Source organism: Trachinotus anak, unplaced genomic scaffold, assembly GCF_046630095.1.
Source record: "Trachinotus anak isolate AG129_WGS33_773 ecotype Australia unplaced genomic scaffold, CSIRO_AGI_Tana_v1 ptg000001l, whole genome shotgun sequence".
Taxonomy (NCBI): Eukaryota; Metazoa; Chordata; class Actinopteri; order Carangiformes; family Carangidae; genus Trachinotus; species Trachinotus anak.
The window spans coordinates 14678021-15165607 of NW_027273852.1; the positions used below are offsets into that span (position 1 = coordinate 14678021).

The 487587-nt window shown below is 40.6% G+C and overlaps 14 protein-coding genes, 2 long non-coding RNA genes, 11 other non-coding genes and 2 pseudogenes across 84 annotated transcripts in view; 21 read left to right on the top strand and 8 right to left on the bottom strand.

Annotated features, from left to right (window-relative positions):
- fgf14 (fibroblast growth factor 14) overlaps positions 1 to 81587 on the bottom strand; it is a 103180-nt gene extending 21593 nt beyond the window's left edge. The window contains exons 1-3 of one of the 4 annotated variants that reach the window (XM_071479693.1): positions 79991 to 81175; positions 9414 to 9524; positions 8250 to 8353 (exon numbers count right to left, since the gene is read on the bottom strand). In XM_071479693.1, coding sequence (XP_071335794.1) covers positions 8250 to 8353; positions 9414 to 9524; positions 79991 to 80198 — 423 coding nt within the window. In that variant the 5' untranslated portion in view covers positions 80199 to 81175. Of the gene's footprint in view, positions 1 to 8249; positions 8354 to 9413; positions 9525 to 16876; positions 18050 to 79990 lie in introns of those variants that run through there. The other 3 variants (XM_071479701.1, XM_071479721.1, XM_071479711.1) reach the window with 3 other exon arrangements.
- cfap97d2 (CFAP97 domain containing 2) lies at positions 73981 to 96213 on the top strand. Of its 2 annotated transcripts, none has more exons than XM_071479672.1 (7): positions 73981 to 74225; positions 93922 to 94061; positions 94235 to 94337; positions 94518 to 94598; positions 94926 to 95044; positions 95202 to 95388; positions 95531 to 96213. In XM_071479672.1, the coding sequence occupies exons 3-7, from the start codon at positions 94242 to 94244 to the stop codon at positions 95918 to 95920; spliced, it is 873 nt and encodes a 290-aa protein (XP_071335773.1). In that variant the 5' UTR covers positions 73981 to 74225; positions 93922 to 94061; positions 94235 to 94241; the 3' UTR covers positions 95921 to 96213. The 2 variants fall into 2 exon arrangements, with proteins under 2 accessions (XP_071335773.1, XP_071335781.1); XM_071479680.1 differs by having other exon boundaries at positions 95202 to 95337.
- Positions 96214 to 96370: 157 nt separating this feature from the next.
- On the top strand, positions 96371 to 108095 carry cdc16 (cell division cycle 16 homolog (S. cerevisiae)). Its single transcript, XM_071479596.1, has 18 exons — positions 96371 to 96557; positions 96744 to 96798; positions 97104 to 97201; positions 97401 to 97439; positions 97581 to 97721; positions 98875 to 99034; positions 99163 to 99257; positions 99880 to 100013; positions 100904 to 100983; positions 101118 to 101167; positions 101245 to 101318; positions 101421 to 101546; positions 102100 to 102252; positions 103082 to 103145; positions 103265 to 103326; positions 106070 to 106205; positions 106653 to 106743; positions 107268 to 108095. Exons 1-18 carry the CDS (start codon positions 96510 to 96512, stop codon positions 107519 to 107521), a joined length of 1860 nt encoding a protein of 619 aa, XP_071335697.1. The 5' UTR covers positions 96371 to 96509; the 3' UTR covers positions 107522 to 108095.
- Positions 108096 to 110180: 2085 nt separating this feature from the next.
- On the top strand, positions 110181 to 115764 carry upf3a (UPF3A regulator of nonsense mediated mRNA decay). 2 transcript variants are annotated; one of them, XM_071479602.1, is made up of 10 exons: positions 110181 to 110379; positions 111216 to 111322; positions 111427 to 111533; positions 111767 to 111865; positions 112035 to 112145; positions 112285 to 112340; positions 112425 to 112583; positions 112694 to 112827; positions 113794 to 114094; positions 114365 to 115764. In XM_071479602.1, the coding sequence occupies exons 1-10, from the start codon at positions 110239 to 110241 to the stop codon at positions 114551 to 114553; spliced, it is 1404 nt and encodes a 467-aa protein (XP_071335703.1). In that variant the 5' UTR covers positions 110181 to 110238; the 3' UTR covers positions 114554 to 115764. The 2 variants fall into 2 exon arrangements, with proteins under 2 accessions (XP_071335703.1, XP_071335712.1); XM_071479611.1 differs by having other exon boundaries at positions 110182 to 110379; positions 113794 to 114082.
- A 685-nt stretch (positions 115765 to 116449) lies between these two features.
- On the top strand, positions 116450 to 121542 carry p2ry8 (P2Y receptor family member 8). 2 transcript variants are annotated; one of them, XM_071479658.1, is made up of 3 exons: positions 116450 to 117376; positions 118623 to 118942; positions 119267 to 121542. In XM_071479658.1, the coding sequence occupies exons 2-3, from the start codon at positions 118650 to 118652 to the stop codon at positions 119961 to 119963; spliced, it is 990 nt and encodes a 329-aa protein (XP_071335759.1). In that variant the 5' UTR covers positions 116450 to 117376; positions 118623 to 118649; the 3' UTR covers positions 119964 to 121542. The 2 variants fall into 2 exon arrangements, with proteins under 2 accessions (XP_071335759.1, XP_071335750.1); XM_071479649.1 differs by having other exon boundaries at positions 116463 to 117380.
- A 978-nt stretch (positions 121543 to 122520) lies between these two features.
- On the top strand, positions 122521 to 130027 carry asmtl (acetylserotonin O-methyltransferase-like). Of its 8 annotated transcripts, none has more exons than XM_071479549.1 (15): positions 122521 to 122582; positions 123376 to 123504; positions 124051 to 124182; positions 124274 to 124321; positions 124404 to 124468; positions 124555 to 124619; positions 124790 to 124898; positions 125259 to 125610; positions 125685 to 125927; positions 127227 to 127389; positions 127507 to 127706; positions 127815 to 127947; positions 128036 to 128176; positions 128348 to 128470; positions 128949 to 130027. In XM_071479549.1, the coding sequence occupies exons 2-15, from the start codon at positions 123412 to 123414 to the stop codon at positions 129152 to 129154; spliced, it is 2073 nt and encodes a 690-aa protein (XP_071335650.1). In that variant the 5' UTR covers positions 122521 to 122582; positions 123376 to 123411; the 3' UTR covers positions 129155 to 130027. The 8 variants fall into 8 exon arrangements, 7 of the variants coding, with proteins under 7 accessions (XP_071335650.1, XP_071335624.1, XP_071335669.1 ...); XM_071479523.1 differs by having other exon boundaries at positions 122528 to 122582; positions 124555 to 124640; positions 129428 to 130027; XM_071479568.1 differs by having other exon boundaries at positions 122529 to 122582; positions 129428 to 130027.
- A 92092-nt stretch (positions 130028 to 222119) lies between these two features.
- Positions 222120 to 233011, bottom strand: shox (shox homeobox). 2 transcript variants are annotated; one of them, XM_071479874.1, is made up of 6 exons: positions 232531 to 233011; positions 230559 to 230767; positions 227174 to 227231; positions 226882 to 226970; positions 224576 to 224788; positions 222120 to 224224 (listed from the first exon to the last, which is right to left on the bottom strand). In XM_071479874.1, the coding sequence occupies exons 1-6, from the start codon at positions 232775 to 232777 to the stop codon at positions 224135 to 224137; spliced, it is 906 nt and encodes a 301-aa protein (XP_071335975.1). In that variant the 5' UTR covers positions 232778 to 233011; the 3' UTR covers positions 222120 to 224134. The 2 variants fall into 2 exon arrangements, with proteins under 2 accessions (XP_071335975.1, XP_071335965.1); XM_071479864.1 differs by having other exon boundaries at positions 226882 to 226991.
- Positions 233012 to 233033: 22 nt separating this feature from the next.
- Positions 233034 to 309862, bottom strand: LOC139622532 (uncharacterized). 4 transcript variants are annotated; one of them, XR_011691300.1, is made up of 4 exons: positions 309627 to 309862; positions 308229 to 308359; positions 292539 to 292684; positions 233034 to 237841 (listed from the first exon to the last, which is right to left on the bottom strand). It is a non-coding gene; the product is annotated as an uncharacterized lncRNA (long non-coding RNA). The 4 variants fall into 4 exon arrangements; XR_011691305.1 differs by lacking the exon at positions 292539 to 292684 and adding an exon at positions 299927 to 300104; XR_011691306.1 differs by lacking the exon at positions 292539 to 292684.
- Positions 309863 to 309940: 78 nt separating this feature from the next.
- ppp2r3b (protein phosphatase 2, regulatory subunit B'', beta) lies at positions 309941 to 333413 on the top strand. Of its 3 annotated transcripts, XM_071479843.1 has the most exons (15): positions 309941 to 310139; positions 310597 to 310986; positions 320625 to 320810; positions 321199 to 321302; positions 321961 to 322063; positions 323460 to 323534; positions 323675 to 323761; positions 324892 to 325048; positions 325708 to 325756; positions 325886 to 325975; positions 326651 to 326826; positions 328263 to 328381; positions 328487 to 328593; positions 330238 to 330279; positions 332039 to 332176. In XM_071479843.1, exons 2-14 carry the CDS (start codon positions 310633 to 310635, stop codon positions 330254 to 330256), a joined length of 1626 nt encoding a protein of 541 aa, XP_071335944.1. In that variant the 5' UTR covers positions 309941 to 310139; positions 310597 to 310632; the 3' UTR covers positions 330257 to 330279; positions 332039 to 332176. The 3 variants fall into 3 exon arrangements, with proteins under 3 accessions (XP_071335944.1, XP_071335933.1, XP_071335954.1); XM_071479832.1 differs by lacking the exon at positions 330238 to 330279 and having other exon boundaries at positions 332039 to 333413; XM_071479853.1 differs by lacking the exons at positions 309941 to 310139; positions 310597 to 310986; positions 330238 to 330279 and adding an exon at positions 316731 to 317370 and having other exon boundaries at positions 332039 to 333413.
- Positions 333414 to 333428: 15 nt separating this feature from the next.
- Positions 333429 to 351055, bottom strand: LOC139622489 (cohesin subunit SA-2). 3 transcript variants are annotated; one of them, XM_071479809.1, is made up of 33 exons: positions 350897 to 351055; positions 350080 to 350176; positions 349877 to 349964; positions 348899 to 349063; positions 347879 to 347975; positions 347664 to 347740; positions 347485 to 347556; positions 347157 to 347225; positions 346298 to 346502; positions 346042 to 346193; positions 345862 to 345935; positions 345642 to 345765; positions 345372 to 345470; positions 344852 to 344931; positions 344655 to 344762; positions 344444 to 344564; positions 344224 to 344341; positions 343516 to 343619; positions 343272 to 343364; positions 343087 to 343173; positions 342081 to 342281; positions 341209 to 341285; positions 341018 to 341105; positions 340792 to 340872; positions 339836 to 339928; positions 339587 to 339761; positions 336768 to 336904; positions 335590 to 335691; positions 335338 to 335489; positions 335117 to 335245; positions 334845 to 335035; positions 334688 to 334763; positions 333429 to 334578 (listed from the first exon to the last, which is right to left on the bottom strand). In XM_071479809.1, exons 2-33 carry the CDS (start codon positions 350127 to 350129, stop codon positions 334443 to 334445), a joined length of 3621 nt encoding a protein of 1206 aa, XP_071335910.1. In that variant the 5' UTR covers positions 350130 to 350176; positions 350897 to 351055; the 3' UTR covers positions 333429 to 334442. The 3 variants fall into 3 exon arrangements, with proteins under 3 accessions (XP_071335910.1, XP_071335920.1, XP_071335926.1); XM_071479819.1 differs by lacking the exon at positions 347157 to 347225; XM_071479825.1 differs by lacking the exon at positions 335590 to 335691.
- Positions 351056 to 352905: 1850 nt separating this feature from the next.
- On the bottom strand, positions 352906 to 357504 carry LOC139622524 (uncharacterized). The gene is made up of 8 exons (XM_071479885.1): positions 356466 to 357504; positions 356054 to 356172; positions 354614 to 354674; positions 354463 to 354530; positions 354182 to 354284; positions 353716 to 353834; positions 353448 to 353593; positions 352906 to 353362 (listed from the first exon to the last, which is right to left on the bottom strand). Exons 1-8 carry the CDS (start codon positions 356524 to 356526, stop codon positions 353254 to 353256), a joined length of 786 nt encoding a protein of 261 aa, XP_071335986.1. The 5' UTR covers positions 356527 to 357504; the 3' UTR covers positions 352906 to 353253.
- A 1683-nt stretch (positions 357505 to 359187) lies between these two features.
- med14 (mediator complex subunit 14) lies at positions 359188 to 374421 on the bottom strand. 4 transcript variants are annotated; one of them, XM_071479783.1, is made up of 29 exons: positions 373777 to 374421; positions 372953 to 372979; positions 372730 to 372835; positions 372284 to 372457; positions 372006 to 372135; positions 371738 to 371866; positions 371454 to 371561; positions 370481 to 370613; positions 369604 to 369754; positions 369388 to 369499; positions 368399 to 368524; positions 368068 to 368146; positions 367594 to 367753; positions 367229 to 367423; positions 366660 to 366794; positions 366440 to 366516; positions 366163 to 366323; positions 365668 to 365814; positions 365178 to 365392; positions 364676 to 364945; positions 363192 to 363438; positions 362463 to 362585; positions 362064 to 362240; positions 361688 to 361926; positions 361376 to 361555; positions 360982 to 361089; positions 360385 to 360510; positions 360083 to 360272; positions 359188 to 359972 (listed from the first exon to the last, which is right to left on the bottom strand). In XM_071479783.1, exons 1-29 carry the CDS (start codon positions 373950 to 373952, stop codon positions 359899 to 359901), a joined length of 4275 nt encoding a protein of 1424 aa, XP_071335884.1. In that variant the 5' UTR covers positions 373953 to 374421; the 3' UTR covers positions 359188 to 359898. The 4 variants fall into 4 exon arrangements, with proteins under 4 accessions (XP_071335884.1, XP_071335874.1, XP_071335899.1 ...); XM_071479773.1 differs by having other exon boundaries at positions 365178 to 365422; positions 373777 to 374348; XM_071479798.1 differs by lacking the exon at positions 362463 to 362585 and having other exon boundaries at positions 373777 to 374341.
- Positions 374422 to 377466: 3045 nt separating this feature from the next.
- On the top strand, positions 377467 to 418101 carry usp9 (ubiquitin specific peptidase 9). 9 transcript variants are annotated; one of them, XM_071479735.1, is made up of 48 exons: positions 377467 to 377982; positions 382743 to 383011; positions 386068 to 386213; positions 386566 to 386645; positions 387860 to 387972; positions 390165 to 390383; positions 391521 to 391636; positions 391756 to 392007; positions 392149 to 392284; positions 392385 to 392537; positions 394019 to 394123; positions 394278 to 394484; positions 394596 to 394732; positions 395936 to 395974; positions 397557 to 397690; positions 397815 to 397905; positions 398428 to 398541; positions 398650 to 398878; positions 399678 to 399773; positions 399940 to 400151; positions 400502 to 400742; positions 401045 to 401194; positions 401565 to 401685; positions 401803 to 401933; positions 402323 to 402601; positions 402728 to 402853; positions 403141 to 403278; positions 403513 to 403679; positions 403803 to 403911; positions 404053 to 404199; positions 404373 to 404519; positions 404621 to 404828; positions 404920 to 405140; positions 405347 to 405534; positions 405629 to 405802; positions 405918 to 406059; positions 406231 to 406987; positions 409092 to 409215; positions 409298 to 409523; positions 409720 to 409849; positions 409980 to 410165; positions 410463 to 410683; positions 410799 to 410887; positions 410983 to 411139; positions 411549 to 411761; positions 412631 to 412660; positions 414274 to 414372; positions 415970 to 418101. In XM_071479735.1, the coding sequence occupies exons 2-48, from the start codon at positions 382910 to 382912 to the stop codon at positions 416198 to 416200; spliced, it is 7833 nt and encodes a 2610-aa protein (XP_071335836.1). In that variant the 5' UTR covers positions 377467 to 377982; positions 382743 to 382909; the 3' UTR covers positions 416201 to 418101. The 9 variants fall into 9 exon arrangements, with proteins under 9 accessions (XP_071335836.1, XP_071335850.1, XP_071335842.1 ...); XM_071479749.1 differs by having other exon boundaries at positions 403153 to 403278; XM_071479741.1 differs by having other exon boundaries at positions 377467 to 377864.
- Positions 418102 to 421333: 3232 nt separating this feature from the next.
- Positions 421334 to 425761, bottom strand: rpl8 (ribosomal protein L8). Its single transcript, XM_071479913.1, has 6 exons — positions 425627 to 425761; positions 424184 to 424327; positions 423947 to 424088; positions 422913 to 423131; positions 422637 to 422752; positions 421334 to 421530 (listed from the first exon to the last, which is right to left on the bottom strand). Exons 2-6 carry the CDS (start codon positions 424319 to 424321, stop codon positions 421372 to 421374), a joined length of 774 nt encoding a protein of 257 aa, XP_071336014.1. The 5' UTR covers positions 424322 to 424327; positions 425627 to 425761; the 3' UTR covers positions 421334 to 421371.
- Positions 425762 to 434020: 8259 nt separating this feature from the next.
- On the top strand, positions 434021 to 465686 carry LOC139622598 (uncharacterized). Of its 18 annotated transcripts, none has more exons than XR_011691351.1 (9): positions 434026 to 441508; positions 441648 to 441685; positions 441868 to 441993; positions 444265 to 445910; positions 446093 to 446218; positions 450078 to 450220; positions 454545 to 454687; positions 464541 to 464683; positions 464988 to 465686. It is a non-coding gene; the product is annotated as an uncharacterized lncRNA (long non-coding RNA). The 18 variants fall into 18 exon arrangements; XR_011691352.1 differs by having other exon boundaries at positions 434030 to 437283; positions 437423 to 437460; positions 437643 to 441993; XR_011691350.1 differs by having other exon boundaries at positions 434021 to 437768; positions 440040 to 441993.
- On the top strand, positions 435080 to 435259 carry LOC139626822 (U2 spliceosomal RNA; annotated as a pseudogene).
- On the top strand, positions 439294 to 439484 carry LOC139626814 (U2 spliceosomal RNA). Its single transcript, XR_011692427.1, has one exon. It is a non-coding gene; the product is annotated as a U2 spliceosomal RNA (small nuclear RNA).
- LOC139626811 (U2 spliceosomal RNA) lies at positions 443519 to 443709 on the top strand. The gene has a single exon (XR_011692426.1). It is a non-coding gene; the product is annotated as a U2 spliceosomal RNA (small nuclear RNA).
- On the top strand, positions 447744 to 447934 carry LOC139626819 (U2 spliceosomal RNA). Its single transcript, XR_011692433.1, has one exon. It is a non-coding gene; the product is annotated as a U2 spliceosomal RNA (small nuclear RNA).
- LOC139625581 (U1 spliceosomal RNA) lies at positions 448978 to 449141 on the top strand. Its single transcript, XR_011691931.1, has one exon. It is a non-coding gene; the product is annotated as a U1 spliceosomal RNA (small nuclear RNA).
- Positions 451244 to 451407, top strand: LOC139625629 (U1 spliceosomal RNA). Its single transcript, XR_011691949.1, has one exon. It is a non-coding gene; the product is annotated as a U1 spliceosomal RNA (small nuclear RNA).
- LOC139626719 (U1 spliceosomal RNA) lies at positions 453378 to 453541 on the top strand. Its single transcript, XR_011692392.1, has one exon. It is a non-coding gene; the product is annotated as a U1 spliceosomal RNA (small nuclear RNA).
- Positions 455517 to 455680, top strand: LOC139625678 (U1 spliceosomal RNA). The gene has a single exon (XR_011691968.1). It is a non-coding gene; the product is annotated as a U1 spliceosomal RNA (small nuclear RNA).
- On the top strand, positions 456339 to 456502 carry LOC139626529 (U1 spliceosomal RNA). Its single transcript, XR_011692330.1, has one exon. It is a non-coding gene; the product is annotated as a U1 spliceosomal RNA (small nuclear RNA).
- On the top strand, positions 457161 to 457324 carry LOC139626641 (U1 spliceosomal RNA). The gene has a single exon (XR_011692367.1). It is a non-coding gene; the product is annotated as a U1 spliceosomal RNA (small nuclear RNA).
- On the top strand, positions 463373 to 463523 carry LOC139626754 (U1 spliceosomal RNA; annotated as a pseudogene).
- Positions 465519 to 465682, top strand: LOC139626878 (U1 spliceosomal RNA). Its single transcript, XR_011692448.1, has one exon. It is a non-coding gene; the product is annotated as a U1 spliceosomal RNA (small nuclear RNA).
- A 1075-nt stretch (positions 465687 to 466761) lies between the features above and the next one.
- Positions 466762 to 466925, top strand: LOC139626501 (U1 spliceosomal RNA). Its single transcript, XR_011692319.1, has one exon. It is a non-coding gene; the product is annotated as a U1 spliceosomal RNA (small nuclear RNA).
- A 141-nt stretch (positions 466926 to 467066) lies between these two features.
- On the bottom strand, positions 467067 to 481530 carry LOC139622555 (uncharacterized). Of its 9 annotated transcripts, none has more exons than XM_071479968.1 (7): positions 481346 to 481530; positions 480665 to 480773; positions 473820 to 479920; positions 473670 to 473738; positions 472887 to 473018; positions 471794 to 471922; positions 467067 to 470922 (listed from the first exon to the last, which is right to left on the bottom strand). In XM_071479968.1, the coding sequence occupies exons 3-7, from the start codon at positions 474559 to 474561 to the stop codon at positions 470843 to 470845; spliced, it is 1152 nt and encodes a 383-aa protein (XP_071336069.1). In that variant the 5' UTR covers positions 474562 to 479920; positions 480665 to 480773; positions 481346 to 481530; the 3' UTR covers positions 467067 to 470842. The 9 variants fall into 9 exon arrangements, with proteins under 9 accessions (XP_071336069.1, XP_071336084.1, XP_071336047.1 ...); XM_071479983.1 differs by having other exon boundaries at positions 473820 to 475802; positions 475946 to 476014; positions 477013 to 481530; XM_071479946.1 differs by having other exon boundaries at positions 473820 to 480773.
- Positions 481531 to 487587: the final 6057 nt, after the last annotated feature.

Sequence of the window (487587 nt, forward strand, 5' to 3'; positions counted from 1 at the left end):
ATCACAGCTTATGTATACATTAGGACCTCCCTCATGGAAATGGCCATACTGAAAGATTATCTCAGAATGGTAATCACAGAGAGGAGATAAGATCAATACCATGTCCACTGCTCTTTCGCTTGTAGCCACAGAGGTCACAAGTAATAGTACTCTGCATTTGATACAAGACTTTCCTTAAACAGCTCTGATGAAAAATCGAACATTAATATTCTGGTTTTTCTAAAAGGCTGTCGGGTTTTGTTGGATGATGCGTTTAGTGTTGCTCAAAATGCTGCATGCTTTTAGCAGAAGGAGCAACAGACAAATGGGGGCAAGCAGCGGTTGTCTGCACGCTACACTGATTATATTGACCACAGCAGGGCTTTCCCTGCCAAACACACCTCAGAGTTCCCTCTCCCCCTTTGCTCTCCAAACTCCTCTTCTGCCAACCAGACAAGCCACTATTTATTTTCTTTCCAGTCTCCTGCGTTCTCATTATCTGTCAGCAGCACATCATTTATAGCCATCTCTGCGGCATCCCTGCCATGCCGACTAACCACTGTCTGTGTGATTTTGGCCACTCCATTTTAATAGAGATGTAAGGATTATCCCAGATGGATGAGGGAGATTCAGTGCAAGCTCTAGCTGACGGATCGATAGCTGGCTGATGGCCACCGTGGTGGAAAGTCAGCCCACTCTGGGAGGAGAAATACAGCTGGAACATGCTTCTATAAAGACACAGATAAACAACTTAAGAAGATGCTGAAAATGGATTTCCGGGATACACACAGAGGCCTGTGCATCCCAGCATGTGCATTTCTATAATTGTGTAGCCATGGTCTACACAATTAGTACAACAGTGGTTGGGAGAGGAAGGGACACTGTAGCACTGGGGTGGGGCAATCAGCAAAGCGCTAAGACTAAAGCAAAGAATCTAATGGAAGAAGCTGACACTTAAAATGAAGCAGTTCAAAGAGTCATCAGTACACAGCATGTATGACAGCTCTTATATAAAAAGGCTGTCACTTCATTGAAAAATTATTTTCCCTGGTTGAAAATAAGTTTTCATTTCCAGGTTTCCTGTGCACTGTATATTTCCCGCTTATATGTAAATGCGACACCTTGCCATAGTGCACAGAGTAACGTTATGTGCAAGTATGTTAGCAGACACCAGCAGCATGTTTCAGATTTCAGGAAAACTGAAGAACTACAACATAGGAAGTGGCTGATTGGTCTGAAAGCATGGGACCAGAGGTGGGGATGAGAAAAGCTCATTTCAGTGATAGATACTTGAGTGAACTGACCCTTTATATCAAATAGTTCTGCAGTTAAATTTGAATTAGAAGGCTCTGCTCTTTGGGGGAGCTCTGAGCAGCAAGGAACAAACAAATCTTACTTATATCAACAACTGGCACATAAAGAAGATGGAAGGAAGTGCACCAGAAAATGCATTAGCATGAGAGAATCGGCAGAGTGATTGTGAAAAAACACACAGATGTTAAGTATGACTGAATGTTATTACAGTCATTTGGTAGCCAAGGAGCTAACAAATGAGCCACTGATAGTGAGGCATGAATGTAGCAGCTGAGCAGTGCTCCACCTGAAATGCTACACATAGCAGGTCTACTGAGGGGAGCTTTGCAGGACGTTAACTGAAATCAATTCACAACGTGAGCACATCATAAAAGGGTAGGATGACACCGTAACATGACTCACAGCAAAAACATCTCATTTAAATTTTAAAGCCTCCCACCTTCTGGTATGGGCACTACGCAACTTGGCAGGTTAATGGTGATTTGGTCTGAGAGAGTTAAGAGACTTTCTTGAACCCTCATATATTCCCTGATACTCCTCCCAGCACATTCAGCCACTGCTCTGCTGTATCCGCACATCATAAATCCACAGTATGTATCATGCAAACCAGTGATTCAGAAAACAGCTGCACTTGCCAGCTCTTAATTGCTTTAAATAAACAGGGGAATAAGAGAGTGATGGAGGAACATGGGGCGATGTGACATTAATAGACCTTAAGCTGTTGACACGGAAAGAAATAGAGGACAAATCAGCTGCATTGTGTATTTATGAGTTATTGTTCAGAGAGGCATCATCCCTACAGGTAAAGCCAAGCACGCAGTGGGGGGGGGGGTGATGCAAAACTAATTTCTCCACTGGCACAATCCAAACTACATCTGCAAAGATCAAACTGAGCTGACATGATTCAAAGAAGAAGCATTGATAAATAGTTATACTACCCCAATGAGTAAGTTTTCTGACCTGTAAGACTGTATAACAAGCCAAGAGTGTACATCCATTAGAAATCCATTAATAACAACAATGGTATTAAATGGCTGGAGGACTGGCTGGGCTATTCTTAGCACCTCTTGGCCTCAACCAAGAGTTCACCCATTCGGCTTTGACGCCTACCTCCGACCTTGTTGTTCATTAATGCATGAAGCAGCTCTCCCTCCAGCCCTTATGACCGCCACCCTCCCTGACACTGACACTGCATTAAAGGCAGAAGAGAGCAACACTCTGGAAATAATGAGGCTCCCTCCACCTCAGCTCTGAGCTTGACACTCCTCTGGAGGCAGAATCATCTGAGTAATTACTATAGGTACCAGAAATCAGTGCGAACGTGAAAAATATTATGGCCGGGCCCCTTCTCTGCTATTCTGCTATTCTGCTGTTAGACTACTGTGTTTTTTATGTGCCTCTGTGGATTTGTTCAAGTGGTTTAAGACATAAATGGGAACTTTTTAGAGGGTTAGTTTATGACAAATAACATTTAGGTATGTTTTAATCCTGAAGCGATGATACAAGAGATTCTGTTTTCTTTTAAATATACAGGTGCCACTTTTTTCAGAAGGATTTTAACTATTGTTAACTATTGTTATTTTCTGCAAACCTACAAACTGACAATGACTCTTCTTCATATTTGTGAGAAGTCTCCAAAATATTTTATGTTCACTGACCTCTCACTTCTGCCTGATTTCCCATCAGTCATGTTGCTATGATACATCAAGGTGTGATGAATAACGAATTTCTTTCCCTGTAACTGCATTTTTAAACATTTGATTATATATGTTTAATGTAATTTATCAAAAGTGAGAATATCAGTTTGACTATAGCCAGAGGCGCTATTACATTAAAAGAGCCTGGGAGGCCTCTGACCACACACCTCCATTGTTTATCCTTCCAGAAAACAACCATCAAAGTGTGAGAGAGATCATTTCCATTCATAGTAGGTTTGCAATCAACACCGACAAAACATGTTCACACGAAGCCATCTGTTGGGCATTGATGCTGCATGTAGCCTAAACACACACTCACATATACATGTGTGCTCGTGCACACATGGTGTGTTATAAAGAGGTGTCACAATTGTGTTGATCTTCACGTATCTCTGATTTTGCCCCTCATCTGTACATATGCATTCATGTGTATGTAGTGTAAGTACATGAGTAGCTTTTGTCATATTTGGTTATGTTCAATCTTTACACTTGAGCCCTAGTCACTATAGAATGGGAATAGCATCGTTCCTCCAAGCATCCTTGAAATAGGGTGTTAATTGGTGACAACTCACAGGGCTAGTAAACAAGGTGGCTGACAAGCTAACGTTACTATGCTATCCAGATAGAACCATGCTGGGTTAGTGAGGCACAATGGCTCTCCAAGAATAGTTTAATCAAGACATATTCCTTGTTTCCTTCAGCAGATCATGTCTCCCTCGTGGAGCAGTTTATACAACAGCAGAGCATAGTTACCGATATAAAAGTGTATGGTGTAGCACAGCTAATAAGATGAGACAGACTGTCTTATTCTCCATTCCCTCACACATGTTGCTGATTTCGAGTATTAAAGTTGAACTAAAGTAGAGGATGAAATGAAAAGACTAGTGCAGAGTCGCTTCACAATGATTCCATTGAATAAGTTTCTTCATTTATGCTGTCACAGGCCTTTCAGCAGTGATTAGTTAATTGACAGAAAATGTATCTGCAACTGTTCTGATCATGAATCATTTTTTAAGCAAATCACTGACTCATTCCCGCTTCTCACATGTTGTTATTTGATGCTTTTCTTTACTGTGCATGACACTAAACTGAATATCTTTGGACAAAACAAGACATCTGAAGATGTCACCTTGGGCCATGGGAAATTATAACAGGCATCTTTACTATTTTTTTTAATTGTATGGACAAAGTTAATAACCATTGAATTGAAAGAATAATCAGTAGATAAATCAATAATGAAAAAAATTGTTAGTTGCAGCTGCAAAAGTTAAAACAAATCTAGAAGTGCACACATCTCAAATGAATCTTTTTTTTTTTTTTTTTTTTTTTAATCCTGATCTCACACTGAAAGGTTGTTTTAATATCAGGCGGAACTGAATTCTCCACCAATAAAATCCATGCTTTTGCAATTCACATGGAGATGAAAGCAAGGGAGCAAAGTGCATCCATAGGAGGGGGTCCCCAACAGGCATCACATATAAGAGCTGCTTTAGAAAATTGGACTAAGAGGTTGGAAGATGAATAAGAATGTTGGTAGGAAAATATCAAACACCCAAACAGGAGGGAATCCTAGATTGAGCGTTCTCAAAGGACTCCCTTAGTTTCACACCACCTACTCCCGAATAAGCTGCTCTTCTCTATTCTTCCCCGCACATCGTGGTCCTGCACTTTCATTTTCATACTGAGGCAAACTGAGGGAGCCTTCACACCAAGCTCCGTGGAGCTTTTATACACTCTGAATTGAGCATAACAGGAAACAGATGCCCTCAGTCTTCTTCATACCACTGATGATATAGCCCCTAACAAGTGAAGCTAAAGCCACTGCGCTGCTCCAGATTGGCCCTCTCAAGGATTTCATTTCTAAAAAGGACCACTCAAGTGATGTGGCAAGTCAATTTGACAATCATGAAAGGTAGCACTAACAAGTGCAGGCTCCTGATAAAGAAAACCTGCAGCGAGAGACTCCAGTGAAGTGAGGGAATGGGGAACTGGCTCTAAAGAAAACCAGCCAACCATGAAATGCCCAACCTTTACACTTGAGAGGTCGTAGCAGACTGTATTAGCAGGACTGAAAAACGACAACAAGATCAGCACAAGGGAGTTGCATTCTCTGGCGCCACCATTTCATCATGTGTAACAAAACTATACAATCCAATACTTCCCTGTTTGCTTTTAGGGATTTAATATTATCTTCCCTACAGAATAATTAAGATTTTGGTGTTTTATCTCATTTGAAATAGTCTTGTCTTTGCATAAAGAGTTCTATTACAGTTATCTAGAGACTAACATAAGCAGTGTTTCTGCTACTTTCCACAACAAGCTGGGAGAATTCCTCCCCTCTTATTACATTTCAGAAGAAACGCCTGATCCAGGGACCAGCCTGGAGGAGAAATTAGCCGGGAGTTTATTGGCTGAGATACAAAAGGAGCAGATTGAAAAGGGGTGAGATGATTGAACTCTCCTTTATTCCGTGGTGTGTCCTTTGTGCCAGGCTGCACAGTCACTTTGATGCTATCTCTGTCATTTGAGCTGCACGCTGTGCCTTGGGTGCCTCACACAAAAGAATATGATGCACTACCAGAGGCCTTGAATGGGCTTTCCATCTATTTTCTGAAAGAGTGGGACTCTCCTTTTGATTCACCTCATCTGTTAAAAAATTGAGTGTCACTCATTATTAAGGTACGTCATCACAGTAAAAGCCTCTGTAATGTATTTAATATTGTGAAAGAATACAACTGACCGAGTGAATTCTGTTTAATAAAAATGATCTGGCTTCAGGGAAACAACACTACAGTATGCTGAAAAAGAATATTTCTTCCAGAAAAAACAGGTTGTTTTTTTGCAGAATTTCTCTGCATTAATTTAACCTTCAAAGAAGATTCTGAAAATGTGAGTGCACTATAATCAAATACCCCTAATGGGTAGAAAAGGTTGACTGTCAGATCCTCACTTGAGAAGGAACAGAGTGATAATGGGAGGAATGGTTGTACCTTGGTTACAGAGGAGCACAGAGGAGGCAGGAGGAAGGGGGTGGAGGAGATGGAGGAGGATGAAGAACATCTTACAAGGCTGCCATTATCGGAGTAATTCACACACTAAGGAGCAAAAAGAGACCTTTGAGTGGGTGGCTGGGTAGTTGAGGTCTGATCAGAATCTCCATTAGCACAGAAATAAGCTGCAAATGGAGCAGGGGAGCTGTGCAAAGAGAGGAGCAAGGCAAACTGCAATGAAGAAACACATACCTCCGACCGGGCTCAATGAGAGCCCACTACACAGCACTTGTGCATGGACTAAACATGACCAGAGGCCAGTGGAAGAAACAACATAAACACTTGATGATAAAAGACTGATGTAACCTAATGGCAGTTACAAACACTGCTGAGAAAGAAGAGGGGGGGGGGTTGGTTTGAATGCCAATTAGCAGCATTTATCAGCTATAAAGCAGGTCTGACAATCAACACTTCGATGTGAGTTTTCACAGCAGCGATCCTCAGAGCTTAATACAGAGACGCCAGATCACTGGTGATCAACTTGCAGGCGTCAAAAACACCACAGTCACTGAATGTGACAAGTGGAGTAGCATGGAAAATCATGAGAGCATATGCCACTGATAGATTATGTTCTGGACAACAATCATGACACAGATGTACAACTCTAAATCTATTCTGCATTCATTCTGTAAAGGAAGTACCGAAACACACAGATTATCTATGTAAATAACAGCATAAACAATATTATCCCATATCGTTCTGCTCAGATTTTTTATTTATTGCTGCTTTTATGCCCTTTTCACCCTCTCAAAATGTTATCCTTACCATTTGTTTGCAGTTTTGTAAGTTTTAATGTATAAATTTTGTATAAATGTTGAATTTTTGCTTTTGCAGGGCACCCAATGCAAAAGAGAGTTCAATGTTGTCAATGGACAACCCTGTATAAATAAAGGATGAATAACGGTGCCTATAAAAGTTGACCACTGGGTATGAAAATCAATGTTATATTTTGAAGTGCAACATTTCCACAATCAAATGTGTTGGAGTGTCTGTCTGCAATCAACAAATTGCACAATACTGTCTTCTTGTGTGTTGTGCAAAATATTGTTCCCATAGTATATATTAATTCATAATCCCCACTGTACGATTCCTTCATGCAATCCATAGGATTCTAGGTCAATCCTCCGCGGCTGAATTTAATTTCATGGCTTAAGTCGAGCAGTGATTAAGTGTGAGAGAATTCCACTGGAATACCGGTGCATTGTACAGTAAGAGAAGCAGCCCCTCTAAACCTCTGAGGTAATGAATGAAGAATAAGATGGCAATTCCTGCTCTGCACTCTGAGGATTAGGAACATGAGGACAGCAGAGGGAAGAGGACAGTGATTCTGATGGATACTTCTGTCTGGGAGAGCAGCGCTACTCCCCTGTGTTCTTCCTGCTGATTGATTTGAATGACTGGGAGAGGACAGGGAGGAGGAGTGAGACTAGAAGCACTATCTGTTCTGGGGGAGGTCTTATCACCCCCTTGGCTGTCTGGCCTGCAGAAGCCTAGTTTATTTTGAAGAGAGGGAGTCAATAACAGTGGGGAACTACATATTGTAGTGAAAACAAATGGCTGCTCCTTAGATGTCCTAAAAAACAGCTCTGGGTTTCACTTACTTTTAGCTACTCTTATGATAAACACATGTGTCACAGTATCAAACTGTTCATCTGCTAATAGCATACATCTCATTCATTATTATTGACTAACCCACTGAAAGATTGATAGTTTGTAATATCTGCACAGCAGGAGATCCCATGTGAGAGAGCAAAATGTGTGTTCTGCCTGAATTGCGTCACCTGATATATATGTTTTTGGGTTGTTTTTTTTTTCATATTAAATGAAAACTCTGGGAGCATATAACCTGATGAATAGAAATCTATATGCATGAATTTGTGCTTAATGTGTTCGGGGACCCTTATAGGAAACTGTGTGCGTATCTGTCTACACCTATATCTGAATCACTGTCTTTAAACTGGGAATTCATAGATTCCGATAGAACTGGGAATTCATAGATTCCCAGTTTCACTGTCTTTAAACTGGGAATTCATAGATTTTTGTGTGCACAGCAGAAGAAAAATATTCTCTTGTTTTAAACATAATCAAGCAAATTTCCAAGATAGACTCAGATATTTTAGAATAGAATAGAATAGAATAGAATGGAATAGAATAGAATAGAATAGAATAGAATAGAATAGAATAGAATAGAATAGAATAGACTGCTTACTGATGTGTACAGATGGCCTTCCCCGTTCATGGCGATGTATAACCCTGTCTTCACGGACTGAATGGCAACAACTCTGAGGCCCACAGGAATAAGGTTGAACAAAGCTGAAACACACACGTGAACAGGCAAGCACACACATACATAAAAACATCACCAAACATCATTACCTCAGACAGAACTAACCGAGTGAACATTAAATACACTGGAAAAAATGGTGTAATTCATCATCCAAATGCAAGTTGCCTATCATTAATGCTTCACAAAGCATAGATAATACAATTGCTGGCTGTTGCGTTTAGGTAATCTCTTAAGATGAATTGCAGCATGGCCGGTGAACGTGACTAGCCCAGCATAGCCTGGGCCAACTAGAGCTACTTGGGAAGTGGCTATAATTGGGGCCACCACTGGTGCATGGCAGATTTAATAGCCCTTTTGTTGTTGTAACAGACTCCTTAGGCCTGGTAGGTAATGGCTATTGCTTGCACTGGTGAGGAACAACAGGACTGGCCTGGCTGTAACATTCAGTGTGTGTATGAAAGGCACATAATGACCCTTTAAGTACTCTGTATTGGCAGATTTGGAGCCTCAGGGGAAGGTGAAGAGAACTACTCTCTGACCAGTGTTTTTTGTGGCTTTTGGTCAATTTCAAAAATGTAAATTTCCAAAATGGAGATGTCAGTGCCATCGCTTGATTTGACCAACTGACTTTTAATTATATGATATATCCCTTGTGCACACTATAGGTAATCCCACTATTTCAATAAGTCCCTTAAACCAGATTTGACATGTGCCACATCTCCTCTTGCTGACAGGAGTTAAGTGACACAATGTGAGTGTCAGACCGGTGTTAGCACCAAGCACAGGAATCAAATTAACCACCTAGCCTGAAGCACTGGAGGAGCAGTACCAGAGCAAGCTAATAATACCCTTTTCTCCCTGTAAGGCCTACTGTTTCCTGGTCCACTTTCCCTCTTAGAGAAGAGGACAAATCTGTGTGATCCTATAGCTGCAATACAAGACCTGCACCTGAGGAGAAATCTAGACCAGGAAGTGAGAAATGTTATAGTTTATGTGTAAAACGGAATGTAACCAAAAAAATAAAACTTTTGTGGAGCCTATAGTTTTTTTTTCTCAAAGGACAACAGACACTGTCAAGATACTCACAGGAATTACTGCTGTCATCCTTGGTCCCATCAAGAGAGCCATCGGGATTCATTTGCAAGTAGTATCCCTGCCTGCAATATAACCTGGTCACTATACCCTTGAGCTGGGGATCTGCAGGAGAGAAAGAGAGAGAGAACAGAGGGGAATATTAGACATTATCAAAATGATGAAAAGCTTGTGTCAAGGGCTGCTACAGCAAACCAAATAAGCTTCAAGAAATGAACTATATGCCTAAATACAGCAAATACAAAGTAATATATGTGTATTAACTGCATGAAACACTGCGCTGAACTATTTTACAGTACTTTCTGACTCCTGTGTATGTTAGCAGACAAATCCCACAGCCAACTTTCTGGGCACATAAGCCCTGCCATGCTCAGAGATAGGCCATCCAATTATAGGCAACAGAATTAATCTGCGGTGGCCTGACTCCCATAATGAACCCAACAGCACCCTCTCTGGGTTCCTCCTGTGTAGGATGTGAGAGTGTCTGTGCTCTGTCCCGTCTAGCTGACCCAACAGGGGAATTAGCCACATATCTACTGTAAATAAATCACCGCTGCGGTTAAATTGCCCAAGCGCCAACGACAGCTCAACCAGTCATGCTGCAGTTTAATTGGCATTTTGTGGGGTTTGTAATAACAGGAAGAAAAGTGAAAATGAAAGTGCAAATGTAAAAAGTAAAGGAGGAGGAAACTGAAAAGGATACATTTTAATAAACCTGCCTGCGATGGCACATTGGGATGTCTCTGGAAAAATATTGCTTGTGCTCAAGCCGTGCAACAATATTTCTTCATCTGGGCGTATGTATGTGTGTGCATGTGTGTGTGTGTGTGTGTGTGAGTGTGTGTGTGTCTGAGTGTGTGCATGGACAACCACTGGGGTCATATACCATCAACATAAGTCTTATCGTGGAGACAGCTATCACACCAGATTTCATTCTAAGAAAGCCCTGGGGAGGTGAACAATCAACTTCACCTGAGCCTAAACTCTGCTCCTTTTCTGGAAGTGAGAGAGAGAGAGAGAGAGAGAGAGAGAGAGAGAGAGGAGAAAAAGAGAGAGAGAGCGCAGCCACGGAGGAGAACTCAAGAGGTCTTGCTGAGGGCAGAGAGAGTTTTTTTTTTCTTTCTATCGGTGTACTGCTCAAGGCAGTCTCTTCTGAAATGGCTGTCGGGTGATGGCATTAGGTAGCTCCGAGACCTTTCCACTGCTCCCTGAAAAAGGGGAGAAAATGCCTCTAACCTTGTGTATCTGAACAATACAGCTAGAGCGTCATTCAGCAGCGCTGCTTCCATGTCCCACCAGAACAATGAAAAGGTGGCTAAAGCAGAATCGGACTGTCGGAGCGCCTCAGCTGCGCAGTGAACAGGCTGACAGGACGGTGACAGTATCTCTCTGGTTTAGAATAATACTCAGCACAGTCACAACTATTGCAGCCAGGGACAGATGTCACTGTGCAGACATCATCCTTCCTCTGTGTGCTGGGTTTAATATCTGATAAACTGATACGTAACTGAGGATGGTTTTCTATCATACAAATGGATTCTTTACATTGTAAGCAGGACTCAACAGGCATCCTGTTATTGTCCTGACTCCATTACCCATCCTTTATGTTACGGCTGCAATTCATGAAAACGACCATTACAATTGAGCTGTAAATACAGCTGTCTTTTTTTCCAATTAATTGATTATTTTACTATTGAAGCACATGTCTACCTGTATAAAAAAAAAACGCTGAAATGCATGACAAGAAGTCTCATGGAAGGTGAGAATTTTGACTTTGAGTCCCCTAATTTTGATTCACCATCTTGTATTTTAGACTCAGAATGAAGATTTTCTCTTTAAATTAAGACGATTTTCCTCTATCTATTTAACAGTGAAAGTTAGTTCCCCAGAGTTTAGTGGAGAAACTGTCTGAAAACAGTGAAAAGAGGCCATCACAAGTTTCCTTCAAACATCTTCAAATGTCTTGTTTTGTTCAAACACAAGTCCAAAACCCAAAGATGTTCAATTCAGGACATCAAAACAAAGAAAGAGCAAATTTCACACCAGAGAACCAACAAGTGTTTGGCATTTTCTGCTTCATAAATGATTGATCAGTTGACTATTAACCAGTCAGTTTGCTATTTAGTTGTGGATTCACATTAACACAAAAAGTAAAACGTAAAAGAATAGGAACATTTTAATAAACCTACAGTACGTGTGGGTGCGCAGTGACACTTACTTGGCTTAAGCTATGCAACAATTTCTTTCAGTTGACTTACTGACTGACTAACTGCTTCTGTACTCCATACATCACACACTTAATCCATGTCGCATCAAAGCCAGAGCTCTTAACTACTGATTTCATTGTATCACTCTCAACCTCCCTCTTTTCATCATTAGTCTGTCGTCCAGGCACTGCTACTGCAAACAGCAGTGGGCTATAGCAACGGACGTGGCCGAACTCAGCCATTAATTAAGCTTTCAAACACAACACATAACCATCCAGTAATAAGATACCACGGAGCATAACCTCAAGACCACACCCATACTCCCTACAGTGCAGTGACGCCGGAGATGGGTGAGTGTTCATGCAGCAGCGAGAGCAGGGGAACACACCCGTGCACACAAACACAAGGATTGCTCACAAATTTTCATATGGATTTTTAATGAGCGCACAATTCCCTTGAGCAAATACTCTTGTGCGGACACACAAAGTCGGCTAACCTGTGATCGATTAATGACTTTGATCAGCAGCATTTAAAACAATGTGGGGGAGTGAGATTGATTCTGAAGACAGATCAGTGGGAGGCAATCTGTAATAATTAAAACCGCAGAACTGGTTGCTGGCTAGTTGAATACTCCGTCTTTGTGTGTGTGTGTGTGTGTGTGTGTGTGTGTTTGTGTGTGTGTGTGTGTGTGAACTTGGCTCCTCCATCGTGCTATAAATCATGTGATGTTGGCTGTGTTCCCTGGGGCGAGCCAGCCAGTATATCTCACACACACATGGATTTCCCCTCCAGTTTGGAGCTTCAGTATTTCTGAGCTGCGGCCAGAGTGAGATGAAAATCTGTAGGATTTTAGCTCATTTATATGATATATCATCCTGTTCTGAGGGATGTCTGGATGAATATGTCTAGAATACGGTCACATCCTTTAATACCAGGAGCATTATTTATGACTGACAGTTTAACATCAGACATTCATGTATGCTAGTGCATACATTACTATGACATTACTACGACATAATGGGTTTTGTAATTCTTACAAAGCTTGCAACCCATTTGTACAACTCATGCTGAAGGTCAAACTTACTCACAGCCAACAGATAAAACGTTTCAGATTAATCTGAAATATCCCTCAATATTTACAACACACTCCTATTTTTATGCATTCTTTGTAAAATACTGAGTAAGTGAGGCAATTCACAAACTCAGAACGAGGATCAGAGAAAGACAATGTGAAAGGGAGGAGAGAAGTGTTGTATGCATAGAGGAATATAAAGGAAAGGCTCAGTGTTTTTAGAATGACACAGCGTTTTCAGGTCTGTCAGACGAGCCTGATATGGTGCGTGCGCTCTTTAAAATCCAGAACTGCTTTGAAACGGTCTCTGTGGAATCCTCTAAGTTGAGCAGGTCTTTGACTCGTCTGTCTTTTGTTTCTCTTTGTCTTTTTTGTCTCTTTGCTCTCTGCTTCTTTCTCCTCGTCTGCCTGAATAGTCTCCTCTTGCACATAGTGGAACAACAGTGCTCTTTATCACAGAGGAGCATCCAAACTCCACTGCGGTTGGACTTTCCCAGACGCACTGGTTTCAGTTTTTACAACAGATGCACTGTATGTTCCTACATGCCACTTCTTTGTTTCTAGGGAAACGGAGTGGTGGTTTGGCAGCAGCAGGGGGTTTCCTTGGAAAACAACAAGCATCAGAAGCGTAAGATCTCAAATCGTGTTGCTCTGCAGCCGAAGTCCTCTCTGCATATAAATTGAACTGTCACCAAAAGGCTGTGATTTCTTTCTTTTTTTTCCAAGGAGACCCTAAAGCTCCCTCATTCCCTCCCTGCCTTATTTTCTGTTATGCCATTCCTCTGTCTGTCTGTATGTGTGTTTGTGTGTGTGTGTGTGTGTGTCTGTGTGTGCAAAGACACATGCTCTGCTCGGTGCAAAGCAAACTGAGCACAGAGGACACACACACGGGCACAGCTGCAGCAGCAGTTGTAGACTGCTGTCAGCCCTGCCCTGCTTGACCCACTTTGGATGTTTCTGGAATAGGAGAAGGGCTTTTCCAGCCTGCAAAAGGAAAAGCCCCTCCGTGTTGCTTATGTTGTCATGGGAAAGCATCATCAAGCACAGGAAAACTACATTGCTCTCACACCCCTTTCCCATTTCTATGACATCAACAACATCTCTGACATTTCAACAATAACTCATCTGATACAGACAAACTGATGACGCTCCGCTGTGTCCTGTCAATGTGCTCTTGAATAAACAGCAGAGCATTCGTCTCAAATGGGTTTCTAGATCATGTAAGCTGATCTAATGGTCTGATCTGTGTAACATGATCTAATGATCTATGGATCTAATCTAGTGAGATAATTGGATACAGAGCAGGGAGATTATGGGCGAGCCCAAGCTGGATGTGGCCCCCAGCTCACTTACAGGGGTTGAGTGTAATAGGATTTACAACTCACATCAAATCCCTCAAATAAAATCAAACCAGTGTGACCATCATCCGCTGTCAAGATGTATGGGTGATTTCAAATTAAAGCTGATATGACAGAGAAAACACAAAGTGTTCCCAGTATATTCCCTCAAGTGTTGGAGGAGAAACCACATCTGTGCACACAGCAGACGGCAACTTTTCCATTCTGTGCTGTTTATCTACAGACACACTGTTTTTATTAATAGCCTGTCATATTAATACCACTTCAAAAATAAAATGAGATAGGACAAAGGTGGGGACTGTTAGTATTGATTGATTATAGTTATGGTAACACTTTCTTTGAATTTGACCTCAATTCTGTGGCTCCAAAACACAATTTATGTCAGTGTCAATCAATGCAGCCCATAAGAATAGCTAATCTGGAGCCTCGCTGCAGAAGATCGATGCTGAAAGCCAAAGGGAATACTGGTGTTAGAGTACATTTCAGACACCTGCACTCCCTCATCCTGACAGATCTCAGTGGGAATCCGAATGTGACTTCAATATATAATCATAGTCTGGATGGTTAGAAAGCTGCTCTGTTCTCTGCAGGCTCAGCTGTCACTGGGAAGCCCAGTGTCTTTGCCACCTGGGAAATGAAGACAACTGTGGATGTCTACCTGTGTTATCACAACACTTATGATCCGGTTGTGCATTCAGCGTTATTCACTCAAAAAAAAAAAGTCCTTCTGGGGTCCAATATTAAATTACACCAAACAAGCCATTAGTCTTCCTAAACTGTGTGCTCTTGTGATAATCCAGTGAACAGGGGGGAAGAAGAGAAGTGTTCAGGAGAAGTGTGGAGGGGTGTGGAGAGAAATAATGGTATGTGCAGTATTTCCCAAGCACCCCCCTGACAGCACAGTCTGATATCACTTGGTAAAGATTTTCCTAATTCTCATGTGAGGCTGAAATTAATGAAGTATATTCCCATTAGGCTTTCAATCACAAATAACACAAAATTAAAGCAAGAGAAAACAGAGTCTTTGCTCTGATTAGAGCTTCAAAAATGAGGACAAAATATCCTTTTAAAGGCAGCTTTCCCCTTAAATTTCAGTTTCACTTTAGTGGGAGTGTTTCTCATCCTCCAGGCACCAGGGTCAGGCTTTTTGAAGCCTCCAGACACTTTCTCTGGCACTGTTACTGTGGATTATCATTATTCAGAGGCTCAGGGAGCCCCTGAGTTTCCCTGTGAAATGGCGGTTGCAGGTGTGATGTAGTCGAGTCATTTTAAGGTTGCCAGTACAAATTGACAGCACATCCACTTGACATTGCTGACTCCCAGATTTACATCCATGACAGACTAAAACATACACACACCAGCGTCCTGTAGTTTTTCTATTGATTAATTCCCTGACCAAATAACAACATCGTCTGTCCATGTCACTGATCCGTGGGGGGGGGGGGGGGGGGGGGGGGGGCTTCTGGACACATGAAAACATGGATATATGCCAAAAGCCAATTCAGAGGTGACAGAGGAGGACAGACAATTAGACACACAAACACTGGGACAGTCACACACACATGCACAGAGTGGGCAGAAACAGAAACAGCAGCCTGGAGGACGGCTGATTTTAACCTGCCATTCTGACGCACCCTGACCCGTGTCCAGATGTGTCCTCTATGTGCTCTTCCATAGGCCCTGGTTTATCAAAGCCATTTTAATCCATGTAAGCACTGAGGGCCAGTGACGGGGACATTTCATAGTGTTGTTCAGCTCCAACATGAGCACGGACAGAGGATGAGAGAGATTCAGTTATCAAAATGGCTCTCTTTGTGAACAAGATGAAAGACTAAACACACTGCTTCTGGTTCTTTGTTAAAAACAAATGTTTGTCATCTTAATTTGCAATAAAATTATGAACGCTTAGGGGTGTTTATTCAGTTAGTTTCAGTATCCCAGCTGCAACAGGTTTGATACCTGATGATTCCAAGAGGAGCAGACAGCCACCTCCATCACTCGCTAACAAGAGGAAATGATTAGAGTCATCTCTTTCCTAAACCAATTATCCTACTTCATTTTTGTATGAAGAATTATCCCTGCAGTTTGCAGTGATTCCAGCAGAGGAATAATTGTTGACAGTGCTCTTTAACAATCCCAGGTTGATAAATTAGATCAAAAAAAAAAAAACGTTCATGACATTTCCATAAGTGAGAGGAAGGAATATCAGCTGGAGCAATAAGAGGCCATCGGCCCCACGAATTCGTAAAATTATGCGAGAAAAGATTATGTTTGAAAGGCGTAACCTCCATTCCGTGGGGGATATTGACCTTTTTGCTTGCATTTAAATGAGTTTCATTTCTGGCTCTTGTGATGTGCCTCTATAGTGAGCACTTCAGCGAATCGTGTATGTGCTTCATAACGATCAGGGGGCTCCTTTTTCAGAGTCGCCGAGGTGACAGCTCGGTAAACCTGTCTAAACCATTTGGTTCAACTCGTCAGGAGCCTGACAGGTACCTGGGATTGCATGTAAATCAAAGGCAGGTTTGTAATTTTCAACCTTCTGGCTAATAATAAAACACAGAATGCATTCTACCGTTCGATCTAACTTTTTACGCACAGAGGTGCCATTTGGCAAGTTTATGTAATCAGTAATAAAGAGAACCACTCATTTCATTATTGCCATGTGTGCTTTAACCGCATAGGTGGCAATGTAATCATGATAGTTAAAGGCCTAATTAAGCTATCAACCAGTGGTTGGATGTATGCACATGTTTACACTGAATGCGCAACGCTCTGCGCCTACAAAGAAGACAACCTTGCACACCAAAGTTCCCAGACCTTGTCTCCGTAGTCTCCGCTTCCTGAGGCCGAAGATGCGCACTTTAGAGAAGATGTCGACCAGGTTCCCATTGCAGAGCCCCTTGTTCTTGTTGGGGCTCTTTCTCCGTCGGTTGGTCGAGGGCCGGTCTAAATGCTGCTCCCTTGCCTGTCTCTTCTGTCTGATCAGCCCACTTGCGATAGCAGCAGCCATGGCTCAAAATGTCACAACTGCTCAGGTCCAGTCTGCACACGGAGCACAGACTACACAAACAGCCGCCTCTCGGAGCTCGAAGCCCGGGTCACAGTCCCATGGTGGCGGCTAAGTGATCCGTTCCGTGATGTCAAATGTCAAATGTATATGTATATATTTTTTAGGAGCTCGTTTTCTTTTCTGTCCGAACACTACATGATAATTGTGATATGAAAAGAGCTGTCACCATCACTCGAAAAATTCTTGTACATGATGGAAAAAAATGAGATCAGTTCATGCGTAATTCCACACATGCATCAATACCCATAGTCCTGACGGGAGAGCTAAGCCAAACTGGACCGAGAATTCAGAGGGTTTTTCATACCTGCAAAGTGATGTTTTTGCTCTTTGTCTGTGACATGTTCAGTAGCATCGCCTCTTTAAATGTCCAATACCGGCTGCAGCGTCCTCGCAGCACATTCACCCACTCTTTCCTCCTTTTCACCCTCCGCTTTCTCCTCCTTCTGCCAGACGAGGGGTGCTCTATCAGTAGAGTCGCTGTCGTGGGGACGCCTGTGCATGTGCGCCGCCAGCAGTCAAGCAAACACTGGGCGCCTCCTACACGAAGACCACCACCCGAGTGAAGGCAGAGCAGCCGGGGCGAAGCGAACTCCCAAGTTTGCAGGAAGCAATCCGCGACAGGGACCCCGCGATGACCGATCAGCAGCCACACATTTTTTTTTTTTTCTTTTTTTGAAAATGCAAAGAAAATACGCAACCGTGCAGTTACGAAATTGAAGCAGCTGGATAAATTAACGCAAAGTTGCACTCAAACAACCTGCCGATCTGCCGGATAATGTTCTCCAAACATATTTTCCTCTCTGTTTTCCACAATCACAACACAGGCGGGTGGGCGCGATAGGAGCCAGGGAGTGGAAAAAAAAATACACACACACACACACACACACACACACACACACACAACCAAAGCTGATCTGAGTCCTGTGGAGATGACGTCTGCATTGTGTGACAAGCTGCATACAAATATATAAACTTCAACCCCCCCGCCCCCGCCCCCCAAGCGATCAGCTCACAGTTCGACCCCAGTGGATTTTCATATCGCTGGAGTCCGTGCGAGGCGTACGGCGAGCAGCGCGTAAAGGGGAAAAGGAGAGAGAGGGTCTCCACTGGTGCACGGCACTGTTTATTTTCCCACGCTCAGAGAGGGGGAAAAAAGCCGCCAGGAAGTGGTGGTCACCGGCTTCAGTCTATACAGCTACCCCGCATCAACATATCCTTCCCATCAACAAGTAGGCCTACCTAACCACTCATTAGTACACGCCTGAGTGAGTGAGTGAGTGAGTGAGGAGGAGGAGGAGGACCCCCCCCCACCCCCCGCTTCTCGACCACCAAGCCCCTGTTTGAAGCCGGTCTGAATGCTGCCATTAGATGGTTAGATTGTCAAGGTGGAATCCACGACTGAAATTATAAATCAGAAGCTAAGATAACGGAGTGGCTTTATTTTTCTTTTCTTTTTCCTCACCATTACAGTCAAACTTAATAACCTCTAAGTATAAACAGCAGAAATCTCATGAGAGGAGAAACACACCAGTGGCTGTTCATGCTGCTGTGTGGTGAAGAAGCACCTTCATTTACTGTGGAGCCCTCCAGGCTGCATTTGCGCTGCGCGATTTCAGCACCACGGACAGCGCCGGACAATCATGATGGCGGGAAACGTTTTCCGTCAGCTGGACATCATAACCTCTACCTGAACGTCCACCACAGACTGACAACAGATGTTTTATGTGAACCTCCAACAGGCCACTTCCCCTTCGTCGGCTTATTCAGACACTGAATCTGGACGTGTCGGTTTTACGCAATAAACGCCACCCTAAGACAAAACACTTGCTCCGTTCCCTTTGCTCCAGGGTGAATATCATCTAAGTCTCAATCACAGGCAAAGAAATTAAAACTCAAGAGAGCCATCTGCTGTTTGTGGCTGTAATTAAACATTTGGGCTCATAGGGGAGTGGAGCCTTGTGTTGTGTTGGCCTCGCTGATTCTCTGCGCGCCAGACGCACCTGTTGATATCCAGCTGCACTGATGTACGAGCACAGGATGAGTCGAACAGGCGGATCAGCAGCAGTAATGATTCATCCATCTCCATTACAGCAGTGAGAGTCTGAGAGCGGATGTCAGTGAAAACCAGGAGGGCAGTGAATTAACTGCGTTCTCCCCACAGGACGGAGGACGGAGAAACAGTCTATAGAGTTGAAATGTACACAGATCATCTTAATAATGGATTTTTTTAAAAATTGTATGGAGGTTGACGATGCTCCTCATATAAAAGCGGGTATGTGCACCGGTGGTTTTCCTCTCAGCTCCCTCCACTGACTCGACTTCGAGTTGTGGATGACTGTAGAGTCTGTGTCCCAGAAGCCTCCTGCTCCGCGGTGCTGTCAGGAGGCAGTGCAGTTTACGCTGCAGCCAGCAGCGGACACTGTCAGCCCAACAATGGGTCCCTCACCCACAGCGACTTGCAGAGCAGCGCCGTCAGAGCCAACCGGGGGGGGGGGGGTATTTGGCTCGCACAAATAGTCGCTCTTCTTTAATCATGATCATGCAGGTTTGCATTGCTTGAATGTATTGCAGCTCACAGGACACTAAGGGATGATGGGATATGATCCTACAGGTTTGGCAACAGAATAGTGATGTGTTTACAGAATGTTTTTTATAAAAACACAAAATAATAGATGATGACAATATTACAGCCTCACCAGCAGCATTACTCAAGAAACTAGAAGTCAGTAAAAAAAGAAAAAAGAAAAAAAAAATCACAGTTTGGAATAAGAATTTGGCTTCAAGCTTAAAAATATGAGACAAATTGCAAAAGAGACACAATGTGAAACTGAGTCTTACAGAATTGATTTTTTTGGCTAGGATCCCTTTACAGCTGCCTGAGAGAAAAAGGTTTTGAAATTGCATGCAGTGTTATTATGTCATATTCTTTGTTTTCAGCCGTGGCATGGATTAGCACTGGTATGCTTCATTAATACAAGTCTCCCCATAAATTCTACAAATGTGGCACTACAGCAAAGAAAAAAAAAAAAACACCACTCTTGGCTTGATCCAGGGTGAGGATAATACTGGAGAGGAGAGGAGAGGAGAGGAGAGGAGAGGCTTTGCACTGTGGCTTTTACCTTTTCATTCATACAGCAGAAGCTTGAATGTATGGAGAGTCACACAAGCCTTCTACACATAACACAGACGTGCACATGCAAAATCCCATCACGGCATACATTGGTGGAGGAAAAATAATCCACCAGTCTAATCCAGGAGAATGCTTTCTAATCAAAGTATGACGCAGGGTGTCAATTCGTGAAGCATAACGAGAGGCGCACATACCTACATTTTTTTTCCTCCTGCATGTGAACGTATGCGAGTCCATGGCAGTCCCCATTCCAAAGCGCTCTAAGCCAAGACCTTTTCCTGTGACTCCTAATGCCCCAATTTATACTGCCCCTTCAAGGAGCTAACATGGTTATGGTGATCTGACAGTCTGCCCCAAGCTATTCACATTCATTTGTTCACAAAGGCTTTAAACACTTCATTCATTCTTCAAGTTTGGGTCACAGAGAAAGGCAGTTAGAGGAACCCATTTGGACATTTCATCTGAGATTGGCTGCAAATGAAACCAGACTAAACGTTTCCTGAGGACGTAATTTGCAAGAAATTAGCCAGTCGCTGGGAAGACGCATGTGAAATATTGTGCATATCAGCTCATACTCCTCTGTTATCGATACATTCTTTACAAAGGATACCACAGACTATTATGTCATGCACACCTTTCCTGTATGAAAAACCTGGCAACCAAAATGCACAACCATTTGCTGAAAGCATCTGATGCAGATCCACAGCCTCATCGGGTCAGAACATTTTAATCCAATCTCCTCTGAGGAAATTACATTATTGTTAGTTAGATGTCCCGCTGCCGAGGCACTGCAAATGTCACCCGATGGAACTGGGATAAACAACCCATTTGATTATTGCTATTACTTTGCCTCGGGGCCATGTTCTTTTATCACCCATCCTGATAGGAAAAGTAGTCAGTGGGACTCAGCACTTTTCAGGCCCTGTGAAATAAAAGAAGCTTAACTTGCTGGAATCAAATTACACTGCATTATCACAGACAGAATTAATTTAATTTCAGATGACTAATGATTTTGCCTAGCTAGGATTTATGTCATTTCTTCTTTTCTCGTGCTCCCCCCATGCTTTAGCCGTTTAATCGTTAAATATCATGAGTCCATCGACTGAAGCAATAGAAGCTTAGAGAGCCCGTTTATAGACTGGGAGTATTCGATGCATGTGTATGGGTCTCATTTGTTTTGATGAGTCTAATGGTCTGAGCTAATCAGAGAGCTAAGACAGATGAGTGCACATCAAGGGCTTGTAAGGGGGAATGAAAATGGAGAGCTTTGTTTAAGTGGTCATGAATGAGGAGTGCATGGTGAGGGCCTGGAGGCGAGTAAGAGCCAGAACAATTAGGGGCCTGTAGGATTCATGTTCTGGGAGGGGACCATAAATATCTGTGGCAAATTTAGTTGAGATATGCCCTGAAGTTGTTGAGAAGTTTTGAAGTAGCTTAAAAAAATATTTTTAAATACATTTATAAATTCGATTTAAGCAAGTGGGTAAAAAAGTAGAACAGACAAAATAAAAGAAATCTAGCATTCATTTATGACAGTGGAGACTCAAAAGCAACGAAGAAGATGGGCCTCACCAATGAGCCACTCATTACAAACTAATATTGTGTACATACTTTCTTTTAATAGTTGATGACCCAGCTAAAGATACCAGTTATTCTAAACTGGATTTTGAGGAAATGTAATTAAGACATCTAATATATTTGGTGCAGTCAGGAAACATACATTCTAAGGTTTGAATACTTCCTTCATACAGCTTCAGTGAAGAGCTGGAAAATGTATGAGACGGTGACAAGCAGGGTGAAGTAAGATGATTTTAACAACCTTAAAGATGCTTAAAGAGAAACAAAAGAGCTTAAGATGGGGTCTAAAGAGCTAGTAAACTGCATTTCTATTGTATTTAATGTATCCCACCAATCAAAATAAAAACTAGTGTACAATCAATAGCCACTAAACCCAAACCTAAACACCACCATGCACTGCACTGACTGAAAACTGACTGATGACAGACAGAGATGACAAGAATTTATTTTATTTTATTGTGATACAGCAGCTGATGGGGATCTCATAAACAAACAAAGGAATTATAGAGTTCATTGCATACAGTCAGTCACCACTTTATCCACATCTCTTCAGTACAACAGCTCTGCCTTAAATTCTACCTTTCATTTGTTTTGTTTTTTTGTCTTCCCCATTTACACACGAGGGTGGCAGAACACAAGAAAGACCTCATCACAGTTCAGTCCAGTAGAACACCACCACTAACTATTACCTCACTGCTGAAACACATAAATGAAACAACACATATATGACAGTGTCAGAACAACTATCCATTAGCATCATGAGAAGTTGCATTAGACTGTGCAGGTGTACCTAGTAAAGTGGTCACTGACTGTGGTGAGTAATGACTAACTGAATGATTGCAGATAACAGCTGATGTGACATGAAGACGTAGCATCCACTTCCTGGGCCTCTCTTGTGACTATTGCTCCTCATTTGCAAAGGTTTCCTCTGGCTATCTCCTGCAGCAGTCTGACTACATGCAAGTGAATGGATGGAAGAATGGGCTTCCTGGAGTGATCAAATGAGAGGCAATCTGTAAATGTTGCTTTATTGCCACCGGGATCACCCATGCAGCATTATCAATGAATAATACATGTTAAAGGGTTAGAAAACAACCCCCAGAGAGATTCAGTTCCAAACGAGTGGTGAGAGAGCTGATACATTAAGTCTCTGCTCACAGACCTTTAAATAGCTGGTTCATCATCTCATGCAGAGTGTCATAAAATCATTTAAATGTACATCACATAATCGCTGCTAGGTGTAGTAAATGTGCCACTGGAGAATATGTATAGCCACATTACAATATGTCTCACTGTTGCAAGTGTGATGGAGTGTTTCCCTCCCTGAGGGATTGGATTAGACTGGGCCTGAGGTGTGGGGGCCTCCAACAGAGACATTAATGAAACACAGTGGCTTCAAACTGTGAGCTCCACTCACAAATAGCTTAGTCTCATATTAAAAAAAAACAAAACAAAACAAAACAAAACGTAGTTAACAATTATGTAGCTGAACTCAACATACAGCAAAACAAAATCAACTGCCATGCCTGGCCTGTACCCGTGCAAGTGGACAAATCAGAAAAGTGGACCCATGGGGAGGACCGATTGGACATAATGCTAAAGGTCCTATATTGTATAAAGAGAGATTTCCTTGTCTTTCTTGATTATAAAGCAGATCGAGTTACTATATTAACACTGTGAAAGTATGAAAGCACTCAGTCCACAGAGAAATGCACAAATGTTCCTTAAAACAGGCCATCAGGCCTTCTGTAACTTTGTGATGTCACAACAAAGCAGTAACCACTCTCAGCCATGCCCCAAGCCCAGCCCACCTGGACCCCAGCATCCAACCTTGCAGGATTTCTCTGAAGACACAAACACCCAGGTTTGGTATTCATTGTATTTTTGGCTTTTAATTGTGTTTGCTGTTTCTGCATTTGTGTTGTGGCTTATTTTGTATTCATGCATCTTGATTAAATTATGAGTTTCTATGGTGAAGAGAGGATGGTAAAAAAGAAATACATTTGTGGCTAGGGGCTTTTTACATGGCCTCCTACTTTTGCACATTCAAACACAACCTGATTAGAGCGAGTAAAAGGAAAACAATTGGGCACAAGTGCCAGTGATTTAACACAGCCCTGTGGCTCCCCACCAGCAGTGATTGGTTAACTACCAAATAATAGCCCAGATCACAAACAACTCAGTTATAGGGTGAATTATTTTAGGATGAAACAAAATGAGGGTATCTAAGGACACTAATGTGGGCAAGGAGACAAATATGAAGAGAGAGATGCAAATAAAGATGAAAATCACAAGAAGAGAGAGCAAAAGCCAGACATTCAGAGGCAAAACACTGTCACAATCCACTGAGGAGTCAACATGCTGGTCACACACACATCCTCTCTGTTCTCCCTCTCTCTCACTTTCTATCTGTCCCCCCTCTCTCTCTCTCACTCACTCTCTCTCTCACACACACACACGCACACACAAACACACACACTGCTCTATCCTTTGATCCTATTTTAAGTCTGCAGCAGTGATGGAATGTGCCTTGTCAGCAGCACTGCAGAGTGAGGTTCCTTGGAGAAGCCCTGGGCAGTGTGGGAGAATATCAATTAGTCCAAACCCCTCTGGAAAGACCAGCTTCCGGAGCTGAAGGCTGACATCAAGAGTGTATAGGTGTGTGTGTGTGTGTGTGTGTGTGTGTGTGTGTGTGTTTGTGAGTGTGCAACCTTAATTTTTTTGCTTCTGGTTGAGAGAATGTGTTGGTGCATGGGTGTGTAGGTAAGCAAAGACAATGTGTGTGCCCTCTTGGAAATGCATAGAGTGCATAGGTGCGCACATTAATATTAATAATTTTCTGATTCAGGCGAAGGACCTGAGTGTATTGGTGCCGAAAGGCTTAATAGAATGGTAATGAGGGTGATGTCAGGTCAGGCCAAGCCCCAACTGTGAATTCAAGAATGTGATATGGAGGAAATAAGGACAGTAAATTCTTCTGTGCAAAAAGAATCTGCAACACAAGCTTGCAAACACACACCCAGTACAAGTTAAATTCAAAAGGACACACATTTGAAGACAATATGCCTGTTAAGCAAAGAGATTTTTCTCTGTTTCTTCTATCTTGAAATACATAAATCGAGCAGCCACTGACCTTCAGGTGTGGTCAGTGTCTTTTCTTTCAATCTGGCTCCCTGTCAAGCTGCAGTCCACAGATGATACCTGATGTGGATGCAGGCGTAAGAAGCCCACAGGTCCATCAGAATCCCTGCCTACCTCTGATAGCATTACCACTACTGACAGCTCCTACACACTACAGACAAATTACCCCACACTATGAAACCATATATACGCTGGCAGCTCTTCTAGACAGAACAAGCCCACATCAAACAGCATGAAAGAGGAAGAGAGCTTTGGACAGGCCACGTGAGATGGATGTTTGAGAGGAAATCCATTCTTACACTCACAAGCACAAAGCCACACACACACAACTACATTTATAGGCAGTTGGAGTTTTCTGAAGAAATAGTCCCCTACTTCTTTAACCCTAATTTATAAAATTAAACCTGCACTTTAACGCTGAGCCTAATTCTTATCCCTAAACTTAAACCCTGCTCCAGACATAATGAAGAAATAATGGTTCCATTTCAGAACTCAAATGAGTGATTTAACATTTTGGGAACTAGATTCATTCGCTTCCATGCCAATTACCTTTCAACAGAGCCAGGCTAGCTATTTCCCTCTGTTTCCAGACTTAAGGCTAAGCTAAGCCAACCGGCTGCTGGGTCCAGCTACATACTCGTCATGCAGACATCACAGAGGTGTCAGTCTTCTCACCTAATTCTTAGCCTCTGTAGCATTTAACCACATTTCCCAAAATGTGGAAGTATTCATTTAAAAGGTCTGCAACCAATTGTGTCAGATTTAACACAATCAAAATAAATTATTTTAACAAAGTCATTCTCAAGATGAAAGTTGTGCAAACATTTGATCTTTCAGGTCGTTTCTCAGCAGTGCATGAGCACAAGCAAAGAGAACATGTGTATTTGCAGTTCATAGAGTGTATAGGTGTGTACATCAATAATAATAATGGTCTGATTCAGGGAAAAGTCCTAAGCTTAGATCAGACAAAAATACAACCACACAGTTTTAGGTGTGGACAAAGACCCAAGTTTAAAGCAACTTCAACCTGTGACATTTGATGCTGCTTCTTTATTACAATTTACAACAGTTCACCTTTCAAATTTATATGAAGGGAGTGTATTTGATTCAGAAATATTGTGTTCAAAATATAATGTTCACAAATACTGGAGCTTTACAGGTTTATACCAGCCCACGGGAAACGAGTGGACTACATAAACATGCTGAATTATAAACTGTCTTTATGACAACATGACAAGGTCTTCTTGTTAATGAAGGAATCGCAGCTATAACCATAAAAAATTACACCTCCGTGAAATATTATGTCTGATTAGTGTGCTTTGTATTACTCCTGCTTTAATGTGTCCTTCCTAGAGGTCTATTAAGGTGTGTTCATATGATATGCACCATAGATCTCCAATGAGACACTGTGTGAACGGGACCTCAGCCACCTTTGACTGAGAATAGCAATAAACTTTTCCCCAAGAGACAATGAAAGACTAATGATGTCTGTAATGGCCAAAGTTATGATGCTTATCTTCATTAGCCGGGGCTGCACTTTGGCCACTATGACCCACTTGGTCCTGAGACTAAACAAAGAAAAAACAGATGATGCCCTGCCACCGCAGAAATATTGCGCATGCGTGTGTGTGTCTGACTGTGAGCTAATGGAGGCGACAGGAGGACGAGGAGTGCAGTGATTAGTCTGAAGTGACAGGGGTTAGTTACTCTAGTATGACAGCAGTTATTAACTGGCAGACATTACCACACACTCGCACACTCAGACGCCCATTAACACCGTCACAGATCAAATGTTAGCACAGCGCCAAATGCATCAAATACTTCTCGTATCCCTTGATCCACTCAAGTGATCCAGGGCGGCGTCTGTGATCCTTGATGTAAAACTAACACACACAAAAAACAAGTTCAATTCAACACAAATTACACACAGCAACATGTCACTGTTTGGTATTTTACCTTAAAAAAAAAAACACCTACACACACTCACCAACACAAGAAGTACACACACATATTTGAGTACACAGTTGAAATGTGTTCGCCGGCTGAGGAAACATCCTCGTCTTACTCATTTGCTACTTAATCACTTTGCTTGCAACATTTGGCTCTTAGCCAATGTGAACAACAACAAAAAAAATATGAAATAACAGTGTGTTTGAGGAGGCCGCTTTGTGTTGGCAGGGTGCACTATAAGATGAGACAGCTGATGGCGAGGTAATGCAGATCACTTGTACCTTGCAGAGGGATTTATGCTTAATGTCAAAAGTGCAAAGCGATGATAGGCACTTAAGGGAGAGGAGACATTTTAGTGTCTCTCAAAAGAAAAGACAAAGTTATATTTAGCCTCTCCATGTGGGTTGAAGAACAGTTCAGTGTGTAAGTTGAACCAAACCGCCCTCTGTTTTTATTGTGGGAAAGCAATGCATCATCAGTGATGAGCAGTGCGTAAGAAACATCACGGAACTACAAAAACAGCTACACTACAACAAAGCAAATACACACAGAAGATAATTAATGACTGCTAATTTCATTATGGATGAGTAAGGCGTCTTGCACTCTGGTTATTTTTATACTTTGTGGTTATGGGTGTGTCTTTCTAACAACCTGCCTCATGCTCAGTTACATTAAAACTTATTTTATTTTCAGCAAAAGTTTTTGCAGAGAGAGAAAAACATTTCTTGGAGAATAGCTGGGTTGATGGTTAACTGAACATAATGTGTATTTTTCAGTTAATTAGCACCTCCCACCCCGGCATATTAACTAATAGGAATTTACTGACACTGAGAGAGGCAACAGTAAAGCAGCTGCCACAGTTAAAATGCTTTACTGCTATTCAGCCACTAGAGAGCAGTGCAGAGCTCAGCAGGACACTGCTGCAGAATTACAGTGTTGATTAAAGACAGGCAAACTGTTCTGTACACTTCTATACTCTTATATACTCTTTGTCTGTTTTTCTTAAATTCCTCTCTCTCTCTCTCTCTCTCTCTCTCTCTCTCTCTCTCTCTTTCTCTCTCTAAAACTTTAAGTCTTGTTATGGCCTCTGCAGTGACAAAAAACAAAAGAGTTCCCACTAAATGGAGCCCCATCCACCTCAATTTGCAAAGGGGCAACACGTGGTGTGAAAAGATCCAGTGAATGTGTAAACATAGGGTCGATCTCTGGGAAAGTAACAGTCTGTCATGTTGGTACTTTGTCTTGACTGCTATATTTAGTTCAGTGTCTTCCACGGCAGCCGTCGAAGCACAAAACTACACTAAAACTGGAGCCATTTACAAGAAACACAACACTTTTTTTTTCTTTAGACAACCAAGATGCCCTCAAGTGGCCAAAACAGGCTACATCACAGTTACTGTGTGTGGACATGTGTGTCTGACAGTGACAACCTCTGTGTCAAACTCTCAATAAGTGTATCAGATTTGTCAATCAATCAATCAATTAACAAACAAAGAATATAACAGCCTGATGAAAGCAGTGGTGAACTTCATTGCGGAGTTATGACCTAACTAGAGGAAGTGAGGCTGTGTTGTGAGCAGTAACTAATATTAGAGTCTCTAGTGATAGGCCATAATCTGATTGTGTTTCTGGGTGCTGCAAAACACCCATTGATTCTTTGTTGCCAGCTGGTTTTTGCTACATATGTTTATCTTCCACATGAACTCATATGTGTGTGTGTGTGTGTGTGTGTGTGTGTGTGTGTGTGCATGTGTATGCATGTGAATGAAAGAGAGAAAAATAGGATGAAAAGAATGACAAAAAAAAAGAAAAATGGAAGAAAAAAAATAAAAGACGCATTTGTTTTTATTTCCGTGTGTTATGTAATAGAGGCACAGAGGGCTGTGTGATATATAGATCAGAGCCTTAGGACACACATTTTCCAATAGCAGTCAGTGGTGCAGTGCCGTAGGATCACACTGCACATACACACACACTCTGAGCTGATCACTGTTAATGTGAACTGTGGAGCACACAGCTGGCATTGTGTTTATGTGTTCTTGATTAAATGTAAAAAGTAGACATTAGCCTTTCCCAATCAATCACTGACTCTGCAGCTGCACTGTGGCACAACAGACCACTGATTATTAATAGCACAGACAAAATTGCATGAATGAAACTTAATTTTTTCTTTCTCTGGCTATAGGTGCCACAGGTGTGGTGCAAAGACTTAGCACACTGGGCAGAATAAAACCGAAATCAAAGCCTAACCACCATGCTTACTATTTACGCCCCAAGGGCCAAATTAACATAAATGCAAATCAGGATAATGAAATAATAATGAAAGAAACATAGGCTTTATTAAAATGGAGGGATGCATACTTTTTACTGTGTCCAACTGTGAGATATAAAAGAGTGGAGGAAAAGATAAAAAGCCCTCTGTCAAATAGAGTGTTTCATTTGCATGTCTGCTGTTAAGGGCCTAATGAGAAATGACACATTTGTAATTACAGTGGACTATAATTAGCTGGTGTGTAAGTGAGATGCCAGAACCCAGGTCTTTATGACTGGGTTACACATGGGGGAGGGAATCTCAACCCGTCTGAAATTTAAGTAGAAAATGTCTTAAAGCTAATGCAGGAAGCTTTTCGACTGTAATTTTCTTTCCACGTGCAATAGGACTGTTGGGGCAGGGCTTGATTTGAGAACTCAGAAATTGGCAGGACAAAGCCTGCAATGTGGACATGGATGTTGGCCTTCGCTGTGCTGCTGGAGCTCACTCACCTCCTCCATCACGCCTACTTGCAGAGGAGGTGGAGGAGGACGAGGAGGAGGAGACATGTTTTTATTGTAGGCCTCAGGATATATAAGACGAGGTTTTGGCAGGAGATAGAGCTGCTGGATGATTCTGGTGATAGTGTTGCAACTTGACACATCCCTGACCTCATATGATCGCTGCTGCTGCCCATTAGTGTGAAGTGATACTCCGCCCCAAATTATTTTTTCAGTATCAAACATATTATTAAAAAAAAATTAGTAGTAGAAAGTGGCTTTCTTGAATTCTTGCTTGAATTCATGTTGGGCACAGTGGATTCCAGTGGTGACACCTTTTCTCTGTGAAAAGTAAGAATAAACTCAAAGAAAAAACTGCAGCAAAAACTTGAGTCTGAGTCAGTGCTGGAAGGTAACTAAGATTTTTTGCACTTTGGTATTTTGGTACTTTGAGCTACTTGAACTTTGAGTATTTCCATTTTAAACAACTTAATCTTTCTATTCTTCTATTCCACAGGAAAATTTATTTCAATCCACAGCATTCCTCTGGCAGTTGTAGTTGTTATTTACTTAGCAGAACATAATAATTTCACTTCATAAAATATGTACTATTGCTATAAATCAACCCAGGAGTATGTAAAATAGTGGAAATCAGCTCCACCATTAAAATACTGCTTAAATGTCAGTGCATGAACACTAATAATCCAATATATCCAACAGATATTTAACAATATAACATGTTTAATATTGTAATAACACACTTAAAGAAGAGTGTAAGAAGTCTACGTTTACTTTGATGCTTTAAGTAAATGTGGCTAATTTTTTTGTACTTTGGCTCTGACTAAAATGTAAAGAAAAACTTTGATAGTATTGTATTTTTACATTGCTTCTTTTATTTCAGTTCTTCTTTTAGCACTGGTCTTATGGTCACAGTTGTTATTTTGCCTAAATAGAGCTAAGTACATATCTCATTTTTTCTTGGATCTTCTAATATTGCAACAACAAAGAAGAAGCAGGCCTCTACTCTGAACAAAGTACCAGTGGCTGGGACAAACCAGGACAGTGGAAAAGTGGGCTGATGCTTAAGCAGTGGTTTAAAAAAAGCTCCTGTGAATGTTTTGTTACTTGTTTTGACACGAAAACTTGTCACCCATGGAATTAATTGTACACAGATGAATTTGACCTCACTCCAGCTGCTCCTCTTTATGAAGAAGAAAACAACAAACCCTAGAGTATCGTGTTAAGGACAAAGGTTGATCAGCAAGTTTTACACAACGATTGTGGCCTGAAAAATCTATGATCAGATTTTGCTGAGTAAAATTTTCATTTATTCCCCACAGGGCAAATGGATCAATTTAAAGGAAGATAGATTATTGGTAGGTACACAAAAAGCATTGTTTTTGGGGATACTGTATCATGTATTGAGACATAATGATGACTCCAGACAATGAAAGCTGATCAATGTGAATTTCACAAGGCCTTAGGAGCACTGCTCTAATACAAGTCCTCACGTATAGCAGTCGATGTACTGGATAAACCATCAGTCAAAATAACATCACACAGTGTCATCGCAGCAACGCATTGTTTAGGGCGATGTGAAGCATGTAGCAGGTGACTCTGACAAAGTGGTGTCTATTTCCCAGAGGATGTGTCTGTTCTGTTGAAGCGTTGTTTCAGTGTTTTTCCAGCCGACCGAGGAGCTGACCTTTCGACATAGCTCTAAAAATAGCAACACTCAAATAAAGGGGAGCTCCTGGGATAAGTAAGATGCTTGTGAAGTACAGGTGTACACAAATGTCTGCACACACAAAAGCTTACACACACATGCAGGGACATTAGCGGGCGCACGCACACACACACACACACACACACGCACTGCCCTCTCCATCAGCCCCCCTGACATCTGGTCAATTCCCGCTCAGGGAAATGTGCTCCTTTCCTATCAATGAGCTTGATTTAGATTGGTCTTGTAAGTCTTACAGAGAGGTCAGAGTCTTATCTTTTCATGACTAACAAGCATACACACTGGTTTTTGTTGTTAGTATGTAAACATGCATTTGTTCACAGGATAAGAATGTGTTGATGCCAAAGTTCTGTCCACTTCAGCTCAGCAACACACCTAACATCAGCAAACACCTGACCACTCTGCATGGAACCCTGTGCTGGTCGTATTGGAAACTCTGTCTCTGCTATGCTACAGTCATACACTCACCCATTTTCATGGTAACCCAGATAAATCCTTAAATATTTATCTTAAACTAATATCAACATTATTATGTTAAAAATTGAAAAAAATAAATTATGTATAATATATATTGGTGACAAACCAATAAAATTATCACCTGACTCAGCACTTCCCCTCAGCTCTATGGAGCTTTTTAGCAGTTTTAGCTCATTGTTTTGGTTTAGCAGCCACAGTAAAAGCCCTGATAGAGCCAGTGGAGAAATTTGCAACTTGCTGGTGAACATAATGGAGCATCCAACAGCTAAAGTGCCAGGTATTTCCCTGAGGGGTAAGTAAAGCAAAACAGAGCAAAAAAGGACAAAATAAGAGTAGTACTGTTTTTTGTCTTTTTGGGGTTTTTTTGCTTTAGATAAACATGAGGTGTATGGATTGGCCAACTAACTGAACCACTAACAGGTTACACCATCCTAAAGTCAGGCCACCAACAGCACAAACAGGACAGAGTGTAACCACAGAAGCTACATACATATAGAAATCCAAACCAGACAAGAAGTGCTATGCTAATTTTTGCACCTAACTTTTGACTTGGCTTTGACTTTAAAGTCCGCTTGTCAATAAGGAGGTGGTGGGGACAGACCTGCATTCAGCTGCAGCGCCAGGTGCCAGGTGGACATACTCCCCTGAGCCGAGCTATTCCATCAGCTCGCCTGACACATCTGTTGATTCACCACACAGAGAAGTCAATCCTGCCACTCTCTCTGTGACTCTGTGTTTCGGCCTCTTCCTCTGTTTGTACACATGCTGAAATGCATTTACAGAGGGACATAGGGAGAGATGGTGCTCCTTGAGAAAACCCAATGCAAGCACACCGTTGCTAAGTAACACACGGGAAGCTCCCCAAAGTACACTCGGGTAAGTTCAGTGGCAAGCCTACACATGGTGCACAGGTAAACACACTGAGTCAAGTTTGCATGTCCCTCTGTCAGTGTAATTTAAACTGCAGAAGTAGGTTGAGCAGTTAACATCTTTAGGCATACTGCATCTTAAAATATACTGACAAGATAAATTTTGATGACATTAAGCAACAGAAGGAGGCAAAGGAGGAAAGATATGAAAAAGAGTATGAGTGAAAAATGATTGAGTGAAAGGAGGGAGAAGGAGGTGGGGAGAAAGAAAGCGGCGCTGTGCTGCAGAAGCAGAAAAGCCGGGCCATGTAATTTATGGGAGCCCATGCTCATAAAACATGAATCTTGTCCATGAAGTGCTGAATCATTTGGTGCGCGCACCCACTGGTCCACCTCCCGCTCCCACGTATATGCATGTGTGTATACAAGCAAATATGCACAGTAGCAGACACACACACACACACACACGCACACACACACAGTGTCCACCCACACAGAGTCCATCTCTTATTCACACACTCCAGCATGATCCCACTTTACATGAAGCGCATTCACCTTCTTCCTAAACCTGCATGACATATTTTACGATGACATTTTATGATACAAACACACAAACGTAAACACTTCCAGCTCTAAGTTCTGTCTCCCCAACTCCTTCTACTACCCCCCACCCCTGCAGCACCCAGCCCACCCACGCACTCCTTTCTCCCACTGCATTTGATGTGCTAGCTAGAGCGTTCCTAATAAAACTCTTTTATTATGAGCCCTCTCCCTTTGGGTTGAAGTGGCTGAGTTCAGTTCTTCAGCGCGGCACACACTCAATACGAGCGTTAGCGGGACATCATCAGGGTAAGTCAACCTGGTGCAGCATTAGCTGATTAAATACAATGAAATCTTCACCCATGTTAAATGAGCTGGGGAAACAACATGCATCATCTGTCACAACCACATACTCTCATGTTAGGGAGGTATTTGTGAGCAAATCTGATTTTGATCTGAAGCACAGGGCACCTTTGATAACTTCTACTGTATATCATATTCTCTAGCAATTACAACAGCCAAACAATGTATGAGGCCTATTCTATTATATCCAGGGTTGAAAGTAAATGAATGGAGGGAAACCAAATTGGAATTAAATTATTTGCTCTACAGTGTCACAGTCAAAGTCTGCTGCCAATTAGAGAATGAGTACAAACTCATAAACTCAATATTTATTTGGCATGCGGCATTGGGGGAGTTGTTTCACTCTGGAGCTGTCCAAATGTTTAATTTTCAGCTTATTCATGGTGAGCATCGTGTACAAGGGGCAGCATTTCCACTGCCAAACAGAGCCAGACAGTGAGTGCAGCAGATCCTGAGCGAGCGCAAAAAAGACTGAAACTTTTTCCCTCTGCTTCCTCAGGTTTCTCTCTCCTTACTTCACTCATTATTCCTCCAGTCCTGTCTTTTTCTCTCTCCACTCCACACAAATACTTTAAAATAAATAAAGTGTCAAAATGCAATACCTGCAATGGCTGGTACAGTAAGAGAGAGATTAAGAGTGCGTTGACATACAGAGGGCACACATTAATATCTGCTGCATAGTAATAGTGGACAATGTTGAATATTCATGACCCTCCGTGCTCCAAGGTGATGCGTCTGGAGGTGGACAAGGGGGTGGTGGGGGAGGGGTGCTGTCAGTGAGAGCAGACTAAAGCATCATGGAGGACTGTGAATGGTGTGGCTGGTCCACGCCACTCACCCACTAGCCTCCCTGTGCTGCCTCAATCTAAAAGCACTGTGAGGCAAAACGGCATCGTTCCAATATGTTGATGTAAGTGAGGTCACGGATGCACAATGCAGGAAAATACACATTTATGGGGTCAGAGTAAAGATGAGAATGTTTTATACATGAGAGACACTCATATGAAGTGGAGGGAGAAAAACAGGGCTCACATGAGGGCAAAACACTCCCATCCAATAAATAACAACATGTGGTGATAGTGTTGTTTTCTGATTTTTGATGCATCAACACTCTCAGCTCAAGTAGAGCAAAGTTATCCTGGATAATTAGCGGATCCTTCGTCTGCCTGTCACTGACACTGACGCGTATATATTATACAAACACCTCTGATCTCTTTAATTCAGCTAGGTGCTGCAATATTGCCACCTCTCCCTGTCATCACGTATTCTCTGTTTAGAGGGAGAAAAACACAGGCATTGTTTTGTGTGTGTGTGTGTGACGGCTGTGCAGACATTATGAGAGTGTGACAGCGGCACTTTGACGTGTGTTATCTCATAACCACCAGGTAATTCATCATGTATACAGCCCCAATAGAGGCCCACTCCTTTGTGTTAAAAGCCTCGAGAAGACCTACGCTACACAGCGGTGTAAATCACCAAGACAGAATCAGGGCTGTTACAGCTAGCCTTGGCTTTCAGAACGCTCCTATCTGTTTTAAAATATCCTCTGGCCTTCTATAATAAACCTCCCTCAATTACAAACAGCCTACTTTGAGAGGCACCTAGCTAAACAGTCCAGTATAGTTCATACTGAACTCCAAGCGGTGGACAGTAGAGATTGGTACCTTTAAGGGAGTGCTGACATCCTTGAGTTTACTCCAAAGTAAAAGTTTAAGAAGTAGAACATATGCAGATGCTGGAACTTTATGCCGATCTGTGTATATCTGCGGTTTTCCCAGTGTGGCACACATAAGCATGTGAATTTACACTTCTTAGTTAATCCCACTCAAGCAATAATAAAGTTCACCCTGACCCTTGGCTAAAATCAATAAATCAATTACCAATAAACAAGTTAGCTGAGATCTAAATTGAGTGCATATCCATGACTAAGTGGAGGACTGACACTCGGCCACACAAACATACATCAGGAGAACATCTGATCTACAGCAGATGATGTCAGTAACTGTTTTAACGTCAGAAAGGTGCTGCTTATGAAATCAGGCTGCACATGTATTTTGTATCTATTAGTGATTGATTCTTCAACATCCATCCAATAGTTCTTGAGTTAAAATCAATACAACCAGATAGAGGTAATGGAGCAGGTGTAGTTTTCTTGCTTTTTACTTAAAACGTTTAAATGATACTCTGGTGTAAAAGACACAATAACCTGAATATTAACAGACCATAGATCAACTAAAGTTTAAAATTTTCACTTAATCCAATCCGTAAAGCCTTAAAATGCAAAACAAAAATCATTAGAACGAGCAAATTAGTGTGCAAGTGGATGGGAAGGGTTGCTGGTGGGGGCTCTGAGCCAAGACTGCTCCTGTGATCTATGAGCATCCTATATCTAGCACTGCATGTCCTCCACATGAAACAGGTTTACTGACAAAATGCCCTATTGACACATGTGGGGCTGTTGATCAAGGAGGAGAATTTTCTAAACAGGACACTTTGCCAAACATGTATTTGTTACTGTGTCCTGTATTCTGACTAAGACTGGACTGAAATGAGCATTGAACATGAGCATAAGCAATAGAGGAATTTGTCTCCACTTGAAATTTATAAAACATTTATGAGTAATAAGTCATTGTTTTTAATCTCTGCTGTTGCATGTTTGGCGCGAGGGCTCTGTGTTCATTTAGCATGTAACGAACTGCACAGCAGCTGCAGATATGGACTCATCAAAGCCACCCTGAATTCAATAAGAAAGTCTTTAATCAAAGACTTTGTGTTAACCTGTAATTAAATGAATAAAAAGGCTCTCAAGCTTCTCCAAGAGCCTCACTTAACCTGCAGGCAAGCTCCCAAGAGGCCTGCATACCTCCTACTCATGATGTACTCTCCCAGGGTGCACTCTGTCTCTGTTCATCAGTATCTCTTTATGAGTACCTCTCTACCTGTGCACTGATAGAAATTAGCTATGATTACTTCAGACAATGTATGATCACTTTAGACAAATAGTACAAAAGTTAACGAATCCAGCTCTCCTAGTTGAAATTAGCATGCTTAAGGCTCACAATATGTGTCCTTTGCCATCAAATCATCCCTCATGGGAGCTCATCCCTTAAAGTATATGACATATACTCAGAATGCAAAGCCACCAATGTGTGCAGAAACAAATAAACACACTGCTGAAGGTCTAAAGGCTCAGTGTCATCCAGGTGTTGGGATATCTCATTGTAGTAATGATGTCTGTCTGATGAGTGGTGAGAGAAACTCAAGACTGAAGAAGCATTTAATACTTGTAGATGTAGAGAAGTCCTCATGCGCTGCAAGTCAGACTGACTTTCAGAGTCCGAGTAACTTTTTCTGAAGACCAAAGTTCTCTCTGACTATTGTGCCTCTAGAGGAAGAAAGCATAGTGTAGCATATACAGTAGAGGAAATAATTATTTGATCCCTCACTAATTTTGTAAGTTTGCCCACTGACATAGAAGTGAACAGTCTATAATTTTAAAAGTAGGTTCCTTTTTACAATGAGAGACAGAATATCAAAAAGAAAATTCAGAAAACCACATTATATAAAAGATATAAATTGATTTGCATTTCATTGAGTGAAATAAGTATTTGATCACCTGCCAACCATTAACAATTCTGGCTCCCACAAACTGGTTAAATACTCCTACTCCTTAGACACACCGAAAAAAACTTGTTACCTGCAGCAAAGACACCTGTGTCAACCAGTCACCTGTATAAAAGACACCTGTCCATGCAATCAATCAGACTCCAACCTCTCCACCATGGGCAAGACCAAAGAGCTGTCTAAGGACATCAGGGACAAGATTGTAGACCTGCACAAGGCTGGATTGGGCTACAAGACCATAGGCAAGAAGCTGGGTGAGAAAGAGACAACTGTTGGCGCAATTATTCGAAAATGGAAGAAATACAAAATGACCATCAAGCGACCTCGTGCTGGGGCTCCACGCAAGATCTCACCTCGTGGCGTATCACTGATCATGAGGAAGGTGAGAAATCAGCCAAGAACTACATGGGAGGAGCTTGCTAATGATCTCAAGGCAGCTGGGACCACAGTCACAAAGAAAACCATTGGTAACACACTACACCGCAATGGATTAAAATCCTGCAGTGCCCGCAAGGTCCCCCTGCTCAAGAAGGCACATGTATAGGCCCGTCTGAAGTTTGCCAATGATCACCTGAATGATTCAGAAAGTGCTGTGGTCAGATGAAACCAAAATCGAGCTCTTTGGCATCAACTCGACTCGCCGTGTTTGGAGGAAGAAAAATACTGACTATGACCCCAAGAACACCGTCCCTACCATCAAGCATGGAGGTGGAAACATTATGCTTTGGGGGTGTTTCTCTACTAAGGGGACAGGACGACTTCACCGCATTGATGGAAAGATGGACGGGGCCATGTACTGTAAAATCCTGAGTGACAACCTTCTTCTCTCCGCCAAGGCACTGAAAATGGGTCGTGGATGGGTCTTCCGGCACGACAATGACCCAAAACATACGGCCAAGATAACAAAGGAGTGGCTCAAAAAGAAGCATATTATGGTAATGGAGTGGCCTAGCCAGTCTCCGGACCTTAATCCCATAGAAAATCTGTGGAGGGAGCTGAAGCTTCGAGTTGCGAAGCGACAGCCTCGAAACCTTAAGGATTTGGAGATGATTTGCAAAGAGGAGTGGACCAAGATTCCTCCTGATATGTGCACAAACCTGGTAATTAACTACAAGAAACATCTGACCTCTGTGCTTGCCAACAAGGGTTTTACCACCAAGTACTAAGCCATGTTTTGCCAGGGGATCAAATACTTATTTCACTCGATAAAATGCAAGTCTGTTTATGTCTTTTATTTAAAGTGATTTCCTGGATTTTCTTTTTGATATTCTATCTCTGACTATTTGAATGAACCTACCATTAAAATTGTAGACTGTTTGTTTCTTTGTCAGTGGGCAAACTTACAAAATCAGCGAGGGATCAAATAATTATTTCCTCCACTGTATGAATGACAGCGATGATCACTGGCCATCTAACCATCTCTTCAGATGGGCTCAGAGTGGTGTAATGAAGCATGGACCTGCTAATTTCAAATGGTAATCAAGACAGGCTTGGTAAATGACAACTAGACAAACACCTCTCTCCCTCTTTCCATCTGTCTCTCTGTGTGCGTGTCTCTCTCTCTTTAAGACTGTCAGCTATTAGAATTAGGAAACAGCAAAATGTATCTGTAAAATGAATAAACTCTGAAAGGAATACCTTTGATGGAAATATAACATGACGAAGCCACAGACCCAAACTCTCAAAATCAGAAACTATAAATAATGCACTGGAAGCCATGTAAGCTGTTCTTTGACATTCTTCACGCATGGCACGAATTACAAAGCAAGTCTGCAATAGAGGCAAGTAACATATAAGACCTGAACTCAAATATCATAGTTAAATATAAATAAAACTGAAGGGTATAGATGGGACCAGACAGGATTCAGATAGTGAAGTTCAGCACCATGGACAGTGCCACAGTATACAACTCTGAGCATATTCAGAGAAGAGCTTCTTTCAGCAAATAGAAAATGGTAAAAGTGCAGCTACATAGCGATTTTCAAGCTAAGCAGCACAAAGCACTTTAAAATACCTCTCATTTATCCACACACACACACACACACACACACAGACACAAACACCAGGCAGAGATGCTATAGGAGGTGCGGCCCAGATGATATTCCTATCTACAAACTGCAAGCGCCTGAATAGGGAGTGCCACAGACAGAGGGTCTTAGGATTCACAACTCAGATCTTTTTAGTAGATAATATAGCAATAGCAAAGTGGGCGATTGCCATCTCAGCTCTGCGTGGTGCATGCAGTTTTGGACTGGTTTGTAAAAGTGCTGAATTTGCACACCATCTGGCAAATGATTCCGACAAGCTACCATTCATTACACTGAGTGTGGTTCAAATACAGGAGGCTTTGTCCTACTCAGAAGTAACAGGTCTATAAAACAATTACAAATATATACATTTATAAGGACACTATTTAAGGTGGGAAGGTATCTCTTTCCATTACAACGTTTAAAATTTACAGTTCCTTTCCAGAAGTGTTCGGAGGCTGGGGCAGGAACCACATTTATGCTTATTTCCTCACTGAGATCTCTGGAACAGGCCTTGTGCCCCGCCTACCATGGCTGCTTGCGCTAGGTTGACAGGTGAAACAACAGTGCAAATCAAGATGGTTAGAGGAGGAAACATCAGAGAGACTCAACCACACTTTTGAGCCTCAGTCAGACCCAGACTCTGGAGTTTTTGAGGAGTGTATTGTGCACCAATGATGTATCAGGACGGTAAGCATAGTTAATTGGTTATGGTGTTTGTTAGCTTGTAACTGGCAGTGGCTGACACAGTGTTAGTGACTGTGTTAATGCAAACTCTGGCTCTCTGTACTAACAAGGTTTTGGGCTTATTTTTTCCCGTCCCCCTTCCTCGCAAGTTGATGGGATTGTATCCATAGCTTATATGACATATGAATCCATGACTGTCTGAATTTTCAAACTGAATTTATGATACTGACATTGGTTTACTGCAGTTACAAGGTGGAAATACACAGTCAGGTGTTAACTTCTAATTTGGTGTATTCGGTAGGTTGCAGGGTTATTAGGTGTTGTCCTGTAGGAGTTTGTCCAAGTAATTTAACCTTATTGTATTTGACTTATCTTAGAACAAACTAACCTAAATTAAACTGATTACAGTGCAAAGTTTGTGAAGCAATGAAAGTCTGTCACAGCTTGTCAGTCACTACCATGAGTAAAAGAAGCAATTTCATGTTACAGAAAGGCCAGCAAAACTGAATGGGAGTTACAGGTGCTCTTGTTTTGGTATAATCTGTACACAGCTACCTGTGTGACTTTGGTGCCGATTTAAGGGTTCACAAGATCAGTCAGCAATGGCAGCCGTGCCCTTCATCATTCATTGGCCACGGGGACCGATTAAGCTGTGACACCCACAGGACACTCAGAACTTACCACGGCGGGGTGGGAGGGAGGGGCAGATACAGTTGTGACGTCCAATGATACAGGAGTGGAACTAATGAAATCTCTCACAACTAGAAAACTGAAAGTCAGTGACAAGTACAGCCGCGACACCCTTTTTTCAGAGCTCAAAGGAATAAAAAAAATGTGGTACAAAACAAATAGCCAATAACAGAACGGCTTTGCCTTCAACCCCGAAAGAGGACAAGTCTTTGTTGTATTTGTTAATCCAAATACAATAAGATGCATAACATACACACACTTACAGGGGACTTTAATTTACTATAACATCTGTGGAATCTGTCCTAAACTTTACACTTATAGCTTCACAAATGCATGCTAAAGCATGTACGCTACACCTGCATGGAGGCACACTCACAAACACACACACACTTGAATTACTGGCAAAGTACAATAGCCAGAAGGGTTAAAGTGAAGCAGGGAGTTGTAAAGGATCCGGTCTTGACCCATATTTTGACCACACTATCCAGGGCAGCCTGTTTAGCTTCATCCAACTGCTGTAAGTGGGTCTTGCCTTTGCACACACAAATGCTACTCAGTGCTTTTCAACATCCAACAGATACTCAACCCTAATATGCACAAACCTCATCTCTCATTCACACACTCCAAACTGACACAGCTATCATTCATACACCCTCAGCTTCACATTGTACTGAGGACAATGCATGCAAACCACAAGCAGAGCTTTCATCATTGACAATGGAGAATAATAGAAAAAATATTTGAATTTCAACCAGTGCACTGGTCATTTTGTCAGTACTGCAAAAAAGTAAACTACTGAACCTTTCATGATAATAACTAGAATGAATTTATTTAGCAGTTCTTACAAAAGCGCCAACACATGTCAGTGAAGTCCAATGTGTGTAGTACACACAGGGCTTGGCAGTGCACTTTTGGTAGTTTTGTGGTATCGGTGGGACTATATGGAAAGTTTCCATTTTGTTGCTGACGTCAACATGCTAATAAGAAATAGGATGACAAGTCCAAAACCACAATAAACAGAAATGACTTTGTCTAGACCTTAAGTGTAGTACAAACCCGATGTGGTCTGACACCTCCTCCCGTCTCTCTGGAGCACCACCTTGTGTTGACTCCAAACAACAGATGGGCATGAATATGTCAAGTGCTTCTTAAATGCTCAGCGATGTGCCACTGTAGCCCCACATGTGTATTCGTCTCTCTCTCACACACTCACACACATACTCTGACATTCCTCAGGCTAAGGGGCTGAGGTGTGTAACTGAGGTGTGTAACTGAGGTTTTTTTGTTTTTTTTTTTTAAAAGAGGGGCATTTCCCTCCTCTGCTCCCCATTGCACTCTCATGTTTCCACACAAGAGGCGCAGAGGTTTCCCATTAGCATGTACCTGTAACACAGATTTAAACATACAGCCAGGGAAAATCTAACTGGTTTATATCAACACAAATGGATGTGACTCCAATCTGATGATCAGGTCAGAGAGGATGCTCAGGTCACTAAACTTTACTACAGGTAAACTCTATACAACATGTTAAAATCAGTAATAAGGAGTGGTCACAGCAAATCACCTTTTTAGTGAGCTCTGGGCTAAAAGATAACTTTAATGGCAGGGAAAATACAACAATCACTGTGTATCTCACCTATCAACAGCAGCTATATGTTCATTCACACACAGAAAATGAAGGTGTAGGAAGTAGGTTCCCTCTCAACTCAGTCACTTAAAGAAATGAGTGTCAGCACTTAAGACAGTGACCTCACTGCCCAGTAAATGGGAGCTTTGCTTGTTAAATGGCAGGTTTCTCAACATTTTAAATATAGTAACAGCAACAGTGTCAAATACAGGAATAAAAGTAATATTTTAATCATTGTTTATATATTCCCAGGGGGAGACTGGGGACAAACTGAGAGAGGCTAGAGTCTAAAGTGGCACTTTTAGTCTATGTGTGCACATCCCTACCTAGGAGATGAGCAATGACAAGTGTAAGTATAAGCTTATAGTTCAATCCCACAGTCTCCATCTGATAAAGGAGAGGATAACCCACATAAGTAACTTATATGGGTCAAAACAAAAACAATTTTGTTTCAAGAACATAAAACTATCATGTGCAAAATGTGCAAAAAAGAGGTAGGTGGTTATTTACTCATATGAGATGCTCTGTACCTGCAGAAGAGCCAGTTTGAGCTAAAAGCTTTTCCCAGTAGAATTAAAGAACAACAAACAGAAGGAGTTTCAAAGGGAGTGTTTAACAGTGTTGTGAGTCTTTGGCAGGCAGAAATCACGGTTATAGTTTTTTGGACTGGACAACAACGTGTGAGTGTGCACGTCCATGTGTGTGTACATGTCTTTCTATGGTTGTGGAGACAAATTTTGGTTTGAAACCATCTCAGACATTTTGGTGCTGTGAGGATATTTTGGCCAGTCCTCACAACTTCAAAGATCTGTTTGGGGATTAAGACTTAGTTTTAGGGTTGGGGTAGAATTAGGTTTATCTTAAGGTTCAGGTTAGACATTTATTTGTGATGCTTAAGATTGGGCTAAGGGGCTGGGGAACATGTTATGTCAATGGATGTTCTCATAATCAATTACTCTCAGAACAATGACAGGTTGAAACTGTGGCTGAATGCTTGGTCAGTGGCCTTGAGTTAGGACTGGTCTGTGGAATTAAAATGCTTTGCTTGTTTCTTTTCATTCCCGTCTACAGTATATCTACAACGGTTTGATATCAGCTGAGGACAATGACACACCTTCAGTGAATTGTCCAGCAAACAGCTGCTGTTAATATTAGTAGTAATCAACATTGGTTGGCAGCCATTGTGTGTCTGCACCTCTGGGTATGTCAAAATGTAAGGAGGACCATGAGGACCAAAAGCGAAGCTGTCATATGCCTGGCAGCCTCAACGTTTCCTTACCTCCGCTCAGCCTCAGCACTTACAACACATTAAAAATATATCACTGCTACAAGATCTTCTGACAACACCATCTGTTCTCTGTTGGTCATGATGACGGCAAAACAGGTTAATGGTTAATTTACTGCTTCTGCTTGACAGCCAGATCCTTCCCAAACACACAGCGAATGTAGCCACTGGTAATGCACCGTCAGTGAATCATCTACCGTGGCGTCGCAGTCTGACAGAGACATCCAGGGGCGCCACTTTCTGTCAGCGGATGAGGTATTTAGGGGTGGTGATTGCAGCTGTTGTGTCTGTAACCCCGTGGAGGCTTCTCACCTCCTGGAACATGATAGCTGACTCACGGGGTGGGAAAATGGCACCTGATAGTCATCTGTGAATTTATCACTTACAGACAAGGCAAGTTGTGTATCAATGGAAAAGGTCTCACTGTTGGACAGCAGATGTATCTAGCTTCCTAAGCTACATTTCCATATTTAAAGAGCTTAGTACTATGAGGTTGCTACATAAGGAACCAATGTCACATGTATTAAACTTCAATGTCTTAGACTTGGTTGATATATCGTGGTTGATAAGGGGTTTATAAAGACGTCTAAAACTCAACACAGTCATGCACATGGAGTGTGCAGCATGTCAGTAAACAGGTGTGAGGGATTTCCAGCCATGTACACAAGAGAACCACATCCACAGCAGGAGTGAGTGAGCAGGACCAGAGGGCTAATGAGTTAACACTGCAAGGAAGGGAGAGATCTGGCATACCTCACATTTCAGATGCTTAAAAGCAAAGCTGAGGTGTGAAGGGTTAAGAGGTAGGGAGGTTTCAAAGATTAAAAGAACTGGCTGTCAAATGACAATAAGTTGGAGATGATAGATAAATAGTAAAACAAGAGATGAGTGTGTATGCAAAGTAAAAAGGGGGAGAGATGTATTGTAGTGCAGTAAGCTAATCCCAGAGTTGATCTTCCTTCATCTGACAGTAGAACCAGTATCGTTCGCTATCTGCCATGTAAAGATGGTTTACTGTTCTTCTGGGAGAGAGGAAAAAGAAAGCATAGTCAACCTGGATTAAATGTGGCTGCAGTTCGTGTGTGCTTTTGGTATGGTGCTGTTTTTTCAAGGTTTGGACTCAGCCTCTTCTTTCCAATTAAGGGTCCAACTTCCAACTTTGTGGTGTCAAATTGGGAAAGAACTTTTCTTCGAGCAGGTTCATTGAGGAAGAAGTGTTCAGCACAGAATCTCAACCCCATCAACACCTTGAATTGGAACACAAAAACACAGTGCAGTGCCCATGACTTTAAGTTCGTTTGAATGTTTTACAGTCACATAAGGTTATAATGGTTGGGGTCCATTCACTTTTAGCCATGCCATGTATGTTGACAATACAAGGCTAGACTATTCAGACTAGCATGTTGTTATCAGGCTGCAGTAATCCTGTTACTTCTCATCCAGCTAATTTGGTTCTTTGAATACAGTTTGAAGACTGATCTGTTAATCATGGATGAAACCATCTTGTAACTGTGTTTGAAATGAGGGCAAAATGTGGGCAGTTTCCACACATTGAACAATGTTAAACATATGATCAGTGAATGTGGTTATGTTGCTTAAAAGCAGTGTAGTACCAGTCCAGTTGCAGAACTATTTGTTTTGGTGTAGCCAAATAAAGGATGAAATAAACTAAGAAATATTAATCTCTTGTTAAGGCCTGCGGCCTCGTACCTACGGCGGAATCACAGCTGTGCTGATATTCAGTACATCACAACCTCTTGCTTTTATTCAACAGATCTATGGGTGACATATTAGTTAACAGTAATAAACATCAACAGATTATGATTTGTTTGTTTATTTCATCATTTATTTCGCTATGCCAACACAAGTAGTCCTACAGGTGGACTGGTACAGCACTGTTGCTAAGCAACACAAACATTTTCCTGACCTGCACACTAGCTTGCCACTTTGTTGGCTGATGTCATATGAGTGCACGTGGAGGTGTACGCTGAAGTATCCAGACTTCTTTCCTTCCCTTCTCCTCCTCTGACGACCATACATAATTTAATTCAAATGTTATTTCTGGAAATATTCTCACCTTTGTGGCGCAAAGTTTGTTACAATCTAAGAAAGATAACACTAATGAACGGTTAACAGAACACCTGTCAAGTGGAGTGATACATGTAGTTGAAAGTCCCAGTGCTGTTGCACTCTATATCAGCACAATCAAATTACTTGGTCAGAACTAACTGCTGTATAACTGTCAATAAACTGCACTTTCACAGGTTTGGGTTTAAGGACTTGTTGCTATGAAAACAGTTCCCGGATTTTAAGCCACCTTTGAAAGAACCGAAAGAAACTCGACTGTGGGAAGCTCAGTTTCCACGTATGAAAAACAAGGCCCAGTTCTGTGATTAGCAATATTGCCCACAATGGCCTAAAGCAACCGGTGACATGACCAGTGATTTACATTTACATTTACTCATTTGGCAGACGCTTTTATCCAAAGTGACTTACAAGTTAAAGTTGTGTCGAAAAGTTGAAAGAGTATACGCACACTTACACAGGAGTCTTCCATTACTCTGATACTCTGATTTCACCTCTAGTCAGACTGAAGCTGGACGTGGGGCTGTGCTGGGAATTACGTAATATCACAAAACTCTATGTACCAATAAGAATAATAAGAGTGGCAACAAAACCAGCAGGGGAGTGAGAGAGATGTCAGTCAAGTCCAGTTTGTGAAGGCCCACACAGTCCTGAGAGGATGTTTAATGAAGCAACATGCATGACAACACCTTCATACGTGGAGTATGCATGTAGGGATAGCTTCCTCAAAGTACCAACTTTGAGGAAGCTATCCCTATAGTTGGCAAAACTACATATATATACTGTATATCATAGAAGAATGCTGTGTAATGAGGAAGGCCTCTAGGATACTGGTTAAGTTTCAGTTCATAAATCATTCTTTATGTATGTTTGGTGTATGTGACAATAAACTGTATATATACATACACAGCAGGTCAAACCATTATGTCTCAGTCTGGGTATTTTCTTTCAACAAACTTGGTCATATTATGTAAGAGACACAACAAACGACTGAGGAGTATTGCCTATTTAAATGTTTTAAAAACAACAACATATGTTGCATTATTAAAGGCTGAGGAAAACTGGCTGCCTCTCTCTCTACCCTCCTCCCAGAAATGAAGCTTCTTTCCGCAGATCCAGGCAGAAACATGCTTGTTTGCCCCAATGCAGTTTCCTTGTACAGTCTACATGAATAAAGCATGTGGGCTGTACGACAAGGCCTATCCTCTGTGTCCAGTCACTTATCATTAGGGAGAGTGACACACACTAACTGCACTGTGTCATAATTAGACAATACTCACTTCACTTGGAATCTGGAGGAATAACACATATGACAAGTTTCTACCGCAGGGTAAAACACAAGCGATGGCTGCTGCACTGCTCTCTGCCGCTGCGCCGGTAAAAGGACTCTTAAATACAGTAGTGTTTTTCTAAAAACAGAAACTGTTGTTTCCTGAACTTATTTTCAGCCCTGTGTGTTTTTGGAGTGTGCAAACAAGCTTACTAACTGTTAACTAGACACTGGATGATGGGCAGGAAGGAAACATGGAGTGTCTTTGCTTTGGGATGTGATAGGGCTGCAATTATTTTCATCATCAGTTAATCTGTTGATTATTTTAATTAATCTAATTTACATGAGTACATAAAAGCCCAAGGTGACATTTTGAAATGGTTTTGTCTTACCAACAGAGAAAAGCAACAAATATTACACTTGAAAAGAAGTAAATGTTTACATTTTTCTTTGATGAATTACATTTATTTTTCATTTACTAAAGAAAGAAACTGTGCCAGTATTAGGATCAAGACATCTCTTCACATTTTCAGTGTCACATACAGACTGTCATACACAGTACAGCTGCTGTGGCCAGCACCACACAACAGCAGGCTTACTCTGGCTCAGGCTGCCAGTTTCCTCAATCCCCAGCTGTGGCAGAGCATCTTATGGAGAAGGAAAGTGGCCAGGGACCCCTGATAATAACACATCCAGATAGATTTCTGTCTCCATAACAGCAACACCTCATCTTCTGTGCAAATAGGGATACACGTATGCATGTTGTATAGGTGTAACATTTGCACATGAATGTAAAAATGCATAAAGATAGTGCATTGCAGGTACACTGAGTATACTAAAAATACATTTTGCCTCCAGAGGGGGAAAGCTTCAGTCCAACGCTTCGGGAGACAGGGGGCATTTATATCAGTGAGGCTCAGCTAAATATTAGAAACCACAAACTACAACCTCTAAAATCACCATAAAGCTGCTAAACACTTTCAACAAAAACTGAACATAATAACCTTTAAGAAGCACTTGGTGTCTGTCATAAACTGACAAATGACTGAGGCTGAACAATTAATCGGAATATTATTTGTATCGCAATATGGCCAAGTGCAATATCCAAATTGCAGGAGCTGCAATTTTTTGATAAAGGTAAAATGTGTCACAGCAAACGATTATAAATGAAGCAATGAACCAACGTGGTGCCACAGAGACATCCCGGCCTACAAATGATATTCCTCAGATGTAAGCGAACACGCTTGTTGGGCACAGACCCCAGCAAAAAATCACAACATCATCCATTTTAAAATTTTGACTCATATCACAAGCACAATATCCACCAAAATAATTTCAATTTCAATTTCTTTATTTTTTTTTTTATTTTTTATTTTTTTTGGATATTGTTCAGTTAATGAGTGTTAACTACTACATGACATTTCTATTTGGACACTGCATTTGTGCTTTTCCTTCAAAATTTGAGAGCATATAGTGAACTGAGACAAAGACTGGGAGTGAGGTAAAGGTCCCCGGCCAGATTTAAACCAGGGATGTCATGGTGGCAGGTCATGCCATTTAGACCACTGTTTGTTTTTTTTTGTTTGTTTTTTTCCTCCTTCTTCTTCTTCTTTCTTTTTTCCCCCCTCACACACCATTGTCACCATCTCATGCGTCACGACCAACTGTGGATGTCTCATTTTGGAGTAAAACTCCACCTATACTGTAAACAGTACACTAAAATGAGATCATGTTTCTTCCTGTGAGAAAAGCACAGGCAGAGGAATTATTATATTAGCCCAGGTCTGAGTCTCCTTCCTTCCAGAAAAGCTTAAGATTAACTGTGACTCAAATACCGTCTTTTGAAAATTTTGGGCTGGATTATCAGCACAATGAATGCCAACTGTCTCGTTCTCCCTCTGCTTCTCCGTCCTCCCTTTCCCTCTCTGACTGAATAGCACGCAGGCAGAGTACACAGTGTTTTCCACTGAATAAACCACATGTGTCATCACAGAAGATCCAGTGTGTGATCAGCGGAGGGAGGCGAGAGGCACAGGAAAAACGTGGAAAGGTTAAGTGTACACAAAGATATTGACGTGTGACTCAGAGAGAAGAAAGAGGACTGGAAAACTGTCGGATTGTGAAGCATGACTAAACAGAGAGAGACACAAAAGACGGGAAGGAGAAAAGAGGCAGGCAGGTAGAGAGAGCGCGGTAGAGGTTGAGACGAGAGAGGCTGAGAGGAAGCGAAAGAGAAAGGGAGAGAGGGGTACAGTGGTGTATTCCCTGTCCCCCTTGCGTCTAGCTGCACTCATCAGCAACACAGTGTCCCCCTGGGTGACTTAAGCTCCTGCAGAACAGGACTCTGGTTGTCAACAACCCACTGATCCCCTGCTTCCTGGTGGGAAACGCACGCACGCATGCACGCACACAGATGCGCAGCCACTTGAGCAGTCACTAACTCGCTCATTTTGCAGCATACACTCCCACACAGGGTAGCGCAGGGCAGTGTGGGGCTGGCATCAATATGGTATTATCAGGCCCATCAGGTGACAGGGCTATTCTTAGAGTTTCCATATGCACCAAAGAGGGGGGAGATAGAGAGGGGCTGGAGAGGGAAAAGAGAGCAGGGATGTGTGCTTTGTGTGTGTGTGTGTGTGTGTGTGTGTGTGTAAGAGTGAGAGAGGAGCTATGGGAAGGAAAGAGAGAAACGTATACAGTATAATGGATAAAGAGGATTGGAATGAACTAGATTCACCCCCGCCTTTTCTGCTAAACCGCTCAATTAAAGGGTTGGTTCTGTTTTGTTTTTTTTCCAAGTTCACCTTGTACTCCAATTCTCATATGCCATATGTTTGTTCAAAGAGATTATATTCAGTGACTGCAATCGTTCCTCTTGTTCATCCTGGCCATAAAATGTGGTCCCTTCCCACAGCAAATACACAGTAAAAAATGGGGGGAGGGGGGAGCAAAATCCACCAGTCCTTGTTCTATAGAAAAAATGCATTCAAGAGTTTAGCCAAAGCTAATGTGAGGCATCAGCACTGTGACTGTGCAATATCAAAATAAGTCACTTCATGGCCAGTATGAAAAGGAGGAATGATTACAACAACCAAGAGGTCAACAATATCTATCTACATACAGCGTGTGATTGACTACACAGAAAAGCTTTTACCAAAGTTAAGCACAAAAAAGACAAAAAATAATGATAAAACAATTGACAAGTAATTAAACATGACAATTTGTGAATGTAAAAAGTAGAACAACAGGATTGTATGTTCAGGAAGAAGAAAAAAAAATTTAATTTACATGCTAAAAGCACAGAGGGAGGAAAATGCAGATTTAAACAACAACAAAAAAAATGCTGATCGCTGTCTTTAACTGGTGAATCCATAAGCAACAAGAGTATAATGTTTATTATATCATTTAAATGTCCCGTCTGTGGTTATTTACATCAGCATAGGTCGAGACTTTACACATACTGCAAATGAGAGATGTTTCTTTGTTCAGGTTGAAATGTCCATGAAAGCACCATTTTCATCTTCACTAATAATAACAGAAAACTGTACCAAGACAACATCATTGAGTATAACTGCTCCCTGCATCATTCTTAAACATTTAAAACTGCATTAAGAAGAATTTCTATCAAACCATGATGTCATAGGATGAGATTTTCTTCATTATTTTGGTCAGCAACAAACTTGGTGATAAAAAAAGATATATACTATACATACTATGCAAACAAGTAAAAATCCTGCATATACACAGAACTATGTGCATATAGAAGACACACGCACACGCACACACACACACGGACAGAGAAAGAGAGGGGGTGATTAATGTAATATGCTTCAGTGGACAGTGGTGTAGTTGCTTTGCTGTGGGGAGAATCTGCACTGAAACAGATTCATCAGAGCTACACTGCTCTAGTCTGGATGGATGCCATTTGTATCTGAAGGCAGAACTTCCCCACCGCTATAACTCACAGAGCACGCAGCCACATAAATACTGAAACGAAACATGCTCACTCAGACAAACTGCATGGCTTCTACACTTTGATGTAGGACACAAGTGAACAAGCAGGCAGCCTCGCGCCACAATACACACAGATAATCTACATGTGTGCACACCAGCTGTCTCGCACACTAAACTAATCCCTAATGGGTGCAGTACATTTCAGTAAAGATTTTCCTTACAACCGGAAGAGCAGGTGACATGATGGCAAAAAACACTGAGCGTAGCCACACGACTCAACAACATGCACAATACATCTTTACTACTGCCTGTTTTGTAAAGCAGCAACTAAACGACAACACATACGAAACATATTCACCAATTTAATAACACATGAAAATGAGCTTCAAATACAGAAAACAGAGCCATAGCCATCCAGAACAAAACAGAACTTAGTTACAACACACAAGTAGTTTCCAGGGGACACTAAAAACTGATGAATACGTCTAGACACCGTCTGGCAATTCAGTGATGGAAAATGAGCTAATGATGCAAATCTTAGTTTTACCGTTAAGCATGGTTCTGGTATTCCTATAGATACTGCTGTACATCACTGACTGCACATGTTGCCTTTTCACTAACGTTTCTTCTTTTTTGTTAGAATTCAGTGTTGTTGTTATTTATGACTTGCAGCATGATCAAGTAAGCACCGAAAATGAAGGACACAACTGCCTCCCTCTCCTGCAGTGGTTATACAGAAAGTTTTCATGGCTGCTGAACAGTCATGGATATAAAAACCAGAAGCTGTAAAAAGATGTAGAATACATGCAAAAACTCTGTTTATTTGCACTGGCACTGTTTCTATTATTGTGTCTTCACACTGTATCTAAACATGACTTCAGCACTTTGCCGCTGTGCATTTCCATAACTGGGATTGGACGTGATTAGCTACTTTGCCCTCTGGTCCAATCAAAATTGGGATGTCCTGTTTAAACATCCACAGACAGGGCATGTGGACCAAATGAGGACACAGTCACAAAACACATTCAGTCTTTTGTACAACTTTCCCCAATTAACAAATTCATCAACACATGGCAAATGAATGAGAAGTTCAGGTTCATACTTTATTCAGCAGTTCATTTCAGTTCTTTCTGTCCGTCTTTTACCACCCAGCTCTCTCTTCCTCACACATTTCAGTCTGTGCATTCTTCAGTGCATTTAGAAAAACTCAACTACATGTTAGTAGTGGATGAGTCTTGGCCAATACCATCTACTCCGACTAATACATCTTCTAGCCGCCAACAGTGAGTGGTGATAAATCAGATGATCTGAGCCATGCACCCGCTTCTCCTGCCGTGATGGATGGCAGAGAGACCGGGTGGATTTGAGTTCAAGACAAACGGGCCATAAAAAAACAATTAGCTATAATTAATTCAGTAACTCAAATAAAAACATAAATAGGGCACAATAAAGGAGGTTGCAAATAACATGAAGGGTTAGTAGACATTTGGTGTATATATAGCAATAGTTTAGTGCTACTGTACAAGCATGCCAAAAAAAAAGATGTTTAAATGATTTCATAATAATTTCAGCATCCTCAAAAGCCAAAAATCCAAACTGGACTAGAGCCCCAACCTGCACATCCAACACTTTTACCTCTTCTCTGTCACCTTGTGATATCCTCCATCAAACCTGCTAAAGTGCTATTAATATACACATGTGCACTGTACTAGACTTGTACATATCTCAAACAGGCAAAGGTAATTCTGCTCATATGAAGCTGAAAAGGCACTGTGTTGGTTTTTAAATGCAGAGCCCATACTGAGCCTGTTTCTCCTCTGTTCATATCATATCATCTTTTACACATGCGCTGCTAACATCATGTTTTACAGCTCTACTGACGTTGAATTACTATTTTGCAAAAGCAGGAACCCGGAACTGAGTTTGTACATGTGCGTCTGTACATAAGTGTGAACGGGTGCACGTGCATTAATAAAGGCACTGTTGCTGTGTTGCAGCACTCCTGTTGTGTACATCTCATTTAATGCTGCTATAATCACAGCATCCTCTCAGTGAGCAAACATCATGAGTGTTCACTGGCTCCGTCAAGACAATAATAGGATATATTAGCAATAGTGATCATATCTATATGTGCGATGCTCAGGCTGGATGAATAAGGCATACCAACTGTTTTATTTGTCTATCGACTAAGAAACACGACACAAGACCTGCTCACAACACAAGATTCCAATGCAATGAATGTGGCTCAGACTTAAATTGAATTCTACATCATGGACAATGTAGTCTTTCCACTAAACCCTACACCAGCGGCCTAGACCGCCGGCAATAATATTTGGCCAGATTATGTTGATGATGTTTTAGAGAATCTCCCCCCACCTGAAGATGCTTATTATACTTTTATCCACATTGAGAGTGAATAACAGACACAAACAGTCACATCAGGCACCTGCGCACAGCACCTGGTTTGACGATAGATCTCCGTTATTGGCAGCAACAGTTACCCAGTGAATCACTTACTCTTTTTTGTGTTTTTATTTTGTCTATAAAATAAAAGTGCAAGAAAGTTTGTTTTTTCAGCAATACTAACCCTTTAGTTCAAACAAGCTTTTAGCTTTTATTATGAAAAGTTTTGACAGGACGTTCCAAAGGTTCTGTCGCTTACTTGACAGACCTTTGAAATAATGGACATGAGACGTGTGATAAGAAAAAATAACACCAGTTCAATAAATGAGTCAAACGTTTAATATGTGACTGTGGGCCACAGAGCCACATGTGAACAGTAATAATTTAGGTTGCTTTTTTTATCAATCAGTTTCTTAATTAGCCTTTGATTATGTTCTGGCTTGCCATGTAATGGGTTAAAAAAAACTGTCCCGAAGCCAAGCTTAATTGCTGACCCCTGATCTAGACCCTAAACTGATACATATCATACCACAGATGCCCATCTGGTGAGTTTTTTGCTTTAAGATCTTTTATTACAGAAAGTGTTTGAAGCCCATGACTAAAACAGTCACATATTCTGTCATTGTGTTTGTTATGGATGGAACTATAGTGGAAGTAAGTTGTGCTGGGGACCCACAGGAACGCCTTCAAAGATGCCTGGGGGTCCCTGGACCCCACTTTGAGAACCCCTGATCTAGCCTGATCAGATGCAGAATAATGACAGTCCCAACATGTCTTCATTGATTTGATATTGACATTACAATGTATTTGAATTTTTGAACGTTTCCTTCATTTCCATGTCTTGATCTGCAAATGAGTAACAGTACAATCAAAAATACATCAAAAATACACAAATCAGAACATGACTTTCAAACTTTTGAGCCACTTTACTCTGAGAAAAAGAAAAACAGAATGCAACCCTGCAAAGTGTTTCATTAACCCGCCTCCACATCTTTTCAGAAGAGACTGTGGCAATAAAAAGTTTCTCTCTGGCACACACACACACACACACACACACACACACACACACACACACACACACACACACACACACAAGAATGAATGAATTAATGAATTTTCTTGTTACTGTACTGTAAAGTCATCATATCTCATAATGGTTTAACTGGAACACCACAAAACACATCATGCACATGGCTTCTAGCTTAAAAGAGGCCCATCACATCCTTACTGTGACTTAAAAGCCTGCTTTATCATGCGTCCATTCCCACAACGGGCAGCAAAAGTGCCTCCTGCTCCATGCTCTAAAGAGGGAGGGGGTTAAAAGCATTATAAATTCAACAGGACAGAGTGCAAAGCAACAGCTGCTGTACTGTATTCAGCTGTACCAGGCCAGCACCACACACACATGCATGCACAAACATATATTTCTTCACTGTAACAAACTCGCCGTGAGTGTTTTATTACAAAGCTTGCTTTGTATTTGATGTGTATTTTGAAAGCAGTGAAACAGATTATTTTTAAGAGCTTGCTGTGGACAGCAGAGGTGAGAGAAACTGGCAACAACACACCGCTCCATTCAGACTTCAAAGCAGGAGATGTGGGGAGAGAGGCAAGAAGGAACGTGCAGATAAAACTATGAAAATAAATTTCATCTGTGAGTCATACCAAGACACACACACACACACACACACACACACACACACACACAGAGTACACAACCAATTACTGACCCGGAGTCAGTTACACCTTCTATTATTTCCCAAGTACAAACAAGTCTAGACCTGACTCCAGGTGGGAGGTGATGGTCCTCCAATTAGAAGTGAAAAGTAGAGCAATGGGTTTGTGTGTGTGCATGCGCAAACTTGTGCGTGTGTGAGAGTAATGTGTCATGGGAGAGGGCTTTGTTTTCCTGCATGGGTCATCCTGGTTGAGGCTCGACTCAGCAAAAGCAACAAGGTGTTTCATGAATCCCAGAGGAACGCAGGTGCCTCACAGCCCAAAATCCAAAAAAGTGGAATGAAAAACGACTCTTTGGAAACGGGACCACACACACAGACACACACACACACACACACACACAGACACGCACAGACACGCACAAACCACTGTACTATAAGCACAAAGATTTCACAGGTTTCAGTGAAACATCATTAACAGTTTGACTTCCTGCGTGTCAGCATTTTTTCTGTACTCAAGTCACATACACACACATAACACCTGCTGTACCTGTGGCAGCCTTTTGCTGTGACAGTAGTAGTGAATTTATTTATTGAGATAACCATGCAAGGGATTGACTCTGCCAGTGGGGAAACAGCAAAATGCAGGGGGAAAAAAATCAAAAAGTAGTGTTGTGAGAATAATAGAGGGAATTCTTAGAAAAAGAAAAATACAACCTCCCTGCTGGAGCCTGTGTGTGATGGCAGCTGGAACTTCCGAGTCTGGGCATGCTGTTCAGTTATCAACTACACAGGTCATGTCTCCCCAGGCTGACTACAAACAAAGAGCTTTTAGCAACTGCAACATCGCTGATAGCAACAAAAAATAAAAAAAAAATGCACTGGCTTTTAAACAGTACCTGTGTCCTGGCTACTGTAAGGAGAATGTGGGACAGGAGCGAGCGGTGAGAAACAAGGCCGGGGCCACTAAAACACTCCATAGGTTACACAGCAGCCTATTTGTCCACATAGAACCACTCCCCAATTTCCATCACATGCATTGCATCAATAAATAAGACTTTTCTGAGCTATGACAATTCCATTATGAATATTTCACTGTACTGTTTTTTTTTTAACATTACACACTGCTGAATAGTTAATGCTTTTCCAGCCCTCACCTAGGCCTCCGCACAAAAAGCCATTTAACTGCAAACAACATCTACAGCAGAGATTGAAGTGGCAAGTCATCACTTGGCCCACAGCACAAGTTCACGTGGTGTATATGGGGTTGGTTTTATAATCTTTATGCAACCACTGTGCCTCTTTTGCTCCTGGGATCCATGGCCTTGTTTTGTAAAAGGACTCACGAGAGATTCAAAAAATTACAAAACTGTAAGAAGTGAAGTTTTATGTCCCTGTCAGCCTACGTTCAGGGCAGAGATAACTAATATAAAAACTATATTAGTTATAAAAACTATAACTATGTATAATTCCCTTTCTTTCTGCTTGTACATGTGTAATAACATCAAATGTACCCTAAATAGAGCAATTAACAGTCAACAGCTAGATATTCCCACCAGCCTCAGTTGTACTTTGTGTTTAGTGTTAATGTTAACATGCAGGCTAAAATAAAATAACAAACATTATACCTGCCAAACATCACCAATGTTAGCATGTTGACGTTAGGCTTCCAGTAAACCCTCACAGAACCACGACCATGGCTGCAGACTCTTAATCTTTTGTTAAAAAATCAGCCACTGCATCCACAAACAACGCCAGTTTAATACATATAAATAATAAAGTTTGCTGTCACACTAATATTATTGCAGTTACTGGTGTTCACTTTATCAAGAATAGGGAAACTTTTAACACCAAGGTTAATTTTATTCTACAGAAGCCGAGCATGGCTACACTCGCCATTATTTTTTATCCCATTATCTCGAGATAATGAGATATTATCAGGAGAAAACTGTTGTTGTTTTCTTTAGATGAAAGGATAATTATTCCATTATCTTAACATAGCAAAACTCCATTATCTCGTGACAGTGGAATAATATCTCCTGAGAATATCTAATTATCTCAGGATAACAAACAATAGTTTTCTCCTGATAATATTGTGTTATCTCTGTATAACAAAAATTAGTTTTCTCCTGATAATATGTCGCTATCTCCCGTTATCCCGTTATCTCGAGATGACAAAGTTTGTTATCTTGAGATAACGGTGTGAAAAAATATTTGCAAATATGGCCTCTCTTGCTTCAGTATATTTCCTACAATAGTCAACTATAATAGCATTTTTTTGACAAATTTTTATAATCCAAGGGGATGAAGAACAGCGACAAGACCAGAAAACTTCCCCTGATGTTCCCCCTTCAGAAGAGCCTGTAGAAGTCTTTATGTTGTGAAGCTCAGAGCAATGGCCCTAGCGCATCATTTCTCAGGGCTTATACGCACTATAAATCATGCTGTCCCACAGGGCAATAAGGATAGGTCCGGACATATGGGGCCCCTATCTTCTGTGTGATATAATGAACCATAAAAGGGCCATGATCCTTCTCTCACAATAACATAATGTGGATACAGCGGCAAGCCCGACACCTCAGGCCATACACACAACATATACAAGCCACGTTGATATTTACTGGCTCGCAAATATCTTGTGTTGTGTTACTGTGAAACAAAAAAAATTGTCAGCTCACTTGTGAACGTGATTTGACAGCAGTTGACAAATTTACGACAGAGAGTGGTGCCATGATAGACCACTGAGATCACTGAAGAGACAAGAAAAAATTCAATAAAAATTCAGCATCCTTTTTGGATAGTTTCCATTTAGCAGCAGAAACATTTTGTCGCACATAATTAAAAACTACAGAATCTGCTTGTTAAATGTCAAGACGCATAAGTGGCGCCTCACTACACTGATGGCTTTTTTTTTCCTTTTTTTTTTTTTTTTGCTTATGTTGTAGTTTTACTACAATACCATTAACCCTCAGGTGTCCTGTCATCCCACTTTCTCCTGTATAAACACATACTGTATGTAATAGTGTTCAGTGGTTTGTTCCTCAATCTATTTTCATCCCAGCACCTCTAATATGATCAGCTCAGAACACATATTAATATAGAGAGTCTGAGGAGGCAGATTTCTGAAGAGCTCAGCAGCAAGGAGTGACATGGTGCAGGGTGTATATGACACATGGACCTTGGCGCCTCACTGAGTGTCCTTGTCAGTTGCTCTTACCTTTCCTCACCATCAACATAGCTGCCAACATCTCACATCAATGGGGTAATCAAATAAGGAGCAGTGCGAATCAGTAAATCTGACAACTGGATTTAGCCAGGACCCGTGTGCATGAGTGTACCACAAACGCAGCAACACTAGCATGTACAAACTAAGGCTGTTTGTAATGATGTTAGATGACAAGCACTCTGCCCATTATCTTTGCTGTAGGTGGCTTTCACACTGAAAAAAAATCTTACCTTTCATATCATTAGCAAGAAAATTGCAGTTGACTCCATGCTCATTTTACATCGTCACTGATGTATTTGCTACATCGACACAGGAAACAAGAATAAAGGAAAAGAAAACGTTGCTCAGGATGAATAACCCACAGTGGTAAAAAGTATTATTCCTGCAACATTAACCTGACAGAATCAGATTCAAGTGGATAAATGGCGATGGAGCAGTTCATAGTCTCAGCTGTGCAGCAGACACACAGTGTATGTGATGAACTTGATAAACCTGCATCTTCCTGTGTCACCACTCAAGGTGAAGAAAAATAAAGCACAGATTATTTGTCTCGTATGGAACTTTTCTCCTTTATCAACAGTCTGTCTGTCTGGAATGAAACGTGATGACTCTCCATTTTCTGGAAGCGGCCGGGGCTCAGCTTCCCTGTCAATGCTCATTCTATTATAAAGTCTCAGATCTGACATATTTTGCTCTTGCTCGCATTGATCCATGACTGTCGCACATCCCTATTCCAGTTCTCTTCTCACTGTTCAGAAAGACTGCTGATTTGGTTAGCGAGAAATGCATGCACACCTCTGTTGCAACCTTCTTTGTCGCCGTCAACGGAATCTAGAGTTACCGTGGAGATATTAGGAGGCCTTTTCTTGCTGCCGTGTTGAGTTGGAGGGCACCGGGAGGATATTTGGCCCCCATCACCAAGACTTTGGCATGCAAAAGACCAGTCCTGCTCAGTCTGAAAGGATCAGATTTTACTGACAGGTCATTTCGGAGCAGGTCGAGGGGAGCCAATGTTGCCCTTGCAGGGAAAAGTGATACAGCAGAGGAGGAGGAAAAGGGAATAAAGTGCATCACAAACAGATAAGAGGGAGATAAGACCCCACCGCAGAGGCTGCAGAGGATTAAACTGTTGGCTTAAAAAGGCAAGGAAACATCTCAAGGTAGCATTCAAATACCCAAGGCTACAGTCATCTGCAAACACATACCATATCACAGCTTACGCACAGGAAACCAGAGTTAGCTTGTTTAATGGTTGACTTCATCTACAGCGTGTCTGGTGACATTTGACCTGGTAAAAACATCCAATATGTAACCATTACATGGCGTAAAGCAAGCGTGTAGACAGGCCCGCTCTTTTAGGTTTAATGGCAACGGAAAGACAAGTGAACGTTGAACATGCTGAAAGCCCCAGGGAGACAGATACAGCAGGCAGATCAATCAATCACAGGAGCTGGCTAGAGAAAATAAGACGCCAATGAAATGCATCTATGCAAAAACAAGTGCAAAGCACATTAGAGCCAAAGAATATACTGAGTGGGACATAAATCTCAATAATATTCATGGCGCAAAAACCACATTATCTGGATCATGCTTCTATATAACTGCATTAATTATAGCCCTTTTATACAGAAAACCCACGCACAGCACGCTCAGCTGAGCACACATTCAACCTGGGTTTGACCCATTCATGAGACTGCCGCCACAGGTTAATCTGTCTGCATCAGCCTGTAGAGACTTGAGTGTGCAACTGCAGATCTATACATCTCACAGTTACAGAGCATTACTTTATATTTGTCCCCAATTAAGTTTAGTTTCACCACAGGGTCTTTTCACACCACCTCTTTTTAGTCTGGTTAAATGGAACCCTGGTGTGTTTTCCCCCTTGGGCAGGTGTGAAAAGAGTCTCGGTCCGGTCCCAAACGAATTCGTTTTTGGTGTGAAATAGTTCTGAATCCAATCCCAGCTGGTGAACTCACAAGCTTGAGCTGGACAGTTAGATGTGCTGGTTAGCACATGTCACTGTACAGCCTCAACATTCGCTCCATCCTTCTCAAATGTCTTACAGCATCGCGTCTTCACAGAGTCAGAATCTGCACAGCATTATGACGACATACCGAAGAAAACTGCCGTTCTGGTGTAGAGCTATGAAGAAACATAATTTCTGACGCTGATCTACAGTATGTTGCATGGGACGTCACAGTCCAGAATGCACGACCTTCTTCCTGTGTTTACTTTCCTGCTCCCATCAGACAATCTGACCAAGCAGACTGAACGTTCTTCTGGGGTTTGTAGTGATGCGTTTTGGTTCACTTTAATTTTCCTATGTGTGAGAGAAAACCGAACCAAGAGGAAAATGCTACAAGTTTACAAACTCCTCAACTGGATCAGAACAGAGCAACCAAACTCTCTGGGGTTGGAGCAGGGTAACCTGGTGCATATAAATGCGCTGTAGCAGCGTGATGAACAACAGCTGAACACAATGACTGTGTGCAGCTTCATAGAGTCCTGTCCTCACAGTGAGGTTGAGGCAGAGGCACAGAGGCCTCAGGTCAATGAACAACATGGATTTAACCCAGAGTGGTGAGTCAATATGAAAGAAGCAACATGTGGAGTATTTCTCAGTGCTGACAACTTCAAGAAATCATCCTGTGACAACTTTAATTTACCTGCAGAGCAATTCATATTCTGCAATGTTTCACGACTTCTCTCCACGGTGTATACATCACTGTTTCACACCAGTGATTCTCCACTTCATTATGAAGGGGGTTGGAACAGGTGACGGCAGCTTTTTTTCCCTCGACAGGATCAACAACATGGTATCACAGTTTTACACCACCACAAGGGCAGTGACCTCTGTCAGCTGCGAAGATAGTCCGACAAAAATGTGAATCTTTGCTTCAGTCATCGTAATCAAAGCCTCCTCTCTTTTTGTGTCAATCCGTCATGTGATTCTCAGGAGGAGCGAGAGAAAGTCACTCCTCACCTTTCCTCTCTCATTTACCTCCAAAAAAGGCTGCCTCCTCTGCCTCTACTGGGAAAATTAAAACATCTCTTTACCCTTCCATCGCCCTCTTTTCCGACATCTAACACTCTTAACATACACCGTAAGGGTAATGCAGTCACTGCTATTTTTCCTCTGAAAGCAAGAGTTAACTTACAGTACTGTGGTTATTCTTCCATCTCAATTTACTGTCAGTGGATTACACATTATTCCATGAATGAAATACTCAAAATGAGGTAACTTTATCTCACAAATCAGTACATCTAGTGTAGAATATTATAGTATTCCCTACGGTGAGGGCTTGAATGGCTGCTTCCCTATTGATCTGTTGGAAATAGTGAGGAGCTTCTATCACAGAGATGAATAGCACAGGGAGGTCAGACAATTAGGTCAGCTCTGTAATGTTATATTGTGTTTCCCTCGGTGCTGAGGCCACTCTGAAACAGGCCACAGTGAGCATAAGGAGAAATGCTAAGGGGAGTGGATGGTTTCAATGTTTTTCCTCTGTTCCTCTGCTTCACCGTCAACATTGAAACAACAGATATGCACATACTGAATGGAGTGGTAAATTGGTAAATATATTGACCAGCTCTAACAATAGTGGGGGAGTAGTGGGACTGTTGCGTTTCTTCAGGATTTCACCATGCTGACCCCAGCTGGAGTCATGACCGTGTCCTTGGTTAAATGTCTCCTGTCTACATTGTAATAACTAATAACTACATGTTATCATTGTCATGGTTGTCAGAGCGTCAGTTTAACTGACAAAGAAATGAGATTCTTTGCACGTGCAAACAGCTATGACTCACGCTGAAGCGAGTTTGCAACCCTGTGTTGTGCCTTTCAGGTCATGTTGCATCTTAAGTTGTGTACAAATTATAAAATCATGCTTCCTTCTGAACTTCAGCCATTTGTATCTCGACTGTGAACATTTGATTGGTGGAGCCGCCTGAGAGGCTCAGCTCAGGGCGGGGAAAAAAAATGATCACCTAATCAACTTTTTACTGATTGACACAACTTTATAAAGGAATTTGTGTATTAAAAAAAACATAAGCTATTTGCTTTAAACTATAGCTGTCAAATGATGATGATTTTTTTTCTTAATCGCAATTAATTGCTGAATTTCAATAGTCACATGATTAGAATTCTATTATTTTGCATTTCAAACAACAATTTTCTCTTGCTTGACAACACATAACCATCAGTCTGTCTGAACTATAAGCTAATATTAGCATGTCTGACGTGTAATTATGAAGATGTCTGATAATTTAAAGAATCTTTGGCATCACGTGATTAATACAATAAAAATAATAATAAATTGCCTTTCATGTGGAATTGTTGTCCCTGAACATGTAAATGTTATGTTGCCTGCAGCATAGAGGCACCATTTGCTGCAGCTTACACAAAATGTGATCATCTGAGGCAAACACATCTCCATCCTGTAAAATGTGAGGACAGAGACTCAAAATGAGAAAAAGGATTGTGTATTTGAAATAATATTGATTAATTCCCTTAAATAACCAGCGTTTACTCCATGTACAGTAACTGTGGGGTTTTTCAGATTTTGTATTTCTTTTTTCAAAAGATTAACATCAGACATGTAGGTGCAACTTACTGCACCCTCAAAAAAGGAGAAGGTGCAGTACAATAAAGCTTTTAGTGGGTTTGCATATTGATCCTTTGGAAATTTGAGTCACGCTAGGTTCAGAAATTTAACACTTTAAGAAAAAAAAGAAAAAACTGAAACTGCCATGTAACACAATATAACAACACTGTGATGATAAGATCTTTTGATGGAGGAGGTAAGCTAAAACCTAACAGTATAATCACTCAAAAAAGGATTTCACTTCTACTCAGCTTCCTGCCTCAGCGAGGTGCTGTGAAACACCTTGGCCAGACCCTCTCTCTCTCACTGTGCTGTACATACTGTCTTATAACACACTCCCACATTCACACTACAAAACCGTCTTCACATAGGGAGCCTGCTACAGACTCACTAATTGTCATTAAATACAGTGTAAACCCATAATGAAACAAAAAAGTGTATATTATATATATATATAAAACTATATATAAATGTTGTGTGTGTGTGTGTGTGTGTGTGTACAACATTTTGCATTTACTTGGAAAATGGTGCAGAATTCAAATTCAAATTCAAATTTATGAACACAAAATCAAAACAGTCTCCTATTTGTTTGCAATCTTTATTACTTTATCTCATATGGTAAGTTTTATTTGTTGCTTTTTTAGTAAAATGTAGAGTGCCGCTCAGATATGTTTGTAATGTGTCCTTTCGTTAAGGTTTCATTTGAATAAAGGATAGTTCACATTTAATTTCCTCACCACTATCTCCCTTATGGCTTGTGCAAATCTAGTCTGAACTATTTTTACACCTGATCTTGAGAGGTGGAGAAATTTCCATGCAAAACTGACCATCACAGATTGCATGACCTTAGTAAATCCAGGGCAATAGACAGTCAGTCTCCATTAACATTACTCCACCTCTTATTTTCACTGTCCTCTCTAAAATGCATATCCAGTAAGGAGACATATGCATCCAGCAGAAATGACACACAAACAGGGAGATAACCATTGTGTTAAAGTGATCAAACCTACAGCTACTGCACCAACTATTTGTTGGTTCCTCCTTGTTCTTCCTTAACACTTGCACGCCTGCAAGGCACAGAGCAGAGCAATGGCTTGCAGTCACAATCTTACTCTCAAGTCTCCCCTGCCTTGGGATCGTGATTGGAGGATATTGTAGCATTTGTCACATCTTCAAAGAAAAAAAAAGAGTAAACACTGTCATTTTTGAAGAAAGGAAGTGATCAGAAGAGGAGAAGCGAGGGTACTCTAAAATTCTGGGTGACAAACTTCCCATTTGTCTGTAAACAACAGAGGTAGTAATCTGTTTTTACATCTCATCTGATGACCCTCTCTCTCTCTGCATATTGTGTAATGTTAATACATTGACGTCATGTGTTTCATCACTGGTTTTAGAGCCGTTACATAACTCCTCTACCACTAACCAGGAAGATTCTGTTCTGTTGAGAACGTCACAAAAGACAGCTATGATGTTCGGCCTTGGATACAGAACAGCACTGCCAAAGTGACTGCTTTATTAGCCATTATCAAAGAGCAGCTCTAATGTCACATGTTGGGTAAGGTGTCGAGGCACAACTAACTGCAGACTAACTTGCTGTGAGCTGTGTAGGTCTGTCAGGTGTGAAGTTCTCGTGTCAATCTATGGATAAACACGTGAGGACATGGGACAAGAGAAGAGAAGAGAAGAGAAGAGAAGAGAAGAGAAGAGAAGAGAAGAGAAAAGAAGAGAAGAGTTCGGTGTCACTGTAGATCCACAGCCATTCTTCAATCTACTTGGCTTCCTATTTTGGCCTTGAAAAAGATTAATATTTTTTGCAGAACAACTGATACAAAATAAACTGCTGAAGCATTGCATATATCATAAAAAGACCTCCTCCTCTTTGGCATGCTGCTGCATAAAAAATTTTAAAAAAAACCTCACATACATCGACATGCAAACATGCTCACGCACACACGCACTACAAGGTGTGACCTTCAGGTTTGATCATCTGCAATGCAGTGATTAGTTTTATTGGTGTGGGAGCAGACTGCATTGATAAGACTTCACATCATTTCCATGTACTTCTTTTATATGTCACAGACCATTCGTGTCAATCACATTCACACTGTGCTTCAATGCCCTGTGTTTAACCTGTCTACTGTCATGACAGGTGGAACGTAATGTCATTTTTAAAAAGGACAACAGGTAGAATTATTGTGTGCTTTTGTTAGGAGTCTTATCCTAAAGCTCGCCAAGCTCTCTGCTGGGACTCACCATGCTCCCCTTCAGCCTTTAACGCCTTTCGTACACGCCGTTCCACAATCTTAGCAAAAGATGTTGCTTCCATATCTGGCTGCAAAAGTCTACACAGGATGTAGCTTTTCTTTGTCTCAGCCCTTAAACAATAGTCTTAATAGAATAAATTTAGAACAAATTTAGAATAAATACAGCCCTTCTTCCACTGCTGCTCAACTTTTCATACCCCTGACACAATGTCCCACAGAGCTTGACACAACCTTTTTAACCTGATCACACGAGCACATCCACCTTCTCACACATATACACACGCACGCATACCTTGCCTGTCACCCACTTGTGACGTCCCCCGCCACCGTCTCCCCCACCAGAACCTTCCAACATGCAGATAAGTATTATCCCACAGATACCGCTGACACTTTCTCAGCTGGCTGGAGGTAACCTACCAGAAATGTCAAGTGCTGTCATGTCATGGCTAAATGGTGTTGGTGAAATGGCAAGTTATGAGCTGCCAGTGTGGCATGTGACTGCAAAGTGAGACGCAGTGCAATGCATCGAGGTCCCCAAACGAAAGGGTCTCTAAAAAGATATTGTGCAGCTGGTGACTTTAGCAACGTGCTGCTTTGTACTGAAGAGTTTCAGCCTCGGCTCTGTCCCCTGGTGCTGTATCTGTGAGGTCTGTGACACACCGTACCTGAGTGCTTCACCGTCTCTAGCCCAGTGTGTAAAACTGGAAACAACTGGCCTTTCTGTGCAGAGAGCCGAGCACTCACCATCACAAACAGGTTACTTAGTCACTGCCCATCCCATCATGTCTCCCTCTCTCACCCTCTTTCCCTCTTTCTCTCTCTCTCTCAGTCTGAGCAAAGGACAACAGCCACAAGCAGAGCAGCCTAAAACTGTGGGAATTTAACTTCAAGTCAGGGATGTGCAAGAGAACAACAAAAATGAGAACTTCCAAAAGGTCATCACAAAAATGTTGACAAAGCTGTGTAAGTGGCCAGGAGAACCAAAAAAAAAAGGAAGGAAGGCAACAAAGTGCTGGGTTTGCCGGGTGTAATGAATGAGACGGAAGCTGTGGGGCTACTGCCATTTTTTTTTTTTTTTTTTTTACGGCAAAACTGTCTGCAAGTGTTCCACTGCTCCCAAACAATGTACACAAAAATGAATGCATACAGAGAGAGAGAGAGAGAGAGAGAGAGAGGGAGAGAGAAGGAGAGAGCAGGGGAAAGACAGAGGCAGCAGCAGCACAATACTGCCTGCTGCACTGCAGCAAAAATCTACACAGCATACCGTAGCCACCACACAACCTCCAGCACTGCACAGAACAGACCACTGTACGGAGGGAGGGGTGATGGAGACAGACGGAGGGAGACAATGTGCATGTGTGTGACACTGGAGGAGATTAAACAACAGAAGAGAAGGAAAAATGTTGTGGGTTTTTTTTTTTTAACATGTTGATATGTTAATATTCAACAAATAACTTGAATCGTTTAGAACTAAGTCATTTTCCACTTTTTTACACATCTGTATGAACACCTGTAAGCCAAAAAGCCCCAGCTCCTACTGTTGAAAAGCTGCGTTGACAGGAAGATGGAGAAAATTTCCCTCAACTATGAGGATCAGCTACTGTAAGGAGGCATTCAGAGTGAAGACAGGAGGAAGAAATGCAAAGGAGTGACATATGGGGCTGGAGGGAGGGGAATTAAATATGTTGTAATAGATCCATCAGTTTGAAGGCTTATCTGATGCCGAAACACAGAACAGTCTTTTATGATATTACAAGGAAGGATTTCACTGCCTAAGGATCTGAGAGTGATCATGAGGTAAACAGTGCAAATGAGCTGTTATAAGTTACAAATCTAACAGCAATGTGTGGTTGAATGTATTTGATCAGCCATGGCAGCACCGTGCCAGAGGACGCTGCACTGTGAACTGGCAAAAGTTGAGCCAGGTTCAACAGAAAACCCTGCACCCCTGCCGCATCAACGGCCTGGTGCCATTCAAATGAATGAGAAGGTTTCATTTTTTCACAGAAAGCTAAAACGTGATACTGCAGTACCCAGAAATACACCGAACAGCACACAGCCTCAGCAGAGGCTTCACAATATCTAAACCAAACAAATTATAAAAGAAAATATCGACTAATGAACATCTAAAACTTTTAGTGAACTTCAGAGCAACTTAGCACTGAACAGACGATCCCAAGTGGCAGATTATCTGGACACCATGAGTGGCGAGAAACGTACCACAACCTGGACAAACCTGGCAACCCAGACAAAGCAGAACCAGTTCTGCCAACAGCAAGAGATAGAGACAGAGCAACACAGCAAACCTGCAGCCTTTATAAAGTAATAAGAACCATCTTCTCTACCAAAATAAAACCTAAATACCAAGAACTCAACACACTCCCTAACCAAAACAAATTCAATATTTATTTCGGGCAAAAAGTGACATGGTCATGGAAAAAGCTAAACATAAGATGTCAGAGCAGGTCACAGCCTGAGAGAAAACCAGCAGAACACCACATTAAAGTATACTCTTTATACTCATCTATATATGTGGCTCGCAGTGTTTTAAGACCACAAACCTTTCCTTTCATTGCTGCGCAAACCATTTGTTGTCCTTTTTTTACATTCTGAATTATTACATTTATATTGTAAACCTTGAACAACATGCCTTGGCAATACCGTACCTTATTATGGTAATGCAAATAATGCAAATTTGAATATGAAACAGAGAGAAGAAGAAGAGACAGAGAGAGAGAAACAGAGAGAGAGAAATCGAGACCATCCTGCTGAGCTTATTCCATCAGCAGGGGCCACAGTCAGATGATGGACAACAGTAATAAATGAGCTACAGGCCAACAGTGAGTCATGAAATCATATCAGCAATCAATCATAATCAAGTCATTGAAATGTACTTCCAGCACAGGACAGAGGCGGACCCAGCTGACCTCACTCTGTGTTTCCCTCCAACAGTCCTTGCTGCTCTAAAACAGTAGAGCAGCAAGCCATCACTTTAACAGTGTGCCTCTGGCTGTATGATTTGTAGTAACACGGACTGTGGCTCAATAACAAACATTAACACACACACACACTCAGTCTGGTGTGTTTGATAAAGGTTGAAAACGCTACTTTCCTGTCATCAGAGCCACAGGGAACGTGGCCCAGCCTTCTCACTGTGCAGCTTCCGCAACATGCTAATGCGACTGCATCATTTCCCGCTCCTAGATGATGGTCTGCAAACAATATTAGGAATAATACATGGACGCACTCCGTGCACTGTGTCAGCCATTTAACCCTTCAGCTGCCGGGTCTCAGAAAAGGTGCAATCTTTTTGTCTCTATCAAAATTACAATATTATAATTACAATACTAATTTCAATGAATGTTGATTTCTTATTATGCCACTGCCCCCTCATTGTGTTTTTCCATTATTTGGCTCCTATAATCCACTTCAGAGGTTTGTCAGCAGCATTTTATGCAATACTTGTTTATTTTCTCTTGGATTTATTTCATCTGCATCTGTATTTTTTACCACTTTTATTTTTTGTTTCCATCAAGCCTGATTGAGCATGAGTACCTGTGCATCATGCTCTCAGAATCGGGGAGACCATTTAATACATTTTTTGTCACTTGCTTAAGTATCATCTTCAGGTTTAAGGATGTTACAACAGGATAACTAAACTCAACCGGTAACTGTGCTATAATTTCATTAGCATTAGGATTCTGATGTCCTACTGTCCTACTGTATCATTGAGGGAAATATTAAAATTCACTCTGGGATGCCTTTCTCCCGTTTCTGCAGTGTAAACACGTTTTTTTTTTTCTTTTCGCACATACAGTTTTAAACAAACATAAATAGCTTGGCTAACCAACAACACTGAAATTTACATAAACATTAAGTCACTGATTTCATAATTGCATACATATTCTGATGTATGCAGTGTTTGCATGCATTTACATCAACAGTGTACAGCCATGGAATATAAATAAGAATGTACATTAGCAAAAGTAGTTCCAGCTGTAATGCAACTGTTTATAATTTATTTTATTTATGTAACAGTATTTGTTGAGAAAACTGTATATTCAAATTATGGATGAAATGATGATGTCACTGTTTTGTTTTTGTTTTTTTCATTGAACAGAAAGAGACAAAAATACCACTTTCATATTATTAATATATCAGTGACATTTTCTACACATTTTTCTACATTTCTTGATATAGACTTATAAGCAAAGTAGTGCATGTTACATGTCACAGTACTCAAAATAAAGTAGTGAACCTGAAGGCTTCTCCATTATCTTCATCTACAATGGTGTGATCACCTTCGCAGTAGAAGCTGATCCATTAGAAGTACATCCACCACTGGAACAGGGCCAAGGTCTTTGGTGAGCTACTGGTCACAGGAAACTGAAATAGCTGTAGATACACTTGTATTATGTTAAATTGTTTGTTTTCAACACAAGCATAAATCTGTGTTACAGTAACACACATATCTCAAAGTTATAAAACCACAACATTTCTTTGGTTTGGATCCAGATCTGGAGTGGAGAGGTGGAGGAGGGAAAGAAAGGAGTGGACTATAGACTGCAGCACAAGGATTGGAATAGAAGCCAAGAACCCTAAAAACATAAATGTGCGAGACAGAATATGTCAAAAAAAAATGGAAAGGTAGAGACATGGTGGGGTGAGGGGTCAGAAATCAGAGAACTTAATAAACAGTGAGATAAAGATCAACCTGCTCTTTGTAAAAGATCTGGGTTTTTAAATCAATGAGTCTTCTCAGTAAAGCACAACTTCTTGCCTCTAGTGAGCAAACCTGGCCCCTCATATAAACAACCATACCTTACCATACTCCCTGTGAAAAAGTCTCCACTGTAATCATGTCGGCTTGCAGTCTAAAGAGGAAATGCCAGTGGGTGAGAGGATTGTTTAAGAGTTAAGTTGTTACCACAAGGTGAAAGGTGTTGTCACTGAATGGAGGGGAAGGGTTAGAGCAAGAGTACACTGTGGAGGACAACCGCACTGGTATCAATATTAATATGAATTTTTACATTTGGCAGTGTCATGCAAAAATGTTACAGTTTCAGACGAAAGAAATAAACAAGACTGGGGCGCAATGAAACATTAGTTCTACAGTAGCAACAACTGTACAGGAGTCAGGTACCAGTTTAAGACCAGGGCCTGTTTTCATCAAACTGCTACAATTAGAAGTTTGAACTACAGTGAAAGGTGAAAGTAAAGATCCATCACTTTTACTCCCACTCACAAACTTCAGAATAAAAACTACTTATCTAACTTCTTTTGGCTTTTTATGGTGAATACGTAAACTGCTACTGATAATGGGAAAAGAAAGAGCGTGATTTTAACAGTGACCAGGAAACTCTAAAGGGAGTTGAAGTAAAACTGCAAACTTCACGATTCTGTCACAGAAGTAAGAACATAAGGATGGTAGTTTTTTTTTCAATATTTAGGTTTTTAGTGGCCTTTAACAAACACCATTTCCCATAAACCCTAGGTTTTGGCAGGTGAAAGCTATATATGCTGTTTGTTAAAGGTTACAAAAAAAAGAAAAAAACAGTATTCTTTTTTTTTAAATTACCATCTTCATCCATATGTAGTGAAAACATACCCTGTGAAAAAACGAGCCCAGAGGTGATTTGTGCAGCAGGTTATTATGACCCATAATTTCATTATTTAGGGCCACAGTGATTGTGACAGGAGCAAAGGGAAAAGTCTGGTGACGTATATAGAGCAACAAAGTCCACATCAGGAGGAGGCTGTGGTGGATCGGTGGGTCAACAAAACACAGGAATATGACACAGCAGATTGGTTTTCGATTCCCATGTGAAAGTTGCACTTTATGTTGTTTCCATTATCCATGACCGTTCAACAAAGTTAACCACATTGTTGTTATTGTAACCATGACAACAAAGATCAACTAATGTTGAAGAAATACTTATTTTAATCCAAAGCATGAAACTTAACCAAGTAGTTTTTGTGCCTAAACCTAACCAAGCCATGATCGTTATTACATTTACCATGTCTACAAAGGTAGGCACACCACTCTTGGTACAGTCTGTGTGTTTATTATTGTAACCAAGACAACTAAGGCCCAGTTCGCCTGCTGCCGTAGGGGCGCTATTTCAGGAGACCCTCCTCTGGGTCGTATCACAGGATAGAAAAAAAAAAACGACCTATATGTAGTTCAGGTTGGAGGATTTCTTGGTAGTGAACCTCTCAACATACTGTTGAGTGAGGCTCTGCTCCAATTTCTACTTATTTACCATAAATGTCAATGGGATTCTCTATGGCTGTTCAGCGCTCTGATCTGTTAATGTCACAGTATCTGCCTCTGGAATAGCTTTTCTGGTTTCTATCAAATCGACAAATCATGAGAATGTGCTCATGTCAGTGCTCTCCACATTATAGCAGCCACACATGGCACATTGGTTGCAGTGACATCAAATAAGCACTGATTTTTTCAATGTTAAATATATCACCTGTAGTTGACAGTGTTGACTACATCACATTGGACTGTCACAGTAATCGTTTCATACCCTGAACTCTGAGAAAAAGCCTCTCTCTGGAGACAAAAGCCCTTCACACACCCATTAAAACTGTTCTCATCCACTTGCACGTGGTTAACATCAATTGTACACAGAGGCATTTCTGACACCTCATTGTGCATTTTTAGGCAATGATGATGAACTTCAAAAGGCACATGTATCTGTCAGCTCTGCTGTGCAACTGTTCAAACTTCTGCTACAGTAAATAAATAATCTCAGCCTAACTGCATTATTGTCGCTTGCTCCTCATCTCTCTGCTCTTTCTCATCATTTTGAATCAGAGCACAGTGCATCAGCCCTACACAGGAGCCCAGCAGCTCCACAAAAAAAAGCTGAGTAGCTTCACAGCAGCTATCTTGTGTCTAATCCTCTGGGATCCGTTAAGATATCTGTCATATGTTAGAAAGAGCCTGTTTACAGCTATGTTCTGCCCCTGCTGCTCACACAATGCTACACCTTCACTCACAGAAGTGGGTGACATGTCACACAGCTCCTACTATTAAGGGCAGAGGATGAGCCAAATTACAAGATGATTTATGGAGCCTTCATAAGACACAGGGCAGAAAACCAAGTGGGGAAAGCATGGGCTATACTATACCTGCTGTGATGACAATTTTGAGATGTACCTCAATTTCCCAGTGTTCCTTGAAAGGAATAGAGCTATCACAATTGTGCATGTGCATGTAAATCCAGTTATAAACTACTGAGGTCGGTGAAATTAGGAAGTCCTTGACATGAATCTGTTATATTAAAAAAAACAAGTTTAAACTTGCACGTATGTCTTTGATTTTAAGAAAGGATTATTGACTAAAGTACTGGATGTGCAACAGCATTACATGCAGGCAGATTCGTTTACAGTCACCATAAATGAGTCTAGTCATCAGGGCAAAAAGTAGCCAGAAGACCTGTCTGTGAGTGCAAGTATGTGTATGATACTATATTTTTTTATTTCAAATATGAAAACATTGAAGCAGCTGACCATTTGCTAAACCCCTCCCCTATGCTGTGATTTTCCAATCAGAGCTCAGCAGCACTCATTAGGCACGGCAGGCATCAGTTTGAACAATAGTGTCTTTTCAGAGTAAAAGTATAACTGGATTAAATAGAGTGTGTGTCTGTTCTAACCTTAGCTGCAATCATGACCATGTTGAGCTAACTGAGCCTGCTATCTGCAGTAGTAACCGTGAGCAACAGGCACATCAGTGACCAAACATTAGTTTGTGGGTTTAAAGGTTAAATTAAAAAAAAAATTTTTTAAAACTTCATGACTTGCGTATCCACTGAGTGACAGCCAGGTCCAGTGGACAGAGAAATACAAGGACTAACTAGCAATGTAAGACCAATGCTGTTTATGCATGTAGCCATTAAGCGCATTTTAAGATTTCATGGTTTAAAATGGAAACATGAAAAAAGTCAGCAGGGGACAGAACTTTCAACCAACACACAAAGCTATTGTTGGCTTAATGAACTTGCAAATAAAATCCGCCAGTGGCATTTGTCATTTCCAACAGCAAAATCAAGGACCGCCAGATTGGAATTCAAGCCCTGCTTTTGTGGTAAATCTGCCACCAACATGCAGGAAAGGCTTGACGATAAGTGCAGCAACAGTAAGAGTGTAGTGATAACCAGCAGTCAACTGGCCACTGACACTGCCCTTAGAGTATAGTACACTCCTAAAATTGTGTTTAAAGTTATTTTTCTGTACTTTTTTTTTTGTCCTGAAATAAGAAACTTACCTCATATTTAAGAATTATGGTGAACAGACTACTTGTGGTCTAGAACTAAAAATTTCACTGACCTTAAATGACTCAAAAAGATTTATGACAAGAAAGTTCATAAAACTGACAATTGAGAAACAATTTATGACGCTATCTGAAGTTGTTCCTTCAATTCTGACAAGATCACGTCTGTACCCATCCACAAATGGCCAATTTCTCCCCTCTGTCAAACATAACTCAAAACAGCCGCAGAAACAAAGCTCTGCCTGCCATCAGGAACTGAAAATGCATTTGTTACCAGAGGTTTCTAAAGGTGAGAGATTTGATTATACTTTTTAAATGTCATACAAGCAGCCTAATGAAGAAAAATACACATAAAACACTTCCTTCACAAAGCTGTATAATTTCGCCAAATCAGCATCATTCACAGTAATCACATTGTGATTCTCACCCAGCTACATGATGCTCTTCACAGCAGCCTTTCACACCACAGGTAGCAAACTGTATCTATGACACAAATCTCAAAGCAATCAACTAATCGTCGCTCCTCACTTACGGTCTACCTGCAGCTCATATTTGTTTAGCCTTTAACAAGGTTGCAACAAAATATATCATTGAGTGTATATCATTCAGTGTGTTTTGTAACACCTGCTTACATAACACTGATAGTGTTGTTAGACACCCTGGGCAAAAACAGAAATGTCATCTTTTTTGCTTGAGATGATTTTACACATTTTTTGGGGAAGGGAACGGAGCATTAGATGATCTACCAAAGAAAGACATAACCTTCTAAAGTGGTTACCGGGGCTACCACAGTTTATCCAAAACACTAATGTCTTCAATCTACTGAGTGCAAGTTACAGTAAAGGTAGGAACACAAATCCACCACTTGTGCTTTGCCTCCATTTGAAAAGAAAGACAATTTCACCGTTTACAGGTATTATCTAATATGCAAGCTAACACTGACTCCACCGAGCCGACAGAAAATGCACCAGATTAGTCAAGCTGGCTTTGCAGACCAGACAGACCAGGTTCAAAACAAAACAATGTTCAGTTTTCACTCTGCTAAAACTAACCAGTTCAGTTTGCGTGCAATGTTTTACGTACTGAATGTGCTCACAGATTTATATAGAGCCTAACCCTCTCTCTCCCCTTGCCCCCTTTTTCTTTCTGTCTCTATACACTGAACATATATTTGCCCTCTCATCTCAGCTGATTTGTATGTAAACTTGATTGTCTCACAGAGGGAGGTAGAATGGCAGCCAGGAACTTGAATCTCATCACCCCAGCAGGTCATATTTCTCAAGAGCAGGACAGATACAGCCCAAATTAATTCACTATGGAAGCTGATGATGCCACTGACATTATCACACCCAAAAGATGAAACCCTGTTTCTTGTTGACCTGTGACATACCCACTGCAGCGACATGCAACTTCATCGCTTTTTTCAAATGATCTCAAGAGCTCAACACGAATCACACTGTGTCTGAGTTTTTACACTGCTGTGAGTAGAAAATCAGTCCTTGATGACCTCAAAGCATAAAGTAGTTTTCGCTTCATATTGATGGCGCACTTTTACTGTCTTTCTATTAAACTGCACTGTGAGGATGTGTGCATGAAGAAGCGCTGTTTTAAAATGATCCTTGATGAACGTTTGAGCTCCTCCTGAACTTGTTAACTGTAAGGCTTGTTTTTTTTTGTTTGTTTGTTTGTTTGTTTGTCTGTTTGTTTGTTTGTTTTTTAATCTCAGCCGTGATATACCAGAGCCTGCAAAGCCCATGTGCTTTATCAGACAAGCTACTGCAGTTTGGCCATTTACAAACTTACTGCAATGTTTCTGTATGAAACCTAGCAACATGCCACTGTGGTTGGAGGAGGATATTTTTAGCCAACCCTGCTGTTATTCTAATTGTAGGAGTTCTTGTTTGAATCTTACCCATCCCCTTTAATTACACTGCTGTTTCTTTGTTACCACAAATTAAACTAGCGTGGGTATGTTGCACAAATTAATAAAGGGTGTTTTAACTGTATAGAAAATCCATTTTATAATCAAATTTTCAAACCAGCATGATTTTTGGAGAAAGTAAAATTTGACATGTATTGCTCTCTCTCTCTCTCTGAAGTAATAATTGCATGGTGAAAAGAGACCAGCAGCATGGTTATTAAAGCGCACATGTAATTTCAGATTACACCTGAAGTCGTTGCTCAGCAAAGAGCAGCAGGCAGTAAAACGACTATTTCACACTGATAGGTTCATAAACTTGATATGACAGTGAGCAGTATCGAGACATGTGAACATGCACCTTATCAAGGGGTCATTCAATATGCTGACACAAAAGCAGTCATTGTTCTTTACAAGGTATTTAACAGCCTGGTCGTGAACCTGTCAACTACAGTTTACAGCCATATACCTGTAGACTAGGTAAACACAAGTCTAAAAAAAATGTTGCATGTCCAAACAAATGCCTTTTGTTCATATCTGTTTCTGCTTGTTCACTGTTTTATAATTTTAGATAATGTGAGATACAAATTTATATCCATAGATGTATTTTTCAAAAATCAACATATTTGAATTTTTGAGTTTTCAGCATTGGTACACGTCTCAGTCTTCCAATGGTCAGTATGGTTGGCCATGCCAAAGACAACTTTAACCCTACAGCTTAAGGTTAAAGCTCCAGAGCAATAGCATCACAGTGCTGTGGTTTCAGGTGGGCCTCCTGGTTCTGTCACACACTATAGAGCTGAGTTTCATTTGATACGCTATGAACCATCGTCACGTGGAGGCCTGAGTTTTCTGTGACCTGTGCTGTCACTTTGCTGTCAATGAGCTGCTGCTGTACCACTCTGAGGAAGCCACCTACTGACTTCACGCATCCAGTGCAGCTCTGCCCTTTCAGCAACCCAGCTGTTTGCCTTCCATATTTACAGCTTTACAACACTACAAAGCCCAAGATATGTCAGTGAGCACCAATCATCAATGTCTACCTTCATTAAATATGACATTTCATGACATAATTTCTCCTCTAACGTTTACCACCAAATGCCCTCATTAAACCACTGTCGGTCATTGTAGCTGTATGTTAATTCAATGACATTCAGAACGTTTTACAGCGACAGCTACGTGGTCATTCTCACAGGCTGCAGGGTGAAACTTACTGTATCTCCATTCAATTCCACTCATCTAGTTCATTATGTAATTGACTTAATGAAATATATTCACTCAAAGACATGTACCCATGCTGGGACACGAGAGTGAACATTAAGGGTAGATCAGCAAGGCCAGTTGCACCAGACCACTAACCCTTAGGACAAGCTACCACAGATGAAGCAACTTGCGGGAAAACAGTGATGCAGCTGGGAGAATGTTAACAGGTCAATGACTCTAAAGGCTTAGTGAGACTTTATCTAAAGGCAATTTTGCAAAAGAGCTTAAAAGGGACATGTAGTCTTTACGTGGTGGCAAATCGCCTCGTATCCACCGATGATGCGAGTCATTCTGCTGTGTGCTACAACTTAGACCCTACATTTCACTTCATGCTGCATCAGAACGCAGCATCTCTCATCCACACTCTAGCGACAGCTTCTAGAGCATGGATGACTCCAAAGAGAGGAGATGCTTTAATCCATTTAATGTCAGGGCCATGCAATTCCCATTTAGCTACTAAACAATATGGCATCCATGACATATAGCTTCCACATAAAACCATCTATTTCAAGAAATACTCTATATCTACCCTAATTGGGCATCAAACCAGCAGAGACTTAATGTATTACCACTTATTTTGAAATGAAAGACTGAATATTTAATGCTACACTTGACATATCTATCATGGCGTGAGAAAGCACAAATATGTAGGTTACGCACAATCACAGCAAACTAAAGACAAACTCTCCCCCCAGATATAATCTCATGCGACAACAAAACATCTTGCCCCTAATAGACTGGACTAGACTTTTAACCTCCCCAGATGCACTGGCGATGTACAGCAAGGAAGCCTAAGCTTTTGAGTGTGAAACGAGATACAGATAATGATCACGGAATTATAAGACACATGTTTATTTGTTGACAAAGGCTGAGAGTCTTATTGATACAGCCTGGTTGGTTTAGTCTCTCTGTTGTTCTCTCAGTTATGTTGTGTTACTAAAAATACAGCCAAAGAGCTGGAGCACTATATCTAGGCCTTTGCAGCTCAAGCCTAGCGAGCACTATACTGGAAACACCTGCCTCTGCTGACAGAGGGCCACACAGAGGATTCTCCGTCCTACTACTACAAAGGTGCTAGAAAATCCTCTGAGGTTGTTTAAGGCACCTCTGTAGCTGAAACAAATCTGTTGTGTGATTTGTTTGACAGTGCAGGTTCAAAAAGTTAGCAGCTTTTAGTCATAAGAAACACTACAGCACTCCACTGACACAGTCTGCATCCTGGCCTACTTCATTTCCCAGTGAACTACTCGCTCTATCTGCTGCTTCAGCACAAACCCTGACGATTGGGCCCAAACCATCACTTTGTGATAATTCAATAATGAGCCTCCACCAGGTAAATGTGGGCTACTCTCAATTTGAAAGGCACATGGTCTCAAGTTTTAACGACTGGCTGTATGGTGTTAAGCATAAGTTAGGTGAGTTAGTGTCTCACTGCGGCTTTTCCACTGAGCAGCTATCTGTCAGTTTTCACCCCAGAGCCTTCTGTGGCTTAGCCCCAAATTGTGCCTTTGATTTAATCATCATTTTTGTATGTGAAAGCTCGGCACTGATAAGTTCACACTGTCATTCTAAAGTGTGAAGAAACTCACAGGTTGTGTGACAACACTTAGCACTTGGTTTGGGGATATTCACAGGGTCTTTAGAGCCCTTTTTAAAAATTGGAACAAAAATTTTCCCTTTGCTACATGGCGCCCTTCTCCTCCAAGCTAAATCCCTAAAAACTAATGTAGATAGCAGCCGGAAGTGACGTAGCGATAATGGAATAGAAAAAATATGTGAGATAGACAATTTATATGAAATTCTAAAATAATGTGAATTAAAATTCATACTAACTTATAAATACTTAATACATTGTTTATAAATATGGATGAACTTGATGATAAATAATTAATTTCTATAGGCTATATCACCTGCAACCTTTGGTTTGTTTGCTAACTGTTAACTAAACTGGAAACTTGGGACACCAGTTTCATGGTATTTCTTTTGTGCGGTCCTCTCGTTGGTTTTGTCCCTGATGTTTCGAAGAGTATTGAAGGAATCTGGAAATGTCTCCAATTGTGTGGTAAGTATTTTCAAACGGGTTTTTCCCTGAAGTTTAACTTGCACTTGTCTTTAAGAGATACATCCATTTAGCATTAGCACTGTGAGCACTGAGTTCGTCCATGCAAAGTCTTTAAGTGGAAAAAATGGTGGTTGCTACGTGAAGGGCACAAAGTGAGGCTAACAATGCTTTGACTGTCACCTTAAGTGTCCATCAACACCAACCCTGGTTAAACTATGCTATGATGAATCAAATAGATTGTGTTTTTTGATGATAGTAGACAATGTTTTTGTCGTTGCTCCTGCAGTATCAGCATGGCGAAGCAGTCCCGCTACAGTATGATGATGATCTACTACACTGCAGTTGCAGTATGGAGGAACTGTACTGCTGCTGAGCACATCATCCTCAAACCCACAACCTGAGGGAAAGTGGTCCGCACTACAGGCTGTTCACCTGGGGCTTGGCTTTGATACCTACAACAGCCTGTTGAAATAAACATCCCCAGCTCACTGGAGCTCTACAGTGTTACTTTCAATCAGCTACATATTTGAACTAATAACTGCTGGTGTGATAGTGAAGGCAGGGCTTGTGTGCTGCTTTTTCACACACAAGAAATGTCCAGGATCTGAATAGAAAAGGTGTCGACTGTTGAAGTGCAGGATTTGCATTAGTGCAGTGGAGCCTGGCTCCTTTCTGCATGTCCTATTCGCGCCTCGGCTGCCCTGGCTCTTCAACAAAAATCAACTTAAGTGCTCATATAAAATAATGTTCTTGCAATGCTGTACACTGGCCTGCAACAGCCGAGAGATAGACAAGAAGGAATAGTCTGTCTCCTCCGGCTGGCTTGCTGGAAACATAGCGAGTAGCCCATTTAATCGAGAAGTGGTGTTGCAGAGGGGGAATGCTGCTGCAGTAAACCCGGGGATGGAATAATCTGGTTAGGGGGAATCATATCGGATAGAATGGCTGTGTGTGGATTTGATGCACTGAAATAACATCTAGCCCCTGTGTGTGTATGTGTGGGTGTGTATGTGTGTGTGTGTGTGAGCGCTATTTAAAAAGTTAGGAGATCATGGTGCCGTGGCGATGCAGGGGGGCTTTTTTGTGTCTGTGCGCTGCGCGTCCCCAAACCTGGGCTCGCCGATAGTAGCTGCACAGAATAAGTTGTTCCCCCCTCCCAGCGCCTCTGCATGATCCACTGGCTGCATAAATATGATTGCAGATCTATCACCATTACAACAAACAAACGAATAACGCAGATCCACACACACACAATCGCGCGCACACACACACACACACACACACACACACACACTGTCTCACACACTCACGCACAACGCCGGTTCACAGCGAAACGGAGGAGTAGGCATAATGGTGATGAGCTTACCACTTGGATTCTTGTTTTTCTTAAGACTCTTGCCACAAAGACACTGCAGCATATGCGTTCCTTTGCTGAAAATGTTCCAAAGAAACCACATTGATTTGGGCGAAGAGCAATCCAGTGGCTTAAACACCCAGATATAGATGAGATCCTTGCGGTTGCATAATAACACAATTGGATCAGTTCTCCAGGACAAGGCTACCAAATGTATCATAGAAAAATAGGTATATCCAAGTCCTATGCGCTTTCATTCAGGTGGCAAAAAATATTCAGTGTCTGTCAGACTTCGTAATAATGGTGTGTTTTCTTCTTCTGGCGTATAAAGAATGCCTCCTCAACTAGTCGATAATAGAAAATATACTCTATAAATTGCATGTGTCGCACCGGGAGGAGACGGGCCGCCAGTAAACAAACACAACTAACGTGAGAACAGTAAAACACGGTGGATTTCCGAGGAGAAAATCATTGCCTATTAGTTCATCACTCTGAGGAGAGGAGGGTGGATCTGCACAGCATCAAAAGCCAAGGGAGGATGCATCCTATGCACAGACTGCTGCAATGATAGCCCCAACAAAACACCACATTGCCGGATCAGGTCCAATTCGTCTCTCCTTTAAAGCAGCTTGTTTAGCGAGGTCAGATAACACCAACCTCAGTTTTCATTTCTTGTAGTCCCACACTGCAACGCTTCTGGTAAAGCCAGGCTTGGGATCTTGGTGTGTGTGTATGTGTGTGTGTGTGTGTGTGTGTGTGTGTGTGTGTGTGTGCGTCCGTGATTCCTGGAGTGTGCGTTTCTTCCCTTTGTGGGGTATTTTCCTCAAGCCTTTTTCAGCACCACGCCACTGGCATCTCCAAAAGTACGGCGCGCCTGTGTAACAACATTTGCATGAATTTCCTCTAGCGTCGGACCTCTGTTAGAAATAGACCGGGAGGAGGGGTTAAATTGAAAGATTGGCTTTCCATTACGTAAACACGTGGTTTCTGCGCCGTCATATCAGTGATGCTCTCGGAAATTTTTCTGATCTGACTGAGACTATTGTCCCAGCCTGAATTCTTGGAAATGACAGGGACTGTGAGGTGGATGTTGTGCATGTGTGCGCCGCATATCAAAGAGACTTTCATTTACATCAGTCATCTTTGTACCGGTTATTCATGGTGTGTCGTTTCTTTGCTCTCAGTTCTCTAAGTTGTTGCAGCCCTGTGCATCCAGGAGGCTGTTCATGAGAAATCGTGCATAAAAGCTCTGAAGTCACAGGTGTTGAGACTCACCTGCAATATGCTTGAGAGTACCATGTGTCAAGTCATCTCAGTCTTGCTGAAGCAGGGCTGCAGAGCACCTAGCCTAAAGGGCACTGCAACAGATCTCTAATAATGTTCAGCAAGCTGAGTGAATTGAATTCAAGATAAGCTGCGAAAAAACAATGTATTTATAATAAAAATAAATGCAGAAGCAACATTAAAACATCACATAATCTGTTAAATATGTAATAAACATAGGGTAATATTTTCAGAGTAAAAGTACATCATTTCTTTGACAAAACATTCAGGTATTTTATGTATATGTTTCCTAGCTCTGTTTTGTTCTTTTATCCCTGAGGACAAGGGGGCAGTTAGTGTTGCTCATGACGACTGTTTCCACTGTGTGACTGCTTTTCTCCAAGGATTAAAAGATTTTCCATCACAAACTAAGGGAGAAGAAGATATTGTTTTCCCCTGATTGTGCCTGCCCTCACCAGGCACGGGCTGTGGAAAGAGAAAGTGTGTGTGTGTGTGTGTGTGTGCGTGTGTGTGTCAACAAGCAAAGTTCAGGTTTTTTTTTTTATTTTATTTGATTTGGCACCAGTGGTGTTTTTGCTGTTTGCTCTTTCTCTGTTGAGCATGTTTTCCATACTTCAGATCTGGGATTTAATCACTCTGAGATCTGTCAACACAGCTCCCTCCCAGCACAAATGGCACAAGTCAGTCTGTCTGCCAGTATTTGCACCCATTAGTTGCTCAGTATAGGGATGACCCCACTCACAGGTGGTAGATACTGTTTGCCAGTGAGCCATCTTCGTTAAACTGCAAAATGACCGACATTATTGCTCTGGTAAGAGCAAATGACCTACTTGCAAACTGAAGATTTTGCCTTCTTTCCTGTAATTTTGAATTTATTAGCGAGGGATGAGTATTGAATTCTGGCTAATATGGTGATTTGCTGTAAATATGAGCTTAAGGATAAAGGTTGATTCAAAATGATGAGGAAACAGTGTTGCACTATATCACTTCATTGATCCTTTAATTTTCCCAATTTACCTTACATGTATGGAACCTGTATCACTTTGACATGTAATACACTTAGGTTATGTATTTGTAACATATATCACCCATGATTTTAAGATCATTCTTTTTCATAATTATCTCCTTTTATGGACAATTAGTGACAGTTGAACTCTTCATGAAAGAGTCATAATCAAAAGCTTCTTTTACTGGATGTAACTTCAAGTGAGGAGAACAGAGAAAAAGCTGAGGTTTGTGTAAACAATATTAACCACAGCACAGGAAGCTTGATGAGAGACTGGAGGAGTTCATTAGTGGGGTTGTGTTGTGTGTTCATCTCTGAATTACAGCATTAATCCACTTTAATGACCTAGTTTTGTGGCGCCCAGGTCTTGTCAGTTGTCTGTGATAACTGGTTCCTCAGGGATGTGGGCCACTTTGAAACAAAATGTTTCCTGATAGACTGTCTTTACACAGCATTATAATTTTGCCGTGTCACGGTTTAAAGGCTAACTGCAAAGAATTTCTTATTGATTTTAAGGGGTGGCCATCAAATTTTCAAACATGTTGTACACCTGTGAACACATTTACCATACCGCACAAAGCCACAGGACCTCCACACACATATATCCAGTGCAGCACCTCAGACAACGGGTAAATGCAGTTATTTAAGCAATATACACGTGTGTGGTCAAATGGACTCAGCACAAGTCAGAGTGGTGCACTCCAGGCTCTCCAGTTCTCTCCCTCTGCAGAGGCCTCTCGTGTCATCCTCCCCATCGATCCGTCGACTGTAATGTAAAGTATCATCGCACCCTGGAGGATATCGTCTGACAATTTTGTCAGGGATCATTAGAATACTTCTTTCTGATTGCCCAGGCTGTAGCCGGCAAGAAGTTGCTCCCTTGTGAGTTTTTAACGGCCTGTTTTCTTCTGATGGGGAAAAATAACTTGATTTAAGATGTACAGAGATAAATGGACTGGCTCCAGTTTTGCTCCCGGTTTCTGTGGTCTTACTGTACACTGTAAAAGGCTCACACTTGGGGGAGTGTGAAGATGGCATGAATGAGTGTTATCATTTGGAGATTGGTAGGCCTATATGGAGGGATTCATATCGTATTATCTAATGTGAAAAATTTTAGATGATTTTTACAAAAGTCCTTAGTAACAATCTACACACACATTTTGCATTAGACTGAGGAAAGTAACATCAATGTAATACACTGAAAAGTGTCAGTAAGCATGATGAACTTTGCTGTGATAATTTGAGTAAATTATGTTAAATCATCAACTACATTAAGTCATTAACTGTTAAATTTGAGTGAATATCCAGCACCTTAAGATGCTCTCTTGAAGGGAGTGAATATTTAGATTTTATACACTGGGTGTAGGTTCTTGAAATAGATTACATACTGTAATATTGGACAGAGCTGAGGATTACTATGACAATGAAGAGATTTATGCTGTTGATTCGTGCCAGTAATGTTAATAAGGGAATTAATAAGTATGGCAATTTATACATGGGCACAAACGAGTGAAAGTCAAAGTGAAGTCATTCCGTCATTCATGTAAAAAGATGTTTCATAATTAGCCTGTTGAAGCTTAATTTAGAAACTTGTGCTCTTGCCCAAGGCAGGACCAGCGCTTTCAGGGAATGCTACACTAAGACCACATGTATGTCCATGTTCAGTATCAGTGTGAAAACCATCCGCTCCCCCCTCACCCAGCATGCCCACAGCCAAGATGTCAGAGAAGGAGAATGAGCTGTGTTTGGCACTGCTTAGAGCAAGTGTTCACTAGAAAATGAACAGCTGCTGTGAACCACATCATGACCAAAGACTTTCAAACACACACACACACACACACACACACACACACACACACACACACACACACAAACACACACACAGACACACACACACACACTATACACACTATCCATATACATAAACACAACTCAGTATGTAAACAAATTGCAAGTAGGTTCTGCTCAGTCCCAGTGAGAGTCGTCCCCCCCCCAGTCACTGATGTCCACAGACAAAGCTGAAGTGCCAGAACTGCTTTCTGTGCATCACTGGGTGCAAACTATTAGACCCTACTCCTAAAATCCTCACAGAAATCACTTCACTGAGTTTAGTTTAGTTTAGTTTAGTTTAGTTTAGTTTAGTTTAGTTTAGTTTAGTTTAGTTTAGTTTAGTTTAGTTTAGTTCAGTTCAGTTTAGTTTAGTTTAGTTTAGTTTAGTTTAGTTTAGTTTAGTTTAGTTTAGTTTAGTTTAGTTTAGTTTAGTTTAATAGTGACAATGCAATTTAACATAGTATCAATACTAAGGATGAAACTGATGTGTTGCACAGAGAGTTTACAGCTCTTGCTAATTAGACTAATAGAGTTGTGAGTTTCATCAGAGTGGTAAGATATACTTCATATGCACACAGCAAATGAATAATATGATAATTAAAACAAAAACTCTGGGCATGCTGGACCAGTGATATGTAAAATACATATTAGCACCCAGAATTTGATTTACTGTCAGTTCCTGCTCACTGTTAAGTGGCTATAATGCAACACTATATGTAATGTTTAGAAATCAGCTCTAAAACCTCTCCAGTGCACCCACATTGTGACTAACAGGGCAAAGACCAATGGAGCAAATTGAGGAATCCCACACACATAATAACCACCTCCTCTTTAAAATCCATTGTGACCAACAATATTCATTATTTCAGAGAGATAAGGTCAATGACACTGGCCCAGTGCAGATTTAGACACTCTGCACTGTACAAGCAAACCAGCCCACATTCAAAGAGTATAGTGTGCTAGTAATACAGTCTAATTCAGTCCACCAGGATATACAGCACAGTATCATGGTCCTATAATGATGGTCAGAGGCCCATGTCTTTATTCTATCTTTCTGTCATCCATGTTACATGATAGTGTCATGGTATACAAGTTAACAAAAAAGTATTTTAAAATATGCAGGGGAAAAAAATCACAACTACTTTCAAAGACAGGAAAAAAGGTACATGATAAATAAATCATTTTTTAAAGATCTTACTTCTTAATGATTTCTAGCATATAATGAATTACACAGAACTGAGCCTGACAAAAATGTGACTGTCTCCAGAGTAATGAATAAGTTTCAAGTTACATGGTCTTTGTTAACAGACAGATCCATCATGAGCCTTCTTTTTATTTGCTGACTGTGCCACAGCCTCTCCTCCAACCAAACTTCAGGGCCCATCTCATAGGTGTTCAACAAACCCTGTGGAGTTTCAGAAATGTAAGGAGCAGTTGGAGATGTGATCAACTTCACATTCATTTCAAGTGTTTAATGACTCTAATGGTGTTCATTTCAACATGGGGACTGGCAGTTCTCTGTTCCTCTGGCAAGTGAATTTTTTCCCCTCTAAAAAAAAGCCATAATGTCATCCATGGTTTCAATGCAGTCTGACAGTATTGACTATATTTGGATACATCTGTCACAAAGGCATGGGCTTGAAATATAGATGAAGATAGATGTTCTTAGTTTTGCTTTTGGGCGAGGCAAAAAGTGCCTTCACTGAGTAGTCACCCAAAGCATGAGGAAGAGCTTACGGTCAAACGGAGGAGTGAGATGATATTAGTAATGAATGCTACAGTGGTCACTCTCATACCAAGCATCGTGGACTGCTGGCACTGCTCTTTCTCTGGCCTTTCTCCCTATGCCCTCATCTAAACTTTACCCAGAAGCGATTCATACTCACACACACACAGACACACACACGCACACACACACTCATGTCTTAATGATGCGTAAGGCCTAAAATAAAGCCCGCTCTCAAATCATGTCCTTTTATAACCATCTCTCGTGGAGTTTCCTGTCCAGTGAGAATTGTCATAATCATCACATTTGTTCCCTTGTTATGAAAAACCTTTACATTCTGAGCCTGTCTGAGCTCTCTTCTGCTGCTTCACAGTTTAGCTTGATCCTATGGTGACTCCAGCAGCCGTATTTCTGCAGCTGTTATCCATGTTGTCTTTTTAATGTGTTTCTCTCAGTGAGATGCATTTCTCTACTCTATATGGTTGTAACAATGCCGCTACATAGTTATGCTCATGAAGCCGGCGTCTACCAGAACGTACAGCCATGTGCGGTCATGCGATTGATTGTTTCCTGCAGTGCCAACAAGATAATCAATATTTCAGCTATTTCACTCCCTCTTTAGCTACTGATCTGTCATGTAGTGAACCGGTCTGTTCTGCTCTATACACTATCTTTATCCTGCTCCTCCTGTAGAGAAGAGTACAAGTCACGGTAACAGCAAGGATAAAAGATTATCTTCTACTACCTCTACCAGAAAAGAAATGCAACAAGTAGGTGAACAATAAATGTGATAACATCAGGTTATTTTGAGTGTTGGATGTTTCTTCTTGAGCTACTTAACTCCCCACTGGAGAGTCATTGGAATATTTGACCTGCCATCAGTGACTGTGAAAGCAATCAAGCTGTTCATTTATAGTCACAGATTCTGAGTAGGTATTTTTAAAGCTTGTTATGTAAAAAAAAATAATTCATTTTGTGTAGTCATCAATATATGTAAATGAATAATGATGGTCTTTAAACCTTTTTTAAAGTTAAATCTCTTAAATACGTTTGGTTATTCATTGCCTGAAGACAGAAGCCATGCAGCCCCTTTATAACACTATAAATTAGGTATTAGAGCTTTTGTTGTTGAATAAAATCTCAGATTTCAAAACCTTCCGTGTGCACCTGAACACAACACATGTCAACAACAGACTTTTCAATTCAGTCCACATTTTCAACTGAATTAACACATAACAACAAAAGATGTGTAGCTCAAGCAAGTGTCAAGTCTCTTTGTTTTCATACTAGACTGACTTACAACAAACACCTGTTGGGGTGCATTCTCCGTTTACCTAATGAGGTAATCATAGCCTTCAGCCAGAGGTCGTCAGGTGGTACCCAACCTTCACTAAATGTTGGTAGGTGGCTGGCAGTGGTGGCTAAGTCACAACTCCAAATTCAGCAAGAGGCTCATTAAGCCTCTTCCCCCATCCTCCAAGCTGCTTGTTTCTCGCTCCTTTCGTCCAGGCCCAGAGCTGATAACAGCCACCACGTTGATCTGGCTGAGAAACCTCTGTAGCCCATCCTCACGGGAAACAACCATGCCTGCCATCCGTTTTCTTTGCTTTCCTGGACTAAGGGCTGGTACTTCAAGGCCTTTCTCTCATGGGCTTCTTCACAACTCTCCACACATGGCACTGTCAGCTCAAGCAGAATTATTTTCTGGCTTTCAGTGGACCACAGTACAATGTCTGGGCAAAGGGTCCGGAAACTGCAGCCTTCTTTCCTCATCTACCCTCATCTCCCCGGATCTGGCGGTTTGCAGCAGGTTGGGTTTCGGTCCTTTGGTTGAGAAAGGCATGGCTCTCTCCCTCATAAAGGTGATGGGTTCTCCAAGTCTGTGCCAGCTGGCCTCTTTTTGACCCTCTCCCGCTCTGTGGTGTCAGCAAGAGACAGCAGCACCTTGTCATAGCATCACCTATACTGTCCCTGAGTATTTCTTTTATTTTGTTTTATTCATTACTTTTATATTGTGTACTTGCTTTTGTCTTCCATTGTGAATGATGTCTGGTTGAAAAAGTTGCAGAATACAATACACAAGACAATACATACCTGAAGCTCTTACTGGTACCTAATATTCTTCACCTTTTAGTTGGACATGAATGTTACCTGTGTATGCGTCCATACTGTATCCATGGACAGACACTATGGGCCCATACATAGATATTGTCTATTCAACTGGGTTAAGCATATGACTTCAGGAGATTGAATGTCATACTCAGACTGAACAAAATTATTTTGTATGATATAGAAATTTTTGAGCAGGAGAAAGAGAGAGACATTGACACACAGGTTAAGTTATCCTGCCAGATACATAGTAATTGCTTTGTTTTTGCAGGTCTTAAACCAAGATTCAAGGAAAAGGGACCTTGCCAGAAACCAGGGAGCTAAGATGTTGGGAAAAGGTGAAGTTGCCAAGGGAAACAGTAGAACATTTTTAGTTGTGAACAAAATTGAGGTTACATTTAAGAGGACAAATCTGAGCATAAATCTGCGTGTGTGTTACTGCAGTCGATTAGTCCAGCGTGTAACTGTACTTGGCCTCACTATGGCTAATTTGTTATCCTCATAACTCATTCCACTGTTATGTAACAGCACTGTGGGTCTTTTTTAACTTGTAAAGACCGCATCATTCATTATTTATAACCTTTCATAGCACAGATCTATCCGGGTATATGCCTGTATGGGTTTGAGTATTAAAACTTCCTGCATTCAGGAGGAAGTGCAGCATGTATGCGCCAAACTGTCATCAACAGAGCCATTTTTAGAGGGATAAAGCCTATTTCCGAGTCAAAGCATCCATTCCCCTGTAGCTCAGCAGTATTAATGGAGCAGCAAGGTTGAGAGTATAGTGCCTTAGAGTCATTACCTATTCTACCATCCATTAGCTGAAAATTGTGTTGGCTTCAAAACTTTTGTCTATATATCAAGTGAGACAGGTTTTCAGATTTTGTTATAGTTAAGGTTAACCAGGGAAACTGTCTTAGTTCCGTTTTGGTTTTTGTGCAAAGGAAAAGTGTAGATGAAGAGGTAAATATAGCTGGGATCATAACTCTGCCACACAACATCCAAGCGAGGAATGTTGACTGTGTGTTTTCTGCATTTTCTGACATGGCCAAAGGCTATGTGCGGTCTACTCTGTCTTTCTAGATAGTGGTAGACAAGCAGAAACTTCCAGGGCTGAAAAATTAAGCCAACACCGCATTGCCAAAAAGTGCAGTTCCTCAAATGACCACAAAGCTGGCTCCAAAAGCGAGTCAATCCCCGTAGACCCCTGTGTTAAAATGTCAAACTTTACAGCAGAAATAAACATGTTTACTGCCTGGTTTTGGTCTCTATGGCTAATTCCCCTCATCATGACAACTCTACGGGGGTGAACCTTTTCATAACTAACCCATTTAATTTTTTTTAAGGCTTTAAGTTATGTATTATTGAGGGCATTTTGCTTGAAGTGACAGGTCGGTGATCCTATACTTGCCACAAACAGACATGCACTAAAGTCTCGGCTCCACGCACACCCTCCACCTTTTTGCCCATTTTTGGATTAGCTGGGAGTTAGGTGGAGTCAGGCACTGCCAAGATGGCGACAGCAGAGCAGCCCACTCTTAGCTTCAAAACCTCTCTTCAGAAACTTTCAAGGAGGCTACATCCATCTTTATTTGCAGTCTATGATGGTAGAACGGGGTCAAAAACAAAAGAAGTAGTAGTGTTGCTAAAGATGTCTCTAATGTGTGTTTCTATTTTTAAAAAGGCCAAGACAGCGTTTGTAATGCCTCATCAACACCATCAACAGTCTGAGAGATGATCACTTAGTGTGGAGAAGAAAGTTCTTGGGACACCTTCTGTTAACAAAAGCTTCCCAGTCCATTCACGATGCATGACATCTGAAGCCAACTTGTGAGCAAACTAACTGCATAAATATGCAGGGAAAATTAAGCTGTAGTTGTTCCAAAGCCAGCAAAATCTTATTCAACCTTAATGGCAGGACTCCTTGATTGTAGGTGACCTTTCAGTAATCCTAACAAGCAGATTGGGAGCCAGTGTGAGGCAGTCACCTCTAAACAGGATCTTCTCTTGGGACCTGTTACCATAGTCCCTTTCCATCACGCAGGAAAAAAAACTTCATTCTGACCTTGGGGAATTGCTCAGACTCCCCTCGCTGATCTCACTGTGGTTCTGGCCACAGGCATAGACTAGAAGATTATGAGCTCTAAGGGAACTGCTGGTATTTGTCTCTATCAGGGAAGACAGTGTTTCTGTTCAGCGGTCATAATGCGATAAACAGGGCAACAAATATTCAAGAGGTACTAGAAGTTTCCATCAATTATTGGTTTGGATTGCATATGAATATTTTCTAATTCCTGCAAACAGCTACATACCTGTACTGCCATACATAACAGATTCAATCAAGAATGGTGATGGAGTTGGGAAATCCAAGGTCTCAGAGTTGAGTATTACACTTACAAAGTAGGGATCTTATTAAGTAAATGAGGCACAAATTTGCCACTAATGTTATTATTCTCTTATTAATATGAGAAAAATAACAAAATTATCTTCAGCCAGATTTGACCACATTTAAAGTGGAATCAGTCATTTTTATCTCTCCTTCTCTATGATTGTCATACAGTATATACATTATAATAGATCATCTTCATTACATGTGCACATCTTGGCTTTAAGATTAAAACTGGCTTCATCTGAAAAACATTCTGCTCATTTGGACAGATACACACACACACACAGACACACACACAGTTTCTATTACGTTGATGTGTGTGTGAAGTTTTACTGCACTCACCCAAAGAGACTGTATTTCTTTGCACTTATTCCCACAACAGTGCAGTGAAAATCACCAGTGAGACTTCCCTGTAGCATCCCCTGCCATTCTGAACAGGACATGAAAACAAGCTTCATTATCTTAAATGCATCATTATATACCTTCTTAATTAACAGAGCCCCCAAGATTTATTTTTCCTTTTTTTACCTAAATGGATATAAACATGATTTTTGACGGTGATCAACAGAAAGAAACTCAAACTAAGTGAAAACAAATCTCTACACATCGGCCTACATTTATTAAAAATGAACGACACAAAATGATAATGCAATGATATTTTCCCTCTTTATAATGATAAAACCAGTTCCTTCTAGAGGTGGCAGAAGTTGAATGGAGATCACCTGTGAGTAATCAAAGTGCAACAAAGTGATTTTTGGTTAAATAATGAAAGGTCCAGCTACATAGGTTGTGGATTTCCAGACAAAAACTATTTTATAAATGCAAAAGAACATTCCATATAAACCCACACCAAGGTTACTGAAAAATAGCAGTCACAAGAAAGGATACAAGAGAGTTTCTGAAGCACTGAATATCCATCCCCAAGTCATGAAAGGTCAGTCAAGAAAATGAAAAGAGAGCTGAAAATGGGCCCATACCAGACTGTCCTAAACATTTGAGTTTTTGTAAAACAAAGCCACCGTGAGATCACCAAGAGAGCTGTGGGTGGCCACAAGTTTCTCTGTATACAACTAATTTCTTTGGCGTATGTGGACTTCTTTCTTCGTCTGAGTTTCCTCCAGGTGCACCAGTTTCTTGCTGCAGACCAGAGGAATGCAGGTTAGGCAAACTAAAGACTGTGTTGCTTGTGGCTGTGTGTTAATGTGAATGGTTTAACCCCACCTCTTGCCCAGTGTGTGCTGGGATAGGCTTCAGTATCCCCCACAAATGTAAACACCTACCGCTAATGAATGCACATCTGACCTAGTGTGCACTAGAATTCAAACGCAAGACTCTGAAAGGAGGTTCTATCTGATTAGACCAAAGTTGAATCAGTTTGGTGTAAGCCAAACACTGCAAATCAACAGAAAATAATAACTACCCATTCCCACCATGAAGCCTGGTGCTGGCTGCACCATGCTGTGGAGATGCTTCTCTGAGGGCTTGTGAAGGTTTATGGTCAAATGAAGCCTGTAGTCTACAAGAGAAGTAACAACAACAAGACAGCAACCTCAAACATGAAGCCAAATTAGAAAGGAACATCTTCAGAACAACCGTGTTAATGTCCTGGAGTGAACAAGTCCATGTCCAGACCTCAGTCCAGTCCAGAATTTGTGGCAGAAAATTGGTTTATTCACAATCCCCATCCCACTTCACAGAGCTTGTCTAGTTTCAAAAAGAAGAATGGGAGTAATCTACAGTGTCCATGTGGGCAAAGCTGAGGCAAACCTCTCTACACAGACTCAAGAATGTAACTGTTGCCAGATCTAACGGTACTTGTTTTTATATTTGTAATTCATTGACTTGTTTTTATCTTTGTAATTCATGCAAGAACACATTCATATTTACTTTAAAGATAAAAGATTATTTCTGTTGATCAGTGTCAAACATATGAAATATGGGATGGCAACTAAATTTAGTTTAGAGGCGCTGTGCATAGAGACAGAATTGCTTTATCATTCCATGTTATAACACATAATAGTAGCATTCAAAATCTGTGCATTAATTTTACAAGCACACCAAATATGATTTTTGTTGTATCCCCATTAAACCTTGGATTTAAAACAAGATATTTAGATTTTTGGAATGCAATAGACAAAGGAAGCACTAACACAAAAAAGGAAGAGGAAGAGCTAGAGGCACCTTTTATCATCATTGCCATCTGTCTCATCATCACGTCTCCTCTCATACAACAAAGTAACAAATTGAACTGGAAACACTTTATTGCCTATAATTAATTCATGAGGACTCTTCCTAGGCACTGAGACGTGACTGCACTGAGAGGAACAGTTAATTGGCCTGTGAGGGCATGTGTGAAGAAATGTCAGACATGAAGAATCATCCTTTGCTGTGGCACTCTTACAACAACTCCTACAATCGTACACAACTGTATTATTATGTAAAATAATCATAAAAGTTATACACATGGAATTATTTGCATATATGTTTGGGGATTAATGGTTGGGTCCACAGGTTTTGCATATGTTGGTAGTCAATGTTAATGTTGAGACTGTTTTGTTGTCTAAAATACACTAAAGTTTGTTCCACTAAAGTCGCAGTTTATCATGGTGGAGGAAAAAGAGGGTGATATAATCATCTGTTACAGTTTGATCTATTACGGTTTCATGAGTGATTTGGTTGTTCATTCTGGCGTGGGATTTGAATTATTAACAGTGATGATCTCAGTTGCACCACAAATCGTCATAGCCAGCTCCAGCCGGTAGGGGGGAGTGTTGTAATGTAGATGTTCATTCATGAAGTCACCTCAATGGGATTCATTCAACAAATCTGAGATAACACTCCTTTGTGTTTTATAATCCAGAAGATTTACAGAATACTTTGCAAACATACTATAATATAATTTAGCATGATAGCACAGATTTGTATACAATGTTATGTGTTTCGTGCATTGAATTTAAGGTGAATAAAAAGGTGTTTTTTCTTTAAATAAGCCAGATTTTCTGTTAAGTTTTTTCCCTCATGATCAGGCATCAGTTTACAGTGTGGTTTATGACAGCAGATTTTCCGTGGGTGTCTTATGTACAAACTGTGTTTGCACTAAGTGTGAAAGTTGAAGTTGCTCTGATGTAAGTTTCCAAGTAACTGTTACCAAGGCTGTAAGTGTCCGTATGCAGCAAGAAGAAAAGTATAGTAACCTACTTTCCCTTGACGTCACGGATTGATTGCTGTCAGGTTTTTCTATTAAGAATTAGACATTTGATTTATCTATTCCACAATCAGCCCATTTAGCAGATTAATTGAACTTTGACTCTGACATCAGTGTTCATAAATTAGTGTCATTTTTTAATTTTTCATCCATGCATAAATAATAGTTTAAATGGTGCACAAACACATTTTGAAAACTCAGTTTGTATTCCAGTTCATTTTCAGTTTATAAGTGTGAGTCACGGCACCTTCACAGAGCAGCTCATTTTACAGTCACTCTCTACACAGTCCCCTCTCTAATTAGCCTATCTCTATGCCTGTATGCGTTTCTCTGTGTGGAACTTGCTAAACAAGCACATCGTTTGAAACCATTCATTCATCTCTGCTCTCTCCAGCTGCTGTCATGGCAACCATGTGCAACTGGCAGAAAACAGACTGCCGTCTCTGAGCTTCAGTCAACCTGGACGGTTTAGAGCATGAACACACTCTCGGGCAGATAAGGACTTGTCATACTGAGACACCAGGACAGCTACAGGTGAGTCAGAGACGCATGAGGAACTGGTTTAGCAAACATGCTGTTTATTTGATTAATTCCGGACTACAACACTTATGCAGAATGATACAGCATTAAAATATGTTTGTTTCTCTTTCTAGTGGGGGTGGGGGGCTTGTAATATTGCACCTCTGTTTAATGTTTTTTGTTTACAGGACAACAATGCAGCATCTGGCATATCAACCTCTGCTTCCCACTGGAAGCAAATATCTCCAGCAGAAATGGGACAAAGCTTCATATGATTTACACAGGAGGAAGGTTAGGAGCAACGTGTATTTGTCCCTGTTATCCCAGATTCAAAATGTCTCGACCTCAAGCTTTTATTCTAGACACAAACTTATCATATTAACCTTTCCTCCCATCCAGTTAGTGTATGATGACATTTGTATCATCACCAAAGCTGTAATTGTTTTGTTTTGCTTTGATTTTTTTCCCAAGGTAAAGTCAGCTAAGCCAACAATAAACACGACTCCACCGAAGACCTATGGTCACCTAGCTCTGAAGCTGAAGAAACAAAAGGTTGCTCTTTATCTCTTGTTTTCAACTGAACTCACTTCATGTCCATAGGCTGGCAGCAGATGGTTTGGTACTGAAACCATCCAGTAAAGCCTCAAACTAGAAAAATGAAATGAGGAATGATGAATTTTTTAACCAATTCTAATTATAAATGAGTACAACGGGAAATATTCAATTGTGTTTACCCTCAGTTAAATATAAAGCACACCTGTAGTATTAATAGGCAATAGCTAAAATGTTTTTTTCCCAGGTGTCTTGTTAAAACTACCGGGTCTTCTCTCTAGTGTAAATACATTGTTTCTCTTTGTAATAACATTTTGTCTTGTTAAGCTTGAAGAGGAGTGGGCACTGAAGATTCAGAGGGAAAACAATATTCTTATGGAAAAAATATCACACATCATGAGAACAACTGGAGGAGTTGACAACAGGAACTACTATGACAGGAAAAGGTTTGTTAAGGTTTAAGCTTTTTATTTGCTGTGGCAGAATCATTAGTGTTGTGAAAAACATATTTAAAATTAGGCAACAAGTTGTATTGTGAAGATATTGGGTGGCCCTTGAAACTAAAAACCCAGCTGTTCAGCCTGTCTTTACTCTTCATTGTAGCCTTGGCAAGGAGAAGCGACAGCTGGAGTTCCTCCGTATTACCAAGGAGAATCAAATGATCCTGTTCCGCCTGAGCCAGTGCAGGCCTCACTATAATGTGAGCAGCTGGCATGAGGACTGGCTCAAAACTCAAAAGGTGATGGACAGCATTGCACATTACCCAAGAGGAAAAGCTAAACAGCAAAAGGTTATTTTCATTTATTGAGCACAATTCATAAATCATGCACAGTATATGTTATGAAACATTGGAGTAATAATCACCTCCTAAACTGTATCATGATCTTTGTTTTACACCATAACAAAGATTTTGTTTCATGTGTCAACACCAGGGACAAGAGAAACCCAGAAAGCAGAGCAGTGGATGTGATAAAGAACAAAAAATGAACACAGATGCAACCACACGCAGCCCTGCAAGCAACACGACAAATGGCAAAGCAGAATCTGAGGAAAATGAAAAGAAGACAGAAATCAGCAAGAAACAAGGAGTAACAGAGATACAACAGGACACAGATACACACCCTGTCACTGAACCAAATGTACCTGAGAAGTCCATCTCACCAGATACACCTGAAAATCCTGATCCCTCTGACACAATTCAAATTACACCAGATAAACACTCTGTTGAACAGTCCTTGGCTCCTGGTGGATCTGAAATGTCCAACACCCCTAATACACCTTCAACACACAGACAGGAAACCACATGCACAGAGGAAGGATAAAATACCTGGTTGTTTTTATCAAAGCTGTGTTTTTCTGTACAGTAAAGAGACTCCAGCATAAGCAGTTTGGACAAACACAGTATTGGCTCCAGAACTGTACTCAGATATTGTATGGCAGTTACATGAGCTCCAATACTGGTTTAGTCTAAATGGACCAGCAGTAGTACTTTGTATAGGCTGTGCACTGAGATAATTTTATGAAGAGAACACGACTATGGGTGACGTAATAAACACAAACAAAATGCCAAATAACCTTTTGTAATTTGTTTATTTCATAACAAAGAATAAACAAATGGAGTAATCAAAGAATGTGCGCATTTTTTATATGTATAGATTTGTTTCGTTTGCTAGACATGCAACGAAAGTGAATAAGACTATCGGCAATATGGAACTCTTCATCCGGGACGAGTTTCCGTACGGCACAATTTGGTAGAACACTCGTTGCAGAAAGAAGCCGCGGATTTGATTTTACGCAGCTAGCAAGCTAGCGCGTATTACTGTTGAGTGCACAGTTTTATACACAGTTTTTTCTCCAAGAATGACACACTTCTGATGGTCAGAGCGTCAAATTAAATTAAAAAAATCAAAAATGAATCTCGACAGACTTCGAAAGCGAGTACGGCATTACATTGACCAGGTAAAATTTATAATTTCTTTAAGAGTTTCTGTGTTGGTAGCTAATGCTAGCTTGCGAGCAAACCTAGCGTCAGTGGTTACAAACATTCACAGTTTGCCTGTCTGGCTATCTTAAAGCCACCCACAACAAAAAGTACTCCTTCGAGTGACTCCTTCGTGACTCCTTTATTTGTCTGTGTGTTTACAGCAACAGTATCAAAGTGCTCTCTTTTGGGCCGACAAGATAGCATCCCTTTCCCATGGTGAGTAACGTTAATGCTGTTCATGACTAGCTGGTATCATAGCTACTTGCCAACCTGTCACCTTCAGCTATAGAACTGATGTTTATATGACTGGTATTTTATAGGGAGAGCGTTCATGTTTTGTTCCTGTTCTACTTGTTTTCACGTACTATGACGCCATTACAGCTGGAAATAGACTTTTTTACCATTGGCGATGGCGGATAACACAGTAGCTTGCCGATAACTTCAGTGTTGTTGTGTAGCTTGTCAGTGGTGACTCTCTAAGATCAGAGACTGATGGTCTTACCTCTTTTTTTGGCATACAGAGGATCCACAGGATATCTACTGGCTAGCTCAGTGCCTTTACTTAACATCACAGTACCACAGAGCCTCCCATGCCCTCCGTTCACGAAAACTTGACAAGGTAATTATAGGTGAAGTGTGGATTATTGATATGTGCAAAGCGATGCATGTGGATTGAGCGATAGTATGATAGCTAATGTAATGTATGAAGGATTTTTTGGGTACTTTGTGTAATGATTTGTCATGTGTTAAGATCAAAATAAATAAAAGCAATCATATCAGACCCCAGTCTGAAACAACATTTGTCTTCCTTCATACAGTTGTATGGAGCTTGCCAGTACCTTGCTGCAAGGTGCCATGTGAGTAAATAAAAAATACTACTCTATCCACCCATTCAGCACAACCATGCATGTTTATAAATTGCAGGATATTGGCTACAGAACCTAGCCAGATTTTGTTAATGCTTTAGATTTAGATGTTTTTTCTTTTTTTCTTCAAAGTATGCTGCCAAAGAGTTCCAGCAGGCCTTGGATATTTTGGATGCAGAGGAGCCAGCTAGTAAGAAACTGCTGGACAGGAGTGGAAAAGAGGACAATGGGACACCAGAGTCTACTAAGGATTGGGACATGTCACCTGCCTCTGTAAGTCTGGGCTGCTACTGAAATATATTGAAAACATCAAAGATTTGGGACTGTCTTAGTTGTCAGTGTTGCTCAACATTGTTCTATAATGTTGCCTGTCAAGTATTATCGATATCACCACTCAAATGTTTTTGAGTAACTTTTTTGTTTCATGCATTTAGTACAAATACATAGCTGTACTGTGCCAATGAATTTTCCTTTAGTGTCCTGACTTTGCAGCCATGCACAGTTTCAGTTCCTACAAATTGTACCACTACCAAGTACAGTTTTGTTGCTAGAAAATTATCACTATAACTGTTTATTACCATGGTTAATTACTGAGGTTTATTTGAATCACATTAGGTTGTGCGGGGCATCAACCAGCAACAGTCTCCCAGACACATATGCAGCATGCAACATGGGTTTGTTATGTGTTATTATAACATGGCAGAAGGCAGTGACAGTGTTGCTCCAGAAATTTTTCATCCTTCTAATACCTTTTTACACCAAAATTGATGGGTTACACTTACCTTTTACACTGCCACATAAGTTTGCCTTTCTTTTCGAAGTGATGTCATCACATGAGAGAGCACACACACAGACACAGGAGAGAAAGCGTGAGCTGCTAGCTACTGAGCCTCCATGTGAGATGCTTTGATTGGTGATTGTGTGTTTTTAAAACTTATGTAAGGGCTGTAGCTCACTCTTTCATCCCTGAAGGCAGTGTAGCCTTATTTTTTCAGGATTAACAGCACCATGACAGGTGTGTCTACAGTGTCTGTGCTCTGAAAGACACTATAGTATGGAAAGCAATAATAATAAATGAGAATAATAATAATAATAATATGAATAATAGTACAGTTGCTTTTGCCTTGTTCACAGAGTGGGCATGCAGCAGACAAACCCAGTAATGCTACTGGTCCCGTGTCCTCATCTGTGACACAGATGTGTTGGACATGTAATTATTTTAATGTTTAAATGGAAACATTCACTTGATGAAATTATATCTCGTTGTGTGTTTACTTATTGAACATTTTCAACACATTTTAACAATACCATGATAATACTGATAACGGTGACAATTTTGGTCACTATAATCGTGATATTTGATTTTTATATCGTTTAATTTCTAGTCCTCCTCTTTCTGTTCTTTCCCCTCTCTGAAATATTTCAGATCAACAGCTCCATCTGCCTCCTGCGGGGTAAGATCTATGATGCCATGGACAACAGACCACTGGCCACCTCCAGCTACAAAGAGGCCTTGAAACTGGATGTGTACTGCTTTGAAGCCTTTGACCTTTTAACGTCCCACCACATGTTGACTGCGCAGGAAGGTGAGGCTGCTCTGTGGCAATGATGTGCACCGATCTTTTCATTTTCTACAGATATATTCCATGTTTTTTCATTTCAGTAACTTGTATAATGGCAGTCTGTGTGAAACCTGTTATTCATTTTTCAATAGAGAAAGACTTCCTTGACTCGCTTCCTTTGAGTCAACAATGCACCGAGGAAGAGGAGGAGCTATTACACTTCCTTTTTGAGAATAAGTTAAAGAAGGTAGGGGGAGTGCTGCATTTAAAGTTAATATATATTGCTTTTGCTTGTCAGTTAAAGCTGGTGATGTTTTACATTTTTATTTTTGTCAACAACTCTGATGAAAAGACCTAAACTAACAATGAATCACTGCCACTAACACATATTGTCTGTGCTGCCAAAGCCTGATATATCTTTTTCCTTCTGTGTCATCGACACATTATTATACAAACATTTTTAAAAACACAGGAATGAGCTATAATGTTGCACTGGATGACTTGTTCTTTCATTACAACAAACACTGGCACTGTTGTTTATTTTGGTTAGTCCCTCATATACCATCCTGCCTTATTCTTTGATTTGAGCTTATTGAGATAGCAAGAGAGAGCTAACAACTTAATGGTGCTCTCCACTGTTGCTAAGCTTCAGGGTTCATTTATATACAGTTAATATTGATTGAAATGCAAATCCTTATTAAGGATATTCTGGCGCATTTCTCTTCTACCGTCTTTTCATCCCTCACCTTTCTCTGCCTTCTTTGTGACCTTGCTTTGTCTATTTTCCACCTACTCACATTTAAACCCTGTACCCACACACACATGAATAAATACATACACATGCTCTCTCCTTCTCCTTTCTCCTGCAGTATAACAAGCCCAGTGATCTGGTGGTGCCAGAGATGGTCAATGGTCTTCAGGACAACTTGGATGTTGTGGTGTCTCTTGCTGAGAGGCATTATTATAACTGTGATTTCAAGATGTGCTACAAACTCACGTCAATGTAGGTGTCTGCAGTTTTCCTCTGTCTGTTGTTTTCTTTTTTTTGTTTATTGTACTGCACGTAATTTAGAAATTCATAAGAACCCTCTCAGGAAATGTGGGGCCTGCATGCATAATGCCAAAATCATATGCTGTAACATCACACAATGATATTAACTCTCAGCTACATACACATTGTGTAGCTTGCTTTAGTATGTACCATTGCCTACAAGTTATATCTTATTGCAACAAAAGGAAATGATTTGGAGTTATTATTGTAGTGTAATAGTAAATCTAAAACACTAATATGTAATGCACTTTGAACACAATATATTCACATTATTTACATATGTTTTTAAACAGCAGTAATTACAAAAAAAATTGGGATGTGACAGTTCACTTACACTGGATAATTTCATTGTTTATCATTCTGTTCGGGCATCTTCTTGTTTTATCTGGTAGCTGCCACTTTTGTTGCAAGTGTCCAAATCATACTGGACTTCTTTCTTTTGCAAGTACTATACTTACTGATTGTGTATGAATTTTGAGGTCATACTAATAAATGGTGAATTCAGATTTTATTACCTTTGACTATTGATGGACTTGGAGATAATGAAGCTTCAAAGATATCTCACTTCCCCCATTTGTGTTGACATAAGTTTATTTCTAAGTTGTCCTTTTCTGTTTACCCTGAACTGGATATGATTTGAAGTGAACTGGTCATACTAGGCAGCTAGCAAAATATGTATGTAGTATGTATAAATTTGAGGCTATGGATATTTATTTATTTATTTTTTTATTAATGAATTAGATTAATGATTTGGAAGACACACTGTGAAAGTTTACTGTCATAGAGGGTCACTATCCAGACAGTACAGGACCATTTAATGCAGCTGTTTGTTTGTATTTCAGGGTGATGGTTAAAGACCCCTTCCATGCCAACTGTTTACCAGTCCATATAGGCACTCTGGTGGAGCTTGGAAAAGCAAATGGTAAAAATCTAAAAATCAACCACTGATCCACATATAAAAAAGTTTAGTTTGGTTGGTACCCATCACTATAGTAGTTAAATGGTTACTTTTGCTCTGATTAAAGCGTTTGTGTTTTGTTTTTTTACCCCCTGCAGAGTTGTTTTACCTCTCACACAAACTTGTAGACTTATATCCCAACAACCCAGTAAGTGTTGTGATTTTCACTTTATCCTGATTACATAATTTCCAGGATTTGATAACCAAATAAAAACTCTTTATCAGGTATCCTGGTTTGCTGTTGGGTGCTACTATCTCATGGTTGGCCATAAAAACGAACATGCTCGGCGATACCTTAGGTATGTATAAGCACACTCAAAAGAAAGCATCTTTTTCTGGCCACATTACAGGCATGCATTTAGGTTTACTTACACATATTGGATATTATATATCTCCTATAGCAAAGCCACCACCCTGGAGAGGACCTATGGTCCTGCTTGGATTGCCTATGGTCATTCATTTGCAGTGGAGAGTGAGCACGACCAAGCCATGGCCGCTTACTTCACTGCTGCCCAGCTGATGAAAGGGTAAGTACATGACTGACATGTCCTGGAGTTCACAACTCCATGTACTTTTATAGGTATGTGTCTTTTTAGAGCTGTCATAGCAATGTTTTATGCAAAAAATATGCCCGTGTTCTCAGCCTAAATCATAGAATGGAGCTAATGTGGCCGCTGAAAGTTTACAGCGGAAACAAAATGTTGCTACTTCTGAATGTTTTTTTAGTTTGTCTTTCCAGTCACAAGACATCTGGATTGGTAACACTTTTGTTATTTTGTTCTTTACATTAGTTCAGAGAAACATTATGAGAACATGCAAACCTGCTTAAAAAAACAAAAAAAACAATAAACAGTTACGTATTGGCCTTTTCGATTTCAGGGACATTTCTGAATTTCCCCAAGGGATTAACATTAGTAAATTAAGTATTTTATCTATCTATTTTCACTTTTAAGCAATTGTTGGTTTCAGTTTTTAATGGCTGTCAAAAATAATGTAGAATTTAAACATTATTACATTAATTTCTAAAACATAGGACAACGATGGCTTGGGTCTTGATGTCTCCTGCACTTTCTCATGCAGGTGTCACTTACCCATGCTCTACATCGGCCTGGAGTACGGTCTGACCAACAACTCCAAGCTGGCAGAACGTTTCTTCAGCCAGGCTCTTAGTATCGCTCCAGAGGACCCATTCGTCATACACGAAGTGGCAGTGGTTGCATTTCAAAATGGAGAGTGAGTCATGCAGCCACAAACACAATAGCACAGACACCTCTAGTTTGGCTAAAGTTGTATAAATGTTATTAGCACCACAAACAGATTTTGGCCCACTGCAGTGGTATTTGTAAAAAGTGGTTTTAGGTTAAAAATGACCTGCATGTATTATCCATGTACCAAATGAAATCACTGATTGAACAAAAACTTGCTTGACAAAGTGAGGAGTAGCGATCTTGCTTACGTCTAAAAGCTTTATTCGATTAAATAGTTTCTGTTAGTGCAGCCCTGTCTGCTGCTCTTTAGTCTGTCTGATTCAGATTTACATGAAATGACTGCAGTTTACAGTATTTAACCCTGAGCATCAGCTAATACTCACACATTGATGTAACTACCAGTGATTAAATTGTATCATCTTAGGGGGAAGAACTGAGCTATGCCTCATAGGTTTGGTTTACTTAGTTTACAAAAAGATATATTTTCTCACATAACTGTGGATGTATCTCGTCATGCAGATCATTTTAGAATCATTTGTGTGGGTTTTGATAATAGGTGGATAGTAACAGTAGTTGTTAACTATTTTCAACTACTTTCTGCTGATTAAAGTGTTTCCATGAATACTGTTGACAGCTAGGCTTATGATAAGTGTAATTTGTCCATGCTGTGATTGCCAAAGACAAAATTACATTCACCTGTATTATATTGGAATCTCAAAGACAGATACCTGAAAATGTTGACAGATTACACACGCAGTGGAATCTTATTTATTATATAGTTTATATTTATTTAGTTTATAGTTTTTTCCGGAGTTGCTGTACGGTAAGATTGTTTTTCACATCTTCTATTTCAGCTGGAAGACTGCTGAGAAGCTGTTTCTTGATGCAATGGAGAAGATCAAAGCCATAGGGAATGAGGTAACTGCTAATTTATTCAACTGGAAAGTATCATTGTGATGCATGTTTTAAAAACATGACCATGTCTCTGTGAGAATTAGTTAAATTATGCCTTTTACTGTTTTGCTTTAATATTTAAGGTCACTGTGGACAAATGGGAGCCCTTGCTAAACAACTTAGGTCATGTATGTCGGAAACTGAAGTGAGTATGAAGCTATTTTTCTATTTGAATAAATGGTCTTGAATAGCCCCAGTAGGAGACTGGCTTGTACTTGCAACTCTGCTGTTTTTCTAATGACGTCATGGATTTTTTGGACTAGTTTGAGTTAGTACATAGTGCTAGTAAAATATGGGAGGCTAAGTTATTCCTGAGTGAATAATAAAAGAAAATTGCCTGGAGTGCACTCTTCTCCAATTTGTTCATTCCCCTACTTATCTATTTTCTACAAACTATTTTCAGAGATGTCCTCACTTGTTCTTAGCAATCATTCTGCATAGGAAGGGTCCCCATTGAGAATTCATGCAAAGACCCTTTAATGAATTATGCATAGCCACCATTCAACAGATATAAGGGGCTTGCAGAATGTGTGTCACAGAAGTGGTTGTTTTGAAAGGCATGGATAGTTTTTTATGTAGATCCTTCTACACAAAAAGAATACTTCATGAAGCTTGTTGGTGCATCGTCGATGCATTACCAAAAGAACAGATTCTTGCAATTTTTCATCTGAAAGTTTTTCAAAATGATTATAACTGAAGTATTTATATATTTTTTTTACATAATCCTCTGTTTGGAAAGTTCCTTTTGTGGTTATCTATCTTAGCAATGAAATGAATGATTTCTCCATCATGCCTTTAAATGTACACTTATATATACAGGTGCTGGTCATATAATTAGAATATCATGAAAAAGTTGATTTATTTCAGTAATTACATTCAAAAAGTGAAACTTGTATATTGTATTCATTCATTACACACAGACTGATATATTTCAAATGTTTATTTCTTTTAATTTTGATGATTATAACTGACAACTAATGAAAATCACAAATTCAGTATCTCAGAAAATTAGAATATTACTTAAGACCAGTACAAAAAAAGGATTTTTAGAAATGTTGGCCAACTGAAAAGTATGAACATGAAAAGTATGAGCATGTACAGCACTCAATACTTGGTTGGGGCTCCTTTTGCCTGAATTACTGCAGCAATGCGGCGTGGCATGGAGTCGATCAGTCTATGGCACTGCTCAGGTGTTATGAGAGCCCAGGTTGCTCTGATAGTGGCCTTCAGCTCTTCTGCGTTGTTGGGTCTGGCGTATCGCATCTTCCTCTTCACAGTACCCCATAGATTTTCTATGGGGTTAAGATCAGGCGAGTTTGCTGGCCAATTAAGAACAGGGATACCATGGTCCTTAAACCAGGTACTGGTAGCTTTGACACTGTGTGCAGGTGCCAAGTCCTGTTGGAAAATGAAATCTGCATCTCCATAAAGTTGGTCAGCAGCAGGAAGCATGAAGTGCTCTAAAACTTCTTGGTAGACGGCTACGTTGACCTTGGACCTCAGAAAACACAGTGGACCAACACCAGCAGATGACATGGCACCCCAAACGATCACTGACTGTGGAAACTTTACACTGGACGTCAAGCAACATGGATTCTGTGCCTCTCCTCTCTTCGTCCAGACTCTGGGACCTTGATTTCCAAAGGAAATGCAAAATTTACTTTCATCAGAGAACATAACTTTGGACCACTCAGCAGCAGTCCAGTCCTTTTTGTCTTTAGCCCAGGCGAGACGCTTCTGACACTGTCTCTTGTTCAAGAGTGGCTTGACACAAGCAATGCGACAGCTGAAACCCATGTCTTGCATATGTCTGTGCGTGGTGGTTCTTGAAGCGCTGACTCCAGCTGCAGTCCACTCTTTGTGAATCTCCCCCACATTTTTGAATGGGTTTTGTTTCACAATCCTCTCCAGAGTGCAGTTATCCCTATTGCTTGTACACTTTTTTCTACCACATGTTTTCCTTCCCTTCGCCTCTCTATTAATGTGCTTGGACACAGAGCCCTGTGAACAGCCAGCCTCTTTAGCAATGACCTTTTGTGTCTTGCCCTCCTTGTGCAAGGTGTCAATGGTCGTCTTTTGGACAACTGTCAAGTCAGCAGTCTTCCCCATGATTGTGTAGCCTACAGAACTAGACTGAGAGACCATTTAAAGGCCTTTGCGGGTGTTTTGAGTTAATTAGCTGATTAGAGTGTGGCACCAGGTGTCTTCAATATTGAACCTTTTCACAATATTCTAATTTTCTGAGATACTGAATTTGTGGTTTTTATTAGTTGTCAGTTATAATCGTCAAAATTAGAAGAAATAAACACTTGAAATATATCAGTCTGTGTGGAATGAATGTATTCATTATACAAGTTTCACTTTTTGAATGTAATTACTGAAATAAATCAACTTTTTCATTATATTCTAATTATATGACCAGCACCTGTGTGTGTGTATATATAGATATAGATATATATATAGATATAGATATAGATATATATACATTTAAAGGCATGATGTTGTTTGTGTTATGGAGCAGGTAAGCGCTCTTTCTAGTGTCGGTTGTCTTTTTGCAGTAATAAAAACTTAATTATAGCATTTTTTTTTTTTTTTTGTTATGACACCCTCATAAAATTGGCTTGTATTTCACTCACAAACTCACTCAGTCATTGTCAGTAGAGTAGCCCACATAGAAAACCTTTTTGGTGATTGTTAGCCTAAAGCTACACATACTTACCAATCTTAAACAAAGCAATCACAGCAGCAGTTTACAGACCTGCTTAAATCTTTTTAAGGAGACTTTATGATGAGAAGTATTGTGTCACAGGTCTGCAATCAATCTGCTTACGAAATTTTGTTGAATCCATTGATATTGACTTTGTAAATTGTGGTGTTTGTTTCTATAGAAAGTATGACCAGGCACTGGAGTATCACCGTCAAGCACTGGTCTTAATCCCTCAGCACGCCTCCACCTACGCTGCCATAGGATACGTACACAGCCTCATGGGCGACTTTGAGAGTGCTATCGACTACTTTCATACGGTAAAGTCCCTTTCACTCAAAAGAACTGGATTTGTGTCTTATTTGGTATCATTTGTTTGACAGCACTCAGAGAAAGGAGAGTTGATGGCTTCTTGTGAGAGTATAAGAATATGAGGAAATGATATAATATTGGAAATCAAAGCATTTCTGTGAGTTCAGTGTCAAGGGTAGGGACCACAAGCATTAAATCCAGTTTAATAAAAATAAGGAATGGATAGAAAACCACATTATAAAGTAAAATAGATTGGTGACATCATCCAAAACACAGTGTGATGGTTTTGATTATATGAGACTTGACAGTTTTTGTTTTATTATTATTTTTTTGTTTGTTTTGAATGCATAAAGTGTGAAAAGGGGGCTGTGATTGGTTGATTTAAAAAAAAAAAAAAAATCTATTTTTCTTTTTAGAGAGAGACTTGAAGTTGTATTTTTTTTTTTCTGTGGCAGGCACTTGGACTGAAAAGGGATGACACTTTCTCTGTGACGATGCTTGGCCACTGCATAGAGATGTACATTGGTGACACAGATGCCTATATAGGTATGATACAGCTATACTGCAATTTCAGAGAAGTTATTTTATCTTAAAAATTTGATTGTGAAAATGTTTGAATTTTTTTAGCATTTTATATTGTGGCTTTTTTATAAGGCTGACTTGAAAAATCCAATTATTTGATTGTTACCACTGTATTAGTATTTGTAATGCTTTAATAACACTTCTTGATACCATGTTACTGGGTTTATCAGGATTAACTGGGACATTTTCTTATGGAAGAGATGTTTTTTTATTACCATGGGTATCGCAAATACAATTTTGGAGCAGTAACAAAAATCTCAGTGGCAGATATTCCATAAATTCAGAAGACAAATCTGTATGTCTAGCTAACACAACAGGTAAATGAGATTTTTAGTTGGTTTTTTTTCACTTCGTTCAGCCAAAATTTTCCTTTTGTGGAAAATATTTAATCTCTGTTCTGAGTCACCAGTGAATATTTGAAGCCTATAAAATGTTCAGACCAGCACTGAGGTCTCAACAGTAATGTGTTGTCATTTGTTTCCACTAAGGCACTGACATTAATGACAAAGTGCGAGGCAGCCTGAACACTCCAGCGCTGATGAAGATGCTCAACACGTCAGAGTCTGGTGACCTTCTAGCCACGCCGAGATTGGAAGACACCAGCATTGCGTCTTTGGAGACACCACTGTCAAATCAGGACAAGATGATGCTGGAGACGCCCCTTCGGCTCTCTCTAACCCTGGAGTGTGACATGTATGAGAGTGACGTCATGTTAGACACCTTGTCAGACACCAGCACGTGATCTCATCCTGTCAGGAGGTGGAACTGTCATAGCAGCAGGTTGTCATAGGTACACATATCCAAGCCCAAGGACAACATTTAAACCAAAACTTCACCAATGGTTTCCTGTGGATTCCCCCTCTTGTGCATTAGATATGGTTGTTTCTGTAAGTGAGAAAAGAGAGAACATGCAGTTGTGAACATTTTTAACATTAGTAAAAGTGAGGGTGAATTTGTATACAGCAACTGCTGTACATCATATTCATTTAGCAAGAATGCACTTTAAAGGGGAAATAACACGTGCCTTGGTAAAGGGACTGAGTATCTGGTTTAGCATTGGACCTTGGGTTAACCCTGAAGACAATGGGAACATGTGATCCTCTGACACTTGGTTGAACATGGCAAACAGCAGCACATCTCGCATCACAACTAAAAGACTATAGTCACTTATTACTGCCTATGGCAGGACCCACCATGTTGCTTAACCTGTGGATTTTCACCTTGAATAAAGAGCCAGCTAAATACAAGCGTTTTTGGTTAAAACAGTTCTTGAAAATTGTAACAATAAACCATGCATTTATCATTATAAATTTAAACATAGCCTACCTGTTTTTTTGTGTGAATCAGAAGAAAGTGGTTGGTTTGTTAAAATAGGCAGACCAAATGCTATGGCAATAAGGCTGGTGCATTTTTTTTTTAATTATTCTTTCTTTCTACCTATTGTCATATTGACATAATCCTCATTGAGATGCTGTAGATTATATTTCTGGTGTTTACATTGTTGAGTTTTGTTTAATTTAAAACCTTTTAATGCTTGAAAATCTCGCAACTTACAAAATCTGTAATACTCAAATACTGTGTTTTGTCAGACATTCTGTTACTTATCCTGATATTTGCCCAAATAGTTAGTTATTAGTATAAACCAAATTTAACTTGCAAAATTAGCCAAATTTAAATGGGAAATATTCTATGGAAAATGTTGTTCACCAATATAAATGTAAGTGAAATGTGTTCAACACCTAACCATCCTACAGCATACGTTTATCTTTGCAGAATACAAACTCCCTAATATATGGATGGAAAGCAGTTTATCCTGTTCAAGCGAATGTTTTAAAGCAAGGAGTCCACTGCAGCTTAGAGAGAATTTACCACTTCATCCCAACCCCTCCAGAAGAAAAGTGATGAATATGTAGTGTGAGGCGGACTGGAGCTCAGACCCTTCCCTCAAATGTCATGTTCCGGTTTAGGGGAGGGGTGGATTTTCACTACCTCAAATGAAAACAACTCCTCTCCTCTCCCGTCTCTGACATACATGTCCCGGGTACAGCGTCCCGTTGTTTACCTCCCGGACCTTTGTTCAATGGATAACGGCTGTGGAGATGGGCTGTACTCCGTCTAAGTCGGCCGTTATTTACACCCAAGACAGGGTCTGTCGGGACCTGGACACATGCTCCACGTTTGTCCCCAGCCTTAAGAGCTCCGTGTCGACCCCGGAGAGACCTCGGCTGTGTGTGGAGAGCAGCAGTGGCAGGCAAACTTTCCTCAGTGGTGAGTTTGAAGAACATTCATAAAATTATCATTTTCTGCTCAATAAAAGTTAGAGTGTTTACCAGACTACCCTACACAATAGCCATGGCTGCAGATGTTTCATACATACTCGGGAAAAAAATATCTTTATTTCCTCAGTGTAAGCGTGAAGAGTAATTTGAGCCGTGCATGTCCATTTTATTGCAAGAAGCCAAAAAAAAAAAAAAAAAAGCATCAAAGTCGTCGCTCATCGTCCCATGTTTTCTTCCCCAGTTCCCGGGCGAGATGTCCACAGGCGGTCAGTGAGTCAGTGCTCCTACCCTGAGTCGTGGGGCTCTGCGGGCAGCGGCTCTCCCGGCAGCTCGTCCTGTGTGGATCAGTGAAGCGTGAAGCCCCGCAGCCCCACTCACTGCTCAACAGACTCCGATGTGCAGTTGTAGAGACACCGGGACAAACTGTGCACTCACACACACACAGCGGCTGGGAATCGGTCTCCTTCCCTCTACTTGTTTGGTGCAAACAAATAGTTTCTTAGCAGAGGTTTTGTGCACCTGTGATGCGTAATTTTCTAAGGTTATGTAGCTACTGTTCCATTAGTCAACCATAAGCGACAACATCAATAAATAAACAGACTTTATGTGTAATCCATGAGGTCATCGTGTTGCAGCTCATTTATTTGAAAAAAAGAACAGTTTATAGTAATACTGGATTATGTCCATATTGTCTCGATATCTTGATATCAATCAAATGATATGCCATATTATGTGGTAGACTGCGAGCCAATATTAAGCCATTTTTTGGAAATAAGTGAGTTGCAACTTGGCCAACACTGATTGAGTAATAGTAACCAATGAGCTATAGATAAAGGCTTTTAATAAGTTATTTTATTGGTATTATTTTGTACTTTTTTTGTAAGTATAATACTTGTATTAGTATTAATGAATGTTGATGCACTGTGATGATTTATATAAAGAATCAAGAATGAAATGCTCATAAAAGTTATTCCAAAAATAACTTCATACCAACTAGTGACCATTTTCTTTTCATTGGTTTGTTGGTTTGATAGTGACTATGGACATATCCACAGGTAAATGTCCACAGACATTTCAGAGCTGTCTGTCAAGTTTTCTCTCCGCTCGCGATATTACGGTATTCTCGCGAGCACACAGTGACTTAACACGGGCTTGGAGAGGCAGAGGGAGATGGAGAGAGATGAGGTCTGAAAAGGACCAAATGACCGTGGGCAAGGAGAAAAACGTCGTGGAGATACAGTTTAGGGACATCCCGAGAGAGCCAGAAAACGCCCCTTGTAACCCCAAGCAGAAAGAAGAGAAGAAAGAGGTTTTTACGAAGGTAGGGAGCCGAGCGTTTGCGGTGCGTCGCGTTGCTTATGTTGTGTGGAAAACAGACATGGAGGAGGCATGGAGGGAGGGGGGTGGGGGTGGGGGGGGGTCATTTCAGCACCGCGGACAGCGACAGTAAACGTTATAAACCTCGCATCGCCGTCATTTCTACATCTCTGTCTCACTTTATTTGATGTAGGGATTCATTTAGTTTGTAAATGACGCCGACATTTGCAGGTAGTGTTCAAATAGTGTCTACAGAGGATTATCACAATACTGTGTCCAATCCTGTCCATATGCTTGCGTCATCTGTGGTTTGTCAACATTTGACAAACCCCCTTTTTATAGAGCCCCCAATCCTGTTGTCAAAGTGCCATGTGATTCTGAGTAATGCTGCAACCAATAACAATTTTCAGTATTAATCAAACCATATTCTTCTTCTTCTTTCTAATTTCTTAGTGTACTCTGTATCAGCTTGTTTCAACCATTTGATGAGTCAAATGAAATATTCAAACCCACTCTTGTGATCAGTTTAGATATTTTAGATTCAGCCATATTCAGACATATTTGGTATCTTTGACCATTTGAGATCACCTCTAGTGGTCAAAATAGCACTGAGGCTGTGTATCTCAGTGGTGAATGTATAAAAGCAATGTCCCATCATCCACTTTATGCATCAAACTACCCTAGGTGGGTGCCCTAAGGCATATGTGATTCTCTATTTTGAATTTCAGTTGGATGCAGAAAGGGCAACATCCGAAAGTATGAAACCTGAACCATCCTCCTCGTATTAATATGTATGTGATTACCTGAACAGGAGAAAAATATTTAAATGACTTATTGCAGGTGGTGATTCGAAGGCTCCCACCTAACCTGTCAAAGGACCAACTAGAGGAACAGCTCAGTCCACTGCCGTCCTACGACTATTTTGAGTTTTTCCCAGCAGATCAAAGGTATGATAACATTTTCAACCTCATTATACAAAATCCTGTCGCCTTTTACTTTTTATGAAAATGTTTATGACTTCTCCTTCCTTGTCTTTCTCTCTCACACACAGCCTCTATCCTCACCTGTTCTCCAGAGCATATATCAATTTCAAAAACCCTGAAGATATCCTGCTGTTTAGAGATCGATTTGACGGCTATGTCTTCATTGACAACAAGGGTATTTCTTAGCTTTTGCTTAAATTCAATTTTACTTTGTTGGCAGTATGGTGCCGTGAAGGTGGACAAACAGTGTCCTGCCATATTAAATGCAAACAGAAACATGTTTGTTTTACAGCTAGAGGCTGGATTTTATGGACAGAGAGGTGGCTTTAGAGCTTTCGTTGCTATTGTCACTATTTGATAACTGGTGTGTGAAATGATGAGTTGCCTTTTATTCCAATATTTACCCAGGCCAGGAATATCCTGCAGTGGTGGAGTTTGCCCCCTTCCAGAAAATTTCTAAGAAGAAGCTAAAAAAGAAAGATGCCAAAGCCGGAAGTATCGAAGAAGGTATTGAAATACAGAGCTTGAGCCGTTATACGTATCTCACCTGATGCACAGTAGACATGATATTTAGCTTGTAAAAATTTGTTCCAATGTAATATTCACAGAAAATCAATATTTGGTATCACTAATGATCTGACATATTTTGCATATCTTGGCCCTGAAATCCTGTCAGATCCAGAATATAAGCGCTTCCTGGAGAATTACTCCTGTGATGAGGAGAAGTCTATGGCCAATCCTGAGACTCTGCTGGGAGAGATAGAGGCCAAGACCAGAGAGCTTATAGGTACAGTACCATATGAACAGATGATTATTTTCCTGTGAATCATTAGAACAAGTTTCAAGATCCGGTTATAAGTTATTCAACGTTTGTTTGCTTCTCTCCCTTTTTCTTTTCTTTTTCTTTTTTATTTTTGGGGTTTCAGCCAAGCGGACAACACCTCTGTTGGAGTACATCAAAAACAAGAAAATTGAGAAACAGGTAAGAAAGACAAGAAAATTACCCGCAAATTGTTTTGAAAAATGTAAAAAAAATCGTTTCTTATTGCCACATCCTTCCTTACAGAGAATAAGAGAGGAGAAGAGAGAGGAGAGGAGGAGGAGAGAGCTTGAAAAGAAACGGCAAAGGGAGGAGGAGAAGAGAAAGCGACGAGAGGAGGAGAGACGCAAACGGAAAGAGGCTGAGAAGCAGAAGAAATTGTCTGATAAAGACATCAAAATCAAGGTAACAAGTCTCTAAAAATCATTTTCATACTTGCTTGTTTATATCAGTTGTCTGGGGGGGTTGCAGGAGCGTATAGTTACAGAGCTGTCCCGTATTATCTGTATGTTCAGCTCCTGAAGAAGAGTGACAGAGACGATGATGTGGATTCAGACCGAATGAAAGACAAAAGTGACATTGGGGAGACAGACAGGGGGAAATGGGAGAAGGCTGGAGGACAAATGAAGTCAAAGGACCCCAAAGAAAAGTAAGTGAAATTCTTCACTGTAGCTGGCCAAGTTTTTACAGGGACAGTAGTTTCATTCGTACTTGTTTAAACAAGTCACTCGTAATTTTATTGGTAAATAATTGAGGGAACCTGTTGGTGAGTTTATACTCTGCCAAAGATGCTTGTGTTGTTTGAGGGGGAGAACAATGAAATTAACGAGTGGATCAATGAATCGAATGAATTGCTATAAGCTTTTTATCCTGATCTTTCATCATAAGGGGGCACCACTGCTACTGTAGCTGAGACAGGATATATAGAAAAACTGGGCCAGTTGTCAATGTACAAATTTTACTTGACTTTGTCTTTGCCAGTCTTTACTTTGTGCTCTATATTGTACTTCTCTTTATTTATTTATTTTGTCATTTTCAGCAGCCACATTAAGTGGTGGGTTGGCTATATACAGTGTACATTGCTGGTGATTGATAAATGAAGTAAATGCATATTGACTCAAAGTTAACTTGAGTGTATTTTCCTGATAATGATGGTGCATGTCACCTATGAAGAGGTGTGGCTCATTTATGTCTGTTTTACATTTAGGACAAAAATGGACATTAACCTGTATCACACAGTGACATGGTTTAAGATATCACAATAGTGAAAAGGCTTGTTAGATTATTCTGAACATTGTTTTGGTCGTGTCACTGCATTTGCTGGTCGGAGATATATCTAGATAATTGATTATATTCAACATTTGTTGGTGTTCCCAACACCACAATGGGGAAAACCAATATTTCCAGTTATAATTTTTTTGGGAATCATACATATTACTTGTCATCTACAGGTAAAATGGGTTTACATGTGAATATATGTCCATATGTTATGGTATGAATAAAACATGCACCTACACCTAACTGTTAAAAGGTATCAAGAGTTTTTATAATAACAATTATGTCTTTGTAATAATGATGTATTTGGTGTCTATGCAATCTTCACTTTGGCCGCTAGAGGTCAGCCTGAGAGCGACAAGGAGCAGAGAGAGCAGCACGGACGACGACAGAGAGATAAGGATCACCGAGGGAAAGATGAAGAGAGGAAAAGACAACGACACCACTATGAGTTTGATAAGTTTATGCGCCGCAAAGATGAGACCAAATGGGGGAAGGGCTACTGCCAAGACCGAGCCAAGAAAGAGGGGCACCATCATGGCTTTTCTTACTGTCCTGATAGCGGAGACAAACTAGGAAAGGAGGACAGGGAGGACCTGGGTAATAGGAAGGAACGCCTCCGAAACAAGGTGAGCGAGAAGGTGAGCATGAAATGAGGTGGGGTGGGGGTGGGGTGGGGTGACAACTTATTCTTTTGTCTCTAATGATGCAGACTTGTAACTTTGAGGCAGAAGTTTATTGATATGTGGCTGTGTACGGATGATAATCATCACCTGCACCACAGAAACGGGACACCCACTGCCTTGAGACAAGAATTAAGAAAATAAAATGAGTGTGCATCTATGAATATACAGATTCAAATTGTGTGCTGCTTGTCTCTCCCATGTCCCTGCTCTCTTGTCTCCCTGCAGGACCGTCCAGCCATGCAGCTCTATCAGCCAGGTGCACGCAACCGCAAGCGCATGAGCTCAGCAGGCAAAGGTTATGACTGCATGCCTGTGGGCCCTTCACCCGAACCTGGGACAGAGCATTGTTATGAGGTTGTCACTATGGCAACGGGGCTGGAAAAGGGCTTCGAGAAAAGCAAAGATGAGCAGTGAGCAGCCTGGGTGTTCAGAGGAAATGCAAATAAATTATTCAGTTTTTCAGCCTGAGTTGATGGTGACAGTCTTGAGCTTATAAAACTAATAAACCCCACTGAGGGAGAAAGCACTTCAAAAGCAAACAGTCTTTTAGTAACGTTCATCAGTGTTTAGGTGTAATATAACTCTTTGAATGTTGGTCAAGCATGAACATTTTTAGCACATGCAAATATTTGAAGTGTCCCACTGATTAATATTCAAAGAACTATCAAAGTGTACCATTAGTTTTAATCTTTGGAATAAACAGTATGAAAACACTGAGAACAGCTGCAAACAACAGTAGTTACCTTGGTGATAGCACAACAGTCAACTTGATTTCTCATACTTACTTATCTTAGTGCTGATGCACAGATTTATCTTTTTTTTTAAACTGCCTCCCACGAGCTAGTTGTCAGTTTCATCAAAGCTTTGTCTCATGAGGCAGCCAAGTGTCATTTCCTTTCGTGATCCTGTTTTTGAAATGTGTTCCTCTGTTCCTGTAAGAGGCAGCTCACATGTGGTGTCCATCAGTGGTTTGCTCGTGAAGCCGTCATCTCATCCTCTGCAACAAAACTTGTTACCAAACCTTTGTAGAGTTCACTGACACTGGATGTTTTTTAATGATCTTATAGATTTTATTAAAGTGAAATATAATGTAAGTAGAACTTACAGAGAATGGATGTAGAAAATGAAATTCTGTGTATTTTTGTGTGTGAGGGTGAGCGACTGAGAGGAAGAGTTATTATTGATTAAGAGGACAATGTCAATGTGTTTTTCCACTTTTTTCCTAATTTTTATGTGTCTTATTACATTGGATCCATCTTAGTCTTAAGGTGTCGTACAACAGAGACAAGAATTGTTTTGTGAGCAAAGCTTTGTACATGATCACCCATGAGCCAGGAAGAACACATTCTCTACATTTCTATAAAGCATTTCCTAGAAATAAAATGTAAGATGACAAGGAATGACACAGATAAGTCATAACAATGAATTTTCTATGCTGTTTGCATGGTTTTCTACTAATTATGTCAATTAAATGCAATGGAAAAGCCACAAATATTGATTAAGTAATGTAGTCTGTTTAACAAGCCTTATATTATTTCTGCATATGCCCTAACATTGGTCTATCATACCTCTTGTATCTTTTTTTTCTCCTTGAGTGGTGGGAAAATAAAGCTCTTCTACCATTATGAGAGACTAAACAGTTCAGTCATTGTAGTAGTTAACTGACAGTTTGGGTGAAGCAGCACTGCCCATAGTGCAAATTTCCAAATGGCAGATATGAGTCAGATATAGCACTGTAAGAAGACACAAGCGTTAGACGTGTCTAGCTGTTTCACTTTTCATAGTGGATTATCCAAGGCTTTAGAAAACCCTCATCCTGTTTTCTCTAATTTTGTTGAGATCACTGATACCCGACGCCAGGTGGCATGTTGGTGTTGATTTTTTTTAGTTAATGTGAAAGATAAGAGTGTTTTTTAATTTTTTTACTCTTTGTTCTCTTTTGCATTTTAATATTCGAAAAATCTCACAGACATTGTTTTTGACACTCTCACCTAGATAAAGCAGAACTGTCATATTTAACAGGAAGTCTGTTAGCACATCCTGTGAATCTTTGTGAATTTTTTTCACTTCACATAAACTCATATAGCATGTGTGTGAACTTGTATGTTTGTGTGTGTGTGTGTGTGTGTGTGTGTGTGTGTACACTTGTACTTGCTACATAGTAAGGACCAAAAAAGTATTTTACCAACAGAGTGAGGACATTTTGGGAAAGTGAGGACATTTTGGCTGGTCCTCACTTTTTGAGACACCTTCAAATCACATTTTGAGGGTTACGACTTGGTTTTAGAGTTATGCTTAAAGTTAGGTTTAGGTTAAGGTTAGGGTCAGGGTTAGGGTTAGGCACTCAGTTGTGATGATTAAGGTTAGGGTAAGGGGCTAGGGAATGCATTATGTCAATGAGTGTCCTCACAAAGATAGAAGTACAAGTAAGTGTGTGTGTGTGTGTGTGTGTGTGTGTGTGCGTGCTTTCTATGGTATTTTGTCCTCCAGAGCTGTATTATTTTTAGTCATCATGTTGTTATTATTAATCTTAAGTTTTATTATATTATTTTATTGTTCAAGGTTTCTGCCTGTTAAAAGGGAGTTTTTCCTCGCCACTGTCACCAAGTGCTTGCTCATAGGGGAATGTTTGCTCTCTGTAATAATATAGAGTACGGTCTAGATCTGCTCTATATGAAAAGTGCCATTAGATAACTTATGTTATAATTTGGCACTATATAAGTAATATTGAATTGAATATGGGCTTTTAAATTTTGCATTTGCATACTTCCCACAGGTTTTACTTTGTTACAGCTCTTTTGCGTCAGTCACCACAGTGCTGTCATAAGTGATAGTCACCTTTTGATATTTCAGCCACTTCCAAGGCAGAGGTATGTGATTTAACTGCTTTTCTTCCTACAAACTTCCTATAAGTCCTTTCTAGTGTTCATACCTCCCACATCTACAGGTATAGTTCAGCAGTGATTGTAGAGATGATTGATGAACCACATGCTGAGGAGTTAGACAACCGTGTTGGTTATCGTGGCGAGTCTTAGGCATGCACATGTCTTAAGAGTCATTCCAAGACTGAATCTACCGCGTGGCTGTTACGGCAGTTTGTAGGATAAAGACTTGTCACATGGTCCATTTCCTCTCTCTTTCTGGCACTCTGAAACCACATTTCCTCAGCAGTAACATATCTGTACCCTATCTGCAACTGGCACTCACAAGCCTACCTCCCATCTTGTTTGCCTTCGTGTAGGTGAGTTCTCAACTGACTTTTACTGAGCTTTATCTGGAGAGCTGCTAAACTTAATGTATTTCCACTGTTAGTGTTGTTTTGTATTCAGCTTAAGTCGTGCCATGTGTCACTTGCTTGATACTTTTTATCTTGTATTCGTGTGTACTTCAGTGAAAACTCTTTGGTCATTTGGATTTAATATTTTTAAATGTTCTCAGTGACTTAATGTAAGTCAAAAGAGTAAATATTCCCACATTTTTACAATATTTATATTCTTTATTAACACATAAACACAAATAACTAAATACCTTACAACCAGGATACAACATTAGCGTAGCATGTATAGCACAATACATTCCCGAAGTGGTTCTTGCAACTTGGTCTCATTACAGGTGCAACAAATAATCATTTAGAGAAATGGAGAGAAAGAAGGGAAAATAAACAGCATTTATATTTTTCAAATTACAGTTGTAATTTTTAGGTGAAACCAGTAGTATTTTTTGTGATATAGTTTGTTACCAAAATAGTGATGCAGTAAGGGTGATTACTTTCGTTATTATTGTTCTGATCATTGTTGCAGTAATGTGGTACTTTCCATTACATAACCTCCAGTGAAAATTACAATAGTTCATTGGTAAACTGGTCTGGTTTGTGGCAATCCCCCTTCCCGAGCATCACCACCACAGCACTGTGCTCTAAGTGTCAAAGAAAGTGTTTCCCTGTCTGTGTTGAAGTGTTAACCATATAACGGTGCTTGCCTCTTAGTTAAGCTGATTTAAATGTAATCATTGGAAGTTGTGAATCCTTCCCCCAACATTTGTGTGAGTCAATTGTACACAAGCTATTGAGAGAAACAGTTGGTACTCCACCGCAAATCATGCGTGTCCTTTTCCTGTGTGAAAACTCCACCCGACACATGTGCTTCTTGCACGCAAACAACAACACAGACTAATGGCATCATGAGATGAGTTTTACAGTATCTTTTTCACACCTTGACATCAATCAGTTTTGCACAGTTTTGCAAAAGTTTTCATTCAGTGGCATGCATCACTCTAGATAAGGATTGGTTTAGATAAGAGCATTTTCCTTTTGCGGTGTATAATATCTGTTGCAGGCTTTGTCATTGAAGTATTACACAACAATTACATTATGTGCAATAGATCGATTGTGCATAATGATACTGCTTTATTTCAGTATGTTGCAATGAAAAAATGAACAGTCTTCCACAAGCCTCACAAGCTTTTGTTAAACACTGGCACACAGGTAATTGGAGCCCATTCCAATCCAGTCATGACGGGAAATTTAAGCAGCACCAAGCTAGACAACGCCACCCTGTCCCTGTTTCAGGACGTGAAAACCAGCATCATCATTTCTGTCATCTACATGATCGTCACTGCCATTAACCTAGTGGGAAATGGTCTTTCTCTTTGGCTCCTCATCTTCCGTACCACGCCAAAGACTCCTTCCATCATCTTCATGATTAATCTCACTCTCACTGACTTGGCCCTCGGTGCTGCCCTGCCCTTCCAGGTTGCCTATCAGTTCCAAGGATACGACTGGAATCTGGGATCCAACATGTGCAGGTATTGTTTATGACTGCAAGTTGATGTGAGACGTCAATCCACAACGTCTCATGTTTATACTTTTTTTCCCAAAGATCAAACAAACAAGGCACAACATGTTTATTGATGAGCCATAGAGGAACTGCTATTGAATTTTGTTACCTGTGGACAGAGCCAGCCTTCATCCTAAACTGCAGTAGCTATCTGCTAGCTGTAGATTCATACTAAATGACCAGAAATTAGTGTGAGCACATTTCCCAAAATATAAAACTATTGTTGAAATCATAATTTTCTATAACCAGTGATTAAATATAACACTCTCTTCTTCTATATATCCACCTACAGTTTCCTGACCCTCATCTTCTACACCAATATGTACTGCTCCATCCTGACCATGATGGCCATCAGTATTGACCGCTACCTGGGCATCGTCAGGCCTATGCAATTCAGACAAACCAGTGGGAGGAGGTACATCGCTGTCATCAGTTGCCTTTTCATGTGGGGTTTGGTCCTGTGTGTTCTGCATCCGCTGATGACCACAGATCTGACCTTTAAGATTTCTGAGCTCGGGATTACCACCTGCTTTGATGTGCTGAAGCAAGACATGCTCCCATCATTGCAGGCCTGGGCAACCTTCCTCTTCTCCATGGTGTTCGTTCTCTTCCTCTTCCCTTTCTGTGTCACAACATTCTGCTACGTAAGTGTCATACGCAAACTGGCCAGAGATTCCAAGACATCCCAGAAAAAGAGAGCGATACGTCTGGCCATCTTTGTTCTCCTGGTCTTCACCCTTTGTTTTGCACCCAACAACATCCTCCTGTTGATTCACAGCGTGCTGAGGCTCTTTTATAAAAAGTCTCTCTACATGGCCTACAAATTGTCTCTCTGTTTCAGCTGCGTGAATAGCTGCCTCGATCCCTTCATTTACTACTTTGCTTCCAAGGAATTCAGACAAAAGCTGCGACAGATAATGAATCTGCACAGCCATAGTAGTGCCGACTCGATGAAGATGGAGCATAAAGAGACTTTGTGCACACCGTAGTGCGTTTATGAAAGTCATGAGAAAGAATATGAAGCAAAATGTCTTTGATGCCACAGCGCACCATAGCATAGACAGAGGGAATTAGAGAAAAGGTTGAGAGAGACATGAGAGAGGAAGTTAGGAAAACGAAGTGTGCCAAAGGTGTGAGTGTACATGTAACAACCTCTTGCAAAATCTTTTCTTGGGTCAAAATGTCAAAATCATTTGATTTTATTTTGCATGTGCACCACAGAACAAATCAACATGGACTGCAGCTGAGTCTCCATGCAAAAATGTTTGTCTATTTTCTGCATTACCATATGTGTTTGTTTGCAGTTGTTTTTTTTAAAGAATGAACAATCATTTATTGTCTGTTTATTTTAAAACTGCCACAAGTATCGTAAACATTGTCCTGACAAAATGTAGCATGCACACATGTAAAGAAAATGTGAATACAGTGTTTGTATTATATTAGCCTTCACTGCCGCACTTTTTAACATTTCTAATATTATCTCCATACACGTCTAAGTACAACCCTATTTCCAAAAAAGTTGGGACTCTGTGTAAAATGTAAAGAAAAACTGAATATTATGATTTGCAAATCATGCAAACCCATATTTAATTGGAAATAGAACAAAGACAACATATCAAATGTTGAAACTAAGAAATGTTATTGTTTTTTGAAAAATATATGCTCGATTTGAATTTGATGCCAGCAACACATTTCAAAAAAGGTGGGACAGGGGCAACAAGAGAGGCAGAGTCTCTGTGAAGTGAAGATGGGGGGATGTTCACCACTCTGTGAAAGACTGTGTGGGAAAATAGTGCAACAGTTTAAGAATAATGTTCCAATGTAAAATTGCAAAGAATTTGGGAATTTGGGAAATTTTATTTCCCCTAGTTGATCAAACTAATTTTAATTATATAACTTCGGCAGCCTGACTGATGGCATTTATAATCTATGACATTTACAAGCAAGTCTATACCTCCAGAGTATGTTCCTATGCTATATTAGTTCATCATTTGCACTCAATAGCTTTTAATGTGGGGAAAATGATGTTGTTCCTGCATTCCACATTTTCATTTGTCACTTATGACATTTAATGAATATTTTAATGGAATACACAACTGCTGATACTTCACAAAGTCAGTGCCCCCTTGTGTTGTCTATGAAGGAGCTTGGTTTGAGGCTTCTCTCTGATTTCTAGCTTTAGGACAGAGCGATGCAAGTCTCCAAAATAACCATCCTTGGCCACAGGAACATGTGACATTTAAGACTTTTGTTTTGTCAAAATTGCTTTAAAATGAATGAACTGTATGATCATGACTAATTTCATGAGATAATGTTGTGTGGTAATTTATTGGTATCATGAACTTCATGCACAGCTGGTGTTGGTCTTTTGCCATAACCTACTGCTGCAGTTTATGAATGTTGACCTTTCTTTGACTTGCAGCTGAGGTTTATAGATTTAGTTTCACTTGCAGTTGGTGTTTTTACTGGACTTTTGCTTCATGTTTGCTGATTTACTCTGTGTGTCCATGAGAATGTGAATATTCATGGTGTGTTAATGTGTCATTTAATAAAAGAGCAGTTATGTAATTTGATTCTATCCTGCATCTAAGGGAAGAGTCGGTATGGGGGAAATAGCAGGAAATTAACAGAGGCCATTCTGGCCCACCATCAGAACTAGTAATGGGCCAAGCCTGGCACATGTGGTGTACTTCACACTTGGTTGTGGGTTGTTGGACTTAGGCCACCAGTTGGACCACACTTTACTCGGACAAGTCTTTACTATAATAATAGGAATAACAACAGAAGTAAACTGGGGAACAAACAAATGCAGAACCGGTTTTGGAAGACAGGAAATGGGTGTGCTGTAAAGAACCAGATAAGAGCGCAGCTACCTGCATTAATGGACTGCTAACGTATGGGGAATGGACAGACAACACCTCATTATTCCTTTAAATAATATGACTTACATCTAAACTTTCTTCTCTCCTTCTTTCTCCAGCAATGTTTGCATCCTTCATCCCGTTTCCCTTTTTCTTTCTGTTAATACTACTTCAACTGCTTCCTCACACAAATTCAAGCCACAAATGCAGTTTAGCTTCATCTTATGCATAAGGCAGCAATCCCACTGCAGTTTCTTCAGAAATTGCACTTATTATTGTAGTGGCCAAGTACAGTTCAAGTTCTGTGTAGTTGAGTCAGACTATAGTCTCCCTGCTGGCTTACAATCACCAGTAGGTCATGGTAAAAGTGAAAGTGCATGGTGGTGATTGGCGGGGACTGGGATACCAAGTCTCTCCCTGCCATGAATTTGTATAACTAAAGCTGTCTGTGCTGAACCCTTTGTGTTGCTTTAACAATTTATAATAATTTTATAATTATTAGTTTCAAGAAGTAAACTTCAGTCTGTGCCTCGTCCGACATCGTTACATTATTATTATTATTATTATTATTATTATAATTGCTACTAGTAGTGATTCTAGTAGTAGTAGTTGGCACTTGCACGGTACACTTCCTCTAACAAGTGTGCGATTGGTGAATCTGCTGACGTTAAAAACGTCATCACGTAAGCACCGTCACGTTGGCTGTCGTAGCAAGTCGCTCTCACTGTCAGTTTCCTACTTGTGCGGGTAAGTGATATGCTACATTTCGGCTACAGTTTAATGTTGAGACCATAAAAACAAGGTCTTTTTTTCTAAATGTCTGTGCTTGTTCAGCCGTGTCTTTACCAGTGACGTCAACTCGCTAGCCAAACGTGAAGTAACGTTGCGTTAACTTGCACTTGTTTGTTCAAGTTACAGAGCCTAAAGCCACAAAACAACCCAAGTTAGCTGATATGAGCTGGTATAGCTAACACTCAGTTAGCATAAGTACAGCAGCAGAGTGGAGAACTTCGCATGTCGCATGCTTGGAGTGCATTATTGTATTACATGTTTGCATGAGAAATATGGGCCTAGGCCTGCAGCTTATGACTGTTTTAATTGTAGATTGATCAGTTAATCTTTCAGTCCACTCAAATGTCAGACAGTTGTTAAACACGTCCATTGTAATTTCCCATTGTCCAAACTGACTTTTTTTCAAGTGCTTACTTTGTTGGACCAACTGTCCACAACCTAAAAGTTATTGCATTAACAGTGATGTACATCATGGAAAAGCAGCAAATCCTTACATTGGTGAAGCTCTAACATGTCACTGTTTAGCAGTTTTCCTTGCATTAATGACTTAAATGATTAATCTCTTATCATATTTGTTGTTTTGATTGATTGATTGATTGATTTGAGTCACTTAATAGTATCAGTACCATATACGTCTATCTTCAGTGATAGTGCATAACTGAACAACTGGAGTCATCTGATTACTTTTTGTAGTGTCTGACTGAATCTCTAACTTAAACTAGGCCAAATCTTTAATGTTTAACTCCAGTCATCACCTAAAGGGCAGTTCAACGAGAGGGCCACCATGGTGCTGAACCCTGTCATTTCCAAGCTCTCCGGTAAACTGGTCGTGCTGGCAAGTGCCTCTCCAAGGAGACTGGAGATTCTCCGCAACGCGGTATGTTTCCCTCTGGTTAAACTTATAGCAGCTGTATGTATATCACAACTGTTGCAAACATAAAATTGTGCGTATTGAATTGAGCCAGGAAAGGTTTCTCTTTTGCGACCCATGAGTCTGATTGATTACAAGTCCCAAAAATCTTACTGATCCCTGCAAATATAGAGTTGTGAAGCTGTTTTGTGAATGAGTGTGGTATTCTTTTTTTCTCATTGAAACAAAATTAGTATGTCTGTAACGTAAAAAAAAAAAAAGTATTTCTGTACAGTACATATTTCAAATTAAAACAAGTGCAAATAAACTGTTTTGATTACACATGGTAATAAAAGAATTTAAACCTACTGCACCTGCCCAAGGGGAGTCTATATCTTCACTTTAAAGGGAGCCACTGACGCTTCTAATTAAAAGGATTATACATGTCAGTGGTAATGTATGGTGCTAGCTCTTAGGTTAAGAGACCCTGAATGAATGATTAAAGGTTTAATTTTCCTATCTAATATCAGTGATGTCAGTCTTAATGAAAATAATGATGCATTGTGCTTTCAGGGCTTACGCTTTGAGGTGGTACCATCCTGGTTTAAAGAAACTCTTGACAAGGGACTTTTCAAAGCACCTCATGAGTATGCAGTTGAGACAGCCAAACAGAAAGCCTTGGAGGTGGCCAGGAGGATGCCCTTTGTGAGTTACTCTCCTTTTTGTATGACAGTATACGATAATTTTTACTGTAGAACTACATATTCATAACACGTTTTGTCTAAATTTGCTTTAGAAACACTTGAAAACTCCAGACATAGTAATTGGAGCAGACACTATAGTGGTAAGTGTAAGAAAGTATCACAGCATTTTATCTGTTTACCATCTGTCATATTAGTTTGTGTTTTTATTTTTTATTTCCATAGACTGTGGATGGCATGATTCTGGAGAAGCCAGTGGACAAACATGATGCTTACAGGATGTTGTCAAGGTCTGTATCATTGATGTGGTTTATGTTTGAATTAACATGAGAAACTGAAAAATGTCATTTACAATTTCTCTCTTTTTTTCTTCCAGCTTGAGCGGTAAAGAGCACAGTGTCTTCACGGGTGTAGCAATTGTCCTCTGTCATGAGAAAGAAAGTGAGTCACAAGTGACCAATGGTAATACTTACAGTTCATTTTCTGTAGACATTAAACAATGGAGGATTTCATATTATTTTCCTGAATATATATGGAAAGTCTTTAATGGCCAAATGCAATGGTTCTATCAGTGGAGCAAAATTTCATTTCTGAACTTCCCTGACCTGCAGATGAAGAAGTGGACTACCAGCTGATTGACTTCTACGAAGAAACAAAGGTGAAGTTTGCTGATCTCTCAGAAGATATGCTATGGGAGTACATCAATAGTGGTGAACCCATGTGAGTATGAACATTTGAACTTTCACATATGTAATAGCTATTGATTTCACTTAGTGTGTAGTGACCTCACTACACATTCAGTCATTGAAGGCCATTTAACTGGATGTTCATGAACTCATTGCATTTTGGACTTTGATGCCTGAGTTTTGTCCCAGTTGTGTTTGCCTTGTCCTGTTTGACAGGGATTGTGTCATCAAGAAAAAAAATCATGGTCAGGACAACGAGAGTGTATTGTTTCATTTGTACATTTTATGCATCTGACGAACCGCCTTTTAGACATACAACCTCTTTGTGTATGTGTGCATGTGTTTTTGTATCATGCTGAGTGTCTATGTTGCTGTGTGTCTCTGTGTGTGTCAGGGACAAGGCTGGTGGCTATGGTATCCAGGCTCTTGGTGGCATGCTGGTGGAGTACGTCCATGGAGACTTCCTCAATGTTGTGGGTTTCCCCCTCAACCACTTCTGCAAACAGCTGGACCTTATTTACAACCATTGTGCTTCCTCCTCTGGCCAGGAAATTGCATCTGTCCATGTGAGCCACAACGGCATCTCATTACCTACTCAGCCCCCACCCCACCTGCCAGCTCAGTCCAGCCACAGTCCCAACTCTTCAGCCAAACACAACCCCTCACCTAGCCACAAACCGAACAGCCCATCTGCCAGTCAAACACACCACACCAGTGATGGCCCTTTAGTCAGTCCTCTCCATAAGGTTAGTATTTCTCACCCTATGAGCACAATCCATTACCTTTTTCTATTCTTATTAACTAGAATCTGTTCTTATAGATGAAAAGGAAAGTCAGTGAAAGTGAAGTGGGTGAGAGTTCTTGGATGCTGGTCAACAGCTTGTCTAAACATACAGACAACAGAGCAGCTGAGCCCCGAACATCTGACACTGCGTCATTATTGCTGATCCCCAGCAGAGGGCAGGCAATTGAGCTCAATGTGACAGAACATGAGGACAGTGAGCCTAAAAAAGAGGACTTGCAGCGAATCACTGAACTAATGGATGGATTCAAAGCCTCAAAGGTAATTGGTTATAAATTGTGGCTTATACTTAAGCTGTAGACGTAATGTAAAACCTCAATTAATAGCCCGGGCTTTTATTTGCTTCAGTCACTGAATTCAACCGGTTTATATTTGGGACAGGTATCTATATGGGACAGGCCTTCAATTCCTTTTGCATTAAAACTCATGCACAGCAAAGATGGGAAGTACTATCAGATTCATTATTTAAACCAGTCTAAATATTATTTATTAGTATTCGTAAATATTAGTATTAATAACATATTAGGAATTATACCTTTGATCTAGCTCTGAGAGACCGCGCATCTAGGCCAACCACATGCACAGAGAGAGAGAGAAAGACCCGTATCAAGATACCTGTAGCCTATGGGATAAAAACCGAAAGTTACCATAGTTATTTAAACCTTTATTTGCATGAGCACATTTGATAACTGACAGTTTAAATTTCCTGTCATACTTTTTTCTCTTTGCTGCCATGGTTTTTGAATGTGAGCGTCATTCAGTCTTGTGACAATACATCCAAAGAACCTGCTTCTATTTGACAAAATGTGCAGCCATACCAGGCTGGTAAAAGGAGCTCTGCATTTAATTGGGACTCCGCTTCTAACTGAAGTTTTAGAGTATTCTTTTTCTTGCTGAGGGTTAGATGAGGAGATTGATACCACTTTCATATCTGTCTATTAAATATGAAGCCAGAGCCTATCTTAGCAGAAAGACTGAAAACAAGGGGAAATGGGCTAGCCTGGCTCTATGCAAAGGAAAAACAAATCTTCTTATGAACCCTTCTAAAGCTCACTAATTAACATGTGTTATCATGTTTGTTTAATCCAAACAAAAAACATGGTGCAAAACGACAAGATGTGGTTTTACAAGTGCTGCTCTATTTCTTGTTCAGGTGCATTGACTTCCTGTAGTCTGTGAAGGTTGCCTGGAAACCCAAAGGTGACCACAAGGATACAGAGTGAACAAACAAGATATAATTTGTTAATTAGTGAGATTTAGCTATTGATCTTCTCATCTAACACTAAAAACAAAATAATGAACAAGCAATTTTTTCAAAATGTCGAACTATTCCATTAAGACATCAAAAAAGTGGCCTTTTGATAGTTCACTAGTATGGGGCTGGAGCAGAGTACAGGAAATAGCTTCTTTTTTTTTTTTTATGAGCAGAAATGAAACAAAATGTTGTTGCCATTTTCAGTCTCCTATGATCTGAAAGCACAGATTTATTTATATCACACGTCACATCCACATAAATAAAATCGAGTTTCTTCCTTCTGTATCCATTCTGCCCTGTTTCAGGCGCTGTTTATTGCATCCGAGTTGTGCGTGTTTGACCTGCTGCAGAGCAGACCAGGGCTGGATGCAGCACAGGTGGCCCAGGAGATCAAAGCCTCTGTGAAGGGGACTGAATGCCTGTTGGAGGCTTGTGTGTCTCTGGGACTGTTGAAGAGCAAGGAGAGAAGTTAGTCTGCCCTCAGTCTGTTGATAATTATATAATAATCGTTTTTTTTTTCCCTTAAAGTGACGTACTCAACGTAAAATAAACCTCTCACATGTTTTATGGTTTCTTCTCTCCCAGCGTCCCAAAAGCCTGCATACGAGAACTCAGATCTTGCGGTGCGTTATTTGCGGTCAGATGCACCTTTTCCGCTGCGAGGGTACATCCAGCACTGTAACAACACATTGTGGCCTCTTTTCTCCCACCTTGAGAGCGCTGTGCGGGAGGGTACCAACCAGCATGAGAAGGCTTTTGGCAAGAAATCTAAGGATGTGTTTCAGGTGTTTATCTTCAAGTTCAGTCTCAGATTTATATAATGCAGATGAAATCATGTTAAAGTTCACAGGTGCAGTTTTCTTTTTCTCTCTGTCATATGTCTCTGTTTAAAGGATACGTACTATAACAGTCAGGAAGTGAAACTGAGATTCATGAATGCCATGCACAGCATTGCCAAAGTTACGGGAAAAGCTGTGGCAACCGCCTTTGACCTGTCCAGTTATAAAACAGCCTGTGACCTCGGAGGTAAGGAGAAAGTGTAAAAGATTTTTAAAAAGTGTGCTTGAGTAATAAACCAGTTCTTCTCAGTTTTATAATTTTTTTCCTCCCTCAGGATGCACTGGCGCCATGGCCTATGAGTTTACTAAAGCCCATCCTGGGCTGTCTGTGATGGTGTTTGACTTACCTGCTGTTGTTGAGATGAGTGAACATTTCCATCCGCTGCATACAGACAACAGGGTATCATTTGTAGCAGGTCTGTTTGTCAATCTGCACTAAAATACTGTCTTCATCATGAATGTTAATGGTTAAACATTGATGCACTGCAAATGTTATTTGTATGTAAAAATATTTTGTTGGTCTGAGATACCAAAGTGATTCTCACTCAGTGACCAAAACTTATGATGTTGCTTCACTTTGTCAATAGGAGACTTCTTCAAAGATGAGTTGCCCAAAGCAGACTTGTACATCCTGGCGAGAATTCTTCATGACTGGCCTGATGAGAAGGTGCATACTCTGCTGAGGAAGATTGCAGATGCATGCACACCAGGTAAAATTCTTAACCCAGTCTTAACATTTTTGACTACATTTTGACTGATCAGTTCATGCTAACATAAAATGATGTTTTCAGTCATGTACCAGTGAAACTTAAGAGACTGCAGTTTTTCACAACAGCTGACTGATTGTGATTTTCTTCATTAGTTTGCACACTCTAATGAAATGACAGATAAAATCAGCTGCTGTTAATTTTGGTTTCCGTCAGGCTCTAGTGGAACTTGGGTGAGAACTGCTGCTGTGGACTGTTGTTGTTAGTGTAAAAACTGAAGATTGCACAGCACTGTTGTTTAATGTAAAACAACACTATAAAAAGCCAAGCCAAAATGCCAAAAGCCATGATGATATTTTGTTCAATCTATTCTTTGCTTAAAGAAATGAAATGCAAGGAATAAGGGGATGAAAAACCACCACTATTGTTCTGTAAAGTTGTACATCTGCATACATATCATGCACTTGCACCATGCTGGCAGGCTGTGGACTCCTGCTAAGTGAGATCTTCCTGGATGAAGACAGAAGGGGTCCGAGTCGTGGGCTTCTGCAGGCCCTCAGCATGAGCAAGGGGAAACAGAGGAGCGTGACAGAATACACTCTGCTTTTGAAGAGCCACGGTTTCATCGCAGCACATGTCAGACACACAGACAACTTCCTGGATGCTATGCTCTGCATCAAAGTGTGACTGAAATTATTCTGAGAAACACTATGCAAAAGGTCTTGTATTATACTGTAGTAGGTAACCATCACCACAATCAAAGGGTGAGTCTGTAAAGCAGCCTCTGTGAGATGTCTTTGTTTTTACCTTTACTTTCTGTCTTTGGTAAAGGTGTGTTAAATGAAAAAACCTCTTTATGTTTGAGGTTTTGGACAAAAAACAAAGTATGTTATTGTGTATGTCTTACAAGCCATTTTATAATTGTCAAGGTCTTCAACAATCTCTTATGTTGGGCCTTAGGGTGTGCAGTGCTCATAGCTGAGACCATGTTGGATGGACAGACGCCCTACTCTGCTCTGCAGTCTCTGAACATGCTTGCCCAGACTGAGGGAATGGAGAGAACAGAGAGCAAGTACACAGACATGCTGAGCAAACATGGATTCGGGAACACGCGTGTGGTTCACACTAAGAACTTTTTAGATGCGTTTATTGCCATTAAAATGTAGCAAGAGAATCATGCACACAAATCCTCGTGTTTTTCATTCAGTTTGTTACACTACAGGGTTTTCATTCAGTTTCAGTAGTTTGATCAGTAGTGGAGAAAATACTAAGAACTTCCAATAAAGTAATTTTATGATTAAAAAAAAATCAATTATAAGTTAAAATCCTGCCTTCAAAATATAACTTAAAAGCACATAAGTATTAACAATGTGTCTTTTAGTACATTTTGAAGTACTCCTACAGAATAGCCGCTTTCATAGTGTTTTTAAGTTATACATGTATTAATGGGACAGTGTGTCCAAACTTTTGACTCATCTTGTATTTGTATCCAATTTCAGCTATTTTATGTAATGGGAAGTTTTAATATATTATAATCATATTAAATAAGTTTTTAAGCAACTTTTTGTTCATGTCATTCTTTAACAGAAGGAAAAATGTGAACTGAATTGATAAGTCACCCATGGGAGCTACTGTGTATCCACCTGCTGCAGTTATTTTGTATGTACCTAATGTATTATGTCATTGCGCACAGTAGATCTACAGTGTAACAGTCACAAATCTATGACACCTACTTCATATTAACTATTTGAGCCTGCTGATGATGTGATTCGATGCGATGAGGAAAGTCTACTAATTTGTGAACAACCCTAACCTTATCAATATCCTGCTTGTGGTAAACTGCCGACTGTACACTGATGTAAGTATAACTTTGGGAAACTATGCATTTGAAATACTAATTTGTTTATCAGTACAATGATAACAGACACACTATGATACTTGGTATAATGAGATGGGACTTTAGCCTATTATCTAATGCACCTCTCCCCTTACCCTGGTCACCATTAGGTCCAGCAAGCCAGCTAACAGAGCTCATGAGCAGCACAAGGGCATCCTAAAAGAACAAACAGATGCTTTTGGCGTGGGAGCACTGCCAATTATTCACATGCTTTCCCACCAAGTACTCAGCTCTGCTTTTTGGGAAGTACCCTCATAGAGGGAGTGGAAAAGTACAATATTGAGTCACTGCTTTTCTTGTAACTTTACCTCTGGTGGTGCTGCAGGAGTCACATTGCTGGATTTTAATGTTGGCAGAGCAGCAGTTGTTCAAGTCAGATGTGATAAGAAGCCCTGTATAGGTCCATGGCTTCTTAGTTTTCTGTATAGGGAGTCATCATTTAAGCAAAGGCCTACTTTGGCACCAATGATACATTTAAATGTAGAAAAGCATTTAGACCTTTGTGTCAGTCCTTCAATATCAGTATTAAATTAATGATAAACCTGTCACCAGATGGGGGATTTGTTATGTAAATGGAATGCCTAACTCACAGCCTGATGATGCATTAGAAACCAAGCTGTCTGGCACTGTTTGGTGAGTAGATTGCTCATTCTAAAAAAAACCCACTCTGTGGACAGCAGGATGATGGCTGTGGTTTGAGTGTGCGCATCCTGCCTCTTGAACACGCTGAACTGTCATATTAGGATGATGCAATCTGGACGCAATGGGGCTAAGATGATTAAAGAAGAAATAACAACATCGAAGAAGTGTTATCATCTAAATAGGATGTCATTTTGCCCCCGGTGGACATGACTTCATCTCTACTGCAGCTTTATAGACAGCTGGAGGAAGATTGCCAGTGATGAGGCCTTTTTTCATGGGGGCCGTGTCAAACAAACTGAGGCATGGGTGGAGCCTTCTCCTTGATCTTGTATTATGGGCTTTTTTCAGTGTTGACCCTCATTCTCCCACTACTACAAACTGAAACAACACCCATTACCGCAAAAGTAGAATGAAAGTAATATTAAAGCTTTGCTCCATTTCATGAGTCCCCCTTTTTTCCAAAGCTGCAAAGAAAATACTTTGCTCATATCCTGTGTGGTATTTGATATTCTGGAAATGAAACCCAAACATTTCTTTTGCAGTTGAAAGCCTCGCAAAGTGCTTCACTTTCTTGCTATGTCAGTAAATCTCCTCAAGATGGCACCACAAACCTGCAGATCTCTGCAGAAAATTTAGAGAGACAGATTTCCTGTTTTGTTAAACTAATTCTTTCCAGTGGCAGCGGCTTGTGTGCTATAGAGATTAGAACATTTAAACACAGAGTGACAGAGAGCTTTCAGATTTAAGGTTTATGTCGCCAGGGTCGTTAATTCAGTTGTGCTTCATGTGTATGGTCGGGTGATTTAGTCTCTTAATTCAGAGGAGCATATGACACCACCCTTTAATTCCTTACAGATATACCTCTTTGATTTCGGTTTTGAAGCAGCAGGTAAAGCAGCCAAGCATCTGATGGGAACATGGGAATATCTCTGGCCAGGATAAATAGTTCTTATTCTTTGTGACACTGAAAGTGTATCTGGATTACTCCTCATTTTGGATCCCTCCCTAAGTATTTTCCTAGTAGGGTAATAAGGGTGGTCATGTTATTCATGGCTATTTTCTTGTCAGTCTGGGCTCAGGCTCTGTGTGACATCTAACTGATTTCCATTACTCACATTTTATTCTTTCAATGGGGAGAGACAGAGGAGGGTTATTCTGAAGTTCAAATATGACAGTGTGTGTAAATCACATAAGGTTTGTGTTTTTGTGGACACACTGAATGCATCAAAACACCATACATTGCAGTACATTCCCGCCACACACTGATGGTGAAAGCCTGTATGTGGGTCTTTTTCAAGACAGTTAAGTGACGCCAAATGGTTCTGTCAGGCTTGGAAATACAGATGAGCGTCACAAATCAAATAGCAGAACGTATGTTCCCCTAAAACATGATGAAGCATTTCCATGAAAGGATTTGCATATCCTTTCACTTCCAGTGTCCCAGCTGCACCCGCTCACCCTCCAAATGCCTCAAACTCTTGTGTACGAACATCAACAGCAAAGACTCTGCGAGGCTTTCTAATGAAAACCATTCAAGTCAATCAAGTTTACCAGAGACCAAAGGCCAGTGTAATTTGGGAAAATTGCTGAAACTCCAAAGTAATCTTCTGTAATGTGATCTTGCCTATTGAACACTGGCTGTACTGTACGTGTCGGATAAGAGCTCAGTCATTTTCTTCAAATGCAGTCTTGACAAGCAGCATGGATAGCCACCTGCAAGTAATCATCATTCTAGTGTTAAGTGCTTTGATATTAAAATGACTGATTTAAGACCATTTGCTGCTAGTAGATAGCGATTTGAAAACACTTCCACATGTTGATAGGGAGGATAAGCTGAGTTTGTGAACTGGGGGAAGTGCGTGTTGTGTTTACAGTTGTAGAAAGTACACCATGGTTTAGTTATGACTTCAGTTTTTTGGTTTTCAGATGAGAAAGTAGCCTGGACTTTTAACAAGAATGATGCAATCAAAATCCATTAAATAATAATAAGTACAAAGTTTCATAAGATTAGTATGTTAATTGCTGTGTCGTTAACTTGTACTTTGGTGAAATCTCATGCAACCTCCGGGATGACCACTTGGGGGCAACGTTGACTAAAGAAATCACCAGTGCAGGGACTGATTTAATCAAGTTTTATTGTTTGTTGACACTTTTATCAAAGTGACAGGAGAGGACAGACAATTTCACTGCTGAGTTATTTGAAATTTTGCAAATATCCATGTCAAACTTTAGTGTTATCTTAGTTGAAAAATAAACAGTATCGCTGTTTATACCAAAAGCCTCTTTGTGACTTTGGGAAGGATACACAGAATCCAAATGGTTGCATGCAGAATAACAAACACTCTCTAATCAGTCAGTTTTCTGAATTGCCTCTCAAAACTGAACTCATGCTTGGGCACCTGTTTCAAAGAGCAGGCTTGTTTATCAAAGTCCTCCTCTGTCAACAAACAGAATAAGCGCGATGATGGCTGGCTCCTCAACCCACATCTGATTTCAGCAAATGTGCAATTGTTCAAAGTGAGTTGTGCTTCATTGATTTGTTTCAAGGCAGAGGAAAAATAACCTCGGGGCTTCTACCAGTTAGAAATAACAATGGAGTCCTTCTCTGCTGTTTGTAGTTTTTTCTTTTCTTTTTTTTTTTTTTTTTTTTTTTTTTTTGGCCTGACATCAGTAGTTGAACATGGAGGGATTTTCACTGCAGATTTAACTGCTGGTTGGGACTGTGTAAGAAAGTACTTTTCATGGGAGACTCAGGCTTTATTTTTTGTGAAACACATCAGTAGATTATAGCCATTATACTTTAAAGTTATAGTCATTCTACAGAGATTTTTAATTGATTTCAAGTTTTCAAGATTGAAGTTTTTCTATTTGTCACAGCCTATAATTTTCTCCCACTGCACCCCCCCTCCACTCTTTATATCTATTTTTCTCTTCAGTGCCTCATATGATTTAGACCTTTTGTGGACTTAAGATGATTTCACATAGTTGTTTAACACTTAAGGAACTTAAGGTTAGTGTCATTTTGAATTTACACTAATAGCCTGGCCTAGAAAGAGCCAGGCTGTTTCCCCTTGTTTATGCTAAGCTAAGCTAATAACCTCCTGACTACCTGCCTGCATACTTACAGACTTACAGACTTATAAATTAGTGCTTTAAAAATTGGTAAAGGAATACGTGGTTTGGTTATTTATCTGAATACTCATAAGTCTCAACCTTTATTCCTACTAGACCATGGAAAACATGAGCATCAGCGGTGGGATGGTGAACCCACCACCTTTGAGCTCAGAATCAGAGCTCATTTGGCACCTGCTAAAAGCCAACACGAGTCTCATTAACATATGGAAATATTTGTTGCGGTCAAATACGAGAGTCTGTTTCCCCTTCCTGTCTCCATGTGATGTGTGAGGTGTCACTCAGAGATACAGTAGGGGAGGAGACTCTATGTGCTGAAATGGTTGGTGACAGGGCTTTCATCCGACCCACTGAGGGCTCTTTGTTGTTATTTTGGGATCTCTCATGGGTGCAGTCTGAGAGAGCAGCAGACAGACTGGGTCTTATCACTGCGCGCGCACACACACACACACACACACACACACACACATACATACCTACAGATACGCTCATGCACACACTAACAGACACCTGCATATACAAAGAAAAAGGTAATGACATGCTTACTGCCGTGTCAGTCAAATTAGCTGATTTTCTGGAGGTAAAAAAAAACGGCATTAATTTTCACCAATTAAAAAATAAGTAGAATATTTCAAAATGGTTTGCTCCACTTGGTCTAACATGATTTGTATGGAGATTCCACCAGAGAAAGAAAAATAATCTGAAAAATTAGACATGATACAAAATATATTCAGGTCAGAATTGTGAGATAAGTCAACACTTTGAACTAATATCACATCATTTTGACTTAGTAAGTGAAACTTATCATGAGCATTTTTATTTTCACCATGTGTAACTTTTAATCTTTTTTTCCTGGAGTTTGGCTCCCATACATCTGAGCTTCATTTTTTATCCTTTGCAGAAAGTCTTTGATTTAGAGACTTAAGTGAACACTGAAACATGTTCTAATGTTGCTTAGATGTGAGTTATTTTATTGTGTGCAAGTTAAATTCTTCTTCTGTAGCACCTGTCCAGCCACTTTTGATTTTTTTTTTTTTTATTAATTGATTTTTTTCTTAATCTGCCAGAGTTTTGAGATATCTTGACGATCGACAGGCCCAATTGTGAACAGCGTTCATTGTAAGTATTTTAAGTAATTCCAATGAATTGGACAGTAGCCAGAGTAACAAGCATGTCAGGATGATTTTTTTTATACTTAGAGGACCTTCACCTCCATTTTATTGGGGTACTGGCAGAAGATTCATGGGGGGATTTTTTTTTTAACGTGGTGCATAAAAACAAAATTATCTACATGGCGAGACACCACTAGGATAAGTGATCAATTATGCATTTTGTTATTTAGGTGAACCGACCCTTTAAAAAACATTCTACTTCTTGCCAGCATTGCTTCAGTGTTCCTCATTTGAAAATTACACCACATGAATGAAAATGAAAGTCTCCAGTTAACAGCGTAAGTCTATTTGATTTCACATTCAAACAGTAACAATGATCATAACCTCTGACAGTGTAAGATGCAAAACAAATGTTTAGCCTATCAATGGTGTGTGCTGATAAGATATTTATGGGGTTGACAAAGTTGTCTTTGTGTCTGTCTTGTTGTCTGTTATCACGAGTTGAAGGTGCTTCTGCAGTGGCCTCTGACACAGATCACAGGAGGCTGCTGTTTAAAACAAGTGAGAAGATATATTCCTCTCACTGTGCGATGTTGACCCTTGCTCTTAACCCCCTCCAGCAGCAGTTCATCCTCCAAACAATAACAATCAATTCCCTCCACATCTGACAGAGCCGAAGAACAACTTATAAATGATATGCATCTCCTGCTGGTCCCATGGCAACCGGCTTGACTTTATTGTTGCGTTTCTTTGATCCCGCCAAGCTTTGATTCATTTCTCTTTCACCCTTTTAGCTAAACATATCATGTGAATTTGGAGCTTTGTTCCTGACAGGCCCCGTCTTACCTCGCTCTCTCCACAGGCTCCTGACGCCTCCCAGAGGAGCCGCGGAGGAGGAGAGGAATTCCACTGGATTCAAAGACTTCTCTGGGTTTCTTTTTGACTCTTCCGTCTGCCTTGCCTTCCCCTGCTCTTCATGTTGACCTGTTCCTCGTGATCCCCTGCCAAACCATCTTCCTGGCCCTCGAGGACTGTGCCTGTATGTGTACAGGCATACACATTACATGGGTGCATGGAGGTGTTATGAGCTTCTATCCAAGACAAGCCCCAGTAGTAGGTTCCTCTGCACGTCCGGGCCTTTGAGTCGGTGAATGAGGAGAATGAACTTGCCCTGATTCATGGGGCGTTTTTCATCAGGCTTTATGGGTTTGTTGACAAAGCTGTAGATAAGTTGCCAGGTTCCTCATAAACTGCAGCCTTGTGTGTATTCCTACAGATTCCACTGAGAGATTCATTGCAGGCAGTTTGACAAGATTTTAAGACTCGTCTTCAAAAGAGCGGGACATTATATCCAAAGGACTTTCACCAAATGAGAGCGTAATGAAAAATGAAAAGTGTATGTTTTCTCAGTACCATCTGGTTTCAATCATGGCAATATCCTAAACATGACCAGTTTCTTGAATCAGCTACCCTCCGCTTGCCTCCCAGACGAAAGGCACTCATTATTCTAGTCAGGCCTCTCCGACAGCTACACAAAGTCTAACATTTTCACCAGAAAAGCCCAAGTAGAAGTCAGCTTTTCTCTCTTTCACTTCATAACCACTTTACAATAGCTGTTTTAACTGTTATAATGTAGTTCATAAGGGCCCAACTTTTTATGATAGCTCATGATTTATTACTAAAGAAAGTCTTTCTTCAAGTGTTGATCAACACTGTCAGAAAAAGATTGAAGTTTTACAGTTTTTGCTGCTCACCTCGATCCATGCATTTTACTGTTACTGTTATAATTCAGCTGTTAAGCTCATTACTCACACAGTATGACACAGAGCGAGAATACTGAGCATCTACCTGAAGGTTGGACAGTCATAATGTATGTCTCTGCTGTATTTTTTAATGTTATGCTTTTGTTTTGTTACGGCAACGTTTGCATGTGAGTGCATATCTTTGTATTGACAAGGACTGGACGGAGGGGAGGAGACGTGTCAGTTAAAGGCATTAAACACATGTTACGCGACCTCCAGGCTCCATCCCATTTAAAGACATTTAAAACGTCAATATATCAGTTTATTAAATTAATTGTGTGGCATAATAACCATGAACAAATGACACTACTGTATGGTCTATATGACAGCCTTTCTTTGTCTCATGCCAGATGTACTATTAAATCAGCACCACATTTCCTATAAACTTCCCCGCTAACTACTGCAAAGAGGGTGTTGTCACTAGTTAGAAGCCTTAAGGAACAATAATGGCTATTTATGCGAGGCCTTATTTTGTTGCAGCTACCGTCACGACAGCTTGTTGTGTTTAATATTTTGTCACTTATTTTACTGTGGAGATTTACTGTAGCTCCATTCAAAAGCTATTAGAACACATCTCTACATAAAGCCATTCTCCTGTGACCAAGAGTAAAAAGTCTCATTCTCTGATTCAGCAGGTAGAGATGAGATGACAGGCTTTCTAAGTCAGAGTAGGTGTTTGAGTAGGTAACAGCCCTGAATAACTTGCCCAAGAGTTTTCATTAATCAAATAATTAATCATCAACTCTGGATGGAGGTGATAAGAGCGATAAAGGTGTGAATTGTCCCACCCAGACAGGTGCGACGAGCTAACAGGAGAGCGAGGGAGATTTCAGTCGAGCAATCGAGCGAAACAGATCTGTCGTGTCTTTAAATCATTTAACTGAAAGGATAGATGTGCCCTTAAAAGCAAACACGAACCATCCATTTAACAGACTCACTGAGTCTCTTTGTGAATGCACTGTTGCATGATGCAGTGCAGTTGCTCTTATGGCACAAGTGCCACATAAATCTAAGGAGCATTTGTGACACTGATGGGGAGTTATTGGGAAAATACTGCTATCCCAAATACTCTATGGACCATGCAGCATATAAATATATTTTAGTATTTTCTTTAGTAAGTGCCTTTACTGCAGCTTTTTAAAAGAGACATAGTTGAGATAAATAAGTGACCACTTTTCCTCTGTTCTCCTCTTCTCTTCCTCAGTAAATTGATGAATATGATCATAATGATGTCAGCGAATAGAAATATTTTTGACATGTTCAAAATTTTATATGAAAAAAATCCATACACTTTCATAAAGACACCTTTATGTTTCCTGTTTGTGTAATATGTATACAAATACACGTTTGTGTGTATTTGTATACACCCTTTCTATTATCACCTTCCTTACTTGCAGATAGTTAGAAGAGTATGACCGGGAATATATTGCTCATTACAACTCCCTCTCCTCAGTGACAACTGTATTTTTAATGCAACAAGTTCCAGACTAATGCGCTGACTGTTTTTCCGCGTCTTGTAACATAGAAGAGCAAACTGTTTTTGAATTAACTGATTAACTGTTGTTTCAATGACCACAATCAGCTGTGTGTAGTGTTACACTCTTTTCCCTACTGGGTTGCACAAAACCACAGACATGCTGCTTTATAATTTGAAATTCATACATGTCAAATAGTATAATAATAATTTTGACATGATGTCCACCTCTCATGCTGACTTATACACAGTTGAGCTGTCACTACTTAAGAGTAGGAGATTGAAAGGAGAAGCAGGGAAAGAAAAGGTGCAAACCTTGGTTAGATTCACAGCAGAATAACAGCTGCATCAAAACACAATGACAGCAGATATTTTAAACCTGTTATGTTACTGTAGTCTGATAAATGACTGGGTGGAAGTCGGGCTTTGTAATGATTTACAGCTCTTCAGACAGGCAGGCAACATCAAAATGAAGTCTTTCACCATCGTCAATAATTTCATCACACCTGATTCTAATAACCCTGAACGCTATTAGTCAAATTGGAATGTCAATACTAACTTCACCCTCGGCACTGTTGTTGTAATATGTGTTTTAACCAATGGAGGGCAGTATGACTATGATGACAAGCATCATCACAAAGGCTAGAGCCCAAACAAGCTCTGTTCAGCATCCTCAGATGCGGGTGTTTGGGGGATGTGGTGCTTCATATGTACACAACATGGTGAATTTTGTAGCTTCTGTCATTTAGATGTGACTCTTTAACAAGTTCAGATCCTTGTGATTAAAACTGATGAATGAAGATGGAGGGGAGATGTTGGATTGTTAAGTCAAAAAAGGAGGAAAACGTTTTGTGATTTTTGCCACAGCATGTTTTGTAATGAGCATGCCTTTTTCTACGTATTTAACCCCTCCACTGGACCAAAGGCTGTTAGCTCAAAAGTTGTCTCCTTTTTACTTTACACAGCACCATTCTCTGGGATGATCAATCCAGAGTAACAGATTGATCACTGATTGCGGATAATTATCTATTAATGTTGATGGATCAATAATGTTCAAGAAAATAATTAAAGAGATTAAAACATGGCCATTTGTCCACTAAAATGCTGTATGTTTTAAAATCAGAACATTTTTTGAGCAGCTCATTTAGATATTTTTTTTGTTTTCTTTTTTTTCTTCTTCTTCTTTTTTTTCTTCCTTCCTTGTACAACAACTCTGCCTCTGGAAATAAACATCACCAATGTTTTCCTGGTAATCAATGTTTAATCTTTTTTTTTTTTTCATTCAACCACATTTTGTTTCAAGCAGTCTTTGAAGAGCAGCGATGGAGCCTGGGGAGGGTTTGGGGTGAGCTGGGCTTGGACGGCAGACTGCACCTGAGAGCGAACCTCAAACCCGGGGGTAAGACCCTCAACATGACCTCTGCAGTCAGAGCAAAGACACAAAGAAACAGAGACTTTTGCAGACATTACTAAGACACAAAGAGGAACTTGTCTGGTCCTCTGTGCGCACCATTGTGGTGGAGTAATTTTCTTAACTGTGTTTCCTGTAGTCAGTGATTTAAAAATGGGTTTTGACTGTGTTAATTCTTGTTGTCAGCTCCATTCCTCTGTGTCCAGTGATTTTTATATCCCCATAAAGGTTTTGTTAAATCTTCACTTTTTCTTGTCCAACAAAGTTCTCAATTTAGTTTTCTTCCTCCATCATTAATTTAACCTTTAATAGTAATATAAAGCTTCCCTCTTTATGCACTCTCATACTGTTATTACTGTACCTCTTCTTCTGCATTTCTCTGAAGAGCTACTGCAAACAGCTGCCTGATTAATAAGTTAAGTCCTCTAAATATGGCTCAGAGTCATGTATCTTTAAAAACTACTTAATAATGGTAATCAAGATTATCAACAACATACCAATTACATCTTTACACTTTCCTCTCTTAATTATGTATAGTTCTCCTTCACCGTGGATAAAAGGGCTGCTTTCTTGGTCTCAGGTGGATTGTTCATCTTAAGTGTTTATGATGGTGTATTTGTATCACAGCTAAGCTACACTCCCTTAAAGTGGCAGTGAGCTAAAAGAGGCCTGCGCCTCTTCCGTGTGTGAATCAACCACAATGGAGAGGTTCCTATGTTTTATTTATTGATATGTTTTAGTGGGGGAAGACCTAGCATTCATTATCATAAAGGCCTCTAGACATCAAGTCGCACACAAAAGACCCAGCCATTTCACAGTCTCACACGCACACAGATCAACACGAGTGGAGCAGGCCGCTTTGCTGGAGCGACTCCTCGCCAGCAACCATTGGTAGCTTCAGTGACAGAAGCTGACAATGTCAAAGCATCTTTGTCTCTCGTACATAAACTGTCCCTGAAGCTGTCGCTGTGAGAAAGATGTAAAACACAGGCTTTTTTTTTCCTTCATGGGGGGAAGTTGTTTTCATTCCCCCCTTCTAGTTTTTTTAAAAAATATGTCATATCTTTTCTGTCAGGGCCCTGGGGCGCCTGGTAGTGCTCGTGCTAGAGGAGGAGTGTAAGCATCTGCAAACCCAGTGGAGTCTGACCATATTGTACCTGCGCTCGTCTTCATCTCACTTATTTTGTCAAAAGCTGAAAGCCGTGAATTTCAGACAGCTGTGTTGTCATCGGATCTGTGTGAGCGTGACTCTCTATACGTTTGTGTGTGTGTGTGTGTGTGTGTGTGTGTGTAAAGGAAGACAGCCAGTAGGAGCAGACATGGGGAAAAGTCAGTAAAACTCAATATGAACCCTGCAGAGGCCTTTCTCTCTCTGTTCAATTATTTAGAGTCAAAGAAAAGAGGTAAGAGTAACATATTTCCTCAGAAGCCACTGTGTTCAGCAGGAATGAATAACATATTTATCTAGTCTTATCTTTGCCAAATAGCCGGAAATGGAAACAAATACCTTCAATTGGATTCTTGGCTCTGGTGTTTTCCTTGAGCTGCTGCTATGTGTACTCACGCAGTCATATTGAAAAATTCCTCAGGACCAAAAATTATGGAGGTGCTGACAAGCAGAATTTTTCATGGTATCTAGATGTATATTTGGCAGTTTCAGGCAAAGCTTATCTGCTTCTGTCTCACATGATAGGAGAGAGAGAGAAAGAGAGAGATAGAGAGAGTGAGAGAGCAAAAGTAGGAAGAAGTGCCCACCTTTTTCAATTTGATTAGAGATTAGAAGAGGAAAAGAGTTACATTTCCTCCCTGGCACGTCTACCTGGCGCACTCTGACACCTGATTTCATAAAGAGATGTCACAGCCAGGCACCATGGTAATGCCTGTAATTACTCTGAACTCAAATAAATAAATAAATTTGCTTTTCTTTGTGAGAGTCTGACAGGTTTTCCAACATCCTTGACTGGAAAATTTGCAGTGTGTGAGCATGTAGGCGTGTACTTTTTTGTGGCTGTGTATTTGGAAGTGTGTCTTTGTGTGGGTGTGTGCTTGTGTTTACATATAGTGAGGCACTTGTAAAGGAGAAATTCAGACAGGATGAAATTTTGACAGCTACAGTATAGCTTGTTTTCCCCGCTCTTCTTTTTATGACTGTGATAATCTCTGCTCAGCCATGCGCGCTGAAGGCAAACCTTCGTTTGAGACTGATAAGGTTCGAGGTGCAGCTTTGTAAATAATAAGGTTAGAGTTTCTACACAGTTGCTAGTGCCGCAGCTGATCTCGCTCCTATTAGTGACAATTGGCTGTGACCTCACCTGCTCACCCATGCTGTCATCACTGAGGGTGTATCTACAGCAGCAGCAGCAGGCGATTAGATCATCCACTCTGGTCATAGAAGGAGACATCCAGACAAACGCTGCTCTGCTGAACTAAAGGAGGTCTGATGCATGTTGTCATGAAGGCTGGCTCCTTGACTTTTGATATTGTTCAACTACAGAAACAGTTTCATTTTATCTTTTATGGAAAATAAAATCCAGACTCTCAAAAGCTCCCAGTGCATCCATCCTGCTAACACATACAGTACGGGTGTGTACTTCCTTTGTGATGCCTACCGTCATAGCTGTATGGCCCTTCACTGGTTAGCAATCACAAGCAATTTTTTCAAAACGCTCTTTATTGAAAGTTGTTTCAATATAGCTCCATTTAAACGTATGATATATATATATATATATATATATATATATATATATATATATATATATATATATATATTATAATTTATTACAATTTTCAATTTAATATTACTCAACACTCCAGCACTCCCTATGACCATAAGCAGTATAGCTAACGGATGGATGGAATTTAATGTGATTCCATACAACACTATCATGGGCTTCAAAATGACCACAGTTTGTTCAACACAAAGGGAAGATTTATTGTAAGTCTATTGTATCTGATTGTATTTTACTGTCTGACACACCACAGCCCTCCCAGATAATCAGCTCTTTATCAACACCACCTGTCACGCCATTTGAATTGATCTCACGCTGAATGTTATGTAACACTATTATTTCCATAAAAGTGTTTATCTTTACAATTATTTTCTCATACAACTGAACTGTCAATATTTATGTTAGTTTGGTCAAGTTGCATACCACTTTCAAGGATTAAAAAATATGTTTCAACCATCAATTATGTTTAACTTTCAGTTTCAGTTGTCTGTCCATTACTATTATGTTAGCTGTTTTAAACATGTCAGTTTCAACAGTTTTAGCTGTTTCCATTATTTTTAGCTTAGTATTTCAACCATTCATATATTACTTTTATGTTTGCTTCCACTTGGAGTGACAGATGTTTCAACCACTTGGCCATTATTTTTAACTTTAAATACTTGTCTGTTTATCTATTACTTTTATGTTAGCCGACTCTCAGCTGTAGGCTAATTACATTACTTTTAGCTAACTATTCAAGTCATTTATCCATCACTTTTAGCTGACTCTTTGAACTGTATGTTCATTATACTTCATTCAGTTTCAATTTTGCTGCTGGCTTGCTAACTAACACTAGTTTTCACTTGCAAAGGTGTTATTGTAATTTTGGAATCAAAAATTACATTAGAAAAAATAATAATAAACTTTTTTTTTTAACTAATTTACATGTATCCCTTAACAGCAGAAGTGCCCATGGGACACCAGGAGCCCTGGCTAAGAATCACCACATTATAACTGTTTTGTGTACCTAATAAACTGGTCACCCAGTGTCTGTATCCATATATCCATTGTAAGATGCAGCGTGTTCATGCTTTAATATGACTTTAAGCTGCAGAGAGTTATTGTGGTGTGACTTCTTAAAAAGCTTCTTTCAAATATTATAAGTTACTATTATAACACTGTTCATGTCATGCAAAAGACTATTGTGAATGTTTGCTTAGACAGAGAAAGAAAACTTAGCTTCCCTGTGGTGCCTGTTGTTAGGGCTACTGTTTTATTGATGGGATAACTCACCAGGAAGGAAGCTGAATTTTGAAAGGATCAGTTCTGTAAACAGGACATAGTCAGAATGGAGAGCAGATTATTAAATAAATACTTGAATCGTAATCCTTCCTTCTCCCTCACCTTCTATCACACCATCTCCTCCCCTTTTCTCTTACTGAGAGTCCTGCTGATATTCAAGGCCTTGTCGAACCTCGATCCGCCTGTTTCTCTGGTCAATGAGTGTTAATCAGCAGTTCCTCGTACAGCTTGGCAACAAATATCCTCATGCTCACAACACCTCTATATCCCATGAGTCCCTCTGTACGGCACAGCAGTGCCAAGCAGTCACACCTCTCTGGCAAAGCAGATGTTCAGGATGCTCTTTACTGCCATGATCAGGGACTCACATGTACAAACTGAAACTAGCCCTTTTTCCCTGACAAAGCCGTACCATATAAATTATAGATGGTGAAACAATCTTTAAACATGTTCATTAAAGACAACGCTTTCTTTAAAAAAAATCAGCTCATAAATATTTCTTTCAAGCAAATCTCAATACAACTCCCCCCACCCCTCCCATTGCTGTATTCTCTTTTCCCAGTCAACTGGTACGTGTGAGGGGAAAGACAGAGACAGTGCCTCAGCAACCTTGACTGGAGAGAAGCAGGAGTCACATGCGTGACTGGATCGACTTCGTCTGTGATGGCTGTTAGCTAGCTTTCCTCCAGAAGCCAGGCTGCCTGCCTGCTGATGTGCTATTACTCGCTCTGGAAGAGATGCTTGTGTGGAGGATGACACATTATTATCCTTTAATCTCGGTCTCAGCTTGTTGAGCATCAAATTGAAATATCCTGAACAGATGTAAAAACACATGTGAGCCTGGGCGCACAAGCTGTGCTGCGCTTTGTTTCATCTATCCGTGATGTGAGCCTTAAGGAGAAGCTTTTTAAAATTTCATCACTATTCAAAAGGATAATTAATACGTACCCCCAGGCTTTGATTATGCGATACCCAGTGTGTAGTGCTGGTGTTGCCATAATGAGCCACTCATCAGTGCTCTGCCTGTACCTCCCCAACAAACATACAGTTTGCATAAGGTACTTAAGATTCTGCTAAGGTACCACCGTGCCCGTGTGTGTGCTTACATGTGTATGCACCTGTGTATATTTCTATGTAGGTGCTTGTATGTGTGGATGCATGGGAGGTGTGAATACCCATCTAATTTGCAGTACAATGCTATAGGTTAGATCATACCGGTTGTTGCAGTTTGTTTACAAGTGGACCCTTGTCAGATTGTCAGCAGAGAGCTGGGCTCTTTCTATAAAGCCTGCCAGTGCATACACCTACACACCCCTCCCTCTCTCTCTCTCTCACTCACACACACACACACACACTCACACACACACACACACACACATGCATTCGCGCTACCTCTCTCCGCCTCATTCCAAGCCTAAAGGCTGGCAAGGAGATGGTGGTTGTCAGTGAGTGGGTGCTGAGGTGTTGCAGCAGCAAGATGGACAGGCAGGTGAGGACTGACAGGCCATGGAATACGAAGGGGAATATCGGGAGTTCACACATAATGAGACCTGTCAATTTGAATGCCTCAAGGCTAAACAGTGAGTAGGCCGTGGCTGACGACTGAGGCAGCCATTTCTCCTCAGGAAAAATATTTCAGGGTAATCTCTCACCCTTGACCCTGACCAGTCTCTAAACAACACTGTTACCGCAGCAATTACTCTGTCATTGTATGGATGTAACCACCACTTTCTGAATGGTAAAACACACCACACTGACGCCACTGAGAATACAGAGCTGTCTTTTTACGTATGACTTGCTTGTTTTAAGGGTTCGTATCAAAAATCAGTTAATGTCAGCTTTAAAAAAAAAAATTTCCGATGTATCAAACCCTACCCAGAGTGCACTTGTGTCGAGTATCTGCTTGACAGGTAACAGGACATCACTGTCACAGGGTCAGGGTCTCCACTGAATTCCTATTCCCTATACAATGTGCTGCTTCTGCTTAGAGATATTTGGGGATCCTGGTCCAAAGTGGTGAGGTATATGGGGAATTGTGAGTGTCATCAGAGATTTGCCCAGGGCCTCAGATAGCCTCTGATGGTGCTTTACCCTGTTAGGAATTTAGCATGTTCACCCAGCGCTGAAGTGACACAGGAGAGGGGTACTGGGACCTGCTGACAGCAGACGGACCTGCGCAACTTCTCTATCCTTAAATCCAATTCCATGCTTGACACCAAGCGGAATTAGCTTTGGACAGGTGAGTGATAAGTTCCCTGGGTGCTTTCGCCAAATAGATCCAAGCCATCTTACAGAGCGGTGGTGCCACAGGTTTCAGATATTAAGTTGTTCCCGCTGAAGAAAATTGAGCTATAGGCCATATGGTAATTACTATCAGTGTTAAGGATCTCTCAGATAAAGCAGACAGGCATCTGTGTCTATTAAAAGAGATGATCTTATCAATTACTAATCAATAGTTTTCCTGCAGCTTAAAGCGGATAAAATATACATTTGCCCCTGTAGAGTATAGTGCTGAGAAAATCATTACATTTGGCCGTGCTGCTTGTTTTCAGGCTTACTGCCTTATTGACTTGTGTAAATGATCATTCACCAGGGAGATGGTTGGATTTTAAAGGATGAATAATGAAAGAGGAAACAGGATAATTGAACTAACATATAATCATGCTCATCACAATTCTTTTTGCCTCTTCCTCCTCCCTCCTCTACATTTTCTCTCACCTTCCCATTACCACCTCTCTCTCTTTCACTTCATAACTTTGAGTGACAATCATGGTGATACTCAAGGCCTTCCAAGCCCCTCTCCCTCTCTCCCTTCATCCCCAGGTCTCTCTGGTCAATGGGTGTCAATCAGAGCTTGGCCCTCACGCAGATTGGCAACAAGTATCCTCGTGCTCACGAAACAATTATGACTGGGCTGCAGTGAAAATGGATTCCCGCGTTGACTCTCCACACAGTGCTCCTCTTCTCCCGGCCGACGGGGTCCTGCCATGGGAAGCAATTATCGCTAGATGCCAGCTGACAGCCCGATTCCATTGCCAGTGCGATCAGCCCTCATCCTCAGGCTTTCTCTAGGCAAATAGCATCCTCAACACTCAAATCAAACCTCTTTCCAACCATTGGTTTCTATCAGAGAAATAGACGGCTCCCTTTGTTCCCCTGGACAGTGCAGTGGGAATAAGGAGGATACAGAGGCGGACAATAAAGAGGTGTTTTGATTTCGCAAGCACTCAACTCAAACTGCTCCATCTCCCCAGTGTCCAGCCCTGAGAGAAGCCTTTGCAAGTGTGGTGAAGAAGAGGTCTAGGGTGGTGGATACTGACCAAGGAAGCAAGAAGAGTTTAATGAGTGCACATTAAACTCTTCTCTTGGCACATGATAGGATGACTTACAAGGCCTCCCTCTGCCCTCTGGATGCACCGTTGCATTAATTTTTATTGGTGTCATCCTACTTGTTCAATGTTTTCCAAATATGAACAAAAAAAGATACATAATTTTAAAACATCCTGGTGAATAAAATCATAAATAAAAAAAATAAAACATGTATTTTTTTAGATGATAATTTGGCACCATTGTCAATTCCAGTCAAGTAACATTATCATGCAATTAAAAAAGGCAAATACTGTATTTTAAAGATCTTTAAAATAAGACAAATTCAGTGTCAAGACTCATGATAACTCAAAACAAACCTAACTGCTATAGGTGAATTTTGAAGGTTCACTCTGATCCCAAACACTTGTTAATTGCCAATTAATTTCTAATTGGTGTAAAAAACCTCTAGAAGAACAATAAGTGAGTTCGTTTTGAAACTGAAGACTGAAGATTCTCAGGGAAAATGGGTTAGGATTGATGTGATGGCTTAAGAGGATGTGTGTAAGATGAATGAGCCTAAATTAACGAAAACGGTACAATTAATCGCTATAAAAGTCAAACAGTCATCTGCCACTTTGCTTATTAATTGAATAAACACATCAAGGCAAAGTTCAGTCAATCCTTTAATCACTTTAATTAATGCACATTGTTCTATTTTCCTCTCCCTCTCTTTCTCTAGCTCACTCTTTCCCTCTCCCCGTGTACCTATATTTGTGAAATAATAAATAAATTAGAATACACACTGCCACCAACTAATTATCATGCAAATAAAGCAGCAACAAAGCATAGTGGGACTGTTAATCTGTGCCAGATCACGGGTGAAATTCCCCAACGTGCTCAGAGATGTCCACCGCGCAATTAGAGAGAGGAGCGACTTGGGATGGGGTATGAGAGGAGAAGAAAGAGCAGCACTAAAGAACGGGAATGGCTGTCACTTATTCACTGTCAAATTAATTCTGTCCTCTCTCCGTTTTGCTTTTGTCTGTGGGAAAAGTGGCTGCAGTGTCTCCTTGTTATTTTGTCCTCTGTCGCTCTTCTTGTCTGTGGAAATGCTTTGCAAATACTAAAAGTCTAAGGCCTTGCTAGTGCCCTATAAAGGTCGCCATGTTCAGTGTGCTTCTCGATACTTAAAACAAACATTTTGGTATTCTAGAGTGCTAAATCAAAGTAGTGCATGAAAAATATAAATGTTGTCCTGAGATGTGCACTAGAGGAAAAGATACAGGGTCATTACAGTGGAATGAGTTGATCCTGTGGGAACATTAAGGAGTTCAGCGGATTTCATGATCAGCCTGATTCTGTAGATTACGGGACATCACCTGGGAAATTATTTGTTTGGTGAGTATGAAAAATATTGTATTTATTCCTGTTTAATGGCAGTTTGTTAAAGACATTGGGCAAAATATTTATTTTAATAAAGAAAATATTTGAGTGAAAAATATGTATGGATGGGATTCAACCTAAAAAAAATGAACCTCTACTATATATGAATGACCCTTTTTTTAAGATTGACATCAAAACAAATCTTAAAACAATTTGGCCACAGAGTGCCACAGGTTGAGGAAATCAGAAAGCACTGAGTCAATCTAACCCATTGTTTGCTTTGCTTTATATCCGTGTTCTTATCATTGTCTGATGTGTATCACTCTAGATAACATTTCCTGAACAGTGATTACTTGCTCCAAGCAACATACATCTGTTTTGGATGCAGTGCACCATTGTCAGTCCAGTAGTATCCAAGAAATTACACTAAATATTTCTAATTTAACCTCTAAATGCATCATTTGCAGCTGCCCTTCACAAGGACAATGCTGACATCCGTGTCACCAGGACAGCGTCATTTGTCAGTGCATTGCAAAATCATTACAACTGACCTCTGCAAAAATAAAAGTATTGTCTGATTTTACAAAGCTACGGCTAATGGCTATGGTTAAGTTTAAGGAAAGATCACAAGGTGGCTTTAAATAACTACTTGTTTAATGTTAAGGAAACATCATGGTTTTGGTTAAAGTTACAGCTTTGTTGTTGTAGTTACAATAACAACAATTTGGTTAAACACAAAATATGCAATTTTCTCAGCTCAGGACACAGAGGTGTCCTCCTCTCCAAAACAAAAGGACCCGGTGATTAAATCCAGTAAAAACACAGAATAAAGCAGTTTCACAAATCAGTGTTTCTCCAACACTGTTTGGCAGACATAGGACGTCTTGGAGTTTGGTCAGTTTGTTTCTCTGATAGGATCTAAATGTTTGATGACTAAAATCCTTCATCCAGTAAAAATATAAAGTTGAAAACGTTCAAGATATAAAATGTGTATCGTAAAAATGTAACTTAAAACTTTTTTGACTTCCCCCGGAAGACAACCACAATGCTGACGCATGCACAAAGGGGATATGATACCACTGACATACGTCAAAATGAGAAGTGTTAAGCAATAATATAGCAGCAAACTACTATTTTCTATGCAAATATACAGTATAATGGAGTAATGATGTCTTGAGCAGATAATGATGTCGCACCACCTCTGTGCATTGTAATCTCAGTTTCTCTGCACTTTGTTTTGGTAGCCGTTTTCAGGTATTCTGCACCTCACAATGTAGTGTTCCCTTCATCTATATGGGGAACAGATATGGAGGTCAGGGGGGTGAATGGGCATCCAGCAAGTCTCACTTTATATTGGAGACTGCAGTTCGTGAGCTTAACCATGACTTTTAGTTGCCCAACCTTGACCATACCTTAACCATGCTGTAGTTCCTATGCACAGTGAGAAAAGAAACACTATTACTAGATGAAAAAAAATGTTGTCGTTGGATGTAGTCATGTGTTTTCCAGAATCATTCAAGTTTCCAACATTCATGGCTGCAAAATATATCCAATACACCCAATGCAATATCCATGTAGGGACTGACAAGGTGCAGAGCCTAGACGCCAAATATCAGCTCTGCATACTTTTGACTTGCATAATAAATCTGTTCCACATGAGTCGGCTGACTGAACTAAATGCATCCTCTATAATCCCCTTACCAAACATTTGAAATTGGACAAAGCGATCCAAAGGGTAATTTGTAGCTGACAGTTTGTGCAGTACAAAAACGGCAGCACAGTATTCTTTGTTCTTTGGTTATGAGGCCCCTCACGGATTGAACACAGTCAAACAAATACAACAAATGCATCACCTGCTGTGTCAAACCAATTGCACTTTCTGAGTGTGTCTTCAACTTTCAGACATTAACCTACTTTAGAAAACTTAAATTCCCACAGGTAATTACTTCCATGGACTACCCTCACACAAAGGCAGTGATAATCCTATAAAATGAGCCGCAAAGAGGACCTTGTTTAAAAATTCAGACCCCATCTTGATTCATCCCTGGTGAATTGAAAGCACACATCAAGGGTGCTCTGCTCAGAGAATTAAAATCAAAGAAATGAACCAATCAGATGCTCCTCTTTTTTCTTAGTGGCAATGTAGGGTAAATACGCCACAAAATAAGAAAACAAACAAGAGCAAAAGTGCCTTATTATCAGCAGCCACATTATCATAACGACCTGATTTGCCTAAATCGTGTCCTTATTAGGCCCAAAAGTCTCTCTGTCCCTTGTGGGTAATGAGAAACCAGGCTGGGATTCTTCTCCCAGCTCTGACATGTCTTTTATTACTCTTACACTAAATGGAGGCAATGATGAACATTTCAGTCGTGTGATTACTCGCTGTGTACCCTTGATGTCAGAGGGGAAAGTGGTGTGCCCTCTTTTAATATTTGATTGTTTTTTCCATGTAATTTGGTCCAATTCATCATTTGAGCCTTTCATTTACTTGCTCTGTGACACTTGTCTAATGTGGATGTCCTGATTACTGGACTCTGATATTGTGTTAGCCTTTGATGTCCAATTTCTTCTTCTTCGAGTCCCAATTCTGGCCACAGCGAGCGCAGAAAACTTTCCCCTCACTCCATCCCAACTTTTGCCAATTTCGCAGAGAGCATATTTGCTGTGCCCTGCAAACGACACAGCTAAATTATTCACAGATTATTCACAAAATTATGATAAGGGCAAAGCTTAATAATCAAAATATTTGTTTTTAGCATGTACAGATGTTTTAGAAATAGCTTGAATACTTGGGAATGTATGCTTGAAAAACACATGAGCTATTCAAGCTTGCTGCGTAGGAGAAGCTTTACGTGGGCCATGCTCTCAGAGGAATCCGAAGGGACAGTATTGCCCAAAAACACATATCAATTATTATCATCCAGGACTGAGCCTAGGATGTGAACTGTCCATGAAATAATAAGCTGCTTGTCAAGCAGCCCATGTTTGACATATCAGTGGAAGAGCAAAACAGAACAAATTGGTATGTAAACAGCTATAAAATGCCAAGAAAATAATTTCTCCACATCGAAAGGGAAGAGGGATCAAAATCTTCAAATTATTCACTCCCTGTGTCTGTCTCCATCTGTTTTATTATTCCCCCTCTAAAAAAGATCAATTATAAGTTAGAAATTTGAGGGAATCACATTCATTATTTTCATTACACGCACCCACCAAATTGCATCAAGCTTATGAAATATTTCTTCCTCCTGTTCAAAGGCTTGTTAGAGCTTGTATTCAATTACAGCTGTGGCTGTAACATGCTGTCAGGTCTCTTTAGCCAATCATTAGTCAGGGACTATTCCTCGCTGCACAGTCGGCTTGGCAGAGTAAAGCCAGCAAGCGAACGACAGGCCTAATTGTTCTTCGGTGGCTAAAGGTCGACTAATGAACCAGGGGGCTGACGGAGGCTGTTGGTACGAGGGTGGCGAGGTGGTGGGGGTGTGGGTTGAAGCGGGCTGAGGGCTGCTCTCAACACACAAATTTTGTAAAACTTTCCTCAGATCAAAGTGGGTAAGAAGCAGGGCATTTTAGGGATGCCAAAAAAAACGTGTGTGAGGAAGTCGCTTCCCTGTAAATTGCAGTCAAAAAACAGACTATTATATATATGACTGTATATTCTGTTACAGCAAACAAAAACAATTTTGTCCAATTAACACTGATAGATTTCACTTTACAGAGGAACAGCCACTGATGATATCCAACCTCTAGCTATGACTGGTGCTGGGAGGGTAACAGCAACTTCTATTAAATACCAAAGCCTTTTTCTCTTCCTGGGCAAAGTACTGTATGACTTTAAGTATTCAATACAGGTGAGCTCTCTCTGTCGCTCTCTCTCTCTTTTTCATACCTTTCTACAACACTGCAGCTCTGACCGAAGCACTTTATTCTGTATGACAGGGCACTGACGTGAGAATGGGCCGGAGTAACATGCGACTAGCCTATGAGCCCTATTCTGGCAAAGAAACAAAGGGAAGCTTAAGTTAGCCGAGACAGTCACAATGCTGTTGATTCCCTTTAGGCTTTAGAGGACGGGTAGCATGTTGTGAGAACCTGACATAGTTATTTAAAACTGATGAGGCAGAACTACTGTACAGTACCTACAGCATCAACTGACTATCCGGCGAAGTCAAAAGACTGTAGAGGTTTTAATTTAAACTAATGACTGTGATTTGATTTGGGGAACAGCCACCCTATTGCCGATTCTTCTGGATCAGTTGTTTTTTAAAAATCCCACAGGGTGATGTAATTACTTGTGTGATCAGTGATGTGTGCATGATCAGGGGTGCAACCCAAAAATGTTGGCCTCTATGCAAGTGGCCCCCACTTTCCTTTTAATAATACGTCCATTCTCTCGTGTTTGAAAATAACTGAATCAAATTTTAAAATTGCTGATAAAAACAACCTTTTAATTTCATGCTTCTCAATGGCTGTTCCCATGCTGTATGCACCAGCTGTTTGTAAGTTTTAAAAGGGCATCTGTAAGTTTTCTCTGCCGCTGAACGTGCTTTATTGCTGGGAGCGGGTGGCGGTGATTGTTGCTTGACAAGAGCTTCAGCCATTATTGCGCCCTTACTTCTTCTGGGCAGATTGGAGGCTACAGTGAGTTGCTATCGGTTGTTACTATAGATTTATATAGTATTAGTAACTATAGATATATATAGTATTAGTAATTGCCAGGTTTAACTGTTGCACAGCTAATTGAACTGACTAAGGAAACCACTGTTAGATTATGTGTCAACTGAAAATGCAAAACAGATACGTCACTTGACCTCAGGGAGGGCTAACACAATACACTGTCAATAAAAGACTGTAGCCAACATGAACATGTTGCCAAGCTGAATAAAGTGAAAAAAAGGGCAATTTCAGTCTGATTTCTAGAATAAGTGCAGTTATATCATGCTTTTCTAATGTGTTTCCTGGGTTACCACTGAGCAGAACATGGGTGTTTTCTTTTAAAGATGGTTACTAAGGGTTACAAAGGGCCACAACCACAAAAATGTTCTTTGCAAGTCATTCATGGCAAAACTGATATAAAAGTTGTCAGTATTAATCCAGTCTGCTAACAGCTCATTTAAACTTGTAGGAAAATTCTCACTGTGCTACACAACTATGCATCAAAGCGTGCATCTTTGTTAGGTGTATATTTTTCCCCATTTACCCAGAGAGTAGCCCACAAAGCAGGCCTCCTTGTGAGTTTGACTATGTCACTGCATTTCATCAGAATACCCCAGACTCACCATCAGTCTGAACCAGTTCAAATAGCTCAACTCAATCTCTCAGCAGCCAATGCAGAGGCATGAGGCCTAATAAGCACATGCTAAATGTGATAAGCTGCTTTGTAGCTGCGTTTTGCCAGTGTTTTTTTTTTTTCACCATTCTTTTCTTCCACCCTGGTGATTTATTCACTCCAGGCGATGTGCGCTTTGTGTTCAGCAAAGACTTATACACACCACAGAACAGTGCAAATAGATTTCTGTCTCAATTGGTCCCTCGGTGTCACAGTGGAAAGATACTTGGACAGAATACAGGGTGAAAAGGGATTTTTATGTTAGAAATATTCAAGTGCTAATTCACAGTGTGCACTCTAAGGAGGTTAAGTTTAGTATTTTTAAGAGGCCCCTGTTGGAAACTGTGACTGGAGGCTGAATCCAAAGCACAGCGCAGCTCAGCACCACTCATGAAAATTCATTCACAAGTACCTGTGCAGAGGTCAAACCATAGTTTGGGAAATGTTGCCAAAACATCTCCCACACGAAAGCCATTCTAGTCATAGGCAGAAGAGATAGGTGCCATTTGGTTTCAGTTACAGTCTTAAGAGCAGACGTAAATGGAAACATTTATCTCTTTATGGTTAAAAATATTGTATATTCGTGTGTGTGTGTGTGTGTGTGTGTGTGTGTGTGTGTGTGTGGTTTTTTTTTTATGTATGCAAGTGCTCACATCTCATTTGTGCACTTCTGAGCACATGAAGACAATGAGCCACTTATGAGTACAGCACTCTGGCGTCTCTGTCCTTCTTACCAAGGGGCACTTTGACCAGCTGGTGGATCGCACAGCCAAAGAGATGAAAAGCAACTCTCTGCAACTCGCCGGAGTGGTACTGATGGAACCTTTTAAGAGCAGAATTGCTCCAGTGAGTGAAAACATGGCCAACACTCTGATGGCTGATGTCATATCCCAGCTGTTACCTCAATCAGAACAGGTCCCACCACGACTAAGTGAGTCTCAGTGCGACGCATTCCGCGCAGCACGCAGTTGCTCAATAAAGCACGGAGAGCTTTTTGAAGCACTATGTCTCCGCTGGTGCTCCTGTGACCCCGCTGCCAGCTACCAGGTCTCCAAAGGCCTGCTGGTTAAAAAGAGCCAGGCTCAATCAGCACATGCTTAGACTGGTGATGACTCCCCTCCCCTTGTTGCTGTTAGTCTATCAGTGTTTCCTTGTATTGCCCTCCATTTTCCATCCTCCATAACAGACGGCACTCCCATGCAGCTGTTGAGAGGTTGTCCCTGATGTCATCTTAATAGTGCCATGCCCCCTCTGTTTAGCAACCATCTTTCAGCATGTGTACCTAAGCATTTTTGTTTGATGACATCTTCTTTGTGGTTTTCACAGTTCAGGCCGCTGATTGACCCCCGTCCTCTCTGCTGGCGCTACTATGCGGAATGTTGATTGTGCAGTGTGTTGTGTTATAATGGCGTGAGGGGCTGAGAGTCCACATCGGGCCAGTGAGTTTGCTGTTTTCTTATGTCAACAGCCATTTTAGCCTTCTTCTCACTGAGAAGGGCACCACATGGCCGGCGCACACATGGAAAGCACAAGCAGTTATTCAGTTTTGACAACCGGTGCCAGCCGAGACCTCAGCCTGACTGTCAGTGTGTGTGTTAGCAAGTGTGTGTGCGTGAAAGTCTATGAATGTTTTTGTCTGAGGTTTCCAGAGAGACTGCCGGAGCAGAATGGCCAAACACCAGGTATACTCTCCTTCTTTCTCGCCCAGGGCAAGGTAAGACATGTTAGCATTCATAGACACAAAACACTGGAGGCCAACTAGCTGAAAACACGAAGGCGAAGTGGACAAATGACATGCACAGCACAGTGAACCTCATTCAGGGTCAGGGCAGAGGGACAAGGAGGTGGAAGACTGGGGAATATGGATGAGTAAAGCAGAGTAACATTTGTTTGTGAATATGTCTCAGAGTGCATCGCGGGGCTCGGAGCTTGTTGTTTCACTGTTAAATGAGTGGCATTGTTGTTTTTCAGTGTCATCAAGTATTCAGCACCAACACTCGATGGAGTGTCACGTCAGAGATAGAGGTAAGAGAGAAAAAAAAAAAGAAAAGAAGAAAACTGAGAGCAAGACAGAACGAGAGAACTCCTGTCAGTGCTGACTTGATTAGGTATCACAATCTAACAAAGCAGAGTTTACTTATTTACACTAACACTCCTCGACACTTCCAGCAGATTCCTCCAACGTTGACTAATGCAACTGTGAAAAAAAATATCAGAACCCCAAAAACAAGAGGAGACTCTATTATTATTTTAATTATGCTCTTTTTGTTTCATTTTCCCCAGCTGAAAGTCGGTGGAGGAGTGTGCGAGTGAGAGAACAAACGTGTGCCTAGCGTTAGGAAGCACCCCAGTGATTCTTCAGCAGGTACAAAAGCTGGCGTGTAGGAAATAGCTCTTATTAAAGTCAATACATATACATATTCCTGATGCATAATTTATGGCCACTTCTGTAGCATTAGAGCAAGCACTGGAGAATTATTTCACACACTAGTACAGTTTGGGATTTTTCAAAGTGTTTTGAAAGGGTGCACAAAATATGCCAAATTCAGGGTGAGGATAAAAATGTTGTGTGTTTAAGAAAAGTATTAATACTGTTCAGGTCACTGCAACACTATTTAAGTTACGAGATAGTGTATTTACGCCACATGGAAAATGTTATATGATAAACCACAAAGTTTTCTTTAGGTAAGGCATTTCTTAATGCGACATAACTAACTCAATTTTTGACTGCGAGTACAGAATAACAGTCAAAAACCTGCACAGAAGAGAACAAATGTGAGACTGTTTCCACTATAGTGTAAAGCAAAAACATCTCGTTCCCAACTCTCGTGTCCGCTGTGTCAGACAACAGGTTAATGGGGCAAAACAACTCAATTAAATAAGTCAACAGTTTGTGGTTCCCATCATTAGTGGTGTGGCCAAGCAGGCCCGAATATTGCACATTCCAGACTAAAGCGGGCCATCTGGTCCCCGAGTGCACAAAACATCTCTTTCATATTAAGTGTTTATTGTTTTGTTAGATTGATGCCGTTAATATCAGCCTTTCAGAATGACAGATTAGCATCACCTCCTAATCAGCGCTTTTAGTAGATAAATATCAGTAATTTAATCACTACAGCAATTTCTTTTACAATAATAAGATTTACGAATGTAAGTGATTAAGTAATTAGCTTACATCTCTGAAGATTACAATCCACTGGACTTTGGTGCATCTGGTTTTCTGGAGATTACACAATTTCACTTCAGTCGGCTGCCTTCATTTTTTTGTGAATGAGATTTGTGCTTGACCAAAGCGTAAAGTAGTTTGCAAATGACCCCCAAAATCCCTTCAAGTGATTTTTTTTTCCTTAAGTGCACCATTTTTTTTTTAGTGCTGCACACAAGGATGCAATGAATGCTTTACATTAACTGCGACTGAAAAATTCTACACACTTGATAAAATAAAGCCAGGCTGTGGGATGACAGAGCTGAACAGTTATCAAGGATTTCTTTGTTGCAGGGAGAACACTGGCCCTTGGGCTACTCCTGGTTTCGACATTCTAAAGCTCTACCTTTTTTATTTACAAAGTAATTTGTCGGTTAGTGTTAATTTCCTAAATGCAACATAAAAGGAGCGCAGTGTGGTGAGAAAAAAATTAAAGGGGAAAATCATAAAAACAGCAAAGAATCAGGCAAATTGCTTCCATGTGTCTGTGGCTGCCAGAACTAAAGGAAGCAGAGCGCTGCCTAAATGCCCCTGACCCGCCGAGACTGGGCCAATTCAGTTTGAAAGGCCCAGCTCTCTAATGAAGGCCTAATTTTTATTGCCACTCCATTGACTTCAAAGAAGTTCAGGTTGCCAAACATAATTTCACTGGAGGTATTTTCAGGTGCACTGCAAATAGTTCATAAATAATTTCCCCATTAGTCCAGGCGATGCACTTTTTGGGTGAATGTTTCGTCTGTTAGGTCCCTACTACACCACTCCTCCCTCCTCCTGGCCTCAACACCACCACAACCAACAGCACACCAAGCAACAGTCCTGCATCCTTCCTCTATCCCTGCACCCCCGTCGGCCCCTAACCTTAGTCCTCCAGGAGCTTAAGGAGTCAAATACCGCTTAGTGGCTCTGTGAGTTTTCTGTTGAAGCAATGAGACAGGCTGCATGGCTCTGTGCTGTCAATCCCCAAATAAGGAGCCCCACAACCAAGGAGACATTGGCCACCATTACAGGATTAGTGAATTAAAATAAATCCAACCCGAAGAGGCCCAATCACCATTGGCTTATTGGTTGTGACCATGCTGCCACTTTGAATGGCTACCTGCTTCTGTGCAGGAGACACAACATTGAACAGGGACTGTCCAACAATGGAGGTTTAATTTTCACAAAATCCAACTGAATGAGCGCTAACCGTCAGACAAAATGATTTGTGCCAATTGTAATGAATTACACAGTTTAATGGAATATGAATGGACAAAACAGATGGATGAAGCCAAGCTCAAATCTGTGTATCCACACCAGAAGTGGATATTTACACTAAAATTGTACAATATAGAGTACAAAGTTCCTCTTATAAAGGATATTGTGTGTGATTAATTAATGCTTTGTTGGTCAGACCATGACTTGTACATCGCTGCACTCTCGAATCCAACATGTAGACAAAATTAAAGACAGTTACAAGGGAGGATATTGAAATTACATTTTAAATAGTGATTCAGCTTGTGTTTAATTTTACCATTTGGTAAACACCGTCAAGGCAAACTCTTTCCATTTTGTGAGGCTATAAAAATCTTTATGAGCCAGATGAGCTACAGTTGCTCCTGTCCATCTTATTTCAGTTGAGACTGATCACACTGCCCTCACCTACCTCTAAAACACAGGGAACAGGAGACTTCCCCCACAAAGAGCAATATAGTATCACTTTACTTCAGTATGAACATTATTAACAATAGCTAGCCTTTAAAGGTGTGCAAAGGCAACTACCCAAAATGCAGTGTATTACGTCAAATCAGCATTTTAATGGATAGTGAAAGCCTCCCAGGATCCTGCAATCACAAGCCTAATTCAAAACAAACTAATAATAAAAAGAATCTACCCCATCAAAGCACATGTGTTTCCCATTTCCAGACATTCTCAGAGAAGTAGTGGAATCTCGTGGGGCTGTGCCTTGACTTAGCAAGCCGTTAAACTAGTTTTTCCCTTTGTCCAATGCTCGGTAAAGAACTTCATAAAAAACTATGAACCTTTTTGATAGGTAATAACACACAGGGAGCTGCATGGGCCGAGATGAGTTGCGGAGAGCTCTGGAATCAACCAGGAACCAAATTTGAATCTCACAGACAGGAATACCGAGCTGAGTGCCCATTAACCACCAGCCCCCCCTCCCCCGACAACAACCCACATTTCTCCTCGTTTTTTACATTTAGATGTTATTATTGTTCTATAATTACGTTTCCTTCCCTGCAGCAGACCAGATTCTTTGAAGAGGGAAAAATGGAACACTTCTTTATTGTAAGCAGGCAGGTATTTTGCAATAAACTGGGGTGTTGTCATTGTGCACATAACATGTTTAACGTGAAAACAGGCCATAAATCACAGCAGTGATAACTGATTACTCTCAACTCCCTCTCTCTCTCCCTCTCAGCTGTTTTCTCTACCTGAATCAGTATACAGTATTTTGTCCTGTCTGAAATGTGACAATGCAGGCATCGGTTTGTGCCCACTGACACTATGACACAAGATGGGGCAATTAGATGATTTTGAAGGATTTTAGGTCAATGTTAACACCAGGGGCAGAGGTCAGGACAACCAGTGCAGTATGAGGATGGGTTTTGCCTCTAGGATCATACCAGTGTTTATGCATATTTTAGCTCAATAGTACAGTAACAAATCTGTTATTCTTACTGCTATCATTTCAGTTATGTTACAAAAATCAACCTTTTTGTCTGGCAGCTCACATTAGACTGCTCAGGTTTCAATATATAGGCTACATAGTATTAACAAGTACATTTTTCAGAAAAATCTATTTAATTTAGTATATTATTACACCTCAAAACACAAACAAAATAGATAAACAATAAAAAATAATGTAGAGGATAATGTGAATCTGTCTGTGAATGTTGCTGTTTGGCAAGCTCAAGTCTTTAATGTCAAAGTATCAACGAGAGCTTTTAAAACACCCCCTGCTTACTACTGCATTACCTTAATATTAATATTAATATATGCTGGTTTTTAACTCTGTAGTGAAATTATTTTTCATTTTGAATGATTTTGAAATTGAAATAAGTTGCTCCATGGAAGGCAGAAAATTTAAAGGATATGTCTAAATCTAATATTCTATATTTTGTTTATATTATAGACAAATCCTCTAAAAAGACCAAAATCAACAATGCTTCCAGCGAGTGCAGGCATTGCCTATATAGCCCAACTCTGATATAGTTTTTTCCTGAAGTGCTACACTGGGTGACATGTTCCTTCTTTAAAATCAACATAGGCACTGTGTTTGGGTGAATCCCATATGCACTGCTGTGGTGCTGTAAATACTCTATTTGGAACCTGTTTTTAAAGACTTACATTGGTTTGCAATGAAATTTATTGACAATGAAAATATATAAGATACTGGGAGAATAATTGGGATAATGGTATTTTTTGAAAAATGGTTTCCTTAGCTGTATGCTAAGTCTGCTTTTTGAGGTAAATGAGTTGAAACCTAGAATTAAAAGTTTATTTAAACAGGTATTACTAAATGCACTATGTAGCTGTTCAGGATAATCGAGTAATCTGGTCAGCAGTCCAGCAGAATAGCCATTCAGTGGTCATTCATGAAAGCATCTGGATAAATGGACAGACGTATATAAACAGCTGTTGTTCTTCCTGCCTCTCACATTACTGCTGTGTTTATCTCTGTCAGTCTGCTGTTTGGGATCTGATCAATAACACAAGACTGATGTGTCTCATGATTCATGACTACAGCCACTCTAATTCCTTTACACACACAAACCTTCATTAATGAGTTGTTATTGGAAGAAAGAGAGCCCTTGGTATCTGTTAAACACACACGAGTCCTCTTAATGAGCTCTCTCTCAACACACACAGTCGTCTCTCTGTCAGCTCTTGGGCACAGTCCTAGCCCGAGGTTCAAGCTAACCCACGCTCCTGAAACATGGTGGACGGGTGCCATTGTTCCACTGTTTGTGCTGAAAATGTTCTTACAGCTGAAGCCATTACCTTAACCATAGCCTTTTCTCAACTGCGGCGCTTGTGTTTCTTTAGGAAAAATAAAAAGCACCTGCTTTGGCTGCAGGGACATTATTCCTCTCCGCTGTTGGGATTGAATGGGTCCTTGAGTCAGTTAGATTTTTGATGGATGGAGATGTGTCCAGACTGGCTCTCTGTGCTCTAGCAGGCCCTAATCTGGGCCCCAAGAGGCCCGGAGCCGTGTCCTTCATCCAATTCCACTGACTCCCAACAGGAAATGAGGGCTTCAGGGGGCACTGGTAAAGAGACGGGAGGCTGTGTCACATGTAGGGTACAGACACTCTGCACACCCAGAGCAGATGTGAAAAGAAAGAATCCAATGATAATATCCAACGGATCACTGATAGAAAACAGGGCAGTTGCCAAGAAATGCATTTTCTTGTGTTTCTTGCAATTTTCTTTCATTTTTTTGACATAAATAGGTTTGTCTGAACACAACACGCAGCCCAGAATTTACACCCAGGAATTATTCAGTTCTCTAAAAACCATTTCAGTTCAAAGAAAGCTTAAAAAGTTTGAGGGGCTTTTGTCTTTGTGAGAGGCAACCCCTCCCGAGCAGAGGCAGCCATTAGACGTTCCGGACATAATTAATCAGGGAGAGCGACACGACACTGATCCGCATCAAACAGATATCTCCTCCAGATTTTCCACTAACACTTTCTAATCATAAATAATCACACACAAAAAAGACACTCAATTAGATTAGTCTCCGAAGTCCTGGCATTATGGGGGAAAAAAGACATTCCTCTGGTCCTTTGCTAACTATCAAGCTAAAGCGTAATTGCTCTCTGGTGACTTCATACCAGTTGCAAGCTTGGGGTTTAACTTGCCTTATTAGGGGATTTTCAGAGCAGCATGGATTGAGTGTATTGAGTTTAAACTGACTAGTATGAAAGAAAAGATTGAAATCATCCATAGACAGTATGTGGAGATTAGATGGCCCTTGTTTTGATTATTGTGCGACATGTTGTGAAGTTATCGTCTGCAACATAATGATGTCTGGAGTTTGTGCCCGGAGTTTTCCATTAGTTAGTCAGGTTTTCAGGGGGGGAAAAGGCTCCAGTGAACAACAGCAAGTCTTCAGATGCCTGACTGAGAGATCGTGTGATGTTGTAGCTGCATTTGATGTGTTATTCGACTTGCATGTTTTAATATGACTGGCCAACACAGTGGCTGCCTTTTGCGTCTCCTCAATCCATAACAATTCCTCAGTTACCACTGCATGCCATCTGACTCCAGACCACACTGCATCAACGCCTTAAAAAGAAAAGAAAACTCAAAACATTTAGGAAAAATGAGGAATTTGTTGCTAGAAATTAGATTTCTTTTTACCATATTTATTACATTATGAGTGGCATATCCTCAAGTCAGTGATAGGGGCTTCAGATCAGAAAACGTTTCCAGAGAACATGGACTAACAGCATATTTTGTTGTTTAATTTAGAGGGCTGAAAAGAGAGAGGAATTTTAACTCAGTTTGTATTGTTAAAATATCTAAATTATACATTTTTTTAAATGTATACCAACACATTTTAATAATACAGTGCATTACAATAAATCTGATGTCTGCAGTGTTCTGGACCCTCCTATGCCCACAAAGTAGTATCTACAAACAATGAACCACACTGTAATTTTATATCTTCTAAATCTTGCTACATTAAAGTCTGATTTTCCATTGTTTTCTGCATTACATGATGAGTGGTATGTTTTATTTTTTTCTAATGTAAGATCAGTATGCCATTTGAGATCCTGTTCCCAGGGACAGCATGAACACAACATGGATGGGCTGTACAACATCATGTCACCAGATCCAATCAGTGATAATAAGAGTGATTTGAGTGGGTTTGGAAAGAGTGTGGGATTGTTATTGACTGGTAAAGGAATCAAGGAATCACTGCACTGAAAGGAATTCCTTTCCCCAAACCCCCGATTTTTGTTTTTTCCTGTGCCAAGTGAGATTACTGCATAAGGGTTTGTCTCCCTGCCTTGTCCCCCCGATGAAAGAAATTGCATTGACCTCTTCTATCTATTGCTTCCATATGTGAGCAGTTATCTCTCTTGCAAATGGAAATGAGACCCAAAATTGCAACAAATGGGGCCATGCCACTGAATGCAGATGTTCTCTGCTCCTTGCCCAGAGTACACATGCCCGATCAAATTAACTTTAACCCCTCTGCCGACAGAATAGACATCTCTTTTACAAACCCCCCACTCCAGCAATTTGTTTCGAGTCGAGGCCCGAGGAACAACTGTATGTCCACACGTGGTAAATAAGAAGTGATAGTATCAAACACCTGGATCAGGCAGGGTTCAGTGTTACCCAGCTGGAGGGCCCCCCCAGCAATCGTCTTTCCTTTCCCATGCATGGGCCCAGTTTGGCCTCCTGGTCCGTTCCCTCTCTCTGGGTTTCTCCCTCTCCACTGTGCTGTGAGGGGAATGGGCTGTTTGACAGAGAACACCTGCTTGTGGGGTGATTTCTGTGGGGTCGAGGCTAAGAAGCTACAGTGACGGAGGAAGGAAAGAGCAGCGAGAGAGAGGTAGAGGGGGAAGACTGTGAGAGGCTAACAGGTGTTTCCTCTGCGGGACTCTGTCAGAGGCAAAGCACTGGTAATGTATGTAAATGGGAACAGGGTCTTCATGCCCACATCCCTTCATCAAGCCTCTCTCTCTCTCTCTCTGTCTCTCTCTCTCTCTTTCCACTCCCCCTCCTTCTGAATAATAAGAAAGCCCTATAAAAGTGGCCTCACAGATAATTTACCAAATTGGTTAAATGTTGCTGAGAGCCTGGAGTGTTAATATGCTTCCATTCAGAGCAGGCAGAGGTCAGAGGAGTCACTGGTTAGCAGGAACCAGACAGAAACAACAGCGCTCTGATGATCCCATCCCACACAATGCCCTTTAGGGTTGTTCTGTAATGACCAGCATGTCTGAGCACATTTAACACCACATACATCCACACTGGATATAAACAATGTCTTGTTTACCAACACATGCCCTCACCTGAGTGACTGTTGTGCTAACTATATTCTTTATCTTTACGTCATTTCGTGTGTGTTGTTTTGCATTCATGTCTCTACATTTAAATGTACATTGAACAAATTCTTATTTTCTTTCCTCGCTGCCACCATCTGCTCTCCTTTAGGAACCCTGATTATGGCTAATGAGTGTTTCCAAGCGCAGTCCCTCATCTATCTCCACGGACCCAAAACATTGAACATGTCCCTGCTATTTCTCCACCCGTGGCCCTTTCGCTTCCACACATCCATCTCTCTTCATCTCACTCACAACGCACAGCAGCGGCATCACCATGGCTAAATCCACCCCATCATTTATACGGCCGTCAGCTTAATACACACAAATATTACATACATGTAGAAGGCATGCAGAATTGGAACATACAGGTGCTAACTTATTTGGCCGGGTCTGTTCCTGGTCCAGGCTAATGAGGAGCAGGTGAGTGGCTGTTGCTTTAATCAAGTGGAGAGTGGGCCACGCACAGATTTGCAGCTTGTTGAAAGGCCAGTCGTACACATGGGCTTCATTATGGGGTTAGGGGAAAATCAGTCAGGAACAATTGTTTTCCCACTCCTGCCGCTAAACTGGAATAGTTTTCTCTCTTTATGTCTCACACACACATATAGACACACACAATTGCATGTGCACACACGGGCTCAGAAAGATCATAGATTTCAACTTGTCTGCTTTGGAGAAGAAAAAAAAAATCCTGAAGCTCTCTGTGTCTTCTCTAAAACAGGTATGAGTCAGTGTGACATTAGTGAGGACAGAATATTTTTAACTTTCCCAGATCATAACGTTGCTTTTGAAGTTAAGCAGAATCTGTTGCCAGATAATTATTCTATAATTTTAGATTTTATGCTTCATCTGAAAATTTTACACTCTTACATTTTAGCCATACTATACAGCTGTGGTCATTTTAGCAGGCCAATTATTTCACATAGTTATATAATACATTGCAATTTTATTTAATGAATGCAGCTAATTTAACACCCACAAGAGCTAAAAGTAAGTGAGCACATTTTCCGTTCATTCTTACTACCAGATGCACAATTAATACACCTCAGCCTATAATTCTTCAGTTAATATTGACAGGAAGGTAAAGTAAAACAGCTGGACATGTAGCTCCATTTCCTTGCTTTCTGCATTTCCTCTTTAATCCTCAGCAAACTGTGAAGGGCTGCCTTAAAGCACAAAGTAGAAGCTTTAACCAAAGGAGACAGCCTTACTACTGTGCAGATGGGAAATCATTCACACACACGTGTACTGCACAGTTCTAATGTGCCTATACGTAATCACACCGTAGTTGGAGCTACTCGAACTTTAGAATAATAAAAATACACATTTTGTCGAATATGTTTTTCAGAAGCAGAGATTCATACTTTTGCAGCAGGTCAGCTGTCTTTCAGTGTAAGCCTGTTCGCTAAAAATGAGCCAGAATTAATCCAACTGGTTTAAAACTGACAAGACCCACAGATTATCCACCACAGTTACAATAACATGAATAACTGTAATTATTTAATTACCTTTAAACTGCTGGATTTGGCTTCAAGTCACTTCTTCTCTACTCAAGTTGTGTGTGTTTTGTCTGTGTCTCAGCAAAATGCTAGAAGAACCTGCACCACATTTAGCATCACAGACAATGGGATAATCTTAGCTTTTTTGCCATGGTTGTGACATGTCTGTGTCAACACTCTATGAATGGCAGAGGTTATATAATATACATTTTATGGTAAATTATCATTTCTTGGAAAAACAATTACAAATGCAATTATTTTGGCAATTTTTTAGGTTTGATTTGGAAAGAAATGTAGCAGACCACCATCCCGTTGCTCTTTGCTGGGTTAGCTAGCATGTAGCTAACATGGTCACACTGTAAATTATTTCTTGCTCACCCAACAGCTGCCATGCACACAAATTAGGTGATTTTTAAATACTGCTGGGCAGCACATTTTTTCTATCAGAACAACAATGGTATATAAAGTGGAACTGGGTAGTTTTTTATATAGTCTGCACGGGTGGATGAAGGATAGACCTGTCTGTGGGACAGCTGGAATGAAATACCCTCATTGGACCAAAGTCTTCAAATTTCAAATCTGACTGGTGGTAACTTTGAGCAATGAGTTTAACAGGAAATTTACTGCACAAAATATATTCAAACTGATTACATGACAAATTCTGCAAGCAAGATTTGTCTCACTATGAATCAAGCTTTGAGTGACTTAAGTGGGATAAACAAAAGGAAACAAATTATATTGGTGGGCCACAAAGAGCTGTTTGTGATTTATGGACCACTGGGGAGGTATAAAAGCACATTCACACAAATTATTCTAACAATTCAGACAAATGAGCAAATAACTTCATGTTAGTCTTGACGGGAATATATGACTATCTTGGAGAGTTACAGCATACAGCCCCCTCATTTCCAGTTTAAATGGAGTGATTCTTAAGAATTATGACGTTAGGGGACTACCAGGAAACTGAGGAGGCCTGAGTTTAAAAAGTTAACATCTGCATCTGATGAATAGGTACAAATACACTATAAATATGTCATAGCTGGGAGAAAATAGTTACTTTAGTTTTACTAATCAACATTTGGTTCTCAAATTTTTTTGCAACTTTATTAGATGTGGCCCCATTTACATTGCCACTAGAAATACATACATAAAGACAGTAATTGATCTTAATTTAAGATTTAATAAAACATTGCTGTGTCAAATCATTATAAGTCTGAGAGACACATGTTTTGTTATGTCCCCTTGAGAGAGACAGTAGCTGAATATTTAATACTTTAGTTGTGTTTATTTTTTCAAAGTAAATACGCAAAATATATACGAAATCCACAGTGGCAAAATCCATCCTGCTTCCTCCTTGTGTTGGCTCCTCGAAGATTTTTTTATCATCCCAACTCCCACAGCCTCAGCAAGGCCACAGAGCCTTTACCCGAAGCTTTTACTCATACAAACCAAATCGCTTTTCTGTTTACCTTAACAAACTCACTTTGCATTCAGTGTTTTTTTTGAGTATTTGTATTCACAAGAGGGATGTGTAAAGCAGTGTTCGCTCTCTGAGTCCAAACTTTAATGACTACTCAGTGCTTAAAAATCATATGCCTTATCCTGTAGTTGAACTTTCTGGGGTGAAATTTAGAGGAAGTGAGTGTGTGTGTAGGAGAAAGTGTGTGTGTGTTTGTAACTCTGCATGCATACATGCATGACAGTGTGTATTAAACTCTACAATCTCTGCATCCCAAAGTCGAAAAATTAAACTTAACCCAGCTCTGCATCCGCAAGACTTGTAGTGAACTTCGGAAGGTCATCTCCAAGTAAACGCCAGGCCTGGTTTTGCATAAAACTCGACAGCTGATCTATGACAAAGCTGCTTAATGTGTCGCTCCACTGACAGGCTCCCATCAGTCCTCATTAAGTCCAACCATGTCAGGGGTGTCAGCTGGAGTCTCTCACCATACACCAACACCCCTGCCATATGAAAGCAGGTGACAGGAGGAGTTACTGTCATAAAGGAGGGACTGTGAACTCAAGTCAACCCCTTCTTCAGCCATTATGACTGGAAAAATACTGTGCAAAGATGCAATAACAAAGAATGTATTGGCCAATGATTGGCACAGAGCAGGGAACAATTAGGAGCATGTTTTTTTTTTCCTCACAGAGGTCTCTCCTTGGAGGCAGGAGGCCGTTAAGTTGTTTCAAAGACACCCTGCACCTGTAGTGCTGCTCTGTGAAGCAGGGGCAGGCGTGGGAGTGTGAAAAGAACTTCTCTTTAACCTTTAACCCCTGACCTTCACAGACTGTTTCAAAGTGTAAAATGGGTGGCAGAGGAAGACATGGCTTTGTGTTTGATAAAGAAAGTGCAGGGGGAGTGTGAAAATGAAGCAAAAGTAGCAGTTAAGTTGATGCTTGTTAGTTGCACTTGAGGAAATATGATAGCTGTGTGATACCTCGAGTTTTCCATGTCAGAAAAGTGCCATTTTGTCAGGATTTTTATGGTTGTTTTGATATGCACAAGGGAGAATTACTTGAAAATGAAACAGCAGACTTTAACACTTATGGCTTTGCTACGAAGTCACCCTGGGTCGAATATCCTTCAGTATGTGTATGGCAGAGAGATTCTGCTGCACTCAGAATGTGCCTCTCGGTTGCCAGTAGGTGCAGCTGTAGTTCAAGCCAGCAAAAGAGTGAATGAGATGGGGAAGTGGGTGGGGTGGGGGGTGATGTATGGTCTGAGTTAAGTTGGAGTTAATTGAGGGATGATATTAACAGACCATGAAAATTTTTGGAGAGCTGTTTTGGAGCTAAACCTTCTGCACCATAAGGAACTGGACCATTTGGCAACAGACACGGTAAGGGGGACACTGGGAAACATTTTCCCTGTTCTCCCATAGAGCCCGATCAGCTTTCCAAGTACTAAGACAGAAAGCAGACCCTGTTTGATTAGTCAAAGTGTGCATCTGACAGAGGTTTCTTACTTGAGGAGGAGAGCGGATGAATCATGATTCAGGGAAAATGAAACAGTTCTTATCCCATGTTGTTGTTTTCACAGCATGATTATTTAACTTCATGTCATAGACACATAGATAGAAAATATTCATATAGCATGCATGTGTGTCAGGTGGATTTCTTTGAGACCTTTGACCTCCCCAGAGTAGGAAGTTCCACCAGCAAGGTCTGCTAGTCGTCTGAGCTGCTTCACTTCCTGTGGGCACAACCACATTTCCTGTTCAGCTGGTGGCCCTCTCGGTGCAGTCCTATATGATGTATAACGGACTGAGCAGCAGAGTGTCTGTATATGCTCCTACATTTGAGTATGCCTGCCCTGCAGACCATAAAGCTGTCTCAACTTAAGCTGTGATTAATACACCCATCACTTTCTAAACGCTGCCTGCCTGTTCTCCAGCCTCGACCTCCACAGAGTAGACCAATGTTTGCCTTTCCCAAAGAGCCTTCCCTTTACGACATTGCGAGGTCAGAGGGAGAAAAGAAGCATTCTTTAATTTGATAATTAGTCTGCGGACTCTTTGGGGTGAAAGAAAAGGATTGGCCTCATTAGCTGTAATTGTCTAATTGCCTTTCATCTAAATAGTGCGCAATTTTCACTTCATGGATTATACAAATACCATAAATGCACCTCTGTGTTATTTGTGTATCTTGCAACTCACCTCTGAGGAAAAAAGCGAATTCTGCTGTCAGGGCCTGCTGGCGTGAGAGATGAGTGTGTTTAAATAGTGAGACGTATGGAGGGATTGGAAAATAGACTGAAGGAGGTACAGTGACAAGTAAGGCTGAATCAAAGAGTTGATCTGCCAATAGAGTTGTGAAGTGTGAGGAGATGCTTTTTCCATGTTGCTTAGAAGAACTCTCCCAGATAATATGTAGGTTTTTGTTATTATTTCAACTTAGTTTTTGAGAAGTTATACTTTTTGCCATTGCGCATGGGTGTAAATACTACATTACCCATGAGTCTCGGCCACATTCTCAAAGTCCTCTCTCATGTAAAAGTGAAACACATCATATGAAAATACTAGGATAGGGCTAACTAGCACTATCCTGCAAAACAAGAACAATGCTACTTATTTGTTTACATGTCTTCTAAATGGATCATCAACTGGTGAGGTTGCTAGCTTTTTACATTCACTGTTGACTTTACAAACTGCATATAGTGCAACGTTTGATTGGAAAGTTTGACAGGCATAACAGCAGTAACTAAGAAGGACGGGGCTTAACAAAGGTCAGTCAGTTTTTCAGGATTTATTTGGAACTTGGACCTCCTCAAAAAGGAAAGAGAGCTGATAGTTTGTAGCCCCTGACTGTGTTAGTGTTTGTGTGTGCGAGCAAAAGGCTGGGGTTTGGAGGGGCGTTACTAATGCATTAACACAGACATAAACAGATCACCACGTCTACAGTATACTGCTTCACTTGTGTGTTACGCCCACAAGAGGCATCATCCCTCAGAAGTGAAACAGGCGCTGTAAGTGAGCAGTCTTTCCTTCATTCACACCCCCGCCTCTTCCCACCCAAAACAGAAAACACACTTATCTATGCTGGGGCCACCTGCCAACGCAGGCCTCTCCTTTGTGTGGATGTCTGTATAAGCCTTGGATTCTGTTACCCTGCTCCCCAGGGAGGGCAGATGCTTCTGTACAAGCTACTAGTAGACTGGATGCTAGAACAGGATAACATACAGGCGAGTCAGCTACAAGAGGAGGTACATCACTTGTTATCTGTGCAGATAAAGGCAGGCGAAGTCCTTCAACAGTTCCGGGTTAGCTTTTGTTCCACAAGCTGACTGGAGTTTCCTGACTGAATCATAAGCTAAACGTTATTACTGCTTTACTGGCTGCAATATTTGAAGTTCTTGTCAAATTACAAATAAGACTAAATTCAAAGACTATAAAACAGCTACTACATTTACATGATTCATCAGATAAGCTTGCTTGTCAAGGAAGCATTATTTTATATATTTCGGCAGCATGTAGGCTATGTGTCAGCACATTTGTTACCATGGTTATGAAGTGAAAAAAAGGTTAAAACAGAGGTGTTGTGGTTGTGCTAAAAAAATAAATAAATAAAATAAAAAACAGTAAAATATAGAGAAAGTACACCCTCTGGAAAACGGAAGATTATATGTTTTGGGAATATTCCAGTTTGAAAGTAGCAGTGATGTAGCAGTAGCCACAATGCTAACTGCTGCACCACGCTAACTTAAAAGAGCTAAACTAGCATACTGTATATAGCCCTGCTTAGCTAGCACAAAAGTATTTGTCAAACTGAGAGCTGCCAGTATCTGCTAGTTGCCGGCTGACAAAAAGCAGCCCATCACTGGAACACAATGTTTGAAACTGACAAACATTATAGCTAGCAGCATAGCAGCAGATCAATTTTGAAATCGATTCTGAAAATAGGTTAATCTCTCTCTGAAACATGGCTGAATAGTTACTGAAAAGAATATAAAACCTGCCGGGGCCAGCGGTGTCACTGGTGTGCAGTCAGTGTCAGTGAAAGCGGAGGAGAACCGCCCTGGTTTGAGCTGATATACCCTCAGCGGAAATGACTGTTCATTGCGGTAACAAATACCTACATTTGAGGAGACACTTGAGAATAGTTGCTGGCTGAATGGATAAAGCAACTTGACAGAAAACAGAAAAATAGCATTTTCTCTGCCAAAATTGTGAAAGATTAAAAAAAACAATAATAATCAACTTTTCTCAAAGGATGGACGTATTTCTCCATCTCAGAGACATCTTGGGACAGCTGGCCGAAAATTACAACAAATCACCAAGGGTGTTTTTGAAATGTCATGTAGAACATGCTTTGAGGATCTTAGTTATAAACAATAATGAATTATATTGCGCATGTCAGGGCCTCATTAGTGGTTTGTGATGCTGGGTTGTTCCGTGATGTTGTGGTTAATTCTGTTTACACAGTTGTTAGAGTGCAGATTGATAAAGAACATCGATGTAACTTAGTCCCCTTTCAAAAGGCTGTAAGTCAGTGTGCACATACTTTAGCCCCAAAGATGGAGACAAACATAATCTGAGGCTTCACCTTCAAGACCAACTGTCAAATGTGATTGTAGGAAAGTATTTGGGGGCTATTTTCCCTAAATTAAATGGAATTATGTAATCACTGTGGCCGTCCAGCAGGAGCATATACACAAGAAGTATAATGACTTTTGCATGTCTGTGTTAAGGAGCTCTCAATCTCAGAGGTCTGAATGGGAAATACAGTCCATCTGCTGAACAAGGCAGCAGGGATAGAGATGATTGCATCACAGGATCATCCATTAGTGCTGTCATCTGGAAGTCACCGAGGGACCACAGTGCAGTGAGCCGCTTGGCTCGGACCAGATCATTTAGCAGCACACAGCGTCTGCAGCAGCAACAGTCTATCAGCAGGTCAGATGTGTGGGAGGTTGACAGTTCTCTCTGAGCTGCACGGCCCTTATTTTCTACATGAAGCATCTGTCACATTATGATCAGAGATGCACCATTCCTCTTTTTTTACACCATTACTGATTCTCTTAACTAAACCAATGTAGAGTACCAATCTCACTTTTTAAAAGTTTTATGTAAATTTGTGAATTGGGGTCATATTAAAAGTGTATTTTTCTAACATTTTTATTCTAACAATAGCAGAAAAGCGGTTGCTCGAAGTAATGATCCCAAAGACAATTATCACCTGCAGCTCTATGGAGCTTTATTGTTTCTTTCAGCTCATTGTTCTGGTTTTCTGGCCCTAACTGCACATCATTTATCTTAAATACAAGTGAAGACATTCAGACCATTATTCTTGGTTTTAGGTCAAGATTTTAACAATATTTTTAAAAACAGATTTGTAAAATTGCACAGATATTGTAGCGGTATATAATGTGGAGCGGTCAGGTCTGGCTGATACTTAATTAATCAAATAGAATCAGAATCAAATCAGAATCATCACAGCTATGGCTCCTGTTTATCAGTCTAGTGTCTTATTGATTACAATGAGAGCAACACATCTCAACAGAAGGGGAAAATAATAGTGTTAAAAACATTTTACACTGCATCCAACTCTTTCCACAATATTTCTCCTGTTGAAACAGACACTGGAGAAAATTGACTCAAGTGGCCACAACATAAGAGTCTAACCTAAAGAACGTGAGCTTTGCTGTGCTGTAGGAATTATTATAATATTTTTTCTGCACTTTTATATATTCAATTATTTATGGGTAGAAGGCCAATGCCAAATTTTAACTATGGAACATTAAAATCATTATCTTGAATAGAAAATCTTGCTCTTAGCACAAAACATACTTAGTCCAAGTTATATGTTATGTGTCACTTTATGTGTCGTTTTGGAATTCCAACATTTTATGTATTCTGCATGCTGGCAAAAAGCTCCACATTTACTGCATTTCTTGTCAATGAATCTCAGCCTTTTGTCAGCTAATGAGCAGTAAGCTGCTTGGCCTACTAACGAGGTTCTAGTGGCTGTTGACTTGAATAACAACATGTTAGTTACTGAGTGGAGAGAAGAACAAAGACCTTCTTCTTGTTACTGCTGGTGCCTGATTGTTCTCAGCCTTCCTCTGAAGACAGCTCCTAATATCATCTCGTAATCTGCCATCCTCTCCTCCAGATGCCCCCGCCACCACTCTCTTTCATGTCTGACTGTCGTTCAAAGCCTAATCATTAATATGATTTATTTCTCGCTGTGTATTATTTTGTTCCTCTAATTTGTTTGGGTTTTTCAGCATGGGTGTAAATCAGAATCAAAGCGATTGCCACTGCTTTTCCCTGCCACCTCTGTTAATGGCCTGTCTAGAGGAGGTTTGCATTGAAAAGAAGCAGACCTGCTGTCTCCCTAAATCACCTTTCCATCCTCTCCCCTCGTCATAAACACAAAGAGCCCATTGGCTACCAGCACAAACACCTTCTCTGACTGACCCCTAGCTATAAATCAGCAGCTCTGGGCAACTGCAGGGCCAAAAAGTGAAAATTGGCAATGGTGGAAAATAAAATACCATCATTAATCATCATTAAGTTAGTGAAAGTTTTGGTCCTGAAGATATTATAGCTTGACACTTTTGCCAACAATACGGTTTGACACTTTTTTTAAGATATAAATGGGAACAAAATCTCAGAAACACATGTATCCCAGAGATGAGGAAACTGAGTGAAACAATAGAGCGGGGATGATTGTCATCTGTCCATCATGTGAGGAAGGCGAGCAGCCTCTCAGGCGGTATGATGCGTAATGTGATTGGACAGTGCTGTGACAGCAAGCTGTGACCTTCAGCTGCCTGCCTAGCTAGCCCCACCTTGCAGGGTTCTGGGAGGGATGTCAATGCTTCTGATCAATGGGGGCATTGGCACTCATCATGTCAAATCCGCTCCGTGTCCATTTCCCGTCTCTTTTGTCATCAGGCCCGCGCTTTTCCTTCCGCTAGTCAATCACTCAGAAATGTGAACCGAGCTGCTCACGCGTCAGAGACAGAAGTGGTGATGTTGCATAAATTCATCCTCATATTTTTTTTCTTTAGTTCACATGTAGTTTTTTTTGTTTAGTTTTTTTAAGGCTGCTGTTTTTCATCATCTCAAAGCACTCCGCAAACTATACACACACCGGCATGCATGTAGTACACACACAAAAACAGAATTATTCGTGAAGGCACACAGCCACAGCAGCCCTAAATGAGAATTTCACCAAACAAACACAATCAGGTCCCTATTACATTTCTCTTTCATGATGCTGAAAGGAAATGCAAACGAGATTAGATAACACAAAGGCCACAAGGCTCATTTCTCTCCTGCATCTGGAGATGGCTAAATGCTCTAATTCCCCTCTCTACTCAGCTCCTCAGGCCAAGTCCCCCTTTTCTTGAACCCAAACCAACTACATTAATGTAATGTAAAATTGCCTCTTGCAGGAAAGTTTTTTTCTCACAGTTTTTTTCCCCCATCCTCAACCCTCTTGTTTCTCTTAGACTGTAAATTAACTGAGCACACACCACTCTAGCTTTAAGTGGGCATAGCATTGTTTTGAACCATCCAGTTATGGAGAGATCTGTCTGTCGGAGGTTTTTCATTCATGGTGCAGCCTTGACAGTTAGAACAATCGGAGGAGTCTGAATAGGATCTAATGGAGAAGTTTGGACTGAGAACAGGCAGGAAGAGAAAAAGGGTGCTCAAGTGAGGGCCTTAACGTCACAGCTGCTTGGCAGTTCACAACAGCAAGCGATAAATGGCTGCTGCATAACTTCCCTTAATCAGATTGGAGCAATCAGCCTGAAAAAGTTTCCCATATGTCGTTGTAGCTGAGCTGAGATGGTTCGGTGCGGAGGGGGGAGCAAAAGAAAGAGAGGGAAAGAACGGGATTGGGCTAATTTAGAAAAGGCTGATAAAACAGCAAGAGAAAAGAAGAGTGAGCAGCAGAATTTGAAAAAGAGAAGTGCCAGGGTTACAGCCAGGACACAGGCCATAGAGAGGTTAGTGTGTCTGGCTACAATTAGCCAGTCGGAGGAGAGATTGAGATGATGCTTCAGGGAGCTATTGGTCCTCAGTCATTAGTGATTATTCAGTGAGAAATTACTGACTCTGAAGGCAACGTGTGGCTGCGTCTGCTAGTTTACTAACACATGTTTCCTTCCTATACCAGAAGCCATTCAGCATGATCAAAATCAGAGAATACTTCATGCAGGAAGTGTTTTGATAGACATGTTTATGCAGTTTTGTTTTCCACCCTGTTCAGATTCTAATATCAACAGCCATAAATGAAGTCTGACATCAGTGACACTTTTTAAATTACACATATAAACTAAACTTTGGAGCAATAATTTTAGTTCTATCTCAGTTTGCCAAATACCATTTTTGAGAACGCTGATTTTCTAAAGCGTGGCAGCAGTCTGCGTTAATGTGGGTTTGCTTAGGAAATCTTATTAACTCAGAGCACTTTATGGGATGTGGTTACAATTGTTTAATTAAATAAGCATTAGGGGGTGTTTTCAAACTCATAAAGAAGTTATTCCATTTCCTCGGCTTTCAACAATCCCTGAAAATTGTGTGATAATTAAAACCCTGTAAGTGTTTCATAACAGAGAGCACATTTAACGCACGACACTTGCTCTCTGTCTGCACAAACGCACACAGTTTATGGCGCATAGACCATGGCCAAAATAATATCTGTAAAGGTCTGCAGTGATTTTATTCAAGTGACCAAAGACCAACTTTTTTAACTGCAAGTAAACACAGGAGGGAAGGCACATACACACTACCATAGGAAACAAATACACTTACCTCATGTGACTTTTATTACCCGCTATGTACATTATGACACAGACGACAAACACAAAACACTGTGTAGAACTTCTGCGTCTTTTCTGTGCTGGATTTTATCAGCCCCTCAGTGAGCCACTGCATATTTGTTTGTTATTGCTGCTGATGTGTAATGTGGTGAACAAACACATCTGCAACTTGGCGCAACATGCAACACTTTCAAAGCCTCAATCATGCTGTATCCAGGGATTAGGCACAAACACTCATAAGTCAGGCACACAGATGCAAAAACCAATGGGTCCACAAGCAAATGTTTTGTAAGCTGCTGCAGATACCTGGCAGAGTTGAATGGGAGTGCTAGTACTGATGATCGTACTGTAACCATAACAGTTACAATCGAGAGGGATCATGTGGTTTGTTAGACTTGTGCGTTGCCCACAGCTCGCCTCAGCTCCACTCAACATCCGAAAGACCCGAAGTGCAAACTTGGAGCTCCAGATCTGGCTGCATTACTCACTCCTGCAGCCCCCCACCACACACACACACACACACACACACACACACACACACACAAACCTGATTTATATCCTGCTCTTACAGCACTGCAAATGTGAGCACACCCACATACGGTACATACACAACACACATATATGCACATACACTATATGAGTGTATGCATGTATGCAGAGAATCCGCTAACACACACTCCTGCACCCCGACGTTAGCACATGCATACACACTCACAAGCACTCACAAATAAAAACAAGAAATCAATGTAACCTGTAATTTTTACAGGGCTGATTTGAGTGTGTGTGACAGGCCAAATCCAATAGCTGCAGCAGGGCTGACAGGCCTGACATGAGCCTTGCCTTGCTGGCCCCTCAATTATGCATGGCCCAATGTTTCCCTGGATCTTAATTGAATCACACTGTCTCAAACTTGTTATTTCTAATTTGTTGCATTTGATTTCTGACATCAGCGCTGCTGTGTCATGAATTATGCAAACAGGAGGACCTTTAATTGTGAGAGTTATTAAAACAAAACTAATCGCGGATGATTAAAATGTGACTAGGAAGCAGGATGTTGGGGGCTTCACCCTGACATGGTTTTGCTACTACTGCCAAATGATGATTAGGTCTCACGCCTGTCTGGGCTGTTGGTGTTTTGTGGTTGCGGCTGTAACCGTCGGTGGAACATGTCGCATAAGCAACATGGTATAGTCTGGTGGTGGACTGGGAGCTGTGCAGAAGGCTCTGGTGATATAATGCATGATGATGACACACTGCATAAGCTCATTTAACAGCACATATGTACATGCTGGAATGTAGAAACACATCACAGTGCCCACACAATGGGAGAAAGTAGAGTTGGTGCAATTTATCATTCTAGTCACATCATATAATGTCTCTCACTTTTATTGATTATACCTCATGCATTTTGATTAGTTCTTCTTCCAGAAACGGTTTGACCATCCGCTAAATACATAGAAAATTGCTTTCAATATTGCCATTTTTGAGGCTGACAATATACAGACATTGACATAAAATGAGAAACCCTTGGAATTCATTCTGTTTAAGTGTATTGTAAGGCAAAAGTAATAAGGCATTTTGATTAGATACATGAACGTGCAATAGAGAAAGCCACATAAAAGTCCAATAAGTCAATATAGCGTATGCCTGAAACATTCCTAAAGGATTGCCAAATAATGAGGGCTTGATGTAGAGAAACAAAGAATTCAAAATTGTGTGTTGCTTTCTCTTGGTTGAGTAAGAACCTTTTTGTTCCTCACTATAAAACAATCTTTCTCTTTTAGCCCCTATTTATACAACTATGAGCAGTAAAGCAGAACATGATTACAAAATAAGATGCCATGTAAAATAATTGTGCAATTATTCCAATGAAGTCAAAAACATGCATGTGTAAGGTTGTAAGTGGTAAGATGAACCCTCCTGCTCTACTCATAAGAGATTTAGCAGTTGAATTGTGCCTGCAGGGCAACAGCTCAGCACCTGACTGTAAGGTAGGGATCCTCACGACTGTGTTCCATACGGGACGCTGGAGATGTCTGGAAGTCATTTCCACATGTGAGGAGGCGGGAGGGAGGGCACACTTTAGTTTCATGAATGTTCAATCAATTCAATAGGACAGCTTAACTTTCTTTCCCTCTCAGAGAACATTTATAGGCCCACAGGCATTCGCAGGCTGCATTCAAAGGCTGACTGTGCCTTGTACAAAAGCAGGGTAATTTCACCTTTTCTTTTTTTTTTTTTTGAGGTGGGGGGCAACAGCTGAAATCTGTAGTGAAGGGGAAAAAACAAAGGAAACAAAGCTGGTTGAAACGAGCTGCAGCAAAGGTGATCATACTTCATTTTGATAGGTGGGCTGCATGATAAAAAGATTTTTTCTGAGGCTGTGGTAGGGTTATCATTGTTGGTCTGTCCGAAAATGAAATGAAATGTTTTACACAGAATCATGTTCCCCAGAGGATGAAGCCTTCTGACTTTGTTGATCCTCTGGCCTTTCCTCTAGCGCCACCGTGAGGTTGACATTTTTGAGTTTTGATGTAATGTCTTGTTGACTATATAGATTAATTGGCATGAAATTTGGTACAGATATTTATGTTCCCCATGGGATGAATTGGCTTCACTTTAGTGATTCCCTGTGTTTTCCTCTTGTGCCATTATCATGTAAAAATTTGTCCAATAGGCTACAGAAAAACTGATGACATTCCCATCAGCCTCAGTTTAAATTCCTCTTTTCTACCAATTACCAAGCATTAGCATGCTAACTTACTATGCTAGGATGGTGACCATTGCAAACACTACCTGCTCTACATGAGGATATCAAGATTATGTTGTCTGGGTATATTCTCATGCCTTATTGCGACATTCCGTCTCATGGTTTTCCTCAAAATGTCTTTCTTTTCCACGACAAACATTCAGCTCTGATAGCTTCCATTAGGTGAGTACTGTGTACACTACACCAAAGATGACACAGCCTCAGCCTCAAGCTAATGCTGTCGAGCACTGAACATTTGGTAAAATGCTCTACTCCTAGCTAATACAATCATCTATAACCAGCCAAGGTCCAGAAGATGAGGCAGGGAATATATACATTTCCTTGAACTCCCAAACCCTACCTGTCAGATGCTTGTGTCTCAGCCAGGGCCTAAAAAGCTTCATTCTGATTATGTATGCATGCTAAGCAGAGGGTGACGTGACCTGCCAATTCAAAAAGTCTATCTTTGCATAAAAGTCTATGTCAATAAGCCGCCTTGGTGGTTGGGTTCTGTCTATATGATAAAGTAGCTAAGCATATTTTGCCCGTGCCTCCTGGATGGCTGCAGAACCTTGTCTGTGGAGATGACAATTAGAGTCACTTTCCACCCAGGTTAGGCCAGACAGGCCCTGTCAACCACCAGGAGAAGAGAATGGAGGGAGACAGAGAGTAATATGTGTACCACTCTGATTCTGCTTCACCTCCTGATCCTTGCACTGACCACCAAGGGGAGAGGAGGAGGTTGAGGCTGAGAGGAGGGAGGAAAGTAGAGGAAAATAGAAGCAAATACACCTCAGCAGTTAGTGTGGATCTATTTCGAGTTTTAAAATGGTTATGAGCTGTCACTGAAGTGTCCCTATATTTTTCAGTTACCGTGTTTCTCTCATATCAGCTTTCATGGACTCTCAATGTTCTCTGACCAATAAAAGTCGCGCAGGACTCATCTCAGGGATTTTATAGACCCCATAATGTATGACACAATAGGAAATGATGTGGCGCAGTGTGTGTGAGACACACCAAGCACACTGCGTTGCATACTGCGTAAATTAAATATCCAATGGGTAACAGAGCTGCTTTTATTGCAGTGCAGTCCAGCCAAGCAGCCATTACACTTGATGTGCAAGAGACACGGCAATGATCTCAGATCAGCTTTTGAATCTGGCTCACGCTCAGCCCCAATGTCTTCTTAACAAATCTAAAGTAGAGCAGGCTGTCAAACGTTTTGGCACAGCAGTACAACTGTCAGGTTGGAGTGTGTAAGAGATGTGCTGCATGCCTCTGTGTTGCAACTTCCCCCTGAAAGGATTAATAATTTACATGGGATTACTCTAAAATTCCACCATTTGCCACAAACCTGTGTAACATTGATTTGTTGAACTGTCATAATAGCACATCACTCAAAGTAAACAATCATCTCCTCACCAAGAGCTGGAAGTAAATGTCTCTTTCTCAGAAAGTAAGACGGCGGAGGAGGGGAGGTTTTCGCTTCTTTCTCGTGGTTTCCCATCGAGTGGCTCTGTCCTAGCTGAGAGAGAGGGGGAAAGAGAGAGAAAGAGAAAGCTGTAATTGCTGTCAGTCTCTCCTGAGCGCAGCCTTAAAGGCAGCTGCTGTTTCACAGCTGAGGAGTGAAAGGAGTTGGGGCTGTGTGGCTTCCCCTCCAGGCCTCTGGGGAATTTGGTGAGTTCTCTCCCCCTTCTTGTTTACCTCTCATTGTCAACAGCAGCACACAGTTTTTGGGTGCTGCGGAATCAGAAGGCTAAGAGCCTATCACACTCAGAAACAGAGAGACAGGTAATTGAAAAGATTATCCTCAACACGCCAGCTATGATTTGGAAGGTTTTCAAGTGGTGAAAGTTTCCCTCCAAAATATTGCACACAAATATCAAAACACAAAAGGCTTTCCCAAAAACATCAGTGCACAGATTTTGACATGTCTGTGTTTACTCCAGATGCCTTGTCAACAACTTTGGCAGATATATATTCATCCAAGCTCCTCTACTTTTCCATGAAGCAGCTTCTAACCTGACAGATTGTGTCATCACTTAATGTGCATTTAGGACATGCCCCATATACAAGGACATACCTGTCCCAGTCCCCCAGCTGCACCCTGCTAAGAACAGTGATGTCAATACTGAAGACTTAACATTAATGCACGCTTTTATATGTATGTTGTTTTTTTTTATCTGAAAATGCAATTTTATATAAACAATGTACTTCTACACAACACACATTCATTCATACATTCTCATATGCAGATGTTTGCAGGTTGTTAATTGCAAAAGAACACATTCACATTCTCTCCTGCAGTTTCTGGCCGACTTAATCCCTCCTTATTGGCAAACATTAGAATTCACTTTAAGTGTTGCCCACAGAGGTCAAATCCCCTCTTAGGGTGAAAAGCTGCAGGAAATTGCCTGCATTAGGGAGATGTATTGGTGTGAAAAGATCCCATGACATGCTGCTGAACAGGTCAGCCCTCTGCTATTTGTTCCTCCTGCATTCCCTCTCTTTCTCTTTCAGTAGAGTAGTTATAAGAATGTCTAATTAGTCTTGTTCATATGAATCAAGTTTTTATTGATTACAGCCACTTGCCAAGTTCCTGCAGGACTCTTTCTCAGATTAGTAATTGAGTGGTCAGCACTGTCATCTTCTCAGGTCTATCTGAAAGTGGATGACTCTATGCATTTATGTGGATCATACAAACACCCTGTCATCAATATGTTACAGCAGATTAAAGTTTGTTGTTGTCCAGCACTGGTCATAATTTAGTTCTTCTCTGTAGCTGACATAAGTAAAGTTTAACATGATGCTGTGAGGTTGTAGCTTAGTGCTTCTCAGGTTTGACAAGTTAAGCCCTTGAAGACACCCTTCTGCACACCTCTGTTCTCCTCTGACTGCTCTCGTCCACTGGGCCTTTTCACCAGTAGCTCTGCTGTTGACTGTTTTCTTTGTTGGTTCGTTTTTCTTCTTCTCTTTTTGGTAAACCATTTATGATACTGAATATTACACATTACATGTAACATTGTATCTGGACGTTGCTCACTTACTAAAATACTGCTGTAAAGCAATTTACATGATCCAAACAAGTAAAATGCAGTGGAACACACTGTTGCTACACAGTGATTTTAGTATTCTTGGTGACATGATTTTTTTAATAATCAATAACTAAATATCTCTGTGCTAAAGATTCTTCTTCTTTTTGTATTTTTCTGTATTAGGACTATCAGTACCAGTATACAGATGACACATGTTTTACACATATACAATAAATATGTTGTCAGTACTGTCATTTTGCATTTGACATTCATTGATGCAAAGCACAAAGCCTGATCCACATACCACTGCCTCATACACTATGTCTGTATGTCTTATAGGAAAACAGGAAAACGACAAGAGAGTTGGTAAAAATCCCCTTTAACGTGATAAATTTGATAATGTTGATGATTTGGCAGGACTGCGTAACCAAGACGCCGGGCTCTAGTCCACCTGCTGTTTTCGTTTAGTTTTCAATGTTACTGAACCATGCATCATTCTGCTCAGCCCAAAGTTCATTCAGCACCTCAGTGTTTAGAGAAACTCTGCAGCAGAGTGCAAAGAGACATTTGTCTGACCATTTAAAATCGAAGAAATTGTATTTTTAAAATTTGAAAAAAGCAGTGTATACCCTGTGAGAGAGTTGGGAGGGTCCACTAATGAGACACAGCAAGACATTGTTGAATATCAGTGGCTTTGGAGAATATTGTGCCTGGCTTCTCCTTAATTTGACATCACATAGATTCAGTCTGTTTGCAAAACAACCCACCAGAGGTTGGAGATGTGGTTAATCAAAATCATATTTAAATCAACTTTTCTAAACACGTCAAAATGAAGACTTCAACGACAGTGTGTCTGCAAATCCAAAAACAAACGCAAAAAAAATCCATCCATCAACATAAAAAACCCAAACCCTCAGATGTTAATCAACATGTTTGAATTACTTTTGAAAGTAAATGAGTTTTTAAGCAGCCTCTGGGACTTCCCGTCAATAAACTACAAACTCATTTTATTTTCTCTTTCAAATTCCCATAAAGAGTACTTCCCCTCCAATGCTGCAACGCTTTACTTTGAAATGCCTTCACTTTTACTTTTCATAAGAAATGAATTAACGCTTTAGAGAAAGGCACAGTGGAAGCAGGATGTGATGGGCTCTTCTGCTTCTATCTGATACATATTCTAATTGCTGAGTGCTGACCCTTACTCCCACTGATGAGCAGCCAGACAGTTTTTGACCTTGTGGTGTGTGTGAATCGATGGGAAGTTGATAAAGCCAAGTTCATTGCTGCCTAACATAAAACAAAGCTGATTTGTTTACCTAGCTAAGCCTGCGCGTGTCAATCCCATTACGGAATGATTTATAGACCAGCACCCAATGAAATTGTTTAAAGCAGATTAGGTAGAGCCAACGATCACCACTAATATGACAAGCTGATATGCTGTGACAGGTAACCAAGCAAACAAGTTCCTGAAATTCAGATTGAATTAGAAATCTAATAATCCTACAGGGAGCACCAGATTTAATCAGGAGAGGAGGAGGAGGAGGAGGAGGAGGAAGAGGGAAGAAGAAAAGGGAAGGAGGAAAGAGAAAAGGGGATGTATGAAGGATGCTGGGTCTTCAGCCACATGGGGGAACACCACCTCTTTTGTGATTTACTTGTCAGGAAGCATCATTCAGAGAGTGTGAAAGGGAGAGAGTGAGAAGAGTGCATGAGCTATTAAGAGAGGGAGAGCTCTCTCCATACTAATATATGGCCAGTAATTCTAAGGCTGCATTGATAAAGGAGATTATTTTCCGATAAGTACCCCAAAACTTCCATTCTCTGTCTCTCTATTCCCTCCTTTATATATCTGCGTGTCTGAGACTGTGTTTCAGAAATTAATTCAGTTAAAAATTTTATTATAATATCAAATATCTCAAGAGAAAACATTTGTTTTTAGCATTATACAATATGCATGTGGTGTATTGTGTTACATATGAATGTGGTGCCATAAATAGAAATATTAATGTAATTTAATGTACAAAGACTCCACTAAAGGATACAAGGAGCCAGTGTCCCTCTCAGAATGATAAAAGACTCCCTTAATGTTATGGATATTGCGTTCCAATAAAATCTTGTTTAAGGTCATAGTACAACTGGAACATCAAGTATTTAAAACTAGAAAAGTAATCAGAGGATGTAGTTTAAACCCCACTAATATCTCTGAGAGTTTCTACATATTCATCATTTGTCTGCTCAGCCCCTTTTCTCCACACGCACCGTGTCCTGTTTATTTGAAAATAATGAGAACAAAATGAGGAATAATACTTCTTTTCCTGGACACATTAAACTGATTGTATCTAAATTATGGTATTAATGTTTAACTAAGGTGTATTGTTTGGACATTTGAATATGCATGATGATCATTACATTTCGAGGACACAGATTTTTCCCAGATCTTGCCACGCTTATATTATGCATGTTTAATATATCTGGTTCTCACAGAACACAATTAAAAAGTTTTGATAGATATTATTCTCTCAGCTGAATATTGGTTACCACAATGTAACCAAATGAATCTGCCACATTTCTGTTTTTTAATGCATGGATATACATAATGACTGCAAAGTAAGAAGAAGGAAGACTCAAATGAATGATATTCTGTAGCTGAGTGGTGGATAAACCCGTAAAAGATACACTAGACGTTTTCATAGGTAAGAAAAAACTTTTTGACAAGACAAAAGCAGCATTGCTTAACCTCTTTAAAAATACTAAAGGCGCACGTTTTCTTTGCATATACATATCACAGTCACAAAATGTTATCAAAACTTTCCCTTATATCCCCTCCACATACAGCTGATTAAACTTCCTTCCATAAATGTCAGCATTCTCTTTTTTCCTGTGATGAAGGGACATGGAGCAGAGGGGGGGGGAGTCGAAGGAAAGACAGAAAGTTTCAGATCGGGACCTAATTAGGGAGCATGCAGCCCAGTTCTCTCCCCACTCCTAATGAGGGGTTTGTTATGGCGCGGGTGAGCGCTGTGTGTCACGGAGAGGCCGAAGAAGAAGAGCATGGAGCGTCGTGCAGCCGACAAGTAGATCCCCTGCGCAGTGTGATTCTACACCTGCAAATCCCCAACACATTGAAACCAGGCCTCGTTTGATGTGCTATTCTTTTCATGTTGAGAAACAGGAGGGACCGAGAAGCAGGGACCTAGTTGAAAAGAGGCAGGGGGCTAGGGAGGAGTGCCGGGGTCTATTAGACGTTTTAATAATGTTAATTAATGAATAATAGGGTTTGTAATGAGCTACCGGCTGCATTTTATTCATGTGATTATCTCACCCGCTCTCTAATTCTCTCTATGAGCACTGTCAAGGGAGGGCAGCGATCAAGTGAAACACAAACAGACACACATACTTCACTTTCACACACACACACACACACACACACAGAGTTACACACGGCACACCAAAGTGTTGTACCACAACAAAAGCTCCTCCACAGAGGGATTTAGAGGTTTGGTACAGATTAGGACGCAGTCAAACAGGCAGTGGTTTGGTCAGAGGGTCCCAGCAGGCCCCCAATGACTTATAGACCTCCTCCACAGGAAATGAGAGCATTATCAGCCACCAATTAAGCCAAAGGGGTGGCACACACACACACAGCAGCACACACATGCACGCAGAGATACACACAAATACATGCAGATGCTCACAACACCCACAGACGTACACACATGATTTATAGGAGTTAAACAGGTGGGTCCGTCTTTTTCACCATTTACCTCTCCTGCCTGAGGTGTGAGGAGTTGTCCCCGTCCTGACTGAGGGAGGGATCTGTCTCACGGTTTATTATCTGCTAGTCAGAGCGGCTGAAGAGGCAAGGAGCAGCCACTAGTGGGCCCCAGGAAGACATCCTCACTCCTCCCACTATCTCACCAGCACATCCGACACCAATCCACCTCTCTCCCTCTGTCTCTCTCCCACTGTCTCAACTACACACTCTCTTGGTGTTGGAAAGTGCAGAAGGGCCTGTTGCCAGAGACAGCTCAATAAAATAAATAAAAAAAACACAGAGGATGATGGCCAGTGCTTAGAAAGATTGTGAAAACATAACAATGGGTTTGGACTGAGTCGGTGTTCATTGATCTCAAAGTCTGGATGAATGAGTCTGAGAAAATAGAAAGAGAATATGTTGAGTCCTCTGAAGCCAGTAAAAAATTTCATTCATGAAAAAGTAAAAATGCTTATGATCATAAAACTTTGACATCTGACACACATTTGACACGAGACATATGATACACACACACACACACACACACACACCTGCAGCACCTGACACTTCCCTGGCCGGCACAATTCCAAGCCATTTCCACCCCATCTCCCTTCACTTTCTATTGATTTTAAAATCAATAGCTGCTCCACCAGAGCTGTCTTTATGAAAGAGTGTTACACAGAAGCTGCTTTTTGGAGGAAAGGAATCTCAAACTACAACTGGGGGCTGAATCTTCACACTTCAAGCCATATAATGATGGAAATAAATTAATGAGGTCAGTCTGGCAACATTATCTGCAGTGACGGAGAAAAGAAATCGAGTGTGAACTGAAAGCAATCACGGAGCTCTTCCTTCAGAGGGACACCTGAAAGATTCCCAAAGCTGGCTCCATCTGTTTGCTCATGGTTGTAATGAACTTATCAGTGGGCGTTGGACTTCTATAAACCCCCATCCAGGTCTGTAAAGATTCTCATTAAGCCTACCCTCATTGTCAGCTGGAGCACAAAGTCGGCCAACATTGTTCCAGTCCTTTCTTCCTCTGCTACTCTTTCCCTCTCTCCTCTTTCTGGGAGCAGAAGAACAAAAGGCAGCCCGGGTCCCAATCAGTGCCTCATGAAGGGGGGATCCCACTCAGGTCTTAATCAGTGCTCTGCTTAATAGAGCAACACTTCCCAAATATTATTAACCTCATCTGTCTGCATTAGGCCCTAATGGCCTCCCTCTCTGTGTATTGTCTTTGCAGCAGCTGGTAATGTACATATATATTAATCCACTCTCTCTTCTCCTCCGCCGAGAGATTGCGCAGCGCTCTCAGAACAAACGGTGCCCTTCAGAGAGCGAGGCAGACACAGGTTAGGAAGCCACTAATTAAATGTCAGACTTGACAGATTAAAATTATGAAATTTAAAATCTGCAAGTGGCTCTTTGTCATTGTCAAATTAAGGGGTGCACTGTGTGATGAAGGGGAAGGGGACGGTGAGCTCTAATGGATTGAAAGGGAATGTGCTTTAGCAGCAAGCAGCTCTCAGTGAATAAAGATTTGCCGCTTCCGCCTTCGGTAGCATGGCTGCATGTTCAATTCCTCCATATTCTCCAAAGTCTAGAGGTTGAGAGGTCACCCCAATGCTGCCGAGCCCATCCTGACCACTCCATTTAGATTTTTCATTCCTCTAGCAATACAAATAACTGGCCATGAAGCCAACGCTCTGGAAAAGCCATTCCACCTTTGGCTTCCCGTATCACTGCGTTAAGCGCAATGTATGGAGACGTCAGCAGTCATTGTTATCCCCTTCATGAGCCATCAAATCATTGAGTTCTGTGAAAAAATAGCCAAGAGGAACTGCATTTCTGAGAATGTGTTTTAAAAGCAAAAAGTAATGTGATTTCAAGCCAGGCTTCAGTGGGTCTTTTATGCAGCAATTTATCTTCCAACCTTCCAGCAACAGCATGAAAAAACCTTAACAAATATTCAGAGAAAATCATCTTTGAAATGCACCAGATTTGTTGAAAGCAATAATATTGTAGATCTTTACTGTAAGTGTGTTTTAACCACCTACACACAGACAAAGTGCATCATGGATGTGATTATGGCTTTATTCTAACCTGCTTTCAACTCCTCCACAGTGAAGCGTGCAGGTTCAGGCAGCAGTATTTACTAGGTATTAAGCAGAAATACTGATGAAATAGAAATAATGATCTAATGCCATATTAGGGCTGTTTCTTTACACTCAACTGATGATCAGGGCTCAAAGCGTTTTCAGCTTTGACCAGGTCTAAATGTATTTGGCCCCAGCGAGGTTGAGGCCATGGACTGTATTAAAGCTCGGTACGAAGCGAAGGCAGCAAACACTCAACGCTCAAAACACCGCCAGCATAAGATGTGACAAGATCCAATTAACTTTAATTACTCGAGCTGTAGTTTCATTTTAAGTGACAATTTTGATTAAGGTACATGCACACACTTAAAGCTAAAAGCAGAGGCCAAATTGTATCAGAGTAACAGTATTAGTGCGCGTGCAACCTTGTCTAGCTAATTGGGTTTAATTAAAACAGGGCCAAGAGGACTAGAGGAACAAGTTCAATAAGACAGAAGAGCAGGTCAGAGTCATGGCTCGGTTCTGGTTGGTGTTGCTGTGTGTGTCCTTGTTGTATGTCTTCATCAATAAACCATGAGTGAGTAGGTCAAAACCCTGGTCATAACACAGTATATCAAGTTAATAACTTGATATTTGACTTGATACTTGAGTTCAAGTTATTAACTTGAGCTTAAATTCTCTCCTCTCTCTAAATTTCTTTTTTTCCTTCACTACAAAAATAGAAGATTGTTAACATTTAATCATGATTCATTTCTTAGATTTCAATGCACTGTCTTTGTCTCTGGGAATCACTTGCAAACATCAGTGTAGATAAAATACATATTTATTATGATTACAATAAATTAGTCTGTGTCTTTCATATATATTCACCCTTTTAACATCAATGAATGTCTGCTAATCTAAAGAATCATTAAGGTATTATTCCTGCTCCCCTGCTCAGACCTTAAATTGAGATCTTTCCAGATTGTGTGCACATCCAATAAAGACAGAGCTCTGTTCAACAACTCTGAATGCACCTCGAGTGCGTCTCGAGTGAGCATTTGTGATCAGATTTCCCTTCCCGCTAATTAGATTTATTCTGTAGGGAAACTGCGACCACTGCTAAACAGGAAAAATACACATTAGTGTTCAACCACAGGCCAGAGAACAGGATAGTGGTGGCTGTTTAGCATAGGCAGCTCAGTATAACCCTACAAGCATTATGACAGTGTTTGAATACGTGGTCACAAGACCTCATGCACTGTATCATGAGCGACTGGATCCCAGTGTGTCCTGTCTTGGTTACAGTTGTCCAACACAAAGGAAGGAAGGGATACAACTTGTCGTCCAGGTTTTGTATTACAACATGGTGAGGAGGGGCGAGCAGAGACAACTTTGTGTTGTCAGAGAGGGGTTGTGTTGCAGTTGACCCTGTGTGTTTGTTTTGGGGTTACAGAATATTAAATGGAGATGGAGGGTATATTATTTATCAGTTACAATCTTGGCTCTTCAACTCTGTCCCAACCATTAATAAAAGACAATAGGAGGAAAACATCAGCAAAGGTTGGTCAAAACTTCCATAACATAAATATGAACACGGTGGTGGAGTTTTACTTTTGTATGTTTCTGTGCTGCGCAGCACTTCAGATGAACTGTGTTGTGTGTAGAGTGTTGTATAATCATACATTTATCAGTGATGTTGGTTATATTTCATTGCTTTTCTTATTATAGGGAGCACTGGAGATCTCACCAAGAGACTGTTGCATGAAAAAATCAGAACACAAGATAAGGCAAGACATGGTTAGATGTGAACTGCTCTCAAGTAAAATCCTGCAAGGAAAAAGGGAACTCAAATGCAAAAATGTTCTTTTCTTATATCTCATATCAAAGACACTGCAAAGGATATTAACTTACTCAGTATTAGTTTTCATTACCATGTCCTATTGACATTGGTGATGAAAACTCATAACTTTTTTTTTTCATGAAACTTTGATTATTTGTGATAAAAAAAAGTTTTCCACCTCCAAAACTACGCCCTGAAAACAAAAAAAACTCACACATAATCTACTTGCACTGACATACAGTAGGATATTGATATGAGCCTTTCTGACAACAAATCATCAAAATAAAACACTATGTTAAGTAGTGTAATATAGTGTTCTGGAGATTTTGGCCCATTTGGTCCGGCCCACTGCAGACTCAGAGTTACAGATCTACAGGTAAATTGTTGATACATTTTTGCTCAAACTTCACAAAGCAAAACAAAGGAGGATAAGGCTCAGCAGTTTGAGTTTAATCACAATTATACTCAGTGTTAAACATGACAATAAAAGTGACCATAAATCCCCATCAATATTAGAAATCAGTATTATGATGTGCAGCTTCACTGTGTTATCCCACTGAATTACTCCCAAATGTGAGATGACACCTTTAAGACTGGATGGTGTGTGTTCGAAAGGTTAGTGGGGAGTGTGAGTGGCAGGAACAGCAGTTAGCCTAAGGTGCTTCACTTTTATAGTCACATGCCCTGCTGTAAGCACAGACACACACTCTCACCTTTACACAAAAGACAGACACATCCTCCACAGGGATGAGGCTCATCTGCCTGCCCTCTGGTGCTATACACAGTTTTCAAAGCACCTGCAGCATTTGTTTTCTCAGAGAGTGTCTGTCAATGAAAGATGCTCCAGCCTATTTGTCAACTTACTTGTGAGCAGGTTTGTTCTTGTATTTACAAGTTTTCCTGTCATATAGCTCCTGAAAATGAAAATGATTGACTCCATTCAGGCAGTGTTTCCCATGCAAGACTCTTACTTAAGGAAATAATGGTGGTTGCTACTATTTATTCTATTATAAAGTCTGTAAATCAAATCTTCTCAAACTGTAGCTAGAAAATCTACCAACAAGACAATAAAATACGAATAAAATGTGTTAGTAGTGTGTGTATATGGTGTGGTCATGAACTAAAATAGTTTATTTTAGTGCAGGCAGCTGGAAAATTTTTAAACAAAAGAAATGATTTCCTCTTTCATGAAAATCAAGTGTTGAAAGTTGAAAAAAGGCTTAAAGATATGCTACGACTGATGTTTTTACAATAGGTACCAGTCTGAATGTGTCTATCTGTGAATGCATGCTCACATGTGTGAATGTAAATGTTGTTAATCTATGTGTTAATCCTTTCCCATCTGTGCTGGCTCCACTGCTGCTCTGTTGCAGAAGTGTGGGTGGTGTGTGTGTGTGTGTGTGTGTGTGTTTGTTCATGTGCTCTAGTGTGCGGGGGGGTCAGCCAGGTCAGGCCTGACACCATCTTTAACTGTTATTTACTGTGATTCCACGACAAGACAGATACCAGCTCCTACGACTCCACTGATGTATGTTAAGCGCGCTCCAAATTACCCGCCTGATGGATCTATTGATGGCCCATTCCAACCTGTCACCTAGTCTCCATCAGCCTCTCAGTTATCCCCCTGTTCCTCCCCCTCTCCACCCCTCTCCCCCTTCCTCCTCGCCCTCCGTCCCTGTGGGTCTGAATAAGAAATGAGGAAGCAGGCAGATAGAGACCTTTGTAACCCAGTGTGTGCTGCCTGCTACAAGACAATGGCCACCACTGATGCTGTTGCAAAAGTTACGCAGATCTGTGTAGGAGCACACACACGCACACATGCACACACACACACACACACACACACATTCATACATGCACAAAGACACGCACGCATGCTCTTGTCCCTGGAGAGACAAGAAGGGCAATGTAGACCATGACCGTGCCTGCTAACAGCCTAGTCTTATCACACCCTGTCATTTATTATTCTCTGTACAGGCTCCAGCTCCAGATAGTAGACCCTGTCATAGGGGAGATGAAGATCCCAGAGGTATCTGTTACAGGTCTTGTAATATGCTGTCACCTGTGTGCTACACTGATAATATCCTGCGAGCATTGATTGAGGGGAATCCAGGTTAACACGCTCATAAGATCACAAACTGAAATGATCAGGGGAGGAAAAATCAACTCTTAACAGACTTGTTAGTGCTGCAAATCAACAGCTACTCAATTTCAAAACTCCCCACAGGCTTTTCAAAAAAAAAAAAAACCTAACGCTGTATTTTAGAGCAGAGTTGATGATGGGCCCTGTGGTCCCATTAAGCCCAAAGATAAGATGAAGATGGTCAATATGGTGCGTGTGTTCTGGTGTGTGTAGTTGTCTGCTCTATCGGATAAATACCACACTGAATCTAGTTGCGCTAATTGACTCTCGCAGGCATTACTGGGATTAAGTTAGCTAGCGTCCAAAGTTCATTACGCAGATAAATGCATCTCTTAGTCTGCTAAAGAGCCCTCATGCAAACTTAACTCCCACACAGTACAGGCTACAACAAAAAGGTTTCTGATGCACAGTGTTTTAGCACATCTGTGAACCCCCAAAACACCTACTGGGGAAAGTAATTAACTACTTAAACTACTTGAATATTGTCTGAGTATATCCCACTACATTTCATTTACTCCACTACATTTATTTGACAGTAATAGCCACAAGTGATTTTGCAGGTTAAGGTTTTCTATTTAAAATCAATGCTTCAATGGATGGACTGCAATGGATTTGACCACCCAACAGCATAAAGTAGTTAAGATTAGTTCTTCCTGAACAGTTGCAAATTTAAAATCATGTTTATAGGTAAATTAATCTAATAAATGAACCCATAGACATCAAATGACACTCTTTAGGTGGCCAACTAGTATATGTACTTATGATGCTTAAGTATTTTGCTGATAATATTGTAGTTCAACCACTAAAGGTTTAAAGAAAGAGACTTTTTGAGGGCACAATATGTGAGAAAAGCAATAATTTGCATTTCACACATGAGTTATAACAGATCTTTCAAGCTGAAATAGCTGAAGCAAACAGCTGTTGATTATTATGACGTCCTTCTAGGTCCATGACAAAAAGCACTGCGATGACATCTGAGTTGATTGTGGCAAAGCAAGTTAACATGTGATCTTTGATGGTATTTGAAACACTTGCTCTCTCTCCCTCTTTTCTCGCTCTCCAGTGATGAGTGACACAACAGCAGGTGCTCAGAGAACCGTGGAGAGTGCTTTCATTTTGCCACTTATACAACAAATTACCCAGACAATGGACCTGGTGAGCCGGGACCCTAATTCAATTCCAACTGTTGACTCTGGGCATTCGCCTGCATGCATTCGCCAGCCTTGGGTAAGGAGATTCCCCCTCCACAAAAAGACAGAAAGAAAGAAAAAAAAGATGATGCGAACACAGTCAAACAAAATGAAAGGTAATATTCTTTATCTGGCCAAAGATAGCAGCAGATGAACTGCCCTAATATGAGCACAAATATGATTTAGGGATTCCATGCTTCAGACGGCCTTCAACTCAAAGTGATTTGGATCAATAGTGTTTGCAAGGCACAGCAGAAACAGGGAGAGAAAGTGTGAAGGGGAGAAAAAAGGAGAGAATGAAAGAAGGGTAGAAAGAGAAGAAACATATACATTTCACAATGGAGGAGCAAGAGAGCACAGCACCAGAGCTGTAGTCAAATTTCGCTGGTGTCAAATTAATTTCCGTGTTATCTGGAAATTCAATTAGAAAGGGCCCCCCCTCGCTCTCCTCCCTCCTCTCCTCCTTTGTGAGTAAGAGAGTGTCGGACATCCCGGCGTGACAGATTACACTGCTCAGAGTGCATATCAGGCCGAAGTGTTGAGGCCCACTAATCCGCCCTCTAATTCTCAATTAGTGTAAAATGAGGCCATAAATCACGCAGACAGGCCGATCGATGGAAACGTTGTTTTAGGAGTGATTGGCAGCCTCCCCAAAGGTTACTGTTTAAGTTGGTTTAAGGTTACAGCTCTCTCTAGGCTGGAGGCAGGCTATGTGTGTGTGTGTGTGTGTGTGCACATGTTGGCTTGGCTTGTGGTTTGGGAGGGCTCGGGGGGGGTCGAACTCAATCTATATGATGCAGGGCCTTGGTCCTTTGGGGATACAGCAGAGGGACAGCACCAATTTTTAGCCCATCAGCCGTCCAATTTTTCTCCTTTTCATACCTGCTGTAGTAAATGAGAAACAAATTAAATTTCACCCCACTATCTCCACAGAAACCATTTAAATCCTTTATGGAAACCAAATTGTCCCCAGACAAATCGCCCCTGGTTCTGTGGAAATACACTATGGCGCTCCAACCGAAATAAATTTGTGTCACTCTGGATATGGCATTGTCTGTAATGCCATTCATTGGAAGATCCTGTTGAAAGAGAGAGGGGAATAAAATAAGGGGCACTTTTGGAGGAACAAAAAGGGTGAAAAAGACCCCAGCTCTGTATTCTCTTTCTTACTCTCCTCTCCGTCTCTCCCTGTCTTTCCATCCCTCTCCCTCGCGCCCACTTTTCCCTTGCGTAGTGTTATTAATTTTCGGCCAGAGTTTTTGCATTCATGAGGTTGAGATTGAAATGGAAATGAGGGCTGGCTGAGTGAGCAAAGTGAGCAGCCTCAGCAGTGGCTGCGGCCAAACGAGGCCCCCAGCGTGCCACGGCGCTCCACCGCTCAGCCGACACGTGTCAGAGACAGAGGGGACTCAGCGGCCACCATCCAGCCTCTCATTCCCCCAGATTACCAGCCCCTGACATCAATCACTGCATCAGGGAAACAATGCATAAAACGGCCCCAACAAGGGCGATGAAAAATCACTGACAGTGCAGGAGTGGAGCGCGTGGAGGGTTGGAGGGAGGGGGGGAGGGAAGGAAGGAGGGAAGGAAGGAGTGCCATTTTACCTTCAGCAAGCTCAACGATTAGTCACATTCACAAGGAAGAAAGGAAAGAAAGAGGAGAATGTGACAGGAAAAAGGACAGAAGGAAGGTTGAAAATTAGGGCTCATATCAACAAGCTAACAGTAGAAATTGCTCTAATGAGGTGACAAGAATTTGTTCTTTTTGAGTGTAACTGTTGATCTGAATTTATGTAACAGATGGAACCAAAAGTTAGGAACAAGTAGTTATCAAGGATGAATGTTTTTTTTTTAACATTCACCAAATATGCATTATTGATGAAAACTGATTATTTTGTGTGTTAAATCTGAATCAAGTGATTTATTTTTATTTTTTTTGGCCACTTGAGGGCACAACAATTGCCTATTTACACATCGCACATATGGACCATTTTCTGGTCACTCAACATTCATCTCATTTTACCTCTGTTTTGTTCTCCACCTGCTCCTGATCTGGTATTTTAGGGGCTGCATGCTCCACTGTGTTCACCACGCAGTTGCTAACTTTGTGCAGTGGGTTTATCTGATCCTGCTTTGGCTGAAAATGGCATTAATAAGACTGAACCAAAAAAGTGAAGCTGTTGGCTGCAAAACCAAAACAATGATCTGAAAGAGTCTAACATGCTTCATATAGCTATACTGTTATTAATATAAAAATAATTGATTTCAGCAGCTTTGCAATTTAATTCTGAGCCAGTTTTAACGTTGTTTTACAATATCAGAAAACACTGGCAACTTAATTGAAAACTGTAATTCAGTTGGGGGTGAGGGCAGGGTGCAGTCATGTGTTTGAATATTGGTAATGAGAGATGACCCGTTTGATTACGGTTCGTCCACGGATTGTGCCTTTCAACAAATGTTTAAGAGTGACCTGTCACTTGCATTGACTTTATCCAGAGAACTCTTTTCATTGCTTTTCTGAAAGGCCGAGACTCTGGCTTTGCCATGGGGGGGTCACCTTTTATGACAGTGTCACCTCAGGTTCATGTCCAATCCAATCTGGGCCATTATTGATGACATCACCACCTAGGGGGGGTATTTGGGGGCCAGTCGAATTCCATTTCAGCAGTGCCAGACTGGTCTATTATTATGATCATTATTAACGGTGTGTTATGTTTTTTTTCTTTCTTCCCCCCCACAGTTGCTCGGTGTCTGCTTTGTGTCCTCTGCAGCAAAAAGCTAATGTGCTGAAAGGCTGGTTCTTGTCTCCCTGAGCTTATTGAAATCATGTGAATGCCATTTGTGCTTAATCCTTCTGGGTGTGCCATAAAGAGAAGAGAGTCGGCAGCTCCTGAAGAGAGATGAGAGGACCTCAGGGGATTCACTTTGCTTCGCCTCGTCTGCAGAGAAAGAGAGGGAGAGAGGGAGACAGGGCCTTAGACGACTGACAGCCTAACCAAAATACGTCTCATAATTTGATTAGGTTACAATGACAATCTTTATTTATAGTCAGTCTCAGATGCAGGGAGGGGGGTGGGTTTTTTTGTAGCGTCAGATTTATATTAACTGGTGCTGGTTCCATGGGTGGAATCTAAATAAAAACAAGCAATGCTCATGTAGCTAGAGGCTAATTACAGACAACAGCGTGTCCATCTGATGCCTGGCCCTAACTGCTCCAAACACTGGTTTGCCTCATTAGGTTTGTGATCATTCATTTTATTTAGAGAGGGGTCGCCTTCTCCTCAAAACCAGGATATCAAGTCACTGGAACACCTTCCATATGCATGAGAATTACATCAGAGACAGAGCTGTTGTCGAAGCTTTTGAAATAATAATGCGGCAAATGATAACGCCTCGGGACGCTACAACACCTCATTACAGCTCAGAGTACTTCTTGTAAAGGAGAAAACAGGCTGGAATGAATAGGAAACATGGCGGCGCTTGAACAACAGTGGTATTTATATTCATCCGTTTACATCAAATTGTTGCTTCCCCACAAAAGCCTGAAACAGCAGCAGGGTTTGAACTCAGGGTTAATGAAAAAGTCCCTGGCGTCAAGTTACCTGCTCGTCTGCAGGCGAACCCGTCTGTCGAAACAAACATTTCATTTGTGCGCCACATGTTTCTCAGACAAGACCCTAGTAAAAGTTGTTCAATAAATTTTACCGTCTGTTTTACAGACCTCCCCTTTCCCCCTGTGTCATTTTTTTAATTGAAAGTAGATTCTAACTTGGCTATAAACATCATTCCACCCAATCAGAGCTGGTTTAGATCAAATGGTTGTTTCAATGGGCCGCGTGCTTACACATGCCTTCAACCTCGCCTTGTCTCCCAGGCTCTCGTACTGTTAAACACTCTGGCACTCTTTTAAGGCTGGGAGATGGCTGTCACTGTATTTTGTCAGCAAAGCATAATATTTCTTCAGGAGTTCTGAACCTGGCACTCAGCGGGGTAGAAATGAAAATAAGGCAGTACATAAACGGAGGGAGTCAGCCGTAAATCACCTAACACGCGGAGGAGGCAGCAGGTAGACGCGCTGCTGGCTGTCACAGCACTCCCCTGGAAAGCAGATTGGACACCAGCCATCATGCTTTAATCAAACTGCACATAATAGACATGTCCCTGCTCTTTATGACACACACATACAGTACAGCACACACACACAGACGCGCAAACACACATACACACGCAGGCTCTCAGATTTTTCCAACTTGTGCTATTTAAATGTGGCTTATGTTTATTTGTTTGGGTGTCAGAGGTTATTCTTTTGTGGTATCCTAAAAGCGATCTTTGAAGGTTTAAAATCAGCAGTTCACACACACACACACACACACACACAAAGACGCACATTCTTCAAAGGTCGGTTCTCTTTACTGTGATATGAAGCTGGCTTTTTTTGACATGCTGCGTGTCAAACGATAATGTTATTGTTGGCAAGACTCTTTTATAGCGGCATAATTTTATTCTGACTTTTTCTTTTCTTTTTTTTTTTTTAATTAAACAGTAGATGTCTCGCATGGCTGTGGGTTTGCAGCTAAGTGTGGTTTGAAAGCTAACACCAAACAGATGGGGAAGTATTCATATTCTTATGAGAGCAGAATTATGCAGACCACTGAAACAACAGAGAACCTTATCATACCCCGAATGATAAATTGTCCCATTGAGCAGAGACACTAGGGTTGTGTGGACTAAGAAAGATGAAAGTCCACTGGACTCCACTCAGGTCATAATGTTGCTGTAAATTCTTTTGTAGTTACATGTTTCATAACAGATTGGGTTTCAAAAACATCCCTCATGTGCAGTATTATTATAGTATCTGCTGTTCAGCTTATAAACCAGGGCTCATATTCCTCATTTTCAGCATTTTCTACTGAATGTCACAACTTGAACAATGTCAAAAAAAACTACTCACAGCCAGTAGAAAAAGGTATGACATTCCCCTTGTAAACTCAAACTAGGTAATATCATTTTAGTCAAAAATAGGATTTAAAAAAAATAACAAGATCTGCAACACCTCCTGACTTGTGAGACTTCAACAAATCATGGAGGGATGTGACTAATGATGCTCTCATTATGTGGGTGGTTCATTCTGAGGCACTGGAAGGTTGTCTAGCAAATCATTACTGTATTCACTTCAAAAGCAGCATTGATTGTGTAGAGGCAATTCAAGAACAAGTGTCCTCAGAGGCCCTACAGGTCGAATCACCAAATTTGTCTTTGAATTGTCTTTTCTTTTTTTTTTCTTTTTTCTTTTTTTTTTTTTAATCCTCCACCTGCCACCAATTTGCTCCTTCATCTACTTGACTTGTAAGAACTTAAACCCAGATTGAGAGGACATCACAATTAAAAGGGACATGAAACAACAAAATCAAATCAAATAAACTAATCCGCCATTTGCTTTTCTGATGATCCATGCGTGCAGCTTGTTAATGAAGTGCTATTGTGATGTCGTATCACCTGAAAAGTGACAATGGCTCCACGGTGATACAGTGCTCCCTGAGGGGAGGGAGACAGATGCAAGCCGATTTGAGAGCAGGCACCAGGGACGGTAAACCAAAGCCAATTGAGTTACAGCTTCATTGCATAAAGCCAGCGAAGGTGGTTTAAACTATATGAATGATAACCCAATATATTGGACATTAGCAGCACAGATTGACATGTGACAGAGGGAGCATGGTAAAGAAAGGAACAGATGGTTGGCCCTCTCTCTCTGTGTGTCTCTGCTGTAACATGGTATGTCTTGTCAAGGGGTGAGCTTTATTGATTGAATTCCTGCCCTCAGACATGGGTCCTATAGCTACATGCGTCAGTGCTGCTACTGGCTGTCGGAAACCCAACACCGGAGCACAGGTTGTGCAGCAGGGTGGGGAGTGGCCTATTACGACAGTCACACAGTCGCTCCCATCTGTCATCTGAAATAGTGCTTTCCTGTCGTCAGGGTCTTGCAGAATAGAGCCTCATTATCACTTACAAATAAGAGTGGGGACATCTGCCTAAATTAACTTTCAATTTTATTTTGTACCTTTCATCAAATTACAAGTGAGATTTTATTCAGCATCTTAAAAAGAAAACAAGACTCAAAGCCTCATCCTGCAGAAGATGAAGAGGTTATTATTAAAAAAAAAAAAAAAAAAGCCTTGGATGTGATCATGTTGTTTGTGTTTGTGTTTTGTTATCCTGTCAGAAGGGTAATTGCTGAGGTTCTAATAGATTAAGGTCTTGTGAGAAAACAGAAGTATTGAGTGGACGCAGTCATGCCACTAACCACAGTTTAATCACGGACTGACCCCACTCCCGCGAACAGACCACTTAATTGCTTACAGAAGGCAGCAAAAATGTTTCCCTTCAACAAACTGTTCATCATTTGGTGTAAACTATGAAATGATGTTATATAATGATAACCATCAACAGTGATCCAGTGCACCCAAAGTCCTTTCTCATCAATTATCTGTTATTGGAGCCTCTGTATCCTGTGTATTGTGATATTCGTTTACGTTTGATGAATGTTGCGCTCTGTGGGTGTTTTGGTCCCCAGGATATCTTTCTCCCACTGATGTACTTATTAATAATAAATTGAGCGAGGAATGTGTGAGTTCTGCCTCCCTCCTCTGTGATTATAGAGACAAAAGAGCGTTTGAAGTATCCATCTTAATACAAAGACACTTTATTAGATAAAGCTAACTTGCCCAAGACAAATAGTGACGGCAAGGCACTGGAGTAACAGCAGTGCTCTCATTCTTTCTTTGCCTTTTCTCTTCTCACCATTTTTCCACAAATGCTTAATATTTTACCCATAATTTCATCATACGATGATCATTGTCAGAAGGACAACAGCTCTGCAGTGTCAGGTGAGGAGAGACCAGAAGGTAGGATGTGGTCTGAGGTGGGCTAAACAAGTTCCTGGCTGTGTAAACCACCAGAGGTTGTCTGCAGAGTCATATGTCATTCATTCATATTACCACATTTGCTACCACCCGCCCCCATTTCCCCCCACCTCCCCTGCCGTTCTAACACTAACAATACATAATCTTCATGTGTCAGACATTCAAATGAAAATACAGAGAGTGTTATTTATGCCTTCATCGCACCTCTCGGATATGTGTTTTTTCCCCCGCTCTATCAAAGAGCAGTCAGTCACCTCAGCCTTATAAATCACCCTCAAGTTGCACTTTGTGAAAACATGCCGATTAAGTTTGTGCACCGTGGTCGCCCGGGAAGGCAGTAAATTTCCCTAGTAACAAAGTTAACATTGATTCAGATATGAGCACTTGTCCGTGTGTAACAACGATAACCTTTTAGTAGATTTGGAAAACATATTTGACACCCATTAAAATAACGAATGATTTTTCTCCTCCCCAGAGCAAGGCAGAGTAGGTGTGTTTGGACAGGAAGGGGGGGGTTAACACACTGTGACTTCACGGCAGTCCTGCATCCTGAGTCCTACAGCTCTCCAGCAGCCTGGAATACAAAGCACAGAGCAAACTACCCATTAAATCACAAATTTGAAAAATTGTGTTGGTGTTTGACGACACTGAGAAGCAATAAACTGGACAACAAGTAATTCCCCTCATTTCATAAACATCTGCTTCTCTATTCCTAATCGATATAACACAATAAGGAAGCAAGGGATGGTACACACATACATGCACTCAAAAATGAACAGACATGCAAAAGATTAATATAAAAACCATGTTGGGCAAGTAACTTGAAGAATGTAATGAATTACTCATTTCATACTGAAAATGTAATTACAAACCTTTACAAATCACTCATGAGCCAAAATAATTACATTACTCATATTTCATTAGTCAGTCAAGTGTCTTCAAAGGTGCCTTTTAAACAACTCCAAAGCTTCCACAACCACACGTCACATCTTCTGGATTTAAACACAGAAATAGAAAGTGATGGCAACAGTCTAAAGATATTTACTGACCAAAGCTACAACCAGTTTAAAATTAGCCTTAGTGACAAATTATAATGACTAATAGCTACAACACAAAACTAATCACAAACTGTAACACAGTAAACACAGTAATCAGTACTGCATTACAGTATTACTGTACCACTTGCACAATTTGAATGAGAACTGCAATCCACATTCATGAGCGCTTAGCTTCACTAGCATCAAATTAGCCATTTTTGAATTTTGTGCATTTTTATTTCCCTGAAAGTCCTGAGTGGATACTTGTAATGACATTTTCAAGTATTCTGCTAAGGCCGAACAGTCATCGACTATTGGGCTGACTGACAAAACCACTGCATAGGACCACAGTAACATTAAGAATATACAAAATCTTCCATGTTCATCTAAAATACAGAGAGAAACAGTGTTGCTGCATCTCTAATGTGGTGCAAAGGATTGTAAAAGTGTTGACAAACCTGCAGCAAAATTATTGCAGCACCACAATCCCGAGTTTAGTGTAAATATTAGCACAGATATCATTCAGCTTAATAAAACACAGCTACACACAGTCTGATAGCTAGAAAGCAAGAAATGTGTTACATGATAAAAATACTCCTCTAACGCAGGCTACTTTTTTTATACATTGCTTCCAGGTTGCAACAACATACAACAAAATCTTCTGCAATCACATTAAAAAAAAAATTAGGAGCTGCAGTGTGCACAACCTTACCAGCATGTTCCATAACAGCTTTAAAATAAACTTAGTCGTCTCCCTAAATAAACCCCTGATTAACAGGAATCTTAATAACTGCAGCAATTTACACTTCATGGACTTAATCAGATACACCCGAGGTCTGTGTTTTCACACTGCAGTGCTGTTGTGTATATGTGTGTGGTAGCTGGTGATTTGTTTAAATATTTTTTGAATTATTTCCCAAGGAAACCAAACTCTATGAAACTTCTTTTCATGATGCTGTACTGTTCAGGTATTCAGTCAATAGTTTCCATTTTAAGTGTATACATAAGAGAGTATGTACGCGTGTCCATTCTTTTAGAGTTGATTTAGTCAGGAATGTATTTTCATAATGTCACATTCAGGTTAGCTTCGACTTCAATGAGTTATGACAAGAAAAGCTCATAGTCTTGAATTTGTAAAAGTATCAAAGAACAAAAGAAAGAACAAGTATGCCTCTCTCATTTTTTCTCTGCCAAAAAGCAGGAACACATGTCAGCTGGTTGTGTGTTCTTCCCAAGGTAAAATATTTTTCCTAGCAAAAGCACCAAAGTGACAACTCCATCACTGAAAGTAGTTTGTCCTCTGCAGTTCAGTGAAAATATTATGAGAAGCTGAAGAAGCAGAACTAAGGAGGAGGGGGCTGGGATGAGTGACGGACAGCTTTGACACACCGGAGCACTTAGACAATTACTAACAGTTTCTGCCAGTCACCACATCTGACACAACACAAACACAGCGAGGATAATTTTACATTACACTGCCGGGCATGGGTCACTTTAAAGGAACACAAGGAAGCCCATTTCAGCTTGCATTTCAAGGCCAATCATCCAAATTGGCCCCACAACAGAACCGGCTGCCTGAGACTTTCTCTCTCTCTCTGTCTCTCTCTTTACCACACAACTCCCATAACAGATGATAACCATGAAAGCGGGAGAAGGAGCAGATCTTTGAAGTGCAGCTGTCAGTCAACATGTTTCCAGAGTGGGAACTCTGAGGGTGAAATGGTGTACAGGTGTGGGGGCAGACACACTGGGACCCCACCAGGTCAAACTGATACAGACGAGGGGAGGGATGAGGGTGCTGGCAGTTATGATGAAAACAAGAATTTAAACCCAGAAAATAAAAAATACAACATGAGACAAAGGGGGATTACAAATTCAAATATTCCACTAAAGTTTGACATTTTGGGAAATGCACTTATTTGCTTTCTAGCCGAGCGTTAGATCAGAGGTTTGACATCAACCTCACATCTGTATGGTAAACATACTACAGCTAACAACTAGTTAGTTTGGCGGAAAGGGCTCATCTGGATCTGTAATCTAAAATAACAAAAAGCCAATTTTAATCAGTTTTTGTACAAAAAAAACTAAACAGACTATAATGTGTTAATGAGTCAGCTTTAGGGGTGTTGGTAGGTGGACTTGACTACTTCTGAACAAAGCAAAGCTAGCTGCCCCCTCCCCCATGCAGCTGAGCTGTTGCTGGGTGTACTCTTACTGGACAGACTAACTCTTAACAACAAAGCAAATAAGCAAACTATTGTTTTAAATTCTGGTCACTATGGACAATTTTAACAAACTAACACATTTCTTCTCCTTAACTGAATGGTGAATGGTAACAGTCTGTGGATTTGTTGCTCCAAGCAGCTCGCACTTTCACTTTATTATGACATGTAGTCATTTCCTCCACTGTTAATAGATCATCTCAAGCAACAGCCTTAATTTTACTTTTCCCTCTTAGAACAAGTTCTGATGGCAAAGAATGAGTGGATAGAAATAGGGTTTAGGAGTCACATATGTTAATTCTTACTGTTAAAATTTTTGGATGTGCTTGAAGGAAAATACTGACATTTTTTCGTCTTTCATTAATTCACTACCTCACATCCAACGATGAATACAACATGTCATGAAATAATGCACTTCAAAGAGTGTTTGCTTTCCACTGCTCCCGGCCTCTCATTCAGTTTGAGCCTGCATCAAACATCCAATTGACAGACATCCTTGTCATTTCATCATTGGCAATTCACCAGTGTCCACTTTCTGCAGGGAAATTATTTCCTTTTATTTTCAGACAATGGCTTTGATAACAAGCAGTCAGTCTTCAAAAGAGTATCCGTCATATCAATGTATACAACAGAAACAATATAATTTCTGTTGGACACTTTACATGGTAGGTACCAGTGCATATGGTGCCAGACTAACAGTCACATAATGAAACTGTAGTTCTGTGATCACCTTTGAAAACCTCAAAGCAAATTTAAGGTGCGGTGCAACTGTACATGAAGTCAATGCAAAGACAGAAGTTGACACAAACACGCTTGAATTTGTTAATAATGATCCACTGATATGTGTGTTCTTGCAAACTGAAAATGTTTCAACTTTAGCAAAATATATGCTCCGTGGCAGACAGCCCGCCGGGAGCAACGGGACATGTCCTGGTGGCCTGAGGGTGGTTTTGGCCCGTGCCATGCACAGTCAGCTTGACCAGTGATTATATAACAAGCAGGAATGAGTTGACAGACCTCTTGCATCACCTCTCTTCCATATGGCGGCGACCTCCCTGAACTGCTGTGGCTGGCAGTGTGTGTCCACACCATTGTAGCTGCCATGCTGCTACTGCCAGAGTTCTTTTTCTGCATCAGGTTTGCCTTTGATAATGGCCATCAATAATAATAATTATCAGTTTAATAATTAACAGTTATTGATGAGCAGTCAGAAAAGTGAGGACATGTAAGCAGAGAGCAGAAGAACAGAGAGAGAGAGAGAGAGAGAGAGAGAGAGAGAGAGAGCACGGGTTAATTAGTGCCCTTAACCTAATGTTTTATAAACTTATTGACATAATATAATTATAGCCTACATGCGGTTTCTCCTATGACTATACAGTACGCATGTTGCCTCCTCTTTCTTCTGCGATAACATGCAATTGCTAAAGTGGTTTAAAACTATATGCAGTATATTTTTATAAATGAATATGATTTTAACAGCATGGTTATAACAATCAATTTTTGCATAGAAAAACTGACTGCCCACAAAACTAGGGTGAGACATTTCATGATATTGACCATCAATTTGTATGTGGAGGAGATATAGTTCTCTGTCCTTATCGATCATTCATAGGTACACTGAAGGACTGTGAGAATATCTTCCCCCAGGGTCTGGGATTGCTTGCTCATGTACTGTACAGCACTCTATATAAAACCAACAAGTGAGCTACTGACATGAAGCCCAGACTGAATCCAGTTCCATCCAGAAACAAGCAAATGTTGTCTTGAATGGGGGACACTTCCCCTCTAGTTGATCAAAAACATGTACTGGGGTCACACCACCTGGACACTGTGTAGTAAGCATCATGAACAAAAATGATTTTCTGAATCATGCATTGGCAAAACTCTGATCCAGCCCAGCCATCAGCAGTTTTCTTTAATGTCTAGACTGTCCAAATGAGAGCAAATTTCACATTTATATTTATTACAGTTCCTTAACACATTCTTGTGAGGTGACAGTGGTTCCCAAGACAAAGTGACCCCTTTTCACCATGCATGTCTTTGACCCGATTTCACCCTCATGTAACTTCAATGGCTCTAAATTTGGAACAACTCAAGTCACTTGTCAAATCTGACAACACTGTCACTTTTGTTCACTCCAGCATGGCCGTGCATCCGGGCTAATTGTTCCCCAGATGTGAACATCCACAGCCATCTAATCACACTCCATTCTGATGCCTGTGTCGGAGTCCAGGTTAATCTGAACTGAGCGTGAATTTCATAAAAAATCAAAAACATCCTGATTGGCTGACAGTCCTGGTTAGCTGTGTGATTTCAGAGTGACTATGCCATCTCCAATGGACCTGGACCTCCTACTGATGAGTGCTCAATGGAAATTTGTTTGAAAGACACTCCTTAGAGATCTTAGGCACACACACACACACACACACACACACACACACACACAAACACACACACACATACACACACACCCACACACACATACACACACATACGTGCATACACAGACTATCAGAGAGAGAGAGTCTAAACTCATAACTGTCAGTGATGGACAGGTTGATGCTGAGACTTTTTGAAGTGACAGAATGGGCCAGGTTTCCACTGCAGACCCCTTCAGATTGTTTTGCATTTTCTTCTGTTATTGCTAAGCTTAGATGTTCACTGGGAAATCACAATATTTCTGTTGTTGGTATTTTTATACAATGTCTGTCTGGCTTGTTTGACTGGGCAAATTAATAGGTCTAATGGTTGGAATAATTAGGAGGGCAATGTTTTGTTGCAACAAGCACTCTGCCAAACAGCTGAAAGCAAAGGTAAGAAGCAATTCCCTCCCCGTGTATACATGCCAACACATGAAAGTCATTTAGCTGCACTTAACTGTCGAAAAACAATTAGGGCAAAGCATAACAACATCTGCATGCACGACTTCTGTAACATGTTTTCTGTATCCTCCCTCTTGCCGACAGAACAAGTATTGGCAATCCTCAAATGCTAGGTACACTTCATGAATTTTACATTATGTATGATCATTACCATAACGATGCTATCAAAGATATTAGGAGCCTTCAACGCTGTTTTCTCTTACACAGGGATCTCTCTTAGATCTCTTGTCAAGGAGGTGGGTATCATCTACCATCATCTAGCATATACCATGCACAAGCCCCCGCTCCTAATGAGTGTGTGTGCATGTCTGAGTGTACAGTATGTAAATTCTTGTGTTGAGTGATCGAGAGGGGGATCGACACTGTCTGTGGGTGTGGGTATGTGAGCATGTGTGTCATAAATCTTTATAAAAGAGGCAGCATTGTCTCCACTACTGTGTTGTCTGATTTATCTTGAAATCAGCGAGTGCTTTGCTTGCTATTACCACTTTTCTTTTTCTGCTGTTTTGTCTACCAAAAAATGAACCCCTCATTTCTTGTTTTTTCATTAGTTTGGACAAATCGTATTATTCCAGCTGCATGGAACAAGAAACTATGAGATATAACGCACCTGTGCCCACATGTGAAGTGCAGAACATATGAGAAGCGGGGGGTTTGACAGATGTGCAATATGAGGTGGAGTAATTAGCATTCTCATCTAATGGTCTCATCCCTCTCCTGCTATTGTCTCCCCCTCTCCTCCTCTCTTCCTGGGCGATGTGACGTCCTCTGAAGCAGTAAAATGAGGCCGGTTTCTGTGTTGTCCTTCCACCGTCGCAGCGGCTCACAAACAGACTGTAATTATTTTCTGCCAGGGACAGGATCAGTGTGGAGAACAAAGTGCACACAAAACACCCTTGTGACAATTGGACTCGTTTGTACAAAATATGAGCTGCACACACACACACGATCACAAGCGGACAGGCATGTTTCCAAAGACACATAAACACACACAAAAACAAACCGTAGATGAGCACAGACACTGAACAAGCCCGACGTCTTCCCCTGGTTGTCTTGTTATACTGTGATTTCTCCCAGAGAGAAACTGATTTGCTTATTAATGCAACAAATGCTGTTTTCGGTTTCCTGGCAATTTTAAAAATGTTGTTTACATAGAATACATGCAATCACATGTTCCTCTGCTGTTATTAACAACTGCAGAACAAGACACGCACGTACAGAGTCATACATACACATACTGCGTGCATGCACAGAAAGAATCTATCTAACAATCACTCAGCACGCTGCGGGTTTCCTTCCTCTGTCTGCTGGCAGTAAATTGGATGGTCTCCTATACATATTTTCATATGCTGATGGCCACACTAGTGGTGCAGGCATCCCGCTGAAGTGATTTGTGGTGCTCATTTGAAAGTGATAGGACGCAGGCAGCCACTGAACTCCTACTCAGCGGTGGCTGGAATCAGGCTGCCTTTATTGCTTTACAGCTAGCGCAGTAACCTGGGCACATTGATAATGGGCTGTTGTGCTAATAGGCAGATAACACATCCAATCCATCACCAACTTCCCAGAATGCATGTGTTGTTAGCTTTCAAGTAACAAATGCAGGCCCATAGCCACTGAAATATACCCGGCTATTTGTAAAGAGCCGTCCATAAACGAACAATGAATCCATTAGATTGTGCCAAGTTCGTTTCAACTATGGGTAACAGCCGTTTTAAAGCAAGAACACACAGTTGTTACTGACAAATGATGTAGCACATAAAGTCATAAGTACTATGTACAAAGTTTCTCATTATTCACTCTGAACTCTTTTTCTTATCAAACTGTCAGACTCTGTGGTTGTTATACAATGTGATTACCTTCCTCTCTCTCCTTACCCCCCATATCCCCTATTCTCTCTGTCTCCTTCTCCACCATGATTACCACACTGCCTCGAGCTAGTGAATTTGAATTGGGGCCACCTATTATTTTCCCCCCATGTGATAGTAATTATTTACAAATTTGTGAGTGTTCATGTGAAATACAGGATGTTCTATTAGAAGCTATGTGTAACAGTGGGGGAAGGTGGCGAGATCTTGATTCTGAATATCCTATTAGTGCAATCAGATTAAAACACAGCCACAGGTAGTTGAGAAGTCAGGCTGGAAGAGCCCTGAGACACTGTTAACCCAATCAGATTAATATTACAGATTGTCATGACCGCCTTTGTTTTCCATTTGGGAGAAGCTTGGGCTCACCGGGTTGGGGACTCGGTGAATGTGATTACCCACAAGATACAATAGGGTACAAAGAGAGCATCGCTTTTGGCGCTGCTGTATTCAATAACTAGGAGAACCAGGCCAGATTCTCGCCCATTATATTTCTTAATTTGGCGAATCTTCACGCAAATTACTCAGGCTGGTCTCATTTGGGTGGAAGTACAGATTACAGAGGGAGGATGTAATTGCAGGAGACGTGGGGCCGCTCTCTGGGAAAGTAGTGAGGCTGATTGCACAGGAAGTAGTATTACTGGCCATGCATAAGGAGCAGCTCTAATGTGGCACCAGTGAAGGTTCTGTAGAAATCAGCCAATTAAATAATGTTAATTCTCTTATCTTTACATATTTAGGCCCATCAGTAAATACTGTTGAGCACGTACAATTATGAGAGATACACCACTGTGATTAGTGTAGTGGAACCAGCCAATGCAGCTTGTGCTGCTCTGTGGCACCCAGCAGTTTAGCTCATGGCCTGAAGCATGCCACAAGGCGTGTACAAACACACGCTCAAAGCCTACTCATTTTCTCTGTAAGAAAAACACACAAGGCACAGATATCCCTGCAGAGACGACACTTTGTTACAAAAGATTTTGTTTGCTATCTCATTCTACAGGATAGGACACAAAAATGTCAATGGTATCCTTAGATAGTCCCACATTCAACATTTTATTTATATCACAGCTGTTTGTCTCACATGAACGGAGGTATTCCACGTTGGTAGTTATCAATCAGTTCTGATCAATCAGCCAACAATCATCACCGGTGCTTAGGAACAAAATTTTCAACTGTGAATTAACCAAAAGTCAGAAATAAAAAATGAAAAGAAAAAAAAACATTTTCAATCACTTGCACTGGCACCAAATAGTTTGATAGTGTCCACGATTCTTTGGTTTCTTGGTCAGCCTGGAGGTCGACTGATTTGTAGCATCTTCCCCATAAGGAACATGACTGGAAAAGATTTGTACACTGTCCCAAAGCCGAACCGTAACTAAACCAACCGTCAAGAGCCCACAAGAGCAACCTGATCCCAGACACAGTCACATATTATGGTTCCTTTAATCATACTGTTTGTGGCCCAAACAAAGCAAAGAAAAAGCCTCTACTCAAAGCAGCCTCTTCCTTTACCTTCTAATGACCTGCAACATCTATCTGCTCTTCCTCTCTATTCAATCTCTCTGTCTCTTAAATACACTATAAATGCATATTTACACACATCTGGACCATTGTTTTTGTCATTTGGACATTTAGCAGTGGAGGGAATTGCACAGAGTGCACAATTAAGAAGAAATACTACTTTCTCGTGAACGAAAGTTGTAATTCTTGGCAGCAAATCCTCCTCTTTCTAACTCTATCTATCCATCTGTATTTCTCTAGTGTATGCAGCAGCTGCTGTGGCCAACATGCTGAAGGGTGTAGAAAGGGCTTACGTGAAGTCGATTCAATATCACACATACCACACCTTAAAACAAAATGGAAAAAAAACAATGTTATTGCCTGAAAACATCCAATAATAGCCAATTAGATCATCAAAAACCTTATTCCCAGCAATACAACCTCACACAAAGACACACAGCCAGGGATAAAAAAAAATAAATGCAAAGGAACCCTACGGCTGTTAAACTTTAAAGCTCCTGCTTCAAAAACTACATAAAATAAATAATCTGACTAAAACCATAACCCTAAGAGACCTCGCTCACTGCCTGATAATTGTCTTCTTTCATGACACCATCCATCCAGAACATTAGGCCTGTGTTCTCAGGCCTGCTGGGTGCTATCACATGGAGCAATCGCAAATGATGGAGGGGGGGGCTTCAGCGAGGCTGACCTCCGCAGGGAACTCTACAGCCCCGTGCTTATCCGACCGTAGGGATCTGGGCCCACATAAACAATTTTAAAGACGAGGCAAGATTGTTGCAAACAGCCAAGTTACACTGCCGGGGCAGAGTGCACACACAAAATGTGCACATACATGATTTACACATAAACACACGAATGAACGCACACACACTGTGACTTTGATTCTTCACTCAATCTTTCTTTGAGGCAATTGCTGGTTTCAAACAGGATCTATAAAAGATGAAACAACCTTTGCACTCATCTCCCTCTGATGTTGGGAGACATACCTGCAGCCAGTGTTATTAGTTACTGCTTATATTGATATGCACCATGCCCAGTTCAGCGTGTTGGCGGGTAAAACCACTGTGTGTTTCTCCCACGCCTCTTCCCTTTGGACAAACAGACGCACTCTGGCCTCCAACCGCAGCATTGTGTGGGATATGTATGTCTAATTGGGTCTCAGAATAACAGCAGAGAGGAGGAAGAGGCTATCAAGTTTAGTATCCAAACTACACAGGTTCAGTCAAAGAATTCAAAGCAGGATTACGGACAAACACGCATTTGATTGAAAGTGTTTGTTTCTACAGAGGGTTTATATATATACATTTCCTCTGAGTTTCTGTAGAAGTGCGGGGTGTGATGATGAAGTCAATCCAAACTGATACGCTGCTGAGCATTCATCATAACAAGCGCAACTCAATTTAGCACAAGCCAATTTCCTTCCTCCCATTGAAAGTCATCTTGTGTGGGTTGTGCTATTCAAATCACAATTGAATTCATCTTTCATGGCTTCATCTAATAGAAGCCACTCTAGTCCAATCCAGCCCTGTTAATTTGCTCATCAATATAGCATAAGCATGCCTGTAGGGACAGACAGTACAGTAACTTAACAGGGCCAATTCTTTTTCATCAGCGTGCCCTACATAATGTACCTGCGACGTTTATTTGCTGCGCGGGTAGAAACAGTTATCAAGCTCAGCCAGGCAAAAATAAAACACTCTTACTTCTTTCTAAAGATTACTATAACAGTACATTCATTTTTGTTAGTGTGTTGATGTCTGTGTGTGTGTGTGTGTGTGTGTGTGTGTGTGTGTCATCCCTGCGGGATTGCAGGCGTCAATAACACTCTATAAATTCCTCCAACACATCCATAATAACTCTCGATAGGGTTCTCTGCCCTTTACTTCAAAGATGTATTTTTGTGCATATCTGATTGAAAGCACAAATCAGTAATATCCATGAGGCGTAGCTGGAGAAGTGAAAGTCCTAATGATCATATTTATTAGGCAAGTGAATCTGTCACAGCATGATAATATGATGTTTTACTCAGAAGCGTCCTGTAAATAAGGGTAATTAGGTACTCTGTTCTCTTCAAAGCAAACAGCAGCCTTGCTGGATTTACTGATGTACATTTCACTGGTAGATAATCATCACTGCAGTGTCTGAAATTGAGGGTGTCCATATAAATGCCTGTAAACATCTAGACAGTATCATTTTTCAAAGCTGACAAATATGGTTTTATGTTTTCCACTACAGTGGTAACATGCCTCTGGAATAAGTGATTTACAGCTTCGAATAAGGAGTAACTTAGAAAGGGTTTAAAATTTGTATTAATGGTTTTATTCATGTTTAATGAGACATTTACTAATTCTCTATAGATCAGTTGTGAACACAAATTATGAAATCTTTTAAGTATGTAGTTAAAGGACAATGTAACAGTTTGCCTTAACAAGAGTCTGGTGCCCATATGAGCAGTGAGGTTATTTTTGCTTGCTACAACCCTTCCTGCCTACAAATTACAGTCTTTCTACCACAAAATTTCTTCTTTTTCCATATGGGCATCTGTCTATTGTGTTTAGACAGACCTGAAAAAAATCGTACCGCAAACCTATCCTTTAAGCTTATTTAAGCTTTTGTGTCTCAATATACTTCACAAAAAAAGAAAGAAGATACTTACAGAATGAGAAGATGAGATTAATACAAAACACAGTGTAAAAAGTATACAATCAAATAACAGTTTTATTGCTTAGTTCCAGAAAGCTGCATAAGGAACAAAAATCTGAACAGGGGAGCAATTATATTATTTAGTATGGGTTTTGGGGTTTCTAGTCTGTAAAGCATCCTAAGAATAACTCCTCCTGTGAGTAACTAGCTCTTGTGCATCAGGAAGACCCTGTCCAATAGATCATTTCACCATACGCCTAGTAGAAAAAGGCTGCAAGAATCCAAACCTAAATCTTTCAATTATCAACTTATTAACATTTAAAACTGCAGACTTGAAGGGATTGTTGTAAAAATCCTTAATTAACAGCTTAAAAAGTGATGACCAGCCAAAGGGATTTTTTACAGTCTTACAAAAAAATGTTCTGATCTGATAACTGATCTGTGATGCTTTTGTAACTGACTTTTCAACCAACAATAAAACCATGAGTCACAACTTATAAACCTTTATAACAACTTAATAGAAAAAAGGTTTAATTCAGGCAACATTTCATATATCACAATTCTACAATATCCACATTACAATAGGCCCTTGTGAAGAAAAAAGCTGACTATTTGGACTGTGGCATTTTACAATTGACATGGAAAGTATCCATCTGTCCACATGCAGCCAGCCTCAGTCTATTTATAAGGCTGCCATTGACTGACAACTACTCCTTGGGCGTACTATAAAAGACCAGTGCTGGCTGAGAGGCTGCATGTGTAGCTATTGATTACCAGTCAGAAGAGCATAAAACATTTGGGAAACAGTGAGATGAGTAGCAATCAGGAAAGCTAGCTTTCCCTCAGGCAATTTATAGACCCATTTGCCTTTAACGTATGAAATATTCTCCTATTCTTCACCTTAAGGGAGAACCCTAAGTAACCCATTGTGCAGAGAGTATGTGCTGCAAGTCTGGGTGCCCCCCTGAAGGCATTGCTCTTCGCCAGTAAAAATCCTTACAGGTTGAGAGGTCAGATGTGTGTATATGACATATTGTTGTTTTACATGGCTGGTGATGACCCTGGTGGATTGTCAATGGGATTGCTAAGTTATTTTGGATGCATTTTGTGCCATTTATATTCATATTTATCTCATAATGCAACAGTAGCAGACTGAAGATAAGAATACAGCACTGAGTTAAAGGCTCTGATTCATCCCCGAGGTCACAAAGTCACATAGAAGTGTGTGATACACATGTGGTGTGGTGTACACGCATAGCACTGTTGAACTCAAATGTATCTTTATTGATTTCTCATTTCAAAACTGTGCATTAGTATTTAACTTTTAAATATGCAAGATCATTCCAACATGCATATGAAACCAAAGATCATCTCATAGATCAACTATTTTGTTATTAGCGTTTCAATCATTATAATCTCAGTGTTGTATTGTCAGTTTTGTAAATATACATTTCAATGTATCACGATTTGCATAAAATCATTATCTGAGCACAAACTGTCCAAGTTAATTCCACTATCCATCTGTTTCCTGTTACAAAGCAACATTTGCATAATTCATAATCACTAAAAAATATGAATTGGTTGTTAAACAAACACTGAGGCAGCAGTTCCATTTATGAAGCAGTGTTTGTACTTGTTCAGAATTTGACAGTGAAGTTGCTGTTTTTATTTTCTTAATGACCACAACAAAGATGAGGAGTCATTGTGTTGTACTATGATATGATTAGAGAGGAGCGCCGACCCGTCTGGTCAAATGAGATCATTTTTCCAGACCGTGCCCTGGGCCAAGCCTGATTAATTTGCTACACGTTGTGTTGGCTTATTGTACCAGTTGCATTACTTGCCCTCATTTTGTTGTTGATCATGATGAATTGCTACTGAAGTGACAAAAGAAGGGAGATTTTTCAACCAATATTTATAAAATAGCACTGGCTATTTTTTCATTAAATAAAATGTTTAATTTTTCCACATTAATTTAGGGACTGTATGAAAATTGTAAGGGTGTGAGGGGCCAGGAAGGGATTTTGGTGTTTTTGTTTGTTTGTTTTGTTTCGTTTTTTGTTTTTTGTTTTTTGTTTTTTGATGAAGGGAGGATATAAACTTTGGGGATATAAAATTTTGCAAAACAACTAATTTTAACTAATTTTCCCATATGAACTCTGTTGTAAACAGTAAAATAAAAAACATTTACATCCCATAAGATTTATGTGTGCCACTTGTCATAAACGTTCATTTTGCCATATAACAATTGCAGTCATATTGCATTAGGGTGTTATTTTCCCCATCAAACTCAACCACCAGCTGATATGTATCAGTTTTGAGAAACCAAATAAATGTGGATCTTTGTGGTTAGCTCGTGACGAAGCATTATAACTCCAGCTCTTAGCTTCATTTTATTCTACATCTTAATAGAAAGCAGGACTGTAAAGTTAAACTAAAAAACTGTTAAATGTTTTGTTTGACTTTTCATTGTCTTGTTACACAGTATTTCTTCCATAACTTTGGTGGTTGCTAATTCCACCTGTGATTTGGTGGCTGTATGAAAATTATTACTCCATACATCCCAGCATGTTTAAACTGGAGCACATCATCTTAAACTCTTTTAGTTATCATTGGCCAAGTACTTTTCACCAATTCACCAAAAAGTGAACCAAAAGGCTCATCCCCTCTCTCTACCCCAATAATTTTGTGCAGTCCCTTGATAAAAATGCTTGCTCATCAACTTGGTGTATTTTGAGTTACACTGGAGCTGAACATTAGGAGAGATGGTTCACTCACAAGGTCACACTCTGTAAGCTGATATAGTTGATTCTGTCAGTGAGGCCCTCTTAACAGCAATATTTGTCTAGCTTTGAGTGTTTAAAGTAAAACTGAAAATTATTGACATTGTGTTCTCAGATTTCAGCAATTTCTGTTAATTGCTGGAAAGACAATTAGTTTAGTATTAAAAACAATATCTTCGAAGTTTTAGAAATATTAAAACCAATCCAAATCAGGCTGATGTGAACTCCTGGAAGCTTCAGTGATTTTTCATCACTGCACCCAGAGAGTTGCTGACCATATTTTATGTAAATCATGTTCTCAACAACCAAAGTGTTCCCTGAGTACAAAAATCTGATTTCATTCAGTCAGGTCTGACATTTTGGCCTTAGAAAGTATGGGTTTAGAGTGGAGACTCAAAAGCTTTATCTGTTCACTCACACTGAAATCTCTTTGTGGATTTGCACCAGAGGTCCCATTAGTCTATTAAATACTTTCACATATCCCTACCTAGTAGCCGGTTAAATTTAGTCTCAGTGGGGTCCCACCCCTTTCCCATTGCTTTTGTCAATCAAACAGACACTCCACACCAGAACGTGATGAAACAGATGAAATGTGGACCTAACCCCTAGTTGCATAAAAAACAGGCTACGAACAAAGGTGGTGCTGAAAAGTTAAGAGAGAAGAGAAACCAGACAGGTGCAGAGAGGTGCCTCAAAATAACTGACTTTTCATTTGGTGCTGCTGCTAGTTCTACCACCACCAGCGGAGATGGCAGTGAGGATGCTGACGAGGCCGGGCCCCTGTACTGGCAGTGACATGGGTGAACATGAGCCCAAGGACACGGATAGCAGAGATGAGGGTATTAGCGAAATAGCAGAGTCAGATCCAGCAAAGCCCTCAGAGCCCAGGCAAAGCACCAGTGACATGGTAGAGTTTATGATGAGGCTTATTTGGCTAGCTTGTTTTTTAGCCATATCAGTTACAAATGAGGTAGCTAATACTTACACAAGTATCATTTAGACATTAATATGATGGCTTGCTGTTTTTTTGTCTGATTAGCTTTGAGACTAGCCACAAATCAGATCTGTTACTATAACAGCTGTTGTTACCACTAGTATCAGGGGTGGATTTAGTGATTTGGGGGCTCATGCAAACCCTGTCTTGCTTTATTTATGTGCTTTCTCTAACTGGTAATGTCTCAGGTTCAGGTGAGGTGATTACTTGAGCTCAAGTAAGGAAAAATTTCCAGGCCACTTTTTTGCCCCCCCCCGGTCTCAGGTCACCTGTACCCATGGTTTAGGTAATTTCATTTGCAAAGCACAAAATTAGCATCAAACCTCTTTTTTTATTTTTTCATATGATCACTTTTTAGTTTGAGAAGCCAAGACTTGGCACAAAGTTGCCCATTAGTTTCCCAAACAGGTTCCTGGTGATCAGATAGTGTTGATCACAGTAAAAATGTTTCTGCACTATATTTGCAATTTTCCATTTTATTAGCAAGACCCCCAAAACCAAGTTGTTTTCATTTGCATCTAAATGCGTTTGACCCCTAGACTGAAAATGACAGATAATTATTTTCCTTAAGTGTTCCTTGTTTGCAGGTTGAACGGAGCAGACTACAGAGACACACCAATTGCTCAAACATGGTTTCCAGCACAAATTGCAGCGGTGGGTTGTTTGCGTTTTCATTAAGGTTCACCTTCTGTCTGACTGCCCAGAATCTGTAAGGCTCCCTGCAGAGATGAGATGAGATGAGATGAGATGAGATGAGATGAGATGAGATGAGATGAGATGAGATGAGATGACTATTATATAGTACTAATTTATTTTCCCAATGAAGCTGTGCTGACATATGCATTTGCCTCCTGGATCATGTTAATGTTTTCTCAAGTGAATGAAACACTACAACCGACAGATGCCAGGGCCCAGGGACCAGCCTTCACATCCTAAGTCTTACATGTGGTGAAGTTTAGGCAATAAAAACACTAAACCAGTTCTGTTATATGCCTCAAGTCACTGCAGATTTTTTTTAAATTAAATCATGATCTGTCCCTAATTTTAACTGTAACTTAATTAACAACATTTCCTCTTTATGTTGATAAAAGTCTAATCTGGACGGCATTAAGTTTCCCCCAAAACATATTTACTGTTGTAAATTACTAGTATGTAAACATAATTACTAGGAGAGAGGGTTAGATGATATGAAATTAGATGATTGCTGTGTATATCAAGGTTTAAATTATGCAAAGAGAATTACATAACAATGACAGTACTACAATCTTTCAAATAATCAGACAAGGCTGAAAGAATGTTAGTGGCAGGAATAATCCCAAAAACAGTTTTTGATAGTTAATTAAACAGGCCACTCAAATAATGGTGCTTACAGCATGGGCAGATGTGGCCAAAATGGTTCAGAAAAACAGATCTGAAACAAAGTATGAGTGGTGCTATTTGTTAACTCTGCCACATCATGCAAAATATCCTCACACTTGAAGCCAAAGATGGTCTCCCTGTCAGTAGAGCAATCTTTTAACAAGGTGCAAAGACTCTTTCCCTGGCCTTGGAAACGTATCAGAGCTAGCTCTCTGTCAAACAGATGTTCTGCTGCGCCACATCAAAACAAAAAGCTTCTGAGAGATCTCCAAGCAGAGCGTTGAAAAGACGGAATCATTTCAGTGACCTTTGCTCCACCTTAGTCCGGATTAGCATAAACCTCTCTGGCTGACTGATTGTGATAGTAAGCTGCAAAATAAAGGTGTGGAAAGTTATTCTCCACAGTTACTCGAAAGTCTGGAACGACATCAGTGAAATATTTCCAGTTTTTTTTTTTTTTTTTTACGAGAAAGCCAGCATGATATGTTTACTTAAGAGATCAGGTTTTCTCCTCTTTTGATTTTCACTCACTAACAGTATTTAATGGCGAACTTCACCACTCCTCTCGGTTCACTCACTGTGACAAATGCCATTAAAACATCACTGTGCACCACCTGCTTCTCAACTGTACAACTGGACGAACATGCACTAAGATGAGGAATGTGAATTTGAGACCTCCTGGCAATCCGAGCTAACTAAAGCTAATAGTCTTGGAATTTGCTCTGATGGTCTGTTGGGATGGTTCGCAAACATTTACTGTTGACATCTGTTTCAATTTTATCAACTTAATCATATTTGCTTCCCCACTCAGATTAATTTTTTGTAAATAAGAACATAACCTAAAATGTTTGCACTCACCAGGCAAACGGTATCGACTACACCCCCTGTATGGCAGCGTGGCGTGTGTTGTCTGCATTGAAGTGCAGCTCAGATAAACAGGCAGCCCGGCTGGATATAAAACTGCTGTTTTGTTGGGATTATTGATCACATTAATATGCAATGATTATTTTCTCAGGGTGAATTTGTTGTCTAAATAGCGGTTTGAAGTTGTGTAATTAGAAAAAGCTTTGAAGAAGACTCCAGTAAAGAGATTTGACATTTTAAGAAACATATTTTTGAAAACAGCTCTAAGTGAAGTGTTTGTTACTCAGCACTTCAATGGAGGACATTTCAGGATGAATTATGGTTTTAAACCACTGCTGAATGTTTATTTTCACAAACCCACTATGCTGCATAGAAAAAGAGAAAGAAATGATGCATCATTTATCAAGGATGGATGTGGGGGTTCTTCAAAATAAAACAATTTTATTTTGAAAGAAAAGTACTTGACAATAGAGTTCATATGTTCTCAGTGACTGTGGGCAGTTCAAAGAGAGTTTATGAACAGGAAAAACTGTCAGTGACAAAACCAAGACTGATGTTTAATGTCGTCACACTTTCTGTAGCTGGTCCAACACAATAAAGTTGCTTTCATTTGAATGGCGTGCATCAAAATTAGCATTAACTTAATTTAATATTCTTCACAAAAAATTTAATCATTCATCAGCCAGAAAATTTGTTCTCGTTTGAAAGTTGACAAGTTTGGAAGTTTGGAGTTTGGAAGAAACTTGTTCATGTGAATACCTCTTCACAAGGATCTGATTCCATTTTGAAATAAATATTGGCTTTTTATTTTTTCAGTTAAATATAGAAACTAAGCAAATTCATATTCGCTATGTAATAATAACTTCAACAGAGAAAAATCACTACAGGAAGAAGATATGAGTCACATAATTATTACCTAACACTAGTTGTGTAGAGCAATGTGCTGCTCCTGATGTTTTTTTTTAATTTGTTTGTGCTTTTTGAGGGGGTGGGAATGTTATATTTTTCAGTTAATGCAAAAAATGTCCTTAAATGTGGATAATAATACAAGTCGGAAATCAGATTTTAAATAATTTCGATACTCCTTTAACAGCAGACAACTTGTCACTGAGGAAAAGCACAGATATTACCAAGTGTCCCAGTAAGTCATGATAGTGTGACAGGGATACAGCATGAACGACACCAGGACCCTCAAACTGAAGCAGCTAAATGGAATTCAGCCATGATTAACTTTATGGTTTACACCTGTGCTTTTCCTGCTGTAAACAGCTGAAATCTCTTCCATGTAAATGGCCTATTCATGTCTGAAATCTTAAATAAATCCATTAATGACACTGATAGATTCCATGAGTCTGTCTGATTATTTTCACAGTGGTTAAACTGGGAATAAACTTTGACTTGGCTGCCATGTGACACTGCCTTTAATCCTGTGAATGGATCCTTCCAGCTGAGAGAGAAAAGAAGAAGGGAACAAGAAAAATGCTCCAGTCAGAAATTCTTTGAGCCCACTGGATGGAGCTGCAACGACACTGCGCAGCAGAGGAACCCACTCTAAACCAGAGATTAACCAGAAGCTTGAAGGACAAACCAAAGCAGGTTAAACACAGCCACTGTACACATATTTCATATCTCCTACTACATCTGTCTTTTAAGTTACTACAGTTAGTGTAAAAGTAAAATAAATCATAGTGTGTGTGTGTGTGTGTGTGTGTGTGTGTGTGTGTGTGTGTGTGTGTGTGTGTGTGTGTGTGTGTGAAACAAATGACTGTGATGGTGGTTGATAAAAGGCAGCAACTGAACATGACCTGAGCAAGTTCAAGCTATAACTTAAATAATTCTTAAAATCACATTTTATTACTTATTTTGAGGCAAACTTTTTGGGCTCAGTATTTACAGATGGAGCTGATACTTCCAGTAATGACTCCAAATTGATGGGACATTACACTGCAATAGGACAGAAAATATTGTGTTTTTATTAGATAACTTACTTGGATTACAACAACATGAGCTGAAAGCTTGAACTGAAAATAAACTGCTAATGAGTGTAACATAAACGGCTGAACGGAATGTGAACTTAATGCTCCGCTTTTTTTTTTGTTTTGTTTTGTTCTCTTTCCTCAATTTTCTAAGTTTAAATTCCTGACACTTTTCCACCTTCACTACAAAAAAAAAAAAAAAGCCAAAGTGTTGACCCAGACTTAAATTGTTAGTTTTAATATAGTTTTGCACTGGTGATGACTCCAGATACATTTATGAGCATTAGCCAACAAAGCAAACCCAAGTCTAGCCCAAACAAACTGGGATGAAAGGCAGCCTTTGATCCACTGCCGACCGTAGTGACTTCAGCACTTCAGCTCGATTGTTTTCAGCTGAGGTTTCTCTGGGTGGCTTCACTTCAAGCTACAACTGAAAATGCCGGAACAGGATTTACTTGGGATTTAAGGACCACAAAGTTGGTTCGCAAAAAAACTCCCAGCTAAACCAAACAGACGGTTATTTTCAGAGTTGTTGCAAGTAGCTCCTGGAGTTATTGTGATATAGCATGACAAAAGCTCCGACTTCATGTCTTCTCAGGCCTATAAGCTCTGTCATTTCACACCACGACCGGCTTTATGTTAAGGCCGCGACAGCTCACATTCCGTCTGATCATAGTTGTGTGTGACATTTCAAAGAGGATTATGAGAATGAAATGTGATAAAAACTATTTTCACGTGACCCCTGAGCACTTGACCTCTGATAAGCTAGTGCAGTGTAGCACCAAGGCTCAGACTTCTGGGACTCGCATGTTTTGCAGCCGGTGCTTGTACAAACCAGACAGACTTGAGAACTGGACAACAAAAGCTCATCAACAATAAACCCAGATGTAAATTTAATAGCAACCACAGCCATGCACTAAATTTCACACACACACACACACACACACACACGTCTCCTTCTCTATTAATATATTATTGTGTGTTTGTTACTCGCCGCCAACATAAATAGCTTTATGTGCTTGAACATGTTGACAAAGCAGCCATGCCTCATTGGTGGTTGATGGATGGCTGTGTGTGCCTTGCTAATTATTAGTACACATAAAAGGATGCTGTTATTTCCAGACCTGGCCCAGCAGGCCCCAGCCGGAGGGGTCACTGGGTAAATACGGAGCCATCAGTCTGCGACTATATCACTCAATCTTGATGTATGAGCAAAGAGGTACAAATTAAACGCGCAGCGACCTTCTAGGGGGTACTGCACTCAACAGGACGCCATTTGGGCTAATTCCTGTATGGGGTTCAGACAATAGGCCACTATACCACATGGTGTAATTACTTTGTGTACACACATCTGGAATTAAGCTCCCAGAGGAAGCTAATACACTAAAAAAAAAAAGAGGCCAACCATTTTAGATGTGCAAAATTTAGTATGTGTGGGTAGAACAAGTGGAGGGAGCATGCAACGGGTGCTTGTATGTGTGTGTGTATGTGTGTGTGTGTGGGGAGGTTGAATTCAAATGTAGATGCTGATGAACATACGCCAACTCTTGACCTTCCCATGTCATCTGTTTAAAGTTAATCAATGTTGTTGGAACGAGGAGGAAAAATAAAAGATTCTCTGTGAGCAGTGAGCTCAAAGCAGGTTACATGTCATATATCCAGAATCCCACAAATCTCTTGTTTTGCCTTGCATTTTCCCTCCACACTTCTCGGCTTCCCACTCGGGTTACAGCCATCTTGCTTCTATTTGACGGCGTTGCAGCCCCACTTTCCATACAAATGCTATCTGTGTCATTTTGACGAACACAGGCAGAGAGCTGCACCCTGCAGGAGGCTCCAGATTCGGGTTGCATCTGGATTTTATAGCAGCTCAATTTTCTCTGCTGGTGTGCGGCTCATATTGGATGTGATGAGCTGGGCTGGCTAACATGGAGTCTGTGTGAATGTCAACTCTAGACAGATATTGATATTGATCCACAGGTTGAGACAGTTGCTGAGCATCAGCCACAACACGATGTGAGGCACAGAGAGAGCATGAGTCTGCATCAGGACAGAAACACTGAAGACATTAAGGACGGGGATCAGCTCTGGACTGCTGCGATACTCAAACTGTGGTTACTTCTCTCTGTCCAAGTCATTTACCAGGATTTTCATCTTGTTTGTGTATACAGCTTTCATTACTCCGTGTGTGAAACTCATGCAGCTTAACAAGCAAAAGTATTTTAAAACTTGAGTACAAATATTTATAACTTTATTGATAGTTTACTTGTACAAGATGTACATTCATATTTTGTGAATCAAAAGGGGAAAAACAAACGGTACGATGGTTCATGTTCAGGCATGCTTGCATATGAAATGATAATCATTTTAATGGGTACAACAAATTCCATGGAGTATTATTCAATTCAACCATCCCTGAAATGTTTGTAAACTCGGACACGCTACATTTTTTTTTGTTTTTTTTTAGGCAAACAATGCACTACAGCCACACCTCCTAATTCAAATTCAACACTTAAAAAAAACATACAAAAATAAATGCAAAGCCATGTAAAAATGTACACTTGTAGTTCAACTATTTCATCTTTCATAAACCTTTAGACAAAATAATAAATAAAACACCCATATGTTTAATTTAAAATGGAGACATAGATAAACAATTATAAATGGAGGTCTGTTGACAGAGAAAATGTTGTTTGGAGACTGTTAGAGGTACGTAGATCTTAAACACATCTACATGTATATCGCAGCTCTGACAGCAGTGTTGAAAAGGTTGTCGAAATAATCTCTGAATTCCAAAACAATCCAAATGTTGTGTTTGGCCTAGAGGGAGTTTATAAAATACAGTATGAATTATTTGGAAATTAATGATGAAATGTCACATATAACATGCAGAATTAAGCTAATCACATTGTAAACAACTGCTTGGTTCAGATTACAATGTTCATTTGGAGATTTTATTCTGAACATTTCCCAAAATCCAAGAGTACCGGTAAATGGATTTTAGTGTTAGTAGAGTAGCGAGGAGACATTTTTAAAATTATTATTATTATCATTTCCCTAATTTCTGCAGCTTCCAAAAATGTGCTCATGTCTTTCTCAACAAGTGACAACTGTACCTGATGTATACAAAACTGCTCGGATACATAGGAGGCGAGGTGGGATATGGCACCTGGTTTTGAGTGACTTTTCTTGAACTCAACAAAATATACACTGCTGTAGAAAAACTGGTGTGTTTGGCAAAGAAATTCAACACTCCAACAGTGCATGGAAAACAACAGAAAATCATTGGGTCTCTTTATGGTTGAGGATTAACTGCTAGCTGATTTAACTTTTTTGCTATTTACAGTATTGCACTTAAACTGCACACCATTGCATTTCAGTTTGACTGATGCTTTCTTCATATTTTCATAATTCCCCCCAAAAAAAGAGAAAAGAAAAAAAAAAATCGCTTTTATACCCTTAATCCAAGATAATGTCCTTTTTGCTGATCACATAACAATATCAAATCCCCCTCCCCCTTTAATTAGTAAAGTAGTATCTGCTTGTAGTGCCATTTGTAAACACCCACTTACAAGACCTGAAGTGCAAAGGCTATCTTCACTTCTTAACCCAGGATACAACACAACAAACAAAGAAATAAAGACAGAGGGAGCACGCCATGGGGAGAAATGCAAACCAAATCTCGCCGACACATGCCCAGCAACACAGAGTCACGTCTCTCCCCTCTGCAGCAAAGAAAACAGGAGTTGTCGCTTTTGTTATAGCACATGTCCATAAGAAGAAGGATATCAAACCGCAATGGAGACCCTTTCACTTTGTATGTGTAGGGGGGTATGTGGGGGGTGTGGGCATGTTGAATGGCAGTGTTAAAAACAGTTGTTGAGCGTTTGTGTCAGGTGTGGATGGAGGCCAGTCCCAGAACGGTCCTCCATTAGAGCTCATGCACTCGGCAGCAGCAGGGAACACAGTGGTTGGAGACAAATATGGCCTTTTTTTTTTTTTTCAATGCTTTTCTTTTTTTCTTCGTTTTTCTAGTGAGGGGTGGGAGTGGGAGTGGGGGCTGAAAAGGTGAGAGCCGTTCCAATGCTTCGGTGAGGTGTTGTGTGAGTCTGTTCCCCCCATGCTCAACCCTCTGCATTGTCAACATGGCGGCAGCCAGCGTCAGCGAGGCTCTGCTTTAGGCCCTGCTGCTGCCTGCCAGTTTGCTTTGTTCTAACGTCTTCTGGTCTGACGGGCCCCGGCCTGGCCCTCAGACAGACATCCACATGTGTTTGTACGGTCCTTGGGATGTGATCTGTGCCTGGAGTGGACTGAGCCACTGGCCCCGCAGAAGTCCTGCCTGTTGGGCGAAAAGTAAAAGGTGATTTCATTGGTATTTAATTACCGTTCTCTACAAGTGGTTTGTTTTGGCAGCTGGTTTTGTGACAATTTTCTCGCTCCCTCCTTCTTTTTATTTTCTTCCTCCACTGTTCTCCCCCTTTCTCTCTCACACACACTCTCTCTCCCCCCTCTCTGTATGTGTTCCTCTCTTTCATTCTCACTCAGTGTTTTTGTTTAGTTTAGTTTTAGCTGTGAGTGTCACGGCCCTTTCACAGGCTCAGTCTTGTGTGAGAGGCGATTATGGGCATCAGGCGAGCGGAGGGGCAGCCCGGTGGGGTCAGAGTCCCAGAGCTTCGGTGTGTTTTCTTGCCTTGAGTCGCAGGTCAGCGATGCTCGAGTTCTTGCTGTTGCTTTTGGCAGCTGCCGCCACTGCCGCTGCCGCAGAGGCCGAGTCGGCGAGCGATGCGATTGGTAGTCCGAAAGGAGGGGGCGGGAACATCAGGTAGGGAGCGTGAGCAGCCAGGTGAGGGTGCAGGTGGGGGTGGGAGTGGGTGACCCCGTCCAACTGGAGCTGAGCTTGGACCTGCAGAAGAGCAAAATATAAAGTTAGTCAGTGTCGGCACCTCAGGCCAAGCATGTGTGTGTGTGTGTGTATATGTGTGTATGTGTGTGTGTGTGTGTGTGTGTGTGTGTGTGTGGGGGGGGGGGGGGGGGGGGGGGGGGGGGGGTGAAGAGGGTTGAGGATTCAGGTTTCACAGTCTGACACTATTAAATTCCCCCTCAAATTTTACCCCCTCAAAGCTGTTGCTTACAGTGTGTTTTCTAAGAAAATAGTTAAGGGCTGCACTCTCCGCTTTAGCCCTTTTTCATGTCAGCTATTCTAAAAGTTAATGAATCATACATTGCTCTCAGACACCACATCCAATTTAATCGTCTAGAATCAAAGTCTTTCCAGGACCCAGAACAGATTTGTTTAATTCAGACTGAGGACTCCGTTATACCCTTGGAAATATGCAGTCTTGTTATCCTGATTATGTATTCAATTGCATAAATAAACAATTTTGCACTAAAAAGATATTCACATATTTGGAGTTATAAATATTTATCCAGACATATTCCTGAGTCAAGGGGAAAAAAGAAACCATAAGGAGCATAGAATATCAGTTTTCACATTCCTGGCAATTATTTTATAAGAAGTAGGTGAAAATTAAGCATCCGCTTACTTCAGAAGGAGCGAGCTGAGCCTGTTGCCATTTCTCATGTGTTTCAAACACCAGAGGAAGAAGTGGGGAAAACTCAAGTATTTCATGCTTTCTTCTCCAACCAAAATAGAATGATATAAAGTCAAAGTTTTAACTTGACTAAATATTATTTTTTCACTTTACTCTCTTTCATTTTGGCCTAAAAATACTGAAAATGACTTAAGTTGAAGTTGTTAAATGAAAGAGAAAATTAAATCGAAGCATAAATTTATAGTTGCTCTGCAGAGCTGCAATGGCATCCAAACAGAACCTCCTGCAACCAGCGTCTCCATGTATCTCATTCACCAACAATCAGGTAACAAACTGCAGCTGCGGCCGATGATTTCCAGACTCATGTTGAGTGCCATCTGATCAAAATGCAGAGGCACCAACGGAAAACCAAAGTCAACTTGTTGAAACTCGATTTTTTTGCGGAGCAATCTTCTTTGGAGGACAAGACAGAAACGAATCCCACCCCGACAAAAGCAGGTGGTGAAGGTTTGACGTGTGTGTTAAATGTTATATCTTCATACTCATATGTATGCAAGTTGGTCACACTCACAGCTTGCACAGTCTTTTGTCTCTTCTTAGAAGATTATTTGGTCAGTTTTTCTTTACTTTCTAGTGGGTATTGAAGAAAGATGAGGAGTCACAGGAAATTAAGGTGTCAAGCCAGATTCAACCCTCCTACTTTGCAATTTCAACTCATGACCTTACCCAACCCACCGACAAGCCATTGGCTTGTTTTATATGCATATGCGGCATTGTAAAAGTCAGTGCAGCCTGCGCGTGCCTGTTTCAACCTTATACAGTGAGCCTCTCTCAGTATGCAGGCCTCAAGCCCCCATCCCTGCCAGTGCAGCTCAACGCCAATATCCATCAGAGCCCACTCCATTCCCCGCTTTCATCATCTCTTTTATGTGCCGCACTGTTGGCTTAATTAGGCCGCTGCTTTTCACGAGGGTCAAGCAGACAACACAGCAGCTAGGACACAAAAGCAGATAGCAGCAGATCAAATGTCTGTCCACCTCTCCTCTCCATGTGCAGCCCGACCCTCTCTACACAGCCAGGAGGTGAAAGGTGCACCGAGGTCTGAGCTGCTCCCTCCCCCTCCAACACACACACACACACACAGTCTCTCATCACTTGCATCTAATAGCTGCACATGGCCTATAGATTAATGTGGGTGTATAAATATAGAAGGTGTAGTTTGACTCTGAGAAACACACACATTCACATATAGCTCCATTACAGATTCCTCAGTCCTCACCCCTGCATCACAAGAAGCTGAGTAATCATCTTTTATGTTTTACTGCAACTACGTCTGCATTTTTAACTTTTCTACATTTAATTCAGTCCGAGTTTCATCCCTGATTGAATGTTTCCAAATTTTTCAAGCTTTGTCAGCTCCTGCTAATAGAAGAACATGGCCTACCTGTTGGAAGGGCATCCGGAGGGCACCCATATTGACATAGGGTGCTACTCTGCATGCATCGAGGTGACTGCCACTGCCCAGAATAACACCTGGAGAGAAGGGAAAGATGTCTGTCAGACAGCCAGACAGTTGTTGTTATGTGAGATGAGGAGGTCACAGTTTTTGTTTTGTTTTTTTCCACATGCAGTTAAAAATGGTTGAACAGTGTCAAATTGTACAATGAAAATAACACTGAAGAAAAGGGAAAATATAAATAAGATCATTCAAAGAGGTTAGAAGAAATGACATTTACCTTTGTGCATCTGGTTTTCTTGTTTTCGACATTTTGCTCTTCTGTTCTGAAACCAAACCTATAATTGAAAAGAGTAAATTATCTATTAGACAAATACTTACAAACTATAGTGCTGATTCCAGTTTTTACCAAAATGTGATTGGTATCTTTTTTATTTCATACCAGTTGTTATTTTAGTAATATTATAATCTGTGGACAGGCCACTTATTTGTAACAAATGAAGGAAAAATTACAGAGAGCTTACATTTGAGTAAATTAAATCTTAAATCTAACCATAAATTATTATAATATTATAATAAAAAACAAGAAACATGTATGGGATATAAATAAGATTCATGCAGGTTAGAAAAATAAACCACAGGAAATTGGACAGGTGATGAAACAAAACCACAAGCTTGGTATAAATTATTGAGCTTCAGAGTAAATTCTTACAGGAACACAAGAAAATGACAGTAAACTCAGCACTGAGTGAGACACCACACTCTCACAGATGGTGTGGGAACATTATAGGAACAATATGATGATTATTTTTAAAATGAAAATTATGCCTCCTGAACCACCTTCCAGTTTGCTGAGTGTCTTTTGAAGCTGCGGGCTGCAGGCTACGGCCTATTGTTAATCATCATCAACCTAATTTGCCTCGGTGAATAACATTATCTCCCCTCCCCTTCGACCCCGCAGTGATTATCATTTACAGACGCGGGAATTAGCGACCGGTCGCGGACCACAAAGGGCGCAGACTGATGATGATGATGATGATGGTGGTGGTGGTGATGGTGACTCGAGGTGCAGCGGGGACATTTGAAGTTGCGTGGAGCGACGGTGAACATTGAGTCGATGAGACTACAACAACAGCACGGCCAATAAAGTGCCAATTATTGACAAAGACAACTGAGGTGGAAATAAAAATCCATTCTTCTGTCTTTGATCTTACAAATATAATTTCATACAAATAAAGCTAATAGTAATAAAATGCAGGATTTAAGCGCCATAAAATGTAGAATACATTTTACCAATGAAATTATTATTATTATTATTATTATTGTTGTTGTTGCTATTATTATTATTGTTATTATTATTATCATTATTATTATTATTATTATTATTATTATTAATAATAATAATAATAATAATAATAATAATAATAATAAGGGTACACACAGTAAATTAACATGGATGTTTAGGCGGTGAGTTATGAGCTGCACAGCGGTACATGGTGGTAGTAAAGGTGTTTATGAAAATCCCAGGTGATTTTGCATAGACGCACAGTTATCCCTCAGATAAATCAAGGCTAATATTAGACGGGCCCGAGATCAATTCCAATTACGTGCCAGTATGTTAAGCAAAGTGAACTACACTGGTTCAGACAGTTATTTCTTCATTAAGGGCCACTCAATGATGCGCTTCACAAATACCCTAATCTCATTTCCTTTTTGATTTTTTATTAGAGACAGTGAATAATGACATTTAATTTAGCAGCGCGCCAGAAACCCAAAGATATTAGTCCTAACTGAATTACTGCCTGCTCCTCACCAAGCTCTCATAACTTTCAATTAGATTCATTGACAGCTGCTCGGAGCGCAGGTTCACAGCCTGCAACAGCAACTGCTGCAATTCACTCTCACTAAATCTGGAGAAAACGCGTCCCACCGCCCTGAAAGAGCCTTAAAAAAAAAAAAAAAAGGAGGAATTTTCAAAAGCTTTATTTTGAAAGAAGAGACAACCAACGACTTCTGTGCGCTCACACTCATCCTGATCACAGAAAACACACAGTCAGGCTTCTAGCCTTGAAGTCTTTATCAACCACATTTACACCATAAATTATTTTAATTCACACGCCATACACTTTATTAGTGAGAACTGCAGAGTTACCCTGAATTATACTGTCAACCGAGTCCGACCATGTTTAGCTCAGAATGGTGGTCGATGGGCTTCTAAAGCTCTATGATGGGTTTTATTCATCCGATTAGAAAGCTGAACAGCGGCAGAGTTGGGCCAGAATTGAGTTATTTCTAATCTGTTTTTATGGGGACACTACATCAAGCCTATGGCAGATATTACAAAGAAAATGAGGAGGGATACGAGTTGACATAAGAGCGCGTCCCCTGAAGCAGCCATTCAGGCTCTTCATTCATTTTAATCATTGCTTGAGATTTTTTTCTTCGCCCCCCACCCCCTCCAAAAGGCTGCCCGGATCGTAGGAGCAGACTGAAAGCTGAAGGCCTACTGATGGAGGTTCAGTAGGTTGTTACATCCCGGCTGGTTTACAGCAGTTTACCCTTGTTTGATATCACTGAGTGACACCAAGCCACTGGCTATAGAAACAGACTCTTTTATACGTTTAGTTATTTTAACTAGGCCTACTTGTTCATCACGCCACAGAAGACACATTGCTGGACAACTATGGTCAAATATTCAGTCTAAATGTGAATTAATTTTCATCCCGTGCGCCAACAAATCCCAAAAACGTCCACTGCAATCGTTCAGTCATTGTCTCTGCAGAATTTTACACAAATGTCATTTGCACGTCCCTAAAGAAATAATACGACAACACAAGCAGTAAAAAAAAAAATCATAAACTGCGATAAACTCACTTTGAAGAAGGAGAAACACCCTCTAAATAACCCCCACAGGAATGTTAAAGAAATATTTCAGGCTTGGGGCTTTGTCACGACAGAGGATGCATCATTTGTCTCTGAGGTTTGTAAGGTCAACCTGCCTGTGGACTAATGAGCTCTGAACATTTTGTTTATAATTTATAATTTTTTTCTTGGATGTTGCAGGACACACGCAACACGCTTCGTACACATTCTGGCCTGGTTTAAACGTGACATGTGGCTCCCGTAGTAATTCGTTTGTAGCATTTTTCTTACAAGCTGGAAAACATGAGCCACATGAGGTCAAACTGTAAACTGCATCATTAAAAAAAAATAAATAAAAAAAAGAATAAGGAGGGGGGAATAACTGCATCAGTGTATAAACATTCTGTGGTTTCTTACAGTTTCCTTGGGTGTTAATTGCTTTATAAGCAAATTAATTTGGAGATGACAGTACAGGATCTTTTTCGTTCATTATGTCTTCTTTTAATTATTTTTTGAATTATGTTTGCTTGTAGCACTAGGTCATTAACACAACTCCCACGAAGCGCTCTGATGCCACAGAAACATTTCACTCAAATCCCACAAGATCTATATTAGTACGTTATCTTACAAAGGTCCCAAATCCTTCAAAACAAGCTCTCACTACCGGAGGACAGTGCAAACACCGCAGACACACTGCCAGTCCCTGCAGAAACAATGCGCTTCTGCAGAAACGTCGTTTCCTCAAGCCGCCTGGTCGTGAGACGGATGAGCACTTAGAAAAGCAGCAGAGCGCAGATCCTCACCTGCACCCTGGCCTCGGACAGTCCCAGCCGCTGACTCAGCTCCTCTCTCATGAAGGCGTCCGGGTAGTGCGTCTCGTCGAAGAGCCGCTCCAGCTCGTTCAGCTGCTCCAAGGTGAAGTTAGTGCGACTCCTCCGCTGCTTCAGTTTGCCCTGTGCGTCCTCGTCCTCCGACTTCACGTCCTCCTTTTTCTCCTTGCACTCGTATATCCCTGTTAAACGGCGCCCGGTTGAGGGAAAAAAAAAGAGAGAAGATGTGTTTCAATCCTGGACGTTTCCGCCTCCTGAAGGAGACACATTATCGGCCTCGCTATGACTCGGTATCTCCACACAAACACACACACTCACTGTCCCCCCCATAGTATACACTGGGCCCTGACAGGGCCCTTAGGCCCGGCAATTTGGCAGCAACACACGCACACACACACACACACACACACACACACACACACACACCGTATTTCTTCAAGAGAGAGGCCAGCCTCCATAAGTCAGTGTGCAATGTCAGTGCCGTTATAAAAGTAAATCAGTCAATACATGCCATGGAAGCCTAATAAGGCTCTAAGCGATTTAAAGAGCAGAGAATTAAGCCCCGTCTGAACCTAGAAGGTTTGGGCCTAATTACTCACCCCGGTAAAACAGACTGGAGGTTATTTCAGGCTATAAATAAAAATTTTAACCTTAAGATTTCTTTTTTTATTAAAACCATATTGTCTGTATTTCACACAGTGCAATACACTGCAAGGCTGTCAGCATATAGGCTATCCTATTTTTACTAGGCAATACAGCATTATTAGTGGCTGTTATCTGCTGTTATTATTAGTAACAGACTTGACAACTGCTGCAATTACTGGGCCTGGTCACTCGCAATTTATTGTTTGTAGTTTGCTGACGTGAAAATATGTCCCCCCCCCCACACAACTGAAAAGTATTTGATTTTATATGAAAACCATATCATATCAGCACACACACACAACCAGCCTTACCGTCTATCAGCTGGATTCAATGAGAAGTAGGCTATAAGGCAGAATAACACAAAATAGTGCAGACCCTTTTGTGCTGCTGCTGCTGCTACAGGATAAATATAGAAACAAATTACTCACTAAATGTCTAAAAATCTTCCCACTGCACTATCTGACTGAGAGGAGGCCTGTGCTGCTGTTTCACTGCACTTCATACCACGCAACTCTTTTTTTAAAGGAAGAGCCATTTGGTGAGCGAGTTAAGCAGCAGATTTTTCAATTTACAAGAATTTAACATCTGAATTTAGATTTGTTTTGTGACTTCCGGGTGCATAATCTAGGAGAAAATAACAACCCTACATGCTATAGATTTTAAAGGGGCACCACATCAGAATAGTATTGCAGTTCTACTTTTTAATAATGGCAAATATAATATAACATGTCCCCCAGAATTCATATAATGCTGTAACGGAAACAATAATAAAATAAATTCCAGTGGTAAATGTTGCCATTCACTTAATAATGGATCCTCCAGGATTATTGTAATTGCCAAATATTTCTGTGTTGGCACAAAATGTTAAAGTGTCATTAAAATAAGGTTAAACCTTGTATTAAACACCACCTATATAATGTAATTCTACTGTGGAAAAAAAAAGAAAAAAGAAAAAGACAGAAGAAGTCAGACTGGTTTTTCGTTTGACCAAAGGCTGAATGTCTGACAACAATCATCAAATAGTTAAAACAACGGCCAGACTGTGGGCCCGCCTCCTGCTCTGTAAAATACCCATTATATGAACAGAATAATGTGCTAACTTTGTTAAACTGCGTGAAATGCAGGGGCAGCGCTAAGTAAATCAAACTCTATCTACGCGTCTGTTTGTAAGAATAAAAAATAAAAAATAAGTAGAAAAAAAAATCGCTGCCGATACAGGACCGCTGAACTTGAGACATTCTCCTGACACAATACGCATTTCTGAAAAATAAAAAATAAAATAAAAAACTAAAAACCTTACCCTCTGTCGCCCTCGAAACATTAAAGTCCTTCAGTTTCTCCTTTTCCAGCTCGACATGGTCCTTGAACAGATGCACCGGGCAGTGGTTGCTCTCCGTTATGTCCTGCAGGTTTGTCTCCGGGCTGCCCAGCTCCCTCGCCCTTGTCAAGCCGCTCTCCAAAACTTCCCGGTACGTGATACTCTCTTTGCTGCTCTCCTTGGTTTTCTGATCGAAAGATTTCGACACGAATGCCGTAAGTTCTTCCATGGTCGGCTCTGTCGCTCAGTAGTGGTCCTGGTCAGGGAAATCCACCGTGAATTGTCAGTAATGTACCTTACCGTCTCTATTATACCAGCACTGCTCACGGATACGCTCTTTCTTTTTTTTTTTGGAGGCTGGCAGCAGCGATAGATAGAAGGGGTGGAGAGGAGGTGAGATCACTCCTGCTGTTGTGACTGTGTATTTGAGAGCACAGTATTTATACACGGCCACCTCGGCCCAGCCCCCCCCCCCCCCCCCCCCCCCCCCCCCAGCCCCCCCTTCTCTCCGATCTCTGTGTCTTGAGCAATTACAGGCCGGCTCGACTTTGCAGAATTCAACTTTCAGCAGCTTTTTTTTTTTTTTTCTTCCCCTTCTTCCACAAATCAATGATGGAGCTGATGGAGGCGGTTAATTGAATTACGGGGTCATTAAAATGCCTACGGTGGCTCAGCTCTGCCAGAAGGCTGTATATGGCTGTTATGTCTAATTAATTCGGCGAAAATTTAATTAACGCGATTAGGAGATACAAATGCTGCGTTTATGGGATTGTACCTTGATTTTTTTTTTTTTTTTTTTTTTTTTTGTGTTTTCGTTGTGTGTGTGTGTTGACTTAATAAATATTTTTGAAAGCTGAACTGTGCAGAGCTCGGTCCATAAGCCACCTATAGCCTCTGGTGTATCAGCTGATTGGACTTATAGCCTACTTGTCCAATGTGGGGTTAGCTCACAGCTAGAAGGGCAAGCATGGGAAGAGTCAACCACATCAAGTCAGTTGAGAAGTGGTTAATTATTTAAAAATATATATATGTGGAGCTGCTCAGCCCTGTATATTTTTTAACATCACAACAGATTTCAGTTACGCTTTGATAATATCAGGAATTTGGCAATATATGAGGCCACAACTTTTATTTTACACTAATTTTACTGCAGGGAAATTGTAATTTTCCCCACCATCTGCAAACACGTATATTCACGTATCTCTCTACAAACTGGAAATCAACACTCAACAGCAAAAAAAAAGTATAATCATGGGATGATGTTGTAATTAATATCTGGCTGTTATAAACTCGGGTCCCTTTTGAGTATTCACTTGTAATCCTTTGTGGTTTATGGTTACTAATATGGCCTAGAAATCAATAGATATCAGCAGTGAAAAAATGTTCCCTCTATTTACAGGGTTTTCATGGGAATAAGTGAGCCCATAATGGCTTAACGTTATCTAAGTCGTTCATCAGTCCAGCACACAAACACAAAAGGCCGGGAGAGGAGTGTGATCCCCTGGGTCTGCCGCCCTGAGCGGCCCGCCGCTGTGAAAGTCTCATATCTCAGCTCTCTAATGACTCGGTTTGATGTCTCTCCATTTATCAGTGAGCCCGCTTCACATCACTGCGGCTGACGCACACGTCGAGGTCTCTCCCTTGTGCCATGAACTGCGCCTTTTGTTGTTAATAGACCTAAATCCTCCTTAAGACGCAGATCTGCGCTCCCAGTCGTGTGCCTCGATATCATCCCACAGTAAAGTGGCGTTTACAAAAGGCACTCGTGTGTGTAACAAAATAATCCACCAACAGGGCCTTTTTATAAATAAAATTAGAGACAAAAAGTCACTTCTATGCACCGCTTCTGCATGTGCCATCAAACTTTGAGATCTAAGAGACAGATTATTTATCTGTATTTGTTCTGAGGTCATTTTGACGCGTAATTTGAAATGCTACACAAGAGCACATATACATACAGAGAAAAACATGATCTGACGTTTTCGACTAATTGTTTTTATTGTTAAGATTATTTTTTAAAGCCCTGCTTTGCATTTTGAACGGTAACCTCATTTATTATTCCTCAAAAAAATATTCGCCCAGAATGATATAGGAAAACATATGGCCAGAAGGACCAGCCTATAGGCAGTGCATGTTTAATATGAATGACGAACAGTGCTAAGTTAAAATATGAAATGTAGCCTATAGCACTGTGTATCTTTTTTTTTTTTTTTTAATCTTTGTTTTACCACATTTTATTTCATATAACCTAAAGATTTTCAGCACATTGTGCACAGCTGCAACAGCGGCAGATCTTCCAGCTCCATGTTTTATACAGATTTTTTCTTTTAAATTATCGCATGTAATCTAATTGACTTGAGGCGTGTGGTGTCCAATCAGCGGCAGCCTGGAGGAATATCAGAAGAAATCCAGGAGGGATGCTCCTTACGCACCGACGCTTGTGTCGCTACAGTTTAGTGGCCAAAAACTCTTAAAGGGGCCTCAATCATATTTTCACTTTCCCTTCACTCCTCACGAACCCAGCACCCCGCCTCTTCTGCTGTACGTGCGCTCCCAAAAAAAAAAAAAAGCATGGCAAGTTATTTTCTAAATTATTCACTAACTTATTTTTTTTTTACCAGTATTATTGCTGTTATTCTATCCAGTGTGGCCGACCACAGGACGGACAGGGGGCAAAGTGTGCGGCAGCAACACCACAGATCTGGTTTAAGGTTAAAGTACAAAAAAAAAAATAAAATAAAATAAGTATTTCAGCTAAATTATTATTATTATCATTATTATTATTATTCAGAATAACAATTAATTTGATGTAATTCAGGATTTATTTTGTATAGTTTATTTCATGTTGTCATTAAATTGTAAATTAAACTGTGAAACAGCAGCTTATGTATTTCCTACACATTTTTTTTCTAATTAAAATGTCTATCTTTATCATCACTGCTGATTGTCAGCTTTAATCATTATGGTGCCAGTCTACATTTTCACTTTATAATATTAATATCACTATATGTTTATATTTAGGTCTATTGTACAGTGGTTTTATCACTTTTTCGAAGTGATACATTTAATGAATGCAACAGTTAAGCTGCATAATCAAAAACTTGAAAGATAAAATATTGTAGTTTATTGTTTTCACTTTATTTTATGTGTTAAAAAAATAAAGAGTGATAAAAATACCACTAGGCTGAAGGTGTTTTTTTTTTTTCCATGTTCCTTTGTAGCTACAAGTAAAATATGGTCTTTAGTGAGTTGCAGGAGGTGACAGGCACTGCCTTTTACTGTCCACAAACCTACTCATGTCCTGATCGTCCATTTACTGCTAATTAGGGAGCTGAGGAATTCCTTCTCTACCTGCTTGTGATGGCTCTGGAACATTATCAAGACATCAGCAGACTTAAATGAGTCTGTGCTGGCTGGATGAGAGCAGAGAAGGAGAGAGAGAGAGAGAGAGAGAGAGAGAGAGAGGGAGGGAGGGAGAACGAAGGGGAGGGAGGAAGAGACAGTGTGGTAGAGAGGGAGAGAAAGTGGGGGATACTGTAGCAAAGCAATGAGCAAATTACAGTTGTGTTGCCCTTCCTGATTATAAATCACAATTTACACTTTTGGCTAGAATGTTAAATATTAGAATTGAATTGTGTTAGCGTCGTGTTGCCCATGTGGAGGTCTGAACCCCTCTGTTGCTGCTAGACGGGTCCTGCATGCAGGTCTCAACTTCTGGAAGGTTGCCAAGATTTTTTTTCCCACTTATGAGGAAAATCATTAACTAAATCATTTACTTACTCAAAATTTGGTAATTAAAAAAACATGCTGTATAACAAATTATGTTTGTGTGTAAAAGAGAGACAGAAGGATAATAAAATATGTTTCCACATGCACCAGTCCTCATCTCTCTGCACCATACTTCAGTGACATCATAATATACGACAGATGTGATTGTCTAAATGTTATACCTGCCCTCAAGAGAGCAGAGTGAGTTTTGAAAATTTAACTTAAAAAGCAACTACTGCACCTCTCGCTTCTTATCTAATTTCCATGACCATAACGCTTCTTTTAGAGCAGCGCTTATCTCCAAATATCATCATCTCATTCTGTAGGGACAGGGGAGCAAGAAAAAAAATGCAATAAAGTGGTACACTTGAATCTGATTGAGCATTGCAGAGATGCTGTACAGATGTGGTACTGTGCAGAAACACAAAATTGGATTCTTCCCCTGGTGCAAAAAAAATTTAAAGCTTTTCTTTGTGAGGATGAGGAGGATTTTTAACTTGCAGTCACGCTAATGACAGCAATTGTGTGTTTGTTTGTTAGAGTCCTCTGGCCCGTCTGCAGGGTGCAGGGACCTCTTGGTTCACTACATTGTCTGGTGCCTTCATTTAGGTCCTTTTCCAGAGCTGCAGCGGTCCACGGAGACTACAGGCTGCTCTGTGTTCAAAAGCCTTGTCTGCCATCTAAATGAGGCTTTCAGGGCAAAAAAATAAGGAACAGGGAGAAAAAAATCAACATGAAAATACCACAATGTGCTGAACATTAGCTCGCACTCGACTGGGATGTTTTGGGAATATGTTGGTTCTCCTTTTTGGATTGTTATTTTTCCCTGTGTATTCTCTAACTGCTATCTACCCACAGGGCACCGGGGCCTCTTGTTGGGGAAAAAAAGGCATGAAATTGACATTATACCCTTAAATGCAGTGCAGATTTGAAGGGAAAACAGTAATCCACTGACAATGCTGGAAAATCAAACACATTCTCCTTCTTTCTCTCTCTCCCTCTTTCTCTCACTCTCTCTCACTAACAAGCTACAGTTTGCTCTTCAGGTTAAATCTACTCATTAATTACTAGCATCTCCTTAAAATCGTTTTCCCTTTCATTTATGCCAACAAAATGAGAGTATTTTCCTCAGGTCCCTGTAAAGATACTGTTGTTTCTTATGGTCAAATACTCTGGGGAAACGCAACAATTTATACAAATCAATAGCATTCAAATAATTCATGACTGATCACATGGTGTTTTAGCTCCTTATTTGCAGTAGAAAACCATGTTTTGTTTGGCTCCCAGAGGGCAACATGAAAGACCCAGGGAGAGGCGGGGAGAATTGGGAATGGAACAGGAGAGAGTGCATGACGATAATAGGAGGACATTGATCATTTGGTGCACAAGAAGACAACTGAACCTGCGAGTCAAGGCTAACAAGACGTATCACTTATACATTATTTAGATGTGTCTGGGCTTCTCGTGTACATTTTGTTACATCAGGTTTGCATCATCGTCTTCATAGGGGACACAGCGCGGGGACCTGAAATGATAAGAAAAAAACGCTACTTATATAATTGTCTAATTTCTACTGCTCAACCAGCAGCAGAGGAGGAGATGAAGAAGAAAAAGAAGGTTACACAAAACAAAAACCAGCAGTCGGTTGGATCCTTCATTTGAAATCACTATTGCGAGAGCAAATAAATCCCAATTTGGGCAGTGTTAGTCAGTCACAGCTTGTAATAGAAATTAATTTTGTAAATGTGGAGATGGATCAAGTTCCCTCTTGGCAGGGGAACCGTCTCACAGACATGTTAACAATGTCTTCAGAGACCAATGAGGCCCATTTACAATAAGTGTCTGTTTTATGTCGTTTGCTCCGAGTGTGTATGTGTATGTGCGTGTCCCGCCACAGCAGGCTATAAGGGGTCCCTCTGGTGTCAGCCGGAGAGCGGCCATTTGAGGCAGACCAGCTTTTATGGAGTGATGCTACACTTTCTCAATCACACAATTAAAGGCTGGTCCGGAGAGAGAGAGAGAGAGAGAGAGAGAGAGAGAGAGAGAGAGAGACTGTCCTCTTCTGTTCATAGTGCAGATAGCAAGAGAGAGGAAGAAAGAGGGATAGCATCTTTTACACAGAGTGATTTATGTTGTGGTGTTGAGAAAAGAGGAGCCCTTGATAGATGACTTCATTAGAATTAATTAACAGAACCAAAGGCCCCACGCACACAGAGGAGATGGAGGAGAGACAGAAGTGGAGAGACTGGATTTGAGAGAAGACTGAGGGCTACAAAACACAGAGAAGAGGTCCACCCAGGAAAACAGAGAGGTAGAGCAGAGGGAGAAAGGGCAAGTGGGCGAATGGAGGACAGATGCCAAAGATTAGGACGAGAATGGTGATGCATGTAGAGGAGGCTCGTTTTTATGCATGGAGGACCGGCCAGAGCTCTGTGGCCTGTTTAGGAGAGGATCACACAGTATCTACACATTTCCGCATTACGCTGAACACACTTGTGACTCAACCACACACCCACATGCATGTCTATGTGGGTGTGTTGGTGTGTCACAAGTAGGTTCAGTGCAAGACGGATCCAGCATGTGCCGCAGGCTGTGTCTGTTGGCTAAAGGCAGGCTTTGATGGGTCAAATCACTGCCTCTCTCCCATCAGACATGTCTATCATCTCATCCCTTTGAATTTCTCATCTCTCCTCCAAAGAGACAGAGGCCAGGACTCCAGTGACTGCAGTCCACTTTTTGTAGACCTCAAACCCAGTTTGAGGTCTTCAGATGAGGCGTTTAGACACAGAGGAGAGGTAAGAGTGGCATGCAATATTTTTGACTTGTCACGGTGTCCTGCAGATTTGACATTTGAGACATTTGTTGGACACACAGACAAGAACTGCCATTATTGCATGGTTAAGAAATAGGAACTTTTAGCACTGGAATAAGGTGAACGGTTTAGGAAAGTCCAATGCAGGTGGACAACGAACGCTGAGAGGGACAGGAATAGAAGTGGAAATTCTTTTAGCGGAGGCCATGAAAATGTCACGTGTCCATGAGGCATCAGTTAAAAGAATGCAATGAAGACTTTGTAAATATGTGATAAGATCATAATTAAGTCCTCTGACTTATCAGCAATGTGAAAACCTCTGACAGGGCATCATTAGTACTGCACTAAAGTACTGAATTACTATTATTCAGCTACATTTCAGACTATATGTTGTTCCATTTGTTAGTAAAGTGGGCAGTGGTATGTACCCTCTCTAGACAGTCATTATAAGTTGCTCAGTGAGCTGCTGTAGGCAGGGAGCACCTGTCACTATACTCATCCATCTGTCCTCGTCTGCTTGAACTGATGGAAGGAAGAAGACCCTCAGAGGACCACAGAGGTCTCACCAGCTGAGAGCAGCAACTAATCTAATGCCCCCTCAATTCACTGGACACACCTAATCTGTAGGTGCACGCAACACAGATGTGATGCTGAAAAAGTGCTGTATTAAATATAAAACATAACAAATTTGCACATCATTTTTTTTCTTTTAATTACATTACATCTCTCATCTCTTCCTCCTATCCTCTCATCCATCCATCCATCCGTCTCAGCTTAGATGAATTCAGGCACGAAACACGTGGTCACATTACAAGAATCTGTAATCAGTAGGTATTAGTACGTGTTAACAACCCCTAAGCTGAAAGACGATTCCCTTCTCAATATTAAAAAGATAACACAGCAGAGGAGCAAAAAGCGAATGGCCCTAAGCCTCCAGCTATGCTCCCCTCCAAAGTTGTTTTCCTGGAAAATTAGGCGATTGACTAATGGCGTAAATGCTGTTAATTACCAGCACCAGTACCCCAAACAGTCATCTCTGCCTGTAACTAATAAGAAATCAATTAGCTAATGAATTGGTCATTAAGTGAAAAGCTAATCTTGGCCGAGGTATTTTTTAATGATTATTTTTTGCCTATGATCCTGGCTAATTGCCGTTGTCATACGGTGCTCTCAGCTTTCAGCATGCCTAATGAAGCTTCATTAGATCATAACTGGCACTCTTGGAAAATTCACAGGCAAACCTGCTTCCCAATTATTTTTAATTGCCAGACATTCTGCACAAACAAGTGCTGCTGCACCTTGCGGAACAGGAGAGCTCAGGCTGGCTGTGCTACGCTTCCTTCATGACTTCATTTGAAGCGATTAGAGCATGGAGCAGGGTCGTCGCCGAGCTGCTGTTGTCTGTGGTGCATTTAAAGAGCCCATCAGCTCAAACTGCTGGGCTCATTGTTCCGCTTCCTGCCTCTCTTTGATTTGGACTGTGGAGAAAAGCTCCGGCTTCCAACGTGGCTGAATGGCTCTGTGTCGCCCATGTGCACAGACATTGACGGACACGTTCTGCTCGCAGCCCACACAGATATACACTCACAGACAAAGAGAGATTTGTGCATTTAACTGGCATTTCTGTGCAATTACAAAAAAAAAAAAAAAAAAAAACACAGACAGAGACAAACACAAATATATAAACACACACACACACACACACTCAGACTGCCTGCACCATCATACCTGTACATGTGTCAGCTGACAAAAACAAAGGAGAGAGAGCATCCCTCCCGGGCATGAATAATTACAAAAAGACAAAAGCCTTGTTTTTTTTTCCTCCTGTATCTCCCTCTTTTGTGTGTCTAGTAAACCCCAGTGTAGTGTACTCTGAGTTCTCCACTAATAAGATGGAGGATCATTCTCTCCATGGTGCTCACACAACATGTTTCCAATCTGACCCTGTACAAGTATCTCTCTCTAACGTGAAGAGGCTTGTGGTGAAAGAAGAACTGCTCAAACCCTGTCAATCCCACTGATGCATTTCGACAGTTTATCTTGAATTTGCCTTTCCCTCAAACATCAGGTCTTTTCCTCTACCATTGCAACTGGATGACAAACACAAACAATACAGCTTCAATAGCGCAGGACTGAAACACTGTTTTGCTTGGCTAGTAGGAGAAAGAGGACAAAGGAAATGTATCCAAAATCAATTAATTGTTCTAAAACAATATTTGTGAAGCTTAGAGTCACTTTAGTAAAGTAGGGAGTAATATAATGTTATTATCACCTGGGTATGTCGAGATTCTGTGATATAGACCCTGAATTAATACAGTTGTCCAATCACAACATAGTTTTCTGCCATAACATTGTTCCTTTGAGAAAGCAGCCAATCTTTCTAAATTCCATGGACTTGATTTTGTGGCCAAGGCCTTTGACTGGCAACGATGCCAAACACCTCACCCCAGGTGCCTTTGTGCACATGTGTGTTTTATGTCTGCACATGTGCATGTGACACACTGAGAAGAGGGCTGGGCCTACTTCACTGGCACGCTGAAGTTTGATGGTGGATGAATGGCACTCCAGATGTCTATCAATATTTAGCAGTAAACATCCCAGGCAGGCGGGGAGACGTGGCAGCTGAGAACATGAGGTGGTGCAGCTATGAACTGTTGACTTTCAGTTTAACTGGCTATGGTACTGGCTGATCAGCTCTTGACAACAGAAAGTGCTTCTGGTAATAAAAAGCAAAGAGAATTGGGAGAGAAAATTGAAACAACGTGCTGATTATGATTGTTGCAGTTTGGATTTTTCCTAAAATTTTCATTTGTTTTGTAATAATCAAAATGAACACAGATCAATTTCTACTTTTTCTGAATTAAACACAAAAGAACCCTACAAACGCATTAACATCCAATATGAAACTAAGTGAATGCACGTGGTCCCAAAATTATAATCTGCATTTAAGTCAATAATTTCCCTAAAGCCCTAAAGCTAACTTAATTAGAGCTTTCATCATGTTTCAGAGATGACGCAGGACCTGGTCCAACATTGTCAAGTTGTTTAACTTTGTTGTTGTTGGTATGAAGTGAAAACATCATCAGCTGAGCAGGTAACATTAATGTAAATAATTTAATAAAGTAATGCAATAAGATTGCACTGGCATTGCAGACCAAACAGGTGCAACCTGACAAACCCAATCAGCATTTCTCAATAGCAGAGCAGCCATTTTTAGTATTTCACCACACAGAGATGAAGATATTAACTACACACTGACTGTAACCTTAAGGTCTCTATCAGAGAACATTTCTTGTCTTGAAATTTCCAGAAAAATATAAATCAAATGACTAAACACTGTCTCTTTCTGTCTCTCTCTCTCCCTTACCTACCTACACACTGAGAGTCTCACACACACTCACACACACACACACACACACACACACTAGCAGATCAGCAATAGAAACCTCATTTTCCACTGAGATATACACACACACACTCAAATCACATTACAACACATCTAATTGAACTTTATGATGCAGTGGAGAGCATATGCTCATTCAGCCAATTGAATCATTAGAAAAGCCCACAGTAGGCCGAGGACCTGCCAGAACTGCAGCTGAGGAAAATGTGTGGGGGCCTGGATTCCTTGTCTAAGACTGTTACTGAGATGAAACATGTAAACACGTCGAAAAAGACCCACACCTAAACACACATTTCACATGCAGTATGACATTCTTCCGTAATGCAAATATAACATTGGCTTGTGCTTTTAGCAGCCAGGTCTGTGCCTTGACATCTCCTCATCCCCACCCCCTCACACCCCCCCACCCCACCCCACCCCACACCTTCCTGGGCTCTGACATCCACATAGTCCACACATTCTGTCTGACATCAGGCCCTGTGGTGAGATGCTCCTTGACCGGCCTTGATCCACAGAGGAGAGAGTAAGTGGAGGGGAAGTAAGATAGACAGGAGCAAAGACAACCCGTCAGAGTTAAAGGCAAACAGACATTAGGCTTTCCAGAGCTGCAGTTGCTCTCTGTGACTCTCCTCCACTCCACACTTTATAAAATTTACATGACGCATCAGAAAGGCCACAAGAGCCTCTTTGATTGTGGAACTATGCCTGAAAAATACATCAGTCGCCATCTTTTCTGGCGGGAAGGCTGAAAGACAGAATGAAAATACACTTGGCGCATTCGCACACTCTCTCACACTCACAATTTGCAAACAACATGCTACACACGAAGGCGAAAGCCAGAGAAATAGTCATAGGCACGGCACACAGAGACACATTTACTTGCATGCAGGCTTCAGCCTGTGCGTCTGTGAAACAGTGGGATGTAGCTCCTCAGTGTCATCTCTAATCGCTGTGATCTAAATGTATAAGAATTGATGGTGCCTTCCACCAAATGCTGTTATGGGGGACCTGGTTTGTTTATTTAATGAAGCCAGTGTCACAGTGGATCTGCGTCCTTGCCTTTGGAAACGGTGGCAGGTGTTGGTGGCAGATTTCCCTCAAACAGGGCCACTGAATTAACAAATCAAATTAACATAACACTGGCTTCAAATCTGGGGGCCTGTTTCTCTGGCACGGCTGTCCCTGTAGTTTGCCTGTACGGACGCTCCCCTCTTGTGTCCAGATGTCCCCGCTGTGCCAGCTTCCTCTGCCCAGAAACCACTGAACTGGGCCCAGGCTGGAACTCAAACAAATCATGGGCAAGGACAGAGGATTTTACCCGCTATGTGAACAAAAGTTTCCCGTGTAACAGCATAACGGCAATGCATCCCATCACCAAATCCTTTACTTGTTGAGGTTTACCATATGTTTTCTATGTGTGTGTGTGTGTGTTTATGGCATAGAGATTATCTGTGTTAGTCTTTATGGTGATAATGTTCTCATTATAGGAAGTGAGATGGTTGGGTGACCTGCGACAGAAACAGGGACATGAAATTATCACTCAGTTTGATAGGTTTCATTGACGAGCCTCCCAGTAGGTAGACTTAACTCTGCTGATGTTAGACTCTGTGTGCTCTGCTCTACAAGACACCGGGGCTGCTGGTGATAGGAGCTGGACTAGACTGAGGTGTATTTCATTTACTAAAAGTGGATTTGAATGCAATAGAGTGGATGAGACAAGACTGTGATGGAATGGAGAGCAGTGGAGTTAAAGCGAATGGTCAAAATTACGTTGGGATAAAATAGGTTAGAATGGAACAAAGCAGAGGACAGACTGTGACTATGGCTCAGATCTTCAGATAGATATGTAAATTCATCTGTTGCACACAGCTGTCTACTTCTTGATGATCTTATTCTCTTTTTTGTCATTTCGTTTCACTGGCCAGCAGGTGTCACTGATCATTACCACGGAAACATGGCTCTTAGTTCAGAGTTAGCCTCGGGGCAAAAAAAATAAGTCAGTCTTTATTTTTGTGAAACTGTCTGACTTGCATTAAACTAATCTAAGAGCAAAATGAAGACTAGTGAAGTGAAGACACTACAGACCAGTATAAAGATGTGAAACTCACATCTCTCACAAAGAGCAGATTGGATTGTATGAAATGCACCCTCACGACTTATATCCAATGCAAACTTTCAGTGCCAACACGGAAAGCAGGGCGTCCTATGAGCACCAAGGTGGAAGGTCAGTGTAAAGTCAGGATGAGTTATGGAGGGTATAATCTGTCAACTTTTATGATGGAGACCAGAGTTACGGTCCAACCTGCAGACTTGCAATTTATGTTTTTAGCAACCACGACTACAGTCCTGTAGTTGCCATGTGCAGCTCCTGTAGACAGCAAGAATATTAAAAACATTAGCATAGGATGTAAAAAATGTTGGCATTAAACAATCTAAGGTTCTGCAGAGTCATCCAGTACTGACAGTGTTGTCTGTTGACAGAGATGATAGAACAAAGTAGAAAAGAAAGAACAGGCCGGAATAAACTGGAATTAATCTGATGATCAGACTGAATTGCCAATTTGTTTTTACTTTATTATTCAGGCTGACATCATGTGCATGTTGGCTATTTTCTGTTTTGCCCTTATCAATCAGTATTTTCAGACTTTCAGTCAAGACTGACTCAACAGTAGCGATTGCTAGGAGCAGTTAAGTTCATGTTTGTCATGTTGGTCAAAGGAATAAATAAATAAATATCCTGCTTCTAGCTGCTAAATGCTTCCCTATGTTCACCAGCTATAGTCACTAAGTTTGTCTGTTTGCCATCAGGTGTTGGGCAGGAAGTATAACATGGGTTTATTAGAGCTTTTAATTTTATTGAAAACGGGGTTTGTGAGAGCAGTGAGAGTGAACTGAATAGGCTAGAAAATAAAAACAATGAGCTGAAAGACACTAAAACCTGTTCTCTAAAAATGGTAATTTGATCCATTGACAATATCTAAAAAACTGATTAGTGCAGCTTTAAATACATACACTTGAGTAATAGCAGTAAAATACACATGTTCATCAAGTAAAGATGGCTTCTGTCAGATTGTTCAATTATTGATGCTTTGGAACATAAACAGCATTTAAATGTTGCAGTTGGTCAAGGTAGTGTTAAATCTCTTTTATTAACTGATAGGCAGTTTAATCTAGAGTAATGCATCATATTTTATGAGTCAATCCTTTTTGAATGTAAAATCTTACTCTGCAAAGTAACAACCCAGGTGAATGTAGTGTGAAGCGAAACACACAATATTTCCCTGGGCTAGACTGAACCAGGTCTGAAACAGGACTCTTCAGCTGAGTGAATCTGAATCCTGCTGCTTGCAGATGTAATGGAGCTTTATGGAAAAGTAGAAGCTCTCTAAACTGACTGTAAACTGGCTGTCACAGTCATTTATGGCCTCCCTATCCATCGACCTGATGTTGTGGATGTGCTGGCAGCACAAACACAGACAGCCCAGAGACTGTCTCCTAGTGTTAAAAACAGTTAACAGCATTTAGCCATATTAAACAGAATATTAATGGATTTGGAATGAGACTACCAAGCACCATTAAAACCTCAAAGTGAGTTGATATGCAGATATAGCTTCCATTACCTCCATTTACCTTGCCTTTTATTCACTCGCTGACAGTGGTAAACAAAAAGCAAAGGGCTCAAAATGAGCTGATTCTTTCCGCATGCAAGCTTTACAAAACGTCGACTATTACAGGTAAAACTGATTGTGACGTTACATTTTCTAATCACCTAATCTCACAGCAGACTGCCTCTGCCAGAAACACTTCAATGACATTACCTGTCCTGAGGAAAACATTTAGAGTGAAGGCGCACGTCCAACTGACTCAGTGTTACGCACGCCATCACAAAATGAGGCTGGACACTGGAGCGCAAGTTAGCTGTGGTATAAATGACATGAGTTCTGATAGAATGCAAGAGCAGGAGTTTTTTTTTTTAACTCATAATTATTGGTTTCAATCTTCCACATAACGTGCCTCTACAGTACATGGATAAACAGTGACAGCTCGGAGAGTTATGCTAATGGATGTGTACAGTGACAGTGGATGGCTCAGTCAATCATAAACACCTCTCATCTCATAATCACAAGCCAGAAGCAGGCCAGGGATGCCTGCTAGATACACTACGGCACAACACTGACAAATATAATGATCAACAACCACTGACAATCTGCAGCGAACACAAGCGCACACGCGAGCACACACTGTAAGATGCACAAATGTGACAGAAGACTCAAACTCTCCAACGTGTCGTCACCACAGCTTTGCCCGCGTCTTATTTTAGAAGTAAGCAAATAGAGGAGATTGGCTTCATTTAATGACAAAAGAAATCCCAAATCAGGTGCAGAATGAAAGTTTGCTGAGCCATTTAACAAAGGAATACCCAATCTGTCAGAGTACTCTCCCAATTCCTCGCTGTTGGGAATATTTGGGGGGAAAACACAGCAGCGGCCACAGTGCCTCCCTCAGCTCTGTCCATTTCCATAAATGCTGCTGGCTGTCTCACCTACACCAGAAACTCTGCTAGGCTAAATACCCTGGCATATAATTTCCCTCCTTCTCTCTCTCACCTATTCTGAACCAAATGTTCATTACCATGCAGCTTGCCTCGGAGGAAGAGAAGGAGAAAACGACGAAGAGTACAGAGCCGAGATCATTGACAGCTTGATGTGGCGAAGGTCAATTGAAATAACAGGTTTTTGTGTGTTTATATTCTAAATGGGCCGCTTGTGTCGGCTGTTCTTGGCTCTCTGCAGAAGGGGAAGCTGGGGAGCACTGTGGCTATAGGGCTATGTTAAAAGTGTAAGGCCAACACACACATATACACACTCTTTCACTCACTCACTGTAATGAGCAGGTTATGCTAAGGCACAGGCTGCTAAAATCTGTAATTATAATCAACCTCTCTCTCCACCTCTCCCCCTCATCTCCATCTCCCTTCCCTCTCTCTTTCTTTTTTTCTGTCTACATCAGTGAGCAGGCATCAGGGAATCCTTCACTAAGCACCGCAGGTAATGAGTTTATTGATTAACATGCAGAGATGAAGCAGCTCTCTCAGATTAGTGTTGTTTTACATTATTAGATGGACTCGGGGCACTTCAGAGCGCTACAAGACCATTACCTCATTCCAGTCCCAGAACTCTCATGCATCAACTCTATTACTTAACATGGAGCAGAAACCCTTTGCCAAACTGTGTGCAAGGTGTTTGGACTTTTGAACATCCCAAGCTGGGCTGTTCACACCCAACTAGTTTCTACTAAAAGGTAGTTCAGCGGTAGTTTTTTGATGAATGCCGTTCTCTGTTGTTAATGCGTTTGTTTTTGTATGCAGGTAGGGTGTGTGGCCTGTCAGACGACTGCCAGCTCTGCATCTGGCAAACCATCTGGGTGAGGAAGATCACATGTGACCCACATACCTGGTGTGTGACCCCACTCCCTGAGTCCTACAGTAAATGCACCTGAAGTTGCAAGAAGCAGCACATGATTACTGGGACTTGTGATGATAGAGAGGATGTATTAATCAATTTATACACTACTTTAGAAGTGTTTAAACAGTCTGATTAATTCAAAACGAACAGCTTGAATGCAAAAGAATGAAGAAAAAAATTCCGTGACGATGTCAGGGATGACAGCCAAAACTGACTCAACTGTCAGTAATGCAGTAAATGCATCCGTAAAAAATAGTATATTGAATATATAGAAGATAAAATGAACAATGAATAAGGAAAAGGCAGCTTCAATATATAAAGGTTAGTTTATAACTTTCATGTGTTCTGAGTATGAAAAAGTACAGCACAGTACCGGTGAACAGGCAGTTGAGTTGAGTGATGAGTCAAAACAGTGAGTACAGAGAATATGTTCTGTCAGAATCAACAACAGATTTTAAATATAAGAAATCCAGTTTGAACACAAAAAGATCTAAAGAAAATTTTCAGCTTTTCCACCTGGGTCAAAGTATCTTGGCAAGATCTTATGGAAATTTATAATGGACAGCTACTTTAATAGCTTTGTTTTTACTTTAAAGTACTGCACATGTTTTAGATAATGTAGAAAAAATAACAATTTTCCTATAAATCATTCAAAAAAAAAAAAAATCCAGATAAAAATCGGAGGGGAAAATGAAAAAAAAAACTGCCCTCGAGCGAGGTTCTTAACCCCCAGCTGCTCCAGTGAAGCTGCCAGTGGGCCTTCCTGAGAAACAGAGCGCTGCTCTCAGAGATGTCTCCATGGACAAATAAAGGTATTGAGAATGATGATGAGAATTGTTCAACCTGTAATTAAAAAAAAAAAGTCTCTTTCCCTTCATAATGGAAGCCATACACAGAGAAAAGTCAGCTGCCACCTGACCCCCCACCCCTCCACCCTTCCTCAAAACAGCCCCCCCCCGTCAACGACACAAACACGTAAACACAAATCCATTTAAACAGCCTGTCATGTACTCTCTGTTTATCACACACTCATCCTCCAGGAAGGTTACCCACACTCACCACTCAGCCAGAGGGGAGTCCCTCAACTCAGGCCTCCCCCTTTACCACCTGGATACTCCCTCTGAAGGTTCCTGGTGCGCAGCATGTCAGAGGCTCTATGAAGATACCAGTGGAAATGGCAGAGCAAAGAAGTGGCGTCAATCTCTCACTGCCGGTGCCTCTCTCGCGCCACTTTGATGTGATGGCTGCTCTTTGCTTTGTGATGTTGAGGAGCTGTCAGATTAGTGGGCCTGTCACGGCCCTGTCTGCTTGTCTGTTGGGCTTGACAGAGCCTGTGATGGTGCTCAGGCTAAACAAAAGGGTTATCACCTTCCCTGTGCTCGACCGCTCTACTCTTTCATATACGGGGAAAAGGGAGGAGAAGGCTTCTATCCTCCATGCAGAGAAGAGAGGAGGAGGAGAGCATGCCACCGTTCAGTCACCATCAAAAAAAGATGTGAGCAGGAAGAAAAAACAAGCGATTACTAAACTAATCAGCATCTGTCTGCCTCTGCATATCTCCTGTATCCTCTTCTATCGGAATACAATACAATACATAGGGTGAGCATATTTATACAACTACCAAAGTAGTAAGACAGATTATTTGTAACGTAACCCCCATGCATCCTTCTACAGGAAGTCCCTGCTGTATGCACTTCCTCTAGAACACAGCTGTTACTTGAAATGAGGCATAAAGAAAGTGATCCATTCCCCGGACACCTGGCGCCTACAGTCTACAGGTGCCGTGTGTGTGTGTGTGTGTGTGTGTGTGTGTGTGTGTGTGTGAATGTGTAAGTGCGTTTCAATGAGGTGTAATAACACACTAATGAGGAGAGAGTGATCACTGCTGACACAGCCAGGCCCACACGGTAATATGAACTTCCTGTTTCAAGTAATTCTTATTTCCTGTTCGACTTGTACTGCAATTAAGAGGCCGGGGCCTTGACTACAGTTACTGCAGCCTACATTACTGTGTGCCACTGTGGACAAGTTCAGTACAGAAATGCACTGTCCAGACTTCTCATATCACCATCTGTAAATCAGAACAAATGATTAGAGAGATTGCCTCCAGCAACAGATAAATACAGGCCATCCGGGTACTTGTGAAGCACAGCTGACGCCTTAGAAAGACTTCTATTTCCTATTAATAAATGTTGACACTGCAAAGTTATTAATTCTTACCCTTCAAGTATGTTGACATGGATACAGATGAATTTTCCAACACGAGTAACAACATGACAAGCTGAGAGAAATGCAACATAGATATTGAGATTTGGTTTCTGGGCTCTGATGTGAAGCTAACACTGTGTAACCTTTAAGTCACTTCCTGAGTTTCTCATATTGACTATGATTTAACCTTATTTGACCAAATCTGTGTCTTCAGCCTGAGACCTGTGTGCAAGGACATCCCCTTAGGATGATGCACAACACCAAATGGTCCGCCACTGCCTGAGAGGCAGCTGAAGGGTTGATGAAGATTATTATACCATGAGGTCCCCCTCACCTGACAAATTATAAAAGGATTTATTAGTGCAAGTGCACTGCTTTCTTCTCCTGTCCTCCACTGGACAAGACATCTGCTATTTAAATAATGGTTTCAAATGAGAAGGAAGAGATTGTTACCCACCACTGTCTCAGCAGCTGATAACAGAGACAGCAGAGTGAGAGTGAGGGAGCATATTGAGGTGGTTAATAGTAGAAAAAAAAAAGAACAGTTTGAATTCCAGTGACAGAGGAAGAGATAATGAGGTGTTTTGATGTGACACGGAAGACAGAGGGATCTAACAAAGGTAGTCAGCTAGTGCTGCGCAGCTGCACTACAGGTCAGCTCACTCACACACTCTCACACACATGAAAACACACACACGTTAACACACAGACACAGTCGTTACAAACTAGTTGCACACACTCAGTGAAGTTCATGCGCACAAACACACATACACAACACAGGACTCTGGCCTTGTCTGTCACATCTTGCTGCTTCTATTTTCTAGCTTGATCCCACTGATCTGGAAAAATACACACATTAATCAACACACTCCAACACACGTTGTGAATTAATCAATTTTGAATCACTGTTTTCAGATCATTAAACACTAGACTTAATCGGGGAGACTTGAAATTAAATGGGTTTACTGTGTGTGTGTGTGTGTGTGTGTGTGTTTGTGTGTGTGTGTGTGTGTGTGTGTGTTTGTGTGTTGAGGGGTGGGGGGTGTAAATCTGAGGACATGCATATCTATTTTTTACTACTAGTCTACATTTACATCTGCATCCATGTGTATGTCTATCTCTACAGACTACTTAGTGTGTATATCACATAATACACACACACACATACTGTATATCATTTACAATATGTATATATATATATATATATGTGTGTGTGTGTGTGTGTGTGTGTGTGTGTATTTATATGTATATGTATGTGTTTGTTTGCATACACCTGTGCATCTACATCTGTAGCATTTCCATCTGAAGGCGTCCATCTCAGCAGAGATAATAAGGACCAGTGTGTGTATGTGTGTGTATGTGTGTCTCCCCAGAGGAGTGAGTGACAGTCTGAGGAAGCGTGGTGATACACTTATTCACACTGATGGAGAGATCAGAGTGAAACATGGCAGACGTTGTCATTGCAGCCTTACACCAGAGAAGGGAACGCTTCCTTACACTGATGCTACAGTCCTGTCTGGCAGACAGCGACGCTCTGAAGACAAACAATCACACAGGACAGCTTGGAAGTAGCGAGAGAAGAGGCTGAGGACAGAAGGGCACAAGAGAGGAGAGGAGGGGAGGAGAATGCTGGATTGATCCCCCCTAATGCTCCTCCTTTTCTACTCTTTTACTTTTTCCTCCTTTTCTTCTATGTCATCCATCTATCTTCATGACGTGCTGGGGCTGCTCCAACCCGGTGTTTATATGTGCATGTGACATCTCTTGCCTAATTCTTTTACTCTACATGGACATGACAACGTTTCCACCACAAACTGTCGTCATTGTGTATGTTCATTCATATGTAGCACAACTTTGTGGTTGAAATTTTCCTGTGTGTATGGCCTTGTAATATACACACACAAACACACACATAGTCTGCATGTTCATGTAGAATAAATGAGGTTTGAAGAAAAGGACTGGCCCCTTCCACTCATTATAGACTCAAAATATGTTAAAGTAAATGCAGTTTGTCTCATTCGTGAAAAAGTGGGAGACTATTCGCCCACCACTGCAGATTCATGGGTTAGATCCCTAGAAGAAACATGTCTGGCTTGGCCAAGCTCTCCTCAGTCTTCATGGACTGGGATAAAATGTTGTCACTATGTAACAGCTTCTCAGTGGGTGCAGATACATGGATCAATTAAATGGCATATACGATAGAAGTGTTTACACAAACAGTCCATGAAATGGTCAGATGAGGAGTCTTGTTTATACCCTCCACAGTAAATAATCAGTGAGAACACCTCTAACATGCCAAACAGAGAATCCAGCTCTCCGCCATAAGCATTTTTTTTTAACAATGTATTGAATGCTTTGAACTTTTAGTGTATTGATTTACTGCTGTGATCGTGACACTGAAGCAACTTCCACCATCAAAGACCACTACTACTACTGGAGTAAGTGAACAGTAGGGCACACCTTCAGTTTTCCTCTCCAAAACTAGTAAACATCACCCACATGTATTCAGAGATGGTTCCCCTGGGAGACCATATAACTTCAAGTAGTGGTAGAGAGTGCTGACACATTTCACACAGTGGAAGAGAGATTTTTCCTGGGGAACATTTTGGAATCCAGTCATTGGAATAAAATATGTTCACATGCCCATGTCTCTTTAAATGAATTAAATAAAATAAATACATTTTTGAATTTTGACAAAGGCAAACGGCTTAAATGTCTCAGGACCACATATGTTTGTTCAAAATCTCATAGCAATCTATTAAAAGCTACTGAGATATTCTAGTGTGGACCAGTGAGGTGGGATGAGACAAAGTGGCTTGCATAAATACAATAAACAATAATATACACTATGTATGACAAGCATAGGATGGTAAGGTGCACATATACACATATATACCTGTTACGTAAAAAAGGAAAATGAGAAGGAAGTCAGAGAGAGGAAGGGGAAGGAAGGAAGGTGGGAGGGCTGGGATGGAAGGAGATTTAGGCTTCAGGGGATGTAGGGCATAACAAAGGCACCGGCATTCTCTCATCTGTCATGGCAACAGGACTTTTATAAGTTAGCTGTGTAAGAATTGTAAGCATTACTGTCTGATGATAATAAACTGTCTGATCTTTGGGATTTAATGTCTAAAAATGTTGTGTCTGGGTAAAATTATGCAAATGACAAATTATCATCACAGCTGCCTCTGTGAGTGAATAACTGTTGGTGTGTATATGAGTGTGTATGAATGAGAGCGAGAGAAGGAGAGAGAGAGAGAGGGGGAGAGAGAGGGAGAGAGAATGCATGCCTTAATTCCAGGCTGCAGTGGGACAGTGAAATAAATCAGGCCCAGCTGATGTGTGTTTACCTTCCCAAGCCCCAAGAGACTTTGGGTAATTGAGCATGAGCAGATCAGCAATAGAAACCCCAAGAAACCTCATTTTCCACTGAGATACACACACACACACACACACACACACACACACACACACACACACCCTTGTTGCTCATTGACACATGCCCTGCCCTTGAAGGTAGTGGTGCATAAATGTGTTAGTTTAGCTTTGTTAATGTGACTGGCAGTTAAGACGTGTTGTGTTTGGGATATTTCCCCTGTTAGACAACATGGACATGTATAATTTGACCCTGTGCCACAGTACTTATGCAACAGGGCATTAATATTACACATTTAGAGCAATAGTTTAACAGTTTGGAAAATACTGTTATTTGCTTGCTACATCCAGCAGCCAGTTAGCTTACCTTAGCATAAAGACTGGAAACAGGGAGAAATGGCTAACCAGGCTCTGTCCAAAGAAAAGCTGCAATGATGCAATTAGTGGATTGACAATATTAATCAGTTATCTATTTCTCCCTTCTTCCTTTCAAGCAAAACATGTTTTGCACATGTCATGGGTCCAGGTTCTATATGTGAGAATTAGCTGCTTTTCCTTGTCCTTTCCTTGCATTATAGTGAACTGATTATTTTGGGGTTTTGAACTGTTTGTCAGACAAAGCAAGACATTTGATGATGTCACTTCAGTCTGCAGGAAATTGGTACAGGCATTTTTCACCGTTTTCTGATGCTCCGTAGACAAAGTGATTAATTGATAAATAATCAGCAAATTAATCAATAATGAAAATAGTTGTTAGTCAGCACCTCTAAAGCTCTCTATTTAACACATTATATTTAGTTTTTTTAAAGTGAAAAGTATTGAGCTTTAAAGGTGTGTAAAGGCTAATATGTGCATTTCTTACCTTCAGACAGACCCAGGCTACCTGTTTCATACTATTTCCAGTCCAGTCCAGTGTGAAGCTAAGCCATGCTAACTGGCTGCTGGTTGTAGCTTCATATTTACTCTACAGATTTGAGAGTGGGATTGATTTCCAGCTAAATCTTGGCAAGAAATTTAATATATAGAACTATGTGTCAAAATCTAGAACTATTCCTTTAACCACACCTCTCTCCACACTCCGTGGAATTACCACTAATGTAAGTCGATAGTGTTTTGAAAAGCTACATCAGACATACTGGAGTAAAGCTACATCTCTCGGTTTACATTCGTGCATCTGAATAAATGCATGGGTTTATAGGCGTCTGGGATTTCTGCATGTGTCTGTGTGTGTGTGAGTGTGTGTTTCTGTCAGTGTGTGTATGTTGATGGCATCCCTGTAGTCGCAGCTCCCCTGCTCTTGTAATGTACCCATGTAATGGTGTAATGAAAATTCATGATGAGAGCATGTTAACTGCATTAGCCAGTCTCCCGAGTTCCAGCACATGAATAAAATGAACAAGGGGAGGAAAAAAAAAAAACAGGGAAACTCATTTTGATGCCTAATTATTTTTGGACTTGACAGCCTGGCAGCGGCCTGGCCTGTGTGTGTATGTGTGTGTAGGTCGTCAGTGTTGCTGAGTAGATGCACAGCGGTAAGGAGGGCCCTTCATTATGGGCCATAATGAGTACATCCACCCCAGATACAACATCCTGGGAACCTTTGTTGCATTGTTTTGTTCGAACACCTTGAGCAACAAATCAACACATTTTACATGGCTCAAGTGCCTGCATTTTTTTCTCTATATATGTACCAGAGGTAGATCCTGTCATGGTGTATGTTCTTCCTCGCACTTCCGTTTCATTATGCTTGCACACACATTCTGACTAGTAGAGATCATTACCACCAGAGAATAATGCTGTGAAATCACCAAATTACTGTTAGAAAGGTGCCTTTCATAATAATCCTGCTATTACAGACGTGCAGATTCCAGCTGACTGCAGTCAAAGATGATTTAATTGTACATGTAACCACATAACGAAATGTAATGTTTCAGAAGAATATACTTCCACTTTGCTTATTTAGTTAGGTGCTATTTTACAGCTTCTAAGCATTTCACAGAATTGGTCGGCAAAGGTTTCTCAACTTCTACTATCATCGCCAGTGTATAAATGGAAGACTGTTAACTTAAAGGGCTGAGCTGCATTCAAGCGTAGCAGGTGTTTCTTTGTGGTAACTGACACAGATCTCTGTAATCCGTGCACAGACGTTGTTAGTTTAGTCTTGTTAGAGTCTTGTTGTCCTCAACTTGTTTCACTCGTAACAAAAACAGATTCTTTTGGATACTGTGGTCTGTTTGATTTTGAAAGCGATGTAGTAGAGAGAGAACCAAAAAGGCACACTGCTGAATATGATCTCTCTGTGAGGACTGGCAGACTGTGACTGAGAGCGCTTCTTTTTTCTTTTTTTTTTAAAAATACGTTTCTTTTCTTTTTTGCTCTTTAAAGTCTTGGAAAAGCAAATGCCCTTCCTATGGCTAATTTTCAGATGACCAAAGGTTTCCTACCTTAAATAATCAGAAGCACCTGTGTGGCACAAATGACTGTGTGTGTGTGTGTGTGTGTAATCAACCCAGGGGACTGACTGAATCCTTCCTGCCCATGATAGAGACGCGCTCCAGTGCAACGGATGTAGCACAAGATTCCCGAAATCACAATCTTCCAGGATTAGACGTGGAATGAAAGAGAAGCGGAGCATCTGGATGGCCTTTATTGGTTTAAGATTGCCCTTATCCTAACCACATTAACCCCCTGATTGCTTGAACAGACCTTATTAGATGCTTCCACTGGAACAAAAATAAAAGAGGAGAAAATAGAGGCTAAGAGGCAATCATGCCCACCGGCCCATGCAGGGAATTTAAGGCCAAGGACACAAAGAGAGAGAGAGAAGGAGAGAGAGAGCAAGAGAAATGAAAAGGAGGAGAGAAAGAGGAGAGGAGGTGGGGGAGGAGGGGGGAGAGGGTGTTCGATCGTCGATTAAAGTGCAATTGTGCAATTTCATTCCTGTTCCAGCACAATGAGGAATGAGATTAAGCTCAATTTGGACCTGTTCAAGAGATCTCCTCACCTCTGTCTGAGGTACGCTGTGCAACACACACACACACACACACACACACACACACACACACAGACACACACGCAAGCACATGCATGCATACACACACCTACACACCCCTGGAGCCCCTCACCATGTCAGCACCCCTCCAGGGAAATCAGGCGTCTGGAGACAGGTCAGCCCTGGCCCATGTATATATTCATGGGCTTAATCTGGCATCATTTCTCTCTGCTGCCGGAAAAAGAAATGTATTTAATTTACACAATCCCCATTTGGCCTGCTCACCGAGGAGAAATACATAGGGAAAGTAGGCCCGCAGTCAGGGCTTCACCCCTTCAGCATAAACTAGTTTGCAGGAGTGTGTGAATGTACAAGTTTGCGCATGTTTGCGTGTGTCTATATACTGTATGTCAGCATGCATAGTAGTATTCTGTCTGTGTATTGCAGAGGAGGAAAAAAAAACATCTTATCATATTCCAAACCTGTACAGTACACCCAAACAGTGGCAGCTGTGCTAGTCAGTTTGAATGGGAGGATGGGAGTTGTACCCAGCAGATGCTGTGTGTGTATTAAACAGATTAATTATTAAAACATGCTTGACAGATGAAAAGTGGGTCCTCAGGCTATAAAGGAAAATGTTTATTCTTCTGCCATAGACTGTAGTACACTTAGCTTCTGCTCTCAACTTATCCAGCGCCTCAATGAAGAGAGTAAACACTTTCTCTACTCTGTGTGGTTGGAATCACATACATAATAATTTGAAATAGCCGCCTGGGATAAACCTTCAAATATGAATGTGTGTTTAGTGATTGGGGTGAAATATGATTAGCGTGCAGTACCAGCATGTGTGTGTGTGAGAGTGTGTGTGTGTGAGTGAGTGTGAGTGAGCATGGAGTTAGGTAGCCGGAGGACAGACCCAATTACCTTTTTTTTCTAACAGTGCACCTAATCAAATCAAGTACTGTTATCCCTGTTCTCGCTGCCTCCTGTTAACTCTCTTTTTCTTTGTCTTTTCCGCTCTAAAATTTTGAATTTTTCTTACTACTACAGTAAATATTTGAGTCTAATATATTGTAACGGGCATGGGGAGTGGCTGTTATGATTACCAATTATGTTCAGTAAAGTTCAGATCAAGAGCTAAGATAAACGGTTCTTACATTAAAATCACTGTAATTTCCATGTCACAAACACACTGTAAAAGCTAAGAGGTTGGTAAGCCTGTCGCTCATATTTACCAACCTGTTACTGTGATCTGTTTGAGCAGTTGGATAGGTGCAGCTATGTGTTTGGAAACAGCAATAATCAATAATATTATAATAATAATAATAGTCACAGCTACAATCTCAGTTATTTCTCTTCATTTTGGAGCTGGTTATGGCCTGAGTTTGTGTATTGCTCACTTTCTGTAATAAATTAGTAGAAATGCTTTGTTGCAACAATGTAATGGTATAATACAAAGCTATGATCTGGATCTGTTTGTCACAAAAACATCTGTATTTGGCCAACATCAGAAATTGTTATAAATGATCTTAAATTATCTAATATCTGACCTAAATGTAATAAAGTTGATTTGTGCCCCCTACCTTCAAAAAGGAACAAAAGTTCCAAACAGAGTCTAAATGAAAGTGGTGTAACTTTATGCTATGGGCATTCAGCCATCCTGACTTTTCTTTAAAAACTGGAGTTATGATAGGACAAGATTACCCAGAAAAATTGAATTTAAGTGTCCATGATAAAAAAAAAAAAGAAAATAGCATGACAATTGCAGGACCATATTTTTTTTTTTTATGAAGTTGTGAATAGAATGAGTGGAAGTCAAAATTAAGATAAGGTTAGTTTGTAGCATCTATGAAAAATATGAGAAAGTGGGTGAGATGTTTTATCACAGCAGAAACACTTTAACAAAGTCCAGAGCTCATAATTGCCTCTTTAGTGACTTCTGCAAATATACATCCACCAGTGATACTGTAAGACAAAGTCTGAGCAGTGTTTGCTTTACTTATTTTAGACAACAGTAGTGCAATGCATCAAAAGAGAGCCCCAGGAGAAGACGAGAGGATGGGGGGATGTTTGCAGCCAGGCACATCTGTCTATGGCACAAGGAAGAAGGAGCGAGACATACCACCTGCTCATGCCATTTCTCCAGTTCTCGCCTCCATGTAAATGGATGACAAATTATTCAGCCTAAGATCTGAGCATTCGAGCCCCTTCTGAAGGTGGAGGCCAAGGAAAACAGCCCAGTTACCCTCCCAGCATCCCTTAAAGATAGCTCCACCCTCGCCTGCAACCACATATACACACATAAACACTCACACACGGAATGAGATCGTTTTACCCATCCCCCATACTACACACATGCACGCATAGACACGGGTTGCTGGGCCCCCTGTTGCCTCATCTGTCAGCCCCCACAACCAAACACACACACACCAACACCAGGCGTGCACACACACACACACACACACACACACACACACAACACACACTCCCAGGAGAGAGGGTCTCAGATGCAGATCATCAGTATTAGTGAGCAGCTGAGGGATTAGCATCCCCCTGCAATGACCTACAGGTGTAGCCCTGGGATAGAGCAGACACTTATCTTCCAGAGCATCACTGGGCCTTGACCCCCGGCCCCTTACCAAACACACCTCACAGGAGAAACAGCGCAGACAGACAGACGTGGGGAGGTGTTGCAAGGTAAGGGGTAAGGAGCTATAGGGAATGTGTGGAAATATAGATTGACAGGTAAACACAGACGAATAATAGAAAACAGGCAGAGTCCTGAGTTATGAGGTTAAATGGGACACTAGTTTAGCTATGATAAAGAAGATGCAGTTACAGGCTGGCGTCTGGTGAAGAATGTGTTAATAAGCAAATATAATATATGTTGAATTAACGTTAGTTGCGTACATGATGAATATAGAACCTCTTCACCTCTCTCACCTTCATTTTGACTCACTAATTGATAGGTGTGTGTGTGTGTGTGTGTGTGTGTGTGTGTGTGTGTGTGTGTGTGAAAACTCCTTTTGGCAGGTGTTTGTCTTTTCTAATAGGCAAAAAATTTCAAAATGTTGCCAATGCATTAATAAATGATCATGGAGTTTTCACTTTCAAATAAATCATCAAGTCTGTAGTTATAAATGTTAATAAGTAATTTATAAGAGGGTTTTAATCATCATGTCTGCAGTTTTAAGTGTGCAAAGGTTTTTACAACCTGGCAACCCAAAAGTTGTTGCCTATAACAGATCCATAAATCTTAGTAAATGATTAATCAACCATTAATAAAGTCATCAGTTACAGTTTAAAAAACCTCTTATGATGGGTGGCTCATTAGAAAGTGGTGCCATCATTTCAACCACAACTACTCAAGTTTAGACACAAAAATAGCTCTTTTGAAGACTACTGAGTGACAAGTTAGGTTGTTATTTACAAAATGGGCTGTCAACTAATCTCTCTGAAATTCTTTGTGAGGAGTCTTCTGAAAGATTTCATGATGTTGGAAGAAGTTTTGAGCATCACATCCTTCTGCCTGCACCCTAAGATGCCATAACTGAGTAGGTTATGGCATCTGACTGTAAGTGAAATTAAAAGCCCACACAAGTCAGTGACAAGTATTCAGGTCCTTAGTTGAGTTAGCAGTGAGAAGAACAGCAGCATGGGGATAATGGCACGCCGGGGGAAAAAAAAACTGGGAGATTCACAAACAAATAAATCATTTTTGCCAGATAATGAACAATTACCATTATTGTGTTGACTAAAGTGTTTGCATCCCTTTCTTTCTTTTTCTTTTCCCTTGTGTGTTTCCTTTGTCATATTTCTGTAGGATAATACATTTTTGATTGAACGCAGGAGAAAAGGATGGTTTGATAAACAGACAAAGTCAAAACAATGAGAAGATCGAGGCAGACAAGCAAAGGGCCTTTGGTGGTTGATGCTCATGTTTTGTTCGCTGTAATATCATCTGAACCTGGCTTGTGTTGTTGCCTCCCGTCGGACTCGCCTCGCTCTGTTGACATTTTGCTGTTATTTGTACACTGCAAAGCGGTCCATTTTCCCTGCATCAAAAGTGCTTTTACGCGTGTGTGTCAGGATGTCTTTGGTGCTTACCTTCAGCTCCTGTCAGAGAGCGAGAGCAGGGCCTGTGCTCAGGAGCAGAGGGGGGAAGGCTGCTTTGTGCCCTGAGCGTTTTTAGTGAAGGCGAGGACTGGCTCAAAGGCTGTCAATGCACACGCAAACACACATCAATACATACACACGCGCACATACCAACAAGCAGTGTTTTCGCTCTCAGCTGCACTCCCAGTAAGAACCAAGTGTTTGAAATGAACTCGGATTCATAAAGCGCACATACACACAAGCACGGACACTATGCTAATTACACAGGTTTCTTGCCTGCGTTTGTCTTTCTCAAAGGCTATAGAAACATGAGGGTGGTGAACGCAGCCCTGATCAAAGAGTGCAGAGTTAGGACCTTAGGACCTGACAAAGGAAAACAATGCACAGTGTGAAACGTGTGTGTGCAGCGAGAGCAGTGTCAACAAATGACACTGCCGTTCTTTATGAAACCACAATTACAAAAAGATGTTCACACGTCTTCCTGTGATGCACGGCAAATCCACCAGATGGAAACTGCAATCTGGTGCTCTGAATGGTCTTTTGGTTTTAGCTGTTACTGTGGAGAGGACAACAGGGTCAAACTTGCACTGTGAACTCAGTAGATACAGGGAATTCATTTCATTACAGGGCTCTTTGAAAGGTTGTACCCTCATTCACACTTGTTACTATTCTTTAGCTAGAGATCTACAATTAAAGCTAAACTTGTTGGAAGATGTGTGGAAGGTGTTGCTTTTGATTTTTCTGACATCTTTGTTTGCTATATAAATAAACAGCACTGGTACTAATAGCCAAAAAGAAATCACCCATCAGATAGTACCAGCACAGTTTTTGATTTGATGCTCCTGTCTTTCTGGAGTGCAGGAGCTATGTAGTAATTACTTGTTGACATTGTTGGTAAAAGTGGTGATGCAGCCTTGCATTGTTAAGGTTAGTCCAGTAATGATGCCTTCTCTCCCTTCAGTCATAGACTGTGTAACCTGTGTCGCAGTTTAAAGGCTTGACTCTTTAAAGGATACAGTCCATCAAGGATGTCCTTCAGAGGACCTGAACCTGGATGAACCTGAACCTGCACTTCCTCACAGCAACCAAAACATTTGTGCAGTCTTTAAGTAATTTCTAAGTCTATCACTAAAAAGTAGTCCTCACAGTTCACTCAATAAAGTGTTAAGTTGTAAACTCTTAGTTGGATAAGAAATTTATTTTACTTTATCTCTTAAGTGATACACCATCAATTCCTTCAAATTCACTGCCCTCCAGAATGGCACATACAAGAATGTTCTGATCTAACACCCACCCTCCAGCAGGGTGACAACATTTGTCTGGGTCTTCTGAAACTGTTTTACAAAATAAATCTGTGTAATGTTTTTAAATCACTAGTTAAAGAGGCTATTTGTAAGTTTCTCTGTTTTCTCTTGTTGCTTGCCATTGTTGTGTTGACAGTAGGTTAATACGCCCTCTGAGGACTGCTGTGTCTTCAGGGCAGGTTGGAGGCTACAGCGATCATGGTTTGGGTTAAAATAAGTACTTAAGGTTTGAAAAATCTCTTGGTTTGGGTTGAAAGAATTGCTTCTATAACATTGTCAGTGGACTATCTCTGACAATTGAAGGCAAATACCTGATAAATATTAAATAATCACCTGAGGTTTCCTCACTTTACAAGTTAATAAGGATTGTCTGAACGCTGCATTAATCACCGATTGTTGGATACTGACGGCAACAACTCACACACAAATTATGTCTTCCAAATTTGGTCAACAGTCCTCCTGCTAGAGGCAGCAGTTCTGTAAAACATTTCAATGATTTTCCTAAAAATTTAACTACCTGACACTGAGTGCTTAGAGGAGCCTGTGTAGTGGGTCTGAAACCTTCAAAGACCAACATACAGATTTGCTCGAATGAACAACTCCAGCCTCTCTCTTTAGCCCACTCCACTCTACTCCAGGAAGTATGTTTTTCAACTTCATTTTTAGGTTTAAGCCTGAAACAAGTACCCGACTTTCATCATCCAAGCCCAACATTACGTATGCAAACTGGGGCAGTGATTTACCCTCTTCATTCCAAGTAACATGTGCCTTGTCTGTGGAATTCGGGATCTCAAGCATTTCTTCCCAGCGAATGACAGCAGTGTACCCCTGGTGTGTTGAGGCTGCCAACCACTAAGCAGTCCTGGCATTCTGCAGACAGGCCAGACTTGTGGTTGTTGTTTTGCTCGCTCTTTCTCAGTCTTTGGCTGCAGGCTATATGCAGAACACAGACAGCTAGTTCCCACACCAGGGCTCAGAGCTGAAGGTGCTCGACCCCATACTCCAGTCTGGGTACATTAGTAGGAAGGAGCTGGTGGGCAATGTATGGAGGAAAAAGAAAAAGGAGGAGTTGAGAAAAGGAGGCAGTGAATAACAGAAATATTAAATGAGGATGTATGTGCTTATTCAGACACTTAAAACAAGAACAGGAGGGCAGTAAAAAAAAAAAAACAAGAGGAATCTGTATATAAAGACTAAATCTCTTTCACATAGCATCAGTCTCATTCCTAAAGTTCATTTTCTCTCCCTCTGCATTTTTCTTTTCCTCTGCTTCATTCCCATGATTTGGTTTCTGCCATCAAAAAATGGCTGACCACAACCTCACAATGTCTCATGTCATTCTCCACAAAAGGAACGCTCCAGACTATGTTTGGGTTTACTTGGTGAGCCACGGGCAATTGTGACTCAAGCTAACCATCCCCTGTCAAATTCTTTCAATTAGAAGTGACAGAGAAGCCAGAGTGGTGTCTGCAATTAAGCATTTTTAGTAGCAACCCATTGTTTCTCAGCTCGATCACTTGTTACCGTCCTAACCCTGGCATTTAAGATGAGTATTGAAATATTAAATCTAGTCCTCCACACAGTGCAAACTAACCTTTAATCTCCTTCTAATATCTTGCAATTAATTATCAGGGCTCCAGCTGGTATATCATGTCCCTCCTTGTCACAAACACATACACTTTTCTGATTAGTTAGTGAGCTATCAGCCCATGTTCATCCTGATCTGTCAATGTTTTTATGTCCCACTGTGGCCTCCCTCCCTCCTGACTTGACTGCTCGGTCACTAAGCTCAGACAGTCTGAGGCCTCTCCAGCCCAGGCCTGTTCATATATGCAGTTTTAATTGAGTGATAATGAAGAGAGCTTGTCTGAGATGAGGTTAACAGGAGTGTATTAATTTGAATATGGCCCTCTGGATTATCCCTGGCTCCCCAGTTTTTCCAAGCTCTGAAAATGGGCGACTGTGCTGTCCACATAGGGGACCCAGAGAGGACTGAATTTCTTAATGGACCACAGGGCAACATAAGGGTCATTAGCATGAGATTCAGACCAAGTGTTCATGTGTGTATGTGTCATGGATCCTGTGTGGCTTATCCACCTTGACACAGACTTTGACAGACAAAAGTGCAAGAGGACGAAAGCTAATAACCAGAGGGTAAAGATAAAAATCTATATCTCTCAATCGCAATGTAGATTTCTATCTTTCTTCCTATTTCTCTTCCCGTCTGTCCCTCTCCCTTTCTCTCTCTATCCTCCACCATTGTTGTTATCAAATGATACAGTTGCTCAAGCGCAGCGTTTGAATCCTAAGGACCTCTGGGAGCGGATTTGTCTCCACCAAGCCCCTTCTAACGGGGATTAAGAGGATTAAAAACCATAAAATGACCCCAGCTCCAAGTCCCAAGAGCCAGGCCCAGCTTGCTTCAGCTCGGCCCAGCCAGGAATGGAGCGCAGGCCGCAGGCCTTCTTTACCAATGGCTCCTTAAAGCTCCCCGTTAGCATGACAAAGGGGAGAGCAGTCCCCTGATCCGCCAAGGAGGCAGTACAATGGAGTGGCCGCTTTCTCCCCTGCTCATTTTCATGGAGACAAACAGCATTACACTTGGCAGTGACATTGTTCTAAACTCCAACATGGAGCCCCTCTTTCTCTGCGGAGCTCAAGGTGTCATATTAATTATTTAAATCTGATGTGGATTTTTAGCGAGGGATCCCTCCAAGGCCTTACCCGCAGCCAGAAGGTCTGGGATCTGCATTCGTTTGGTTAATTAGACCTGAAACCAAGCTTTGATCTCAACCAAAATCGGAAAAAAGGGAAACTTCCAGAATGAATTATTTTAGCCCTAACCTATTTTTTCATTATAGATCTTTCCAACTCATTTTCATCCCTTTTATAATGTTGTGAACACAAATGTGTGTTTGTCGCCCTGTGTGTGTTAGACTGAATTAGAGTTTACAATGACTGAGTTTAGGGTTAAGGATTTTGCAGTTAACCAGCTTCATAAGGTCAATGATGAAGGTAATTGAAGGCCACTTTAATCCACTCAGGAGGCCTGACAGAACCATTTACTCATGTCGCCTCACTGAGAAGGTACAGTTGGACTCAGATGAAAGGAAAAAAATAGAGGGAAAGATAGAGAGAACAAGACAGCAGAGGCTGGGGTGGTCTTTCTCTCACCATCTCATTTAAACATGCAAGAAGCAAAGACTTACAAAGAGAAAGATGTAAATGCAATAAAGCTCGGAGCCAAACTTATTGATTCAAACAATTTGTACCACATAACAACATAACAACACAAGCTTTGATGGCTGTTCAGTGTGGGGTTCACCACTCTTAACAGCCTTTAGATAATGTTGATTTCAACAGGATGATAGAAATCTGAGGTCAAGAAAAGACCTGCAGGCAGCTTCAGTCAAGCCCGACTAACGATGAAGCCCAGCAGCAGCGCCGGAGTTGGCAGATGCAAAAATATATCACGGGGGTGTATCGTGGCATTTCAGTTGCCAGCTGGGTTTAAGTTCTATCAAATGTGTTTAATAAAATGATTGTGAGGATGGGTCACGCAGGAGTGGGTGTGAGAGACAGGACAGTCACCAAGACATGCATTAAGCTTCCCGTTGTCACCGTCTAAGATATATCTGGAGACAGCCCTCTCCGCTGGATTCCATGTCATTCCTCTTTGAACGGCCAAATTGACGAGTTTATGCATAATTGAGGCTTGTATTACGAAAAGTAGAATGAGGGGAGCGTCTTTTCTTTGACTATGAAAGGAGAATGAGTCAGTGATGAAGGAAGATGGAAGGGAGAGGAGAAGCTGCCCCCCCATAGCACCCCCCCCCCCCAAGCAAAATAGGGGAGAAGCAGGAAGAGGAGTTGGGGGATGTCAGAGAGAGATAGGCTGATGTTTGATGCACAGAGGTGGGGAACAAAGACAGCCAAGCTCACCTAACAGAGAGAGCTCTGTTGGATCTCCTCACATAGCCCAACTGAGCCCCCTTACTATACCCACTGAGACCGAGCTGCGATGAGCTCTGGGGACTGTAAGTGAATTAAGCCCTCTGGTCTACGTGGAAAATTAATTTACTCTCTGAGTAGAGCTCACAGCTCAGAGAGAGACGCTCCACAGTACGGCATAACTCTGGAGAGGGATGAGGAAAAAAGACTGAGTCGTGGGAAGAGGAGGGAAAAGGAGAACACGACTTTGACGAGGAAAAACTGTGCTTCTTCATGTGTTTCAGTATGATCAGCAAATACCACATCATCGGGCTTTAAAGGACTGACATCTATAGTGGCTGTAGACGGCTGTTATGTTGGGATCACACAACATGGTGTGGCCACTGTGTCAGATTAGGTGATCTTCGTGCCTTAGTATATAGCATATATATAATAGTCCATATGGATAGTTTTGGTTTTTTTCTGAGACGACCAAAAGCAACAGAAATGAGGGGGGGGTTTCATTTCTCAATGAAAAGTTACATCTGAAAAGTGCAATGGCAACATGATAGACCTCACTGTGAACAGATTCTAAGTTTTACAGAGGAAATAGTTCCCATAAAAAGTTTATAGTAGAGTCAAGAAATGATCCAGAATAACATGGACATTGACTCTGGAAAGGGAGGCTGTTATTGAAGTGTTTTTCACTGCTGTGAACACAAGAAATGAAACTCCATTCACCAACACTGTAGTGGGTTGGAGGCAGAAATTTCTGAAAGTGATATCTGAAAACCTGGCCGTGGACCTATCGTGCATGTCATATCTCTTTTTCTCTGTTTCCTGTGTGTCTCTACACGTGTCAAGTAAAGGCAAAAAATGCCAAAACAGCAAGAAGGAATGCCAACCACCACTCATCCAAAGCATCACAGTGCACGTCCTAAATGATGCAAAAGTGGGGAAAGAAAATTCTCACATGGATGGATGAATGGAGCCAGTCTGGCGGCGTAGCAGCAGTGCCAGCACAGGAGTGCTGTTGGTAATCAAACACATGCAAACCACATCCCTGGTAAATTACACTATAATGTGAACAATATATGTCTACTGTTCAGATAAAATAATGGCCACAATTATAACTTTCCAGAGTTATAAAATCTTGTCTGTGAGCACTACAAACTGTTGTGTAGTGTTTTGCTAACTGATAAGCCTTAAACACATGAATCTGCTACAACTGGGTTTCCCAGATCATATTTAACTGTTTCACCTGCACCTTAAACAACACACCCCACCATCACAGCCTCCTGCACTGTTTTAACACAGGTCTGTTTTCAGTCTGAATCACTGCTCAGCTGCAGAATTAGTTGTTTTCCATTATCACACACTAAACAGGATAAAACAAAAAACTGTCATGGCCTATGTTCTTTATCATTTTTGATGATATTCAGGATTAGAGTGGTGTGGTCTGATGCCAAGAAAACTGAAATTTCCAAAATGACTTTGTTAAATATACAGACAGATGATACAGAGGAGCGACTCATCAAATGCCATAATATACACCTGCAGTAACAAATCCTGAAATAACACCATAAAATTTAATTTTAAAAGGTCCAAACTTGGTCACTGTGTGTCTCTTGTTGTCAGTTTTCTTGCCATCATTTTATCCCTTCCTGTACATGGCCAATTTAACTTCTCCTCTTTGCTCCATTTCTCAGATGTAGATCAAACTCACACAAAAAATGTGTTTCACTCTAATCTCTCATTTATTTACAAGGCATACCCCCTAACCCATGTGCACACACACGTGCATGTCCCCACACACAGTCACACAAACAAAGACTTAATGACAGTGAGTGAAATAATCACCCGCCTCGCCTGTAGCACTGTGGGCTTGAAGTTGACCCCCTGCCCTCAAACACACACACCCATACACATACACACGACCAGCAGGGCCCTCTCCTCAGGCCCATACAACCAGCCCTCAATGAATACAAAGGATTGTGGGGATTAGCCAGACATTTGGTCGGGCATTGTTCTGGCCTACTAAATGAGGTTTGGCCGGTGGCAGCCGGTACGGGGGCCGGGTCCTGTGTGGAGCTGAGGCGGAGGCAGCGGCCACCCCTCAGAGGAAGAGTGATAATTACCTCTTCCTGAGAGAGATGACAGCTTTGGCCTCTGCGTCCCTGAATCTTGGACATTAGCAACTGAATAGAGAGCTTTCATACTGTATATCATTTTAATCTTTCATGTTCAGATCCAGCAGATGGCTTATTACTGGCCTGGGTGAGGAGGCAGCTAGGGAGACAAATGGCCCATGTCTCTTTTAAGGAGGGATGCTGGGGAAATGGCATTCATATAGGGCAAGAGGAGCGGATAATTGTATATCTGGCTGTTTGGAGGTGCGGTGCTGCTCACACACTGCCAGCCTATAAATCAAAAAACTATTAATCTTAGACAAATCCCACTCGGACGGCTTGACGTCGGGCAGTGAGTTTGGAAAAATGAGATCCATCCAAAATATGAAGGATTCTTTTATGACATGCATGTTAAGTCTTCAGGCATGCTCATGCAGCCGAATACATTCCATTTGTTTACATTTGCATTTAACCTTCCTCCATATAAAAAAAAAAACAAATCTGATAAACGAGGTATCCCACAATGCACTGATTAAAGGATTGTGTATTCATCTTACTATTCACGTCATGTATAAATGATCCGCTTTTTGAGTTACTCTCATCACTTTTTGTTTTGCATTCAGATCTGACATTTTACTTATTCATGTTTCTTGAGTTATTCATTATTTGATAATGAATTTTAACTGTGCAGATTTCTGCGGGGGACTGCACTGCAGGATGCAACATTTGATATGATCACCAGAACAAGTCAGCATTATAAATCTTCAGATACTGGCCAGAGAAAATGCACTTTTCCAAAAAGTAATACAAGTCCTGAACTGCCTGATTTTGTATTATTTGGGGAGGTGTCTGTGAGAAGATGAACATCTGATTTTTATTACATTTCAATGTTCTTTGCATTTAGAGAACATACTACATATCTCTTCCTCTCCTCCATCATCTGTCTCTCTCTCCCTCTCTCTCTCTCTCTGCAGCCTGCTGGCTCTCCACTGCCATCGCCCATCCAAAGAGAAACAATACGGTTTCATCTCCCACGCTGACAATGATGCATGAGCCTGATGGAAAACACTTTTCAGGTGTTGTCATTATAAAGCCATTTTTTTTTCCATAGGCCCCATGTGAAAGAAATACAAAAACGAGGCCCAAAGTGTAATACTCTAATATCTCTGAAGCTTTTCATTGGCATCTGTGGAGCCTTGGCTGCTGGATTGTCTCCTTTTCAATTACCTGATCTTTTCAACTCGGTGGGAAATGAAAAATGTGCTGCGCAGTTGCTGCTCTGGAGCAAAAAGCCTTCACTCCACTGTCTCTATGTCCCTCTTTCTTTCTTTCATTCTCTCTCTGTTCAATCATCTCTCTCACACATGTTATGTTTCAGTGAGTGCTGTGTGTTTGCTAGAGAGTAGGTACAGTATGGTCAAAATTAACCCCAACTTTTAACTATAAACAGTTAAAAAGCACACTGATGCCACAGTGATTTACTGTTGATACAAACCACAGATCACAGTTACCGTTAATATATGAGCATCCAAAGATCATGATGAATGGTTTCATTCATTTATTGTGACTTTTTCGGGTTTGAACATCAACTGGGGCACCTCCAATTTCTGACTTCACTCCTCTGTCCAGCTGCATTGCTAAAGACATTGTGCAGTTCTATATTTATCAAGACAAGATGTTCCTTATGTTTTTCAATGACACAGAGCTGGGAAGGAGGAGGAGAAGGAGAAGCTGGTTATTAATAAAACTGTTTGTCAAATGAGTCATGTTAGAGAGAGCGTTTGAAGAAGGCCAAAACAACATCTGCTTTGAGCTCATTCTGATATCCTGATTGCATCAGTTACATCATGTGAAGTCATGCTGAACACAGTGATAAAAATCCTGGTTCAACATGCCATCACTTTGCCAAAATGATTAGCAGAAGTAAAAATACTACAACTGATTCAGTCAGTCTCTAGTTAGCTTATTCAGCAACAACTGCAAACCCCTTCCCACCCACAGCCCCAGCCTCTGTTTTAATATTTCATACACAGTTGAGAGGAGCATACATTATGTGGCCACATCAAGTAAATGATGCACAGTGGTTTACCAACATCACAGCATGGCAAATATGTGGTATCAGATCAAAAGAAAACATATAGGTTTGTGAAAATAAGCTGTGGTCGTTTTCTAAGACTTGCAGCTTGTTTTGTTTTTCTTTTCTTTTCTTTCTTTTCTTTTTTCTTTTTTTTTTTTTGAAAGCTGCAGTACAAAAATCGTATACCTTTTGTGAAAGACGTGCAACACCATACAGGAAAAGAGCATGGTTCACACCTCTGCAATCCACCACCAAAGCAGCTGCATGCTGATTAGGGGCAAATGGAGCGAGCTACGTCTTTTGATTTTTAACGGAAAAACAAAACTGCAAGAAAGAGAGCCTCGCTCTCTGTCTTGTCAGCGCTCCCCTCAGAAACAGAAAAAGATTTGGGTTTTCAAAGTCACATGCAACCACAACTGCATTGTCTTTTAACTGCGGTTGAAGTTCAAAACCTTGCAGCTCCTTCCATCATGGCAAAGTGAATTCACAACACAGGGTGAACACAGGCAGATATGAGGGGAGAGCAGCTTGGCCTACTCTCAATGGAACTGCCAGAGTGGAATGAAAAAAATACAGCTTGCTTGCAATAAATAGCAACATCTGATAAATATGGTACAATCATTATTTTGTTTGTGAATTTCTAATGACTATCCCAATAGCCTTGTTGTATCTAACCAGAAAAAAAACATTATGAGATCTACTTAAAACAAAACAAAACAGGCCTGGAATAAACACATCAGTCATTTTTTTTCATATTGATAGCATTCTTTTGCTTTTGTTTTTTCCTGCCGCTGCTCCTACTTTCACAAGCCATTGTTCATGTTAATTCACTACCAAACAAGTCATTTTATTTTTACTATGGACTCTCCCTTGTGACTAATTACAATTCAACTCTAGCACTAAGTGATGGTTCACCCCTAGACAATAAAGAGGGGCATGCTGCTTTCACACAATGAACCATTAAATTTAGCCTGTATCAAAAAGCATTCCTGTTGGAGTCATTTGGCCGACACATCAGCAAACACATGAGCCAGTTATTCAGATCACAGTGTGTGAAGGTTACCTCCTACTGAGCGGGTTTAAGGAGATCTGAGGGACAAGAAAGCATGACGCCTACTAGCCGGTCGGCCTGCTCACTGGCTGAGTTTTCAGTTTCCTGTGTGCAAGTCATTAGAGAGTTGCAGCAGCAGGAGCTGTAGGGTGTCTGTGGTCTACAGGGTGATCCTGCAATGACTCAGAAACAGAGCAGGACCGTGGAAGTACAACAGATGGAAATAGACAGAGAGGAAAAGAGGGAGAGCTAGGCAAGGCACGCCTCATTAGCACTATCCCAGAGGTGAGGGGAAGGGGCAGGGCGTGCTTCCCACTGGCCTCTCTGTGACTGGTGATGTCATCAAACTGTTCCCATTTGTGATGGGAACTGTACAGGGATTGAAGGGGAACAGCTGGAGCGGGATTTGAGCCGGTGACCCTCTAATCATGAAGCTGCAGGCCTACCACCTAAAGGTCACAATGAACTGCTCGATCACACTCAGACAGGAAGAACACAGATAGCATGCTAGCGTGAAGCATGTGTGCAGGCCCAATCATACCATTAAAGTATGCAGGGCTCTGCAACATGCTGCCTCACACAAACCCCTAATCGCACACACATGCACACACACAGACACACCATGCCCTTATCAGCCAGCACCATCATACATCTGACAGATCAGAACCAATCGAGCAACATTGTGAGGACACTATCAAAGGCTGAAGTTGGAGGATTGGAATATGACCCTCTGTCACTGTGGAAACTGTGTCAGGGATTTCCTAATTGGGCCATGGTCCAAAAAAAGCTACACAAAGAAAGGACAATAGCTGAAAGAAGAAAAACACATATATATATCTGAAAAAGCCTGCTCGAACCTGCTGTGTTTAAAACCACAGCAAGAGTGGTGTGAGTGTGTATGTGTGTGTTTGGTGTGAATATATGTCATATAAGTCTGCACAGGCTTTTTGAGAGCGATCATGAGACAGAGAGGGGGCCACATGTTATCAAAAGCATTGAGCAGGTGTTCCAATAATTGTCCTCAGATCAGCTGACAACTGTTGCACTCAAAGCACCACAGCTCGGGAAATGAATACTGCGTGTTCTTTTAAGTATTTCAGCCGTCATGCTCTCCTAAGCATCACAGCTTCTACAGCTGACAGTTGCCAGTTACAGCAGACCATTAGAAGAGCCTGCTAAAAAACACAACGCCCGGTGAACCCCTTCTCACAGGTGAAGAGCGGTCAGGGTCAGAGCAGTAGAGCAGCTACACGTTTGAAGGCTGTTGCTCTCTGGTGAGCATCGACTTCTCTATTATTCACAGCGCTCACCTCTGCCCATGGCCCTGCTTCGTGCACTGACAATGCAAATCACAGCCGCCATAATTGCATGTGATTGAGCCGTACCAACTGTCCCATTTGATACAGGTCCAGACTTAGACCTCTCACACGGTTCCCTGGAGGTCAAGGGGTCAGCTGACGCAGACAGACACATTCAAACTGTCCCCAGAGCACGGCCAGGTGACAGAGAGATGATGCCAGATGAGAAAATAGACGTAGACCGTCAGTCAGACGGAGGGGATAGGAGATGGAGAGTTACAGAGAGGGAAGGAGAGGGGACGGGTCACAAGGTCAGAGAGGTGATAGTGATTGATTGGACACATCACCAGATAGCTATTTTAGGTTTTAATCAACACCAAACACCACACACACACACACGCACGCACACACACACACACACACACGCACACACGCACACACGCACACACGCACACACGCACACAAGCAATCAGATATATGCAGAGACAAGGCATGAGAAGTCAGGGATGAACGGCACAGCAGAGGACAAAGTATTGCTTTTAGCCATGTTTGGATCCGAGGACATGTTTTTCACTCGTTAATCAATCCAGCCATCTACACAGGCTTTGTAACAGCTTGAATTTTACTCATGCTATACACCCAAAAACCAACCACAGGCATATTTTTACACTTCAAGTCTAATTTCTTCCATTTTGTGCATGTAACCACAGTGACTGTGTACTGGGCTTTGAACACTTCCCACATGTAGGTGACCTACTAGAGTTGTTGCAATACTCAATTACCAATTATGACTTCAGTACTCATTTCATATCTTCTATCTGCATGAAACACCTTGTTGGGGGAGTCTGGGCCTTACTTCCTAGACTTATTTACATCAATCAGTCCCTCAGTGCCACCCACCTGCAAGCTGGACACTCCCTGCAAGCTTGACATGCCCCCACATATGACACAGCACACAACTATTAAAATGAAGGAGGAGTGAATTTCTTTAGCACTGAAAGTGGGAGGGAAGCACCAGATAGGCTTCTGTGAGCGATGCCAGGAAGAGGAATCAGTGGAGTATGTATTTCTGAGTCGTAGGAAGTACGGAACACAGAGAGAAATTATAAGGAATAATCTGAGGGAGTTAGAGCATCAGGATTTCATGTTAAAAAAGATTACTGAGCATGGGTCGCCAGCAACCTGAACATTAGTGCAAAGCAACACAGCAGCATACACTAAGATATAAATGCTTAAATGTATGTCAATATTAACATGTTACACCTCATTAGCTCAGATAATTAACTACAATTTAACCATTTACTTCATTTTTCACTAACTTTGAGCACGAAAGTGTAATTAATTCAGACTGACCAGCATCGTAAACCGGCAAGACAGCAAAGCGGTGAAGTGGTCATGATGTTCAATTGTCTAACAATTATGTCTATTCCTTTAGTCCACAAGTGTCCTCAGATAAAAATAATCAAAAGGGGTTTTCATTAAATTATTCCAAGTCGTGAACAGTGTCATGTGAAGTCCTCTGATTTGTCAGCTTGCCTCCCTCATAGAAAAGATGTGCACCACTGCTGCACTTTAAAGATCTTAAACAACACAAACAACACCCAACTTAATAACACATCCATCATCCATTACATACAAGCTGTCATCTTAAAATGACTTGCTTCAAAAAATATGGTGTAAAAAAAGTGTCAAGTTTTTCAATACAGATGCAGTGACCTGACTTAAATCTCTCTTTCTTAGATACATATTTTTTGTACTCCAGATTGTGCCTTTTCAACATTGAACATATGAAGAAACAAAGCTAAGAGTCTACAGTCACTCTATTAGCTCATTGAGGCTTTACTTAGGTACAGCAGTATTTGAGCTAAATGCTAATGTTGGCATGCCAACATGCTCACAGTGACAATGCTAACATGTTTAACACGATCACCATCTTAGTTTAGAATGTTAGCATGCTAACATTTGATGATGTTATGATGGCACTAGAGGAAAAGTTATGCAGAGTCTATCAAAAAGGGACACTTGTACATCTCACTAAAATGCAAAGAAGCTAATCTCATGGTGGCGTGAGAGGAAGTCTGGGGAGCACCAAAGTCCTTTAAGTTCATCCTCTGGGGATCAAGAAAGTGTGTTTCAAGTTGATTGCAATCCATTGAACAGTTGTCAAGATATTTCAGTTTGGATCTAAGTGGTGGACCAACCAGCAGACAGACACTGCCATATCTAAAGCACTGCATGACTAAAAAATATATTTTCAATGTTGTTTTTGTAACCCCTAGATTTAGGATTGGTTGGATTCTTTTAACAAACAGAGCAATGTAGTTACACTTTTATTTTACGTTTACGTTTTACGTTTTGAGTGCAGCAACCATGCAGTCCTCTTGTGGGGATTGTGGGGATGTGCATGGTCGCCATGCTGCTGCAGGGCAGAGGTGTGGGGATGGCTTGTGAGAGCAGTGCCAGGTGAGTTGATTGATCAGTTTCACTCATTATCTAATCACTTCCTTAAATGCAGTAGTGTGTTGGATCACGAGAACTGACACATGCAGGAGGAGAGATGGCCTCAGCGGCTGAGAAACAGGACAACTTGCGTTGAAGACCTGGACAGCCAGAGATGCACAGTAAAAAATGTAATTGAAGTTGAAAGTGTGTGTGTGTTTGCAGTCGCTGTAATAAAAAGGACATTAATAAAAGAAAATGTCCAGTCAGTGTTTGTGCTGAGGGACCCCATGTTGGCAGCGAGACTTGCCACGCAGACTTGTGTTTTTATAAGCCGTAGCTGGAAAACAGACCAAGTAGCTTGCAGGGCATTTATCAGTTACCCTGAAACAAGTTTATCAAGCCCTCGCAGGTGGTGCTAAACAAAGATATTATTATTATAATTATTATTATTATTATTATTATTATGAGGATTAATAAGAATGATTTAAATTTGATAGCCCTACAATAAAAACCCAACCTTTGAATCCCCCTATCTGCAGTGCATCAGACAATATAATGAATTCCAGTAGCTACAGGAGGTAAAAAAGTACAATATGACACAAGAGGTCATCATGTTAGCTTTAGTCAAATGGTTTTTCTGTTGCACTGATGAGGTCAACTGTCCCATTTGATGAATTAATTTCAGCTTTAAAGCTCTGACTGTCATCCAATTAAGTTTCAGATAATGTGTTTATTTTATGGTTATGAGATGTTAATATAATCAGGAGATATGTGTTGTTTATAAATCAATGCAGTACAGAAAGCAAGCTACTGCTATGGCTTCTTTTACACACACATAGAAACACACACTCACACACACTTCACCCAGTATTACATTGCTTCAGAAAGGCAGGTAGGACACATCTTACTGTGCATCTGTATCAAAACTGAGTGGTATTAACATAATTGTCAGCTTTTACTGTATCTTGTCTCTTTAACATCATTTTGGTTGTATTTTTAGATCTGCAGCCTGCTTGAGATTCAATACTGCTAATTAAATAGACAGAGGCGCTCACCATGCCAAATAAACTGATGTCTTTTCCCAGGAACTCTACGAAGACTGTCAGATGAACCTAAACACACACACACACACACCTGAAAACAAACGATCCTGCCAGAGATATGCAGAATCCGTCCTGATTACCGCAATTGTCACAAGCTGACCAGCGAAGTTGTGAGGAAGCTTAAAGGGACGACTACTGAAACGATAAAAAGTTTACCTGCCTGATAAATAAGGACAGAAGGAGAAAGTGAGAGGAATGGAAAGTGTTCGTTATTGAGTGGGTTTCTCTTGTGTGCATATATATGTGTGTGTGTGAGAGAGAGAGAGAAAGAGAGAGAGTCAGCGAGATAATGACCTACGTGATTGATAATCAATGGCCTCCCTCTCTTGTCTCGTGTTTCTGTTCTAGGGTTGTGTTTTAATGTCGCTCCTCTGCTCGCTGACCTCATTAAAGGATCTGGTTACCCTCAAACAGCTTTTTAATTTAGCCTAATGATTTTTTGCATAATAGATCAGATACTTGGTAAGCCCCAGGGAGCAGCCCTCCTCTTCAAGGTGCCTTTATAGTGAGAGGAGCTGAGGTTTGGGAGGTTGTTATTGTGCTATACATGTTTTTGTTTAATTCTGGGTTTCTTTCTTTAGCTGGTTAGCTTCTTATTAAATATCTTTGTTGGTAATTGATTATGTCTATATCTGCTCGGAGCCACCCCTATCTCTTTCAATTTACCTTCGACCAGACTGAGCTACTCTATGTAAATATGGCACTTACACTTGATTCTTATTAGTCACTGGAAATATTCAGACAAAACCATTTAGCCATTTATCTGTTATAATTTACATCCAGTTTCATAGTTTGTTTTGGGTTTTTTTTTTTTACAAATTTTCATAAATAATACCCATATTACCCCTAAGTTAGATCACCTTAAATTGATTTTCACTTGGGTTTTATGTTCCCACGCATTAGGGTTTCCTGTTGCCCCTTATCACTGCAATTTAAAGTGAACAAGGTCTTTTGGGGGGTAAAAACTGTAAATCCTGCAGTGATAGAAGCTGTGGGGAAAAATCTAATGCAACCAGTAGGTAGGGAAGTGGCTATCGGCCGAGTTTAGCTGACAGGTTTAGGGTTAGGGTTAGGGTTAGGGTTATATATATATATATATATACTAACAATTATGTTAGGGTTGGGGTTATATATATATATATATATATACATATATACATATATATATATATATATATTATATATTTATACAAATTGTTGGTAACCATGGTGACACACTTCAGTGAGCATGTGAGTGCAGGGATTTCCCCTTATCAATCAGACCAGAGATATGTTGTGTTTGGGTCCTACTTCATGTTTTTTGGCAGTTCCTTAATAAAAAGTGACTGAAGCGCAATGGTGACCCAGTAACTATCTCCCAGTGTAATATGACAGAATCATGGTCTCTTTGAAAAATGTCAGGCGGACCAAAACTACTGAACCAAACACAATGTTGGTCCTTCCATGGGATTTTGTAAAAAAACAAAAATAATATATATAGAATATTACAAGCCTTATTCATTAAATCTAATTTTCACTGAGATTTCTGTATAATTGATTTTCATGTCTAAAATGAAAACAAAGACTAATAAATATTTTCATAAAAAATTAAAATAATGAGCCCTATTAGCGATAGATGTAATCATTCTCTATTTGGTGATGTAGCTCAGTAGCACAAACCCCTGTCATAAACGACTGTATCATCAGGGATAAGATTATGCACAGCAGTTAATCTCAAGTTCATATGCATTTCTTGGTGAAATGTCTTGGGAACTTTAAGTATGCAGAGCTCATAGTTTCCTTGTATACACAGTGAATGAACTGTCACACTCTAAACCCGAGTGATGAATGGAACTCAAAATCAATTTTCTACAAATGTCTTGGGAGGGATCCATCCACTCCATATACAGCAGAGTGAACTGTAATCTGTGTTGCTGACTGCAGTACTGAAGACACCAACACAAACATATTCCCTTCCCACACCCACAACATAGCCAAATCTACAACTACACACACAAACACACATACACAGTAGCAGTGAGTGTGAGCAGAAGAGACAGGCCCTGTCCCTGATCAGCAGTCACCCAGGCCTCTTCGTCTCGACATGATCACTGCCTGTCATTAGTCAGTTACGCTGTAAATTATTTAACCATGCACATGTTTGGAACTGTCTAAACACACCAGACACAACGCCACGCAAAGTGCTTTCATGCGCCGAGCGACGCACTGACACACTCTCAGAAAATCGGACTCTTGGAATGAATGAATAAGTAAGGCGGGAAATAAATAAATAAGCGAAACAAACAAAAAACAAGCTTGGGTGGGGAGGGGAGGGGGGAGCCTGTGCAAGGGGATGACGGCGTAATTTAGCGCTCGACTTCAATCCCAGTCAAATTAAAAGGGAATCTTAATGCATGTGTCTCTCCTAGCATTGATGTGTACTCGCTCTGTGATATGGTGCTGTGAGATGGTAGACGCAATATGCCTGACAATCTATTCCCAGACTGGCCTTGCTGCCACTCAAACTAAGCAGAGAGCTGCTGTAGCTATTAGACAGGCTCTTTTGGGGAACTGATGGCTTTTCAGTGGGAAGAAAACTATCAGGGTTCTTTTATGTATGTTTTTTGTAAATGTGTGCCTGCGTGCATATGATTGTATATGTAGAACTGGGTGTGTTTCTCTGTGTGGATGTTGGCATGCTTTACCGTGTGTTTACGCATGCGTTCAGTGCTGTGTGTCAGAATTGAGTGTCAGAACTCAAGGGCCTTGTAATCAGCACTGAGCAAGCGCTTGACAAGGCCATTCCCCACTGCTGAGCATTGTGAGGCCTTGGCAGCCGGAACTTAAGACAACATCGCGCACAAAGTGGGTAAACAGTGTTTGACATGTTTTCAATATGGTTACATTAAAACAAGCTGCGTTTGATTGAAAAGCTAATATTCAAGCCATGCAAATCATCAATCATGGGAAAAGGCCTATTAATTATTCAATAAAACAGTCTAATTCAAGAATCAATGTAGGCAAGCGGAGAGAGGGATGAGGGGGCTCCCAGCAGAGAGAGAGAAAGAGAGAGAGAGCGGATAATATAAAGGAATAGGGAATTACCCCTTTCTCTCTGAGCTGTGGCCCATCTCGTCCCGAGCTGTCAAAAACAACTGCCGCTCCCGCGTTTCATCTCGCCAAGTTTAAAGACGACTTTGGAAACACTTCATTTTCCTTGCGAAACTCGTTAGGTCTTTGTTCCTCATTAGTTCATCTTCTTTTCGCTGTCTCTGTCTCTGTTACTCCTCCTCTGTTGCCCCCCTCCCTCTCTTTCTATCACTTCTTTCTTTTTTCTTCGAAGTCATCGTTACAGCTCTTACGACCGCCCGGCTCAGGCGTTTTGAAGTTTGGTATTGTGCCCTCTGATCTCCAGCAATTACAACTGGGCCAAATCTCTTCCTTGGGAATTCATTATTTACGTTCAATTAAACAAATTCATCAGTGGTCTCCTCAGTAGAATTCGGGGCGTGTAAGTGGTCGCCTGTAACGAAGCTGGGGCGCAGACCAGCTCAATCAGCTCTAATACAAAGACTTGTGGTGTTTCCTCCAGCCAGGCCCCCTGGCCCCCAGCACCTCAAAGGTGTTTCCACAGGCTTCATTACTCACTGGGGACTTCTAAAGTCCAACACTACACCCACTTCAAAGCTCATTAGTATCTATTATTAATGAATTAATATCCAATATCTTTGATAGACCGAGGCTATCGTTAAAAGTTCTGGACCGAGAGTTCACTTCATTCAAACATCATTTGGGTGGCAGCGTCTGAACTTCCACTATACTGACTTTTTGCAGATAATTTGGGCTATGCAGGGTCTTAGCAGCTCTCTCAGCTGCAGTGCTCTGAACTCTTTATCCTCTCACACTCATAAAGCTCATGAGGTGTCTATGAGGCGTTTAAAGCCCCTCAACCACACAGCCACAGCTGGCCTATCTGATAACAACTGTGTGGTTCAGGAACAGAGGAAAAGTCAATAGAAAGTGGTTGTGGGGGACTCAGGGAAATGCAGGGTGGAACAGCGAGTTGAAGAGGGTTTCTGTGTAACCACAGCAATACAAGTCATAAAAAGACCATGCAAGCTCTGAAAACACAAAGTCAGAAAGCTGGAAAACTTTCAATTAATTGAACTGATGCCTTGAGTAATGGTAACAATAATCATTCAACTTACTAACTATGATTCAGTATCAAATTAATGGGTAACAAAAAAAATCAAAGAACAAGGTTGAAGATTGTTTGGAGGTTGGATTCTATATTGTTCCTTTTTTGAATTAATGCAATGAATGCAATGTATTAATCCATGGCTAAAAATATTGGTGAGAGTAAATGAACCATTTACTCTTGTTTGAGCAACAGACCCGGCTTGCCGTTTTTGAAGCGCATGAATGGGCCTGGGATTGCGTGAGGGAAGTTGGAAAATCATGAGAAAATCATGCTCTTTTCATGGGATTTTATGACCATAAGAAAACCGAATGATGGCATTGTTATCCTTTAAGAACCCATAACCACTAAAATAGCACTGAAACAGAGTCAGCTCTATACACGTGCTTCAGGTACCAGTGAGACCATGAAGTATGCTCCAGGAATACTGGTTTGAGTAATAGATTCATGAGTTTTAGGTTTAGTATAGCATGAGACCGGACTTCACAACACTGGAGAGTTAACATGGCGACAATCATTGCATTCACAAAGTTGACAATTATGATGTAGATAGTAAGGTTTTCTGTAAACTACCAGGAATGTGCACTTGCATGTATTTGACTGGTCAGTGTGTATTATACCAGATGATGTTGTCTTTCAGGGTTGTTCACTTCAGTTCTGCTATTTTGCCAGATAATGCTGCGCTTTTTGTGTCACTGTGTCTTACTCTCTCTCACTGAAACGAATAAAGGAGTAATATTTTACCACACAGTGCTTATATCTGTCAGATCACAGCCCTAACCATCACAACTGCATGTCTAACCCAACCATTTTCCTCACCTGTTCAAGCTAAAGCTAATTCTATCCTAAGCCTAAAACAAAGTCTCTAACAGCCCTTTGAGGAAGTAGAAGTGTCAGAGTATCCAGTAACAAGTGCAGCAGACAACAAAGCCTGGAACTTAAACTGGTGTAAGTCTGACCGGACACTGGTCAGACACACACACATCAGACAGAAACAGTATAACTGTATGCATGGTTACTTAATCAGCAGTGTCATAGACACAGACAGGAAAGAGAGGATAATCACAGAAAACAAGGATGCACTACACACATTTGTCCCCCTTCTCTCTCTCACTCACACACACACATAGCAGCACACACATACAAGGAGGATCATGAAACACAACACCAAGGGCCCTCTATGTGCATGTTAAACAATACTCTGACTGTCAACAATCAGGCATAAATTAGCAGCCATGGCCTCTACTGTATTTATTCTGGTAATTACCTCCCAAGAGGGCACACACACACACACACACACACACACACACACACACTTGCAGACACCACAGCGTGGCACAACACACTCGGAGTGCACCAGCCCATCGCCTCAGAGTGTGTGAGGGAGGGAGGGAGGGGAGGAGGGAGGGGTCTGTAGACATCTCATCAACACCACGTGTGTGTGTGTGTGTGTGTGTGTGTGTGTGTGTGTGTGTGTGTGTGTGTGTGAGAAAGAGAGAGAGAGAGAGTGCACAGAAACATATGCGTGCAGGAAGAATACTTATTTGTCCTTTTGATTGTGCGCTAGATCTTTAAACCATATAAATGAGTGAGCTGATAAAAGCTAATCATTCTCTTCCATTAGGGGACAGCAACCTCTGAGACAGATAGTGACTGACTGATTGACAGTTCTGAAAACACTACAGATTTGGATATCAGAGTTCAATAAAAACTGACAAAGAAGAGTGAAACAGCGAGACAGACAGAGAGGGAGAGAGACAGGAAGGAGGAGGGAAAGAGACACCAGAGCAAGAGAGGGAGACAGAGAGAGACAGGGACACAGGCAATGACAGCCACATGAAATCTCATCTCCATTTTTGACAATGGGGGAACCATCTGAAGAGCAGAGAACAGAGGGAGGAATTTAACTGCTTTCATCTTGTCATAATTATCTCCAAGAAGCCACATGAAAGAGAAAATCTGTGTTTTTTGTTTATAAATTAGAGAACAAGGACATTTTTTGTGACAACTTTGATGGCATTTTTCCTCTGTGCATGGTTGAACAGTCCTGGGCTAATGATCCCTTCTCTTCTTAAAGCGGAGAAAAAAAGCACTGATGAAAATTGCAATAAAAACGACACTAAAAACAATTTGGCAAATGAACGGAGAGCTAAAGTGTCATAATTCAGAGAGCATCATTATCAAAATTGCTACGATTGTTGTGCACTCATATGTCTGTGAATACATAAGTATTTCCCAATTTTTTAGCGTCACTGTCTCACAGAAAAACAAACATGACATGTCCATCTGGAGAAAAAATGCAGTGTGGCTGGTCTGACTGTTAGTGGGTGCAGCAGGTTTTTTCTCTAAGGCTCAAACATCATTAAAAAGAGCTGGGGTCATTTCTATGATCCATGCAGTTGGGCTTTCATGGGCAGATCAACAAATGGAGGCTGAAACCAACGGCAACAGCGATCAATAGTTCCCTTCAAGACACACAGGAGCGCTCTGAGTATCCATCAATCTTCACCCTCAGACAGGAAGTTAACCACAAACTGGAAATAATAACTGCGTGGGTTAGTTGACGCCTTGTTGCCACAACAACTCCTCCAAATGACACTGCACATGTTATATCAGTCCCCTTGCAGAGGCATGGATTACCCATACAACAAAAAGTTCAGCCAAATATCCCTCGTGCATTCTAGTTACGAATCCCAATTAAACTATGGCAGACTTCCTGGAAAGAGTTCCTTTTGAGGTGATTAGTGTAACACTGTCAACATATTCTGGATTATGTTAATTTTGTGTTGTTACTGATCTATTTCAAAGGTGCCCTGTTGAGTTTTTTCTTGTAAATGATCTGTTTTTAAAAAGAAAATACAATGTCTGTATCTTTGGAGCTAAACAAACATGTAAAATGCATTTATTTCCTCATAAAACTGATCTTTAAATCCTGCGTTGTTTATGTACACATTTACTTTGTAGCGGTCGTCTTTTTCACTGCCTTTTCTGAGACCTTACTGGGGGCACCACCTGCTGATTAGTGGAAACCCTTGGCAGAAACATGTATCACATCATCCTCATGCTCGAGTTCTTGCATGTGCATCCTTGTACATTTGGACCCACCCATAAAAATATTGCCCCTTTGCAAAAAACTCCACTTTTGAAACTATGGATGTCTACCCAGTTTTCTGTTCTTTTTAATTTAATTTAATTAAATTTTAATTTAATCTAATAGGTCCAAAACATGAAGCATGACTTGTTTAAATTGAGAAGACGCTTCTTCATAGGTGGGGTTCAGAGTCACTTAAATGTTGAGAAGTGTGCCTGGCATTTATAGTCATATTTACAGTTTGTATTACTCTGCATATGGCTTCATATCACCATTTTTTTTTACTCATGGGTCATAGAAAAGCCAAAAGTAGCTTGGCAGTTGCAGACAAGTGGAAGTGTTTGTTTTATTATGTGGACAGACAGAGGACTCAGTCATCCTGTTAAAAGACACATGTTGCTTTCAAGAAAAATCACAGATCACAAAAATTAGAAGTGAGATTGGGTGGTCCAGTGTATCACTCACTCACACTTTTCCCAGAAAAAGCAATACAGACCACATATATCTTTATCCTTTTCTTTATTCTTAAATATCCTTTTATTTCATTACTATAAGTGATCCAAATGGGCAGTACTGTACTATAATGGGAAAACTTTTTCCTACTGAATATGTCCACTCATTTTCTCATTATGGGAGGAAGTGGTGAAGCTGAAAGTGGACACTATAACAGAATAAAGGAATGTACCTTTTAGTCCACCTTTAAAACCTCACTGTTATGCTGATTTACAAATCCCACAATTTATTTAAGTTTTCATTAATTTTTGCTGTCATGGTCGTCGTTATGTATCTTTTTGACTTCGAAAAATTCTGGATAGATTCATTTATATGTTGTTATTAAATGATTTGTCTTTTTTATTTCCTTATGAAATATGAATGACTAGATTATTTTAAAACCATCTGCATGTCTTCCTCCCAGTTTTGTGAATGTCAACTGAAAGGCGTACAGGGTTAGACAAAACACTTACCAGGCAGAGCCAATGCTAACTGGCCCAAGCCCCAAACCAGTTCAGCCCACTTCCCTGGGCTGCTTCCTTCAGCCTGCCAACTGCAGAGCCACAGCTAATAAGATATCAAAGAAGCACTTCATAAAAATGCCTATCATCTATCACCTAAATCACATACAAACAGTACCTGTTTTTTGACGGGTTTCCAGTGCTAATGCTGTGAGCTGAAAGTGTTTTTTTCTCATACAGCTAAAGCATTGTGAGTGCCGCAATCAGCGGCTGCGAGCACAGCCTAATGTGGCCAAAGAGGATATGAAACGGAGCCAAAGCATGCACAAGGCAGACCGAATCTAATTAATGTTCATTAAAAGTTAAAGCAGGGGAAACGGCCAGGTTAATTTCTGCTACTGTGATCTTAAGGCCTGATGACTCACACAAAACCATGCTGGCCTCTGTTTTGAGGCAGTTACTGTGTTCTTCTGCGTGCAGCGCTGTGCTCGTGTTTAGAGAGAGCACACAAGGACGTACCATACTGAGCCATATGTCGTCACACTCTGCACATTAGGCAGCAAAATCTCTGGTCATCCATCACTGCCTTGTTAGAGTGACTGGGGAGCGGGCAACATATTGCAGCAACATATTGTGGGAATACCATCACACATGCAGATAAGCCAAATGTATATTTTCGCAGATCTATATGTCAGACTCATATAACAGCCAGTCTCTATTGTGAGATTTGGGATTGTCTGCACCCTGGCCTTCTCCAGCCATCTGTGGCCCCTCTCACCTTTGACCTTTAGCAGAGGTCAACACAGGTCAGGCGTCTCACATTTGGCAATTGTTTCAGATAAGCAGACGGTGGCTGTCTCATTCTCAAAAACACATGCACATGCAAAAATATGCACAGCTTTACCCTCACTTCCACAACATGTTTCGAATTCTGGTAATTAACACTGAACAAACATCTACAGGATGGTTGGTCAATACTCAACACAAACTCTCCTCCATCCTGACAAAAAATAAATATATAAAAAGCAAGGATTGCATAGTGCAAGGGGAACTATCCAGAGACATCATGCAATATGTTAATCACTTTACAAGAGGGAGGGCGAGGGGCTGTGAAATCTGTGGTGTTATACAACCAAACAGAAGCCAAAACAACTCAGCAAAACACCACGGAAAAGTTGTCAATGGAAATTAGACAAACAACCAGCCATAAACCAGCAAGGGAAACTGCTCAAGGTTTTCCTCTTCACTTGGCGGTCATACGCGTTTTGTTTCCTCTATCACCTCTCTGCCGCCTTTCTTTTTTAGCCTTAATTGTAGTTTACAAGGAAAGGGTAATCACTTGTGAAACAGGGCGTGTTATTTTCTTGCCCAGAGTGTGAATCCTAAGCAGGCCAATCGCCGGCTCTATCGCTCCATCTCTCCGCTGGCTGAATCCTAATGGCTGGATGGAGAGAGGGAGTGCAAGGAGCAGGGAGAGAGAGGCTGACAGCGGGGCTTGACATGGGCATTAAATCATGCCCCGAGGAATCCTCCATCCACAGGCTCCTGACAGCCGCGCTGTCATCACGGCCAGGCCACTTCCTATGCCTCTTGACAACACTGGAGCAGAATTAGTCAGAGCATCAGATGTAAATTGGCGCTGTTCAAGGATGATAATGAGCACCAAGATACATGTCGGTGTCACTGACGGGACGCCATCATGATTGGCTGTCCCTCACACTGCGCTCCATTAGGTCTAATGGTATGCAGGCCAGGTATGGGCAGAAGGCGGGAGCAGGGGGGAGCAGGAATGGACAGGCAGAAAGTTTTGTGTCGTGATCAGTTTGTTCCATTTGTGCGTTTTGGTTTCTGGAGGTCCCTGTGGCCAGAGAAGGGGACATTTACACAGGTCCAGGCAGCCACAACATTCAGGTGTCCACATACTGACATACTTTCTTCTAGGTCTCTCACACACTCAAAGATTATACACATTTTACAAAGTTTAATATATAAAAATAAGGCGTCAGATACTATGTATTCCTCTCATCATATGTTATATTTTTATATGTCATGCTCCCACATATTACAAACCGCCTGTCCAAGAGTGGCACAAGTGTTATCCCAGTCTAAACTCATGTGAGAAATCCACACATGTCACTTCCAAAATTTTCCAGCCCATTCAGTAAAACTCTTGGCTCACTAGTTTCCTGTCTCTCAGTTCAGTATGTATGCATGCAGTGTGTACAGCTTGCTAACATAATGCAGTAATAGTTGCCAGTGTGCCATTTTCCCTGCCCATGCCTAGGATGAGCCAGCCAGAGCCTGCCCCAGATGCATACATTTCCCATAATGAGGCAGGTGGCCTCGACAGACGGCTCGGTCGTGTGGGTGACACCATGTACACCGCAGCTCTGGGCATCTGACTGACAGACAGTGCCAGTCCTTTCCCTCCTCTGCTCTCTTTCCCCTCTCTCTTTCTTGCTACATCCCCCCCCCCCCTCCTCCTCTCTCTTGCTTTTCCTTGTTCAGTTTCTTTTTCTAAGTTTGTGCATATGTGTGTGTGTTTATGTGTGTGTTTCAGCTGCTTTGTTTCACTATGGGGTTCGGGTAAATTCCTCTGCTCCACAGCAATTTCAAATGAAGATAGCTGAAGGTCATTAATTGAACTGCCGCTGCTGTAACAGGGTAAAACTCACTGTAATTAAGAGTGAATAAATAATTGATTATGTATATTTTCTTATAATTGGCTCCTCGTTACCCATCTACATGCTGAATGCTAATTGATGCAGGGAGTTAATTATCATTCACTATGAAGTTAGCAGTATATCCAGAGAAATGTTCAAGATGCCAAGGTCCCACCGTGGCCATTTCTATAAGTACCAAGGTCAAGCCTCCCCCCTTCTTTCCAAAAAAAACCAGAAAAAAAAAAAAGGAGTGGTCAGGACATGGAGTGATACAAAATGCCCCGCTAGCCACCTAATTGAGAGTATTTAGCAAACCAGCATAGGAAGTGGTAAATGGCAAGGATTAAGCCAGAGGCCCTAAGCAAGTGGATCTATTAACAAGGATTCCCCAAGGCCTAACTAAAGCATAAAGATTAAGACTCCAATCTGAATGTAGGTCTAGCAACAGAAGCCACTAGCTGCTTTAAAAAACATAAACATCTTTATCTTCAGATAAAATTACTGCCAGCATGTCACAATTAGTTTTTATGATCAAAAAATTCAGTCAATTACACAGAGGTAAAAATAAAGTACTCTTCCTCTTCTACATGATAAAAGTTCAACTGAAATTTGTACGTTTTTGTGCAGAAAAATATAAACTGTAATACTGCACCTATTGTGCACATTATTCCATTTTTCAAAACAGGATGAAACGTTTTTTGAGGGCTGGAAAATTCTGTGCTGTGCAACTGACTGGAGCCCATAATATCCCTGAATAGACTACGAATGTTGATACATTTTTCAGCTTTTTCCAATAAGCTATAAGCAATTAAAGAAACTTGTTCCTTTACATTTTCACTTAAAAAGTATAAGTTTTCTCTGCCACAGAACTTGGTTTCTTGCTGGGACGGGGTGGTGGTGATTGTTGCTCTACAAGAACTTCAGTCATCGTAGTCTTTAATAATTATAATAAAAAAGAGCAACACTACATCAGATTTTAGGCTACAGTGAGTCACTATCAGAAACAGAGACAGCTGAAAAAGGAGACAGCTCGCTTTCAATTATTTCCTGTAACTGTGTCACATGGGTCTCACCACCTCCCCGCCCCTTTAGGAGACCAGCGGCAGGACTGGGTCTATTCATTCCAATGAGAGATGTGAACATTATCACAGATAATGACAATTCTTTTGCCCCATAGTCACTGAAATAAATACTGGGTAGATTTTTCACAAGCCAGAGATCTTCCAAACATTCTGGCATCAAAATGTCATTTTTCAGACCCTCAGATCAGGAGAAAACTAACTTTATTCAAGTGTCTCAGCAACACACTCTAGCGAGATCTTGCAACACAGATCTCTTCTCTCTGTCCGTTCTGGTCTGGTTTCGACATTTTCCAACCACAGAAGTTTAGCGGGACTTGTATGTGAAATCATGAATAAAAAGTTTAAAATGAAATAAAACTTGTATTTCTTTGCTTAATAATACTATTACTGTTATTAGTGTTGTATTGTTATTATGCTTTGACATGAACAAGCAATCACAACCACACCAACTTAGGAGACAAGCAGTGTATACCATTTCATAACATTGGCGCTGCTTGTAATGCATTATCTTCTGTATAAAGTATCTTTGTCGGAAAGTGACAACATGAGCTAGCTGGTAAGCATGCTAACTTTAGAAGAAGAAAGTTAACATTGCGGTTACTTTCCACCTCTGGAGACAGCTCTTGGAGAGTAAAGGAATGAAGTTTGATGCTGAACTTGCAATATTTCTTCTACACTGATGAGTAAACAGCTGTTAATGATAACTCTGGCAATAGAAAAACTTACAAATAGCTAAATTTCTTCTTTTGTAATGACAACTTTGACCAAATAACATAAGTAAAAATAAATACTATGCATACAAACTGATTACGTGGTAAGAATTCATTTATCATTTCGCTTTGGCTTTAAATATTGTTTTGTGAGTTTCTGTGTGAGTTTCTGTGTGAGCGAGTGAGACAGAGAGTTAGAGAGAAAAAGAAGTCCCAGTCTTTTAATAAGTTGCTTGCTCAGGCAGAACAGAGACAGCCGTTGCCTTGTGTGTCAGGCTTCCTTAATGGAGTCTTAACGTGTCCAGCAGTGAACAAAGACCAGAGACTCTACTCCTCTTCACACTGCCTGCCTTACAGGACCCCTTCTGTCTGTCTGTCTCACTGACTGAGGTGTCCTCTGACTTGCCTGAATTAATTTTCTACAACAGGCCAGGCCTAGGGCAGCTGTGTCAGCATTTCACAAGCATGGGGAGGACTGCGGATTTTAGCACGTCTGGTCTATACTCGAATGTAACCTGACAGTCCTGTCAGGGAACTAGGAGGCAGAGATGCTCCTCTGCTCCTCTTACAAAAGTCTGTCTGATCAGCTGCCTCTCTGAAACAGCTTTCAGAGTAAAGAAAAGCTGAGAAATGCTCACTTTTGCAATGTCAAACATTGCCATGATATTACACAGATACAGAAATAGATTCATGAGGCAGCTGGAAAGTAGCAGCGACTATCTGGGAATGCAAAAACCAGTTAAATGGTAATTTAAATGAGTCTGTTGTCACCTATTTTGGCTAATTTTTTTCAGTACTCACTGTAAAATGAAATACTGTCTCTGTTCCTAGAAAGACCAGGTTTCAGTGTTGGTTCTAGCTTGCAGCAAAAGACAGCTGTGTTGTATTGTACTGTAGTGAGCAACATATTTTTCTTTTTTTTTTTGTTTTTGGATGCGTTGTTTTTGTCTTTGAACGCGCCTTCCCTAGTGTCCTCCCGCTGCTTTCTGCATGTTTAATGTATCAGTCATTCAGGTAGGGAGTGACTGGTATGGCATTGTCTTTCAGAAGCGAAGAAAACTCTGTTTTCCAACTGCTGCACCAGGTGTAACTGAAATTGACACGTCTTTCGATACATGCAGGAAATATGTTATTGGAAGAGACATCTTTTATTCTCCAGAACTTTACATCACACACGATCTTGGCCGAGTGCTCTGATCTGGATCCCTCTGTGCATAAAGGGGAGGGGAGGGGTGTACACTTATGTGTGCAAGTGAGTATATTAAATAAATAAGTCCAATGACAAATTGATTAATACAGAAGAGTTGAAGTTTACTCAGGAAACTAGGCAAGAATAAGAGGAAGTTCTATGGCTCAACCACAATAGAAACATCGTTATTATTATTAAATATTAAATGTAGGACTATGATTGTACATACTGGTGCTGTACTCATCAAATAATATTGAATCAAAGTTCAGAGTGTCTGAGGCAGTGAGCAAAAGTAAGCATGAACAGAATATAGGAAATGATGGATTCAGAGGAAAGGCTGTAAAGGGTCAAAAGGCAGAAAGAGAAAGAATAATGGAATACTTAGCAATGCCAGAAAAGATCTTTCTCCAACCCTATATGTATACATTATAAAGTGCCTTTGTCAAGCTGATTAATTCTATCAAAGCAGAATGACTCTTCTTGTTTCATGAAACCACACAGCAGCAGCCCTGCAGCCACTCTTGTTCTCTCGGCATCGCTAGCTTTAGTGCTCTGGGCTCTGGACCCAGCTTAGCAAACACCTGGATCAGGGCCTGGGCTGCTGAAGACCAGGCAGGTGAACCAGGCAGGAAATGAGAGGACTCTGGGCCTGGAAGACTGATACTACTTGGATCCACACACTGGTTTTCATCCCAGGATGTTTGAAGATAATGTCATTCAGTAAACGCACACTGGCTTCTATTACAGGCACGTCCCTGTTGGAATATATCAGAGCTCTTCCGGATGTTTTCTGGCCCTCATCATTTTGCTTAGATGTGTTCTTTCTGGCCTGGTGAGTGTGAATTTATCTTGGACCAGCTTGATACATTTGAACATAGGCTGGGATGTTTGAACTTGAGTGCAGTTTGGTTCTGTCCAAGGTCTCAGCTCACTGTCGCACACACACACACATACACGCACACATGCACACACACACACACACACACACACACACACACACACACAAGCACACACACACAAACACACACACACCACTTTTGACTCTCTCTCCCGGTCGCACTCCCTCATGGCCCTTCATCCCTTTGTTGGAATATGCATAACTGTTAAGGGAGTGCCAAACTGGGCTGAGCCTGAGATGCTGATACAGTAGAAACCTATCCCTTTAATGAGTACACACACACACACACACACACACACACTTTCCACTGCTTGGCTATTAGGCACCAAGAACAGGAGGAAAACTATTTGAAAGTGAATTTTAGATTTCCGGTCGTGGAGCTTTGCCTGGGAGTGGCAGCGGAGCAGAGGTGCAAGCACTGCACACACACACACACACACACACACACACACACACACACACACACACACACCTCGTACACCTCACTGTTTCGGCTCCAGTTGCTCTCGCACACAGCATGGATGATCAAAAGAGGCCAACGGCTGCCGACCATTATGCCAATGACACTTTGAGTAAGAGTCCAGAGAGCGCAGCGACATGACAGCCATTAGGGATTGAAAGTGGGACTTTAAAGGAGGGCTGAAGGATAACTGTCAGTGCAGAATCAAAGGCAGAAAGTGAAATCTTCATAATGTATTGCACTGGAAAATTCCTGCTCTAGCTGTCTCTCTCAACCACTCGCTCAAAAGTATCCCATACACAGCTACTCCATTCAACTCCCCAAAAAAACATGAAACAGCCAGGAACAAAGGGTTGATGAGGAGAGTTCAGAGAGTGGCCCTCTGTAAATGAAAGCGAACAGCGGTGTGGGCCATTGTGCGGGTGGTAGACAGATAGATCATTAAGGACTGGACTGGGTTACAGTCAGAGCAGAGGACTACTAGCTAGCAACTCCAGCACTGCACCTCTGTTTCCCCCATAGCTTAGATCCAGCTGACAAATGTGACTGAACCAGTATGGCAGCACAATTACAGCTAATGGATCACACTCTGCGACAGTTACAAAGAGCACTCAAACTTTTCTCAAAACGGCCAGCAGACGCTTTGTCACTATCCGTTCACAATATAGCTTCATGTGTTTAAAATTGCTACAATACTTGAAAATCAATAAACTGGGACCAGACAACTTTGATTTGTCCACTCATCGTTAAAATTGACAAAACAGAGGGTAGCTTTGTGTGCGTTGCTTGAGCTCTTTTCATTGGTGAAATCAAGGCCTGCTTCTGGCACTGACCAAACATTCTGCTGCTCTCTCAGCTTGGCGGAAAACTGCCTCTAATGTGTCTCTCTGTCGCATAATCAAGGATTTCACACTCTAAATCTTTGATCTGGGAGAACCCTCTCTGATGGGAGAACCCTCAAACTGCTACCACACACACACACCCTGTACCCACACCCCTCTCAGATCTCTGATCTCCCTCCAATTAATGATGTCAAATGAGTGTGTTTACAGGCTCATTAGATTACTGCTGCAGAAGTAGAGCACCGCCCTGCATCACCCAACACACACACACACGCACACCCGCACCAAGACTCTCTCTGTCTTGACACGGCCCTTGGAGGGAAGCCTGATGGCAAAGCACCAAAGTGCTATAGCCACCACAGTCATAGCTGTGGCTCTGTGTGGTAACTCAGCCATGATGGCACAAGTCCACACACACACACACACACACACACACACACACAAACACTTACACTAGAAGTCCAACCCAGCTGGACCAGTTTGGAGGCTGTTCAGGGTCGGTTTGGCTGCAGCCAAGCAAATTCCCTGAAGAGCTTCAAGAGCCCAGAGACACAGGCTGAGGCCAAGGCCTGGGGACAGCCTGACAGGTGTGTGAATCCTAGAGAATCACAAAACAAAGAGAAGTGGGTTCATGTATGGATGGACGGATGACAGAAGAAATAGAAAATGAGAGAAAAAGCAGCACACCCAACAATTCTTCATGTTTCATTTATCAACCAATCAGTTTTCTCTTCACAACAGCTTGTTACCATGCAAAGCAGCATGTAGCCTTTAAAAAGACCTCATGTGCCGAGCTGTGGACACCACGCAGGCTGGGTTCAGTACATCTCCACTGCCCCCTACTGGGTTGGAGGTTAGCTTCAACCCCCCAACTGAGAGCGCCACAGGCCCGCACTCTCACCTTAGCGCTCGCCAAGGGGCTTGCTCAGGCCCATGCTTTTCAACCAGCGGTAATTATAACACTAATGAGAAGAGCGTGAATCAGAGGGTTACATGCAGACAGGAAGACGGCTTTGACATGCTGCTTCAATTACAGAACAGCCTGTCTTTGTAGAGCCAAAAGACGAAAGGAGTTAAGAGGATGAGAGAACGAGGGAAGGGGAGGGGGGCAGATGCGGCCTCTGTAATTCATATTTAATATCTGCATCTGTGTTTCACAGTACCTAGCAGGCCACTGGTGACGTAATCACCTCCTTAATTGGGTAGTAATGATTGTTAATGCATGAATCATGTGTAGCAACATTTCCCATTAGAAAAAAAGGAGAAGTAAATTTACCAAATGCATAAACTAAACAAGGAAGATAAGGTGTTGATTTGTAAAGGAAAAAAACATATTCTGCTGTTAAACACTGATTGTGAGTGTTAGTTGTGGTTGCAGTGGACATATTCTACAAGCTGTGAGTCTGGCAGCTTTCTCCTAGAGGAATTCAGCTAAAGAAAGCATTTCCTGACAGTGTGTGTGACATGGTGACCTCAGCTGGAGTGACATAACCTGTGGTGAAGAGTGCTGGCTCAGCAAACAACACTCTAAACAGTCACTGAAAACATCACAACACTTACACGCCCTGAGGAAAACACTGAAACACACAGCCATACACACACACACACACAGCCACACAGCCACACACACCAAGACATGACACTGACAGTGACAAATACTTCTTTCAGATTTCACACTCAGCCGGTCCACACTTGCACACAAAAAGGGGGTGGTACACTAACAGGGAAAAAGTGGCACACTTACACACACACACAGACACATACACACACAACAGCTGGGGCTGGTACATTACTATTCTATTGAGGTTTAGCGGCAGTACCTTCGCCTCCCATTGGGAATTCGACAAGCAGGAAAATCACCGCATTTTCCTCACACACACCACACACACACACAAATCCATGATTTTCCTCTTCTGGTACCTCCCATCTTCCAGTCCTCTCCCCCAAATTTCCCCTTTCTGTTGAAAAAAACTTAGTGGTGGCAAGAGTCTCTCAGGCTTGATCATATTAGAGCCATTACAGTTGAGGCTTTTTTTTTTTTTGCCTGTATGTTTTAGCTCGGGCATCTTTTTTCTATCCTCTGGTCCTCTCTTATCTCGTTACACACTCTTCAGGCTTTGTGGTTAAATTATGTATTAAGGTCAATGTCAAAACATGGAAGATGTGTAATCTGCAGGGAGTTTCCTTTTATTCATTATTACAGTGAAGGCTGAGCACAACTGTCAGCCAGCCACGGTTGTGCTCAGCATGGAAGCTTATGTGCTCAGCGGGGCCCCACCAAGCCTCTCTCCCTCGTTCTCCTCTCCCCTTCTCCACCTCTCTCTTGGTTTCCCCCTCTCCACACACCCTCTTCATCCTTTTCCCCCTTCTCCTCCTCCTTTGCCTCCTCCCGGACGGACCCCTGATAGATTTACCCAGCTAACCCGTCTCGCTTTGGGATCTCCCTCTTCTACAGCACCAATCTGAGAGCTGTCAAGTGCACCTATATGCCCGTGTCATAAATCTGAAGGAGAAAAATGTGGATGCCGGAGACCAAGGGGAGAGAGGAGGCAGAGGAGGGGAGCAGGGAAGAGAAGGGGGGGTGTTGGGGAAGAGGAGGGTGTCATGCCATCCGCTTGTAGTTTAGGGAATTTGTCTAATCTGGAATCATGTCAGGATACAGCGAGGCTATGCAAGGCACTCCCTCTCCCCCTCCCATGTGTATCCACACTTGTACACAAGTGAATGAGGAGAGGAAAAATAAAATGAGAGAAGGAAACAGAGAGAGAAGCAGAGCGAGAGGTTGTCAATGTCTTAGGCTCTTTGTTTTAATTCAAGGTAAACTGAAGTTATGTGTTGACAGGACAAGCTATCATCTCATTGGATTCTGCTGTCCTCCACAGGGATTTGGATATGGGGGGTTTGTGTCTTCCTCTCTCCTGACTCGAAACAGCTCAACATTTGACCCCTTGTTTTCTCAATTGCTGTCAGTCAACGTCAAAGCCCCTTTTCTGTGTCAGATGTGTACTGACAGCTGTGGCACAGCCAGCTTTGAGGTGCGCCGGACGGCTTTAACCTTACCAGGCTCATGGATCTCTTCCTTTAATGGCTCATGGGGGCAGTAAACAGTTTGATAAATCTGGTCCAGCTTTGTTCCAGCCAGTGTAATTATATTCCGATTAGATTAATTCAGTTAGGCCTCAGTTGCATTTACAATACTAACAGCATTCCTGGGAGGCGACCACTCCGTCATGTTAACCCTTACACAATTATGTCTGCAAGTGATAATAACTGCTGTAATCATCAACCATGCAACATGCAAAGACCCATAAATACACACATACAACAAATGCAGACACATTAGATTTTAACAGACAGCTGTTATGCATATTTGGATGGGAGGGCAGACAAAAAAGCTTCAAAGAGTAGTAAGGGAAACAGAATAAGAGAAAGAGCAAAAAAAAAGAAACAAACAAAGCAGACAAGCAAGGTTACCACAGATTTTTTTTGGGAGTGAGTGATGGAGAGAGGTTAAGGTACTCAACGGCACCCACACAGGAAAACAAGGAGGCCAAGGCTGGTTTTCCTTTGAAAAAAAAACACACACCCTCTCTCAACATCCCTCATATTTCTCTCTCTCTCTCTCTCTCTGCAGCCTCTCTCCTAGTGATTGCATCTTCTCTCTCTCAACCTCACGTGTTGTGCTTAGGAAAATGCCTCCTGACTGGTGGGCCTAATTACTGGCTCTTCGCTGACCCACGCCGGGCCGAGGCCTCGTCAGAACACTGATTCAACATGAGCCCCGCACCGGCCAGCACCTCACACTAATGAATACTAATGAATAATTATCACTGGCTGGCTGGTGCGCTGGCCCACTACAGGGACACATGTTAACACGCCCGCTTGTAGAGCTGCAGGAGAAGCGTGGAGGCCCTTACCCAGAAAACAGGCAAGTCAGTCCATACACAAGGCTACTCAGGAATATGAAAGACTCCCTGAAGGGATGCAGAGGAAGCATAGAAGCCCTCAAGGTTAAACAAAAGCAACACAGAGTGGGCCGACGTGCGCTGACCCCTGTGAGGACTGTTTTGATTGTCATGACCTGTATAAGGCTTGATGTATATCAGGGCATGTTGTGGCAGTTGATACAGGTTAACCAGGTGCTCAGAGACTGTGAGCAGGAGCTTGTTTGGTGATATGATGAAACATGTCAGCTCGAGTGTAGTGTCAGCGATCGGAGCAATGTTAACCTCTCCTCTGCATTCCTCCAGCTGTTCTGTAGAAAAGCTATACTTCAATATGACTGTTAAGGGCTGGTTATTGGATTTCAACCAGGGACAAAGTGACAAATAAAAAGGTTGGCAGCCTATGACCTCAGGTCAACAATGATCATAAAACATCACAACACCTTGTGTGGAAGAGATGCTGTCAGAAAATCATTCAATGACATTTTTACAGGGCTGGTATGATACAGAAACATGATTGATTGACAAAATTGTCTATAAATAGTATTGACAATTTTTATTTCATTTGAGAACAGTGTATGTATTCAACAGATCAGGATTTAAAACTGACTACATGTATATCCTGTAATTTGCCTGATGTGGCATCACTCCAGCATGACAAAGCTCTGTAACTAACACATTTACGCATGTGCGGTGCTTAGGAACTTAAACTTTAATCAAGCATTCCCATTTTCATGCTGCTTTATACTTCTGCTCTACTACATTTTAGAGGAAAATCGTCAATGTACAAGTTATATAAAATGCTGTTTATGCATTATTAAACATAATACTATCATATAACACTCAAGTAACACAAAAGTCTTACTTTTTAGTGAAATTCTGAAAGCAGGACTTTTACATGTATCGGATCATTTTTAGATGGTGATACTGAATCAGAGCACTTCTTCCAGCCAAAGTGCAGCGGTGTGTCTTGGCTCCAATCACATCAACAGTGAAAGCTGCATATGTCCCACAATGACAGCATTTTCACAACTATCCATCCCTGGTCACTGAGCTAAGTGGTCACGCTGCAGAGCATAACAAGTACTTCATGAACTGATTTCATGGTGTTATTGATACATTTTAACGATTTAACACTCTGTCCTCATATTGTACTACTCAAAAGAACATTTACACCCAATTTATGTCATCAAGAAAAATTCAAATCAGTCTAAAATGTTGCAAATAATAAGCACAAAAGTGAGTTTGCCCTCTATTGAATTCCTGGTGTCAACTCATTGTCATAGCAGCAGTATTTGTATCTGGCAGATGTTTGGATTGAATTACACCAGCCTACCTAAGACTGAGTACTGAGTGTGTGTTCTCATGTGCATGTGTGCGTGTGTGTGTGTCTGTGTGTGTATGTGGGCACAGGAGTGTGCACACCCTGGTTTTCCCCCTTGTGAGGAAACGTAAAACTTCTTGGTGTGTTATTTTTCTCCCCACCGTTTGTTCTTTTGATCTGCGTGTACATTATCTCCAGCTCTTTGAATTTCAATTTCACTGTCATGTAAGCTCTTTTCATCAGAGCCGACGGTTGCAGCTCTAATAATATTCAACTTTTAGGTCACAGTGGAATGCTAATTAGATTGCTATTTTAATTAATATGTCCCTGCAGGTTTCCATATCAAATCAGCTTTAACACTGTATCGTGCACTTTGAGCCAATAAATTACAATGAAACCCCAAAATAAAACCACTTCAAAAAAGGAGGATTTTAAGGTGTACAGGAGCAGCGCTCGTTTGATCTGTGTTTACATAAATTGCTTATTGTTGCTTAATAAACTGCATAATATAAACCACATTGGGGCGCATTTGAAACTGTTTCAATATGCCATAATAGATGTTTCTATTTTCTGTTAATAAATCCATACATGAACCTGCACACAAGTTAAAAGGTTCAACTTAGCTGGTTATTTTCAAGGGCAGTAGAGACAGTACAGTGTTAAATGTGCTTTAAACAAGAGGGAAATAAGTGCAGGTGTAATATTACAGACTCTTTGTGTGAGTGCTGCTGCTGCTGGTGGCATTTAAGGACTTAAAAGTGCTTTGCTTTCCATCAGAATGTCAGTTGTCTGTCAGCATTTCTGTGTGTGTGTGTGTGTGTGTGTGTGTGTGTGTACATGCATGTACATGTATCTCCTTCTGTGTTTGTGTGTGTCCCATTCATTATGTTGAGAAGGAACAAATAGGCCTGGGATATGAGCACTGCTGTATTCCTCTCATAATCAAAGGTCACACTCGGGTCCAGTGATCAAATTTCTTTACTTCACTGAAAAGAATGCACTCACAACACACACACACACACGCACACACATACAAATTAAATTGTCTTGCCAAAATTATGATGTTAGCTGTTTTGTCTTTAACAAGTTGCGTATGGCTCATAAGAACACACCAGCACAAAAAGAGGAAACAGCACTTTTCTGTGACCTCTGCGTATATTCTTTAGCATTCATTCTCCATGTTTTTCTGAAGAAAAAAAAGTTAGGTTTGTCCAATATTGTTGACTTCAATTAGGCTCTTACTAAATCTCCATTACTGCAAACTTCTTTCTGGACCACATTCACAACCTGCTACTATCTGCACAACCTCCTTAAGAACAGGAGAGCCAGGCTTTTGCACACTAACAAAAATTGATATTCATGGATGGGGAGGGGGGGGAAACTATTTGGATGTTTATTATACTTTAAAATGAAGTGATTCGCATTTCACTGCCTGCGAGGTAATTAATGTGGGGAAATCTTGAATTAAAGATGTAAATCCTGACACTTTGGCAGGGGGGCCGGTAAGGGACAGTGGTCTCCAAGGTCTAGATTATTCTTAGCGTATACCAATTAACACCATGTATCTTCTTTTATGTTCACTTCAATTAAGAGCCTTTACAATTTTTAAGTTCTTTTCTTCTCAGTAGTTAGAGAATGTCAGAGAGACTGATCAAAGGCATTAGCTGCCGTCCGTGCACCATAGGTAATGCTGCTTTGCATAAAGAAATCTGCATATTGCTAAGAAGGTTTTCATTTCAGTTTGCATGAATTACAGAGCCAGAGATACTGTAGTAGATAGAGATGGGGAGGTGTGAACACACATGTACACAAACGCCAGACAAAGCATTCAGTACTGAATCATCAAAATTGTTTCAATCATAGAGGATTTTGAGTTCAGCATCATGGTGACAGTATCAACATAAAAAAGGCCAACACCAGTTGAATGAATCTGACTTTTTTGGTTTCCTGCTTTTGGGATCGTAAAAGGGGAATCAGGGTTACACTAGGCCTCTGTTACCAGCTGTCGCTCACTATTAAGAGTGTTAATAACGTTAAAGAGTGTGCACAACAACGTTAGCACCCAATAACTCCAGCTCCTGAAGTAATCACACCCTGATTTATGTGGGTGATTTTAGTACAACTGTCTTACAAAGCTTTGCTTGTTTGCTAGATCACCATCTTTTAATAGGCCTGCAAATCAGGCTGGGCATAATAGCCTTCTCCTGTAGTCTGCTGCTTTTCTCATTTTTCAGTTCTTTCTTTCCTCCTTCTTTCACATTACCTTGTTATTAGCCTCAGTGCCTTCAGTCTTCTGTGAAGGGTCAAATGAGAAATCAGATAATGTACCCTGCACTTAAGGATCTCTCTCATTTTCTTCCAACAATTCAGGAAAATTTGTTTTATGTGCATGTATGAATGAATTTCCAGATTGTGCGTGTATTTATCTATCACTACGTGGCCGGTGTTGAAACTCACAGTGAAAACAGATGCAGGAAAAACAAACAAACAACCTGTTTGTTTGTGATAATCACTGCTACTTAATTCCATTACACTGTCAGCTACCAATAAATCAATGAGCAAATGAACTGACCGGCTTTTAGGAATAGCCATCCACTGTGTGTCTGTTTTATTCTATTGATGTTCCACCGACGGGAGTTCTGGAGATATTGAATGCTCTTTAAGCGAAGTGCTGACATCATAATAAAAGGCCACCGCGAACTGGCCGGCTGTGCGGTTTGGGAGCTTCGGGCTAAGGAGACGGACGGCCTCTGAAGAAGAAGAAGAAAGGCAATCTTCAAAGTCAATACTGCAACCAAGTGCTCTATGTGGTTGCATTTACTGCACATAATGAAACTACAAATAGCCTCTTGCACAAAACACACACAGTGGACACACTAATATAAAAGGCGTGTATGGAAATGGTACTGTGGTCAGAAAAATTATAACCTGAATGATAAATAATATGTTCAGTGTTTTTATTTCACACTAATAGCACCCTTGACTTGTTTTGAAATTTGTCAGTTTAACTGAAGTTTTCCCTGATCCACAAAAAAAAAATCTAGATTTGTAGAATATATATTCAAATTGACATTGCATAGAGTTTATTTTTAAATCTACTCAAATGCACTTTCACCTCAGTGAGTGTGCATCTGTACCTGACAGTATATTTAATCCATTGTTCATGACTTCATAAAAAAATGAAGGGTTGGCAAATTCAAACATCAAAACATTAAGTTGGGTGCTATGTCTGTGTAGCTGTGTGTTTTCATAACCCAAGTGTCTCAAAGCATTATTAACAAAAATCTTTTGCTCTGCCTTGCATTTCCAGGGCCAATAAAAGCAGCTGGCAGAGGCTGCACGGGTGCCGATGCACAGCACACACAGCACAGACAGCCATCTAGTGTTGGAAAAGAGCAGATTCACAAAGTCGGTAAAGGGGGAAAGCACTTCACTGCAGCCTATACGTGTTTACATCTTCACTTGGTTTTAAGGGCCACAAATAGGGGATGTTTTAGCTGGAGCAGATAAACAGAAAAATATCACGATAAGATAACAAAGCCTGGATTAAGCACAAAGTCATTTGTTGTGTGACATCATTATGCCCACAAATTGGAGGAAAAACTCTCATGTGCTTTTATACTGTGGAATGAAGCACAGGAGATACGCTAATGGTCAGAAATGTATCTTTTCAGCCCACACAGAACACAACGCACCCTGGTTTAGCCTAATAGCTAGCCTGCTGCAAGAGCTTAACCTCTCCCAGGGATACTAGTGAAATAACAAGGCACCGGCTCCTGGAGACTGTGTCCACCTTTTTTACAGGAAACCTTTCTTTGCTATTACCTTGTACCACTGTTTGCAATATGACTGTAAAAAAAGTAGTGTTTTCCTTAATGAATGTAACCCAAATAAACAAAGATTATAAACAAATGTGCGCTATTGTGTGCACATTGGGAGCATGAATATGTATTTGCTGAGCGTTCAAACAAAGACACAAAGGGAGACCCAACCTGTTGTCGGCTCAGCCCCTTTTTTCCCTGCTGTGAAAACCCTGCTCCCTTAATAATCACACATCATTATGACAATAGATGTTAGGCAAAACACATAAGCCATGCGCAAATCACACAAGGAGGCAGAAACACAAGTAGACAAACACACATAAATACTATACACCATCCATATAATCACAGACTGCTTCACCTCATGTGTGAATATCTAATAACTATCCTGTTTAAGATCTAAAAAAAAAATTTAAAAAAAATACAACACATTTTTCCATCTTGCCCCCTCATTCGCCTTTGCTGGTCTAAAGGTCTCTGCCCCTGTAGTCACTCACATGCAGGCCAGCCTCCACAGACTTATCATCTAATTGCTTTTCATTGATCCTGTCCGATCAGGTGCCTAATGTTCATCCTTTTCTGACACTGTCTCTAGAGCACGTCTGCCAGTCCTAATCTGAGGAGCGTGCATCCTTTTCGGTGATTATAAAATACCCAGACACGCAAACAGTGAGACAGCAGAGGCTTGTTTTCACACTGTGTGAAAGGGTTCCATCAAAGCCCCTATGAGGGGAACATTTTGCTCATGTGTTTATGTGCTCACCCGTGTACTTGCATGAAACAAGATATCTCCAAGCCTGTTGTCAGTTCCCATGCAGACCACGTGAGATTTGTGTTCATTTTCTAGCTTTAAATATGTTTAATGCATTTGTGGACAGACTGCAACACAGACAAGTTTCATTACCTGAAGACAGGAAGAGAGTCTGTGTGCCTTGGAGAAGAGAGAGTACAATAATGAGTCTGTTTATTTTGGAGAATAGACAGTGAGGCTCATCCTGTAAGGTGAACCAGATCAAGGATTTAGGACAGAAACCCCTGAGCTCCTCCTAAAGATTAAATAATGTCAGCATCAGAAGTGAAGGCCAATATGTGTTGGCAGGCGCTGAGCTGGGCTTCTGAGAGACATTACAGTTTGTACGACTATCAATGGACACAACATATCTCTGAGTAAAATTTCTTTGTTTTTTTGTTTTTTCGTTCTTTTGTAATACCCTGCAACTGGACTACAGCCATGAGCCTGCACACTGACACACACAGACACACACACACAGACACACACACAATTCATCTGTCTCCTAGGAGCTGTAACGCAGCATTGGTTTAATATGCAGGCCAGTTCTTGGTGGTATCACATCAATGGAGAGTTTCAAATCAGACACAGCCACTGAGACAGACAGAAGAGACCATCTTTGGCGCACATTAAGAGAACACTTTCTTTCCCCTCAAGATCACAGTTATTCTTTTTTTGATGGAGCTATTGAGTAAGACTGTGATGCTCATTAAAAATATCAACTTTAAATGTTGAGGGTTTTTTGTCCCAAATTGTGGGATTGGGTTACTTTGAAAGTAATGGCCTAATTACAGTAACTTAATGTGTTATTATACTAACCCATCTCTGGAAAGATCTGAAATAGTAACCTTGACTGCCTTGTTTCCAATCATGGTGCAAAGCTCTAATACTTTCCATTGTTCCAAGAGTAACTTTAAGAATCTGATATTGTGGTACATTTCAGTCACTTAACTCACATTTTGTTCATGTTATCTTCTTGATCTACAAATTGCGTTGTTGTGGATGTAAGGAGAAAGAACGTAACTATAAAAATTTTAGTTTTTGAGACTATATTCAACCATTTGGGAGTCTCAATCAAGGAAGTGTTATCCTAAGACTGTCATTGTTAGTTACCCCAGTTCATGGCCTAACTACAGCTCTCCTACACTCCAGTTTACCTTGTAGTCTAGTGAAATAAAATCCAAGAAGCTCCTGATCTATTTATCTCACTTCATGTACAACCTGTCTCATATATGTGGTATAAGGAGGCAATCATCGTGCCGACTCCCTTCGAGCCTTCCCCTGCCTTTTCCCGTGCATTATTCAGTCTTTTCCTGAAGTAACAGCCGCCCTCTCTACATGCAGACACGCCGACCACTAACACGCCACACTAATGTGATGTAAAAATGAATGATGAAATTCAAGGAGGCCAAATGAAAGAGAAACCGATGTGTGTTTATGTGTGTGCATGACTGTGTGTGTGTATGAGCAATGTTGGCCCTGGTGTAAGCTTGTGCATCTGTTCAAAGGTGAGGCCTTGGGTGATGGAGAATAGGATTCCCTTACCTCCAATAAGTACAGAGGAGGATAAAAGCCAGCTGTAATGACCTTGGTATAATGAAGGCCTTGCTGATTTCCATGATTTTCTTGCTTTCATGCCACGAATCTGCTATTCCATAGGAGGGGCAGGTCAGAAAAAAAGAGAGCTTTGTCTGGCCAAACATTAGCAGCCAACAACATTTGCCCAGAATCGAACACAAAATCTTGTTCCCATGTTCAAGTCATTATGTAAACGATTATTATCTAGAGACAAATTAATAGATGAAACACATTTTTCATAATGGGCTGGTCGTTTTTTTAGGTGACTAATTTACGTGCAATTTCCTTAATTCACAAAGTTATTTAGAGAGTGATGTAATTCTTGTTTCTTTTTATCTTGAAAGCAAAGGCAGCATGTTGTCTAGGGCTGCTCAGTGCAGCTAATATGGCACAACGAAATGAAAGGCTTCAAAAGAGCTTTTCCACTTGGAGCTGATGTAGTGCTGTGGCCGACCTCCAAATATGATTAGACTGCAGTAAACACAACAATAGCAAACAATAAACAACTGGTAATTGGTGTCATCCTCTGTTCCAACAAAATCTTTCTTGATTTGCTATGAATTATGAGCATTAATGTGTCTGTGCGCCATGCCCCTATGAGGATATCAAAAAGCTCCCGCTCCGTCTTGATGGGCCTGTCTCATTAAAGGAGAAATGGAGGCCAATGTGGGAAAGTGATGTACAGTACATTCATCTAAATAACTGGCATGAACTCACCTCTAATTCATGCTGTCTGTGTGCAGGATATGAGATGATTACACCCGCGTGAATATTGTGTATGTGTGTGCATGTCTGCCTGTGTGTGCAAAGAGAGAAAGTGGGAAAGGTGCAGCCCTGAAGCATCCCAGGTGAAGTGTGCCCTCTACAGGCAGCTGTTACACATTCTGCATTCCTGTGCATTGACTGCATGTGCATCGATGCTAATGTGAGGAAAAATGTACAGACTTTGTAAAGCACATCAAGATTTCTTGGAAAACATCATTTACAACATCACTTACGCAATATATGAGTCTGTCATATATCTGTGAACATAAAGGCTCGCTTACCACCAGGTTTTCCTGCTTAGGTTCTCCAACTCCATACATGCAACCTCTTTCATTAATATGTGATGAGAGAGAAAATCTCCAAAGACCCCAATAGGCAGAGGCATTGTTTCTCTTTTAAAGTCATCTCAGATGGAAAGAGCAAACTTCAGAGCCTTAGTGAAGTGTCTAATGAAAGAAGTCTCCTCCTCTGCGGCTCCATTTCGCACTGCGTATTAGGAATCTAAATGTTGACTGAAGACAGTTTGATTCTCTGTCTGTGATTTTCTTAAGGAATAAAAACACTGTAGCGTGTTTACAGTGTAGCCATGAAAGAGCTATGAGATGGCTCATCACTACCTGATGCCATTTTGGGAGGCGGAAAGTAAGGTTCATACCACAGTTCATTTGAAAGCCATATCAAACAGAGAGTGTTTAAGACCAAGATCAAAGCAATTTCTGGTCAAAAATATCGCTAGACCGGCAACATTCTTGTAAAATTGCTGCTTTATGCTAGCAGTTACTTCAACAATGTCTGGCTATTATTGGAAATCAGACAGAGAAGAGAAATATCTACAAATCTATTCTTTCTGTTAACTTTGGAGTAGTGGTGTGCACTGACGCTGAGATAGCCAATGGCAGCAAATGTAAAAGTATATCTCAGGACCACTGTGTGGCTCTGGTACCTCAGCTGTATAACATGCAACTGATATCTGAGCCTTAAAGCAGCCCGTCTTGTGTTGTTTATCGCTGTAGGTTATGTAGAGACATCCTTAAAAATAATCTTTTTAAGGGCTTGGAAGGGTGTAAAACTGAATTTGAATGTTTGATTTTGTATATGAGTTTCATACAATCAAATGTGAGCGTTGTGGTAGAAAGTGAAAATTTTTTTTGCTTTTACAACATCTGCTTATTATGTAGAGGATACTGTTTACAAATAATATCAGTATTTGAAATGTCAAGTGGGATCCTAAGTTGTTTCTTTGTCAAGTAGATTTCTGTTTTTTAGAAACTAAGAAGAAATGGTGTATGTAAACAATAACAAGTATTAATGTACATAATATTCAGGTAAAAATTAATCATGATGTTTTAAGTGAAAAAGCATTTTAATCTGCTTTTGCAAGTGCAAGTGTAATGTGTTACTTAAGAATTCTATAGCACTTCTCTAGTTCACTAGATCTTTTAAATAGATAAACAAGTAGGTTTAAGCTTGTTTTCTATCCCTGGATCAGTTTGGTATCTCTCACAGTGTTTTTTTTTTTTTGTTTAATCCAAAGACAGACTTTTCCCCACAGTCCGGATAAGAGAATGAGATGACTGGGGAAGATCAATATGACTTTTACGTACATTGACAGTTAGCTCTGCTGCTAATTTTCAGCAGAAATGTTATGAGGTCCAATATATACGATCTTAAAAACACTACTGATATTGTGCTGTAATGATGGTGTGGTTGGTGAGGACATTGCTGTGGTGAGTAGTTTGAATAGTTAACGTACAGGTAAACTGCAGTAGTATAAACAATGTAAAGAATAATTCACTAAATGCTCATCCCTTTTTGTGCTCTTTATAAAATGTGTAAGGAATAATATTACAATTTATTCTAGAGTATGTGACATTTTTTTTAGAAACAAACTTTAATAAGCCACAGAATTTTATATTTTAGCACAAACTTAGCAACTACTTACAACCACAATCGCAACTACATTTAAATATATATACGTAAAAACTTTTTCAAAGGACCTATCAACCTAACAATGTCCCATGCTCTCTATATACTGTATATTAGGTATGAATCCAAAGTCTAAAATGGTGACACTATAAAGCAGCAATTCTGCAAAGCCTAAAATTAAACAATGTAACTTTTATGTATGTCTCACAGTACATTCAAACCCTTTCCAGTATTCATTCTGCAAGTAGTTTGTACTGGGGAGAAATCTGCAAAGACTATCTGACTAATTTTAGAAAATTTGGAAAAGACATGGAATACAGTAGTTTGATATTCGATGACTTTGGTTTGTCTTGTCTCTGACAAAGCAAGCTCAAACACTGTTATCGCCAATGTATCATTTTTATGTCAAATTTAAACAGGGGTTTGTATTAGAAAAGCACCTATTATATGAAAGCCAAAATTACAGAATGTAACTTTAAGTTTAGCAACACCAGAATCGCCAGATCACTTGAAGACATTAAGGCTTGGAAAGGAATCAGAGGCGGCACAACCTTTGCAATGACAACCATCTGGGAGACGAGCATCACATTTTGTTTGAATATAAAAACCTGAGCATAATTAGTCACAAGAAAATGTGGTTGCCAACGTCCTAATTAAACCATCCATCTATGTTTAAATTGATTACGTTACTACAGCTGGATAAGTTAAAAGTTATGGGTAAATTAGCTCTCTTCTTTAAGTATGTTTACCTTTGTTTAAGTCATTTATGTTGTGCGTCATTCAATTAAACATTTGAAATTTTAATCTGGAGATCAAATTTAATAAGAAACAGAGAATAAGGTTGTACCTAAATTTAAATAATATGAACCAAACTTAAACCTTAAAATACCCATGACGTATTGCCTATTCTACTATGCGCATAGAATATGGTACCAGCCAAATAACTCTCTATAGTGCATAGCTACAACACAACACTTTCAACTTTATTCACTCTCCTTATTAGAGCAGATTGCTTATCGCCTACTTCACAGAGTGCCCATATAGCATAGCTGACAGCAGTAAGGGAGAGCTGCACACATGAACTCCTCACTAACACTTTCCTACGCTAACCAGCTGTCCCCCTGTGGTTTCAGCCTCGGCCAAACCTTTGAAATGTCCTTCAAGGCGTGAAAAAACAACATGCACACTGCTTTGGGTAAAATCCTATTTGTACACTGTAATTACACTTTGAAAAGTTGCAAAGTTTAAAGTTTCAAGACCTTCACTTTTTCTCTTCTCATTCCTGATATTGATTAGGCTCTAAAACACATGTAAGGCTCGCTGTTCTAAAGAACAAAAAGGTTTCTCATTACGTGCTGTGCCTCAGACAACTTTGAACGTTTCAGATTTGATTTTCTGGCGTTATCAAGGGAAGCAATCAGGAGAATTCAGTCAATAATTTTCACCACCATGCAACCACAATTAATTTGCTCTTAACAAAAAGGCTAGAGGCACTCTCAGTGTGGTTATTAACAAGATAGAGATATGGAGTGATATGTGGCCCTAATGTGCTTCATGCTGAAAATACAAAGAAACATATGCATAAAGTCCATGTCAGGTCATTTTTGTTAAGTCAGCATACAACTGTGTGATCGTCTTCATCAAGAATTTTCAGTCTTTGTTACAGAATTATCTTGAAAAATTCATAGTACCATCTTCTGTGTCACATCTTATGATATCTCATGAAATCAATGCTCATGAATCGATAGCAACAAATAATTACATAACAAATACAAATTAAAAAAATATGAAAAATGTGACCTGACCTTGTGATCATGAAATCTGTATTTCTTTATGTTACATGTTTACCATTCAAATGCAGCCAGAATGTGTCTCCTCATCTCCTAAATATGCATTAAATTAATATTTCGGTGGTGTTGGAAAGTCCCTGCTGAAAACAATCCACTCCACTTTTGCTCTAAGTATCAAATATGGTGCCAATTATTTAAACTGACCTTTCTTTGTGTTGCTTGCTTTCTATGCTGGAGATGCAGTGAGGGAGCCATGATGCTCTGGACCACTCCTCCCTATGGTAATCAATAAGGATGTCCAATTCCATACACACCAGGTGCTCAGCCCAGCTGCTCTAAGGAGTACGGGTATGGGGAGAGAAAAAAGAGTGGAATCAGGCACAGATGTATCATTGTTATTCATGCAAAGAGAGTCAGGATCAAGTTCATAAGAGGCTAAATTGAACACACAGACTGGTTTCCTGGAAATGAGTACTGCAGTGATGACCAGCTCCAGTTTAGATTGTGCATTGCATAAAACAAACCAATCATAATGTAACCAAAACAATGTAGATGATAATCAGGAATGAGAGGAAAACAGTATATGAATATAATTGTGTTAAACAAGGCAAGTATTCCTGTGTCTCAAGGCCCACGTCATAGATTTTATTAGGGCCGCAACTAACAATTACTTTTGTTTTATTATTTTAAAGATTGTTTTGTCCATTAAATTTATAATATAGTAAAATAGTAGCTCAAAAAAAAGCCTGAGTAAAAGAAAAAAAAATATGCCTGTTATAGCTTCCAACAGCCCACTGTAATGTCTTCAAATGCATTACAGTCTGAAGCCCAAAACTATACCATAATGTAAGACAAAGAAATGTATCAATTCCTCACATTTGAGAGGTTGGAACCAGCAAATGCAGTATTTGGCTTTTTTTTTTTTTTTTAAATGACTAAAACGATTTTTTTTTTATTATTATTATTTTTGATTATATTTTTGATTAATCTATTAATCAGCTAATCATTGCAGCACTACATTTTATATCAGTCTCTACCTTACCTGTTTATCATTATTATTATTATTTAATGTGCTACAGCACTTCAGTACAATTTTGAGGTACATTATTTGAGTATTGTAGTGTCTATCTTTAAATTCAACCTCATTAGACTTCAGAGGGAAATACTGTAAACACGTGATGCACTTTATGTTATGTGTGATTGCCCCTGTGTAACCTTGATTGCTTTTATTAATTTTTCTTATTGCCTTTATCTTATCTCATGTTTTCATGTTTTTCTGAAATGTTTTTACCGTGCAGCACCTTGTAACCCAGGTTATGAAGGGGCTCTATAAATAAAGTTCAACTACACTTATTTGAAAGCCATAGTTACTACTTTACATATTAAGATGACATTTTAAACTTTAAGCTTATAAAACTTACAAAACGCTCAACAGTATATTAGGTAGTTAAATTTAGTTCAGCCAATAAAAAAGGTTTCTTACGTGTTATAGAAAGGGTATAACATATATATAATAGTAATTAAACCATGTTGGAAGTATTTCCGAAGAAAAGATGGTACTTTATTTTACAAGTTGCCAGAACACTTTGATGTTAGCCTTACCTTAGCCTTACCATTACCAACTTGTAATGTAGTAGTTGTACACGGCAGCATAAATACTTTTACTTTAGTAAAACGCTCTGAATACTTCTTCCACCAGAGAGTACTGGGGTGTGTAATAACGAAAGTTGTAGCATTTTTAGACGTTCAATTGATGATGGAGTGGAGAAATTTATCTGTACACCACAGCGAAAACACTTCAAAAGCACAGACGGACTTCAAACGTAACAGGTAGCCGGTGAAAGTACCTTTTTTCTGAAAGAAAACCCGTTACCGCTGGGGCGCGATGAACTCTCACCCTGCGGGAGATCTCGCGTTAGTACTTTGTGGTTACCAGGGGAACGTGATCCTGAAAAGTTGCGCTTTTGCCTAGCGAAATGAACACCGGAGGTACCGTGGCGTTACTTTCGTAGTTAATTCACAGGTAAACAGACGTGCGTGATACAGCTTCGCCCATGAAGGAAGTAATGTAGAGTCATATCAACGCATTTGGCATTACCGTCCATTCACTCCAAGGTTGGTACCGGAGTTAGTTAGCCAGCTAACGCTAGCTTGCTAAAGCATTTGTTGCTAACAGACTGTTGTTGCCTGCTGTTCCTAGTTTTTAACCTAACCCCGACTTTACCAACTCTGTCGACCCTGACCGCGCTTTTCTATGTAGTCGGGCAGCTTTATAGGGCTTTAGCTAATTAAATACTGAGTTAAAAATAGCCAACACAAGGGTCAATGTGGATTCACATTTATTTTTGCCGGCGGGCAAAGGCATTGACGGTTCTCGCTAAAATTCAATAACGTCAGTGAGTGTTTGTTGTGTACTCAAAACAAGAGCGAGTGACGCCAAGCTGTTTTAAGTGTTGTTTCTATCAGCCACTGCATTTGTAATAGTCAGCTCAACGCCTGTGCAGCATAGGTTTGTGTTGGAAATGCAGAAACAGGGTGATGTGACGTTAACGTTACTCTTATGTCTTCACAGGTACCTGTATCGGTGAAATAAATAATATTCTGCAAAATGCCGTCACCACAAATTCTCCAGCCGGTTCTTAAGATGAAGGTGGACGAGCTCTTTCTCAACTGGTTGAGTGACCCTGCAACCCAGTCACTACTCAAAGATTATCTTGACCTAATCAAAAGTGGACAAAACATAGATTTGAGCAGTGGGGACGCCCAGGACAAAAGGTCATTGAGCTTCAATGAGAACAACAATGTGGCATCCCAAAGGTACCTGTCAGAGAAGAAGCCTGCTGCCCTCAGCACTCCCTCTAGCCCCCCATCTGCCAGTACCCTTCCCTCTGGCAGTAGTAGTTACAACAGAGTGACAGGACCCAATGGCAGAGTACTACGGAGGTCTGTCAGTACCAAAAAGGTAAATCACCCTTTGAAACAGTAAGATAAAAGATTGAGCAACATTTAAATGGTTGTTATCATATTTTCTGTAAGCATGCAGCTGATTGGCCATCATTCTCAAACATATTATATAAACTGTTATGAAACAGCTGCACAGGTTTAAACAAGATTTAGAGTCTTAAGATGGCATGCCACAGGGCTTTCATCCCAGGTTGCTGTTAATAATGTCAAAAATAAGTTGTGGCCTGCCTTCTTCCTTGGGCCACCTGAGGTAGGTGTGACTTAAGGGTGTGTTGCAAAATCATAGTCTCAGTAAGCCCTATCTCTGTGTGGCAGCTACTATTGGCAGTAAAATCTAAGGTGCAGGCAGAAATAAAATTTTGCAATGTTCATTGAATATGATTGAAACCCAAATTCATAGCCATTACATAGATTTTAATTGTGTCAATAGCCCCTTTTTATAGAAGACATTATGAGATGTCACAGTAGGAAAAGCACATATATAATAATAAAATTTATGATGGTTGAACTCCATTTAGCTGCTATAATTTCAGGAACTTTGTACTGTGCATGCTGGCTCACTGTCACACTGTCTGGGCTTACTGAGACACTTGAATAGAATGGAGCCATTAATGTCATTAGAAACACCTGTGCTTTTCCTAGTTCATAAAAATAGCTGGCATGAACAAGGCCTAAAAATGTAACCACTGTTTGAAAATCCGTTGTTGCTAATTATGCTTTCACTGGTTTGGTAACAAGTGGGACCTGCATCAGTATCGTGTAAAAGTTGCACCTCATCAGATACAGCATCTAAGTATCCAGTTAAAAATTAACGTAAATGCTACACATTTCCAGGCTGACAATTATTATTGGATAAAGCATTTTTCCTGTCAGTAGCAATGTGCATTGCTGTCTGATACCTTTTTTAATACTACAACTAGTAGTCCTCATAGTCCACATAGGGGCTTTAATCCATTTATTTAATCTATCCTGACTGTTCAATTTCTAGTCTCTTAAACCTGACCTTAGTGTATCCTCTGGGATCTTCATTTTCTCAGGCTGGCCACAAGAGGCTGCTGAGTAGCCCACAGCATCAAAGGCATGTCTGTAGGCATATGTAGCAATTATTAGTCAAATACTTTCCAAATGTTCAGGCCTCACCCATGAATTAGTGTGGTATGAGAGGAGGGAGTGTCTCAACCTAGCCTATCAGTGGTGCTCCGGTTACTCCTCTCAGGTGTCATTATGCAGTGACTTGTAGATGTAAATGGTATTTTTGCTTTTGGTTGTTTAATTATATGTATTATTATAGCCACAAAAAACTGTTATAGGGCTCAAAAGGTTTTGCATGTCTGTTTAAGGAATTCCTTCTCTGTCAAGATGATAAGTGCAACATGACAGCCTAGAATGGTGGTAGATTGTGGATATTAGTGAGTGTGATGACAGTGAGGCAGCCAGACAGCTGGGGGCACATGCTCTTAGAGACTCCGCCTTCTACATGTTGTTGACATGCTAAGGACAGACAGGAGGCGTTAAAGTGGTCAATGATGCGACATCTGTTTTGTGACTGAAACACCAGGACTGTGGAACTAGGCACAGTGTTAGACTCAGAATGTGTGCATGTGTGTCTTGTAGATGATGATGATGATGATGATGATGATGATGATGAGAGCTTACAAGTCACCACAAATTAATATAAACCTGATCCAGAACACATTTTCAAACACTGCTACTACCAAGAGTCCAAAATTTAAAGAATACCATTTCACATAACTTAGATAATCAGACTTTCGGACCTTCTTGTCCACAGCAAACTCCATTGATTATATACAGTTTTAATCAGCTGGAAAGATTGAGGTAAAGGTCCATCATGTTCTCTTTTTTTTCTTTTCAGACAAACATAACTAACCAACTCACATCAAAATCAAACATCCATTCCATTTTACTGTACACCTGAATATTTCAGGTCAAGGTGAAGTGAGCAGTGATTCATTGCAAGAATAGCCTGACGACAGGAGGAATTAGGTGTAAAAGAAGAAAAGTGTTGCAGCAGCATTCTGGTTTCCTTTGCGGGGTTCAGCTTCATTGTTTATCACAAGAGGCTTGACAAATTGATGTTAATTTTTTGATTTTCACCTTCATGTCTCTTTCCTGCCATTGACGTCTGCCCCCTAATGCCACCCTTTTGTCCCAGATTAATATAAAGCAACTGCTGTACAGTTTGTGTATGCTGTTGTGATGTGTCATGGAATGTGGCCACACTGTGTCACTCAATATTAAATGGATTGTGAGTTTGTATAAAGTAATACTTCTATTTTAAGACAACAAAATGAATTCCTGCATACAGATGCATTCTTCAAAGGATTACTCAAAAATTCAATTTATGTCACGTTGATGCAGGCCAGAACAGCTGGTCCGACTTTGACATCAGACACTGATATAGATAGCCTTGGTTCCCGTGTGTTGGCATTAGATACCCAGAACTCTGCCAGTGAGATGAGGTGTGGCAGCACATTCATCCTCTGTGTAATTTACTCTGAAACTGCTTCTATTAGATGCTCCTCAGTATCAGAATATGGGGTCATAGATCTTTTCTCTACAGTTTGTATAGTAAATATGAGCCCCCTATGAATGTTTGGTTTTCAGTTCTTCAGTTCTGCTGTGTAGCTTAGTGCAAAAATTGCCTCTATATTATGGGTGCAATAGGTCACATACAGAGACACTCAGCAGTTTTAGTAAATTAGAGGTTTAGACATACTGTAAATTTCCTTTGAGGGTTCACTTGTTCTTCTGTTCTTGATGTCTACATTTAGGATCACTAGTTATTTCTCAAGATGTCTTTTTATAACATGCTTGGTTGGGCTCAGTAACATAGAAGCTATTTGAAGCAGGGGTTTACGGTCACGTTATCAGTTGCCTGACCTGTCAGGGACAACCAGGTGTTAAACTGTTTTGGAGTCTTGGTATCGGGTGTGTAAAATGTACTTTGTTTTTGTTTCATTCGTCACTATCTGAGAAGTGGCCTTATATTTCAAAGTTTAATGCCCTTAACCAAGTTTAGTCATTAGTCTCATCTGACCTGTTGTTTGTGTAGCTCTAAGTTTATAATGGAATGAGGTAAATGTGTATAAATCCATGAACTAAAGACCCATATCTTTCAGATTATTCATCATATACCCACATTATCTGGGCTCTTACAGAAGTGACATCCCCTGAAACTTAAAGATAATGTCATTTTTACTACATTATGGTGGTAAATACAATCCTATGCAAGTCAGATTTATCTTTTAAAAATAAGAATAAATAAGAAAATGCAATTAAAGGATAGGTTAAAAGAAACTTGGTCTTCAAAGCTGTGGTCTCTAACAACTAATCGCTGCAAACTATAAACTTTCATACATATTAGTCTCTGTAATAATGTTGTGTAAGTGTGGGGGGCCCTTGTGTGCTGTAACTCCTTATCTCTGCAGACTCTTTCTTTAGTGGTCTGACCCTTTGCTCCACTTCTGGTGCCATGTAGACAACATAGATTTTTCAGCAAACATCCACAGTAACTGATATGCTGTGCTTTTGCATTATTACTATTATGCAAGCTAGCTGAGCACACATCATGTTCAACTTGTTGGCCTTCCCTGAGCCCACCATGTTGTCAGTCAGTCAGGCCTATTTTTGGCCCATGTTCACATGTATCCCAAAATCCCCATCTCAGACATCCGATTGTGGTGGATTGAGCTGGAGCTTTCTGGATTTCACAGCAGCATCAGTTCTTTACCCATGCTGTGAAGCAGTTGTGGCTTTACCCCAGGCTTGTGATAGTTTGAGTCACCGCTGTGTGGACGCACTATGGCACATGTTATTGGTTCAGTCACATTAGTAAAGCAGGGGAGTTTTGATCAGGTTTGCCCCAACCTTCTGTATTTCACTTTGGTTGCCAGTCTGCCGAGCTTGTTGTCTCTTGAATATCACACTTTTAGACCAACAGTATTGAACACCATGTGGGTTGAAGCTCAACTAAAATACAACCTCAATAAATAGTCATCTGACTGCAGGGATTTTTAACATCCAGACTTGCCAATGGTCACTAACTCCATACAGTGTGTTTATTTTAACTCATCTGTTATGTAATAAACTGAGCATGACTGCGCACATGTTTCTGTACAAATCAAATCCAGCAGTTTAAAGATAAGACATATTTGTGGGCCCAGCCTGATTTCTCATGTTTGTCACAGTGACCCATTATAGTGTGGATGTAGTACTTTAGCAGCCTGTCCAACAGTTACCTCTGAGGGTGGTGGTGTTTGGACAGCTTGGCCTGCAATGGCCCTAAGATGATTTGGTTACACACTTCATACAACCCTGTAGGAAGCTTACATTCAGAATCTGTTTGTGTTGTTTTTGTGTCTGTGTTGTATCCTCATGCTTCACTGCTGTTTTCACCACGTGTCTCTATTTTAAAAGTCAAAAATTTAAAACGCCAACTGAGCTGTTTCCACATATGTAAAACAGCACATCATTATCCCTACTGTGTTGTGATGCCTTTGTTTGTAGAATAGACTCAATATTTTTTTTCCTTGAACACAAAAATGGACAGAACAGCAATTCACACAAGTTGACAGTTTCATGTGATCTACCAGCTTTTATTTTGGTCTTGGTACTTTCCTTTCCATATTTGGTTTGAATTGATTAGCATGAACAAAAGACAGCCATTGTGAAAAGCCATCACATAAACAGCTTATCACGCATGTACAGTGTCCTGTGTGGAGGATAACAGGAACTGGGTTTGAGCAGAAACCAGTGGAAACTGTGGACTTTGTGATCCTGTCATCTAAAAATACTTTGGATTTGCTTTCACCATCTGTGTGTACAATACCAATAACAGGAACAAATATAGGTTTATTTATGCAGTATAATAATGTAGACATTTCTATTTGATTAACATTTACATCAGTAGGTGCAGTAGGCATACAGGTGTTGGGCTTTCCCCATGTATAGTCACGGTTTTGAAGGCAACCCCAGAGCTGTTAGATCAGCATATTTATGGAGAATTGATGTAATTGCCATCACTCCAGGACAGCAACAACCGGAAGCAGATGTTTGTTTGAGGACTAAAGATACACCCTTGTCTCTACAGAGCTAGTTTCTTGGATTGCCCAAACAGTGCTTGCTTGTGCTTTTAATAGGCGCAGACTGGTTCGGACATCATTCTTTGAATTTGACATGCTCCCCCCACCTCCTCGATTGCCCATCAACTATAATAAGATGTGGAATGGCTGGCAGCCCTGGCTTGCAAAGGGAAGGCAAAACAAAGACCACCATAAGATAGGATGCAGATTAGTTTAATAAACTTAAGTAGTTGTATATGTATCATCTGGTGATTTGACCTACATTCTTGTAATCTATTGGAAATTGGTTGTTTTATTTATTTGCCCATGTTTATTTTTTCTGCCAGCTGTTCTTGTTATTTACATGTTCAGGCAGATTTAGTAACAGATTTAAGCAGATTTATTTAAGTTATGTGGATTTCATCATATTCCAACATTTCAGGGGTTTCATTTTGAATTTTTCCTTTAGCATCTGGATGTACTGTCCAAAAGTGGGGGTATCCATATTCAAGGTTTAGAGCACAAGCAAACTTTCTCTGAAGTATTTGGTAGTGTGGGAGATTTTCATAAAGGAAGCCAGTGAACATGAGCCTTGAGTCATTGTGGTATAGAGGTGCATCCTTCAATTGGCCTCTGTGGCTGCTGCAAGCTGCAACAACAGGTCTGTCTCTTTACATAACCTTCTATGAGCACTGAGGAATGCAAACTGGAAAGGGCACATCCATTGCACACACCCCTCCCATCCCACACATACACTAAGTGACTCCCACACACATACACTCAGTCACTCCTTATCTCCTCAACAGCTTTGAGGCAAGGGCTCCCTGACCCTGTGCAGTGTATGCATGTGTGTGCGTATGTGTGTGTTGCGTAGAGACTGGGACAGAGCAGCAGGCAGAGCTGAGATTGTGCGACCAGATCTGGAATGGGAGAGAGAGTCACAGTAGCAGCTGCTCCCTTGCATTAAGAGGCTCTCACTCTGACAGAGGACAATCACAGGGACACAGACACAGAGCACTGCCGCCACTGCCGCCACTGCTGCCACTGCCGCCACTGCCTTTTGCCCACAGAACTGGCTGCAACTGAGTGATTTCTATAGTGAAGAGGATAACACTGGATTGAGTGTTGTGCTTGTTTATATGTGTCCCCCCGTCCTGCCTGGCGCGAGGATGAGGATGAAGGAGCTGTCTCTGCGTCAGGATCCTGACCTTAGGAAGGAGTTGGCTCTGCTGGCACGCGGCTGTGACTTTGTTCTGCCATCTCGGTTCAAGAAGAGGCTCAGAGCTTTCCAACAAGGACAGGCATGTGTTTGTATGAGTGTACCCTCTACAAAGGCTTTGCCAGCCTGTCAGCCAGTGGACAGGTCTATTAATGTGGAGTGGTATTTATGGGCTTAATGTCTTGGTATTCAGATTGGATTGTTGTACAGATCTGCTGTATAGGCCACTGTTAAACTACAGTGATTGTCCATGCTGTTGTCAAATATTACAAAATGGAGCCTTTGAAAGACCCAGTTGCATCTTGGAGAAGTGAGGACAGTAGTTAAGACACTTTGTCCAGGCAAATTTACACACTACTGTGCCATGTGAATTGTGACTGTTGTGCAATCATATCCACTTATTAGTGAATTACTTTTGCAGTTGTTTTGCTTTATTTGTACAGAGGCATGAGATGTGAGCCTTGGTTATGGTGATGGTATGAAGTTTCATCTTGTGTGGTATGCTGTGCTTAGCTGCTTTACTGTCCTCTTTCAGACCACATCATTGTGAATGTGCAAAATGTCATGTGGCTTACCAGTTGTGCTCAAGAGCTCTGCTAGTGGTTAGCATGAGAGAGAGAGAGAGAGAGAGAGAGAGAGAGAGAGGCGACAGTGCAGGCCAGGGCAACAGGAGATGTTTATGTCCTTTTATAGACATGGCTGACACCAACACACAGGACAGAGAAGAGCAGAGGATCAGCAGCATTTATCATTTAGCAGGCTAAGATGAGCAGATTACCACTGACAGACTACAGCCAAACATTTTCAGTCCATGAAACACACTACGTTTCATGCCAACGCACTGTGTAGAAATGGACATGGTTAGATTGATAGATTAGATGTCCACCTGTATAATTTGAGGTTTTGGATCATATTTTTAAATGTTTTTTTTATTGCAGGGCTGGTGTTAAAGAATCTGTCAACCATAACCAGAAGTGTGAATAATGGGTAGAATGTGTTGGACCAAAACAAACAGCAAGATAGTATTTTTATCTCTTAGTACAGGGCTCTGTGAGTGTGTTTACGTGATTTTTAAAGGGCAAAGAGAATGAGCCAGTCAGCAAATTCTTGAGTCATGTAAATAGTCTTTGAATATGAGATGACTTTTTAATGAAGCATGCTGTGCTCAAACAAACAGTTTTTAATAACTGGATGTTGTGTGCAATGTAACACATTTGAATTCTAATGTATTTTGGCTTTTTATATGTGGCTATGAAAATATCTTCACTTATTCTTGTCTTCCACAGCATGGTGCACAGTAAGACACACCATAGATATTTTGTTAATATGATCTTGTTGTAGTATGTCAGCTGTGCTCAGTTGGTGTGGTAAATCATACTGGTTAGGAATCAGATTTATCATGACATGAAGGCCTGGGACCAATGTTGCTTTATGCCGTTGTTGTCAGGCGTAAAAGGATACACTTGTTTCCACTGTCATGATCATAGAGCTTAATAGCACACGCTGCAAAGCCCTCACATTCAAAGATGTTATTTTGAGGTCCTAGGAAGAAGTGTTTAAAAGTACACAAAAATACACAGATGTATCCGTGCTCTCATACAAGTGTGGCACTTGGAATGACATCCACTGGAAATGGTTGGAAATAAGTTGGTCAGGCACAGAGAGTGGAGATTTAAGAAAACTGAGCTCAGCCTTGCATCCAGTAATGACTCCAAGCTAACAGACCCTTCACCCCTGCTGTACCTCTGCGGTTCAAACCTAACACACACATTCATGACATGCCAGCTCTGCTTCTATCTACAGACAACTACTGTTTGTATGTAACTAGCCACAATGTTTAAAAACGAGGTTGCCCTGCTCATTCTATCTGCTCAGTTGCTTACTTGCTTCATCTTTTTGAGGCACACACATTTATTTTGGGCTTTTGTTCACAAAGATAATCTTATCTGACAACTAGTGATAGAACTTGTTCTATCTCATGGGCCTTTTTTACAGCAGACATTTGGCACAACATAGTGGAAACTTCACAGGTATAATTAAGAGTGCACTTTGTCACACTCTTGGTCATGGACAATTACATTTGCTTTTCCTGCCTTGTCAAGTCAAAATAGCTGATGTAATAATACATTTGTTCCAAATAAATGATCATTAAGGGGGATGACATAAAATAATGTCCTTACACAACATGAAGTCTAATAATTAGAGAACTAATAATTCTTTTTATTATCAATCAATCTATCAATTTTGATCAATCATTTGGTCTATAAATTGTTAGCAAATTGTGAAAAGATGCCCTGTATAATTTCCCACAGTCCCAGGTTACAAGTTCAAATGCCTTATTTGTCAGGCCAACAGTCCAAAACCCAAGTTATTCAGTTTATCTTGATGTATCACACAACAGCAGTAAATCCTCACATCTGAGTAGCTGGAACCAGCAGATGCCTTTTTGTTTGTAAAATTACTAAAACAATTAACCAATCATCTAAATAGTTGCTTGTTAATTTTTTAGTGATCTAAGCATTCTTCTTTTCCCTCAACTGATGACTGGAAATAGCTGTCTGTTTTAAACACTGCTGATAAAAAAAGACTTTATTTGCCTCTGTAAACATAAGTAACAGTGGTTGTATTACCATAGCTTATGTTGTTTAGAGCTACCATTGTGTGCAAAGTTAGATCACAGATTGTGCTGACCAGAATATATTACATATATACACAGATGTTTGATGTTTGATTTTCTAGATTAATCACAAAACAATATATTAGTTAGTGAAGTTAACTAAGACAGCCCATCCCAATCACTCATTTCTAAATGTTCAAATATTGTATTTATCATATAAAGAAAGAGTAGTACAGCCATCGGGCGATTACCATGTATAGATGTTATTTATGACCAATATCCTCAGCCCTATGTACTGTTGTCCTTTTCTCTACAGCCAGATTAGTTAATACATCATTTGATAAACGCATAAACAGATTAATTAGTTGCAAACAATACTAGGTCATTCAGACTAAAATAACTGTCAGCCAAAACATATTACGCATATTAATGTAAGCTGATGTATCTTAATTGAAATCTATTACAGTGACAGTACTGTAGAGGGGAGTGTGTAACACAGGTATCTATTACAGATAAGTGGATAATGATTATGATTGCTGAGTAGTCACAACTCTTTCCCGATGGGTCCTCGTGCTGCTGAGAGCTGTGGTTACATGAGTGCTAGTAGTGCAGAGTTTGTGTAAAGGCGAGCTTCAATACATAGAATGAATGAATGCTGAGAAGTGGTAGCGTTTGCTAGCATCAGTGGCTAACAGTTCATTTCTGTGTGTTTGTTTCAGGCCCAGGTGAGGACAGAGGAGCCCGTCACCACAGCGCTGAGTGAAAGCATTCCAAAGTTTTACTTCCCACAGGGCCGGCCCCAAGCCAACCTCAACATCGACAGCCTCATTTCCAAAATTGAGAAAATATTTTCCCAATTCCCAAATGAAAGGGCCACCATTGAGGACATGGGGCAGGTTGCCATGGTGAGAATGTGATTTGTAACATTGAGGTTCAGCTGCCACCCAGCAAATTATTTTCATTAGTGCCATTTAGCTTCTGACTTTACGAATGTTTGCCGATTTTAAAACCCTACGGAAAATATTATCTCTATATCCCTGAGGAATGTGAGCAAATGGCCTGAGGGGAACCTGAGTGAAGAGAGAAATGACAGCTAGATTTCCTCAGGGAAGTTTTTAAGTGATGCAGCACTGCTTTTCAAACCAAACAGTGTCTTGTGTTATTGTGCTATTTCTGCTTCAAATGTCACATATGTGTAAAGTTTAAGTGCTTATTTAATTTTTTCCAACCAGCTCTATTCTTTATATCCACACCACACACTACCCCATCTCTCCTGTTTCCTTGTGTCCTCAGGCCTGTGAGTGCCCTCTCTATTGGAAAGTGCCATTGTTCAACTCAGCTGGAGGCGACAGGACGGGCTTCGTGTCTGTTCACAAGTTTGTGGCTATGTGGAGAAAGTAAGACAATAGCTCCTCTTATTCTCACTAGACTGCTGGTGCATTCACACGCAGTCAAATGGCTCATACAAGTCTCCTCTCAACAATGATGACCACTCGCTAGGGATCACAGACACTGCATGCAGCTATCTGCTATTATGACATTTTCCTTTTCATTCCTAAACAAAAATGTTTGATCACAAAGCCCTCATAAACACCCTTGTGGAAATTGGCGCTGTGCATATACAGTATATAAATGAAAACATCCATTCAGTGTCTTTCGTGAATTTGAAAGGAATACCATAGGGCTTTTGTAATAGTAGCTGTGTGCTGAACACTATTGCATGGAGTAGGCATGCTCTTGTATTAATGTATTAGCCTCCAGAGAACTGGACAGACCTGGCCTTTGACTTGAGCTCATGACTGAGCCATTCTTAGATGAGAGGCCAAACCAGACGCTTGCATTATTTCCACATCACTACCATAACACTCCATGCTTATAATCGCCAGGCAGCGATTCAGAATCCTAATTTCAGAATGTATTATACCTGCAGTTACACTTTTAAGTGGAACCATTTAAAACTTGTGTTGCCTAATGAATGATAAAAAGAATACAGAAAACATAAGAGTGGAAGAGGGAGCAACCTTGCAACCATCTGTTCTCTCTTTTCTTCTCCAGAACTCTGCAGACCTGTCATGATGATGCTTCTAAATTTGTGCACCTCTTGGCCAAACCTGGCTGTAATTACCTGGAACAAGACGACTTTATTCCATTCCTGCAGGTACTGGCTGCAGCACACCCAAGGAGAGGGTGGGACTTGGCAATGTGGGATGCCAAAATTGCATTGGCTTGAGTGGTGCAAACTGGACTTAATTTTTGGACTACCCTGCTGAGGCAGTGCTTTTTCATGTGGCGGAGGACTAATTTAGGGATGTTACTGTAAGCCAGTAATATAGTGGAGGGGAGTATACAGAAAAGAGATCCCACTGGTGCAGGATTCAAGCTCAGCAGAAATTAACCAAGGGGAGACGGAGACGAAAATGTGTCTGATGTAATACACATGGTGTAGCAAAAAAAAAAACAAAACATGCACTCATATTCATCATATCGTTCCCTGAGAATAGTCTAATTGACTGTTTGGTCAGTCTTACCATGTGGACATGCTGTGCTGGCTGTTTGTATTCTCACTCCGCCTGAAAAGCTGTTGGTGCGCCTCACTGGCCCCACCCTACACCTGATTCATTTTCATGCTGGCAGGAGCGGCCGGGCTGTGCTGAACACCCGTTAGCATACCAGCAGAGATGCCTTGTGGCACTCACTGTTTAATTTGTATGGTTGTGCACAGCGAATCGCCTTTGACTGTTTTGATGAATGAAAGGCGGATTGCAGTGGAGTAGATTTGACTGTCCCCGCCTGTTTCCTGTGCCCTGTGATTTATGTGTTTCTCTATGATTTAATTTCTCACAGTAAGAGTCAAAGAGGCACGACGGCTGCCCTGAAATAAGGCCTTTTAATTTCATTGCCGCCTTCGCATTTATGTCAACAATTCTTTCCCCCATCAGAAGAGAAGAGGGGGTAGAATAAAGAAAAGACATGAGAGAGTTTGATGGCAAGAATATAGCTCCAGTTCATTTGGAATGCAGCACACCTACTGTGACTTTATGGCATGAGGAAGGGGAGAAGGTTAAGAGCAGTCACTAGCAAACGTCTTTTCTCTGGCTTTCCCACCATTCTGCTGTCAAATCGGAAAGGCTTAAACCCATCCCAAAACTGGCCCAGTGTTTTCTGACTTCAAAGAGACATTTAAGTTTGATGGCCTCTTCCAACAAGGCCCGGAGCCTTGTCGTTACATAGCACAATTTATAAAGCATATTGCATGACAGAGCGATGTAGGACACTGACAACATCTGATGTTTAAATAAGTTTGCATTTATGTTCCTACTCTGAATGTCATGTGTTCTGTCTAGCAAAAAAGAAAGACAGATGTGGTTTGCCATTTAACTCATCTCTAAAAGTAACTGCAGAATTAAACTGAGCATATGTATTTGTTATTGCAGTTCAGTAGTCACTGAGTTGTTCTTTTGCATTTGAGTTCATTAGTTTTGTGGGGTATGTTATGTAATTGAGGCAGACATGCAGTGGAAACAAAGTGAGCTGACTTTACTTCATGTTTTCAGGATGTTGTGAACTCACACGCAGGCCTGGCCTTTCTAAAGGAGGCACCGGACTTCCACTCACGATACATCACCACGGTATACTACCATAATACACATGACATCACATTACTACTGCAAAATTGCAGGTTGTGAAACATTAGAATGACACTGCAATTATTAAGTTTTAATTATGCATTATTTAATTGTACATGATAACACTGTAAACTGTTTTTCAGGTGGTTCAGAGGATATTTTACAATGTGAACCGGTCATGGACTGGAAAAATAACATGTCATGAGCTCAGGAAAAGTAACTTTCTTCAGGTAATTGACTACATTTTTTCATTCTTTGTTCCTTTTTCCATTTGCATTTTAAGTGTCTTACTCAGGGTGTCTGTAAGTCCTTACATCTAAAATTCATTTAACTAGCTATTTTTAATATACAAGAATTGCAGGTCATTAAAGTCTTTTTAAAATTGAATTCAGATCTTAAGTATCAACTCTGTCCTGTTGCATTTTATGATGGTGAAATAGAAGTTGCAATGATTACCTTTATGCTGAACCGTGTGTGTGTGTGTGTGTGTGTGTGTGTGTGTGTGTGTGTGTGTGTGTGTGTGTGTGTGTGTGTGTGTGTGTGTGTGTGTGTGTGTGTGTGTGTGTGTGTGTGTGTGTACTTGTACTTGTACTTGTACTTGCTACATAGTAAGGACCAAAAAAAAGTATTTTACTAACAGAGTGAGGACATTTTGGCCGGTCTTCACTTTTTGAGACACCTTAAAATCACATTTTGAGGGTTACGACTTGGTTTTAGAGTTATGGTTAGAAGTAGGTTAAGGTTAGGGTCAGGGTTGGGGTTAGGCACTCAGTTGTGATGGTTAAGGTTAGGGTAAGGGGCTAGGGAATGGATTATGTCAATGAGTGTCCTCACAAAGATGAAAGTACAAGTGTGTGTGTGTGTGTGTGTGTGTGTGTGTGTGTGTGTGTGTGTGTGTGTGTGTGTGTGTGTTTTTTTACATGAGTGTTTTTTTGTCCTAAATAAAAATTGTGTCACTAATAATATGTTTCCATTCCAGTTTATATCAACTTGGTTCTTGTTTTTCTATTTGTATCTGTTATGATAATATGGGACAAGAACACAATCAGTCATTATGACCAAACAGGTTGCAAACAAGCCAACAGTATAGCCAGATTGTTAAAACCACTTTATTTGGAGGTAAAAAAAAAAAAACGTTAGTGCACCACAATGATGGTATGATTTTTCACTGAAAAATAAAACTCTTTCCTCACAATAACAGCAAGTGTGGGATATAGTAGATCAATGTAACTACAAAGTCAGCCTATAGGTTGTGATGGATATTCAAGGGGCAGTTTGGATAATAATTTTACCCATAATTACTAATAAGGAAATACTTTTACACTCTTTTGACTGTAACATCTGTTTCCTGCTGTGCCAGAATGTGATGTTGCTGGAGCAGGAAGAAGACGTGAACCAGCTGACAGAGTTCTTCTCCTATGAACATTTCTATGTTATCTACTGCAAGTTCTGGGAGCTGGACACAGACCATGACCTCTACATAGACCAGAAGGACATGGCACGGCACAATGACCAAGGTGCACAAACACACTCCACTTTCTTTACTTTTTTTCTGATGTTGAGATAGCACCACATAGCTGAAATTCGCCTAATTATATAATCATATGTGCAGTTCATACAATAATAATGTTTGTGTTCAAGTGCTGAACCTTGTCAGAACACACGTTTGCACACTAAAGTAACTTTCCTTTAACCTTTCTGACACTTGTTGGCACAGTCAGTACGCTGATATTACATGAAACAATAAAAAGTATTTGTAAATTTTATTGGGTCCAGGTTTACTGTTCACATGCAAACACATACTCAGGAAAAAGACTTGACGCTTCTTCTCCACACACTCCACACCACATGTTCTTGGTTGATGGTCTGTGAGTGAGGCAGGGGAAATGAGACACAAGATCAATGAGAGAGCAGCATATATACTCTGTTCCAATGACGCCATGTCTGGAACAATTTCTACCACTATATGGTCAAAATGATGACTGCAGGATTTATAGTATTGTCAAGATAAAAAAGAGCTACACTGGCCAGTCTGGATTTACAGTCTGTGAGAATGGATTACATGTGTTGTGAAAAAGTTGTACATTAACTGAGAGCACTGTTGTCTCAGAGAAAAATGATGATGTTTTTCCCAACAGTCTGGATTATAAGTAATCTCTGCTATATTTTTTTGCAGCCATCTCACAGAAGATGATTGAGAGAATATTCTCAGGAACAGTAACAAGGCAAGTCAAAAATGTCTTTGAGTTTAAATGATGCTCATTAAAAGAAGCAAACATTTTTTTAAGAAAAGGTACATTTGACGTTTTCATTCCACTGCTGGTTTTAATACTGACTGTGTCTTATTTCATCAGGGACAGACGAGTGTATAAGGAAGGTCGGCTGAGTTATGCCGACTTTGTCTGGTTCCTTATCTCTGAGGAAGACAAGAAGACTGACACCAGGTATCTAGACACACAGGCTGCATCCAAAATCGCACGCTAGATTTGCAGTCCAACATTTTATTGGAGTGTCTAAATTTTGAGGCTGAAAGTGATGCTCTGTATATCAAAAATTCCCACAATGAAACAAAGGAGTAGCCTCTATGACATGTATATTTTCTGGCAACAATTCCACAATACACATTTTGAAGATGTGAAAATTACATCAGGTGACACCACCTGTGGTGATGTCACAAAATTCATTTGATTTACAGCTCACTATAGAGTAAACTAATGTGTGTCTACAGACCTTTTTCACAGCAGACATTTTAACCTGACACCGTAAGAAAAAGCACAGGTGTAAATGATAAAATTAATGACGGCTGAATTTTTCTTTTGCTGCTTCAGTTTCAGGCTCCTGAGTCTATGTGCAGTCACTCACTGTCAAACTGTCGTTGCTTACAGGGACAATTGAATAGAACAGAGCCATCATTAATCTTATTAGTAACACCTGTGCCTTTCCTACAATTACAAGTCAAAATGTCTGTTATGTTAAAGGCTTTTTCTACAGGGAGCAGTGAATGAGGGCGTGATTGTGGACACAGACACAGTCATGCCACCTGCATCTACTGTTTCTTTACAGCTTTTATATGTAACATGCACCTCTGCCTGCTGCTCTTTCCTTTTATCTGCGTCCAGTATAGAGTACTGGTTCCGCTGTATGGACCTGGATGGGGATGGGGTGCTGAGCATGTACGAGCTGGAGTACTTCTACGAGGAGCAGTGTCAGAAGCTGGAGACTATGGCAATTGAGCCTCTTCCCTTCGAGGACTGCCTCTGCCAAATGCTTGACCTTGTCAAGCCTGAGGTCAAAGGTCAGACCCATTTACATTTATACAATCTCAGAAGTTCAGACACTGAGTTGGGCAGGTTCCACTTTTTGTGACACTGAGAGACACACATTCACACACAGGTCACTGATCATTAACTGAGGGAACAGTTATAGATGAGAGACTGACTGACTGATTTGGGCTGCCTGCTGCCAGCTGCTTGTGTCATCCACACTGTCAACAAATTCCCTCTGCCCTTAGCTTTACCACTATGCTATTTAGAAGACACTAGTCATCATTGAGGGTGTGCATGTTTAGTATTGATAGCCACAGCAACAATGTGACCCACAGTCGACCTGGTGGTAAGCGCTACTAGTGGAGCTGTGTAATATGAGATGTAACAACTTATTCACTGAGAATTTGAGGCTGATGTTTTCCTGAACAGTTATGACTCTTCCAGACAGAACAACCATTACAATTGAAACAGATTTAAAAGTCTGTTAGAATTTCACATTAGTATCATTTAATATGACAGTCTTCATTAGATTTGGGCTCTGTGGTACAGGCATGAGAATTTGAAGATTTTAAATTGGATGACTAGGGGCAAGATGTTATATGCAGATCAGAGGAGTCTTATGGAGTTTTCATAAACACAACAGAGAGTGGCTAAAATGCCTCTGTGAAGGGATGAAAAACTGGGATGTTTGACTGCTACAAAAACATAAAAATCACATCACTCCATTGCAGGCATTGCATAACAAGTTATGTGTTTAGAGGTGATTAAAAGATTTTATACATCACTGTGAAAGCACATTTATGTGTTAACGTAAGGCAGTTGACATTGTAAACGTTGCATGAACTAAGCCACAGCCTGCAAACGTCAGGCTGAGCTCCTTCTCTAGACGTTCTATTTGAACTAAAAGTGATTTTGCTCACTCCCCCTGAGTTTTACATCCAGCTTTGTGAGAAGGGTTTGCTGGTAGAGTCAGGATAATGTGTAAAATCAGCCCTTTAGTTTGTTCAAAATAATAAGTGTTTGACATAGGTTTCATAGGCATCGGAAAAAAGTGATTAACAGTCATCATTTTATATCACAACCAGTGATGGTATATCGAACCAGCTTCGTAATGTGAAAAATCCGCTGCTTTTCTGTTTCATGTTTCAATTTAATTAAGTTAGTATTTTCTGTTTTCTAATAACTTGATAAAGTTTCACAGACATTTATTTTTTACACTTTTAAGAAATGAGATCAATTAGTTAACTGGACAAAATGACAGACAAATGAATAAATAATGAAAGCAATCATTAGTTGCACCCCTAATTTGAAAGTCTCAGTCTTAAGTCTCAGGCCAGTTTTGAATGTCAGCTTGGATGTGAAAGCCATGCTGAAAAGTCTAATAATACCCATGCCATAAATTATCAGTCAGTCAGTAAGTTTGAGTTTGGGAAACTGTCTAAAGTGACTCCTCTACCTTGCTCAGGTAAGATCACTCTGCGGGACCTTAAGAGGTGCAAGTTGTCCCACATCTTCTTTGACACTTTCTTCAACATCGAAAAATACCTGGACCATGAGCAGAGGGACCCCTTCTCTGTAATAAGGGTAAGGAAGGTTAAACCCTGATGTGATGTCACCAGATGTGAGATAGATGTGACTTGTTTTCTTGTCGGAACTCAAGTGGATCATGTAACTTGTCATGTGTTTAAGGAGGTGGAAGCAGACGGCCAGGAAGCTTCAGACTGGGAGAAATACGCTGCAGAGGAATACGACCTCCTTGTTGCGGAGGAAGCTGCCAACGATCAGTGCAATGATGTGTAAGTCTGACTTCACTCAAGGATCTGTAAGATTCAGCTGCAGCTACAACCCTGGGCCCAGATTCATCAGACTGCTCAAAGTATAATTTTGGACTTAATTGAAAGATAAAAGTAAAATTCCTTAATTTCAACTTCCACTCATAATCTGTCTTTATTAACCTCCTTACAACCTAAAAATGCTCTCAAATTTAAGAGCTTGATGGCTGCAGTATAGAAAACAGGAATGTGCACACAACCTCTGATACATGTTTTTGAAGTGATTGTAAAAAAGAAATTTCATTCATTTCATACATCTCAGAACACCAAAAGATAGGGAAAGAGTTTGCTGACAACCCCACCCTCTTTTGTCCCCAAACAGGAGAAGAATGGTTAAAATAAAGTATTAAAATATATAAGCTATTCACTAAACTAAAACCAGTTTTCTGCTGTCTCTTTGTAGGAATTAGACTCATTTAACTTTGACTTAATTTTAATGTACAAATTAGACCTGCTGTGTACTTTATTTGTGCATGTTTTGAAATTAGCACTTTTCAAACACACAAACATTTCTATTGTGTATTCCAACAGAGTAGATATCTAATATTGATTTATCTATGTCATTATTTTCCAAATGATTTATTGTTTATATATATATATATATATATATATGGCGTAGCAGTGGAAATCTTCTGTATCTTCTGTATCTCCTGCTCCATGATAGAGAATTTTGTGCATCAAAATAGTTGATGAGACAAGAGAGCCAGAAACCCTCTCACCTCCTGCTCCCAGTGCACCTAAAACCTAAGCTTGTTAATTAAGCTGCAACTCTCATACACATCAGGGATGCATTCATTTTGCTTTTCCTGATGTTTTTGCTCAGGTGTCCTAGTGTTAGATTGTTAATGCTAACTGCTACATAAAATAAAAAGGAACTGAGATAAAGGAACCTATTTAAAAAATATCATTACATTATGTTTTTGCAGAAAAATATTTCATTGAGTAAAATTCAGATCTAGGGACTAAGTCCTTGTCTTTTATGTATGTTAAATCTCTGGATATATATTAAAGTATTAATGTGGTCACTTAAGAGCTGCTCTTAAATGTTACATGCTCTTTATTAGGCTTTAAGTAGGAGTTTCTCACTTGATTAATGTCATCACTTTTAGCAGAGAACATTTTCACTCCTATGTTGGCTCTTTATAAAGCATTTGTAAATATTATTTCTACAAGTTCAGTTAATCTGGGCTCTGATTATTGTGTTAGCTATTGTAATTACAAGTATTTATCAGTGCTGCAGGACTAATATTGTCAAATGTGGAAACTTATAGACGACCTTTGCAACAGACATTCCAACATGTCACAGTCAGGTTTAATTGATAACCTTTTTTTTTTTTTTTAAATCATGCAGTCAGACAGTCACGGTTTAGTGCAAAGTCCATGTACACATAGATAATAATGCTTACATAGTTTTTCAGTAGCTATGAGGTCAGTCAAGGACATGTTGATTTCTGAGTATTTTCTGTCTAACTGGCTGATGTACTTATGAGACTGACAGAGTTTGATCTCATTGCTAAGATTGAGGATTATGTCCAGCAGCAGAGCCTCTGTGAGAGCAAGTCAGTGATAGATGAGGCTGTTGACAGGTATGTTGTGTGGCGGTTTTAGGAGCACCACCGACTTCTAAAGATAGGCTGCTAACCAGAGCAGGTAAGACACTCAGGGTAACCAACAAGAACTAAGTGTTCTATACCTCCTCCTCCCCTCTGGGTCAGTCTAGTCCTAAACCCACTCCTAGCTTGTACCCACACCCCATCAGTCGGCCTGCTGTTAATACAGCACAGCACAGTATCATGTATGTGGCCATGTCTTAGAGCTGGGAGTATGTTTCTGAACCAGACAGCTTCTGTTTTTATCCTTTCTCGTCTGCACAAAAAAACACTCCACTCCTGCACCATCTCTATGCCTTCATGTGGTGCTCCTGTGTCATTTCCATGCATACTGCTTTGTTGAAAAGCTCCTGTCTATTTAAAGGAATAGTTTGACATTTTAGGAACTACGCTTATTCGATTTCCTCTTTCTCACAAGGGGTAATCAGTAGAGTAAAAATGAGGCTACCACCAGCAGCTTGTCTGAGAGTAACAAAATCCACCTCGTGCATTTTATTTGACTTCAGCCAACTTTGTTCTCATTCAGTTGTGTCTGTTTAGTACCTTTTAAACTGTCCTTACCCCACTTCTTGTTTCAGCACAAACTCAGCTGTAAGTCTGAACTCTTATTTTGTCAGTTTAAAAAAGTGTAGTGCAAAAGCTAGAAAAAATGAAACAAGCATCTATTAAAAAATTAAATTCTTTAGTTATAGACATACGATATTATCATAGAACGTTTCTAGATTTTAAAAGATATTGTTTCTACATTAATGCACACAAATACAGCAGACAGATGTAAGACATATAATTATAATACAGCCTATGTATGCCTGTAAATCATTTAAAATATCAATAATCCAAATTTTAAAATTCAAAGAATTTGAAAACGTTTTATGGTCTACAGATGTGAATGACATGAAACATAAAGTTATGTGACTGTAAGTGCAACATCTTGAGTGCATTCATTGATGAAAAGACTTGCACCTTGTTTTCAAACAAGATGTAACACATGGATTCATGTGTTTGCTGGTGGGTGGATTTTGTCTCACTTGGACAGAGCCAGGTTACCTGTTTCCCTGTTTCCAGTGTTTGCAAGAAACTGAAGAAGTGTATCTCCCAAACTCTTCCTTTAACACATTCACCTGAGTAAATGCTCCTGACTGTGTTTAAATGACCCTATCAGCCATTTTGTTTGAGAATCTGTTTCATTGTCAACTTGTATTAAAGGGGACGTTCACGTCTTTTCAAGTCTGTCTTAAAACAATACTTCACGTGCACATTGAACAGGTTTTTGCTTGCTGTAATTATTCCCTTTGTTCATACTGGCTGGTACAAGATTCCTGCCTCACATAGACAAAATCCACAGTCCTTGTTCTGTGTAAAAATGTATCGTCTAGTTTATCTGAAGTAAACATGAGGCCTCAGCAGTATGAGTTAAACAAATCAAGAGGGTAGTTTGCAAAGTTACTGTCTTTCCCCGCTTTATGTTTCCACAGACACATTTTTCTTACTATTCTGCAGTGGATGGAAAATAACTCAAAGAGGGGTTTGTTTTTATTGAAAAACTCTGGAACACACTCTCACAACTCGTACTGCTGAAGTCTCATATTCACATTTTAGCATGAGGTCTGTGGAATTTGTCCCCCGTCACTGAACTCAGAGGTATGAACATAAGGAATTTTAACAGCAAGTAAAACCTGCTTCAGTGTTCATATGAGCGCCTCACTGTTGTTTTGCACAGTTGACAAGTTGTGAACTTACTGTTTAAAAACAACCTCTCTGACTGATGTATTAATCTTTTTCTCCATGTGTGTGTTTAGGTATGATAACCCTTTGAGCCCTTTAGGGCAGCACATCTCCAGTGAGCTGGGTCTGACAAAGAGACACTTCTTTGAGATCCCCAGTCCACACTGCAACCTGGACCTGGATGAATACGAGTATGAAGATGACTATGAATGACCCTCGATCCTGGAGCGTTTGGCGGTTGTATCACATCAAGCCAGAGATTTGCAGGTTCGGGCCCAGTTCCCATCTTGTGTACAAGGACACACTTCACCAACTAGAGAGCAAATGCAAAACCAGGAGATACACTCGGAGCACTGGTGGGGTCAGAATGTGCTGGAGAAATGGACAAATTATCACACATTTGACTGAGGAAATGTGAAGTGGTCTACACAGAAGGTAGTTCTTCACAGCACTGTACCAGGAGTTTAAATTTTCTTACCTGTCATTAAAAAAAAACACCACAGTCGACTTCATGATGTCACATGCAACACGTTTTACACCGTTGTTCCCTCCTCACGTTATAACAGGAAAAGTTGTGTTCTGCATGTAATTCTTTGTACAAATAATGTCTGGAGAGAGTGTTGTTTTTTCTGAACACCAACGTTGTATCATCATATTCACATAAGCTAAATCACATTCTTCACACACTGAAGCTCCCTGAACTGTTGAACAGAAACCATGTTGATTTGATTTAGGTTTTGAACTAATTATCATCTGAAGTCATTGGCTAATTTTACATTCCAGTGATCATAACTGAATGTTTTCTATACGGCTGTAAATTCATTAATGGTTTGTTTGCTGAGCTGAGAAGTTACTGTAAATGCCAAACAAGCCACCGTTGAGCCTGCTGTACACACACACAAGCACACAGTTCAGACGGCCACACAGTGTATGTTGTACAGGTCTGTATTCATTATGACGTGGATTTATTGTATGTGTGAGATGGGGTTATAAATTATTAGAGATGAATCTATAAATAACTGTAAATATGTATTTGGTGCTTGCTGTGTTGTAAATGACTTGGGCAAGTGTTTTAGACAAATTCTTTTTTCTATGTTATAAAGTACTTACTTCGAATGTACTTTGACAGAACAAAAGGAACCAATTTTAAAATGTTTTGCTTTTCTTTAAATTAATAATAAAGCCTTGGTTAATGGAAGAGTAAAGAAAACAGACTCTGCAGTTTAATTTAATTCATCTAATAAAAACTGGTTTTGATGTATTCACTGTTAGATTTGAGGTATTATAGATATCTGTTCGCTGAATACCATGTGATTCATGCTTCTCTGTCACCATACAGTAACTGCTGCAGCTGCTCACAAGTGCACAGATATGACAAAGGTTATGAAATGCTTTTTAAAAATTATCATTATGTGAAAGATATTTATAAAAATGAACATGTTGGAAAAATGTTGATGCTTGGAAAAATGTACTTGTTTGGATTTTTTTTTATTTAAGTTAATTTACAGCAATACATAAGTAGTTGTTGTTTTTTTTTCTAACTTTAACCAAACCGATTCCTATGAGGAGCAATAATAAAGTGGCAGGTAGGACAGTAAAGCATAATTCTTAATCAACCCTAGATAATACTAAGATAAATCTTGGACCTGAGTGTGATCCAGAAGAAAAATTAAAAGATGGATCATTTAATGTCACCTGTAACATTCAAGTACAGTCTACAGTAAAGCTGTAAAAAAAATCTTTACACATACTGATACACTTTGTCCTCAAAGTGGTCAGTGAATAAATTATACTTTATTCATTTGAAGAGAAAGGCTGGTGTTATTCTATATATTTCTTATTTTCTAAGTACTCCATTAAAAGTAAAGTTAACTAACCAACTGCAGTTTTTAGTAAATGTTACTCAAACATGAGTGAATAGACATTTTCTGGGGTCTATTTTTAGTTGCGGATTAATCCACATTTGGTGCTCTGATTAATATTTAAGGCAGCAGGACCATTTATGTGGGATTGACTTATAAAAAACTACAGTACCCATGTTAATGCAGGAGCATGTCACCCAGTGCAACAGTGAGGCTCATTGCTGTGTTTTTAACTCTGGGTGACAACAGAGCTCAATTCCACAGAGGAATAAGCTTCATCATGCCTTGTTTTCATATACAATACTTGGGTCAATTCAATTTTTTTTTTCTTTTTTCTTTTTTTTTTTTTTGGTGGGGATGTTTTTTTGACCATAGAAAAAATATAGAACATCACCAAACTTCTCCTCAAAGTTTGTGTCCTCTTTAAAAACATAACAAACAGCACATTGAAGAAGCTTAATTCAAAACCTGGACACTGGGATGTCTGAACATCTGAACACAGTAAACACTAGTTAGAAGGTGCAAAAAAAGGAAACTGTCTCTCACAGAGTTCGTTATGTCCAGTGAGGTCTTGCCGTTCATACAGGAGCACCAGTGTTCCCCAACCTCCTCATATTTAAAGTTCAATCTCCACAGCGTCATCGTCCACCTCATTGCTCGTGCTGAGGACAGATCCCTCGGTGTTCAGTCTTCTTGCAGGAGGTTCCAGTGGAATAGAAAACGGGTCCATCTCGGTTGTCCTCTCCTGATGGCTGTGGAGGGGACACCAATTAATATATGTGAGATGAAGATGATTTTGTTTGTAACTGCTCTATAAAATAAATAAAACTCTGAATGTGAAGCATCATTCTTTAGCCTCACCTTGGACTGAAGTTTGACCTGTGACCTTTACTGACTTTGGAGTCACCGGGGCTGAACGGACAGGGGGACTTGCTCCCTAAAAAACAAAAAAGATACACACGATGTATAATAATATACATATATAATAATTCTGCGACTGTGTTGTTTCATGCAGCACCTTCTAATTTTTGTTTGGAGAAGGGAGAGCGATTGGGCAGGTGGGGCTTTCTGTCAGAGCTGACATAGGACACAGCGTCCTCTCCTTCAGCTACAGCCAGTAGAGAAGCACGATAGTAGATAAGTGGCTGCCAGCACTCCTCTCTGAGGTCAATGATGTGCTCTGCAGTGTGCTTCTGCAGGTAGGAGAACCTGCACACACACAAACAAACTTTCAGAAATGTCAGAAAGCCGTCTTTAGGACATTTTAAAAAACCTGCATGCAGCACTTACACTGTCTTCTTGTCCGGTTTGAGCAGTTTACTGGAGAACTCACTCAGGATGGTCAGGTAGGAGAGGTACGGCGGTGTAGGCGTGTCTGGGGTCTGGCTAAACTCTTGGAACACAAACTCTATGCCATTCCTGAACAAATTAACGCACAAACACAAACTTTAGGAAACAACAACCTGCAAAAAAATGAATCCAAGTCATGAGAAACAAGAACCTGTGCCGACCTGTGGATCACAACGATGCACTCACGAAACTTGACGAGGTCACCGAAGGTAAGAGCAAAGCGCCGGGCAAGCTCCTTGATGCTGGTGAAGGTCTGGACCCCTGGGTGAGCCCTACCTCCACTCTCCTGCTCCTTTTTAAGACGCACAAAGAGCTGGGAAGCGCAGAGAAGACCACATCAGCATCTTTCTGCTTGCCAATGGCAGTGAGGGGCTACAGTTTATTTTTTCAGGTGTGTGACGGAGTCACTATACCTGCTGCAAACAGAGCACCAGTGTGCGAGCACTCTCTATCTTATCTATCTGTCTGATCCTGTACATCGTCTCCTTGATGATGTCTCCAAAGTCGTTATAATACTGGGGGACAAGAGGGAGAAAATATTATCCCAGCTATTTGTCGTACACACTGGCATGAAAGGAATCATTTTGGGAAATGCGCTCATTCACTTTGAAAAGATCTGATCTGATCTGATCTAACAGACCTAAATAAATGTGGAGCTGGAGTTTTGCCTCTCATGTATTACTGTTGCATTCAAGTCCCAGCGCTAAACAGCTGATTTTCTGAAAAATAATTACCTAGTGATCTATGAAAGCCCATGGTCATTTAAAAAACTTGACTTACATGCCAACAAAACTGATAATCACATTTTTAATGTTCAAATTGACGGAGGAGACAAATCATTTCTACCATATTTGTTAGGATTTGGAAAAAGAGGTGCAACTTGGGAAACATGTTTTGCAAAATCTTTTTATCGTTCAGGGATTTTTTTTTTTAATCCAGATGGTTAAAAGAGTCTCAAACTGGGGCTAGCTGGGGTGAGGAGCCAGTTAGCTTAAACAGCTAGCCTGGCTCTGTCCAAAGGCAATAAAATCCATCTCGCAGCATCTCTAAATTCACTAATTAACAAGCTGTATTTTATTTACTTCATCCATACAAAACCCAAATTGTAAAAACAACAATTTGTGGTTTTTTGGCCAGTTCTGTGTCAGACTATTCTTGATCAGGTGCAGTGACTTCCTACAGCCTGCCCCTCCCGGACCAAGACAAAGTCTAGCACAAGGCATTTTGGTTTTTGAGTGTATTACACAAGTTTAGAATTGCTTTACTGTGTTTAAAAATTACACAACATAGACGAGGCACGATTGTACACAGAGACAGTATTAAGACTGTTATTGGCAGTTTGGGCCCAGCAGACAAACTTTAGAGGTGCTGGTGGGCTGTTTATGTTACTTTTGGACCGAGCCATGCCGGATGTGTCCCCTGGTTTCCTTTCTCTGTGCTAAGCTAAGCTAACCAGCTGCAGGCTGTAGCTTCATATTTACCACACAGACCTGAGAACATTATTGATCTTCTCAGCTAACTCTCTGCAGGAAAGCAAATAAAGTGTATTTCCCAAAACGTTGAACTGTTCATTTAAGGAGTTCACCTTTACCTTCATGTAGTACATGAAGACCTCAGCTGCCATGCTCATCTCCAGCACCCCGTGTACTATCAGTTTGCTGAAGGCCGCGAGCAGATTTCTTCGTTTGTGAAGGTCCTCCAGTCTCTCCACCTCAGAGGTTTCACTGACTGAGGGGGCCAGATGGAGTGGAGCACGTGGTTGGATGTGAAGTGGTCGAGAGCGAGAGAGAAGGGGAAGGGGTGAAGTAAGAAGAGTGATTAATCATGAGAAATCATATAACAGAAAGAAAAGAACAAAGCACAGGCGGGAAAGAGAGTTTTAGTTAGTTTCAGGACAATGGCTTTAGCAGGTGGAAATCAAAGATAACATAAGACTAGAGTTATGGTTGTGACACCATGTGGCTTCAATCTTTCACAAGGCTAATAAAATAGGCTCGGAGGTGAGCCAGAGTTAATGGAATTTTCTCACGGAAAGAGATTTCCCTGATTTTATGATTTAACTCAGTGCCCTTGCCCTCCGAGTGATCTCTGATCCAGCAGCTAATAGAAAACACTGTCTATATAACAAAACCGTTACCAGGCAAATCCAATAAAACAATAGCTTTTTATTACATGTTCAAAAACCAATAATCCTGTATTGTATTTGGTTGAACATTTAAGAGATTCCCACCAGGACAGTTATTGACTTCTCTGGACTCTCCCATATTTGGATGCAATATGTTTCTGAAAGTAGAAGCTATTGTAAAGATAATAAAATGTTTTAGTTATAGTCAGCCATGAATGAATTCATAAGTTTACCTGCAGGACTTTACAAAGAGAACATCCCCATTGTATTCCCAACATATCACTCTTGTTTTTCTCATTTTAGATCAGACAGGGTCACACTGCTGTCATCAATGTACCTGCTGCATCACTTTGCATAACCAAGCCTAACACCCTTTTATACAAATTAGTCAATGCTGTTTCAGTCTGAGGATATTAACAGGGTTTCCTTTGTAATTGAGGGTCAACTGTCAGGTCAGGTTGGAAATCAGGCCCCATTTACAGTCAGCAGGCAGCTCTGCAGTGAGTTATTAAGCCAAATGTGTGGCCGTGCATTTAATACGTGCATGTTTTCACTACGGTGAGCAACGACTGAAGCAGCGTTTCACTCAGAGCAGCGAAGGCCGGAGAAACAGGAGGCTGCTCTGGCAGAGTGAGAGTGCCATCTACTGTGCAGTACTGCAGGATGTTTTCTCCCGGGTGTCCCAAACGCTGCTGAGGTGTGTTTGTCATACACACCACCATGAAGCAGCCGTGTCAGGATGCAACAGTCACAAAATACGCAGATCGATACATTTATCTGAAACTTATCTATCTCTAGTAAACTTATCCGTTTACTAACTTTGCCGTAGAGCAGAGCTTGTTGAAAGCAGTGTGAGTACACTACATTTCCTCTCTTAACTTCTCAGATGACATCAGTAAATGAAGTTCAAGTTAAAGATTAGAGAATACTCTAAAACATGTATGGAAATTTGTGTATCAGAGCTTTGTTTTCTCTTCTTTCTTCTCCCATTAATCCCTTTACAACACCTCAGATTTATCTTATTAACCTTTAGAGGGGCCCGACCGCTAAAGCTTGAAACCACCAGACTAAATTACCTCACTTTATATAATGTAGTAGTAGTTAAAGCAAACTCCACCTCGAGCAGCTACAGCAGTAAAATGTTGCTTATGCATTGATGCGTTAGTATTACAGTCTATGTCAAGATCTGCTCCCAACATATAAAAAACACTTGGAATAATAACTGGTGCCTGATATGTTTTTTGCACAAATAAAGTTCAATTACTTAGTTAAACAAATTTAAAGCTACATTGGTAACACTTTATTTCATGGGTCCCATATTTTCCAGTTTTTAGTTTTCTGGAAACTTTGCTCATAATTTCCTAGAAATGAGCTGGTATTAAATGTTGATTACAAGGATATTTTCTCAAAAGATCTACACAGTTTGGTCCTAATCATAAGGAAAATGGATAAAATTGTATGAGTTATTAAGTATCCATTCATTACATTTGAGCTGTTTAGAAAAAAGGAAATTATGTTTTAAGTGAAGAGTAGTTCATAAACACTCCTCAGTAACCATCTGAGTCAGAGTTTCAAAGACAAATATAAAGTCTTAATTTGATAGAAAATGTGCCACACTGAATATGTTTGTAAGTGTAACTGCTGATTTGGTGGAAGTGCACAAAACTACAGAATTTTCAGTGCAGCTGAAAACTACAGGTTAGTATGTAATTCAAACAATATGTAACATAAACATCGGTTAAAGGTTTATATTTACCAGTTACTAAGCAGATCAATAATGTATGGCTGTTCAGAGAATGTATTAAGAATCAAAATCAAACAAACAAAATCAAACAAAAGTATTTTTGTTGAGTCTTTCTAGGAAACTCTGATGAATATTTACATGAGTTTATGAACTATTTTCGATTTACCTGAATGAACAAATACAATATAACATACTTAATTACATAACATTAACTATAGTAACATTTTCTTCATTTCCCTTATCACCAACCAAAGCAATCAAATTGCATAAGCCTTTCTCTGAAAATCCAAGTAATTTACAGCTTAATACCAACACTTTTAGGCAATTATAAAAAAAAGTTTTCCGGTAATTATAAAAAATATTAAAATTTAAATATTTTTTATTTGAAAAATACAAAATATTCTATATTTATTTTATATATACTGGAGGTTAAAAGCTTCCACATCACTTTTGCATAAGTTGCTTATTGTACCAAACTGATTTAAGGTGAGCACAGAGAAACTTTCCTCCCTCAGCAGATGAACGTTAAAACAGCCCTCACCCCTGCTCTGGCTGTCACAGTCCGGGCCAATGAAAACCTGTGCACATACAAAGGTCAATAGCGCCCTCTGCAGTTTGGGACTGGGTGTGTAGAGCAGTGGACCAAAGGAGGTTGGGTCCCACACATGCAGCTGGTAGGAATGAGCCGACAGGACATCACACACACCCAGAAAAGCCTAAAACAGAAAAATGACAGCTAGGTAGAAAGTACATGGTGCCAACATTGCCAAAACCAGCAGCTGCTGCCTACCTGCTGCCGCACGCTGTGGTCAGAGTGGGAGAGACAGCGGTGACTCCTCTCACAGAACAGACGCAGCTGGAGCCTCTGGGCCACAGCCTTCTCCTAAAGTACAAACACACAGGGATTCAGAAAAAGACGCACTGACGAGTGACAAACAGTGCAGCATTTCACCTGCAAATCTGTGTATGTTAATGCACAAGTTTTCAAAAAGGCAACAGGGACGCTAAAAGTGTCCTGACATTACCCAGGAATGTGGATCGTTTTAGAAACACACACACCTACAAACTCACTTTCTTTGCATAACAAAACACACTATATGCTTCTCTCCATTAGTCAAACCCCCCCACACACACACTTCTGTGTCCTGTGTCGTCCTTCTTGTTGTTTACTAGACATTACTTTTAATCATTGCCTGGACGCTCATAAATGTCAGCTGCTGTACATGTTATCGTTTGTACATGAGGCATTAAACTGCAACCACTTTACAGCTGGAACTACTTATTGATTTGTATTCATCACTATTGATAACCCAATAAAATCAAAGAGAAAAGGAGAAAAACACATTTTTATGACAATGCTTTTAAGTTCTTCACAGGCATGAAACCCCTCCTTCTTCTCCTCCTCCATGTTTGTTTTATCTGGTTATTTAACGATTGTGTCACTTAAGGATAAACTGGTTTGATCAGTTTCTATGACTACAACTGTGCAAACAAATACCACTAAATGTGAACAGCTGGTTATGTTTGTTTTTCTTTTTATCTGCTGTGCTCAGGTCTCTCTTGCAGAGCAGATCTAGATCTCAATGACGTAAATAAAAGTTATATAAATATAAAGAAATGTGTGAATATTGATTATTTTATGTTTATATTGTGTAGAATGGTCTCCATGAATGTAAAAGAAATATCAATATTTTATATCTGTATAATCCAGATTTATAGTGCAGTTGAGAAGCAGATGTGACTCACTCTGGAGGTCAGAGTTTCACCGCTCGTGTTGAGAGACCAGAGCGTGAAGTAACAGAGACACTGCAGAACCTCCCGCAGGACCTTCAGATAACAGGGAGGAGAACAGAGAAAGACTGAGGACAGTTATGATACAATGACAATGGACACACAAGTTCAACACACTTGAACGGTGTTAGGCTGAAGTATCAGCGGCCACATGCGGGTGTTCAGAGGGCAGTGATGGTACCTCAGGCGGTGCTCCTCCCTGGCTGCTCTCCACTGACAGGAGAGGAGAGAGCACCTCAAACAGACTCCACTGAGAGAGGTCGTGACAGCTGTAGCCACACGGAGAGAAGCAGATATGTACAGCACATAAACACACGTCACGGACAGGAAGTTGTAAGCTCGCACTTCACCGTGGATGAATCTCAGCCTTACTTGTGAAAAGCTCTGAGCTTCTTCAGTGTGGCTAAAATGTCTCCAATTTTCTCCTCATCAGCAGAGAAGCAGTCGCCCTACAACAGACAAACAGGAACAGGCTCTTGTATCAGCGGATGCCAACCATCATGGATAGAGTGATTTTACATTGTTTCCTTTGACGGATTTGAGGCCTGATTTGAGTCTCACCTCCACTTTAGAGGATATTCATTTTTCCAAAATATAAGTAAGCAGTTTTAGCAAAGTATGTTATAGTTATTAATATTTTGCATTTTTTTTATCTGGATGGAAATCAGGTGTATATAGTTTAGTAAATAGAAACAAAGTGTTTAAAAACAAATTTGATTTTCAAAGCTGATGTAGTGAAGGAGTGAACTGAATTTAAGAAAGTTTTCCACAGATTGTATTACCAAAACAAATGCATAAATGATCCTTATTTTATCTTGCATCTGGGACAGTTTATTTATTTATCTTTACCTTATGCATATTTACATAAGTGAGGTAAAATTTATAAATAAACTTTAAATTAGCTTCCTTGATTTTAATACTTGTGAATGAAAAGTGCATTCTTTCACAAATGTTTAACAAAGTATTTTCATTTCAAGCCATGGCCAACTAATTTTTCTTGAGGGGTCCTGATTCGTGTGATGGGAAACACTGCCTATGTTATGAGGCTTATTTGTAAATACAGTATATACATATATATCTAAGTGAAGTGTGGTCAGTATTTATCGTTCTGGACAAGTAAATATGATTATGACGTCACTATATTTGACATAAATTTGTCAGTTTCTTGCATAAAAGACTAAGAAAAAAAAATTCACTCCTCCAAAACGTACATCCACTTATTTTTAACCAAACAGTGACCTCACCTTGAGCGAGTCCTCCAGCAGGACTGTCAGTTGGTCCACCCAGGTCTGGACCAGAGAGTCTCTGGCAGCCCGGGCCATGGAGCACCAGGTCGTCTCCCCCCCACACAGACTGAGGTATGTGCGGGCCGCTGCCTCCAGAAGAGCAGGGCCTGAGTGAAGGTTCAAAACAGTTCCCATCTCTGCCAAGAGGCTGGACACTGCCTGAGGGAGAGGACAAGAACAGCAGTGGTTCATTCTAAAATCTGCTGACTGTGATATTGTGGGACCCTCGACACCTGGTAATAAGCTGGGAATATAAAGAAAATATGCACCGTCGTAAAATCTTATTTTTTATCAAAGATAAAATCAGTTAATGGCAACTTTGATCAATGATTGATTGTTTCAAGTAAATTATATAAAAATACAAAACATGCTTGATACAGCCACATAATGTGAGCTGTCATAAGAACTTGCTTTTCTTTTTTTTTCCAGTTTTTGGACTCAGAAAAATAAACAAGTTCAAGACGCCACATGTGGTCACAGCTTTTGACATTTTATAGATATGCCATGATGAATAATGTAATAAAAAAAATCATTAGCAGATAAATCATTAATCAAACAACAAAATAATTGCCCTAGTTAATGAGTGTTGGAAACGTTTTTGTCCAACTTTGTGATTTCAGCTAAAATTAGTGTAATTTGACCATTAAAATTTTGCCCATAAATACATAAATACCAGTGCAGCCGTGAGCCATGAGAAATGTTCTCAGCATTACCTCCATTACCTCTGTTTACATACTACATCTATAATTACCCATTCAATCAATAATAGTAGCTCACTAATGTATTTTAAAATCACATTAAAGTTTGATTTCATGGCTCTAATACTTTGGCCTACCTCAACAGAGTTAATAGTGATGTTAAAGAGGAGGAAAGTGTGTCACCACAATCATTTTTCTTTTCTCATTATTCATTTCATTTTTCATGTTACTGTTTGTGTTGAAAGTAGAAACGCTGGGACTCAGACCTGTGTGTTTTCAGCTTCACAACACTCAGGGAGGAAGTACTGAGGAATCCTCATCAGGGAGGCGACTGTGTCCTGGCTACTTGAAAACTGCACCAACACCAACAAAGAAGAGAATTGATGGAATCTGTGACGCTCAGCATCTGACTGTTCAATATTATAATAAAAACAGTGTGTGGGATAAATACCTTGGACAGTAACTGTGGAAGCACACAGAGGAGATGTTCAGTGAACTTAGCACAGTCATCAGTCTGAATTTTCTTTTCTTTGGCGCTCATTGCCTGGGAAGTGAAAATACCACAGCACATTTACAATTCTTTTCATTTGGGAAATGCCTTTGTCCAAAGTATATTATGAAGTACAATATAATTTAAGACATGCATGGTCCAATATTTCTATTGCCAGAAATTTAAGGTGACGCCCCCCTCTGACCTTCTTTGCTCCACTCCTCCCAGGCAGGGCCGGTCCCTCTGAGGCCTGACGCACCGACGCCACCAGGATCTCTACAAGCGCTGCCTGTTCTGCCAGTGTAAGACCTACAAATACACACACACACATGCACACACACACAAGATGATGACTGCTGTAAACTCCCTCCATTTGTTACAATCCTTCAGAGATGAATTGAAAGTTATTAATTAATAATAATAATTGAGTAGTGGTATGTTATGGTTGGAAAAGCCTTTACTGAAAGTCAAGCTTATGAGGCCAATAGAGGCTGTGAAAAACTGACTTAATATCATGCAGTTACACATATCATATTAATAATAATAACAAATTATCAAAAAGATTTTCAGCTGTAATTGAATAATTAAAGACAGACCAAGCCAAATAACAATTTTAAAAATTCAATCTAAATGAAAATAAAAGATATTGAATTTCTAACTGCAGCATTGGCTTACTGGTCCTCTAAACTAACAGGGAAAGAAAACTGATGTTTTTAAGCATCTGTTAGAATAAGGTATTTAGATGATGACATTTGGATCCTGTACGGCTCTTTAAACACTAGGTTTGAAGAAATCCTCGTAGATGACCATATTAATCTGTAATACAGAACGTTTTGATCAAATCAGCAAAATGATATAACAGACAAATCCTGAGAACATTTCCCAACACACACAAACACAGACATTTCTTTACCTGTACTGTGTGAAGAAGGGTTCTGCAGCAGTATGGATGTGAGTGTGGCCCAGTCCTTCAGCAGAGCTCCAGCACAGTCCCACAGACTGTCCACCAGGTACACCACATGTTTGTGCAGCTGCAGGCACACACAGACATGTTAGTTCATCCATGTCAGGGAAAACAAGAGAAACACACACAGCATCATGATAGGAACATAAATAAAGACTCTCTATGACACCTCAGACTGCTGGTAGAACTGCAGCAGAGCCTTCAGCCTGGCAGATGTTTGCTGTGTATGTGCCTCCTCCTCATTTAGTTCATCCTGAGTATCAGATGCAGGAGCTACAGTGTTGAGAAGCCTGAGAGACACCAACAATATCCAGGTTAAGACTAATTAGCTGTTTGTTTGTTGTTCAGTTGTTTATCTCCAGTGATGGAGGTGGACGTACTTTGAGAAGAGCAGCTCCCCTGCGGTGGCTGCCAGAGGTCTCTGTGAAGAGTAAACAAACTGGAGGAGCTGCTTGTAGTCCTCTGGACTGAGCACATCCTCAGAAGTTCTGCAAATCATTAGAAGTTATGCACACAATAGGAAAACATTCAGGATGGCTGGAAGAGGAAAAGAATAACAAACATGTTTGTGACTAACTTGGAGATGAGAACCAGTAGTTTCATGGTCTGCACTGCCACTTCATTGTCCTTATCCAGCGTCATGGAGATCATCCGGTCCTACAACACCAACAATAAACATCATGCATGGGCACAAAGTACATTTCAGCACTGATCAACATTTTGGAGAGTGACCAACAACAGCAATCAACTCTGCATGTGACAGGTTACATGTCCCAACAGGTGATACTGAGCCCTGGTGAGCTTGTCATCCTGTTTTAGCTCTTTGTTTCGGTTTTATGGACTATGTGCTTCAGCCTCACTGCTTTCATCAAATTTGTTTCCAGCAACAAAAGACAAAGTTAGGAAACTTGAAGATTTCCAAACATTTCATGTCAAGAGGCAGAAATTTTACTTAGACAGTTGCTGGAGATGAAAACAGAGCTCCAAGATTAGTGAATATTGGATTTGACTGTACGTCTGTCTGCTTGTTTTTGTTTTGTTTTCCTGCCCCCTGCTGACCATAATCTCTTGATGCAGCTTTAAAGAGGTTTGGTTACCTTGAAACGGCTGGTGAACAGGTCTAGTTTGGAGAGAAGCAGAGGATCTCCATACAAACCCTGCAAAGCTAACACACACTTGAGACGCACCTCTGGTATCTGAAAGACGGTACGCACATCAACACATTGGTTGCACATACAGTACAGAGCTTGTTTCAAATTTTCATAAAACATCTCTAGCTGTGATGGATGGGTGTCATACAACATTCAAAATCACTGTTTTTGTGTTACATCACATTACATTACATTGCGTGTTTTGCTGTTATTTACTTTGTCGTACATCATCCAGCCCATGTATTTGAGGTAGCTGTCATTGAGAAATGCAGAACTGTAGAGCTTCATCCACAAACCCAACTCCTCCACACAGATGGAGCGGATTTCTGGAAGCACATCACTGCACAGAAACGCACACACACACGTTAGCTCCAAACTGAATTAAATAATACTGTAATGCACATAAACTGTCAGAGAAACTGCAAAGTTATTTTACCGATATCTCTTGAGAAAAACTCCTTTGAAGATGATATCCATCATGCTCTCTACCTCCACCCTCTTCTCCTGCAGCTGGAGGAGCACGAGGACAGGCAGCCACAGAGAGTAGGATGTGACTTACTCACACAGAGCAAAGGTAAAACCTCTATAAGGTCACGTACAAAATGATGCACCTTACCTCTGTAATCTTCTTCTGTATTCTCTCCAGCTGCGGTGTGCTTCTCTGTCTCATGGTCTTTGTCTTCTGCACCTTGTACAGTTTCTGACTGTTTTCAATCCCGACACTCAGGCTCAGAGCCACGCCCACCAGAGAGCTCAGCAGCTTCATCGCTTACAGAGATGTCACACAGATCAAAAACAAGCCAGAGTGCAGATTAGTGTATTTAACACCTTTATGAGTCTGTAGGCGTGTGTACATCTTTTCTGTTCCTTACCTGCGAGCGTGCAGGTATGTCGGAAGGCTCGTACGTAAGAGTCCGACAGCTCTGTGAGCAGTGACATCAGTGTGTTCATCAGGTAACCGTCAAAGATGACGCTGTGCTGACACTGAACCACCAGCACCGACACAAACTCGCAGAACTCAGAGTGAAACCAGCGACCGTACGCGCCAGACTGTATGAGAGGATACTCCACACTGTCCTACAGGGGAGCAGAGGAGGAGGGAGGCAAAAAAATGGAGAGAAAACTATTTCCAGGTTAAAGAAGCAAGTCACTTAATTGTTTGTAATGGTTACTTTCCTAATATGACGGAGTATAGTTGGGGTGAAGATAACACAACGAAGGCTCACTCATGAGTGTAAACCAGCTCCATATCAGTAGTTAAAAGCAAAAAAAAGATAGAAGTTGGATTGAGGGGAAGGGCAGAAAGGTGTGTTGCATGAGGCAATTCTCATAGTTCAAGGGAGAATTTCTCTTTATATTCAGCACTGAACAGGGGAGAGAACTTTTTCAGTGCTGGGTGTACAAATAGGAAGAACCAGGAACAACAGACAGTATAATACAATAGTACTCAGTAGTATAACATGGTAAACTCATGGTAAGATTAATTCAACAATGGTACTGCTCGATCACTCAGACTGTGAACAGCCTCCATGTATAACTGTGTGTCTGTGACAGACAGACATTTAATTTCAACAGTCTGTTCCTGCAAAACAGGATTCATGCTCAGTGAACCTACCCTGGTTCAACAGAAGTGATGGTACACTGAGTTGAAAACATCAGAGCTGAAAACAAAACCACTCACCAACATGCTACCTATGTTTACTGTCACTGGATTCTGAGCATAAAACTTACACACTGCAGAGCAACCTCAGAAATCCCTACATCGGAAATGAAACATCTAATGTCCATCTGCTTCTGCTCCTGACAAGACAGATAAGTCATTTGTTTATTCATTGTCTATCTATTCTACCTACTACAAAGTGCCCTATTGAGTTTTTATTATGTAGAGAATATGTGAATGAGGGAGTGATTTTAGATACAATTATGGTTCAATACAACTGATATGCTTATCAGTAACTGAAGAAATGTTTGGACAAAAAGGTGCTAAAAAAATTAATGAGACCCTCCAAGAACTGGAAGATGATAGATACATTAAATACATCAAATATGTGCCACTGACTGTATCCATGGGCCACGTGACTGTGAGGATCCATGGAAAGGCCAGAAACTTCTTATACTGCAGATTGGAGACCTGAGACACACACAATCACATAGTTTCACTTCAAAGTGTCAAAAATGATGCAACAGTGAGAGAAAGAGAGATGGAAAATGAAAGATGGAGGACTGAAGACCTCTTACCTCGTCCAGCTCCTCGACCATCTTACTCATCACATCACTGTCCTCTTTGTTCTGACACATCTCTGCTGTGACCACGCCTGAGGAAGACAGAAGGGAAACATAGACATGATTCTGTGTATTCTGCACGTGTGTGTGTGTGTGTGTGTGTGTGTGTGTGTGTGTGTGTGTGTGTGTTGGCAGATCTTTACAGATGTGCACGTTTGCTGACTGCTTACCTTTGCACCCAGAGCACTGGATGAAGAAGCTGATGAGATCGAGGAGGGAGGAGTCTCTGTCCGTCACATACGCCTCAATCCAGTCATCTATCACCGCCTGCTCCGATACCACACAAGAGTCAGAGTGAGTTTGTGTTAATGTTCGGAAAATATACCAGATAATGTCAGCTTATCCTCGCTGGTAGCTCCTGGTGTTTTTATCTTGTTTTTGTAAACAACTATAAATGTTTGCATGCAGCTACTCATTCACTGAATGTCTAAATATCATATATTAATAATCAGGCCCAACTCTATCATCATATATCAAAGTAAGTAAAGAGGTATTTATAAAGCAATTTTCATAATTGTTTCACATTAAATGCATGAACATTTATGATAAAAAAAGGTCATATTTACAAATTAGATTAGAATAGAGTATACAAAGCAGAAATAAAATCAACATACAGAAAGAAATCATTTTTATAAAATGGCAAAACGTGAAAACGCTCAGTCTATATGGACACAACAAATCAGAAATATTCTCTGAGGCTTAACTATGTACAGCCACATAAGTAATAACCAATATTTTATACTGAATATATAGAAGCCATCGCTGGACTTTGTTAAGAGGCAGGATTATAACGAATAACAATAAAGGAGTCACAAGGACACAAAAGCATGGATTCATTTCTCATCATGTCTCATCATGTTTCATAGTATTTTGTAGTTGACAAAAACAAGATTGCACAAGTTTCTTAATGTGGACAGAAAAATCCAGAGAAGAGTCAAACCTGAGAGTTACATTCTTGAGAGTACTGTTTTACATCAGAGGATAAAGGTCACAGAGACAGAGGAGTCAGAGTCAGTAATAACTACCACTGTTTTAATGCTTTCTGTGCACATCTCTCACACTACACCGCTAATTGGTTTCATTTGACAGGGGAGATTTGGCATTGGACATTGAAGGCCCATGAACAGATAAAACTTTTTTTATGACGTTTTTTGAAAACAGGTGTCCATGACAAAGGCTGGTTATCTTACCTGCATGGCACTCCTGCCCATGGTGACCACCTCGAACAGGGTGACGGCCTCCACATGCCTCTGTTTGCTGTGGCTGCCCCCTGCTCTGCTGACGCTGCTGCGGCTGGCTTTGGCACTTTTGCGTTTGACATTCTCTGAGCTCTTATGGGCCCTTTTCCTTCTTCTCTGAAGGTTTTGAAAATGGAACAAATAAGAAAGAAAATATGGACTCTTGTAATGACCAACATTCACATATGAATGAGTTTCCACTGTTTAAACTGGCCACGTACTGGACACTAACAAGCCTCATCATACTTAGCAGCTCTGGGTAAAATAGCTGTGTCTATTCTACATTTATCATTAATGATTAAATGGATACTATAGATCTATTGCTGACAAAAAAACATCAATAATAAGGAATATTAAAATATTTAGGGCTTCAACTAACAATTATTTTCACTATCAGTTAATCTGTTGATTATTTTCTTGATAATCCACTAATCATCAGAATGATTAGTCAGAAAATAGGGAAAAATACCAATTACTAATTCCTTGTTTTATCCGACTACCATGAATAAATTCAGTTTATTCTCCTATATACAAAGAAAATCAGCAAATCTTCACACTGGAGAAGCTAGAAATCAAATAATGTTTTGAAATTCTATTTGATTATGTTTAAATAATAATCAAAATAGTTGCAGGTTAATCTTCTGTCCAGCAGCTAATTAACTGACAAATCGTTTCAGCTCTAAACTATCCAGACAGCCCGAATAACAGACCTCTAATTTTATCATTTACACTTCCACTTTTCCTACTGTGACATGTCAAAATATCTTCCATGAAAAGGGCCTAGTTTTATCTACAGCTACACACAACATCAACATAATGGCATCATAGGGTTGTACATTATTTGTGAACTTTTATCATCACACTGCTTTTCTACTGCCACTCTTCATGTACAGAGAAGAAAATCTGTTCCACCAATAGAAAAACACCTACCACACTTTTCTGTCTGTTCTCATTCCCCGACTCATCCTCTGAATGATTGACAGCACCAGAGGAGTTTGCCTCATCATGGGAGCTCTTACTGCGGAGTCAAAAACATGAAATTTAAGTACATAGCTGAAAAAATTCATTATCATTCGAGGACATCCTATCAATTAACGCGGTAAATTGTCTGTATTTTGGTAGTAGATGCTTACTTCTGCTCTGAGGGCCTGGATGCAGCTGTAGCTGTGGGCTCTGTTATCATCTCACTCCTCAGATTTTTACACAGGGCTCAGGTGTGTGTCTCTGCATCTGGAAATACAGCATGATCAGTGTTTGGCCTGAGAATTAGAGTAAGAAACAGGCAGTCTGTAAAACCACAATAATGGATATCTGATCTCCATAAAGAGCTGGGGGGGGGGGGGGTCCAAAATCCCGATATATTCCACTTACTATCATTTGTGACAAGATAAAAGCAGCAATACTCCCCAAATGAGAAGATAGAAACCAGCAAATATTTGACAATTTTGTTTCAGTAATGAATAAAACAATCACTTGTTTGTCAAAACAGCTGCTGCTTAATCTCCTGTTGATCAACTAATCGGTCAATCGTAGCATTTACCTCATAAATCATGAGCTAATTTCTCTATAAAATCAGCTGCTTTTAACAATTAAAAGGTGATTGCGTCCTGGTGTTATCTACTGGCTCAAAACCAAATGCTGTGGTGTCACCCAGCTGTGATCTCCAGTGAGAAAGGGGGGGTTGCAGGGGGTTGCAGGGTGGTTGCATTCCCCCTCCACTGGGAGGAGCTGGTCGGGGGGTTGCTCAAGGATACTTCGGAAGGGTAGATTTCGGTTCCCATGAGAGTTGGGAGGATGGAGAGCAACGTCGCTGTTCAGCTATTTATTTAGCTGGCGTATTTTTACAAACGCTGAAATATCAGTCTTCATTTCCTGAACTAGTCCTGAGAGGTGTTGAATGCATGGCGGGTAAACAGACCGGCCAGTCGCTCCCAAACTTTTCAGACTTACCCTCTTTGCTTGCTCTTCATTCTTCCTTCATGTTCAGTGTTGTGTGGTTTTTAAATCCGAAACCTGTCGGACTAACACAACCCAAACATCACCATGAATTCATCCTCTTTCTTAGCCCCAGCTCTCACAGTCAAGTTGCCGGACAGCCTAACCCCTCCTGATTGGCTGCGCTACCGAAATGGACTCATGTGATTGGGTTATCTGAAACGTCGCTCACAGTTAAGTCCCTCCCCCCCGCCGGCAGTCACAGACAGACGCCGTCCGGTTTGGTTTTGTGCATACCTCAGCACTGTAAACATCTGTAGGAAACTTCGCACACAAGAGCCGTGGGTTTTATTGGGTTCGCATGAATCAACACCATCAGTAAACACTGCGTCTACATCGGTGCAGATCATCCTACAGACCTGGGCCTGACTGTGCTTCTCGACGTATTTTAATTAACCAGTGGCTGTTAATTCAGAAGGGAGCTGTCATGGTATTTCCTGATTTTGCATGTTGCAGGGATTGAACAGCAGGGGGAGCCAGATACTTACCCCAGGCTCACAATCTTTGTTAATAGGGTTTTCTTCTTGAGCTCACTCCTCCCTTCTTGTACCTTCAGTGTAAGTGATGTTGGACGAAATCCAGAGCTCTCTTTCTGTGCAGCAATTCAACATTTTATCTGAACTTAATGTCAGGCTTTAGTTGTCGTCCAAAGTCACAGTTTTTCAGTGCAGTTTTGTTTACTATCCTTCCATCTCGGCTCAACAACACTGTTCAGACAGACATAAAGAGGAAATGTTATACTAAGCAGACTGGAAGATGCCAATTTGTTTGGTTGAACTCAGACTGCTGAACTCTTAAACGAGTTTCAGATAAACTTTGCAATGTGTTTTTGTTCAGAACGAGTGCTGTGGATGTGTCCTTGATTGTTTAATGGACACTATGACCAGGAAAACTTATTACAGCAAGCAAACCCTGTTTCAGTGAATATATGGTTACCTGCCTACTGTTTTAAGACAAACTACTTTTACTTTGCTGCTACCTGCCGGGGCAGCAGCATCAGAGCCAGCGACACCAACAAGCTGAACAAATTGACCAGGTAGGCTGGGGACTTCTCTGGTGCTCCTGGAGTCTGCTGTAGGGAGGAGGATGCTGCATACACTACTGAACATCTAGGTGAACATCTCGCATCCCCTCCACGAGCTGCCGGTCTCAAACAGCAGAGCACTTCTTCAGCTTTGCTAGATGACGTCACAGGAAGTCATTCCTGCCAGCTGCCATCACTCTGCACCCCAACTCTCTTCTCAGTGTCAGGAGAAGAGACCCTGATTCTCTGGCAGAATAGTTTTTCCTCATAACAGGACAGACTGCTCACCTGGACTTTTATTCATTACATCATGTGTCACACATATATATCACATGATATATCAGTTGATCTTTCAAGGTTTGTGTGGCTCTACAAAATGAGGCCTCAAGATGAGGTAATCTGCAGTTCATTAAATAACCAAAAACACTGCCACAGTTGCCACACAGTGGAATTACACAGTGAATTAGGAAAAAGGTTTTCAGAGCTTTTAATGTTGATTTTTCACTGACTATACTTTGTTGTTATGAGGGACAACGTAGCTTTAACTGATCTGGCAGAACGTCCACACCTTTGTCGCTTTACTAATTAACTAAAATGCCATCATCCTCCGTTGGAAGTGAGTTTAGCTGTGCACCTACACACATAGTGAGAGCACCTATGTGGAGCTGCAACAGTTAGTCGATTAATTAACTAAAAGATCAAAGGCAAATTAATCAGCTGCTTTTCTTTGTTATATCTGACTGAGTAATTGGGGCTAAAATATCTGAATACAAAATCTGAGAAACCTTGTAACAAAATGATTAATTGATTAAACGATAATAAAAAATAATCTTTAGTTGCAACCCTACACCTGTGCTATGATCACATATACCTGATGTAGCAAACGTGTCTGAAGTGAAGGACATGCACAGTCCGTTGACATGGGCGGAGCAAACACACCTCCATATTGCATTCAATTTTATTATTTCACTTTAGGTTTTAAAAAAATCATAACAGTAATTATAACAGTAGTGCAAGGAGGGATTCATCAAACTTACATTCATTTCCAAACAACTAATTCACCATAGAGGTTAATATGGGCCACATGGAGCAGGGCTATATAAAAACCTAGATGATTTGTAAATGAAGAAGGCTTTCTAATCCCGCCATCAATCAGTTGAATCAACTTGTGTAGCACCTTTTCCCAGTCATAACAACATCAGTTCATTCAGAAGCAGGCGACTCCTGCTGAAACCTGGTGCATCATAACGTCAGGGTTCCTTGATACAGAGGTGTTGGTCAGGGGGAGTCAGGACAGGAACTGGGACATGAAGGTCACAGCCTGGTGAAGGTCTTCTGTCAGCTCCTCCGGCAGAGACAGCACCACTGATGTTAAGCTTCGAGTTATTTCTAATATCCTACAAGCAGCATAAAACACGTCTGTTATCGGATTTCTGCATTAATCATCATCTCCTCCAACTAAACATTTGAATCTTAACTCACCAGTTGATGTAGTGGGCCGCAAGCTGAGGTTCATGCCTGGAGCCTTCGTCTATCACTAGGGACTGTTTCATCTGTTTGAAGTTGGTCTCAATATCTTTCTTTATTTCAGAGAAGACCTGAATTCCCCTGAAAGAGCTGATAACTTGCTGCAAAAAAGAGACAGGTAAAAAAAAAAAATCAGTGGGATGGAAACAAAGAGGAAAGGAGGACTCTTTTTTTTTAAAGGGGGCATTATCGAAAAGACGAAACTATGATTTATTCTCCTTACATATATAACTGAGAGCTGGTGGGCGATGTACTTATGACTTCCAAGGTGCCTGATGTCTTCTTCTAGCTGTTGACTCAGCACCAAGAGCTGGTTTAGTCTGGCAATGTGGAAGAAGTATTCTGCAACAGAAACAGGAGTTGTAGTCTTTGGAAACACAGGAATGTGTTTTCATTATGTAATTAACCTGTAGAGAGGACGTGGTCTTAACTATGTTATTTTGGTGACAGGGCATCCACATGTAAAGTGATAAGCATTAAAAAATTGTGTATTATTACTGTGCAGTATCACAAGTTTGTGCTGGATGTCCATGCTTATATTAGCAGCAAATGCATTTCTTCAATAGGAAACACATTTTTGCCAGCACTTTTAAATTCTCTCCAAAACTTATGCATACCCTGTAATATACAACTAAAACAGACAGAAAAATGTATCTTCCTCCTGGATGGGGATATACTTCCTCTCTCACCATCCATTGGCGGCCTCTCCAACATTTCCACAGGGCTGCCTTGAATGAGGAATACCTCTACACGCGGAAACATTGCTGACAGACCCACCATGTCCAGGTAGTCCTGAGGAAACATGTAAACCAATTGATTTGATTGACCGGGTAACAGATGTCTAAGATCTAAGTTCTCACTGGTAATGCTTTATTTAGATCTCTATTATACCCCAATAATTTAGCAAATAATTTAAAGAATTATGTAACTGAGTAGAAATTATCGGAGAAATTCAGACAGGTTGTGGTACCTCCAGCTGTGGCATAGGCTTTGGTAGATGTTCAAGGCACTGCAGCATCTGGTCAAGAATCTCTGAGCCTTTAAGAATATAGCACAAAAATGTCAAACATACAGGAGCTATCCAAGTCAAATTAAACTCTGTGATTCTTTGCCACGTATACCTTGAGCCTGGAAAGTGTCTGACTCCTCTGGGCTGCAGCCTTGTCCTAACTGCTCCTGGAACTGTGACATAGAAACTATGAATCACAGGGTAAAATGAGACATGTCTGTACACAACGATGTGAAACGCTTAGGAACACTGGGAGAGACACAGGGAGAGACACAGGGAGAGACACAGGGAGAGACACAGTGGACATGAAACCAGTTTATATGTCTTGGGATGCTGAGACATATCACGTTTAAGCTGGCAAAGATCTGCTCGCGTCTAATGCTTTGAGTGCTGTTGTAAATGTTTGAGCTATTGGGCAGGCTTACAAAGACATTTGAAAGAGTAATGGTACCAGTACCGATATCAATAGCACCAGTTAAAAAAGTGGAAACTGCCTTTTACTAGGTTTTGTGTATGAATTTTGGTGTAGCAACCTCCATTATGTTGAAAAATAAACTGACCTCATACTTTACAATGTTTTATTGCCCTATATCCATATGATTTTTAACTGTTCCAGACGTCAGCTACAGAAAATGATGCTTTTTTTCTGTTTGGGCAGAGACGTCGTCTTAAAACATGATTAAATACAACGGAAGTTCATGCTGTATTTCTGTGATTTGATTTGACAGCAGTCTGTTTTGTTTGCAGCACTATACCTCTCAAATCTCAAATAAGTGTATTTATAGGATTATTATTGGACTTCTGTAAAAGTTTGTTCAGAATTCATAAGACACAGGGAGTTAGACCTCTCTGGATACTGTACATTTATATGTCCGTGAATAACTTTTTGTGCCTTATACCATAGACGACATTAAGTGTTTCTTTATTTGACCATCAAAGGTGCAAGCCATGTTTGTAGTGAAGTGAACGGTTGCCAATTAAATACTTAAATACTTAAATATTGCAATTTAATACGGTAAGAACTAAAGAAAAAATATTAAAGCAAATTAAGGTTGATTTTACAGTTAGTATAATTATTCATTATATTTTTCACACACAACAATGGGGTCTGTGGAACCCCAAACACTGAGTAAGTAAAGCCGATGCCAAAAAGAGAGACAAGGGTTAGAGATGATGGAAAATGCTTCCTCGTTGCAGTTGTATGGACGTTATTCTGGACATTTAATGTTTAATGTCACGTGCATTTAGTGTAAGTGTACAGTGTAATATGATATATGGGTAACATAAGCTGATATAATTAACTAATTGGCTGATTTAATCTAACTGACTTGTGTATAATGTGCATTAGATGCCTTTTTATTTGCTTTGGTTCAGCTGATGGAGATTCACTTTTGGCTGATTAGTTTTTGATGGAACATCTGACATTCACTTAATTTTTTTACTTAACTTTTACTTAGATTTGATAATGCAAACTAAGGAGAAGTGGTGGAGATGAATGTGAGCTTTATCAGCTGCGATGGAGGTGATGCAGATAGTGCTCAGGTTACCCCACCTGCTGCATCTGCGCCCTGATGAGGAGATCCAGTTGCCCACAGAGACACAGCATCTCCAGGCCCACCTGCTCTGGACCCAGGTGGACAGGCATCAGAGGTCTCTTCACCTGTAGCTCCACTGACCACAGAGCAAATAGAAATCAGAAGGCCTGTCTGACACACCCCCTCATTTTTCATTCACCCCCTTAATAAACACAAAACACAGCCTGTGAAACAATGTGCGTATGTCATCGCTCCTGCAGGTCCAAGGAAGGATGGTTGATGGAGACTAAAGGGGAGTGGTCAGCGTGTTGAAATGAGACGGAGCCCGTCTCTGCAGGGCGCACTCCTCCAAGAGGTAATGTCATCCAAACACCTGAAACGTTTCCACAAACAGCGAGATCAAAACGAGTGGGTAAGGCAGGGACTTACCTCTGAAAGCTTCATGGTAAACGCACGGCTGGCAGAGCGGCTCTGATGTGCTTACTGCCATATCTGACTGGAGCCGGCCGTGATTATCACACCTCTTCACCTAATCTGTTCCGCCGATAAAAGCCATATGAAGCTCATGAAAGCGCGGGCAATAGCCTGGCTGAGGGTATAGGAAAAAAAATAGATAAGAGTCTATTTATTTTATTGCATTTGGTCGGAACTCTCTATCGCAAAGGGTGCGTTCGAGTGTCAAACGCTCAGGCAGGGTGAATAAACGCCGACACAGTGTTTCCTCATCCGTAATTCGTCGTTTCCTTGCAGGTGACGATGTTCACACGCAGCTGCAAGGTGGTGAATACATCCATTACCCCAGGAGGAGCCATGTAGCTGTTGAAGGGGGGGGGGGGCATGCCCACGCCCACGCCCTTTGCAACAACAGTCAGGCAGTAACAGTCTGTGATTTGCAGTTTTGAACGCTCCCCGCTCCCCTCACACAGACTGGGGACCAGCCTTTACCAATGATGTCATGTTTTAGGGATGAGGGGCTCACATCACTTGGTTGGGAGGCACCTTATGAAGCAGAGGTGTTTTCCACAGGTTTAAATCAGTAATAACAACCAAAGACAAACCAGACCTGAGCCTGAAGCCTACACAAGTGCCATTTTAAAGAGTATTTTCATTTTATACTGCTTTATACTTAACATACTTTTAAAAAACTCCTATACGTATATTTCCTACGCTTCAACCAATGATTATTATCATTATTGATTATTCTACTGAGTATGTTCTCAATTAATCTTTTGGAGAAATATATTAAACATAACTATTTATGTTAGTTTCCTAAAGCCAAAGGTGACATCTTATCAGCGTTTTTGTCTGACCAACAATCTAAAACCCAAAGGCATTCAGTTTACAATCACAGCAGAGAATAAAAGCTCAAATCCTCATACTTGAGAGGGTGTTATTATAAAATGCTCTTCAAATGTACTTCAGATTAATATATTATTACAGTAGTTGATTGATTTTCTGTTGATCAACTCATCACCTAATCGTTCCAGCCTTATTTATTTCACATGTAGCCTACAGTTACTTTTCAGATTAAGATCAGTGTATAAAATATGACACACTAACCATTACAAATTAATTTATGATTAATGATTTTAAAAAACCTAAAATTCGCTGGCACCTCAACCCACTACAACAGTGAAGCACTGCTTTCATGTCAATGCATTAATATTGAACTAGACTACACAATTTCTGAAGAAACTGGTGTGGGCTCCTTGAAAACCGGATGCTAAACTGCGTTGCTGCCTGCTAAACATATTATGTATACTCACAATCACCATCTTTTATTTGTGTTTAAATTGCTAAAATCTTTTGAAAAGGAGTCTAAATGACAGAGAAATAGCAATTTGTGCGTGTATCTGTGTTTGGTTGTGTGTCAACAAGTGATCCAAACGTGACTGTGTCCAGTTGTGTTTGTCGCATCAGGTCAGAATCAAACAACTGCAGACTGACAAATAACTTAATAATAATACATAATAAGAGTGATCCCCTGTGCTATATCCTTACAATTACCATCATTTAATCTGGTTTTCATTGTGAAAATTAAACCTGAATTATTTATTAATTTATAGAGAAATAGTTATTTATGTGTGCGTGTGTCACACCAATGATTGCATGTCAACATAATGTCCTCAAAAGTGATCTAAAGATGACAGCGTGTGGTCAGCTGGAAGAATCAACTGAAATTACCTGCCAAACATTTACTGACTAAAACTGTACTAAAACATATTTCCAGTGAAAACTGTTGAAAATTGTTTGTCTCCAGGTGAAGAGCCTGTATAGATATTTTTTATCATAATGCACATGTGCCTCAGGACTTAAGCTTTAAGAGATAAATCCATGTGTCCTGTATGTAGTGTGGGAAAAGTGTAGCAGGACTTTGACAGAAATGTCAGGAAAGCGTCTGATAAACAGCACAAACATCACGGAGGTCGTTTAATCGACTGATCTGAATCAGCTGTTTGTCCCCACCTTCACCCAGAGGTTGCCATGGTTATTTTAATTGCTTAGTTTCTTCCGTGTGAGACGTGGGCTCAGCTGAAAGATACCTCTTGAACTCAGGCTTACCAGCAAAAGATTGTAACTGCTATCACCTGAAGCTCTGCTGGGTTAGTATTTTGAAGTTTAAATGTTGAAACATCTAAAAGAGTTAAAACAAAAAAAAAAACCTGAGAAAAACATACAGTGGTATTGTTTTTGTGGCAGTCTCATCAAATAAGTAAAAAAAGGATAGACTTGCAGAAGAAAATTCAAGTCTGCTGGCTGCTAAAAAAATTGCAGTTGACATTGTCTTTCATGGTGAAGTGGCATTTAATAAAATCCAAGTGGAAAGAAGTTTAAACTTCATTTTAAATGTAATCACTGAATGAAGGTGAAGAGTTTGTTTGGGTGGAGCTGCTGAGTGAAGTTGTTGAAATGACGGTGCTGAGATGAGTAAGATATGATGGTATATAACACTATGGAGGGGGCTATTCTGCACGAGCCCTCTTACTTTTGATACTTCATGAACATTTCTGTACTTTTGCTAACACTTTTAGTGAAGCAGGACTTTCACTTGTTTTAAGTATATTTTCATAGTGTAATATTATCACGTTTACTTGAGTAAATGAGCTGATTGTTTTAGCACTGCCAGTGGAGGATCCTCAAAGCACAAACCAACTGTGGGCTTGGTTTATTAAATAGCAAAGTCAGACAAGATCTGTCAAATCTTTCAATCAAGACTCAAAATGCGTCTTAGTAAAATACAACTGGCTTATAAAGTTTGTCACAGTTTTACAGTATCCAAAGTGAAAGTTTGAAATAAAAATTCAGAGGTCTTGACAGCGTAAAGGCAAGAAGACATTTAAATAGTGTGCTAAGGAATATATCTCCTGATACTACAATAATATCAGTATGGCGTTGTAAAAAGAAAAAAAAACTGAAGACAAAGGCTCTAGCAAAATTCTAACTCACCTGATTCTTTTCAACACTCAAATATACATCAATGTACATTATTTTCGTAAATAACCATAATTTCAATAGATAATCTAGTTTACAAGTGCACCTGGAGGAAAAAAACATTTATATCCTTTTGCATCAAATGCCCCCCTTGTCGAAGATCAACCTTACTAGTAAATCTTGTTTGTAAGCTTCTATCAAGAATAAAGACTGTGGTCCACAACTGTACATATTTTACTCCCTTTCATAACAGTGATTATACATCAGGTCAAAAGTCCAGTGGCTGAAGCAGAGAGGACACATGCTGGATGTTGATATCTTGGGACCACGACTGTTACACTCCTGTTTCTTCTTAGCTCAGGGATGGACATATCCTCAGTTTCAAAAGGACTCCAGTTGAGTTCCAGTACTCTTTCTGAATTTGTTGTTTCTACTGACGAGTACCAGGGGGTAGAGTGAGGTTGGCCATCAGCTCGTGAACAGAATTAAATATCGTACACTCTCCTGGGAGGAAAAAACAGAATAGAAAGTATTAGCAAAGACATTTTCCCACAACTCTAGATCACAAAACTGTAAGTATTCAGTGATTATTAGCTGGGAGTGATGTCTCTTACCCTGTCTTGGCGGGTGCAGCTCATTGAACCTCTTGAGGATATTAGAGACCATGAGTGCTGCGGCCCCAGAGGAGCTGTGCTGTCGGGGGATATCAGCTTGCTGAGTGAGGCCTGTGGCCATGTCGTACACAATGGGTACAATAATGCTCACTGGCTCCTGCGGCACTGGGATACGCTGGGTCAGCTGCAACTGTGAGCCAAAACAGACCACATACACAGGATAACGGTTTTTAATGTGCTTCAAACCAAGCTCAACGTGTACAGTGTATGGAAAAGATAATTATGAGTAGGCTGTGACTTACAAAGAAGAGCATCTTGGACTTGAGCACCACAGCGATGGTCCCAGGGGGGGCGATGGGAGGAGCACTGGGAGGGATGGTGAGACAGAACTGGACATTCCACTTCAGCTGTGCAGCCTGGTCAGGGAACTGCAGAGAGAGACAAGGCAAGTTTATTTACACTTTTTAAACAGAGGCTATTCAAAGTGCTTTACATAAGGTGAGGAAATGCATCAAGAGGTAAGAAGGATGTTCAAACTGCAATACGTTCACATACACTCCCACAATACAGTACGTGCAGTGTGGCCATGTTCTCGCATACTGTACTGCAGCTCACAGATGCACTAAACAGGTTCATCTGGCTGTATGACCTACTTGCTTTGTATCTTGTTGCAGTGTTGGCATATTCATGTGTTTCTTGAATTTTCTAAGCAGGTAAGAGCATTAAGATGCTGCCAGACAATTTTGTTATGTTCTACATTTTGTGGAAAAGTATATTTTCAATATTTTAAAAGATAATACAAAGTACTTAATCAACCACATAAACTGCCAAGGCTCACATGCAATGATAATTAAATACCTGAACAAATGTGACAAAACACAAACAAACCAGCTACCCACCAGTTCGAGCTTCATGATGCGCACGCAGTCTCTTAGGATGTTAGTGGGTGCCCCCAGCAGCTTTGTGAAGGCATTCAGAGTGTTGTATTTGAAGGGAGGACCAGCAACCTAAAAAGATGACACCAGGAGAGGAATGAAATGGCAGCACTGCATGTAGGCATGTGTTCCTATGTGAGGGGCCTTAAAGCCGCTGTCCATGATACAAATGTTTAAAACAGTGGTTGGTATTGCAATAAAAATCATGTAAATGCAAGACTGTTAGACAGGAATTTTAATAGAAGAACTAACACTATGACTTTAATTACGATCAGTTGAGAAAAAGTTTTCCATATTATTCAAGTACGCGTGAGTAATTTATGAATTGGACCTTTAAGCACATGCTGTCTTTACATACCCGTGTCTCAAAGAACTTCTCCAGCACCTGAAGCTCATCTGGGGACCAGGGACCTGTGTTTTCTGGAGTGACTTTGAGCTGCAGCGTCTGGTAGTTCTTTGGGTTGAGAGCAACCCGGCACTTGAGCACGTCCGTCTTGAACATGATCACCCCAGGCTCATTAGAGTTCACAATGGACAACTGGAAGAAAGTTGACAGAGTAGGGGAAGTAAATGAAGTGGAGAACAGATAAAATTTAAGGAGAAAAAACAACCAAAAACACAAAAAGGAATCATCCAACGTCCCAGTCAGCATGATCCATGCAACACTCACGTTGGGTTCCTGCTGAATGATCCTCTGCAGGTGCCGTCTCATAATAACAGAACCCAGAAAGCGCTCCAGCGGCGAGCAGAGGTAGCTTCCTGCCAGGCCTGGCACCAGGCAGGGGGTGGGTGAGGGTAGCAGAAGCACATGCAAGGCATTGTGGGTGAGGATGGTAGGAATGGAGGCAGCCCAGGGGCGCTGAGGTAGCTTTCGGGGTGGAGGCATACTGGTAGGCATGACTTGTGAACCTAAAACAAAGACAGAGATACACATAATGTGAAGGCATGATGTTTGCATGGCAATTGCACTGGTTACATGAACAAGATATGAAAAAAAAGCTTCTTCCTTTTATAATATGAGGCAACGCTAAGAAAGCAGAACTTACTGGTCCCAGCACGTGGAGAATGAGGATCAGGGATAGGTGAGTGCAGCGACGGGTTACCAGGAGACATGCCATGAATTCTTGCCCCAGGAGAAGGCCCTGAGACCTGGGGTGAGCCTGGCCACTGGACCCTATGGCTGGGAGACACAATGGCATATGGAGAGCTGGGGTCCAGAGCACCTAAGTTAAAGCAGAGAAGGCCATCAGCCACAGCAACACTTGACATACAACAACAAACACAGTCAGAATAATACACCACTGTGTGCCCACACTGTACAGGCTATTTGTCATACGCTTGCTCATGTCTGCAGCCTACAAGTGTCTAGTTCAGCCCGTTCCAGCCCTTGCCCAGCAGACCAGAATTACCACCAGGCCGGCATTCACTGCCACCCTCCTGCTTACCGTGGGGACTGGCAAAGCTGGTCTGCCCCATGGCTATGCCCAGAGAGGATGGAGACGGGGTGGGCCCAAAAGGAGAGGGTGCCCTCAGAGCCCCACTAGGGGAGCCAGAGGCATGGATGTTCCCTGCATACACACACATACACACACCAAAGGGCTCGTCAGACTCAGAGGTTGACAAGGTCTCCTCACTCTCTCTCTCACTCTCACACACACAAACACACACACAAAAACACAAACAAACACACACACACACGCTAAAGCTGGGCGGAAGGGCTGTAGTCTCTGGCTGGTGGGCTGAGATGGCGAGGAATGGAAGGAGCAGGGCTAAATGCATGCTTTGTTCCCTCTTAGCTGTGCAGCGTGTGCATGTTGCATGAACAACACAACTGATCCCATGGTTTCACAAAATTAAAATGGGCACACATGGTTGCTCTTCCTCATTCTCTCTGACATGCACACAATTTGCTCTTGCAGCAACTGCACAAGTCAGCAGGACGGTTGGTGACAGTAATGTGATATATTCCAAAACAATGGTTTGTTGGTCATAATGCTCTATGGCAGCTTGACAAGCTCAGATGACACAAACAACGCAAGATATTACTCACACCCGCTCACTCGCTCTCTCTCTCTCTCTCTCACACACACACACACACACACACACACACACACACACACACACACACACACACACACACACACACACACACCAAGTACAATTTTTGCCATTACCTGGTGACTGGGTGGGCATCATGGATGGTGGAGTTACATTAGCATGATAATTTGGTGGTGGTGAAGTGAGAGGAGGATATACACCTCCTGCACCCCCTCTCATTGTCTGTGGCTGTTGTGGAGCTTGCAGCTGGTTCATCAGACTGTCCATCACGTCAACACCCACCGGTGAGGGTGGGTTATCGTCTTCGTTGACGGAGCGTCTGCGAGCGTCCTGATTGCTGTCTACAAACATGTTCAGGAATGTCTAAAAGAGTGGAGGGACAGCAGGTGATTTAAAAAATCTGGACCAAGAACGTTTCAGTTGTTAAATATCAAACTATTTATCTGCATTAGGGTGGCACAATTATAGCCAAAATGATAATCACAGTGATTTGGATTGTTACGGAGATCGTGATCATGTGGTGTTTTTTCAGGTTGTTAACAGGTTGTGTTGCTTTGTAGCGCCAGGCTCCTGCCCTCTTTGCATATAATCTGTTCTTGCTGAACATCAATTGCCCTAAATCCAAAATACTTCAAAATAATGGATGTTGATCCGTTTCAAGACTTGCTCTTTGCCTTCTGCTCCAGACATCTGATTTTCATTTTGCCCATGTGCTTTCTGTTGTTACTCTTCCACTTTGTGCTGCTGCAGAGTGTGCACACAGCTGCATGACAGCCCCTTAAAAGTGAAGCCAAAACATCTTGACTGTGCCCTGGTGGTGGGCTGATAGTTTAGGAGGTGCTTGATTTGATATACTGCAGAGTTTTCTATGAGTGGAGCACATAATTTAAACGTCAGTAACGTCAATCATGTTCATGTAATTGTGGGAATCCAAAATTAATATTAGATTAATTGCTGCTCCAATCTGCAATACATATACTGTTGGAATCCAGCAGTATTCTTCAGCTGTGCTGATTAGAAAGAGATGCTTCTGGACCTCAACACACAGAATTTAAGACACACTGAAGTGATGACAAGGGAAATATGCAGTTAGCTTATCTTAGCATAAAGGGGGAAATAGCAAGCCTGGCTGACAAAATCTGCCTCCTCTGCACCTTCAAAGCTGAATATACAACAGCCAATCCAAACAGAAAGTGTTAAATGTGTGGTTTTATGGGGGATTTTTGTCAGGCTTTTACTCAGTCAGGGACAACTTCCTGGAGTTTCTGGTAATAAACTAGCAAACTCACTGTGATGACAAGACTCCAGAGGACTGACTTAAGAAGTGCTGGTAGACTTTTCTGTTTTAATTTTGGACAGAGACAGGGCCACTACACCATGCCACACTAACTGGCTGCTGGCAAAAGCTTCAGATTTATTGTTCAGACATGAGAGTGGTATTAATCTTCTTGTCTAACTCTTAGCAAAGTAAGCAAATGAGAGTGTTTTGCAAAATGTCAAACTGTTTTTTGTTGTTGTTTTTTTTTTTTTTAACTCCAATAGTTTTCACACTCTCAGTCTGTTACTTAACACCACAACTATATCTCTGACCCTGGCATACCTTGAGTCCTGGAGCAGGGTAGAAGCCCTCTACAATCTTAGTGTTGTCGAAGAGACTGTAGGCTCCATCCCTGATGGCTACCACTCCGCGGCTGCGGCAGTAGATGTCGATGCAGTACATGTTGCGGAACGCCAGGCGGATGTGTGTGGGTGACTGGGGTAAGATGGAGAAGCACTGATAGGCAGTGTTGGTGCGCTGGGTCAGGCCCAACATGGGCACTGTGGGTAACTTGTTGATTGCATTCAGAGGGGCCTGTGTGTCAGAAAGCACCTGAGGAAGACAATAAATAGAAACATGGTCAGAAAATTACATAGGAACACCACAGTAAAAACAGATAGTGTGTGATTAGACACAAAAGTGAAAGTATTCTTTAAACATTACAAAACAGAATAAAAGAAAATTTAAGGAAAAATGTGAAACTTAAAATTATTAATTAATCCAGATCTAACAAGAGCACACATGCGTGTTGTCACTGTATTTTCATGAGTGTGCTATTGTGTACCTGCAGCAGCTGCATCACATTGGGGCTCTTGTTGAACATCTCCTGTAGCTGGTGGAGGATGATGTTGTGGCAGTTGGAGCAGCCAGAGTTAGGTCCCACAGTCCCCAGGGCAAGGTGGAAACGTTGGCTGCTGGAGTTCCACTGGATGGTGACAGAGCTGCCTTTGGTGGTGCCGTAGCACAGCACCAGCTTACGGTAGTTATACAGCCGCACCTCTGAAAACAGGCTTAGGTAAGATGGCATCTCTAGAGGGAAACAGTCGCAACACGCAGCTGCATTAGATGGGTGTGTTTCTTTTGCTATGAATTAATTTACTGGAATAGTGGAAGAGATTACACTGAATTTTTAAATGTGATGTGACAACTGTTATTTTCCATTTTAACCTCAATTGATTTGAATGTTTTCAGGTGAACTGACTGATCCAAGAGCATAACAGTCGTTGATTTACATGTACATGCAATCTTTGCTTTTCAGACAAGTGTGCACATACCTGGTAATGCCCGTGCAAAGTTGAGAACGCACTGGTAGAGTTGACTGATGGCGTTCCAGTCATTAAGGAACATCTCTACAACCTTCCGTCCACCCACTGGTTCTGACAGCGGGTTTTCATAGGTCAGATACACGTGCCGCGTGGACGCTAATAGAGAGAACAGATGGATTCATTCAGAGGGGGCAGATGTCCATTAGACCATATGCAAGACAATCTCTGACCAATGGCTCATCTAGAAAAATAAAGTCTATGCAGTTGATTAGGTTTGCTAGCTTAGAGTGCTCTTGGGTTGTAACAGTTGGTTTTTAGAGTCTGATCTTTTACTATTGGTGATTGTTTTTTTAAATATATATTTTATAATCTGTATTGGGTTCTTTGTAATTAAGTATTGCTGCTGCCAGTTTTTGGACAACACATTTTCTGTCTCAATAATAATTTGGGTTCATGAAAGAACAAATTTAGTAATGAAGTGAAAACATTGTATGTGGTGTGTACCTTGCTCCTTGCTGTGTGTGCTGTTGAGAGGACAGTTAGCCAGCATCAGTTCAGCCACCCAGGTTCTGTTGTTTCTGCCCTGCAGTCGGAAGGTGCAGTCTAGAAGGGACCGCTCTAAAGCTCTTCTCGTCTCCTCTCCGACTCCTTTACAGGGAGGAATCCTGCAGAATAAAACCAATATTCTGTATAGTCACAATGGTTTTGACCAAGTTTGTCATACTGATGCCATTGTCTGTTCATAAATGCATGCATGTGGGCTGGTGACTGTATTTATTACTTCAGTAGACGTATTGCATGACTGCTGCCATCTCCCTCCACTTGGACACCCTGGTTTGGAATCTCCATGTTAGACAGCTACTCAAAGACAGGCAGACACAGATGTAGAGATTTAGCCACGAAACACAAGACTGGGATTGCCATGCTGGATGTTTTTACATCGGGATAAATCGTGTATGTCTGGCACAAACGATTCAAACAGTCTGAGCGCTGTGACTTACCTCTGTTCTGAGCCCAATGAAAGGCATGTTGGTGTCACACATCGCTACCAGGTGAGCCAGCTCTTTGTTGAAGGCACACATTTCCCCAGACCGCTTGGGCTTCTTTGGCTCTGGGTCCCCCTGGTCTCCACATATCTACAGAGCAAGAGGGACAACTGCATATTAAAAGAACATTTATTTGGCTTTATTTATCCAGCTAGGCCAATATTTAAATAATATAAATATTTTTTTTCAAACAAAAGCTGAATTTATACTTGCACCATAGGCAGTTATGTTGCAGCTTACGCACACCTGCCAAGGCTACACCAGAACTCAAGTATTTTGTAATATTTTGCAGAAACATTAACCCAGGTACACCATAACGTGTTTGTTAGATGTGCTTGTGGATAGCTTTGGAGGGTGGGCATAGCAATTGTCATTTACTTTTTCCGCCCACATTTCCCTAGCTGGTCAAAACTATCCAGTTCTAACTTCTAGGGCAGCAATACATCCATTAAAAACCCATCAAAAAAAACATTATCTGTGTCTGTTGAAATATTGTTTTTTTTGACTACTCTAGCACTTAATACCTTTCTCTTAGTCCCAGGTCGGGCCCCTCTCCCCGTTGTGGTGTCCTGGACAAGGTGTTCTAGGTTGGGCTTGAAATGCTGCAGAAGTTGCGCACACATGGGTCCATCCTCTCCTTCCAACTGAGATACAGACAGGAAGGAGTACTTGTACTGCAAGGCTGTGGGGCTACTAGGCACTTCAAGCATTTCCACCACCTACAATGAAGAGATGAGAAGTAGGAAAGAGAGGAGGCGAAAAAACACAAGGTGGAGAATGAGGAGAGGTTAATATTATCATGAAAGCAAATTATAACTCTTTTTATTTTGCAGTGGAATTTTCTTTTTAGTTTAGCTCATTTCAGGAATATATCAGTTAAGAAACTCACAATGTAGTACTGCGGAAGGCGTGTGAGCTTAATGAAGAGTTTGTGTTTGGACAAGTTGCCAACAGGGTGAGAGGCTGAGTTGGAGAGGTGTAGGATGTCAGTGCACACAGTGGGAAGGTGCTTGACAGACTGTCGACTGCGCTGCTCCCCCAACCAGAACCTGACCCAAGAGCAAGAGAGAAAGAGTCAGCCTCTTAATGAAAGCTAATTTGTCCAGGGTTCATAGCTTATACTCATACTCACAGAATTCACACTGTTTACTAGTGCAGGACTCTGACAGCCCTGGCAACTCACTAGCTGCTTAGCCAAGTGTTGCTACTGACAGCTACTTCTACTGACTGCAATTAGTCAATTTTCCAACTGCTGACTATTAGCTCCCCATCACTACTGTCTAAAAATACATATATACTTTTTACTGTTGGCTATGAATATATATTCTATGTTGGTAATTACTCTAAGTGGAGGTGGACTTACTTCAGTTGTTGCAACCAAGATATGATGCGCTTCATATCATCGTTGATTGTCTTTTCAATGTCATCCAGCATGGACTGATCTTTAGAGAGAACACACCAGGGTTTTATGTTCACAGAGATGAGCATTCAAAACACTAGTAGAATCACAGAGAAACAAAGTATGACTTTAAATCATCCTTGCCGAATTACCAGCCAAAGTGCTCAAAAACCTATTCCTATAACCTATAAAACCTATCCCAAAACCTACATAAACACAACCTGAACAGCCTGGAACAACCCAATGGACAAACATAAAACAAACATGAAAATAAAAAATAGTTGCTCCTACTCACCTAATCCATACAGCATGGGCTGGAACATGCCAGAGTGTAGGTCTACAAAAATGTGTAAGCACTCTGAACGACCACAGGGCTCGAGTATTGGAATAACAAGTGTGGGTAAAGCAGTCTCGATGAATGCTGAAATAAACAAACACGCACAAGTATCTCTTTTCAATACAGCAGATGACTCACATCCAGAGTTTCAGTACATTAATTAAAGGAGGATGGTTGAAGCATAGAGAGCACATCTCTATGAGCTTATGGGAATTTTGAACATGCAGTTCATCATCATTTAAAGATAAGTTCACAGTTTTTCAAATCTCAAAAAGAACACTCATGTCCACATGAACACAAACAGTTTTCACTTGCTGTAATCATGTCTGCTATTTATACTGGTTATTAAAAGATTCCATTCCTAAAGTGATTTCACAGTAATTAATGGGAAGAAAATCCATAACCCTCTTTCTGTATAAAGCTTCAGCAGTCTGCATTACCAGCATCAAGTGAGCGTCTTCCAATCTTTAAATGTTTTTAATGCGAAATTCCCTTTTTAGGTTTCCCCAGACACTGTTTCCATACTGAGCTGCGGTGTATGAATATTAAAATCAAGAGGAAATTTTGAACTATTATATTGGAAGATAATTACTTGGCCTGGCTAACTCAGATCACCAACTCCAGACAAACTTGTGTATACATTTTCATACAGAACAAGCACTTTGAATTTTGTCCCCCATCAGAGAGGGATGTCCAGCATGAACAGGAGAAATGATTACAGCAGTCAAGACCTATTTCGATGTTTCCGTTGGCACCTGACAATTTTTTTAAGTCAGAATTTAAGATCATAAATATCCTACCATTACATGTTTTGAGGTTAAAATTATGTCTTCTGCATCTTAAACAATGTCTCTTTTTTCAAGTTTTGCCACTGTTTCACTGAAAGCAACAACATATCTATATCCAGTATCTTAACTGGTTGTAATGATGAGAAAGTAAATACGTACAGTTGTCAGTGGGATTGCTGGCCTTTAGAATGGCCTTCAGTTCCTGTAGCTTTTGATGGGACCGTGCATGTACACTGTCAATCAAAAGTTTTTCCACTGACAGATGGTCAATCTAGAGAATGAGTGACAGAAAACAAATGTTCTTTAATTGTAAGATGTTTGTACCACACTGATCTGTACTTTATATTACAATGAGAACATTAAAGTCTGCTTTACCTTCATAGCTCTCTCCATTAATTTGGAGTCACAGGCAGGGAGGGGAGGTTCATGAGATATTTGCAATGGCTTAGATCCATCTGACTCGTCAATCTTGATAGTGACTTTATGTACCGATGCTGTACCTGTTTTTCTACCCAAAACCTGTTGGCTGGAGAAAAAAAATGAAAGGGAGACAGGGAAAAGACAATGGGTCCGTATGTGTAATAGTAGTAGTAATTGTATGAATGCATTTGGCATGTTCTTTAAACACGGTAAAATTGAACCCACTGGTATTTAAAAGGCAAGTATGCATGTACATGTCTATTAATGTGACTGCAATTTAAAGTCTTAGGCTACATCCAGCCCCTTTCGAGACCCTAAAAATGTGACTTTTGGAAACACCACTGGCCTGTTTCAGTTTGAAAACTCTGGGGTTGTGTTGTAGTGTGGGTGGGCAGAAAGGGGAGACTTTTGGAAACAGTGAAGCAGACACCCATGTTTGCTCTATGATTGGGTCTTATCAGTCACAACTACCAGCAGTGGAGTGTTGCTGACCTTGTTGTCTTTGCTAGCAGCTGTTGTGCAGTGAAATTCTGTATTTTAACGCTACAACTGCCTTTGCTGTTCCTTGTTTGTAGTATTTTCTGCAACTAACTGTAATTTTCTGCAACTAACTACTCTGCAACCAACTGCAGAGTAGACAACCTCCTTCCTGTTTACACTGGCAGGTGCATGCCCAGTGTAAGTGAATGGTCATGTCATTTGTGTCTTCAGGTGTGTTAGCATGGACAGAGATTATTCCTGATACAGAACTAAAACATTGACTGGGCGGAGATTGTTTTCCTTTTAAAATACTGTTATAAAATGAAAAGGTATCTGTGTGGACGAGCCTTACTTCCAGACAGTGAGTGTGAGGTATTTTGCAGGCACATATCTCTCCTCCTGCACCAGGTCTCCCCAGCGCTCTCTGATCAGCATCAGGGTCTGAGAGTGAAGCACCTCTAGCTGCAGTGACAGACAGAAGGAGTCTGGAAACAATGCGGTTAAAGAAAACAGTGTGGGAAGACCCCAAGTCCAGGTGAACAGAGATAAAGTATTCTACACATCTTTCCATTAACATTCAAAACACACTCACACACATACCCTCAAAACACATACACTTTGTTGGTAAAAGGGGTATTTGTGCCCCACACAGACTGCTCTTTGACACATTAAGCTGCACTGCTAGCGTTGGTGGGGGAAAGGCAGAACAGAGATGTACTGATTAGCATTGTGATTAGCATGGTTGTGCTCCACTTGCATGCTTAATTAGGGTCTTTGATGTTAGCATGAATGCTAACAAGCTGTTGTCTCTCTCTACATTTTACCATCGCAAAGTTATCATCATCTTACAAATGTCAGGTGATTTTGATGCTGACACAATGGGTTACTTGTACTTTGAAGAAAATGTAACTTTGTTGAAACTTTCCAAAAGCAAAGACACAAAAAACATCAGTTTCTAAGTATAGTATCAACAGGTGTCGAAACACACATCTCCACAATGAATTAACTACACCTCACATGACCTGGCTGGGTGACAGGTTGTAGTGGAAACGGTGCTGCCCTTAACAAACAGCAGTTGTGTTGTTTGAGAATTAATGAAAAAAAGGGGGGGTTAAGAAAGATGCAATTCTGCAGCTGTGTTTCTCATTGGAATGCTGGACTCGTCTACTTGACAAGTCAATACTCTATATGCTCCAACATACATTCCCGCCCTACTGCAGTAGTTCAAAGCTGACTGGGACAAAAGCCAAGTGGTTGCAGGCAGGACATACACAAAATGCCTGTGTATGTGTGCAGATAGACAAACACAGACAAAGAAAGGATACGCAAGCAGTTGTACATGTCCTGCAAAGGTTTTTCATCTGCACAAAGACGTGCCTGGACCAACTCATGGATGAAGTTCACTTGCAAACTGTGAACCAAGGCTCGGCCATCTGTCAATATGGAGGGGGAATAGATGGAGCGTGGGAATGGTGTGACAGACAGACAGACAGACCAGTTGAGAGTGAAAGAGAAAAGCAAAAACATTAGCAATGAAGTATATTGTCAATCAATTTGTCAATGGTGCCCACTGTGGTATGCAGACGAGGTGGATGAGTGCATGCCTTACCTCCCGTTTCTTTGTCCTCCACCAGAATCTCCAGCTTAAGCAGCCTCCAGGGAATATCAGGGTCATCTCCCATCACAGTCAAAGTAGCCTCAAACTCCCCTTCCACACGAAACTTTACACGCCCATTAGCTAACACAAATATGCACACAAGCAAACATTCACACAAAATATTCTCCTTTTCAAGAGAGCTGAAAATAAACTGCAAATGAAGCTATAAGAATACTTAGAAGTTAAAATGTACCATTGATGGTTCATACAAGCTGCTTACCAACTGTGAGGTTTGCTAGCTGGGGTGGTAAATCTGTGGTGACAAGGCGGTGTCGGAGAATCTGATTAAGCTGGTTCAGGGTGGTGTGCTTCTCAGCCTTAGTAATGGGGTCTGGGGGAATGATCTTATCCTATACAAATGGAAACAGACATAAAAACTGTGCTGACGTATCCAAAATACACAAGAGAAATATCACATTATAGGTCACATTACTCATATCCCAACACCTTTTCATCTAACAGTCTCAGCAGGTAGCAAAAGAACTTTAACAAACTTACTCTTATGCATGTGGGCAAGCGTGGGTATGACCCTGTGGTGAGCACATCGATGGCGAAGGGGATGGCAAAGCTGGGCAAACGGGCATGAACCAGTGCATCTCTGGCCAGTGATGCCAGCCTATCAGCTGTATCCACAAATAAGATGGTCTGCTGATCCAAGAAACTGGATATCATCTGTTACCATGGAGAAAGGTAAGAGTAAGTTGATTTTGTGTTCTGGTTGACATAAGGCAATTTGCAGTGATCAGGGCAGTCAAATTACACACAACACTCCTTAAAAATACAAAGAAAGATTCATATGTACATATTCATTTTTAAAGCCACCGTTGGCAAACTTCCTCTTTACCTTAGTGATTGTTGTCAATTAATGATGTGTCTCCTCTAAAAGTTATGTATGTCAATAGTCTTCCTGGCTACATAAAAGGTAAATAAACAACACAACATACCGCACACTTCTCAACTTTCCCTGCATTGCTTGCCCACTTCACCAGGGCTAGCAGACGTACAAACAGCTGCCTGGTTCGACTGGCAAACTGGACGATCTCAATTTTTCTGAAAAGGGAACACACGATAAAAGTTAAAAAATGAAATAAACAACAGCTTATCTGAATGAGTGGCTAAGGTAGTGAAGATATATGGGCTTTCTTAATGAAATTTGAAGACACATACCTCTCCATGTCTGTTTTTCGGGGAAGTCTGGAAAAAAAACAAAAACAAAACATTAACACATAAAACATTTTTTCAGTTTTTATTTGGTATATATATGGCATGAACATCAACATTGTAAATCAGGTATCTCCGTACTAACCACCTTTCCCATGTGGCCTCCTAACAACTAGCAACTTTTCCAATCAATTTCCCATCCATCCCCATGACAGAAAAAGGAAATGTCAATCAAAATACAAAGTGGTTTTCTTAAATATTAGGAGTTCCTATAATTTAAAAGTAATATAATAAAGCTAACAAAAAGGGGAGGGGTGAATACTCGTGAGAGACAATATTATTAATACATTAATATTATATTGGTATACTCAAAACGTGTGCATCCATGACATGAGTCTGCTTTTATCACAGCAAATGAAACTGTTCATCTTTTCAGTTTGCAACTCAGAGAGGAAAATACAGCTTTGGGACAGCAGCTGTAAGTGGTCTGTCTGCAACCTGGTGTCCCACAGATCTATCGCCCCACACCAACACTTATTTTGAATAAATAACCATCAGTTACCTCTAACTTTATGAGCTGTAATGTGTTGTTTACCGGTACGCCCCCTCATCACACTAGTCATCTGTGCTATCTATCTAGCAATCATCATCCATGTGAAAGACATCCCCTAGTTTCTCGATTAGTCCCAAATGTGCGCTTTTGATGACCCCGTTAGTGTATGTTTTAGTGTCTGGATGAGGAGCACCCTCCTAGTTTACTAACATTAGCTGATTAGCCCGCCAGTTATCCTAGTTAGCTTTGAGGCCTACAACGCTTGTCTGTTACTTACAGTTCCGCCAGTAGGGTAATTTCATGGTAGGTCCTCTGGAGAAGAAACTCAATTAACAGGCTGAGTCGGATACCGTGCGTGGCCGGGGCCCCAGGTGGCGGTGGCTGTGGACCCGAGACTACAGGACCTCCGAGTGGGACGAGCTGCCCATCTGACCCAATCTGCACCGGAGCCATTTTACAATGACGATTCAGACCAGTTAGCAACGGCGACGCACACCCAGCGCTACAACGTTAAACTATCGAGCTATAGTAGCTAACTCCTTGCGAAAAATATTTTCTTCGTAGTCTTACAACATTTCTTCCACGAAACGAGTTTCTCGGCATGGACTTCGTTTCCTTGTACACTTGAAAACTCAACAAATACACCAAATCTGGTTACTCATTACGGAGAAGACTCAATGCCGCTCAGCCGCCATCTTTGCTGTCGGGAATGATTACCATAGATCCGGTGGGAAAGAAAACCCACACTGGAGCCTTGAGGAGCGAGACTCACTCACTCCCTTACTACTGTGTTTTGCATCAGGCCGAAGGGGGTAACTGTGGACCAAACCATTTGATTAATGTCAGGTTTATGGTGCCAGACAAGTGTGTAATGATGCGTGTTTACAGGCTTAGTTTGATAGCCTGTATCATGTTTGCCATTAGCTGATTAACGTACTCAGTTATCTGTTGCCCTGGTAACGGATGGCAGAACATGTTAACTGCAGTTATGGAGGAAGTATTCAGATAATTCAGATAATTTAGTTAAGTAAGAGTTTTAATACCACCCTGTAAAATACTTAATTACGTATTAAGTAAAAGTCCTGCTTCAAAAATGAGTAAGAAAAGTAGGGAAATGCTCTTGAAGTATTACTCGATGCAGAGAAATGGCCCTATCTAATGATATATTCAATAATTTAATGATATACGGTGTAGTAACCTATATGGTTTATCTTATTAAATGCCATATAGGCTAGAGCAGTGTAACTAATTCATTATGGATCAATTCGCCGATTACTTTCTTGATCAATCCAATCACAATTACCTGGAGCCATTCAAATGTCTTTATTGTTCGACCAATGTTCAAACCTCAAAATAATTCAGTTTACTGTGATTTAATATGAAAAAAAGCAGCATGTCATCACATTTAAGAAGCTAAAATCAAGAAATGTTTGGTGTTTTTGCATGAAAAATCAAAACAATCAATGATTCATTGTTTTATAATTGACTAATCAACTGACATATTAACTGACCAATTGTTAGATGTCCAACTTAACATACTGTTGGGTAGTTAAATATTTTACAGTGCATTATGTTTTAAAAGTTCTCTGTATGTAAAATGTTAATTTCATAAAGTATCTTGTAACTAAAGCTGTCAGATAAATAAAGGGCAGTAAAAAGTGCAGTATTTCCCTCTGAAATGTAATCCAATAGAAGTTGAAAGTGTTATTGAATGTAAATACTCGAGTAAAGTACAGATATCTCAAACTTGTATTTAAGTACAGTACTTGATTAAATGTACTTGGTTATATTCCACTACCCATTAATCAATGATAAAACAGCCTATAACAAAACTAATCACAAATCATTACAACGCCTTAACAGAGGCACTATTTGGTAGGCTACAACCTATATTTAAAACAAACAACACAATTAAGTAGTACCCATTAAAACCCATTAGCTCTAATGTGTAAAGTTGTCTAAAGAGATAACTTCAGGGTTTCTCTCCACTATATCTCTGTTGACTACATCTACCCACATACAGGCAGCTAAGCCCCTAACAGTATAAGACCCCTTTGTGAAACAGGTTTTGAGAATAATGTTAGTGTGGGAAATCCTACTTTAGACCAAGACAAACTACAATCAGAGCAGCAAGAACCTGATACGTGATCTGAGGGGGGGTATGACTTGTTCACTAGATTACTCTGTAGTTCCTATTGGCCTTGTTTTTGCTGTCTCATCTGAGGAGGATATCTTGAGGTGTGAGCAAATCCATTCTCTTCCCGCATAGAATTCCCTCCAATCCTTGCACAAAGATGGGAGACACCCATATTCACACATATGCAGTGAGTTCTACTATGTTTCGTAGTTTCTGCTCTTCCGTGTTCTGATGTCCTTTGCCTCATTTAGTAAACATGATGCTGCATGATGATATGTAAAATGATTCTTCTAAAGGTATTGTGCACAAGCCCCAAAGATGTCACTTAAGCACATACATGAAGCCAGCAATGTTACAGATTTATGTCTGATGAAAGGGGCTCATAATTTCCCCATGGGCACTCACCAACTTTGAAGGGCTTTGAAGGGTGGGGGAGTATTCAGCATAAACAATATAATAGCATATTAAATGACTCCAAGAAGCAGGTTTTGAAATCAGATACAAGTCAGATTAAAACATTGTCCCAGTGAACTGGTTATAAATTAAATGTGCCCCTTCAAGCCCTAATTCCTACCAGCTGCATGTTTATCACAGTGGCAATAAAGAAGAGTATCTGGAGAAATTGAAATACATGTATATTGCAATAGAATTAGTACAAATGCCCTGTGATAAATACCACCTTTGTAATATTTTTGTAATTTGTGAACGCTAAGGGTGTTGATTTCGCTAAAGTTTGAGGCTTTAGTTTGTGGTGTTGTATCTCAGAATAATTAACTCAAAACCCTAAAATTAACACCTGCCAATCAACCAAAACCAAGCATTTTAAGTTGTATTGTATTTACTGCAGGATTATTTTATTAGATTGCATTGTACTGTACAAGTGTTTCTATTTTTCTAGTTTACCAGTGTATTTTCAATAAATAGTGAATCTCTATTGAGCAACTAAGCAAGTGAGTGATGATCATCTAAGCACTTGGTTGACTCTCAGCCAAAGCCATTTCACTGTACATTGATAGGACAAATAGGAGTTTGGTGTCTTGTCTGAGGACATGCATGTCAGGTCAAGAGCTACTGGATAGGGAACAAACCTGTGAAATGTGTTCTCTGAACAAACACCACGTGACCCTAGCTGTAACCATGGCTGAATTACTACCTGAGCAAAGCAGGCAATTGCCCTGGTGCCCTAAATGACAATGTCCCTTAAAATCCCAAATTCACTGTGTGGCAATTGGTAATTTGACCATTAGAACTGTAAGGAACAAGGAACAATAACAAAAACGGGGATTTTTGTTCCAAAAAGACTCTAACATCCACTGTACTTAACTGACTGGGATGGCCTCATGTAAGCATGGATAATGTCCCCCATCTTGCACTGAAATCACTTTAAGAGCGGAGGACAAACTCTGCTTCAATTTTGATATGGACAGTCTGGAAAAGATGTGAAGCTATCCTTTAATCCTGCCATGACCACAGTCTTTGCCTAACTTTAACCAAATTCTTTTAGCCGCCTAACCTCAACCATATTTTATGTGGACCACAGGAAAATGAAAGAATAAAGAATAGCTAAATAATTGTTTATTCACCATCACCATAACCAAGTAGCCTTGCTCAGCCATTGGGGATGAAGTTGGCTGTTGGGGCTCAGTTAAGTGTGTCCAATCAATTTTCTTCTAACCACACCTTCCCTGGCAAGTGCTGAGATGTCCTTTTGTGCCCACTTTTGCATTTGCGATCAACTAATTTCACTTTCTGTGACATTACCTATTTATGTACGACCACCCCGTACGATAGGGGGCGATGTATTCAGGTGCGCCGGGCCGCTCGGCTTTCTTTACTCCTGGTTTTAACCAAACTACGGATCGGACGTTGCTGCTGGAGCCGGAGTTGCTTATCGGAATTGAGAGGGGTTTTATGCCCTTTCCGTTCAGCGGGTGTTGTGTTTTCTGAACCGCACTCGGTTGCGGCGCAAACTAGCCCACAGACAACGCCGATTGCTGGAGTTCACACTGTCGTCTGGCTTGTTTTTTTTTTCGGAGCAGCATTTGTGTCCGACTGCGCTTCCGCCATGTTGAACTGATTCAAGTTGTGAGTGACTGCTGGGACCGAAGTGACAAGCCCTAGAAATCGGACTAGACAGAGTTAGGGGGGCTGTTACCGCGCCGGTGACGCAGGAAAAACACCCAGAAGCAGGGGGGAAAACCGTAGGAATTAGATCTTTCTAGTAACAGGTTTGTGCCCTGCGAAACTGTCACCGATATAGGCCACGTTTATGTAATATACGACGACACCATCGTTCAAGGCTGGACGTAGCCCGTGAATAGAGGGGGAAGTCATATCAAATTCCTGGTGAGTTGTTAGCTAACTAGCTCGGTACGCTGGTTGGTGATTGTTAGCTGGCTACCGCTAGTATTAGCGTCAGCTGGTGGTGAATGCAAGGTAACATTACTGCATTTGGGTTACTTGTGTTATTCAGTCATTGGCGGTTTTTTCTTTGTTAGCTGCTGTTCATTCAGTCTTTGACAATGTCATCGCGATTAAACTGCAATTCATGGTCTTAACAGTTCGTGTGGTCTCATTAGCTCACCCCGCTAGATTCACTGGAGCCAAGCTAGCGCTAGCAACCCGCAAACAGTCCTCGGCACTGTCTACAGACTGAGAAGGAACATTTCCTTTAAACGTATCATGTTTACAAGTTACAGAAATGTAGTTAGCCTCCTATCGGCAATTTTATACTTTAGGAATAATAGCTTTATCAATCCACGTTGCTGTTAACATTTTTGTTTCATTCGGGCTTTCGAGATTTTATTTTCAGTTTGTTTTATCTAAGTTATAAGTTAGCGACGATACAGATCAGAACACTCAGTTAAATTTCAGGAAATAGACGACTCCGCTGTCACTTACATATGTATAACGTATCTAAGATGGCTAGCTAGGTTAACTTATTTTGAACGCTGAAATGGCTGCAAAGCGACGTTAAGCCAAATCGCAGTGTTCGTTTTATATATTGGGAAACTAATTAGTTGTCGAGTCATATCAGCAAGCTGCTTGTCAAAATAGAAACGTTAGCTAAATGCACCTTCAGATATTTACTCGTAAGCTAACGGCTACCTAACATCAACTGTTTATCTGGATTGCTGCTCGTTAGCACGGCCGATGCTCAACATAGTTGGTCAACAATAACGCCAGGGAAAGTGGTGGTAGATCGATCATGATTTTAATCACCAGTCAACTCTCTGTGTGTTTAAGCTCGTCAGTATTGTAGCCAAGGTTTGCTGGACAAGTATAATGTTAGGCCCGACCGAATAATGAGGCCTGCTTGTCTCAGCGCAGTGGGCTTTGGACGAGGCCTTCACTGCTCTGCTGTCTGGGCGGATCGCCTTGCAGGCTAACCTAACGTTAGTTGCCGCAGCTAGCTAGCAGCAGGCGTTATATCTAAATAAACCAGCTGTTAACGGTAGTTAAGGCTGTAGTTTGTAATCTTAGTCACGTAATGTCACCGTGTACTGTGTATGCACCTGCACCGTCTAATGCTGAACATGTTCCACGGCGGCACACATAATGTTACAGGACCGATTTCACCGACCATAAAATGGGTTTTAAATAACAATAACGGTAACGTTTCAAAGCCGGTGCAGTCCAAAAGGCCGCATTTGGATCTAGCTTAACGTTTGTCTTTATATCGTATGTTGCTACCGTGTATGTGTCACTTTTTTTGAGTGTAAGACGTAGCATAATGTTTTTTGTGCGTCATGAAAGTAATCCACCCTGTACCCCCATTAGTAGATAGTTAGCCGCTGAGTGGTTTTTACTGATCGTAGCTCTATGTACATGATGTGACATTTCGTTCCCAGCAAGCCAAAGGCACTCGACAGATCTTGCCTATAATAATGACTAGAATGTACTGTCTGTAGTGACAGCTGCAACCTTAATTGCTGATGCGGGAGCAAGTGTCACTGGCCACCTGTAAAATAGGAAATAATGTGGTTTCACTACCCTTAAACTAAGAAAGCTCTGCAACAGTAGATCAACCAAACATGAATTTTAACAGCTCATTTCACCCCATTGCTATCGCCTAAAAAAAATAGAATGGCTACTCACTAAATAGACCTCTGGTCACCCAAAGTGAAATCAGCCAATTTAGTACACACGTTAACTTGTGAGGGACATGCTTGAAAGACAGACTGATGGCTTTAGCTTTAACAACAGTTATTGCTCTTCAAAAGGGCAGAGCAACAACACTAATTGTTCTTTATGTTTATACTATCAAGCTTGTCTTATTTGTAGCTGAAACTTTTGCATATTGTACATCAACCAATCTACTTAAGTTCTCTACTTACTCCCAGTTTTTGCTGATCTCCTAAACTATTGGTGTTTATGGGTAGACAACTGAGTAGAGATGGGCTTTTAGAAAGTATGATCATAAAGAGAGAGTTCTCTGGAGCTGGGTTAGACTTTGAATTTTGATTGTCAACTTAACTCAAGGTTTTAGCTTCTTAAACAGCATAGAGAATGATGTCATCTTTTTAAAAATTTTGTCTAAAAACCATCAAGTCATGTTCCCTTCCCTTTATGATGCTCTGCACCGTATTGACTTTGATCACAGCAATTGCTGTGGAGGAGGGTTCTGGTGTGACATTACCCTTTCCCACCTTGAAACCGAAAGTTACATAATTTAAATGTGGCACTGACTCTAAAACCTAATTGTTAATTCTAATGGCAGGAAGACTGAAGGGTGTGGTGTTGATTGCCTTGTCAGAGATGCACAGTGTAATTGGCAACCATCATATTGAGTCCTATCCTGTGACACTGAATTTACATTTGTTTAATTTGTGTCTGTCAGCATATCACATGATGTTTAACTGTTGTGGTTTTATTGTTGTCTAGTGCTACATTACGGGCATTTTAAGCAACGGGTACTAATAAATAACCATTACTTGCTTATTTTATAATAATATCAGAGTTCAGCTTCTCTGTTGCTGATATGAAGGCATGTGTGCCAATTGTGTTGGCCCCAAAGGTCAGCAGTTTATCATTAGGTCTGTCATTGTGCTATAATCCTGTGTGGGTGTTACTCTTTTAAAACGGTAACAGACTCTTATTAGTTTAAATTCTTTTGTCATCAGAGGGTCTATGTGAGGCTCTGGCATAGATGTCCATGTACCCACTAATTTGTTATGTCCTCAGGGTATCAACTGCACATGCCCTCCACTGGGTACCAACTGCGTGTGAGCTAGAAAACAAACATGAGTTTGAAGAGAGGCTGTATGAGGATGTCTGCTGCTACCCTCACCTCTACAATTCATTTTTAACGGCATAGTACAGCAGACAAAGTTGTTTCTTCTTGCATGGATGTTGCCATTTTAATTTGTATGATTGATTTGTCTGATATTTGATCAGTATGCATGTGCAGAAGACTCCAAGCGGAGTATAAATGAAAACAGCTTGTCTGTGGTGTCCACAGCTGTTCGTGTACGCATCCACAAGCTAGTACAACTCAGGCCTAAAGCCACTAGGACACCTTGATCATGCAGGTTTAAAAAACAAAAAGCAGATTAGACAGAAGTAATTGGAATAGAAATTTATAATACAAATGGTAAACAAACAACAACAATAAACTTTCTGTGTCATAGTTCACAGACCAACTTCCTGGTTTAACTTTGACCTGCTATATTGAGCATGGATATGAGTGCACACAGTTTTCCTATGCACTGAGGGAATCTAACTCACACTACTGGATTTACCCCCAAATTCAGTGGTTTAGATAATCTGGTCAAACTGCTGGCTTGTTTTTAATGTTCTGATCATTTGACAGCTCACTCTTATTCCATTAGACTGCAGCATGCAATAGTGTCACCATTTTTCCATATCACTGCAGTTATTTTGGCACAGTTTAATTGTAATCATTAAGAATCGTGGTCAAAACAACAAAACAAGACCCAGGTTGTGATGAACAGAATTGGCAGAGACAAAGGTATCCAAAGAAGATTGTAGAGATGAATTGGTTACATTATATAAGTACAATATATACAAAAATACAAATAAAACTGATTTGACCAGAGCTTATGAAGTGGGTCTGGAGACTGTTTCAAGGTGTCTTTTAATAGTTGTGGTAATTGTTGCTCTCAAATTAGCATAGTCTATAACTAGGGATGCATTAGTTAATCAGGTGCCAATCAAAATTGGATAATGTGTATTATTAAGGACCAGGTTTGTAGTATTTCAATATGCCAGTCAGAGAAAATTATTATTATGAAAGTAAAGCAGTGTTTTCACTTCACACTCTCTCGTGACTGACCTATGGCCACCACACACCCGCTGGTGTTTGTACACATCCACCCTCGCACAATTTGAGATGACTGTGGTGGGACTTGAGCTGGATTCAGACAGGCAGTGTCATATGGCTGCTAGTTAGCATAATGCAACATAATTTAAGCGTTCAAATGAAAACACGATTCGGACTGTATTGAGCTGCCTCTTACCTCTGTTTTACGGCTAGTGTGACTAAAAAACATAGTGGGACAACAGGTTTATGGCAGCATTTCTATTGTAAGGCTAGAGGGAGCAGTATCGCCAGCCACTGCAGTGTTGTGTCCCGAAATGGCGCGTTCACTTGGTGTCTGAAAGATATGTAAAAATGTCTGTTAGTAATGCCATTCGACCTTTGAAACTTCTATGTGGTGATTTAGACAAGTGTGCAGGTGCAGGACACACAACTAGAATTGTAAATGTGAAAAATGATGAAGTTGCTTTCTTTGTCAGGTGTAATTAAGATGTAGTGGGTCAGGAGCAAATTTTTGATTGGTTCTGATATTCTGAATCTAATGACATTTAAATCAGTGATCCATATCAGCCTTTCAAACCCAGAGTCATAATTCATAGTACAGCTAGTTGGTCACTGCACAAAGAACTTTTGATCGGTAGCTTGTTCAAGAAAATGGTTAACTAATAAACAGCCCAGTTCAGAATTAGATTGATAGATAGATGATTTACATGGTAATGCAGTACAAGATTATAACCATCTGTTAACCTATTTTGCTCATGTATATTATAAGTAACTTAACCAGCCAGCTCATAATTCTGACCTTTACCCCTCGTCTCTGCTCCAGGTTATGCAATGGTCTCAGCGGCACATCCAGATCTCCAGGTGCTTGTGTCCCTCTCTCGTGTGTTCGGGCTCTCTTCCCTCTGCTCTACAGCTGAGGTGGCTGTAATTTCCCTCCTGGCCAGCGCTCCCTAAGAGGCCAAGATTGCCAAGATCTGCCCTGTGGCGAGCATGACAGCCACCACGCGTGGCTCTCCGGTGGGGGGCAATGACAGTCAGGGCCAGGGTCAGGCACCTGATGCTCAGAGCCAACCCCCACTGCCACAGAACCAGGTCAGCATCATCTTTTCAGCTAATACATGGATCCACTGTTTCTTGTCCTTTGCACTCAATATTTTTGATCTTGTCTTTTTTTTTTTTTTTTTTTAAATTTGTTTTAAATGTTTCTGACAATAGACACATGTAATTAAATTTACCTGTGAAGGGAGAAGGGTTGGTGTGTTTTTTAACATTTCCCTTTTTGTTAATTCAGACACTGCAGCAGAGTTTTTTTAAACAGATATAGCTCGTACCTAACCACACACAGATGCCCAAGGGGACGAAAAGAGAGGGGAGGAGGGAGCGGAAAAGAGGGAGAAAGAGAGTGAAGGCGAGGCATCAATGAACAGAGCCTCTTGAGTGATGGATAAAGGGTGTGTGTGTGTGTGTGTGTGTGTGTGTGTGTGTGTGTGTGTGTGTGTGTGTGTGTGTGTGTGTGTGTGTGTGTGTGTGTGTGTGTTTGTCTTTGTGCGTGTGCATGTGCAGGCCGGTGTTGGTTAGAGATGAGCCGTGGTAAGACGTGAGAGGCAAGCTGCCTATGTAGGTCAGCCAAGCAGAAGGAGCCTTCGCCACACACCCCCACATTTCATATTTTTCAGTTATGCATCTCATCGACTACGTGTATCCCTCTTTTACTCTCCCATACACAGCTGCTCACACCACTGCTAATGTTCATACACACTCAAAAGGACGAGTAAAGAAATAAAGAGAATGGTCACGTTGTGCATTTCTGAATGTGTAATTGAGAAATGCACAATATGACCATTCTCTGTTGTTACCTCATTGTTACCTTTGTTTCTCCAACACTCTTCCTTCATAAATATCCATTTGACTGCACCGTAACAGAGGTACACCCACAAACATACATATATACACTTAAACAACCATGTCAACCCTCACTTTTTGTTTCCTCTGGGTAGATGGAGATGAGAAGAGCATTGCTCTGTATGCCCCAAACTATGAGAATTAGGATTTGAATGTTTTTTATTTATGGATCTTTCAGCAGAGACACCTGCCTCTTTATACCTGCATGCATGTACAATTAGAGACAACAACAATGGAAATCTGACCCCCATACAAGAAAGCCTTGCCTTTTTATTCGCATATGTCACTATAGAAACAAATATATGTAACTGCAATAAAACTTTGACTCATGGTTTGCAGGTCAACAAGTCAGCTGTGCCTAGACCTAGCACGTTTTGAAAAATAATTTTTAACCAGAAATAACTGATTTTGCAGAAGCTTCACTGAAATGCATTTTGCAGTCTGGTTTGCTGGAAATTTGCAGGAAAACATCCATTTATAAAATTTACAGCAATTTCTTTTTTTGGCTGGACTGCAACAGCAGGGCCAGCCCTATAGTTGTGAATATCTGTGAATGACTGACAAAGTGAGTGATCAGAGTTCAATGATTATATTTCCACCATTGGTCGGCTGGATGCCACATGACCGAGTTGGAGTTTCCTACTGAATCTTGCTCTTTCAAAATGAGTTGGCATAAACAAAGGTTGTATTAGAGGGCTGTTTACAGCCTGTGTGTTACCAAATTAGCACGTTTGTTGCTAGAGTTGGATGTGTGGCGTGTGCCTTGCTGCTGCCGTTGCCTATCTGCTGTGGAAAAAACATGTGTGTGTTCACAATGGCTGCATGTCTGCTCCGTCGCTGCTACTGCCAGCTCATTCTGTCTACATAGAGTTTGCAGGATTCTTGAATGTTGGATTTCTCATCAATTAATTTCTGATTTATTTTTGTCAGAAAATGCCTCTAAAATTCCACTGTCTCCACATGCAGCTGCTAAAATAGTTTAAAAAATATATAAATGTTTTTCGTGTCTATGACATGTTCAGATTCAGTCTAGACATAGACTATAGTGGAGGATGTCAATTTCGTATAATATTGCTGGTATGATGTCAAAATGACTGCCAATAGGTCTTCTCTCTGTCTATTTTTGCGTTCCATAGCTGCTGTGCACACGCGACGCATGTGTCCCCAGCCTTTAAGACTTTTTTCAAACAAGACTAGGTATAAACCTAGTATATGGCTGGAGCTTTTTATGGTTGCCCACTGAGGCTTTAGGAATAAGAATAATGAATGGCATGTAAACAACAGAAAACCAGCAACCAGAAATGAGACAATACACGTACTGCAGCATGCAAGGGCGGCAATAAAAGCCCTGCTAAGAAATAAGGTGCTTCTGTTCACTGAAACACTAGAAGGCTTTTCATTTGAAATGGTTACAGGTGTTGAGTTTGCATTAACAGATAATGCAGTTACTTAAACATGGCAAACGAGAGTGACTGAAAATGAGGCTGTGCACTAAAATACCGCTATGGCTAATTATACATAAAAAACAGAGGGAATTAGAAATAAAGACCTGCTTCTAATACAAGCCTGCCTCAAATAAGGGTCTGTTACCTTCTGCAGTTGAGGTAAATAAAGGCCCCCGTCCCTTCTTGAGGAAGTGCAAAAGGGGAAAACTATTGTGGATTCTTGAAGGAGGCTGTTTGCTGTGTGAAAGACAAAATAAGAAAGATATTCTTTTGCGTCTTGCATGTAAATGAGAGCAGCTTTATTGGAATTTTGGTTGTATTAAAATACTGTATATGTGAGCACACAGAGTAGGAGAGGCAGCCTATATGGCTGGACTGCTTAATGTAAATGTGTGTGGTTTTGACCAAGCCTTGTTTTTTTTTTTTTTTTTTGATGGATTGGTAACAACTACATGAAGCCAGGTCTGTTTCTGATCCTTTGTCTAGTTACTCCAGGTACACCAGTTATCAAAAATGCCCCACTGTGCTCCATTAAAACACTACAATCATACAGCCTTGATAGTGACTGACCAGAGGAGCTTGCAAATTAAATAAACAGCAGTCTGGAGTATAATGAGTGTGTATAATGAGCATTACAGCCTAATGAGGCCCTCTAGCCTCTTGTTTATTCTAGTCTTGTTTATTTATCAATTGAATAAAGATTATTGTTGGTATTACTGTCATACTTTGTTTGTATGATACATCCACAGAGATCAATAGGCATTCTGTGATTTATTCATTTATTTATCTTTTTTTATACAGACATCATCTCCTAACTCATCTAATGAGAACTCTCCAGTGAGCCCACCAGATGAGCAGGGCCAAGGGGATGGGCCCCCTCAGCTGGAAGAGGAGGAGCCTGCTTTCCCTCACACTGACCTAGCCAAGCTGGATGACATGATCAACAGGTATTTTACTCACATCCTGACAGAGACTACATATTAGGTCACCCCTAATCCAGTGGTATGACAACGATTTCAAAACTTTACGTTTACACATTTACATTATTTTATTTCAGGCCTTTTCCCCCCTGACCCTGTATGTTTATGAAAGATCAAAATTTTCATTCTATTTTATTCTATTATCAAATTATGCAGAGGCATCTTCACTTGACTTTGCTACTCTCCATTGATTTTGTATGCCTCCTCTAAAATTTACTTCACATTCAGTCTAATCATATTACACAGATTCTTAACAGCTGAGGGTAAACTGAGCTTCTTGGTGTTTTTCGTTTTATTCATGTGTTCTTTTTTCTCCCAGGCCTCGTTGGGTTGTTCCAGTTTTGCCAAAAGGAGAGTTGGAAGTCCTTTTGGAAGCTGCTATAGACCTGAGTAAAAAAGGTATGGATATACAGAATTTTCTGTGTCCAAGATGCTTTCTGTCATTCATCTGGCAGTGCTTCCTTAGCCATATCATCCTGTACAGACTGTTAATCATCACAAATTACATTGGAAGTGTAGAGAATAGAGCCACAAATAACAATTATTTTCATTTTTAATTTATTTGTCAAATATTTTATCAACCATTTGATCAGTCATTCAGACTATAAAATATAGAAAGAGAAATATCCCACCAAGTGTTCCACAACCCAATGTGGCATTTTCAAATGGCATTTGAATAATTTGAATAAAGATTTCTAATTTACAATGATATAAAAAAGAGACAAGCAACACATCTTCACATTTTAGGAAATGGAGCCAACAAATACTGAGCCTTTATGCTTCATGTATAACTCAGTCGATTATTGGGGGTTGATGGTATTATATCATAGTTTATTCACAAAACATCTCAAAACATAATTCTACCTCTTCTCACTCTGTTGGCAATGAAAGAAACACAACTTAAGGGAAAAAAGTTACAAATCAGATGTGTTTATTTGCTCAAAATAGGAATGAAAATTAGGAATAGATGTGGCCTACATGTGCTTTGGGAGGAGTAGCCTGTAAGTCATATGCAGTATGTTTCTGTTAACACATTGTGTGTCATCTGCTGTGTTTTGGATTCATCGCACATGCGTTTCTGACTTTGTAACACCTCAGTATTTACCTGCACCTCCAAAGTGAGATGTAGACTACAGAGCATACTAAAATGCTAAAATACGCATAAACATACACAAATACCCAACACTTAGACATCCTGTAATAGCCATATAAACATATTACAAACATTACTCTCATAAACATTACTTTTACTCTATCTGCAATAATTTTATTACTATATTACAAGAGTAAATTTTCTCAACAAATGACCTTCCTCATGTCAGCATCTAAATTGTAGCTTTACACTGTTTTAATTACACTCAGACAGCCCCTACCCAGGCCATTAGTCAACTGAAAACTTAATGAATGATCTTGTCTTTAATGTCCTTGTATTTAGTCTTAAAAAGGTATTTTTAATATTAAAGAATAAACCTCTCTGGTATCTGCACACAACCTGCATTTTGTCTTTGGCGAGGTACAAAGCCATTCATACTCTTAAGGCTGAATGTTTTTTGTTTCACATTGTAGCACATTTTATATGACTGGTAATAAATGAGTGATGTCATTCTTTGCAGGACTGGATGTGAAGTGTGAGGCATGTCAGAGGTTTTTCCGAGATGGTCTGACCATCTCCTTCACAAAGATCCTGACAGACGAGGCAGTCAGTGGCTGGAAGTTTGAGATTCATGTGAGTCTTCATTTTTGTTATGTATTTTGTAGGGCTGAGGCGATATGTTTATCTCCCGTTTCAATACTACCACAATACTTGGATTCCAAAGCAGGATGTATTGCAATTCAATATTTTAATTTTTTTTAACTTTTTAACACTAGACCAAGGGAAAAATTTGAGTCATGCACTTTTTTGTCAGTTATTCTACATTTTATTTCAGCAGCATCATTGCTTAAAACTCTTGGCTCTGTCTCAAAGCCATGCTAACAAAAAAATCTCATTAGGAATACCATTAAAGAGGTCAGTAGGCCATGAATTAGTCTTCTACCTGTTAGTTGAATTAAATACTAGGTTAAATAAACTGCTGTTACAATGAAGTTAAATTAAGGGCTGTCATAAAAAAGTTAAATAAGGTATTGTTATAATAAAGTTAAATAAAGTACTGTTATAAGGAAATGAATGAAAAAAGATGGTGCTGGTGCTTTTACTGGTGCTTTTATTCTATAGCAGGCCCAAGCTCGCCTTGGGCTGGAAGTGTTGACTGGTCACTGTGAACTTGAACCTTCCAGTCCACAGACAGTCACACAACAACAGTTAGCTGTTTGCAGTTAGCAGAAAGTTAAACTTTTACTGGTCAGCGGCACTGTTAAATATGAAGAATTATTCACTCTGAGCAAACAACTATCTGGTTCACGCACTGATCAGGCTAACCAGCTAGCAAAAAGAATAACAATACTGGAGTGAATCAATTTTTTTTTCTCCCACCCCTGGTGTTGTGGTACATATAACTTTTATTTAAGACAAGGCATCCAATTTAACCACTCTCTTGAGCTTTTGAGGAAGCATTTAATGCTTTCTCTGGTTTGAATAGAGGGGATCAATGTGGTTATGAAAGGGTCACAAAAATCTATATTTTGTTAACCTTGGTGGCATGAGTCAGCGGAGTCATCTTGGCTTTACTAACTGTTTGACATCTTTGCCCTTATCTCATGGGATGTATAAATTGTTCAGACAGGGGTCTTGCCTGTATATTGAGTTTTCTGTTTAGTTTTTGTATAGCCTAGTGAAAGAGGCAACGTCAGCAGTGATCATTGATCTTTGTTAGAAGTTGCAGAATCTGGCTTGTTGTGCTGTATTAGGGAAATTGATGTGTGGAACCTTTTCATGATAGACCAGTGAGACAGACAAGGAGGTAAAGGAGCAAAATGTCAGTGTTACTCCTGTCACCTTTACTTAAAATAATGTTGACTAGGTTTAAATTTTTATATATTTAGTATATTACACAGGGTTGTATTTTATTTTTAATGTTCCAGAGCTGCACTGATTTTTTTCTCAAAAAATGTTAAGGAAGAAACCAGTTTCTTCTGAAGTCTCTAAAAGCTTCTCTCGAATTCTATGATGCGTCAGTCCCACATTGATTCCTTATATCTGGTTACTTCATATCTGCAAACCAGTCAGGAGCCATGCAGGGGGAGCGTTTTAGTCATTTTAATAATGATGAGATTAGGCAGTGTCTTTATGCCTCGCTGGCCGTGGCCAGAGGCATTGTGTTTTTGGGTGTCCATCCGTCGTCCATCCCATTCTCGTGAACACGATATCTCAGCAATGCCTTGAGGGAATTTCTTCAAATTTGGCATAAATGTCAACTTAGACTAAAGGATGAACTGATTAGCTTTTGTTGGTCAAAAGTCACAGAGACCTCACAAAACCTGTTTTTTGGCCCTAACCCAAGAATTCAGACACTAATTGTGACAAAATACAATTAATACCTTTTATTAAATCCCTTCACCATGTTTTCTGTTTGTATCAGTCATAGCATTCAGTTTTTAGCAACAATAGTAACAAAAACTATAGTGCATAAGCATTGACCCAACTGTTTAAATCAAATTCAGGTTAACTTGTCAATTCTTAGTTGGTTATAGTCGTAATATGTGTATATTTAAAGTCATGGCATATGACTTGCCCCTTTTTTATTAGTACATACTCTTGGTTTGATAGTAGCAGTTGTACAGCCACCTCTGCAGTTTCACAGCTGTCAGCTGTGAAGGATGGTTTTGACTTACTCTATAAGTCCAGAGTTCGGTACACGTACTTTACATTTATTCATGAACCTGGCACTGGAATTTTTTGTCCTCCACTTTCTTCCTCTGTCTCTCCTGTCTAATAGTTAATGTGTCACTTTTTGTCTACCCAAAAATCTTGCTTCACAGAGGTGTATCATCAATAACACACACCGGTTGGTGGAGTTGTGTGTGGCCAAGCTCTCTCAGGACTGGTTCCCTCTACTAGAGCTGCTGGCCATGGCCACCAACCCTCACTGCAAGTTCCACATCTACAATGGCACACGGCCCTCTGAGACTGTCCCCGCTGGAGCACAGCTGGCTGATGATGAGCTCTTCGCCCGACCACCGGACCCACGATCTCCTAAGGTGAATCACTGCAACGGTTGACCAAACATAAAAATTGTACCCTTTAAATATTTTTCTTTCCTCCTCATTCTTTCAACTTGCCAGGGTTTCACTTTATCTTAAAACTGACCTCATTGCTTTTTCTCTTGCATCCTGTGATCAAACGACCGTCTGTCTGAAATGAGAGTTGTTCTGATTCCGATACTAGTATCTGAAATGCCTCCGATGCTGCCTAAAAAACAAGTGATAAAATACCATGTAATTTGTAATTCCTGACATTTTGCTAATGGCTAACGTTACACTGTTTACCGGAAATCAATTCTTTTTCGCTGCTCTAAAACAGTAACCTACTCTTTGAAAATGGTCTTGGAACATCTCTATCTCAAATGCACTTTACAACAGTCTAGATTGTGCGTGGTGTTGCATAATAGATATTAGGCATTTGGAAAATAAAAAATCATTTTGTCATGAAGAATCATGCAGAAAACAGACTGTTTACTTTCTCCAGAGGACAGTCAGGCTGTCTTTATTCCTCATGGACAAAATCCATAGAGTGGCATTTTAGTCTTACCCTGAGGGCCCTGGTGAGACAGAGATGGTCCCTCTGTGGAATAGACTGATAATGAAAAATATGGAACTCACATTCTATAAGACACTTAGTGCTTGTGTCAGAAAGCAGATTTTGTAAAAGAGAAGGTGGATACACCAGAGAATAGGAATTACACAGTGAAAGAGTGATGAATGCAGCGTGGGCATGGGGTCAGTATGAACAGTGCTGCAGCACTGCCTGCCTGTCTGCCTCTGTTGGCAGAGGGCCCAGGACTACTTAGGGTTCCACTGTGCAACTATTAAGTCAGATTTTGCTACGGTTTGTCTTTTCTTTTTTTTCTTTCTTAAGGTTGACACCCAATTTAACTGCAGTGCAAACTTTTCACAAGCTTTACATTATTTATTGACTAAAAAATTGCAGAAGCATTTTTGGTTAAGCAGAGCTGTTTAAAGTTTCTCCCTAGCCCCATTTACCCCTGTTTGTCTTCCTCATGGCCTGGAATCTCATTCTCAGATGGGACACAATTGAAGAGAAAAACAACTTGGAATTTGTTTATTTTTTTTATTTTTAATTATTTAATCTGTTTCTCTTGTGTTTCCTATTTACAGGGCTGGTTGGTGGACTTAATAAACAAATTTGGCACGTTAAACGGGTTTCAAATGTTGCACGATCGCTTCATGAGCGGCCAAGCACTGAACGTCCAGATCATCGCTGCACTTATCAAGTGAGACTATTGTTTAATGAAAATACATCATATTGTACATATTCTACACCACACCAATGGGCTTTCCTTAACATTCTATGGGTTGTCAGAGTGCTGATTTTGTGCTCTCTTCTTTACAGGCCTTTTGGCCAGTGTTATGAGTTCCTCACATTGCACACGGTAAAAAAGTACTTCCTTCCAGTCATCGAGATGGTTCCCCAGTTTCTAGAGAATCTCACAGATGAGGAGCTGAAGAAAGAGGCCAAGAACGAAGCCAAAAACGACGCACTGTCCATGATAATCAAGTCTCTGAAGAATCTGGCCTCTCGTGTACCAGGACAGGAGGAGACCGTGAAGAATTTAGAGATTTTTAGGTTAAAAATGATTCTTAGGTGAGTAACAAAAGATAATAAGAAAATGTAAATTCTTTTCATCATGTCAAGGTTTTTTGTTCACACTTGAGCACAGTGATAATCATTCACATTTAATATGACTTGACGCTCATTGAATCAATTCTTGATTTTTATCACCAGGTTATTGCAAATTTCTTCTTTTAATGGCAAAATGAATGCACTAAATGAAGTTAACAAGGTGATCTCCAGTGTGTCCTACTACACTCATCGGCATAACCCTGAAGAGGAGGAGTGGCTGACTGCAGAGCGCATGGCGGTAATCTGTCCTCAGCTCTTAACTTTTGAACTTGCCATCAAAAAAGTTCTCCATCCCTAAAAGCCACTTCTCCTTTCTGTTTCGCTTCACACTACCACAGGAGTGGATCCAGCAGAACCACATCCTGTCCATTGTGCTCAGGGACAGTTTGCACCAGCCACAGTACGTGGAGAAACTGGAGAAGATCCTGCGCTTCGTTATCAAAGAGAAAGCTCTTACAATGCAGGATCTGGACAACATCTGGGCTGCACAGGTACACTGCAAAGAACAATAGCTTATATAATAGAGTTACACTTATGGTGAATGGATTGGTCAGTACAGGGATAAATGCCCATTATAAGTGAACAGAGGTAAGATGTCCTATGTAGAAATTATATGAAACAAAAAATGCAGATGTTAGTTAGTTTTTCCAGAGTTCTGTATTTACCTAATGTTACACAACAGTAATGTAAATAATTAGGTTTTTTTTTTTTATATAGTCTGACTGTGCTGATATATTGATTATTGCTGTATTTTCATTGGATCAAAACAGGTAGAGTTGGATAAAGCCTTGAACGCATGTTGTCTTCTTCTCCAGAATACAACAATGTAGCACTGCTACTTGCTACTTAATTGTGATATTGCATAACAAAACATAAGATGACTGAAGTGCTTGATCCTGTTGCTTTGTGGTCACTGTAGGGACAAACTGATATGCACTTGTAATTTTTTAGAATGCTGAATCAAAATGGCTCGATGCTATTTGGTTGATATTACGTTTTGGACTGGCATAGTTGTCTGGTCAGTTTTTTTTAATCCATTGAGCCACTCAGCTGATATCACTAGTGTTTGTGCTACTGACCATGTCAGTACAGGTAGTGTCTGCATTTTGTGATCACGAAACACACAGCTGTAGATCTGGCACAAGTCACACCCAAAGAAGAAACAGAGTAGGGATTTCTGGCACAATTTCACCTACTCTCAAGGTGCATGAAGAAGAGGTCAAAATTCTACTTGTTATATAAAGAAGCGAAACCAGCGATTTTCAGCTTGTGGTGTAGGGTAGATGCAGATGAAGCTGTAATCAGATTACCTTGATGAAGGCCAAAGGTCACATTTGGTCACAGAATAATGTTGTTCTTTATACTACAAACTTGGCTTGCCAGGGAAATCTGTATGTATGTTAATGTAAATTTGTTTTGAAAAGGCTAAATGCATTCAGGCAGTGATGGTCCTGTGTCCTGGAATGAACTTCAGAAGGATTTTTTAACTGAAGGAAGTGAAAACTTGGAGTGAATTTGAAGAGACTGTAGCTGCCAGAGTACTGGAATTGGAAATTGTCATTGATTTTAACTACTCCACCCGTGCCTTCCTTATTTCATTTAACCATAATTAATTAACTCAGTGCAGAACACAAAAACACATTTAACTGGTGTCACTGTCAACTATATCTAATTGAAGCTGCTGTTTTAGCCAGGTAACTCTTGAAAATGAGATTTGGAACCTTAATGGGACCTTACATGGCTTAAAAAAAGAGAAATTGAAAAGACCATCCAGTCAAAGCACATGGTACAAGGACCCACTTTCCTGTCACTGAAACACAACTGCTGTTGTACATTGCAGACAATAAGTTGGCTGTCAATTGTCCATATTGCAGTAGCAGCATATCCCTGACACTGCTGAGACATCTGGTGGTGTATCTTAGAAATATTTTGTTAACCCAACAGTCGGGTTGTTGTCTCTGAACATCTGCAGGCTGGTAAACATGAGGCCATTGTGAAGAATGTCCATGACCTCCTGGCCAAGCTGGCATGGGACTTCTCACCTGAGCAGCTTGATCATCTTTTTGACTGTTTCAAGGTGAGTAAAAGTTGTATTAAGTAATCACAGATCACAAAAGCCACATACTATATTGCATCTTTCCATTTGGTTCTGGCTTCATAACATTACAGTCAACAACATACTGTTGTACCTGCTACCTTGACATCCAGGCTTGGTTCTTCATTTTGTGCAGGCAAGCTGGACCAACGCCAGCAAGAAGCAGCGTGAAAAACTGCTGGAACTTATCCGGCGCTTGGCTGAGGATGATAAGGATGGTGTGATGGCCCACAAGGTCCTCAACCTACTGTGGAACCTGGCACACAGTGATGATGTGCCTGTAGACATCATGGACCAGGCTCTTAGTGCCCACATCAAGATATTGGATTACAGTTGCTCACAGGTACATGTTGGGCTGTTGTTAGTGAATATGCTTAATAGTAAATGGCATGCAAAATAACAGACAAAGCTTATTAAACTCCAAATACTGAAGATGTGTAATTTTCACCCACAGGACAGAGACACACAGAAAATCCAGTGGATAGATCGCTTCATAGAGGAACTACGAACCAATGACAAATGGGTGATTCCTGCCCTGAAGCAAATCAGAGAAATCTGTAGCCTCTTTGGAGAAGCTCCTCAAAATCTTAGGTAAGGTCATGGTAGAATTTTTTGTTTTATTCAGAATTATTAATATAGATTTTTCACATAATTCATAATAAAAACAACAAGATTCTGACCATCTGACATTCCTGACATTTATCACATTTGCACAAGAGCTGAGGCATGTAAACTCTTACACTTAGTGCCCAGCACAGTAAGTTCCCTTAGAGTGTCCTAACATCAGAAATTTCCTCTGCAGATTATCCCAGTGCACTAATTAACCAACAGTGCTAACCAACAGGGCTGGAGAGTACATCAGAATTTTTCAACATTTTCTTACTGATCTTGAAAATCTCACACTAAATCAAACTTTGCTCTCGACTACCTAACTACTGTTTTGGTATGTTCTGAGACCAGGTCCCACTGTGTGTGGTCATGAGACATCTCCACCATTCTTGTGTGTTGCAAGGGCTGCTCATTTTTCTTTTGAGTACACTGAAAGGAGCTGAAAGGTGCACTTACTTTGTTTGCTTTGTTGTACTGTAACAAAGTGACTGTGGTTGAAAGAAGGCGCTGGAGTAGTTTGATAGAATCAGGTCCAACCTTAAACACTCCAAGCCTGTGCCTAAATTCAACCAACCAATCACATCAACTAGTCAAAATGTCCACTTGAGTATCTGTTTATCTGTCTAGTCTCGTAGCTAGCTTCAGTAAATAGTTCAGTAAATATTAAAAGTTACTGTTTGGTTTGACGTGAATATTTTTTAATTTTTTACAGCAGACGTTTTGATTTGTCAGAGTAAGAAAAGCACAGGTGTTACTAATAACATCAATGATGGCACTGTTCTGTCCCAGTGAGCCATGATAGGGAGCCAGCATTTACAATACCAGGAATCTGCTGCAGCTTAATGGAATTAAGTTTATTATTTACACCTGTGCTTTTCACCTGTGACATGTCAAACTGTCTTGAGGCCTGTTTGTTATACCTGCTGGTAAGAAGTGAAAGTGGATTCAGAAGTTATCTGGACTTACAGCTGTCAGGTTGCTGCAGTACTTAACCAAGATAAATTTAACAAGGGTTTAAAATAAAAACATTAATTAAACATTACCATGGAAATCTGTGAAATTACTGTAAGATTGATTTGAGATCATATTGTTCAACATTATTCGTAAAATTGTTTTGATTTGAAGTAGTGTTTTTTTTATAGTCACTGTAGAAAATATGTAGTATACATGCCTGTTGTTTTTCAGAAAGAAAATCCCAATTAACATACAAACGAACTTAGTGGGGTAAGTTGAGTGCTAATTCCAGGGTTCTACCTATTTCTGTGTTACGTCAAGTCTAACTTTCTCTTTGACATGTTTATAATAAATACTATATAAAATGTAAATCTCTGCCATGAATATGCTTAAGCAATTCTTTCTTGGGTTTCATCTCAAATGACTGATTCCTCACTCAAGCCCTTGTTCAAAGTCCTGCACATGTGTCGCTCAATCAAGCAACAGACAAGATACTTTATTCTAGATAATGGGTAAGCATGTAGCTCTAAATTTTGGGATTGTGCAGGGGAACATTAAATTATACCTTCCCTGTTCTTTCTGTTAAAAACCTCGGCAACCCAGGAGGCAAGTGTTTGTGCATCCATCACTCTCTTTGCAGCTTTTCAACTTAGGTTAAATAAAATAAAAACAAAGCCAAAAGAGAAACATAGATGATACTGCAGATCAGTAGTACCAAAAACGGCATCAACACTCATGTAATATAACATATTAATAACCTTGGATAATGATAATAACTAAAATTAAGATTTTTAATAATTAGGTTTATTCTTAGATTATTAGATTTTATGTAATTTTTCATTCATTATTAAGCTGTATAATTAGAATATGATACAGTGTTTTTCCCTTTTTTCTTTTCTGTTTTTTAATTTTTTTTTATATTGAACACAATAACAGGTTAGATAAAATCAAGGTGTGGTTACTGAGTTTAAGCCGATTCCTAAGCACTATATGAGGTGTGGTTACATTACGTGTGAATAGCAGACATCTTTGGGTAAACTCCATCCAATGTGCAAGTTTTCTCCAGAGGCACCTGGGAGTGTCTGTGTATTTTCTCAGTACTTAACACAAGTCATAGTGCATACACAGAATAGTCCTTAAAACTAGGCAGTTCCACAACCAAATGAAAGGTCCTTTGAGATGGAGCCCCATTCTTCCTGATGCCAGCTCCTTTCAGCTCAAATCATTCAATGCAAAATATCAGGGGTATTTCATGCCTTTGACCCACTTATTCAAATATGCATTTAAATATGCATTTTTGACTTGAGAAATATTGTGTCTCTAGAATGTGTTAGTAGATGTACTGTTCAGCAGAAAGTAGCCACTGCTAATTAGTAAACTGGACCCATCATGTGGCTGCGGGACTTTGATAATGAATTTTCAGTGAAATTATCATTGGTATGTTTAAAATGACCATGTGGCTCTTCATAGTATGTCCCTGTCAAAATTGAATCTTCGTCATATTTGGTTCTTCAGTTTGGTTTTCAAAGCCAAAAACATTTTTATGTGGAAACAAGGCAGGAAATGTCCTTTATTGATATGTCTTCCTTTGCTGGTTATTCTATGACATGCATATACACACACACACACACACACACACACACACACACACACACACAAATACACTAAAAGCTGCTTTCTTTATGTCCCTGATAGACACACATGAGAAATCAGTTATACTGTGTTTTCTTAATCAGAAATTGTGTTACTTCAGGTATTTAAATGTCAGCCTCAGTTAGTCTTTTGCTTCCTCACTGAATATCTGTTTTTGTCCCCGTTAAATCCACCATTCCTCCTGCTGTTCTCTCTTCAGTCAAACCCAGAGAAGTCCTCATGTGTTTTACCGCCATGACCTGATCAACCAGCTGCAGCATAACCATGCCTTGGTGACCCTGGTGGCTGAGAACCTCTCAGCCTACATGGAGACCATGAGGCAGTTCTCCAAAGGTATGTTGACAAGGCCAGAAATGGTACCTTGAGTTAGTCAGACATTTCATTTTAATAGGGATAGCCACTGTTTCAGGGTTATGCTCTGTCTGGAGTCTGACTGATCATATGTTTGCTTTTATAGAAGAACAAGCAGAGTTTGACCCCCAGACGGTCAGGCCAGGAAGCCGCTACAGCCATGTCCAGGAAGTACAGGAACGACTCAACTTCCTGAGGTACAACTTAACTCAACTTAACCGTCTCTCACTCAAATATATCCAATCAGCACAGGTGTTATAGTTTCCTAAAAGCTGAGGTTACAGCTAGATGTAAGCTGAAATATCAGTGTTAAATGATTCAAAAACAAAATACAAATACACTGTTGCTTTTGAGCTAAATTTGGAAGTTGCTCAGCTGTCCCTACTTTCATCAGTTTTGGTTGTCAAAATCAGGGATAATATTTAAGCATTGTAATGATATAGTGAGGAAAAGACAGCACCAGGTCTGAAGAGTGATGACTATAATATCGGCTGTATATTTATTTCACACGCAGTGCCTTGGAGCTACACACTACATTCCCAGACTTGTCTTTGGCCACTAAGCTGCTTCACTGAACTTCCTTGTTCAAGGACAATGGCAGATAATTAGGAAGGAATTATGATGTCTGGGACCAACCCTGTGACCTTCACAAGCACGTCTCTCTAACCTCCAGACCACCAGTGTCAACTATTGATTTTCTTTCTTGTTTTTTTTGTCAGATTCCTGCTAAAGGATGGCCAGTTGTGGCTGTGTGCCCCTCAGGCCAAGCAGATCTGGAAGTGTCTGGCTGAGAATGCAGTATTTCTCTGTGACCGTGAGGCCTGCTTCAAATGGTACTGTTTGGTTTTTATCTCCTCTTGCCTTTGGCTTGAATTTAATTGTCTTACATTTGTTAGTCAGTAGACATGTGAATGGTGTGTAACTTTACTGTGACCCAATAGGTACTCCAAGCTGATGGGTGATGAGCCAGACCTGGACCCGGACATCAATAAGGACTTCTTTGAGAACAACGTGCTGCAGTTAGACCCATCTCTGCTGACGGAGAATGGCATGAAGTGCTTTGAGAGGTTCTTCAAGGCTGTCAACTGCAGAGAGGGCAAGCTAGTAGCAAAGCGCAGGGCCTACATGATGGATGACCTGGAACTAATAGGCTTGGACTACCTCTGGAGGGTGAGGAGATTTGTTGCAACAGGCACACAAAAGCAGATGTTTTTGTTTATTGGGGGCAGATTTTGAGTCTGTTTTCTTTCCTTATCAAAAATACCTTACATAAGGGAAACACATGGGTCATATGTGTCAGTTGTAGTTCTGTCTTGACGACCAGGTGCACTGTTTCTTTATGTTGCAAATCTTAAGTAGTTTGTTAGGCTCTCTTTATACTTACACTCTCTGCCTTTAATAACTTTTAAAACTGTGATAAATGGGTCAAAGCTTGGTGCACATTCTGATTCTGATTCTGAGATGCTCCGTTTGTCAGTACTGTACACTTGCTATTGTAGCCTTGAGGTTGGAATTGCATTATCAACAAAGGAGTTGTTCAGAGGGCAGAGATATGACTGGCACTATTCATATTTATTTGAGATCATCTTCCTTCCAGAGCCAATTCTGTTAGATGTGACTGTAAGGATGAGGAGATTTACTACCATATTTGTACATTGTAAACTTGTATGCAAATACTATAGTGCACATGACAGTATTAATAATTAATTCATCTGGTAACAGAAATGAACATCTCTGGTATTTCATTTTTTACACTTAGGGATTGTGTTCTGTTTGATACTAAATAACACAAGAATACACAGCAGTGCTGTAGTGCATACTGTCTTGCCCCCTCTTGTTTTGAGTTTTGAATGGTCAGTATGGTCTTTACTTTAGGGCTTCTGACTGCCATACTTATCTCCAGTCTGAATATGATTGAGAATGCTGCTTGGAAAAAAAAGAGGGTTTTTCATATTCTCTTCTCTCCCAGGTGGTAATTCAAGGAAGTGATGACATCGCCAGCCGTGCAATAGACCTGCTCAAAGAGATCTATACCAACCTTGGACCAAAGCTACAAGTCAATCAGGTAAAGGGGCTGCTCTCTTTCAGTTAAAGCAGAGGTTTAATAGGCTTTTGTTTCTTTGTTTTTTCTCTTTTCTAGGTCCAACGAATGCGTTTCAAGGTCACTATAAATATTTTGGTGTGATGTCAAGGTTCTTGTCCTTATTGTTGTACCTGTTTCCCCCCTTTAGGTTGAAATTCATGAGGATTTCATCCAGTCATGTTTTGACCGTCTTAAGGCATCCTATGACACCTTGTGTGTGTTGGATGGAGACAAAGACAGCATCAACTGTGCGCGTCAGGAGGCCATCCGCATGGTGCGAGTTCTCACTGTACTCAAAGAGTACATCAATGAGTGTGACAGTGACTACCATGAGGAGAGGACTATACTGCCTATGTCCAGGTACAATCACAATACAATAGTGCTACATTTATCATAAATAGATGTTAACATATCACTATACATCAACTGGCTGAGGCTTTCACATGAAATTTGACAAAAAGACAAGAATAAACCAAGTTATTATTATATTAATGACTATTATTATAGTCATTATAGCCAACCCAGGCACTGCAGTAAGTGTTTTTACATGCAAGTTACATACTCAAAATTCAATAGGTTCTTGTCCAACGTAACTGAAGAACTCTTTTTCTGCTTTATTCACATTCATTGCCATGTGCCACACTGAGATAAACAAGGGGACATGTTTTTACTGTTTCACCTTAAATCTCTTGATTTCATTTCTCTTGCAGAGCTTTCCGTGGGAAGCATATCACATTGATCGTACGTTTCCCCAACCAGGGGCGTCAGGTAGACGACCTGGATATCTGGTCACACACCAATGACACAATTGGCTCAGTTCGGCGTGGCATCCTAACCCGAATCAAAGCCAATGCTGCGCATACCAAGATAGAGCTCTTTATTGGCGGAGAGGTTGTTGATCCAGCTGACGACAGGAAGCTGATTGGACAGCTAAATTTGAAGGACAAAACGGTGAGAATGTGCCCTTCTCTAGCACTGAAAAGAGAAATGTTCTTTTGAGAAAATGTTCTTTTTGAAAGTGCTGTGCTTTCTATTTGCATGTGCTTTCTATGTGCAAGTGTTTTTTTTTTTTACTTTTCTTTAATAATGCATTGAAATAATGTGATCCCAGCCATTGTATACACATCCCAAATAAGATTTGAAGCCAAAATGAATGTTTGTGTTTCTCTTGAACTGAAGTGCACTCAAGGGTTCAGTTTTCCATCCATTAGATCAACATTTACTCAGACTAGCTGCTGTGTGTTTTTCTATAGCTGATCACAGCCAAGCTTACCCAGGTGAGTGCCAACATGCCTTCAAGCCCAGACAGCTCATCTGACTCATCCACTGGTTCTCCTGGTAACCATGGCAACCACTACAGTGATGGGCCCAACCCTGAAGTGGAGAGCTGTCTTCCTGGTGTGGTGAGTTTACATCACAGGACCTGTATACACACAACTATTTCAATGTTGACCCCAAACAGCCATGATATTAATTGGTTGAGTGATTCTGTAGTAAATCATTAATTGACGATTTGTGACAGATGTTGTGCATGAGATTATTATTTTTGTGAGCCAGTTGTGGAAGACTCTGTGCCACACAGGGAAACGAAGAATGTGGAGCAAGCCCTTGACAGTAATTTTTGTAGATGCAAGTGTAATTTTAAAAGAGAAAAAATCAATGCTGCTCAACCCTAATGTTACAGTGTTTTCTGTCCTGACACTGAATTTATGATACAGAGGTGTGCCATTCTGTGAAGAGCAGTACTGTAACACCCTCTTCCATATTTTACAGATTATGTCGCTACATCTGCGCTACATCTCCTTCCTGTGGCAGGTGGCCGACCTGGGCTGCAACCTCAACATGCCTCTGCTAAGAGATGGAGCTCGAGTTCTCATGAAACTCATGCCCCCAGGTATATGTGCACCTGTGCTCACAATATTTTTTTCAGCCAAGTCACTTGAGGAAAGCGTACACCTACACAAGCACACACAGACAATGGTTGCTCAGTGCCATGTTTTTATATCATCAGATAACACTACAGTGGAGAATCTGAGAGCAGTGTGTCTGGACCATGCCAAGCTTGGTGAGAACAGCCTCAGTCCTTCACTGGACTCGCGCTTCTTCGGCCCCTCACCCTCACAAGTGCTCTACCTCATTGAGGTGAGTGTCACTGTACCTTTGCATCACAAGCTGGGATAATTATGTGCCCTGAAAATCACATTTTGCATTCTTAGCTTGACTAGCCTGAGATATCGTAGTGTGTTGTTGTATGTTAACTGGTGTGTGAGTAGCACTTTCACGACCCCATTCACAATCATAATCCAGTACATATATATATGTTCTCAGTTGCACAAAGCAGGATTATAAGATGCAATAAACTACAAAGAGTAAAACATTGAATACATATACCAAATTTCAGATTTTCTGCCTATACTTAGCTACGATACCTAAATAACCCAGTAATCCTGCTGTGTAAGACGAGGCCCATTGTTTCTGTCCCATGTCTGTCCATCTATTAGAAGTTGATACTATTCCTCCCCATGTTCCAGGTTGTGTATGCTTTGCTGATGCCAGCCAGTGCCACTCTGGGCGAGGATGCCAGTGACTTCCAATACAACTTCTTGAAGAGCGGCGGGCTGCCCCTAGTATTGAGCATGCTCACCAGGAACAACTTCCTCCCATCAGCAGATATGGAGACACGACGTGGGGCCTACCTTAATGCGCTGAAGATTGCCAAGCTCCTCCTTACTGCTGTGGGCTTTGGACATGTGAAGGCTGTGGCTGAGGCCTGCCAGCCCAACGCTGAGGGAAATATTCCTGTCTCTCCGGTTAGGCCACACACATAACTCAGACATAGCTGTGTAACTACTTCCTCAAAAGTTGACTGCCGTATCTCTACTGACATTTCTTCATCTTTCTCCACAATACCATCACCTGCCCTGCATTGTTTACAGATTAATCAGGCAACCCATGACCAGGCCCTGGTCCTCCAGAGCGCCCTGCAAAACATCCCTAACCCTGCCTCAGAATGTATGCTGCGCAACGTAGCCATCCGCCTAGCCCAGCAGATTTCTGATGAGGTAACAAAACATTTTTAAAGGGAATGATTTTTTTAATAGCTTTTATAGACACCGTATGACAGGTAGTAATTTAAGGGTTAAAGTCTTAATAAAGAAACTGGTAATAAAGGTCGATATGCACTCTTTAAAATGTGATATTTAATGTAATATTAATTATATGTAAAGTTGAGAAGAGGATTGTAAGAGATGTAAGTTCAGACAAACACCGGATGAGAGGACGAAAACCTATTTTTATTAGTGGTACTTTTAGTAATAATAGATTTTGTTGGACTATTTTTTTTCATCAGAATTTCTTCCAGGCATCAAAGTACATCCCAGACATTTGTGTGATCCGAGCGGTACAGAAAATAGTGTGGGCATCAGGCTGTGGTACAGTGCAGCTCGTCTTCAGTTCCAATGAAGAAATCAGCAAGATATACGAGAAGGTAAATGTTCAGTTTCTGTGGGAGTTTCTTCTTTTATTAAATGTCGTGCAATTATTTTAGGAGAAATCATAAGAGAGCGATAGAGTGATGGTTGACTACCACAGTGGAATAAAGTCCATCAATAGATAAGCAGAGTGTTGTATAAACCTAGGAGGCAGGACAGTAAAAGCTCAGTTCTAAAAGGTCCTGAGCTAAAAGCAGTATAATATCTTTCATCTTTCCTTTTCTCGTTAGACAAATGCAGCTAAGGAGCCGGATGGTGAAGATGAGCAGGTGTGCTGCGAAGCCCTTGAAGTGATGACACTGTGTTTTGCCCTCATGCCCACGGCTCTGGACACACTCAGTAAGGAGAAGGCTTGGCAGACCTTCATCATAGACTTGCTGCTACACTGCCATAGCAAGTGAGTAAACCAGCATGCTTTCCAACCAAGTGGAGACAACAAGAGAGACACCCCCATCATCTGTAGCCTTTTACAGTTTGGACTGAATATAATGATGCTGGTGTTGTTATCTGTCTTTGTCAGATCTGTTCGTCAGATGGCTCAGGAGCAGTTTTTCCTGATGGCAACTAGGTGCTGTATGGGCCATCGACCCCTCCTCTTCTTTATCACCCTCCTCTTCACTGTGCTAGGGGTGAGTGGCTATATTCCTTGTGTTCTTAAAGATTATCATCTGTCCTTCCCCTTTTCTTTAATATGCATTATAATGCATTACCATAGTGACAGTTAATTTCTTACAGGATCCTAATTTTAAATTGTCCCTGTCCATGTGCAGAGTACAGCCAAGGAGCGAGCCAAACATGCTGGGGACTACTTCACTCTGCTCAGACATCTGCTGAACTATGCCTATAATAGCAACATCAACCTGCCAAATGCTGAGGTCCTGCTCAACAATGAGATTGACTGGCTGAAACGGATAAGGGTAAAAACGCCTATCAACCATATGCTCATGATCTGTTTTTAATACCCTAAAAATTTAGTCCTACATGTTGTAACATGTCCATTAAAAAAAGACAGTTTGAGTTTATCAAATATTTTGCCCTCACAGATGAGTGTGTGGCAGAGTTGATGGTACACAATGTTTGCGTTTTGTAGGATGAGGTTAAGAGGACGGGGGAGACTGGTGTGGAGGAGACGATCCTGGAGGGCCACCTTGGGGTCACCAAAGAACTTCTAGCCTTCCAGACAGCAGAGAAGAAATATTACATTGGCTGTGAGAAGGGAGGAGCAAACCTCATTAAGGTACAAGAAACAGACAATACCTGAAACAGGTCATATAAAGAGAGAGTCTTTTCCTCTTATAACATAACTAAGAACCTGTCTCCGCTTTTCCTCTTCATTAGGAGCTGATTGATGACTTCATCTTCCCAGCATCTAATGTTTATCTGCAGTACATGAAGAGTGGGGAGTTCCCCACAGAGCAGGCCATCCCAGTTTGTAGCACCCCTGCTTCCATCAATGCTGGTTTTGAGCTTCTGGTGGCACTGGCCGTTGGCTGTGTTCGCAACCTCAAACAGATAGTTGACACTCTCACAGACATGTACTACTTAGGTAGGGAGACACCAGTGTGGCAACTTAACTTTACTGACAATTTGTAAATTACAGTATGCATGAATGCAGTTTTCCGTACATCTCTTTCCAGGTTGTGAAACGTTGACAGAGTGGGAGTACTTGCCTCCCGTGGGGCCACGGCCCAACAAAGGCTTTGTAGGTCTGAAGAATGCCGGGGCCACCTGTTATATGAACTCAGTCATTCAGCAGCTGTACATGATCCCTCCCATCCGCAATGGCATCCTGGCCATCGAGGGTACAGGCACTGATGTGGACGATGACATGTCAGGGGATGAAAAGCAGGAGAATGAGGTATTGTGAGAGTTTGTGTTGCAATAAAACTTTTGCCCCATGAAGATTTTCATCCTTTCTCAGCATCCAGTGACTGACAAAATGGCCAACTCCAGGCTGGGAGGCCATGTAGGCTGAGCTTGGAGCTGAGGGCAGCATAAGATGAAAAGAGTTGTGGACTCGGGTTATCAGGTTATTTATGTTTGGTCTGTGCGTTTCGTCTCCAGAGTAATGTGGATCCTCGTGATGAGGTGTTCAGCTACCACCATCAGTTTGATGATAAGCCTTCCAGTAAGTCAGAGGACAGGAAAGAGTACAACATTGGGGTACTGCGTCACCTACAGGTCATTTTTGGCCATCTGGCTGCATCCAGACTGCAGTACTATGTCCCTCGCGGATTCTGGAAACAGTTCAGGTATTTCAACGGTTTACAGTCATCTTGATTGGCACAGGTTTTCTGTTTTGCAGTTGATGATGTCTGATTGTCTTTACGGTTCCATCCTTTTTAGGTTATGGGGCGAGCCAGTGAACTTGCGGGAGCAGCATGATGCTCTGGAGTTTTTTAACTCTTTGGTGGACAGTTTGGATGAAGCACTGAAAGCCCTGGGCCACCCTGCCATGCTCAGCAAAGTGTTGGGAGGGTCCTTTGCTGACCAGAAGATCTGTCAGGGTTGTCCACACAGGTGTGTGCAGCCCTTCTCCCTGTGTTGAGTTACTTGAAATGATTTAATAGTGTCAGAAATAAAAACTTAAAACAACCTTGCGTTCTTCTTACCTAATAATTGTTTGTGTTGTCAGGTATGAGTGTGAGGAGTCATTCACAACACTCAATGTAGACATCAGAAACCACCAGAACCTGTTGGATTCCATGGAGCAGTATGTTAAAGGGGATCTTCTGGAGGGAGCCAATGCCTACCACTGTGAGAAGTGTAATAAGAAGGTGAGAATGGAGCACCCATCTGGTGGCCGCTCGATGAGTCATGGGAAAATAGAGGAGGCATTAATGGTTGTCCCATGGTTTACTGAAATGATCTGTTTTCTTTTCCTCTTTAATTCCTGTATAATTTTTAAAGGAGCAGAGAGGTAATCTAATGTTTGCTCTCCTTGTCAGGTGGACACAGTGAAGCGCCTGCTGATTAAGAAGCTGCCGCCTGTCCTGGCCATCCAGCTCAAGCGCTTTGACTACGACTGGGAGAGGGAGTGTGCCATCAAGTTCAATGACTACTTTGAGTTCCCCAGGGAGCTAGATATGGAGCCGTACACGGTAGCTGGTGTGGCCAAGTTAGAGGGCGATGACGTCAACCCGGAGAACCAGGTGATCCAACAGAATGAGCCCTCTGAACCCACACCACCGGGCAGCTCCAAATATCGTCTGGTGGGAGTGCTGGTCCACTCAGGCCAGGCAAGTGGTGGACACTACTACTCCTACATAATCCAGAGGAATGGGGGCGATGGCGAGAAGAACCGCTGGTATAAGTTTGATGATGGTGATGTGACTGAGTGCAAGATGGACGATGAGGAGGAAATGAAGAACCAGTGCTTTGGAGGAGAGTACATGGGGGAGGTGTTTGATCATATGATGAAAAGGATGTCATACCGGAGGCAGAAGCGCTGGTGGAATGCCTACATCCTATTCTATGAGCGTATGGACTCACTGGACAAGGATAGCGAGCTTGTCAAATACATCTCGGAGCTGACCATCTCTTCCACCAAGCCACATCAGGTCAAAATGCCTGGTGTCATTGAGTGCAGCGTCCGCAAGCAGAACGTCCAATTCATGCACAACCGAATGCAATACAGCCTGGAATATTTCCAGTTCATTAAGAAACTTCTGACCTGTAACAGTGTCTATTTAAACCCTCCTCCAGGTATGCATCATTTTTGTGTATGCTGCTTAAGTGGGGTTTTTAATGCAAAACTAATGCAGTTGATCCTATTTATTTCATATGAAAAGATAAAAACTAGAGGAGTCTAAGTAGGTTAGCGATATAATCTCAACTCAAACACTGGGGGGTTGTTGTAGAAGCACTGTATAAATATTGCAATCTTGTTTTTTTTATGTACACTATCTAATTTTCCCAGGTGGTATAGCTGTTTTTACTTATCAAACCAGGTAAGGCCCATTGAAGTCTTTGGGAGGGAGATCAGGCTCAACAGATAAACCCACGAGGACCCAGGACCCATCAGTGCTCAGTAGTTATAACTACATTATTAAATCAGTACTCATACTCATAGGTCGGCCCATACCCATCTTCTCAGCCTTCATTTTGATCTTAACTACAGACCTGTAAATTTCAGGGTCTGTGTCTTGCGCAGTTGCAATGCTGTTGCGCTGACAAAAAGTATCCAGAGACAGACACATAAACAGCTGCCAAAGTACTCAAAACTGCCTCTGTGGTAGTTCCTGCCTCAGCAGGTGTCTCCAGAACAACATTTTACCATGATGACACACACACACTCTCTCACACACTCACCCACTCACTCACTCACAAGGTGAAAACAATACCAGCCCTGCTGTTTAGCTACGATACACAGACCATGAAACAGACAAGTAATTAGTGCTTATGTGTGTCTTTGCTACAACATGGGAAAATACATTACAAATTGACAATATACCTGTTAAACAGTGGTTGAAACTACATAGCTACAGTTGTTCAACCTTGCGTGTGCATGAGTGTAAGAGCAACAAATTGTGATGTGTTACAGCTGCTAACGTCACTCCTCCAGTTGTGACTCTGCATATCCAATACCCACAGAGGACTACTTCTTTGATCCTTTTGAACAGTGATGAATTTCATTTTCATCGTATGTCTACTGTGGATTTCAAAACTCCTCTCTTAAAGATATAGCAGTTGTTATTATAATTTTATCACACATTTATGACTTCCTCGTCTCATAAAATTACATTCCAAAGTGATGCTAATATACAGCAACGTGGTGGAAAGAATTTGTGGTCAATAGCATTAGCATGGGCTGCCAAGAACTGCACTGTGTCTGCATTGGACGTTTAAAAGCACCAATGCATTATTAATGCAGCCAGAGCCCAATAATGTTTCACAGGAAAATACACTTTTTAGAGCAGTCCTCACCACAGAAGAGCTTGATTAGGACTGAATGATTGAGATAATCAAGAATACATATTGTCACTCTGTTTGCTACTGTGTCCGCAGCCAGTATCTCGCTTTCAAACCCTTACCCAGCAGCAGCAGTGACGGTTTTTTTTTTTTTTTTTTTTTTTTTTTTTTTTTAAACAAACCAATTGTTCGAGTTTGGGAAGACCCACCTAGTGACCCAACATGCTGACCCACTATGTTAGTTTGGATGTACGATTCAATACTTATTCAATACATTATTGTCCGGCTTTATTCAGAGCAGTTGACACGTTGTTTTGTAGTTTGCTCTGAGCCCTGTAGCTGCTGTCTCACATTCTGACCTGACTAATCCCCAGTTGCTGTTTTATCATTTATATTTTCTTTTTAAGAGAAAACCAAACGGGTCGAACAAGAATAAGAATGAATGAAAATGCCTGACTGTGATTTTCTGACATTCAGTACCTTTTCATAGTATGATTTGTCTAAGTACAGTCTGTAAGTAGATATGTTGACTCTACCACAGCACGTTGAATTTGACTTCCAGCACTAGTTTGAGTGTGTTTATATGTTGAAATTGTAACTGATTGCATAGGACAAAATTTACCTCATAGTGATAATTTTATTTAATATCCAATGTGGAGTACAGAGCCAAAACAAAAGAAAATGTGTCAATGCCCCACTACTTGCAGACTGCAATGTATATTTATGTATGTTGTCGTGTTTACTGTATATATCGACATAGAAATAATTTGCGTTGCGTTTTTGCTCTCTGGCTGTGGCTTCATAGACTGTTGTTAGCTTATGTTACTCTACTGAAGAAATATCTTTGCAAAAGACCTGGAAGACTTTTCCGTGTTAATCATTGCTCTCTTTTTATCAGGACAAGACCATCTTCTGCCAGAGGCAGAGGAGATTGCTATGATAAGTGCTCAGCTGGCTGCTAGGTTCCTCTTCAGCACAGGTTTTCACACCAAGAAAGTAGTACGGGGTCCTGCCAGTGACTGGTAAGATTCATCCACCTCTGTGTTTTGGGGTTTACTCTGTGTTTTGTCTGTTTTATAAATATTCTCCTCATCTATCCTCTAGGTATGATGCCCTCTGCATCCTGCTGAGACACAGTAAGAATGTACGCTATTGGTTTGCACACAACGTCCTGTTTGCTTACCCTAACCGGTTCTCCGAGTACCTGCTTGAGTGCCCGAGCGCTGAGGTCCGTGGTGCATTTGCCAAGCTCATTGTCTTCATAGCTCACTTCTCCCTGCAAGATGGCCCCTGCCCCTCCCCCACCGCCTCGCCTGGACCCTCTGCTCAGGTTGGTGCCAGACTCCAGCTGACCTGTGTGGAAAATGTCTTTTATTGGGACTTTCTGGAAGATGCTGTTTTTAAATACAAGTTTCCTGGAAGGCAGTTTCTATCATGGGTTATCACAAAGAGGTTTCTCATGCTGTACTGTTGATCGATCTAACCCAGTTGTGGTTTTTAACAGCTGTTTTCCATTTGTATATCAGGGCTGTGATAACCTCAGTCTAAGTGACCACCTGTTGAGAGCTGTACTCAACCTGCTCAGAAGAGAGGTTTCTGAACACGGCCGTCACCTGCAGCAGTACTTCAACCTCTTTGTCATGTACGCCAATCTGGGTAAGGAGCACAAAGTCATCGCCCACCTGTCATGTACATCTGTTCCTCTGTTAATTGTATGAGCAAAATATAATTAATGATTTGGGACTTAATATGCTGCTTTCTTTCTCACTACCCCTCCCCCCCACAGGCTTGGCAGAAAAGACCCAGCTGCTCAAGCTGAATGTCCCTGCCACGTTCATGTTGGTTGCTCTGGATGAGGGTCCTGGCCCTCCCATTAAGTACCAGTACGCTGAGCTGGGAAAACTCTACACTGTGGTTTCTCAGCTGGTCCGGTGCTGTGACGTCTCCTCACGCATGCAGTCCTCCATCAATGGTGAGTGTATTTGATTCTTCAGCCACACAAAACGTGATATGAACTCAGCTGATGTGAAACAGCCTGGGGTAGTGGTGCTGAGAGTTGGAGCCCCGTGAGGATTTTCATCCTTGCTCAGGATCTAGTGACTGACAAACCAGCCAATCTGAGCCTCTGTAATGTGTTGGCAGAGCTTGGAGCTGAGGGCTTACAGATATGAAGAATGAAAGCAGAAAGAAAAGGAAGAAAACATACATATATTTGGTCTGTGTTTCAGATCAGGGTTTCTCTAAATTTCATCTCCTCTACTCTCTCCAGGTAACCCTCCTCTTCCGAACCCATATGGGGACACCAACCTGACAGCCCCGGTGATGCCTGTGCAGCAGCTGGTGGCAGAGATCCTGTTTGTGAGGACCAGCTATGTAAAGAAGATAATTGAAGACTGCAGCAACTCTGAGGAGACGGTGAAGCTGCTTCGCTTCAGCTGCTGGGAGAACCCCCAGTTCTCCTCCACTGTGCTCAGTGAACTGCTCTGGCAGGTAAATACCTAAATTCTTCTTTTGACAACCAGGACATCAATGATTCTGTTTGCGGTTCATCCACATTTGCCCCAAAGAGTTCATGTTCACTTATACATGTGCTGTTTGTCTGCAGGTGGCGTACTCCTACACCTATGAGCTGAGGCCTTACCTGGACTTGCTGCTACAGATCCTGCTCATCGAGGACTCGTGGCAGACACACAGGTCAGACTGATTACTCAATGTGTACTTTATGAGTACTGCATTGTTTTCAGTGTGATCATAGTTAAAATTTCTCCTCTCCCTGTTTGGTTGTGCAGGATCCACAATGTGCTTAAGGGAATTCCAGATGACAGAGACGGACTTTTTGACACCATCCAGAGATCCAAGAACCACTACCAGAAACGGGCCTACCAGTGCATCAAGTGCATGGTGGCCCTGTTCAGCAACTGCTCTGTGGCTTATCAAATCCTACAGGTACAGTACTCACAGATGGATATGTCTTATTACACTACACATATGCCATGAAATTGGTTTCTGAATTATGATTTGTAAATGCTAGATATATTGGGAAGACCAATGTTGAAAACAAACAACCAAACTGTATCCTAGATGCAGTTTTTCTGCTGTCAGACCCATTTAATTTCCCTTGATGAAGAGCATTATCTTCTGCAATTAAGATTATTTCTATTTCCTATACTCAATACATCACTGCATGCATCTCCACGTATTTCTGCCTCGGACGTGTGTAGACTGAACCAAGCAATAGCAAACATGTCCTCAAGGCTCATTGAATATGAACCACTGCTCTACTGGTTTTTCTCCTGTCCAAGCACTGCCTGCTGCATCATGTCTGCTAATCAGTACATTCTTCATGTGCATACAGAGTAATGGTGACCTGAAACGAAAATGGACGTGGGCAGTAGAGTGGTTAGGGGACGAGCTGGAGAGGAGGCCATACACAGGGAACCCCCAGTACACCTACAACAACTGGTCCCCTCCGGTTCAGAGCAACGAGACCTCCAACGGATACTTCCTGGAGCGTTCGCACAGTGCACGTATGACACTGGCCAAGGCCTGTGAGCTCTGTCCTGAGGAGGTAATGGCATTGACATTGTATCCTTTACACACATGCACACACTTTGCCTAATTTCCAGTTAACGTTACCCTGCAGTGTACAGCAATTATGGTTAGTGATCACATGATTTACAATGAAAAACATTAGGTTTTTCTGATCAAGTCAAACATCAGTATGGAAGGGGTCTTTCTGTTATATGCAAATAAAAATCAAGCTGGCCACATGAATATTGAACATGACCTAAAAACACCACAGGATAACATACCTACATGACCCAGGTTTTATGGGAACATGTTAACAATGGTGTACAGTGGTGAAAGTAACAGAAAAATCCCACAGAAATACTGAATGACTGAGCCAGAGGAGCTTTGACAACCTTAACCTGATGTGTTACCAGTTCATGTCAGCAAACCATTGAATGACATAACAGTATTTAACTGGGTTGTGTATATATGTAATAACACTGAAGGGGATGAATCAAAAATTTACCAGAAAATGTATTGGCAACAATTTAATTGATTGATCTACCATTTTTCTGTCATGTATAAATGGATTATGTTTTTTTTCTTTTCTTTTAGCTGTAGCTTTTTTCTAACATTTGATATGATTTCATAGACCAAAGATTTTAAACCCTGCCATCTACTAGACTTAATGATTGATTGTTTAATTGATTGGATTAGTTTAGAGTTTTCAACAAAAATGTAAAAAATGTCCACTCTAAGCTACAGGCATGATATGTTTACTATGCTTAATATGTTTTGTATTGATTCATGGCTGCAGTTCACAATGCATACAAATATCATTTTTTGCTCTTAAAATAAGTTACTTGTATTTTTATGTTGACAAATCCAGTCAAATGACACACTTCTCCTGTAATATTCCATATACAGCTCAAGTGTACTCAGGGAAGCCCAGGGAAGGTCAGTATTCCAGGCACCACAACATCAAGGAAGGAAATGAAACAAAATTGAATTAGAATTAGCAGAGAAGCAATGGTCAGGGTTTAGGTTTCCAACACAGCTGACACTTGTTAGAACTGCATAATTTTTAGTTTCCTGTAGCTTGAACAGTCATCGTTGGCAGAGGTTAGAAATATTGTGTCATGTTTAAACTCATTTTGTTAGCATTGCTCCGTTTAATTTATGAGATTATTGGAAAACTGTGCTTATCCAAATTGTTAGAACGAGTTACAGACAGTATATCAATAAGCACTTTGGGTTGTCAACCATTTGATTTCCCGAATATCACCCCTTGAAATGGATATTGTCTTCCATCTTGTGTATGTTGGTATGTTTGCTTGTCAAATTATACACATGTTCACACTGTGTTAGTAAAACAGATTGTGACCATAGATAAATGACAAAGTAAAAATTGTCATCATTCATTCTTTTGCTTACTAACATAGTAAAAGAACAGGTAGACTTGCTGCTGGTGAAATGTGAGATACTATGCAGTGTAACTGGCATTAGAAATCATGTTATGCAGCTGCACAGTGAACAGATCTTTGTTCTCCTGCTGTCCTGTTGCCCAGTCCCACTTATTTGCCAAAGCAATAGTACTGACAAAGACGGTCTCCCATTTCAGTGTAATGCTTTTTTGCCAGTTTTTGCTTCCTCTCCAACTCAAACTGTGGCGCTGCCAGCCACCTGCATCTGATTGAAACCTCCGAGCCTCAGTTATACTTCAGTATTCAGTAGTAGTTACAGTATTTGAACTGACACTAGGACTGTGCTCCTCATAAAGCAAGACTTTGTTCTTTATTATGGTATTGGAGCCAATATACTGCATATTTATAGGCCTTTGTTATCTTGCAAGTTGCATGTTAACATTAGAATTTACGTACTTGCAAACAGAAATTTAAAAACTGAATATGCTCGCCTGTTAGTTGACACAACAACCTCGAACACTTGATTGTCCTCATCATTAGTTTGAATAATAGTTTAGTTAGTTTGAATGATCTCATCTTCATGAGTTATGTTAATGTTTCATGGTTAATAGCTTAATCATGTTGAGTTATTTTTCTATTTCTGACTTAAAATCATGTTGTACTTTGTTGATATGTACATGTTACACATAAGTTGTGTATTTAACTTTCACATAGATATATGATCTAACAGTTGTAATGGGAAAAGGCTGGTGTTACTGACTGCTTTTTTCACTTTCAAAAACAAGAAAAATACAAATTAGCCTTTGAAAATGGCCAAACTGATATAAGGCAGATTCATGTGCATCTTGTGTTAGCTCTGTTTCTGAAGAACTAGCTGCAGCTCTCATGCTGAGCGGATGCTCTCAGGTGTAGAATCCACCCACACATATAATCAAATCTTGTTTAAGCCTCATTTACTTGATAACATAACACAGTTGGAAGTTTGACTTTCCCACGCAACCATTTCACACATTAATGCCAAAGCTTAAAATCATACCCAGTGCTTTGTTCAAATAAATAAGCAATTCCTACTTTATACATTTATATTGTTTAAATTTTCTTTGAATGTTGAAATTAACTAGAGATCATTTTTCTCACATCTGCTAGGAGCCAGATGAACAGGAAGCACCTGATGATCAAGACTCCTCCCCACCCGAGGACACCTCTCTCTACCCACATTCACCTGGAACCACCCAGTTTCAGCAGGTGGAGCCCTATTTGCATTTACATTTTTACATCCTCGGTGCACATTTACATTTACCTCACATCCTCATGTCACTCAGCGATGTTTTAAGGATATTATGGCCTATTTCATTCCACTGGAATAGACATATTTATTATTTGTGTCTTACCTATAAAAGCAGAGCAGAGACTAGCAGCATGGAAGTTTCGGTAACCATGGCAACAAATATTTTTTTCCTTCAGCATTGTGAAGTAATATTTTGTGCATGAGTGCTCACACAGTCAATTGGAGGTAATACAACAAATGACAGCATCTTCGAATGCTTTTTCCTGACAAATTAACAACTGTTGTTCAAATACACATTTAGAAATATACATTTTTTTTAAAGTATAAATCAAAAACAAACTTACAAATTCTGTCGCCACGTTTTACATTTTTAAAGTCATAGTTGGAATTTAGGATCTATAAACCTGTAATAAATAGTTTATAACCGCCTGTAATGTCGTTGTAAGCAGATGTAAGTGTTAATGTGTTTGTCAGCAGCTATAACTTTTCTGTAAGCACCCAGATCTTCTAAAACTTCCTCTTCCAGCTTCAGTGGTGCAGATGCGTGAATGTTACATGTGACATTACCTTATCCAACCGGCCACAGCCTCTGCTTGGTTAGCTGTGATCTTAAAGTCCTTTGAGACCACATTGAATATGGCTGTGAAAGGATTAGGATCTGTAGGGGATATGGCTGGACAAACACTATATGTTTATTGTCAGCAAATCCTGTTGAAAGACCAAAGCCTTAGTCCATCTCTCAGGAGATTTGAATGTCAGCATGTATGTGGCTCTCTCCTTGAAGGCAATTTGTTCTCAGTAAAGACTTAAATAAAAAAAAAAAGGAAAGGAAGATGCAGGTCACAAATATACTAGTTTTTAAAAATTACCAAATACTTTCCTGTAAAGCTGGAGACTAGTTTTTAGGAAAAGTTACTCAAATAGGAGTTTATGGTGAGTTTGTTGGGGATACTTTCAGTCGCATATTTATGTATATTTGGTATGCTGCTATTTTCAGCGGTAGGATGGTCAATATGGAATTTGTGTCAAAGTAAACTACAGTGCCCATATTCATATGAAAGAAAGAACATGTCACCTGGCGTAATGACGTGGCTTGTTGTGTTTATTACGGTGCCGAGGAATAAGATATTAATTTTATTGTATATTTGTATAGGGACAAGCAATGCCAAATACCACAGCATGTAAAAGTTATTCTAATTTGTAGATAATTTGTCCCTAGACTTTTAAAATGCATAAAACTCAACTATAAACTACATACAAAACACAGAATGTGAGGTTTAGATACATAGACGATACTTGTTATTACAGTCTACTGCTGGTGGTCTTTTCATGGGTTTGTTAAGAATAAAAATATAGATGACCAGACTGCATACAGCTGTTGAGAGGAGATTACAAACTGTGTGTCCAGAAATCTGCCAGCCTTGCACATGCCCAAAACATGTGGCTGTGGTGCTCGGACAAACTGATATTTTTAAGTAAAGCATTTGATATTTTAGTTGGACAATGTAGTTATTTCAAGCCACTGATTTTTGTCCACTTTCTCCTCCTGAACAGAACAACCACCCCCATGGGCAGCCGTATACCGGGCCTGCTGCTCAGCACATGAACAACCCCCAGCGTCCTGGTCCTGCCTCTGCCCCGACTCCTGGCCCTACCCAGACCCCCACCCCAGGCCCTGGTCCAACTCCTGGCCCAGGCCCGCGAGCACAAGAGAACTGGGAGAGCACCGAGGAAGTCACCCCCGCCCCCACCTCTACCCCAGCACCTGCCCCGCCTAAGGAGTAACATCCCCTCCCCCTCTGCTGTGCCTCGAGCCTCCATCGTCCCGCTCTCCTTCCTCTCATCCTTTGGTCAACAGAGCTCCTCATCGGGCCTCTCTCTTTCTCTCTCTCTGGCCCCAGGGCAGGGCAGAGCCAGGCCTCCCATCCTCTCTCCAGGCCGCTTCTCTCTCCAGTCAGCCTGAGGGAGCTGCTCTTCCCTGGCCTGGGGCTGCCTGACTGTGTGACAGGGGCCTGCTGGTGGCTGCAGAGGCGAGGGAGTGGACAAGAGTTCTAATAAAGAAAAACAAATTTACCCAGAGCTGACGATGCTGATGCGCTTGTCTACACGACGAAAAGGTGTACATAGTATGTTAATGTTTTTGACTGTTCAGGTCCCCCAGTAGCATAACTCTGTGTGGTTTGCTGTTGGGAGATGTTGCAGATATTATGAAAAACAAAAATGGATATTATAAATAAGAAAAATGCCCAAAAAAAAAACTGTAAGAAGACAACAACTCCTCTTTGTTTTATCACCCATGCTCAGCAGTAAAGTTTGTTCTACCATCGGACGGTTACTGGTCATTCAACTGTAGAAGGACGCATTGTTATTATCATAATTAATATTATTATTCTTAAGCTCCTTGGCAACCTTATGACCCATGCCAAATCAACTCACGAGCTGTGGTTGGTTTTAGTGTGAGATATGGAATGGTCGGGTGGACTTTTACGGTGTTTGGTTGATGTGAAAAGATGCAACATTGTTCTGAAACTCATTGCCTTTCTTTTCTTTCTTTTTTTTTTTTTTTTGGTTTTTTTTTTTGTTTTGTTTTGTTTTGTTTTTCTGGTAATTAATTCAATCCTTTTTGAAGCTCTAGTTAATATGCTGTAACATTTAGCATGGCTTCTCACCAGACTAGTGTAGCCCAAGGGAAGACTTGTGATCATACCAACCTAAAGATGTTCTTAATCCACATCTCCAGAGGGGTGTTGTTACCCTTAGGTTTTTTGTTTGTTTTTTTTTCTACTCGTCTACCCTATCTACAATGAGGGCGATATTTTGAACCAATGTATGAATAAGTGGCTTTTCAATTGCTCATCATAATCCTACAACTTTACATTTGGCAGCCAGTTTTGGTGGGATAGACAGCTTAGCTTTCATCTATAGGAATTCTGAAAAATGAAACACATATGCAACAGAATTGCTGCACTGGGCTATCTGGTGTATAATAGACTGTGTGGTTTGCTTCTGTCTCTTCAATAGAGCCTAGTTGTAGACAGACTTGTTGCCCATCGGCTTCCGTTCTGCCATGGAGCTGGTCAGGTTTGGCATCTGTCTGTGGTTCGGGATGAAGTGACTGGTTCTGAGCGGCACTGAGACCCTTGTCCTCGCTCCATGGAGAACAGGTTCCACAGCAGGGTTGTTCCGTAAGAATAGCAGCTGGTTAGTCATGTTGCAACTTGAGCTAACTTGTAATTCTGTAGGAGTAAAAGGTAAACATCAGTAAATACTGTATTTAATTGGTAACTTGAATGCGTGTATTTTTTTGAATTTTTTTTCTTTTCTTTTCTTTTTTTTTTTTTTTGTCTAAAACATACCAAATACTCCTGCAAATGAAAATATTCTGCCCACCGTATTATATTTAAATATTTTGCTCTTATTTTATAGAATTTATTTTGTTGTATTTCACTAAAAATAGAATTTGATTTAAGAGGAACATTTTTGTCCTTGTGTTATTTTTAAAGAAGATATTGACTGTACAGAGTTCTGCGCCCTGTTTTTTGCCGACTTTTGTTTTGGCCATGGTGTGACGTTGAATTCTGGAGCTACAGTCGCGATGTGGACTTTCACTTTGTGAGGTTTTTGTGCACAGAAATATAACAAAAAAAAGCATTGCGCCCTTAGCAAATAAAGAACATGGAATCTTGCCTGTGCCTCATTTTTACTTGTGGATATCCAGAAACCAGACAGTTCGAAACACAAGCAGCAACTAAGTTATTTTAATTATTTAGTCATCCTTGTGTAACCAAAAACAGTTAAACCCCGTAGATCTTAAACTTATTGTCTGAGAAGACAGAAAAATAATAATAAAAGAAAAATAATAATAAATAAATAATATATATATATATATATATATATATATATATATATATATATATATATATATATATATATATATATATATAAGCACTTTTCTGAAAACAAAGTTTACAAAGTGCTTTATATACAATTAAAATGATACAGAAATAAAATACAATAAAATAAAGAATAAAACAAGTTAAAATAAAATGATTCACACAAAGGCATGTTTACAAAAGTGTGTTTTAAGAAGGGATTTGAAGGACTCAATGGATTTTGCTAAACTAATATTCTTGGGCAAGCTTTTCCAGATCACCGGTGCCCTCACAGCAAACGCGCAGTCACCTTTTGTTCTGAGCCTGGACTGTGGCCTTACTCATGGATCTCAGGCTCCATTCTGGCTCACAGTAGTCTAAAAGGTCTGCAATATAGCTTGGGGCTAGACCATTTAGTGCTTTAAACATTATTAATAACATTTTAAAATCAATTCTAAATCCTATGGGTAGCGAGTGCAGTTGTGCTAAGATTGAGGTGATGTGGTCTCGATGTTCAGTGCCAGTTAAAATTCTTGCAGCAGCATTTTGAACAAGCTGGAGGCGTGACACTGATTTCTGAGTGAGGCAGGAATAAGGTGAATTGCAGTAGTCTAAATGAGATGAAATAAAAACATGAATATCTTTTTCTAAATCAGGGAGAGATAAAAAAAAAAAAGACCAGATTTTTTTAGACATTTCTGAGCTGGTAAAAACAAGATTGCACTACCCTCTTTACCTGCTCCTCAAAGGTTAGGCCACTGTCAAATAGTATTCCTAAATTACTGGCAATAGGTTTAATATTATGTGAATGAATTGCAGAGAACATTGGTAAAATGGTTCCTAATGGTAGGTTTTTCAAGGATTACCATTTCTATTTTGTTTTCATTCAGCTGAAGGAAATGTGTGACATCCAAGCTTTAATGTCCTTCAAACACTTCCTAAGAGTAACAATACAATAAGTGTCATTTAGCTTAAGGGGCAAATAAAGCTGTGTATCGTCAGTATAGCTATGAATAGAGATATTATGTTTAGGAATTATGTGGCCAAGCAGGAGCATATACAGGGAGAAGAGGAGGGGACCAAGAATTGCGCCCTGTGGTACCCCGCAGGTAATTTTGGCCACTGACGATGACAAGCTGCAAATTCGAACAGAAAATGTATTTTGGACAGATAAGTGAATTGCAGTGCCAGGCCTTATGCGTTTTTGACTACGATCAAAAGATTGTCAATAAATATTCTAGTTAAATAATAATAATAAATAAATTCAGCTCCAATACACACACTAGCTACCTAAATGATATCTCATCGTGCCATGTTTACATTCACATTTTCCTGGTGATTGAGCCAGCAATCTGACAGATTTGTGTGCAGAATTATGTACATAGTTAGGAAGTTATGGTTCATTCTGCTCTGAATATGAATGTGAGGACATTTTTGGTCTCGTGACTCATGTGACATCCTCTTAAAGGGGTATTCCACAAATTTTATACATCAAGTACAGTGTACTTGTCATGTACTACTCAGGCTTTGAAAACAGCTGTGCACACAGTGTATTAGGTACACCCAGATTAAACTGATGCAGTGTAATACAACAGTCCTGCAATAAATCCTGCTTTCAGAAAGTTTATCATCAGTTATTGTGGAGGCTGTATGGTCATTTTTGAGGCTGCAATTTGTGGCAATGTTGAGCTGTGATATAAATTGGGTGAACAAAATAACAGAAACACCCATCAGTATAATGCAATACAGCTGAACAGCACTACAAAGTACATCCTCCAAAATTACGACACAGTTGAATTGACATGTCTCTAAAACAGTTTCAGCACAAACAGAACATTATCACTGTCATGAACGGCTGACTTATAGCAGAACTGCTGCATTAGACTGTATAAGTTTTAGCTTGGTGTACCTAATAAACTGACAACTGAGTGTATGGTGTCCCCTGTAGCTGAAGAACTTGTACCAAAGTGTGAAGAAACAATGCCAGATAATGTCATCAGGGTCTGATGTGGGACAAGAAAAATTTAAGATTTTCTATTATACAAAATATTACTTTTTTTCCCACTATTTTTTTCAGTTGTTCTAGATAACATTCATTCATGTCACAATCATGTCTCTAAAACTCCCTCATATGAAAAGAATCCAAATAAATGAAAATCTCACTTTGGTTGAACTGCTGACAGGCTAAATAAAGTTGGGAACCACTGCACTATTATATCATCTACAGTCTATGAATAGATCCAGCATTGCTCACAAACTGTCCTGATACATGCACTCCCTCTAGCGTCCATACACTCTGTTGGAAGTTAGTACTGCAGTCCCACTCCACAGTCCTGTAGTAAATGCCTTCCTACCTGAGATTTATAGTGTGGATTCAACTTAATTTGAGAAGACAGCGATATTATGACGTAATCTCATTAATTCTGTCCTTTTACTATACTTCTCACCAAGCAGTTTATCAGGAACTCCTACTTGTTCATGTAATTATCCAATCAGCCAATCATGTGTCAGCAGTGCAAGTATTCAATCCTTTAGATACAGGTCAGAAGCTTCAGATGAGCTGGTTTGAGTGTTTCTCTCACTCTCTGTGGAATCTCCTGGGATTTTCACACACAACAGTCTCTAGAGTTTTTACTCTAATAGCATGAAAAACAGAAAACATCCCATGAGCAGCAGTTCTGTGGAGATTAACTCGTTAATAAGAGGCCAGAGGAGAATAGTCAGACTAGTTGGATCTGATAGAAAGGCTACAGTAACTCAGATAACTCCTTACGACTGTGGTGAGGAGAAAATTTTCCAATTATCTGTTGACAGCTGCAACACCTACAAAAGAATCAGTTTCATATTAAAACTGCAAATAAAATTTCAGATTTGTGCAGATGGAAAATTACCATCACATCACAACATAACATTATGACTTACCAGAGGGACAAAGAACAGATGTTACCTAACATTAAAAATGGATCTGAATTATCCAATTTGAACATCTGCCTTACATTTTGACCTTTGTGTGTGCGTACACCCATAAACGAAGCAAGTGAACAGATTCTTTTGGAACATGTTTTATTATCAAGAAATTCAGATTTAGTTCTCCTTTTCCTGGACGGTCTTTGTTCCACGCAGTCTGCCTGTACGACGGGCAGCGATAAGACCGACCTTGCGACCAGCAGGTGCATCCCTCCTGATTGTTGAGGGTTTGCCAATGTGCTGATGGTTACCACCACCGAAGGGATGCTCAACAGGCTGCAGGGAGAGAGAAAAGGGATGTCAGTCTGAGGAACCTTGGTATATTGTACCGCAGCTGCATTCTCACAGGGAACAAGATCCAGTCTCCTCCAGTGTCATGGATGGACTTGCCAAAATCTACAGTCTAGCCTGCTAGATATGTGTCATCTTATTACAAGACTGCACAAACACAAGCTACCAGTATATGGAAAAACCTCACACTAAAAACACCACTTTCACTTATAGCTGTTCAAGCATGAATTTTTTTTGATACAACAACTTCCCGGGCATTAAGATCTAGTCCCTTCATTATATCCGTCTTGAAGAAATAAATGAACTTTATTCATGTGAGAGATTTTATCAAATGTAGACACTCAGCAATCAAGAAAATTTAAAGGTCTTCATTCAAGACCTGCTCCTCATGTCATCGTCACCTCGTTGGACAGTCGCTACCAAACTAATGCTGCAACTACAGATAATTTCATCAATTTATCTTGGTTTTGTTTTTTAAATGTCAGAAAATGACGTCATGTTTTCCAACATGGCGTCTTCAAATGTCTCATTTTGTCCATCAAACAGTCCAAAACTGAAAATTGTTTACTATGATATAACAGAAAAGTAGAAAATCTGACAAAATTTCTGAAAGAATTACCTAGTCCTTACATTATAAAAAATAGTTTATTACTCGTCTGTCTGTTGACTAATCATTGCAGCTCTACACCAAACCTTGCTCATTTGTAAACTTTCTGAAACACTGCTGAATCTTGTGTTACATATTAACGTGTATGTGGGGAAGCAGGCAGAAACTACAAAACATTGTTAAACCTTTATCATCACCTCCATCTCCTTGTACAATCATTCCATCTGCATCTTTCTCCTTTAGTTTCAGAGTACTGAGGTTTCTGCTTCTCCAACATATTAAGATATTTTTCCCCCTTTTCCTTATTTAAACAGTGAATAATTCAAAACCCTCATTATGAAACCTCTAGATTCTGCAAACAAGGCAAAACATGACCTGCAAATAAAGCTGCTTGATGGGACCAACACGTTATCCGTTCCGAATCCAACAGAATATGAATAGAGAAAATGGATAATACAGTTTCAGTATGCTCATGTTCACTTACGTTCATAGCCACACCACGGACACGAGGCCAGCAGTTCCTCTTGGCCTTGTACTTGTGGTAGGCACGACCAGCCTTCAGGATGGGCTTGTCGATACGACCACCTCCAGCAACAACACCTTTAACAAACAGGGCAGACCTGATCAGGATGTGGTACTGATACTGTGACTATCACACTTCGGTTCAGACGCCAAATTACCTGGACCTGCACAGTCCCTGCACTACAGATGACATTTAAGTAGATCATAGTGGCGGTGAGGAAACATCGAGGGCTCTTACCAACTACAGCTCTGTTGGCTGAGGAGATTACTTTCTTGGAGCCTGAGGGCAGCTTGACTCTGGACTTTTTGGTCTCAGGGTTGTGGGAGATGACTGTGGCGTAGTTTCCTGAAGCACGGGCCAGCTTGCCTCTGTCGCCAGGTTTCTCCTCCAGGCAGCAGATGATGGTTCCCTCGGGCATTGTGCCAACGGGCAGGACATTACCGATGTTCAGCTGAGCTGTGGGATAAAAGATCGTCAGGCACAGGCTTCACACTGAATCATGAACTACCATCCAACAATGTGACCCAAATTTAATAACAATACTCTGACAATCCCATTTCACTGTGCCTTGTAAGCTGACGTGTAAGAAGTGGGCCAACGAGGGCTGCAGCTAATGATATTCACCATTATCGATTAATCTGCCATAAATCAGAAAACATTGGAAAATGACCAGAATATCCTAAAGCACAAGGTGATTTCATCAAATGACTTGTTTTGCCCTTGCAACAGTTCAATACCCAAAGTATTTAGTTTACTGTAATGCAAGACCAAGAAAAGCAACAAATTCTCACACTTGAGAACCTGAAGAATTAAATGTTTTTCTATTTTATACCAGTACTCCAACTGACTGGTTGTTGCAGCTCTAATGTAAACATGCAAACAAAAAAGAAATTGAGGCAGCATAAATGCACAGAAAGCCAAGATGCAGCAGGTGGTGCACTTAACACCACAGGTCAATAATATCCAAATATTAACCATATTTTACAATCCAGCACTATTCCGTCTCACATGCACCTTATTACATGTGATGGCATCTTCATGAAGTTACACAGTATTTCAGGGCCAGTTGGGGCAAATTTACACGGCTGTCTGTTATTTCCGTGTGTTAGATACATTAATAATCAATATTTAGATAAGAATCAGAGCAGACTTGGTATCAAAGAAAGCCAGTGTTGACAGACTTGAGAAACTTGGTCAGAACATCCCAACTTAATACTAGGTTGCTGCTTTATTCTGGTGGAAGTTTAGAAAAGCTACTTTCACCCTCTTACCCTTCTTGCCGCAGTAGATGAACTGTCCAGTGTGGATGCCCTCAGCAGCAATGAAGAGCTCTGTCCTCTTCTTGAAGCGGTATGGGTCACGGAAAGCCACTTTGGCCAGGGGAGCACCACGGCCGGGGTCATGGATAATATCCTAGGAGACACCAGAGGAAAACAGTGTTTGTACACTCAAACAACCAGTGCAATGTTGACCTGTCTGCAAAATAAGTGATACAAATCCTTGTTTACCTTCACAATCCCCTTGATGTAACCATGGCGTTCAGCAAAGTCAATGTGACGGAGTCTAGCAGCACCTTTCCTGTGCTTGACGTGGGCTTTGAACACGGAGCCCGCACCTTTTCTCTGTCCCCTGATCACACGTCCCATCGTGTACTGGAAGAGACGACACTTTGCGTTATTTCAGAGTTTCTGCAGCTTCAAAGTTAAACTTAAGAATTTTGAACAACCTTTTAATGCTGTATTAAAATGTACGTTTCACAATAAGATTGGCCAACGTATGACAGATAAATGAGACCCAACAGCGATGATTTACCCAACAATTATTTACCCAGAACGTGACTGTACTGACATATCACATTTCTGCTACTACTTTCCAGTACTTTATCACAATACCACCTTTTATCTTTACTTAAACAACGCAGACCTGGGTCGATTAACCAATTAAAAAATAACCTGGGTCCACATGTGAATTTTACATAACAAAACTGCTCTGAAACAGTGGCACTTGAGATTCCCAGGCTAGTTTTAGTTCAAACCTAATACAGTAATACTAATCAAATATAAAATAACTCAAAAAACTAACATTACTGCCTACAGGAGGCTTGAAAAAGTACTTGGAAATGAATCCAAGACACTGATATAAAACAACTTGAAGAATCTTAATGTTTTAAAGCTTAAGATGTGCATTTACCAACTACAGTACAATCATTCACACACAGTCTGGATCTATATAAGCTGCAGACAGCCCACAACCTGGTCCTGGAAAAACTTGTCACTAACATTTCAAGTTACAAAGGGCAAGAAATTAATCTTTACTATTGTAAAATCAAATGTAAGTATTCCTAAGGTCTTTGATTAAAGCACGTTTAGTGCTTTCTGAGACTTCATCTGTAGATATGTTAAATTCCCCAGTTTGACGGGTTCAATTTAACTCTAAGGCCCGAGTCTAACAGCAGATTTATGGCTTGGATTAATCATGTCCAGCTTCTTGGTGAAAATAACTCAGACGGCCCAAATTAACTCACATGTTCATAACAAACTAAGTGGTCAGCTATAGTTAGCCTGTCAGGCTAGCCCCCGTAGCTTTCCGCTAACGCTACGGTGCCCAGTGGTTTACACTCAGACTAATTCACATTGAGACCTGCTGTTACATTGAGCAGTCGTGTGAAAATTAAACTATCTCCAGCTTCTCCAACAGCTCACATCAGACACACATCTGTCCGCTGTGCAGCGGCCGCCGGCCGGGCCTCACACCGCTTCACACCGCCATGTCAGTGACCTACACACAACCACAAAATGCTTCACAACACCCGCCTGTCGCTGAAATACTCAGTGGGTCTTATTCTTATACATTTACCGCATGTTTAAAAATGTTGGCTTACAACGGATGATCAAAGAAAACTCAAGATTTAAGCAGATTTCAAGAAGGGAATCAAACAGTCGATGTCCTACCTAAACTCCGTTGACGGAAAGAGGAAGAGCAAGGGAGAAGCAGAGGTTTTCTTCCGGAGAAATCACCGAGGGGGCTGATGGGAGTTGTAGTCAAAGAAACAGTATCTGGATGACTCATCGAAGAGGAAGACTCGGAGAAATAGCAGAGTTAGACTTCTCATTCCCAGTAACAAAAACATATTTTTTGTACAAGAAACGAAATGGGTGAAACTAAATAATACCGCACGTACCCTATATACATTTGTGTCATTGTACCAGTAAGACTGTTGCCAATAAAATATACTGATTAATATTATTATTATTATTGTTGTTGTCCCACTATAGAATTCTGATGAGCCTTCGGTCATGTCTTTAAACATCTTGCTTTGTTTAACCAAAGTCCAAGAACCCTCAAACTCCCAAATATTTAATTTACAGTGAGCAATAATCAAGAGAAACACCAAATCCCATCTTTTGAGAGGCTGAAATCTAAAGAGGAAGGATGATCAATATGAAGACTGAGCAAATGTATTCTAGATAAAAGGCAGAGGGGGCTTCACATTTTCAGTGGCAACAACAAAGACGGTAATTTTTTATAAGAGGGTAAATCCATGAAGGAATTATTAATGCTTTACAAGAGCGTACAGCCTGTGATTTACATTTGTGTCGTTTCTTTGTAGCCATAAGTCCCAATTACATTTAAGGCTTCCTGCAGCTAACGATTTTTTACATTCTTGACTAATCTGCCTATTATTTTTTTCAATTAATTGATTATTTTGTTTGGTTTATTGATTGTACTCCAAGAACCCCAAACTCCCATATATTCAGTTTACAGTGATATAAGAGAGAGAAAAGTAGATAATCTCTTCAGAGACGGTGGATGGATGAAACATGTGGCTTTATTTCCACAATTTTTACTTGAAAAACTACTTAGAGGATTAACCCTTTAATGATTTGGTCTTGGTGGCACTCCCTCAGGTGAGTTTTGGTCTGTATTTGATTCAGTCTTCACACAACCTTGACAAATTATACATTGTTTTAAATCTCTAAGTCTCCTGATTCTGCCTGTGGAAAGCATTTTAGGATCCCCATGTCACTGCAAAAGTCTTGGGGCTGTGGCTCCAAAGTTTTTCCAAATTAAAGGTACAACTACTCTCATTTTTATGACAAGAAAATAGACAAGGCAGAAAAACTTAAATTTCTACCCTGTTTGTGCCTCTGTAAGTTTAGCTCAATATCTCTTATACTCATTCTGACAGTTTAGTTGTAAAATTTAAAGACCCACATTTCAAAGGAGACCGGGGTATGACTGAAATCAAAAGAGTTGAAGAACAGTAGCCTTTTCACTGTGGGTACATTATCTTTGAGCTTGTGCAGAAAATGGAAATGTCTTAAACAGGTTAATAAACTATCAGAACAGTTGCAGCTTATTTTTCTGTCGAACAAATAACTTATTAACTTGTATTTACTACTTGTATTCTACTTGTATTTACAGTGCAAGAAAATAAGACCTTGTGGAACAAAGGAGTAGCAACAAGGCATTCTAGAGGATGGGAAATAAATTTGCTTATTGACCTAAGTATTTTTGTTCATTTTTGAATACCATGTAACAACAGGATAAAGTATTGCAAGCAAAACTGAGGTTTGGGGAAAATGGTGTTAACAGCATTGTTCTTAATGGTAATGAGGGGAGAACAGCCACAGGATCGTAAAGAATTAATTTAAGTGACAAGAAGAACAAAAGTCCTGCAACAGATGGTATGGTGTCTGATCTCCACATCATGGAGTCAGTCTCTGATCGGTGATTCTTTAAACCGAGAAAACCTTTCATATAAGACTGCCATACTCCTCCATAAGGCCCCCCCAACAAATTAAGTTCCACCCCTGACTTGGGAAATAAGTTCAGTTTCAGTTTTTCCAGCAAGTTAATATCTTTGTAATGTGGATAAAAATTCAAGTAGTGTGTCATGCTACACTTGCTTGTAACTTGATGAAGAAATTGTGTCGAATTTTGAAATGTTATATTTATATTTTTTTCACTATGATGAGTGCACATAACCTTAAGATATCTCATTCAGTTCCTGGGGTCACAGGTGAGTTAATTTACATAAAACAGTATGTCCCTGGAGTGGAGGGAAATTGGTTGAGATTAAGGCCTGATTTCACAACACATTAGAGTTACAAATTACGTCAGGGGTTGTGTTCCGGTACAGATTGGGAAATTATACCACCGAAAAATAATGTTTTTGTGTCTATCAACTCAGTGTTAGTTGATGTTAGTATCCCGGTCACCTGGCAGTGCCACGGTCATGCCTCCTGAAATTGCAGTCTCTCTGAGACATGACCACCACCACACCGGGAACCTTAAACTTGGAGAAATGTCTCATTTGTGTAAGTTAATTTTGTCCTTCATTTGCCATGAAACTTGCCTATAATTTCAACAAAACCTAACTTCAAAGCTGCATTTTTTCCTTTGGCTGGCTAATTAGCTAAGTCAGCTAGCTAATGTCGCAGCTGGTTTTAGCCGCTTAAATCATTTAAGTGTCTGTTCTGCTTCGTTTAAAAATTCTCTTTTCTTTCATCTATGATAAAACTTGTGCAAACTCAATGAAAAGTGCTGATAAAATGTGGCAAATGTTGGTTAAATGAGTGTAATTAACGACGCCATGCTCCTGTTGCGAAGCTTTAACATTTATTGTACCGCCACCAGGGAGGACACGTTTTCAGTCGTGTCTGTTATTTGTCAGCAGGATTAAGCAAAAAATACTGAACCGATTTGCACCGAACTTGGTGGAAGGATGGGGCATAGTCCAGGGAAGAACTCTTTAATTTTTGGTGCAGATGCGGATTATTTACAGTGAATTTGAAAATTTGTCTCTGAAATCTGGTTCAAATAGTTTGACATTGGACTTGGCGAGGGAACTCGCTTTCTGAATGCCCTTCTGGTTTCGAGTGTGTTTTTTGCAAATGCTTGAAAAACAGTCTCTCTTGAGTTATGCGGGTTGAAGTCACGACGACATTTGTACGAAAGGTAGTGATTTGATCTACATATACAAATGATAGAGGAAGTTTAGCCAATGAGCTGTTAGGCATCTTTAAAAAGTTCCTTAAAGACATTTTTATGACACTGTACGAATATTACACTTGTGTTCTAGCTCAGTTTGATCCCTTAAACGTACATTTTTACCCAATAAAACATTTTAATTAATTACTGAATTTGTAATCCACTCATGATTAAACGCTGAGTGAAAAAGTAAATTAAGACACTACAAATGAATTAAAGTGACCTTTTTTTTTTTCATTTGAACTACAAGTAGAAAACATTAATATTTACAGAAAAGACACATGCATTATCAATATTATAGTGGGCTATCTATAACTTGTTTCATCACCCCCCCCCCCCACAAACAGTGACCCATTTCATTTGTGGTCTAGTCAAAGTAAAGTTGTTGCTAAATTGTGAAATGATCGTTCTATGAAACTGTCAGTGTCCTTCATTATAGTTCGATGTTATGAGGTCTTATTTTCAGGATTAACATAAGCCTTGCATTCACGTTGTTACCTAGAGAAGATTTGTAAAAAAATCTGATGTAATATTTTAGATTTATAGAAATATAAGTAAATAAAAGGATCGCGATGACGTTGTTGATTCCTATTGGAGGAGAGCATGTCACATGACCAGGAAGCAACTTGTAGCTCCGTTTGCAACAACGTTACTTGTTTAAAATAACACATTTTGTTGTCGTTTTCTACCCGTTTCCTCCTCTGCTGTGTGTGTTTTGTTTTGCCTCTATCTCACAGTGATGTTACTGAAACATATACTCAGACCTCTGAGTGATCGGGACTGTGCGGAGAATGGCGGCGTTACCTCCGAGCCATTGTGGTTATCGCTTCTCGGCCTTTTGGCTAAGACTGCGGTCGCCTCCTTTTGATGGTTAAATTCTTGCCTGTTGTGGCTCTGAGTTAACCCAGCTCTTGGGAGGAAATTGTCTACATTCCTTGTTTAAAGTTGTGCAACTTTTCTGTAGTTGCATATCTTAAACAAATAGGAATTCATTGGCCCAGAGAATCTCTTACCTGCGCTCTGCCGGATTCAACACCTTGTCCAGGCCAAAACTTGAAAAGGTAAGTACGTTTTTAGATTTTTTTCCTTTTTATATTTTTAATTGTATTTACTTATTTATTGTTCATTGTTTTTTTTTGTCCATTGTAAGTTTTTTACTGATTTTAGATCCTTTTAGCTTGTGGTGCCTCCACCATGTCGGCCACCCATGCCAACATGCGGAGGCACCACAGCGTCCGTTTTAAGTTTAAAGAAAAGGATGGAAAGCTCCTGGAGATGTCAAGGCTAGATTTCTCCAGGAAGCTAATCCAACAGGCTTTGAAATTCACAGCAAACGATTTGAATTGTATTTTGACCCTACCATTAAATAAAGGTTTTGATGTAAGCTTCCAGTCTGCGGCTATCTTGAGAGAATTTTGGACAAGATTTGAGTCTGTGAAACCCCAGTTTTCTGCATTTGTTGTTGAAAAACTGACTGATAATGCATTGAAAACAGTCATTGTCAGAATGTTTAATGAGACAGTGAATGCAGAAGACATTTGTATATGGCTGGGGAGATACTGCACTGTTAAAGGCCAGGCTACCAAAGTGAGAGATGAGGACGGCATCTGGAATTGCGCTTGGAGGGTCCCCATTCAACAATGGCAGGACCCCCAGGGCTTCCAAGGCCTGAAACATCTGCCGTCAATGATAGTTCTGGGTGAAAACAGGGGCTACATCCACTACCAAGGTCAGCCCAAGCTCTGCCGCAAGTGCGGTGAGCATGGGCACCTGGTAGAAGCGTGCACAAAAACCTTTTGCGGAAAGTGTAGAGAAATTGGGCACACTTTTGAGGAGTGCACCAATGGCAGGAAGTGCAACCTTTGTGGAGAAACAAATCATCTCTTCAGAGCTTGCCCCAAATCGTTTGCCAACAAACTAAAGGCAGCAAAAGCCAATGAACAAAATGGAGGACAAAAAGAAAAAGAGCAGGTTGAAGAGGCTGGGCAGGAAAATTCAAATCTCCCGCCAGATACTGTGATTGGAGAGGAGGGATCATGTGAGGCGGGAGAGGGGGAGGGGCCTGCAACAGCCCCATCAATGGAGAGTGGAGAGGAGGATGGGGAGATGCAGGAAGTGGGCGGAGCTAGTTCAGAAATGGAAGATTTTCAACCACCTGAAAATAGTGAGGATGCCCCCCTCCCCGATGCCCAGCAAACAAAGAGACTTGCATCGGAATTGTCCTCTGAGTCTCCTGTAGCCTCAGAGAAGAGGGGAAGAGTTGGGACTCTCTCAGACAGTTCATCTGTGGAGGAGCCCAGAGTCTTCTCCTCCAATTCACCAAATGAAGTCTCTTTCCTGACAGTAGCTCTACAATCAACCCCTAAGGACTCCAAGCTAAATGCAGCCTTGCGTCAAAGGCCAACCCCCAGAGTCCGACGGGGGAATGGAGCTCAACTCCCTCCTTCATCACCTGTTGAAGTGAAGGAGGAGCCCCGTTCACAAGAAATAGTCTAACTGCCTTTTTTTTGAAAAAAAAAAGATATTTTAGCATCTTAAACCTCTATTTAGTGTTTTTAAAATTTCATACCTGTTGTTTTTAATCATACTCATGACACTCACCTTCTCAACCATCAATGTGAGAAGTGTGAAGTCGAGAGTTAGAGCCCAGAGTGTTTTATCCTTTCTTAAATCTACAAAGTCAGATGTGTTTTTAATGCAGGAATGTGGCATACCGTTTTTAAAACACTACCGACAGTGGGAGGAGATGTGGCCACAGACATCGATATGGAGCGGATCAAACCAAAATAAGAACGATGGAGTGGCCATTTTAATAAAAAACCCTCAGGTTCTGGTGAAGGGTAGCACTGTGGTGAGAGACGGTAGGGCACTTTTAGCACACTTGACCTTTATGGGACAGGATTTTAACCTTCTCAATATTTATGGCTTTAACGACAAAAATGACAGGTATGACCTTTTAGAAGACCTGCAGTCCCACATGCTAGGGAGAGTGCCATTAGTTTTAGGAGGTGATTTTAACTGTATTTTAAGTCGAAAAGATAGAAAAAGAACAGGGGAAGATTTTAAAATTGACAAAACATCGGTTTTATTACAGGGCATATGCAGGGATTTTAAACTACAAGACTGTTTTAAAACCATGCATCCCAGAGAGGAGGGCTTCACCTGGTTCAGTGGTGATGGCACCAGAGCCTCTCGCATAGATTTTATTTTCACACGGGACTGCCCGCCGACCGATGCTAGATTGACCCCTGTTTTCTTTTCTGACCACCTGATGCTCTCCTGCACCCTTTCACTCTCTTCAGGTGTGACTTTTGGAAGTGGTCTGTGGAAACTCAACTGCTCCCTGCTTGAAGATCAACATCTAGTTCAGCAGTACAGGGAGCAGTACCGAGAGTGGCAGACCCTTCAAGACATGTACGATACACGAGCACACTGGTGGGAGATGGTGAAGGGAAAGACCCAGACTTTTTTCAGACAGGCAGGCAAAAAAAGAAAGGGCAAGGAGAACAGACGCATGATGGGACTGCAGAAGCGACTACAGCGCTATTTTAACCTCAACCAAAATGGAATGGATTTTAATGAAGAAATTAGAGAAATCAAATCAGAGATGTCGGTTTTAGCTGAAATTAAAAGCAAGGGTGTCATTTTAAGGAGCAGGGAACGGGAAATAGAGGAGGGTGAGAAGTGCACCAGGTATTTTTTTAAGAAAATTGTTAGTAAAGGGGGGACCATTTTAAAACTAAAAAAGGAAAACGGGTGCATAACAGAGAATATCGAAGAAATTAAACAGATTGTGGAAAATTTTTACGTAGAATTGTATAAAGAAAAGCCCATTAGAATAGACACCATGAATGAAGTTTTAAAATCCATCGATAAAAAAGTAAAAGACAGTGTGCTTTTAACCCAAGATTTTACCATTCTAGAGTTAAATAAATGTTTGTCAAGTTTTAAAAAAGGGAAGTCCCCAGGACAGGATGGACTTCCCTTGGAATTTTATTTGACCTTTTGGGACATTTTAGCACCTGATTTGATCGATGTTTTTAAAGACTTTGAGCACCTAGACCGACTTCCTGACAGTTTTAGAGTAGGGATAGTGACTCTACTGCACAAAAACAAAGACAAGACCGACCTGATGAACTGGAGACCTATCGCACTTTTAAACCTTGATTGTAAACTTTTTAGCAAACTTTTAGCCTCACGTATGTCCTTGTTTTTAAAGGGGGTGATTCACCCGGATCAAGGCTGTGCCATCCCAGGGAGGAAGATCACCGACAGCCTGGTACTGATCCGAGACACCATCTGTTACGCGAGAGACAGAAACATCCGGCTAGTAGTCCTAAATTTAGATTTTGAGAAAGCCTTCGATCGGGTCTCGCACCAGTACCTTTTCAAGGTACTGCAAAAAATGGGGTTCCCAGAAAGGTTTCTAGCTTGGGTGGGATTGCTGTATCGGGACATTACCAGCAAATTTGTGATTAACGGGCATTTGACAAAAGCAGTCGATATTAACTGCGGTGTCCGTCAGGGTTGTCCGTTATCTGCCCTCCTATACATAACATGTATAGAACCGCTGGCACAGATCTTGAGAAGGGATCAACGAATCAATGGGTTGGGAGTACCGGGGAGCGGGGGACTGGACACCAAGTGTATTTTATACATGGACGACGTGAACATTTTATGCACCGACCTTTTATCCGTCAACAGGACGCTGGACTTGACTGACTGGTTTGGACAGGCTTCTGGGTCAAAGTTGAACAAAAACAAGACCCAAGCCCAATTTTATGGACCGTGGACAGCGACTGAGATGACAGGACTCCCTTTGACTGTGACCCAGACTGACCAAAAAATACTGGGGATCAAATTTGACAGGGAGGGAGAAGGAACAACAAATTGGCCAGACGTGGTAGGGAAAGTAAAACAAAGACTAGGATATTGGGGACTTAGAGGACTGACTATTGAAGGAAAGGTTTTAATCATCAAAGCGGTGATTTTACCTTTGCTTTTACTCATCAGTTCTGTTTTTATCCCACCTAGGAGAGTGCTTTTAGATCTGGAGCGAGCCATCTTTTATTTCCTGTGGGGCTCCAAGTGGGAGAGACTGAGGAGGGAGGTCATGAAAAGGCCAAAAGAGAAAGGAGGAAAAGGAGTGCCTGACCTGTACTTGTTTTTAGGAAGCCGATACACCGCACTACACCTCAAACAAGCCACAGACCCATCCGGAAACCCCAAAACTACAGCCATGACACGTTTCTGGATGGGATCGTACCTCAGACGATTGAAGATTTTACCTACAGATCTTAAAGTACCCGTGTCTTTTAGCCTGCCACCAGCCTATGCTTTTATCCCGACGTTTTTAAAGCATTTTAAACTGGAGCAGGAGGAGCTGCATATTTTAACCAACCACCGTTCTCTGATCTCTGTTGTGCAGGAGCAGGAGCCAGTGAGTCCAGTGCGCGGGCTCGCATTTGGCGAGCCCTCAACAGTTTGGCGCAACGTGAACCATTCTGCTCTTCCAAACAGACTCCGGGACCTGTCATGGATGGTGGCTCATGAGATTCTCCCAGTCAGGTCCGTCATGCACTCCCGGGGCATGTCAACACGCTCAACCTGCCCCCGACCCGGTTGTGGCGCGCCAGAGTCGGTGAGGCATTTGCTCTGGGAGTGCAGCGCTGCCGTAGACCAGTGGGCAATGGCCGGCTCCTTGCAATTCCCGTACTTGCCAGCAAGGGAGGTCCTTACAGCACAACTGGTGCTCTATGGGGTGAGCCAAAAAACACTGAAGAAAGATGACTTTGCCCAGATGTGGCTCACCCTAGCCGCCATCAAAGACGCCATATGGACCTCCAGAAACTTGCTGGTAAGGAAGCACATGCAGATCCCCCCCGTGGCTGTGATCCGGATGGCTGTAGGCGGCAGGCCTAGGACACAGCCACAAAGAAGCATCGCCTCTGTGCCCATTCGGACGAAGGAGCCGGAGCCACACATGAAAAGGTCAAAGCAGCGGCGGCCTGGCTCTCCGGGTGAGGCAGGTGGGAAGGAGCAACAGGGTGAGGATCTCCTCTGAGCACCACGACAGGATCCCGAGAGACCAAATGTTTGGGGGAGCGGAATGAGTGACCCTGGGTAGGGACTCACTCTGCTCCTGCACAAAATTAGAAAGAAGAGAAGTTTTAAACCAATGCACTCCCTTTTAAAGATTTGGGACACTCCATGGTTTTCATTTGTGAGATGGATTTTATGTTTGACAACATGTAAAACCCCTTGAAATATTTGTTTTTAATGTTTTAAAAAAACAAACAAACAAACAAACAATGGTTTTACAACTATTTATCATAGTGTTGTGATTATAATGTACCCTTTGTATCTCAAGATGTAAACCTTCTTTGAAAAAACTTGAAATGAGTGTCAATAAATCTTTTCGAAAGAAAAAAAAAAAATCTGTTCTTATCAGTTTAATATCTGATACGTCCCCTACCCGGGGACCATATATTAAATTGATTTTTGGAGCAGGGAGATGGAATAGGGGCTTGCTCCGTCCACTCCACGCATCGACCTGGTATTGCAGTATCTCCAGGAACGGTGCACCCCCCTCTCAATGTGCAATATAATATATGTCTTCCTTTACTTTGCTTTAGTGAGTGTTTAATCAGAAAGCATGACAGACAGCCCATGTTGTTTAGGTGATTACAGTTAAATACCGTTCATTGATATTGTGTTTTACGGTGAGTTTTCCTATGTCCTACGCTGGTGAACTCACCATAGGCGTTCCGACGCTATTGAATGCACCACACCTGTGTGTGAGATGCCGTAGCTGTAAAGTTTACTTTTCCTCCTTTTGCCTGTTTTCACCCAACATCCGCCTGTACATCCTGGGTTTATTGTGTGTAAATGGCAGAAGGTGAGTTTATGCTACGTTGTGTTAATGTGTATTGTTTACCTGCTAATACTATCTCATGCTGCTGTGATGTTCAGCTAATTCTCACCGTGTTGCTGTGAGCCTCGTGTGAGCTGATTGTTTACAGTACACGAGTCATTCATCATATGTTTAATGACTGAATACAGCCCTTCATATCCAGAGTTGTATTATTATGTACATTATGTATGGTGTGCTCTGTACTGATTGTTGCTTTGTATCTTTATTATAGAACCACAGCCAAATACACCATACACCTTGCCGCTCTAATAAACCAGCTAATTCCTGGAGAACCCCCTCTTCTCCTTTTTAAAGCATCTTCATTACTATCAATGTGTTTGTCAGGAACTAGAGAAATAGATGAAAATATTTTGGACTTGCTAGGTCTTTAGTTGGTGTAGTTTAACTAACTTTCCAGGTTTGAAACGAGCTCTGGCTCATTCGAGAGTAGCAGTGAAAATCCACTCTGCACAGTTTCTGCTGCTGTTGCTTCCCAGCCTGTTTACCCCTGCTCCAGCAAAATGTAGCAGTATCAAAAAATGTCAGCTGCCCAATTAACAAAGAAACACTAAGTGGTTTTAATGTGAGAAGAATTTGCCTTGTGAGTTTTTAAAAATCTTTCCTTTAATTTAAAATGTGGATTAACGTGTGTTGTAATTTCACTTAGATTTGGCTTACTTGCACCCACTTGAAGTGAGACATTTTTAGGAGGTAAATATATGGTTTCAGATCAGCCTTTTATGTGAAAATACCGTATTAATTGCATGATGAAAAATATAAGTGTCATATTTGAAATAAAATGTAAATAGTCTTTGTCAGCCTTTGTGCAAATCTGTATTGTCTGTATTAAATTCCTGCAGATTCACACCCTCCTGTAGCCTTTGGTTTGTTCATTTGTAGCTTGTCATCCCCATTAGGCAGCATGTTTTGTCAGTGAAAGACTCCTCTGTCTGTGAGCTGTACAATCATACTTACCTGGCAGGGAAGATAGTGAAATCAAGAAGGTGGTTCACACACACGATTGGTTGTCTACTGTGAGATTGTACAATCGCATTGGGAGTCTACAGTCAAACTGATCAGAAGGAGTAACTGTCTGCAGTCACTGTAGACTTTTTCACTCCCCAAATGGAGGGAGTTTAGTCAGCTAGTGAGAGACTTTATTGGCGCTGCCCCCTTGTTAAATATGTAATAGTAAGAGAGGTTAACTGTGAACAGCTGGAAGATAATAGTCTATATGTAAAGTAGCTGTGGTACAGTATAGCAATGGACTTGATGTTGGATACTGTTGAGCTGTTCCAGTCTCAATGAAATCAGGACTCAGTACCATATAATTTGTTTCCCACTCTTTAGGAAGCAAAGGCCGTTCCTGTGATAATATTATCACTATATGCTCACATATATTTAGTAAAATATAATTCAGTGAATCATGCTCTAATGAATGTGAAATCACAGTCCCTCTTGGCTCTCAAGTTGACTGGGACAGTGTGGAAGTAGACTGTCAGTCAGTGAGGAAGAATCTGAGAACAGGTATTTGGTTAGTTTTCTGAGGAGAATAACCTGATGGGAAAAAGCCCACAAACTGGACTGTAGGAGTTCACTAACTCCAGAAGATCACAGTAATTCAACACTACGACCTGAAGAAGCGGGGAAGCAGCTTCTGGGATTTTCAGGGTCACAGAGAGTCATTGAAGAGAGTTAAATGTTAGTGTTCTTAGCCTGAATCAGTATTTATTTTTTTCACTTATTCAAAGCATTTAATAAAACAAAATGGTGACATTTAGTGACCCATTTGCTTGAAAGTCGTTTTAAAGAAAATGAAAAATGTCAACATTATTTTCAGGGTGAGGAGTGCACCGTCTTCGGTCCCCGGGGTCAAAGGTGAGTCGAGATATTTACATAAAATTACTGACATTACCAGCACGACTGTGGACTTAAACTTGGAGAAATGTCACGAACTTGTTTCTGGGCGACGTTTCGCTAAATAACCACGGTTTTGAGTTGTTTGCATTTGTGGTGAAACCTGCCTCTAACCTCAACAAAACCGAACTGTAATGCTGCAGCTTTTCCGTCGGGAAGCTAACAAGCGAAGTCAGCTCGCCATCTTGTGCGACGACAGGTCCCTTAAACCTGGAGAAAGGAGCCGAACTTGTTTTTGGGCGACGTCTCAGGACCAGCAGCATTTTTGAGTAAGTTAATTACTAACCATCTCCTTAAATTGCAGTGAAAAAAAACAATACTTTGATGCTGCGGTTTTTTTCCGTTGGCTAGCTACTTAGCTTAATCGGCTAGCTAATGACCTAGCTGGGTTTAGCCGCCTCCGGAGGTCATTTCAGTGTCTATTTTGCTTCAAAACGTGAACGTTTAAAATGTATCGTTTCAGACATTTTGGATAAAACTTGGCAAACTCATTGAAACTGTGTGACTTGTGCTGGTAAAATCATATACTGTCGGTTCAAGGAGTGTAACTGACGGCTCCCAGCTGCTGTGGCAGGCTGAAATATTTTCGGGTGAAGTTGGTGAAACCGTTTAAAAACACCTGTTGCCATTTATGTAGTTGTTTCAATGAATTACACAAATGACAAAGTAAAGCCAACAAGCTGTTTGGCTACTTTAAAGAAGCTACTTAAAGATGTTTTAGTGAACTGTATTAATATACTGTAACGGACTGGGTTGATGTTAGTGTTCAGCTGTCATGATTTTACTGTGAGACATGTTAGTTTAACTCAGACATAAGTTCTGCTGAGCTGCAGTACTGATATTTACAGACTGTCAGTGAACGTGTCAGCTCAGACGTTGTGAAGCCTGTCCATCATGTGAGCTACCTGTAACAGGGATCAGGGGAGATAGCACACCTGTAACTGGCTTGGAGTTGGGGGGTTGTCCTTTTTCTTCCTGCTTTGGCGCTCAGCTGTGGGAGGCTAGTACAGAGTTTACAGCAACTCTGTTAGTTATTTTGGCGTTGGCTACGGCCACAGCAGCCTGTGTTATTGTGCGGAATAAAGTTGCAGCAAAAACCGACTAATGTCTCATCGTCTGCTTAACGAGGGACGTTACAATACTATCAGATGTGGGTTTAACCAGTGAATCTGACGTGATTTGTTTGTGGCGTATGAATAAAAGAGCAGTGGAAAAACTGAATGAAGAGGCTGCAAATTAGATTCTTTTTTCTTCTGTCGCTCAACATCCATAAACACAAGCCGAAAACATCGATAATAACACGAGAAACGCGCTGTTATTGTTAACTTGTTTAATGATCAACAGGCCCTGTCAGTGAAAGTGTCACTGTTTGTGTTTGAGATGTAAATCATATTTATCAGATGTTGTGAAGTCTGATTTGTCGGGATTGACACAAGACTTGTACTATCACTGTGACCCAGAGTAGATTTGTGAGAATATATTTTCTATATCATTAGATTTGTATATTTAAAAAAAAAAACCAAGAAGAAAAAGTGGAGACCGCAGAGACGCATTTGATTCCTATTGGAGGAGAGCATGTCACATGACCAGGAAGCAACTTGTAGCTCCGTTTGCAACAACGTTACTTGTTTAAAATAACACATTTTGTTGTCGTTTTCTACCCGTTTCCTCCTCTGCTGTGTGTGTTTTGTTTTGCCTCTATCTCACAGTGATGTTACTGAAACATATACTCAGACCTCTGAGTGATCGGGACTGTGCGGAGAATGGCGGCGTTACCTCCGAGCCATTGTGGTTATCGCTTCTCGGCCTTTTGGCTAAGATCAAGTGTAGTATCTGTTCTTATCAGTTTAATATCTGATACGTCCCCTACCCGGGGACCATATATTAAATTGATTTTTGGAGCAGGGAGATGGAATAGGGGCTTGCTCCGTCCACTCCACGCATCGACCTGGTATTGCAGTATCTCCAGGAACGGTGCACCCCCCTCTCAATGTGCAATATAATATATGTCTTTCTTTACTTTGCTTTAGTGAGTGTTTAATCAGAAAGCATGACAGACAGCCCATGTTGTTTAGGTGATTACAGTTAAATACCGTTCATTGATATTGTGTTTTACGGTGAGTTTTCCTATGTCCTACGCTGGTGAACTCACCATAGGCGTTCCGACGCTATTGAATGCACCACACCTGTGTGTGAGATGCCGTAGCTGTAAAGTTTACTTTTCCTCCTTTTGCCTGTTTTCACCCAACATCCGCCTGTACATCCTGGGTTTATTGTGTGTAAATGGCAGAAGGTGAGTTTATGCTACGTTGTGTTAATGTGTATTGTTTACCTGCTAATACTATCTCATGCTGCTGTGATGTTCAGCTAATTCTCACCGTGTTGCTGTGAGCCTCGTGTGAGCTGATTGTTTACAGTACACGAGTCATTCATCATATGTTTAATGACTGAATACAGCCCTTCATATCCAGAGTTGTATTATTATGTACATTATGTATGGTGTGCTCTGTACTGATTGTTGCTTTGTATCTTTATTATAGAACCACAGCCAAATACACCATACACCTTGCCGCTCTAATAAACCAGCTAATTCCTGGAGAACCCCCTCTTCTCCTTTTTAAAGCATCTTCATTACTATCAATGTGTTTGTCAGGAACTAGAGAAATAGATGAAAATATTTTGGACTTGCTAGGTCTTTAGTTGGTGTAGTTTAACTAACTTTCCAGGTTTGAAACGAGCTCTGGCTCATTCGAGAGTAGCAGTGAAAATCCACTCTGCACAGTTTCTGCTGCTGTTGCTTCCCAGCCTGTTTACCCCTGCTCCAGCAAAATGTAGCAGTATCAAAAAATGTCAGCTGCCCAATTAACAAAGAAACACTAAGTGGTTTTAATGTGAGAAGAATTTGCCTTGTGAGTTTTTAAAAATCTTTCCTTTAATTTAAAATGTGGATTAACGTGTGTTGTAATTTCACTTAGATTTGGCTTACTTGCACCCACTTGAAGTGAGACATTTTTAGGAGGTAAATATATGGTTTCAGATCAGCCTTTTATGTGAAAATACCGTATTAATTGCATGATGAAAAATATAAGTGTCATATTTGAAATAAAATGTAAATAGTCTTTGTCAGCCTTTGTGCAAATCTGTATTGTCTGTATTAAATTCCTGCAGATTCACACCCTCCTGTAGCCTTTGGTTTGTTCATTTGTAGCTTGTCATCCCCATTAGGCAGCATGTTTTGTCAGTGAAAGACTCCTCTGTCTGTGAGCTGTACAATCATACTTACCTGGCAGGGAAGATAGTGAAATCAAGAAGGTGGTTCACACACACGATTGGTTGTCTACTGTGAGATTGTACAATCGCATTGGGAGTCTACAGTCAAACTGATCAGAAGGAGTAACTGTCTGCAGTCACTGTAGACTTTTTCACTCCCCAAATGGAGGGAGTTTAGTCAGCTAGTGAGAGACTTTATTGGCGCTGCCCCCTTGTTAAATATGTAATAGTAAGAGAGGTTAACTGTGAACAGCTGGAAGATAATAGTCTATATGTAAAGTAGCTGTGGTACAGTATAGCAATGGACTTGATGTTGGATACTGTTGAGCTGTTCCAGTCTCAATGAAATCAGGACTCAGTACCATATAATTTGTTTCCCACTCTTTAGGAAGCAAAGGCCGTTCCTGTGATAATATTATCACTATATGCTCACATATATTTAGTAAAATATAATTCAGTGAATCATGCTCTAATGAATGTGAAATCACAGTCCCTCTTGGCTCTCAAGTTGACTGGGACAGTGTGGAAGTAGACTGTCAGTCAGTGAGGAAGAATCTGAGAACAGGTATTTGGTTAGTTTTCTGAGGAGAATAACCTGATGGGAAAAAGCCCACAAACTGGACTGTAGGAGTTCACTAACTCCAGAAGATCACAGTAATTCAACACTACGACCTGAAGAAGCGGGGAAGCAGCTTCTGGGATTTTCAGGGTCACAGAGAGTCATTGAAGAGAGTTAAATGTTAGTGTTCTTAGCCTGAATCAGTATTTATTTTTTTCACTTATTCAAAGCATTTAATAAAACAAAATGGTGACATTTAGTGACCCATTTGCTTGAAAGTCGTTTTAAAGAAAATGAAAAATGTCAACATTATTTTCAGGGTGAGGAGTGCACCGTCTTCGGTCCCCGGGGTCAAAGGTGAGTCGAGATATTTACATAAAATTACTGACATTACCAGCACGACTGTGGACTTAAACTTGGAGAAATGTCACGAACTTGTTTCTGGGCGACGTTTCGCTAAATAACCACGGTTTTGAGTTGTTTGCATTTGTGGTGAAACCTGCCTCTAACCTCAACAAAACCGAACTGTAATGCTGCAGCTTTTCCGTCGGGAAGCTAACAAGCGAAGTCAGCTCGCCATCTTGTGCGACGACAGGTCCCTTAAACCTGGAGAAAGGAGCCGAACTTGTTTTTGGGCGACGTCTCAGGACCAGCAGCATTTTTGAGTAAGTTAATTACTAACCATCTCCTTAAATTGCAGTGAAAAAAAACAATACTTTGATGCTGCGGTTTTTTTCCGTTGGCTAGCTACTTAGCTTAATCGGCTAGCTAATGACCTAGCTGGGTTTAGCCGCCTCCGGAGGTCATTTCAGTGTCTATTTTGCTTCAAAACGTGAACGTTTAAAATGTATCGTTTCAGACATTTTGGATAAAACTTGGCAAACTCATTGAAACTGTGTGACTTGTGCTGGTAAAATCATATACTGTCGGTTCAAGGAGTGTAACTGACGGCTCCCAGCTGCTGTGGCAGGCTGAAATATTTTCGGGTGAAGTTGGTGAAACCGTTTAAAAACACCTGTTGCCATTTATGTAGTTGTTTCAATGAATTACACAAATGACAAAGTAAAGCCAACAAGCTGTTTGGCTACTTTAAAGAAGCTACTTAAAGATGTTTTAGTGAACTGTATTAATATACTGTAACGGACTGGGTTGATGTTAGTGTTCAGCTGTCATGATTTTACTGTGAGACATGTTAGTTTAACTCAGACATAAGTTCTGCTGAGCTGCAGTACTGATATTTACAGACTGTCAGTGAACGTGTCAGCTCAGACGTTGTGAAGCCTGTCCATCATGTGAGCTACCTGTAACAGGGATCAGGGGAGATAGCACACCTGTAACTGGCTTGGAGTTGGGGGGTTGTCCTTTTTCTTCCTGCTTTGGCGCTCAGCTGTGGGAGGCTAGTACAGAGTTTACAGCAACTCTGTTAGTTATTTTGGCGTTGGCTACGGCCACAGCAGCCTGTGTTATTGTGCGGAATAAAGTTGCAGCAAAAACCGACTAATGTCTCATCGTCTGCTTAACGAGGGACGTTACAATACTATCAGATGTGGGTTTAACCAGTGAATCTGACGTGATTTGTTTGTGGCGTATGAATAAAAGAGCAGTGGAAAAACTGAATGAAGAGGCTGCAAATTAAATTCTTTTTTCTTCTGTCGCTCAACATCCATAAACACAAGCCGAAAACATCGATAATAACACGAGAAACGCGCTGTTATTGTTAACTTGTTTAATGATCAACAGGCCCTGTCAGTGAAAGTGTCACTGTTTGTGTTTGAGATGTAAATCATATTTATCAGATGTTGTGAAGTCTGATTTGTCGGGATTGACACAAGACTTGTACTATCACTGTGACCCAGAGTAGATTTGTGAGAATATATTTTCTATATCATTAGATTTGTATATTTAAAAAAAAAAACCAAGAAGAAAAAGTGGAGACCGCAGAGACGCATTTGATTCCTATTGGAGGAGAGCATGTCACATGACCAGGAAGCAACTTGTAGCTCCGTTTGCAACAACGTTACTTGTTTAAAATAACACATTTTGTTGTCGTTTTCTACCCGTTTCCTCCTCTGCTGTGTGTGTTTTGTTTTGCCTCTATCTCACAGTGATGTTACTGAAACATATACTCAGACCTCTGAGTGATCGGGACTGTGCGGAGAATGGCGGCGTTACCTCCGAGCCATTATGGTTATCGCTTCTCGGCCTTTTGGCTAAGATCAAGTGTAGTATCTGTTCTTATCAGTTTAATATCTGATACGTCCCCTACCCGGGGACCATATATTAAATTGATTTTTGGAACAGGGAGATGGAATAGGGGCTTGCTCCGTCCACTCCACGCATCGACCTGGTATTGCAGTATCTCCAGGAACGGTGCACCCCCCTCTCAATGTGCAATATAATATATGTCTTCCTTTACTTTGCTTTAGTGAGTGTTTAATCAGAAAGCATGACAGACAGCCCATGTTGTTTAGGTGATTACAGTTAAATACCGTTCATTGATATTGTGTTTTACGGTGAGTTTTCCTATGTCCTACGCTGGTGAACTCACCATAGGCGTTCCGACGCTATTGAATGCACCACACCTGTGTGTGAGATGCCGTAGCTGTAAAGTTTACTTTTCCTCCTTTTGCCTGTTTTCACCCAACATCCGCCTGTACATCCTGGGTTTATTGTGTGTAAATGGCAGAAGGTGAGTTTATGCTACGTTGTGTTAATGTGTATTGTTTACCTGCTAATACTATCTCATGCTGCTGTGATGTTCAGCTAATTCTCACCGTGTTGCTGTGAGCCTCGTGTGAGCTGATTGTTTACAGTACACGAGTCATTCATCATATGTTTAATGACTGAATACAGCCCTTCATATCCAGAGTTGTATTATTATGTACATTATGTATGGTGTGCTCTGTACTGATTGTTGCTTTGTATCTTTATTATAGAACCACAGCCAAATACACCATACACCTTGCCGCTCTAATAAACCAGCTAATTCCTGGAGAACCCCCTCTTCTCCTTTTTAAAGCATCTTCATTACTATCAATGTGTTTGTCAGGAACTAGAGAAATAGATGAAAATATTTTGGACTTGCTAGGTCTTTAGTTGGTGTAGTTTAACTAACTTTCCAGGTTTGAAACGAGCTCTGGCTCATTCGAGAGTAGCAGTGAAAATCCACTCTGCACAGTTTCTGCTGCTGTTGCTTCCCAGCCTGTTTACCCCTGCTCCAGCAAAATGTAGCAGTATCAAAAAATGTCAGCTGCCCAATTAACAAAGAAACACTAAGTGGTTTTAATGTGAGAAGAATTTGCCTTGTGAGTTTTTAAAAATCTTTCCTTTAATTTAAAATGTGGATTAACGTGTGTTGTAATTTCACTTAGATTTGGCTTACTTGCACCCACTTGAAGTGAGACATTTTTAGGAGGTAAATATATGGTTTCAGATCAGCCTTTTATGTGAAAATACCGTATTAATTGCATGATGAAAAATATAAGTGTCATATTTGAAATAAAATGTAAATAGTCTTTGTCAGCCTTTGTGCAAATCTGTATTGTCTGTATTAAATTCCTGCAGATTCACACCCTCCTGTAGCCTTTGGTTTGTTCATTTGTAGCTTGTCATCCCCATTAGGCAGCATGTTTTGTCAGTGAAAGACTCCTCTGTCTGTGAGCTGTACAATCATACTTACCTGGCAGGGAAGATAGTGAAATCAAGAAGGTGGTTCACACACACGATTGGTTGTCTACTGTGAGATTGTACAATCGCATTGGGAGTCTACAGTCAAACTGATCAGAAGGAGTAACTGTCTGCAGTCACTGTAGACTTTTTCACTCCCCAAATGGAGGGAGTTTAGTCAGCTAGTGAGAGACTTTATTGGCGCTGCCCCCTTGTTAAATATGTAATAGTAAGAGAGGTTAACTGTGAACAGCTGGAAGATAATAGTCTATATGTAAAGTAGCTGTGGTACAGTATAGCAATGGACTTGATGTTGGATACTGTTGAGCTGTTCCAGTCTCAATGAAATCAGGACTCAGTACCATATAATTTGTTTCCCACTCTTTAGGAAGCAAAGGCCGTTCCTGTGATAATATTATCACTATATGCTCACATATATTTAGTAAAATATAATTCAGTGAATCATGCTCTAATGAATGTGAAATCACAGTCCCTCTTGGCTCTCAAGTTGACTGGGACAGTGTGGAAGTAGACTGTCAGTCAGTGAGGAAGAATCTGAGAACAGGTATTTGGTTAGTTTTCTGAGGAGAATAACCTGATGGGAAAAAGCCCACAAACTGGACTGTAGGAGTTCACTAACTCCAGAAGATCACAGTAATTCAACACTACGACCTGAAGAAGCGGGGAAGCAGCTTCTGGGATTTTCAGGGTCACAGAGAGTCATTGAAGAGAGTTAAATGTTAGTGTTCTTAGCCTGAATCAGTATTTATTTTTTTCACTTATTCAAAGCATTTAATAAAACAAAATGGTGACATTTAGTGACCCATTTGCTTGAAAGTCGTTTTAAAGAAAATGAAAAATGTCAACATTATTTTCAGGGTGAGGAGTGCACCGTCTTCGGTCCCCGGGGTCAAAGGTGAGTCGAGATATTTACATAAAATTACTGACATTACCAGCACGACTGTGGACTTAAACTTGGAGAAATGTCACGAACTTGTTTCTGGGCGACGTTTCGCTAAATAACCACGGTTTTGAGTTGTTTGCATTTGTGGTGAAACCTGCCTCTAACCTCAACAAAACCGAACTGTAATGCTGCAGCTTTTCCGTCGGGAAGCTAACAAGCGAAGTCAGCTCGCCATCTTGTGCGACGACAGGTCCCTTAAACCTGGAGAAAGGAGCCGAACTTGTTTTTGGGCGACGTCTCAGGACCAGCAGCATTTTTGAGTAAGTTAATTACTAACCATCTCCTTAAATTGCAGTGAAAAAAAACAATACTTTGATGCTGCGGTTTTTTTCCGTTGGCTAGCTACTTAGCTTAATCGGCTAGCTAATGACCTAGCTGGGTTTAGCCGCCTCCGGAGGTCATTTCAGTGTCTATTTTGCTTCAAAACGTGAACGTTTAAAATGTATCGTTTCAGACATTTTGGATAAAACTTGGCAAACTCATTGAAACTGTGTGACTTGTGCTGGTAAAATCATATACTGTCGGTTCAAGGAGTGTAACTGACGGCTCCCAGCTGCTGTGGCAGGCTGAAATATTTTCGGGTGAAGTTGGTGAAACCGTTTAAAAACACCTGTTGCCATTTATGTAGTTGTTTCAATGAATTACACAAATGACAAAGTAAAGCCAACAAGCTGTTTGGCTACTTTAAAGAAGCTACTTAAAGATGTTTTAGTGAACTGTATTAATATACTGTAACGGACTGGGTTGATGTTAGTGTTCAGCTGTCATGATTTTACTGTGAGACATGTTAGTTTAACTCAGACATAAGTTCTGCTGAGCTGCAGTACTGATATTTACAGACTGTCAGTGAACGTGTCAGCTCAGACGTTGTGAAGCCTGTCCATCATGTGAGCTACCTGTAACAGGGATCAGGGGAGATAGCACACCTGTAACTGGCTTGGAGTTGGGGGGTTGTCCTTTTTCTTCCTGCTTTGGCGCTCAGCTGTGGGAGGCTAGTACAGAGTTTACAGCAACTCTGTTAGTTATTTTGGCGTTGGCTCCGGCCACAGCAGCCTGTGTTATTGTGCGGAATAAAGTTGCAGCAAAAACCGACTAATGTCTCATCGTCTGCTTAACGAGGGACGTTACAATACTATCAGATGTGGGTTTAACCAGTGAATCTGACGTGATTTGTTTGTGGCGTATGAATAAAAGAGCAGTGGAAAAACTGAATGAAGAGGCTGCAAATTAAATTCTTTTTTCTTCTGTCGCTCAACATCCATAAACACAAGCCGAAAACATCGATAATAACACGAGAAACGCGCTGTTATTGTTAACTTGTTTAATGATCAACAGGCCCTGTCAGTGAAAGTGTCACTGTTTGTGTTTGAGATGTAAATCATATTTATCAGATGTTGTGAAGTCTGATTTGTCGGGATTGACACAAGACTTGTACTATCACTGTGACCCAGAGTAGATTTGTGAGAATATATTTTCTATATCATTAGATTTGTATATTTAAAAAAAAAAACCAAGAAGAAAAAGTGGAGACCGCAGAGACGCATTTGATTCCTATTGGAGGAGAGCATGTCACATGACCAGGAAGCAACTTGTAGCTCCGTTTGCAACAACGTTACTTGTTTAAAATAACACATTTTGTTGTCGTTTTCTACCCGTTTCCTCCTCTGCTGTGTGTGTTTTGTTTTGCCTCTATCTCACAGTGATGTTACTGAAACATATACTCAGACCTCTGAGTGATCGGGACTGTGCGGAGAATGGCGGCGTTACCTCCGAGCCATTGTGGTTATCGCTTCTCGGCCTTTTGGCTAAGATCAAGTGTAGTATCTGTTCTTATCAGTTTAATATCTGATACGTCCCCTACCCGGGGACCATATATTAAATTGATTTTTGGAGCAGGGAGATGGAATAGGGGCTTGCTCCGTCCACTCCACGCATCGACCTGGTATTGCAGTATCTCCAGGAACGGTGCACCCCCCTCTCAATGTGCAATATAATACATGTATATCTTTACTTTACTCTCTCAGGCGTTTTATTAGAAAATATCTTTATTACTATCAATGTATTTGTCAGGGTGGTGGTTGGGAACGCAGACTTAAAAAAACACTGTTTTCATTCTGAGATTTTAGTGACTTCATTTGTCTGTAGTGTGTTCAACCCTTGTTTTAAAGGGATAAGGCTGCAGAGAGGTGACATACATGTGATTGTTCAATGAATCAAACTGGTGACTGCTGAGTGAGATGAGGAGAAAAGGAAATGTGCTGTGTTCAGTCCTCTCCACATTTGAGAGAAACATATATAAATAATAATTATCAAAGAAACACTAAGAGGTTGTAATGTGAGGAAAAGGTTTTTATCTTTCCTCTAATTCAAAATATGGTTTACTTAATATGTGTTGCAGTTTAACTTTTGTTAATGTAGTTTAGCTTACATTCCAGCTCTGAATCATTTCAGTTTGATTGTTACTCTCTAAATTATTTCTTGTTGTTCTGTGTTGTATACAGAGAACCATTGATAAATGTTGAAGAAACAGTGTTGTTCCCACTCCAGAGCAATAGGGGGCAGGAGCAGGAATGTCAGCAACACTGTTTCAATGAAACAGGAAACAGGAAGTGGTTGTAATGTGAGGGTAAAAATGTTCTTTGAGAGTTTTTATGCCTTTCTTTGAATTTCAAATGTGGATCAAACAAAGTTTTTTGCAGTCTGATTTACCTTTGGCTCACTTTAACTCGCAGTTGAGCTGGTGTTCATTTCTAGAAGGTAAAATAGAAAAAAATAGATGATTTTTAGGTCAGCCTTTGTCGTGGAAATACAGCATTGCATGATGGGAAATACATTTAATTTATCAAATAAAACGAAAATAATCTTTGTTTGCCTTTTTACAGAAATATAGTCTGTATTGAATTCCTGCTGCTTCCCCAGCACCTGTTGCCCTTAATTTAGTTAATTTGTACTTTTTCAGCCCCATTAGTCAGAATGGTTTGTCTGTGAAAGACTCCCCCGTCTGTGAACTGTACAACTCATACTTACCTGGCAGGGGAGATACCATGATCAAGAAGGTGGTTCACCCAGGGCGAGGCTTAACCATTGCACTCCGGTTGTGCTGACCCCTGCGAATTCCCCAAATGTGGGAATCTCGACTGCATAATTTCTGGTAGTGGGGGACTGCGTTCGCGCTCTCCCCTGATAAAATGTGAAACAGAAAATAACAATGTTCCAACAGCTACATGATAGTGTTCTAATCATTTAGCAGATGCTTTTATCCAAAGCGATTTATAGAAAGGAGAACCATCAGGATTAAGTGCGATAAGAAGTGTTAGCGCAGCAATAAGTGCTAGTGACGAAGTGTAAATTTGTTATGTAGTGCTAATTTATATACCTAGACTAGCTATGGTACATTTAAAAAATGATATTCAAATAAAAGAAACATGACTCAGAATCTGTGAATCATGCTTCAATGAATGTGAAATTACATTCTCTCTTGGCTCTCTGTTGTGAATAAGACAGATGTGGAAGTAAACTGTGAGGTGAAGAAGAACCTGACAATATTTTATTGTTCACTGTAGTTTACTGATTTCAAAATCTTCTGAAGGTCAACAGGCTACAACAAAAGCATTATGTGCAGAGGTAACATTAGTAAATATTCAGTATAGGGTTGAATTGTGCAGTTAGCTCTTTTCTCCACCAGAGACCACCAGAGCTCTCTGAGTAGTTATGTAGGATGTTACTGGACTGTATTATCTCACACAGAACAATCAGTTCTGGTACATTGGTTTTGTTGCATGTTTCAAAAGTTGTAACTTTCCTCAAATGTGGAAATCATTCTGGTAGTGGAGTACTGTGTTCTGACTGAGAACATGAAAAAGCCAAAATCTCAGCAAAGCCCATTTTGGTGAGATGGTTTGTAACCTGCGGCACAATTTGAGATTTTGTAGGTGTGCAGCTAATATGCATTTAGAAATATGCCTGTTTCTCAAATGGCAAATCACACCTTCCGCATAAATCCTATAATCTGGCGGTCAAATGAATGTGCTACGTTAGATTAACTTTGTCAGCAGTACAAAAGCTCATCAATCAGGTGTTACACCAGCATTTTGATTGTCTTGCTTGATCTTTCTTCAGACTTGTGAAGATCATGGATGTTAACCTTGTTCATTTTCTTCAGCCCTATTGCAGAGGTGGAAGAGGAGAGAAGGACTTTTAACATCCAAACCAATAACAGCAGTCCAGTGCTGAGCAGCATCTCCCATCAGTAAGCAACAAAGGTAATTTACTATGACTGGATCTGGTCATTACCAGGCAGTTTTTGTTGGAGAACTTGACAGAATATCAACATCACTGGTTTAAAATCTTTACGGAAGTGTATAATTTTTTTTTTTTTTTTTGCAATATACACGATTCCAGGTGAACCACCAGGGCGCCCCAAGTATATAATTATTTAATGCAGTTTGGCATTACAGTTTTCATTCGTTGAGTGAAATTGGCGACAGACAAGTGGGAAGTTGCACAGTTGAATAGACTGTGTGCCAAATCAGTACTATTTACTAATAGTCATAAATCTTTGAGCAGTTAATATCAGACATAAACTGTGACTAAGCAATGTTATTGCCAGTTAAGCTGCATATGAATAGACAACAAAATGTATTTTTTAATATAATACTGTTCCTCAGATCTTACTGATATTACCATTACCTGCCAAGTTACTTGAAAAGCCTGCTTTTCCCAGACAGATTATCTATATTATTTCCTCTTGGTCTGTGTTGCATACAGAGAACCATTGATAAATGTTGAAGAAACAGTGTTGTTCCCACTCCAGAGCAATAGGTGGCAGTAGCAGGAATGGCAGTTGCTCATCTCCACTAAACAAAGAAACAGGAAGTGGTTGTAATGTGAGGGAAAAAATGTGCTCTGAGGTTATTTAATGTTTTTCTTTGACTTTCAAATGTGGATCGAACAAAGTTTTTTGCAGTCTGACGTAGCTTAGGCTCTCCTGAACTTGCAGTATGGCTGTTGTTTATTTCAAGGAGATAAATTAGATAAGATAAAATGAATTCAGGTCAGCCTTTGTCGCGGAAATACAGCATTGCATGATGGGAAATACATTTAATTTATCAAATAAAACAAAAATAATCTTTGTTTGCCTTTTTACAGAAATATAGTCTGTATTGAATTCCTGCTGCTTCCCCAGCACCTGTTGCCCTTAATTTAGTTAATTTGTACTTTTTCAGCCCCATTAGTCAGAATGGTTTGTCTGTGAAAGACTCCCCCGTCTGTGAGCTGTACAATTCATACTTACCTGGCAGGGGAGATACCATGATCAAGAAGGTGGTTCACCCAGGGCGAGGCTTAACCATTGCACTCCGGTTGTGCTGACCCCTGCGAATTCCCCAAATGTGGGAATCTCGACTGCATAATTTCTGGTAGTGGGGGACTGCGTTCGCGCTCTCCCCTGATAAAATGTGGAATAGAAAATAACAATGTCTTAATAGCTACATGATAGTGTTCATTTATATACCTAGACTAGCTATGGTACATTTAAAAAATGATATTCAAATAAAAGAAACATGACTCAGAATCTGTGAATCATGCTTCAATGAATGTGAAATTACATTCTCTCTTGGCTCTCTGTTGTGAATAAGACAGATGTGGAAGTAAACTGTGAGGTGAAGAAGAACCTGACAATATTTTATTGTTCACTGTAGTTTACTGATTTCAAAATCTTCTGAAGGTCAACAGGCTACAACAAAAGCATTATGTGCAGAGGTAACATTAGTAAATATTCAGTATAGGGTTGAATTGTGCAGTTAGCTCTTTTCTCCACCAGAGACCACCAGAGCTCTCTGAGTAGTTATGTAGGATGTTACTGGACTGTATTATCTCACACAGAACAATCAGTTCTGGTACATTGGTTTTGTTGCATGTTTCAACAGTTGTAACTTTCCTCAAATGTGGAAATCATTCTGGTAGTGGAGTACTGTGTTCTGACTGAGAACATGAAAAAGCCAAAATCTCAACGGAGCCCGTTTTGGTGAGATGGTTTGTAACCTGCGGCACAATTTGAGATTTTGTAGGTGTGCAGCTAATATGCATTTAGAAATATGCCTGTTTCTCAAATGGCAAATCACACCTTCCGCATAAATCCTATAATCTGGCGGTCAAATGAATGTGCTACGTTAGATTAACTTTGTCAGCAGTACAAAAGCTCATAAGTCAGGAGTTACACCAGCATTTTGATTGTCTTGCTTGATCTTTCTTCAGACTTGTGAAGATCATGGATGTTAACTTTGTTCATTTTCTTCAGCCCTATTGCAGAGGTGGAAGAGGAGAGAAGGACTTTTAACATCCAAACAAATAACAATCCAGTGTTGAGCAGCATCTCCTCAGTAACAAAGGTAATTTACTGTGACTGGATCTGGTCGTTACCAGGCAGTTTTTGTTGGAGAACCTCACTGAACATCAACATCACTGGTTAAAATCTTTACGGAAGTGTATAATTTTTTATATATTTTTTTTGCAATATACACGATTCCAGGTGAACCACCAGGGCGCCCCAAGTATATAATTATTTAATGCAGTTTGGCATTACAGTTTTCATTCGTTGAGTGAAATTGGCGACAGACAAGTGGGAAGTTGCACAGTTGAATAGACTGTGTGCCAAATCAGTACTATTTACTAATAGTCATAAATCTTTGAGCAGTTAATATCAGACATAAACTGTGACTAAGCAATGTTATTGCCAGTTAAGCTGCATATGAATAGACAACAAAATGTATTTTTTAATATAATACTGTTCCTCAGATCTTACTGATATTACCATTACCTGCCAAGTTACTTGAAAAGCCTGCTTTTCCCAGACAGATTATCTATATTATTTCCTCTTGGTCTGTGTTGCATACAGAGAACCATTGATAAATGTTGAAGAAACAGTGTTGTTCCCACTCCAGAGCAATAGGTGGCAGTAGCAGGAATGGCAGTTGCTCATCTCCACTAAACAAAGAAACAGGAAGTGGTTATAATGTGAGGAAAAAAATGTGCTCTGAGGTTATTTCATGTTTTTCTTTGAATTTCAAATGTGGATCGAACAAAGTTTTTTGCAGTCTGATTTAGCTTAGGCTCTCCTGAACTTGGAGTTGGACTGTTTTTTATTTCAAGGAGATAAATTAGATAAAATAAATGAATTCAGGTCAGCCTTTGTTGTGAAAATACAGCATTGCATGATGGGAAATATAGGCTTTTTTTTTATCAAATAAAATGTAAAAAATCTTTGTCAGCCTTTTTGCAGAAATATATTGTCTGTTTATTGAATTCCTGTTGATTCACAGCCCCCATTGTCCCTTATTTTGTTAATTTGTACTTTTTCAGCCCCATTAGTCAGAATGGTTTGTCTGTGAAAGACTCCCTCGTCTGTGAGCTGTACAACTCATACTTACCTGGCAGGGGAGATACCATGATCAAGAAGGTGGTTCACCCAGGGCGAGGCTCAACCATTGCACTCCGGTTGTGCTGACCCCTGCGAATTCCCCAAATGTGGGAATCTCGACTGCATAATTTCTGGTAGTGGGGGACTGCGTTCGCGCTCTCCCCTGATAAAATGTGAAATAAAAGTCTTTCGACGACCACATGTTAGTAGTTGTTCATATATATATAGCATAGCTATAGTATAATGTTGTAATAATCTTGGTTCTGGGTGCTGTTGAGCTGTTCCATTCTCTATGAAAGTAGAAATCAGAATCATAATTTGTTTTCCACAATCTAAGAAGCAAAGGCTGTTGCTGAGATTATATTACTAATACACTCTCACTCATATTTAGTCAAATATAATTCAGATTCTGTGAATCATGTTCCAGTGAATGTGAAATCACATTCCCTCTTGGCTCTCTGTTGTGAATAAGACAGATGTGGAAGTAAACTGAGTGAATGAAGAAGACTCTGACAATATGTTATTGTTCACTTCAGTTTAGTGATGGTCCTGATGAGAGATGTTTTGAAATCCTTCGAAGTTTAATTCCACTGCAAATGAATGCATTATGTACAGAGTTAACATAAGTAAATTCTGTTGTAGCTGAATTGAATATTCAGTGTAGGGGTTGAATTGTGCAGTTAGCTCTGTTCTCCAGCAGAGACCACCAGAGCTCTCTTAGTTGTTGTGTAGTGTGTCACTGGACTGTATTCTCTCACACAGAGCAATCAGTTCTGGTACATTGCTTTTGTTTCATGTTTCAACAGTTGCAACAATTCCTCAAATGTGGGAATCTTGACAGCACAATTTCTGGCAGTGGGGCACTGTGTTCACACTGTGCCCTGAGAACATGGAAAAAGCAAAAATTTCAGTGAAGCCCGTTTTGGTGGGATGCATTGTAACCTGCAGCACAATTTGAGATTTTCTAGGTTTGCAGCTAACAAGCATCTAAAAATGTGCCTGTGTTGTCTGTAAAATTTTTCAAATGGCAAATCACAGCTTCCACATAAATCCTATAATCTGGCCATCAAATGAATGTGCCACATTAGATTAACTTTGTCAGCAGTACAAAGGCTCATGATACATTTGTTATACCAGCATTTTGATTGTCTGGATTGATCTTTCTCTAGGCCTATGAAGAACACGGATGTCAACCTTGTTCATTTTCTTCAGCCCAATTGCAGAGGTGGAAGAGGAGAGAAGGACTTTTAACATCCAAACCAATAACAGCAGTCCAGTGCTGAGCAGCATCTCCCATCAGTAAGCAACAAAGGTAATTTACTATGACTGGATCTGGTCATTACCAGGCAGTTTTTGTTGGAGAACTTGACAGAATATCAACATCACTTGTTAAAAATCTTTTTTCTTAGTAGATCTTCAAACTGTCTGTTTGATAGTGTTTAGCTTCATTGCACTATAGTTTGAAAATGAACCATCATTTCAGTCGGATTGTTACTCTAGCTCATTGTCCAGAAGCACATCTACACTCCATATTATTTCTACTGCCGCTGTTTTCCAGCCTGCTTTTCCCTGACAGATTATCCTAATTATTTCCTCTTGGTCTGTGTTGCATACAGAGAACCATTGATAAATGTTGAAGAAACAGTGTTGTTCCCACTCCAGAGCAATAGGTGGCAGTAGCAGGAATGGCAGTTGCTCATCTCCACTAAACAAAGAGACAGGAAGTGGTTGTAATGTGAGGGAAAAAATGTGCTTTGAGGTTATTGAATGTTTTTCTTTGACTTTCAAATGTGGATCAAACAAAGTTTTTTGCAGTCTGATTTAGCTTAGGCTCTCCTGAACTTGGAGTTGGACTGTTGTTTATTTCAAGGAGATAAATTAGATAAAATAAATGAATTCAGGTCAGCCTTTGTTGTGAAAATACAGCATTGCATGATGGGAAATATAGGCATTTTTTTTAATCAAATAAAATGTAAAAAATCTTTGTCAGCCTTTTTGCAGAAATATATTGTCTGTTTATTGAATTCCTGTTGATTCACAGCCCCCATTGTCCCTTATTTTGTTAATTTGTACTTTTTCAGCCCCATTAGTCAGAATGGTTTGTCTGTGAAAGACTTCCTCGTCTGTGAGCCATACAACTCATACTTACCTGGCAGGGGAGATACCATGATCAAGAAGGTGGTTCACCCAGGGCGAGGCTCAGCCATTGCACTCCGGTTGTGCTGACCCCTGCGAATTCCCCAAATGTGGGAATCTCGACTGCATAATTTCTGGTAGTGGGGGACTGCGTTCGCGCTCTCCCCTGATTATTATGTTGAAGGAAAACCACAGCCTTTCAAGATGGCCACATGCTGCGCGTTGTGCTGGTTTCCAGCTGAAGGTGACGTGGGATTGTCTTGACTTTGAGCTCGGAGGTTACTTTTGCAGTTTGTCCAGAACGTGGCAGCGTTTCCCGTACGCTGTGAAGCTGTGCGTTCACTGAAGACGCTCCCCCGTGATACTGATGATGGAAGTGGGCGTGGCCTTTTGAGATAATGGAAAAACTGCGTGCTCTACTCTGTGATTTCGTGCTGTCTTTCTGGGAAAAGCGTGCGCTAGACATTCTCCTATTGCTATTGGCATCGGTGTCGGGCTTTGGTGCGGTCGCTGCTGTCCCACGGACAAAACAGCGCGCTGCGTGGCTTTTTCAGCTTGCCGAGTAGCTTTACATGCAATCTTACCGCATACCACACTGCAGCAGTGTTTACTTACTTTGTTTTGCCAGAACAAGTGAGCGAGGGAACAAAACAAATGTGTACCTCATACCACACTGCAGCAGTGTCTGCAACTTTTCCTGCAACTTGTGCAGCGTCAAAGTTGAGTTGACGCTAAAGGCACTGAACTCTGGGATTATGCGTTTTAAGCACCGTCACCCAGGGCGCCGTGCCTGGGAATGAGCCCCCTGTCTCTGACACTTCCAACTCATACTTACCTGGCAGGGGAGATACCATGATCAAGAAGGTGGTTCACCCAGGGCGAGGCTCAGCCATTGCACTCCGGTTGTGCTGACCCCTGCGAATTCCCCAAATGTGGGAATCTCGACTGCATAATTCCTGGTAGTGGGGGACTGCGTTCGCGCTCTCCCCTGATTATTATGTTGAAGGAAAACCACAGCCTTTCAAGATGGCCACATGCTGCGCGTTGTGCTGGTTTCCAGCTGAAGGTGACGTGGGATTGTCTTGACTTTGAGCTCGGAGGTTACTTTTGCAGTTTGTCCAGAACGTGGCAGCGTTTCCCGTACGCTGTGAAGCTGTGCGTTCACTGAAGACGCTCCCCCGTGATACTGATGATGGAAGTGGGCGTGGCCTTTTGAGATGATGGAAAAACTGCATGCTCTACTCTGTGATTTCGTGCTGTCTTTCTGGGAAAAGCGTGCGCTAGACATTCTCCTATTGCTATTGGCATCGGTGTCGGGCTTTGGTGCGGTTGCTGCTGTCCCACGGACAAAACAGCGCGCTGCGTGGCTTTTTCAGCTTGCCGAGTAGCTTTACATGCAATCTTACCGCATACCACACTGCAGCAGTGTTTACTTACTTTGTTTTGCCAGAACAAGTGAGCGAGGGAACAAAACAAATGTGTACCACATACCACACTGCAGCAGTGTCTGCAACTTTTCCTGCAACTTGTGCAGCGTCAAAGTTGAGTTGACGCTAAAGGCACTGAACTCTGGGATTATGCGTTTTAAGCACCGTCACCCAGGGCGCCGTGCCTGGGAATGAGCCCCCTGTCTCTGACACTTCCAACTCATACTTACCTGGCAGGGGAGATACCATGATCAAGAAGGTGGTTCACCCAGGGCGAGGCTCAGCCATTGCACTCCGGTTGTGCTGACCCTTGTGAATTCCCCAAATGTGGGAATCTCGACTGCATAATTTCTGGTAGTGGGGGACTGCGTTCGCGCTCTCCCCTGATTATTATGTTGAAGGAAAACCACAGCCTTTCAAGATGGCCACATGCTGCGCGTTGTGCTGGTTTCCAGCTGAAGGTGACGTGGGATTGTCTTGACTTTGAGCTCGGAGGTTACTTTTGCAGTTTGTCCAGAACGTGGCAGCGTTTCCCGTACGCTGTGAAGCTGTGCGTTCACTGAAGACGCTCCCCCGTGATACTGATGATGGAAGTGGGCGTGGCCTTTTGAGATGATGGAAAAACTGCATGCTCTACTCTGTGATTTCGTGCTGTCTTTCTGGGAAAAGCGTGCGCTAGACATTCTCCTATTGCTATTGGCATCGGTGTCGGGCTTTGGTGCGGTCGCTGCTGTCCCACGGACAAAACAGCGCGCTGCGTGGCTTTTTCAGCTTGCCGAGTAGCTTTACATGCAATCTTACCGCATACCACACTGCAGCAGTGTTTACTTACTTTGTTTTGCCAGAACAAGTGAGCGAGGGAACAAAACAAATGTGTACCACATACCACACTGCAGCAGTGTCTGCAACTTTTCCTGCAACTTGTGCAGCGTCAAAGTTGAGTTGACGCTAAAGGCACTGAACTCTGGGATTATGCGTTTTAAGCACCGTCACCCAGGGCGCCGTGCCTGGGAATGAGCCCCCTGTCTCTGACACTTCCAACTCATACTTACCTGGCAGGGGAGATACCATGATCAAGAAGGTGGTTCACCCCTTTCCAGTAAGTGATTGTGCTTGTATTGTGGTCGAGCGGTGTATGGGACGCAATACAGTCAGGTGGAGGATCCCTGCTTCAAGCAGGTTTCCAAGTTGTGCAGGTAGTCAGCATGGCTTCAGCACACTCTCAGTCAACCCGAAGGAAAGCTATCCGTTTTCAACTTCTGGAGGAACTACAGATGGATCGTTTGCAGTTTAGTCGACAGATACTGCAAAAAGAGCTTGGTTGTTCTACCAATCAGCTGGAGTATATCTTTGCTTATCCTGGGAAGAAGGTTTTCGAAGTGATATTTACCACGATGCAACATCTTGAAAGTTGCCTGGACAGTTTTGGTAATAAGAAAAAGTCATCAGCGGTTTTTAGTAAGATTGCCATGACGCCCTTGGCAGAGAGAGACTTAAAAACAGTACATGTTGTTATTTTGTCAGAGAAAGTAAGAAATCAAGATGTCTGGACTTGGATGGCAAGGTATTGTGAAGTGATTCATGCCACTGAAGTAATGGACATTGATGGAATTAAGACAGGAGCCCGACGATTTCAAGTGCGTCTGTTAAGGCAGGATGGTATCTTGCAACATCTTCCAAGTACCATCCAGTTAGGAGCCTTCAGAGGGTCTGTCTTCTACCCTGGTCAGCCCAAGGAATGCAGGAAATGTGGCAGCCTAGGACACCTGGCTGCAGCATGTACAAAGATCATCTGCAAGAACTGTAAATCATCTGACCATATAACAGCACAATGCCATATGCCAGTTAAATGTAACCTTTGCTCCTCAGCCAATCATCGCTTCAGAGACTGTCCACAAGCCTATTCCAATCGGGTGAAATTACCCACAGTCCGAACAATGCCCCCCCCAAGCCAGGAACATACGGGTGAAGAACCAGACAATAATCAAATGCTCATTCCAAATATAAACCCTGTACAGCAGCCTTTGCTCAGAACAATTCAGCAACCAAGGGAGGAGTCTGAATTGGACTTGGAAGGGGGGGTGCAGGATGGGGTGTCGGTCCGGGACTGGAGTGCAGAGTGTTCCGAAGAGGATGAGGAGATGTCTGCCCCTCTTTCTGCTCCTCCTTCGGCACCGGTACCAGCCCTGTGTGGAGCGGACCCTCTCCCGAGGCAGCACTTCGGGAGGAAGATGACATCGATGACACTCCAGGAAACAGGGAGCCTCCTGGATAATATTTTAGCTGGCATCCCTCTCCATCTGGTTCCTGGTAAGGAAGAACTAGCGACAGATCATCTCTTGGGAGGGTTTTTTTCCTCAACCTCAGTCCCGAGTATCGCCACCCACTTGCTATCCAACCCATCTACCTGCCAAGCAGGGAGTAGCCAACAACCGCCATTGATATATGGAAACAACATGGCATCAGCATCAGACCCCAGTCTTCAAACCTTTATCAAACAAGCAAGTGAAGTCTCTCAACCTTCATCAGCTTCCTTGCTTGAGCTCACTGACACCTTCCAGGGACCAGATGTGGTGGGTTCTCCATCTAGAAAACGCCCCAATGAGTCACCCACTTCAGGTGAAGCTTCCCCCTTACCTTCCTCTGGTTACCTCCAGTCTAATTGGCCTGGTTCCTCCCCTATAGCAAACCCTTTTTTAGAGCATGATGATGTTGTTGCCTTTTCCTCTGCTACACAGATTAAAGACATGCCTCAAAAAGATAAAGCTGCTAAACCTAAGAAAAAGAAAAGAAACAAAGAAAAAAAAAACTAATGTTCCACATATGACTGAATTGATCCGCTGACCCCTTTTAAACTACCCTTTAATGGTGATTCTCTCCATAGCATCCCTCAATACAAGAGGATTAAACGACCCTGTTAAATGTATGTCAGCTTTCAATTTTTTGCATTCTGAAGGTAACGACATCTTCCTGCTTCAAGAATGTAATTTATCCTATAAGCAGAGTTACAGGGTCTTTGAGGACAGATGGAGCCATGGCCAATCAGTATGGTCGGGTGATAATAAAAATAGATCTTCAGGGGTTGCAGTATTATTTAGAGGTCAAAATTTCAACATTCAGAGGGTTCAACGGGTAATAGACGGGAGAATTCTGTGTGTGGATGTCACATGGCATCATATTAACATAAGAGTAATTAACGTGTATCTCCCAGTTGACCTTCAAGAAAGGTTAGAGGCATTAAAAGCAGTACAGCCCCTTTTGTTGTGCAGTAATGAAGTTGTTTTGGGAGGTGACTTCAACTGCTTGCTGGACAAAAGAGACAAGCGAACTACCTCTATAGTGAAGTTAGACTCTAGTACGGAAGTCTTAAAAAATATGATAAAAGACTTCAGACTGACAGACACATATCGTGTCAAAAATCCCTGTCTCCCTGGGTACACATGGTCCAACGGCAGAACCCATTCAAGAATAGACTTTCTGCTGGTATCTAGGGGGTTGCAGGTAGCCGAAGCAGCAACTACCCCAGTGTTCTTCTCCGACCATGCCAAAGTTGGATGTTCTCTTTTGTTGAAGGGAAATACTATGAAAGGCAGAGGTTTGTGGAAACTGAATACATCTTTATTGCAGGACGCAAAGGTGGTTAGCAACTTTAAGGTAAAACTCAACCACTGGCTCTCTCTTAAACCTTTATTTAATTCGGTGGGAGAATGGTGGGAAGATGTCAAGATTAGAACAAAAAACTTTTTCATCAACGTGGGTAAAAGAACAGCTAAATTGAGACGTATGAAGTTACAAAAACACCAGGCAAGGCTACAGAGGTACTACACAATGGCTCACGCCGGTTTCAATGTAGCCGAGGATATAGCAAAACTGAAGAGAGAGATGTTATGTCTCTCGGCAGAAGCCAGTCATGGGCTACTAATACGTAGCAGAGTCCACCATATGGAGAATAATGAAAAATGCTCAAGATATTTTTTTAGAAAGTTAGCCAAGCCTAAGAACTTTATAGAAGTATTAAAGGATAAAGAGGGGAATGACAAAAATGAAATACAGGAGATTCTTACCTGTGTACACTCATTTTATTTAGATCTTTACAGAAGGGAGGACTTGGATCAGGTAGCATTAGGAAATCTCTTGTCCAAACTGGAAAATAATGTTGATGATTGTGGAGGAAAACTTGACAGTGCGTTATCTTTGATTGAACTTACTAAAGCGGTTGAAAGTATGCAAAACAGCAAGGCTCCAGGAGCCGATGGGTTGCCAAAAGAATTTTATACCACCTTTTGGACAGAGTTAAAGGCCCCCCTCTTGGAGATGTATAATGAGAGCCTTGCCTTGGGGTCATTACCACCATCCCTAAAGGAGGGCATCATTTCCCTCCTATTTAAAAAAGGAGATAAAAAAGATATTAAGAACTGGCGCCCTCTTACTTTACTTGGTGTGGACCGTAAGATTTTGGCTAAAGCACTTTTTCTACGTATTCAAGAGGTGATAAAGGAGCTGGTTGGAGTAGAGCAGACCTGTGTGGTTCCAGGGCGCTCTATGTGTGATAGCCTTGCCCTAATTAGAGACTCTTACTTATATGCCATAGACCGCAAGATTCCTTTATGTATTGCTGGTTTAGATTTAGAAAAGGCTTTTGATAGAATAAGCCATGAGTATCTAAAGGAAGTATTGTTGAGGTTTGGTTTTGGCCCACAGTTGAAGGCATGGATTAATTTATTGTATACTGATTGCTTTAGTAGGGTCAATATAAATGGCCACTTCACTGAACCTATTAAGATTCATTCAGGGGTTAGACAAGGTTGCCCATTATCGGTTAGCCTATTTGTCTTAGCCATGGAGCCCTTGGCCTGTGCGATTAGGCAGGACACCGATATTCGGGGCCTCCCTGTGCCTGGCAGTAGTGGAAAGGAGGCCAAAATGTCTTTATACATGGATGATTTGACTATCCTTTGTTCCAGCAATAATTCTTTTTTTAAAGCACTCCAGTGGTGTGAGTCATTTTCTCTTGCATCCAGAGCCAGATTGAATAGGACCAAGAGTGAAGTTCTCTACCTTAATTGGCAAGGAACAAAATATGACATGGGTTTGGTGGAAAAAAGAGAAAGGATAAAAATATTGGGAGTTGAAATTGGGAAAGGTATGGAAAACAAAAACTGGGAATTAAGACTCTCAGCTATAAAAGGGAAATTGTTGCAATGGGAAGAGAGAGACTTGACGTTCACTGGAAAGGTACTAGTCATTAAGGCTGAGGTTTTGGCCTCCTTGAACTTTCTGGCAGCCACACTGCCAGCACCCAAAACATTTCTCAATACCTTGAAACGTATCATGTTTCAATTTATTTGGGGCTCGCAGCAGGAATATGTAAAAAGAGACATCATGTATAAACCTCTAGCTAAAGGGGGAAAAGCTGTGCCTGAGGTGAGAGTCAAACTGGATGCCCTGTTTTTAACACCAATTGTGAATGCAGTTCTCAGTGAGAGTAATGCTAGTCTTTGGTTCCATTTTGCTAAGTTCTGGGTGGGTTATACTATGCTCAGAGGGATAGGCAAGAGGGTCTCGTTTTGCCTGCCACATGCTGAAAGTAGACCTGCTGTATATAAGACTGCACTAACCCTATTCAAAAAAATTAAATGTGATAAGTCCATGGTTAAAATTAATAGATCTGAGGTAGAGAGAAGTCTGTCACCGCGGACCTATAGTCTTGTGCCGGTAGGAATTTTGACTGAAAACCAATGCATTCGAGTGTGGAAGAATGTAAACTCTCCTTTTTTGTTCAATGAACATAAAGACTTGGCATGGAAGATAGTCCAAGGTTGTGTCCCTACAAGAGCCTTTTTGAAAAGAAGGCGTTGCACACGCAATGCTAAATGTCCAATAAGAGACTGCATTCAAGATGAAGATGTGGCTCACCGGTTTTGGACATGTTCCATCTCAAAGTCTGTGTGGGAAATTGTTAAACCTTGGTTGTCTGACCTTTTTAGAGCACCTAAAGAAAGTGATGTGATACACGGGAACCTTGGAGAAAATAACAATGGGAATGAAAGATGGTGGGCAGTAATCAACTGTGTCAAAGAGGGAATTTGGAAATGTAGAAACCTGGTTGCCTTTAAAATGTTTTGTATTTCGCCTGACAAAGTGGTAAAGGCTGGAATTACGAGGGTTAAGGATTACATACTTAGGGATAGAGGTAAATACAGCGACCAAGAAATTAAAATGAAGTGGAAAATGGAAAAAAGTCCAATTAATTTGATGGAAGGTTTTTAAGAAAGTGTTGGTGTGGATTAACTAATTGGATGTTATGTTGAATGTAATATGTTTTGAGTGAAGTGTAATTGTGATCCTTGTTGATTGTAAGTGATATTGAATTTGGATGTTTTGTGTAAAGAGACACATAATGACTGTTTACCCCTTGTTTGACTGAAAAATAAAGATTTATAAAAAGTGAAAAAAAAAGTGTTCACCCAGGGCGAGGCTCAGCCATTGCACTCTGGTTGTGCTGACCCCTGCGAATTCCCCAAATGTGGGAATCTCGACTGCATAATTTCTGGTAGTGGGGGACTGCGTTCGCGCTCTCCCCTGATAAAATGTGAAATAAAAATCTTTCGACGACCACATGTTAGTAGTTGTTCATATATATATATATATATATATATAGCATAGTTATAGTATAATGTTGTAATAATCTTGGTTCTGGGTGCTGTTGAGCTGTTCCATTATCAATGAAAGTAGGAATCAGAATCATAATTTGTTTTCCACAATCTAAGAAGCAAAGGCTGTTGCTGAGATTATATTACTAATACACTCTCACTCATATTTAGTCAAATATAATTCAGATTCTGTGAATCATGTTCCAGTGAATGTGAAATCACATTCCCTCTTGGCTCTCTGTTGTGAATAAGACAGATGTGGAAGTAAACTGAGTGAATGAAGAAGACTCTGACAATATGTTATTGTTCACTTCAGTTTAGTGATGGTCCTGATGAGAGATGTTTTGAAATCCTTCGAAGTTTAATTCCACTGCAAATGAATGCATTATGTACAGAGTTAACATAAGTAAATTCTGTTGTAGCTGAATTGAATATTCAGTGTAGGGGTTGAATTGTGCAGTTAGCTCTGTTCTCCAGCAGAGACCACCAGAGCTCTCTTAGTTGTTGTGTAGTGTGTCACTGGACTGTATTCTCTCACACAGAGCAATCAGTTCTGGTACATTGCTTTTGTTTCATGTTTCAACAGTTGCAACAATTCCTCAAATGTGGGAATCTTGACAGCACAATTTCTGGCAGTGGGGCACTGTGTTCACACTGTGCCCTGAGAACATGGAAAAAGCAAAAATCTCAGTGAAGCCCGTTTTGGTGGGATGCATTGTAACCTGCAGCACAATTTGAGATTTTCTAGGTTTGCAGCTAACAAGCATCTAAAAATGTGCCTGTGTTGTCTGTAAAATTTTTCAAATGGCAAATCACAGCTTCCACATAAATCCTATAATCTGGCCATCAAATGAATGTGCCACATTAGATTAACTTTGTCAGCAGTACAAAGGCTCATGATACATTTGTTATACCAGCATTTTGATTGTCTGGATTGATCTTTCTCTAGGCCTATGAAGAACACGGATGTCAACCTTGTTCATTTTCTTCAGCCCAATTGCAGAGGTGGAAGAGGAGAGAAGGACTTTTAACATCCAAACCAATAACAGCAGTCCAGTGCTGAGCAGCATCTCCCATCAGTAAGCAACAAAGGTAATTTACTATGACTGGATCTGGTCATTACCAGGCAGTTTTTGTTGGAGAACTTGACAGAATATCAACATCACTTGTTAAAAATCTTTTTTCTTAGTAGATCTTCAAACTGTCTGTTTGATAGTGTTTAGCTTCATTGCACTATAGTTTGAAAATGAACCATCATTTCAGTCGGATTGTTACTCTAGCTCATTGTCCAGAAGCACATCTACACTCCATATTATTTCTACTGCCGCTGTTTTCCAGCCTGCTTTTCCCTGACAGATTATCCTAATTATTTCCTCTTGGTCTGTGTTGCATACAGAGAACCATTGATAAATGTTGAAGAAACAGTGTTGTTCCCACTCCAGAGCAATAGGTGGCAGTAGCAGGAATGGCAGTTGCTCATCTCCACTAAACAAAGAGACAGGAAGTGGTTGTAATGTGAGGGAAAAAATGTGCTTTGAGGTTATTGAATGTTTTTCTTTGAATTTCAAATGTGGATCAAACAAAGTTTTTTGCAGTCTGATTTAGCTTAGGCTCTCCTGAACTTGGAGTTGGACTGTTGTTTATTTCAAGGAGATAAATTAGATAAAATAAATGAATTCAGGTCAGCCTTTGTTGTGAAAATACAGCATTGCATGATGGGAAATGTAGGCTTTTTTTTTTTTTTAAATCAAATAAAATGTAAAAAATCTTTGTCAGCCTTTTTGCAGAAATATATTGTCTGTTTATTGAATTCCTGTTGATTCACAGCCCCCATTGTCCCTTATTTTGTTAATTTGTACTTTTTCAGCCCCATTAGTCAGAATGGTTTGTCTGTGAAAGACTTCCTCGTCTGTGAGTCATACAACTCATACTTACCTGGCAGGGGAGATACCATGATCAAGAAGGTGGTTCACCCAGGGCGAGGCTCAACCATTGCACTCCGGTTGTGCTGACCCCTGCGAATTCCCCAAATGTGGGAATCTCGACTGCATAATTTCTGGTAGTGGGGGACTGCGTTCGCGCTCTCCCCTGATAAAATGTGAAACAGAAAAATACAATCTCTTAACAGCTATATGAAAGTAGTCATTCATATATAGAAGAGCTATAGTATAACATTATAATGATCTTGGTGTTGGGTGCTGTTGAGCTGTCATTATCAATGAAAGTAGAAATCAGAATCATAATTTGTTTTCCACAATCTAAGAAACAAAGGCTGTTCCTGAGATTATATTACTAATACACTCTCACTTGTATTTAGTCAAATACAATTCAGATTCTGGATCTGGATCCAGCAACTGTTGAGTGCAACAAGGAGAAAAGGAAATGTGTTGTGTTGACTCTCCTGTCCATATTTGAGAAGAATCTGAAAACATCTCTTTATTCTTGGTAAATCTTTAAACTGTCTATTTGATAGTGTTTAGCTTCATTGCACTATAGTTTGAAAATGAACCATCATTTGAGTCGGATTGTTACTCTAGCTCATTCTCCAGAAGTAAAACTGCACTCCACATTATTTCTACTGCTGCTGTTTTCCAGCCTGCTTTTCCCTGACAGATTATCTAAATGATTTCTTCTTGCCCTGCGTTGCATACAGAGAACCATTGATAAATGTTGAAGAAACGGTGTTGTTCCCACTCCAGAGCAATAGGTGGCAGTAACAGGAATGTCAGTTACACTCCGCCAGCAAGCAAAGAGACAGGAAGTGGTTGTAATGAGAGGGGGAACGTGTGCTTTGAGAGTTTTTATGCCTTTCTTTGAATTTCAAATGTGGATCAAACAAAGTTTTGTGTAGTCTGATTTACTTTTGGCTCACTTTAACTCACAGTTAAGCTGGTGTTCATTTCTAGAAGGTAAAATAGAAAAAATAGATGATTTTTAGGTCAGCCTTTGTCATGGAAATACAGCATTGCATGATGGGAAATACATTTTATGTATCAAATAAAATGAAAATAACTTTTGTTAGCCTGTTTTCAGAAATATAGTCTGTATGGAATTCCTGCTGCTTCCCCAGCACCTGTTGCCCTTAATTTAGTTAATTTGGACCTTTTCAACCCCATTAGTCAGAATGGTTTGTCTGTGAAAGACTCCCCTGTCTGTGAGCTGTACAACTCATACTTACCTGGCAGGGGAGATACCATGATCAAGAGGGTGGTTCACCCAGGGTGAGGCTCAACCATTGCACTCCGGTTGTGCTGACCCCTGCGAATTCCCCAAATGTGGGAATCTCGACTGCATAATTTCTGGTAGTGGGGGACTGCGTTCGCGCTCTCCCCTGATAAAATGTGAAATAGAAAAACAGAATCTTTTAACAGCTATGTGATAGTAGTTGCTCATATATAGAATAACTATAGTACAACACTGTAATAATTTTGGTTTTGGGTGCTGTTGAGCTGTTCCATTCTCAATGAATCAGAATGATTTTGTTTTCCACTATTTAGGAAGCAAAGGCTGTTCCTTTGACATTATTAATACACTGTGACTCATATTTTTGTCATTCAAATTTTTATTTGTTTTAAAACACCACCAGATTTAGTCAGATACAATTCAGATTCTGTGAATCATGTTCCAGTGAATGTGAAATCACATTCCCTCTTGGCTCTCTGTAGTGAATAAGCCAGATGTGGAAGTAAACTGATTCAATTAAGAAGACACTAACAATGTGTTATTGTTCACTTCAGTTTAGTGATGGTCCTGATGAGAGATGTTTTGAAATCCTCCGAAGGTCGACAGTCCACAGCAAATGAATGCATTATGTACAGAGTTAACATAAGTAAATTCTGTTGTAGCTGAATTGAATATTCAGTGTAGGGGTTGAATTGTGCAGTTAGCTTTGTTCTCCAGCAGAGACCACCAGAGCTCTTTTAGTTGTTGTGTAGTGTGTCACTGGACTGTATTATCTCACACAGAACAATCAGTTCTGGTGCATTGCTTTTGTTTCATGTTTCAACAGTTGTAACTATTCCTCAAATGTGGGAATCTTGACAACATAATTTCTGGTAGTGGGGGTCCGCGTTCACACTGTGCCTATCAGTGTATGAACAAGCAAAAATCTCAGCATGACCAGCTCTGGTCGGACCACAAAATGAGATTTTCTATGTGTGAAGCTAATAAGCATCTAAAAATGTACCCTTATTGTCTGTAGAAATTTAAATGACAAGTCACAGCTTTCACTCATCTGCAGTATAATCTGGCTTTTGAATGAATGTGCTACATTAGATGAATGTTGCCAAAAGTACAAATGGTCATGATGCAGCTGTTACACCAGCATTTTGATTGTCTTGCTTGATATTCCTCCAGGCCTGAGAAAATCATGGATGTCATCCTCATTATACAGACCATCTTTCACTTCACCCCTGGTGCAGAGGCCAATGATTTACAATCACAAAAGTTAAATCTCTCAAATGTTTTTAATTTCTTGTTTTTATCTGCTAAAGGTTTTAGTGAAAGTCAAGTTTTTTAGAAAGGCCTCAGGTTTTAGGAGGTTGTTTTCAAACAACGCTAAGGTTGTAGTTTTTTTTTTTTTTTTTTTTAAAGAGGGCGCCTTAGCTCTGAATGGGTTAACGACCTTTCACACTTGGCCTCATGTGACCCCAAATACGATGGTTGTTTACAGTTTGCCTTGGATGACTCAATGATTCTAAAGACAAAACCAAGGAGCACTAGCGAAGTGACATTAATGGCCTTGATAATGACCCCACAGAGTTTAAATACCTGAGTCATTTCACTGGTTATTCAGAAACGTCTTCAAGTATATAAAACCAAGTCCAGTTCCCCTTGATTAATCTTTTCTTGGATCATCACTTTGAGCCCATTTTACACTTTACAAGAATCATGCAGAAAACAGAGGTTAAATTAAATGTGATGGTTTGAATTAGTAACATCTGCACCTAAATTATATATATTTTTTAATGTTATAGTCTAATTGTTAGTTACAAAATTTGAGATTGGGTGACGATTTCCTTATTGTAGTTTGTGAAGAAAAACTGTATAAAAACACCTTTTCATATTGCAATCCACTACTACAACAACAACGTAGCTACATCGTTTAAAAACAGCCATATAACTATAAAACTACAGGTTAGTACAGAGAGTGAATGATTAGAATTGAAATTAGACATTACAGCACTGAATACAGCACCAGACATATTTGAATTTTGGTTGGGTTTCCCTTCCTTTTCTGTAATAACATTCTGTAGATCTGAGCTGATCACAGACTTAAATTAGCATATTTGAGTTTCCAGCCTGCTTTCCTCTGACGGAGTAAAACAAAAGTAAATACACTTTGTGGACCTTATTTTCTGCAGTTATCTAAATCAGCTTTTCTCAAACTTTTTTCGGTCAGGGCACCTTTCAAAAGGGCATAAAATCTCAAGGCACCCCAGTGTAAAATATGATTAAAAACGACACTGCATAGCCTAAATGTAAATTCAAATGTCCTGTTTATTTAGACGGGACAGTAATGAACAGAGCATAATACGAACTGTAAATAATAATAATAATAATAATAATAATAATAACGTTATTTATATAGCACCTTTAAAAACACAGGTTTACAAAGTGCTTCACAAAACAATAAATCAGAGACAAGTCACAAATGCCATAAAACCATAAGAGGTGGACCGCCCAAGTGATACAGCAACACAGGCAATACAAGAACCCAACAACAAATTGAGACCAGGAGAACTCAAATACACCCACCCACACATACTGGTTTCCATAATTCATGGGGACCAAGTTTTTGATCATCACTTGTGGGGACCACCCTTTCTAGAGGTTCTACAAGTGTGAAAAAAATTAGGTAAGGTAGCCAATGGATACTGAGCCTAAACACACCTTAAAATCTTTGAAAAGTCGATGTACTGGTTTCCTCACGCTTTATGGGGACTTCCTGAAAAACGAGTTAACCTGTTAAGAGGGGACCCTATTTGCATAAATGTGCATATTTCACACAGATTTATATTACTATTACATTACTAGTGGGGACCTATTTTTACATTTAAATTATTTTATATAAATATATTTAATTTCATATTTAAATGGCAAATTATGTCACACATAATGTCAAGTTTCACATCTACTATAGCAGCACCTAGAATCATGCAGAATCCCTGATACCATAGAGTGTGATTTAATAGCTGTGCGAAGGCAGAACAGTAGGCTCTCCTGAAGGTGGAAAAGGCAGCAGGGAAGACTGGGACACAACTACTGGACATTTCCACCATCCACCACCATTTCTATGACCAGAACTGACCAGGGAAGTGAAGGTTTGGCTCTACCCTCATGAATTTAGATAGTGTCTGGTCTTGTTAGCCTGAAATAACCAGTTACATGATTTGCCTATAAGGACTTTGCTACTACTCAGTCAGCGCGTAACACCACCCCACCCAGATATCAAACTCATTTGACCTGCATAACATAGAACAACCTTTTTAATGACGCAAGGTCAAAGAGAAATTGTTTACATTGCATAAATAAGGACTTTTAAATTTAAAAAAAATCAAAATTCTGCAATGACAATAACATTGTGTATAAAAAAAAACCCATACACATGCACAAGTTCAACAACTTCTGTGTGATGATAAAAACTTGAGCTTTTAAAGAAATATCTGCCAAACTGAACAATTGGCTTCATGAAATTCTATTTTAAAGGGGAAATCCGGTGTGAAATGTACTTGGGTGTATTCAAACATGATAATGTGTACGAACTTTTGTCGAATAGTCCAACTCACTCTTACCATTCCAAAATACAGCGCTTTTAATCGATGCTCCCTGCAGGCTTACAATGGTAATGCCCTTAGCGCTAAAGATAAAAGTGCTGTACTTCAGGGAGTGAATGGAGGTGGGCTATTCCACAACAGTTCATACTTGTTATCATTGTTCAATACACCCCCAAGTCCATTTCACACCAGATTTCTCCTTTAAGTTTTACAGAACAGAACAGATAATACAGGAGCACTCCCACGAGGCTGGAACTGGGTGGATGTTATTATTCACAAGACTAAGAAAAGACCAAACTTCTCCACAACCATTTTCTTTGTATTTGCCATACTATTTAGGATGCATTTTCCTTTTTAGGGCTGTAATCCTGTTGTAGACATAATATTTCAAGTTCTGCCAGTTTCTGTTACTGAGAGCTTCAGGTTCAGCTCTCAAACATTTCTCGCAATCTCTCTTCGATGGTACAGTACAAGATCAGATGAACTGATTCATGTGCCTCTCTACTGCCCTAACCTCTGCCGCCTGCCAGGGTGTTCTTTTCTGTGGAGCTCTACCTGTAAGGAGACAAAAATAAAGGTTTTAGTAACAGTATAAGGGAGAAGCTACAGTTCAAAGACCTGCGTTAGTACATACAGTACAGATGAAATTATGAGGCTGATCAGAGCTGATAGGCATCTGTCCTCAGTGATTTGTTCAGTGTTCAGCTCTCAGTCAATCAGTTTACAGCTAACACAAGTGTACATCCGAGCCACCACTTGTGATCAGATGCCATTCTAGACTTAATCTGAAAGACCTCATTATTCCCTACTGTCCTGCCAGAGCACTTTGGTCCCAGAATGCAGGTCTGTTAGTGACTCCCAGTATCTCTAAAAACAGGCTGGGAGATAGAGCCTTCAGTTACCGGGCTCTTTTAATTAGCTCTCTCCATAGGTCAGAGAGGCAGACACTCTATCTACATTTAAGTCCAGGCTTAAAACCTTCGTCTACGACAGAGCTTTTAGATGGGGCTGGTTCAGGTAGACCTCTACCAATTTATAACTACAGTGCTATAGACTTAGACTACTACATAGAGCCCTGTCCTCCGGCCTGCACTTCCTGTTCATGAACCAGTCTCAGTCTGCCATGCAGTACTCCTATTAAGCTGATCTCCCTGCCTTTCCTCCCCACCAGAAGCACTGCATGTTTTCCAAATTCTCTAAGGTCTCCCCCATATGAAATGGATTCTTGTTAGGAAAATGAAAATTTAATTTGTACCGAAATACAGTACTTTGGCAAATGTACTCAGTTACAGTTCATCAGTACTTGGGGCCACCAGACTGTGGGGTGAAAAATGGGGTGAAAGCCTTTTTTTTTTATTCATCTCCTGTCTCCAAATCAACTGATATTACTGCAATAATAATAATAATAATAAAGAAAAAAAATCACCTTTGGAGGAATGTGCCACAGGACTGACAACAGAAGATGCTCCATGCTCTGCTGATCGCTGTTTGTGTTGCTTGCCTGTTGAGTTTTTATTCCCTACAACACCTGCAACAGTTGCCTCTGCTGATTGTACTATGAATTACAGACATAATGCATTTCAAAACAATACATTTCATTTGTTACTAAATCTAAATATTCTATACAATATAAATGATCAAGTTGAGGTTACATCTATTTCACATCATATTGTTGCATCCAATATTTACTTGACAAAAGTTTGTTTCATTTGTGTCAATCAGTACCCCCAGCATATTGATGATCAAAGCCTGTGAACGGTCACCATTCAACTAACTTGCTAATGAAAGAGATGAAAAGAGACAAAGTGGCTAATGAGATATCTGATTCTATATCTATGGTTGTCTAGTAGGGGTGTAATGATACATCCCTATTGCATGTCTGTCCATCCTGTAGAGGGATCCCTCCTCTGTGGCTCTTCCTGAGTTTTCTTCCACCTTTTTCCCTTTTAAAGTGTTTATTTGTGGGCAAGTTTTTTCTCACTAGAACCGAGGGACTAAGAAGAGAGGGTGTCGCTGACTGTACACGTTGTAAAGCCCTCCGAGGCAAAATATGCTTTGTGAATTTGGGCTATACAAATTAAATTTGATTTGATTTGAAACTGCACTTGATATAAATGTAAATGATTGTGTTAGATGGGCATATGATATTGCATCATATTAATCACAGGCCTGTGAATTTAATTGAATCGATATCGTATCGTATCGACAGACTTTGTGATATCGGCAAACATAGTATCATCATCCCAAGAAATCGATATATCGTATTGTGATAAAGTTGGCGATTTACACCCCTATTGCCTAGGGCAGTGTTTGGCGTAATATTTAGATACTTCAGTTTGCCCATTCTTGAAGCAAAATTACTAATTTCACCCCAAAAAGACTGGCAAAAGTCCTCCTTAGTTATAGTCCATCAGTACTTGGGGCCACCAGACTGAGGGGTGAAAGATGGTAGTGGTCTTTATCATTTATCTCCTGTCTCCAAATCAAGTGATATTTATGCAATAATGATAAAAAATCACCTTTGGAGGAATGTGCCACAGGACTGTCACCAGAGGATGCTCCATGCTCTGCTGATGGCTGTTTGTGTTGCTTGCCTGTTGAGGAGTTTTCATTCCCCACAGCACCTGCAACAGTTTCCTCTGCTGATGGTTCTATGAAATACAGACACAATATGTTTGAATGAAAATAAATAAATAAATCAGTGGAACATGTGGTCATTTTAGTGCTTATGCTGATGGTCAACATTAACGAGGAACTATGCAAGTCCGGTTGCTTTTCCTCTGTTTTGCTAACTCTCCTCCCGGCCATGTGCATTTGTTTTAAAACAAATGCAGCTGGTGAAGCTGGTGAAAAATCAATCCATGGAGCAAAGTATCACAATTACTCTGGAGCTTTTTAATTAAGGTAAAAATGTAGCATAGCCACGGGAAAAATCCTGCTTAGTTCCTCTTTAACACTTAGCATTTACCAGGCTGAGATTTTGTCAGTACACATTTCATAGTGAACAGTAAGCCATTTAGAATAAGAATATAAAAATGTTCTTGCATGAAGCTCAATAAATCCAACAACCTCCATCTAACCAGCTTCTCAGCAGCTGGTTAGATGTTGCATATACTGGTAGTAATACATGGGAAGTAAGGCTGCTGAAGGCTTTAAACAGAGTGAAAGAACTACTACATTGCAATATTACACTGAGGATGCTTTACACTGTATACTACGCTAGTATGAAACTTCCCTACCCATGTAGGAAATGTACCTTAAAAACAACCATCTTACTCTTTTTGAAATTACATGAAACATACCATCAACAGCAAATGAATGATCTCCATCCTGTCCGCATCCATCTTCGTCATCACAACCCATAACGTTTTCTGCAGGAGACATGACAAGCTTATACATACAGTCAGACAAACAAAAAAGAATACATTCAACTCAGTGAAAATCAAATATACCATTTGGATCTATTGTGATTTCGTCTAGGTTCTTTCCATGGAACTCAGCCAATCTCCCGCTCTCAAGAGCCAGAAGAACTTTACTGATCTTTGCCAGCTGCAGTGTCTTGTCAGGTAGTCTATAGAACTCGCGGTGGATCCTGATGTCATGACCAAGAAAGTTGGCTAGTTGATCCATGTCCGTATCAGTCATGTTCAACACTGTTGACAGAGTTGCTGCATGTTTTCGCAGTTTGGTTGATGACAATGCCTTGGGGCACTTTGCACCACATGCCTGGGCAAAGCCACGGATGCAGTCTGAGCCACGGAGATGTGACAAAGCTGCAGGTCTTGCAAACATATAAATGTTGTCTTGAAGAACCCCGCAGGCCTCTCTTTGCTGAACGAGGAGTTCCAAAGCATGGAGCATTGTCGGGGTCAGGAGAATTGGAACTGGTCTGCCTCGCTTTCCTCTGGTCACAATCCTGGAGAAATGTCTGCAGAGCTTTTTTTCCACTTCCGACAGTACCCAGTCCAAATCCTCATGGTGATCAGTCGTGTCCCTTGCCAAAAAAGCAGACAGAGGCATGCTTGCCACCTCTCCTTCTCTGCGTCTGTTAAAGAGAATGGTCTGTGTTAAACATACCTTTGCCAGGTCTATCCAGGCCTTTGTAGAGGGACTTTCAGACAGTGTGATGCAACATTCTTTTTGCGTGTCAGAGAGAAACTGGTGCATTCTTTGCACATCCTCAGTAAAGGGCATTAGAGTGGGTGCATTCCACTTTGCTTCAACAATATTCCTAAGAATAAGATTCCTTTACAAGCTCTTGGTTGTTGGAAATTAGTCCTTGAGCTTTCAAGAGCTTGCTGACTTTTACCAAAGCATTTCCAAGTTTTGTTGCCAGTGATGGAATGGAAAATGTGTTTGTAGGGCTCTCATAGCCACAAGTACTTTTAACAGCTTTGACCATCTCCAGATAATTTGCAGGATTAATGAAATCCTCCATCTTTTTTAATGGGGTATGTTTCCTGGCATTGTCCAGCAGTCGTCCCAGTTCACACATTTTTTCACGGATGCACTGTTGACTTTTTAATGTTATTCCGCATTTATTGAGCAAGTGCTCCCCATATTCAATAATGACATGGTCATTCTTAATTATTTCAGTGACAGGATCCAGATTCATGGAACTGATAACTGCCCACAGCTGCCTGCTGATATGCGAAGGCACAGGCCCAGTGTATGCACATAGAGCCTGAACACGGTTCTTGCCAGGTTTTGTGTTGACTGGTCCAATCTTGAGTTTGCAAATTCGCATGTCTCCATAGGACAGTTTGTGTGAAAAGTCCTTGGCAGTATGCACCGTGCATGAAATCACTTCCTTGTGCTTGTGTTGATGGCCATTTACGTGGGACAAGTTGCCCCTTTCCTGACTCCATTACAGTGGCATTATGGGCATAGTTGCCTTTGTTCCGGATATATTCTAATAGTGTTTTTCTCTCTTTTGACCCTTTTGGAAGGCTAAAAGCTCTTGCTACATCTAACTTATTTAAGTGTGCACGTTCCAGATGTCTTGCCATTTTGGCATAAGGCTTTCTACAATACAAACAATACTGTCTCTTGTCGTAGATGCTCTTGCCATTTTTTTTTTGGTGAGCACGAACTACTAGCCTGTCATTGATGTCCTGACTTGAGCAGGGTTTTTCCTCTGCAGTAAGTTCAGAGACAGGCTCTTCCTCTACGTCGAGTTCAGAGCAGGGCTCTTCCTCTACATCAAGTTCAACAGGGTTGATGTCCAGTTCAGGTGTTGTGGTGTCACATTCATTGGGCATATTTGAGCCAGGGTTTAGCAGAGAATAAAGACATGGGCGTTTTCTTGGGGTGATATCAAAGCTAGCATCACTGTCTTCAGAATTCGAGCTGGAATCTGGAACATAGTCATCATCATCTCCACTGACTGATGAGCTATCATAGAGTTCTGTGTCTTCAAGATGTGTGTCTTTCATCTAAGAGATTTTTTTGAAAGATAAAAATTAAAAAAGGTGACTGAGAATTATTTTCTTTAAACAATCACATCAAATCATGTACTTTATGAAAGTATGTGGAACATTTCTACAATGCTGATTGGGGCATTTAATTGAGGACTTACTATAATGCTTTTTGTCCGTCTTAGTCTTGGTAAAATATTTTCACTTTCATCACAGAAGTCATGTTGAGACTATAAACACAAACAACATAGTAAGTAATTCTGCAGTAAAAGATTTAAAAAAATGTATGAAGGTAAATTTGACCTGAACATTCATGATATCACTATGCCCCAGCTCCACTAAGGAAGAAAATTTGGAAATTTTGTTTACGTCACTGGGTTAGATAAGTTTCTGACTTTGATGTAGAAGGTTATTAAAAAAAAAAAAAAAAAAAAAAGCAATTCTATGGTTGAAAAAATTGCACAATAAAAAAATCTTCAGGTTAAGCTTCCTACATTTATGATTCTTATAAGGTACAGACACATTTTATGAAGTAGAGAAATTGAGAGGCTACTGAAGTTCTCATTTCTCATTATCACAGGAAAGATTTTATATTGATGGACAAAAATACATGGACAAATCCTGAAAATATACGAAAAAAATACTGTTCAACATGGATAATAGGTGATCAGAATATCTTCAACACAAGAAGCTTTGTGGGGTCAGTTCACACGCCATGTTATCATTACAATACATCAACAAACGTTCTGAAGGACCTCTAAACTTAAATACATGCCAAAACACCAGACTTTAGAAGAAAAGAAATCTCCAAATTGTACTGTAATATTTAAGACTAAGGAGTCATCCTGTGTTTTCTGTCACACATCTTCAATACAACAAGCTTAATGGGGACAATTTTACACACCATGTTAACATCCATTATGGGGACCAAGCATCTCTGGATTGATTGTATTTAACACAAATAGTAACATAAAAAGTGCAGTGTGGGGACGTCGTAAATGTGTCAGATTCCAGTGATAATTGGGCCAAAGGAAAATATCCAGACAGGTTCACATCCATCTTAAAAGTTCCTTTATCTTTTACCTCAATGAGGCATTGGACTTAACTGTTAGTAGACCTGATTGACAGTACATTACCCTCAAAATGAGCTCATTTGCTTGATTTAATTGCTAAAACCAAACTTTCAGAGGCTATAAAAGTAAACACCAAGTGATGAAGGTGAAGGTACCTGTTGAGGAGTGTCCTGTGGACATGAAGCTTCTTCCATCTGCTTCTCAGACATGACAGCTGGATGGGAGCTCTTTGCAGGATGAGTGTCCATGGCAGACAATGTTATTTGCAATGATTTGGAAGGAAAAGACAATTTAAAGATGAGTATCTATAGCACACAATGTCATCTGCCATGATTTGTAAGGAAAAGACAATTTAAGGATGAGTGTCCATGGCAGACAATGTCATCTGCAATGAATTGTAAGGAAAAGACAATATACATATGAAGACCTTAAGGTCAATGTAAGTCAACACTGCATAATCTTCAAGTAGATAAGGACATGTTCTTAAAGATCTCTAAACTTAAATACATGCCAAAACACCAGACTTTAGAAGAAAAGAAATCTCCAAATTGTACTGTAATATTTAAGACTAAGGAGTCATCCTGTGTTTTCTGTCGCACATCTTCAATACAACAAGCTTAATGGGGACAATTTTACACACCATGTTAACATCCATTATGGGGACCAAGCATCTCTGGATTGTATTTAACACAAATAGTAACATAAAAAGTGCAGTGTGGGGACGTCGTAAATGTGTCAGATTCCAGTGATAATTGGGCCAAAGGAAAATATCCAGACAGGTTCACATCCATCTTAAAAGTTCCTTTATCTTTTACCTCAATGAGGCATTGGACTTAACTGTTAGTAGACCTGATTGACAGTACATTACCCTCAAAATGAGCTCATTTGCTTGTTTTAATTGCTAAAACCAAACTTTCAGAGGCTGTAAAAGTAAACACCAAGTGATGAAGGTGAAGGTACCTGTTGAGGAGTGTCCTGTGGACATGAAGCTTCTTCCATCTGCTTCTCAGACATGACAGCTGGATGGGAGCTCTTTGCAGGATGAGTGTCCATGGCAGACAATGTTATCTGCAATGATTTGGAAGGAAAAGACAATTTAAAGATGAGTATCTATAGCACACAATGTCATCTGCCATGATTTGTAAGGAAAAGACAATTTAAGGATGAGTGTCCATGGCAGACAATGTCATCTGCAATGAATTGTAAGGAAAAGACAATATACATATGAAGACCTTAAGGTCAATGTAAGTCAACACTGCATAATCTTCAAGTAGATAAGGACATGTTCTTAAAGATCTCTAAACTTAAATACATGCCAAAACACCAGACTTTAGAAGAAAAGAAATCTCCAAATTGTACTGTAATATTTAAGACTAAGGAGTCATCCTGTGTTTTCTGTCGCACATCTTCAATACAACAAGCTTAATGGGGACAATTTTACACACCATGTTAACATCCATTATGGGGACCAAGCATCTCTGGATTGTATTTAACACAAATAGTAACATAAAAAGTGCAGTGTGGGGACGTCGTAAATGTGTCAGATTCCAGTGATAATTGGGCCAAAGGAAAATATCCAGACAGGTTCACATCCATCTTAAAAGTTCCTTTATCTTTTACCTCAATGAGGCATTGGACTTAACTGTTAGTAGACCTGATTGACAGTACATTACCCTCAAAATGAGCTCATTTGCTTGTTTTAATTGCTAAAACCAAACTTTCAGAGGCTATAAAAGTAAACACCAAGTGATGAAGGTGAAGGTACCTGTTGAGGAGTGTCCTGTGGACATGAAGCTTCTTCCATCTGCTTCTCAGACATGACAGCTGGATGGGAGCTCTTTGCAGGATGAGTGTTCATGGCAGACAATGTTATCTGCAATGATTTGTAAGGAAAGGACAATTTAAGGATGAGTATCCATGGCAGACAATGTCATCTGCAATGAATTGTAAGGAAAAGACAATATACATATGAAGACCTTAAGGTCAATGTAAAGTCAACACTGCATAATCTTCAAGTAGATAAGGACATGTTCTTAAAGATCTCTAAACTTAAATACATGCCAAAACACCAGACTTTAGAAGAAAAGCAATCTCCAAATTGTACTGTAATATTTAAGACTAAAGAGTGTTTTCTGTCGCACATCTTCAATACAACAAGCTTAATGGGGACATTTTACACACCATGTTAACATCCATTATGGGGACCAAGCATCTCTGGATTTAACACAAATAGTCACATAAAAAGTGCAGTGTGGGGACGTCGTAAATGTGCCAGATTCCAGTAATAATTGGGCCAAAGGAAAATATCCAGACAGGTTCACATCCATCTTAAAAGTTCCTTTATCTTTTGCCTCATTGAGGCATTGGACTTAACTGTAAGAAGACTACACTAATGAAGACACTTCACACACAATGTTATTCTGAGACATTCTCAAGCTCTACACATTTAAATAATGTGCAGTCATCAGACATACTTGCATTCGCCATGGGCAGTCATCGCCTCCGTAGTCATAGGTGATTTCCTCACCGTCCTTTATGTCTTTTATAGAAAAAAGACATAAGTGTGGGCTTCCCTCCACCTCAATTTTTTTCATACGACAATTTGGACGTCTGTGGTCATCATTCACTAGACGGCCAAATGAACCATCTTCTCTGGATGCATCAATACTTAAAATGGACAAGAGAAAGAGAAAAATGAAAACAATTTTAATTAAAAAATAATGTCTTGGCCAGGTCCTGTGCAAAATATTTGTTTTCATTTTGCCATATTTAAACATTTAATGTATTTCCTTACGGTATCACATTATTAAATGGCAGACACTAACCATGCAAGCTTATATCAAATTTAACTATTTATACAAAGTACATAAAGGAATATACAAGAGATGAGGTGCAATTTTAAATCTTACCACCACTCTTTCCCTCTCCACTTAAAGAGAAAGAAAAATGCAGCACATGAGGGGTGATAAACTTTTCTCCTTCTCTTGGCTTCAGCATCATCTATCAAATCACCCCTGTATTCAACCACAAAGTCTCATTCACCTACAGCAAACAAACCACGTCCTGCAAGAAAAAATAAAAGAAATCTTTACAAAAAAAGAATGAAAATCATATATACTACAATCCTTATTTTCCTCTCTCCTCGATGGACAAAAGATAAAAGAGACATCAGACAGCTGGAAAGATGGCGGAGCTCAAACAACTTCCAGGTTCAAGGGAGGACCGAGGAGAGTGCAGGGCCTTCCACAAGCGCTGGCTGCCAGCCATATAGCTGACTTCACAATTAAGTCCAGGCGGCTATTTTAATGACTATTATTTTCATATCATATAGACTATAAATATTAATTTTCAATTTGAATGAAATTAAATGTTTTTCGAACTGACTGACAATAATGTCAAACTGAACCACACTCATTAAAGTTGCGAATTGCTCTGCTTGTACTGATAATAACAAACTACACTGATCACCGCCGACTTCATTGCCCACAAGTGAGAGAAACTCGTCTGCAGCCCTGACATGCTGTGTGTGCGCGCACGGTCAGCAGAGTCAGTGTGGAGGCAACAGAAGCAGAGCTCACCAGATGCTTCTTTTGTCACTATAAAAATGGTATGTCCTTACTTATTCAGGCTATCCACTGCAAAATCATTTGAGTGTGTATTTCCATTCATTCATTCATTCATTTCACCAGTGTATATGATTGTGGCTATGGTATAACCTAAAAGCGTCCTTCAGTTTCTTAAACGGTGCTGTAGAAATTCAAGTTATCATTATTATCATCATCATCTAGACATAAGACATCATCTTACCTTTCACTGCATTGATGAATTTCACCTCCAGTTTCTGTGTTTTGTCAGTCTTTAAACTAACGTGTTGACAGGCATCTTTAAGAGGACTGAGCCTGGGCGGCATGACAAACTGAAGAGAAATTAATAAAAAAGGACATGCCATGAGCTATGGTTTCAGTTACTGTAAAAATACATAAACTGTATTTTAAACTGTGCTATTCCAACTCATTTTATGTGAAGTCCAGCCTAAATCGAAGATATGAAATGGTGACTTTTGTTAATTAGTGAAATAAATAAGAATAAACTTAAAGAATAAAATTATCTCTTCTCAAGCACTGGTCCCTTCACTTAACATATAGCTTAATTTTTCTTGTCTTCTATATTCTCGTATAAAATCATTGGGATCTCATTTCCACTGGCATTATTTATTTATATATCCACTAGAGTTGAATTTGCCAGAAATTGGCCTTTAAACTTGAAAAAGCCTACAGTTTTCTACATGTATACTGACTTTTAAATTAAGTGAATACATCCATCATGGTAGCCGAAAACTTGTTAACCAACTTGCTTGCTAATTGACAGCATGGTTGCTAATTAATGCTATCTATAACTTAGCTAATAGCCTTCAAACAAAAGTGACGATAGTTTGAATGAACAAATAAATATAAACCGCTATAAATCAATAAAATGTTTAATACTTACTGAACACGCTGCTGCCCACGCTTCTGAATGCCTTTCTACCTTTAGGCCAGGTGTCGACGCTTTCCACTCCTGCGGTCATGTGAGTCGTCAAGCGGAGGTTGAATGTAGACTACTTCCTGTTCGATTTCACAATAAAACTCCACCAGCGGAAGTTACGATTTCAGGCAATTTAATGGGGGGGGGGGGGGGGGGGGGGGCGTTGTTACATTTTTCTGTTATTTAATGATCAAGTACAGTGCAAGAAGCTACAGAATAATGAACTTAACTCACCTATTATTGAGTATGTATTTTTTTCCTGGGTAAAAAATGTAATTAAAACACTTTTTCAGATGATTTTTGAGGAGTGAAATGGCGAGGCTCCTCCCTGTGAAGACATCTGCAGAAAAGGGCTTCAAAATAGCCTCCAGAAAGTCATGTGACAAATTTAAACACCGCTATTGGTTTATTTAGAACCCCACCTCTCTTTTAATGCATTGCATCATAATTGGAGATGTATTTTCTGTATGTAGCAGGCTTAAAATGGGTTTGTTGCCAAATGGCAACGTCGTACCATAGATAATCAGTAACTGTATCGGAAAACATTTTTAAAGTAACCCTCCCAAGCCTGTTAGCCTGTGGGGCCCTAGGAATATGCCACATGATCCCTACACTGATAAAAATACAGGGCTTGATCTACTTAAAAAAAGTAAGGCAACTTTTTGCATCATTTTATCTCGTAGATCAAACAAGAGTAGTCTTTGTATGTACAACATTAATTTTGCATGTAAAGTCAACTTACTTTTGCAGGTGATGTCAACTTACTTTTGCAAACAAAGTGAACTCAGTTGTGGTAAGTTCACTTCACTTGCAAAATTAAGTTGCTGTAAGCTGTAAATGTAAGTTGACTTTACTTGCAAAAGTAAGTTGACTTTGATAGCAAACGTGAGTTGACTTTACTAGCAAATGTAAGTTAACATGACTTGCAAAATTAATGTACATACAAAGACAACTCTTGTTTGATCTACGTGACAAAATGATGCAAAAAGTTGCCTTACTTTTTCTCAGTAGATAAAACATGATATATTTTTGCTATGCTGAGCTACTTAAATCAAGTATGTGATCTATGTTTGGTCAAGCTGTCCAATATAAAAATTGACATTTTTGCCCCATGGTGCTAGAAAAAAATGACATAACAAAAAAATTAAGAGGGTGAATTCCCTGGTGCACTCAGCAAATTGTGTGAGAGTTGCACTAGAGGAAAGGTCATAGGGTCAACACAATCAAGAGGTCATAAGTCACCAAAATTGAAATATTTTATTGCAAATTCTCCCAAAATTCCAAACTCATGTCATACATGTACTGCCACTGAACTGGGCAATAACTGAGTGTACTGTATAGAGCTGCAACTATTAGTTGTTTAATTGCTAAGTGGCCAATTACTCAATTCATCACAGATTTTTTTTTATAGGATTTTTAATCATCAATTAATCTTTAAAACAAGACATTGTTAGGGCACAGGTAGGAGCAATTTGGTTATTGGCTTATCATATTAATGATTATCAGTGATAATCACCAATATATATATATAAATGTTTACTACAAGTAGTAACCTCGGGGCACCACCCTGTCACCAGGGACCAATGACCAAATTGATGGCTCAGAATACAGTCTCAGAAGGTTGGTTGAAGGGTAAATTCGAGCACTGACTGTTGTGAATCCAGCTGTCACAAATATAATCACAATAATCACAGACTACGACGAGTTAAATTATAACAGGATTTATTAATAAGAGTAATAATTATTCAAAATAACATTACTTGATATTAAACCGATTATAATTCAACTATAACTAAAACAAACATTGGTTACTAACTAGGTGATTACAGGCAAAACACATATGTACAACCGTGTGTGTGTGTGTGTGTGTGTGTGTGTGTGTGAGAGAGAGAGAGAGAGAGAGGATGTGGCGAGGTCACGTGAGTGACGTGTCAGTAGGAACCAAGATGGCGGCAGAGTGAGGTACTCGCTAGAGCCAAGATGGCGGCTGGCCGCAGAGCGTGAATGGTGTGAACACGAGAACAAAGGGAGGGGCCTTGAGCCTTACGTGTATGACACGATCACACTCTAGGGCCTGAATGTGAGAGAGATGTGGATGAGGTGCGTGATTGGGAGGAAAGAGGGAGAATAGAGGTGAAGAGAGGAAAGAGTCCACAAGAGATCGTCACCACAGTTAATAATCACCACAACATCACTACACAATAACGGAGCCAGAGAACCGGAGCTCGTCTGGTCGGATATTGGTCCTTTAACTAGTGATATTTGGCTTATTAAGCTGGTCACAGTGAACGATCTAAACAACAGGATATGCAGCACTTATAAGTCAGATAGCAGCAATACAACACGCTACACTAACTGTGTCTCTGCCCAGATATCAGCCTCTTACTGTGAGCTGCTCCGATCCTCCGGAGTTAGAACAGAAAGTCTCCGGGTCTCCACAGCTCGGTCCTCGCCCGGGAGCTCGGTCCTCGGCCGGGAGCTCGGCGGGTCGTGTCTCGCTCCTGGCGATGACAGTGATGAGTTCCTCGGCGGCAGCGGGAAGATCACAGATGAGGGACGGTGAACTTTGTTTGTCTTTAACAAAGTCGGCGCTCGTCCTCACAGGACGTGAAATCAGCTGATTGCACAGCGATCTACGTCGGATCCGAAAAGAAGAGAAACACAGCAGTCTGTGCGCTCGGCCTGCGAGTTGGAGACTGTGACCTGGGCTTGAAGAAGTTCTGGAAAAAGGTCAGATGTTGGCAGATTGCTCCCTTTCAGCAGCCGAGTCGCGGAGAGAGCTGGAGTAGCTCTCTACTGTAACTGGTGCACGGGAATGAAGCGCAGGAGGAGGGTCGCAGCGCAGCTTTTATTACCTGAGTGACGTCACCGGGGATCCCTGCTGGGAATGCCTGGCCTCGGCCAATGCCTTTGCTGAGTTTTCTTTCAAACTCCAATTTTACACCTAGCTGTGAATTGTGGGGGTGGTTTTGGCCCATAGCCTGGAGGGAAATGTAGTTCACTCCTTTGTTCTCCTCACGAGGCATGGCTCCAGTCAGGCTTCAGGAGAAGCACGCGGGCCTCTCTATTGTTCCCTTCAGGATGCATGGTTTGACACTCAGGCCTTGGAGTGGCTTGTAGGCCTCTCCATTGTTCTTCTCAGAACTCATGGCTTGCGATCCCAACAACATTTTGAGTTGCATCTTAGGCTTCGGGAAACATTTTTCACCATTTTCTCAAAACAAAAACCAATTAATTGGAAAAAAAGCAACGTTACTTTATTTCCATCCCATATGAAGAATGCAAAAAGAGGAGGTGCTCAAGGAACTACTTGGTGCCAGACCCCCCCTGCCTGTTTGATGGCCATGTCTGGCCCATGTATTTGAAACACAAAAAAATTGTGTACAATAGATTGTACAATAATGAAAATTATTTTTAGTTTTCCAGCCCTAATACTGTATACTCTGCAACAACGCCCACATTATTCAAACAACATCTGGTATCAATTATTCAACTTAACAAAACAAAAGGGCTTGTTTACCTTGTTTAACAATAGTTCCAGATGTGTTGTAATATTTTAGTGTATTTACGGCATAGAACATACGATATACCAAAAACACTTTGATAAGAAAATAAGACCATAAACTCCATTATGACCCAACACATAACTCAAGGGATTCACATCCTATTACTTAATGGTTCTTCTAATGAAAAGTGAACTTCCGCAAACATGTTCTACAAAACAAACATCCATTCTGTCTATCCTGAGGAAGTACTTGCAGGGACGAGACCCAATCAAAAGTGTGACCTTAAAGGTTTGAACATCCTAATCAAATGACGGCTACATTCAAAATCTGACCAATACATTGATTGTGCAAAAAACACAAAATCCAGCACCTCACAAAATATAAAACTGTACAGAGCTTTCCTGTTCTATATAGATCTTCCTCCTGTAGCAGTGCCTCAAAAGCTCCTTGAACAATACACCTCAGGTCGCTTACAATGATTTCCTTGTGCTGAGCCGAATTATATTAGCCATTTAAAGTGCAGACAACTGATGGAATTTACACCACATAACAAATTTAAGCATATACAAGCTTCAAAGCATAAAAATGTAAACTGAAGAAGCGTGGTGGAAAACCTGAGAAGATGCAATGTAAAACCGACAACTGTAAACCTTGACAAGAGGGAGCTCACTCAAAACCTCTAGCAATGTCTTTATGGCTTTTATGCATGTAAACTGGCCTTGAGATCATGGACTTTGGAGGACACCTTTTGGTTCACATCCTCCAGCTCTAAGAAGATCTTCTGAAAAACCTCAAAGGTGTATTTCAGTTTGTTAGGGTACCTTAGTTCCAAGGCATAGATAAGGCCCATCAGGTAGGTACAAGCACGTGCCACATCAGGGATACCAAAAAGGACCTCTGCTCCCTCAATGGCTATTCCAGCTTGCTTTGGAAGATCTTCATCTCTGGCTTTGCTGACCACGAAGATGTTGAGGACATGTGTAGTAAGGGCCTCTTGGACAGTCGCAGCATCGTCATCATCAAAAACCTGTAAAATATTCCAGAAAGAATAAAACCCTCTTGTATACCAATGTGAATGATTGATATAGTATAGCTCTCTTAGCACTCTTTCTCCCCGCATGGGAGATCAGACTGATATGATTGGTTGCTTTGGTAGTTTTGTAGCTTCATAAGACTGTCTAAGGGTATCACAGATTTAAATTTAATGCAATTGAATGCCATTTTAAGTAAATTTGCAGCACATTCACATACAAGTCTCTTGGTATCTCTCTGATAATTTTCCAACTTTGACGATAGCATTGTTAATAATTAGATGCTAAAATCATAAAATTCCATCCATTTCTACATAGGCACTCATAAAAATCTATTTAATTAAAATACCACTAAGCCATCAGCTATCCTGGATTGCACAATCGCATCTCAAACAGGCAGGGCTTTGAAACAGTTTTCTTTACCTTGTAGTCCTTGATTAGCTCCTCTGTCTTTTCACCAAGGTAGAGAATGAGGCCTCTGATCACAGCTTCTCTTCTGGACTCAATGCTGTTGTCCTATAAAAAAGAAATGAGATCATGCTAAATACAGACATCAGAAAGCTAATACATATAACTAACAATTTAACTGTTGTGCAATAAGTACATGCCTCATTTAACATGTCAAGGGTCTCATCAAGTTTCTTCCCAACAGCGCCTCCCTTCCTCCTGTAGAGGCTCAACAGTCTGGGCGTGTATTCCAGGAATTCCCAGGAATGTGGACTGTAGTAACTTCAGTGTAATCCTCCGGAATTCCTCCTCGATCTGCAAAAGAGGTCAGACGAGAGATGGAGAAACATCATGCGAGATACAAGAATTACAGAGACACAGAGCAACAAAAACAGAACACTAAGGCTCCACTGAAAGCAACTCTTAAGGGGTCATGCGTTTTGCAAGGAATGTTCCACAGGTAATCAGGTTAAAATCTTGTCCTTCAGTTTCATTAGATAGGAATACTGTTCATCCCCGCCCCACCACAGGTAATCAGGTAAGTTTAGCTTTTATTCTGACAGTCTCATCAGGTTTTTTCCACAGGTAATCAGAGAGGTTACATCAGGTAAACATCGTCTTCATATGTTTTCAAAGGTAATGCAGTCAATATTTTTTTCATCGCTACTTGTGTTGGCATATGCCAGGCTGAAGACTTTGAAACTTTACCATTACCACCTCTATTGGAGAAGACAATTAAAATGTACAACATACCTGGGAAAACTCAAACAGGGCAGGCCATCGAGCTTTAAAGTCAGTCACAGCTGGTTTATTGAAGATTACATCATTTCGACGCAGTGAAAAGGTTTTCGCCATCTTCTCATTGATGATTTTGGTGTTGTCCTTCTTCTTGTACTCATAGAGAAGCTCTATTCTCTCCTTTTCAAGGGTTTCATCAGTTTCACCTTGAGGATGAGGTGGGAGATAGTTTACCTCAGATTTCTTAGCTTTTTTCAAGCTTTTAGTTGGAGGTCCATCTGCAGCTGATTTTCTCTTCCGACAGTTTACATTTAGTTCTGGTAATCCAAGGTGCTTCACCTTTGCTCTAAAATTGCCAACCTTGTATTTCAGGCTGTTCTGCCATCCATATATACCATTGGATGACACTGGGTCCCTCAAACAGGGGTGTTTCATGACCAGGGCCTCAGCAACCTGCTCCCTTTGTGCTCATGAAGGATAAGCA

What these genes read in the sequence shown, in the direction of transcription:
- upf3a (XM_071479602.1), top strand. Translation starts at nt 110,239, where the DNA reads ATGAGGTCTGAAAAGGACCAAATGACCGTGGGCAAGGAGAAAAACGTC. An exon ending in AGAAAGAGGTTTTTACGAAG is followed by an intron (nt 110,380 to 111,215) that starts GTAGGGAGCCGA and finishes GACTTATTGCAG; the next exon opens with GTGGTGATTCGAAGGCTCCC. An exon ending in GAAACAAGGTGAGCGAGAAG is followed by an intron (nt 114,095 to 114,364) that starts GTGAGCATGAAA and finishes GTCTCCCTGCAG; the next exon opens with GACCGTCCAGCCATGCAGCT.
- asmtl (XM_071479523.1), top strand. Translation starts at nt 123,412, where the DNA reads ATGGTGCTGAACCCTGTCATTTCCAAGCTCTCCGGTAAACTGGTCGTG. An exon ending in ATCAATAGTGGTGAACCCAT is followed by an intron (nt 124,899 to 125,258) that starts GTGAGTATGAAC and finishes TGTGTGTGTCAG; the next exon opens with GGACAAGGCTGGTGGCTATG. An exon ending in CAGGGTATCATTTGTAGCAG is followed by an intron (nt 128,177 to 128,347) that starts GTCTGTTTGTCA and finishes CTTTGTCAATAG; the next exon opens with GAGACTTCTTCAAAGATGAG.
- LOC139622489 (XM_071479809.1), bottom strand. Translation starts at nt 350,129, where the DNA reads ATGATAACAGAGCCCACAGCTACAGCTGCATCCAGGCCCTCAGAGCAG. An exon ending in ACATACCTGCACGCTCGCAG is followed by an intron (nt 346,194 to 346,297) that starts GTAAGGAACAGA and finishes CATCTCTGTAAG; the next exon opens with CGATGAAGCTGCTGAGCTCT. An exon ending in ACCACAGCGTGCGGCAGCAG is followed by an intron (nt 339,762 to 339,835) that starts GTAGGCAGCAGC and finishes TTTCTGTTTTAG; the next exon opens with GCTTTTCTGGGTGTGTGTGA.
- shox (XM_071479864.1), bottom strand. Translation starts at nt 232,777, where the DNA reads ATGGAAGAACTTACGGCATTCGTGTCGAAATCTTTCGATCAGAAAACC. An exon ending in TGTTTCGAGGGCGACAGAGG is followed by an intron (nt 230,768 to 232,530) that starts GTAAGGTTTTTA and finishes GCCGTTTAACAG; the next exon opens with GGATATACGAGTGCAAGGAG. An exon ending in TCCGGATGCCCTTCCAACAG is followed by an intron (nt 224,789 to 226,881) that starts GTAGGCCATGTT and finishes GCTCTTCTGCAG; the next exon opens with GTCCAAGCTCAGCTCCAGTT.
- rpl8 (XM_071479913.1), bottom strand. Translation starts at nt 424,321, where the DNA reads ATGGGACGTGTGATCAGGGGACAGAGAAAAGGTGCGGGCTCCGTGTTC. An exon ending in ACATCAAGGGGATTGTGAAG is followed by an intron (nt 424,089 to 424,183) that starts GTAAACAAGGAT and finishes GGTGTCTCCTAG; the next exon opens with GATATTATCCATGACCCCGG. An exon ending in TCCGTGGTGTGGCTATGAAC is followed by an intron (nt 421,531 to 422,636) that starts GTAAGTGAACAT and finishes CTCTCCCTGCAG; the next exon opens with CCTGTTGAGCATCCCTTCGG.
- cfap97d2 (XM_071479672.1), top strand. Translation starts at nt 94,242, where the DNA reads ATGCAGCATCTGGCATATCAACCTCTGCTTCCCACTGGAAGCAAATAT. An exon ending in ATGATTTACACAGGAGGAAG is followed by an intron (nt 94,338 to 94,517) that starts GTTAGGAGCAAC and finishes TTTTTTCCCAAG; the next exon opens with GTAAAGTCAGCTAAGCCAAC. An exon ending in AACTACTATGACAGGAAAAG is followed by an intron (nt 95,045 to 95,201) that starts GTTTGTTAAGGT and finishes TCTTCATTGTAG; the next exon opens with CCTTGGCAAGGAGAAGCGAC.
- usp9 (XM_071479735.1), top strand. Translation starts at nt 382,910, where the DNA reads ATGACAGCCACCACGCGTGGCTCTCCGGTGGGGGGCAATGACAGTCAG. An exon ending in CGCCTGGACCCTCTGCTCAG is followed by an intron (nt 409,524 to 409,719) that starts GTTGGTGCCAGA and finishes TTTGTATATCAG; the next exon opens with GGCTGTGATAACCTCAGTCT. An exon ending in GTGAGCTCTGTCCTGAGGAG is followed by an intron (nt 411,762 to 412,630) that starts GTAATGGCATTG and finishes TTCCATATACAG; the next exon opens with CTCAAGTGTACTCAGGGAAG.
- cdc16 (XM_071479596.1), top strand. Translation starts at nt 96,510, where the DNA reads ATGAATCTCGACAGACTTCGAAAGCGAGTACGGCATTACATTGACCAG. An exon ending in GATAGCATCCCTTTCCCATG is followed by an intron (nt 96,799 to 97,103) that starts GTGAGTAACGTT and finishes TTTGGCATACAG; the next exon opens with AGGATCCACAGGATATCTAC. An exon ending in CTATCGACTACTTTCATACG is followed by an intron (nt 106,206 to 106,652) that starts GTAAAGTCCCTT and finishes TTTCTGTGGCAG; the next exon opens with GCACTTGGACTGAAAAGGGA.
- LOC139622524 (XM_071479885.1), bottom strand. Translation starts at nt 356,526, where the DNA reads ATGGCAGTAAGCACATCAGAGCCGCTCTGCCAGCCGTGCGTTTACCAT. An exon ending in GGAGAGGCCGCCAATGGATG is followed by an intron (nt 353,835 to 354,181) that starts GTGAGAGAGGAA and finishes TTTCTGTTGCAG; the next exon opens with AATACTTCTTCCACATTGCC. An exon ending in ACCAGCTCTCAGTTATATAT is followed by an intron (nt 353,594 to 353,715) that starts GTAAGGAGAATA and finishes TCTTTTTTGCAG; the next exon opens with CAAGTTATCAGCTCTTTCAG.
- ppp2r3b (XM_071479832.1), top strand. Translation starts at nt 310,633, where the DNA reads ATGCCGTCACCACAAATTCTCCAGCCGGTTCTTAAGATGAAGGTGGAC. An exon ending in ACTTTATTCCATTCCTGCAG is followed by an intron (nt 322,064 to 323,459) that starts GTACTGGCTGCA and finishes TCATGTTTTCAG; the next exon opens with GATGTTGTGAACTCACACGC. An exon ending in TGTCAAGCCTGAGGTCAAAG is followed by an intron (nt 326,827 to 328,262) that starts GTCAGACCCATT and finishes TACCTTGCTCAG; the next exon opens with GTAAGATCACTCTGCGGGAC.
- p2ry8 (XM_071479658.1), top strand. Translation starts at nt 118,650, where the DNA reads ATGACGGGAAATTTAAGCAGCACCAAGCTAGACAACGCCACCCTGTCC. An exon ending in CTGGGATCCAACATGTGCAG is followed by an intron (nt 118,943 to 119,266) that starts GTATTGTTTATG and finishes ATCCACCTACAG; the next exon opens with TTTCCTGACCCTCATCTTCT.
- med14 (XM_071479773.1), bottom strand. Translation starts at nt 373,952, where the DNA reads ATGGCTCCGGTGCAGATTGGGTCAGATGGGCAGCTCGTCCCACTCGGA. An exon ending in TCATTCAGCAGGAACCCAAC is followed by an intron (nt 361,556 to 361,687) that starts GTGAGTGTTGCA and finishes ACTTTCTTCCAG; the next exon opens with TTGTCCATTGTGAACTCTAA. An exon ending in GCATCATGAAGCTCGAACTG is followed by an intron (nt 360,511 to 360,981) that starts GTGGGTAGCTGG and finishes CTCTCTCTGCAG; the next exon opens with TTCCCTGACCAGGCTGCACA.
- LOC139622555 (XM_071479968.1), bottom strand. Translation starts at nt 474,561, where the DNA reads ATGCCCTTTACTGAGGATGTGCAAAGAATGCACCAGTTTCTCTCTGAC. An exon ending in TCATTCATTTGCTGTTGATG is followed by an intron (nt 473,019 to 473,669) that starts GTATGTTTCATG and finishes TGTATTTCATAG; the next exon opens with AACCATCAGCAGAGGAAACT. An exon ending in TGTGGCACATTCCTCCAAAG is followed by an intron (nt 471,923 to 472,886) that starts GTGATTTTTTAT and finishes TGTAATTCATAG; the next exon opens with TACAATCAGCAGAGGCAACT.